General features: G+C 40.8%; 22 protein-coding genes and 4 long non-coding RNA genes across 59 annotated transcripts; 17 read left to right on the top strand and 9 right to left on the bottom strand.

Moving 5' to 3' along the window:
• Nucleotides 1-4,185: 4,185 nt before the first annotated feature.
• On the top strand, nt 4,186-9,289 carry pex11g (peroxisomal biogenesis factor 11 gamma). Its single transcript, XM_014413583.4, has 6 exons — nt 4,186-4,716; nt 6,167-6,421; nt 6,772-6,969; nt 7,052-7,230; nt 7,786-7,848; nt 7,962-9,289. The coding sequence occupies exons 1-6, from the start codon at nt 4,531-4,533 to the stop codon at nt 8,188-8,190; spliced, it is 1,110 nt and encodes a 369-aa protein (XP_014269069.3). The 5' UTR covers nt 4,186-4,530; the 3' UTR covers nt 8,191-9,289.
• A 768-nt stretch (nt 9,290-10,057) lies between these two features.
• si:ch73-40i7.5 (amyloid-beta A4 precursor protein-binding family A member 3) lies at nt 10,058-20,218 on the top strand. The gene is made up of 11 exons (XM_024805256.2): nt 10,058-10,354; nt 12,281-13,286; nt 13,631-13,661; nt 13,781-13,926; nt 14,158-14,244; nt 15,833-16,009; nt 17,083-17,262; nt 18,131-18,343; nt 19,003-19,122; nt 19,332-19,472; nt 19,558-20,218. The coding sequence occupies exons 2-11, from the start codon at nt 12,294-12,296 to the stop codon at nt 19,627-19,629; spliced, it is 2,160 nt and encodes a 719-aa protein (XP_024661024.2). The 5' UTR covers nt 10,058-10,354; nt 12,281-12,293; the 3' UTR covers nt 19,630-20,218.
• A 2,441-nt stretch (nt 20,219-22,659) lies between these two features.
• Nucleotides 22,660-52,001, top strand: abca7 (ATP-binding cassette, sub-family A (ABC1), member 7). Its single transcript, XM_076874346.1, has 49 exons — nt 22,660-22,708; nt 23,775-23,866; nt 24,113-24,206; nt 25,419-25,560; nt 26,029-26,153; nt 27,350-27,468; nt 27,910-28,107; nt 28,196-28,288; nt 28,450-28,687; nt 28,875-29,014; nt 29,416-29,532; nt 29,632-29,829; nt 29,963-30,168; nt 30,404-30,580; nt 31,682-31,904; nt 32,099-32,320; nt 32,490-32,694; nt 32,960-33,073; nt 33,475-33,646; nt 33,879-34,010; nt 34,751-34,890; nt 34,999-35,136; nt 35,679-35,917; nt 36,082-36,139; nt 36,861-37,063; nt 38,056-38,182; nt 38,287-38,310; nt 38,519-38,667; nt 38,829-38,953; nt 39,062-39,163; nt 39,531-39,723; nt 39,937-40,031; nt 43,198-43,230; nt 43,362-43,458; nt 43,710-43,784; nt 43,912-44,081; nt 44,278-44,455; nt 45,152-45,412; nt 45,638-45,761; nt 45,837-45,966; nt 46,138-46,264; nt 46,440-46,502; nt 47,066-47,172; nt 47,267-47,408; nt 47,588-47,722; nt 47,846-47,949; nt 48,044-48,136; nt 48,481-48,730; nt 48,995-52,001. The coding sequence occupies exons 1-49, from the start codon at nt 22,690-22,692 to the stop codon at nt 49,451-49,453; spliced, it is 7,167 nt and encodes a 2,388-aa protein (XP_076730461.1). The 5' UTR covers nt 22,660-22,689; the 3' UTR covers nt 49,454-52,001.
• LOC143412717 (uncharacterized) lies at nt 38,947-42,912 on the bottom strand. The gene is made up of 3 exons (XR_013093260.1): nt 42,703-42,912; nt 39,641-39,753; nt 38,947-39,120 (listed from the first exon to the last, which is right to left on the bottom strand). It is a non-coding gene; the product is annotated as an uncharacterized LOC143412717 (long non-coding RNA).
• LOC105940488 (uncharacterized) lies at nt 47,380-50,119 on the bottom strand. Its single transcript, XR_001167271.2, has 3 exons — nt 49,982-50,119; nt 48,214-48,328; nt 47,380-48,125 (listed from the first exon to the last, which is right to left on the bottom strand). It is a non-coding gene; the product is annotated as an uncharacterized LOC105940488 (long non-coding RNA).
• Nucleotides 51,995-55,180, bottom strand: LOC101466807 (uncharacterized). 2 transcript variants are annotated; one of them, XR_013093259.1, is made up of 4 exons: nt 53,768-55,180; nt 53,185-53,381; nt 52,537-52,948; nt 51,995-52,161 (listed from the first exon to the last, which is right to left on the bottom strand). XR_013093259.1 is itself a non-coding variant. In XM_076874350.1 (4 exons), the coding sequence occupies exons 2-4, from the start codon at nt 54,389-54,391 to the stop codon at nt 52,017-52,019; spliced, it is 966 nt and encodes a 321-aa protein (XP_076730465.1). In that variant the 5' UTR covers nt 54,392-54,619; nt 54,715-55,180; the 3' UTR covers nt 51,995-52,016. The 2 variants fall into 2 exon arrangements, 1 of the variants encoding a protein (XP_076730465.1); XM_076874350.1 differs by lacking the exon at nt 52,537-52,948 and having other exon boundaries at nt 53,768-54,619; nt 54,715-55,180.
• Nucleotides 55,181-55,213: 33 nt separating this feature from the next.
• On the top strand, nt 55,214-65,317 carry r3hdm4 (R3H domain containing 4). Its single transcript, XM_004574367.4, has 8 exons — nt 55,214-55,395; nt 56,528-56,685; nt 56,984-57,105; nt 57,376-57,493; nt 57,560-57,645; nt 59,284-59,369; nt 59,867-59,922; nt 63,608-65,317. Exons 1-8 carry the CDS (start codon nt 55,355-55,357, stop codon nt 63,709-63,711), a joined length of 771 nt encoding a protein of 256 aa, XP_004574424.1. The 5' UTR covers nt 55,214-55,354; the 3' UTR covers nt 63,712-65,317.
• Nucleotides 65,318-74,509: 9,192 nt separating this feature from the next.
• arid3a (AT-rich interactive domain 3A) lies at nt 74,510-122,061 on the top strand. 2 transcript variants are annotated; one of them, XM_004574364.6, is made up of 9 exons: nt 74,510-74,855; nt 87,591-88,324; nt 88,426-88,717; nt 108,441-108,513; nt 110,628-110,811; nt 111,569-111,816; nt 113,357-113,647; nt 114,728-114,817; nt 116,073-122,061. In XM_004574364.6, the coding sequence occupies exons 2-9, from the start codon at nt 87,990-87,992 to the stop codon at nt 116,234-116,236; spliced, it is 1,677 nt and encodes a 558-aa protein (XP_004574421.2). In that variant the 5' UTR covers nt 74,510-74,855; nt 87,591-87,989; the 3' UTR covers nt 116,237-122,061. The 2 variants fall into 2 exon arrangements, with proteins under 2 accessions (XP_004574421.2, XP_004574423.2); XM_004574366.6 differs by having other exon boundaries at nt 74,511-74,855; nt 113,360-113,647.
• Nucleotides 122,062-125,796: 3,735 nt separating this feature from the next.
• ctdspl3 (CTD (carboxy-terminal domain, RNA polymerase II, polypeptide A) small phosphatase like 3) lies at nt 125,797-143,443 on the top strand. Of its 2 annotated transcripts, XM_076874345.1 has the most exons (12): nt 125,797-125,918; nt 126,007-126,098; nt 128,442-128,556; nt 128,671-128,814; nt 129,043-129,157; nt 129,380-129,491; nt 138,589-138,675; nt 140,433-140,495; nt 140,642-140,721; nt 140,911-141,037; nt 141,465-141,560; nt 142,991-143,443. In XM_076874345.1, exons 3-12 carry the CDS (start codon nt 128,487-128,489, stop codon nt 143,054-143,056), a joined length of 960 nt encoding a protein of 319 aa, XP_076730460.1. In that variant the 5' UTR covers nt 125,797-125,918; nt 126,007-126,098; nt 128,442-128,486; the 3' UTR covers nt 143,057-143,443. The 2 variants fall into 2 exon arrangements, with proteins under 2 accessions (XP_076730460.1, XP_004574419.1); XM_004574362.3 differs by having other exon boundaries at nt 125,811-126,098.
• Nucleotides 143,444-144,761: 1,318 nt separating this feature from the next.
• On the top strand, nt 144,762-154,950 carry LOC101464882 (uncharacterized). 2 transcript variants are annotated; one of them, XM_004574360.3, is made up of 5 exons: nt 144,762-144,906; nt 147,210-147,555; nt 149,665-150,225; nt 150,769-150,982; nt 152,712-154,950. In XM_004574360.3, exons 2-5 carry the CDS (start codon nt 147,282-147,284, stop codon nt 152,941-152,943), a joined length of 1,281 nt encoding a protein of 426 aa, XP_004574417.1. In that variant the 5' UTR covers nt 144,762-144,906; nt 147,210-147,281; the 3' UTR covers nt 152,944-154,950. The 2 variants fall into 2 exon arrangements, with proteins under 2 accessions (XP_004574417.1, XP_076730459.1); XM_076874344.1 differs by lacking the exon at nt 144,762-144,906 and adding an exon at nt 145,353-145,562.
• Nucleotides 154,951-156,400: 1,450 nt separating this feature from the next.
• Nucleotides 156,401-163,642, top strand: ndufs7 (NADH:ubiquinone oxidoreductase core subunit S7). Its single transcript, XM_014413582.3, has 8 exons — nt 156,401-156,506; nt 157,355-157,391; nt 159,617-159,688; nt 159,787-159,907; nt 160,925-161,104; nt 161,413-161,459; nt 162,495-162,583; nt 163,257-163,642. Exons 1-8 carry the CDS (start codon nt 156,491-156,493, stop codon nt 163,352-163,354), a joined length of 660 nt encoding a protein of 219 aa, XP_014269068.1. The 5' UTR covers nt 156,401-156,490; the 3' UTR covers nt 163,355-163,642.
• Nucleotides 163,643-174,127: 10,485 nt separating this feature from the next.
• On the bottom strand, nt 174,128-177,246 carry gamt (guanidinoacetate N-methyltransferase). The gene is made up of 6 exons (XM_004564826.6): nt 176,887-177,246; nt 175,464-175,609; nt 175,280-175,343; nt 175,089-175,156; nt 174,749-174,859; nt 174,128-174,283 (listed from the first exon to the last, which is right to left on the bottom strand). The coding sequence occupies exons 1-6, from the start codon at nt 177,062-177,064 to the stop codon at nt 174,143-174,145; spliced, it is 708 nt and encodes a 235-aa protein (XP_004564883.1). The 5' UTR covers nt 177,065-177,246; the 3' UTR covers nt 174,128-174,142.
• A 7,346-nt stretch (nt 177,247-184,592) lies between these two features.
• Nucleotides 184,593-203,447, top strand: dazap1 (DAZ associated protein 1). 8 transcript variants are annotated; one of them, XM_024805169.2, is made up of 14 exons: nt 184,593-184,776; nt 185,897-185,937; nt 187,613-187,779; nt 188,184-188,249; nt 189,389-189,496; nt 189,728-189,776; nt 193,501-193,583; nt 196,383-196,530; nt 196,718-196,750; nt 197,285-197,434; nt 197,917-198,081; nt 201,030-201,122; nt 201,575-201,622; nt 202,554-203,447. In XM_024805169.2, the coding sequence occupies exons 1-14, from the start codon at nt 184,745-184,747 to the stop codon at nt 202,724-202,726; spliced, it is 1,356 nt and encodes a 451-aa protein (XP_024660937.1). In that variant the 5' UTR covers nt 184,593-184,744; the 3' UTR covers nt 202,727-203,447. The 8 variants fall into 8 exon arrangements, with proteins under 8 accessions (XP_024660937.1, XP_024660939.1, XP_024660940.1 ...); XM_076874340.1 differs by lacking the exon at nt 184,593-184,776 and adding an exon at nt 185,253-185,448 and having other exon boundaries at nt 189,392-189,496; XM_076874339.1 differs by lacking the exon at nt 184,593-184,776 and adding an exon at nt 185,262-185,448.
• A 360-nt stretch (nt 203,448-203,807) lies between these two features.
• On the top strand, nt 203,808-218,558 carry LOC101465035 (dipeptidyl peptidase 9). Of its 5 annotated transcripts, none has more exons than XM_004564821.6 (21): nt 203,808-203,963; nt 206,209-206,299; nt 207,334-207,578; nt 209,157-209,269; nt 210,435-210,608; nt 211,217-211,385; nt 211,751-211,861; nt 212,050-212,178; nt 212,331-212,392; nt 212,485-212,585; nt 212,695-212,872; nt 213,049-213,208; nt 213,412-213,491; nt 214,539-214,709; nt 215,062-215,197; nt 215,351-215,496; nt 215,774-215,920; nt 216,078-216,230; nt 216,672-216,814; nt 217,061-217,172; nt 217,293-218,558. In XM_004564821.6, exons 2-21 carry the CDS (start codon nt 206,244-206,246, stop codon nt 217,383-217,385), a joined length of 2,679 nt encoding a protein of 892 aa, XP_004564878.1. In that variant the 5' UTR covers nt 203,808-203,963; nt 206,209-206,243; the 3' UTR covers nt 217,386-218,558. The 5 variants fall into 5 exon arrangements, with proteins under 5 accessions (XP_004564878.1, XP_004564879.1, XP_076730452.1 ...); XM_004564822.6 differs by lacking the exon at nt 203,808-203,963 and adding an exon at nt 204,009-204,118; XM_076874337.1 differs by lacking the exon at nt 203,808-203,963 and adding an exon at nt 204,992-206,035.
• A 1,997-nt stretch (nt 218,559-220,555) lies between these two features.
• On the bottom strand, nt 220,556-222,492 carry LOC101464747 (angiopoietin-related protein 4). The gene is made up of 4 exons (XM_004564819.5): nt 221,974-222,492; nt 221,633-221,740; nt 221,452-221,539; nt 220,556-221,056 (listed from the first exon to the last, which is right to left on the bottom strand). The coding sequence occupies exons 1-4, from the start codon at nt 222,412-222,414 to the stop codon at nt 220,878-220,880; spliced, it is 816 nt and encodes a 271-aa protein (XP_004564876.1). The 5' UTR covers nt 222,415-222,492; the 3' UTR covers nt 220,556-220,877.
• Nucleotides 222,493-240,583: 18,091 nt separating this feature from the next.
• Nucleotides 240,584-284,048, top strand: kank3 (KN motif and ankyrin repeat domains 3). 2 transcript variants are annotated; one of them, XM_076874349.1, is made up of 12 exons: nt 240,584-240,706; nt 270,435-270,490; nt 271,023-271,107; nt 271,828-273,627; nt 274,383-274,485; nt 274,656-274,880; nt 275,020-275,110; nt 275,524-275,743; nt 277,340-277,486; nt 278,930-279,126; nt 280,628-280,729; nt 283,134-284,048. In XM_076874349.1, the coding sequence occupies exons 3-12, from the start codon at nt 271,071-271,073 to the stop codon at nt 283,149-283,151; spliced, it is 2,940 nt and encodes a 979-aa protein (XP_076730464.1). In that variant the 5' UTR covers nt 240,584-240,706; nt 270,435-270,490; nt 271,023-271,070; the 3' UTR covers nt 283,152-284,048. The 2 variants fall into 2 exon arrangements, with proteins under 2 accessions (XP_076730464.1, XP_076730462.1); XM_076874347.1 differs by having other exon boundaries at nt 271,019-271,107.
• A 2,805-nt stretch (nt 284,049-286,853) lies between these two features.
• On the top strand, nt 286,854-302,530 carry LOC101463777 (phosphatidylinositol 3-kinase regulatory subunit gamma). 3 transcript variants are annotated; one of them, XM_004564817.3, is made up of 12 exons: nt 286,854-287,436; nt 290,534-291,283; nt 293,730-293,870; nt 293,983-294,088; nt 294,222-294,320; nt 294,976-295,156; nt 295,330-295,452; nt 295,535-295,677; nt 295,781-295,957; nt 297,002-297,073; nt 297,296-297,457; nt 297,542-302,530. In XM_004564817.3, exons 2-12 carry the CDS (start codon nt 291,031-291,033, stop codon nt 297,729-297,731), a joined length of 1,647 nt encoding a protein of 548 aa, XP_004564874.1. In that variant the 5' UTR covers nt 286,854-287,436; nt 290,534-291,030; the 3' UTR covers nt 297,732-302,530. The 3 variants fall into 3 exon arrangements, with proteins under 3 accessions (XP_004564874.1, XP_004564872.1, XP_004564873.1); XM_004564815.3 differs by having other exon boundaries at nt 295,327-295,452; XM_004564816.3 differs by having other exon boundaries at nt 286,854-287,440; nt 295,327-295,452.
• A 3,646-nt stretch (nt 302,531-306,176) lies between these two features.
• LOC101486260 (gamma-interferon-inducible lysosomal thiol reductase) lies at nt 306,177-310,708 on the top strand. Its single transcript, XM_004564805.6, has 7 exons — nt 306,177-306,437; nt 307,238-307,426; nt 307,513-307,584; nt 307,669-307,761; nt 308,204-308,356; nt 308,803-308,871; nt 308,958-310,708. Exons 1-7 carry the CDS (start codon nt 306,297-306,299, stop codon nt 309,015-309,017), a joined length of 777 nt encoding a protein of 258 aa, XP_004564862.2. The 5' UTR covers nt 306,177-306,296; the 3' UTR covers nt 309,018-310,708.
• Nucleotides 310,709-310,713: 5 nt separating this feature from the next.
• Nucleotides 310,714-418,495, bottom strand: LOC101486556 (3',5'-cyclic-AMP phosphodiesterase 4C). 11 transcript variants are annotated; one of them, XM_004564807.6, is made up of 18 exons: nt 418,371-418,495; nt 406,325-406,375; nt 397,857-398,059; nt 332,375-332,566; nt 330,900-330,941; nt 329,780-329,816; nt 328,493-328,566; nt 328,359-328,408; nt 327,877-327,989; nt 323,111-323,204; nt 319,636-319,808; nt 319,447-319,545; nt 319,195-319,359; nt 318,971-319,070; nt 317,004-317,158; nt 316,254-316,376; nt 315,251-315,433; nt 310,714-314,232 (listed from the first exon to the last, which is right to left on the bottom strand). In XM_004564807.6, the coding sequence occupies exons 2-18, from the start codon at nt 406,337-406,339 to the stop codon at nt 313,663-313,665; spliced, it is 2,388 nt and encodes a 795-aa protein (XP_004564864.3). In that variant the 5' UTR covers nt 406,340-406,375; nt 418,371-418,495; the 3' UTR covers nt 310,714-313,662. The 11 variants fall into 11 exon arrangements, with proteins under 11 accessions (XP_004564864.3, XP_076730450.1, XP_004564863.4 ...); XM_076874335.1 differs by lacking the exons at nt 397,857-398,059; nt 406,325-406,375; nt 418,371-418,495 and adding an exon at nt 394,905-395,287; XM_004564806.6 differs by lacking the exons at nt 397,857-398,059; nt 406,325-406,375; nt 418,371-418,495 and adding an exon at nt 357,217-357,719.
• LOC143412716 (uncharacterized) lies at nt 418,331-424,357 on the top strand. The gene is made up of 3 exons (XR_013093258.1): nt 418,331-418,433; nt 423,847-424,039; nt 424,206-424,357. It is a non-coding gene; the product is annotated as an uncharacterized LOC143412716 (long non-coding RNA).
• On the bottom strand, nt 421,010-427,383 carry cist1 (colon, intestine and stomach enriched 1). The gene is made up of 4 exons (XM_014413827.4): nt 427,280-427,383; nt 425,166-425,567; nt 423,381-423,544; nt 421,010-421,898 (listed from the first exon to the last, which is right to left on the bottom strand). The coding sequence occupies exons 1-4, from the start codon at nt 427,338-427,340 to the stop codon at nt 421,854-421,856; spliced, it is 672 nt and encodes a 223-aa protein (XP_014269313.3). The 5' UTR covers nt 427,341-427,383; the 3' UTR covers nt 421,010-421,853.
• A 1,360-nt stretch (nt 427,384-428,743) lies between these two features.
• On the bottom strand, nt 428,744-433,197 carry mpv17l2 (MPV17 mitochondrial inner membrane protein like 2). Of its 4 annotated transcripts, none has more exons than XM_004564797.3 (6): nt 433,054-433,197; nt 432,085-432,303; nt 431,551-431,712; nt 431,178-431,254; nt 430,641-430,769; nt 428,744-429,863 (listed from the first exon to the last, which is right to left on the bottom strand). In XM_004564797.3, exons 2-6 carry the CDS (start codon nt 432,272-432,274, stop codon nt 429,765-429,767), a joined length of 657 nt encoding a protein of 218 aa, XP_004564854.2. In that variant the 5' UTR covers nt 432,275-432,303; nt 433,054-433,197; the 3' UTR covers nt 428,744-429,764. The 4 variants fall into 4 exon arrangements, with proteins under 4 accessions (XP_004564854.2, XP_004564856.1, XP_004564858.1 ...); XM_004564799.5 differs by having other exon boundaries at nt 432,937-433,188; XM_004564801.3 differs by lacking the exon at nt 433,054-433,197 and adding an exon at nt 432,488-432,511.
• Nucleotides 433,198-433,904: 707 nt separating this feature from the next.
• On the top strand, nt 433,905-438,743 carry LOC143412715 (uncharacterized). The gene is made up of 3 exons (XR_013093257.1): nt 433,905-434,128; nt 435,239-435,373; nt 437,576-438,743. It is a non-coding gene; the product is annotated as an uncharacterized LOC143412715 (long non-coding RNA).
• A 3,495-nt stretch (nt 438,744-442,238) lies between these two features.
• rab3ab (RAB3A, member RAS oncogene family, b) lies at nt 442,239-465,324 on the top strand. Its single transcript, XM_004564796.3, has 5 exons — nt 442,239-442,322; nt 454,547-454,771; nt 460,592-460,710; nt 461,429-461,553; nt 462,055-465,324. Exons 1-5 carry the CDS (start codon nt 442,266-442,268, stop codon nt 462,243-462,245), a joined length of 717 nt encoding a protein of 238 aa, XP_004564853.1. The 5' UTR covers nt 442,239-442,265; the 3' UTR covers nt 462,246-465,324.
• Nucleotides 465,325-466,999: 1,675 nt separating this feature from the next.
• LOC101484003 (transcription factor JunD) lies at nt 467,000-469,208 on the bottom strand. The gene has a single exon (XM_004564795.5). The coding sequence runs from the start codon at nt 468,870-468,872 to the stop codon at nt 468,051-468,053; it is 822 nt and encodes a 273-aa protein (XP_004564852.1). The 5' UTR covers nt 468,873-469,208; the 3' UTR covers nt 467,000-468,050.
• Nucleotides 469,209-494,215: 25,007 nt separating this feature from the next.
• On the top strand, nt 494,216-559,709 carry LOC101486791 (E3 ubiquitin-protein ligase rnf213-alpha). Of its 3 annotated transcripts, XM_076874332.1 has the most exons (68): nt 494,216-494,265; nt 495,256-495,361; nt 496,133-496,251; nt 497,159-497,872; nt 498,399-498,692; nt 499,112-499,263; nt 499,350-499,493; nt 499,701-499,900; nt 503,750-504,015; nt 504,154-504,410; nt 504,797-504,988; nt 505,079-505,271; nt 507,619-507,674; nt 507,802-507,961; nt 508,143-508,277; nt 510,741-510,839; nt 510,921-511,043; nt 511,202-511,388; nt 511,698-511,871; nt 512,541-512,693; nt 514,093-514,703; nt 515,090-515,249; nt 515,329-515,546; nt 517,414-517,551; nt 517,894-518,046; nt 518,138-519,374; nt 519,939-520,123; nt 520,279-520,434; nt 520,578-524,141; nt 524,737-524,867; nt 526,350-526,445; nt 526,546-526,667; nt 526,879-526,992; nt 527,095-527,144; nt 527,668-527,818; nt 528,796-528,931; nt 529,170-529,355; nt 530,270-530,394; nt 530,500-530,660; nt 531,222-531,422; nt 531,578-531,765; nt 532,946-533,066; nt 533,428-533,528; nt 533,631-533,810; nt 534,662-534,807; nt 535,008-535,110; nt 535,301-535,415; nt 535,967-536,171; nt 536,256-536,446; nt 539,924-540,055; nt 540,343-540,453; nt 543,841-544,083; nt 544,633-544,732; nt 546,981-547,015; nt 547,114-547,217; nt 548,773-548,926; nt 549,153-549,327; nt 549,511-549,599; nt 549,709-549,960; nt 551,653-551,782; nt 552,012-552,089; nt 552,453-552,633; nt 552,981-553,185; nt 555,688-555,765; nt 556,229-556,426; nt 556,550-556,639; nt 556,883-557,061; nt 557,681-559,709. In XM_076874332.1, exons 2-68 carry the CDS (start codon nt 495,262-495,264, stop codon nt 557,832-557,834), a joined length of 15,651 nt encoding a protein of 5,216 aa, XP_076730447.1. In that variant the 5' UTR covers nt 494,216-494,265; nt 495,256-495,261; the 3' UTR covers nt 557,835-559,709. The 3 variants fall into 3 exon arrangements, with proteins under 3 accessions (XP_076730447.1, XP_076730448.1, XP_076730449.1); XM_076874333.1 differs by lacking the exon at nt 498,399-498,692; XM_076874334.1 differs by lacking the exons at nt 539,924-540,055; nt 540,343-540,453; nt 543,841-544,083; ... (14 more) ...; nt 556,883-557,061; nt 557,681-559,709 and adding an exon at nt 538,803-539,501.
• The last annotated feature ends 444 nt before the right edge of the window (nt 559,710-560,153 follow it).

Genomic DNA, 560,153 nt, shown 5'->3' with positions numbered 1-560,153 from the left:
TAACAGGAAGAAACCTCCAGCAGAACCAGGCTCAGGGAGGGGCGGCCATCTCCCGGGACCGGTTGGGGTGAGAGAAGGAAGACAGGATAAAAAACATGCTGTGAAAGAGAGACAGAGATTAGTAACAAGTATGATTCAATGCAGAGAGGTCTATTAACACAAAGTGAGTGAGGAAAAAGCGCCCAGTGCATCATGGGAATCCCCCAGCAGCCTACACCTATTGCAGCATAACTAAGGGAGGATTCAGGGTCACCAGATCCAGCCCTAACTATATAACTTAGCAAAAAGGAAAGTTTTAAGCCTAATCTTAAAAGTAGAGATAGTGTCTGTCTCCTGAATCCAAACTGGAAGCTGGTTCCACAGAGGAGGGGCCTGAACACTGAAGGCTCTGCCTCCCATTCTACTTTTAAATACTCCAGGAACAACACACAGGCCTTTGTTTCTGTTTCCATCTTGTGGTGAAACCTCTCACCTGCATCCTGCAGAACACTCGAGAAGCGCTTTGCAGACAGAATGAGGTTTATGTCCATCTCGTCTAAAATTATTTTCCTTTCATCCACAGTCATAAACCATAAATATTTATAGATGTTTGCTTTTTATTAAGAAATGCTTAGTTTGTACTGATACTTATTTATTCTTTAAATTAAACCCTCCTAATGCAACAATATTCATAATGCTGAAAAAAAAACTAACAAATATTAAACTGTATTTGAAGTCGTTCAAGTTCTTCCAAAACTGATTTAAAGCTCATCATTTATGTCAACAATGCATGTGTTTAAGCAGAGACACTGAAGAACAACAAAAATATTCAAAATGTCCAAATACTTACAGTCTGGGCTGAATATTTGTTGTTTAGTTTTTAGTTTCTGTCCAAATGCTTCTACCAGTGGCTCTTATTTATTCTTATTTTTATTATCATTTTGTTGGTGCTGGTTGAGACAGAGAAATGTGGAAAGCCCAGTCACAACAAACATACAAACAAATCCCTCCTCATGCTAATAAAATAAAAATACAGCCATATTTTGGAAATCTTTAGAAAACTTAAAGTAAAAATGATAGCACTATTTATGAAGTTAATAACAAACTGAATTTACTTTTTCATCCCCTAAGCCAGCCCGCTGGACTTTAAGACAACCATGATATCAGACTACTAATTTCATGTTTGTTATGTGACGGATGTGTGAAGGCAGGAGAAGGACCCAAAGTGCAGACTCCGGAGAGTAACTCAAAACACAGCTTTAATGCTGAACTCAAAAGGGTAGCAAGGGTAGCAAAACTAGAAAGACACTTACACAGACAGAACACACAGCTAGATAAGGGTAGATCACAACACAGACACAAAGAAACACAGGGCTTAAATACACAGAGGGAGCAATCAGGGAATAGGTAACAGGAGGGAAACACAGCTGGGGCAAATCAGGCCTAACGAGACAAAGGAAGCAAAACCAGATACATTAACATCAGACATGGACCTTCAAAATAAAACAGGAAACATAACACAGACTGAACTAAAGACACAGACTCACATGCAGGCACTGCAACAAAGGGAACAAAGACATGGTACCAGGGCAGACAGACACTGACTGGACACGGGGATATAGCAACTAAGGATTACACAGAGACATAAACCATAAGACATAACTCTAACGAAGAAACCAAAGAATAGAAATGATACCGTTTTTCTCAGTCGCTTTGGTGCGTTTCTCAGATCAGAATTGAAATTCTCATAACTATTAGTTCAACCTCCACAACACTCAGTCATTTGTGCACATCATAGTAGCAATTTCTCCTCTCTCTGAACAAACTGCAAATGATTTTGGACATGAATCAGTTGCTTCCATACATTTCCCTGCTGCTTTCTGACATTTCCATTTGCTTATGTCATGTCAGTCAAAAGTAATCATACCTATGGATGCTGAATAGTCGTTCCCAATAAAACTAATAGTCATACATCCATTGCTTGAGTCATCACACACAAAATTGTTGAACTAGTTATCACATGCCAAATATTGGCCATCTGTCAAGCAAATCCTATACCTTTCTGTATCATTGTTCCTGGAAATGTCTCCGAAATTGAACAATTGATCTCAGGTGAATTACAGCTGTCACTCATGAGGAGGCGTGTGAAAGTTTAGTTGTAACCAATGACAAACAACTTGTTCACTGTCAATAATGGATGAATCCTGTGAATCCCCAATTGGCAAGCATATATAAACTGCGCAGGAGCTAGTGTGTACCATTTCTACACTTCTGTGACACAAAATGGAAGGTCAGCACCGTGGAAGAGGGGTGAGGATGGGGGGAGGAAGGGGAAGGGGAAGAGGGAGAAGAGGCAGATATAGGCGGATTCCTAATGAAATAAGGGCTACAATTGTGGACCATGTTGTCAATCACGGCCTCACCATGGAGGAGGCTGGTCGAAGGGTGCTACCCAATATTGGAAGAACTACTGTCAGTTCAATCATTCAAACATTCTGTAGGGAAAACAGGTATGCAAACAGTAATACACTGTACTGTACTGTGCCATCTCAGACACATCACATGTTACTGTACTGTATTTGCAATTTCACAAAAAGTTCACTCTGCACCACATAGGATTGTAAGACAACCTCGCGGAGGCGGAAGAGGGCCCCTTTTTACCCCACAGCAAGAAGAAGCCATTTGTGCAATGGTCATTGCAAACAATGCAATAAAGCTGAGAGACATACAAAGCGCTGTCATAGAGAATTACACGGTATTTGGCAATATTGAATCTGTTTCAATTTCAACAATTGACAGAGTACTCAAGAAAAATGAAATCCACATGAGCAAATGGCCCTGCTAGCAGCCATGGATGCAGCATGTGACGACATCACAGCAGGGTCCTGCAGAGGATGGATTCGCCACTCCAGGAGATACTTTCCTCGCTGCATTGTGAGGGATAACATCTGTTGTGATGTAGATGAAAATATGTGGCCAGACAGACAGGAACGTCTGGATGTGCAAGAATGATTTACTGTACTGTTACATGTGCTGTTTATTGTTCACATTAGTGCACAGCTCTACCAAATTGGTGATTTTATGTTTACATGTATTCTACAGTGAACAAGTGACTGTAGCATATTTTTCTTTTGCACAATTCTGTAGGATTACAAACACTTCTACACAATGGAAATGTGAAACGTACGTATTCAGTGTCTCAGTTACTCCCAAGACTCCCATAACATCTACAGTAACTTTACTGCACATTTCAGATGGCTGTACAGGTAGGCCATAGTGCTGTCGTCAGCATTTTCAGGTGTCACCAATTGTTTTTGCAATGGGAAACACTGAAATTATAAACTGTCATAGTGGAAACATGACAATGCCATTTGACTATCTTGTTCATAAAGATGGTGTCAAGACTTTTCATTTTGATGGCACTGACAGTTTCATTGACATGGATACTTGCTTTTGAGGTATGGATAATCAATTCTGTGCATGTGACGTGCTTTTGCAGGCTATCCACTAGGTTTTGCGGTTTGCACTAATTGTTTTGGGAAATGCACTAACTGCTGTGCAAATGTTAATGGTGTTCTGAGAAACGCACCAAAGCGACTGAGAAAAACACAATAAACTCAAAACCCTGGGTCAACGACCCAGGCATCCTAACAATGTTCAGCAATGAAAGTAAGTAACTTTAATTTCTTCATCAAAACAGCAATAATGTTGTGCTTTACTTTATTTCACGCTTCTTCGTTTTGTTTTGGGGGTTTTTTGGTTTGGTTGGTTTTTGTAAAACTGTAAATTTGAAAATTCATGGATAATAACTATAATAATATTTTATCGTTAAAAATAAAATTTCAATTAGAGCTTGCACGTGCAAGTGGATTAACCATCGCAGAAACAAAAATATAATTACAGTACTGTAATATATCACAGATAGATAGATAGATAGATAGATAGATAGATAGATAGATAGATAGATAGATAGATAGATAGATAGATAGATAGATAGATAGATAGATAGATAGATAGATAGATAGATATGTTTAAATGTTTCGTGGTGGTTGTACTTGCTTTTACTTAAGTGTGCTACTTTAAAGAAAATGATTTTAATTTGATTTGCATATTTGCAGACATTTAGTATATTTACATTTGACATTAATCCACAGCATAACATTGTGTCAGCCCCACAGTGTTGGGGAGTAACGGAATACATGTACCGCCGTTACGTATTTAGAATACAAAATATGAGTAACTGTATTCCGTTACAGTTACCGTTTAAAAAGGTGGTATTCAGAATACAGTTACTTTGTTGAAATAAATGGAATACACTGGGGTACTTTCCTGTTTCATTTTGTCGCGGGTCAGGACTGTTTGGGTTTTGTTTGACAGCTACGTTCTTTTGTTCCAGGCGGCAGCGTTACGGTTGCCATGGTTACAGGGCGACGCTCTCTCTCTCTGCGACTGTGTGTTTCCTGGGTGAGAGAGCGCCTTTTCGTTGTTGTTGTTGTTGTGCTAAGCTAACAGGCAGAATGCTACAAGCATAGCTCTAAAGAATGTAGCATCATGTTCAGTGTAGTCCGTGCTGCTGGGAGAATGGACTGCCATACACGTTATGTGTCTGTGAGCGCTAGGAGGGAGAAAAAGGGGAGTGGAAAGGTACGAGCAGTCATCGAGCAAAAACGGGAGCTGGAAGCATGTAAATATAATAATAACCACTGCAGCCAAGAAGAGAGCCTGACGAGCCCAGTTGTAAGTAAGCTATTAAGACTCGACTGTACACTGTGTTCGTGTTTTCCTCCGAAAACAACAAGTTCCGTTGGAGCAGTCTTTCAACGCCTCTCTCTGTCTGTCGCAAGAAAAGTTGACCCACACAACAAAGTAGAGCTATTTTTCGGCTACCAGCCGACAGGGACCCCGCCGTATTATGCTGGGCTTACACTGTGCGATTTTTTCAGTCGCGCGATTCAGCTCCTGCTCAAACTGTACGATTGACTCGCAGGGGTTAGAAGTTCATAGGTCACGATGCAGGGTCTCACAATATACGGCCCGATGCTCTGATGCGACCTGAGTGCTCACACTGTGCGTCCATAAAAATGAAGGTTATAACAAAAATTCTGTCGTTCGCTCTCCCTCTCCGTCTTTCACTCACACAGACACACCACCACCATCAACTTTGCTAAATTGCTAATGAAAAACATTGGTCAGGCAGCTGTGATTGAGCAGCAGTGTCGATCCAACTATTTTCACGGTTGTTGTGGTCGTGATAATTTTGTGAGGCCACATCGAAAGGGCTCGGATGGTTCTACAGGTTGTGCCTCCATCGCTTGTGTCCAGATCACACGCTGCACTGCCGTGCTACGCCGTCTTTTTCGCTGACATTTGTGTTTGCGCGTGCGCAGTGTGGCAAACTGCGGCGACACCCTCACGACCAAGCGATTGATGATCGGGAGCTGGTCGTGAGGTGTCAATCGCTTCTCGTTACCCCACGTATACTACACGATGCACGACGCACGATGAAGGCCAAAATCGGGCCGATCGCCAAAACGATCGCACGACTCAAAAATCGGCTCAAAATGGACCAAAAATCGCACAGTGTGAGCCCAGCATTAGTCAGAGGTCCCTTTACTACAGTTCGGAGTCGCGGACCTTCAGTAATAGTAATAAATCACACAGCAATAGTACATTCACGTTGTTGTAAAAAGCATGATAATATTGTAGCGGGTCAGGGCTGTTCGGGGTTCTGCTTGTACAGTTATGTTTTGTGTATGTTGCCATGGTGACGGGTGACGCCCTCTCGCTGCGACGGTGTGTCCTTCCGGGGTCAGAGGGCGCCCTATGTGTGTTGTGGTTGCCGCGCTGAGCAGTTAGCTAGTGGCAGTGTGTTCTTCTGCAAATGTAATAAACGGCTGTGCTCCCTGGCTAGCTCACGGGAAGCAAGACCAAACGATACCTCCGTCTCCTCGTTGTCTGAACTCGCCACAATATATTAAGTAATCCAAAGTATTCAGAATACGTTACTGTCATTGAGTAACGTAACGGAATAGGTTACAGAATACATTTTGGGGCATGTATTCTGTATTCTGTAATGGAATACATTTTAAAAGTAACCTTCCCAACACTGCAGCCCCACCCCACCACACACACCATTTATTTATTTATTTATTTATTTATTTATTTATTTATTTTTAATCAATTCCAGCTCCTGGCCGGACGAAGGAGACGCTCGATTGAATCGACGATCTTCTACTTGAGTCTGCTTTGGGTGCTTCCTGTTTCAAAGTCCAGCTGGGGGAACAGATCACGAGCAAAAACAGCAAATCTAACTGGAGATGGTGTTGGCCTAATAGACTTTCTTATAAATCTAGCAGCGCTTCGACAGAGCGGAGCAGACATGCAGCGGTCTCTGGAGTCTCTGGTGCAGCTGCTGGAGTCCTACAGAGGCAGAGATAAAGTCGTGAGTATTCACTCGGTCACATTGTATCTGTTTAAAGTGTTTCACTCGGTATAAACCATTAATAAAAACAGTGGTTACACGCTTACGAAGTGGATGCCAAGTGGAGACTGATATGTAAGTACTAGACTGTGGTTCTATAGAAACTGCTCATATTTGGTGTTGTTACATTACTTAAGAGCAATGAGCAAACATGCTCTGTGTTAGTTAAAATTAAAGCATCAGCCTAGTAAAGTATGTCTGCCTGAAGTCCACACATTCACTAAATCTCTGACAATAAAATGTCCTTTCTGATTTTAAATAATAATAATAATAAAAAGCTACCCACAAGTCTCTGTTTGTCTTCTTTGCAGATCAGGACAGTGTGTTATGGATCCCAGCTGGTTGGAGGAGTTCTTTCCCGGAGAGCAGAGGCAGATGTCCGGTCCCAGCGGCTCGGGAAAAGCCTGCTGCTGTTTTCTGCTCAGCTCAGTCACTGCAGGACGGTGCTCAGGTTGTTCGATGACTTCTCCATGCTGGCCTACTCCCACAGCTACGGGTTTGGAAATGGGGTGATTCACACAGCGTATGCACTGCATCACTCTGTGCTAGCCTGTAAATCCCACTGTAACGCTTGTTGCACGTCTTTCCAAGGAGGAGGACGCGGCCGTGCGCTGGATATCCGTGCTGAACAACGTAGCGGACCAGCTGTACTACCCCTGTGAACACATCGCCTGGGCCGCCGACGCTGAGCTCATCAGAGTGAAGTCCGATAAGTGGTGGCTGTTCAGCACAGTGCTGTGGGGAACCTCACTGCTGCTGGGAATCCTCAGGTGAGATCACCTGTTCACATCCATACATTACTTTTCTAATGCTGCCTTTATGGCATGCTTTTCTTATTTTTGTTTTTTAAAGGCCAGAAAGAAGGAGTCTTATGTAGTTTTTCTGCACCTGTAAATGTAACATATGCAGGACATCTGCTGGCCAGAGCTCCTTTAAAGAACATGCATAGACAAGCAGCCCGTATCTGTCTCTCTGTGTTAGCCCTTTTTCTGGTGAATTTGTGCCTTTTTCAAATCCATAAATCTTCAGTGGGAACTGAAAGGGGAGGGGGATGTGAGAGGAAAGTCAGAGAGAGATTAAGTCAAGCACTTCTACGTCCTACTTACATAATGACCAGAAACTCCTTAATTTCATTATCCCATCTCTTTTTTTCCTCAGCTTAGAGCTTTGTTTATTTTCCAGACCCTCTTTCTTTTTTATCTCATCTGTTATTTCATGCAGTTTTTAGAGAAACCTGTGAAGCATGTTTTAAGTCTGAGCACTGAAGCAGACATCAAACCCTTGCAGTGTGAGTTGATGTACGATGTGAATCATTTGTCCTCTAGATCGCTCCGAGTTCTTCTGCTGCTGAGGAAGAAGCTGAAGAAGAGGCACGAAGGCAGAAACAGGTATTTGATTCAGTTTTCTTTCTGTTGTCTCGTGTGTTTCTAAGCACAGTTACAGTAACATAGAGAGGGACTGACCGGTTATGAAAGGTTAAACCACACGTTTTCTCCTGCAGTCGCTCTCAGCTCCGCCGGCAGATGCGAGGGGAGCTGCTGTCCATCCTCAGCAGCATGGCTGACCTCAGTAACGCCATTCACTGGATGCCGCCCGGCTTCCTGTGGGCAGGACGTTTCCCTAACTGGCTGGTGGGGCTGATGGGCACCACGTCCTCTCTGATTGGTTTGATCCAGATGAATGCCGGTAGCGGTGATCAGTCAGACACTACACAGTCTTCACCAGAGTGAGGAAGAGATGGCAACACTAAACGACTGACGGATTTATGGATAATAGTGGAAAATGATTAGACTCCAGTCAGACTGTCTGTGGAGATTAACTGCAGTCCTGTAGCTTGTAGCAACAGGAACATAAATTAAATTGTGGCCTATTACTGCTTTAAAAGCAAAAAAAAGTCACTGCACTTGTGCTTAATTAGGAGTAATTAAAGATCTCTTGATGAATTTGCCAACCCGTATTCAATTTAGTAGCTTTTGATTTACACTTGGACATTTTAGTCATGAGAAATATCATTAAGCTCTACTGTTCATTTCACTACACTAAACATGTTCAGCAGTAAATTCAAGCCCTAACGACCCTGAGGTCAACAAGAGGGAACTTCTGCTGTAAAACTTTTTTCTTTGTCTTTTGTTTTTAATGATTTTGTCTAAAGAATCATCAAAACAGAAGAAAGGTCAGGCAGGTCACAGTTTGATTCTTGAGGAAACACCAGTGGTAACATAGCCTTAAAGTTCCTGTTTAATGGTCAGCTTCACTCTGGAATACGTCCACCCAGCTTCTTAACTGCTTATCCAGCTCAGTTTCACCAGGAGGCTGGAGCCTCTCCCAGTCTGCACTCTGGAATGGGATTGTAAATGATTGCCTTTAAGACACACTCCACGAACCTGGCTTTGAATATAGCATAGAATCATACAAACTGTGAATATAGTATTGCGTGTTATGAATGTGGTGACTGAGCTGTTTCAACTTCAGTCCCGCATTCAGTCATTTTTAAAATCTGTTTTTTTCCAACGCGTTACGTCCTCGAGTTCACACTGTATCAACCAAGTTGGTTAATGAGTTTCCCAGGCATTGAAGAGCTGTCACAGAACTGGAGAAATATCTCAGTTTCATTAAAAAAAACAAAAAACAAAAACATTACCACACAGTTACCACTCAAAGTCCAAATGTTTGAATGTGGTTTTGTCCGCTAACGATGATGTTTGTATGACTGGTGAAATGAAATAGAATGTGTCTGAAATGTGTTGCTAATTTAAATGTAATATAATTTTATATCATGGGAACAAAATTATCTGTTTTTCAAGAAATAAAATAAAATGTTAAATTGTTTGTCTTCTCAGATCATTTAATAAAGTACACAAGTTCTCGTGGGGGTAGATTTTGGGCGAAGTTTCCATCCCTTTATTTTGTGCCACTTAACCAGGATCTGAGAAGTGGCAGCAGTCTAACCCCAAAAGGCCAGGCACTCCTGTAAATACATTTGTATAGAATTTCATTCATTTATGGGCCAAATTGTGTGTGTGTGTGTGTGTGGGGGGGGGGGGGGGGGGGGGGGGGGGGGGGATAAGCACTTGAATTCAATAGCTTTTCATGATGTCTCTTATGTGACCGGTTTAAGTAAAATCCGTTTGAAATATAAACTCAAATGCACGTAAAATAATTGTAAGTTTCCTTTTTTCGCGATCAAAAATTCGACGTTTGATTGAGCGGGACTTGAACGTAAATCCCGTTGACGTCAGCGTAGGTGAGCGTTGCTTTCAAGTGCTAAAGAACAATAAAATAAATGAGTTTGTAACTACTACACTCCTACATATAAGATTAATATTTTATTCTGCCACATTAGACCCCAATACTGCATAAACTGTATTTATAAACACATTCATATAATATTCCAATTACTTCTACGTCGTTAGGTTTTTGTAAGTGTCGTGTGTTTAATTTGGTTAAAGTACACGGTTTGTTTGTGATCAGTTGTTTAGAAATTTGACTGTAGCCCTTCGTGGTCCAGTCATTTGTGTAGACTTGCACAATTTGCAAAAGAGGAAGAAGAAACTAAAAGAAGAACAAACTATCTCGTGGCGATGTGAGACGCTGCGGTAGCACGTGAACGCAGCACGACTACAGAGTCAGCCGATAAATAAAAGCTGTCAGTCGGCAACTGACGGAGCAGCAACAATGAGTAGCAAACTCTGCTTTAAACACTAAAAGTGTCTCATCTTCGGAGTATGTGACATTGCTGAATTTAACAGTGTCGGTATTATTAGTATGAAGAATAAAACGAAGCCAGAGTTTTGGAAAACGTTCAAATTCCAAACCACGTCAACTCATCTGTCGTGGCACCTACGGGAGTCTGAGTGTGGACACAAAGAGAGCGACAGAGATTTAAAATATCAGGTGAAAACTTCTCTTTTAGCCGCTTGTACTCTCATATTTTGATTGAAGTGTTGAAATATTAGTACTGCTGCTGTTAAGCAAATGCTAGCTTTGCTGTTAGCCTGAGGCTGCTTCAACTGCTAACTTCGGTTAGCCAAACTCATGTCTTTCTCGCACCCTGAAAATAATTTTCGCTTGTTTGTGTGTTTTACCCTGCTGTCAGTTGTTTGCACTACCGCGCCAGTGTTTTTAATAACATGCCATGATTATCTGATCTAACGGTGGATTATTCACGCCATGAAAGATGCGTCGTCGAAAAGATCTGATCTGTGTGCTTATCTGTACAAGAAGGAGGGATCATAAACTTTTCTTTAATGCACGGCACTGCCAGATGGATCACGTACATGTTAAATATAGTAAAAGACTTAAATATAGTAGCTGACGAGTCCCGAGTCTTGTTTATTAAAAACATTTTACCAGTAAGGACCATAATTAATAAATATGGCATTTATTAAATTAGGTTTGGTGTGTTTTGATATTACCATGGTGCTAATCTTTATGGTGTAATAAATTACATGGTTGTTATTTATAGTTGTTTGATAGTTTTTATTTCTAAGATACATGGATGTGAAGGACTGTGCTCCCTGAGCCTGTTGGATGTTGCACTATAGGCCTGCATGCTCTTCGAGTGCATGATGTTTTCTATAAGCCTGAGACGGATTTTTCTATTTCGGTGTTTGTGGGTAAATGAGGACAAGAGGGTGCATAGATGGTGCATACTTTTTCGCTAAGGCATTCATGCTGATGCAGCCTGGAAACTATAAACACACTGTGTAGATCTGATATTTAATAACGGTGTTTTGGAGGTAGCTCATGTGAATTGTGAGTCTGGTTGAGGCTCGGCATAATTTAATTGTATTGTTAGGCAGAGCTGCTCTGCAGTCATGAGGTATTTTAATGGAGAGAAGCAACAGATAAGCAAGGTACAAAATACAGAAAGCAAGAGCTAATAATAATTTTGAGCACCATGTACCCCACAAAGTAACAACGCTATGATTTGTTCTTCTGAGTGATGGCTTCTGGAACAAAGCTATTTTTAAACATGGTCGTTTTACACAAAACTATCATCAAGAAGGAAGAACTGAAACTTACAATGGAAAGGGTACGATTCGTCAAGAAAAATTAAATCGGCGAACCACTGTAAGTGTCTGGTGTTCAGGGATGCTGTGGTTCACCAGTCAGCATGTTGGACCACTTCTGTCCTTTACAAACCTCGAGCCAAGACAAGGATAAAGCAGATTGCAATAAGAGCACATTAAAAATAAAGTCATAATGATTCTATCAGTGTAGAAATGATAAAGCTTTCTTAATTTGCTTTGAAATTCAGCTACTGTTTCAAGATATTTATAACACTGAACATGTTCCACCATCTGACCCTTAATGGATGTGACCTCTTGTACAGGAGTGCATTTCTTAGAGTCAGTGACATATCTTAGATATGTTTAATTAAAGGTGCGACTTGTCGTCATCCTGGAGCGGACTGACAATAACTGAGTCGTCTGCACTCTCTAAAATGACCCTCATCTTAGATCTGCTTTGATCAATATTTGTGTACAGGATAAAAAGATAAATATGGAGCCAGCCAGACTCTTTAAGTAAAAAAAAAAAAATCAATAATTTAGATTTTTATTGTAATCAAACTGTTCTAAAAGCTTTCTGATTCAAATATGAGGCTCAATTGTATTGAAGGCTGAAGAAAAATCAACAAGCAGTAATCGTGCATGAGCATCTTTTCCCTCCAGCTTTTTAATAACCAGGTTCAACAACGTGCCATTATCCACTCCTGTGTGTGGAAAACTGCATGGGGATAGGCGCTTGCTCAGTTTGGCTTAAAATCTCTGACTTCACCAGTTGTTCAGCTCAGTAATGCCAGTTTTTCTCTGACAGGCTTTCTTACAGAATGGACTCAGACTGCCTCCCTGCATCTACAGACTCCCTGCTGTGTGATCCGGTTCCTGTTCATGGAGCCTCGGGGGTTGAGGTCAGCAGTCTGGCTGCAGTAGCTCTGCCAGGTTCAGAGGCAGAGGATCTGGATTCGTACAACCTGATCGAGCCTCCACCTTTAGACTGGAGGTCAGACACCTCTAGCGAAGCTGGTTCAGCAGACGATCTGGATGATGCCAGCCTTCCCACCTCAGCTGACTGTCTCGACAAGGCAGATCTGGGTGAGTCAGTATCGCTTCCTTTGGTTGAGAAAAACATTTTGACTCCAGTCGACGTGAACCAGCTGGATCTTGTCGGAAACGTTAAACAGCCTGCTGAGGATGTCGAGGCGAAATCGACAGACGAGGCTGAAGCAGGTGCGGGAGTATTGAGGGCTGAGGGCTTTAAGGACGCAGAGGAAGATCAAGCAGTGGTGACATTGGGGGATGTTGATCTCCACAAGAACAAGAGAGGTGAAGAGGAGGCTGCTGAAAGGAGATCAAATGATGAAGACCATATGCATATCCACACCCTGCTCAGTCAGCTCCAACTAATGGAGGAAGAGCCGCATCCCAGTCATCGGATGCCATCAAATCATCATTACTCTAGGCGGTCTGAGCTGGAAGCATGTGCTCCTTCTTCAATAAAAGAGGACAGCGCTGAAACCAAAGGGCTGCTCTTCTCTGAAAGCCACCAGAGAGACCTGCTGGGGATGCTGCAGTGCACAGAGATAGGCGCAACACCCCGCCCTACCTCTCTGCCGCACAGAGGGGACGTGGACGCCGTGGTGTCAGTTTCCTACAGCCAGGAGGATGCACAGAGGTTCTGGAGGCATCACGGGAATGGTCAGCAACAACGGCACAGGGATGACTCCCTCACTTCACTGCCTGATGATGAGTATCCCGAGCCAGTGTGGATGAAGCTGGGAGAGCAGCCTCCAGAGGAAGAAGCTACTGCAGAGAGCGAGCAGGTTGGTGCTGTTACTAAAACTAATAATAAGGGTGGAGACGTTTGGTCATCCATCGTTTTTGTTATGATGAGTTAACTAATCCAATATTTGCTTTTTATTTATTTTTTTCAGCTGATTAATGAAGCTATATAATGTCAAAAATAACACAGTCATCACTGGTTTCCAGAGCTACCACACATCTGTCCTGACTTCAGCTGTCTTTGGTCTCTTAGCAACACTAAAACGATAATCAGAATACTTTTTTTTTCCTACCACCAGCTAACCCATCACTGAACTTATCTGAAGCACGTTCAGTTTTTCATGGACTTAAATTCACTAATTTGCTGTGCGTGCCTTTTTTGCAGAGTGCTGATGACCAGCCTTCATATAAAGATGGTGAGTCACTTATTATTATTATTATTATTATTATTATTATTATTATTATTATTATTATTATTATTCACTGAAATTTGACATTTGTCAAATATCTAATGTAATATGTGCTAATGTTTTAGTGCCTGGTCCTTGTGATCCTGAAGACCTTTTGGATGGAGTGATTTTTGGTGCCAAGTATCTTGGCTCCACTCAGATCAAATCAGAGAGGAACCCGTCTACAAACGCTCGTATGGCCCAGGCTCAGGAGGCTGTGGACCGAATAAAGGTGCTTTAAAAACAAAATAACCAAATATGCACCTTTTATCATGATCTGGCTGTGCAATGCATTGGTTGATGATGTTAAATCTGGTTTTATAGTTGTAGTGAAGGATTTTTTTTTCTTATTAAACATACCTGTTTTAAAGTAGGTGGGATGTCATTATTAAGTTAAGGATAGACATGTGGTGTACCTGTCCTCTAAGGTTAAATATGAGAGTGTTTTCTGTGGTTCTTTTAGGCTCCAGAAGGAGAGTCCCAACCAATGACAGAAGTGGATCTGTTCATTTCTACTCAAAGAATCAAAGTGCTCACTACTGACACGCAGGTACTGCACTCATCTGACCACATACATTCATTTTCCTCTCTTGTATCTCCTCATATCATAAGACTTCACTTCTCTCTAAGACTGTAGACCTACCTGGGGCCTACCAGGCTCCTGTCCTGTGGAATTAGCACCCAGTTTGGATTCGAGAGACAGAAACAGGCTTTAAACTGTTAAAGCTCATAGTTTGATGATGGATCAGGTGACCCCGAACCATCCCTTAGTTAACGCTGCTGATGCACTGAGCATTTTCCTCTCGCCTCCTGTCACTCCTGTTTATACATCACTACTGCATGCCATTAGTTTTGTCTTCTGTCTCTCTGTTTCGTTCTGGTTTGGCCGCCCCTTCTTGAGCATTGTTCTGTCGGAGGAGGTCTCTTCCTGGTAAAAGGGATTTTTTCATTCCCAGTGTCGCCAAGGGGGTCATCAGATTGTTGGGGTTCCACCCTAAATCTGCACAGTCTTTAACTTATAGCATAAAGCATTTGGCGAAATGTCTCTGGTAGCACTAAAATCCAATGATGGATTTCAGCAAAAGCTCAGTTGATTCTTGGCTTCATGGAACATGAAGACAAAAACCTAAATGTACTCTGAGAGAATGAACTTTAGCTAAATGTGTTAAAAAGTTGTCAGACTTGAGGTTGTAAACATCTGAAAACATACCCAACACAGCTGGTGACTTTTTATTACACAAAGCAGCATTGCACTCCTTGATGTTCATATTCAAGCTGAGCTCTCGCTGCAGGAATCCTTAATATAGAATTGGGTGGTGATTTAATATGAGGCCTCTAGTAGAAGCTATTTTTTTTTTCTACTGAATTGTTAGGAGAGTAGAAGTAGGTCATCTACTGTCATTGCTCCATTTGCATTTGCTCCATTCTGCAGTGATGGATGTGAAGATGAATGGTTTTCTTATTCAGTGTTTTTACTTCCAAGCGATATATGTTTATTATCCAAAGTTGTCATTTAGGACACAGATGAGGCATAAAAAGTAAAATGAAAATTGCATTTATAAATTACTTTGATGTAAAACAAAGACAAATATTTGTGGAAATTGCACTTCTGATTCACGTAAAGAACGCTCCACTAGCTTCCATGTTAACAAACAACAGTCTTTACTTTCATTTTTTCAGAATTCTCATCCAAGTTAGTTTCGGTCCTGAATTAATCTTAGGCGCCTGGTTTGTGGTTTGCCTTCGGTCTGTATGTTTGTCTGCTAGGTCAGTGGTTTGGTACATTAACTTGATAACATATTTGGCCTGGAGAAATGGTTTTGATGAGGTGAGGGTGCACAGACAATCCTGCTTTGCTTGAAGACACAGAATGAGGAACTTCCTTAATTTCAAATTTACTTTGATAAAGGCCTGGGCTTCCCTTTGGGATGTGCTCTCTCAAACACACCAATCTTTATCATATAATTCCTGTAGTTCTGTAAAAATGTCTTTAACAAGAGAGGCTTCTAAGAGGAAAAATGTTAAGTAATACCTATCTGCAGGAGGTTTAAACTCTATGCTGGTTCCAAACCAGACCTTCGTGCTCGCTCTCCCTGTCTTTGTTTCTTATCTTAACCACTGTCATGTCCTGTTTGCAGGAAGCCATGATGGATCACGCTCTGCAGATGATCTCTTACATCGCTGACATCGACAACATCGTGGTCTTGATGGCACGAAGGAAACGTAAGGGGCAAGATGGTGACACCGACTCAAACTCTTCGTCATCATCTGCAAAGAAGTGCTTGATGATCTGCCATGTGTTCTCCTCTGAGGATGTGAGTCAGTCAACTGGAGGGTTTTATATGGTGTTCATATACTAGAAGTGTGCAATCAGCATGATGCTTTCCTTCTTAGCACTCATATTTTGATTTCTGGATTCCAAGCAGAGCTTTTCAGGAAGCTTGGTTGCTGGCCAAACAGCTCATTTACAAGTCCAGCCAGGCCTCATTGTTATATTGGTCTTTCATTTCTAATTACACAGTTTTGCTGCATGGTTACTGCATGTTTAAACACATTAAGCATGCAGTAAATAAGGTACATGGTGAAATATATGGCATTAAAATGTGTCTAAGATCGCTAAAATTGACATTGGACTCTCCCAGAGCCCCTTTGAACTCTTCCAGATTTCCTAGTCACATACTTTTGCCCACAGACTGGTTACCGCATGTCCTTGCGGAACACCCTCACTCAAACAGCAGCGCAGTATAATGTAAATAGATGTAGCGTTCAGTATCTTGGCATCTCCCGCCCTGCACACTCTTGCATCTCTTATTAAATTGCCAAGTCGGTTGCTGACAGCAGTTTCAGCTTCAGCTTGGCTGGCCTGGTTTCCTTCCTCAGACAACCACTGAGTTCTCCTCAATGTCAAAACAGTCTGGCTCTCGTCCCAGTTTCCCAGTTGGCGACACTGAATGGGAGGAAGAGCTTCCTTTAGAAGCTAATTAGCTCTGGGATGCTGAAGGCTGTGACCGCGTCTGCTCAGAGCTTTTTCAAACTGAGCTTATTTAACGTGTTTAAGATCATTTCAAAATACTTTCATTAACTCATGTTTACAGCAGATGCTATATGTGTGTGTAGCAAGAACTTCTCAGAGAAATTCAGATAAAATGCATTAAAGATAGTGTTTTGTGTTGATGCTCTGGTATCAAGTTGTATGACCCTTTGGCTGCTTGTCTTTACAAACGAACACATTTGCTTTGATTTGTTAGTATTTAAATGGAGGATTAAGGAAAAGTCTAGGGAAAAATTTGTTTAACAAATGCCCCTAGCATTTAAATGTAGAGTAGACATGACTGTAACAACAGTGCTGAACCCTGATTCAGTTTTGTCTGTCTCCTCCTGTTTGCAGGCTCAGATCATAGCCCAGGCTATCGGGCAGGCGTTTGGAGTGGCTTACCAGCAGTTCCTCCAGGCCAACGGTATCAAGGCCAGCGATCTGAGGCCCGGCGAGTACAGCGACTACCTGGAAAGTCAGGAACTCTACAACGGAGACTTGGCCCACTTCTCTGACTCTCAAAACCTCAGAGAAGTAAGCAGGAGGGATTGTGGTTGCAAGGCCACCCACACAAAATACAGCTGACTTATAATTTTGGCTTGTGTAGTTAAAGGACTAACCAAGGCAGCACACAGAGCCAATTAAAGGTCCAGGAGAGAGTGCAGGCAGGGTGGAGCAGGTGGAGACGAGTGTCAGGGCTGATTTTTGACAGGAGGATAGCAGCAAGAGTGAAAGGGAACGTTTACAAGGAGACCTGCTATGATGTATGGTTTTGAGATGGTGGCACTGACTAAAAGGTGGAGCTGAAGGTGCTCAAAGTTTCACTGAGATAGACCAGTGACTAATTAGCCAACGTGTTCAATTTATTCCAAAGCAGGCCCCCCTTTTACTGCAAATCATGTATCAAAATGCCCAAATGTGTCATCATGTTGTCCTAAAGTAGCACAAAGGTAGATTTGGCAAATTTGCAAATACCTGTTTGAACAGGTATTTTCAACACAAGAGTCAGAACCGTGCAAGATGCATTCACAAATCTTTAAAGGTGTGCAGCAGAGTTTTAAAGCAAAGACTGGGTTTGTGGGTGATTATGGTCTGACAGCTTGTGATGGGATCAGCAGGTGTGATCCCATCACAAGATGGTCTGCAGTTTGCTTCAGACTTCACACTTCAAAGTGTGTGTTTTATATATGCACAGCTGTTTGTTATTTATATTATCTGCACCTCATCTATTATTTCCTTATCTCGTCATGTTGTTTAGAAGTGTGCAGGGGCTTTCCTTTAGTGGTTCTAAGTATTAATAGAAGGTGTTGCAGGAGAGAAAAAAAAACAAGTCAAAAAAAAAAAGAGCTCTGATTAAAACAACCACTGATATATTACAAGTCTCTCTGTGTCTGTGGATCAGGTAATCATGACCAAGGCTCCGGGGGAGATCTTGGGACTGGCGGTGGTTGAGTCGGGCTGGGGCTCTATCCTCCCCACAGTGGTGGTGGCCAACCTCCTCCACGGAGGCCCGGCTGAACACTGTGGTGAGCTCAGCATCGGGGACCGCATCATGTCCATCAATGGGACAAGCCTCGTGGGTCTGCCCATCACCACCTGCCAGAACATCATCCGCGTAAGTAGGACACACAATGACACAAACTTCAAATTTCAGTGGTCATAATAAAGATGAGAAGAAAGGCATCAACAACAACAAAAGAAACATATTGTGCTGCAGATTAAATGCCTTTATTGTGCTGTATATGCAAGTTAGGATCACCAGGTGGCACTGTAGGTCCACACAGGACCAACATTAGCATCTGTCAACTTAAACTGTTAAAGCAAAACTTGCTGCTGATATTCAGTGTTTCAAACATTTTCGTTGTTTCGAGTTGACAGAAGTTTATACCTTTGAAACACTTAATCAAAGACACAATACGATAGTTACTTAATGCTGTGCAGTTTATCAACTTTAGTTTCCTTTATAATTTTGGCCTCCACTGATCATTAAACTAAAGTAATGAAGATAAAACCCTTATTGTGCTGCAATCCCTGGTTTCACCTTTCTGCACATACTTTTCCTTCAATTTGACCCCAATAAAATGTCCAATGTTAGGCTTGTAATGATGAAAACATGTCGTAAACGTTCACAAAAGTTATTACAAAAAGAAATAACTTTTGGTGAAAAGGTACACTTGGGTGAATAGTTTGCATATTTTCCTCAGTAAAGTTTTACTGCTCTAACTCTGGATCGCGCCTCCCTTTTTGTTGTTTCACCTTTTTTTCCCCACTTAGGATCAGAAAAGCAAGAAGTATGTGAGGCTCAGCATCGTCCACTGTCCTCCCGTCACCATGGCAATTATCAGGAGACCAGATCCGAAATTTCAGCTGGGCTTCAGCGTGGAAGATGGCATTGTACGTCCGCATCCATATTTCACATCTGTCATTATGTGACGTACCCCTTCAGCTTGGCGCTGAGCCTGCAGCAACCAGCAATAGAACAACAGTGTTTTTACCAGATAGCTTTAAGAGATTAACGTGTTTGGATTAAAAGGTCGGTAGCACTCGGTACAAGTAAATTATTCTGAACTATAAACATGCAGTTTTCTGTCCTTGGGTTGCAGATTTGCAGTCTGATGCGGGGTGGTATAGCAGAGAGAGGAGGAATCCGCGTCGGGCACCGCATCATTGAAATCAACGGGCAGAGCGTCGTTGCAACGCCCCATGATAAGATCATCCAGATTCTGACAAACGCTGTAGGGGAGGTGAGACGTAATCTAATGCTTACATTCACAATAACATAATCAAGTTCATTACACTTTAAAATGAGACTTCTCTCTGTCTGTGCAGATCCACCTGAAGACGATGCCAGCTTCAACGTATCGACTGTTAACAGGACAAGAGCAGCCAGTGTTTCTCTGAGCACTTCCTGTTTCACCTGGACAAAAATTCTTCAGTATTCAAACTTCATGAGCTTTTGCCAAACTGAAAATATTATGCAAGTGTGTTACATGCTGTTGTGACACCACTGAAAGCTGCAAACCGGATCAGTTTTGCATGTTTTTAGGACAATAAGAACATCTGAATATGAAAGTGCGATTTTAAAATGACAGGGATAGATAATAGCTCTTCATTTGTATTTATCACATATTTACATTTCAGGCAGTAGCTGAGATGCAGTAATGCTTTTTTTACTTTGCTTACGTACTTAGTGGTGAGCAGCGTCAGAAACACTGTACTTCATTAGTCTTCCAGCCTGTCGTGTGGCACCAGTGTGCCTGAGGTAAATTTGCTTGAAGAGGGGGACCTCGCTGAATCAGGACAAAGGGTCTGTGGCTGTCATTGTGATGTACTTCCAGCCCCTCACATGCACATACATTAGCTTCTCTGACTGTGTCGAACATGAAGCAGATATGCAACATTAAGAGACTGCCTTATTTGATAGAGAGATGCATATATTTTTAAGATTTTACTGTTCTCAACATTCATTAAAATGATCTATAAGAAAATATCTTGATATGCTTTATTGAATCATTGATGGTCAGACGTTTACATAAACTCATCACAGGTATAAATGTTGTGGTAATTTTGGGCTTTGAATTAATTCTTTGCAGTGTTCTTTTTCCAGAGTAGAATGATTGTACTGCTTATATCTCTAATGACTTATTGAATTTTAATTTTCTCTGATCCACAAGGGTCAAATATAAACATACCCACTTAAATCTTTTAAGAAGTGCAGTGTAGGGTTCTACAATGTCTAACAAATTGAGAAGGTCAATACCTATTCTTGTTAGAATTGTGATTAAATACAATTTGGAGTTTCTCTTTGCTAGCCTAAGGATTTGTTTGACAATACTCTGGTTTGATCATCAGTTTAAACAACTCTAAGTACAGGTTGTTTGGCTGTGTCATGGCTTTGCAGAGGTCTGGAAGAAGACCCAAATTGCCACTTTAAGATGAAAGGACACAAAGCCTGCTATGAATTAGAAATGGTTGGAACGCCAGTGTCCACAGTGGCATAAGTTTTATATCACCATGGACAGTTCAAGCTCAACTTAAATTTGAAGTTGCCCACATGGACGAGCCAAATGCCTTCTGGAGAAAATCTTTAAGGTGAGATGAGACAAAGATTGAGCTGTTTGGAGGAGCAAAGGTGAGGCTTTCAAACCTAAGACTACTACCAGTTGTCAAGCGTAGTGGTGGTAACATCATGTTTTGTTGCCAGTGGTACTGGTACATTGCAGAAAGTGGATGGAATAAATTCATCAACTTCAACTCAAATCACCAGCTAGACTGTTGAAACTTGGACACAGCTTGGCGTTCCAGGAGGATAATTATGCTTATTTCCAGAAAACCAACCGTTTTAAACGACCTCTACCAATTCTGCTAGGAGGAGTGATAAGTATCCCACAAGTTGTTTTTATGGCTACCAGAACCGTCTGGTCAAGGTGCAACTCTTTCAAGAAGTCGGCACATACAGACATATGCAGTGGCACAGCCCTCCGAACTAAAGAACTCATAATGGACTGCAGGAGGCACAAACAGGGTCACTCCCCACTAAACATAAGTGGAGATATTTCTCCATCTTCCGATTTTTGGGCATCCAGCCGTCCGCCAATCGCATCTGGACCCATAACACCAACGCCCTGGTAAAGAAGGCCCAGCAGTAGCTTCACTTCCTCCATGTGAGAAAGAATAACCTGGACCGGAAGCTGCTGCTGCTGGTCTTCTGCCGCTCATCAGTAGAGAGCATGCTCTCCTACTGGGTGTTTCACCTGTTGAACTCTGGTCGGCATGTCAGGTCAATCAGGTCTCACACCTACAGACTCACCAACAGCTACTGATTCCATAAAAATCAATTGGATGCTTATACACTGGTATGCCACTTTAAAAATGTCAGCAGTGCAATGTCTAGTGAAAATGAACTGGTGCCGTTTATGAATTATTAATTGTGATTGTAATGTTTTTAATAGTGTCAGGCTAAAGTTATAATGCTTTGTTGCTTGTATTGATAAAATATCCTTCTTTATGAATTACTTCTTGAACACAAGGGAACGGTTCATATTACTTAAAGCCCTGTGAACCTGTCAGTTCTCTTTTTTCCATGTTTCTTCAGTTACGAAATTATAACAGTAACCAATCGGATTCTTAACCGGCTTTTACGGCCACGCCCCTTTGAATGTGTTTGACCAATCCGCTTCATGTGTGGGCGGAACTTTACGCTGCTTACAGCTGCTATCGCAAACACTGGGAAGTCAATGTCAAGCTGTCGGCCGCTGGAGAGGAGCTTTAAAATCAGCTTTATTACACAGAGGTAATCATTAACATCTGTTTTACACTGAGATAATCAAATTGGTTTCTTTTCACTGTTTTCGTAAATGAGCTGATGTACACAATAACAACATCACTGTATAGGATGCTAAGACAAGGAAGCTAATGTTTCTTCAAGCTTTTGTAAGCTATTGCCCTTATATTATAAGTTTACGCTTAACCGCTAAATATTGTTGTTGATAAACTTGTAGTTACAGTGTACTTTTGATTTGATTTGATTTCTCTAACATGTCTACTTTAAGAAAAGAATACCTGATTGAATAACCTAATTTCATTCAAGCAGTGCAAAGTTGTAACTTACGTGGATGCGTAGTTTCTGTGTTATGGGAGCATGAAACGTTACTGTACCTTGTTACATCAACACTGCATTAGCTACCTGCTAATGTTTTCCTGTTCTCAAACAGGAAATAACAACCCCGTGAGAAACCTGGCGGTCAAAATAAAGAAAAATATATTTTTTTAAAAAGCCGGCTTTAATGGTTATAAAAACTACATCCTACACCTGCACTGACATGCGCAGAGATGCAGACTGTTTTGTAAGGTTTGCAAAGGGAATTAGTCAGAGCAGTTCTAGCTTTACTTAAACAGCTTTATGTTGTTTTCTAAATCTAGAAGAGACCATATTCTGGACGAATGGTTGAGCAAAAGTGAATGCCTTACAGTGAGACAGGTAAGCTGTTTGGATCAGGAGGATTTCAGGATCAAGCATGGGATTGTCTGACTTGAGCAGATCAGAGTGAGCAGAGAAGAAAACCTTTACTCTAAACACACATAGTAAGGCTGGCAGGTCTGTAACTTTTTTCTACATAATTTAAGTCCCCACTAGCCTAGACCTATTGCAGCAGAACTAAGGGAGGGTTTATTGTCGACTGATCCTGTACAAACTTTAAGATTTATCAGAAATTACATATTTAAACCTTTTAATCTTAAAAGGCTTAGGCTCTGTCTCACGCTCTACTTTTAAATGTCCTAGGAACCACAAGTAAGACATCAGAGTGAAGTGCACCATTTAGGTGATACGGTACTATGAGGTCTTTAAGATAAGATCTGGGCTGATTATTCAATACCTTGTATGGTCTGTCTTCACTAATAACATTTATCATAGTTATAATTTTTTATCATGATAACTATCAATTTATCATCACCTCGATTTATCGATTTATCATCGCCTCTGTCAGTGCGCCCCAGGGCAGCTGTGGCTACAATGTAGCTTGCCATCACCAGTGTGTGAATGTGTGAATGACTGAATGTAGTGTAAAGCGCTTTGGGGTCCTTAGGGACTAAGTAAAGCGCTATACAAATACAGAGAATATACCATAGTTAACATTAATAATGACACTTCTTTTTCCTTTTAAGAATTTTCTATATCACCCAAAAGGGAAAATACAAAAAGGCATGGAAAGTCCTGACACCAGCTGAAATCAGTCATTAGTAATTTGCCACTTAGTGATAATTAATATCAGGGGCCATAATTTGGAAGTGGAAGGTACATAATTTCACCAGAAACAGGGCATGACCAGGTGCTCCTGCAAAGTTTAGACAAGCCTGTGAAATAAAAGGAGAATACGGTCTGTTCAGGTTACTTAGAACTTTAGTGAAGTATTCAGGACTTATTTTACCTGCTGTGTTTTTGATTGTCAATGATTGCAGTATTGGCTCTGTCTGTCTTTTCTCCTTTGCGTACATTTCATAGCTGCCCTGATGAACTTGTCCTCTTCTCCCCACCGTTTTTCCAGGATCACGTCATGGTCAGGTAGGAGCGATGGGTTTTTTCAGACAACTGTTCCTCCTGCTCTGGAAGAACATCACGTACCGCAGAAGGAACAAGGTGATCACATCTTCACTACTTAGGATAAAAAGCAAGAGATTGTTTGATTCTATAAGGAAGCATAATGAACGAGACACAGACTGCACAGTACATGAGATCATTCTTCAGTTTTCCGGTGTATACATCACCATCTGAAGTATCACAGCACTTATTTGTCAGTTTCATTGCTGGCTATAGTCCTGGCCCGTAAAGGTCACTGATCGTTTGACCTACTGTTAACACCTCTTATGCTCTCCTCTTGTGCAGATCCAGCTCATTATCGAGCTCCTCTGGCCTCTCTTCCTCTTCGTCATCCTTATCTCTGTCCGTCATTCGCACCCTCCTTACAAACAGAGCCAATGTGAGTGATGCTGGGATATTTGTGTCTCTTCACAAACACGCTTATACGTCTTAAAAATGGCCTTTTGCCAACTGGTTAAAGAGGATTAACTCACTCAGAGTGAGTCTTGTGCCACACACGCACATTTGTGTTCTTGACCTGCTTTGATTAGTTCTCTATAAACATGTAGTGACATAACTGGTAACCTAAGAAAACACAGCATGCCAGCTCAGAGTGTAATGGGCAGTTAGTCTGTGCATGATAAAGTTACATCTCACTAACTTTGAGTTTAAGAAGATGTAAACTAGACCAAACTAGACTAGATCTGTATCAAATATGAAACCTACACGAAATGTTTCCAAGTGCCTCCACTGGACCACAATCAGTAAGGCTGAACAAAGTTAAAGTTTTACATATATATACAGCCATGTGAGAAAGGTCGTCACAGGACTTTATGCAGTTCGGTAAAAAACCATGACTCCTTAGCTTGTAGGTCCACATTTAGCAGCAATAACTTGAAGTAATCATTTCTCTTAGGGTTGTGGAGAGATTTTGTCACACTCTTCACAGCATTGCTGTTCATCACCTTTAGCGTCAATAAAGGTGGAGAACTGAACAAATCACCACCTATGAAGTTGAAGTTTGTTCAGATGAAACTTTACAAACCTGAGTTGTTTCACCATCTTCTTTTTATGGAAAAGAGGCTTTCTCGTGGCAACCCTTCCAAAACAAGACAAACTGTTTCAGTCTTTTTTAAATTGCACTAGCATGAACGTTAGCATTTAACACGCTAACTGAGACCTGTACAGTATGAGATGTAGCTCTTGGCTGTTTTGCAGTTTCTCTGAACATTGCATAGTCAGACCTTCCATTCAATTTTATTTATATAGCACTAAATCACAGCAACAGTCACGTCAATGCTCTTTATATTGTAAGGTAGACCCTACAATAATACATACAGAGAAAAACCCAACAATCACATGACCCCCTATGAGAAAGCACTTTGGCGACAGTGGCAAGGAAAAACTCACTTTTAACAGGAAGAAACAGGTGGATTTGCTGGGATGTCCACTAATGGGAAGATTGTGGCACTGTTTTAACACACAGCTGAATCCTAGGATAGGATGTTAGGATTATTGCTCAGTCTAGTACCTGGTGGATGTATTTTAGGTCACTTCTACAGTATTTTCATTGTTTTGTGGCTCAGGCTGATCTCCTTTTCTTTCCTTGTAGGTCACTTTCCAAACAAAGCCCTGCCGTCAGCAGGGACCTTGCCCTGGATTCAGGGCATTATCTGCAACATCAACAACCCTTGCTTCCACAGCCAGACACCAGGAGAGACACCCGGCCAAGTTGGCAACTTTAACAACTCCATGTAGGTAGATCGGAGATTAAAAACATGGCCAACCACCTAGAGTGGTGCAGTTTAGAGTAGGATCATTGCTTTAACGGTACAGTACTAGTATTCTGATTACAAGTGTTCTGAAACAAGAAAAACTGTAAGTAAAAGTATATTTTAGAAATAAAGCAACCTCACCTGCATCTTTCAGCTCATTTGCAAAAATGTGCATACATTGCACGACTTTATATAAACACATCCTATAGGAATAGTTTTAAAATATTTCTGAAGGAAATCAGAACACTTGTCTTCAGGCAATATGACGTAAAAGCTCACAGTTTTGCATTCTTTTACTGTACACAACAGTGTACAGTAAAGTAAGGCAAATTTAGGACTAGCAGGCAATATGATTGAATAGACTTGGTCTGTATACAAACATGAAGTCAGTGTTTGCTGTCATTAAGTATCACACACACTCTCAATCTCACTGTTGTTTTCCTCCAGACTGTCTCGGCTTCTAGTGGATGTCCAGGCCGTTCTGGCCTACAGTGGTAATCAGAGCTTCGCCGGCTTTCAGAAGCTAATGGAGAGCGTCCGGAAGCTGGGACAAAGAAGTGGAGCCCTGCCAAGTACTGCAGCTTGTTTCAATCTGTTGAAGCATTGATCCAAGGAATACATATTAAACTGAGGGCAAACTTTGAAGAGGGGCAGTTTAGAATTTCTTTCTTAAATGGGCACCATTAGCCAGAAAGAGTCATGAATAAGTACAGTCATTGTGGCAGAACATGAAGCTTTACATAAAATCAATGTTTAGCTGGGGGTTTTTCTTTAGGTTTAGTTGCCATGTAGCTGCGCTTTATTCCCGCTTTTCACACAAATGCAAAAACCTTCTTTGTTTTTAAAAGAAATAGGGGGGAAAAACAAGAATTTATACAAAGAAAGGAATGTTGGATTAACTTTGATGTATCTGAGCAGGCCTTACTCAGTATGTGTACGTGTGGTTTAAGCACAGCTGAATGATTGTGTCTTATTGCTGTTGTGAAAGCAGGACATAGTGATTGCTTAGCTTGCCCTGCCTCGGTCATATTGAGTTACTTCCCCTGTTGAACAAGAGACTGAATGAAAGCAGGTTGTCAGTGTTTTGTTTTTCTACAGCAAGGCAAACATTAACATGTGCTCAGGTCTTAGTTTAAAGAACCTGCTGCACTGTTTCATTTGGGTAACTGTTTGGAAGGATGAAATTAATATTTAGTTAAACCTCACAGGAGACAAGTAGAAGAGAAAAAGAAGGTTATTCTTGGTGAACCAGTTTTAAATTTCTAGATAAGAAAAACAAAAATATAAGGAAGGAAGTTCAAATGATGAAGCCTGTATCGATGAGTTTATGTGAGCAGAAATCATACAAGCAAACAATGGAGAAAGCTGCTGCACTGTTCTGTGACCTGCAAGTCATTAATAATGAACCAGTGACTGGAACCGGGCTTATTCTATTCTGCCTCCCTGTAGCTGGTCGCATTTTAACTTTATGAGTTTGTAATTGTGTTTTTTTACTCTCAGCAGCAGGAAAAATCGTTTTTTTAAAATAGAAAATAAGGCTAAAATCTATCAAACACGTCAGTATGAAAAGGAAGAAACTATCGGACGTCATGTGCTACCTGAAAAAACTACAAATTAACTGTGCTAACTTTAAGTTTAAAGTGTTGATACTGCAAACTCAGCTGCAAGCTCTATTCTAGATGTTAAGTGTTGATTCTAGCTTGGACTTTGATTTGTGGGGCTTTGTGGGGTTTTGGCTGTAATCTTAATCTGTGTATTTCCACTGCAGATCTCCCAGTAAAACAATACCTGAGACCAAATGAGACATTTTCCACCTTCCTCCTGACCAATGCCAGTATGTCACCTGTGAATGTGGACACACTGCTGAATGCTAGACTTAATTTTCAGGTTGGTTACCGGCTTAAATCACAAATAAACCCATTATCTGCTCTGTAGAACTAAAACTCTTTTGGCCTAAGTGGTTAATCCCTTTTAGGATTAAAGATATAAACCAATCTAATGTAAAATTTTACACAGAATAAATAACATTTATTACAGAGAGAAGAAGAAGAAGAAAGATATAATCCAGAATGAAAATAAGATTTCTGTCACTAACAAGTCTTTGAGGTGTTTGCTGCCACCAAAGTTACATTATGTGCTGAAAAGCAGTTACTGTAACTTGTTACAGGAAAGTCATGTAATTTGTGATGATATTTTAATGTAAACTGTTAGTTTTCCCTTTAAGGCATCACTGAATTTTTTTGTTGGGTCAGTAGCAAGCATATTACCTTTGTATTGTTTTTGTCTGATGGCCAAACATCCTTAAAAGAACGTTTTTGTCCACCCCAGACTACACTGGCTGTAGCGGAGATGCAGCTAAAGGACATGGTGTGTAATAGAAGTGTCCTAGAACAGCTGCTGACGGTGGATGGAGGAGAAACCGCCATGACTGATCTTCAGACCCAGATGTGTTACTTACCAGCTGATGTGCTGCAGGAGACCGAGCGCCTTTTCCTGTCTCAGCTCGACTTGACCAAGTTCTTGACGGTAAGCATCGGCTGATGGAGAAACCAGCGCAAAATTTAGTGAATTCAAAGCAGCACGAGTAACATGGGCCACCTCTTGTCCCTGTCAGAGAGACCGTCTAATGGCCAACGCTGGAGAACTCAGGGCCATCAGTCAGGCTGTCACCTCAGTTTCCCAGGAGCTCACTGCCCTCCTGGATGATGTAAGAGCACATTAGATTCAGTCTATATCTCTATCACACTGGACATGATCAGTTCAAGACCATCAGACCTTCATCATTTTTTGTCGTATTTCTCTCTCACCTGTTTTCGCCCTTCATTTCTGCCTCTTCTGTGCTTCTTGTTTCTTCTTCACTTCTTTCAGATCTCCTCCCTCTCCAGTTTTGCAGACATGAGCGCAGCTCTTCGTGTCCTGTCTCCAGAAAATCGCACAGCAATGCCCAGAGAAAGTTTCAGAGCTTTTTCAAAGATCGTGTGCGGTCACCATGAACTTGACGGTGAACGCATCCCGTCCCTTAACTGGTATGAAGACAATGACATCAAGTCCTTTTTGGGCAAAAATGGCACAGAGGACGTGAATGTGGAACACAACAACAATACAAGTAAGACGCTGTGCAGTTTCTGTGGCAGGATGTTAATGGCAATATGTGCAGACAAGACCTGGCTTGAGGCCTTGATCCTTCTGTACTTCAGGGTGCACTTGCACCACTTAAATCAACACAACCCCACTGAGAAACACCTGTGTTGTTTAACGATTGTCCTGCTTGGCGGGTTTTTTGCTTCCTGCAGCTCCCTTCTGTAAAAATCTGATCCAGGCGCTGGAGTCCAACCCTTTGTCTCGCATTGTGTGGAGAGGAATCAAACCTTTGTTCATAGGAAAACTCCTCTACACACCCAACACTCCTGCAATCCAGCAAGTTATGAAAGAGGTACAGCAATCTTATACTCACTGTTTTATAAACAGAAGGTGTCTTCAGACCAGGATGTTTTAGGTTTTCATCCACAAAATTCAAACAATTTCCACAGTGTTTTTTTTTGTTCCTGTCTTCCTCCCCCCAACACCAACTACTCAGGGCACGTGGTTGCCCCTCCCTGGAGGTCTCTTCCTGTTAAAAAGGAGTTTTTCCTCTCCACGCTTGCCAAGTGTTTGCTCATAGAGGATTGTCTGATAGTTGGGGTTTTCCTTGTGTTATTTTAAGGTCTTTATCTTACAATATGACATTATATGAAAAAAAATTAAATTAAAAAGGAAACCTTGACTAATATTACCTTCTGTAAGATGTGTCAGACGTGACTTCTTAAGCTAACTTTAAGTTCGGTTCCGCTGAAGGTGAACAAAACATTTGAAGACCTGCAGATTATCCAGGAGCTAAATGAAGCCTGGCTTGAGGTGGGACCACAAATCAAGAGCTACATGGAGACCAGTGTGGAGGTTAAGATGCTACAGGTCAGACTTTCTCTCACTACAAGAGGAAAGAGTGAAATATATAGCATTTTTCAGCATTTTTCAGTCATAATAATGTGTCTGTGTATGTGTTTGCGATAGGATTTGTTAAGGCAGCCAGAGATTGCAGTACTGGTTAACCTGCGTTTGGAAGACACACCCTGGACAGCTTCACGCATCGCACGCTTCCTATCGACACCCTCTCCAGATATCCCACGGAGGCCCGGAGCGCCGCTGACCTGGCTGGACATCTACAATGACATAAACCAAACTATCTCCACTCTTGCACAAGTCACAGAGGTTCTCCTCCTTTGCTGTTATTTATTTTTAAATATTAATAAAATAGAAAAGTGAAGTTTGCTTAAAGCCTAATTCCACCTTCCTTGTGATTGTCTGTTTATATCTTCTGCATGTTTTCCTTCGTCTCCTGCAGTGCTTCTCTCAAAACAAACTGGAGGGGCTGGAAACTGAGGGTCAGCTGATTGAAAGAGCGCTGGAACTACTAGAGGACAGGCAGTTCTGGGCAGGTGTTGTTTTCCTGCTGCCCAACACTTCCTCGTCTGAGCTGCCCCCACATGTCACATACAAGATCCGTATGGACATTGATGATGTGACCCGCACCAGCAAGCTCAAAGACCGGTACTGAGAAGTACTGTTCCTGTTATAGTTCATTACTATCAGCAGTAGCTTATTCCTTTTAACCAACACTTTACAGCAGTTAAACACAGGGCTGCTCCTGCTGTTATTGTTTGTTCTGGATAATGCTGTAATTAAACTAACCATACTGAGACAGCCTCATCATGAAACAAGGAAGACCTTAGGACGGTTTCTCTAGCACTTTAATTCTTGATTTCATGATTTCTTTTAACTTCAGGTTTTGGGATCCGGGTCCAGCTGCTGACCCCTTCAGTGACATGCGTTATATTTGGGGTGGTTTCGTGTATGTTCAAGACCTGGTGGAGAGAGCGGTGAGCCGAGTGCTTACCGGGATTCGACAGACTACCGGCATCTACGTCCAGCAGATGCCCTACCCCTGCTATGTGGACGATGTGTGAGTGGCGTGCAGTTGTAAATGGATGTTGTGAACTTTCTTGATCTATAGTCGAGTTTTTCGTCTAGAGCAGCTGTAGGTGAGGAGAGAGAGTTATGCTGGATCCGAACAGAACTGAGAGGTCTCTGTTTAACCTGTCAGCCCCTGTCTCTGTGTTTCTGAGATAGCTGAATCTGCTGTCCTTGAGGGGAAACATTAAGCCATGACAACGAGGAAAATCTCTTTCATATCTCAAATTTATTCTCTTCCTTTTCAGTCATTCTGTAGATTTTTGCTTGGGATCATAAACTCGTAACTCAATTTGGGCCGAGCTTTAGCTGTAAGCAAATGGCTTCACATTTGACTCTAGAATACTTTGGTGGAGAGATGAGTTCATGGTCAACTCGGTGATTGCAAGGTGGACAGGCACCGTGGCTACCAAAAAAGTGTAAACCACTACTCCACCATCACCATGACCAGTTGGTTTAAGGTGTTAGTGCTGATGTGCTGTGTTTGGTTTTTGCCAGATGTGGTCCTGTGCATCGTGGCCAAACATCTCCGATTTGGTCTTTCCAAAGGACATTGTTCCAGAAGTCTTGTAACTTTGCAAACCAGCTTTGTGCTATCATCCCTTCCAAACAAGCCACACTTGTTCCATCCTTTTCTAATTCTGCTTTTATAAACTAACTTAAGCTAACTTATAAACTAATACTAAATGTATTAGAAAAATCATTAGAAGTAGTAGAACTAGTAGTACCTTTACTAAAGAAACCTGCTGAAGAGAGAAGCTGGAGAATAAACATGGACGAAAAGATAATTATAGGCACGATCCAAACAGAGTTAAAAAAAAATGTATAGAAAAAACCCAACTTAATATTTTACAGTGAGCTTGGTTTTTGGAAGCTGAGTATAATATCAGAGTGCAACAAGATCAGCTTCTTGTAATAACAAGTTGAGTGTCTGGGAGTTTCCGAGTTCATTTGATAGGGCTGTTGGAGTGCAGCTCAGGAAAGCCTTCATAATTGTCACATTTTTGTGTTTAACACTTGCTGCTGTAGCCTTCCGTGTATCACTGGTTTAACATCAGCACACACATTTCGTCTTTGGTTATTTTCCCCACAGTTTTCTTCGAGTGCTAAACCGCTCTCTGCCGCTTTTCATGACACTGGCGTGGATCTACTCTGTGGCCATGATCATCAAAGGTGTGGTGTACGAGAAGGAGGCGAGGCTGAAGGAAACCATGAGGATCATGGGTCTAGGAACTGGGACACTTTGGTTCAGCTGGTTCATCAGCAGCATAGTGCCATTCCTGGTTTCTGCGGCACTGCTCATTGCTCTGCTCAAGGCAAGATGATGATCCGTCATCACACGCACACTACATTGCAACCCTGTAGGCTGAACAGGAAAATGTGAACATCACAAAGTCTGCAGTCATATTTTTTTTAAGTAATGAGAGAATTTTTCTAGTGGAAATGATTTGTGTATTAAAGTGTTTTATAGTTTCTCGTGATGACTAACATGTTTTGGGTTTTTTTGCAGTGGGGCGACATCTTGCCGTACAGCAACCCAGCCGTTATTTTTTTCTTCCTCACAGCTTTTGCCACCGCCACCATCATGCAGTGTTTCCTCATCAGCACCTTCTTTTCAAAGGCCAACCTGTCAGCTGCCTGCGGGGGACTCATCTACTTCGGACTCTACCTGCCTTACGTCCTGTGTGTCGCCTGGAGAGACCACCTCAACAGCACACACCGAATCTTAGCTGTAAGTAAAAAAAATGATAGGGTGCAGTCATCAGGGAACATTTTATAGGGAAAAGGAATCCCTTAATTGTTAAATATGAGCATGGGCCTTATGTGAGAGTGCTTAGTTTTATTTATGAATGTCAGTCAATGATTTAACAGGGTGTAATGTGACTGTCTGTTTCTCTCAGAGTTTCCTTTCTCCTGTGGCCTTTGGCTTTGGTTGTGAGTATTTCTCTCAGTATGAAGAGCAAGGTGTGGGCATTCAGTGGTACAACCTGCACTCCAGCCCTGTGGAGGGAGACCGATACAGCTTCACTGTCTCCATAGTTATGTTGTATGTGGATGCCTTCATCTATGCCATCGCTGCCTGGTACATCGAAGCAGTGTTTCCTGGTATGGATGTTTCCTGCTTTATCTTAGCTATGCTGTAGATATTTTACATCTGTTTATCTGTTAAAAAGTGCGAGACGACCACGGTCTTCTGTCCTGTGTCTCAAACTGGAAGCTTTTGTTTGTGTTTCACTTTATGTGTTTAGTTCAGAGACAAACTAAAGTTGTTCAGTGGCATAACATTGTAGCCACCACTGGCTATCTTTTTAAACACTGTAATGTTATCCTTTGGATGAATGTGTGCATAAGTTTGTGTTTTATACACCAGGTGAGTATGGGATCCCCAGGCCATGGTACTTCATCTTTCAGCTCAACTACTGGGGAGGTGTTCCCCTTGAAGCAGGCATGCCGATCCCCCCTGCACCTACAGAACAGAATGAAGGTACTGTTTCATTTTCCACTGCAGGTTCCCAAAGGAAGGCTCATTACTGTCACTTATCGTTTATATAAGGTGCTTTTTTATTGGACAGAGTTTTAGTAACCTGTCATCCTGCACCGTGATGACTTTTGAGCTCAGCTCTTTATGCCAGTTTAAAGACATTCCTGGCAAATGAAGTTTTAAGACCATTAAGTACAAATCAAGGTAATGAGATGAGACTATAAGCCAATTAATTAAAACGATTTTAGAAAACAAGGAGACTGAAGTTGAGCCTAGACCCATAATCCTTTTCAATTTGTTTTTTGTGTTCTTGCATTTGTTTTGTTGTTTTAAGGCATAATAATGTGCTGTTTTCCCTTCGCATATTCACAGATTTAATATTGCCTCTTTATACCTGTAATTAGATCACATTGAACCAGAACCCAGTAACATGATTCTGGGCGTAAGCATCAGAAATCTGGTGAAAATCTACAAGAAGGGGGGGAAACTGGCCGTAAACCACCTGAACCTGAAGTTCTATGAGGGGCAGATCACTTCTTTCCTGGGCCACAATGGAGCCGGCAAAACCACCACCATGTAAGAGCAGCTAGCTGAAAGTTAGACTGTGGATCACAAACATAATTTACATGCAGAATTTTTGGAGCTTCATTAACTGAAATGTGGTTTTACAAACAAAGCTGTGGCTGTGCGGCTTCAAATTTTAAAATCACATTAGAATAAATGGTTAATGAGAGATGTGATTGTAGTTTCATGTAGATGGCACGTTGGGTCAGTATGGTTTTTTTTTAATGTGTCTGATGTTTGATAGATCTGTCCTGACCGGTCTGTTCCCACCCACCTCTGGGACCGTGTACATCAAAGGGATGGACATCCGCCATGACATGGACCTCATCAGGAGGACGCTGGGAGTTTGTCCCCAGCACAACGTCCTGTTTGACATGTAAGGCCTGCTCACAAGCTCTGATTGCAACTGATTTTATGTAGCTTGCATGTAGCTTCTTAAGTGGTTATTGTAATTTATTAAATTTATTTTCCTGATTGTTTAATGAAATGAAACACTTTAATTAGGAAAGAAAACTACCAAATTAGCTGTTTTGGCTATTCTTTAGCTTATAAATCGTTTCATGTTAGCTGAAAGTCAAAAAATTGAAATTTAATGAAACTTGTTTTACATCATTTGCACTCAGGTGCCTTTTAGAACTTGTTTTTTCACTTGTGGTTGAACATAATTTAAAAAGAGACAATAATGTACACTTCACTTGGGAAGGAATTGAGCTGTGAAAATTCTCACAGCTCTCTGTAGATGCAGATAAACTGTCAAACTGCATTTACAAGACTTCAAGGGCTATGTTTGTGACACGCGTCGCCTTTCATCACGTCACAATTGTAAACCAAAGTAAACGGCTAACATCATGCTGAAGTGGCCTCTGATTATCTTCGGGTGGCCCAGCCAAAGACTTAATCCCTATAAACATTGATGGCAAGACCAGACGATGGCACTTAACAGATGCTTGAAGACATCTGCCAGGAAGAAGAATAAACAGCCTTTATTGAGACATACAAGGCCCGAGCTGCAACGTGTTGAAACAACGTTCAGAATACCTTTTTTTTTTTATAGTGTAGACTGTTTTGATCAGATTTCTATTAAAGAGATATTTTCATATTTTCTCCTTCTTTCAGGCTGACGGTAGAGGAGCATGTGTGGTTTTATGGCTGTATGAAGGGTTTGTCTGAAGCAGAGGTGAAGGTGGAGCTGGACACTTTGCTGGAGGATGTCGGCCTCCTGCACAAGCGACACGAACAGACCAAAAACCTTTCAGGTAAAGTTACTAGTTTAACTCCACTGTGTTGAGACTTTATGAATGAAAAACAACAGGTTTGTTGTTCAGTCAGTTTTCTTTTCAAGCTTGAAATTTTCCATTTGTCAGGCGGCATGCAGAGGAAGCTGTCTGTGGCGATAGCGTTTGTCGGAGGCTCAAAGGTGGTCGTCCTGGATGAACCTACAGCTGGGGTTGACCCGTACTCCCGCAGAGGGATCTGGGACCTGCTGCTCAAATACCGCAAAGGTGCTGTGAACAGTGTTTTCTGATCAGGGTTTGAGGGTGAGAAGAAAGCACATTTTAGCCAGGAGACTAAACGGTCATTTGTTGGTTCTTTGTTTAAAGATAACATTCTTCTTGTTATGTTTAGTGGGAAACATGAAACCAAAAAGCAGACTAGCAGGCAAACTTAATAAACAGTAAAACTAGCCTTTATTTAGGCGAGACATAAAAATCCAAAAAGCAGCAGAAACACAAAGGCTATTGATTCAAGTGGGGTGGAAAACACAGGCAGGCAAAGATGTGATTTAAGTGCACACTAGGGTAGTTGATGGCAATGGAAGACACCAGGGAACACATCTGAAACTAATCAGGGGAAAACAAGACAAAAGAACTAAAACTAAATACAATGCACACAGGACAGGACAAATAAAACGGGAAGTAATTGAGCAAAGGAACCTTGATCCACATCTCTGTAAAGCCTGGATATGCTTGTCTTTCTTTCGAGATCTTTATTCTGAGACTTATAAGAAAATAAATCCCACTAACGTGCTCTCTTTCCCCCTCAGACCGGACCATCATCCTGTCCACCCACTACATGGACGAGGCAGAGTTGTTAGGTGACCGGATCGCCATCATCTCTCAGGGGAAGCTGTGCTGCTGTGGCTCACCGCTCTTCCTTAAATCCCAGCTGGGGTCTGGCTACTACCTCACTGTGGTGAAGAGGGAAGGACTGGACACCAGCACTCCCAGTAATTTCAGTATTTCCACCAGTACCAGCTCCAACAAGCTCCCTCCTCTCATCAAGGTTTGTTTTCATTTATATTCATCATAAAAATGAAAGCAAATTTAAAGTTTTAATTCTTTATCTATTACCTTGCTGTTATATAGTTTTTATAATTTGCACATAAGTTTAAAGAAAGCACAGAAATGTGGAGTACTGAAAGAACCGTTCTCTGCTCTATGTTTCAGGACAGCGACTCGTCACTGAGTGAAGACACCGGGCTGGGAAGTGAGGATAGCAGCTCATGTGAGTGTAAACTACATTAATTGATCATTAGCAAGGTTGAGCACCAATGTAAAAGCAGACGTTTTGGTGGTTTGTTGGTCTGGAGCAAAGAAACTGCAATTATCATTTGCAGATGAGACCGAAACAAAAATATTAGCGCCACATTTGCGAAAACAAAGCACAACATTTCAGTACAAACACCTCATATCAACTGTCAGCACAGTGGTGGAGGGGTGATGATTTGAGCTTATTTTGAAGCCACGGGATGTGGCCATCACACCAAAAGCTTGGTCAAAACAAGAAAATGATCTCAGGACAACAGAACAGCTGAAAAACTGAAGAATCGAGGCTTTGCACTCGCCAAGTCCAGACCTCAACCTGATTGAAATGCTGTGACCTGTGCATAAATGAATGCACACAAACATCAATGAACTAAAGCAATTTTGTAATAAAAGTGGGTTTAAAATTCACCCACAACAATTTGAGAGACTGATAAAGTCTTATAGGAAATGGTTATTTCCATTTCTTGCTGTTAAGCTGGTTCTACAAACTATTTAGTCGTGGGCTGTGTCCGTGGACTTCCTCCTGTTTTGCATTAAACCTCTGAAGTTGCATTTTGTCGGGTTTATGTGTAGCTTTAAATATGTAGCTTACAATAGGAGAGACTGAAAATGTTGAGTACATGTTTGAAAACATCTTTAGAAGCAATTTAAAATCACATTCATCATCATCTTCATGGCAGATTTGGCAGCTTTGCTGTCGCTGGTTCAACACCACATCCCTGGCGCCAGACTGGTGCAGGAGTCTAGACGTGAGGCGGTGATCAACCTGCCACAGACGGCCGCCAAAGACAGCAGCCTGGCCATCCTACTGATCGCACTGGACCAGAGACTGACTGAACTGGGAATCAGCAGCTACGGGCTGTCAGACAGCACGCTGGAGGAGGTGAGACAATGTTACAGTTACATTTCCCAGTTACATCACTGGAAAATATGAAACTAGGTCAGTGAGTGCTTGGTTGTGATAAAACTAGTATAAAAATCTCCTATTACACAGTAATCGATATAGTGAATGCACGGTCCACAAGGGTGACGTAAAAGTAAACTGATTGAATGGCGTATTATCCGTCTCTTCAGGAAGGCTGGATATTTGTGGAGCTGCCAGTAACAGGCTTAATATTAGCCTTCGATTAGCACTGATAGCAGATTTGTGGAGCCTGATAAGTCACATTTGCATGATTTACCTTCTCACTCTCTGCTCCTTTGCAAGGTTTCTGGATGCTCCCTTCACTGCCACCTGCTGTCTGCAGCTTACACCGTTAAGGAAATGCCTCAGTTTGAACTTAAAATTGCTTTGGCTGAGTTTTTATAAGAAACTCCTGCAACAGAGTGGAGTATCAAATGTCCTTTAACCCTTGTATGGTGTTCGGGTCTGTGAGACCCGTGTTCAGTTTTTTTCAAAAGAAAAATTAAACAATTAATTATTTTTTCACGTGTAAATGTGTTGTGTCTTTCCACTCACTCCACTTGATTATAACTGATTTATTTATAACATTTTATATAAAAGAAAAACGAGAAGCACATTAATTCATAAATGTGATCTAACAAAGGTAAAGGGAAAAAATTAACCATGTTTGCTGTTCACATGTCTTGTAATTGGGATGAAGTAAACATCTGTTGAGTAATTTAACATAAAATTGTTTGATAGTGTTAATTTGGAAAGCCAAAACTCTAGCGGGTCCACCAGACCCATGAACACTGGCTGAGTAACAAAAATACGAACACCACACAAGGGTTAAGACATTGTAGATTTCCACTGTTTCCACAAATAAAACGTTGTGGGGTTTATTTATTGTTTCTTTGTTTTCGTTTTCACACTCTTTGAAAGAGTGCCTTATTGTGCATGTACGGAGGATTTAAATTTAAAGTATTTTCCAGATCTTTCTGCGGGTGGCCGAGGAGACAGGTGTGGACACTGAAGCAGAGGTGCAGCCTGAATCACCCCACAGCCAGCAGCCGTCAGGACAGGGAACTGATGGCCATCCTCTAGATGAAGCAGAAACAGGTGTGTGTGTGTGTATACGCACACAATCACACACATATCACATATCATGCACATGTAAGTGTTCTGTTTCCCCTTGTGACTGTTTGTTTCCAAAATGCTGCCAGGAAGGAAAAAGCCTCATAGAAAAGGTACTCTCAGCTCGCAATTGGCTGAAAATAATTATTAGATGAGATTCATTTTTTTCAGTAGAATTTAAGTGAAATGCAAAAAAAGTAGACGTAAATTATGACATTTCAGTTTTTTTCTCTGGTTTATTTGGATGTGTCTAGGTCCAAGTATTTATCAGTTAAATGTACATTAACAGTCCAGGTTCTCACATTGTGTTTTTCTTGTCAGCAGAACCTCAGGAGACAGACCTGCTGAATGGCGATGGCCACGGTGGGGTGCCTGCAACTGGCTGGTGGCTGACATGGCAGCAGCTGAGAGCGCTCTTCATCAAACGCTGGCTTTACGCTCGGAGGAGCCGTCGGGGAATCTTTGCCCAGGTTAGACTATCTGTCAGCAGCTGACTAAAATATCCACCCACTTCTACCGCTATGCCTTTTTCTTTGAAATTAGCTGCTTGTCATTAGCTACATGTTGCAGAATGATAGTTATTCTGAAACATAGACGGATATCTTTAAGGACGTCTCGATTTGTGCCTCAGATCGTTCTCCCTGCTGTATTTGTGCTGATCGCCCTGCTCTTCAGCCTTATTGTTCCTCCTTTTGGGAAGTACCCTGCCCTGCAGTTGCATCCCTGGATGTACGGCGAGCAGTACACCTTCTTCAGGTACCCCACATTGAGTCGTAACTGCCTACAAAAGCTCCCTCGGCATTTTGTTTCTGTTATTGAGCATATTATTGAGGAATTCTTTCATCTGTGTTTTTATATTCACAGCAACGATGATCCTGGAAACCCAGCCATGGAGAATCTGCTTGAAGCTCTCCTTGACCAGCCTGGATTTGGTACCAAGTGCATGGAAAAGGAGGACAACATGACGTAAGATCATCCCATTGAACTGGTTTCAGTGATATTTATGGAGGCAGTAGTAAAGATAGAAGGACTTGTGGTGCTGAGACATCATGATGTTAAATACAGTGTATTAGGCACCAGAAAATATTTATTTTCCTTACACAGATATTACTGCTGTGGCTAAAATGTATGCACGTTTTCCTCAGGTTTTCAGAAAGTGTCGGTTTTAGTTTGGTTACAGAGTGGTTAGACAATATAAAACCTCCAGTGGCATTCAGCTGAAATTGCATCTCTCTATAAGTAAACATATAGATTTGAGTAAATCTGCGTACTTTTTTTAATATTTTCACTGCACATCGATGACTATGACACCAAAACTGTCTTCTCCCTGCAGGGATCCTCAGTGTGAAGCTGGGCGGGGTGGTTTATTCATGAGGCCACAGTTATCTTACTCTACCTGGGACATGTTCAGCAGAGGCAACTGGAGCAGAGACAGACCCTCACCTGAATGTCAGTGCAGCACAGAAGACGTCTACCGAATGCTCCCCGAGTGTCCTGAGGGTGCTGGAGGGCTTCCGCCTCCACAGGTCAGCGCGGGCTCAATCAGGACTGATTTACTGTAACACAGTGATCAGATCTCTGCACCATCAGAAAATATCACCAGTTAACTCATAACAGAACCAACATTATCTGAATTTTTGTCATGAAATGTTTGTTTTCGTTAAATACTGTAGACTATGTCTGTACTGTACTGGACCCCAGTGCTTTCAACTGACCCATTGCAGTTTTTTATTTTTCAGATTAAAAGGCCGACTGGAGACATCCTGCAAAATCTGACAAGTTATAACATCTCAGATTACCTGGTGAAGACCTACTCTCAAATCCTTAAGAAAAGGTACTTCATTAACTCAACACAATAAAAATATACATATAGCTATTAGGGGTGCAACGATACACAAAATTCACAGTTCGGTTCGGTTCGATACTTTGGTGTCACGGTTCGATATTTTTTTCGATACAAAAAAAAGTTCATGCCTTTTTAATTTGTCATTTATTAAAATTATAAATATATATTTTAACTCAAAAGTACAGTTTTTAAATTTAATGTTGCTGAAACAAAAGTAATTAAAAAATCTGATTGAGGAATCACTCATCTTTGGAAAAGAGAGTTTATTACAGAGAAATGGCTCTTTCCAAAATAAAAGTTATACTATACGCTTCTTCTGGGCTATATTCTCAGCAGCATATTGTAGCGGGTCAGGGCTGTTCGGGGTTCTGTTTGTACAGTTATGTTTTGTTTATGTTGCCATAGTGACGGGTGACGCCCTCTCGCTGCGACGGTGTGTCCTTCCGGGGTCAGAGGGCGCCCTGTGTGTTGTTGTTGCTGTGCGGTTGCCGCGCTGAGCAGTTAGCTAGCGGTAGTGTTCTTCTGCAGATGTCAATAAACGGCTGTGCTCCCTGGCTAGCTCACGGGAAGCAAGACCAAACGACACCTCCGTCTCCTCCTTGTCTAAGCTCGCCACATTGGTGTCAGAAGCGGGATGATGGTGGCACCCCATGTTCTGACCCGAGTGACTTTTCCCCCGCCGGTCGTGACCTGCCGGTGCGCCAAAAGAAGGCACCTGGACATTTGCAAAGTGAAAGCAAAAAACAAGCGCAAAGTCAAACGCGATTTCAATATGTCACATATTGACAGTGGCTCACCGATGCCAATGACATAACTACCCAGCTACATTTCCGAAAGAATGCAAAAGCATTGACATATATTTTTTCTTCCTACAATAGCCCGACGGGCAGGGCAGAGATAGATTTTGGTAGCCCGACTGGAAAAATCGCTAGCCCCGGGACGTCGGGCTAGCGATTTTGCAAGCCCTGTGTTACAGGCATGGCCCTTTAAGGATGAAGCCTGATGGGAAATGTATTCGGGATGTGTGTTAGCGGGACTGCCTGGTGTGTGTGTGTGTGTGTGTGTGTGTGTGTGTGTGTGTGTGTGTGTGTGTGTGTGTGTGTGTGTGTGTGTGTGTGTGAAGAGAGAGAGCGGAGAAGGGGAAAAAGTAACGGTTAGCTACAGAAGGAAAGAAAATAAATAAAAGGAATATAATAACTCCCTCGACAGCCAGAGTTGTGTCGGCGATGCTCGCTGTGAGTAAACTGTTTCAGCCCACTGTACGCGGTGTTCGTGCCTTAGAGAAGAAATAAAGTTCGGTGAAGCAGTTTCCTACGCCTCCTTCGATCTTTTTGCTAGCGGAGTTGACCTGTATAGTAAGCTGTTGCCGGCTACGAGTCAGTTACGGAACCTTCAAGTAACTGCCAGAGGTTTCCTTACTACGGTTCGGGGCCGCGGATCTGGCGCGGTAACACCTGTATCTGATTGAGGAATCACTCATCTTTGGAAAAGAGTTTATTACAGAGAAATGGCTCTTTCCAAAATAAAAGTTATACTATACGCTTCTTCTGGGCTATATTCTCAGCAGCATATTGTAGCGGGTCAGGGCTGTTTGGGGTTCTGTTTGTACGTTATGTTTTGTTTATGTTGCCATAGTGACGGGTGACGCCCTCTCGCTGCGACGGTGTGTCCTTCCGGGGTCAGAGGGCGCCCTGTGTGTTGTTGTTGCTGTGCGGTTGCCGCGCTGAGCAGTTAGCTAGCGGCAGTGTTCTTCTGCAGATGTCAATAAACGGCTGTGCTCCCTGGCTAGCTCACGGGAAGCAAGACCAAACGACACCTCCGTCTCCTCGTTGTCTGAGCTCGCCACATTGGTGTCAGAAGTGGGATGATGGTGGCAGCCCATGTTCTGACCCGAGTGACTTTTCCCCCGCCGGTCGTGACCGGCCGGTGCGCCAAAAGAATTCACCTGGACATTTGCAGGACTTTGTGTGGGGCAATGGGGTCGTCGGGGACGACTGACCCCTTAGGTGGGGGCTATGTAGCGGGTCAGGGCTGTTCGGGGTTCTGTTTGTATAGTTATGTTTTGCTTATGTTGCCATAGTGACGGGTGACGCCTTCTCGCTGCGACGGTGTGTCCTTTCGGGGTAAGAGGGCGCTCTGTGTGTTGTTGTTGCTGTGCGGTTGCCGCGCTTAGCAGTTAGCTAGCGGCAGTGTTCTTCTGCAAATGTCAATAAACGGCTGTGCTCCCTGGCTAGGGAAGCAAGACCAAACGATACCTCAGTCTCCTCCTTGTCTGAGCTCGCCACAATATTAAACATATCAGGTCCCCATAAGGAGAATCATGTGCTAACGGCTGTCTAAATGACCCGGGTAAAGTTTGTAGCATGCATGCTTGTTGTTTTTGTCTGCTAACACTTGTCTTTGCACTAGGATGATGTCAGCGTAAATGTGCAGTCATATTCGTTGTGTTCCCACTAGTGCTGTCAGCGTTAATCTCGTTGAAATGACGATAACGCCACAACACGGCAAATCTCCGTTAACGAGCTACCCCTGCGTGGGGCTAGACGGCTAACACGTTAACGAGCTAACTGCGCGCTAACACACTAGTTCCCACCCATGTAATTGAGCATTGCGTGGCACATCCAACATACTGTTTTACTTTAGTCCATGACGCGCTTACCTTCAGGGTCATACCTCACATGAAAACCAAAATAATTCCAAACGCCAGATCTGAATGAGGGTGGGGGAGGTCCATCTTGCAAGGAGAGCTTAACTTCTGTCTCGCTAGCTTGCCCTGCGCTCTTCCTCCTGACTATGCTGTCTGTGTTGAGCGCTCAGTGGATCTGCGCTCGACAGTGCAGCCTAGGCGGAGCAGTCGAGCGCAGATTCACTGAGCGCTCAACACAGACAGCATCATCAGAAGGAAAGTTGATAAAATAAATTGCAAATTTTGTATTGTTCGATACATATGCGTACCGAACCAAAAGCACTGTATCGAACGGTTCAATATCAATACGAGTATCGTTGCACCCCTAATAGCTATCATTAATTTTGATCCCAATTGACCGAACACTTCACAGTATTCATAAATGTCTTTATAAACTTTGACTGATTTGCATTTTTCCATCATGAATATAACTCTGTGATCGCTTCTCTCTCTCTCTGCCTTTAATAGCCTAAAAACCAAGAAGTGGGTGAATGAATTCAGGTAAGCTGTTAAATTACACTAATATACAAAATATCTGCTCTATTTAACTGTGATATTTCTTTAAATGCTTTGAACTGTTTTAAATGAACTCGGTTGAACCACCTTTGTATTATTTCTAAAATGTATCACAGATACGGAGGCTTCTCCCTCGGAGGTAGAGCTGTATCTCAAACCCAATATCTCCAAGACTCGGTCATGGCCATCAGGACTCGTTTCCGAGTCCCACAGGTACAGAGAGCCTTGAGATGAGTGCTTTAATAAGACTAATTTTTTTTTCTACCTTTACAGAGAGAAAAGCAGGGAAAATGGAAGTAAAATATTTAAAAGGGCTGGAAGTTCTACTGCTGGTGCCAGGAAAAGCTAGTCCTGACCAGAGCACCGGCTAATAACAATAAAAAGCTTCACCCACCATCCCCCACACCACATGATTCCCCATTAAAGCCGTCAACACTGAGAGTCTGCTTTTTGCTTCATCACAGAACAGTTCACTGGGAAACCTGCTGCACAGACTCCCAGAGGTCTTAGGAGGGCTGAACAGTGAAAACAATGTGAAGGTAAATGAGCGTCTTTTTATCTGTCTTTGTGTCTTCTGTTTGTTTTTCCCCAGACTTTAAAGAAAGCGATGTAGGTGATGCGTCCAGATATTTGTGTCTGCTCAAACCCTCTCTTTTCTGTGCTCAGGTGTGGTACAACAACAAAGGCTGGCACGCCATGGTGTCATTTGTCAATGTGATGAACAACGGCCTGCTGAGAGCGAGTCTGCCGCCAGGTCCTGAGAGGAGGAAGCACGGCATCACTGCCTACAATCACCCACTCAACCTCACCAAGGAGCAGCTCACTGAAGTAGCCATGTTAGTTCACTGCTGTGGAGAGTTCAAGTTCACCAGTTTGGCTCTTGTGCTCGTTGTATTAGTTCTGTTTATGTGAGGGGGAAGATTAGAGTGGATTTAAACTCTGCACTGTTGTAAAAAAATATTTTATTTTTTTTCTTTTAAAATAAAGAGGTCCACAGTCCTCTGATGTGTTTTTCTCTGCTTTCTCCTTCAGGATGACTACATCGGTGGATGTCCTGGTTTCCATCTGTGTGATCTTTGCCATGTCCTTCGTGCCGGCCAGTTTCGTCCTTTTTCTGATCGAGGAGCGAGTCAGCAAAGCTAAACACCTGCAGTTTGTCAGCGGGGTCAAACCGATTCTCTACTGGCTGGCCAACTTTACCTGGGACATGGTCAGTACAGCTCGAGATAGAAGAAGTTAACTGTCCTCACTCAGACAGATTTGTATGCATCAGTGTAAGTCAGGAAGTTTCATCAATCCATTTACTACTGTAAAGGGTACTGTCACTGTAAAGACCATTACACACAGCATTGAGCAATAATGAGCTGGTCCTGATGTTTCTGAACAAGACAAGGAAGAAACTGAGATTTCACGGTTTGATCCAGGAGTTGCAGCTGTATCACGGTGCTTTCGCACACATTTCAGGATGTCGGTGGGACAGTTTGAGCTCTCGTTGGCTTCCACATCTGAGGAAGCAGAGACATAAGTTCAGAGACCTGATTGACCTGGAGAAGCGTCTAGCTGTGTGTCTGAAGTAAAATAGTATTATTTTACTGTTTGTGGATCCAATACATGTTTTGAGCTACGAGCGCTCTTGTTGCCAAATGCAGTGGTCAGATTGATCAATGCTGTTTATTCAGACCCAAAGAAATCAGAAAATTCAAGCTCAGTATGAAAAAATAAATGTCCAGGGAAATTACTGAGCATGAATAGTTGCATTGAGAATCGTCCCAGAAACATTTTTAACACGAAATATTTGTACAGATTTTACATGTCAGGTGTGTAAAGGCCTTTAGACTATCATCACATACTTGACTAGATAAAAATCCAGGCTCAGGATAGTTTTCCCTTTTTTCTTTGTTTCCAGTTAAACTACACCATTCCTGCTATCATGGTGGTGCTGATTTTCATCAGTTTCCAGCAGCAGTCATACGTTTCTGAGACCAACCTGCCCGCTCTTATCCTGCTCCTCCTGTTCTACGGGTGGTCCATAACCCCTCTTATGTACCCAGCATCCTTTGTGTTCACTGTCCCAAGCACAGCTTATGTATTTTTGACCTCCATCAACCTCTTCATTGGAATCAACGGCAGCATCGCCACCTTCGTCCTGGAGCTGTTTGTAGATGAGGTAAATTTTACGCAGGCGTGAAGTTCAATTACTTCTTCACCTGTGTTCTAGGAATAAGTAAGGCATAAATATATGTAAATAACAGTAACTATGCTTTAACCCTCTTGTTTTACATTTTCTTAACTAAGGAAATGTTCCTTAAAATATTTCTCTGCAGTAGAAACATAATTTTGTTTAATGCACCTTTAACTAATACATCATATGTGAATGATTTTGTCTTTCCAGTATCTGAACGAGGTGAACAGAATCCTGAAGAAGGTGTTTTTAATCTTCCCTCATTTTTGTTTGGGACGAGGACTTATCGACATGGCCAAAAACCAGGCCATGGTGGATGCGTTCAAAAGACTGGGTACATACTAGTCAGCCTCAAAAGAGTTATTTGCTCTTACAAAGACTAAATATAGATGTAATGTCTCTCCTCCAGGTACCAAACCAAGCCTGGACCCCCTTCAGTGGGACTTTGTAGGAAAGAACCTTTTTGCAATGGCAGTAGAAGGTGTCGTCTTCTTCATCTTTACCATACTCCTTCAGTACAAATTCTTCATCCGCTACAGGTAAAAAAAATAAATAAATCTATTTTTAACGTTCTCTGCACTCGTTTCTCAGGTTGTTTCCCTTTTCCTTCCTCTTATTGCTGCCGTGCAAGTGTGTCAGTTTAATGGATAGAAATTCTAAAATCAAATAAAAGTGGGATCTGTGAGTTGGTTGCTTGTGTGTTTGTTCAGGCCTTGGTGGACTAAGCCTGAGTTGCCTCCTCTTGGTCCAGAGGATGAGGATGTTGCGAGAGAGCGAGAGAGGGTCAAAAGTGGGAAAGCACACTCAGACATCCTCACCATGATCGACCTGAGCAAGGTACAACGTGCAGGAAATGTAAACGCTGAACTTGTTTAGGTCACTAATTAACTCTACTGCAGCTAAATGTTTCTCATTCGAGAGACTCTCACTGATGAGCTGTCCTCCTCCTACACTGACACAGAGTGGTGAATTTCAGCTTAAAAGTGTAACAAATAAGCTTCTTGTTGTTCAGGTTTATAAAGCCGGCAGAAAGCCAGCCGTAGACCGTCTTTGCCTCGGGATTCCTCGCAGCGAGGTGAGGGATCTGCGCACCAGTGATTGTGAAGACACACACCCCCTTTGGCTGTCAGCTCTGTGTTCTTTATCCATGTAGTTACAGCCACATTATCACAGGGACTGTTTTATGATATTGTAAATGCAACTTGAGGTACTGCTTTTCACCACTGTAACTGCTATTTATACTTTCACATGTAGTCAGAATCAGAAAGGGTTTTATTGCCAAATGTTGAGCAGATTTACAACATTAGGAAATTGCTGCGGTGCTTCAGTGCAAACAAACTGTCATAAATTACGCTTAAATAGACATGAAAATAAAAGAATTAAAAGTGCTAAGTAGATAGATATATACATGATATATACATGAGTGCAGGTGGTGATCAGTGCCAAACATGGAATGATGCAGTGAACAGTGTAGTGCTGCAGTATCTAAAAATACCATCGTTACTAGCAATGGACCTACTTTTTCTATAGTTGCTTCTGCTAGTAAAAGCTTCTGTTATCTTATGACTTAATAACTGAGCTGTGTGTATATAAATAGAGATGTTTGTAGCATACTGCTCTTATGTCTCTGCCGTCCAGTGTTTTGGGCTGCTTGGGGTCAACGGAGCTGGGAAGACGTCAACATTTCGGATGCTAACTGGAGATACACCTGTCACTCATGGAGAGGCTTTCCTCAGCCAGCACAGGTACAAAGCGTGTCTGCTGCAGTGACTTCAGCCCCTACAGAACTACTATTGTACCAAACCACAGATATTGCATCAGCTATTTCTCTGCTCTCAGTGTGCTGACAGAAATGGAGCGGGTCCACCAGCTGATGGGTTACTGCCCACAGTTCGATGCCATCAGCGACCTGCTCACAGGTCGGGAACATCTGGAGCTGTACGCCCGCCTGCGGGGGGTGCCAGAGGAGTTCGTCTCTAAGGTGGTGTAAAATTCCCAAGCTAAAGTTTTATGAAGGAAGATATGCTGAAGAGTTGGTGTTTTTATTTAGCTAAATATGTGGCCATTGTAAAAATCTAGGTTTTGTCATCTTTAAATGTTATTTCAAGAGGTGAAGTATCAAGTTTGGCTACAGTCAGCAGTTTCTCTGCTGTTCTCTAGGTGGCACAGTGGGGTGTGAAGAAGCTGGGGCTTACTCAGTATGCCGATCAGGAGGCTGGAGGCTACAGCGGGGGCAACAAGAGGAAGCTCTCCACAGCCATCTCCCTCATCGGGTCTCCACCTGTCATATTCCTGGTGATGATTCAGCTTAATAGAAAAGATGATGCGGTTATTATTGAATGACCTTCATCCTTAAAATATTCCTAACTTGTATCTCACTCCGTATCTCCTCTATGCTCCCCCACCACCTTTTGTCAGGATGAGCCTACCACTGGCATGGACCCAAAAGCCAAAAGATTTTTGTGGAACTGCATTCTCAGTGTCACCAAAGAGGGAAGAGCTGTAGTGCTAACCTCACACAGGTACCAGTCAGTTCAGCTTTATTTCATTCCCGATGGAGTTTTGTATTGTAAAGGCAAAATATTTACTGCCGTCTCTAAATGTTTGTATTGTCAGCATGGAGGAGTGCGAGGCACTTTGCACCAGGATGGCCATCATGGTCAACGGCAGGTTTCGGTGTCTTGGGTCTGTGCAGCACCTGAAGAACAGGTAAGCAAACGCTAGTGCTGTGCGATACAGCAAATATAGGCATACGATCCGATACCAGCTAAACAATATCCACTTACCTCTACGAGCCGCTGCACTTCTCCCCGATTTAATGTCTGGTGTGTTGTCTACATTAGACAGGCTGAAAGTGCATCCTGTAGTGTTTTGCATTTCACCCCCAGTTCTGACTTAATACTGAAAAAAAAAAAAAAAAAAAAGTACTGAAAATAGCCTTGACCCTTTCAAAACAGAATGTGAACAAATTCGTGAAGAGGTCAGGATCAGAGAAGTTTATCTTCTCATGTAACAGTCGTGAATCACGTGCTTCGTTCCTTCCCGTCTTTCAGGTTTGGTGATGGATACACCATCATCCTTCGTTTGGCAGACACCAAATCGGACCCCGACTCGTGTCCTGTCAGCACCTACATGAAGGAGTGTTTTCCTAGTATTGAGCTGAAGGAGCGGCACCAGAATGTGCTGCAGTACCAGCTACCTTCGCACGCCTGCTGCCTCGCTCGAGTCTTCGACGTGCTGGCAAACAACTACGAGGAGCTGGGCATCGTTGATTTCTCCATTTCACAGACCACGCTGGACCAGGTGAGGGCTGTGATGAAGGTTTAAAAACCTCTTTAGTGTTTTGGAAAATGACTATTTTTGCAAAATGGGTGGTGTAAGTCTCATGGCCTATGATCCCATGTAAGTGGAGCCAAGTGATTCTTTCTTAGTGATTTTCTCCACATGTGGCGCTGCGATACCCGATCTGCCAAATCCCACTTTAAAGCTTGGTCATAATTAAACAAGACTTGGGTCAGTAAAGAAAGAATAAGTCTCAGTGATACTAAAGCCCCTTACCTTTTGTAGGTGTTTGTCAACTTTGCCAAGGATCAGACTGATGACGACTGCCTCACAGATGTGGTCGTCAGTAACGGGACAGCACAGCCAAACGCACCCGAGCACAGAGTTAATCCTCCCGTCAATAAACCACAACCACCAATCGTTCCTCCTCAACCAAGCAAAAGTCCACACCTGCCTGGGAAATCATCTGACAGCAAGTCAAAGGCGGGTAAGCCGAAAAAAGAAAAATCTAGCAAAGGCAAATCTGGCTCTGTGGCAATGCGTGCACTACCACATCCAGAGGAAATGGCCCGGGAGGTGGCTACGGTGAGCCGCAGGGCCAGCACTGAATCAGACGGCAGTAACAGCGGTCTTCAGGGAGAATCAGGCAAATCTCGTGGGTCGAAACGCAGAGCAGAGAGTTCCAGCAAAGATCCCTCGGTTCTCTTTATAGTCGGCGGCAACTCAGAGGAGAGCACGCTATGAAGCGGACTGGCACTAAACGAGCGGACCAAAGACAAACAAAAGCTTCATCTTCCCCTCTGTATGTCATTTGAATGCTGCAAAGTCTTCACAGGGACATGAAAAAATGAGCACTTTAAAGTCCATCAGTAAGAAAACGGCAGTGGACAAGTGGACTGAAATGTTACTGTCTGAGAAAAACAGAGTAGAAGCTTTAAAAGAAACAACCGAAGGTCCTTTGTGGTAATGACTTCGGTGCCTTGCTCAGCTCTTTCATCTGTAACTCTTTACCCTCCACAGCGAGTAAAATAAGTACAGAAAGCATCAGTTTTCTGAGTAAATATATTTCTAAAGGTGCTGCTGAAATCCTCACCAGATGACAGTAAAACTATACCATATCAAACAATAGATGTCCACAAATTATGTTTTGTGTTATAATGAGAAATTACACAGGGAAAAAGTGCTGAACACAGTTACTGAAATTGATTTAATACTTTGTTTAAAAAAAAGGATGCATATAGGCCATCATGGATGAGTGCATCCACATTGTACCTGCTGATTTCAGGTCTTCTTGCAGATCTTGGAGAACTCTTCTGATCATCCTTTTCGCTCCTCTGTCTGGAGTCTTGCAAAGAGCCACTGGTTGTGACTGGTTTGTGGTGAAATTATGTCCTTTCCACTTCACGATTATGGCCCCAACAGTGCTCACTGGAACCATCAGTAGTTTAAAAATTCTTCTGTAACAATCCCATCAGTATGTTTAGCAACAACAAGCATGTGAAGGTCTTGACAGATCTCATTGGTTTTACCCATCATGAGATGTTTCTTGTATGACAGCTTGGTAATGAGACACATTTTATAGGCCATCAGTTAGAACTGAACCAGCTGATATTCATTTGCACTAAGTGGCAAATTACTAATGACTGATTTCAGCTGATGTCATGACTTTTGCCTTTTGCATCTACTTTTTCCCTGTGTCATTTCTCATTATTACACTTAATTTATTATTAACTTGATTTATTATCATCTGTGGTTTGATTTATTTGCATGTGTGGATTGGATGGGTTGTTACTGACATCTGGTGAGGATTTCATGCCGATAGCACCTTTAGAAATAGATTTACTTCAAAAATTGGCGACACGTTCAGAACTTATTTTACCAGCTGTATATGGGTTGATTAGTCTTACACTGTGTTTTCTCTTTCTGTGTCAGTGTCATCACTCCTCATTGGTTTATTTGTCCTGAATGAATGTTATGCAGGGGTCGCTGCTAAACCAGTGAGCAGTGTAGCTCAGGATTCAGTCATTAGACCTATTACAACCTCATCTTTGTTTTACAAAAAGCATTCTTTCAGTCTGAATACTGAAATATTCAGACTGTATGTTTTATGTTAATTCTCAAGGTGGTTTTATAGGTTAGAGGGCATTTGAGTGGCGGGTTGTTTCAGGACTATACAGTATCTCTTTTGAGGAGAGAATTTACCTCTTATTGTTTTGTAAAAAACAACTTTATTATATCTTTTATCTGAATGTTTTTTTTATTTATCCAAATTTTTATTATGCAGACTAATCTTATTATTTATGAATTGGGGGGGGGTTCTTAACTTTGCTTGCTTTTCCTTAAAAGAGCTGGAAACCTCGTGATAAATGAGATACACGGGTGTCACTGTAGACGTTAAATTCATGTCAAACATGCCAAAAATTCCACGTTCAATCAAAGAAGTAATATTTAACAAAACAGAGCAATCAGTGAGACAAAAACATTGCCTTCAGTCAACAACTGTTTTTATTCTGAACTATGTGTTTGTTTCTTTCTAACAAACGACACACTGGCTGCTGAATGTTACCGTACTGTAATGGCATTTTATATATATATATATATATATATATATATGCATGAGACAAACCTGACGTATCAGAAGGATTTCATTCCAAAATGCAACCTGTTTTTAACAATGTGGGGCAGCTGGATGGGTGAGTGATTAGCACACGTGCACTACATGGATAAAAGTAGTGGAGCAGCCAAGGAAACCAAAGCCATGTTTGGAGTTTGACCTTCTGTCATTCTCAAACACTTCCTCCACTTACAGCTGATTGTGGGATATCTATGAGAGAAGAAATGTCACAAACTGCGGCTGTGGCGTCCTGTTACTGCACCAAGCTCAATTTCAGTGAGCTCTCTCCAACAGCACATTCTTTCGGGAATCTTTGTAAAGACAGACGGCATGCTAGCTGCTTTAATTCAACAGTACAGACTTACTCCCAATACTTTTGTCCATGTAGTGTAACCTTAAAGGCTTCTACAGCTGCGTGCTGTAATTTCCCAGCTCCCTCTCTTATATTTCCTGTCTAACTCTGGAAAAAAGGCAGAAAATGTTTAATAAAAGATCAACAATTATACTAAAATGCCCTGAAATACTGCAGAACTGAAACTGTAAGCTGGATGTCTCATTTTGGAATGAATATGCTGTTCTACTTGAATATCAGCTGTAAGATGTACGTTATTTCCTTGAAGTATGGTAGCTTAAAAGAATGTCTGGTGTTCTGAAAAAATTAAAAATATCTGCAAGTTATGTGTGGTTGTTGAGTCACTGCGGCGTCTGAGCAGTCAGGTGGTTTGGCTGCACCATCCTGAGGAAGATGAGAGGCGCTTTGGGTGCAGGATGAAGTGGAGGAAGGCTCATCTGTCTGTTTACCCTGCAGGCACCAGGTGATCTGTCTTTTCCAGCTCGTCTGTTTTAAAGGAGAAAAAAATGTAGAATCAAATTTTACCGTTTATTTGGTGTAGATATTTATGTGTACACACACGAAACCTGCATAAAACTTGCTCTTGTGATAATATTTGTTCAGTTCAGCTTGGAGTATTAACACTAAATTTAACTAACTGACAAGATTTTATGTGTCACTGACTGTCAACAGCTCCTGTGGATTACGTACTACTGAAGTCAATAAAAAAAATAATTTTCTTAAAGAAATAATCGACACAAATAAATATCAGCATTTAGAAGACATCATACTTCTTGGGGTAAATAAAGTATATTTAAAAAAAATTAAGGGAATGCTCGATCATCACAGTGTGACACAGAATCAGTTAAACTTCAGGGATACCAGTGTGTCCAGTTAGGAAGCAGAAACCACTGTGAATCCTCCTGGTTTGGTACAAATGAAAGCAACTCCATGAGGATGCCGTGACCTCCTGATGTCCTTCAGCGGGACCTGAAGGAACATCATCCAGCAGTCCCGGGTTTACAGTGGGTCAGTAATGGCCTGAGCAGGCATATCGTTGATGAAGGCCAGTCAAGCTGCAGGGTGCTAGACTGTGAGAACAGGACATCAGGGCCCCGTGGACTGCATTTCTGGCAGTTTGATGAAAAATCTGCCCGTGAACAGCGCACTGGAGGTCATTCTGTGGGGCTGTGGCAGTGCTGTCCCACTTCAGACAATAGTCTGCCCTTCTACTGCCCTGTCCAGCTCTCCTTGTGCGAAGGCCCATCTCCTGGTATTTCCTTCAGTCTTGAAACTGTATTGAGAGAGACAGCAAAACCTCTGACCACATCTTGAAGGAGTTTGACTACATGTGTAGGTACTGTCTCATGCTACCACTAGTGACAAGGACATGAAATTATAAAGTAGAGGAAAAACTAGAGAAAATCCCCTACAAACACATCCCCTTATTGTCTTATTGTTGCTGCTATCTAACTGGACAGACTGCTGTCCCTGAAGATTAATGGAAACTGTAACATCCATCAAACGTACACGCTGCCCCGCTTCCCATCCTGCTGCCCGACACTGCTCTGATCTGTAAAGGCCACGAGGAGCTGATCAGTCCGGTCTTGTCTCCATAGTCCTTCCTCGGCCCCTCTCCTCTTCTTCCTCAGTCTGTATGTGACAGTTTGCAGCAGTGCATTCAGGCTGGACAAGGTGATGTCAGGAAGCTGAACCTCAGCCAATCTCTGCACAGAAAAGAACAAACTCAAAATATGGGACAATCTCTGAAGTTGTGGGGCGGGAGGGACAAAGGATAAAAATGCTGTGCAGTCCCATATAAAGACAGGCATATGCTCATGCTAAATAAGCCCTGACTGGAAGCCTACATTTCCCACAATCCAATCTTTAAGCTGCCAACTTCTTTTAGACATTGTCCCAGCTTGCTACATGCTGCGTTTCTTTTCTGATGCTCAACATCTACTATTTCTACAGGCTCTGAGGTGCTCCCCCTCAACCCTTCACCTGTGCTAAATCAGTAGACTGCCTCTTTAATGTTTAATACACTTCCATCAAGGACAGGAACCACTATGTTCAGAAAATGTCCCAGTGAATGGATCTGAAACTAACTCACACTCTTGGAGAACAGGGGATTGTCTATCCAGGGCCTGATGTCTGAAGCCTGCGCTGTAACTGCTCCACTGCCTCCAAAGCCTTCTGCTCCAAGCTTTGCAGAGCTGGTTGTTGCTTGTTGATGCACAGTGATGGCAGGCAGAGGAGTGAGACAGCCTGAGCTCTGATCAAATGGTTTTGGTTCGCTTATAGGCGGCGGCAGAAATGGAGAAGTCAGTGAGAGTCTTGCTTTGGTTGTTCTCTCTGAGGTTAATCCTGACTGGAGGTCAATTGCGTTTTGTTTCTGTTCCACTAGTTTGCTGACAGATGGGTCTCTGCTGCTGGTTTCTGTTTCCTGTCGACTCATGGAGGTGTTGCTTTCTTCTTTCTCGTCTTCCTCCTCCTGCTCAGTCTCCTTAGCCAAGGTTAAAACCGGCATTAAGTTGACACAAAGCCTCATTATGTTCCCTGATATCTCACATGTAGTCCCATCCTTATCTGTGGTGGACCTGCTGTCCGATGTGATCTTCTTTATCCTCTTCTTTGACTTCACTGTGCTCATCCTGGGAAATTGCTTCTTTGCTTCTATATTTAGTGGGAAACCTGGTTCTAGTTTTACTATCACTGTGTTGTTCTCTTTCCCCATCTCACTTAATAAATATACATAAAAACACCTTTGACCACTTCCTATGAAATTATTCAGACATATCCCACAAAACTTTATTGCATAAAAAACTTCCCTCTCTGATCTGTCAGGCTGAACTCCTCTCTCTCCAGCAGCAGTGGGAAATACTGAGAACAATTGGAGGTCTCTGTGGCTGGCCCATTAAATCTGCTGTTATGGTAACGAGCACACAAACTGCTGTCACCTGAACTTTAAGAAGAAAGAAACCAAAGTCAAAGCAGGAATAATGCCTGAGCTCAAAGCTCTCCAACATGGAGGGTTTTACAGATGATGGAGGCGCTTACAGAAATTATGACAGGAATTCTTGTTTGCTGAGGTGGAGCAAAGATCGTCTATGAGAAAGATGCAAAACGACCCACTAAGGAGACGTTTAAAAACAACAACAACATCAAACCATTTTCTTAGAAATAAATCTGAAAGCTTTTTTTCAGCTGCTTTCAAATGTCTTTGTTAAGAATCATATGCACTTAAAATTATAACCTTTAGGTTAAAGTGAATGCTTCAGTTTTAAACAGATACTCACTGGACAATGATAAATTTTGCTTATTTCTACACTCTATTGCATCAACGAATGTTTTAGTAATAGTCAAAAATAAAATGTTTCCAAACAAATTCATGGTCCATGTTTTATCATTCATCCTGAAGTCTTGTGTTATGAAGGATTTGTCCTCCAAATGTATTGTATTCATTTATAGTCATGTGAGACTACAAACTATGGACGGAGTGAGTGCTCTCTATATTTTCCTCTCTTTGTTTGTGGAAAAGACAACAGCCTACTGTCAAGCTAGCAGTCAGCAGCTAGCTGCTGACCTGATAATCTGTCCGGTTTTTATATTTCTTGTGTCAACTGTATTGATTTACTTTGTTCTCGATCTGTAAAGATACAGACAGTGGGATCTTTCCGCCTATTTTTTCTGGAATAAGATGGTCGTTTTGACAAATAGCAATGAAGAACAGGATTATATGTGAGTAAAAAAAACAAAAATACGAGTCTGTTTCGTTAGCTGGCTGGCTAATTATTAGCCGGTAAAATAAGTCATATTAACATAAATAGCTAGGTTTATTTTCAGGAGTCGTTGCTTGTATTAGTTGTATTGCAACGTTTCCTGCACATAAAAATTTCAATACACTCTGTAGTTGGTTTTGGTTATTTAAGAGTTAAAGGGCAATTTTAACACTTGTCCTTGTGAGCCTTTTAGCACCTAACTAGCCTTCCTGTAGCGGAGTCTAAAGGTGAGAGGCGGTTCTAATGTTCAAAATCCTGTTTTAAGCCAGAAATCGCAACACCGACCATAATAACTAATACGCGTTTTTAAGGTTGCATTGAAACATGTTTCGTTAGGTCTTACTTATTAAACTAAGGTTTGGATGCCAGAGGGAGAGAATGGGCGAACCTAAATAGTCCAGGCACAGATTACATCATATTATGTTGCTAATAACCTGCAGAGCTCAGGCTAAAAATGGCATCAGCATGTTGACAACTGAGCTCACAGGAAGAAGCTCCAGCAGAGGCGGTCCACACAGACACCCACTGACCTACATCTGAAGCTGCTGTGGGATGCTCTGCTCTGTTCTGACCCAGTTACACAGAGAAACCAGAGGAGGGAAAAATCTGCAGCTTTCATGGGTGTATTTTCAGTTTTAGTAGGATAAATGTCATCTATATGCTTTCATCTTAGTTATTCCTCAGATAAGGTGATTACATGGCCATCCATGTAAATATGCGTATTTCAATAGATTTTTACTACAGCTGTTATTACATGTCGTTTCAGGGTGAAATTATTATTGTGCACCTGTACCAGGTGTTGTGCAGGAAAGGCTGTAACACAATAAATAAGTAAATAGTCAGTTATATGTGTTTATCCTGCTAAGGGCTTCTGTGAACCGGGCCTGTTACAGGGTACACCTTGCTTTTACTTTCACATCTGAGCATTTGAATAGGTTTAAATAAAGCAGCTTGAGGAACAAGTAAGCTGACTTGATTCCCTTGAAATTCCAACAGCTCAATCAGATTTTGAGATTGGAAGCTGGAAATTCTTCTGAAAGATATATCAACTCAAACTCACTAAACTGATCCACTGTGCTCTGTTTTTCCAGCCTGGTAGAGGAGCGTAAATGCACCTCATTGCCTAGCTCTCCTGCCAAGCGAGTGTCACCCACCAAAAAGAAACAGTTCTATATCAACCAAGCCATCCGCAACTCTGACCTCACACCCAGGGCCAAAGGCAAGAAGAGCCTCCGCCGACAGGAGAACAGTAAGCTCTCATTTTACGTAAATTAAAAGAACGGCGTCAGAGACTGCAGGCTGAGCAATGCTGGGAAAGCATTGAAAGGATTACTTTGGGGAAGAGTCTCTGTGTGCAAGTTCAAAATGTTTTATAGGATGTATTTGAGGCTCCCGAGGCTGCTGGGCAACATTTTTACAAAGAATTCTGACGTTAGTGGCTTCAATACCTTAGAGGATGAGAAAAACGTTTACATTAGTTATAAAGTCATAAACCTGTCATTGCTTTGCTCATTTATCTCTCTCTAATCTTCTCCTTTGAAAATTAGCACGCTACCTTGCTAATCTCCTTGAGAAAGATGAGTGCTCCAAAGACGATCTGGAGGTTTGCAGCAACCCAGCCATCCCATCCATCTTCTATGAAGTCTGCACCAATGGAAACTATGTAGAGGTACACAAATTAGTGGCATTTGTTGCAAAAGTGCGAACGGCTTAAGAAAAGATTTATAATTTCACCGTGTCATGTTCTCAAATTTTATGTACTGTGTGCGCAAATATTTACCTGAGAGGTCCCACAGGAAACTGCCGCTCAAAAACCGTGTTTGTGTGTCCAAAGAAATGTAAACTGTGTGGTTTGGCTTGTGCGAGGTCTCACAGGGCACAGGGTTTTGAAGATCAGGAACGCTGTCTAATGTCATTTCTTGTCTTGTTGTTGTTTTAGCCGTGGAACGACTTCATGAATTGCTCTGGTGAGGAGCAGGAGAGGCTGCTCTCTCTGTTGGAGCTGGAGGAGGCCAAGAAGAAAAACACCAACCAGCTCCTCAAAGACCAGAGGAATGGTAAGTCTCACCCTTTGAGCCTTTAAAGTGAAGCTGTTTGTCTGACTTTGTCGTCTCTCTCTGCAGTAAATCCTGCCTTCACTGCTCAGGACTGCTTCCAGAGAATTGATCGCAGGTTGCGAGCAACTCTGAGGCGGAAACAAATCCCCATGGTGAGTGTCTTCTCTGCTTCAAATCTCTCACTGTTTGGTCAGTGATTGCATCACTCATGTATTTGAAGTCGTTGTCTTTATAGTAAGTAGGGGTGGGCGGTATAAACGGTATATTAATTTGGCCAACGGTAGAGATTTTGACTATACCGCTCTACCGCGATAGCACATTTTGTTGGTGTCAACAAGCTGCGCCTGTTTTGGTCAGTAAGCACAACCAGAATTCATACATATGGCACACTGTCGATTTTTGAGAAAATTAAAGGATTTTAAGTGTGCCCTATAGTGTGTAAAATACGTTATACAGAAGAAAATAATATATCGTGATATATATCATTACCGCACATGCTTCAAATTATACCGTGATATGGATTTTTAGGCCATATCGCCCAGCCCCAATCCGGTTGTTCAGTGATGACGCAACAAATCCTACTTCCGGGCCTAAAGTAGTCTGCGTTTAATATGGCTTTTGTGTTGTTAACATGTTTAATGTTATGTATTTTCTTCTATTTAATCTCAAAAAGCTCCTAAAACAGTCAGTGATCACTGTTGACCTCCCTCGGCTTTTATTACCGCTAATTATTTATTTAAGCTCAGTTTTTAAAACCTTAGGATGTAGCTACAGCCCAGCCCATGCAGCAGTATATGAATGACTAACCTCGTATTGTGGATGGATTATCTCAGTTGTTCTCCTGGCTGAAGTTTGGTCCTTTTACAGCATCCTGCCATGCGATTACATTTGTTCCTGACCACCGAGAACACTCACGTTAACTTTTATCGAGTGGAAAAAAAGTTAGCTTGTTTATATTATGCCAACATAGCTGTGTCGCTAGCGGTCACGTAGCACATCATTATATACCAGCTAGCCAAACTTCAGTAACCCTACAAACGTCACTGCTGTTTAGTTTTCTGTCTTCATTTATGCTGGAAGTGATAACAGAGCTGTACGTTTTAATTTGTTTCCAAAACCCCGCAGTCAGGACATGCTATATTGTATTTAGATAGAAGCTAGCGAGCTAACTCCCTGCTAACTTCTAACTCCGTTAAATGTCATAAATTCCATTTTCATGGATGCCTGGATGTTAAACTCAATTGTTACACCTGGTAGAGCAGAACGCTGATCATTTTATTAAAGATGAAAGACTTTAGACAGTTTTTCAACTCTCAGTAATGCCACAGTGATCGTTTGATATATGGACCTGCAGCAGAGTTTAGGCCCAGACACGGCTAGTGATGTCAGACTGAACAACCGGATAGTAAGTTCAACTCATGTTAGTTTTATGTAGAGCCAGTTATCTCTTAACCACCACTGGCAGGTCCTCTTAATAGACCCATCTGCTTGTGGCTTCGTGCTGCAAGAGTTATTTCCTCATTGATTAATCTTCCTATTTTTTTATGTTTTATATAATGTTTGAAATTTGTGAAAAAGAGGATGTTCATTAGCCTTCTGTTGTATGAATGTGCCCAATGAAACACTGAAGAAAATCAGAAATTATAAGATACTCCTAATCATTATCAGGGACAAAGATGATGCGCAGGGACATGAGAGCAGGACTCCCTGAGATCGCCTGCTGAAGTTTAGTATTTTTCCCAAACACAAACTATGAATTTTGTGAGATCTGTGGTTTCTGCTTCTCTCAGGGAACGCTGGAAGTTCTGGAGGAAAACCTTCTGAGCTTCTTCAACGCTCAACCTCACTCAGTTTACACAATCAACCTCAGCAGCAGGTAGAAATCCTCTTCTTTCAGTTGGTGTGTCTGTGCTTCTTCAAAAGCTTTTCATTCACTTTAGTCTTTAATTGGTTAGACTTTGATAATGGACAGTGGAATTACACCTGTGGGAAGTGGTCTGGAGAGCTCAGTGGAATGTCATTTGTCAAGTAAAATCTGAGCAAATTACGACCTAGTGATCCTCAGTGCATTGCTTTGGCACCTCATTAATGTGTTAATTAATCTCATCTCAACAATGCTGCTGTTTGGATTGTTCTGACAAACATGCAGGTTGAAAACATGCAGGTAAACCTGCTGTATTAGATTGCATCAAGTCTTTATCGTCTGTCACCATAGCGACAGGAACAGGAGAAAATAGCTTACAGCCGGTGGTGAATACACAGTCTCCCTTTGTCGAGATGTGCGGGGAAATTTGTACACTACACAAACGTAGTCAGTTTGAATCAAGTGGGTTAATAACTGTCACATTTCTGTTGTTTGTGTTCGTCAATCAGCTTTGAGAGGCTGCTGCTTCACGCCATCTGCCAGTATATGGACCTCGTCTCTGCAAGTGAGTGGCAATAATGCATAATGGCTCAGTCACACTAGGGTAAAGTTAGGATGGTAGATTGCCAACATGTTGCAGTCTGAGTCTGTCTGTGTCGATGAGCACAACTCTTCTGTGGCGTGTCTCTTTGCAGTAAAGGTTCGACTCAGCCGATTAGTTATTTCAGCTCGTTATATTACTGTGTAAAGGGAAGGTCGCTGAGCGCCTGTGTCAACCTATGAGCTTCTCATTCACTCATTTTATTTCTGTCTGATTGCAACAAAGCAAACAGTATTTATATATATATTTATTAGGGGTGCAACGATACTCGTATCGATATTGAACCGTTCGATACAGTGCTTTCGGTTCGGTACGCATATGTATCGAACAATACAAAATTTGTAATTTATTTTATCAACTTTCCTTCTGACGATGCTGTCTGTGTTGAGCGCTCAGTGAATCTGCGCTCGACTGCTCCGCCTAGGCTGCACTGTCGAGCGCAGATCCACTGAGTGCTCAACACAGACAGCATCGTCAGAAGGAAGAGCGCAGGGCAAGCTAGCGAGACAGAAGTTAAGCTCTCCTTGCAACATGGCAAATTGAACCTCCCCCACCCTCATTCAGATCTGGCGTTTGGAATTATTTTGGTTTTCATGTGACGTATGACCCTGAAGGTAAGCGCGTCATGGACTAAAGTAAAACAGTATGTTGGATGTGCCACGCAATGCTCAATTACATGGGTGGGAGCTAGTGTGTTAGCGCAGTTAGCTCGTTAACGTGTTGGCCGTCTAGCCCCAGGCACGGGGCGATCAGGGGTAGCTCGTTAACGGAGATTTGCCGTGTTGTGGCGTTAAGGTCATTTCAACGAGATTAACGCTGACAGCACTAGTGGGAACACAACGAATATGACTGCGCGTTTACGCCGACATCATCCTAGTGCAAAGACAAGTGGAAGCAGACAAAAACAACAAGCATGCATGCTACAAACTTTACTCGAGTCATTTAGACAGCCGTTAGCACATGATTCTCCTTATGGGGACCTGATATGTTTAATATTGTGGCGAGCTCAGACAAGGTGGAGACGGAGGTGTCGTTTAGTCTTGCTTCCCGTGAGCTAGCCAGGGAGCACAGCCGTTTATTGACATCTGCAGAAGCACACTGCCGCTAGCTAACTGCTCAGCGCGGCAACCGCACAGCAACAACAACACACAGGGCGCCCTCTGACCCCGGAAGGACACACCGTCGCAGCGAGAGGGCATCACCCGTCACTATGGCAACATAAACAAAACATAACTGTACAAACAGAACCCCGAACAGCCCTGACCCGCTACAATATGCTGCTGAGAATATAGCCCAGAAAAAGCGGATAGTATAACTTTTATTTTGGAAAGAGCCATTTCTCTGTAATAAACTCTCTTTTCCAAAGATGAGTGATTCCTCAATCAGATACAGGGCTCGCAAAATCGCTAGCCCGACGTGCCGGGGCTAGCGATTTTTCCAGTCAGGCTACCAAAATCTATCTCTGCCCTGCCCATCGGGCTATTGTAGGAAGGAAAAATATATGTCAATGCTTTTGCATTCTTTCGGAAATGTAGCTGGGTAATTAGGTCATTGGCATCGATGAGCCACTGTCAATATGTGACATATTGAAGTCGCGTTTGAATTTGCGCTTGTTTTTTGCTTTCACTTTGCAATCGCGCGAACTGTGTATAGAGAGTGACAGCACTGATTGGTGAGTGATGATAATTTGTGCACCAATTCCTCTGACATCGTCTTATCAATCGTTAGCTTACTATGCAAACATGACAAGTGAAATCTCCCGCAGCTTAAACATGTATGTACATATATATATGTATATATATATATATATATATATATATATATATATAAAAAAACACCCAGCACGCCCCTGCGGGCGGTTTATCCTTCAAGCTCGGATCCTCTACCAGAGGCCTGGGAGCTTGAGGGTCCTGCGCAGTATCTTAGCTGTTCCCAGGACTGCGCTCTTCTGGACAGAGATCTCCGATGTTGTTCCCGGGATCTGCTGGAGCCACTCGCCTATCTTGGGAGTCACCGCACCTAGTGCTCCGATTACCACGGGGACCACCGTTACCTTCACCCTCCACATCCTCTCGAGCTCTTCTCTGAGCCCTTGGTATTTCTCCAGCTTCTCGTGTTCCTTCTTCCTGATATTGCTGTCATTGGGAACCGCTACATCGATCACTACGGCCGTCTTCTTCTGTTTGTCTACCACCACTATGTCCGGTTGGTTAGCCACCACCATTTTGTCCGTCTGTATCTGGAAGTCCCACAGGATCTTAGCTCGGTCATTCTCCACCACCCTTGGGGGCATCTCCCATTTTGACCTCGGGACTTCCAGGTTATACTCGGCACAGATGTTCCTGTACACTATGCCGGCCACTTGGTTATGGCGTTCCATGTATGCCTTGCCTGCTAGCATCTTGCACCCTGCTGTTATGTGCTGGATTGTCTCTGGGGCATCTTTACACAGCCTGCACCTGGGGTCTTGCCTGGTGTGATAGACCCCAGCCTCTATGGATCTTGTGCTCAGAGCTTGTTCTTGTGCTGCCATGATTAGTGCCTCTGTGCTGTCTTTCAGTCCAGCTTTGTCCAGCCACTGGTAGGATTTCTGGATATCAGCCACCTCCTCTATCTGCTGGTGGTACATACCGTGCAGGGCTCTGTCCTTCCATGATGGTTCCTCGTCTCCCTCCTCTTTCTTGGGTTTCTGCTGCCTGAGGTATTCACTGAGCACTCAGTCAGTTGGGGCCATCTTCCCAATGTATTCTTGGATGTTCGTTGTCTCATCCTGGACTGTGGTGCTGACACTCACCAGTCCCCGGCCCCCTTCCTTCCGCTTAAGCATATATATATATATATATATATATATATATATATACATATATATATATATATGTATATATGTATATGTGTATATATGTATATGTATATGTATATATATGTATATGTATATATATATATGTATATGTATATATATATATATGTATATATATATATATATATGTATATGTATATATATACACACAAAAGAAATAAATGAAAAATGTAAACATCTATGTTTAGTGAACTTTGCAGTGTTGCTCTGTGGTGCAGCTACGACACCGTAGCAAAGTTTACACACTATGTCTACTTGATCCACGTCTGACTCCACGAACCCATAATGTTTCCACACCACTGAAGTTTTTTTTTTTTTACCTCTCTTTTCAACCAACAGCAGTCACTCTCCTCTCCAAATAACTTCTGCTTAGCTTTCCGAGCTTCCCTCGGGTCCTCTTAATTGTTGTGACGCGTGTTCGAAATGCAGAGAGGTGCGCTCGATTTGCCACACGGAGCAGCGCGAGAGTAAAGCATGAGGGAGGGGCTAATAATCGGCTCAGTCATTTTTAATGATCATTGAAAGCCCAGATCGTAATCGAGATTAAAATTCGATTAATTGAGCAGCCCTAATGCAATATATTTTTTACAAAAAAAACCCCCAAAACTTACTGGCATGTATCATCTTTTCATCTCATTAAAATTGGAAGATTTTGAGTTGTTATCATTATAAATGCTTCTGTCTTTACATAATCGTACTTATCCAATCCTGGCTGCGCCTGCTAAGCCAGTTTAGTTTGTTTCAATCACATCACAGTGATCAAAATCTATTTCTCGCTTGTTGGGCCTCCAGGCAGCGACTACAATGGCTTACGTCAGACTGAAGTGGTGAACAAGCAAGAAGAGTTCCTGCCTCCTGGACTCCTGCTGTCTGCCTACCTGGAGCAGATGAGTTGAGGACAGGACCACGCCCGTTTCTGGTTCTTCCTGCTGCAGACAGGAGCTCTGAAATGTAGATATGATGTGCAGTCTTCACACGTTGTTTGTAATAACCACCCAGCTCAAATGTCTGCTTCTCTTTCTCTCTGTCAATTTTCCATAAACTAGATCCAAAAACGCAACAGAATCGATCACTGGAGCATTAGCTAGGTTAGTTCGTGCTTAAAGTTGAATGTTAAACTGTTGGTTGGGTAATATGTAGTGAGTATACAGCTCAGCAAAGCAGGGTCTGAACACAAAGTCGCATCTGAGGCTTACAAACTGATACCTGTTTGAGGTTGGTAACTTGACCTCTCCTGTCACACCGTTACATTTTCTACCCCACGGTGTGTGTACAAGCAGCACAGGAAATCCAGCTGCTGAATTTTACTAACAGTGGACTTAACACTTGACAAAACAGGCACAGTAAATTACAGCAGTAAGTCCTGAAATAGAAAGCATACTGTGTAAGGTCTGTGAGTAGTCTGCAGCGCTGTGTGTGTGAAGGTTTTAGGACCGTTCTTAAATGAAATGCATCACCGCCTGAAACAGTAGCCTGCATGAAGCATGAATTTTAATCTCTTTATTACTCACAAGAAAGAACACCTCTTTCATTGCTACTTGCAAATTATAGTTACTCTCTTTCTATTGTGTGTATTATTTAGAGGCAGATTGAGGCTTTGAGGTGGGTCTGAGAAACCCTTACAGTTCAATCAGAGGCATCTTTTGTGACAGCTGAGTAGCGGCTTTATGAGTTCTGCTTCCAGTGCATGTGTGTGCCATGTGGGCATTAGGTTCAGTTTTCTGCATGTGCAGCAGATCGAGCATAGATGCTGACAGACTGCTGCTGTCACTGCACACTGTCAGTGTTATGTCAGTAATAGCCAACATTTAGGATAACAAACTATATTATTCTATGTTTTGGTGCATCAACGTACAGAGTGCTCTCTCGGTTTACATGAACACACAGCTTTTAACTGCTAACACAGATTCAATGTATACTGTACCTACAGTAAATGGGGGATAAAACCTGCTGAGCTTTGACTCTCAGGTATGTTAAATCTCAGTATTTGCATCCCTGGAAAATACTTCTGCCTTATGAACACAGTTTCTATGTTTTCTCTGTACAATTTTCTACTTTGTACTGTACTTGGGTTTTGGAAACGTGTATCCAGGTTATTTAAGGAAAAAGAGACTTTATTTCTGTTTTCTTTTTATAATGACGGCAGCAGAGTAACAAAACTTGACCTGTTGGTGCATTTTGTCAACAACCAAAGTGTGCGTGTGAAAATCCAACTTCTCAGGCTTTTGACTTGTCACTCTGAATGTCATGTAGTGCTCATTTCTGTGTACTGTGTAGAGCCCAGCCTGTTTTTGAATAATGTTCACCTCGGGGCCATGTCAAATTTTCCATTACATGTACACATAATTGTGCCAATCATGTTACATTTAATTGACTTGTGCCAACATTTGAATTGAAAATGCCCAAAAAGTTTGAGAGCTTTATACAATAAACTGAAAAATCTTTGTGTATGTGTGCATATTTATAAGTATCGCTGCAACTATTAAATGATTTAAGTTTTTTTTTTTCCATTTTCTCATTTTATTATCGTCAGAATGCTGAAAACAAAATCTGTGTGAGTGCTTTAAATAAATGGAAGTTAAAGTGTTCATTCACATTTGTAATATTGACTTAAAATCAGACCTAGTTTTATTCTTGAGATTGTTCTCCTTCTGCTGACCTAACAGCACAGGTATACGCGAAGGCTAACAGCTCTTCTCCAGCATCATTGCTCCAGTTCAACAACCAAATCTGTGTGAGATCAATATCCTTTTTTATCCATGTTTAAACTGAAATATCATCGTGCAACATTATGCCTTTGGACCACTTTTCTAAGGGTAATCATCATAGTATAAAAGTTTTATGTATGTGTTCCTTAATTCCTTCTGGATGAGAAGAGCAATCTTGATGAAACTTTGTATAAAGAAAATTAAATATGTAAATCACATATTAAAAGATTTTATACAAATATATATTTGTACATTTAACAGGTCAGCTGTTCTCCACCACCCCTTTTTCAATCCTGGCCTCTCTAAGAGTTCTCCCTGCACTGACATGAGTAGCACAGGGGGACAAAACCTTGTGGTCTCTCAGCAGCCTTCAAGTTGCAAAAGAGAAAGAACGCAGAAAATCAGTTGCAGTTCCCAAAACTCGGAAGAATTTTCTCAACAAGAATACGTCAACGCATCAGCCAACCCATCCTCCTCTAAAGATGATCTTGAAATATCTAAAGAGACCCTTTTGGGAGATCACTACGAGGTTGAGGGTTTCCTTGGAGAAGGGCGCTTTGGTATTGTAACCAAATGTCGCAATACAAAAACCAACGAAGTTGTTGCTATTAAAGTCAACAAGAGAAACAATGAAATTCTGCAACAGGCAAAAATGGAAATTTTCATCCTGGCGCAGCTACGAGGCTTGGATGCTGATAGATGCAACATTGTTCAATGGAACGACTTTTTTGTTGAAGGTCACCGCATCTGCTTAAATTTTGAACTCCTCGATCAAAGCCTGTGGCAGTACATGCGGGACCGGGGGAACCGGGTTCTCCCAATAGGAGAAATCAGGACAATGTTATTTTGGCTCGCAAATGCTCTGTTCCACCTGGGTTCTTTGGGAATAGTGCATGCTGACCTCAAACCTGGAAACATAATGGTTGTGGACTGCTATGAGTGTCCCATCAAAGTCAAACTTATAGACTTTGGCTTTGCATGTCCCGCATCTACAGTGATTCCTGGTGACTGTGTGGGGACGGTTGGTTATAGAGCACCCGAGGTTATGATTGGTAGTCTATTTAATGAAGCAATAGACATGTGGTCCCTGGGGCTGGTAGCTGTGGAGCTTGCTACAGGGCTTCCTTTCTACCCTGCGAGAAACAATTATGATGTTTTGAAATTCATCATACAGACCCAGGGACAGCCACCAGATCATGTTTTAGACTCTGGCTCATACACTGATAACTAAAGGGAGTGCAGAATTATTAGGCAAGTTGTATTTTTGAGGAATAATTTTATTATTGAACAACAACCATGTTCTCAATGAACCCAAAAAACTCATTAATATCAAAGCTGAATGTTTTTGGAAGTATTTTGTTATTTTCTGTATCACTGTGTTCAGCTTGGACAGGAATTTTATTTTAAGATGGCCAGCTTACAGGTTTCAGTGGGGTATGGAGGTGGAGGTGGATCACTATTTTTATAGGCTGAAACGTGTTAGAGCAGAAGTCAGAACACTATGTACAGTCAGCCTTCATTTCCTTATAGAGCAAGGCTGGAAGACTGAGGCATCGTCCAACTTAATAAGCACAATACTGCTACAAAACACAATACCCTGCATTGCATTTAATCAGCACTAACACCTTTACGGTAATGTTAATATTCACTGACGCTGGTTAAAAAACACAAAACAAAAGAAAGGAACTCTGTTTTTACTGTGTGACATTTGAAAGAAAAGGAATCAGATTCCATTCGTGTTCTTGTTTACGATGACACATCCAGCATTCATCTGCTAATCAAACAATGTCAGCACAACTGAAATTATAGTTTCCGTGTGCAGAGTTCACAGACGTGGGAGCCACCCCTTGTGTCTTCATAATTTGACTTTGACTTCATATTTCATGCCATCTTGGAATTTTTGTACTTAAATTATATTATTATTATTAAATTATATTATTATTAAAGTACAGGGAGTGCAGAATTATTAGGCAAGTTGTATTTTTGAGGAATAATTTTATTATTGAACAACAACCATGTTCTCAATGAACCCAAAAAACTCATTAATATCAAAGCTGAATGTTTTTGGAAGTAGTTTTTAGTTTGTTTTTAGTTTTAGCTATTTTAGGGGGATATCTGTGTGTGCAGGTGACTATTACTGTGCATAATTATTAGGCAACTTAACAAAAAACAAATATATACCCATTTCAATTACTTATTTTTACCAGTGAAACCAATATAACATCTCCACATTCACAAATATACATTTCTGACATTCAAAAACAAAACAAAAACAAATCAGTGACCAATATAGCCACCTTTCTTTGCAAGGACACTCAAACGCCTGCCATCCATGGATTCTGTCAGTGTTTTGATCTGTTCACCATCAACATTGCGTGCAGCACCAACCACAGCCTCCCAGACACTGTTCAGAGAGGTGTACTGTTTTCCCTCCTTGTAAATCTCACATTTGATGATGGACCACAGGTTCTCAATGGGGTTCAGATCAGGTGAACAAGGAGGCCATGTCATTAGTTTTTCTTCTTTTATACCCTTTCTTGCCAGCCACGCTGTGGAGTATTTGGACGCGTGTGATGGAGCATTGTCCTGCATGAAAATCATGTTTTTCTTGAAGGATGCAGACTTCTTCCTGTACCACTGCTTGAAGAAGGTGTCTTCCAGAAACTGGCAGTAGGACTGGGAGTTGAGCTTGACTCCATCCTCAACCCGAAAAGGCCCCACAAGCTCATCTTTGATGATACCAGCCCAAACCAGTACTCCACCTCCACCTTGCTGGCGTCTGAGTCGGACTGGAGCTCTCTGCCCTTTACCAATCCAGCCACGGGCCCATCCATTTGGCCCATCAAGACTCACTCTCATTTCATCAGTCCATAAAACCTTAGAAAAACCAGTCTTGAGATATTTCTTGGCCCAGTCTTGACGTTTCAGCTTGTGTGTCTTGTTCAGTGGTGGTCGTCTTTCAGCCTTTCTTACCTTGGCCATGTCTCTGAGTATTGCACACCTTGTGCTTTTGGGCACTCCAGTGATGTTGCAGCTCTGAAATATGGCCAAACTGGTGGCAAGTGGCATCTTGGCAGCTACACGCTTGACTTTTCTCAGTTCATGGGCAGTTATTTTGCGCCTTGGTTTTTCCACACGCTTCTTGCGACCCTGTTGACTATTTTGAATGAAACGCTTGATTGTTCGATGATCACGCTTCAGAAGCTTTGCAATTTTGAGACTCCTGCATCCCTCTGCAAGATATCTCACTATTTTTGACTTTTCTGAGCCTGTCAAGTCCTTCTTTTGACCCATTTTGCCAAAGGAAAGGAAGTTGCCTAATAATTATGCACATCTGATATAGGGTGTTGATGTCATTAGACCACACCCCTCATTACAGAGATGCACATCACCTAATATGCTTAATTGGTAGTAGGCTTTCGAGCCTATACAGCTTGGAGTAAGACAACATGCATGAAGAGGATGATGTGGACAAAATACTCATTTGCCTAATAATTCTGCACTCCCTGTATTTCATAAAAGAAAACTACAACGGACAGCGCTGGACATTTAAGACCGAAAGACAATTTCAAGATGAGACAAATTATCAGTCCAAGGACACTCGATACATAAGACTTAACTGTCTCGGTGAACTCAAACGACTACTGAACGTTAGCTGTCGGGGAAATATCCAACATTTATCTGTCAGCCTAATCAAACAGATGTTGGCCTTGGATCCAAACCAGTGCATAACACCCTCAGAGGTTCTCCACCATCCCTTTTTCAACCCAGGCCTGCACTGAGTATCACAGGAGGACAAAACCTTGTGATCTCTCAGCAGTCTTCAAAACAGAAAGATCACAGAGAATCAATATCCAGCATTGCTTCAACCCCAGACAAAAATGACAAAAACACAAACAGGGATTGGAAAAAGGCATTAACAGCAGATATCATTGCAAGAATTAATTAAGCTGCTCCAATAATGATCACTTTGGCTTTTCTTTTTTTTTTTTTTTAATTTTCACTCCCCCCACCCCAACCAGTCGCGGCAGATGGCTGTCCCTTTATGAGCCTGGTTCTGTCGAAGGTTTCTTCCTTTTAGAAGGGAGTTTTTCCTTCCCACTGTCGCTCATTGCTTGCTCATAGGGAATCAGTTGATGGGGTGGCCAAAACTCTAGGGCAGGAGCCCCCAATCCCAGTCCACGATGGCTTGTGTCCCTGCAGGTTTTAGATGTGTCCTTGATCAACCACAGCTGATGTAAATGGATAAATTACCTTCTCAACGTGTCTTGAAGTTCTCCAGAGGCCTGGTAATGAACTAATCATGTGATTCAGGTGTGTTGACCCAGGGTGAGATCTAAAACCTGCAACGACACCGGCCCTCATGGACTGGGATTGGGGACCCCTGCTCCAGGGGAACTAGCAATTCTTGTGAAAATTTAAAAGGAAAAAAAAAAGCCTAAAAAAATAAAAACAACTGATGAATATGTTCTTGAACTGAGGCACAATTTTGCATAAAATCCATTAAGTAATCTCTGTGTCAAGTTCTTAACAATATTCAAAGCGGAGCAGCGTACAACTTACCATTACATCGGTCCTTCAATCAGACCTAATTTGATCCAAATTGGAAATAAACTGGATGTTTATTAAATAAACCAGCTTTAAGCATCATCTAATTGTTGTTTGTAACTCTTTTTAAATATAGTGCAAACCTTTAGCCTCCTAGTAGACATACATGTTTTATAAATGGGAAAATCCTCTTTTCTTTAGAAAAGTTGAGCTCTGACCTTGAAGTCAAGGTCCCTGAGATTTAAACCTTACAGATTTTCAGTAAATGCAACCATGGTATTGATTTAAAAATTCTACATTGTCTCGTTCTTGAGTTATTGCATTCAGAAACTTGGGTGTCCACAGCACCCCGCCATATAACAGACTCAAAAGATTATGAGGTAGGGTTTTTTTGGTTTGTTTGTTTGTTTGTTTTCATAAAGACTACAACACAAAAATAACACAATTGGGAATATTATTGTCATTTTTTAAAACACTATTTTAATGTTATCTAATGTAGTGCAAAAAATAAATAACTAAATTGATAACTGGCACTGAGTCTTCTGTGTGCACACAGTCTGCATCAACACACAGGGGAACACTGAGACTTCAGAAGATTTTCACTGTATTTGTCTATTCAGCCACAACTTTCAGATTTTTCACATAACAAGCAGCATGGATTTTGTCCTCATCATTTCAGCTAGAAGTACTTTATAAGGTGGTCTTTCAAGTGAACATTGAACAGGGTTTGTACAGGTGCTTGAAATCCTTGAAAATGCTCATTCAGGATTTAGACATTTTTATATAATCCCCCCATTTTCAAAGGCTCAAATTGAATTGAACAAGCAAGTTTTATGGTTAATAATTGACTGTTTGGAGTGTAGAACTAATAGATATCAAATGTTGTTTCCTCCTTTACTGTATCTGCCTTCAGTTCTGGTTGCTTTTGCACTGTGAAGCTCTATCTGGTCAGCTTATGACTCCCCAAGTCATAAGCTGTCCCCACCCTAACTGACAGACTGAATTGTCGTGAAGCCTCTCTGTTTCCATTCATGAAGATGTCTCTTGATTGTAGTCTATCACAATGACATGGCAGTCTCCTCAAGATATGTTCATACCTTGAGTATTGAAGGGCCTGACTGCATGTGGTTTTGTGTTGTGCAGAAGCTTCAGCTAATGAAGGAGCATTTTGCCCTACAGTAATGTATTTTATGATCATTTACCTTTTACAACTAAATAATTGAACAGCAAAGTTGGGCTCTAATACTTCCCACAAGTGCAGTAACCACAACAAAACTAGTAACAACCACCAGAGAAAATAGAAACTTAAAAACATAACAGATCAAAGAATAACAACTTGATCTCCTTTCAGTGATGCCTTTCTGGAAAAGTATTTGTCAAAGAACAATGAGCACTAGATTTCCACTAGATGGTGTTATAGTAAAACACAAGCATAACCCTCATTTAGACAATTTAACCTGATACACAGTTTGTGACCATGTATTTACTCTTCTGGCACTTTGCTTTCACAATTTTGTATTTTTTTCACTACCTTTTGGCATGATCACCTTTTAATTTGTTTCTCACATTTGTGACAAAGAGACTGCACTGGAGGCAAACAAGACTGTGTAAATACATTCAGCAAGTTGGATTAGTTTCCAGTTTCTGCTGAAGACAAGCAAAAACCAGTCACTTCAGAAAGATGTTCAGAATAAAAGCTGTAAAACTGCCAAAGAGCAGCACGTGAAGGTAACCGACATGAAGATAACAGGGTAACAAATGCAAGTGAATATGAGCATCTTTTTATTTCGCAGCCTTCCGTAAAGATGCTGAAACACAGTTTATTGCTGTTTATCATGAGAGCACGGGTCAGAGATAAGATCCCTCCAGGCTAAACCCTTTAAATCTAAATACAAGCCCAAACCGATTGTCATATTTGCATGCCAAACACTGAGTAGCGCACAGGCCTAGCACTCAGTATTTACATGAAAACAGGAATACTTATTTTCTGTTTATGTAAGAATATAAGGGTGAGAACTGTGTGTCCATGTTCTCATTAAGTAATCCTTCCATTGTTGTCACTGAAGCTTTTGTCTGGCTGTTTATTTATATCTAAAAGCAAAATGACTGTTTTTGTATTTTGCTGTTAAAGCCGCTGCTCCTCATGCCAACCACACCCCTGCAGCAGTTCATTTGTACTGAAAACGCTTCGGGCTCTTTAATTATTTTGGTATCAAGTGTGAAATTAGAGCTGTCATTGCGACAGGGGCCCATTTGATTTTAATTACATGTCTCTCTGGGACCGGGGCAATGAGCAAACTGCTTTCCTGGATCCCATTTCACCTGATGAGGCAGACACGGGATCACTTTTCTGTTTTAAATATCTCGAGCTGTACATTTCAGCTAACAGCTGCAGCGGGCTATCAGCCAGTCAGCATTCACCTGTCTGATTCCCACATGATTTTTTTTTAAGCAAAGATGTAACCAGGAGCTTTTTTTGGAAACTATCAGAGATAAAGGGCAGAAATGACCTCCAGATTATTTACCTGTGGCTAAAGGGATTATTTTCTGTGCACTTTTTGCAAGTTTAATCTGTGTGAAGGCATTGTGGTTTGTAATTTCTCCATTCCCAACTGTAACATTAGAGGCTGTTCCCGTGTTTTTACACACTGCACACTGATATGTAACACCTAAAGTTTGGGATTTTGAGACAGAAAAGTTTGTTTGGAAACAGATGTGTGCACTATTTCCTCATTTAAATGCGACGACATATAAGACATTTAAAATAATGCAGTTAAATAGAGTTTCAGCTGACAAAGAGGCGTAAGCTTCTATCAAAAAACAAAAACACGAAATAGCGGTTGTACAGTATTGCAATCGATTTTTATCTCAGTCTAATTTGCTAATTCAGATTACAGAGCTACACGTGTTGTGAAAGTAAAACGTTCAACCACTTTGCCACCTTCATATTTTCAAAATGAATGTTGCGACATGAAATAAAATGAAACCATCAACGATTAAGATAGAGCCAAATTAGACTCGATTAACCCTAAATGAAACGAGCTTCGCGTAAAAGCTCACTTTGGGCACTTTGAATTGGGATACTCCCTAAAAATGAGCACAGGAAACACAAATGGGTTTACACAACTTCTTTTTTTACTGAGCATTATAATTTTTTGATTGCAAACTTTATATAAAGTGTTTGGAGAAAGATTTTCATTGTTTTTCTCTGTTTGGGAGCAATTGTATTTTTTTATTACCATTTTATTAATCATTTATTCTAGTCAGATACCTTTTTTAGAGGCCTGAAGGTGCAAAAAAACAAACAAACACTGACTCTAATAACTAATGCAGGATATTTTTCCAGCCTGATCTATTAAAGCCTTGCAGTATGACAAACGCTGTGAAAAGTGATTAATAAAAGGTAAGATAAGATATCTTAATAATTAAAGGGGAATTCACAATTTTACAGAAGCAGAGTGGACACAGCTGGCATAAACAGATGCAGCATAACCTAGCAACAAAAATGCATACTATACAAGGTAGAAGAAATATCATATGCACATCGTTGGCATTTTAGATCCCAAGTACCAGCAAAACAGTAAAACAGTGTTTCATTGTGGGCTACAGAGATGATCAATCAAATATCGATCATATCGATACCAACTTTGGTATTGTATCAGATCATAGTTCAGTATGTTGCCCACTGTTAACCAATTTTTTTAATTAAAAAATGTATATGGTAATTAAAATATGTTCTAAATTTAGCAAATTAATGTTGATTCATCTCATAAACCACCTTTAAAATTTATAAATATCTGTATCCGCATTGGTATCTGTGATACTGGCCATATAATTACTTGTTATTGGCTACTGGGTTTATTTTTCCTTTAACGAAGGAAGCTAGACCAACAGAATTTAAAAATATAAAATATTTTCTATTTTATAATATTTTATAGAAATATTTTTATCTGGGAAATTGAATTCAGTCAGTTTGGCAGATTAAATAACCCTTTTCTGTTGTAGTTTGATTGCAAACAGCTTCACTGTGTCCTTACGCAAGTGGCTGTTTCTGCTCTACGCTACGTTTTATTTTTATTTATTCACATTTTAAACCCCTGTAATAGGCCCACGAAATGCCGCACATTAAACCACACCTTTTCCCCCTTCTCTTTCTGCGCCGCTACTTCTGACGTCTGTTGACACTGCTACGTTTACTTTAATTCACCTGCTACTGTCCATCTGTTAAATACCGCAGGGACACCAAATGCAAAGTGTGCCTGAAGTTTGCATCATCTGCTCTAACGTCCCCAGCTTTCTGCCCCACTCCAACTTTATAGCCCTGCACTTACCCTGCCGCGGGGGTTGGGGGCGTCCGGGAGGAAGAGGAGGGGAGGTTGGGGGGAGGTGGGAGGGCTGGCCCCTGCTGATTCAGAGGTTAGGAATTTGCATCTGATTGCTGTTTGTCAACCAATGATGTGAGTGTGCAAACCGGAGAGTCTCTCCACGCCTCTCTCTCCCTCTCTCTCTCTCTGTCTCCGTGTCTGTCTAGCGCCACGCAAATTCTAAAAAACACAATTACATGCGCAAGCCGATCGAGTGGGTGTCATGCAGTCACATGAAGCCACTTCATTTCTAGTCGATATACATGCTAATCACCTCTCTTCGACCTCGTTCCGGGGCTTTTTCCTCTGCGCGTAACCGGTGAGAGCGAGAGCGAGAGCACTCGGGATTCAGAGTCGGAGAAAACAAGGAATGTTTCTTCCGGTTCTGAGGAGTGAGAATACCGAACGGAAGCCGATGTGGTAAGTTTATTTTCTCTCTGTGTCTCGCTCGCTTTATTTGTGCTCGAGCTACCCTTTAAACTCCGTTCACTTTTCCGTGGCTTCCTCCTTGTGTTTGTCTCGTCATTTATTAGAAAGGACGCAGTTTTTTTTTATCCATACGCTTTCAAATGTCTGATTAATTGCCTATTGCAAAGGTAGCGGATGGACTCAAGGACCGTGAATCACTCACAACGGTTAGATATTAACCATACGCTGATTGAAAGGGCACTTTTTTGTAAACTATTCCCCCAACACCCCTCAAATATTTATTTATTTATATATATATACATATATATATATATATATATATATATATATATATATATGTATATATGTATATATATATATGTATATATATATATATATATATATATATATATATATATATATATGTATGTGTGTGTGTGTGTATATATATTTATTAATACTATGAAGGGTAAAAATAGAAAAGGTTGTCATTTTAATAACTAGCAGAGTTAGTCTCTGGTGTTACCTGGTAACCGTGTCACCGTAGTAATAAGGGCTATCAGTCGATTTCTGACCGTTACGTTGTCACTTCAACCACGTCCCAAACGTAAAGCCGTAAGTTCACACTGCAGGAGGATTAGTCACACTACACACCGGCTTCGTTACGTGCCAATAACAGACAAAGCGCTTTTTTCTCGCTGTTAAATCTTCGCGGCTAAAAGTGCAAATTAAAGTATGTGTGTGGGGGTTTTAAATAAACGTATATAAATATATGCATATATACATTTTGAACGACGTCTGACGCCGCGTCCCGTAGAGCTCGAACCCACACCGCCATTACACATCCACTGTATGATTGTGTAACATAAGTACATCCCATTGCCCTTTAAGTTAGATATAAAAGGCAGCGCATGTAACTGCAAGTACAGCTGGGGCCTTCACTGGAGGTCTGGCTGCCATGTTCTGCATTAGCTGGGAGGGGACGAGAAGAGAGGTGGTGGTGGTGTTTTTGCAGGGGGGAGTCACCGGAGACCAAAAGGTGGCTTTATGGACTACTTTGAAGCAGGTTTTTAAGACTGCTTCATGCCACTCACTTTAGTAAGAGCAGGCAGCCCCAAAGGCCTGTGCTAAGAAGCAAGGTTAACATATGTAGCTCCATAAGACTCTAAACCACAGTCACGCGACAGTGGACGTAAAACCAGGTTTTCCTAATCTAGCTCTGTCCTTTCACATAAAAGAGGCGGAGCTGGAACCAGATGACCAATAGCAGACATGGACAGGGTCAGTGCTGCATTTTTCCTCCGAAGAAGGAAACCAAACCAACGTAATTTTAGCTCTAGCACAGAGCAAAAAGCATTAGTTTTACACATTAGAGCGGAAAAGAAGAGATGAATGTTGACTGTGTGAATTCCTGCGTTAATAAGCCTTTCAGTATCAATGCCAGCTTTTTTTCTTAAATTATCTGACTACCTGTAATCACAATGCTTCAGGCTAAAGAAGTCTTGGTAGTATAGGGAGCAAATAGATGAACAAATAAAGACCTATCAAAAAGTAAGTAGACTTTGCAAATCTTATCAACAAGTAAGTACATGGCATAAGTGCTCCCTCTCTCTGGATTATGTTTATATAAAGGCCTCTAGGACAATTTGATGGCTGTGAAATTGCCTACAGCCTGCACTAAAAAAAGGAAGAATGAATGAATGAAGCCTCTCATCAAGGAAGTTCTATTCGTTCAGGGGTGACATGCTTTTCAAAGGCTTACACACATCTGTCAGTCAAAGCACAGACTGTCAGGTTTCCAGGTTAAGAATTGTACCTAGGAAAGAAGTTAAATACTTACACTGAAAATAAAACTGTTAAACCTGAAATTACTTCTGAAAACCTCAAATCTTTCTTGGGAGTATGGACTACTCTGATGTAAAAAAAACAAACCAACCAAAAACATAAAAATGTAAGAAAATAGATGTACTTAAAGATGTGAAAATAACCCTACACGAGATGTCTGAATGAGATGATCTTCACTAGAGTTCAAGGGTTTTTTCAGTTTCTTACACGTAAAAAAAAATAAAAATCCCGTAAGTTGCTGACATTTCTGTGTAAGTGCAACTCTGATGCAGCTAGATAAAATCAAGTCCAGTCAAAAATATTCCAAAGAAAAGTCGCGTCACAGTGGTGGCTTGGACACAATGTGCCATCTTGAGTGCTACAGCATGGTAGTGGGAAAGTCCACAGTATGAGCCCTGCAGACTGTTTTCATGTGACGTCCGCAGTTGTGAAAAAGGGGGACGGCTAACGTTTCATCCAAAAGAGTCGAGAGGCCCTCAAACTGTATTTCTCTCATAATAGCCTGTTTTGTCTCACGAGGAACCTCGCAGCCACAACCAAAACTGACTAACATTTGGTTTGTGGTTACTGTTAAAGTTTCTCCCCAAGTAAAGGGGACAGTGGAGTACAGGCACAGGAAATGTCCCGTAGAATACATTTGTCTGGATGACATTAAACATTTATGACACGAAAAAAACAGTCAAGTCTGGTTTCACTGTCTTATTTAAAGGTGGTTTTAGATGCTTTTCCCTTCCATCAGGATGAGTGATTCTTTGTAAAAGTTTTTTTTAAAAAAAGGCTAATATCTTTGTGCTATTAATCAAAGGATTAGATTCAGATTCATGATTCTCTGTTGCAAAAATGCAACAAAGTGGTCCATTGTGTGGTTTGAGGTCACAGGCACGGTTTTGAAATGTTCTTTGTGTGGTCATCAATTTTGCAAAAGTTTTCAGCACGCACACAAATTGATGGGAGGACGGGTGTTTTTGAAACTCAAAAAGGTGAACCAGGAGAAGACACCGCCAGGAAGGTTGAGAGCCGTCCCGCATCTGAGTGGGCATAATTACTTCTTAAGTTGTTGCTGACAGACACAAAGAAAGTGTGAGCTGCTGAGTCGCAGAACTTGGCATCATCTTAACAGAGATTTCCAGGTCCTGATCATGGCACCCACGCCCCACCATTCCTCAATCACCTTAGAAAAACTGCACCGCTAATCTGTTTGGTCCCCTCTCCATATGGTATCCTTTGACAGCGGCATAGGGAAAGGCAGCTGAACCAAGCCAGGCTTTTATTTTACATTGTGATTGGCTCATTGTAGATTAGAAATGAAATGACTGGCATTCAAAGCAAAATGTAATGTGTTTCTCACTCATTGCTTGGTTTTTTTGGGGTTTTTTTTGTTCCATTTATTATCGTAGGCGATTGAGCCTGCTATCATCTAGATATCAGTCCTGCTGACACATGTATTGTGGGTTGGCCGATGGCCACGTCTGTCTTCTCATTGCATTGGCTTCTACTGATATGCCTGCTTTCTGTTGCTGGTTCCCGGAGTGTGTTTTCTGTTTTCTTTCTCCTGCTGTTTAACATAGTCCCTTCTGGCCTCTTCTTTAATCTGCTGTTTGGGATTCTCTGTATTGAAACCATCTCAGGTTCATGTAACACCTTATATATTAGTCATGTGTGTTCCATGTAGAGCCAGACTTCTGCTTTTCTTTTAATTCACGTTTTCTTCTTCTTTTTGTCTTAAGGAGTTTGTGCCGCTGGTAGGTTCACACCTCACTGTTTCTCACCTTGCCAAATGCACATATCAGCATGAGGCAGTGTCACGTTGTCATTTACAAGCAAAAATCCACATAGCTTCCTGTCGTCAGCGGTGCCTGATCTCAGCCCAAGTGTATTTGAAGATCATTTGGAAGTAGTAAGTGTCACATGCAAATAGCTTGTTCAGTTTGCCTCCGAGCATCACGGCTGAGTGAACGGCAGACACTGGCAGTTGGCCACTAAACTGGTTAGTGGCTGCGAGTTAATGACAGGAAGACATGCTCAGACAGGCCAGACAAGTCTACTTGTTTTCTTATCAAACTATAAACCTTTTACTGTGTTCAGGGCTATTTTCTTGCTTTAATTTGTCACCCTTCCTGCAACTCCCAAGGGGTGTGGGCTTTGGCTCAAGGACTGCATTGACTACTTGAACGCTTCTGTATCAGCAGAGATTGTATTACTGTGAATGTTGAGTGCTGTCTGCACACCACAAGCCTTCCTGCTATTAAAGTAGTGGGAGGCAGCGCGGCTTGGCTGCCCTTCAGCTGTTCTTGTGCCAAAAGCTGCTTTTCTGAAGGCACTGTTCAGCACGTGGGCCTTTAACTGTAGCCAAAAAATGCAGGGGAAAAAAACCCATACAGTTACTTCATTACGTGGGCTCGAGTCATGAGGGAATCCCAGCAGGCCTGACAGTGATGTAGGCAAAAAGAAAGGACTAAGGCTTTGGGATGGCCCGCAGGTCCTGAACCAACCTGCTCAGACAGATGTAAGCTTTGTGAACGCAGTGGGTTCGGCGCCAGACAGGTGCCCCGTGCTCATCTGCCCGGATACCAGGCCACAGCTGCAACATGTTGACGTGTCCATCAGACCTGAAGCATTTCTGTTACATTTAGCATTACGTTTGTGTCAGCTGGCACTAACAACCCACCCGAGTAATCAAAAACTAATTTAATCAAATATAAATCCTTTGCTGGCAGATCAAGCTGCTGGTATTTATTAGGCAGAGATGTTTAATCCACATCTAATACAGAACTGACCACCAGCAGTGGTTTTTTTCCTTTTCACTGTGTGCAAAGAAGTCTTTATCTTAGGTTTCCAATCATCCATCAACCGTGTACACACAAAAGGATGGATTGTAAAAGATCACAATGTAGTGACGTGACCATGTAGTCTCTATATAAACCGACAAGTTAATCCAGTTTTCATGCCATTCAATGAAAAATACCCCCCCCCTCCACCTTTCCCATGCTAGACGAAGCGGCGTCATATCATCACTCTGGAGCCACAATGGCAGTGCACTGAAACCTGCGAGCTGCAACACGCAGCCTGTCTCCTGAGCTTCTGTTTTTCATGGCAAAGTTCTGACCTGGTAACTGCCTTTATAGTAATCACTGGAGGTACTAAAGTAGTTAATATTAATATTAGCAGTACAGGTGGCTTGATTAAAGGCACTAATTGTATTTAAAAAAGTAGTGGGGTTATTTTTGTTTTGTTTTTTTAAACCATAAAGGGAATAGACACTTAGTAAAGTACTGAAAGCTTAAGCAGAAATGAACATGGATCAGTGGACACAAAACAGCTGCCTAAAATGAAAGCACTGATCTGTTGATGTGACTTGTTTGTTCACTTTCTCTGGAAGTTGTTTCAGAAAACTGTTTCTTTTTTGTGTTTTTTTGTTTTGTTTTGTTTTTTTCAGGATGCGGTTTAGCTGCACAAAAGAAAAATGAAAAAAAAAAAGCAAAACAGAACAACAAAGAACGGGTACCAGCCGGTACAAATGAAACTGTCGAGCCATGAGAGAGTTAACCATAAAAATACTGATGTCATCTGTTGTTTTCACTGCAGCACAGACTGCGTTAGCCTCCTTAAGAATGGTCTGCGTCTCCCCACCAGAGCTGTCGTCACATGAGATTTATGTCTGCTACTGTAATAATACAGTGTCTGCTCGAAGCTCTCGTAGGGTTGTAACATGGCAAAGTCAATATCCACCAGCGAGGCATTATCAGCAGCAAACGTTTCAGCTGAATCAGCAGAGACCTCTCTTTTTTTAATTTGAATGTTCAGCTGATAACTTTTCAGGCAGTTAGGGACGGTCTTCTGTCTAACAGAGAAACATTTTCCTTGTCAGTTGTTTGGCCTTGAAGTTACATGTGTCTGACGTGCAGAAATGCAAACCTTTCCACACACATGGTAACATGTTGTTCCTGTGGTTATTCTATGACCTCTTTTAAGCAGCTCGTATTGTTTTTTTTTGTTTACCTGACTTACATATATCAGTATCCAGCCTTATAATTGAATCTTTTTATGATTTTTAGGATTTCCTTCCATTTTCCTAGAAGTATTGAACCTCAGCAGTTTTCCTTTCGCACTGCTTACAGTTGCTTATTAATAATAATACTACTCATATTGTTTCAGAGTGTTTCAGACATGTGAGCAAGGAGCAGTGACTTTCCTCTGTTTCCAATTGACATGCAGAGGCTTTTTACATTTCCTTCGAGTGAAATCAGAACACTGTAGATCATACGGTGGTTTTAGCATGCAAAACACTATTACCTTCGCTTGCGTCCACAGCTTAATCCTGTTGCTTGATGGCCACAGATTTCACTGCTGAGAAGTGGATCGCTGGATTATTGCTGCTATATGCCCACTTAATTTATAGCATAGCTGGCGCTAATCAGATTTGGCCTAGACTTGCTGGTAGGGTTCAGTGGAAAATACGTGACCGGCCTGTGCGACACTTCCTCAATGATCTTGTTGTTGCTCCACTGGGGTTCAATGGAGCCTGTGTTATTGCCTTACGAGGTAATACTGCGAGGAATGCAAGAGTGAGGCATAATCAAGACCAGCACCACTAACCGACTTTTTGCTGTTATCCCCACCCCGTTCCTTTTTTTCCCTTTTTGTCTAGATTCAGAAGTAATCGGGAATCCTTTGCTGCAAACATCTGTCATTTTAAATTCTATCCTCAGTTAATATCCAAGCAGCATGTTAACTATTTGAATGCACACAGTGGACATAAATAAAGACTGAAAAGTACACTTTATTGTGACTAACTCAGTTGATTCTCTTTCTTTATTGCAATAGTTGTTGTGTTCCAACTAAAATATTTGCTTACCTGAAATTATAGGCGTGTTGTTCATTTCAGTTTCAGGTTAACAGCCTTTCCGGTTAATGTTTTGCCTCAGGAGGAGAACGCAACTTGTTAATTAAAGTAACGATTTCTGCCTATTTCTTAGTTGCTGCAAGTAATTGTGTGCGAGTATTTTGGCTGTTCAAGTATATGTTTATTTTATTTAAAAGGATCCTATGTAAATTAGTGTACACAGAAAGCAGCTTGTATACATAAACAGTTTGAAGTAGAATGGGTGTGGTTGCATTTTTTTCTTCTTCTTCTGTGACCTCCAGTGTGTAGTATTTAAATAATTTGTGTTACTTTATTTGTTGAGAAAAGTGTGTAAACTTTGCTGCAGAGAGCACCGTGGTGTAATAATCTGATAAATTCAGGTGTGATGATTGAGTCGACGAAGCGTTGATATTAAAAGTAAAGACAGACAGAAATATTCAGGAGGGGCAGGCAGACGTATGTTTGCCCGGGAATGTTGTTGATAATATCAGTACAAAGCCTGTTTCTCTACTAACGTAACAGTATGGTACAAACTATCGATGCATGACAGCACGCTGAATGATATAACAACTTGCAGGATTTCAGTTAACCCGCATCGCGTTAAAACATCGATGCCATTTAAGTCTGTCTAACGTCCATTTGGATTGAGCTTGTTTTTTTCTCTTTTGTTTTTTTTATTTAAACTAGATGTAAAGAAAGAACGTACACCACGAACCATCTACGGAAACTAAACCGAAACAACTTTTACAATGTCTCCCACCCACTCACGTCAGCGAGCAATACGCCGAGACGAGGCACAAAAAGCAGATTACAGCTTTCAAAAAATCGAATTCTCAGATTTTTAGTCAAGCAGAACAGACAGACATTCATTTTAATATCTAGTTTCAGGACCTGCAGAGACCTCACACGGCTCATCTCAAACCGCAGATGTTTTATCAGGAACAAGGTGGTTTGTTGTTTCAGTACATGAAAGGAAATTAACACTTTTATTCCAAATGTGAAATGCAAGATAAACAATCTGCAATCTTGCTGGCACATGAACGTACCCGCTGAGGAAAAACCCTTGGGTTTTAATACTCCTCTTTCTCTCTGAGAATTTCTTTCTTTCTTTCTTTCATTGCTCATTGTGGCACGCATGCCATCTTGGAAGAGAGTTCTCACATCAGCATAGAAATGTTTCATCTCAAGTTAAAGATGATCAATTGAACAGCTTTGTATGTATTTGCTGTGACACCCTCACCTTCCACGCTCCCCAAGAGGACAGATGTGGCCAAAACCTGGCAGGAAAATAGCCAGCATGGCATAACAGAGCCACCAGATCCTTCCTCTGTGTATGGGGTTAAGGGTTCAGGGTTTTCCTTTCATTTATCAAGAGTCTGTATGTGCTTGTATGTTGAGCCAGCCTGGGTCACTTTATCTTGTTGGAATTAGACCCTTAGCTCCCATTCTTATCACTCTGTCCTGTTTGCTCAGACCTTGCAGTCTTCCACTTCCCAAATGTGGGTTTAAAAAAACAGGGTTAACCCATTAGCTGCTAGTGTTCTTTTTTTTATACCCCATTCATCCAGCTGCTTACGTTTCTGTGCCAGTGGTTCCTCAATTTCTCTCACCCACTCATGGTTTCCTGCTATCTATCCCAGCAGGTAGTGTCTACTTAGACTTAGCTATTAAATGAACCCAAGGAATATATCCACACAAATGCCAGAGTCTTTTTTTTTTTTTTTTAAATAAGTGGACTTTCTTCCAGAGGTTTTATCGGTGGTCCCTGTGAGATCTATTCTTCATAATTTGGTTGTACATATAAAGTGCTGTTCTATATAATTGATTCATTTGTTGTAAATACAGACTTGGAGGCAGACTGTTGCAGTTTAGTCCAAATGGAAGACTAAACCTGAGGGGTTAGCGGTGTGTAGCTCGTATGCCTTATAAATAAATATTGGAGCCATGTTTCTGGTTTTGAAGCACTGTGGGAGGCAGGTGACAGAGGTTGCTGGATGCGATAAATACTCATGACTACTTACACAGGAATGAATGGCCATTGTGCCTGTTCCCACCGGCTACAAAAGCCAGATGTTGGTGGGGTTGTTGTCCAGTAAGCCCTCGTAAAGGTGGCAGTAAAACTGCAGAGGAAGTTGTCTGCTGTTGTCAAGTTCTCAGAAACTCCTGAGTTAACCCCTTTTCCCGACATACTGAGATATGGAAATGTTTCCCAGAGAAGGAGCAACACCATGGTATAATTTGTTTGGTGTAAATGAGTTTGTAAAGCATTTTGACTGTCAAAAAAGGAAGACAGACAGGGCGTGAAACCTGTTTGTTTTCTTGCCACAGGATCTTGTACACACAGAATTTCTTAGTGGAGCAGCAGCTTCTAAATATTCTAAATATTACTCATAACTAGTCGAAGACTGTGTGGAGACATTTCCCCCATGAACGCTGATTTCTCACGTGTAGTACAGTATAAAGAAGACCCAGAAGGGGGTTTTAAGGGAAATCACCCATTGCCACTCAGACAGCTTCACTGCAAATTTCACAGCAAGCTGTGGTCTAGATACTAAATGCTTTATCACTCACTCAAGAGTCAACCTCTGGCCATTTTGCTGCAGTTAAAAAGGAGTAGTGGCAGTGCATCAGTTCTTTTAAGCGCTCTTAACTCCCCGAATCCTGTTGTTAATAAGTACCCAGCTTTATGATTCCAATATAAACCAGAAGGTCCCCCCCCCACCCCTTCTGACCGGGATTTAAAAACTAGTCATCTAGCTACTCTTCACAAGTCAGAGCTCCAAAACAAATAAAGGTGTTCTTGAAATAATAGCATCTGAAATGATCCATGGAAGCATGAAAATGTTGTTGTTTTTTTGCTGACAGACAGCAAAGACGATTTAAAAAAACATTTGGCGCACAGGCAAAAATATGTGATGCTCATGCAAAAAGTGAGAAGCTTATATAGTTCTACTGCACAGATGTATAAGTGTTAACATCTTACTCGCTTATTACTTGGTTTTTTTTTAAGGTTTCCCACACATCTTTTTTTTTTTTTTTTTGAGCTTATGTGGTAATCAACAGCAAATATTTGAGGTTTTGGCAGATAGCAGGGAAACCAAGGAAAACTGAAGCTGATTTGTTGTTTCACATTAAAAAGAATTATCTTATCTCATAACTGAAAACCTAAAATCTGAAAAGCTGAATCTCTGGTTAGGACCAGACATAAAATGAGAAAAATTCGACAATATTCAGATTTTCTTTTAGTTCAGGCAGTATACAACAACAGCAATGTAGTCGTTTGCAATGCATATAGAAAGTCTTTAGAAGTAAGCGAACCTCCTCATTTGGGGAAGTGGAGAGAACATATGTAGTGGTGCAATATAATTTGCACCATCTAGTATGAAGGAAATCATGTTACTGATCATCAGTGGCATGAAACAAAGAGACCACTTCTGCTTCCCCCTGCACAGGAAGAGTCAACAGACGAGCTTTGTTGTAATCACTTCTGTCTTTGAAATTACATATATGACAAGATGACAGGGAGAGAGAGAGGGGCGCAGTATCCGGAGCTGTAATGCTCATGGCACAAACATGAAGTGAACACCAGAAATTGCGTGACTGTGATGTGTGACTTCTTAAAAAAAACACTTTAAGCAAAATGCGCTATCAAGATAACGTGTGCGAGTGCGTTGTTGAATTTGTTTGTCATTTAGTGCTTTATTGCTACTGGATAGTCGAGAGTTTGCTTCCTGTCATTCTCGGCGTCTTTCCCCTTGGATCCCTCTGTAAATACAACGTGCACAAGTTGTTTCAGTCGAACCAGATCCAGCTCATTGAGGCGCCGTAATCCTGCTTTATTTTCCATCTGACAACTGCAGGCGTTCAGTTGCGTCTCGATTGCCCCTAAAGAATGCACTGAATCAATATTGAATATCTGTCAGCTGCCTTACTACATCTGCTCCGTCAGTTGTCACTTCCTTCGCCCTATGTGGAAACAAAGTTTCACAGCTCTTGTTTCCTTGCGCAACATTTCTCTTAACACCATGGTATAGAGTGGCTGAAATATTTCTATTGTGGTTTTTATCGGTGCATGATAATGTCGGGGTGAGGGGATGTAACTTGCACTATATCAAACACCTCTGAAGCTTTTCGAGTCTTAGTAGTGGAAGAAGTTTGTGCTTCTGAAGTGCATTTTCTCAGAATGAGCTGCAAGGTTTCAGCTCTGCTGCTGAATTTGACTTCTTGCTGCATCTAACTCCAGACTGTGACTCTGTAATACTCGGTGTATAAGAAGTGTATACTTATTTTGGAGGTACAGGAACATAAACGGCACCTAAATTTATAGTGTCATGTGCAAATTTTCATTCATCGGTCTGGTGTGTCATTTGTGTCGTGCACAATTAATTCTCTGTAGATTACTAATGTTATGCAAATGTAAGTTGATCTTTCGCATGAGTCACACAGGTATAATGTTGCAGAAGCTGTTGTTTTCCATTTGAATGTCTTGTTGAGAAACTGGCTGATTGGAAAAACACATCTCTTGGCAATTGCCAGGATTCTTGTATTCCTTTCAAGTATTCACAGCTATGTAAACACAAGATATGGAAAAAGGTTAATTTTCCTGTGAGTGGCACCATGGCTTTCAGTTGGAAGCCTCAAGAAACTGCGGGCCTGAAAAGTGGATACGCTGTTTACCCTCTTGTGCCTACATGTAATTATACTACCAAACCCGTGAAACTCTGGTGAGATTTCCTGTGTAATTCCAGTTAGCCGCACGCTGGAGAAAAACAACCTCTGTGCTCAAGAAAATACCTGTAATGATGAGGTATGCTGTGCCCAGGTTTGCTGTGCTGGTCACATTTTCAAAGGGGATTCATAGATGTTGTCATCTGTAAGAAAAGCAAATGCAAGCCTGAGATATCAGCTGAAAAAACAATTATAGAACTGTGTTTGTGTGCCGCTGCGTTGCATGTAGTTGTGATACAGATTGAGCTAACCTCGAAAAGACGATCATTCATGCTTTCATTTAAAGGATACTCAATGAGTAGACGCAACACAAAATCTGAAGTTTGTGAAAGACAAAGATCGTGCCAGATGGTGGTTATCGAGATCAGTTTCTTTCATATATTAGTCAGCATAGCCGAATGAGTACTGGCGTACAGTCACTGCTGCTTCTTGTCATGACTGGAGCTTGGCATGTCCAGCACCTGCACTTGAATTTCATTTCCCCTCGTGCTGTCGACTCTGCTCTTATCTGTATGTGACTGATCTAAACACAGCCTCCCCAAACCCACGCCTCTTAGCATTTTGACCAGATTCTAGGTTAGCGGGGTTTAGCAGGGGATCTTTGCGACGTCGTTACTGTCGATAGGTTGAAGGTCACTGCTTATAGTACAGCCTGCTTTGCATACCTGGGCACTTATGGAGCAGGTGTGTAGGAGAACAACGGCAACCTACGTGACTTTCAGAAAACTCCCCACTGTGTGTCTCACTCTTAAAGGGGAAAACACAGCAGTGAAGCCTCAGTGATGTGACACTTGTGTGAATATTAATTCAACCTGAGAGAGCGTTGTCTAAAATCTTTTGCCAGTAGGCTGAAATTCATCTTGACTCCTAGCCAACCAGGTAAAAAACGTGATGGTTCTTCCTGTGATTTCACTTCCTCTTGTTGTTGAGGTTGAAACAGTTTGTCCTGTTCCTCGCGTGTTTTGTTTTGTTTGACTAATCCTTCACAATGTACGTTGCCTTTAAAGACTGTGTATTTTGTGTTTCACAGGAATCTCGAATTACAATTTGCATTTTTGTTAGTAATATTAAACATTTTGTTCTCCTTTGTGTTTTCCTTTTTTGAGTAGACAGGGTAGCGCTGAGATTTTACAGAACTTTTGTTTATTCATAAATAGTGATAGTGAATAGTTTTCTTGCAGGATTATTGAAACCAGAAAATCAAAAATGGAGAAACTACTAGATGAGTATCACGGGTGATCTGAACAGGTAATGATCTTTACAGAGAGTGGGAAGTGGCAATCTGACGCTCTGTTCTTTCTCTTCCTCAGGTCTTTGTAGGCTGTCAGCAAAGACTTGTACTTCCTCCTTTACTTCCACGTCTTGTGCCTCTCTGAACCAGCCACCTCTGCTACCGGCTTCGGTTTCTCCCCAACTGTAGGAAAAACCACTGAGACAAGAGAGAGGCCTCTGTCTTCAGAACTGCAGCCAACCTCTGACTGCATGTCAGCGAGCTCCTCTTTTTTTCACCTTTCACTCCCCCTCAGAAACCCACATTTCATCATAACCGTAACCTCCAGACCTACAGCGAGCTGCTAGCTGCCTCCTCGCAGGTTCAGTTGGCTATTGCTCCCCTATTGTTGACCCCTGACTGGCCTTCGACTGGTGCTCCTTCAGCAGGGGAGGGAGGGGAAAGAAGGCCTCTGAACGCTTTGCCACTTTCCCTGGAGATGAAGTTGCAGGCCGTCATGGAAAATCTGCACAGGCAGCAGAGGGCCAAGCTACTGATGGAGCAGCAGCTACAGCAGCAAGCCGCCTCCCAACAGACTCAGGTCCGTATGGCCGGAGGGAATGAGCTGATAGGGAGCCCGGCACCTGAGACAGAGCAAACTCAGATAGCGGCTCTTGCAGCCATGCGTGCCGCGGCGGCCGGGCTGCAGAGGGTGTCAGACAGCCCCATGTCGGAGCGTAGCAGTGGTGGTGACGAGGAAGGCGATAATGAGGACAACGATGAAGGAGAGGAGCAATACAAGGACATGATGGGGTCAGATGAAGAGGAACAGATGTAAGTGAATTTCTTTGCTGGACCTTTCTGAAAATTTTAGTGATTAGTTTCTGTGTGTAATGTAGTTTTTCAATATATAAATGTATTTGTGATGCACACAGCAAACAGAAATGGGACGAGGAGGACTTTGAAGGTGAGATGGAAGAAGACTTTGAGGATGACCTTGAAGAGGAAGGTCTGCCTACGGGTCATGATGCAGTGGCCCCTGGCAAGGGCATCCTCCTGCTGCCTCACCGTCAGCTTAACCCCCATTCCCAGCTCCTGAAGGTCCGTCCCAGTGTTGAGCAGGAGTCCCGCTCAGCAGTGGGAGCACATCTGCATTCACATACCACGCATAGCCATTTGAGTGGGCAGGACCACGGAGACTGGACCTACGAGGAGCAGTTCAGACAGGTACCATCACTTTCTGGTCCATTACTGTGTGGAGGTCTGCACCGACAATTAGAGGTTAAAGTGGGATTTGGCAGGTGGGGGAACCCTAAGGTCAGATGTGTGTGTGTGGGGAGGAACAGCTACGTTGTGCATTATATAATGCCGTGTTACATTTGCCATTGTGGCTTGCATTTTTCTCCAGCTTGGGGAGCAAAATGATCACACACTAACATATGTTTTTTTTCTGTGTCTTATTAATCGAGCTATTTGAATCACTCAGTCCACTTCTGTACCTCAAACACACCTTTATATCTACACCATGAACAAATCACAGAAATGAGACAAAAAAAGGAAGCGTGCAGGCAGGACCTCACTGACTCTGTGACACTGGCTAAAATGAGCCATTGCAGTTTGTGAAAATGGAAATGTGCCAATCAGATTTAATTGCTCATTAACCGAAAGTGTCTGAGCACCATTCTGGATCATTCTGGCCCACTTTAACCCCCCTGCTGACAACAATCTCCCAGATACCAGGCGATTATGTGAATGCAACTGGATGTATGTATTTCAGATTCAGTCCGAGCTGGGTAAAATGGTTAAACAAACTGGTGCGATATGATAAAAGTGAATCAGAGTAGAGGTTGTCTTACTATTAAGATGTGACCAATTCAGTAATAGCATTGTAAATTATAATACTCTGCCGTGCATAAACACTTATTTCTTATATCTTTGCCCCAGCTGTAGTTGCCATTTAAGTCTTTTGAAGGTCCGCAGCTTTAACTGTTGCTGTCATTACTGCTGATTGATGGTATTAAGGGCTGTAGACTGGAGGGACTCTGGCCAAAGAAGCAGATTAGTCTAAAATATTTGCTGTTTACCAGTGGGCCACATCTGGCCCTCAAGCCATTCACATTAAAACTCTGTTGCACTTTCTCAGCGGCATGTGATGTAATCTGACCAGGGTGGGAAATTAGCACTAGCCACCGGGCAAAATGTTGATAAAGGCTAAGGTGAGGGTTTTCAGTTTGCCTTTGCCACTTCACGGTCTGGTCAAGGCAGATGATTGAAGAGACAATTTCTTCTGGTGGCAGCTTGGTGCCTGGTGAGATTTTTGACTTTACAACTAATATGGACTAAGAATGAAAGAAAGTTGTTCCTTGGAACAATCTTGAAGGACTGGAAGCTGAGGAAGAGGAGCTCAGAGGGATCAGGAAGGGCTGTGGGTGGGTTAGAGTGCATGTTAACAGCTTTGCCATGCTGCCGTTTACTGTAAACATGCTAGTGGGCTGGATATTATGAGGGAGGCCCTGGTGGAATAAAGACGGGCTGTTTACGTGAAGAGATTTAAGACTGTCAACAGCTAAGTTTGGATAGAGGGCAGCTGTCGATAAAAGTTGAACGCAAGCGGGAAGACGGTTGGTTAAAAGTTTATTTCAGGTGATATAAAACTGAATTCTTTACTGTATTTACGGTATTTTTCAATTTGACACAAACAGGACACACAGATAATGCGGTTTTCCTACAAGAAAAGCAAAATACAAACCCTAATACTTAGATTAGTAGCAAAATAAGCTTTATTATTTCTAAAATGTGCAATTATGCAAATTGCAAAACTGCTCACAGAGAAGTATTTTTAGCCTCCTTAAATAAAAAAAAACAACAAAACTACTTCTGCATGGTGTGACAATTAAATGTTGTTTTGCCAGTTTAAAAATGTAATATACACTAAGCCGCCATCACATTCAGCAGTTTATTACATAATGAAAGCCACCATTAAAGTGCAACCTCACGTCCTGTCGCACAATTCTAACCATAAAACATATTTTATCAGGACAGATAACAGACAAGCTGCTAAACTGCTTCAGAGGAAAAGAGAAAAAGCTTTTAATACAATTAACTTTAGTTTTTATTTGTTTTTAAGTCAAACGTCTTTGCCACGTTGCTCCTAGCTGACATGTGCTCCAGTTTTAAACCAAACTATAGATTATGTCATTTAAGGCGCATTTCTTGTAATTACAGAGCATGTGGACTCAAACTCTCTAAAACCTATAGTCTGCTTCTCTAAATAGTCCACCCCTCCCTCTGTAAATGTTGTGTGAACGACTTGAATGGATACTTTTGGGTTTTTATTATTATTATTTTATTTTTATCATGGCACCTCAGTCAGCCGAGGATCAGACAGGGCTGTGTTAGTGCAGCAGACCGTTATATAATCAAGACAGTCAGCACCGTGACTGGTCAGATACCCAATAGATTGGGTAACACTGCGTCACGCCTACACAACTTAAAGCCTGAGAAGAGGGAACTCAGCATTGTGGCATGATATAGGGAATTGGGTAACAACAGTAAAATCTGTGCCGAGCTCACGGTGTTCCTCGACAGTCTTTAACGTTGTAAAACCAGGTTTTTCCAGTCTTGAACATCCACTTATTTTCCCCTCAGATGATTACAGTCGATGGAAATAATTGCAGCCGTGGCCTGGCACGACGAAGACAGTCTGTCCCCTGATAATTCTAACCTCAAGCAAATCAAAATTGTTGACCTCAGCCTTAATTTGTATGTGGCGTGCACCAATTTTATTTTGCTTCTTCTTTTTTTGTTCGGAACCTAATGTTTGTGGTTTCTCCCCGTCATGTGGAAAACGGTAAAATCTGCAAACGGCTTCAGCGCAAACTTGACTTGATGCGCTCTGAGCGCATAGACATGCGCATAGCACAGTCATAGATGCCCCTGTGCAAAAAAAAAAAACCAATAAAACCTGCTTATTAAGGGCTTCATGGGATTATATGTACCGTTGAGTATTTGTGCAATCATCTGAAACATATAAAAATACTGTATGATGCAGCTATCAAGGCCAGGAAAGCTACACCCACAAAAAAATCCCTGTCACCACCTGTCCATACCACCAAGCCCTCGTGGCAATTAAAAGACACGTGAGGCTGTAATTTATGTTGGTTAAAATATTGCACTTGTCATCACTGCGCAAAACGGGCAACTAGTGCTGCATCAGAGCAACCCTGAGCTGATGGTCCGTTTTTATCAAGATATCATGAAAAGTTTTCGGTGTAGACTTAATATCTCTATCACAGAAGGGGGCGAAAAGAGGGTCTGATGGGTAGCACTAACCTCCTAGCTTACAATTACACGTGTTCAGACATGTCATATGCTGGTAGGGTGCTTTGGAGGGCACTGGGTGGAGAGGAAGGGGTTAAGAGTGTACAGTTTATTTTGGGCAGGTGGGTGGAGGCTGTTGGAATGTGCCTGATGGAGGGTGATAATGTGGCCACTAGGAAGCTCAGATCCTCAGCAGAAACTTTGCATGCCTCTATCAGTGCAGAGCAGTTGGAGCACTTCCAAACTGAAAACTGCCCTTTTTTCTTCTTTATGTTTGTACAGCACAAATAATGTCTCAGTGTGGCACCACAGGTCCATAGTAGTGGTTACAAACACAGGGGACAGGAGAGAATGTATAAGAACATTGTACAGAAACAGTTACAAAAAAAATGCATCCTTAATCACTTTACAAGACAACAACAGGATCATAAAAGCTCTAGTGCACAATATAAATCCAATAAACGCAAGATGTGGATTCAGCGAACTAAAACCAGCCCACACCCAGCTTTTAGTCAAGGTTTGCCCCAGGCTGTGGTGGAAAGATATATCAGCAAACCTGCATTCCTGGTGGATCACCCAGCCACCTTCCCTCTATCTCGCCTCTTTCGCCTGAAAGGTCAGACTAAATGAAGCCGAGAGGTCTGCCCTGGTCGGATGTCTGATTACGCTGTGGTTTTAAATTAATTAATCAGACTATTCAAGGCATTTTGCCAGCTGCCTCATATCTGGCCGAGGCAGAGCGGTGCCAAATGAAATAAAAGAGCGAGGATTTATACAGATATCAAATAATGCCAGGGTTGTTGGATTATTTGATTTGTATGTCTGGTGAAGCTATTTCAGTGATACCACCGCAAACGGAACACATGTATGAGCGTCCCTGATATGTCTGACTCTTGGAATTATCTGTATCAGTATCACACTCCATTTTTATTCCCAGCAAGTTATTAAATTAAGCCTATAGCTAGGAGACCTGCATGCATTTGTTTCCATCAATCTCCACTGAAATACTGGGCGATTTGAGTGGAGGCTTTTTATGGCATAATTATTGATAAAAACTTGGAAAGCTTTGAGAGAGAGTTAAAAATCCAAATCAAATTAGGAATCGAAATTCTTACATAAAATGAAGGATAACTATTTATAGCAGCTTCATTTATTATTTCATGCATTCTGGTGTTGACCTGATCACCTTTTAGAAATACTGAGCTTTTCAAAACAAAGTTGATGTACAATAACAATCAGGTTTCAGTTATTATGTTGTCTCTTTGTGGTGCACATGCCAGCATAAAAGGCTACCTTTTTTATGAACACTATCCTCCTCGGGCCAGAGGCCATGCAAAGCCTTTGAAGTATCCCGTCCTGTGTCTCTGTCTGCTTTAAACACCAGCAGCTGGGCAGATGGAGCCCAGATGGACAGTAAAGAAGGGATGTCTTTAAAAATTCATGGCACTCACAGTGATCAGGGCAAATGGAGAGAGGGGGAAGGGGGACTGGCATTAAACATTAAATTGCTAACACACACATATATATTAGGAGGTATGGGGGCGAGGGGCTGTCTGTTAGTGACTACAGGAAGCGTAGCTCCAAAGAGAGCCAATTGGGAGCGACACTTATTGGGATTGCCCATCAGGTTTCTGCTGATACAGCTGCTGAAAGGTGCTCAGTGGGTTTATGTTCTACTTTAGCAAAGCCGTTTGTTCTGATTTGATGTAAGTGAGTTTCATTTATTTATCACAATTCTGTTTATTCCTTCTGCTTCTGTATAGCCCACAAGCTCCTGTTGAAGGGTTTATAATAAAATGCAATGAAATGGAACTTAAACCACATCTTACTGCCCTTCTTGGATTCCATAATCAGCTGACCCTTTTACTGTTAATGACTGACTAATGTCAGACTATGCGTCTGTGTTTGATCAATATTTCACATGCTATTGAGCTTTTATCCGATCCATCTGCTTGGTTTTATCATTAAGAAGCACAGCGAGCGATTACTTTTATCAAGCGCATCATTTGGATTTTCAGACCTAAGCCAGATATTCTGCAGACTCATTCCTACTCTAGTCTGCAGGGTTCAAAATGAATCAGCTCAGGCATGTTTCACTATGCTGTGAGACGCCTCTGTTTGCCATCTGTGTTTAACAAAGTGACAACACAGGGTTAATGGGCTCTGCTTATGTCATGAAAACAAAAGGCAAAGGAATAAGGCCACAGCAGCACGGGAAGACCTCTCAGTCTTCCTGTTGAAGGGAGGAGGTGGAGCAGCAAAGGGGGAAAAAGACCGTCAGTTGGCGCTGGTCTTTGAACCGCTGCCAAGTAGAGCATGTAGTAAATGCTCGTTTTGACTGCGAAGCCCTGCGGAGCATTTGAATTGTGTCCAACTCCTAGTGTGCTTCATGGAGCTGATGTCAGAAAGTGTACAGCCATGGGGATTCTGGAAATTGGCAGGAACTCAATATGGGGGAGGAGAGGTGGGGGCTGCAGCAGGAATGTAAACAAAGATCGTGTAAAGGCTGAGGCTAGCTCTTTCATCCCTTCTTTTTTCTCTGGTTGCTAAACGTTACTATTTTTGTGTAGGCAGCTTCCCTCACGACATGTATTGTCTTTCTCAAATGTATCAAACATGTAAGCCTTTGTCAAGAATGAGGAAATTGCTTTTCTAAGCTGGGAAGACCCAAGATGCTCCACATTCTTCATATTTGTAACTTTTTAGACCCTGTTTTTCCTTTAGAAAGGATTATATGGATGCTGCTTCATTCTTTCTTTCTTTGCTCTTTGTCCCTCCATTAGAAACTGTTTTTTTCCTGCATTCATACAGAAATAGATATGTGCTGAATATTTTGTGTCCTCGATAAGCACTCAACAAAACCAAAGTGGCTTCTTTACCTACAAGGACACTGATAGGCATTCATGTGAGAAAAAGCACTATGTGGATATTGAAAGCTTTCATTTGTAGAATACTCAATTAAGAAATAGGTCAAAGAGAAATAAGATGTGCGCAGCTGTACATTTTCAAGGTCTGAGATTGCTCTTTGTCTCAGTGTGAAATGAAACTGTACAGGAACGCACTGGAACAGAGATCTGCGTGCTTTGAAATGTGGCTTAAATGGTCTATGCAATCAATAGGCCAGGCATGCTGCAAAGCAGAACCCCCATCTCAGACATAGTTTCATAAAAGACTCTGTTAGTTCCTTGATCCGTCATCATCACATTAGGCTCAAGCAAGAGCACTCAAGCTGCCCTGTCTTGTCAGTATGATAATAGCTGACCTTTAATCATTATATGTGTATGAAAAGAAGCCGGGGTTGCCTGTTCATACCACAGATATAAATGGTCATTCACGATGTGTATTTTACACCACTACGACGTGATAATAAACCCTTTTCCACTGCGGATACTTTGACATGTCAAGGCAAGAAAATAAGTCATTTTCACACATGAACTTTGGACCGTTTTGGAAGAATGAGGTTTCTCCGGCTCACATGTAGCAGGAAATGGTCAGATTCATATTTAGATCACCTCTCAAATCAAGAAGGTCAAAGAGCAAATCTCAAGTTTTAGGCGATTGTGGTGCACATACACAGAACACTACACAGTTGTATTCATATTTAGTAATAAGGGGGAGGATGGATTTTCTCACTTGCCACTATTTGCAAGTGCTTGCTGAAAGGGGGCCGTCTGATCCTTGGGATTTCTCTTTAATATTGTATAATATACAATATAAAGCACAGCTATTGTGAATTGGCTCTTTATAGTTAAAATTGACTTTTTTTTTAAATCAGCAAAGACCAGCTGAGAGCTCATGAGCGCCTGTTATGCTTCACGGTCACCTTAGTCAGCAATCTTGGGCAGTAATTACAAGGCAGTGATGCTTTAGGTAGGCCATGTGACATAAATCTTACACGGTTTGGCCTTGTATTTAAGGCAGTCGTGATGCCACGTCAAATAAAAAAATGTGATTTTTACCGTGGTGATAGAAGTGCCATTGAGGCTGTTAGTCTTTGTGTTTAACTTGCCATGACAAGATTTTTTTCTTTTTTTCATGTGATGATATCTTCACATGAAAACATGGATGCTTCAGATTTTTCCAAAAGTGACATCAGTCAGTGCCTAAAGAGAAAGAAAGAGAGGCTTGCTCCTGTTCAGGCCACAGCCCAGCCCCATGTTGACTGGAGTGGGTTTACTCCATCTCTTAAGAGCCACACGCACAGCTATCTGCTCTCCATGTGGGCACAGTGGCCCATATTAGTTTTTAAGGCCACTGTTGTTAACCATTAAACCCTTTGCCTTGCCTATCAATCATACTGATTGACAGCCCAAGCACCCAGCCAAGTGTCCATCCCCCCCCACAGCAAGGTGCTCCACACTGAGCTATTTTTAGTCCAGTTCTGTTTCCTGATGATGTGTCTTTATGTCTTTGTCTCAGTGTGTTGGAACAAAGGTATAAACCCTCCTCTGAGACATCCTGCTTACCATCTTTGTCCTTATCTTACTGCCTTCAGACGCGAGCATTATCATGGCATCTGCTCTGGCGCTGAATAAATACCTTCATCTTTCGTAAGGCACTCATTAGAAGACTATCTAGGTCACGCTTTTGCTATTTTTTTCTTTTCTTTTTTTTAAGGCAAGGCTGGTTTGCGTGTTCACTTATGGAGACTTAATAGGAAAATAATAGTTTGAGCCAAATTGAAAAGACCGAATGCTCTGTGTCAGTTACTTAGCTACTGTTTGCTAAGAAGTCAATTTATGAGCTTAAATTGCTGCTACACCCACTTCCCCTGCTTTTCCGCCCATGCAGCTTTGCCTTCCTCAGTTTCGAGCATCCATCAACGTAATGCTACTCATTAGCAGTGCGGTTACAAAGGATTGCTTACAGCTACCTACTACACATCAGGCTCTGGGGGGCCACCTGGTTGCTATTTCTGATTCTTATCCAAATCCCTAAGCCACGGCAGCTGACCCGATAGTAGCAGGAAGGAATTTAGTTTGTGTAATCGCGAGAGGGTGCTCATTCTGGTTTAATGTCTTGTCTTCATCAACTGCCTTTCACCTTTTTCTCATGTCAGCAGGGGATAGTGTGTCTCCAATAACGACCAACAGAAGCTGAGCATTAAATCCTTTGGCAAAGCCCTGAAGATGTGGTCTCGCTTACAGCCTTTCACACCATAAAGAAACTATGCCCTCACTGTTTGCTGAATTTCTACAGGTGTTTCCCAGCAAAAGGAAAGCTTGTGGTGGTTTCATGGAAATGAAGTGGAATCATTTTTATTTTGTAGTAAAACACCTTTACCTAGTTTTGCTTTTCAAGTATTTATTTAGTTGTTTACTGCATTTCCAAACTGATATAGTTCAGCCATGGAAAGCTTTGAAATATGCCCTTAATCTTAAATCATTCCCATGTATTAAGGGTCCAGAAGAAATAGGAGTTAAATATTAGTGGTGTTGTACCACAGTTGGCACATTCAAAAAAACATGGGTTTTATTCAGTAGCTATGCAAACTACTCATGTCCCATTCTTGGTTTCTTTTTCTAACTCTCTTATCGCTGTCTGCCATTTTTGGGCCACATATGACTGTTGCAGATAAAGCAACAACAGTTACAGTCAGCCACAGCGCTGGTGTTTTCACGCAGGCTGTCAGCTCCTTGTCCTCAATCGATGGAGCTGAATTTATGAGGTCAGTTCGGATTATGATCTCCTTTGATCCAGTCTGTCAATAAAACAGCGTTGCGAGCATCAGCAGGGCGACAGCTCTATTGTTGCTGTAAATTGTGTGCTTGTGGGGGGGATGGAGAAAGGCAGGGCGGAGGGCAGAGCAGGCAAAGATGGATTCGTTTAAGATGTCAGTCCATGGGGGCATGTCAGTGCATACAGCACACTGTCTGTACGACTGTCACCTCAGTCGATTAAGTCATTTTTCAGATGAGGAGGCAATTGGATGTCAGACTGAGGAACAGTGTGGGGGGAAATAAGGAGTGGTGGTTAGAGCCCCCAAAGTAAGAGTCGCGACGGTGTCGTACTCAACTGAATATCTTAAAAGTGTAGGGCTGGAGCAAAGGACCAAGATCACTTTGATTATAGTTGTGCCATGGGGCATTGGCTTTGGCCTCTGCTGCACAAAATAATTGAACACTTCTAAAAGCAGTTTTATTTGCATCCATGTATTTGAGGAAACTACCCACTGATGGGCAGACAGCCAGTCTAAATAGGTTCCTGGAATTACTATGCAAAGAAGTTTTATACATTTACCTTGTTTTAAGCACATGTCGTCATCTGTTTTGCAATTTTGCTAGAATAGGTTGTGAAAGCCTTTTGAAAAAGGAATATCACATGTGTTCATTTTTGATAAAAGAAAGGTGTGTATGTATTACAGCAGTTGGTTTACTTTGTTTACCTGTTGTACGTTTTCAGCCACTGCAAAAGTATAAATATCTTTGCCTCTCTAGTATTGTTGAAAGGTCTTGAGCCACACCCCATTTCTTCATATCAACCTGGGAAAATGGAAAATAGGTGCAGCAATTTATCGAAACGTGCAAACACACATGGAAATATACTATATTGGTTTGTACAATTCTAATGGGTTTGAAAGTCAATATTTGGTATGATTACATTTATCCTTCAGCGCAGCCAGAAGCCAGTTGACTTGTAGTTTTTACATTTTCAGGACTAGTTTTCAAGCTACTCTTCTTTGGATGTTGGCTGCCTTTAGTCTTGTTCTCTGTCAAGATGATCCCACACTGCTTCAATAAAGGTATTCCTGTATGCTTTGTATGTAATGGTATGCCATATGGCATATCCCAGCCTTTTCTCCTTGTTTCCTATCCTTATGAATGGCTTCTCGAGCCCTCCACAGAGACCATTTCTGACGAGGCTCTGGTGCACAGTATATATAGTCCAACTAAAGGGTCAGTATTATTAAAGCCATGATTTTCAGATACTGCTGTATAGTTTTAGTCTCCGTATTCCTTTATCCTACACTTGTCCAGTTTCCTCTCTTTCTTAAGTACACAATGCACACCATGCTAAGATATGTTCAGTTTTCTGATAATAGCTCATTGGGAGTCACCTTGTTGGTGCCAAAATACCATTTTACATCTGTCAAACTGTGCTATCTTTGCCATTTTTGATTTAGATTCAACTAAAGAAACCAAAAAAAAGGGGGAGGCGGGGTTATATTTTCTGACAGGCTGCTAGTATCAAAGGGCCTAAAAATAATATACAGGGTGTACAGAATTATTAGGCAAATGAGTATTTTGTCCACATCATCCTCTTCATGCATGTTGTCTTACTCCAAGCTGTATAGGCTCGAAAGCCTACTACCAATTAAGCATATTAGGTGATGTGCATCTCTGTAATGAGAAGGGGTGTGGTCTAATGACATCAACACCCTATATCAGATGTGCATAATTATTAGGCAACTTCCTTTCCTTTGGCAAAATGGGTCAAAAGGACTTGACAGGCTCAGAAAAGTCAAAAATAGTGAGATATCTTGCAGAGGGATGCAGCAGTCTCAAAATTGCAAAACTTCTGAAGCGTGATCATCGAACAATCAAGCGTTTCATTCAAAATAGTCAACAGGGTCGCAAGAAGCGTGTGGAAAAACCAAGGCGCAAAATAACTGCCCATGAACTGAGAAAAGTCAAGCGTGTAGCTGCCAAGATGCCACTTGCCACCAGTTTGGCCATATTTCAGAGCTGCAACATCACTGGAGTGCCCAAAAGCACAAGGTGTGCAATACTCAGAGACATGGCCAAGGTAAGAAAGGCTGAAAGACGACCACCACTGAACAAGACACACAAGCTGAAACATCAAGACTGGGCCAAGAAATATCTCAAGACTGGTTTTTCTAAGGTTTTATGGACTGATGAAATGAGAGTGAGTCTTGATGGGCCAGATGGATGGGCCCGTGGCTGGATTGGTAAAGGGCAGAGAGCTCCAGTCCGACTCAGACGCCAGCAAGGTGGAGGTGGAGTACTGGTTTGGGCTGGTATCATCAAAGATGAGCTTGTGGGGCCTTTTCTGGTTGAGGATGGAGTCAAGCTCACTCCCAGTCCTACTGCCAGTTTCTGGAAGACACCTTCTTCAAGCAGTGGTACAGGAAGAAGTCTGCATCCTTCAAGAAAAACATGATTTTCATGCAGGACAATGCTCCATCACACGCGTCCAAGTACTCCACAGCGTGGCTGGCAAGAAAGGGTATAAAAGAAGAAAAACTAATGACATGGCCACCTTGTTCACCTGATCTGAACCCCATTGAGAACCTGTGGTCCATCATCAAATGTGAGATTTACAAGGAGGGAAAACAGTACACCTCTCTGAACAGTGTCTGGGAGGCTGTGGTTGGTGCTGCACGCAATGTTGATGGTGAACAGATCAAAACACTGACAGAATCCATGGATGGCAGGCTTTTGAGTGTCCTTGCAAAGAAAGGTGGCTATATTGGTCGCTGATTTGTTTTTGTTTTGTTTTTGAATGTCAGAAATGTATATTTGTGAATGTGGAGATGTTATATTGGTTTCACTGGTAAAAATAAATCATTGAAATGGGTATATATTTGTTTTTTGTTAAGTTGCCTAATAATTATGCACAGTAATAGTCACCTGCACACACAGATATCCCCCTAAAATAGCTAAAACTAAAAACAAACTAAAAACTACTTTCAAAAACATTCAGCTTTGATATTAATGAGTTTTTTGGGTTCATTGAGAACATGGTTGTTGTTCAATAATAAAATTATTCCTCAAAAATACAACTTGCCTAATAATTCTGCACTCCCTGTAATTTAATAATAATATAATTTAATAATAATAATATAATTTAAGTACAAAAATTCTAAGATGGCATGAAATATGAAGTCAAAGTCAAATTATGAAGACACAAGGGGTGGCTCCCTCTATCCTAGACTAGGTCTGGGTGCTTTATGTCAAAATATATTAGATTTGCTAAATGCAGAGCACATACATTGCTTTTTTAAATATTTGGAGTCAAGGTTTAAAGCAATAGTGTGAATGCACTTAAGTTTATTTATTTTTTTTAATCCTCCCTCTTCAAAAGTATTATATCATGATAAGCACTGACGGCCCACGTCTGTGAACTCTGCACACGGAAACTATAATTTCAGTTGTGCTGACATTGTTTGATTAGCAGATGAATGCTGGATGTGTCATCGTAAACAAGAACACGAATGGAATCTGATTCCTTTTCTTTCAAATGTCACACAGTAAAAACAGAGTTCCTTTCTTTTGTTTTGTGTTTTTTAACCAGCGTCAGTGAATATTAACATTACCGTAAAGGTGTTAGTGCTGATTAAATGCAATGCAGGGTATTGTGTTTTGTAGCAGTATTGTGCTTATTAAGTTGGACGATGCCTCAGTCTTCCAGCCTTGCTCTATAAGGAAATGAAGGCTGACTGTACATAGGGTTCTGACTTCTGCTCTAACACGTTTCAGCCTATAAAAATAGTGATCCACCTCCACCTCCATACCCCACTAAAACCTGTAAGCTGGCCATCTTAAAATAAAATTCCTGTCCAAGCTGAACACAGTGATACAGAAAATAACAAAGAGTATAATCCAAACGTAAGTAAATTATGTTGTGTTTTCTGAATTAGGCGTTAGGTGTTACTGCGTGTGCTTCTTTTGTTATGGGTGGTAGGGGGGAGGCATTTGGTCGCCTGTAATGGTGATGAAGACTCAGCAGTATCCTGAATGTGTGAATGTCTCAGGCCGCTCTTTTTTTTTTTTTTTTAATGATCTTGCTGTGATGACAACTTTAGTACTCACGCATTGTCATCTTTGCAAGTGACAAACCAAAAACCAAGAGGAAACACTTCATCTCGTCTAAAGCCTTGTCAAATAACTGAAAACAGTTATTTTCAGTTCTAGTCATCTTGTTAAAAAATATCATCTGGTATAGCAAAGTAATTAAAGCAAAAATAGTGTATAGTTAATGTTGAACTCAGTTTTTCTGCCTTTCTCATTTAAGCATATTGTAAACTAGCTGCCGGGAACATCCCTAATTTGAGTATAGCACATCCTTTATTTTTGTTTTCTCTGTCAACCCAACTGCCAATTTTAGATACCAGCACCTAATGTTGTATAGGTCTTCCCTGTGCTGTCAAAACAGGACTTTTTAAGTGCTGTCCTGTGGTATCTGACACTGGGAGTCTGCAGTGGGTCCTTGGATTATTGTTGATTGCCGACAGGCTTATTCAGGGGCATCTTGCACACACTCATTAGATTTGGATTTAAGGAGTTTGAAGGCCAGGTTAGTGCCTTGTGCTCTAAATGCCTTATTCCGTTTCATGAGATTCTGTTGAACTTTTGGGCTTTTAGAGATGATAACCAGAGGTTGTGCTTCACAGAGGCAGTTTATCAATATAAAGGGAGCTAAATAAAGCAAACCAGTGTTAACACATGCATGCTGACTGAGCACTTCAACCACGGTTACATATACAGTATACTCCTTTTAACACAGCCTTCTAGAAATTACGCCATACTAGACCTTCCATTCAGATTAGGTGGGGCAATGCAAAGACAAAGATTAATATGATGTTGTGAAACTGCTCCTTTGACACTGGCTGAAGGGGTTAGTACTGCCATCCATAGCTGCTGAAAAACAAAGATTGCTGTTGAATGAAATGCATACAAAGGGAATGTTATAACACACACAACGAGGTTATCACTGTGCATTTCAAGTGAATTATGAGCTACTATAATGTCGTGCTGCACAAAACCAAACAAGCTCATTCACTTTATTAAGCTCCTTTGCATAATATAATGAGAACAATGCATTCAACCCTCAGCTGTCATGAAGTATACAATATATTTGTTAGTTTAAACAATATAATAGGTTATATCATGGCCTAAAGTTCAACCCTCACGTCGTCTCTGACCTATTGCACATGAAGTTAAGTTAAAGAAGGAAAATAAAATGTTTTATTGTGAGACTTAGTCAACACAGTAACGTTTGCATTTTTAACATGGAATGTTTTTTGTTTGGAAAGCTGAAGAATTTGATGATAACCTGTCTGTTATTTCTATCTTAAGTCAAATTTATGACTTTTATAGAGGCTCTTTGTTTTGGATCAATTAGCCTTTTACCTCTTTAATAACATTGTGATGCATTCAGCTAGGTTCAGACATTCACCCGCTGCCAATTTATTCCCTTCAACACTCAGCGCTCTCCTGCTGACACCTTTGGGAACATTTCCCAGACATTAGCTGAGAAGTGGGGTACACCCTGGACAGCATAGACCACTGCCTTCACACTAACAGCTACTTTAGAATTACCCCATGTAACTAATCTCACTGGGTATGAAAATTGTTACTTTTTTTCCATCCAAGTGTTCTACCTTTTTCTAGATCGTGTTTTTAATCTTACCTAGCACTTAAAGCATGTTTAGCACTCCAGTCTGCATCCGGAGACACACTTTAACATCGTCTCACACAGACTGATGGTAGGATTTATAGTGCCCAAGGACATTTCAGATATGTAAAGACAAGAACTGACAACAACCTTCTGAATAGTAAAGTGCTTTAACATATGCAACAAGTTTCTTGGTGGCTATACGTGATAACTGGGTAACCAGTGAGGACTGTATTGGGACCATACAGAAGATGTGACTGAAACAAATGGCCTTATGTACTACCACACCCCACCTTGTCCATTTCAAACATCAACATTTATCTTGTATGATTTGACAGTAGGATCATTCAAAAAAGGAAGATCAAATGGCTATTGGGCTTTATTTTTTAAAAAAAAGTGTATGTGCCCATTTTTGAATTATTTCAAAAATTATGTGAATTATTTCCTTGTATAGTTAAGTTACCTGCTGCACCCCTGGAAAAAAATACTGTCAAAGTGATGCAATTTAGGTTAGATGAGAAGAATAGAAAGCCACCACGAGCACGAAACGTTACTACTTTTTTCTTCTGTCTTGCTCTGACCTACTGTGTGTTACAGGTGTGTAGGTTAGCGTGCATGTGTTTGTGTGTCAGCCTCACCCCAAGGTGATGAGCAGGTGTAAGGAAGCATGTAGGTGATACCCTTGACTTCTCTCAGTTTTTGGTTTTCAGTTGCAAGCCTCTATTATCTGCTATGTGACACTTGTGTGCCAGCACACCTGCCATTTGCATTAACAGTGGTGCGGCCAGCCCCTCTAAAAACACACACACATGCACTCCGACTGCACTGTTATTGTCACTTCAGCGAGGGCTGCAAAGGCTGCTCTTTGGTTACTGATTATTTGTAGTATAAAACCACTTTGTTTTTGTTCCGACCCTAGTTTCAATTCATATGTAGCCGGCTGTCACTGACCTACATACACAGGGTGTCAGGGTGGGAAACTATCAAGACAGCAGTAAAACAATAAATCACTGACAGAGTAGAGTACATTTGCTGACCTTTCTACTGTCGCAATTTACCCCCATAACACTCCTGTCTTTAGCTGTAATTATGAGTTTACTGCTATAAGTACAGTTATATGAATTCCCACTTAAAAGAGCTTCAAAGAGCTAGTGCAAGTTTCAAAACACAATAGTCATCTCTGCAATCCCAGTTGTCTTTTTTTGTTTTTTCTAGAGGATTGGAACAAGGGGCATGAACCCTGTGCTACCAGTTGGCCCAGTTTCTAGTCGTTTATCTAGTTTCTAGTAACAGCGCTTTAATCCAGGAGAGGCCCCTGCCCCGGTGTGCATACTATAGACATGAAAGTCTATACAAGCCTAAAACATCCACACCCAGCTCAGCCTGATAGATACTCTACATATGTAAGTAGGTAGGGTGGTAAATCTACACAAGGGTTATATATACATAAAACCGTGAGATGGCCAGAAACAGAAGAGTGTTAAGGAAGTAAGACACAGGCCAGCAAAAATGGAAAATTATACAGAAGCTGAATCAAAGTGGGAAAAAGCCAACAGAAAGAGTTAATGAGTTGCTTTGCAACCACATGTTTCACAGTAACTTCAGTGCAGCACAGAGTTGTTTTTTCAAGTCTGTGCAACTTTACTGCCGTTCTTTCATTTGGTGTTTAGATGTAGCACGGTGGAGCAAACCCTCCCATAGGTTTACTGTCAATCGCATTGTTTCCATACTCACTCATACCAAGTCAGTAGATAGAGTACAGCAAAACTACAATCATGATTTATGATGTGAGTGAACTAGAACTAAAAAATAACTCATATCTTAAAATGTGGATTGTTGCCTCTATTAGATTAAGAGTATTGCAGTCCAAGTAGACATTTATGCAGTTTTATACTAACTGGATTGGTTATTTGGCTTTAAAACAATATTGTTAAAGTATAGTTAAATTGTTCGTTGTTGCTAAGCAGGACAGACTACCTCACCCACATCTATCATCAGTGAAACCTGGATGAAACCTGAACCTGGATATGCACAAGCATACTTTGTTAACACGTTTCAGACTTCACTAAAGATTACTCACTTGATTAGTTTGCAGAAAGACCACCAAAAATAAGCACGCCACGGTCTTTGAGTGCTGTAACACTAACACATGAAAATGTTACCTTTAACTATTACATCAGGTGAGACCTTTCAGTTTTTTCATTTATCATGTGTGGCGTATTTAAATCTACAGTAGCGATTTCCATTGTCCTGCTTTGTTACCACATCGTGAGCATTAAATGGGGAATGGAATCTGAATGCTTCCCTCTAGAGAAATATTTATTGGTGTGATTAGGCAGGAGAGAGCAAATAAAGCAACATGGGGAGGGGGTGGTAGCTGGGGAGAGGGTAATTTCTAAGATTTATGGCGCGGCACTTCACAAAATGCATGCATCCTGTAATTAAAACTCCCCCTTTGCCTCCAGCAGGCGTCTACATTAGTTGGCATCCCCCACAGCCCTCTCCGGCCCTCTGTTAACCCTTACCCACTAGATAATAAGATCTCACGACTGCTTGGCGTCACTAATTAGAGCTGAATGCCACAGAGAGGGGCAAATTTGGTAGCAAGATACAGGAACATTGTGCGATAAAGGCTTTCCTTTTATCCTTTCTTCTTCATGTAGCAAGCACAGGTTACAGGACAATATGGAGGATTATTTTACATCTTTTTACTAACTCGTTTGATAAATTCTTTGTTGCATATTACTCTTTGACCCGGAGCAGGAAGGTCATGAGAATTTCCCAAGTCAATCATGCGTTGCTTTCATTTTGTCTAATGGCACGTATCCTATTGTACACACCCTAGATGCTTTGTGTTGCATTCCTATGGGAATGCTGCTTTCATGACTTGTTACTTTTCTGCAATGGTGGGTTTTTTTGTTTTGTGTTTTTTTTGTTTTGCGTATTAACTATGTGGAGGCGTCTGCCGGCTGCTTGTTTTGTCCACCAACACACCAAAATCCAAAGAGCTGCAATTTGCTATCAGACAAAATGTTCACAATGGTTATTTGCGTCAGCTTTGTGCTGAGCCGAGTGATTTCCTGACGTGATATCAAACGCGCTTCACGGGCGTCTGCAACATCAGGGTTCGTGGCTTGGCTGCTGTTTTGGTGGCTGTGTAGTAACAATACGCCTTGGTGCTATTTTCTGTGGTTTTGTTTGGTGGTGCTCAGTTGTACATTGTGTTTCACAACCTTCTATTTTCAATAACACATTATGAAACTCCGTGACCTCACTTATGCACGGTGTGATGTACAGTTGTCGATACTCTCGCGCTTTATCGAGCCTTGTAAATATAACTGCGGACGCCGCTGAAGTTTGAAGATGGCGAATGTGTGCCTGCTGCTTTCTCGCTTTCGAATAAATGCGAGCGTGTAGTAAACAGAACTCTAAGAGGATGTTTCACAGTCACGTTGAAGAAACTAGGCAGGAAAAAAAACATCCACAGGCTCGGTGGCCTCATTGTCACCCCCTCGAGTAACCCCCTTCACTTTTACTGCCAACTTTCACTGACGTTTCCGAGGCCCCAGGCCCCGCTAACAGCTGTACCTAATCAAGTCCTCATCAGGCCACAAGGTCTACTGTGTCTCTCAGATCTTCTTATTATCAGACGGAGACCCCCACCTCCCGTCTTGTTGTTGCATATTACAGCACTGACTAATCATTCTCCATATTTTAAAAATACTTTTATTGTAGTCTCAGAATTTAAAAACACCATTAGGGCTGAACGATTATGGAAAATAATCTAATTGCGATTTTTTTGCCCCAATATTGCGATTGCGATGCGATATGCGATTATTTTTTAAGGTCTTTGTCTTCTGTATTATTAAACAAAGACAAGCAATACATCATATAGTATGGCCAATACTATATTACATTAATTTTAAACTGTTCTTTCCTGGAAGACAGACCTCTGTTATGATGACATGAGGTGATGCATGAATTGATGACTGACATTTTTATTTAACTTCTTCAATCACAACAGTATATTTGAACATACACAATAGTTTATTTTTAGCTTACAAACATCTGAGCATAAAGTGCTGACAAGGAATCCTGGTGTAAACATTAAAATGAAAGTCAGTACAATGTGCAGATTGCAGAAATATACATAAACAAAATCAGTGGCTTTACCACACTCAGTTTTTCGACATCTGTGAACTACTAGACAGTCATTCAATTAAAAAATAATATTAAATAAATAAAACTAATAAATAAAAAATACACACATCTTACTGATCTTTGCAGTCAGTAACATTACACATAAAGTGCAAACATAATAGCAATTGTATAAACACACACACAAACACGCCTTTAAAATTTAAAGGTGTGAAATTGGACGGTCTAGCCTTCTGAATCAGAAGGCTAGTTCTGATTAGCGTCACCGCTGTCTCGGTGGAGTTTAATAAACTCGGCCGTCTGCTTCTTGCTATCTAAAATATAACCAGACACTGGTGTAAATTCTCGACTGTCTCATACTTCTGTTTAATAAGTTTTCTGTTTGACGTTTAGTCAGCTGTGTGAAAACCAAGGAGGAACCCACCCGGGGGATTAATAAAGTTTTATTTTATCTAATCTAATAACTTTAATCTCAGCCAAACCGATTTACTCACGAACAAACAAAACACTGAAAAAAGCCCAACAATAACATTTTTAGGTTGTCTAAGTGACTTATATATTACGTTTAACCCGAGCAGCGAAACTCCGCGGTGATCTGAAAATGATGTGCCGGGAGTTGTGCCGTTCTCGGCCGCATCAGTATCCCTCGAGCTCCCGGCTAGCTGTCGAGCTGGTGGGTAGCAGACGCCTCTGAAAACGTTGAAGCACTTTTGCAAATATGGGATATCTTGATAAACCGAGCAGATATTTGATGTTTACACAACTACTTTCTCGCCTGAAAATATGTTAAAAGTTTATTTTGTGACCCAGAAAGATTAGTATGAGTAATTTTAAAACTTAGTAGCGGCCGCCATTGCTGGAAACTGGAGTTTGGCTGGGCCGCGCTATGAATTCTGGGATATGGTAGTAATTTGGACAGCCTTCGGCACGTCGCTGTGACGTAATCGGTCTACAAATGCGGCCTCAGGAGGATGCAGCCCATGAATTTGGACATGTCCAGAGTATAATCGCAGCCTTTGCGGTTAGAAAATTGCACTTGATCATGTCGCGATATTATCGCAAATGCGATATATCGTTCAGCCCTAAACACCATCTATCCACTGTCTCTTCACAGCTCTATGAACTGGATGGAGACCCAAAGAGGAAAGAGTTTCTGGATGACCTCTTCAGCTTCATGCAAAAACGAGGTATGTTTTCATATCCTTGTCCCCCTGTGTCAAATTTGATTTCACTAACTATAGGACGTCCTATTTATTCCATTTCTTATCTTGCTGTATCACATATCCCCGCCTTATCTCCGGCCGCTGTCGTTGGCAGCTTCTTAATGTGATGAGGAGAGAGGATGATCACCCACCCCCTTCTTTCTCTGATATATGACACAGCACTGTCTACTCATCTTTCACTGGCATGGGTGGGGTCTTTATTCATTTCAGCGATGATTGCTTTATGGTCACACAGCAAGTCGGCGTTCCCAGGCTATAACTAGAAGGGACACACTGTATCGATGCTTGAGGATGGATTAGTTTACCTTCCCATCCTGCAGGCTGTCCGCATAGCTCGACCCCCACTTCTAACACTACACGCATAACCACTTTTCACTCTTCTTATCTAAACACCTAACAAGAAAAGTGAATAGTTTGTATTTTCTTGTGTTCAGTGTGCTAACGCCAGACTGCCAACTTAAGATAATTATTTTCTTGAAGCCGTGTTGATTTCACAGGATGCCAATGGCTGATATGATCAGATCAGTGGGCGGACGACTGACATGGGAGAAAAGAAAAGTTTGCTCATGACTGAAAAAACAAAAAGCCAAGCAGTAGTAGATGTTCACACAGCCTCTGGTAGTGTGCTCCTAGATTCTGAAAGCGCCATCTCTAGGCCATTATAAGAAATATGACGTGAGAATTATAATCACTGAGAAGACAAATTGATTAAAAAAATGCTTTGATTGGTTTGGTTTTTCAGCCAATATAATAATAGCAATTATACAGCATATTAGTAATGTAAATGAAAGCGTTTTATTCCGTACTTTGACCTTGAGCAATAACTAAATTCTAATAATCTTCTCAAATAAAATCAAAATAGCTGTCACAATTACTCTGCCTTTTTTTTCCAGACATTTTTAGAGCAACTTCTTTCTCATCACAGTTTGTCTTAGCTTGTTTCCAATTATCTTTACTAGCCGTAAATGAGTCACACGTCTAAGTTTTGATAAACTGCCCTTTGGGTATAAAAACCTGTTTCTTTGGACATCCCCTGAACCCCCTTAACCCCGCCCTCTGGTTTAAAAGAAAAGCTATTTTAAAGAAGATTTCCAAGTAGTATTTTAAATGTGGATTTGGAAAAGACAAAGTTTATTGTGCAGTAGTAGAGTTTCTAATTCCCCTAATTAGATAAAGATCCCCTTTTCAGTTCTGAGAGGAACCACAAATCTCTCTGGGGTTGTGTCAGGGAGGGCAGCAAGTGTAAAAGCTAAACACGTGGAGTTGCCCACAGTGGCGTGCCCTTGTGAATAAGCTGAAAAGTATCTAATGATAATAACGTGTTGTTGTAATTGAAATATTAGATATTTAAGGTAAATACTTGTAAAAATGACAGTTTTCAGTGGAAAAATAGTTCCAGGTTTTGAAATATAAGAATTCAAAGTTAAAAAGTGAGGGCTGACCTCTGAACCCCATCAGGAGTGGACTGGAAAAAAGCGTGGTCATACAAGGACACAAACCACTGACGCTCACAGGAGTTTGATATATTTGATGCTTGTTCGTTTCTATGTAAAGCCGTTAATGTCATAAGTGGTCTTACTCTGCCCATTGTTTTGTATTTTAACATCTAGCCAAAAGACAGTAAATTGTTCTGAATCTGGTTGATTATTTGTGGGGTTGCCTGGATGCCAAGTTCGTTGGTTCAGCTCAAGGGTAAAAGCAAACCTAGTGTAGTTTCCTAGCACGGGCGAAGCATCTATTAGATCTGCGCGTTGGTGAGCTCCGCCACTCGACCGCAGCACCGTCACTCTGAGCACTTAAACAACACCTTGCACTGGCAAATTACTGTTTGCTAATACTGAATGGTAAAAGTGTGGTCTTTTAATCGTGACAAAAGAGCCAAAGAAGGTTTTGCTACAATTAAGTTGTGAGCTACAGCACTGTCTTAAACATGTAAAATGAATGGGTGTGACCGCGCACCACCTTTATTGGCTAAAGGGAGACAACTGTTATTTCAGGTACTGTTGTTTGTCTTTGATGTTATTTCATATGTATTTTATTGGTGGAGCATGACTGTATTTTTTTTCCTGTTGCTGCAGGAACCCCAGTGAATCGTATTCCCATCATGGCCAAACAGGTCCTGGATCTGTACATGCTGTACAAGCTGGTAACAGAGAAGGGTGGCCTGGTGGAGGTTATTAACAAGAAACTGTGGAGGGAGATCACCAAAGGACTCAACCTGCCTACCTCAATCACCAGTGCAGCCTTCACTCTTCGCACACAGTCAGTATAAAAACACTCGTTTAACTGGTGCTTAAAGGTTACTCAGGGCGTTTTCACACCTGTAGTTTGTTTACTCTGGCCCGACTTTGGTCATGAGTTTGTAAACTTGTAGTTTTTCCTTTGGTTTGGTTTGACTTCACATGCAGAAGTCCAAAATGCATCCGTTACTACAAAACATGTAAGAATGTTCAGTCCACTCATTTGCCGGATGTGTCTGAGGCGGGAGCAAGAAAAATAAATACAGGAAGAAGGTGCCGTGTTCTGGTCTACTGGAGAACATGGAGAATTTCTTTTCATTTCACGGTTAGTTGTTAGCACATCCATAGTACCTTTCCACATTAAGAATACAAAGCATACATGGCTACGGGACTTTTTTTTTTAACCTGAAACGTTTAACGTACACCTGATAGTTGGTTCGCATCATTTTCACACCTTCTCCAAAGGGTCTCGGTGCTGTTGTTTTGGTCCACACCCAAGTGTGATTACTGTGTTCACAACCAGACACACCAAATGGGGAAACAGAACCAGTGTCCGATTTAAACTGACAAAATACCGTGTGAAAATACCCTTAATAGCACCCTTTTTCTTAATTAAGCAATTAAGCAAGAGTTAGCTAAAATTAAATCGTTCCATACTTGTTGCTGTAGAAATTAATCCCTGTACTAAGACCGATCAGTCCTAGTTAGCTGAAGTTGGGCCAAACTTTGTCTTCGAAAACTCAGAAGGGCACACCTGTTGTGCACTTTGTTGATTTCAGATACATGAAGTACCTGTACCCATATGAATGTGAAAAGAGGGCACTGAGCAACCCCAACGAGCTTCAAGCAGCCATCGACAGCAATCGACGGGAGGGCCGGCGACAGAGCTTTGGCAGCTCTCTCTTCACCTACTCTCCCAATGGGACTCCCACCATGCTGTCCTCGCCGAAGCTCCCCACGCCCAGCATGGGCTTAACAGTGGGCACCAACGGGACCTCGCTGGGTCACATCCACAAGATCAAGAAAGGTGAGATTTGCTTATTGCGCTGCATGCACATCGAAGAAAATTTACTGTTTGAGGGACATGTTCTTTGATGTTGATTGTTTTGAACAGTGTTGGTCAAGTTACTTGAAAAACGTAATCAGTAACTAATTACTGATTACTTCCCCAAAAAAGTAATCCCGTTACTTTACTGATTACTTATTTTTCAAAAGTAATTAATTACTTAGTTACTTAGCTACTTAGTTACTTTTTAAAAACATGATTTACAACCTGAGGAGGTGATAAAGCGATAGATCTGTCAACCCAATTCTACTTTTTCTGCATAATCCATCATACAAAATGTAATCAAATGGAAAAGTATCTTTTTTTTAACTTGTTTTATCAGTTTTAATCTTTTAACTTCATGCATGAAGCAAAAATAAAATTATATGCACCGTTCTCTGACTTGAATAAATTTGTTTAACATTTAAACCTATTTTCTACACATTCCAGCACATAAAAGAAAATATTTTTTGTGTTTACACTCAGTCTTTCAAATAGATGCAAGTGAAACACAGCAGAAAATAAATAAAGTCAAAGACTCAGCGGTCCTTTTGCTCTATTTTCACCTGTAAAGCAGGAGTAGGGTAGGCGGAGGTTTACCCTGGTGCAGGTGTGCCGAGGCGGTCAGTGGAAGAATCCGTGAGTTTCTCTGTGAATTACCCATTACGTCGTTGCGCACTCGGTGCTTGTTTAGGGGGGGGGTTTTTCGCTGTAAAAAGAAGTTTTCTTCCCACGCACAACGGACACTAATGTTTTTGTAACTTTTTATGGAATCAAACTCAAAGTAAGGTCAGTACTTCCACGCTTTAAACGCTGCACGCTCATACTCTCTCCCACAATCGATATGTGATCCACTGTTGATCTGCACACAGCTGCTGTCACCAACGTTGCACTTGCTTACGTCACTGTCATGAGACATTCTCGCAAAAAAATCACGGTTTTAGTAACGCAGTAACGCAGCGTTCCTACGGGAAAGTAACGGTAATCTAATTACCGTTTTTGCAATAGTAACCCCTTACTTTACTCGTTACTTGAAAAAAGTAATCAGATTACTGGTTTTGAATCAGGTTAAAATACATGGATATGGCAGTAACTTTGTCTACTCTCAGGTCAAAATGACAAATTCAAGTCAAGTATACGGTTTGTCAGTATAACGTGACAGTATAACGATTTACTCTTGACTGTGTTGGATCAAAGTTTTGAAAATTTAAGTTAAAATGAGGATCCACTGTGAAATCTTGAGAATTTTACTGATAGCACATTTATGATCAGAGATCATTTCTGCCAAATTTATCTCTTAAACGGAAACTCCGATCTTCAAATAAAGAAATAGCATCAAATCTGATTTGCTGTCATCTCTCTCTTTAAAAGAGCTTAACCCTGGGACCTTCCCGTAACACACTGCATCTTATTTATTATCTGTTTTCTGTGGTCGCGCTGAAATTTATGTCTGGGGACTATAATGCATCATATGAGTTTGCTTGACTTTGAGTTCCCCTTTCTCTTTGTGCTGCTGGGCCAGAAGAAGAGGGAGGCCAGCCTCTGGCAGGCGTCAGCATGGCTCGTTTGCCAGCGGGGGGCTTGGCAGGTCACTCAGTGGCTGCTGTGCAGGCAGCAGCAGCCCATGCCGCCATGGCTGCTCAGGTGGCCGCTCTGGAGCAGCTGAGGGACAAACTGGAAGCAGGCGAGCCGCCAGAGAAGAAGATGGCGCTGTCTGCCGAGGAACACCAGCGACTGCTGCAGAGAGCGCTGCAGCAGAACCTGCTAGCCATGACTGCTCAGATACCTATGAACATTCGCATCAACAACCAAGGTACTGAACAGTGGAGCTCTGACATATTCAGGTAGAGAGAGAGGAACAAAACAACCAGTCAGACATGACTTTCATGTTTTGCACAGTAGCTGCAGGCTGTTCTACACTCTCGTTTGAGGAAATTCCTCCTTTATCTAATCAACATGAGATAAAAGAGTACACCACCTTTTTTACATCTCCCTGGTTTCAAAAGCTCAAAGATGCAAGAACACTGATTTTGCTGATGTGAAATGAAACTGTAATTTCTCACTTATTCTCGATTGTCAAGAAAAAGCAAATGGCCAAGTCCAGATAAAAAAGCAATATTAAGGTTGCTGGGAAATATTAAGTCGATAATGTCAGCGTGAGCGCTAGCAGCAGTGATCTGTGTATGCAAACACCCACGTGAAAATGAAAATGTCACCTCTGGTAGTGGTTAACATGTAAATGAACAGTAAAAGAAGAAGATGAATTAATGTATTTCAAATGGTAACGGTCGGTTATTAGAGTGCATTTTTAGGGACATTCGTTTGTTTGTTTTTAACTATTCCAGAGTTGAAGTTTATTTTTGTCTTTACTGCAAATCAAAATGAACTAAAAATAAAAATCTGGAGTTATTACGACATCACAGTTACTCTTGGCATCACAGGTTTTTACATTTCATTGTTGCCAGTGCGAGCTAGGTTTGACACATTTCCCTTTTCATGACAGTTAGTATCTCAATGCATTCTTGTAATCTCACCACAAACCACAGCACCCAACTGCGAGAAAGTAACACCTAGCAGGGCTATAGGTTGACCTGCTTAGCTTATAGAAGCAGCGTGCGTGCATACATACATGCATGATTATCTGTGTGGGGATTCCCTTCTGTAAGCACGCACCTTGATCTTATAGAAGGATTTGTCTCGGTTACTGTCTATCTGATCGTGCACATGAACCATTTCTCGGTAAGTGACTTATGAGAAATGTTCATTGGGACATTTTTGAAAAATTCAGTTTTGCTCCTACTGTGGGACGGTTTTGTTTCTCCATTTGGTTTGAGTATTCTTAAGTCAAATCTGGATCCAAAAATGAATAAGGATGAAAACTGCTTTCTTCCAGATGGCAGACAAGACTCAGCTCTGAACCTCACCACCAACGGCACAGGGAGCATCAGCATGTCCGTGGAGCTCAATGGAGTGGTATACACTGGTGAGCAGCTCCTCTGTAACTTAAGGTGACACAACAAAATGTCAGATATGAGCTCGCTGCTTCGCAGTTAGTCATGAAACGTTAAGTATTTCCAGTAAGACTCTTGGCTGACTTACAGATCTGGAGAAGCATCAGATTGGTATAGAGACCAGCCCCCTTTCTTCCTCCGAATGTTCCTATCAGCACCTTTTTTGTTTCTGTTTCATATGTTGTTTCGTTGCTTATTTGATTTGTGAAGAAATGGAGAAATGATTATAGCTGTAAGAGATGTTACACAGAGCAGATTATTCCTGTTTTGTGGCAAAGCAGAGTTGTGCAGTAACATCGTAGAGTGTTGTTGTTGGAGGAAGATTACCAAGTTTGGTAAGACCTCAGTCTCGTGGGCCTAGACCCCTTGGATAATCTGGCTGTTGGAGATTGCTTAATGTCGTTAGGTGAAATTGGTCAGAAATAGGTGTACAGTTGTGCACCAAAGAGCTCTTTGGGACTGCTTTAGTCACTAGCAGAACGCTGCTGTCTCCTGTAGTTTAAATGGCAGGTGCCGGCTTGTCTGCACATTCTCACTGACTATTTGCAGAGCTGCAGTGAAACGTCAGTGTGACTCAAATGGGAAACTGAGCACGTTTACCTTGAAACTAAAAACTAAACTAAAAATTTGTACCTGAAGCTGTGTTCACACATGAAGTGATTCTCAGTAACCAGAGGCATTGAATTGCGTTAAGAGAATAAAAACGGGGCGAAGACAAAGTTGGCAATGTGATTGAAGTATCTATCAAGCGTTGATAGCCAAACAATCCGGTAGTAAATAGAATAGAGGGTTACCTAGGTAACTAGAGCCTGAATGTTGTTAGTGACCAGCTGTCAGCTTCAGATTGATGCGTGAAGAGCAAGTCTCTTCTGGTGCAGCTTAAACAATGCGTTTCAAATGGCACAACTTTTTCTTTGAAAGTGAATGTTCGCTTTTCACCGTTTGACTACTAACAGGTGAGCAGTTGGCACCTGTGTCTGCAGACAAGTCAGCTTCTTCCACACAAACTACATGCAACTATAGCAGTTGCAAGGAGGTTTTTGTTGAAGCACCTTCCCCCTTGAGCAACCACTCGCCAGTTGGTCAGGAAAGGCAGTTTTTTTTCCTAGCAAAAAGTGGTCGCCAAGCGGTTGCAGATCAATATATACAGACTGTAATTCAAAGCATTTGACAGATGTTTTGTACTCTGACTCCTTTTTGTTTTCCCTCTTGTCGTTTTCTATCCAGGCGTTCTTTTTGCTCAGGCAGCACCAGGGTCAGCCTCGTCTGGTGCATCTGCATCGTCCGTCACCAACAAGGCTCCCAGCAGTCGCGTCGCTCCGCAGCAGCAGCAGCAGCAGCAGCAGCTGCAGAACACACCTACCTCAAACTCCAGCAACTCATTGTCTTAACAAACTCCCAGCCTTTCCTTCATTCATTTTTTTATTTTATTTACCACGCTAAGTGAAGCCAAAAAGCAACCTCATTTTCTATCTCACCAATGCCAAAAATAGAAAAGAAAAGAAAAGAAAAGAGAAGAACCATAAACCATACAGAAAGACACAAACTGGAACTCTTTTCACTTGAAGTACACTATCTCAGGTTTCCTCTCACAAACTCTTTTGTTCTTCATCGCCAAAATGATCTTGAAAAAGCAAAATCTCCCAACTGAGAGCCAGTATATGCTAAACAAAGACATATGCACAGCCTGTGAATTATTTATTTCTGCATCAATGTACAGATTATTTGGAGAACAAAAGAGAAGATAAAAACTAGGAAAGCATTGTTTACACACACAAACACAGCTACTGACTGACAATGATGTTTTATCCTTCAGGGGAGAGATTTTATTTTAAGTTTTCATTGTCATTATTGTCATTATTTTATTCTCTTTATTGTTTTTTTTTTTATCATTTAAATCTTTAACAATCTTTTCACTGCAGGAAAAAAATCTATATTAAGAATTCTATACCAAAAAAAAGAATATCATCTATTTTTAATCAGAATAACTTTAAGGATAAGTGTTGTTTCTTCAGGGCATATATAAATATATATAAATATATATAAATTGTACCATTGTGACCTCATTTTGGGTAAAACCTTATACACACGGCAGCCGTTTTGAGTGTCTGTGTGAGATAACAACGCAGGTCTGTGCTCCTGTCGTGTGGGGACGTATGCATTACATCACAGATTCTCCTGTGAATAGACAGAGTGACGTCGGCGTCCCGACTCAGACTAATGCAAAGGAGCACGGGCATAGTTGTTCTTCCTGTGACGCTCGGCTAATTTAGCTAGAAAATCCACTCCTGTTTGTTGACACGAGGCTTGTTAAATACACCTTTTACCTTTTTTTTTTCTCTCTCTCCATTATGCTGGTAGAGTTTTCAAAATGGCTGTTTTTGTAAGAGTAAGGTCAGTTTGTACAGGCGGTAAAATTAAGTTGTTTCTTTTTGTTTTGTTTTTTTTCCCACCTCCCTGCACCTCATCACAGGATGGACTTTCTCAATGCTGTCCACACCAAGTGTTCCTTTTCCTGTTTAGGGTTCAGATTTATGTGGGAAAACACAGGTTTTAGGTGAATGTTCTCACGTGTTTCTCGCTCTTAAACAAATATCCCACTTGACAGAGCACTGCTTTTCCACGTGTTGAAATCTGCTTTATCTTCTTTCTAACTTGGCCTTTAGTGGAGTGATTGTCTTTCAAAAAAAGAAAAGATGCATGCATGTATTTGTAGATAAAAAGCCCCCTTAATGAGATATGAAGTGATTTCCCATCTTAGGTTCGCAGGAGTCGAGCGTATACTGAATCTTTATTATTGCAGAGCTGCTCAAATGGACAATCAGGTGTCAGGAGATGCTTATCTGGGCTTCGGACGAGTGCTTTTTTCAGCTCGTATGTGACATTGTGTTGTGTTTTCTTTTTTGGCTTTGTATTATAGATTTCAGATGCTTTTTATTTTTATTTTAGCGTTTTCAGCTTTGTTTTTGATGAATTTGTGTGTCTTCTGATCCAAGTGCTTCTTATCCCGCGCCTTGAGACGAACAGGGTCTCATTAAGGTTAGCTTGCAACCTGTCCGGGATCCTGCGATGGCTGAGAGGTGATCGCAGCTGCAGCGTTTGCTTGTGGCCTCGCGTCTTTGTACAAACTCTGTTAGCTTTACAAAACACAGAGGAGAATCTGTGTCATTTGTGTCCGTGCTTTTTGAAGTCAGTCAATCAATTCAGCTTTTTGAACTTTAACCTGTTACCTCTCTGAACTGTTAACCGTTAAAGATTGTTCCCCACAGCCCCGACACACACGCGCACACACACACACACACACACACAGTCACCCCACTTCACAAAGCAGCTTCATTCCTACTGACGTTGGAAGTAAATCAGGCTTTGTACGTGGGTTCTGTTCAGAGACCTTAACACAGCATGAGCTGACCAGAGAGCGCGCGGTACCTCAGTTTAATCAGTTTTTACCGTTCAAGTCAAATATCACCAGATGGCTGTCGTGGCTTTGATTCTGGACTCACTTCTCAGTGGGAAATTACCACCAGCTGCTACAGAGCAACTGGTCATTACTTTTATGTTTTTTGTAACGGACCTCACAGTCATCACAGTGGCGTTCTTGAATTTCAGTGCAATGTCCACAAAGGATTGAACTGTCCATCCTCAGGCACAGGAAAGCAAAGGCGGACTTCAGGTTTATGTAAAACCCTGCTCGAGACTTCAGAAACCATTTGATTTGCAAATCGAATAACTAAATTCGTTTCTCTCCGCAAAACGCTTAAGCGCCTATTAGATGCGGAATACAAAACATTGCCGGCTTTATCTGTTTACCGTAAAGTTCCTCCTCCTTCTCAAAGATGAGCCCATGGCTGAGGCAGCGACAGCCACACTAACCTTGCAATAATTGCCAGACACATGCAAGAAGTGTTGCATTTGTGGCATCGATTGCCAATGTCAACTATGATGAGGTTAAACCACACTTTTGAACATTTAGAGTTGCGAGTGTGTGTCTGCGTTTGGTGCATGGTGCAACATCAAGCAGTAGCTGCTTCTGGTTCTCAGACGGGGGCTCAAGGAGGCCGTTCCACACAGACGCCGTAAACCGAACACACGGTTGCTGAGACACGATGATAAAACATTCAGCTGTTTGGCGAATTCTCCAGTGAACCCATGAGCACGTGCAGGACACCTTTCTGAAAAAAGTGACTGAAATTACGTAGTCAGACATGAGGCTGATGTGTTAGGACGCCGTCAGGCTCAGAGAGTGTCTACGTGTAGAATGTGTTGCTCTTCATTAACTCAGGCGTACAGCTGATTTAAATGTTTGATAAGTGCATCTCTTAGAAACACAGTAAACACTTTGTGAATGTGAGATTCAAAGGCTCAGCTCCATGAATGTCATCTGTCTTTTTTTTATGCCCTTACAGTAATGGGTTGGTATGTTGGAGTACTGCGTAGGCCCTAACCAAAACAAAACAAAAGGGGAAAATGACAGCCCTCACGTATTCCTGCTTCCTTGTATCTGCAGTATGAGTGGATACGAGGGCTGTTTTTCTTTGTATCAGGAGTAGCAGGTGTCACAGTTGCCAGTAATGGCTGACAATCAAATAGAGATGTACTGCGGCTGGAAGCATGTTGGGGGAGGATGGCTGGAGAGAAGCTAAATTCAATCAATCCCAATCTAAAGGATCAACACTGCTTTTTCACATTTGACCCTGTGACCTTTTGGCCCCCAAGGCAGCTTTTAAAGCACCCTCCCCCCCTTCGGTGAATCCATATTTATTGTATAACTATCGACTGCTTGTGTGTGATATTTGCACATGAACAACAAAGGTACCGCCACTCGACTGTACTCGCTCTCTCTGTGGACGGCAGCATTTTCAAGGAACATGTTCTTAACATGCGCGGTAGCAACAATCATGAGACGTAAAGACAATGCCGTATACCTCCAAACACTCTCGACATCCCTTCAACCACAATCAAACCCCGTTTCTACCTCAAGGACTAAAAGCTTTGGCAGATTTCTCCTGCAGGGCCACACCTGGGAGAATCCTGCTGGAGGCTGCGCTCAGGCCAAAAAACCCCACTCAAGTGATGGTGGTGCCGGTTCATAAGGATTTTAAAAGAGATTGTAGTGACCACAGACAATCAGCTGAAAATGCAATTCTCACCTTTAATGATGACCATTTTAGAGGCAGCTCTTTGGCAAGAGCTCCCCTCAGTGGAAGGTTTTTGTTACAGCGCACAATCAGTCAAAGTTTCCTGTATGGGGGGGGGGAAAACATGGAAGGATATGAAGGCTTCAACTATTCCATTTACTTTCTTTTCCTTTCTTTACTTCCTTGTGGTGTTTCCAGAGTTTAATGTTTGTGGGGGATGTAAAAGCTTCAGAATCAGCATTCAGATCACGGAACACTAAAACCAAACTTCACAGGCTTTTAGAATCAGTAGCTCTGCAAGGCACTCAAACAGGGAAGTGGTTCAGACAGGGAAAATGCAGTCTGGCCTGTATCAGTGCAATCATGTAGGATCCTCTGGTCAGAGGTAGTTCATCTCTGATATTTTAAGGCACAGTGTAGCTAAGAAAACTGCATCAGTCTTAACTCTGTAGCCTGTAGAGTTGTGAAAAACAGATTTTTGTTCAGGCTGGAGCTTTCGTTTTTTATTGTATGGTAGGAAGTTTGACTCCTATAGCTTACAGATGTTTTCCATCATTAGATTAGACAATGCCTGCGCAACATGTTTGGCTTTTTTATTATTTTATTCGTCTTTAATGGCCCTGGACTGTTTTCAGAAGCCTGCTTCGTTTGACACTGTTGTACAGACTTGAACAGCAACATAACTCATCTATTTTGCCTGTCTTGGAGTCCAATTTTGATAACAGTATGTTAATATCAGCACAAACCCTCAGAGTCTATCGCGATCGGCTCGCTCGCTCTCTGTCTCATTCGTAACTTTTAAGTGTCTGAATCTCAGCTGTTTTTGATCCCAACCAGAGCTGTAGATAAAATAACTGCTTGAAAAACATGGTTCTGAGGGTCTTGCTTGGAGCGTGACTCCTGCTCCCACCTGCTGCCGACATGGACACTTTGCTAGAACATTTACGGGTTAAGGCGCATGTGGGGCTCGAGGACTTTTGACTGGACTTCACCACTCACCTTACCTCAATCAGGGGGACTGTGGATAGGGAAGATGATGATGATGATGATGATGATGATGATAAAATAACAAGATGCCTTCTGCTGTGACAATTGTATGAATTAACATGTATTACTAAGACTCATTAAGTAGATTATTTCTGAAAATGGCTTTTAGGGCTATGGATATATAAATTTTTTTTTTTATTGTTTTTTGTTTTTTTGGCTATTTCCCTGCTTCTTTTTTCCTTGTTTTAGACATGCTGTAGCAACGGAGACACAGAGATTACTTATAGAGCAGATTTTTGAATACAGTGATGATACTTATAATGGTAATGTGATTATTATAGGGAAGCGTGTGTGTGTGTCTGTGTGTGTGTGTGTGTGTGTGTGTGTGTGTGTGCGTGAGCAAGTGAGAGCGTGTGTGTGTGTGTGAGAGAGAGCTTCACGTGTATCCTCAGAACAGAAACAGGACTCTGTCTCTTGTCTCTTACAACCTCTCAGGAAAATCTACCTCTACCTCCAGTTTGATGCATTTAACCCGGTGAGGGCTCAAGTTACAGTTTGGCAGGAAGAGGACACGAGAACGGGCGCCGGCGTTTGAAGTGAACTTCAGCCGACCTCGATTGATATGAACGCCGTGCTTGTGTTAGATACAAACAAGACATTCTTGGTTGAGAGGTTCATTTCTGACGCCGGGGCGTCCGCCGCCCTCTTGTTTGTCGTTACACTTTCGTAACACTTCTGCTGTTTAGCTTATTTGAGTACCAACAACAGGGAACCTCCAGCTCAACAGCTAACTACTACCAGTACTCTGACAAGTACTGCTTCTCGCACCACTGTCAGTTCAGAGTTTTGCAGTCTGCTCTATTAATGTGTGCTTATTCCTTCTTTTTTTTTTTTTCTATCAATGATCACATTTTTTCACAAGTGGGATGTTTCCCCAATGGCCACCACATCAGTGATGTGGCAGCGGGGCAATGCAACTGTTTATTTTGAAGGGTGAAGATCTGTTCTTGCCTATTTACTCAATATATGTTAGTGTGAATACTTTTATTTTGAATCTGAAATTAATAAAATATCACCTTTGTTAAATGTCAGACGTGTTTTGGATGTTATTTTAAGTATTTGGGACTAAGATTTAACAGCCAGTTATCCTGAATTATACAGCCTCAGGGGAAATATTAGACTATGTCAGTATTTATTTAACAAAAATTAGACCACTAAGTACTAATGGTTTCACAGGAATTAAGAGATAGCAGAGCCAGTTGCTGCCAACCAGATTAATTGATCATCTTCAGGTGTGAGGAGCTCAGTAAAAGCAGAAGTTTAGACCCAGGCATCTTGCAATCACTTAGTCAACCATGAACTACTCGGTAGTAGATTTGAGCCCTATGGGAGTGTCCACCAAGAGGGACATGGACCCCCTATTGATCCTCTACTTAATCATACGAGCCAAGGTGTGGAAACGGGTGTGGGTCACAAACAGCTGAGGTTCTGGGCAAACCCACCGTGTACTCTGTAGACCAATGGATTCTAGAGTTAAAGATGAGGCCATCTGTCCAGCAAATGCTTGGCTGAAATGAAACAGGACAATGATCGCAAGCACTGCAGCAAAATCTGCAACAAAAAGGCAAAAAAAACAGGAAGCATCAAGGTGATGCAATGGCCCAGTCAGAGTCCAGACCTCAACCAGAGTGAAATGCTGTGGTCAGACCTTAAGATATCTGTGCATAAACGAAATCCCACAAACCTCTGTGGACTGAAGCAATGTTGCAAAGAAGAATGAGACAAAATTCCTCCACAATGATGTGAAATACTGAAATCTATGGTAAATGATTACTTCAGGTTATTGCTGCTAAAGGTGGTTTTACAAGCTAAAGAGTTGTGGGGTGTACTTTAGTTTTCCACACACCGCTTCTGCATTTAGTCTAATTTCACGTTAACTAAATAATGACAGAGTGTAATATGTGTTAGAAATCAGCCAAGGTGCCATTGTGTAGCCTGTAGGCCGTTTGTCTGTCCGTCTATGGATATGCCTCACCAGACCATCACTGACACACCACCAAACCGTTCATGCTAAACAATGTTACAGGATGCATAATGTTCTCCACAGCTTCTTCAAACCCTTTCACGTCTGTCACATGTACTCAGGGTGAACCTGCTCTCATCTGTGAAAAGCACAGGGTGCCTGTAGTGGACCTGCCAATTCTGGTATTCTTGGGCTCTGTGGTGCCAGTCAGTGAGGGCAGAGCCCACTAAAGGACATGGAGCCCTCAGGCCACCGTCATGAAAGTCTGTTTCTGATTGGGTATTCACACCAGTGGCCTGTTAGAGGTCATTTTGTAGCTCTGGCAGTGCCCATCCTGTTCTTTGCACAAAAGAGCAGATTCTGGTCCTGCTCGTGGATTAGGGTCCTTCTGCAGCCCTGCCCAGCTCTCCTGGACTAACTGCATGTCTGCTGGAATTGCCCCATGCTCTTGAGACTGGGTTGGCAGACACCTGAAGGAGTTGGAAAGAATGTCAGTGGCCTCCACCTGTAAAGCCTTTTCTGTTTTGTGTTTTCATTGTTGTCTAGTGTACTTGTTGTTAATTTCATTAACACCAAAACAGCTGGAACTGATTAACAACCCCCTCTGCTGTCCCAGATGTTTAACTGATGATGTTATCCTCTAATTAGAAAAGGTTAAAAGGTTTTCCTTTATTTTTAGATTAATTTTACTCAAGAAACTGTTGCAAACTATCTAACAGAATATAAAGACTGTAAAAGCAACACCAGGGTTATTACTTGAAATCTTAAGATACTGCTTAAAATGAGTAGATCAATAATAATGTTCCTCTTGTACCTTTCCCATTGTAGTGTACATTTCAGTGTTTTTTCTGTAATGCAACCGTACTCTGACTTGTATCCCCATGTGATGTCTGTGTTGTATGTGTAAGGTCAGGGGCGGGTTCATTCCACTGCAGGGCAACCTGCCACTGCATGTGTCAAATAAACTTTGAACTTGAACTTGATTGTCTCATTCTGAGTTGTCTTTGTACATTTACGCTGCTGCAGCACTTGTGTCTTTGACCTTGACTGCATCGAGTTGTTAAAATCCATTTACTGAAGCTTCTCATTTTACACATCTTATGGAAACTTGCAACCTAAAATAAACAAATACTAATGGTTATGAGCCTACCACCTGTTCACAGTATAGTCTTTGGAAATTATTTCTACATTAGTGAAAACAATTTAGCATAAAAAAAAGTTTTTTTATTTTTTCATTTAATTGTTATATTTTTTTATTATTTGAAATATCTTGATAAGCAACAAGATTTGTATTAACAAAGGTGGTTGTGGGAGTATTTTAAAGTGCCATGCTGACGGCCAGATCCACAAGAATTTGAAAAGCTTTTTCTCCTCTGTACACAAATTCAGTGGATCTTTAAAAAAAAAAAAGCTAAGAGGTTTTTCTGCAAGAATGATGGATAGGTATGTAAAAAGGATTCAAATATCCTCTCCCAGAGATGCTGGACATGGAATGGCTTTACCATGTGCTATTTCTTGTGACTGAAGATGCAGCAGAATGAATTACAACTACAGTATGCTTAAACTGCATTGGATGCAGCCAAACCGATAGGATGATGTCTTGCAGTACTGATAGGCAAATGCTTTGTCTCCTGAAGTCAGCTGGTCTGAGGGTGTGAGGAGAAAAGTCCTACAAACAAGCAGCAACTGAAGGCAGCTGTAGGAAAAGCCTGGCCAAGCATCCCAAGGGAGGAAAGTCAGAATGGTCTGATGTGCATGGATGCACAAGATTTGCATCCAAATTTAAAATAATCATTGCAGTTACTTATCAAAAGTAACAGACTCAAGCACATAGGAAATGAAGGGGAGAGTGCAGGCAGGGTGGAGACGGGTGTAAGGGGTGATTTCTGACAGAAGAGCAGTAAAAGTGAAAGGGGAGGTACAAGGTTTGGAGATGATGGCACTGTCAAAAAGCACAGACAGCAGAGATGGAGATGTTCAGATTTTCATGTGGAGTGTCAGATTGGACACAGTTAGAAATGAGTAGCTCAGGAAGACAGATTGAACAAGCAGTTTGGAAATAAAGTTAGAGAGGCTGAGATGGTTTGGATATGTCCAGAGGAGGGATAGTGGATATACTGTACAATGGATGTTGAAGATGGCACAGCAAGGAAGAAAAGAGGAAGAACATAGAGAAGATTAATGGATGTAGTGAAGGAGGAGATGTTGATGTGGCATAGAATAGGTGGCAGAGAATCTTGCAATAGGACTTAAAGGTACTGTGCTGCAGGGGTTGTAACAGACTCCACTTTGTTTGTGTGAATGGAGAGTCTGCCTAACACTAAGTTTCATCATGGAGTTCCACAGGGTTCTGTGCTAGAACCATTTATATTCACATTACACATGCTTCCCATTGACTGTATCATTGTGGCCTTTAATTTCTTACTGGGCCCTAAGAGTCTTAGAAACATGGGGTATGGTTGTTGGGGTTTTCTTTTGTAGGGTCTTTGCCCTAAAGCATCTTGAGGCCACTGTTGTTGCCATTTATGTAAATAAAATTGAATTAAAGTCTGAATTCTACATCTTAAATGCCTCATTTTAAGTTCACCGTGTATATTAAATTATGCAGTTTTAAAAAAAAGTAAGGTATGCTGTTGCAGAAATTGCCTCTTTGCTCTTTAATAATCGTGCTCACCCAGAGGTTCTTTGCATATAAAATTCAAAGGGGGGTGGGAGTGAGGGCAACGTGACGGGCGTATCACGTTGACGCTGGCTTTTTTACAAAGCACCGCCCAATAAGCGTCTCCGCGGTGCTAAACCTATCGGAGCCCGGTAGATTCAAACGAACGCGCTGATTCAGCGAGTGGGGGCGGAGCTACTTCTAGGTTCTGTTTGGTGCTTGAACAGCGAAGCGTCGGATTGAGAGCGATTATCTTCGTTACGGTGGCAAGTGTTACGTTTAGATGATAACAAACCCCCACGTAAAGAAAAAAAATGAGACTTAGGTCTCAGAAAACTGTTGCTGTTTGTCCAGAGACACCGAGGCGCTCCCGTCGACGGTCTAACGGAAAAAGGAGTCGATCGCGCCTGTCGGGGTCGGAGATTGAAAGTCCGCTTCAAAGCAAGGTAATTTATTGTTTGTCGGGTTATTTCTCTATGGTGATAGTGCTGTTATTAATGTTGGTGGAACAGGTAAACATTATGGTAGCATACAGAGCTGGATGTTGAATATCGTCCCTTTGTTAGGATGCTAGGCTAGTTAGCTAGCTACTAGCGTTCTCATAACAAAACAGCTAACAGAGTTGCTAACATTAGCACCTTCTCGATAGTAGGTGGCATTTGCCACAGTTCTCTAGTTCTATCTGGATCTGTCTGGACCTATTTAAGTAATTTTTTTTGGTTAATTTTAATTGGTAGGTTAAATACAGCAAGGAGGGTTGGTAGGGATATAGTTTCCAATTTAGACCTGAAAATAAACCATCGTGGTTGTAAATATAAGCTACTGTTAAAACCTCGAGCTACTGATTAAGCTTTATGACTTCAAGTTTAGATTTTAAAACGTGTTGGATTGGCAGACATGACTGTGACTAACCACTGTTTGCATTGTAGATTTAAACTGTAGATCATTCACTGGGTGTCGAAAAGAACAAAGGAAAACAATGTTGTTCATACAGATCCAATTCATTCTTAGTAGCTGCTGTCTTTAAGTAAATCAATCAATCAATGAAACTATCATTAGTATTATTTTTTTGTATTCTTTTCTTTTAACCTCTACACCGAGTCGTATTGTTGTGTGTTGCTTTAAATTACTAAAATGAAACAGTGAGTTAACTTTGGTTTCAAGTTTAATCCTTTACCTTAAAATTGAGGGTCTTTTCACCCATAAGAGAAACTTGAGAACATCTCAAAGAAGAAGCATACATACTAGGCAGCGTTAATCACATCACAACACTGGATTCCAAGAGGATTGATGCCAACAAGGATTAAAGATCCCAGTTGCATGTGGAAGAGGGTCGCAGTAAAGTAGGTCACCAGGACACGTCTTCCTGTTTAGACCCATTAGACTAGTGTGGATAGAGGCCATGCAGAACAGAATCCTATTCAGGGCAACATATGTGGTGACTTTGGTTGTTGGTTAAATCAACTTGATACTCAGGTTGAAATATGGGGCAAACTGCTGCTTGAAGAAAGGTTTATAACCATATTACAATTGTACTGTAAATAGCTGTGAAACTGTGTGGTCACCAAAATACAAGCTGACTTACCTTTAATGACGGCGTTTGAATGACGGCGTATTCACTACGTGAAGGCTTAAAAATAGCCAAATCTTGTATCCATCCTAGGTGAATTGGGTGTGTGCCTCCAGAGATTTATAATTGCGAAATTGGTTCGCCCTATATGTGCTGACTCCTCAGACAAGGTACGAGAATAAATAGCGGTTGGTCTTCAGGGTTTCTACTCCACTGCCGTATTTCATACGGGTCCACATTTCCAATGCGCGCAATTTTTTGCAAGTACCGTCTCTTTGCATCTGGACACAATCTGTCTCTATAACGTCCTCTTTCTTTTGAGCTGCTTTTAAGTATGGTTCATAGCAATCTTCCTTCCAACACAGTGTGTTTGTTTTGATTCGTGGCCTACTAAAATGGTGCCGCGCTCCCACAATGCATTGCGGCGTGAACTCCAAAGCCCCATTGTCCTTGGTGATGTAAGACTTGGATGCAGCTGCTGGCCATGGAAACCCATTCTATGGAGCTCTCTACACGCTGTTTTTGAACTAATGTAAATTCCACAGTTTGGAGGTCTGTAATGATTGACTCTGCTGAAAATTGGCGACCTCTGTGCACTATGCGTTTGTTGAAACAATTTGCATGCCTAGGTGTTCCCGTGGAAGTAATTGGAATATATATATACACACACACACACACACACACACACACACACACACACACACACACACACACACACACACACACACACACACAAGCTAGAGGCATGTCAGCAAAACAAGAGAAGGGGACACCTTGAAGAACAAAGTGCTTGGAAGCAGTGCAAAGGGGTTGGTCTGAGTATATCCGTATGTGAGGCCTGAGTGATGGGGATTACTCAGACCGTGGCACAGATTGGTGGGGGGATGGTGTTTGTGAGGTGTAGGACCTGATTGACCTGAAGTGCTGACCAGAGGTCAGCAGGCCTTCCTGTTCTCAGTCGTGGCCCCTGCGTACCAAACACCCAGGCAGTAGGAAAGCTTGCTCTCCATCGAGGAGCGGTAGAAGGTCAGGAGCATCTTCTGGTCCAGGTTATTCTGGAAGTGCAGCTGCTTTTGGGTCTTCTCTAACAGAATTTTTTTATAAACGTGGAATACTGATTGAGACATCCTGAAGTAATGCACTATTACGCTGTTTTAAATGGACCTTAGGGGTAATAATGAAGGTGGGTTTTTTTCTTCTTCTTGTTTTTATTGTGTAGGATGAAGAGACTGTGAATAAAGACTCAGAGGATGAAGTTCCCACTATGGTGAGGCGACCGCTGCCTCGTGGCCGGGCGAGAAAGAGGGCTATTGCTGTGAATGACCAAGAATCAGGTATTTTAGCGCCATCGGCTGATTCTGCTTTAAAGCACAGTTACACTACCTGTTAGTTGAAAAGCTCATCGTTTTCTGTTGTGTTTTCTGAATGACTCTCATTTTACTGTCTAGATTTGACCTTCAAGACTCCAGTCCGTCCCATCATGCACCACGAGCGCATACTGTCAGAGATCGACCCTGTGACTCCGCGTAACGCGACAACAGCTAGAAACATCTACTCACCCATTGTGCGTTTCCTCACACCCAGCAAAGAAAGTGAGTACCAGTCATCCATTTGAAACTTGTTTACATGTAACAAAAGTCTCTCATTGAGAGACATCACCATACAACTGAATGCAGCTTTGTGATCCATGTGATAAACTCCACCTTGAACAAGCTGACCTGCTTAAACTACTTGGTCGGGAGTCAACTATATAAGTCTTATGTGATGTCATAAAGTCAGACTTGGTACTTACAGTCTGTGTGTGTGTGTTTTCTATTCAGATTTGAAGTACGCAGGAACGGGGACCAGTGTACTGATGAGCCCAGAACACGGTGTGTTCGGTTGTGGCTCCATTGACCTTCTGGGTGGAGACGAGGACGATGACATCTTTGATCCGTAAGTTGTTTTTCTACATACAGTCACAGGAGAAGACCATGATGTAACTTCATCTCATAGATTATTTTAAAGGAAGTATTCAAAATCAGTTTACAAAATCCAAAAATATCTTTTTCTAGTTCTTCAGTAACATGGATATGGGTTTGGTAACTTAGCTATTTGAGAAACGACACAAAGTTTTGTTTGAAAGTTTCTGTTGCTGAGCATCATTTTCATCTGCAGCTTTACGTTCATCAAGAACATGCCGTCGCGGTCCCAGCATTCTAGACCTGCTCTTCTAGATATTCCCCCGAAGACCAGAAGCACCCCAGAGGGAACGCTGGTGGTCGATCTGGTGAGTTTTATCCTCCCTGGCCTCCTGCTCGCTGCACACATATGTAGGGATGGGTACCGGTTCTGACATAAACGGTAGTAACCAGACCGAAAAGCAGCGCACATTTCGGTGCTTTATTTCGGTGCTTTTTTTCCCTGAGCTGTGATACACTTTAGATTCTAGCCAATCATTTTACGTTTCCGAGGATAGTAGGCGGGTCCAGGTACGTACGTTCTTTTAGAGCAGAGCTACAGATTAAAAATGCCCAGGGCGAAGCGGTCAAAAGTCTGGCTGTACTTCACAGCAAAATATGCAAACTCAGCAGCAACAAGTGCTTTAAGGTGATACTGTGCAAAGGATGTAATACCTCAAATCCGATGAAACACCTGGCGACGCATAGTGTTTTTTTAAAAGCCGAAAAATGCGCCGTATTTGATAGCTTGCTGCGAGACCTCACACCGAGCACATCTACTGCGGGTGTGGCGCCTGTTATCGGACCCGGAGTTAGCAATATCCCCCAAAAACCCGAAGAGGAGAGTCCTGGCCCCTAGCCCTGCCAGTGTAGCAGAAATGATGAGGATGATGATGCAGCAGCAGCCGTTCTTCTCTGCGTGAGTAGCTTAATGTTGTTCGTGTGTAATTTACGTTGAGTAGGCTAACCACATTATTACATTAATGCATGTAAGGTGAACTAGCAAACATCATCATAGCTACATCCGGCTGTCTTCTTGTTTGATGGCAGATACTCCCTTCACCCTGGCCAAAAAGGCTAAAATGACCAAAGAAAAAGTGGAAAACAGTTAAACATGAGAGGTTTTGGACAAAGTTTGTGTTTGTTCCATTGATTAAGCACTGCTTCCAGCCAAGAGTGATACCATATATGCCCTGTAGCTGCAGAAAAGGCTAACATTGTTATCTTTTTACAAAAAAACAGCTGAACATGAGAAGTTTTTGGACCAATTTTGTGTTCTCCATTCTTTAAGCACCGGTTCGAGCACCGTTTAAGCACCGGCACTGTTTCAAAAGTACCGGTTTGGCACCGGTATCGGATAAAACCTAAACGATACCCATCCCTACACATATGCAGCTCGGACACATGGGCTGTATCCCAATTCAGGGTCTGCAGCCTTAAAGGCCGCATTTTAATGCCGATTATGTCACAGCGACGAAGGCTGTCCAAATTCAAAGGCTGCTTGAAATGCGGCCCTCAAATGTGTCCTTCATTTCCCTGAATTTTAAGGATGTGGCGGTGTAGACTTTGTGGCCCAAAATATCCCAGAATGCATAGCGAGGCGGTGGGTGTGGATAATTTTGCCGAAAAAAGACGGTGGAAGAGGGGGGGCCGAAGAGTAAACTTTTAAAAGTACTGAATATTATGTCACTTATTTATGTGCAAACGTTTAATGACGAAGAACATTAAAACATTACTGTTGGCCACATGTCGGCAAAGTTATGTGACATTACTGATGTTTGTACTAACGTGGTTTTAAAGACTTTACTTTAAAATATACGCTGTTCAATAGTTGACGTTAATCTTACAGAGAATGTGATAATTTCATGGATATTTAAAGTAAGCACTGAGACAAATTTAGTAATGCCAACATATTGAAAGAACATATATTTGTCTCTTATATATAATACATTTATATGTACAGTGTCAAAGGAACCTGTCTTTAAATGAAGATTTAAGGTGACAGGAAATATAAATAAATGCAGCTTGAATCTCAGTATTTGAAACAGAGTTCATTCACTGCTATAATAACTAATAATGATTGAAATAATAACTTTAATATTGGCCATATTATATTTACATTACCAACATGAGATGACTTTAGTCTCATGAACAACATTAGCTAATTGTTATTTACTAGCTTATCAAATCAAAGCTCATGTAGAAAAAAACAAACAAATGAACAAAAGATTTTCTCCTTCATTTCTGTCAAACAATCCTGTATGAAACGTTTCCAGTATCATGGTTGCTAGGCAACCTGGGCAGCGCGACGGAGGCTAGACCGTCCCATTTCACAAGCCTCGCACTTAAGGCCTTAGCGGTCTTTGAGTACGCGACCCTTGTGGACCGTCAAAACTGCGTACTTTAAGGCTGCAGACCCTGAATTGGGATACAGCCATGGATGTCAACTGTGGAACACGAACTGAGGACATCTTAAAGAAAAATCACAAACAATATTTACTGAGTTTTTTTGTGTGTTAATTATATTTTCAAGGTCAGGAACAGTTTGCTTATTTTGCTTATTAGTGTGAATGCTGGTAAGCAAGGCTGACTGTCAATAACGGGCCTGTTTTCATACATAAGGCACATTAAGCGAAACAAAACAGTCAGATAAGTCAAACTTTACTCAACTCATTCTTCTTGCTTCCTCTTTTTCGTACCATTGATTCATTAATCTTGAATTCTCTCGCAGCTGCTCTAACTTTGAGTGGGGAAAAAAAGTTAGCGTTCATCCTCCAGTTTCACTGTGCTAATCTTATGCTAACTATACATTAAAAAAAATAATAATTGTTTGATGATCTGAAACGTTTAAGTGTGACAAACATACAAAAAAAAATAGAAATGTGTTTTTTTCACACCATTGTCATGTAACAATGACTTTCTTCCTTCATTCTGTTCGCTGACCCCATTATGTATATGTGTGTGTGTGTATATATATATATATATATATATATATATATATAGACAGCATCGTCAGAAGGAAAGTTGATAAAATAAATTACAAATGTTGTATTGTTCGATACATATGCGTACCGAACCGAAAGCACTGTATCGAACGGTTCAATATCGATACGAATATCGTTGCACCCCTAGTATATATATATGTATGTAATATATATTTATTTTATTTATTCGCTTTTTTTCACTACATTAGACAACATCAAAATAGCGTTGTCAAAAATGACAATAGCGTTGGCATTTTTTGTTATTTGTATGTTGTAATCTTTACAAAAAACCTAAAAAAACCCCACCTCTTAATCTTTGGTATATGGCGAGGCGCTGTGGACACCCAAGTTTGTGATTGTGTCGAATTTTCAAATCAATACCATGGTTGCATCTGCTGAAAATCTCTGTGAAGCTCAAATCTCAGTGACCTTGACTTCAAGGTCAGAGGCCAACTTTTTTGAAAATCAGAGGAGTTTCACACTTATAACACAGGTATGTCTACTAGGAGGCTGAAGGGTAGCACTATATATTTATAAACAATCAAAAACAACAATTATTAGGCAATTTATTTATTTCCAATTTTTATTGAATTTATTTCTGTTAACATGGTGTTTTTGGTCTGATTGAAGGACTGATGTGATGGTAAGGTGTCCGCTGCTCTGCTTTGAATATTGGTAGGCTTTTTTTTTTTTTTTTTAATTTTCACAAGAATTGCTAGTTCCCCTAGAGTTTTGGCCACCCCAACAATCAGACGATTCCCTATGAGCAAGCATTTAGCAACAGTGGGAAGGAAAAACTCCCCTCTAAAAGGAAGAAACCTTCGACAGAACCAGGCTCAGGAAGGGACAGCCATCTGCCGCGACTGGTTGGGGTGGGGGGAGTGAAAATTAAAAAAAAAAAAAAACCAAAGTGATCATTATTGGAGCAGCTTAATGAATTTTTCCAGTGCTGTTAATATCCTTTTCCAACCCCAGTTTGTGTTTTTGTCACTTTTGTCCAAGGTGGAGGAAGCCATGCTGTAGATTGATTCTGTATGGTCTTTCAATGTCAATACATGGGAACCTCTTAGAGAGGCCAGGGTTGAAAAAGGGATGCCGGAGAACCTCCGAGGGTGTTATCCGCTGGTGTGCATCCAAGGCCAACATCCCTTTAATTAAGCTGACAAATAAACGTTGGCCATTTTCAGGTCCTCGTCCAAACACCATTACTTGTTCGAGGTCATCAAGACGCGCAAGTTTTATGTATCGAGTCTCCAGGGGCTCATATCCTGTCTCGCACTGAAATTGTTTGTCAGTCTTAAATGTCCAGCGCTGTTGGTTGTAGTTGTCTTCAATGAAATAGTCTTCAGTGTACACGCCAGAGTCCAGAACATGATCTGGTGGCTGTCCCTGGGTCTCTATGATGAATTTCAAAACATCATATTCTCCATTTCCAGGGTAGAGTGGCACCCCTGTACCAAGCTCCACAGCTACCAGCCCCAAAGACCACATGTCAGCTGCTTCATTATAAGGAATGCCAAGCATAACCTCAGGTGCACTATAACCAACCGTCCCCACACAATCACTAGGATTCACTGCAGACACAGGACATGCGAGGCCAAAGTCTATAAGTCTGACTTTGACTGGAGACTCATGGCGGTTAACAACCATGATGTTTCCAGGTTTGAGGTCAGCGTGCACTATTCCCACAGAACCTAGGTGTGACAGGGCATTTGTGAGTTGATGTAAAATTGGCCTGACTTCGCTTATGGGGAGACCCTGGTTTTTCCGGTCCCGTATGTAGTCCCACAGGCATTGATCAAGGAGTTCAAAGTTTAAGCAGACCCGCTCTCCGTCATGGAAAAAGCCGTTCCATTTAACTATGTTGGTGGCATCTGGATCCAACCTTCTCAGCTGCTCCAGGATGAAAATTTCCAGTTTTGCCTGTTGCAGAATATCAGGCCGGTTCCTGTTGACTTTAATAGCCACAGCACGGTTGGTTTTGGTATCGCGACATTTGGCTACAATACCAAAGCCCCCTTCTCCGAGGAAAGCCTCTACCTTGTAGCGGTTTCCCAAAATGCTCCCTTCAACTATTTCAAGCTCACCTGAGTTGAAGGATGAGCTGGCTGACGTGTGGACGCATACTTGCTGAGAAAATTCAACCGAGTTTCGGAAACTGCAGTTGATTTTCTGTGATCTCTTGCTTTCCAAGTTTGAAGGGTGCTGAAAGACCACAGGGTTTTGTGGTCGTTCAACACTCATGTTAGTGCAAGGGGAACTCTTACGGTTGAAAAAGGGATGCCGGAGAACCTCCGAGGGTGTTATCCGTTGGTTTGCATCCAAGGCCAACATCCCTTTAATTAAGCTGACAAATAAACGTTGGCCATTTTCAGGTCCTCGTCCAAACACCATTACTTGTTCGAGGTCATCAAGACGCGTAAGTTTCATGTATCGAGTCTCCAGGGACTCATATCCTGTCTCGCACTGAAATTGTTTGTCAGTCTTAAATGTCCAGCGCTGTTGGTTGTAGTTGTCTTCAATGAAATAGTCTTCAGTGTACACGCCAGAGTCCAGAACATGATCTGGTGGCTGTCCCTGGGTCTGTATGATGAATTTCAAAACATCATAATAATTTCTCCCAGGGTAGAGTGGCACCCCTGTACCAAGCTCCACAGCTACCAGCCCCAAAGACCACATGTCAGCTGCTTCATTATAAGGAATGCCAAGCATAACCTCAGGTGCACTATAACCAACCGTCCCCACACGGTCACCAGGCATTACTGCAGACGCAGGACATGCGAGGCCAAAGTCTATAAGTTTGACTTTGATGGGAGACTCATGGCGGTTAACAACCATGATGTTTCTAGATTTGAGGTCAGCGTGCACTATTCCCACAGAGCCCAGGTGTGACAGGGCATTTGTGAGTTGATGTAAAATTGGCCTGACTTCGCTTATGGGGAGACCCTGGTTTTTCCGGTCCCGTATGTAGTCCCACAGGCATTGATCAAGGATTTCAAAGTTTAAGCAGACCCGCTCTCCGTCATGGAAAAAGCCATTCCATTTAACTATGTTGGCGGCATCTGGATCCAACCTTCTCAGCTGCTCCAGGATGAAAATTTCCAGTTTTGCCTGTTGCAGAGTATCAGGGTGGTTCCTGTTGACTTTAATAGCCACAGCTCTGTTGGTTTTGGTATCGCGGCATTTGGCTACAATACCAAAGCCCCCTTCTCCGAGGAAACCCTCTACCTTGTAGTGGTTTCCCAAAATGCTCCCTTTAACTATTTCAAGCTCATCTGAGCTGAAGGATGGGTTAGCTGACATGGTGGAATGTGTCGGCTTGATCGGTGAATTGCTGAGAAACGTGAAATTCTCTCAAAACTTTCCAAAAGGTTTTTGGTTGCTGTCAGGTCTACGTCCGTTAAGCACTGAAGTTTAACAGAGCAAAACCCCTATTTGTAGGCTTTGCCTCTCAGCAAGATTATGACATAACAAAGGATCAACGGCATTCTATTTTGGATCAAAGGCATTCTATTTTTTTCAGTTGAAACACTGAAAAAAAAATAGTGTTTCAACAGGGCAGGCTGGCGCCCTATGGGACGCAGAGGTGATAGGGTAAGGATGCAGAGGATAAGATCCAGGATAAGATTTACTTATCGGTCAGCTCATCATCAGTGAGCAGCCGCAGAATCACAGGTGCAGCTTGGCAGGAGATGGACTCAGGGTGAAGACACAAAATCAACAATGACAACACTGTTATTCTTTATTAGTGTGAATGCTGGTAAGCGTGTGTGTGTGTATGTGTTTCGACTGCTGCTGTGTGCACAGTGTTTGCTCTACAGCCATCATTTTATCCTCACGTAGCCATCGTTGTTGTCTTTCCAACAGCATGTCTTTCAAAGCTCACAGATGTAAACGTTTTTAAACTGTGTGGATCCAAGTGGAGGGATAATCCTCTAACCGACCCATAGAAATACATTATATTTTCAGACAGGAGTTTGTCTCAACAGCAGGAAAGACCCCACTTTTTAAATTGCTCCTGCGGCCAAAGTTTTGACAGCAGGAACATGAAGAACACACTGTTGTATAGAACAGGTCCTCGGGATCGTCACCATTTGAAAATGATTTTGATGGGAGTTAGGGTCTTGGATTTAGAAGCAGTTGTTCAACAGGTGCACCGAGGCAGATTTGACAGGGTTTTGCCACAGAGTAATAGTGTGTCAGTAGTTAGTCCTGGACAACTAGATCAAGCATTCCGATTGGCCCATGAAATTCAGGATTCTGTTTGATTGGTGCATTTGTTTTCAGCAGACAGGTGGTTCAGATCTGGGCTTTTGGAGTCAGTTGATGACTTTTAGAATCATCTTTTCTGACTGGATCATTAAAACTTAAAGCATTGATCTTTCTGCAGTGGATTCTCCCACATTTCAGTGATATGGTGAATAAATGAATATTGTAAAGTCAAAATACACAACGTCGTAGTCTCACTTCAAGCACTTTATTCCTTACGTCTTGTTTTTCCGCTCACCCACAATAAGAACAACCCACCGCAGGCAACAGTACTCTCGCGATATAACAGAAAATGACAAGTTAACAATCTCCCTCTTTCTTTTTTAAAAATAAAAGTATAAATATCCCTTTTAAACATTTGTATACATATATATGTAAACAAAACAAAAAAACATTGTCAACATTATAGAACATTCAGGAAACATTTCAATGTGCTTTGCTTTACTCAAAGCGTACTATCACTGCACACAATAAACAAGAGTGCATTTTAATGCAAAGAAAACTTCGTAAACAAAGGATCACAGTATCCAGAGTCCTTCATCTAGTGCTTTTAGAAGGGTTCTGGATAAAACTCCCTTTTTTTTTTTTTTTTCAGACAATCAGCAAGTTGGGATTTGAAATCTGACCAACCAATCTGTCTGATTTTAATGGATTGTATGAGCTCTTTAATGCTGCTCATTTCCAGCCCCAGTCTCTTCTCTGTAACCTGCTTAGTGGACTTGAGTGCATCAAACAAGGAATGATTGTCAGGCACACAGATCAACAGAAGAGCATTCAGACCAGTGTTACCAGTTTTAAGCTCAGAAAAAAGTGTTGCCAGGAAGACAGCACTGTCTATTCCAGGGGTGTCAAACTCAAATACACAGTGGGCCAAAATTCAAAACTGGAACAAAGTCGCGGGCTAACGTTAATATTTACTGAAATACATTTATTCCTCCAGATATAAGAATGAATCTTTTCTTATGGACTCAAACACATTTTGCTGAAAAACTGAATATGGAACAAGCAAAGCTTAATACTAAACAATATATATATATTAGCTGTATAATACCAGTAGGCCAGCTCTAATAGTAATTTGGTATGGCTTCGGGCCAGAGTTTGACACCTATGGTCTATTCCATCTGACATGGCAAGAGTTTCTCCTGCCAGTGTACTTCTGACCACACGTCTGATATTTTTTTTATTTTTTAGACTGCCAAAAGAGAGGACAAAACTTTCCTCCTTTACCCATAAGGATGATTAATGCCCCTCCTTGAGTACCGCCAGCGGGAAGGTTGCCAAATGAAGCGTCACTGAAAACAACCAATGCCAAATCCTCACTGTTACCCCAGTGTTGAAACTTAAGAGTCACTTTCTCTACTTTAAGTTTATGGATAACTTTGTTCACTTCATGAATGGACTGCACAATTGCACCTTTGATATTAGATCCCAGGCTGCATGTGTCAAACGTAACATCTGGTCTCGTTTGTTTGGCAACCCACAAAATCTGTCCTATTTTTGACCCGAGTTGCTCCCGTTCTGTTTCACTTAAGGAAGCATCCCTCTGTACAGCCCGTGCTGCTTGTAACTGAACCGGTTGTAGGTTGTCAATGCAAAGTTATTGATGCACCTCTATTACATCATTAACTGTACAAATGTCCATAGCAACATAAAAAAACTGTCATGTTCTTCACGGCCCACAATTAAGGTAGATTTCAGTACAGGAATGATGAGTTGCAAAGTGACTTGAACCAGCCCAAAGGAAATCATCAACGTGACATGCAAGCACTCCTGTAATCTCAGATTGTTCATTCTGCCAATAGAACACTGTGGGATCAACCTGTGATATTTTACCACCAGTTTTGAGCATAATGTCTTTGACCTTATTGTACCAATAAAGTGAAGCAATTATTTCATTTCAGCTCAAAACATTCAGCTATCAGCATTCACACAGCAATTTCTTCAGAAAATGCATTTTCTAGTTGATTTTTAAGTATCTGCAATTCCTTTTGGATGTTGTATTTAGCAAGAATAGAGTATGGTCTACATTTTATTGTTAAAGATTCACTTTCTGTGGCTTTAACATGGTTAAAATCATAAACTGGACACTTTCACCTTGCTCCCTTGTGAAAGCAGTCAGTTATATATTTAAAATATTAAGTAATCTGAGGCATGTGGTCGTGTTTATTTCCAGGAGGAGACCCTGATGTTGAGCTCTCTGAATGTGATCGAAGACGCAGAGTACACCTTCCATGCAGCTTTCCAGGACCATCAGTACAAGGTGACCACTCACTGAAAGCCACTCTTCACAACCCTCTGTGGTACTCTCTTCTGCAGACCAGATGTTTACCACAGCAACTTATTTAACAACAAACAAGATCTTTCATTTTGATTCACTGTTGAGAACTTAACATGTGCCTCACATGTTGGTGCATTATATCACAGAGCTGGTGATGATGTTACTGATATATCAGCAGGTTTATTTTTCTTTCAGAGACATGAAACAGAAGCTTCCCTAATATTTGTTACCCCTGCTTATTGGAGTCCTTATTAACATGATGTGGCAATAATAAAAAAAATATTGATCTTTTTTTTTAACTGCATTGTCACAAGTCATGGATAATTTCTCGTGTCTTTACTCTTTAATCTGCTTTTATAAATGCTGATACCAGCAGATCGTCAAACAGCCAATATTTTCAGGGGACCTCTACATTATGTTATCTTTCCTAACGTCGTTAAAAACAAAAGGAAATGTATATTTCAGTTGAAAGTCACATAACCTATTGGATTTTGTTTTTAATAACTTGATGCGGTTGGGTTTCTGTATTTGGAAATTGTGCACTTCTCTATTTCATACTTCCTTCGTGGTTCATTTACGTACAAGATGCATGAATTAGGAAACTAGTAGAAAGTGTGGCATGCAAGCATCTGTGAAACCATTTTTCACTCACTCTAAAAATTAAAAACTGCAGTTGATGAAGTGCAAAAACCCATTTTGGAAAACTGAAAAGAGACACACACACACACACACACACACACACACACACACACACACACACACACACACACACACACACACACACACACAAACATATTTTTATGAATTTTGAAATATGCATTTGATTTCTTTGACCTCTCTTCTGTTTTGTGAGCAACTGGGGAGCTTCCATCGAGGGCTAAAATGGTCTAAATTCTTTCTGTTCCCACAAAGAAATTATTCTGCAAAGTGTTGTAATCGAGTGCAGCATCAAGGCATCTTTGTGGATAAAAGGATTCACGAGGTTGAGCAGACTTAAAAATTGTCTGTAAGCTTGTTATCTAGCTGGGATCTGAAGATGATATGCTGCGGAGGGTCAGTGAAGTCACCCTAGTTATAAATAATGATATGTCATTCCAAGGCAGGCTACACAGCTGTCATTACACGAACATAACACTGGCAGAGGTTTAAAGGTGAGGGTGAAATGGGTTTTAATAAGCACCCAGTGGGGCGCAGATAACGTAGGAGCCAAGAGCGTCTGAGACAACACATTTCACAACGCTGTGCAGTTAGTTGAAATGTTTGGTGGTTTTGAGTTAATTGCCAAAAGTTATGATCCTAACCTTAATCATCTGACTAGACCAGGCAGTTGGATCTTTACTGAAACTACAAATTTTGGTATCTGGGACGCTGTGAGTCCAGGAGCTGACTCTACAACTGCACTTGACTCTTTACCCCTTAAAGCCTACTACGTGTAACCCTCAAAGCTCTTTTATGAACTGAGTGGCTTCTGTCATTTCTCAGGCTTATAGAACAAAATGACTGAGTGTGCATCAGCAGTTGGTGAGGGTGGCCTCTGTTGATGCAGACAAACCATTCTAGAGGTGGTCAAACCGTTTTTATTGGTGTGTATATACCAAGGTGTCAAAGCTCATCATAAAGGGTACCTGGAAGGTTGTCAGATGTCTTGATGGGGAACAGAGTTAAAAGATGAGCTTCAGTCAGCAGAGCAGATCTGAGGTTACTGACTTGACCACTTATTCTTCCCCTGTTCTCAACAGGTATACATGGTGCTGCGACCACATGTGAAGGAGTTCCTGCAGGCCATGGCAAAAATCTACGAGGTGTGTGTCAGTGTGTAGATTAGCAAATAGTTTGGTTATTTTGAGCCTCATTCACACGTTAAACAAATTATTTTTCTGTCACTGCTTTAACGTGGAGCAGTTAAAAGTGTGGAATTGTACCAACTGCTGTGCGTGCTCTGTTCCAGCTGTTCGTTTACACGTGTGCGAAGAAGGAATATGCCGAGAAGATCCTGGACATCCTGGACCCGCAGAGAAAGCTGTTTCGGTATGAGCTGCTTCCACTTGTGTTTTGTAAACTCGGTGCTTGAGTGCAGAGACGTGCGGATTCGCACTGCTGCTGTGTTGCGTGCTCAGAAATTCGACATGGCCTGCTTCAAATGTTCCCTTTAACATTCTGCCCGTGCCATACAATGAGGACGGTAAATGTGAGTTTCACTTGTGATTTCTCTGGTAGACACCGGCTGTATCAGGACGACTGTGCCTGTGTTCTTGGCCACTACATCAAAGATCTCAGCATCCTCGGGAGGGATCTGAAGAAGACGGTGGTTCTGGATAATGCACCCCACACATATCCATATAATGTAAGTTTAAAGGCTGTGTTCTTTGATTTTCTCTGAGCCCCACTTGAATGACTGAACTTCTCACCCTGTGCTAACCCGTCCACCCTTCGGAGAAAGCTCATTGCACCGATTGTATCCACTATCTCATTCTTCGAGCTAACAGTAACAGTATAAAGAATGAGACCAGGCTTAGATACTGGGACTTTAGCTCCATCTGGTGGAAGATGGCTGCATAACATTTATGGCACAACAACTTATGGTAACTGGGCATCAATTAAAATGTTAATAATTAGACTAAACGACTACGTCTGGCATCGACTGACAGTAGTGGCGATTATTCATCTTGTTGACTATTCGCACACATCCTTAATTAATTACTTTGTTTTGCTCTGTCAGCACTTTGTTGCTGTTACTAACTTTTAATAACATGTTTGTTTGTTTTTTGTAGTTGTTGAACACGATTCCCATCAAGAGCTGGTCTGGGGAGTCTGATGACAGAGAGTTGCAGAAGCTCATCCCCTACATGGAGAAACTGTCTGCAGCTGTAAGTCTGCTTACATCTTCTGTGTTTACTGTGCGCTTGTTTAAAATGGATTCAGAGGCAACAACATGTGCTTCCTCCTTCACTGCACCAGCATCATTGTTTTTGGTCCCGGCAGGCGGCTGTTTTCAGAGAAAAACCCCGCTGCTCTGCAGGTGCTGCTCTGCACCGGACAGCAAACCCATACAGATGGCATTTATCAGTGCCTCACGTTTACTTTAGAGATTATGAGAGAACGAGAGCAGATCTTTGAGAGTAAAAGTGTGAGTTACAGTAGTCAGCTGGACACAAGCGCCAACCAAAATAAAAGGATTGAGCTTTAAGGTCCGCATCAAGTCGAACTGTATGCTAGCGTTGTTTCGGCTGCCGCCAAGTGGCCACTCACCTTGTTACGTGAGTTACAGTTAACAAAAAAGATTTTAAAATGAATATAAAATTCAGATAAGTAGCTTTGATCGTCAGCTTTAGTGAATGCCTCTCGTCCGTGAGCCTGCTTCCTGCGATCTATACAGACGTTTAGATGTGTGGCAGGCGGACACTTAATCGACTCAGAGCTCATTTGCATCGGTTTTGTTAAACAAATGTTTAATCGTGTCTATGTGTGATGGTGCCTGTGATAAGATGCAAGCGTTTGTCTGTCTTTAATCTCACGAGATTCAAACATGCTAGTGTGTTTTTTCTGTCTGTTATGTAGCTGCAGTTAATAATGGTCATAAACTATTAATCTATCATGTACAACAAAGAGTTCTCACATGCTCGCATTCGATAAACTAGAAAATCTTCACCATTTAATACAATGATTGATTTATATTAATAGTTGAGGCTGTAAGAATGCACGGTAACTGGTGTGGTTCTCTTACAGCACATTTCTACTTAGCCCTAGTACAAGTCTCATTTATGCTTCGCATTCATTTGTGCCTCACAGACTGGACACGTGAATATGGTGGGATACATGTTGTAATATTGGGCGGATCCATTCTGGGTTTAGTTTTTTTTATTGTCAGCGTTATAATTTGGCCCCTTGTTTGAAAACTTTGCTGCATAAACCTGTCCGTGTTTGGGATGAGTCGCATGCTGCGCTCGCGTCCTGTTTTATGTGAACATGCTGATGGCTGGAGCGGGGAGGCCCGGGCTGGCTCGCTGAGTTGATAACCTTGTCGTGTAGCTGCTCAGCGTCACCGTGCTTGTGGTTTGGTGAGGACAGATAGTGAAAAGATATTCTGGGCATGCCGGGCAGGCTAAGTGCTACAGACTCAGATTGTCATAGAGAAAATGGATTTTCCTTTTCTTTTAGGGTTGTTGCTGATTCCCCGGTCAGTGAGCTGTGAGTGAAACAGCTGGTTATCTGCAGAAGCATCTGCCTGATGTCTTTCCTCTCCCGGTTTCATGATTGACTCTGAATATCTGAATATCTCTCGCTGGTGTTTTTTCAGGAGGATTTTCGGGAGGTGCTGAAGAAGAGGAAGGATCACGTCCACAGGCTGCTGTCAGAGGACTGACAAACCCCCCACTTTGACTGCTTAATGTGACTTTCACAGCCCATGTTTGCTTTGGCGAAAAGGCAGAAGCCAGTTGGACCTAGGTAACCTGCAGACTGTTGGTTCGTGGTGGACCTGTGCGCCCTCCCCCGTCCTCCCGTTGGCTTGAAATGACAGCAGAGCGGTGTTTCAGACATGCTGCTGGTCGCTCAACAGATTACACAAGCAATAAACTCATATCTGTGTATATATATATTTACAGCTCAGAATCCAAAATATGTTGTTTATAGTCCTGATTTTTTTTTAATTTATTAACTATATTGCAAATCTACAGCTGTTATCTGTATATTTTAAAATGTTTTCTTATACAATAAAATATCCCTGATAATAACTGGGGAAAATAAAGCATTCGTGCCTAGGTGTCATTTGATTTTCATATTTAGATTATGTTATTTTATATGATCACCTTATCTTCAGTTGTTAAAATTTTTCATTGAGCATACAGACGACTGTGAGGAAGAGGAGGAAGCTACATGTTTGGAGAACACATGGGCTCAAGGAGGCTGAACTAAAAGTCAGACAAAAAGAAATATTAATAAAGTTGAGGTGATTGAATGGAAATTGAATTCCAATCATTCCACGTTCAGGTCTCCCTATTTTTCAAGGGTGAAAGTCTTATGTTTCCAGGAAACGCTCCTCAACATAGCGAAAAGCAGCGATGTGAGAATTTCCTCTAAGGAAACATCCTGTAATAGGATTTTCAAAAGATTTGTTTCTCAGGCATGAAATAAATAGATTTTCAAAAATCTCAGCTGCTCTCTGCACTGCCTCTGCAGGTATCTGTAACCCTTTGAACATCTGCACCGCTGCAGCAGAGCTTTAAACTTGTTTCTATTCACAATAACTTATGCGCAAACCCTGCTCATCACTTCCTGTTAAGGAGGAAATGGAAGTATCACAAGGGCAAGTGGAAAGATGGTAACGCATGCGCACACCTTTCCTAGATCACTCCTTTATTACCATTGGTAATCTGATATTCACTGACAGCACATTAAGCATCCCAGGATCCATGTGTGAGTCACAGACTTCATTCACCAGTGGCTTTTATGTATTGTTTGTGGGCAAAGATGTTAAACGCTTTTCTTTATCTATTTGGTGAGAAATTCCAGGAATCAGATGTTTAGAGAAAATGGGGCATGCGCAGTAAAGTTACACACAATCCGAAAATGTTTGGCGTCTGTTCGTCGCGCCCGAGGCCACCGAGGAGTTATCAGTGGACTGTTGGAAGTTGGAGTGACTGATAATGAAAAGCCCAACAAAATCAGCAAAAACACAATGACGTCTCTATAACCTTAATTTTGAAAAGTTCATCACTTATTATTGAGTGAAAAGACTTTCTATAAACGGGTTGTCTGTAGTAGCTGATGCTGTCTGAGTGAGCATTAATATACTTGGAGTTCACGCGCTCATCCTGTATATGAATATCAGAGGCGCGCCGAGGTTTGGTTTCATTGTAAATATTTACTGCCCTGTTTAGATGCACTCGTGTTCGTGATGGATGTGATTGTTCATGTTGAATTTGAAGGTAAACTAAAAGTAAGTGCCTCCTCCTCCTGCTGCTGCCGCTCCTCTGCCTTTATTTGCTCCATATGGTGTTTGACATGGTACCCAGGAAGGAAAAAAAAAACTTGTGTGGGCGGAGGAAAAAGCCTAGTATTTTGTCCGTCCTGAAATTTGATTCAGAAGTTCGGGATCCTGGAAGACAAAAAGCAAACGGAGGGGGAGGGAAGAAAGGCAGACGAGGACGGAGGGTTTTTTTTAAACTGCGAGGAGAGTAAACTCACCCAAATACTCCGCAACCTCCGACTAAAGTAAGTTCATTTATAAGAGTAACGCTTCTTGTTCCGCTCATCAGCACATTTGGGCATTTCGTTTCGCCAAAGTGAGGCAGGTTTGTCTGTGAAATGAAATGAATCGCTTTAATTGCTGCTGGATGCCACAAAATACACGATTCGTGATTTGTGAATGACCCGTCCTTTACGCGTAGCTTTCACGCGTGCGTTTTCCCCTCATTTGATTTATTTATCTATCAATAAATGAGGTGTTTCCTGCAGCTGCTACACTGAGCCCGAGAAGCTTCGTGGAGGAGGCATCGTATAAAGTTTTTGTTTTCAGAGAGTGGCTCAACACTGAAGGGAAAGTTATTTTTCAGCGGGTTTTAAAGCCACATACCCCTCTCCGCCCCCTACGCGCCACATCCAGGCCAGCTCCGATAACCGCCACCGACATTTATTCCTCCAGACCTTCAAGCCCCGTGGCTCCTAATTGATCTCTATACATGGTAAGGTCCTCGCTTGTTTGGAGAAACGTCGCCGTGCGCGCCCGCTCTGCGCCACAGTTGGTTGTGCGCCAAGAAAACCCAGAGAAAAATGCTCCAGATTCAATCTGCAGATGTTAATGAAGCCTTTGAAGACAAAGGCGCGTGACTGATGTTATTTTACGCACACCTGGCAGACGCTTTTGTCCAGTAAGTGCATTTTATGTGCTTTAGAGTTCATAAGTGCTGGAAACATTCGTCCGTGTGTATGCATATGTGTAGAAAACAGTCATAAATGAATATGTATTTATAGATTGTATTTACTGTTGTAATACAGGAAAAGGTACAGTGTTACAATAACTGCTTAGGATTATTTGTGATATCAATAGTGGAGTTGAAGTAGTCCATGAAGAGCCATAAAGGAGATGTTCCAGTAAGCTGCTTCTGTGCTTTTTTAGACCTTTTTAACTAACTTGAACACCTCTGGTTCAGTTTCACATCATGAGATGGGAACAGGTGAAACGTTGCCCTGTTTCATCCTCCAGAGTTCTCTTAGAAGAAAGCTAAAGTCTGACCTCACAGTAGCAATGTAACACAAGATTTTCCATGAATCCACGAGTTTCTGAATTGAAATCTCATCAGTGTTATAATCCAGTGTTTTTTGGATTTGAAATATGTGTTTTTAAAATTTGTAGCTTCTAAAACTTTGGTCAAAGCTGCCAGGACAGGAAATACTTTTCACAAGATGCCGAGAACTGATTATCAGTACTGAAGGGACGTGTAGTGACATCCACACTTCAAAATATAACTTTAGAGATCCCTGATGGTGACACACTGAGCAGTCGGAGCACTTTGCTCAAGAAAGATTAGAAACAGGGGGGACGTTATGTGAATACTTCCAGTGCCTTTAAATCTTGTTAATAAACACATTATGTCTCATTTGTTTAATCAGTATGTGAGTAAATACACATTTAACATTTCTCCCTGTTTCAGTTTTGCTCGGCAGGTCAGCTGTTTGCTGTAGCTTCATGGTTTTGGACTTCTTATCTCCCAAAATATCGATTTGCTCCTTTTAGGTGAAAACGGTCAAAGCATATTTATTACACCTCTGCAGTGCTTTCCATTTTACTACATAGATATTTGAGTCATCCTGCTGCGAAATACGAGCCAAAAGGAAGATTTTAACTAACAATAAGCTCCCTCCAAAGTGTTGAAACCTGCAGATTCACACAGTCTCATGTGTGATACGTTTAAAGGATGCAGGGCAACAGCACGGTGCACGCCAGCCACCTTCTGGACTTCCCGCTGTAGATCATAAAGCTGGAGTCTGTGATTATTGTGACGTGCTTCGGTGTGCATGAGAGTGTGACGCATTCGTGTGCTGATTTGCTGAGTTTCTCTACTGACAGGGATTCAAAACTGATGAGAAAGTGTTCCCAACAGAAACAGGGGAAGATAAACTTTGACATCCTGTCAGTGATGATTATTGTATAACCATGTGCATAAACCCATAATTTCCTCTATCCTCCCCCCCCAAAAAAGCCCGCATAAAGTCCCAGTGAAGTTTTTGAGTGTTAGCGTCTCCCTCAGCGCTGACCTTTCCCCTGAGGTCAGGGCTGTTCTGGTCAAGACAAACAGATTCCTGAAGCAGGATATAAATTGGGCCTTACAGGTAGAAGAAAAGCGCAAAGACAGCAGAGGCTTGAAAGAAAGCGGATTACTGACGATATTTAAGGGAAAATAAAGATGAATCACTGTGTTTTCTCGGGGATATTTTTTCAGACGTGTGTATTAATCAAGCTTTTCTGACACTTTGGGGAATTAAGGTGATTTTCTCCCTCTTGTCTCTTTCTGCAGTCTGATGTTTTAAACTGATCTTGGCCTGATTTCCACCTGGACCTCTTCCTGCTCCTCTCAGGCTCTGTGACTATGAGCACCTCAGGGCTTCAGGCCACTAACCGGCAGAATGCAAAGGAGCTCGACAGCATGAAGGAATCCATCAGCGATATCATCAACCAGCTCCAGGACATCGACCCGGCCAGGCTCTCCTTCTCCCCCTTCCTGGATCTGGACACTCAGATCTCTTTGGCTCCGGTGTCAGACAGCCCCGAGTCTTCGGTGGAGGAGCTGCACTCGTCCTCCCACTCTGTCTCCGGCTCCCAGCGCTCGCTGGAACCGCCACCAGCGACGGATCAGCCAAGGAGTGAGTTATTACCGCTGCTTTTTACTGTCTCCTCGTCGGAGCTGTAGGATTTGAAGGGAGGCCAGAGCAAATTAGCAAAAGCTAAAGTCGGATTGAGTACAGGCTGGATCCAAATAGAGTTAGGACAGAGTCTGCAGAGGAAAAAAAGCATTGTTTGTGTTGAATGGAATAAGCTAAGAGCAATTATATCACAAAAACATTAAGAAAAAACAAGTTAAGTCATTTTCCAGAAGAGAAAAAACTTTTAAAATCCTTGACTTTAGTCAGATTTTGGAAAAATCAGCTTTGAATTCTGGGTAAAATATCATAAAAACTTGAGTTGTGTTTTAGGAAAAGGAGCTTTTTTTTTGTAAACAAGACAAACATTCTTATAGTTAGATTTAATATTTGTGTGAGAGAACCAAGTCCAAGCTGTGAGGGAAACAGTTAAAGTTGGTGTTGGTGGGTGACTCCCATCTGTAATGTGAAGTGTCCAGATGTTTGTAACCCTTCTCAACAGCTTCTGGTGTTTAATGTGTGCTGTTTTGTGTCCTTGCAGCAGCGGCGGTCTGGATGTTTTTACGTTTCGGTCCAAACCATTTTTCTAGAGCTTTAATTTGTGTCTGAGGGCTTCTGTTGGTCTTTGGGCTCTCTTCTGCATATCGCACCCGTCAGATGCTTAATTAGAAGTGAATGAAATGTAATGAAAATTAAAGATGACACGTGGTTTTTGTGGCAGTCGGGATGCACCTCATGATGTACGACTTTACTTTTTATAAACAAATCCCATTTAAAGACCAAAACCAACAGCGAGTTGGTGCGACCGTCTACACTTTAGATAGATTTTTAAAGAAGCATCTGTACAGGACTATTTTCTGTGTATTAAAACACAACCCTTTGGTTAAACTATGTCACACTTTTAGTATACAGAAAATTTAATTCCTTTCACTGGTTGTTGGTTGTTTTGGTCCTTTTCATTAGATTATTTGACAGTAATGCAAATACACTCACATCGACCCGTCCAGGCTCTCCTTCTCCTCCTTCCTGGATCTGGACCTTCAGATCTCTTTGGCTCCGGTGTCAGACAGGCCAGTTCATTAGGGACACTTGCTAGTACCAGGTTGGGGCCCTTTTTTGTCTTCTGGTTGTTTTAGGGCATTGATTTAACAAGGTGCTGAAGTTTGATTGAGATTTGTTGGCTGCATATCCATGACATCAATTTCCCGTGCTCTATTGGATTGAGATCTGGTGACTCTGGAGGCTGTTTGAGTGCAGTGAACTGATTATCTATCAGCTCGGAGCGCTCTAAAAGGTCACCTCTGACATCAACAAGGCATTTCCATCCAGAGTGCTGCTGCTCACTGGATTGCTTCCCTTCGTCAAACCATTGTGTTGTGCAAGAAAATCCCAGCAGATGAGCAGTTTCTGAAATATTCAGATCAGCCTGTCTGACACCGACGATCCTGCCACATGCAACGTCACTTAAATCACCTTTTCTTCATCCTAGTGTTCAGTTTGAACCTCAGCAGGTGGTTTTGATCATGTCTTCACGCCTAAATGCACTGAGCTGCTGCCATGTGATTGACCTAATAAAATGGCCCGTGAATGCATATATCATTACTACAGCTCAACCAAAGATGAATTAAAGTTCAAAGCAATTATTAGACTCTTTATTGGTTCATTTAAATGTTTTGGTATATCTTTTTTTCCACACATATTTTCAGTAGCATTGAAATGACTAGAGAAATAAATAAAACATAATAACAAACCTTTCAAATATAGATTTCACAAATGTGTACACAAAGCCAGCCTGTTAAGGACACTGTGTATTAGGCTAATATTACCTACTGTTTACATGCTTCGAATACTAAACTATGAACAGTCATTTATGAGCAGGCCAACAGCCTGCAGAAATCCAGCCTTATAGTAAATGTAATTAGTGTGTAAGCACCGCAGTTCAACCACGTAAACTAGAGGTGCCACTAATTGCTAATCTTGTAAGAACAGTTTATATGAGTATTTCGACTCTGCTTTGTATTTTGAAAGTAAGAAAGTGAATGATTGATTGGAGTAAGTCTGCAGCTGATTGCTTTTGATGTGTTTTTTTTAAATGTGCTCTGATTCGAACAGGCTCTGCTCCTTGCCACCAGCAGTCTGGCGTCAGTCTCCCACAAGAGCCTCGAGCGCATCGTGGGGAGGAGGGGGAGCTGGATCAAACTCTTTCCAGTCCTATCATCACGGCGCGCAATTTGGACGCCGCCACGGAAAACTGCGTCGGCCCTCCAACCCCGGCCTCTCAGGGAGACATTCCCAACGGCACAGACGCACCGAGATGGAGTCCAGAATCCACCAATCTGGACTGCACTGTGGACGAGGGTCGGCCTCTGATAGGGCCGCCGCCGGAGAGCGTGGAGCTGGCTGTGTGGAGCTCCGAGGGCCGGGGAGAGACTTGCGTGGCTGCGCGGGAGGCTTCGGATCGGGGGCAATGCCGCTGCTGCCAGTGCACATGCTGTCAGAGCAGCCGAGTCCCCGCTTTCTTCTCGGTGCTGGCCTCGCTTCTGTGTGCGTCCGGGATCCTCTATGCACTCTATTTCTACGTGCCCATCAAACCCCCTGACTTCCCTGACGTAACCAGCCGCATCGTTTTCACCTTGTGCTGCTGTGTGGTGGCCGCTGTCCCCATCCTGCTCGGTATGCGTCTCACAAACACACACACCTGCACGCTGACATTCAAAAACAGCCATGTGAGAGCCTTGAATGAAAGATAATGATTAAGAAAGGATTTGGTTTGTCTGGCTGCTTTGTCTTGGAATGCTTCAGTGTCTCCTGTCCTCTTTAATTTCATGCGCTTTCAGCCTCAGTAGCAGCAGACGTCTCCCAGGCCTCTGGGGAGAAGCATAATTTCCTTCTCCTTCACATAGCTTTAAATGGAAACTACAATAAGAGGCTGGCTGTGTCCTTCATCTCCCAGGCTGTGGCCTAATTGTTCGAGAACATTTTAATCACTTCCCAACCGAGAGTGACTCGGAATAAGAGGGCAGGTGGTAAAAAAAAAAGGTCAGGCTGGTAGCTGTGAGGAGCATTTGCATGTGGGCCAGTCTACTGGCGTTTGCTTCACATTCAAATGATGGAATTGCAAAAACAAAGTGTGCTGTCAGGATGAGCGCGCTGTTTGCGGAAAGATGGCCCAGATTCAAGATGCTAACTGACTTATTGCTCCTTTATCCCTTGCAGCGATGCTCATGGGTGCAGCCTGCCAGTTCTGCAACGGCTCCTTCGATCTGCAGGAGTCGTTTCCCAGAAGAGGTGCGGTTCAGCAGCTTTTCGTCACCACATCCCTGGAGCAGTTACTCCTCTATGTCCTGAACCTTGTTGTTATGGCTGCGTTACTGCCTCAAGACCAGCTGAAGTTGGTGCCTATCCTGGTCATAATGTTCATCTTTGGAAGGTGAGGCTCAAAAGCGAGAAAGGTGGAAAGCTCCTGTGAGCCAGTGGGGTTGGTCCGACCTTACCGGATGCACGATTTGTTTTTCCTTTCTTCCCCTTCTGTGGTCACTCTCTTCCCCATTCTAGCCATTTGAATTACCCACTGTGGATGGGCCTGCTAGCTGCTGGCTTGTTGGAGGACTTTACATAAACGTCTCAGCAGCCTCCACGTCAGCTGAATTTCCATAATCCTTCTATCTGCGTAGCCGGAGTGCTACACAAATAAGGACCAATAAATCCGCCTAAAAGTCAGGTCTAGAATAACTCCAAACTGTTACACACAGATCACTTTGTTCCCAGCAAAGAACTCTGACATTTTAAGATGAGACCGTGATGTCCCCACGGAGAGTTAACCCTGTAACGCCACGTGTATCATATTTGACTTTTTGAGACCTCTACATCACCAGTAACACATTTTTAAGTAATAAATAGTGGATTTGGCAAATACGATATAAATTAAAACCCATATATGGAGATTAATATTTAATATCTTATTTTTTTATTTGGCAGAAAAGTCGATAAAGACAGGCTTTATTGAATATTACACCTGCAACAACCTAAGAGTTTCTAGCCATGCTGGCAGCCAGGCTTTCCTGTGAGCCCAGTGTTGTCATCAGTGTGCAAACGTGCTAATTAGTGACACTTTTTTCTGCTTCACAGACCAGAATTGAGAAAAGTCCAGAGTTAGTACACTGAATAGGAAGAGTGCAAAATGCCAACCCCATGTTGAAACTAGACAGAGGTAAAGGGGACCAAGACCAAAAGGTTAATGACTTTTTGTTACAGTTGCAAAAATAAAAAGGAAACCCATTTTGAGCCAGCACTTTAAGGAAAGGTTATTGAAAGATGTTTCAGTGATCAGTAGTTCACGCAAAAGTGTGACAACCACACACGTTTTCTCCAAAAGGAGTTTATCCTCTGTGCACCATAAATGACGGCGATGGCGTTGAGATAGTTATTTTAGTCCAAAGCGATGCACTGACAGGCTGACACTGCCGTTTGTAGAGCCACGCCACTGACAGGGCTAAAAATGAACACAACCACTGTCATTAACAAACCCAAAGAGAAGCTCTGGCTCTGCGTCACAGAGCGGTGCAGAGCTCAGACTGCGAGCCTCAAAATTTGCCAGTTTTACAAAGTGAAGTTGGTTTGTGCATCTGATTTATCAACCCTCTTATTAGATATTAGTTAGGCCTCATTTGTGACCTCCTGAAGTTTTGTCTCCTTTACTTTGGTCTCTAAGATCTGAGTGAAATGCAGCATCTGTCTCTTAACCTGCTCATTTAAACAGCCCGTCGCTGACTGCGTCTGCACTGCTGTTTGATGCTGGACGGGTATTACTCAGTTGGTTTTTAAAGCTGAGCAGCTGTCTGCTGTGGCCAGTAAAAAACGAGAGTACAAAAAACCCCAGTAAAACTGTGGTTTCGAAAGTTGCTATAAACTGCTGAGAGCTGTTTGTGTTATTGCACCCACTCCCAAAAAAAGGTCAATTTATGAGCCTACAAATCGATTGTAGCAACATTTATTGCAGTGCAGTGAAAGGCGTATATGTATTTTGGGAGACTTTATTTAAAAATATGGAGTTATTAAACATGTCTGGCAGACTGAGCTTAGCCGATTGGAGGTAACGCTGGTGGGGAAGCTGTGAGTGTTTGATTTCCTGTTTGATGTTTTCTTTTCGTGCTCCTCAGGCTTGTTTACTGGGTCGCCCTGAACACGTGCGTCTCCTGGCGAGGCTTCGGCTCCGGCCTGAGCGTCTTCCCACTCCTCGCCATGGTGGCTCTTAATCTGTTCCTTGTGTACATGCTCCATCTCAGAGAGCCACTTTTTGGCTCTCAGGACGTCCTCTATAATCAGGTCACCCCCTCTTCCTGGTCATCACAGAGCCCGAGTGCCACACCAGACATCCTGGACGCTCAGTGAAGAGGCGAGCTGCCTGCTTCCTTCTCCGAGAGGAGGAGATCTTTCCAAAAATAGCCCATTCCTGTGGTCTGCAGTTCAGCACAGCTACCCGTGCTGCCACTGCAACCTCCAACTCTGTGACGGCTTGACTTGTGTTTTCTTGCTCCTCCCTATACACAACCTTTTATGTGGATTCATGCTTATTATCTGAAATGCAAGAGCTCCGCCTGCTAGTGGCTGGGGACGCCTTTGAACAATGCTGTAGTCATAAAACATTTGTCCTTTTAAGCTATTCCTGTGCCTACATTTAATGTTTTGAACTCTAAATACTTAAAAGCTATATATACATACATATATATGGCTGGATTTGGTTTGACCGAAACACGAGCAAAGCAGCTGCAGTTGTCAGACTTTATTATTATTTGACAAAGTTTGTACATGATGAAGACAGAATAAAAGCCATTTTGTAAAAAACAAACAAACAAAAAAAAAAACCAAATGAAAAAATGTCTTCCCGTTGTTGGTTTTCCATTGACCGCTCTTTGCTTTTGCCTTGGCTGGGCGTCTATTCCTGGAGAGACGGCGGCGCGCGTTTTCAGAGCTGGGACTGTCATTATGTGATAATAACGTGCTCCATCTCCACCCTGCTGGCGTCCTCGCTGCTGCTGATGAACTTGCTCGGTTTGTGGCACCAAAACGGGGCCAAAACAAAAACGAGATGAGACGCAGTGCGTTTCGTCTGACAACTGACACTCAACTGAAGAATACCCAGGGATCCAGATTACTATAATTACAGCAGTGTTGACCCGAGGTATTCACTGAATCTGAATGCATATTTTTCACCATCAAATCCAGAGATTTATTTGAGTTTTCCAAATAGCAGTAAAGATTGAACCACACTCACGCACGTTACAAACAACCAGCACACAGGTTTGTCAGCGTCAGACTAAATAACCGGCTCTAAAGGTATCTGAGCACAGAGCACGGTGAGAGGGGAACACAGACGTTTTGATGCGTTTCAGAGTGAATGCCTGAAATTACTTTACAAATGACTGTTTATTAAAAGACCTTTAATTTCCTTTCTTATAAATTAATGTGCAAACGTCTTGAGCCACCACTCTTTTGTTTTTCTTCAAAATATTTTGCTTCCAAGCAGCCAGACTGTCTGGTCATTTTTCAAAGTGATAAAAAGGCACCTAACTCAGCAGATGAACCTGCATTGTTTAAATGTAACACTTGGCAAAGAAATTGTATCTTAGTAGCAGAATGTTACAATAACTCATAATTTGTTCCAGTTTCTTTAGTTGAATCCACAAAAAAATCCAAAGAAAGTAACATTTTTGCCATAACAAAGTGAATCCCAAAGAGCCACGAGCCAGAAACTGGGCATGGTGAGCAGAAACAGGACAAATGGGGGACTAAAGAAGAAGTCATGTCCATCTACTGACCATCAGACGTGGTCTCAGTGGGAGGATGGACCATTCTTAAGAAAGGGAAACGGGAAGAAAAGGCAGTGGTATGTCAAAGTATGTCAACTCTATGGAATCAGAAAACAGAACGAAAGAAAGTCGACATCCAAAGAAGAGCTTTGAGAAGTCTGGAGAAATATTCCAGAAGAAAGAAAGTTTGCCTGAGAGTTCGGACTGTGTTGAAGAATAAGTCAAATCAACCATGTACAGTGGTACAGTACAGAGTGAAATGAGACAACACCAAATAGAATTGTACAAACTGTTTTCTGTCTTCTGTATTTCCATGCATGTTTGCAGATGTTTCACCTATTTCCCATTTTCCGAGCAAAATACAAAGAAATTAGCTCAAGACTTTTGCACAGGACTGTATATAACATCAAATTTGGGGATTTCCTCAACATGTTTCCAAACAACTTTGAATAAACTTCATCTGTTACAAACTTCCTGCAAGCTGCTTTGAGAGTCAGCTGAAGTTCTGGATTTTTTTGGCAAGCAAAGTAATTCAAGTTTGAGCTTCTTTTTTCACACTCATAGTAAAATAAATTGGAGATTAATCGACGATCTGCTTGCTGCGCTGCTTCTCGTCTGTTCTGCTTTCATTTCATTTGAGATAAATTATTTTAAATCTGCACATAAAGATGTTAGATTAGCTTCCCATTCATCATCTCCATCCTCCTCCTGATGGAACCAAGAGGAAACAAACCATCACTCTAGGTCAGCAAATGAACAGAATATTAACCATTTAAACACTTTTAGACATTTAAATCTGTTTACAGAGATGGATCAGGAGATTAATGAAACACAGGTTAGACCGTGCAGGACCTCTCGCTCTCTGCTATCAAACTGAAACCACAGACTGCTGCTTTCAGCCGTTGAGCAGCTCCAATAATAAGTCAGGCGCTCCTGCAGTGTTTGATGTTATTGTGCTCTCATGCTGGTGCGAACCTTTGGCATGGCTGTGCTCTGTTTTCATGGTGCAACACTCACATGAATGGAGACAATAAGTTCAACTTCATCTGTGATCGTAAAGTAATAAAAAAAGAGTCAACACGGACATATTTTAAATATGATCAAGCACACACACGATCATATGTGTTAGTGCAGCAGATATAAATCAGCCCTGGTAACATGACAGCGTTATTCGAGTGTGATAAATTTGATTTAATAAATGTATTTGTTATGACAACATGCTCCTGAATGCAGCTCAACCAGTAGAGCCAGGCTGTTCCTGCTGCTGCTCTGATTACCTGACATGTAAGTGAAAGTCAAAGCTCTGTTAATGCACTCTAATAATCTCCAAAGTAAGAGTAGCCACAACCCCACTGGTGTTTTTCACGATTTCTGAAGTACAGTGTAGTTGGCCAGTAATGAAACAGAAATGTGTTGTGTGGTTTTGCTCTAAAAAATAGATAAAATAATAAATAAATTAAATAAAATGGAAATGTTTTATTGACTAATGACATAAATTATGTCCCTCAAACGGTTTACTTTTTGTTTCCTCTGCACAGAAACTTAAGTTGCACCTCAAACTGTGGGGTGGGCCCCAGTGATGGGACATGGAGCCACTGTGGGTGGGATGTAACTGATAAAATCCTGCATCAAATGTGGGGCATTTCAGAAAACGTGTGAGGCTCAGTGAGTTAACCTCAGTCTGAATGTGTCACGGTGACAGTATCTGTGGATACTCTTTAGCATCGCAGAGGTTTTTACAAATGCATACATACACATATACATGAGAAACCACAGTCATAAATCACCCTTGGAGACGTTCAAGTCTGTCAGTAGCAATGTGCCTCCACTGGAGGCGCCAAACAGCTACCTAAAGACTCAATAACTGTGATCAGTCTATTTAATAATATATAGACATCTAGACACGAAAATTCAGTATTTCTAAAAGTCAAAGTCCAAAAATGTTCCCCCAGTATTGTATTAGTACTTTTAGGGATTATTGTTTGTCTGTTATTTTGGTTTTTGATTATGATTCTCTGAGGATTTGAGCTGGTTTAAAGTGCGCAGCTCGAATATGTAGCAGTAGCGCCCTCAGCAGCTCGCGCTCTGACACGACAAGAGCCCGTTTGACGTAACCAGAACCTCCAAAGATGGCGGCGTTGGTAGGTGAGTGATGTTTTGACTGAAACTACACGCTTTTCTGTAGTCGTTGGTGTCTTTTTAGACTCATGCTGCTCTGAGTATTTTAAAAATGAGCCCAGGGGAGTGAACTGCACAGCGACTTGGCTGCGTTTGACGGCCGGTTTGTAACTTTTAAGGAAAGCGCCGCTGACCTTGCTCTGTCTGTGTTAGCATAACGGCTAGCCATGTTAGCGTGCAGCAGTCACATTAAACAGGTATTAAAACAGGCTTTGACAAATGTCGTGTTTAAACCACCCAGACTGCTGTTATTTTAGTTTACTAACGACTGCTTCCATACTGGATTAAAGCTGGTGCCTCCCAGTGCAAGACGACAGGTTCGAAGTGCTGATCATGGAACCAAACTTGGTGTAAAAACTTTACAATTTTAGGATTGTCACCCGAGTTTGCGATCACCACACCTTGAGAAGCACAAGTTAAAGACTTTTTGAAAAGAGGCAGAAATTTACTACTTTTCGGCTTTGATTTGATATGTTACAGACAGCAAGAAAACTAATACATTTCTATTCCTAGATTCCCCCCCCCCCGAAACCATAAAGTTATAATAACTTTTAAGTGTTACACTTTGTTTCTGGTGGATTGTCAACAGCTGGGTGCTGACATTACTTTAAGTGAACAGATGTTGCAGTGTAGTTTGGCATGCAGAGAAAGTGTTTTTCGTGTGCAGACATGGTGTTGCTCCTATAGCTTGCAAAAATCCTTCTTTGCATAGTTTGAGCAAAGGCCCCATTTATACACCTCTAGCTCTTGCACTCTCTCTAGTTGTTAAAGTTTCTTCACCTTGTGTAATAATGCGTTCTGTATTTATTTTGCAGCACCTCGCCTGGCCATATTTGGCTCTTTTTCAACAAGGTAAGAACCTTCTAATCTGGTTCCTTGTATTGAAACCGATGCTAATCTGGCCTTGTCCTGCTTACAGCTGTTACAGCATCACACTTCATAAGAGGTTCTCTTTATACTTGTGTACAAATGCATTCTGTATGCGGTCATCTTAAAAACAAATAACAAAAGGTAGTCACACACATAGAGTAGACCAGGGCTGTGCAGAGAGGTTTAAAGGGGCGGGTGCTCAAAGTTAAAAAGGGGCACATTGAACCAGGCTGAATAACAACACACATTCATCAAGAATCTAATATGGGAGGGCAGGGCTGTGTTGATCTGAGACTGTAGACATTAAAAAGTCCATAGGAGAGATGGTAGCTGATTAAACAAGTGTCATGAGATAATAACAAAATGCAAAGATTGGTGACAGCACTTGGAACCATAAGGCAACAAAAAAACTGTGAGAAATAATTTAGGCTCTGCCTGTGAATCACTCTTTGCTTCTCTTCTTCCTTCCATCCCATCATTTCATATATCACTCTCCACTTGCTGTCTATCTGAGAACAAGGCACAACTTGCTATTGCAATAAACTATAATTTAATTATCCACACCTAACAACTCTTGCACTTAATCTATAATAAAATGATGACAGAAAAATGTTATAGCCCTGCCTTTAGTAGCCTCACACAGCTCCTGCTGTTTCCTCCTCATGTCCTTACCAGGCATGTCTGGACAATGTTATATCATGAGTAATAATTTAAAATAATCCATATACATAAAACACACACATGCACGCACACACAGTGACATTTTAGACCTTCTTCAGAATACTGTATATACTATGGGCATCACGGTGCTGATCCAGAATCCTTACATTATTATTTATTACTAGAGCTACAATAATAAAGCAATGAGGAGGGGGAAGTAATAAATATGAAGTAATGTATTTATGACGATTCCATTTGTTTCACTATCCACTCTGTGCAGGGGCAAAGCTTATTACATTTTTAAACTGTAGAGATACAATCATTTTACTGCTGTAAAATCCAAATTTTGTCTTATTTAAAATATAAATCTAATATAATCTGCTTCTTAATGTATGTTTTTTAAAATACAGCGTGTGTTTTTTAATATATTATAATTATAATAATGCATAATTATGTGGACATGCATATTAGATCGTTTTTTAGTGAAATATAATCCCTCCAGAAAGGCAGGAAAAGCCCGGAAACTTACTTTAAAACTAAATATGTTCCCTAAAACGGTGACAGAGCTACAGACCCATGACAGCCTTACACAGGTAGCCAGCAGCTATGACCAGCACTACTTGTGCAGTTAATAAAAGGACAGGTAATGTTTGTCACGCTGTTGCACACACAGCACGCTCGTTTGTTTCAGTTCGTCAGTTGCAATAAGACAGCTTACCAACGTGTACGTAATAAGCTGATACTCCTGGGTGCTACACACTACAGTGTACGCTGTACACCTACTTACTGGTTTTGTTGCATCAGTCTGTGTCTCTGAGTAAACTTGTGTTTCTCCTACAGCTCCGGACAACAAAAAATGCGCGTGTTCTTTATGAGCTCGTTCCCGGCTCATAACCAGCGCGTTCTGCCGTCAAGGGCGATCATTGGTTAAATGTGATCATGTGACTGATGCAAGCCAGATCCTTTTATTTAGCAAAACTGTGATTATAGTATATATTATTGTTGAGGGGCACAGACAGGAGTCCGCACGCACACACACATTAAAAATAAATAAATAAAATTTTAGTTGCCTCAACAAAAGGGCACTTTGGGCACCCATCAGGAAAGGGGCGGGTGCTCAAGCCCCTCTAGCCCCCCCCCCCCCCCCCCTCTGCGCGTGCCTGGAGTAGACCCGATTTTACTTCTCAACGTTCTGAATTTGTTATTGGAGAAAATAACAAGATGAAGCAACCTCCAGAAAAAAACAAAGACTGAAACATTTGCTGTTAGGTTTTATTCCTCCACACTGGCAAGCAGCAGCAGCCAGCCTGCGAGTTAATCCTTTAAAGCACCACCAGGTTTTGAAGGCTCAGGCAAAATTGCCATCGCATCGCCCTCAAAGAAATCCCCCCCATCTGTCCGTCACCCGGTACCATCAAATGATGATAGCATTTCAAATGTTGTCTTTTTGTGAAGCTGAGAGCTTTTGTGGTGCATTATTTTATTGTTAGGAGTGGCTTTAACATTTAACATCCCGCTATGTCTAACTGTTACTTCTGTCCCCGCAGGCCCATTTCAGTTTTTGCTCTTCAGCACAAGAGCCTGCACAGCACTGCTAAAAATGATAACAACAGCACAAGGTGAGTTTATGAGAGAGATTCTGTGGTAACAGATACATTCAAACTAATGCGCATGGTAAAACTCTACTCTCTCTCATTCCCTCCTCCTGCTGCTGCAGCGTGGTGCCGGCTAGAGAGAAAAGCACGGCAGTGGCTGCAGCCAAACCGACGTCTGCAGCCAGCAGCAAGGGCGAGTATGTGATCACCAAGCTGGACGACCTGGTTAACTGGGCTCGCAGGGTGAGTAGATGAGAAACCGTGAGCTGTGTTAACATGCTCATGAGTATGTGCGCTGTGTTTTCATTACATGCCAAATGGAGAACAAAGCAGTCTGATATAAAGTACACATCTAGAAATAAAACCAAGTTCTCTGTCAGCATGTGATGTGACCCCACCATCAGCTGAAGAACGTTGTAAATGTGACACTGTAACTGGGGTATTATGGATCTTAACCCCCTGGGGTCGACTACTTCTGATTTTCTGTTTATATTTCACCTTTAAAAACTATTGAGCTTGTCTTGTTTGATATCATTCGTCTCAGTACAACCTCGGTTTTCTCTGTTCAGTTATTTTCTTATTTTCAGTGACCTTATTGTTTTGCCACACAAAATCAAACAAATGACTAGAATACTACACACTAACCATTCACTCCAAACACACTCAAAACTCACTATCAATATTGCTCTTGCTTTCTGCCGTCACTCCCCAAACTTTCCCCTCTTTCTAAGCAACCGAATGCCACGTGTTGTCATATAATTTAGTTTGGTTGATGTGGTGCATTTTCCCACCAATAGGAAAGGGGGTGTCCTTTTTTTTTTTTTTCTTTTGTCTTTGTTCGAGGGCTGTCCTTTTTTCTTGATGCAACATCTGTTACAACAGTATTCAGGAGAAAGTATGGTGCAAGTTGTTTATCATAACTCTGTTGTTTTTTTTCTGGCTTATCAACAGAGTTTAAAAACTAGTATACAGTTTGAAGTCCAGGCTTTCAAAACGAGTTGAAACAGAGACTCAGCGAGGCTGCATCTTGCTGCTATTTCATCTTAAATCAGTTACGTGATTTAGACACTACAGCGTGACTATGGGGGTTAAAGGGCCAAAAGTAACTTGCAGACTTGTTGCTGTCACGTTAACATAATGCACATACAGAGCTAAGTACAGATTGAGACAGTAAACGTCCTCAAAAACTTGATAACCCTGTGAACGTTGCGGCCTATTGCCCAGAAACTGCACAAACGATAACTGCTGTTTCCTCCTCAGAGCTCTCTGTGGCCCATGACCTTTGGCCTGGCTTGCTGTGCGGTGGAAATGATGCACATGGCGGCTCCCCGTTACGACATGGACCGTTTTGGAGTCGTATTCAGAGCCAGTCCCCGGCAGGCAGATGTCATGATCGTGGCAGGAACGTTGACCAATAAGATGGCTCCAGCCCTGCGCAAGGTGAGAAAAGGGCCTCCACTAATCATCATCATCACTTTCACCTAACTGCAGTTTAACTGTTTAGCTGAAGTGTGAGGTTTGACTTGGGTTTGGGAATTGAAGGAGAAACAAAAAATGTGTTTTCACTCACAGCTTGTAGACATAGTCAGTGCTGTCTGTCTGCAGGATAGCTGAGCAAACGCTGGCTGGATTATGAGCAGCCTGCCGGTGGATTGAGTGACTGGCATGAAGCCGCCTCCAGCTGAATCTACAGATTAGACTTAGTTAGACATTACATAAGTGTCTGAACCGCTTCTTCTTCCCAACAGGTGTATGACCAGATGCCTGAGCCCAGATATGTCATTTCCATGGGAAGGTAAGTCCTGAAGAGATCTCCTCTAATCTTTTTATTCCAACCACTGATCAAGTCGTTCCTTTTTTTTTTTTTTTTTTTTTTGGTGGGGGGTGGGGGGGGGGGCAGTTAAAGAAATATTAGGCTTCTGTGATAAAGAGACAGGATCAAAGTGCTGAAGCTGCTCGTTCCAACCTATGAAATTTTGAGTTGCAATTTATTCACTTTTGATTTAACGATAAACGATGTTTAGAAGCTGGTGTGTGCACCCATCTTTTCAGTCTTACAAAGACAAATAATCTGGCACGTTTGTAATTTTTACTCTTGCACACTCTTAAATTGTCATGTCGTAGAGTCAGACCCTCACTGCAACACTAGCAGGCTGAGGTGGGTGGGGGGAAAAAAGATTTGAGGATCCCGACATCTTCGGATCATCACAATGAGCTTTTTAATGATCAGCTCTGCTAGGAATGAGAGAAGAAGCATAAAAGCAGCTGTCTTAGCAGAGGTTTTATTTTAATTGCAAAGAAAGAGGCAAAAAAGGTGCAGCAAAATCAGAGTAAAGGAAGTCAAAAGACTAACAAAGCACTAAAGAACTGAAGAAGTGATTGAAAAGAAATAAAATTAACCACCTAACAACACTTTGTCAACCAGGTAAAACTAAGCCTGTCCCAGGTAGTGAAATGAGTACTTCGTGTAAGTACAAACACTAATTACAACAACAGGATTATCGCTATAATCAAAGGAGAGAGATGATTTATGTAAATAAAGCAAACATGAGTGTGGTGGAAAAGCTGGAGTGGGCTTGTCTCCAGACTGAGCTGCATTCTGAGGCTCAGCCAATCACACAATCAGAGATTGCAGAGGAAAAGGTCGAGCACAATCAAAGCAACGCTGGGTTTTAGGACACAACACATCTGTGTCATTAGGAACCCATAATTTGGCTGAACGTGAAACTCGGCAGTGTCTTTATTACTGCTGTGACGTTGACGTGAAATGTTGCTGCTGTGGTGTAACGTTTAAAGAGAGCTGATTGGATTTTTTTCTTTTCTTTTCCAGCTGTGCTAACGGAGGAGGCTACTACCACTATTCTTACGCTGTCGTCAGAGGCTGTGACCGAATCGTACCGGTGGACATTTATGTTCCAGGTAGAGTTTATTACAGAGAAAGGATAAAATTTGCACATTTTCTTATTAATGAAAGTGGAAAATGTAGTCTAGACACCCAGTTAGTGGAGAGATATTTGTGGATTGCCATTTCTGTAGTCTGGTTATTAAGAATTACCAAATTAAGGGTTTCTGCTACCATATTGCAAGCCTCTTCAATCTGTGACCTTTTCCATCTTCATATATTTTCTGCTGGAGTGGAGCTGAACTGGCAATCAGTTAGATTTGAGCCAATAAACCAAGTCAACCTTTATGAAAACGCCTGTAGGCCTCCAGTGGCTGACCTCACTCGTGCTTCTGCTGCTGAATGATAGATTAAGATTTTGCAAAGAGATGTTGTTCTCACATTTGTTGGTGTGTTCAGTCTGTGGTCTTGTGTTCCCCATCCACACTAGTCCAGATCAACATCTTTTTCATAGTAATAATTTATAAACACGGCAGCCTGGAGTCTGCTGGCTGGGGAAGGGGAGAGAAGCACTCGTACTTGATCTGTAGCTGCAGTATGAAAACTAGTAATTGTGTCATCAGCAGTAATCAAATATAGATGTTTGATTGTTTTAAATAGGAGATGACTGCGCAGTGCTAATGTCATTGTGCAGTAATGTGGCCTCGTGTTTCTGTTTAAATATGCATTATCAGTACCTTTGCCTTGCAGGTTGCCCGCCCACTGCAGAGGCTCTTCTCTACGGGACTTTACAGCTGCAGAAGAAAATCAAGCGTGAGAAGAAATTAAAGATCTGGTACAGGAAGTGAACAATCTGTATATGTGTGTGCGTCTGTTTGTAAACACTGTATTCTGGTTGCATTTGGAGCGCTGCTCCTCCTCAATGTAGAGCTGCAGGAACGAACTTCATTAAAGTCTTTGTTGTAATTTACAGACGGCACACGCTGTGTATTTAAATTACAGCTTTAAATTGAATTCATGTCTTCAAGTAGCCATCAGAAAAACTGTATATCTCATCAGTCATTCATGAAAATAGAATATGAGTGGCATATTTCAGAATCTTAAGTGTTATTTTCAATAAACTGAGCTTACGTGAAGTCCCATGCCAGCTGTTGTCATTTCTGATGCTGTGAACGCCAGAGCCGAGTCTCGGCCACCAGGGGGCTCCTGTGATCGCCAGCCCTGACCTTCACTGGTGTTTGTGGACGTTCTGCAGTGGTTGGAATCAAAATGCACTTTTATTGTGTGCTGATTGTTTCGCTCTGAGTTTGGTCTTTTAAAACACACACAAAGGAGTAAAAAGGTTAGTGTATGTTTGCATGTACTGCTAAAATGGAATAGGCTGACATTAACGCTAGAGCACTAATTTGCAGTTTTGTAACACTATCACTAATATCAGGTATATTTGAACCCTTATAACCCTTTTAACCCTTATGTGCATTAAATATTTTAATGTATATATTAAAATACATGTCTAGCTAAATTACTCTTATTTTATTTTGCCTCTACAACATCTCATAAACTGAAGAAAGGTAACCTATAAAATGGCTCTAAAGCTAAAACAAAGAGAATTACGTGGGTGAAAATCGCCTATCATAGGTGTCCTAAATTTTTTCCTAAAAATTCAAACATGAATTCACTTTATGGTTATCTACCGTGCAGCCATGACAGCCAAGTGTGAGTCACAATATAACCTGAAATGCATGTTTTTAAACTCTGGGAGGAAACCCAACAACCTGGTTGTTGAGACCGCTCTACCACTGTGCAATCAAAACACAAGTATGCAGACATTCTTTACTGTGACTTCAGGATCTTTGTTTTATGTTCTTCCGTTAATCTGATTGTTTCAATTCCACAAAAGTAAAATAAAACAGGTTACATGTTTATGAGCAGTGTTTTTTTTTTTTGTGTGTGTGTGTATCTATATAACGTATACCAAAATAATGAAGCTCAATAAAAGGCAGCAGGATGCTCAACCATTTAAAAACATTTCTGCAGGTTGTGTTGTTTAGTCTCACTGAGCTGAAACACGTTGTAGTCCACGGGTTCATCTGATATTTAGTTATTAAGTCATCAACAGTTACAGCAGCACAAAACAAAACTAAAATTTCAGGAAGCTCTGAAATAAATATCCTCAACAGTTGAATTGCTATACTAGCCTTGATATATTACAGGGGGTGATCATGTGTAAAGCTCTTGAGCAGGTTACTTATTTTGCTGCCAGGGAGCCAGACTTTTTGTCATTTTTAAAGTGGTCTTGAGCAATAGCTCTCCAAAGGTTTCCAAAGGTCTTTTAAAGATTTTCTTTGGACTTTGGCTTTTTTATTCATCTCCAGTTCAATCCTTGTAGACAACTCTTTTGAGGAATGTTTTTTGTTATCGATTAAGCCTCTTAACACTGACCTATGAATCATTCAAACATAAAGGCACCTAACTCGAGGGATGAACCCACATTGTGTCTAAACAAAACAGCAATGATTTTAAATTAAATTGTGTTTTTGTAAGGTGACCTTGAGGGTCTGAAAGGCGCCTATAAATAAAATGTATTATTATTATTATTAAATCTTGAAACACCTATCCTACAGATTTTGCAAAAATGCATAGACTCCATTAGATGTTGGATGGCTGGAAACTTTCATCAACTAAATGAGGAGAAGACTGAAGTTCTTGTTTGTGCTCCTAAAAATGTTGTTATGGAAAACTTGGGTCCACTTGCTACATTTGCAAAACCGTCTATCAGGAGCCTTGGTGTTAGTATTGACTCAGCTCTGACTTTGGATGCCCATGTAAAATCTCTGGTTCGCTCCTGTTTTTATCACTTGAGAAACATTGCTAAGCTGAGTCCCATTGTGTCGCGCTCCGAATTACAAATTGTCATTCATGCATTTGCTTCATCTCGTCTGGACTATTGTAATTCTTTGTTTACTTGTTTATGTAAAGCCTCTTTGGAGAGTCTGCAAGTTGTTCAGAACGCTGCTGCAAAGCTTCTGACCAAGTCCTCCAAGTTTTCCCATGTCACACCCCTGCTGATTCAGCTGCACTGGCTCCCCGTTAAATTCAGAATCCAGTTTAAGGTTTTGACCTTGACTTTCAGGGCTCTGCATGGACAAGCACCAACATATATAAGTGAACTTTTACATCCATACATTCCCAGCAGGTCCCTGAGGTCATGTGACCAGGGCTTGCTTGCTGTCCAACACACGAGGCTGAAAACAAAAGGCGACAAAGCTTTTGTAACTGTGGCCCCCAGATTGTGGAACTCTCTCCCCTTGAGCCTGAGATCTGTGGACTCAGTGGTCGCTTTTAAAAAAAACAGCTAAAAACTCATCTTTTTAAACTTGCTTTTGGTTGATTTTGATTTTTAGGTTTTAGCTTCTGTGAAGCACTTTGTGATTTTTATCTTGAAAGGTGCTATATAAATAAAGTTTTACTTACTTACTTGAATATTTTGAGGAAACTGGACGAGTGGAAAATGAAAGAAGTGACGGGCCGAAAAAACTGCATCTGAAAGTCATCTTCTTAAGAAATGGGGTAAAAAATCCAGAAAAGACCTGACACAAGAGCTGAGGGATGCATCTGGACCTTCAGTTGATCCAGCTACTGTTCGATCAAGTCTCTTCAGAAATGGTCTCAGTGGGAGGGTGGCTGTCAGGAAGCTGTTTTTAAGGAAGGGGAAAGGGAGAAAAGGCTGAGACCTGCCGAGTTACACAAGAGTGAAGATCAGTGTCAACACGGCTGATGGAGTGATTAATGTACATTTCAAATATCTGGTTCAATTCCTTCTCACTGCGAGAGGTTAGTTTGGACAGGGTTTTAACCATTTTTATTTTGAATGCAATACCATCTGAAAAGTATCTGATTAGCTACAGCTTCAGTTTTCAACATGCCAAAGATCCCAAACACACTGCCAATGCAATAAAAGCATGCCTGGATAGAAAAATGCACGAAGAACCCAATCAGTCATGGATTGGCTTAAACCTAACCCTGGCCTGGACCTCATCATTACTGAAGCATTGTTGGATCATCTTGACAGAGAACAGAACTACGAGCCGCTAACATCCAGAGAAGAGCTTTGAATGTCCTTTGGACTATGGCACATATTTCCCATTTTCCAAACAAAATATAAAGAAAGAAGAGGTGGCTCGAGACTTTTGCACAGCATTGTACCACAAATGCATGCATGTAACTAGCATTTGTTTGCTCCCCTTTAACTACTGGCAACTATAATAAGCAGATTTACTTTAGTGCATGTGCACTGATTCATTTCTTATATATCACTTAAGTTTCAGTCCTCATGTGTAGTTTGTGCCCTCTTGGGTGTAAGGTCTGGTTTTTTTGCTTCTTCATTTTGCACACGAGCACACTTGCAAAAATACAAGTCCTGATTCAGATCTGCCAGCTGCTGTAGTTTCCCACCTGACTGCCGCTTGGTGTTGCATCATCACATCCGTCTAATGATTAATGAGTCTGCGCCAGGTGGTAACTTATTTCCACATGTTCAGATAACGTGCACAGTTATCTGAGACCCTAAATGAAAACATAGTGTGCAGTGTACTCTGTGGTAACCTCGATGAACTTTTTGACAGCTGATACCTTGTTTTAAACAATTGTCTTTCATTATGTAGACGGATATTAACACGTGCAGTTACTAGAAATATGTCACTTTTAAGCAGGTGATTTTTATGGGATTGTCGCTGTTTCAGTCTTTTTGCCTTTTCTTGTGAACATGCATGATATTCAACAACGGGTCGTTTTATTGCTTACATGTTGTTAGTGTCTGGTTGGACTCCTTTTTTGCTTGCAGAACTGCTTTTATTCTTCGTGGCATAGATTAAACAAGGTCCTGGAAACATCCCTCAGAGATTCTGGTCCATAATGGCAAACCAGCATCGCACGGGTGCTGCAGGTGAATCTCCTGTTCTACCACATCCCAAAGGTGCTCTGTTTATTGAGATCTGGTGACTGTGGAAGCCACTTGATTACAGTGAACTTATGTTCAAGAAAGCAGTTTGAGATGATCTGAGTTTGTGACACGGTGTGTTATCTTACTGCAAGCAGCCATCAGACGATTAGTACACTGTGCTAACTGACACAGTCAGCAACAATACTCAGGCAGGCTGTGTTTAAACAATGCTAAGTTGGTACTATGGTGCCCAAAGCGTGCCAAGAACATATCCCCCTCACACCAAAACACCACCAGCAGGCTGAACTGTGGATACGAGGCAAGATGGATTCATGGTTTCATGGACCGTTTACGCCAGGGTCTCACCCTACCATCCAAAAGTCTCAGAGGTGGTCTTGCATATCTTAGTTTGTAACTCATGGTTACTTGATTTACTGTTGTCTTCCTATCAGCTCAAAGCAGTCTGACCTTTCTCCTTTGAGCGCTCACTTCAACAAGGCAACCATAGAGATGGCTGCGTGGGGAAAATCTCAGCAGTTCCTGAAACACTCTGAAACGTTCAGTCACCTTTCTCCCTCATTCTGATGCTCAGTTTGAACTTCAGCATGTTGTCTTGACCATGTCTATATGTCTAAGTGCACCAGAGCAGCTGCCATGTCAGTAGTGATTAGATATCAGCATTTAACGAGCAAGTGACCAGGTGTTCCTAACAAAGTGGCCAATTGATTGATTGAATCTTTATTTTGAACATGTTGAAAAAGTATAAAAAAAAAAAATAGAATTAAAAGAGACAAATGAACAAAGCAAACAAAAGGAAAACGAGCAACCACAACTCCAAATAACGTCCATGTTCAAAAAGGAGCAGGAAGAAGCATAAGCTTATTTAATCCCACCCCTTTTCCACTATCTAGTATCAATAGACTACAGAAATACCTCCTTGTAATTACATTATATGTTATGTGTAATTTTTTTTTTTTTTTTTTTTTTAATATATACACATATATGTTTCTATCTATCCATACCTACGTATATACACACATACGCACATATACACATTTTCAATAACCCCATTAACACCTGAAGGATACACAACCTACAATTTTATATATATTTAATATATATATATATATATATATATATATATACACATACATATACATATACATACATACTGTGGGGATGAATAGAAAAGTATTTGACCAGCATAATATAATCTGCAGTATGATCATTGCTTTAACAATGTAACAGATAGCTTTAAGATGGCCTTAAGATGTTTATGATGATGTTAACTTTGTATTTCAGGTGCAGTTATAACTATTTTATACATATTGCATATCTGTGCTTATTTGAGTTGATGTTCAGGTTCTTTAAAGGCCGTAAGCCTCACTGACGTGACTGTTCAGGTGATACATGCTGAGGGAAAACTAGAACATAGAAGGAATTGCAATACATGCTTACAAAACACTTATATCAGTTTATTTTATTATCTTTTATATGTTCATATTCTTGTATTAAGCTTTTAGTAGGGGTTCTTGATTAAAACATTTATTTAGTAGAAGACATACACATAGTCTCAGTGAGCCTCTGGTCTGGTAAAAGGTCAGAAGTGCGAGAGGTGACATCGAGGCTGAGTGAGGTCGTGACACACACACTTTAAATTAGATTTATTTAGAGGATGTTTGGCTGTAACTGCAAAATTGTCTTGGTAAAAGAGGAACCGTTTCTTGGTGTCTCGGCAAGAAAGAGGAATAGGATAAGAACTGAAAGGTACACAGGAAGTGCCAGCCATGAAAATAGACGATGATGTTCTGTGTGAAAGGTCATTGTGGTGTTGATTTGACGTATGTATAAAATGTATCTGTGACGCATGAAGGGGCGTCAGTAAACAAACCCTGATGTTATAAAATAATTGTTTGTGCTTTAGTAAGTCGAAGATCAATTGCTGTTTCCAGTGATCTTCCCACGTGTGAATTAAAATCTTCGTTTGACTTCACCCGGCCGGACCAGTGTGGTTATTTTTCGATCACCTCTTGTACCCTTTCTCAATTCTTGAATCTTAACAATACATACATATACACACATATATATATACATACATACATACATACATATACACATACATATATACCCATACCAACAAACCCGTGCATGCGCACACACATGAAAATATTAGACAAGAACACCCTATCAAATCTCTACCTTTTCCCTGTACCCTGTAAAAACCATATCCTTAAACCGCTTTTTAAACTGCGCCATGCTTGGACATTGCTTCATATCTTTACTTAGTCTGTTCCACAGCTTCACTCCACACACAGAGATGCAAAAACTTTTTAATGTTGTACGGATACGAGGATGTTTTAAATTTAATTCCCCCCTCAAATTGTATCCCCGTTCCCTTTTAGAAAACATTTTTAGAATATTGTCAGGAAGCAGGTTATTTATTGCTTTATATATAATTTGTGCTGTGAGAAAATGAACCAGATCTGTGAATTTTAGAATTTTTGATTTTAAGAATAGTGGATTTGTATGATCTCTGTAACCAGTTTTATGGATTATCCTTATGGCCCTTTTTTGTAATATAAAGATTGATGATAGCGAACATTTGTAAGTATTGCCCCAAACCTCTGCACAGTAATTCAAATACGGTGCAATCAGGGAACAATAGAGAATGTGGAGTGATTTGTGGTCCAGAATGTGTTTTACTTTACTCAAGATTGAGACACTTCTTGAAATTTTGTTATGTATATGATTTATATGAGACTTCCAGTTTAATTTATCATCTATAATCACACCAAGAAACTTATGTTCAAGTACTCTTTCAATTTCCACACCATCTACATGAATCTGCACTTGTGCATTTCTAAGGGAATTCCCAAATAAGATAATTTTAGTTTTACTTAGATTTAGCGATAGTTTGTTCCTGTTAAACCATTTTTTAATTTTGCACATTTCTGAAGTAATTGTATCCAGCAGCTCCTTTAGATTCCCCCCAGAACAAAAAATATTTGTGTCATCTGCAAATAATACTAATTTTAATATATCAGATGCCTTACAAATATCATTTATATAAATAATAAATAATTTTGGACCCAGTACAGAGCCTTGTGGAACACCACAAGCAATGTCCGAGCATGATGAGGAATGGACACCCAGCTTCACAAATTGTTTCCGGTCACTTAAATAATTTTTCACCCATTGCAGTACAACCCCCCTAATCCCATACCGTTCCAGTTTATTAATTAATATGTCATGATTGATTGTGTCGAATGCTTTCTTGAGATCCAAATACTCCAGCTGCATACTGTTTCTGATCTATAGCATTCGTAATCTCCTCAATTGATTCGATTAATGCCAGAGATGTTGATCTTTTTGATCTGAATCCATATTGACTGTCAGAGAGTAATTTATATTTATCTAAGAATTTGTCTAATCGTTTATTAAACAGGTTTTCTAGGATTTTGGAGAATTGTGGTAGTAAAGAAACAGGCCTGTAATTTGTGAAGTGGCGTCTATCCCCGGTTTTATACAGCGGCACAACTTTAGCTATTTTCATTTTGTTTGGCACTTTTCCCGTCTGAAATGATAAGTTGCAAATATATGTTAGAGGTCCTACAATTCCTTCAATGACCTTCTTGACGATTTTCATGTCAATATCATTACAATCAGTGGATGTTTTATATTTACACATGTGTACAATGTCAATTATTTCTTTTTCCTCCACTGATGTGAGGAACATTGAGTTAGGGTTCCTATCAATCAGGTTTTCACTACATTCTACTGATGGCAGTGACTCAGGAATTTGTTCTGCCAGTTTTGGTCCAATATTTACAAAATAATGATTAAAGCTGTTGACCTTATCAGCAGTGTTTTCCATAATATTGCCATTATTGATAAAGTATTGTGGATAACTTTGTTGTCCAGAATTATTTTTAATGATACCGTTTAAAACATCCCATATTCCTTTCATATTATGTTTATTGTTGTTCAATATTTTACTATAATACTCCTTTCTACATACACGTATAATATTGGTCAACTTATTTTTGTATTTTTTATATTTATTTTCAGCTTCTTTTGTTCTTTGTTTTTGGAATTCCCTATAGAGTGTATTTTTCTTTTTACATGCATTTTGTAAACCCTTAGTGAGCCATGGTCTATCTGAATATTTGTGCTTTCTGTTGTATTTTATTGTTGGACAGTTTTTATCGTACAACTCCATGAATATTCTTAAAAATATGCCATATGCAATATCTATATCAGCTTCTTTGTACACCTTGTCCCAGTCCTGATTTAATAGATCGTTCTTAAATGCAGTCATCGTTTCTTCCGTCCTTACACGTCTGTATCTCAGTTGTTCTTCATGCTGATTTTTCTTATAATTAGTGTCATAAACTGCAAAAACTGGTAGGTGATCACTGATGTCATTAATTAATATTCCGCTCACAATGTTGTTTTCCATATTGTTAGTGAAAATATTGTCAAGTAAGGTGGCACAATGTGGTGTAATTCTGCTAGGCCTGGTTATTTTAGGATGTAAACTCAAACTGTACATAGTGTTTAGGAATTCGTTGGTCATTTTATGCTTTTTTGGATTCAACAGGTCAATATTAAAATCACCACAGATAAACATAACTTTTTGATTTGTTTTAGAGAATATTTCCTCTATGAAGTCATTAAATACTTGAATACTAGAGCCAGGTGTTCTATATATACAGCTAATTATTACATTTTTTTCTTTTTCCTTATAAATTTCAATTGTTATACATTCTAGTAAATTATCAATTACAGTTGTCATACTTTCTACCACCTTGTAGTTTAGGTTTTTATCCACATACACAGCTACTCCCCCTCCACTCTTGTTCCTTCTATTTACAAAATTCACTTCATATCCCTCCAGTCCAAAGTCCATTCCTTTCTCCGCATTGATCCATGTTTCAGAGATGGCAATAATTCCAAATGGATTTGTCAACTCATTTAGATATTCCTTTATATTGTTGAAGTTGGCAAACAGACTTCTGCTATTAAAATGGATTATTGATAATTTATTTTCCGTGTTGATGGTGTGCTTAAACTGTTCATCAGTGAAGTAGCAGCAGTTACAGCTGATGTTGTAGAAGAAATTATTTTCCGGGTCTATATCCTTTTCTAAGTCTAGAACATTATGGTCTGTGTATCGAAATGTTCTCAGTTCCAGATTATCATAAAGAGAATTCCAATGAGTCATGTTGATATTGTTGCCGGATGCAGATGAAGTTCTTTTGGACTGTGCCATGTGTTGTGTTGTGTGTCACGTCACATGTGTATTCATACCTCCAGAGTAAGTTGACCTCAGTATTTGTCCAGCTCTTCCATATTTCTGATGACCAACACTTTGGCTTGTTCCGGTGTTCCATTGAGTTTAATGAATACTTTGCAGTTGGTGGTCCATGTATTTTGAATTTTTCCCTGTTTCTTCAAGTAACGTGCTTTCCTGGCAATGTCCGCATTTCTTTTTATCAGATCGTTCGTTCATGAAGACATCGGATCCTTTCAGTTTCCTTCCTTGTTTTAACAGTGCTGTTTTCTGTTTTCTGTTTGCAAATCTCACAATGATGGCTGGTTTGTTACTGTCATTTTTTCGGGGTAGAGGGTGGAAAGCCTCAATGTTGTTATAATCCACTTCTACACCTTTGGACCGTAGAAAGGTAACCACTTGATGCTCCGTGGAGTTGACATCTTCCTCTCCTGGCCCTCCTACATTGTCAGTGGCGACCGCCCGGGCGTATGACCGGGGTTTGATGCGAAGCCCCGTGATGATAACATCGTTCATCCGGGTGTACTGCTCCAAATCCGCCACTCTGTTCTCCAGGTACGCCAGCCGCCGATCCTTCTCGGCGTTCTGGATGCGGAGAGCCTTAACTTCCTCGACCAGGTCCAGGATGGCTTTCTGCTGCAGTTTGACAGTAGAAATCTCCTCTGTCATAAACTCCAGCGACTTCTTAATATCGTCTCCTTCCTCGGCTGACAGAACTTTTTTCGGGCCCATGCTGAGAGACGCTCTCGTAGCTTTGCCGTGACGACCGGCTAGCTACTTCCCAGAATCCTTTCAATGATTCAATGTATGCCAATGAGTGCATACATACAGTATAACTTCTGAAATACTACTGGAAACTTTTGCACCGATTTGGCATTATAAAGACAGATTTCACATAAATATAAGTTTACAGACTTTTCATGGTGGACACTTTTGTGAAACTCATTACAAAGCATGTCTTTGAACATGCAGTGATATATTCGCTGGTCTGAAACTGGGCTACGCATGGTGTGAGATGCTGTGTGATTAAAGACCTGAAACAGGTGAGTCTCAGTGGGGTGTAAATGCAACTCTGCCGTTGTCTCACGTTTGTTACGGAAATATATTTGTAGCTAGGTGATTGTGCAGACCCCCAAAACTGGAGCTAAAAACGACGCTGTGCTCCAGAAGTCGTTTGAAATGTTATATTAAAACCAACCAGGGAGACAAACTCATGACAAAGTAATTACAAGGATGTGTAAAGGAGTGGAGTTGGATGGAGTTTATTGAAATATATATATATATATATATATATATATATATATATATATATATATATATATATATGGCAGAGGTCAGAGGAAAAGGCACGTTAGAGAAAAAGAAAAAAAAAAAAAAAAGCTACACTGGTGTCTTTATACTTTATTCTTTTACAACAGTGGGAGTGATCATCTTGCGGAAGGAATAGTATTTGCATTCACTGGGTGGTTCAATGTCCATGGTGGTGGTGCTAATCTTCTCCTTCTTGAAGCCTGCTTCGACCAGATGAGGCACCTGGGTCTCCTGGAAATCATTAACGGGAGGGGAGAGAGACGGTCAGCGTGAGGCGTCTCACGGCGTTATCGGCCTCTAAAGAACGCTCCTGTTTATCATTAACCTTCCAGAGATTGCCTCAACCAATCCAGGTGCTGTGCTACACTGACGAATTAATCGAGTCCTAGACTCACAGGCCTGAGACGTGTTTATGAGTGGACCAACCGGTTCAATCTTCAGCTGATGTGCATTTAAAATTAAAATCACATTTTATGAATCAATAATTTATCATTTGTAAATCGTGTTGAAATTACACGCATCTGTTTTTTTATGTGCTCGTCCTCCTTTTGCAACATAGCGCTTGCAGATACTTTGACAGCAACAACGTTCCTGGTTCTGCACTGCTCGTTTTAAGCATATAATGCATTAGAAACTGATAGGCAACGCAATTATATCTCATTAAATGTCAGTATGTCTATTAGCAACTGCACCAACCTCAAACATTTTCTCAATGTTGTCGTATTTAGTCTTGAGCAGCTCGCCCCAGGAGGTCAGGTTGCAGTAGGTGAGGACACCACCGGGTTTCAGCAGCCTGTGAGCATGACCCTATAGAAGACACACACACACACAAAAAAAAAAAAAAAAAAAAAAACCCTCAGCCCTTCCTTGTGTGTAAGCATACAAGGCTATATGACCAAAGGCCTCTCCACACTACAGATGAACTGATCTCTTCAAACATAGGTCATTCAAATTGTTCTACTTTCTTTACTTTATTCCTTGTGTGTAACTTACTGTAAGTATTTACAAGTACACACAGGTAGGTTCAACTACCTACCTTGATGAAATCAAACTGGTGAGTGTGCCACGTCTCCTCTGACAGAGGGTATGTGTCATACAGGATACCTGAGAGAGGAGGACAGTGTGTTAGCAGCAGGTCAATCACACTTTTTAATGCATTTTTATCCTTTAACAAAAACAAAATATAACTCTTAAATATGAAAACAGCTTAAGCTTCATCTGTCTCACCATCAAAGTGGTTATCTGGCAGAGTGGGGACAACATTTTCCCAGAGGCCCTTCAGAGGGACGACCTGCAGCAACATTAATCAGCATGTAAGGCCAGGAACAGTAAAATTTACTATAAGCTAGTCCTGCATGCAGGTAGATCAGCTGATGTCTTAGTGTCCTATCGATTCATCAGACCTACTGACCTTGTGTGGCTGAGCCTTTGCCCAGTTCTCCAGGCGGCCAAAGACTCCATCGTTGCACTCGATGATCCAGTGCTCCTCAATGGGGAAAGACTCGAGTTTGGTGGCAGCGATGGCCATGCCGAAACCAATCTCCAGCACCCGACCGCCTACCAAAACATTCAAAACAGAAACAAAAGATGTTGCTAAAGATTCAGCAACTTGGCTGTCAAAGTATTTCTGCATAACTGCACAGATGTGCTGTCAAAATGTCTTTTCCAGCTAAGCTAGGTTAGGGGGAAGCCATTATCATATTACCGTTTTTCTTACATGTGGTATCTTTACAGGACACGTCTGTGATAATTCTAGTACTGAAGTTGATTTTCATGATAACACTCAGACTTGTGGCTGAACAGAAAGGCCAAAGGGTTTAATTTCCTTTCAGAGTGGAATATAAATAGATGTGGGCTGAAGCCTTTTAGTTATTGCCTGACCCTTTCATAGGAGATTTTCTTTTTGTATTTTTGAAGATCTATCAGAGGAGCTGAGTGTTATTTTCACACTTTTCAATGTATTCGTTTTTGTGTAGTCCCAGAACAATGTGTGCAGATGAGGTAAAAATATCTAAAAAAATATTAATAAAACTTAGTGAAAGTGAATGAAAAGTATCTGGGCTGTGCAAAATAAGATTTTTACTTGTATTGACAGGTGAAAACATAAGAAGCGCTACTGTTCCACGTACAGGTAAAGTCATTTTGTAAAACAAGTGGTAAAGTTACAGTGTAAATGTAAAACAACCCCAGTCTAACAACGCTGTGCAATGTGCAATGGAAGTCACACTGATTAAAGCATGCATTCATTAGAAGAACAATTTGAATCACCTAAACAAATAATAACACTTTCAAGTGTGAGAAAGTTGTGCAATTTTGCAAAATTCTGCAGACTGCTGTGTGCACATGTTGTCTGTGAGGTCATGTGGATCAGTCTATTTTCACATATAGCTAAAAGCGGATGACCCCCCCAGACTGATTTCTTGGCTCTGTCCCTGGAGTGAAGTAACAGCTGTTGTAGTACTCACCAGTACTGACCACACTGCCACATGTGCTCACAAGATCAGTAACCGTAAATGAAGAGAAAAGCTCTAATATGTGTGAAAACTCCATTCAAACTAAGTAACATGTATGTATAGTTGAAAAATAATATCAACATACATTTCCCCCTGTTTGGTTTTCTCTCACGTGATGTCATGATTTCTCATTCATCTGACCACAGTTTGTTTTCATATAGTATCCTTTGGATGGCATCTAAGTGTGTACAAATAGTACGTGTGTGCCTGCTGCGCCGACTCCATACGGTGCCTTCTGACTCCATTATCGGACAAACCGCATGACGCAGAGTACAGTGTCCGACAAAGGACAAGCCACTTCATACAAGTAACCGCTTTTACCTTTTGAGGCAGCAACAGTGGCCAGGGAGTGCATATACGGCGTCTCCCAGCGCTCCATTACAGGCTTTCCCATGATCTCCAGGTGCGTGTCGGCTTCATTGTAGCCCGCGCTAGCGTCGTGCCAGGTGGCCTTGCAGTCCTCTCCCTTTGAGAATATGGGCTGAGCAGAGGTGGTCATTTTGTTTTGATGCAGTTCGGCTCTGGTGAACGGTTTGACAGGCCGGGTCTCCACACAGAAGGAGGGGAAGGCGGGAGGTCGCGGTTTATATCTGGGTTAAAGTGCTGACTCGACGGGAGTTTGAGAGTTTGGAGTGCGCACACACAAGAGCTCCCAAGATCCTCTGACAACAAGATGTTTCACTCACTGGGAAATAAACCTAAGGCCTGGGGGCCAGAATCGGTCCAACAGGGACTCCCTTTGGCCACCGGCTTTGGAAACTGCAAATGAGGACATATATTTTGGACTTCTTTTTTTTCTTATAACGTTTACAGCTTTTTCTGCTGATCAAGATCCACCAAGGTAGGGGTGTCCAACTCCAGGCCTCCAGGGCCGGTGTCCTGCAGGTTTTAGATCTCACCCTGGGTCTACACCTGAATCATTACCAGGCCTCTGGAGAACTGCAAGACATGTTGAGGAGGTAATTTAGCCATTTGAATCAGCTGTGTTGGATCAAGGACGCATCTAAAAACTGCAGGACACTTGCCCTCGAGGCCTGCAGTTGGGGACACCTGCACCAGGGTATCCATACCACACCAAAGTAATTAAGTCGTAGATAAACAAATGATAGAGATATTTTTTGTTTTTCTTTATCATTTTAGAAATGCATGTTTTTCACAGTGGATCCAAAATGGAAAAAATAGCACTTTATCTTCAAATTAAGAAAACCCTTCTGTTTTACAATTACAGTCAGGACCAAGGGTGTCCAACTCGAGGGCCGGTGTCCTGCAGGTTTTAGATGTCACCCTGGGTCAACACACCTGAATCAAATGGTTAGTTTATTACCAGGCCTCTGTAGAACGCCAAGACATGTTGAGGAGGTTATTTGGCCATTTAAATCAGCTCTGTTGGATCAAGGATACATCAAAAACCTGCAGGACACCGGCCTTTGAGGCCTTGAGTTGGACATCCTGGTCTAGACAATAAGCTAGCAGAAGTTTTTCTGTAATTTGACACATGAATTTCTTAGAATTTAAGTTCAAAGAGCCATGCTGATGGATTTATTTTTTATTTACTACAGCAGCATTGTAGAAAAACTGAGACGTACTACTGAAACTCATCTTTGTTTTCTCATATTAACATGTCTATCTAAATGTGTAGTTAAACTAACCCCTAGAACCGGATTTCCTTTTCTGAAACCTCAGCATGTCTCAGTTTGAATATACAGATTTATTTACACATACTGGAAGCTTTTTGGTTTCAGTTTGTAATTCAAGTAGTACTGAGTAGTGTTTGGGGTTGAACAGGCTTTGTTTGAATGCAAGTTAACAGTCCATGCTGAGGGGAAAAGCACTTGTAGAAATACAATCTCGAAACCTTCCCCCATAATCTGGGGGTTATTTAGTTTGTAGTCACAGTTTTTTTTTCTGTACATGTAAATAATGACTAATACATGAAAGTGCAATCCCTACTCTAAACAGGTTACTATAAATTTTATAGTAATGTAAGTTACCAGAAATTACAGTACGATTGGGTTTTTTTTGTTTACAATAAAATTGACAGCAGCATTGACACGCACCATTTGAGGAAAGGAAATAGAAATAATAAATGTCATAAAACAAGGTTTTGATGCAGCGCTTTTCCACCACACTCAGCCAGGCAGATATTGTGATATTGTTATTCAGCAGCACACACTTAACATTAAATCTAATTTCCAAAAGCAGCGATAAACCTGTGGGATCCCTTGGATCTAGAATTATCAGCAGAGTGAGAGGTGTTTGTTTTGCTCTGCTCTCTAAATGGACATGCTGAAGTTAACCATTGCCATTTGCTCTTAATCACAAATGCTGCACATTGGCTCCTGTTGCACAACATTGGAACAGTTCAGTCAAAGGGATAAGCAGATTAAAAGCCACTACTCTAAGAAGTAGTTAGGCCTTTACTCCTGCATTGCAAACAGTGTACTATTATAAATGTGAGCTTAATATTTGTTTCGCATCCTTCAAATGATCAAGTAAATACACTTCCCCAGATGTTTTGCCAGCTCTGCTCACAAACTCAAACACTGCAGGAGCTCTTTTTCAAATAGTACTCACATGTTGCCGTTGTGGGGCGATCATGGCTCAAGAGTTGGGAGTTCGCCTTGACCGTTATACATTTGATTGATTTGATTTTTATTGATTAGCATTCAAATATCTCAGTGAAAACAGAACAAAGATCTACCACAAAGCAAGAAAGCATGAGACAAGGCTAATCAAAAGGTATTGGCTGAAGCATTTGCTTATTACGCCAACCATAACACCACCAGTCAGTGCACCACCCTGAGGTGCACTGACAGAGGCGAGGCTGCCGGACACTGGTGCCACCAGGCCCTCTGACCACCACCACCAGTAGGCAACGGGTGAAGTGTCTTGCCCAAGGACACAACGACCAAGACTGTCCAAGTAGGGTCAGTGCACCCCAGGGTGGCTGTGTAGCTTGCCATCACCAGTGTGTGAATGTGTGTGTGAATGGGTGGATGACTGAATGTGTAAAGCGCTTTGGGGTCCTTAGGGACTAGTAAAGCGCTATATAAATACAGACCATTTACCATTCCACTGGAGCTTTGATGTTATGACTGACAGAATATTGTGTCCAAAACACAACTCCATATACGTTATGTATGTGTTATATACATTGTAAATTATATTATAGGAGTACGATGGTGTTATTGAGCTAACTAACAGTGACACATCATGCTGTGGAGTATTACAGTAACAACAATAATAACAGTAATAACAATTTTATTGATAAATGTGGCAATTCAGCAGCTTCATGCAGTTCCTGTAATGTGAGTGTTTTCCATCTGAGTGAGTCTTAATCTTTGGATTTTGCACCTTTGGTCAAACAAAGATGTTTTTGGGGAGTGTGAAGAGCAGAGCAATCGACTGAAGATAGGTTGCAGCTGTAATAGCAATGGATTTATCATAAAACTCCTGATTAGCACAATGGGAATAACTTCAGGATCTTCATTCATTTGTTTCCCACCAAGGACTTCCATTTAACTTCAAGCTTATAAACCCTGTGTTAGCCAGCGTCACTACAGGCAGATGGTCTTCTTTTGGTCAGGCCCCTCTGCCCAGGTTGCTCATCATCCACTTCACTCCCATTAGGTGAGGCAGAGAGGGGCTGGCTCCTCGGTGAGAGTCATCACCACAGCATGTTTTCATCCACCTACCTCTCTTTCTCACACGAGGCACTTGATTTGTTCAGCCTTTGATATGTGAAACAATACAACATTACTCTTATTCTGCAGCACTAAAATGCAGTCATGTCATGGACCCACCGGAGAACTTTTCAGGAGATTTACCTCCAAAATGTCCCACTCTGGTTGGGTGGTGTAGGTACTGAATTGCAGTGAAGAGCGGATGTCAGTTAAGGTTGTTTTAAAACGTCATATTTTCACAGTCAATACAAACACGTTCATATCTTCAGATGAGAAATTTCTAACTGGTCCAGCGTTTTAAAATAGAACCTAAAGGGGAAGGTAGCTCTGATGCTAGGTCAGATTAAATCACAGCTGAAAGTTTAAAAAGCATCTCAAGAATCAGGCTGGTGTTGCTCTTTGTGTAACAAACGTTTATTAACACGTTTCTGTCTTACATCCTTTATTATTCATTAATAAAAACAGAAATCTTATGAAATCTAATCTTATAGGTCTTACTTATAAGATTAAACTTACGTTTTAAACTTTTCTATTAAATCTATTGTTGCTTTAAAAATTGTGCTATAAATTTAAAATCGACATGGACATAAATTACAGTTTTTCCAACCAAACATATGAAAGCAAAAAGTAGAAATTAACTACAAGATAATATTATTTAAAATGATTATGTGCATTTTAATACTTTTCCAGCTGTAACAAACTGTGGAAACCGCCCCTCTAGTGGCAGTGACAGTTACTGACAGGTATTTGACTATTGGCAGCAGGACTGATCAGAATGTGCCTTATTTTAATAAATGCAAAAATGAATAAATACATTAATTAACAAAATCCTACAAGCTTTGTATTATACTGCTATAGGCTTGGTGTGCTGGGGGACTTTGCATGATGCACTGAGCGTTTCTTATAAACTCACCTGTTTTCTCTCGCCATGTTTTCCAGTGTCACTACAGCGTGCCGTTGAAGTTTTTCTACTCTGTCAAGCAGTTTGTGCTTTGTTCCTGTCGAAATAGGGAGATGCTCTGTAAGTTAAAGACTCTACAATATCACAGAGAGAACCCAAACAATCAGGGGACCTCCTGTGAGCAAAATACTTGGAAACAGAGGGAAGGAGAATCTCCCTTTTAACAGGAAGAAACCTGCACCAAAACCAGGCCCAGGGAGGGGCCTGGTTTTGGCCCCCGACTGGTCCTGATCCTGCCCCTCCCTGGGCAGGATCAGGACCAGTTGGAGGTGAGGGGAAGGCGACAGGACAAAAAATAAATAAATAAATGAACATATATATATATATATATATATATATATATATATATATATATATATATATATATACATATATATATATATACATATATATATATGCTTGCATCTATCATGATAGTATCTCATAAATAATATCTCCATAGCAACGCTGTAATAACTCATGGTCAACCAGTGTCCCAGTGGCAGCAGTCAAAAGCAGGTTAGAGGCACAACTTCACAGCCAGTGGTAACCAACAAAAGCATTTACCCCTTCTTGCTTTTGCAGCACACAGCAGGAATGACTGTGAATCTTTTGCTTTGTTTTGTCTTGTTTTTTATTGTGAGAAAGAGGCAGCAGCAGTGCAGGGCTTTACGGTATTATGGCAACTGTCAGAAATGAATGATGCAAGACTGACTTTCATGACAGCCTTTCCACAAAGACTGCAGTGCTGCAAAGCTGGTTATAGCTACTACTACAGATCAGTATTAACAAAAATGTAGCCACACTACAGACCAGGAAATATTGGACCTTTTAGGATTGAAAGATAAGGGCTGCAGTTACACAAGAGACCACTGACTTTGCATTTTATTGGCACTGCTTTGTGTACAAATAGACTTTTAATTTGTCTAACAAAACTCGTGATGATGACATGATGTGTTGTATTATCATCATTTTCCCCATTTAAGATCCTCTTCAAATGAGAAAAAACACAAACTATTCATAAATGCACGTGCAGAATGTAGCTGAACATTGTTCAAGTCACTCTGAGATTACTGACGACTAATAATTAGTGAGTACAGAGTGAGTATGCTTTCTGCATATCACCATCTCCTGCTCCTGGTCTTTTATAACTCCCTGTTAACATAACAGTACCCATTTCAAGCGAGCCAATTTCTTCTGAGAAACATGATCAGCTGTTTCCCCCCCACATGCAAAGCAATTTGAAAGAAAAATTGGCTTCAGTCCCAGCGGAGAGTGTGTTATAAATCTTGACATGCTGATTTGTAACCTCACTTTGTCCTCCAAAAAGGAAAGAGAGAGAGAGAGAGAGAGAGAGAAAGAGAGAGAGAGAGAGAGAGAGAGAGAGAGAGAGAGGATCTTCCAAGGACTGAGTGAGAAGGTGAATTTCTCTGACATTCACAGTTCCCACAAGAATTTTTAGGAAAGTTCAGGGAACACAACCACATGGGGGTATCTGCACACCTCTGTGTCTCTATTTTCATTGTTAATTAGTTCTTCAATTATTGAATGTTACAAGTTACACAATTTAATGCCTTCAATGAGAGTAAAGGAGGCAGCATGTGTATAAATTATGAGATGTACATGAAGTACTTTTATGTTTTATAGTGAAAGAGCTCGAGTTTTTTCTCTCCTGACAGTTTTTCCATTTAATCCGATATGACTTGGATGCAGATTTTGTTGATCCTTCAGAGAGTGTTAGAATAAATGTGCGATGGGGAGTTATACGATATACAGTCTGGCGTTCTCATAAAGCATATTTTTCTGTAATGATGCCCAGAAAATTAATGAGGTTCAAAATAATACGTTCAACAAAAACCTGATTTGTCTGATTGGTGGTTAATGATTGTAGTGGGAAAATGGTGTTATTACAGCACTGAATAATATCACCATGTCTACATACAACGAGGATATAAATACAGAGAGTTAGTTTATTTACAACCACACACAGGAGCACATAATACATTACTGAGGGTAGAATAAGTCTAATTTGCCAGAGTACTATTGGCAGCATAAGCACACTCTGTTCAGAACACAGAAGACTTCAATCATTAAAAAAAAAAAATTAATGGGCATTGTGCATGTAAAGTGTTATGTAATCACACATCACCCCTGACACTTGGATTTGCATTCCATGTTTAAACTGTCACTGCTGTCACTTGTGTGTGGTTTTATTTAAAGAGCCGTTGTCACGTCACCATCTGGTTATCAGGCACAAATATTGAAGTAAGGTCTGAATTTGCATAAAATTTGTTGTCTGCAAGGAGGAAAGTTGATTTTGGGCCTTTTCTTTGCTGTAACATTGCTGGAGGCTGAGCTTACAGTTTTTAAAAACTAAAGCACTGTATGTAAATGTCTCGAGCCAACTTCCAAGGAGTCAGACTTTAATGTGGTCATAAGTAATAGGATTTCTGAGGGTTCGAAGTTTTTCTTTGGACATTGGTCACTTTATCACTTATTTCAGTCCAGTTCTCATATCTGACCATTTTTTGAACCACTCAACACTGTTCTATGGATCATTGAAATGTAATGGGCACTTAACTCAGAGAACTGGTGTTGTGTCTACACATAATAGACAACTATCTTTAGGCACTTGTAATTAGCAACCTATCATAAAAACACAATTTGTTTCAATTGCTTTAGTTAAATCTAGCAAAAAAAAAAAAAAAAAATACATACAGTTTGATGGGCATACATTTTTTTTGTCTGAGGCTAAGATAATGATTAAAGAACTGGATTGAAAATCAGTAACAACAAGTCTTACGTTTTTGTGTAGGCAGGAGTTCAGGAGGTGATTGTCTATAGCTATCTATAAAACATGGTGGATGCTCTCATGGCTTGAACTGCATTTCAGCCAGTGATGTTGGTGATTTTGTCAAAAGTGATGAAATAATGACGGCATCAGATTTTGATCCAATATGCAATAACATTTGTCTGATTGGCAAATGCTCAATTTTTCAGCATGACAATAGTCACAAACAGACTGCCAATGCCGTAAAAGCATACCTCGATAGAAAAACACTGTCATTCATGGATATTATTATTATTATTATTATTATTATTATTATTATTATTATTACATACGGATCTTTTGGTGGAGCTTTTACATTTGAATGAGCATAAATAAATAAATAAATAAATAAATAAATAAATAAAAGAAAAAACATGGGGTATCAATCGTAAAGTTGACTTTCTGTTTGATTATCATTCGGTGCTGTGTCTTGCTAATGTTGCCCTTATCAGAGCATTTTAAGGCTGAGTAAACTAACTGTGAAATAAGAATCGTTGTTTAAAGCGTTTAGCTGCCCCCTCGGGGCTCATTAGAATTGACGGGTGAGTGGGTGCTGCTGGGTGTAATGTTCCTTTAAAGAGCGCTGCCCCCCGCAGCGTCGTCATTGCGCAGAGCAGTTTGAACCAAAAAGCGGAGTGACCTTCCTCCGCTCTCAGTCTGAGAGGGGCAGCACTGAAGCAATAAGCCGGTCACAGCTCCCGCGGTCCCCCCGCTTTAGCTTCAGAAATGAACAACAACTTAGTCGGAGATGAAGTCGGGTAAGATCGGTTTAACAGAGCCGTGCACGGCATCCATGCGGAACCGTGAATCTGTTTGTGACTTTCTGTTAGAGCGCTGTGTTGTCAAGCTGTCAGTTGACAGCTAACGTTAGCTAGCAGGCTAAGCTAGCCTGAGTAACTTAGCGAAGTCGCTAGCCTGAGGAAAGGCGGCCAAAAAAGTGAAAGTAGTCTTCAGAGTAGCTCAGCCTTTGGTGCCACAGCTCATGGAGAAATTTACCATGTTTGTGTGAAGTGCTACCACTTGTCAGACGAGTACACGGAATTGTAGTTAGTTATTTCTGTGTTGTTTTCGGTTAGCTCCAAGCAACTGAGCTAGTTGAGCTAACGCTTGCCAGCGAAGCGAAAGTCTCCGTTCCTGACTTCGTCGGTGCGAGGACATTTAGCGGGCACTGCTGGAGGATGGAGCATCCTCGTGTGTAGCCAGTCTTCACTTTTCCCACGGTCGTTACAATTGTCATTTGTGTGTTTCAGCAGTGATCCGAGGCACACATTAACGAACTCGCTAGCGCATTTGACAGAAGTACCGTTTGAACTGCCGCTAAACTTCCAGTTATGCAGGCATCATCCGAGTTCACTGGTCCGCATGCGGAGAGCCGAGCAACCGCTCGTTGCTCCGCTCATAGATGGAAATACGGATCTCAGCGTTGAAAGGTGATAGACACGGGCTGTCGTGGTTTCGGAACTCAGTTTGTGTTAGCCTGCTAGACGCCAGGGCTCTGTCCCGGGTAACTTACGTGGCAGGAGGTTTATAAAAAGCCCTTTATTGTCGAGGCCATTGCCTTGAATGTTAGAAGACCAAAGTGACATCCATAGCAAGGACTAGACCTCAACATGAGTCACACTAAACACGGACATTTTAACTGTAGCTGTACTGTGGATATAACCAGATGCTGCATTGGTAGCAGGCTTGCCTGATGTTGTGTAATAGCTGTGTTCCTGGCTGTTTAATCAGCTGTGCTTTCAGCCTGTGCAGGAGAGCTTTCATTTTTTTTAAATCATGCCTTTCATATGTGACTCTGTCCTGACGATTTCCAGATTATCATTTAGTCTGGCTCAAAGTGATGATCAGTGCTCACTTAATGGTCACATCTCCTTTCAGGAAACTTTTTGTGGGTGGATTGGACTGGAGTACCACACAAGGTATGTCACACGGTTTCACCCATGAAGGCTTATTTATATAATTCAACCCTTTCTGCATTGCACTGTTCACGCTGCCTGGTTGTGTATCAGAAATTAGTTGTGAATGTAGCATATAGATCAGATCAGGTCAGGTCAAGTCAGTAGCAATACAGAGATGATTTCCAGAGATAATAATGAAATAAAATCTTGCTTTAATATCAGTATTATGATGATATACTGACAGTGACTAATGGGGCTTGCATTTAATTGATAACCTGTCACTGAGTCATGTGAAGACCTGTAGAGAAGTAGTTTCTCTTGAGGTTTCAGTAAATTTATCCTTATGATTGCTAAGAGTATGTAGTTAATATTAATTACACATTTTTGACCCTTTAATGTCAAACCCTTCAAAACTCAATATCATGTAATTTTTATCTAATGAGCACCTGAAAGCGAGGTTTTGTAAAACATAACCTGCCAAGGTGGAATTGCTCATTCCTGTTTGTTATTATGAGCACTGTTTTGTTGTGTACCAAAGCATGTGTATCATTTTAATTAGTCCTTAGCCTTGAGTATCTAGAAGCAGACTATGTAACACTCACAGTAACCGTAATTACAGATAATAACAAGTTTTGCATGATATTATTGGTGTAGTGACTTTGTAATATGCATAGACTTGACAGCATACTAGGAACGTATAGTTAGTAGCAGCATTTATTAGATATTAAATCATGTCATTGAAATCTCCGTGGTCATTAATGTGCTTTGTCTGTTATAAAGAACAGGAATATAAAAAGTAGGCATAGTAACGCCTCACGCTTTACTATGATTTCATTCAAACTGTCATTTATGAGCCTTTAATTTTCATATTTCCAAGCAGATAGTGTAAGTGTCCCTGATGGTTTGCTTGTAGCAAGTGTCTCTCGGTATTATTGAATTTTTTGATATGCTGTAGTGACTTTTGATGTGCTTTTCACATCGCAATATAACTGATATATCCACGTGTGTATATATATATGAACGTCTCTGTTGGGTGTGTGTTTACACTGTCCTCTCATTCAGTCCGAGCCGGAGATTGTCTTGCTTGTTGAAAGCCCTGCACTGTCTCATGCTAGATTGGCCATTGTGTAACATTGCACGGGTGCTTGTCTGTGCTACCAGCACTGAACCACAGGGCTACGTAACTCTGAGCTTGTTTCTACGGTGATGCCTCAGGGCTTCTCAGCAATGAGAAAAAGCAATTACGGTAATGCTCTCCAATGTGACTCCTCATTTGTTCAAACTTGCACGCCTTGCTTGTCCTGCCTCCGTGGGCGTGTGCGGGCCTTACATTTGTTGGTTGTATATTTAGTGCAATGCAAGATGACAGTGGGTCAATGCTTCATTTGCTCTTGAGGAGTTTTAGTGTGTCACTTACTGTAACATTATGTTTTCGCATGGATAGCACAATACCAGATATTCTTCCATAACAATAAAGGTTCCTTAATACCTTTTGGTGTTGCCAGTATAATCCACAGAAAAATAATTTTTTCTCTCAGGTTTTGGTCCAAGTTGGAGTGTCACAGATATTTTTATGGTGTCCTTCAGCATAAAGAAGTCATCTAGTATTTAAACAATGACTGCACTTCCTTCTCTTCATGAGGAAAATTGCTGTGGCTCAATGCTTTTGCTTTGTTATCTTCTCTTCTCTTCTCAGAGACACTGAGAAACTACTTCTCACAGTATGGGGAAGTAGTAGATTGTGTCATCATGAAGGACAAAACTACAAATCAGTCGCGAGGCTTCGGCTTTGTTAAGTTCAAAGACCCCAATTGTGTACGGACAGTGCTGGAGACAAAGCCACATAATCTCGATGGAAGAAATGTAAGTATTTTAACAACAGAAGAGCAGATGGTTGAATCAAACGCAGTAATCTGCCGGCGCTTTCTGTGAGAAAACTGAGAAAAAAACCTTCATATTGTATTTCATCATCCACCAGTTAGAAGTTATTTAAGGGAGAGGACAGGTTTTCTTTAGGCCATACATGCCTGGAACCATTAGTACAGATGATGCACTTTGGAAAGACTGACATTAGTTTGCCCGACAAGATTTACCTGTTTAAATGAGTGAAATTGAAATAGGGATGGGTTTCTCCCACGTGCATCAAATCAGTTTCATTCACGTGAGATTTTTCTTGGTTTGCTGTGCTGATAGAAACAGTGCGGGGGGTGAGGAACATTTGAAGGTGCCTTTATTTTAGGCTAATGGAAAACTCTCTCTGTTGTTAGATTGACCCGAAGCCATGTACTCCCAGAGGAATGCAGCCTGAAAAGTCTCGAACCAAGGAGGGCTGGGTAAGAGGAATCTGATTTCTTCTGGGGATGCTAGGCTAGCTGTTTCTACTGGAATAAACCTGGAATAGACCCCAGCCTCTCCGTCCCCTCCTCTTCTGGAGGTTAGGCTATAGCTTGTTTTAATGAGGCGACCTTGAGCTTTTAAGTGTAAATTATATATTTTTTTTCTTTAAAGTATAATAATTTTCTTTTTTCCCCCCATCGTGACAAAAACACAGCCTTTATTACTTTGAGGTCTGGATAACTCACAGAAACATTAAACAATCTGTGACTTCTGTCAGCTTCGATCTCTTACTGCAGGGACTGCAGCAATATCAGCCACTCTCTGGTACAGCTTCCACTTATTTGAAATTGAAGTATAGAATTGTGACATTTTAAAATGTTCCTGTATAACGACACTAAATTAAAATACAGCTGCATGATTGCATTAACTTTTTTTTTTTCTAGCCGTCTTATCTGAAATGTGATGTTCTTGTAATTGCCCTCACACATCGAGGTATTATTAAGGAGGGTTTGAACATGAGTTGGCTAATGTGGTGCATCGCTCTCAGCAACAAATTTTCTGAAAGGCAGAAATCTCCGCTCTTGCTCGGATAATTTGTGGGTCGATCAACGATGCTTATCAAACCCCTGCAGACCTATTATAGCCATTTTGTCCCTTTGGGCAGCGGGGACTTTAGTTTTGCTGTCAATATAACGTTTTCATAAGTTGCTTATTTGGCTGTAAGCAGACTGTATGTCAGAAGCTTTTAGAAATGCGGCTCTTTGCTTGCTGCTGCTGCTGGAGCCCCTTTCACTGGCTTTAAGTCATGCAGCTGGTACTGAATGTTTTACTAAGTAAACACAAGATGTAATTGTTAGAAATCATTGTTGTAAACAGCCTCTAGCCCTTACGGCATGAGTGCAGTGTACAGCAACGGCGAAACGCTTAGTGGTTGAGAATAAGTGGAAGAAGCCGTGTTCTCTGATCTGTGGAGACTAGTCTTTGCATTGACATGACATGTTAAGAATTATACCCCAGGGCAAGAGGAGAACCTAATTTCTTCTGCACTGTCTGAATAGATGATGGCTAACTGGCCCCTTCCCAGAGTGATCCTGTAAGAGACATTGAAATCCATACACTCCCTGTTTTTTTTCAGAAGGGCAGCAAAGCTGATAGCAATAAATCAAAGAAGATATTTGTAGGTGGAATCCCCCATAACTGCGGCGAGCCTGAACTCAGGGACTATTTCAATAGATTCGGAGTGGTGAGTATTGCCAAGTGCATAATACAAGTCAGTTCATTATTGTCATTAAGAGTGCTTGAATGGATGTGACATTGAACAGGGTCAGTACTACAGCATAAAAATATATGGGGCGAGATGCGATAGGACGATTCATTATTTTTCCAAACTGAGCAAGAGTATTTAACTGGAATAAGAACGGACCCTTACCAGATTTCTAAAGCTGAGCCACTGTTTCCCTTTGTCCCATTCAAGGTCACAGAGGTGGTAATGATCTATGATGCGGAGAAGCAGAGGCCCCGAGGTAAAAGCTGATCCTGTCCTTTCCCTCCCCTCTCCATACCTTACCATATTAAATCTAATGACAAACTATTCTGCCCCCCCCCCCCCCCCCAAAAAAAAAAAAAAAAAAATCCCATTCAGCCCCAGCGATCTCGTTTAGCTAATGCACTGGAACGGGAATTTTGTTCATGGTAAATACAAGCATTAACTGGAACCCATACTAGGTTACTACAGTCAATATCAACCAGTTTTTATTATTGCTGTGGAAAAAAACACTGCCCGCTGAGGCTGCATTAAATTCCTCAAGATAAATGAAGGCAATAATTGTGCATTCGTATATGTATTTTTATAACACAATAACGCAAAACTTTAGCTCAACCTGTGTTGTACATTATCACAGTGGGAATATGTGAATTTTGCATAGGTTGTCTAGCAAACTGGTGTCATAAGAGCAAATTAACTGGCTATCATGAGCGTAACTAGTTCATTAGCATTTAGTGTAAGTGATGGCTTCACTTTTTCAAGTATGTAAACAATAGTTGGGTAAAATGAAGAAGTAAAATTAGGAAACTACTTTTTGGTGTAATTTTTCCTCTTGCTCGTATTCACTTCACTTTCAGTGTGAGAGATGGAAGCAAAGTCCACAGTCCTTGTTTATTTGGAGCTAACTTGAGTCTAAAAAAGTCAAACAAAGTTGGTATCTTTCAAAATCTGACACTGCAGTGACCTTTAAACTGGAACCGCTTAAGCAGAGATCTCTTCATAGTGAGTGTAACTAGGAGGACTAAAGACACTTAAGAACTGCTGAATATTTCAGTTTTTAAAAAAGAAAAACAAATACACCTTAAAACAAATATTGACACTAGATTTTTACGTATCAAACGTTTTGTTTGTTTTGTGGCTGTCGCTGTCCATAACCAATCAAATGTAACGTGATATTTAATTACCAGTTAACCTCCCCAGCATTATTTGGCCTTCAAAATGACATTGAAAAAATATGTTGTGCAGTTTTAATACAGCTTAGTCAAAATATTCCATTCCTAGTGCATTTTGTCATTTTCTTTACAAATAGCTGAAATAAAAGGTATAAAAACATATTCTTAAAAAAAGAAGAAGAAAACAACGCATACTAAGGATGCAAATTTGTCTTGAAAACCACAATTAATCACCATGAAGTAAAATGACTTATTTTATCTTTTTTATTTACTAAAACTGTTTCCACTAGTTATTAAAAATGATCTCGGAAACAAGCTAAGACTAACTAACTGAAAAAGAGACATTTTGCAGGAAAAATAGGTGCTCAAAAAAACACAGTACTTAATCACACTGTGCAACTGGCGTATTGAGAACACTTTGAGCGTGTGAAGGGGGGGTTTGTCCTTCAAAGAGGCTGGTTGCAGCCTGTTGTCTTGAGAACAATGGAATCATTTTAAACCCTTTTATTTTCCTTGGACTCCTCAAAACTTTCAGAGACCTAATTTTGAACTTCAGAAAGGACCTTTTATGTTTACCCACTTAAGTCATAAATGTATCATGAGTGTGTGACATGTGTCGACACTTTTAGCACGGATGGCCTCGCTGGGAATCAGACCCGTGCCACCGGACGCGATGGTGTCAGGCCCTGCCCACCGAGTTACAGTCACAGCTGCTTCATCTGCATTTGTCCTACATAGAAACGATGAAGCGGTCACTGATCCACAACACGCACCCCGCCTCTCCCTTCAGAACCCACTCTCTGTTCACTCTCTGTTGGGGAAAAACCCAGAATAGTTTGCCATTGGATTTTAACATGATCTATTGCACAAGTAACAACCATTACATAATCTTTAATAGTGTAAACCTTCTTTTACTAAAACCGTTAGATGCTGATCATTGGAATAAGTTTTCTTTACCTTTATTTAGAAGTAACTGATACTTGTATCTTAAATGGCATAGTATGTGTTTTCCCATACGTAGAAAGTTAAGTATTTTTGTAAGTAAGCCCTTTCTATTTTTTCTTTCTTCTGTCCCCCTTCTTCTTGTGAATGGTTTGAATGTGATTAACGGTGTCTCTTAAGATTTGTCTTTTCTCCTTTAGGTTACTGTGTATTGATGGGTAGCACAGAGGTACAGGCCAAACGTAAATGCAGCCAATTTATTTTATTTTATCCGTTTGTTTTATTTTTTTTCTTTTTAACTTGGTAAAAAATGAGGTGTACACAAAGCTGCATCTATGCTTGCCTGGACTTGACTGATGATTTCACTCTATTAAGCTTAAGAGCAATTTAAGGAAAGTCCTGTCGCAACAGTGTCTCACGGTTGTGATCACATGATGCTGCAGCATAATTATTATAAATAATAACCTTTTTCCCTACATATAATGAATTTTAGATGTAAAGATTTATATATATATAAGATGTAACACAGACTCTGTGTGGACCAATCTTGCTTAATTGTGACCCCAAAAGGTCAATATTGCCTTGGGGAAAAAAGTCTAACTAATTACAACTTCAGTAATAATTTATCATTAAATATTTTCAATAATACAAATTTGTAATATAAAGTTTACTCTGATAAAAAATACTTGATTTCAGTAAATTTGTGTCATTTCTGCATTAAAAATACTTAAACTGTCACTTGAATATAACAAATCTTGGTAATTAGTAAGCCAATAATTTGAAAATGTCAAATTATGTTCTAGTTCTCCATCCAGATGGTCTGTAGTTTGTTAGCTGATATTTTAGGCTGGGTAAAATCCTTACCAATGACACCATATGTCAAAATCTTTAATGGGCCAACTTGGTTTTACATTTAGGTCGGGGAACGGGTCATCGACAGGTGTTAATAATAGCAGTAGATCACGAGTCTTGGGAATGTTTGGCAGGGTACTAGAGGTCTCTGAAAATCTCAGTTGTCTTGTAGGACATTTAATTGGATTCAGGTTAGGTCCCCAAGTAGAGATGCACACCCAACCCAATTCTGCCACAGCGGAAAGTTAATCAGATTGAAAGTAGATCACTGCAGCACGCAGCAGCTTGTTGGCTCTGCAGGGTTTTGCCTCAGATCATCAGATGAAATAATTTCCCGAACAGCCGGCGTGGTCAAAAAGTTGTCGAACTTGTTGATGCACTTTGTGTATTCCCTTGATGAAACAAAACACACCCTGCTCATCAGTGCGGACGATCAGTTGTGGCCTATATCTTTGTGTTACCGTTGTGAGCAATATTTTAATTGTCCATTTTAGGCTTATCCTGGCTGACTCAAAAGTAAAATACTGAATTTGGGAAAGCTTGGAGAAAGCTTTAGGCATTCTACAGTTTGTGTTTCTCCATATTTTTTGTGATGCATTAACAATGGCTGTTGCGAGTGTGTGCTCCACAGCAATATACCACGGGACAGATCAAGGTGGGGTTTGGATGAAACAGCATGAAGTAATTAATTGTAATATTGGCTCAATTGGAATTCATCAGCTACACGTTTGACCTTTTTATGTGACATTTCACTTTAAATCAAACCTGTCACCCTTCATGTTTAACATTTAAGCACTCCATTATTAATCTTCACCAAAAGTTTCTCTGCACAGTAAAGTTTCCTTTAATTCCCCAGGCGTTAGTCTTGGATTTGTATTGTCTGCGACGTCATCCGAACCCCAGGAGCCTCTTGCTCAGTCTTGACGGATCCTCACTCTGCTGAAGCCCAATACTGTTCTTCATCTTGTGTTGTCACAACCCCCCTGCTACCTTGATTCACTCTTGGTCGTTGGCTAGGTTTTGGATTTATTACTTTCGAGGCCGAACAATCAGTGGACCAGGCTGTCAACATGCATTTTCACGACATCATGGGCAAAAAAGTGTGTAGTTGTAGTTTTATTTTACCCTTAAGATCAAACTGAGGCTTGGGCGACAGAGCAGGAACTGTACTGTGATGCTGCTTTATTGCTCAGAGCTAATTTTCTAGTGGCTTCCTATTTGTGAACGCAGCATCATACGGCTCAAAATTAAGTGTCTAATATCTTAAATTGATGTACGTAATATTTTTTTCATCACATTACATGCCTATCTCCCACTTATGCTTTCATAGTTTCTAAAAGCCCTCATCCTTCTCTTGCTGCTATTACAGTTTAAATTGTCGCCCAAGGCTTTGTTTAAACTGACCACTCCTTTAGGATGTCTAAACAAGTTAAATTGTATTCTACGAATTTCAATTACAGTAATTTTCTGGCTCTTGATGTGCTAAAATGGAAACCAAATGAATGAAATGCAAGGCTTTAAATCCAGCAGTCTTCTTGAGATTTTAACTCACCTAAAGGATTGGTCGAGTCACTTCTATTTTTGTTTCTTTTTTTCTTTGTTGTTTTCTTTTCTAATGTTTTGTTGGCAGGTCACTTACACGTCAACATGTTTTATTTTCTTTGTTTTTCTTTTTGAAAAGTTAAAGAAAAGCTCAACTCAGTGACCTCAGTTGAAGAATCTCCATACTGTGTCTGTCAATTCTTTAAATCTACCAAATGAAAGTCTGCCACTTCACAGTGTTTGCTTTAACTCGGCGCGTGAAGCAGATGGATGAGGTTTAGTGTACAGAGTCAGTTCAGATAGTGTCAGGTAGGCCGTCCGTCCGGTAAAGTAACAGTAAGTCTACTGTGTTGTAATATTTAAGCACAGCTCTTAACCCGCTGCCACACCTCTGATTGTACCATTGTACGGACAATCCAGCTGACACCTCACCTGAGTTACAACCAAACAAAAAGACATTGACTTGGGTTAAAATGGGACTTTATCCGCTCCCTAGGAAAACCACCCCGGAGAGGCAGTAAATGAAGACAGCCTCCTCCTTGCCCTCCATGCAAATAGTAATGAGTTGTGGGCATGAGAAAATGATCGCAGTACAGTTACATCCACTTATGCATATCCTGTTACTGCACATGTGGTTTTAGTGTTTCAAGGTCAGTCCATAGTAGCTGACACGTTGAAGATCTTTCGTAACGTATGTTAAAATGATTTTGGAGAGACACACCTCTCTGTGTCTCCCTTCTTAGATGTTTTTCTCTGTCAAACTTGACTTGGAATAAGTACTCGAGGGAGAACGAACAGTGACAAGATGGCTGTAAAACGAACCGATCGCCACTCTGAATTGGATGTGACATTCAATAAAGACCTCAACTGGAGTCCTCAGTCCAAACCACAAATTAAATGATATTATTAACTACCAGTTAATTTTCTCCAGAAAATACCTAAGGCCAGGAAATTTGAAAGCTTCCCTGAAATGGATTTTATTATTTGCCAATTTAGAACGGCAACAGATTTTCATTCAGATGTCACTGATTATTACATGAAAAAGATGAGCTGAATCCAATTTTGCCAGCCCGACCTGTATACTCTCTGCTGGTACCCGCTCCCCTTGACTTTGCCCTCATTTCTTGTAGGATTGGGGGCTCAACTTAATCCATTGTTCTTGACTTGACATTACCTTACGCTGGGACTTGAGGGAGGCTGGGAGATATGAGTTACAAAATTAGAAATTGGAGCACATCAAACTGTGGAACAAATCCCAATTCTGCTGTTGGGGACTGTACAGAAGTCACGGTATCCATCACTCGTAGCTGAGATGCCCAAGGGAGAAAGTGCTCAGGTAACCGGCGGCGAGGCCACTCCCGGAAACATGTGCATGTAATTAGGTCGACAGAGAAGGAAGAGGGGAGGCTGGGGAAGGTGGTAACACCTTAAAGCAGGGAGGAATTTGCAATTCGTTTTCCTCCCGCAAGGTGACCCCAATAACTCAACCTCTCAGTCTATTTATGGTTGGCTCCCCCTTAGTCTCAGCCTGTTTCTTTGCTCTGGTTAAGTGCTGGCAGCTTTGCCTAGTTATAGACAGCGAAGTTTTGTTATTGGGTCAACACATTCGTACTTGACTCAAGGTCACCCAATTTTTTTTATATATATTTATATATAATTAAAATTAAATCAAATGTGGCATTTAATTAACATCGTCTTTATCAAAAATGAAGAAACAACTTGTCAAATTTATGGACAATTGTTGGGATCCAGTTTGAAAACTGTTTTCTCACTTTTGACACAGTATGAAGATTCAGATTTAGATTGAATAAAAAAAAAAAAGACTGTTCATTTGTAGTTTCTGCATGTTTACCTTATATTCTGTTAGAGCTGAGATACCGATCTACATCCATTCCCCCTTAAAACTTATACCAAAACAAAATACAAATGAAATTCTCTGTAAGCGTTAGCTGGAGAAAGGTAAGTCATGACCTTCCATTAGATGTCTTTATCTTTTATATAGGGTAGTTAATGACAAAGAAAAAGACAGACATCTATGTTTCTCAGGTACCTTTCAGATCTTGGATCATTGATTGGCTCTTTGATTTTCTTTTTTCTTTTTTTTTTCCTGGCCAGTGAAATTCCCGATTAACACAGAGTACCTGAGACACATAGCCATACAGCCCTTCTGGCTACACAGTAATATTAATTTATATATAGCTGGCCCACATAAATTAAATAAACATAAAGTAAAATATTTCAAACTGGCCCAAATTGCTGAGATTAAGTATCAGAGCTAGGACAGGTCTGTCTAGGTGAGGGGCTTCATGGACTTTTTACTGGTGTTGCCAAATGTGCCCTCCTTGTCCTTTGTCCAGGTGGAAGTAAAGAAGGCCGAACCTCGTGACAGCAAAGCTCCTGGCCAGCTTGGCCCTGGCCAGTGGGCGCCCAGGGGCATCTTGAGTGCAGCTAATGGTTGGACAGCACAGCCTGCTCAGGGCTGGCAACAGCCTTATGGGCCACAGGGTGAGTGGGAACAAGTCCCAGAGCAGAGCAAGAGAAGCTCACTGTTCAGAGGAAAATCCAATGTTTAATCCTCTGCTTAAACATTAGGTTTGTATGTATGTGTGACAGTTTGAATACTTAACTGTTATGTGAACATTTTATGTTTTCAGTCTAATCTTTTTTTTTTTTTTCCTTCTCCTTCCTAAAGGAGTGTGGGTGTCAACTACCGGCCAGCCCATAGGTAGGTGTTAGTCCTCCACTTGACAACACAAAAACTGTCTTCTTTTTGTTATTTTTGTGGCTTTCTTGCATGTTGTGTAACTGTTAGACTGCAGATACATGTGTTTTTGCCATGTGATCATGTGCTTATCTCAAAACGCTTGTGTGACAGCACAGGGCTCGCACACGGTGTGGCCCATGGACCGATGACAGTTAACAGTACATGTTATCACTGATTCATAAAGGCTGAGGCTGCTGATAATTTGCTGCTCGAGACAGATGGCAGCATTGAATGGATTCCGGGCCTCCCTCTGCTATTGGTCAGGCTCGGCTTCATATCACCACCTCCGGGTCAACCTGCAGCGCTCGCTGCAGTGTCGACTCTGTGCTCGCTCGCAAGATCCTTCAGTTTCAGATAGTCGTCTGCTTCAGTCTTTAAACAACTTCTCTGTGCACACTTTTAATCAGAGAATCTGTTTGATGCAGTTCATATGTATCCTATTATTGTCAACTGTGCTCAAGTCTCATTAGTCTTTGTTATTCTGTGTTGGGGTAGGCGGGTATGGACCTCCGTTACCAACAGGCCGGGGAACCCCCGCCCAGCCTCCGTCGCCTTTCAACGCATTCCTGGTCACGACCCCGGCAGGTGGCTTTGCTGCACCTCAGGGCTACCCTCAGCAGGGCTACAGCACCGCACCTCAGTTTGGTCAGTCGTACTAACTCAGTCACATTTTACTACTGTTGATTGGTAATGCTGTGTATATAAATAAGTTAATAGTTTGGAGGCCAGTAGACGGTGACTTTTATTTATTTTTAAAGCATTTGAAAAAAACATGTTTAGTGCAGCGTCACTGAAGAAAAGAGAAGAAAATTTGAAACAATGATTTAAGTCATTTTTGTAACAATCACAGTTTATATTTATGAAAGACATATATTGGCCACACAGAGCTTTGGTTCTTATACCCCTTATGTGGTCTAGGTTTAGACTGTTAGACAGTGATATTAGGTGAATAAATGGTAGTTAGTGCCTTGACTAGAAGTGTTTTTTGTGAGGTGGTAATGGTGTCAGAAATCATCCACTTTTTTTCTCCTTTTTTGCACACAAATGGTATAAAATGCTAAAGCAACGCTAGAAAACGTTCTTTGGGGTGAAAAACAAATACAAATCATGATATGTCTTTCCAACAGGTTACAGTTTCGGCACACCACAAGCAGACCAGTATGCTCCACAGGTTCCTCCTCCACCCACGACTCCAGGAACTGCACCGCTGGGCTTTGCACCAGCCACCACACCGACTCAGGATTTGAGCAAAGCTCCCACCGGGCAGCCTGACTTCACTTATAGCCAGTATGGTAAGACGGGCTTTGTGCATAAAGAATGCCGCCTCTTTTCTCTCCCAGTTGATTTTTCTTCACCTCTCGGTCCTGCCCGTCTCCCTGGTTATTTTACTGGGTGCAGCTACAGCCTTTTTAGGTTCATGAGTATTCCCCTTAGACGAGCAGGAGCTTGCTGATGGTACCATTTAGCTTGAACGGCTACACATGCATACATGCTTTCTGCATAAATGAACCCCTCTGGCTCTGCCAAGAAGATCACTGCTGAAGTTTCGCCATACCCAGGAGTCCTCAGCAGTCATTTCAGTTGAGTGTTTCCGGCGGGCCCTGGATTGATAAAAGATTGGTAGGTCTTGGTAGGTTTGAATTAGATCATCCTGCCTTGCGATGTTTGTTTTTCCTGTTTTGTTTTGTTTTTATTTTAAAAGGATTCCAAACTTGGCCTGAACGTGCAAACCATTTGATTTGATTTGGTTCAGGCACTCCTGCTTTTCAGTTAATCCCTTCGACCCTTCCTCCTCTTCCATGTTGATGACTTTGCTGGCTTCTTTTCCCAGACTTGGCACGATTCCCATAGAAGAGCACCAGCATGACAATATTATCTTATGAAACACTGTTTCTGGAATATGCCGTGTCCAATCTGCCAAGCCACCTATCAGATTTTTTTCACCATGTTCATCATTGTTATTGCACTGGAGCTTTGCATGCTTGTCTGCAGAATGTGACCTTTTTCCACTCTGTGTTGTAAATGCATAGAGATATTGGAGTACTGGATTAGTCATTTTTGACTAATGTGTCTGTAGGTTGTACTTTGTGGTTTCTGTCTTTGTGGTCTTTGAACAGTGCTGTCGACCAGTCTAACAAAACCTTTAGATCGTGTCGGACCACAATAAATATTCGTCCTGGATCTCGACTGAGCTCTGAAACTGCTGCCACATTTCAGTCAGCATTCAGTGCCTTGAAAATGAGACAGTTCGCCAATCCACTTTAGTAGAAAACAATGATTTGTAGTTTGTATGATTTTAAGACTGTTAGGGGCCTGAATCACATGTTGTAAATGCACGATGGAGAACCGGCGATCACGCTGAGAGCACAAATGGAGGCCGGAAGTTTTCAGATGTGAAACAAAAGGCCGAGATAAAAACTAACCAGCATCCATGGAAAAGGAGCAGTCTTTGTCTTTGTTCAACACCGAGCCATTCACTTACATAACCACACAGGCAGATAACAGTCAGATGCTCATTCATAGCTTCCATCCAGTTTCTTGGCTGACTGGTGTTATTTTATTTTTTTATTATCATTATTATTATTCTGACTTGGCTTCCAGCTGCTTCCAACTGCTTAATCCCACATCTACAGCAGTCCTGCGATTGCTGCCAGTCATGACAGGTGCCCATCTTGTTCAGTGTTTTGTGCCTGTGCTTATCCTCCATCCAGCTTTTTTGCTTTTACTGTTCAGGCACTTTGTCTGCTTATCAGTTGGTAGAAACAGCAGAGCCTTGCGAAGGTTTTGTGAAATGAGCATAAAACACGGAGCTCAAAAGTGACGCAAGATTTAGATACTGGATAAGTTTGTGTGTAAAACTAGCAAATGGTTAGTTTGGCTTTTATTAAAGTGATGCTTGTCTTAAAAGCAGCAGTTGTCGAAATGCCCTTGAGTGCACTGCCAAGGTGCATTCGATTTCTAAGAGAACTGGGGTTATTCAAGTAACCAAACAAAGAGATGAAAAGTGCACACAGCAGTGACACAAAGACTCCAAGTGGCGTGTTGAAAGATGGGAAACAAGCCTAGAAATGTGTATCATGGTAGACCAATGGTTCTCTTTCTTGTTTCTAGCTGCTTCCTACCTGTATTTTCAGGCTTCTTAGGCTACGTTCACACTGCAGGTCTTAATGCTCAATTCCGATTTTTTGATCAAATCCGATTTTTTTTGTCTGCGTGTTCACACTACAAATAAAATGCGACAGCAAACGCGCTCTAGTGTGAACGCTCAAAGCGGCCCGCATGCGCAAAAGAAGACGTCACACACAACGCGCTCTGTTTAGACCCAGAGCAAACTATATTGTTTGACTGATGGCCCTTAATATAAAGACTTCGGACTTCATGTTTTCCAATTTTTGCTTTAAGTTATTTTGTTATTTACATAATAATGTAGATAACCTAATAATGATCCTTATTGCTGTTTTAGAGGAGCGGTGCTTCAAAGGATAGTTGCAGATTTATGTAAGAATCTGCAGGTTATGCAGTACAAATAAAATGTTCACGTTTCTCCAACGTTGTCTTCCCAGCAGTTTCACCGGATGGCCAGGAAGCGTTCGCGATGTCTTCTCGGGCGCTTCTTTGGCGCTGATAATTGGCGTCTGTCTTGTATGTGAAGGTTCTCAGTCATCCAGGTCATCGTAGTCAAAGGAGCTTGGCGTCTGTGGCGTCTGTTTCGTGTCAGTGACGTAAAAGATGGATTTAATGCGACTTGACCGTTCACACAGCAGTTGCTTTCTGAAACATCGGATATGTATCGGATTCAGTACCACATACGAAAGTGACCCAGATTGGATTTGAAAATATCAGATTTGTGCCGTTCACACTGTCACACCATGATCGGATATGGGTCGCATAGGGTCAAAAAAATCGGATTTGATGCGCTTTCGCCTGCAGTGTGAACGTAGCCTTTCTTGTTTTGGTGGTTTTTTTTGTTGTTGTTTTTTTTTTTAGAACAATGCACATTTCACAAAATTTTGCGAGACCAGGCTGGCATGATAAAGTCAGGTGTGCTAGCAGCTAGCTCACACATGTGTTTTGACTTGTAGGCGAAGCTGAAAAGAAATGCATCGCGGAGCATAGTGCAGACCCATTAAATAAGTATAAATGTACAGCTCTGTTAGCTCAGTAAGAGGGGGAACTATGTAAAGTAGTCGGCCAGCCGTATGTGGGTTCAGTCAACCTGGTCTCCTCATCTCCCTGATAGGCTTGGGTAACTACCCTCAGGACCCCTCTGCCTACGGACCAACGCGTCCTTCTCACAGTTATGGTCAGGATGAGCAGGGAGGATATAGTTCAGGTAGGTGCCAGCATCGTCTTCTCCAACCACAAAAGCAGCATTTGTTCAGTAATACAGTATTTAGAGCTGCAACTTGGTTCTGTGCCTCTTTTCTTTTGCTCTGTGTTGAGTATTTTGCATGTACATTTTGCATGTACATACAAATTACTATGTGTATTCTTGTATAGTAAAATCAAGCTATTGCAAGCCCCAAAGCTGAGTGGATTTGAAAGAAATTTAAATTTGGCAAGCTTAGCCGTAGGCCTGCCATTTCCCTCAGCAGCTGTAGCTTTACTATACCAAGACTGACCACATCCTCCTTTTTTGTTCACTTTCTCAGTCTGCATTGCTTTGCTGGTTGTTAAAGGATGATCTAATTGTCAGAAAATGTGTTCATGGTTCAGTTATCTCTATGCATCAGCAGTCCATTCAACCATTGTTTCTTTTCCCCATGTACTGTCTCCACATTTTAGCTAAAGGGGTGAGAAAGGAAAGAAGATTTAAAGAAGGCCACGAAACCAGTAAATTTCAATTTCTCTCAGATTGTTCTGTCTCACGGTCCTGTTGGGATCACTCCTCGTTTTAGTTCTTTTCCTATGAAATTTTGTTGTATTTTCCAATTTTCACCATTTTCTTTCTCTCTTTTCAATTCAGTTATTCAGAACTATCTCTGAAATGCTTTGTTTTCTGTTTGTTTGGGGTTTTTTTTGGTGACACATTGATACCTTCACTCTTTTGTTGACTGGCTTTTACCAGGGTTGGAAAATAATCAGTCGCCATGAGCAGGTTTCAGCAGTGTGAGCAGTGCTTCTGTTTTTTGATAAGATTGGTTTCCTTCCCTGGGAGTCACTGTGGTTCCCTCGTGTGTTTGCAGGGAGATGGTGCCACCGCGTGCGTGTGCGTACGCGAGAGTGTGTGTGTAGGAGAACATCCTAAGTGTCTCAAACAATGTTTTCCTCAATGAAGCCATTTAAAAATGTCCCTTAAATTCAACTGAAATTTTCCTTTTACTGTTTGTTTGAACGCACACAGGTTTTGACATAAAAAGGCTCATTGAAGGATTACACAACTAGTTGGAAAAATCCACCATGAAACACTGAGAAAACTTAAATTTACTGTCAAGCAGTGCTTACTCTGTTTCTAAACCCCTGTTGTTGCTTGGTTAGAGCTGCACAAAACTGCTTCAAAGCTGCAAATGTAGCACCTGCACCAAGCAACACGCACAGCAGTGTGTCCTGTAATATTTGGAATATGGGAGCAGTGTGAGTACAATAAGAAGCAGTTGGTGTTAGATTTTTCCTTAAAGTACAAACTGTGAATATTTTACATTAAATTTATTCAGTAAAAGGATTTAAGGCATTAGCCTTCTATCGAAACACCATCCGGTGAACCTGACATTAACGTCACCCCCTCTGTCCTGTCTGCACCTGTCCTGTGTGTTGTTCACCTCAGGGTACGGTCAGGACCTGACAGCCTTCGGCCACAGCTTCGCAGACCCCAGCCAGCCGACAGCCTCGTATGGTGCACCGACAGCACAGCCCGCCGCTGCTCCCCAGCCTGCCGCCAGCGCATTCGGCAGAGGGCAGAACCACAACGTACAGGGCTTCCACCCGTATCGACGCTGACCACCACCACCATCACCCCTTCCCAGGCAGGACCGCTGTGTAAAGTTCAAAAATAAACAAAAAATAAGAAGTCAGGGAAATCTGTGTTCTTGCTAAAATGCAAAACTGGAGTTCTGGATGTTCTTTAGGAATGTTGAATGCACACAGTTTGTGAAACAGGGATTCCAGTAAATTTAAAAGGGTATTTTTTGTCTTTTTTTAAAATTATTTTATTTTATTTTTTCGTTTTGCATAAATTAAAAAAAACATTCAGCAGAAAGAAGCTTTTATTCCCCACCCCCAACCCATGTTTTATAGTAGAAATAAACTACTTTGCAATAATTTTGTCTGGTCAAACACTAGCACAGAGACTATATGTAAAGAGACTTGCCTAGGAATATGTATATTTATGGTGGACACAAATGAAAACAGGGTCTCAAGTTTCCTCAGCTTTAAATTATAGGGAAAATGTTTTTATTTTTCATTTGGTGAATTTTGTTTACTTTCTGAGCCTTTAAAGTTTGTTTAAAATGGAGATTATGAATATATATATTATACACAAACTGTGCAATTTTTTAAAAAGGAAAAAAAATTTTGTACTATAAATGTACACTTTGCTTGTTTTTTTATTTAAAGATGTAGACTTCCCTCAGGTGGCTGTTTTGGGTGCATTTTTGCACTTATGCAAAAAGTAAAGATGAAAAATTATTACAAAAATAAACGTTTTAAGGATAAAATCATTCTCGCTGATCTCAGTTGTGTTTCTATCTGGTGTTTTGTTTTGTGTTTTGTGTTTTTTTTTTTTTTTTTTTTTAAAGGAGGAGGAGGAGGAGGAGGTGGTGAGGAGGTGAGGTGGGGGGGGGTAAAACAATTGAAAAAGGACTGATGTAAGTATCTTTTGATTGTTTTTAAATGAAGGGGTCACATTTGGCTATTGTCACATTGACAAGGAAGCAAATCATTTTGGGTTCTTCGAAATTAAAATAGCAGGTTCAAGTTTGAAATATTGCCCAGTAAAAAAGGAAAAATACACGCTGAAAGACACGAAAAACAAACGGATCGAGTATATCCGGGTTAAAGGTAGTAATTTTCTAACGTTGCTCGGGTTTGATTCACAGTCTATTTCCGCGTTGCTATCGTTTTAGCATCAAGCTACCTGGTCTCTGAAAAGTAGTTAACTCTAATTAATCACGACTTTTCAACACAGACGTCTATTCGACAAAAGGAGATACAGCTTCAAGGTCTCCGGGCAGAAAGTGTAAGATGGAAGCGAGTGGTTACATTTTGTTTTGCTTTGTTTCTTACGTTTTCTGTTTTGTGCTCTTCTGGTTTACCCAATAGCTAGCTTGCTCGTTTCTGTTCTGTTTAATGGGTGGCTAACATGTTAGCTCCCAGCAGCGCATCACAGCCACAGTGAGTTTTGTTATTGGATATAATATATATGCATATAATTATTGGATGGTTAGGCTTTGCAAAGTTTGGCGCTTAGGACACACTCTGCCAGAAGTTTTCTGTTAGCCTGTTATTAGCTTAGACCTTTTAAGTTTACTAGCATAAGTGTCAGCCTGGGCAGAAATAGTGAAACTGAGTCGCTGTTTCTAACGCGAATCTGCGTTTTTATGGTGTCAGTGAAACATAAAAATGTACAGATGTAGAGGACACGGATGTCAAAAATGAAACGCGAGGTTCTCACGGTGTCTTTTGTGGAGTCAAATGAGTCTAATCTACATTTAAGCTAGCAGTCAGAAGTTAAATACAGTGACACAACACTTTCTTGATGCCCTGACAGGTGTTGGGGAATATTCAGTAACATTTTAGCCTGAGGACTGTAAACGTGTAATTGGTATTTTAAGCACCTCATTGTCTCCATTTATCAGGCACTAAAGTTTTTTGGTTTTTTTTTTAACCATATGTAATACATGTTTACATCATCAAGCTATGTTATTTTTTCTTGACTTGTATACTCTCACTGGACATTTATTTAGGTACACCGGGCTAGTTGGACTCCCTTTTGCCTTCAAGACTACCTAAAATCTTTATGGTATAGACTCAACAAGGTGTTGGAAATACTTCTCAGATATTATTGGTCCATATTGACATGACTGAAATTGTCAGCTGCACATCCATGATGCAAGTCTTTCACCACATCCCAAAAGCACTCTATTGGAGATCTGTGACTGTGGAGGCCATTTGAGTACAGTGAACTCATGTTCAAGAAACCAATATGAGATAATTAGAAGTTTGTGACACAGTGCATTATCCTGGTAGAGCAGGTACACTGATGGACATGCTCAGCGACAGCACTGAGGTAGGCTGTGGTGTTTAAACAATGGTCAAATAGTACCAAATTGGCCCTAAATGTGCCAAGGAAAAATCTGCCACACCATTAGGCTACCACCAGCAAGAGGCATTGCTACAAGGCATGAAGGATCGATGCTTTCTTCCACAGTCAAGAATCATCAGACCAGGCAATGTTTTTCCAATATTATGTTGTGCAATTTTGTTGCGCTCATTTAAATTCAAGCCTCAGTTTCCTATTCTTAGCTGACAGGAGTGGTAAATGTGTGGTCTTCTACTGCTGTAGTCCTTCTGCTTCAAGGGGTTGTGAATCCAGAAATGCTCTACTGCACTATAACCTTTGTTTGTTTGTTTGTTTGTTTTTTGAGTTCCCGTTGCCTTCGTTTATGAAACAGTCTGGTCCTTCTCCTCTGACCTCTGACACAGAGAATTGCTGCTCATTGGATATCTTCTCTTTTTTTTAGATCATTCTCTGGTAACCCCCAGTTGAGGTTGTGTGGGGATTTTCCACACAGGAGGAAAATCCCAGTAGATCACCAATATCTGAAATCGTCACACCAGCCTGTTTGACACCAGTAACTATGCTATGTTCAGAGTCACTTAAATCCCCTTTCTTCCACATTCTGATGGTCTGAGTTGCTGCCATGTTATTGGCTGATTAGTGTCAACAAGCAGTTTAACAAGTGTACCTGAAAAGGTGTCCAGTGACTGTATATCATTCTTACTATTCCCAGTGTGGCAAAATCCCTGAAGTTGGCTAACTTCTGGAAAAATACTGCCGTGTGTGCTGTACACTATGTTAAGGATCCAGGCAGCAGAACAGCCTACAGTGCTGCAGTAAAATGCGGAGTTGCAGTGTGAAATTTGCCACACTTATGACACAGACGCTGTAGTGTTCGAGTCATGCAGCTGAGTCACACTCGGTGAGGCTTCACATGAGAAATGCTCAGCTGGAATATGGCAAGCTGAAGAACAGCAGCTTCTCCATGAAGAAGTGCAGAGATGTGGGAGAAGAGCGGGGCCTCAACCCCAGTAACAGTTTCACTGTTCATAGCCTGTGAGCTTAGCTTAGCTTATGGATTGCTTTCGTTTCTGTTTGCTTCTGTTATTAGACCGAGTTAGACGAGCTGTCGCCATGCTGTTGAATTTCTGTGATCTGGAAAGAAAGTTTCCCAGTTTTTATTCGGTTGCCTGGTGTTTTACAGGGTGTCAGGTCTGGTTCAGTCTGGTTGAACAGTTAATGCACAGAGTAAAGAGGCCGAAAATTGAAGACAAAACAGAAGACGGCGAGGTAAGGTAGGTGAAGCTATCTGACTGTCATTTGGTTTGAATTTTCAGCTCAGTCAAATCATTTTGTAACCATTTTCACAGGTTTAATGAACAAAAAGTTTAAAATAGCTTAAAACTAGTATTAAGATTAACATGTTCATCATTAGAATAGAAGTATTTTCTGACTAATTTAATTAGCTTTGTAGATATTTGATCATAGACTGAATTATCTCACAAGCTAAAATACTGACCTGCTGGTGGGGTAAATGGACCAGTAAACACCAAAGTCTTTAACATCGGTGCTGAATTTCATGCCAATTAATAGCAGCATTTGTTGACTTTAAAAGATCTCTTAGCGGATTTATTTCAACTGCTTAAACCATGGGTGTCAAACATAAGGCCTGGGGGCTAAAATCGGCCTGGCAAAGCGATCCAGTCCAGCCCCCTGGTTAGCTTTGGAAGACGTGAAGCAGTCCGTAGTTGTTTAACTTTACTGTAGGTTTTGCAGCTGATTAGGATTTTCATTCATGTAATCATTATCACCCAAGTATCACACAGGCTGCTTGGACTTATGTAATTTGGGCTGTAAAATTACAAAATTATTCAAATCATTCAGGAGAAGTTGGGAAGCATACATGATAAAATCTAGGAGCAGCCAAATTTTCTGTCTGTGTTCAGGCAGCAGTGCCTTGTGAATGTTTTACTCCACCATGATTTCCCAAATAACCCCGATACTCTCTTCTTCTCCTGAATTTTGTCTCTAGTACAAGCGGTAGCAGAGTTATGGTCGTTTAAAGAACGGGCCCGTAGAAATTACATTTATTTTTCTTACATTGAGATTATTAAGGGATTAAATGCTTAGTTTAATATCTTTAGAAAGGGGAGTTTTAGTGATCTGGCCCACTTACAATCAAAGGGGTCTGTGTAGGGCCCATGATGTAAGGTGAATTTCACATCTGTGGTTTAGAGTGTTTCATATATTTAGGAGCCTAATGGTTTTGTTTTATTTGTGGGCTGAGCGTAGGCAGATCATGCTAATCGTTATAAATGTCTGTCAACAGTGTGAGAGCAGCACTGGCAGGCATGACCGGGGTGGACGAGCTCTCAGACAGCACAGAGGTGGTGGAGATGGAGGACGTGAATTCCACCCAGTTCCAGGTGGAGAAACATACGTGGGACGGCCTGCGGAAGATCATCCACAACAGCCGCAAAAACACCGGCGTGGTTATCAACAAGGCACCGCACGACTTCCAGTTCATCCAGAAAGACGAGAGCAGCCCGCACTCTCACCGCATCTACTACCTTGGTGAGCGGCGGTTACTGAAACCTGAGGTCTGACACATGAATGGCTGAAATAACATGTCATTTTCTACAAGCGCTGTAAGAAGCCCGAGCTCACAGAGGCATTTTTTAGGGGCCGTGACTTGTTGGCTTGCAGATTCAGTGGCTTCCGTTCAGTCTCTTTGAAAGGTAGCACACGTCTGTGAAAAATCTGTGGATGCAGCTGGTGAGTCAGAGCTGCCAGCCTGCACCTGTTTTCGAGCTCATTTGATTTCCACAGAGCTGCACTGGCTTTAGTGTGTGCTGGAAAAAAATGTGGAACAACATTTTGCATTGTGGACATATTTCTGCTTTTTTCCCCCCCCCTCGTCTTGCAGCTGTAGCACACAGGATTCTTGTAAAATGGCTGCTAGTTTTTGTTGCTCTGAGTTTTACATTTTGATACCTGGCTATAGTAAGCTGTGTAATGTTGACTAATTTAGTCAGCTATAACTGCTAACCATAGCTGATGGTTTGGTTATTTTGTCCGTTATAACCAGTCAGACCTTAACAGTTACCGCCTGGTCTGAATGCTCTTTTTATATTTAGACCTTCACTGTGACCAGAAGTGTGTGGTACATGTTGATCTCATGCCTGTTTTTTATCTTCGTGGTGTATTTATGCTGCATTGGCCATCATCCTTTAATTGCTGTTTGCCTCCCCTGACTGTCATTTAGCTGAAGTTACATAGTTTTGCTGTAGAGCCTTCCCAAACTGATTTAATAGATTTGTTGTTCAGTCTCAAATATAGCTAGCCGCACAAAAAACAAACCAAAAACACCTATCTCATGCTTTTAAAATAGCTTCTTACCCATGTTTTATTCCTTCCTTTCTGTGAACTGCATAGTTGGATTATTAGAACATTTTATAGCACACAAATGTGTTGTCTTTGTCAAACATCTGTGATGGCAAACATCAGCTGCCATTTTTCTTTTTTTTTATGCAGCCACAAGACAGCTGCACACAAAAAGCAAACTGTGCACTTACATGGACAAACCTTTTTGAAGAGTGATCATGTAAGACAAGACAGTAAGGGTCTTGTCTTGTTATTATTATCATCCTGTCTCCCTCCCCTCACCTCCAACCGGTCGCAGCAGATGGCGGACCCTCCCTTAGCCTTCACTGTGGGTGTTTTTCCTCCCCACTGTCACCAAGTGCTTGCTTAAAGGGGTCATCTGATTGTTGGGGTGTTCTCTGTATTGTTGTAGGGTCTTTACCTTACAATATAAAACACTTTGAGGTGACTGTTGTTGTGATTTGGTGCTATATAAATAAAACTGAATTGAATTCAGTCTTAAACCTGTCTCTGTTTAAGACCTTACTGCAGGCACAGGGGAAGACGTGCTGTGAATTGCCTCAGGGCGGAATTGAACCTGGGCCTTTGCATTAGCCCTATGGCCCAAGGGTTGCCTGCTCATCTTGGCACTCTGTGCGGTATGTTCCTCAGTAAGAAGCTTGTGTAAGCCAACACTACTGCTGCGAATGCCGGCCGAACCAGAGCGCCTACAAAAAGACCAGCTCGCCTTGCTTCGTCTGATGCCTTCTGTGGTATGTTTCCTGACAGGAATGCCTTACGCCAGCAGGGAAAATGCGTTACTCTACTCAGACATTCCCAAGAAGATCCGCAAAGATGCCCTGTTGGTTTTGTCTTGGAAACCAATGCTGGATCACTTTCAGGTGAGGAAGAATTTTTAGTCCTCATCTTGCTGTCCAATCGGATGTTTTGACATTCGTTTCAGACGTGTTTTTGTGCACCGTCATTTGAACAGTGCATTTATTTAATAACATTGGCATTCTTTAACAAAATATAAAACACTGTTGAGCAGAATGAAGTAGAAGGTGCAAAAGAGCCAAAAGGTAATGTCCCCAAATGAGGATGCAGGGTCGCAGGAGGTTAAAGGGACTTACTGATTTTTTTGCCTTTTATTTACAGTGATGATTTTAAAGTTTGTACTTGGTAAAACGTTTAAGAATTACAGGTGAATTTATATAAAAATATTTCTTAAAAGTTGAGAGCAAAGACTGTCTGACCTCATAAACACCATTAACTTGCATAAAACTTTACAGTGTGAATGCATGGAAGCTTCATGTCGGGCTCAAGTCAAGCACCAACCAGGTGAATCCACTGATCCGCTGGGTTTGACCGTGCACCTTCTCAGTTAGCAGCAAGTGCAGCCAGAAAGCAGAGGGATGGTCACTGGTGTCACAGGGCCAGCTACAACTGAGGGAATGTGCAGCGGAATTTACATTTGATTAAAAAACGGTCATAATATAATGAATGAGTCTGACTACAGCTGTATGTTGCTGTTGTCAGCTGAGGGAATGCTGGATGAAACGGACTCTTTATCAGACGGCGTCTGGTCTGAGAGGCTGTGTAAAGGACCTGTGAAATATTAATGTGATGTGTTTTTTAATTTCCCCTGAATAAAACTATAGACCTGGAAATGTGTTTGATATTTCCCCTTTAGGACCATTTAATTATTTAGAGGTTTATTGTGAGCCATTTCCTAAATAATTGCACTTCTCCTTATGGAGCTTAAAACTGCTGTTGTAAATCTTCTCCTGAAGACAAATTAACTCGAACACTCAGGTCACATGAGACCACATGATTGATGTTAATTGCTATCCAGCTGGTCTGCACTGATTTCACAAACAAAGCGTGTTCCTGCTGAAGCGAGAGAACAGCTTTTATTTCCTGGTCCTCAGAGATGCTCTCTGTAATTTAGAAATTTGGTCATGTTTTGTTTGTATGTTTTTGTTTTTCCACGGCGTGAACGACTTTCTTTGACCTTGACTTTGGTCACTGTCACGTTGTGTGTTCTCTTGTCACTCCTGACCTCAGGCCAGCCCTCACCACGGAGGCTTCTCTCGGGAAGAAGAGCTGCTGCGAGAGAGGAAGCGTTTGGGGGTGTCTGGCATCACCTCCTATGACTACCACCGACCCAGCGGCCTCTTCCTGTTCCAGGCCAACAGCAGCCTGTACTACTGCCGTGATGGTGGGAACAGCAGCTTCATTGTGAGTTAAAGGCCAGTTAAGTAGGACTCTCACTGCTGCAGAGCACAGGCTGAAAATTACAGCCCCGATGAGGCTAGTTGGGAAAGACATCTGATTTTTGTGCATCACTAAATATAAAAAGTTGAAGTCTCCCTTCACTCCATGTATCTTGAAGTTTTCTCCATCCCCCTCAACCCTGCAAAGCATCAGCAGGGATCAAATAAATCCATGATAATAGACAGATCGATACTTTACTTTTCCCCAAGCGGAAATTCAAATATCCAGCATCTTTATTTAAAAAAAACAAAACAAAAAACATCCCTCTGGCCAAAAATACAAAATCATCTAATTAAATAATGTTAGTAATAGTGATAAAAATACAATATAAACAGGAAAAAAGTCCTATTCCAGTGGGGACAAGTTGAGATGTGCCCTTCTCCACCACAGTCTTAAGTCCAACCTCCGGCTTTACCCCCGACACACAGCAGCATAAAAGAAAGCACTGGCCACCACAGTGTGATTAAAATATATGCAGCATCTCCTCACACACACACCAAATGACCTCAGCTGCCACAGGAAGAAGAGGTGGCTCTGCATCTTATAATTAATGTTTTCTTTTTCTTCCCCAGACTTCTCCGATGAATCCCACAGAGATTACGAGCCAGAATTCAGGCACACGTATGGACCCCAAGATCTGCCCCGGTGACCCCAGCTTCATCGGGTTCATCAACAACAATGACATTTGGGTGACTAGTATTGAGACGGGGGAAGAGAAGAGACTCACCTTCTGCCACAAAGGTGTGAACTGTGACATTTATCAAGTTCCCTTCAACTTTTTCCTTTCTTGTAGTTGAAATGGTTCCCTTAAACCAACTAAATAGACTCAAAAGCATCTTTAATTCATCCTTTTCTCTCTTTCTTTGTTTATGGTATGTTTGGGACTGTGAGACAGTCGTTTATATTAGTTATTAAATAAGTCGTTGTTAGTTGTGGTGCATGAAGCCAGTGATGGCACCAGATATTTACAGAAGCATAACAGCGGCTGTTCAAGTCAGCCACAGCACCGTAAACTTAAATTGGAGGTCAAACCCTGGTAGGGATGGCACAGGTTGCCTAATGTAAGCTCACTCTCGTGTTTTGTCTCTCGGGTGTTTTTATTGTAGGTATCGATAACCCCAAAGAGGATCCTAAATCTGCCGGCGTAGCCACTTTTGTCACCCAGGAAGAGTTTGATCGCTTCACTGGATACTGGTGGTGTCCGGCTGCTCAAGAAGGTGAGTACATTGATTTCGTAGTTATCATTCATTAGAAAATGACTCACAATATTTATTAATACAGTTTTTGTGAGCCCGGTCGCTTCGTCATGAAATTATTTCTACAAGCTTTCATGTTCAGTTTCTTCCAAAGACCTTTAAATAATCCTCACAGCTGCTTACTTTTCTGGCTGTTCTCATTGGTTTAGAGGCAGACGGTGGGAAAACTCTACAGATTCTCTACGAGGAGGTGGATGAGTCTGAGGTAGAGATCATCCACGTTCCGTCTCCGGCTTTGGAAGAGCGCAAGACAGATGTGTACAGATACCCACACGCAGGTATCAAATCAGCAGAAACTTACACAAAAGTTCTACATATACTTCTACATGGCTTAACTCCTAATGCTGGGTGTAGCCTGTGTTTATACATGTGCTCCTGTAAAATGTTTGCTTATATTTTGGTACATAAATCAGCTTACTTTCTTTTTCAGGCAGCAAAAATCCTGATATCACCCTCAAAATAGCAGAAATACGAACAGACAGTCAAGGCAAAGTGAGTGCTCATTCAGAGTTCAGTGGGTTTCCCCCCCACAGTGAACACAGCACTGATGTGAGCTGGTCTGATTGGTGTTTTTCTCTCTTCAGATTGTCAGCACACAGGAAAAGGAGCTACCTGTTCCCTTCACCAGCCTGTTCCCACGTGCAGAGTACATTACCAGAGCCGGATGGACTAAAGACGGGCGATTGTAAGCCAGAAAATAATAAATAGTTAAAAACAGGAAGCCCAGAAGTAAACTTGTCAGTAGAGGGCACATGTTCTCGTTGCATCACAGCTCTCCTGTGTTTGTGTGTCAGCGCGTGGGCGGTGATGATGGACCGACGGCAGCAGAATCTCCAGCTGGTCCTGCTGCCTCCTGAACTCTTCATCCCAGCGCATCAGGACGAAGCCAAAAGACAGGAGAGCCTGGAGGCCCTCGGAGACTCGGTCCACCCTTTCATCGTTTACCAAGAGACCAGCGACATCTGGATCAATGTGAGCACCAGCAGCACGTCTTTAGCGAGCCTGGTTGTTTCTCAGATTAGTTTCCCCTCATGTTTCAATCAGCCCGAGTGGCACAGAGGCAGATGTTTGCTGTGAAGTTTACAATATACAATATAATCCTACTCTGGACTTGGATCAAAAACATTTTGTTTGCCTTTCCTACACAGGTCCATGACATCTTCCATCCTTTCATCCAAACCACTGAGGACGAGATCACATTCATCACAGTAAACGAGTCCAAAACTGGCTTCTGCCACCTGTATAAGATCACCTCAGTGTTACAGCGGGGCAGCCATCACTGGGCCAAAGGCTACACGCACTCTGAAGGTAGCACCACGTGCAGACACACACTAACTCATCTGTACTGTTCATGCAGAACATCTTTGACATGGTTTTAAGTGAGATTTATTTATTTTATGAACAATTCTGTATTCCTGGGATGTTTCTGGGTTTGTAACATAGTTTTACTGTGTTGTTCTTACCGTGCCACTCACACGACCTATGTGACACATTTGCTCCTCTGTCATCAGATGATTTCAAGTGTCCAGTCAAAGAGGAGGTGATGGTGACCAGCGGGGAGTGGGAGGTGCTGGCCAATCATGGCGCAAAGGTAAAGCCCTGTACATGGGTTCCCACATTCACAGCAGCCACTTAAAACTATAGTTTTATACAAAATAACTTGTGCTGAGTACATAGAGTAGAGGTAGGCAATGTAGTGTCACTATTATATATTAATGTGATATATAATCAATGATATAGAATAAAAATACTGAAGGTTTTATAAGTGCAAGTAAATGAAGGGCATTTTCCTTCTTTTACAATGAGCTGCTGTCATTGACGACACACACCCTAATTTGAAACAAGGTACCAGCAGCATTAATGTAACAGTAGTGACACAGCATACGTCACATGTAAGCACATAAGTAGTCGGTTAATTAAGCGCTGTGAGCAGAGTTGGTCGTCTTTATGTTTTTTTGCTCCTGTAACTGTTATGTCGCATCTTCTTCTACTGCTGCTGCTCTCTGCTCTGTTTCGGGGTCGCCAGAGTGGATCATCTTCCTCCATCTCATCCTATCCCTAGCATTCTCCTCCATCGCACCAATGATACACCAAACCTCTGTCTGTCTGTTCTTCCTCTTTTCCTCCAGCCTGGCAGCTCCATATTCAGCATCTTCTGTCTAATTGATCCACTCTCTCTGCACACACACAAAGCCATCCCAGCCTCGCCTCTCATACTTGTCTCCAAAATCACCCCCTGATCGAGCTCAGCCGATTTACTCATTTCTAATCTTGTCCATCCTGGTCACTCCGAACACAAATCCTCTTGTCGTCTTGTCAGCCGCACCGTCTCCAAACCTCGTAAACCTTCCCTTTCACTCTTGCTCTCCCTTCTGTCACCTCGACACTCGGGCCTGCTCCACCTTGCCTGTGCTCTCTTCCTCACCTCTCTTGTACTGTTGCATCAGCATGTATCTGAATATGAGAGTAATATTTCTACATTTTGCTTAAAAAAGACTAATAACACACAGACTCTCATGCAGATTAGAACAACCTAATAAAGGAGATACTTACTTACTGTTTGGTGTCATAGCTCAGCTGTCTTTTTGTTTGTGTGTAAACAAAATGTTCCAACAGTGTTTTTTTCTTGTTTGTGCAGCGTTCATCCAGCCCTCAAATTTGGGTGGATGAGGCAGCCAAGCTGGTTTACTTTCAGGGAACCAAAGACTCTCCTCTGGAGCATCACCTCTACGTGGTGAGCTACGACTCGCCGGGTGAAATCGTCCGACTCACCAAACCTGGCTTCTCCCACAGCTGCTCTGTGAGCCAGGTACCTGAATACACACTCGTGTTCCTCGCCAAATCTCCTCTGACCTTTCTACACCTGTCAACTGATTTTACTTTTTTAAAATCTAAGAGTACAAGCAGTTACTGTCTCATCGTTCCTTTTTTGCTGTTTCCTGTAGAAATTTTCACAAATTATGTATCGCCTGCTTTTTCCTGTTTTATCATTTGAATAGCTCTCTTAAGTGAGCGAGGCTTTAACAGTATTCAATAGTTTAATGCACATGAGAGAGCATGACCCAATGCAGTAAACTTCACATTCAGATATGTGTATGAAGTGTTTGTGTACACCTTGGCGATGCTTTCTAACTCTGCCTCATCTGTTTTCTTTCACACAGACCTTTGACATGTTTATCAGCCATTACAGCAGCCTGACCACTGCACCGTGTGTCCACATTTACAAGCTGAATGGCTCAGACAGCGACCCTCTGCACAAAGAGCCCCAGTTTTGGGCGAGCATGATGGAATCTTCTGGTACTGAATTCCCCTTAAAATCAAACAGATTTTTACACTTTTATCAGATGGTTTGACACCCTTGCCTCCCTGTTTGTTTAGTTTTCCTGTTCTGCTCATTAAAGATGGACAACAACTTAAAGATTTTGTTTTGGGGTTTTTTGTCGTCTCCAGCTTTCCCACTTGACGGCACACCTCCAGAGATCTTTAGCTTCACGGGCAAGTCGGGTTTCGAGCTGTACGGCATGCTGTACAAACCGGAGAAGCTAGTCCCCGGGAGGAAGCACCCCACCGTCGTCTTTGTCTATGGTGGTCCTCAGGTTTGCCCTCCAACTCCCACCCCATTCATAGGGCCAGATTTACTAAACGAGTCAAAATGGTGTGTGAGTGCAGTTAGCAATAAACTGCCTGTTGCAGATGCTAGTAAATCAGTTTGCACGCTTCATTTATATGACCTGATCCTTAATTTCTTTTCAACGTTAACAAAGGAACTCCACAAAAATGCTCACAACTTATCCAGAAAGTATTCACAGCACTTCATTTGTTCCACATTTTGTCATGTCACAGTGACATAAACACAAGTTTATTTTCTTCCAGGTGCAATTAGTGAACAATTCTTATAAAGGGGTGAAGTACCTGCGGCTGAGCACGCTGGCCTCTTTGGGCTACGTTGTGCTTGTTATCGATGGGCGGGGTTCCTGCCAGCGAGGCCTCAAGTTTGAAGGAGCTGTGAAGGACAGAATGGTAAATGTCTCGAGACAAACGTGTACGGGTTAAAGATGAAGATGCTCCCTCCAAACTCTCCTAGGTTTCCTAAAATTCAGGAACACATTAGCCTCTTTTCTTAGTTTTCTTCTGTAGAAACAAAACAGCCAAGTTCAATCTTTTCTCCTCTGTCCAGGGTCAGGTGGAGATTGAAGACCAGGTGGAGGGTTTGCACTACATCGCAGACAAGTACAAGTTTGTAGACCTGAGTCGCGTCGCCATCCACGGCTGGTCGTACGGCGGCTTCCTGTCCCTCATGGGCCTCATCCACAGACCCGACATCTTTAAGGTGAAAAAACATTTACTGTCAGATTTAGATCAGCCAACAAGCCGAAAACTAGAAGTTTGATGTGTCAGTTCAGTTTTTCCTCTTTGCTCCAGGAAACAGAAATACCCATTAAAAAATGTAAACACACATTTGTAAAACTCTCTCTTTGTTGTTTAATTAAAAAAATAGGTCTCCATCACCTGATAAATAACTCTTTAAAGCCCTAAGAGTAAATTATTTGTTCCATCAGATACATTTAGCGTATCTTTTCTAAGGATGTGAGCGTTATAAAAATAAAAAAGCTGTATGGATGTTGATAATCCTGGTGCTTTAGGCAGTTTCTATAATTACATTTCATGCAGAGTGATTGCCGCCTCTGTTAGAGAACAGACCTGGAACTTCACTTTCAGTGAAAGGCAGAAATGATGACGCCGTCTCCCGTGTGATCTCTTTGTTGGTTAGGTTGCTATCGCGGGCGCTCCGGTGACGTTGTGGATGGCCTATGACACCGGCTACACGGAGCGATATTTGGACACCCCCGAAAAAAACCAGAGGGGATACGAAGCTTGTTCTGTCGCTCTGCACGTCGACAAGCTTCCCAATGAGTGAGAAACAGTTACTGCTTTAGTGCATTTATGACACATTATTATTCAGTTATTGTATGTTGCTGCATCCATCAGGCAGCTGAGACTATAATGCACTATTACCTCTGGCAGTACCATATTATACTTTGAGTTATTCATAAAATTCTGTATGAAGCAGCACAGGAAGAGACTCGCTATTCGGTGTTTGATTTCTCCGAGTGGTGCAACACATCAGTGTTTTATATGCCCTCTCTGTGATTAATACAGGCCCAACAGGTTGCTGATCCTGCATGGATTCTTAGACGAGAACGTGCACTTTTTCCACACTAACTTCCTCGTGTCTCAACTCATCCGAGCAGGGAAACCGTACAGCCTGCAGGTATGGCCGCTGACTGATGTCTCGCGGGGTTCAAACCTGCGCACTGTTTAACGATGAGACCGGCACGTTTGAAGAAGCGGCAGCTTTGAAACGCTTGTTTGTTGTTTCTGTTTTTTCCAGGTTTACCCCAACGAACGACACAGCATCAGATGTCCAGAGTCTGGAGAGCATTATGAGATTACACTGCTGCACTTCCTCCAGCAGAACCTCTGATAAAGCCTTTTGACGCAGCAACCTTCCCTCCTCGCTTCCTGTCCTTCCTCCCCTTTTCTCCTCTTTCACATTCCTCCATTTGTCCACCTCCGCGTCGCCTCCTAGATTTTTATAATCTGTTGAATGCAAGCTATGCCAAATCTCATCACACCTTGACAGATATCTGTCTTAAAGGCACTTCAGCATTTTAGCATCAATAAATCATTACAGGGATCATATGCAGATGTCAGTACGATGGGCAGGTACTGCCCGGCACTGAGGAGACCTCTTGTAGCCTTCAGGCTGACGGAGGCTTTGGGGAGAGAACGATCGGTTGCTTTGAGCCACAAAACAAGCAGGGGGCGCTATTCGCCAGAAAGAAATGTAGCTTTGGGGTTTGTAGTCACAGTGGAGTGAGAGAGTGTCACAGTAATGATGATTGATGCTGAACATGCTGCACCAACACAATCAATTCATCAGCAATGCAAAAAGTGCATAAATGGACCTGCAGTGCCCAGTTTTTGAACCTGGTTTGTCTATTTTTTTTCTTTTTGGTGCCTTTTTTTTTTTTTTTAAAGTTCTGCTTTTCTGGGTATCAACTGACAGAGATATCACTTTCCCCCCATGTGAATAAACACTGATGTGAAGCTAGTAAATGTAAAGCTCTGAAAGAGCAAACAAAACAGCGCTTAACCCTCCTTGTCACACACTTTGTAGTCTTTTTGTGCTTTGAGATTTCTTTCTCATGTGCTGTCAGAGATGATTTTTGTGTGGCATGCCAAGCCAAATGCCACATTTTTATTGTGTATTAATAAAATTTATACTTTTATTGTTATCTAATCATTCATAATGGGAATGCGTAGCGACCCTTCACTGCTTCCCTCAGTCACGTGCTTTAACTTTTCTCTGGAGCTTCTTTTTCTTCTGCTGCTGAGGACTTTTGCACAGTACATGTTTGCCTTGGTGCCGACAAGCTGACCTGCATGATGTCTGGCAGAGCCGTTGGCAATCTGAGGTGCCTTGCAAGAGTTTAAGAGCGCCCGCTCACATCACCCATATCAGGGAACCTGTTAGAGTACCTCAAGTGTCTGATGAACATCTGTAAGATGAGCTGCCATGACATGGTATCTGTACATGGTTAAATGTACTCTCAGATATTGAAGAAATAAACAGAAGTGAACAATCTTTTCCAAACTCTTCTCACCGGATTAAATGTGTTTTTAAAGGAGTTTCGTTGATCGTTTAGTGCAAAATTGAATTTATAGAATATACTCGTATAAAAATTTGTTAAAAACAGCTCCAGCACTCGCCACTTAAAGTGCTGCTGAAATAATTTTTGCTGACTGAGTGATTACGAGATCTGCCCAGCTTTCATCAGATAGACAGGCAGAACCTCAACACTCCCACAGTTACACACACAGGAGCTGCCTCAGTCATCCTATTATACTGTGATCAGTGTGGCTAACAGCTGTCAACTCATATCCACACCTACGTTAGGACTGTTGCTTTCAACCAGAGCACCACCTTGGCACTCCATAGCACCATTTTAACTATATTGTATTAAAAAAAGTCATCACACAAAGCAGAGTGAATATTATTTAAGGCAGTTCATTATTAAACTTAGGATGCAATTATTAAAATGGACTAAAAACACTTAACACAGTAACTTAAACAGTGCATTGGGTATTTTTAAGTAAACTGAATTTAAATGTGTTCATGAAGACCTAATGCAGGACAGCTTCATTATTACAGAGCTGCAGAGTGATTTAGCTTACTTTCCAATTCTGTAATAATTAGATAATACTCTGATAAGAAAAATAAACCTTTAAAAGGTCATTGTTCAGTCTCCCAGGTGACAGGATTGTCAATATTAACTCTCTGGCCACTTTATTAGGGACACCTATTACTGCAAATATCTAACCAGCCAATCACATGGCATCAACCTAATCCATTTAGGCATGTAGGCATGGTCAAGGCAACCCAGTGATGTTCGAAGTGAGCATGAGAACGGTGACTTTAAGTGATTTTGCACATGGTTGTTGGTGCTTGGTCTGAGTATTACTCGACCTTCTCTGGGGTTTACAGAAAATGGCCTGAAAAGGAGCAAAATATCGAGTGAGCAGCAGTTCTCTGGGAGAAAATATCTTGTTGCTTTGATATCAGAGGTAAGAGGAGAATAGCCAGACTGCTGCGAGCTGATATGAAGGCAACAGTGACTCCAGATAACCACTTGTTACTGGGAAGGTATACAGATGAGCACCTCTGGATGCACGTGTCGGACACGTGCTGAAGCTGATGGGCTACAGGAAACTGGGGCTTTGGGTCACACCAGCTCACACAAACTGGACAACAAAGGATTGATGAAATGTTGCCCGGTCTGACATTTGGGTGGTGGTCACAGTTTGCACTAAACAGCATGAAAACATGGATCCATCCCAACTTGTATCAGCGGTTCAGGCTGCTGCTGTAATGGTGAGGGGAATATTCTTCCTTAGTATCAACTGGGCCCTGTTTAAACACCACAGCCTACCTGAGTCTTGTGTCCGATCATGTCCCTTTATGACCACACTGCTTCCAGCAGGATAACACACTGTGACACAAAGCTGAGGTCATCGCAAACTTGTTTCTTGATCATGACACTAAATACGCTGAACTCAAATAACCTCAACAGTCCCCAGATCTCATTCCAATCCCACATCTGTTGTGATGTTGCTGAACTGGAAATTTACACCATGGATGTGCAACTAACAAGCAGTAACTGTGTGATGCTGCCAGGACAACATGGACCAAATCTCTGAGGAATGGTTTCAGCAGCTTGTTGAATTTGAGCCGTTCTGAAGGAAATCTGGTGTCCAACCTGCTTCTAGCAATGTGTAAAGTGGCCAAATCTTTGCTCCCACCTCTAGGTGGCATAAAAACTTGTGTAGCTCCAATTGTTTGGCCTCAATTCAATTTGGCTTCAACTTCACTTTTATAGTCGGGTTTAAATGCAGTTTAATAGCTGCTCATTTGTGGAGCCAAGTTTCACTGCATACAGACACACACAATGACAGAAATGAATGCCTCATAAGTGAATAATTCTATTTGTTTATCACACTGAAATATAAAATAAAGAGCAAAGTCTAGACTGTCTTCCTGGAGTCATGTCATTCAGCCTCTTCAACCACAAACAAAGAGCCAGGACGTCCTGGTAAGGTAAACTTAAAAGTTTTATTTCCATCCACTTCATATAAAATATTCAAAGTTTTGTACAAATCTATAAAATAAGAAACTTCACATTATTTAAGTACAAAACAAAACAAATGGATAAATCCCTTACAAAGGGAATAAAGTTACACCCGTCAATATGACTGAACATGTCCAATGAGACAATGAGTTATAGCATGGCATAGCATCCATGTGTCTGACCCTGCAGTGAATCAGCAGAGAGCAATGATGTGCGTGTAAACACTCAGTCTGGTTTCAGTCCTTCAGTAGTTTAAGTTAAAGTCATTCTCTCTTTAGCGCTCTGCTTTAATGGTTCGGGGATGGCGGTGTCATTTTTAGATGACCGGCGTTCAGAGAGTTGCTCTCTCGCTCTGTGGCCGTGGAGAAGGATGCCGCCTGCTTCTTGAGCTGCTCCCTCCTGCTTCTCCTGTCTCTGCTGGCTCGCTGCCCACGTAGGAGGAGATCATCACCGTCTCCGGTCAAACCTGAGAGGAAGAGAAGAGTGATGAGTTTGAGGCTGCACTTTGCATTTCTGCTCACAGTTTGGCGTTCGTTATTAATCTTTGGGAAACTTTCTCTGCCTTGGAAATAAAAGTATGTGCAGTCAACATGTTTTTAAAGCTGCTGCCCTCCTTTTCCTTGATCTTTGGACTGTGCTCGCACAGATCTGCCAACAAGTCAGCGCTATAAACTCAGGCGCAAAGGTGAACTTCTTATGTCACTTGTTATGATTCATATGTAGTTCATGCGTGTCTGCGCTCAAGGCTGCCGGTTTTGTTTAAAAGAGACTTGATGTCTGAAAGTGCTCTGAGGGTCTAAACTCTTCTGAAAGCAGCACAGACACACGCACGGCTTTAAACTTCAATAGCACAAATCTTACCTGATTCTGTGTGGATCTGCTGAGCCTCGCCCCTCAGTGCCATTTCTTCGTGTTTCCTCCTGTGCGCCTTTACTCTCTTATGCGAAATCTGCAGGACACAGAAACTTCTCGTTAAAGTTTTTTTGCTTTAACGTCTCAGGTGCTGGGGAACGGGTGAATTCGTGGATGTGGTGCGGCTCACCTTGTTCTGCAGTGCTTGTAGTTGCAGACTCTGCTTCTCCAGTTTGTCTTGCTGCAGCTTGAGTTTCTCCTCCAGCTGGTCCACGCGTTTGTCCTGAGCCAGCAGCAGCTGGATACAACAGGGAGAAACATCATCAGCTTTATGCAACGTACAACATCCACCGGTCTGCGATGGGAGGTGCTTAAATTTGGAATGAACTATTATTTAAAGAGAGAACTCTTAGTGGCTGCCGCTAAAAGGTTTAAAGGGGCTATTCAGGTCTATTAAAATGGGCGTGCACTGCTCTCATGTGTCTACCTGGTTAAAGAGCAGCTACAAAAGCCCTCTTTCCCCCTTCTCACCTGGATCACTGGGACTCCTGAGTGACCGCTGTCGTTGCTGTCCAGCATCCTTTCTGTAAGCGCTCCCTGCAGCCAGTCCATCCTGGAGTTTAAATCCGCTGTCTGCTTCTTCACCTCCTCAGCCAGCTCCGCCAGCCTCTGACTCTCCTCCGGTCCCTCACTTCTGGCCTTCAGAGCTTCATCTTGCTCCCGCTGTTTCCTCTCCAGCTCGGCCACCGTGCCGTTGAAGGTCTTCAGTTTGGTGTTGATGTCACTCATCTGGACTTTGGCCTTGTCCACGTGCTCCTTGAGCCCCAGGCCGAGCTGGAGGAGGCCGTGCGCCACCACGTTCACATCGTCCCACGAGGCCTGTTTCTCCCGGCCCCTCCTGTCAGTGGGGAAACCAACTGCTGCGTGCACCAAAATGGTCACGAGGAGGATGAGAAGTTGAGGCATCTTCATCTTTGTAGGTCCGATCTGGTGTCAGTGCTGCGTCTGAAATCTGTCTCTGTCTGTTGTGTGTGCTGCTCACTGAGAGGCACTGAGGCTTTTTATAGCTCTGGTAGGAGAGGAGGAGGAAGAGGGGGCGGGGAAAGTCTCACAGTGAGCAACATGATGCAACGAGGGCCTGAATTTCTGGTTATACACTCACTGATGCAGAAAAATGACATGTTTACAGTTTTAGTTTTGAGGCTTAGTTTAGTCTTATGCTGATGATGTCATATTTTTGCCTCTTATTCCCACTCTGTTGGTTTCATTTGCTACAAAAACACTTTGACTCCCCGCTGTTCTCACTGCTGATTCGTTTACAAATCAACTATTTGTTTTATTATTTCTGTAACATCTGAATAAGTGCAGATAATTTCCAACAGCTCAGGGCTATAAAATGTTCCCTTGAAATGACCCACAGATGCATGTGCCATTAAAAGCAGTTATTTCTTTTTCTTTTGATGGCTGTTTTATTAAATCTTAAAAGTCCTTTAAAGTCCCTATTTTCACATCTGATTGGCTTTTAAGCCGTCCCTAAAACAGTTTCACCCAAAAACCAATGATTCCTTTTGGATTTTTTCACGTTTAAGACTAAAGCCCTGATAGCTGAGCTTAATGACCTCAGTGGGTGAAGACAGCCAGTTGCTGAATCAGGAATGCTGGTGAACAACAGAGGCTGAGGAGTCACTGTGAGAAGTAGGGGAAAGTTCAAGCCTTCGGGCCCTTTTACACACTCGTTCCCGACAACAGAAACCCCGCTCACGCAGACATGAGGAACGTGATGCTGATGTCCTGCCAGGCGCTCAGACTCACACACGCACGTGTCAGCGGCTCACGGCTCCTGTTTCACATTTAAATCACACATTAGGCTCAGATACTGTACTTCTCTCAAAGCGCTAAGCAGCCATCCGAGAAATATGATGAAATGCACATGTCCAAATGTTTCTACACCCACTGTATGTTAAGGTATCACTGGATTAGAGTAAACTTGGGAGGTTTCATGTTGCGGGGAAGAGAAAGGCTGGAAAATGTAATGACAGCGAGTATTGTAGAGGGATAAGAGAGTCAGCCAACAACAAACAACTACACGTTTAACTAAAAGGTCAGTGTGGTTAATGTTTGACTGGAGTCACTAAGTAACAATATGTTGTTATGGTGGAAAATTAATACTGAAAAAAATTACTTGCAAGTAAAAGTGAAAGAAACCCTCGCTCTGACTCAGAAGAGCAAACTTGCATTTCCACTGTACATTCTGTCCAATCATAAAAAAGACGCGTTTCTCCTTTAGCCTCTTTTAAACCCTTAAAATTGTTGTTTATCCACATGTGTCATTATGCAGAGGTGCACTTCTCGTACCAGCAGGATTTGAGTTTTTACATGATGAACCTCTGCAGGGAGCAGGGTACTTCCTGGATGCTGGACACCCGGTGCACGTAGGCCTCCCTCCCGCTGCAGGCTGCTGTTCTGCACGTATCCTCCGAACCCGCTGCACTCAGCTTACGTGAACCAGACCATTGTCCTCAGTCGGATGCACAGGCGGGTCTCCGTCCTTACTCAGCTCTATCCGAACACTATGTTCGCATTAAACATGAGGCTGTGCTGCTTGCATGTAGCTCATGTCCCGTGAGGAGATAAATGTGACCCTGCGTGATGCAGGGAGTTGCAGGAGGGTCAGCACAGCCAGCAGACACAGGAGGAGGACCTGCGTAAACTGGGAACCAGTTTTTCCAGTCAGTCTGTGCTTCACTTTGGAATGACTCACTCAGCGTTTTGGGAACTAAAACAGACTGTATACAAAAGAGGCCAAGCTTTCCGACTTCTGTTAGTTAGCAGGCAATCATCTGTAAAAATGAAAGTACTTGAAGCCTCGCACATTTGTATTTTGGCCACCACCACGTTAGTTTCTTGAAGCCAGAAGTTACAAGTAACGGACTAATAAGCTACTCACTCACCCAAACTCAAGAACAAGCTTCTGTACCACACAGCGACTCCTGATATCAGTCAGATAATCCATTCAAACGCTCCAGAAGGCTCCAGTAGCAGACACCTGACAGTCATCATGGTTACGCCCCTGACTTTGTTTTCCAGGTGGATGAGTTATAAAATAATAGGTATAACCACAGAGACCAAAACTGTGTTTTGTACCAGGAGGTAAATGTGCTTTTTAGTGCTGTTACATTTAATGTTTCAACACGGGAGATGACTCGCTTTGAAATGCAGTTCAAAGGCTGCACCTCGATTTAAGCCGCATGTGGTGTTCCTTTCATGTCAAACAGTTTTGTTTTTATGTTCAAAAATCACCATTCATAAGAAAAACTGTAATTACACATATAGTATCACTACTTCTCAAGTTTGATTTTTCAAAATAAAATGAAATTCTTGACTAAACTTTTTGACTTTGATTTGTTATTTATTTTTCATTTGTAGGTTTTTTTGATCTGAGCTTAAGTGTGAGTTCTAGAAATTATTGTGACCAAGAAATGATGAGATGAAACACAGCACACTGCTGATCACAGACTACTTTGGGTCAAAGTTACCAGGTTATTTGTTTTGAAGGACAATCACAATCTAGACTCAAAAACATATTTATGTGAAAAATGCTCGAATTTGATGTAATTCTTTTTAAATTTACATAAGTAGAATGTAAAATGTTAAATTTAATGGACTCTGGTGAAATTAAATTTTCTTGATTGCTTTATATTCAGTTTATACCAAACATTTTTTCCTTAATGAATAATAATTTAAATAAATAAACCTTTGATTTTTTTATATTTCACTTCTATTTAATTAAAAATGATTGCATCTTGTTTATGAGCTTGTAAGTTTAGCACAGATATTTGGTTAAAATCTTACATTTTAATGCTACAATCATTACTAAATATAGCACACTTCACTTTCGTCATGTATTTAATTTGGTACTGTGGCAGAGTTCAAATCTAGAGTGTAATCGCCTCCCTGCGTATTTCTTTTTAGGCTTTTATATGACGACACCCCCATAAAAATCAATGCTGTGTAAAGATAAAAGTGTTACATGATGTGTAATTTACTGTGTCTATCTTTGAAAGGACCTCCATCATCACAGGGTTGGATAGCGCTGTCTGTCTGATTACAAAAAAACACAAACATCAGGCTCTGTTCATCTGTCGTTTTAAAATCTCAAACTTGTAGGAAGTCAAAACAGCTTCTGTTGTCTAAAATAAGCCCTGAAACCTCCTTCCTTTGTTTATTACCCACGAGGGCACGGTAACTGTGCAGATTACAGCCACACAGCATGTCCCGTCAGATCTGCACATGTACAGTGCATGAGTTTCCAGAGCGGGGGATCGCAGGAAGACGGTGTCCTCAGGCACCAGTGGGTTAGTGTGTGAAAGGTCAGGATGTTGCTACATGTCTGGTATGTTGCATCAGCCTCTAGCGGGCATGAACTATTCCCATACTATTCCCCCTGAGCTCTGTTTGAGCCCAGACATGCACAGCGGGAGACCCAGAGGAAGAGCCGGGACTCTGAACCAAAGCCTCTAAAAACAGGCAGAGGCACAGCAGCTGGATCAGCATGTAACCATTATCTTGTTTAGTAATTATCAGGAAACTCAAACAAGGAAATTCTCGAACAACCAACCTCAGCAAAGTGTTATTCATAGAACTCTGAAAGGAAGCTTTCAGACTTTAAAATAATCTGATGGTGGTGGCCAATTACAAGGGTCTTAATCCCTGGTCAGGTGTCAGGTAAGTGGCATAAAGATGAGACAAGAAGCCTAAATAAGCGCTGTCCATTTGCAGCTTGGTAAACCCAGTCCTTTATTTTCTTTATCATATTGTGCTATGGCTGCCATCATTCCACGAAGCTCAGAGATTTCAAGGTATTCTCCTCCACTCCTGGGATATGGTCTGTTTCTTCCATTTTCATGTCAAATGTGTTAAGAGCTCTTTTTTACTTGGCTGTAACCAGAAGTCCCCCCAGATTTATTATCTTTACCTTGATGCTGACCTACACAATGAATTTACTTTACTGAAATAGCTTGAAATTTGATATATATGCAGGGAGTTAAACTGATGCCAACATCCACTAGTTAAAGCCAAGCCTATACAAATAATACAAAACGCATACAGGTTTCTGTAAGAAGGCATCAGTTGCCTGCATTTTCATAGGAGTCTGCAGACATTTGAACAGGGATCACCAAGATCTTAAAGTGAAGTCTGAACTTTATGGGGAGCCAGCGCAAAAACGACAAATTAGGTGTCACCTGGGACCACTCGGAGGACTTGGTAGGTACCTTCGCAGCTGGATTTTGTAACCGATCCAACAATGAAATCCTGACGCCCAGATACAGTGAATTACAATAGTTCAACAATGAGTTGGACCAGTCAGTTTCCCAGTGTTAAGTAAAAGATAATTAGCAGCCATCCAGTTCTTAAGGATAGATATATTTAGAAAAGACATTTACAATTAGATATCATCCACTTAACGTTGATATGAAAGGTGCAGAAGATAATAAATACAGTTCAAACAGTACGGGCGCCAAACCAGAACCTTGAGGTACACCATAGGACAGAGTGGCAGATGAGGAGACGTAGATAATGCCGTTAAACCGAGACGTACAAGAACAGTCTATTCACCTGCACCTCTCTTTATTAAAACGTCGATTTGTTTCTGAAGAAGATAAATCTCCATCATAAAAATCAAGTCTGATTTCACTTTTTGCTTATTTTCATTATATTATTGATTCATGTTAGTCTGGCTCCTGTTTTTCATGTCAACTTTTGGCAGAGAAGAAAAGTGGGTGAAAGGTAATGCTCGTGCACAGCTCGTACGCAGCTCGCGCACAGCTTCATGTGTTGATGTCATGTGGGATTCATTAAAAACAGCTGTTATTCACAAATGCAAGGCTGCTGCTCCATTCGCTGACTTTCTTCCCACTGACCTTTTACCTAGTTTCCACACGCTCGCAGCATCCCTGCTTTACGACTCACTTTGGGACTGGTGGTGTTTTTTCTTTTACACTTTCTGAATGCACTTTAACCCAGAATGCAGCACCGTTTCCTCAGGGCGTCCTCCCTCTGATCAAACAGAGGAGCAGAGCCAAAGACATGTAAGTCAGAGGTTAGATTTGTGTTGACTGCAAAAACATGCTGACTTTTCGTGTTGATGTGAGTGTGTTAATTGAATTTTATGGCTGCTGTAAATGCCCGAGCATAGTAAAGTAGCACTTTGACTATTACCCAGTTTTCCTAACTCTGTGTAAAAGCATCAATGTGTAAATTTAAACACTTTCCAAGCATCCACACTCTTAGGAAGGGACAAGAGAGAAGTTTGACACTTTACTGGAACCATTATTTTATTTTTTTAAGTTAAAGCAAACAGATGTTTTTAAATAGTATTATGATTAGTTTTTATTCCTTGAATTATCAGAGTAGTACTTCATTTTTACCCCTTTCAGGATATTTAAGATCCCTCCCACTGGTTTCCAGGCGCCTCTTCAAAAGCTTCTGCTTGTATTCATGCAGATTTTGAAGTTCACTTGGATCCTTGTCCTGGTGTAAAAGCAAATATCTTCTTTAGACATTTGCATCCAGGATTTGTTGGCATTGTGTTGCAAGTATAAACCTGCATCTGTGTGCAAAACAACATTACCAACCCAAACAAACTTCCCAGTGCAGATGTTACTTTTGCATAATTGTGGATGAGATCACAGATACGATCTGAAAATGTTCTTTGATATGTTGTTTTGACTCCCACTTTGTTTTTATAAGAAAGGAAAATCGCACAATGCTGTGTCTCGACCTGCGTTGCATTCAGCAGTCCAACCAGTAAACACTAAAATGACAAGAGGGGGGAAAGGTCACATCAGATGAAGGCAAAACACAGAATAGGACCATGTGTGTAGTCCATATGCTGGTGGTGCTGGTGGTGGTGAAGGTTGTTTTGGAATAGCTGATGGAAATTTTGAAAGTCACTGGACATCCAAGAAGAGGAGGAGGAGGAGGAGGAAGTGGCACAGTGGGAAAAAATAAGTGGTTTAAAGCACTGAGCTTAAAAAAAAATGTGGGCAGGAGAAGTGACGGAGAAACAAAATGAATGAGGGACAGATGTTCTTTATCAAACATTTGTCTACGCTTCATTTAGCATCATTTCCATGAGTTTTCAGTCAGTCTGAAAATGTCATTAATCAGCACAGGCCACGGCCCGCCTTCTAGATCCTAATGACTCATTTAAGGCTTAATGAGACTCAGTGGAGAAGTGAACGTTTTATAAGTTTGTGAAAAACATGAATAATTGACATGAGGCACACTTCAGTCATTGTTTGGTGTAGCAGTTACACCCTTTCACCTAAAACAAATGCATCTTAGGCTGTTTTCATCTGAATTTCATCACTAAAGTAATCTGCTGTGGGTGTGGTGCACAGTGTGCTTGTTGTTCTTCTGTAAGCGATAGGACCACATTCCCATTAAAAAGATTCCCTTTACCAAAACTCTGTGGGACTTTCCACTCTGATTTGTGGTTGCCAGATTACTAAAACCCACAAGTTTGAGTTCTCCACCTTGTTTAATAGTCTGATACTGATCGCACATGTTTCAGCATACTCACACTCAATAAAAAGAAGCAGGTATATTTTTGTTATTAACCAGGTATTAAGCTCTGATCATGGGTTCACTTCACCCTCCATCCCGTTACTCTGCACTCTGATTGGTCGTGACTGCTCCTGGCAGGCCATGCTGCTGTTTTTACACAGCTCACCTTTTACCCAGAAACTGGGAGGAAAGCCCTCACATGTGTGAAAATGAACAGAAAACAAATAATAAGTGTTGGTTACCGCATTTGTAGGCAAAATCAGCCCTCTGGTGAGTGTTTGCATTTTGTCTGAATATTCAAATTTCATGGGATTCATATGATATCCTACAAAGCTCTGTTTGTGAGCAGCTCAGAAGAAATCAATAAAGTTTTTCAGTTTTTAAAAATGTAATCTTAGTGGTTTCTAATCCAGAAAAAATGACTGAAATGTTAGTAATGGATAAGTTTAGTAAAACACTAACATTAAAACTGCTAATAAAATTGATTTAATTTATGTAACTTTTATCATTTTAATTTGATTATGTAATATTTTGTGAGTGATTACTGTGAAACAACAGTTTGTTTCCTGAAACTATGAGTTAATTTGTTAGTTTGACCTCAAATACCTTAATTGTTCTAGTTTTTGTAACTGTTAATATTTCTTTTTGTAATGTTGATCCAGGAGTCATCACCAACCAGAGGATGAATTCACCTGACTTTGTTGAGGCTGTAGTTTTCCTACTTTTCCTGCAAATATTCACAAACTGCACAGTCTCGGATGTTTCTGTCTTCAGATCCAACTGTTTGAAGCATTTCTGTGAAATCTATGGATAGTAATGTTCCCATCAAGATGACTTGTACTGACTCAGGAGAGCTCCAGGCTGTTCTTGTAACACAACTATCATATCAGAGAGCTCCAGTACTTGTTTGAACAGGACTTTTTTCCATTGCAGCATCCAGAGCTGCTAAAGTGTATTTTCACAATAAAAGAGGGAATCTGTTGTGAGGCAAGTTTAAATGACTCATCTTCATAAAGCAAGAGGGTGATGGAGCGTTTCCTAAATTTATTTTTAACCCCAATTTAACCCCTAACAAGAAAACACGTAACGAGGCCGAGAGTGACGGAAACTCTTTCGGTTATGGGAGTTCCTTTTTCTGTTAAATGTGAATTTTCTTGTCAGTAAAATGCTGAAACATTTGAAAGATAATAACTTATAAATAAAGTAGAAATCAGTCATTCTTTTAAACAGGCTCGTTCTTATGTGACACTTTTCTGCTCTGGTTTATATAACATGCCTCATTCACACACGCTTTATTCTGAGATTCAAGATTCACACGCTATTGAACACACTGCAGAGCAACTTGAGGTTCAGCATTATGCCCAGTGATCTTTTGACTGGAGCAGCCAGGGATTGAACCACCAACCTTCATATTAGCAGATGACCCATTCTGCCTCCTGAGCACCCTCAACACCTTAAGCCAGTGGCTCAGAGAGCCTCGACAGGTGAGGCATTTAATGAATCTGATGTTTTTTTTAGGGAAGATTAACAAACTTCAAGAAGCTAAAATGATGTAATTCTTGATATAAAGGTCTCCTGTGATTCCGACTCTTCTCTGATCGAGTTTTAAAGGAAAAATGGTCAATGACAAAATAATCATTACTATGATGTAGAAATAGGAATCTATAGCCACTTAAACTAGAAGACTGCATCAGTTATTTATTTGTAAGCTTGTTTTTCTTGGAAATTCTGAGCATTTATGTGCGCAGAGGCCTTGAGACCAATGTAAATGTGTTTATGACTCCTTCCTGTGTGGCCTCATTCTGACTCTACTTGAGAAAACACATTTTGCTGCCAGCCTTTTCTTGGACTTTGATGCATACTCTGAGCTGATAGACAGGTATACTCCTACCTCCATCCTGTACGTACAACTAACTGCTCAGCAGGGAAATTATTTTACAGGTTATTGTTCTGATAAAGAGCCGCTGCTGCTTGGCCTCCAGCTTTGTTTTTCCTCCCTGGCCGGTAATAGCGTACAAAGGTTTCTACAATGTTACCATGAAATGCGGCAGTGCGAGAAACAGCAGAGAGGAGTGGTACCACTGATGGTACAGAATGTGCAGCAGTTTTTATTGCAGTGTTTGTCAGCATTTTAATCATTTCTCAGTTGGGAACGATTGGAACGTGCTGTGATCTCAGGTTTGTGTTTACAGGTGGTTTCTCTGGCCCCAAGTGGCCACATTTTTTTTTTCATCCATCATCCATGAACAGATCGTTCGGGTGTTTTACTCAAAAATTACAAATAATTTCCTGATGAACTTCTGTTTTAGTAAGATCAGTGAAAATCTACCAGGAGAGTCTCCTCTGGTGTTGCACAGAGCAGGCGTGGAGCTAAAGCTCAGACTGATCCGAATGATAACTTCCTGGCTTTGTCGTGTTTAATGCACATTGCACGTTCGTTCTTGAAGACAAACCATCGCACTGATGGAAGTAATGACTCACTGAGAGAAACCTTGCCAACACACAAACAACCAGCAACCGCCCTATGTTTCTGGTGGGATGAACTGGGTGTTGACGCCATCCGTGATAACAGAAAACCTTTGATTTGTGGCAATATTAGCAAACAAAAACGTTATGGTATATTACCACATGTCCTGTGAACAGCTTAAAAGCTTCAAAAGGACCTTGAGAGAGACATGGAAAGAGAGAGACTTTGCCCACTAAAATCAAAGCTCTTTCTTGGGCATAATGGAACTCCAGATTTTTTTCTCCCACACATCTGTGTTTAAAAAAAATGAAAGGTTAAAAGGTTGACTTTAGCTGATTGCAGTCTCCTCTTCTTTTAGGAGGATGAGGGTGTGTCCATCTTTTTTAGGCATGATCCAAGTCACTGTGAGGGTGACCTTCTGAACCAGAAGTCGTGCTTACCTGGAGGAAAAAGAAGCCATAAAACCTTTCAGTGCTTCCAAATTGCTGCAGCTTCCTCCATCTGTAGGATCCATCAGAACATCTCCTCATGCGAACTCCTGCACGTCTGTAACTGTGGCTGTAAGAAGAAAAACAGCAGCAACCTGTAGGAGACGTGCAGAACCATTAGCAGGAAAATGCACTGGTATACTGAAATAGATTTATAAATTTCAGACCATTTCTACAGTTTACAGAGGTTACAGCTGGGTGGGTCATGACCACACACAACAAAGAAATAAGTGAATGAGTGACTAAGTAAGTGACTATGGTGCCAGACAGGCTGGTTTGAGTAATTCAGAAACTGCTGGTGTGCTGGGATTTTCCCACATAACCAGGTTTACAGAAAATGGTCAGAAAAAGAGAAAAATATACAGCTCTGGGTTTCTCTGGGTGAACATGTTGATGTAAGAGGAGAGTGGCCAAAACTGCTTTGCAGATAGGAAGGCAAGAGTAACTCAAATAACCAATTGATAAAACCCAGTTAAGGAGAAGAGTGTTTCTTAAAAAAAAAAAGGAGTGAATGAGGAAAGACAAAGGGCCCTGGGTTGGAATTGTGTCTCGCAGCACATCTCTTGCTCAACCAGGCGAGATGTACTGGTGCCTCAGAAGAGCATCTCTGAATGCACAACATATTAAACATTTAAGCTGACGGGCTACCGCAGAGCACACCAGCTTCATTCCCTGTCAGCCATGAACAATAAACTGAGGCTACAATTTGCACAGGCTCCCCAAAACTGAACAATTCAATTCAATTTTATTTATACTTACCATATATAAATATACCATATTTATACTAATCACAACAACAGTCGCCTCAAGGCGCTTTATATTGTAAGGTAGACCCTAATAATAATACATAATACATACAGAGAAAACCCAACCATCATATGACCCCTTATGAGCAAGCACTTTGGTGACAGTGGGAAGGAAAAACTCCCTTTTAACAGGAAGAAACCTCCTGCAGAACCAGGCTCAGCGAGGGGCGGGGCCATCTGCCGTGACCGGTTGGGAAAAATGTAACCTTGTGTAACATGTAAGATTGGAAAAATTTAAAATGTTTGTTGTGATGAGTCTTAATTTCTGCTGTAGGGTCAATATTTGGCATAAACAACATGGATCTATCCTGACTCGTATTAATGGTGCAGACTTGTAGTGTGAAGTAATACTGTAGTAATACTGTACTGTTTTCTTATCACACTTTGAGCCCCTTAGTACCAACTGAGCATTATTTAAATGCCACAGCCTGCCCGAGTATTGTTGCTGACTATCTCTATCCCTTTATAACCACAGTGTACCCATCTTCTACCTGCTGGTTCCACCAAGCTAACACTCCTGGTTTCTTTGGGATGGAAAATATCATGTCAATATAGACCCGAATCTCTGAGAGTTTTTCCAGCAGCTTGTTGAATCTGTACTTTGAAAGAAAATGCAGTTTTAAAGGCAAAAGGGAGTTCAACACTGACAAGGTGTAACTTCTTTTTTAAATGAATGTATTCAGTTGAAGTCATTGTTTGTTTTTGCCTTGTTTCATTGTAGAGACCAAAAGTTTTATGTTTTGATCCAAGTGGGGGAAAGGGTTATCTGTGTATGAGTGTTTCTTAAGAAGTGGACCAGGTCACAGGTCTTTCTACCAAGATCACAGAAGCAGCAGCTTTGCTACTTCTAAGTATCTGTTCCTCCAGGGTGGGATAGTTTGGCTCCAGAGATATGAACTGTTGAACTGCACTGCTCTTCCCGTCCAGAGCCTGCTGTGTTTTCAGTGTCGTGTTGCTCATTAATGTATTGACACAGTGTCATGTCGACCCTGCTGGGTCACACTGACCTGAAAGCATTGTTGCTTCAGCCTTCCTGTCCAGCAGCTCACACTCCATCTTATATCAGTCAAATCCAAACCAAAGTTCAACAATGTGTCACCTCTGCAGTGTTACAGTTCACAAACTGCTTGCCTCTAACCCAAAATCAAACAAACTATCTTGCCAGCTTTCCCCAGGCTTAAAACATCTCATGTGCTTCTCAGAACTAATGATAACAGGTTTCATTATAACCACATTTAAAGGCAGTTTGACATTATAATCTCAAACATTTCTCTCTGTTTCCAGGTTGTTTAAACACTTTTTTAAATCATATTTTTGTGTGTCAGTCAGTAATAAGTGATACAATATTCTATAAGAAAACCATGAGCTGAGATTTTGATGATTGTGACTCTCGTGCGTTCTCTCAAAGCTCTTCCTAAAAAGAAAAAAAGAAGAAGTTTTTTTCTTTCATTGTTATAGCTCTGTTCTCTCACCCTCATCCCATAAAGACTGTGTGAGGTGAAGAAATGGTCATGTCATCACTGTGAACTGTGTAAGTTCCCCATAAAACAGGCTTATAAGCAAAAAGGAAACTGCTTCGGGAGAGGGAGAGGTGAACTGTAACTAAGTCAAATGTTCCTTTTTCTCTCATAGTTTATGGTTTGTTATGGCAGCAAAAACAAACCAGATGCTGGATGGTCTGGCTTCCCAGCAGCAGAGAAGGAGTGGCATTGTTCCCCTATTGTTTATACAGTGGGGCAAAAAAGTATTTAGTCAGCCACCGATTGTGCAAGTTCCCCCACCTAAAATGATGACAGAGGTCAGTAATTTGCACCAGAGGTACACTTCAACTGTGAGAGACAGAATGTGAAAAAAAAATCCATGAATTCACATGGTAGGATTTGTAAAGAATTTATCCGTAAATCAGGGTGGAAAATAAATATTTGGTCAATAACAAAAATACAACTCAGTACTTTGTAACATAACCTTTGTTGGCAATAACAGAGGTCAAACGTTTACTATAGGTCTTTACCAGGTTTGCACACACAGTAGCTGGTATTTTGGCCCATTCCTCCATGCAGATCTTCTCGAGAGCAGTGATGTTTTGGGGCTGTCGCCGAGCAACACGGACTTTCAACTCCCGCCACAGATTTTCTATGGGGTTGAGGTCTGGAGACTGGCTAGGCCACTCCAGGACTTTCAAATGCTTCTTACGGAGCCACTCCTTTGTTGCCCGGGCGGTGTGTTTTGGATCATTGTCATGTTGGAAGACCCAACCTTGTTTCATCTTCAAAGTTCTCACTGATGGAAGGAGGTTTTGGCTCGAAATCTCACGATACATGGCCCCATTCATTCTGTCCTTAACACGGATCAGTCGTCCTGTCCCCTTGGCAGAAAAACAGCCCCATAGCATGATGTTTCCACCCCCATGCTTCACAGTAGGTATGGTGTTCTTGGGATGCAACTCAGTATTCTTCTTCCTCCAAACACGACGAGTTGAGTTTATACCAAAAAGTTCTACTTTGGTTTCATCTGACCACATGACATTCTCCCAATCCTCTGCTGTATCATCCATGTGCTCTCTGGCAAACTTCAGACGGGCCTGGACATGCACTGGCTTCAGCAGCGGAACACGTCTGGCACTGCGGGATTTGATTCCCTGCCGTTGTAGTGTGTTACTGATGGTGACCTTTGTTACTTTGGTCCCAGCTCTCTGCAGGTCATTCACCAGGTCCCCCCGTGTGGTTCTGGGATCTTTGCTCACCGTTCTCATGATCATTTTGACCCCACGGGATGAGATCTTGCGTGGAGCCCCAGATCGAGGGAGATTATCAGTGGTCTTGTATGTCTTCCATTTTCTGATGCTTGCTCCCACAGTTGATTTTTTCACACCAAGCTGCTTGCCTATTGTAGATTCACTCTTCCCAGTCTGGTGCAGGTCTACAATACTTTTCCTGGTGTCCTTCGAAAGCTCTTTGGTCTTGGCCATGGCGGAGTTTGGAGTCTGACTGTTTGAGGCTGTGGACAGGTGTCTTTTATACAGATGATGAGTTCAAACAGGTGCCATTCATACAGGTAACGAGTGGGGGACAGAAAAGCTTCTTACAGAAGACGTTACAGGTCTGTGAGAGCCAGAGATTTTCCTTGTTTGAGGTGACCAAATACTTATTTTCCACCCTAATTTACGAATAAATTCTTTACGAATCCTACCATGTGAATTCATGGATTTTTCTTTCACATTCTGTCTCTCACAGTTGAAGTGTACCTCTGGTGCAAATTACTGACCTCTGTCATCATTTTAAGTGGGGGAACTTGCACAATCGGTGGCTGACTAAATACTTTTTTGCCCCACTGTAGATGAAGGATGGCAATTTCTTGCTTAGTCGTGGGTCCAGGGTGGGGCCCTAGTAACGATCTGTGCAAGGTAATATGGACCACTGATCTTCTATCTTGGTCTTGGTCTGGCCTGACACCAAGGACCAGTTTGTCTTGGAAGACACTATCTGGGGCAAATTTCTCCTGGATAAGGTGAGATGTTTCGGGCAGGCCTGACTGGGAGCCAACCCAGGGCATTATATCTTTTGGCTGATATGGGAACGCCTCAGCATCCACCCCCAGAAGAGCTGGAGGAGGTAGCAGATGAGGGTCTGGGTATCATTGCTTAGACTGCTGCTCAGTGACCTAAAACAATGGATGGATGAATGCTAAACCCAGTAATAAAAATTTATATTACACTTTTTGAGAAAGCAAACAACAGCTCTGTGTGATATGAAAAAGATAATAAATGGTTGAGAATGAGTGTATTATTTGAATTTTAATATGTTGATTGTTTGAGCTGATGCACAAATAAGAAACAGGTTGAGTAGACTCCAACAAAAATGCAGGCCCAAACTTTGAGCCTCAAGGCCATAAAAACAGATTTCACAATTAATTGCCGTGTAAGCTTAACAATGGTTACAATTCACCATTAACAAGGTTTTTAAAAAACCCGTGAATCCTCAGAGACACATTTGAGAGCTGAAAGTACAGAGTAATGTAGCGTTCATTTGAGGTCATTTCTGTGGGAAGAAAATCCCTGTGGACAGACCAGTCATCCATAAAAGTTCTTGGATTAAACCCTCCCATAACCACTGACAGCAGTAGTTTCATCTTTGGGGCCATCAGTTTGATTACCAGCATGAAAGAGCTCTTAGGTTTGGACCCAAACTTAGTCCTAATTGCACGCTTATGTTTGACTCATGCATGAATACTCCTATTCCTGCTGTTAAATTTCATGCAAACAGCAAAAACAAAATGCTCTTTATGTTGAACTTGCTTCATAGCTCAGACCAGAGGACCACTGCAGTAATGAACATGGAGCAAGGCGATGAATTAGAAATGACTGAAGATACACAAGAGCTAAATGCAGCTGTGCACACCCCAAAATACTGGATGAACTCAACAAGCATGTCAGGAGAATGATGCAACATGATAATCCTTAAGTTTTTAGTTTTTTTTATAGAGTCTTTGCTTTGACGGTGATCAAAATGGTGAGAAATATCCAAAACTTACAGCAGAAAAAGAATTTTGGGAATCAATTTGAGATATTTTAACATTTTGTTATGGTGCAGGGCTCTTCTCCCTAGTTAGTCTTTGTTACACTTCATTCAGACTGGTATCTTTGTGTGTGGCTGATGTCTTTTTATTGTATTAAAGCCAATATTTTCATTCTTTATTTCACTGAAATGACCCTTTACAGTTTCTTTGTTTGGTTTCAAATATTTTGGCTCAGTAAGGTTTCTTTTAAATTTTTAATTCAGTATAAAACATTTGGAAGCTTCTTTGTCACAGCCACTTTAGGAATCTTTTTGTTTTCAGGCATCCTGTTTGTTGTATGTAGAGAATCCCTGTGAGTACCTTCATACTGGAAAGACTACAGCGCCCTCAGCTGTTGGATGGCAGGTGATGCAGTTTACAGTGCTTTATGAAGGTACTTTCGAATAATCACAATCAGAATCAGAAAGGGTTTTATTGCCAAATGTTGAGCGGGTTTACAACATTAGGAAATTGCTGCGGTGCTTCAGTGCAAACATACTGTTATAAATACTGTTATAAATTAAGCTTAAATGGACATGAAAATAAAAATGAGAATAAGAATTAAAAGTGCTAAGTAGATAGATAGATATATACATGATATATACATGAGTGCAGGTGGTGATCAGTGCCAAACATGGAATGATGCAGTGAACACAACGTAGGGTCATGTGTTAGTGGTGGGAACAGTCATAAGGTTATTGTTCATGTGTCCAACAGCAGAGGGGAAGAAACTGTTCTTATGGCGAGAGGTTCTGGTGCGAATGGACCGGAGCCTCCTGCCTGAGGGGTGCAGGTCAAACAGACTGTGTCCAGGGTGAGAAGGGTCAGCTGAGATCCGAGCTGCACTCCCCAGTGTCCTGGAGGTGTACAGGTCCTGCAGAGATGGGAGTCTGCAGCCAATCACCTTCTCAGCAGAGCGCACAACACGCTGCAGTCTCTGTTGTTCCCTGATAGTGGCTCCAGCGTACCACACGGTGATGGAGGAGGTGAGGATGGACTCGATGATTGCAGTGTAGAATTGTATCATCGTCCGTGTTGGCAGGTTGAATTTCTTCAGCTGCCTCAGGAAGTACATCCTCTGCTGGGCTTTCTTAATGACGGAGGTGATGGTGGGCTCCCACTTCAGGTAATAAGTCAATCATCCCCTTTTTGAGGCCAGGAAGAGACACACAATACTTGGACGGTTTTGTCAATTTCAGATCTTGAAATTTCGAATTAGGCATGTCAAAAGCTCAACTTATTAACTCAAAATTCTGAGTAAATACCTCAAAGTAGGACCCAAAATACCCAGTAGGAGTTCAGTTAGACTTGACCAATAACAGCGTCCCCTGCCCTGTGGTTGGTGACGCTGTTATTTGTCATTAATCCTTCACTACAACTGTCAAAGCACCAAATGTGGGAAAATCTCTTGGAATCATGGTTTTTCATCCCTCAGGCAGACAGTCTAGAATAAATCGGCCACAAAGGCGTCTCAAGAAACTTTATTTTTAACCTCTCAGCTCCCAGTCTGGACTCAAGAGACAGACACCCTCTCTTCTTTAAAGATGAGGCTTTAAACTTTCCTTTTTGACAAAGCCCATAGTTAGGGTTGAATCAGGTGACCCTGAATCTTCCCATAGTTACCCTGCAATAAGCCCAGGCTGCAAGGAGCTTCCCATGATGCACTGAGTGCTTCTTCTTCACTGGCCTCCTTAATCATTAGTTATTATTCATCTCTGGTTCTCTTCCATAGCGTATCTTTTGTCTGTCTTCCTCCCGTAGCCCCTAACCAGTCACAGTAGATCACAGTAGATGGCCAACCCTCCTTGACCCTGCATCTGTTGGAGGTTTCTTCCTGTTAATTTACCAACCAAACCCTTTGAGTTAAGGAAAAACTTTGATCTCAAACCCAGAAATTTTAACTTGTGTTGGGCTTTTTTTTTTTTTATTTTTTTTTACAATGGCACAAATGACCTTACATGCAAGAAACAAAAGAAATATTTAAAAATGATTTATGATTACATGCCAGATTTGGCGCCATTTGACCAAACTGACAAACAAGTCCCGCCTATGTGTCGTCGGTCCCTGGGGGCTCCACACAGGGTTCCTGATTGGAGCATTCAGCTGTTTGTCAGTGTTCCTTCAAGATGGAATTAGCGGCAAACTCTCCAAAACCTACGTCAAAATATAATCTGTCGTTGCAGCTAAACAGGAAATGACGGAAAAGAAGGCCTCTGCATTCAAAATAAAAGCCAGTTAAAGCAACATTTCATTAGACGTTAAACCAACATACTTATAATAAAATATAAAAACATAAAAAGCAATTAAAGACAAAATAAAAAGTTACAAATTCTTATAAATAATATATAAAAGTTAAATATACACTTTTAAGTCTGCTTTTGAATGTAAGCATAGTTGTAATTGCTCTGAGGTCAGCAGGTGGCTTGTTTTAAAAGTACCTGAATGCATCCTGAGCACTAATTTTCTGAGATCTGCTTTGGGAACAGTTAAAAGATTTGCAGCCGATAACCTGCTACAACATAAACAAATCAGCGCCTCAATTGTTTTCAAGCTTCAGCTGACATTACCCCCCCCCCCCCCCCCCCCCCCCCACCCTTGATATTCACTCACACTAATAGATACACAGTATGCTCACAGAAGATGATTTTCATAGGTTAAAAAACAAAACAAAACCCTGTAAGACAAGGAATATGTATAAACACCAATGATGCTTTTCCAAATCCTCATCACTCTGTGCATCCGACAAACACACAAGTAGAGTGGTAGAAAGCAACGCATCAGTCATGATATAAGCAGTCGTGAGTTTGAATTATGTTTGTGTATGCTCTGCCGTGTTGAAAGAAAACCTGTTTGTTGGACTTATTTACTGATCAGACAATGATCTTTACTAAAAATCATGCAAATGTTAAACCTACTGTATTATTACTGTATCACTACTGAGAAATAAAATAATAAAATGCATGTTTTAGAAAATCAATTTTACAATACAAAAGCATGAATGAATAAATAAATAAATAAATTAAAAGTTCAATGCTCTAAATGTATTTATAATATCAGACAAAACATTAGATAACTGAAGCTGACAGGTCTGTCATCAGCGTATACACAGGAGCTGTGATAGAACGTGATTTAAGAAAACGAGATTAGAGATGTAAATGTATACAAGAGATAAAACAAACCCCTTCAGTGCAACGTGGTCGTTTTATTTTGAAATTCTAAATCGGAAACACATTTTAAACTTTTTCGGTAACTTGACCCAAAGGCTGAAGTCAGGGGGTAGGAGTTTTTTTTCCCCCTCCCTCCTTCTCCTCCCAAACTTTTCTTACCTCTACTGAAGTTATGACAAGCCTCAGTGTGACTGGACGGAGGGCAGCCACAAGGTAAGACAGCAGTGCCCGAGGGGGTCCATGGCTGTATTGATTAGCTGATTATTACTAATCGAGCCTCTGGCCAAAGTAGTTGTGTCTTATTAAACAGAGGCTGCTGCAAACTGTTCCAGTGGATTATTGATAATGTCTGATTTTGTGTTTGCCTCTGGAACCTTATATATAATATATACATTTTTAAATTATTTTAAATGCTCCCTTTTTTAAATTTAGAGTCTACTCAGACTCTATTTAGGTTTTACTGAACTGTCTGAGTGGATGTGGTTTGTACTGGCTCCCTCGCCACTAATTTGGCAAACTGAAAATAGTTTTTGTTTCCCAAACAGGGCTTTTCTCCCACCACTGCATTTGCTATGAGAACCATTCACTTTAAAGCTGTGTTTTATTGCCTGCGGCTGTCTCACATTAGAAATGACAGGATTTAGGTCAGTGTTCGTGATATCTTTTGTGGTTTTCTTGTTGTGTTGTTGTTGTTGTTATTGCTGTTGCTTTGACTTGTCAAACCTCAGACGAGCCACTTCAGTGCGCATCTCCTTTTACACCTCTTCCTGCAGGACACACTGCAGCTTCTTCACATGTGAAGCAAACTAAATGTAGCTTCAGTAAAGAAGGGAACATCTTTCTGTGCCAGACATTGTTGTGGGAGGGGTGAGGCTGCTTTATAGGACGGAAATCCCCCTCCATCCCAAGTCAGCACCCCCAATATCTGTCCCCCTGGCTGCTTTCCTGTCTTATAATAAAGTGCTGTGATTCCAGTGTCTGGTTTGCCCTGTAGCTTTGCTGGCTTCATCAGCCTCTCACTATGAATCACTTGGGATGATGGACGGCCTGCAGCCACAGCTCCGGATGTTTAGCTTGAAAACAGCACTGCTTTAAAAAAAATCCTAAGTGGCAGCGCTGTTGGGGGCGTGTTACATTAAATACCAGTGAGGTGATGAGATATTACCCTCAGAGGCTCTTTTTTCCTTTTTTATTCACACATCCATGAATTTGAAGGTTTATAAGACAATAAAAACTTTTGCTGCATTTCTTTTCGATACAAAGGCACAAGTTTTTACAACTCGACTTTGATCCTTCATCCAAACAGAAGAAGTGCACTTTATGTTATGAAGTTATTCAGCGGCTAAAGAATTGTGTTGCTGTCTCACCTGTATTAATGAAACAGGAAGTGCGTATTTAAGCTTTTGGTTAAAGTGATTAACGCCACTACTATTAAAAAACAAGGTCTGCATACCCACAGCTTCATTTACCCTAACACTGGCAGTCAGTGTGGCAATGCTGCATATTATGTTGTAGGTCCTGTATGTAATGTTGGATTTTTGATACTTTTGAGATGTTTTGAGTTTATATGGTTGCTATCTTGACAAAGTCTCTGTTGTAAAAGAGATCTTAGCTCAGTGGTTCTGCTATATTAATAAAGTGCTGACTGTGGTATTAATGCTCTGTCTTTAAAATCTGATCAGTTGTTTTTCAACTGAATCTATAATTAGATGTGTATAAGTACTATAAAGCAAGATTGGAAGTTTTCGAGCTATGTGAGCTTGAAGTCCGAGTTTTCTGTTTCATCAAAGTGTCCACCCTTACCTGGCTGAATCACCATGCAACTTATGCCGAACACATAACCTAGTTCTACTCTGCTAAGTCTCTTTTGCACTGCCGGATGTGCAGCTACTAGAAGACAGAACACACACCGAGAATAGCTGTTCGGTCAGTAAAATTAATTTCACTTTGATTTGCCGACAAACTAAAGTGATCTCCAGGTCTCCTTTATTAGGCTGTGGGACGGTAACCTTGATGTTTAAATGGATCCAGTTTAAAGTTTCAGAGCTCTAATGTGCGGCCATTGTGTTGTGACCTTTGTTTGTATATTAAATAAGAAACCTCTGCAGATCCATCTGTGGCTCAAACCCAAGAGACATGTTTTGATTTTCTGGCCTGTTGTTTTGCAGTGAAGAGTGCTTTGTGCTGCCCACACACACACACACACACACACACACACACACACACACACACACACCCCTCATGAATGTCATGGACGTTCTTTCGGTCAGGATGTTGTCGTTATGTTGCGCGTCATGGGATAAAACAATTTGTTGCCTGTCTGGGAACGATGAGCTCAGCAGAACAGGAATCATGAGATAAGTAGGTGAAGCAGTGCAGTGGCTGGTGCTCGGTGGCTCGTCGTTACCTCGCTATTGTCAGCAATTCTGCATAATGTAACCTTTTTGGATTTCTTGTCCACCCATCAGCTCTTCCTTAATTAACTAATGTGGGAGTAGGAAGAAAAAAAAGTGAGCTCATTTATTGGTTCGGGAGTGAAATATAGCAGCCGTATGGATTAACAGACTAAATATCAGGGCTCCAGAAAACTGAAATCAAAGAGGCAGTTGCAGTAAATACATCCTTAAGTCTCTGGATGAAGGGTAAGAGTGAGAAATTGATGGGGGCGATGAGGAGAAGCTCTTCAGAATTTGTGTTAAGCTCTTAATAACTTTGTGGCGCTCTCTCAGGGGAAGCTGCCTTTCTGCAACAGGACCCTGGGGTTTGACTTACTGCTGCCACCTCAAAAATAGCTTGGCAGTAAGTCTACTTGGAGGAGTCAAGAGGTCACTGTAACACTCTTGATACTCAGTGACAGGATTATATACACACATATATATATATATATTTTAATAAACACTGCCTTCCTAATTAATGCATTCCTGCCTGATTTACACCTCGGAGCTGATGGAGAACAGTTTATTAAATTAGAACTAAATTGCATTTGAGTGTGTGCTCATGAGTCCTGCTTGATAAAGTACATGTGGTCGTATTTTTAGCTTTATTACAAGTGGCTTTAATTTTAGCAGGCCAGTGCACTGCGGTGACATGATGCAGGCAGGAAAAAGAAAGCTGGACGCAGCAGTGTCAGGAGAAGTAAAAAATAAAACTGACATATTCTGACCGGGCCACGTACTGAGATACAACCGCCGCAGCGAGACCGGGCTATAAATCAATACTTCATTCGCTGTTGTTTTCCTTCGCATTTTGTGCCACATTCAGGTCAGATTTTGGTAATGGTAATTATGAGATCTAGACTTCTAAAGTAATAATTATGACTGGGAAACACAGACTTTTCTGACATCTTTGTTTATATATACCCAACTTGGTGCTGAGATAGTTTCATCAGTGTGGTATTTTTAAGCTCCAGAAACTGTAATCGCACAACTCAACGAAATACGTTTTCTTCTATGAATAGACTGACCCCATCACCCTTATGTGAAGAATTAAATTTTTGTATTGGTCTGCCCAGATCACGGAGCTCTAAACAAACCAGGTTAGTAAACAAGAGACCGCTGTGTGCCTCGCTGAACTTGGTATTGAATTTCTGATTTTTATTAGAGGTGCAACGATACACAAAATTCACGGTTCGGTTCGGTTCGATACTTTGGTGTCACGGTTCGATATTTTTTCGATACAAAAAAAATGTTCATGCCTTTTTAATTTGTCATTTATTAAAATTATAAATATATATTTTAACTCAAAAGTACAGTTTTTAAATTTAATGTTGCTGAAACAAAAAAGTAATAAAAAAAAAAATATCTCAGGGCTCGTAAAATTTCAAAATCCCTGGTAGCCCTTCGGGCAGGGACTCTTCAGTTTTTGGTAGCCCAAAATAAATTTAAGTAGCCCGAATAAAAAAGAGAGCAATTTTTTGATTGATGTTTTGTTTCCTGTTTTGTTTCCTTTATAAAATTATACATTAAAGTATAATATTGTAAAGGAAACAAAACATTAATTAAAAAATTGTTGAAAAACAAATTACAACATTGTATAAAAATTACAATCATCAACTCAAATACTTGGTTCTAATTGAAGAGAAATTTCTATGAACTTGTAAGAACTGTGTAGGACATGAATCAGTCTGTGTCAGATCCTGTATTTGAAATTTCCACTGAAGTCACGGGTAAGAGACAAGTGGAACCAAGATCGAGGCCATTTGCTTTTTGAAGTTTGCAAAGACTGCTAAATTTTGCCAGTGGTAGTTCACTCTTTGCAACATAGTACGCTGTTCTAAACAGATTTTCAGGTTTATTTTTAGTATGTTATTTGCAATTGGTGTTTGTTCTGGGAAAGCTATTGCAGACTGAGCAATAATGCATTTCTTGCATTTCTCATGGGTTCTAATGGGGGCCTTTCTTAAAATGACTGGTCCCAGTAACAAAGGCGCTTGTCGACCCAGAAATCGAGGGAAACCCAACAACACACCCGGCAGAACATTACAGGGAGTGCAGAATTATTAGGCAAGTTGTATTTTTGAGGAATAATGTTATTATTGAACAACAACCATGTTCTCAATGAACCCAAAAAACTCATTAATATCAAAGCTGAATGTTTTTGGAAGTAGTTTTTAGTTTGTTTTTAGTTTTAGCTATTTTAGGGGGATATCTGTGTGTGCAGGTGACTATTACTGTGCATAATTATTAAGCAACTCAACAAAAAACAAATATATATCCATTTCAATTATTTATTTTTACCAGTGAAACCAATATAACATCTCCACATTCACAAATACAGTGGGGCAAAAAAGTATTTAGTCAGCCACCGATTGTGCAAGTTCCCCACCTAAAATGATGACAGAGGTCAGTAATTTGCACCAGAGGTACACTTCAACTGTGAGAGACAGAATGTGAAAAAAAAATCCATGAATCCACATGGTAGGATTTGTAAAGAATTTATTCGTAAATCAGGGTGGAAAATAAGTATTTGGTCAATAACAAAAATACAACTCAATACTTTGTAACATAACCTTTGTTGGCAATAACAGAGGTCAAACGTTTACTATAGGTCTTTACCAGGTTTGCACACACAGTAGCTGGTATTTTGGCCCATTCCTCCATGCAGATCTTCTCGAGAGCAGTGATGTTTTGGGGCTGTCGCCGAGCAACACGGACTTTCAACTCCCGCCACAGATTTTCTATGGGGTTGAGGTCTGGAGACTGGCTAGGCCACTCCAGGACTTTCAAATGCTTCTTACGGAGCCACTCCTTTGTTGCCCGGGCGGTGTGTTTTGGATCATTGTCATGTTGGAAGACCCAGCCTCGTTTCATCTTCAAAGTTCTCACTGATGGAAGGAGGTTTTGGCTCACAATCTCATGATACATGGCCCCATTCATTCTGTCCTTAACACGGATCAGTCGTCCTGTCCCCTTGGCAGAAAAACAGCCCCATAGCATGATGTTTCCACCCCCATGCTTCACAGTAGGTATGATGTTCTTGGGATGCAACTCAGTATTCTTCTTCCTCCAAACACGACGAGTTGAGTTTATACCAAAAAGTTCTACTTTGGTTTCATCTGACCACATGACATTCTCCCAATCCTCTGCTGTATCATCCATGTGCTCTCTGGCAAACTTCAGACGGGCCTGGACATGCACTGGCTTCAGCAGCGGAACACGTCTGGCACTGCGGGATTTGATTCCCTGCCGTTGTAGTGTGTTACTGATGGTGACCTTTGTTACTTTGGTCCCAGCTCTCTGCAGGTCATTCACCAGGTCCCCCCGTGTGGTTCTGGGATCTTTGCTCACCGTTCTCATGATCATTTTGACCCCACGGGATGAGATCTTGCGTGGAGCCCCAGATCGAGGGAGATTATCAGTGGTCTTGTATGTCTTCCATTTTCTGATGATTGCTCCCACAGTTGATTTTTTCACACCAAGCTGCTTGCCTATTGTAGATTCACTCTTCCCAGTCTGGTGCAGGTCTACAATACTTTTCCTGGTGTCCTTCGAAAGCTCTTTGGTCTTGGCCATGGCGGAGTTTGGAGTCTGACTGTTTGAGGCTGTGGACAGGTGTCTTTTATACAGATGATGAGTTCAAACAGGTGCCATTCATACAGGTAACGAGTGGAGGACAGAAAAGCTTCTTACAGAAGACGTTACAGGTCTGTGAGAGCCAGAGATTTTCCTTGTTTGAGGTGACCAAATACTTATTTTCCACCCTAATTTACGAATAAATTCTTTACAAATCCTACCATGTGAATTCATGGATTTTCTTTTTTCACATTCTGTCTCTCACAGTTGAAGTGTACCTCTGGTGCAAATTACTGACCTCTGTCATCATTTTAAGTGGGAGAAATTGCACAATCGGTGGCTGACTAAATACTTTTTTGCCCCACTTTATACATTTCTGACATTCAAAAACAAAACAAAAACAAATCAGCGACCAATATAGCCACCTTTCTTTGCAAGGACACTCAAAAGCCTGCCATCCATGGATTCTGTCAGTGTTTTGATCTGTTCACCATCAACATTGCGTGCAGCACCAACCACAGCCTCCCAGACACTGTTCAGAGAGGTGTACTGTTTTCCCTCCTTGTAAATCTCACATTTGATGATGGACCACAGGTTCTCAATGGGGTTCAGATCAGGTGAACAAGGAGGCCATGTCATTAGTTTTTCTTCTTTTATACCCTTTCTTGCCAGCCACGCTGTGGAGTACTTGGACGCGTGTGATGGAGCATTGTCCTGCATGAAAATCATGTTTTTCTTGAAGGATGCAGACTTCTTCCTGTACCACTGCTTGAAGAAGGTGTCTTCCAGAAACTGGCAGTAGGACTGGGAGTGAGCTTGACTCCATCCTCAACCAGAAAAGGCCCCACAAGCTCATCTTTGATGATACCAGCCCAAACCAGTACTCCACCTCCACCTTGCTGGCGTCTGAGTCGGACTGGAGCTCTCTGCCCTTTACCAATCCAGCCACGGGCCCATCCATCTGGCCCATCAAGACTCACTCTCATTTCATCAGTCCATAAAACCTTAGAAAAACCAGTCTTGAGATATTTCTTGGCCCAGTCTTGACGTTTCAGCTTGTGTGTCTTGTTCAGTGGTGGTCGTCTTTCAGCCTTTCTTACCTTGGCCATGTCTCTGAGTATTGCACACCTTGTGCTTTTGGGCACTCCAGTGATGTTGCAGCTCTGAAATATGGCCAAACTGGTGGCAAGTGGCATCTTGGCAGCTGCACGCTTGACTTTTCTCAGTTCATGGGCAGTTATTTTGCGCCTTGGTTTTTCCACACGCTTCTTGCGACCCTGTTGACTATTTTGAATGAAACGCTTGATTGTTCGATGATCACGCTTCAGAAGCTTTGCAATTTTTAGACTGCTGCATCCCTCTGCAAGATATCTCACTATTTTTGACTTTTCTGAGCCTGTCAAGTCCTTCTTTTGACCCATTTTGCCAAAGGAAAGGACGTTGCCTAATAATTATGCACACCTGATATAGGGTGTTGATGTCATTAGACCACACCCCTTCTCATTACAGAGATGCACATCACCTAATATGCTTAATTGGTAGTAGGCTTTCGAGCCTATACAGCTTGGAGTAAGACAACATGCATGAAGAGGATGATGTGGACAAAATACTCATTTGCCTAATAATTCTGCACTCCCTGTATGTTATTTACACGGGTGCACATAAGTGGTCTGCATGTGCGCATTCGCTGTCAAAATAAAAGACGCGCACCAGATAAGAAGTTGCAACGCGCGTTTGCGTCCATATAAAAAGCACTGTTTTTGTCTGCTAGAGTGGGATTTTCACGGCACATTCTGCACCACATCTCTGTGTGTTCATCATTTGTTTGAAGCCAGCTCACCTCTTGCAACTACTTTTCCGAGAATACGCGCTTCTTTTGTGGTTCGGACTCCTTCTGACATTTCTTTGGAGGTGGAAGAACACCAAAGTAATTGCTTAAAGGAGCTTCTTCGACATCTTTAAGAGTTCTAAACAAATGTCTGTCCTCCTCCAGAAAATCTTATGTACGCAAACACGCGTTGCAACTTCTTATCTTGTGTGTGTTTTTTATTTTGACAGCGAATGCGCACCTGCGGACCACTTATGTGCAGCCCCGGTTATTTAGCTCGTCATATTGCAGCCACAGAAATTCTTTTGTCCATGAAACCATAAAGCTGCACTTTCTTTTTGCCTTATAGTCTGATTTGTCATTACTTTTCCATTTTGTGGTAAGCTTTTCTTTGGCTGTTACTTCTTCACCCTGACCTGTCTTATTTGGCTCAGCAGAACTAAAATATATATCCTGCTGCTTTTACTTACACACACACACACACACACACACACACACACACACACACACACACACACACACACACACACACACACACACACACACACACACACACACACACACACATATAACGGTCAGCGATTCTCTGCGTGATCAACCTCTCACATGTTTAAGCTGCGGGAGATTTCACCTGTCATGTTTGCATAGTAAGCTAACTATTAATAAGACGATGTCAGAGGAATTGGTGCACAAATTATCATCACTCACAGATCAGTGCTGTCGCTCTCTATACACAGTTCACGCGATTGCAAAGTGAAAGCAAAAAAACAAGCGCAAATTCAAATGCGATTTCAATATGTCACATATTGACAGTGGCTCACCGATGCCAATGACCTAATTACCCAGCTACATTTCCGAAAGAATGCAAAAGCATTGACATATTTTTCCTTCCTACAATAGCCCGACGGGCAGGGCAGAGATAGATTTTGGTAGCCCGACTGGAAAAATCGCTAGCCCCGGGATGTCGGGCTAGCGATTTTGCGAGCCCTGTATCTGATTGAGGAATCACTCATCTTTGGAAAAGAGAGTTTATTACAGAGAAATGGCTCTTTCCAAAATAAAAGCTATACTATACGCTTCTTCTGGGCTATATTCTCAGCAGCATATTAAACATATAAGGAGAATCATGTGCTAACAGCTGTCTAAATGACTCGGCTAAAGTTAGTAGCATGCTTGTTGTTTTTGTCTGCTTCCATTTGTCTTTGCACTAGGATGATATCTGAGTAAATGTGCAGTCATATTCATTGTGTTCCCACTAGTGCTGTCAGCGTTAATCTCGTTGAAATGACCTTAACGCCACAACACAGCAAATCTCCGTTAACGAGCTACCCCTGATCGCCCCGTGCATGGGGCTAGACGGCCAACACGTTAACGAGCTAATTGCGCTAACACACTAGTTCCCACCCATGTAATTGAGCATTGCGTGGCACATCCAATACACTGTTTTACTTTAGTCCATGACGCGCTTACCTTCAGGGTCATACGTCACATGAAAACCAAAATAATTCCAAACGCCAGATCTGAATGAGGGTGGGGGAGGTTCAATTTGCTATGTTGCAAGGAGAGCTTAACTTCTGTCTCGCTAGCTTGCCCTGCGCTCTTCCTTCTGACGATGCTGTCTGTGTTGAGCGCTCAGTGGATCTGTGCTCGACAGTGTAGCCTAGGCGGAGTAGTCGAGCGCAGATTCACTCTGCACTCAACACAGACAGCATCGTCAGAAGGAAAGTTGATAAAATAAATGACAAATTTTGTATTGTTCGATACATATGCGTACCGAACCGAAAGCACTGTATCGAACGGTTCAATATCGATACAAGTATCGTTGCACCCCTAATTTTTATGTAGGCCTATTTAAGTAGTTTCCTCTTGCATCCATTTTTTAAGTAGTATTGATTGAGTTAAAGGGAAATTCGGTCATCATCAGAGTCTCTCTGCAGGTTTTTGGGAGTATTGCTGCTTAACGTTTTTGATAGAAAAGATCCAGAACAATGCCCATAAAGAGCAAAAACAAAAAAAAAAGATTGGCTGCTTGTGAGGGACTGGGAGTGCTCCAGCAGTAGAGCTACAGTGTGTCCGGAAAGTATTCAAAGCGCTTCACTTGTTCCATTTTTAGTCCTGTTACAGCCTTATTCCAAAATGGATTAAATTTATTTTCCCATTAAAATTCTACACACAACACCCCTTGCTGTCTCAAGTCTTCCTGAGTATGATGCTACAAGCTAGGCACGCCTGCTTTTGGGCAGTTTCTCCCTTTCTTCAGTGCAGAATCTCTGAAGCACCATCAGGTTGGATGGAGAGCATTGGTGCACAGCCATTCCCAGATCTCTCCATAGATGTTCAGTATGGTTTAAGTCTGGGCTCCTCACAGAGTGGTCCCAGAGCCATTTTCCCAGTTCCTGCTGGTAAAAAAAAACATCCCCATAGCATGATGCTGCCACCACCGTGCCTTCAACATGTTTTATAGGCCAGGTGATGAGCAGTGTCTGTTTACCTCTAGGCGTGATGCTTGGCGTTCAGGCCAAAGAGTTCAATCTTTGTTTCATCAGACCATAGAACTGCTAATGTAGTACTAAGGGGCCCAAAGTGTGCCAAAAAAATATATTCCTTACACCGTTACACCAGCACCACCTGCCTGAGGCACTGAACAATACAAGGAGGGATTGAGCCTCAATTTTAATTTGTTTACACCAAATTCTGATCCTGACTGTCACAGCAATTCTCAGCAGACCAGGCAACATTTTTCCAATGTCCTGTTGTCCAATTTTGGAGAATTGAAGTCTCTGTTTCCTGACCGTACTGGCAGGAGTGGCACCCAGTGTTGTCTTCTGCTGTTGTAGCTCATCTGGTTGTAACAAGTAGTTATTTGAGTCACTGTTGCCTCTTACCTCTGGCATCAACAAAACTTTTTCACCTGATCTCTTTTTCAGACTGTTCTCAATAAACCATAGAGATGTTGTGTGTGAAAATCCCAGAAAAGCAGAAGTTTTAGAAAAATACTTCGACCAGCTTACCTGGCACTAGCAACCATGCCATGTTCAAAGTCACTTAAATCACTTTTCCTCGACATTCTGATCCTCAGTTTAAACTTCAGCCGGTCATCTTAAACATGTCTATATGCCTAGATGCATTGATTTGCTGTCATGTGATTGACTGGTTAGCATTAACAAGCAGTTTAACATCTAATGAAGTGTTCAGTGAGTGCATATCAAAGATGTACTTGGAAATATTTGGTAGTCTTACCCTTACTCATATTTTCTCCTTGGTAGGTGGTACGTTATTAGAGGAAAAATGGAAGTGAGTGAAGAGTTTCTGTTTATTTGTTTCCATCAAGTGCAGTCGTAAGAAACATTTCAAAGGTTTCTGAAAGTTTAAAAGCTGAAGCATTTTTTCCTCTGGAGCAATTAGCTTTAAGTGCGAGACCTGCATGGAATTCCCATAACAATTAGCATGCATCCAGGCTTTTAAAATGGAAATGAACACTTTATGCTAAAGGAAATGGTAGGTCTTTAAAGAACATTGGATTTCTGCATTCAGATCTAGATTTTAAAAGGTAAAAACGCATATCGTAATAGTAATGGTGTTATTGAGGAAGTCTGAAGCGTCTTTCTGTGACTCTCAGATATTTACAGGAATCAAGAGCAGCTCTGTTTCTCATAATTGTATTTGCCTCAATAGTCTCGGGATCATGAGTCATTTACTTAAAACAATTTCGGAAGCTCATGTCCAGTTTTTGAGCTAATTGTACTGAGATTGAGTTTGCATTATATTGTTATCTCGAGATGTCAGACAGTTTTAAAATCATGGCTTTGCAGAAATTTAACTTGATCAGCTTAACTTAATCATGTTGAAACTTGTCAACAGTCCATGTCTGCATATTTTCATTATCTTCATTCCTTGTTAAATGAAATCAAACATTTGTGATCTTTCCTTTTGATACTGTATAATGCTGCCTAGCTATTAGGTACGCACAGGCTCATGAATGATATGATGTAACCACTAAAACTCAATTATCTTGAAAAAATGATGAAGTTCTGATCACAAGGGAAGGCGGTTTGATAATTCAGGACATCTTGTAATAATCAATTGTACATAATGAAGACAAGATAATTGAGCTAGGTATGGATCAGAAGAAAATCTCAAGATAACAGATTGTGTCTGTAGTGAGGGTAAATGCCCGGAGTATCAGACAATGTAATGTATGTCCTCTCTTATTTAGAAAAATGGATATAAAGATAAAATGAATGTTGCTTTCTGACCTTCCAGCTTATATGTGGCTCTGATAGGCCTCTGATCCTCAGGCCTGTCGGTTTCCATAAAAGAAATCTTAAAAAAAGGTCAAGTATGAGGTAAATCTATGTACTATAAAAAACCTCAGCTAATATGTATATATAGATATAGTCCTTATAATCCATCCACTTGTTCACAATTAAGGTAATGTTTGCCTGCAAAGATCTGATTCTGCCATCTGAACAAATGTGAAAGTCGTGTCATAGAAATGCCAGTGAGGTCTACCACTGTGGTCCAATCAGACGCTCCTCCCTCTGCTATCTCTGCAGTCTGAGAAACACTCAATGAAAAACAGGCTAAAAATACCAACATCAGCTCAAGTACTAGCAGGGCAGCACTGGGAAAGTCATCAGACTCTGTCCACTAACACCAGGGTGGGAAAACTCCAAATTTACTGAAGACTGGCTGCAAATTTGTAAAGTCTTTACTCAGCCACGCACTGGCCATCATTCAGGGGTTTTTTCACTTAACTGGTTGGTAGAGTGAGAATGGATTTAATGCTTGTGGACTGAACATCTAAAATATCAGATCTCTCAAAGAACCAAACCACAACTGCTTTTGGAAATTTAGACACAACTTTCAATTTTTTGACCGAACAATAAACGCCCTGTTCGACAGGAAAAAATATGTTGGTACTTTCTCTGACGCCATCTCCCCAATTCTGCCTGACAAGCGTCTCTAAGTGTGAAGTGGGAGCGAGGTCACCTCTGTTCAGTGGTCCATAGTGGAACAAAAGTTGTGTTTGGTATTAAGGTGACTGTGAAAATGTACCCCTGCCCTGTGAAGCCACTAAATCATATAAAAAGATTTAACAAGGCTCCAACACTCAATGTTCCCTTCCTCATGCTGTTACAAGAGATATAACTGGACTTTATGGTCTATTTAATCCCTTAATACATTTCATTACTGAGACAAACTCACTCTTGCTGCCAAGTATTGTATGTCCCATCGTTAAAATAAAAAAGACTTATAAAATGACGTCTAATAATACCAGTGCCACTTTGTTCTTTAAAATAATTTACAGGTTATAACTGATCGATGTATTCAACTATTTACAGATTAGTCTTCTTTATTTTGATCTTTTTAATGCTTGTTCGCTTCCTGGAATCTGATCTGGCCATATCCAGCAGCAAGATTTATCCCAAAACCCTAAAAATTACACTAGTGTGGGCACCCTAAGCTATCATCCACCTCTACAGTCTGACCATCCATAACTTCACCTTCCTGACAAACCCAACATCCCTGCACTAAGGTGGATAAAACCATCTTTTACTCTTCTGATCTGGCTTTTGTCCCAGGTATTGTAGCATTTTTCTCCCCCAGAAAATCTCTTTGTGGAGTTTACATGTTCTCCCTGTGCTTGCATGGGTTCTCTGCAGGTACTCTGGCTTCCTCCCAAGGTTAAACACAGTGTCATGCTTGGGGTTAGGTTAATTACTGATTCTAAACTGGCCACAGGTATGATTGAGAGCATGAGTAGTTGCTTTGTTAACTGTGTGATAGAACTGATGACCTGTCTAGGGCATGTACCCCACTGGATAAGCTCCAGTGCCCCCTCCCCCTGTGAACCTGAAGTTGAGAAGCAGAAGAATATTGTTAGATGGAGAAAATCTGTTTTCTGGTGAGGTGTGGAAATCTGAAACCCTTTCTTGCTAGTGCATTGTGGAAACTACTCTTTAGCATATATATATATTTTTTTACAATGACGAGGCAAACGGCAAATATGGAGTAAACAAGGAGGGCAATATAAGCAAACCATATCTTGCTGGACTCAGCAGGATTGTGGTAATATGGCACTCAGTGAGTCATCCCCAGACTGCACTTTGTAGAAATTCTTTCATATAGATGACAAAACAAAATGTTGTTTTCTTGAACAAAACTGTGACAAGAAAAGAAGACACGTGGTGGAAACATTCTGCCAACTTTAAACTTGCTGGAAACACTTAAAGACTTAATCCCAAGTTTTATGTTGCTTGGTGACAAATGGGTCTCCAGATGTGAATGCAACTCACATCTGGATGGGAAAAACTGGCCAAAGATGCAGATCAACAATTCTAGCTGTGCACAGAAACAGCCAAGCAATCAAGAACAAGAGCATTTTCCAATATTTTCAACATATCGTATTTTAGCTTCACTGTCTGCAAATATCTCACAAAGCTATGTTTGAAAATGTAGCTTAATTGGACAGTTTCTGAAGCATACGCTGGAAATAAACACACAATCCTCACATTCAATCACACACGTTTATTGAGATTTCTCACGTGATGTCACTCACACATTGCTTAGGAGTTGTCCATCATATTGGATGTGATACAACCAGTTGTTGCACGGGAAATGCGTATTCTCCGAGCGGTTGGAAGGGGTTCCTGGAGGCTGCTGGCCCCTGCTGGAAGAAGGTACCGCACCTAAAACCTCACCTGATTTAAATGGTTATGTCTAGATTTTCATGGTTGCCGGAAGTTTTTCATGTGTGTCTGCAAATGCTCGCTAGCTATTAGCTGAGCAGTGGCAAAACTTGAAAAAGTGATATGGAGAAGGTTCGCCTTCAAAGTAAAGTTCTTCCTTTTGGCTGTAGCACTAAGACATAACTTTTACTTTGGAGGCAAATCTCCATTTTAGGTTTGTGTTGCACTTTTCACAGTTTCACTATAGCTCAGGGAACAGCTGGCCACTGTTTGTAGACAAGTCTGTCACTTTCATTCAACCTATGATCGCAGCAATAAGCTAACGATCAAAGCAATCACAAGGAGGATTGAGCCAAAGGATTGGAATGCACATTTTTCTCTAATGACAGATGATTGCCATCTGGGCACTCACTGGTCTGTATGTCTGTGTGACTGGATCTTCAGCAGTCATTTTCTTAGTGACTGCCATCAACCTCCACCAGCCTAGTTTTGCCTTCACAGCCAATGGTTGCCAGATGGTTGTGAACCATTTTCTAGACCTGTGTGTCTGGAGTCTTATTCACTTCAACCTACACTGTCGGCATCATTGTTACACATCCAAGTTAAAATCATGTGGTTAATGGTCATGTGTCTGCAAAACCTCAATCCGTGCAACCTGGCTACACAACCAACGAGTGATGTGATGCTGGTGACATTTCCGTCTTTAGCCTGTGGTAAAAACATTGTAGGGATTGGGATTGATTGATGATTTCTAGTAAATGTTGCAGCATTTTTATCAGAATCTTCATCACTTATGAATATGCCTTTTTGGTGGCTCTTTTAAAAAATTGCATTGTTACTAAACCACAATAATTCAAAGGGCGGACACAGTTTGATGTCTTCAAGTGAAAAATTCATAGAACATAAACAGATTTCAATGATCTATCTTTGTCAGTCTAGAGGTTTTAATACTTTTGGATGCAAAAATGGTGGTTTGGTGGTTTTCTCATGTTGTCATAAGTGGTTTATAGCCAATTTATAGAGTTTTAATAATCAGGTCTTGTACCAAAAGGATGGCATAAATTCAGTAAGTAAAAAACAGACTTTCCTTGCCTAAAATCACCTGGCAGATTGCCTCAGGGTCAGCCGCAGGCCATCAATATGTTCGGTGCAGTCATGATCCCTGCACGATGTCCAATTGCATCTTAGTGTGACTACAGCCATAAAGAAGGAGCTAACTGAATCACTGCATTACGGAAAACTGAATTAGAGCCCACAAACATGTATTTTCCAGAGGAGCAGCCCAAAGCAGATGAAGGTGTGTGTAGAGAGACATCTCATAGGCGGTGCATCCTCTGCCTTGTCATTATACCGACCAGCTCCATCAACGATATGCAGAACTATCATAATTTCATCCGGTGAAGGAAATGATAACAGTATGGAGTGTGTTTTAGTAGATTCTGGGCATGAAGCAACAAACACTTGACATCTGGTCTTGTTCTGTAGTTACGACAATCAAACATCTGGAGGCTCCAGTAGCTACTGTTGTGAAGGAGACAAATGGGTCACAGTCTCCTCTTAAACTCAAATCTGTGGACCAGATATCTGGGTCAACTGCAAAAAGGCTTTTAGAGATGTCAAGAGCTGCTTTACTTTCACTGTTCACTTGGCTAGAATAGCAAAGAGCTGAATGGATTACAAAAAAGGGAAATGAGAGAGCGACAGACCTGCAGTTTACATGGAAATAATATGGCTGATTATTGACCCAGATACAAGATTCTACAAGGATTCGGTCTGTTATGATGGGAAGAGTTTGTGTCACCACAGAGGGAGAACAAGGCGTGTTCGGTCTGAAAGGCAACGTGACGTCAGAGCTGGAAACTGACTTATTGAGGGGAAACTTGACTTATGAACGCTGCTTTGTTTTAAAGAGGGACTGACTGGATGCTGCTGCTGCTGCTGGGATACAAAATGGGTGCGGTGCAGGAAGTGTATCTAGTTGTGCCAATACCATCATTGTTTCAGAAATAAACATGCAACATTTATTAATAAGAGATGGGGTCTTAAATCTTTGGAAGAGGAAATCAGCAGGATGACCAACATAAAACAACGATAGCAATCTGTGGTAGGTCCGTCCAAACGGCCCAGACTCTCTCACAGATTGGTTTAGTTGTAGCCGACATGACGGAAGGAGAGCCTTTGGTCAACAGGATGCATCTAAAAGAAGTGAAAGTCTTAACAGGGTTTCTGTAGGTGCCCTACTGGAGCTGACCCTTCCATCACTCTTGCAGGTCTCATGAAGTGCTGGGACCACTGTGTAGTTGTTTCGCAGTCAGAAACACCCCCTAAGCTAATAAAGTAATCTATTTGCTTTTTCACTTCAATTATATTGGAATTTCAAAGAAATCCAAAATCAAGAAACCCTTGTGCAACTTTTGCCAAGAGAGAAAAATCAGTACTCGTGCCCTTTGTTACTGAAGAAAAAGTCCCTATTAATATGCACTCTGCCTTTACAAACATTTCGGAAAGAATGGATCATCCCAAAGGGCTGCAGGCACGATGACAGAGTAGTCATTCCTCTTACTTATCTGAACTCTGCTTAAAATCCACCATTTGCGGCATATACATAGTTGGTGTATTGTACCAACAGAAATGTACATCACTTGGACCTGAGCACGCCCTAGTGGACTTGCGGATGCGAAAAGTATCATAATTTTTTTTCAGGATGCTGCAGTAAGCCAGTTGGTGAAATTTCTTCCATCCTACATATTCAGTGATCGACAGTAAGTAGTACTACTGCAAAGTGGATGTGTTCAGGAATTCTCAGCAACTACATAAAGTTACAGAGTGGGGTGTGTAACAGTTTCCAACACTCTGCAGACTCGGGAACTGCAGCGCTCCAAACCACCTCTGCTATTAACATCAGCACAGAAACTGGAAGCACACAGCGATGCAGCTCCTGCAGGTGGCCCAGTCCTTTGGTGAATATAAGTTATACGGACACAGATTCCCTGTGTTCAATCTCAGCTTCTGAGGTAACTGGGTTTGGCCGAAGGAGATGAGAAGTTGAGGGCGTGTAATAAGAACCTGTACAAAGTCATTATCAAGTCATCTTGTAGAAACTTCATGAAGTAATAGTCCTGACGGGTTTGAGAGTCGGTAAACAGTCGGTATTTTGACCTTGCATTTGGAGTGACAACGTCCAACAAACCATAATGTTAACGCTTTTAAGGAAACCTAAGGAAGCAGGACACGGTGAGGTATTTAAGAGATCACAGATGGATGAGATCTGACAGAAGTGGAGTCAGTGGGAAGAAGAAGTCATTATTTGATGCCACCATCTGTGGACAGTGTCCGCCCTCTCTCCTTTATTCAGCAGGATCTCTTCAGCTTCAGATCCACCTTTGGAGCGGCTTCGGCTCTCCATGTTCAAAACTCAAGTGCCGCAGTTCCCCCACGACTTTGCTAAATTCACTTTGTGGCTTTTTGAACCTGGAAATGGGGGAGGAAAAAAAAAAAGGCAAGGAGCACGAAAGGGAGTGGAGGGTGAGGGGGTGGGATGGTTTGAAGAAAACAACCAGGCCTCAGAAAACTTTTGGAAAACAGCGTCACAACCAAAGAGGCATAATGCCTCATTGTGGAGGCTGAATGTGCATGATTGTGTGTGTTTGCTGGAGAATCTGGAAGGCAGAGGGAGGGGGAGGCGGGACACATGTGATGTTTGAATTCAACCTGATTGTGAATTTTCAAAAAAATAAAACTTTTTTTTTGTACACAACAAGATGCGATTGAGGTGAATTTTGTTATTTAGGACACAGGAAATGGCATCTGGCGGCAAAAACCCTGCACAGAGGTGACTGTGTGTCACCGTGAGTGAGAGCGCGCACAAACACTTAAATGCTCGTGTTCTTGCCAAATGTGATAACATGTTACCTAACCTCAGTGTGATGCATCATGTGATGGCGGATTCAGTGCTGGTGTTGGCAGCAGGATACCTCTTTGTGTGTATGTGTTTGTTCAGCTCTCAGCTTTTGCTTGTCGTATGCTTCATGCTTTCCTGCTGCCTTCAGGAAGCAGCTTTCAGGACGGCCTGATGGGTTTCCTGGCAGGACCCTCTACCCCCCTCCCAGTTCCTACTGGGAGACAATAGGAGGTCTCACAGGGCATGGAGGTGTGTGGTGGTGGGAATTTATTGGGGGAGTAGTGGGCTTCCCTTCAGGAAACTTTAGACCTATCCAAGCAGCAGAGAGGCCTCTTGTGTGTGGATGTGTTGAGCTTCATTTTAGTTTCTGTTCAGCCTAAATGTCCTCATGAGGATGAGGACTCCTGTGAAAGAGATTAAGCTCAGGATTAGCAACTGGCTTTAAGTTTCAGATTATCAGATTGGAAGTAAAGATTCTGAAAACGGACCTGTAAACTCTCTAAATGCAGAGTTGATTCTTAAATGGTAATTACAGAAACTCTCACCTCTATTTCAGAAGCTCAAGTTTTTATTAATGTCCATTGAGCTTTGTTTAAAGACATAGTGTGTAAAATCTCATCGCTAGATGTCAGTAGATTGGAAGTCGTAGTCAACTGAGCTCTGTTTTCTTACTTGTTCCAATTCAAGTGCATAATTTTTAGAATAATCTATTTTTGCTGCTGTTAGCCACTGTCAGCTGCTGTTAGTGATTGTTTTGTTTTTGTTTTTTTGAAATGGCTCTAACATTGTTAGATGCTTAGTAAATAAATTACATGATGTGAGAATGTAATCAAAATGTTTTTCAGAGAGAAAGTGTGATTATAGGATATTCAAACATGACATTAGCAGGTTTTAAGCTAATGTTAGCTTAAAACCAGCTATTGTTGTTTAACTGGCTTGTTGTCAGCTGTCCAGTGATGTCTAATCTGATAACAATTTGTCAAGTAATTTCTGCACGTTTCTCACGTTTTAAAGCCCTGACTTCAGTTCATGAGATAAGGCTTAAAGTGAGGAGAAAAAGGATGAGGTGTTGATGAGGGTGGAGGAGGAGGGAAAAATAATGAACCCCTGGAAGATGGCTGCCCCTCCTCGAGCCTGGTCTGCTGGAGGTTTCTACCTGTTAAAAGGGATATTTTGCTTCCCACTGTCGCCAAGTGTTGGCTCTTAGGCACTTGTCTGTTTGTTGGGGTTTTCTCTTTCTTATTGTAGAGCCTGTACCTTACAATATAAAGCAGCGTGAGGTGACTGTTGTTGTTATTTGGTGCTAAAAATAGACTAATGAAGATTACTGACAAAATCAGGCAGGATGATTCAATTATTATATTCATGGATGTACAGAAAGTGTATTAGTTACCTTCAAACAAGAAGGTAAATAAATTCTAAGCAGCTCTTTTACTCTAGACTATTCTAGCTGTGTGTCTGGAAATGCAAGTTCTTTTGAATCTACAAATGCCTGTAATGCAGTGTAAAAATGCACAGATTAATGGATCAAAACTTGATCCAAACATCATGAAAGTTAAATTATATAATGATAAGTGTATGGTATTCATTCTGGGGTGGATGAGTGTGTGTCTGGTTTGTATCTTTGCTTCTATTAGTCTGTACGTGTTCACATTTCTGAATGAGTTTATTTTTTCTCTCGTGCAAATCAGTCAGACTGTACAAGCTACTGTCAGGGAGAGGATGTTGGCTTTCGTCCCTCTCCCCCTCATCATCAGTCTAGTCGTGTCTCCTCGTCTCTCTCCCTTTTTCTCTCACAGGCCTCCCTTCTCGGGAAAAGGGTGGCGTTGGGGATGAGGTCATTCTTTCAAAACATGGCTCCGATTCTCCAACCAACATGTTTCCTCCTCCATGATCTGGACTGACCAGTGTTCCAGTCCTCGTTAATAACACATCTATGAGTGTGTGCTGGGATTACAGGATACCTCTCCTCTCATGTTCCATGTTTTTTGACGGGGAAAAAATGCAGCAATATTATTCTGTATTTTCCATTTTTGTTGTAGCTTAAAGGTAACTAACATGCTGGGTTGTGTATCCAGTGCAAAGAAGCTCTGACTGATGCAATGAAGCAATTTTGGGAAAGTATAAGATTTTATTCATTACTTTGCTAAGTGGTTACAACTTGAGTGCTAGTTTTTTCATTCAGTTAAATTCAATTACATTTGATTTATATAGCTCCAAATATGTGCTTTATATTGTAGTCGAAAAGATTTGTAACACAGAGGAAACCCCTAAAATCAAACAACTCCCTATGAGCAAGTAGTTGACAACAGTGGGAAGGAAAACCTCCTTTTTAGCAGGAGGAAACAATCAAACCAAACTCGGGGAGGGGCAACCATCTGTCATGACTGTTTGGGGGTATATGCTTATGCTTGCAACTTTGTGCATACATTTTTGCAGGTGATAGATTTCAGGTGTGTTTAGTGGACTGCATGATGGATGTTTAGTTTTACTTTTGAATGTCTTAGAATCAAGCTGTTGTTGTTCTAACATATAGACATATTTTGTACCACATTCTATGATGTACAGTGGATATTCTGATGATTTTAAGTCTTTCATCGTTTACGCTGGCTGGCTCTGAGAGTGTCCCAAACTCGCTGCAGTAGTGTTCTGGATAATGGCCGTCCCCACTCAGAAAATACAGGTGGTGATGTAGAGGTTTTGTCTGAGTGGTCCAAGAGAGTGGACCATCTCCATCTCTTGGAGCCTGTACTCCTATATCAATCAAGTGGCATGATGCTGGTGTTTTCCACTCAGTCATGTCAGCTTACAAAAATCAAGAAATGCACAACAAGCTGTAATGATACCAAAGTGTAGCTTGTGCCAGCAGACAACAGCAGCTGAACAGGTCTTTATGTTTCAAATATATTCAGTAAAAGTAACATAATACATATATTGTAGCACCAGCTGGTGGCTACTTGGACACATTACATGACTGTGTTCTGTAGCTGTTGCACAAAGCTGGCCAAAAAACCCTGTAGTTTACTAGTGCTGATCTGGATTCAAACCAGGAGACAAAACACAATCCTGAAATCAAAAGCTCATGAACTGCACTGCTAGTGTACCCACCGATGCTGCCATTACCTGAGCCAGCCTCTTCCAAATTACAGCACACAATGTTCGTACTTATCAAAAGTATTAGACTCTTTGGTTAAAGATACACGAGTCAAAATTTGTCAAAAGCACCCACAAATACAGGCAGTTGGAGCATTTAATTAATTTCCGCTTACAGGTGTTTATTTTTTAAGCGTTTAGTTTCTGTGCACCAGAATAGAGCTCCAGTAGCTATGACTGCAGTTCAGCACCAAATTTTAAGAATTTGTTAAAAACACAGTTTGTTGACATGGGAAGTACTGGAGCTGCTCAGCCACAGAAGCCCATTCCACTGAAGCTCCCAGTGTGCAGTTTCTGTGCTGATGTTAATACCAGAGGAGGTTTGGAGCGCTGCAGTTATTGAGTTTTCAGAGTGTTGGTGACAAAGTATGTGCCTCAGCTCTTGGCGATGTGCTGTTACTTGATGTAGTCGGACATTTTGCGGCTGAGTTGCTGTAAATCCTAAACAATTCCATTTTGTAGTAATACTCCTTATGCCTTGCAACAAAGCTGACTTTGTTGCAAGGCATGTCATTACAGTACCATGCTTTAATTCAGTGAATTTTCTAGAATGACTCATTGTTTCAGGAATGTGTCTAAAAGCAGATTGTGTGGTGCTTGATTTTATAAACCTGAATTCAGAGATTGAAGGATGTGACCCTCAGTTTGTGATGTTTTGTGAATAAATTGACAAGTTTGTTCACTGAAACTTGTAGTGTGACATTTGAGATGTGTTGTATTGTTTTAAAACTTTTACATTCAGACAAGCAATAATCAAAAATTAGCCAAACCAACAACAACAAAAAACATTTATCTAAAATAAATTAATGGTAGGACCTAGGATGCTGCATTGCATGTGTTGAGAAGGTTACTTTTGGAAAGTAATAGCTTACTTTAGATAAGCTAATAGATAATTTCCACAGCCTGTCTTTATCTTGTCTTCCTTCTCACATCACAACCTGTTGCAGCAGACTGCCGCCCCTCCCTGAGCCTGGTTCTGTGGGAGGTTTCTTCCTGTTAAAAGGGAGTTTTTCCTTCCCACTGTCGCCAAAGTGCTTGCTCATACAATTGTTGGGTTTTTCTCTGTATGTATTATTGTAGGGTCTACCTTACAATATAAAGCACCTTGAGGCGATATTTGTTGTGATTTGGCGCTGTATAAATAAAATTGAATTGAATAGATTAGATTAATAATCCCCTGTGAAAATGGATTTAATTATTTTGGAGTAATTAACAGCTAATTTGATCACTTGTTTAAGTAATGCCTTATTTAAACAGGAAGGTCCTCTCTAGGTTGACCTGCATTGTTAAAACAAAACCATGTCATAAACAAAATACTGCTGAATTTCCTGCACTGAAACACATTCTTGTCTGCCGTGCTCGTGACCAGCTGGCCACGTTCTCAGACTCCGGTTTCAGAGCAGTGGGCACCAATTTCATTGGCAGATGTGAAATTCGAAGAAGACAAAAGAACAAAAGCAATGCACTAAACTGCACAGTTAAAACAACAACAACAAAAACACCCTAAAAGTTATCAGTGGTGTGAAAACAATCACTTTTGAGCTGTTTAAAACGGTGTCACAGCTGTATATCTTTGTGTATACGGTGTGTTTTGTGCCAGCCTCAGACTCTGCGTGTGTGTTTGAGAGTGTGAAAGACTTGACAGCGGGGCTCTCAGCTGGTTAGGGCTCGGGGTGTAGAGGGAAGGAATGCAGCTTCTTTCTGCAGTCTGTAATTTGCTGTCATCAAATCAGAGAGAAAAACAGCAACACATGAGAGGAGCCGAGGGAAGTGTGTGTGTGTGTGTGTGTGTGTGTGTGTGTGTGTGTGTGTGTGTGTGTGTGTGTGTGTGTGTGTGTGTGTGTGTCTTGTGGATAGCTGGGGGTGAGAAGAAGGGAAAAGTCATGTGAGAAGGGTTAAGATGAGGAAGACAAGAGCTGGGAAACGAAGAGGAGCAGGGAGGAAATGAAGGGAGCCGTGGAGGAAGAAGTGAGAAAGAGGAGACTTGCCCGTTGACTCTTGTTTTAACAATCTAATGAACTTGCAGCGCAATGGGTGACTCTCTTTAATGAGTAATGCCTCAGCATGCCTCAGCATTCAATGTGGTGTTGATTTTCGGGAGTAAAAGTCTCCTTTTTTTGTTTTTTACTTTCTGAATGGCGCCTCTTACAGCAGCTGCTTGTTTACAGTATTTTCTTCAGTTTGTTTTCTGGTCTGCTCCGTATGGTAAACAAATTATCTGAAGTGGAAGCATTTCTGAAGGAATTGTATTAACTTGGTTGCGTCACTAGTGTCAGCCTTGAACTGTTAAGCCAACAATTTAAGCATGGAAAACGCACTATTTTCAAGGAGTGTCCTTTCTTCTATTCAGCAAGTTAAAACAGCCCTACTGAACATGTAATCCAACAGCTTCACATTAGTAAATATGGACATAATACCACAGTCTGCAAGGAGGAGGAAAATATACAACACACAGCACTGCGACTCATACCTAACTGGATTCAATAACAACAGGCTAACTGAACCTTACTAAAGCAAACAACACTGAGACTCAATTTGTGAACTGCAGACAAGTGCTCAGACAAAAACTGTAGGTAGGATTACATGTTACTAAAAGTGACCGCTGAATCGAGATTTCTGTGACTTGTTTTTGAGCTCTGCTTAGCTTGTGTTTGGTTTTAAACAAAGCCAATACAAAAACTCAAAGTACTGCTCTCTGCTTTGGTCGAGGCCACATCTTTAAAAAGCTTTTGTGTGGCTTTTGTCCGATTGGCACAGACACTGCAGCGTTGTGTTTGCTGTGGTCTGGGAGTCAAATGTGGCTGAAACACTGAGGGGAACCTGAAGCCCGTACTACTTAGCCAGGTAACTTAAGAAGTTCATACATTAAAGTCTTTTGTTTTTTCCTAACTTTTTTCTTTCTAGACTAAATATTATAACATATTACAGAGTTAGTTAATAATGTATAACAAAATAGCTCTAATAGATACAAATGGCTCTGCTTCTAAATATCCCAGTATATTGCACAAATTGGATATATATGTGGTTAACACTGAGGTGCCCCTCTTATCATGTGGTACTTTTTTTCCGTAGAGGATGTGTATACTTGTGCATTATATGGAGGAATTCTACGGGCAGGAATAATTTCCTGTGTCGTTCAGTGATGCATTTGGGTAATCTCGGTCTCTCACTGAACGCGCTCCTGTGATTGGCCAGCACGTCATGGAGTGGGTGGGAGGTGTTGTCCAGCATTGTCCTTATTTTTGACAACATCCACCTCTCTGACATCATCTCAAGGGAGTCCAGCTCCATCGCCACAGTTTGAGTCTGTTGGCATCTGCGACCCTCAACCTGCCACAACAGACTCTCAGAGAATCTTGAACATTGTCTGACAGATGTTAAGACGTCAGCTGCTTCAGAAAACAGAGTGTAGAGTGCAGTGGTGTTTATTGTCAATATGTACTCTGTTGTATTTATGAACCTCAAACAGGAAATTTGTTCATACTTGTCTACGGCGGGTCTGTAACCTCTGTACAGTCTATGAACTAACCTTCGTAAGTGACCAGCGTCATTGCCCACGTATATTGTACATGTTCATAACCATGCGGTTAGTTTAAATGCATTATATGCCTTACACTGAGGCGATGTTTGCTGATAAATGATCTCACTGACAGATTCAAAAACTGCGGGTTTCCAGGAATTCCCAGGAGGAATTGGTGGTGCTGAACAGGCCAATTACAGGAGTGGCGGGCTGCGTTGAGCCAATGCTGACGTGCTGCTGGTAGACCTGTCCATGTTTGTGACTGGTCAGATGCCAATGCCAAATTTCTTTCATGGCAATGAGCTTGCAGCTAGATTAACAAACCCTGGGTTAACTATTGATAACCGCTTTCGTGTGACCGCTTAGCCTGATTGTGGATGTTGGGGAAAGTGAAGCCTGATAAGGAAAAAAAAAAAAGATATCCCGGGTATGTTGAACTTGCTTTGTAGTACAGGACCCAAAGCAGTGGGTGATATGAAACGTTTATCAGTACTGCATTCTTTCTTCTCTTTGCACTGAAGGTTCTTACTATCAAGTCCGAGACAACAACCTCTGACAAGATTTGGAATAGTTAGTCAGCAGCCTGTGTGAATGTTTACGGGCTTTTCTTTGACAGTAAAAGGTGTATGTGTGTGTGTGCGTGTATGTGTTATAGTCTGAGCTGTCAGATGATGTGTGTGTGTGTGTGTTTATAGGTTATCAGCAGTCTGCCAGCTAGAAGGACGACTGGCGTGCTTCAACAGCGTGTGTTAGGAATGTGCTTGAGGCTACTGAAAAACGTCTGTGTGTGTGTGTTTGTGCATGGCTACAACAGTGTGTGTTGTAAACTAAATGAATGACTACGTGTATTCTAAAGTTTTGATTGTGTGTGTGGGTCAGGTTGCTGTATTCAACTTCCTGTATCCAGTCTTTGCTTTAAATCTGAAACACACCAAAACAAGGTTTGTGCCAGTAACACTGACCATCTCAGACGCCAGCCACTATCACCTGTGATAGTGGCATGTGCGTCAGTGCCGTTAGACATAAACACTGTGACAAAGTGGGATTACATGACTTACTTCTCACTTCTCTAAGAGCGAGGAAGCAAAGGTGTATCCAATGTGCACGTCTTTTGATGTGTTTTTATGTATATGCTGCGCCTCAACATCCATCCATCCATCCATCCTCATCCGCTTTGTCCGGGGCCGGGTCGCGGGGGCAGCAGCCTAAGCAAAGAGGCCCAGACCTCCCTCTCCCCAGCCACCTCCTCCAGCTTATCCGGGGGAATACCAAGGCGTTCCCAGGCCAGCCGAGAGATATAATCTCTCCAGCGTGTCCTGGGTCTGCCCCGGGGCCTCCTCCCGGTGGGACATGCCTGGAACACCTCACCCAGGAGGCGCCCAGGGGGCATCCTTGTCAGATGCCCGTACCACCTCAGCTGGCTCCTTTCGATGTGGAGCAGCAGCTGCTCTACTCTGAGCCCCTCCCGGATGGCCGAACTTCTCACCCTATCTCTAAGGGAGAGGCCAGCCACCCTTCGGAGGAAGCTCATTTCTGCCGCTTGTATCCGCGATCTCGTTCTTTCGGTCACTACCCACAGCTCGTGGCCATAGGTGAGGGTAGGGATGTAGATCGACCGGTAAATTGAGAGCTTCGCTTTTACACTCAGCTCCCTCTTCACCACGACGGACCGGTGCAGCGTCCGCATTACTGCAGCTGCAGCCCCAATCCGTCTGTCGATCTCCGGCTCCCTTCTCCCATCACTCGCGAACAAGACCCCGAGATACTTGAACTCCTCCACTTGGGGCAGGAACTCATCCCCGACCCGGAGTGGGCACTCCACCCTTTTCCGGCTGAGAACCATGGCCTCAGATTTGGAGGTGCTGATCCTCATTCCCGCTGCTTCACACTCGGCTGCGAACCGTTCCAGTGCGAGCTGGAGGCCCTCACCCGATGAAGCCAACAGAACCACATCATCTGCAAAAATCAGAGATGAGATTCTGAGGCCACCAAAGCGAAAGCCCTCCGCCACTTGGCTGCGCCTAGAAATCCTGTCCATAAAAATTATGAACAGAACCGGAGACAAAGGGCAGCCCTGGCGGAGCCCATCACCCACCGGGAACGAGTCCGACTTATTGCCGGCAATGCGAACCAAGCTCTTGCAACGGTTGTATAGGGATCGAATGGCCCGTAGCAATGGGCCAGACTCCCCATATTCCCGCAACACCTCCCACAGGACACCCCGAGGGACACGGTCGAATGCCTTCTCCAAGTCCACAAAACACATGTAGACTGGTTGGGCAAACTCCCATGCACCCTCAAGTATCCTGGAGAGGATAAAGAGCTGGTCCAGTGTTCCGCGACCAGGACGAAAACCGCATTGTTCCTCCTGTATCCGAGGTTCGACTAACGGACGAACTCTCCTTTCCAGCACCCTGGCATAGACTTTCCCAGGGAGGCTGAGGAGTGTGATCCCCCTGTAGTTGGAACACACCCTCCGGTCCCCCTTCTTAAAGATGGGGACCACCACCCCGGTCTGCCAGTCCACAGGTACTGCCCCTGATCTCCACGCAACATTGCAGAGGCGTGTCAACCAGGACAGCCCTACAACGTCCAGAGCCTTCAGGAACTCGGGGCGGACCTCATCAACACCAGGGGCTCTGCCACCAAGGAGTTGTTTAACTGCCTCAGTGACCTCGCCCCCGGAAATTGGCGGATCATTCCCCTCATCCCCAGACTCTGCTTCCTCCTCGGAAGACGTGTCAGTGGGATTAAGGAGGTCCTCGAAGTATTCCTTCCACCGCCTGACAATTTTCTCAGTTGACGTCAGCAGCGCTCCGCCAGCACTATACACAGTGCAGGTAGAACACCGCTTTCCCCTCCTGAGACGTCTGACGGTTTGCCAGAATCTCTTCGAGGCAGTCCGAAAGTCTTTTTCCATGGCCTCTCCGAACTCCTCCCACACCCGAGTTTTTGCTTCAGCCACTGCCCGAGCCGCATTCCTCTTGGCCTGTCGATACCTGTCGGCTGCCTCCGGAGTCCCACAGGCTAACCAAGCCCGATAGGACTCCTTCTTCAGCCTAGTGGCTCCCTTCACCTCTGGTGTCCACCATTTGGCAGCTCAATGCAGCAGCTTCGGCAATGGAGACGCTGAACATGGTCCATTCGGACTCAATGTCCCCAGTCTCCCTCGGAATGCTGTTGAAGCTCTGCCGGAGGTGTGCGTTGAAGATCTCGCGGACTGGGGCCTCTGCTAGACGTTCCCAGCACACCCTCACTACGCGTTTAGGTGCACCAGGTCTGTCCAGCGTCTTCCCCCGCCACCTGATCCAACTCACCACCAGGTGGTGATCAGTTGATAGCTCAGCCAGAGGGGATATTAGGATACCCACCCCAGCCCGCCGCCTCTCACCAAGGGCAACTCCAGACTGAGACAGAGTCCAGCCCCTCTCCAGGAGACTGGTTCCAGAGCCCAAGCCATGTGTAGAGGTGAGCCCGACTATATCTAGCCGGTACCTCTCAACCTCACGCACTAACTCAGGCTCCTTCCCCACCAGAGAGGTGACATTCCATGTCCCTACCTCAACATGTCATAGTTTATTCATGCAGTAGCACAGTGAGATGCAATATAATGGATCATCTGATTGGTGTAAATTTAACACTGTAGATTGGGCAGGCCAATTTAGTGCAACATGTTGTAGGTAATAACGATGCAAGTAGGTAAATGGTCTGAGAAGCAACGTATACACCGATGCATTAGGTTTAAAAAAAAAAAAAAAGTAAATATTAAAAGTAATAACAGTAATACAGCCATTGGTAATTATTAACTTACTAATCTAACAGCGTTATATGTAAAACTTTCACCAGGCTATTAGTGATTGTAATCCATCTATGTATGAATGATGGGCAACAAACTTTGACATTTTCATACCAGTGTGAAGGCTCCCAGCTTTGATTTCATTTCATTTATATGGCAGAAACACTGCTAACTGATCAACAATTAAAAAAAAACAAAACAACTAAATGGATGGATAAATAAAATTCATGAACGAACAAAGAGATGCAAGTGAAGGAAGTGAGGGGACATGTTGGTGTATTAAAAAACAATCGTAGACATGGACTCAATGCCGGCCTCAACTGTTTGACATTAACTCATCAGACTGTAATCAGAGTTGGCTTTCTCCACAGAACAACTTTTGAATTTTATAATAGTTTATTGTTTTGTGTAAAATCTCTCATTTCTGTGCGCATCAGTTGGTGGTGAGCTTAACCGGTTTCTAGTCTAAAAGCGAACTCTTTCTGCAATGCAAATTCTTATTGCATCACTAATTATCTCTTTGTTTGAAATGAACGTTTTTCTTTTTGCCTTGACTATTTATTGGTGGGAAGTAGCAACATCCTGTAGCATTGTAGTGACAGAGTGAGCCAAACAACTCGAGGCTTGAAAACAAAAAATCCACTTCCTGTATGGCATTCCTGCTCTTTCTGTCTCCTTTCCTGTCTGCTTCACTGTCCTATTCAGCAAGAAAGGTTGAAATGCCCAAAAACAAACCAAAAAGAAAATGCCTGCGAGAGAGTGCATTCTGATCTGTATCATAGCAGCGTTTGTGTGGTAGATTAACAGGAAAAAAGACAAAGCTGTAGAACAGCTTCCTCGGTATTGACCCACCATTTTTCCCAGTATGCTCTCACTGAAGGTTGTGTGTGGCATTTGGTCACTGTAAAAGCCAGATGTGATGATTCACATCATTTTCATCTTCAGCAAACTGATACAGAAATGTTGACTCATCAGTTTATTCAGTTCTCCTCTGTTGTGACAGAAGTTGTTTATGATGATAATTGATGTCTGTCTCACAGGGCTGTGTGAAGCAGGGAGGACGAACGACCTGAGCTCCAGCTGCATGAATTAATCAGTGAGTGGCTGACAGAGATTAACCTCTTTAACACACTGTTTTAAGCTTCACTTTTACGTTTTTCCTTTGTAATTGGTGTCCAAAATTCAGAGTTTTCCACATGCTGTTTGGACCTAGGAGCTTTTCTGCAGCACAGGAAGCATTTTATATTTCCCGAGGAAGAATCAGTTAGTAACAGCAGAGACAGCTACTGTGGCTAAACAAAGAAACCTCTCTTAAAAAGGCTGACTAACAGCAACTAACTACGAGATGGGTTTAACTGAATTAGTTAAAGTGAAAGACGGGGATTCGCAATCTTTTGAATTCAGTCACAGGTTGTTACACGTTCTTACAACTCATAAAAGACGATCCTCTGCGCTTGGTCTAAAAATTTTACCAATTAAGAAAAAAAACAAAACATGGGAAAGTCTAAATTCTACTTGCAGAAACTTACTTCTGCAATACTTTATAGCTTCCTTTATTTCCACTGGTCTTGGTTCAAGGTCATCTATAACAAATGCATTCATGTTGATCTGTTTTTTCTTTAAGCCAGGTGTTGATTCAAAGCTGTGTGCGTGCTGAAAGGTCCTCGTCCTGAAAAATGACTCAGTCTGTGCAAGTTAACCCAAAGCTGCCTGGTAAGAAACTCCATAAAGAAGTCTCTGTTATTGAAATTAAAGCTTACTGTCAAATGTAATTGTGTGTCCTGAATATTTCTGTTTGTTACGCCTAGAGATGAGGTTTGGGGTTTGCAACATGTAGTTTTAGAAATGTATCAAGTAATTTGTTTTGACCTGACAGGACGGTGATGAACTAACCACTTTTAGATAATTAAGATGATATCAGAGTATCTGAGTTTGATCCATCTTTAAGACACCTAAATCAACTACAGTTGATAATGAAATAACGCTGAAAGTGTTAACCTTTGCCAATGCTGAAGCCAAAAAATTAGACATGGCTTTTTTTTTCTCCTTTTCTTTCTTTTTTTTTTCTTTTTGGCAAATACAACAGGAGTGCCTTTTGTTTCCTGTAAAGGTGTAATATTTTGATGATAGCCTGAGGGGTTTTAAATCTGTTAGTTATATGATGACACAGTGCTTTACAATCACACTCCTGGTTTGTTTATATAACTGTTGATCATGCATACCAGGATGATAAGGAAGTCGGTGAGGAAGCAGCTGGCAAAGATGGATATAGACAAAGGAAATAAACACATGAATTGCGTTTCCTTTTTAAACATGTGCAACTCATTGCCAGGTCTCACTGAAATCAAATGTAACTTCTGTTTATAGAGATGCCCTCTGGAATTTCTTAAGTACCGATCACGTGTTGTCCATAACATGTCTTTCCCCTTTCAGATCTAGGCTCGCCTTTCCATTACCCCAGTCAAGAGGAAGCAGATCAGCAAGCTTCTTACTCTGTCCAGACTCCGTATGGATTTCAGCTGGATCTAGACTTTCTTAAATATGTAGAAGAGATAGAAAGTGGGCACAACCTCCGTCGTGCACCCATCAGTTCTCGACGCTCTGGTCGGGGGCTAAAACTCTCCCAGAGGAGTCCGGGTGTGGGGGGGCGTACCAGTGGCTGGACGTCCACTGAGTCCCTCTCATCCCCGGTCAGCGAAGATGGCAGAGCTCCACCGCCACCACCGCCTCGTAACCGACTTGGGTCAGCTCCCTGCGAGACAGTCTCCCTTTCCCCTGTAACTTTTCTCAACGTTCCTCCGCTATCTGCTGGGGCAAAAGTGCCACCGCCTCCACCACAACGTAACCCCAGAGTTGAGCGGACTCTCCTGGAAACCAGCCGGAGGCTACAGCAGGAACAAACCCACCAGAACCAAAATGGCGCCCGCTTCCAGCTTGCAGATCCTCCCAAACTGCTCTTACCCTCTCCAGCCATGCAGTCTCTGCATAGTAGTTGGACCAAACCCAGTCCTCAGACCTCTGGGCGCAGCACTCCAGCTGCTGGCACCACTGTGACCCCAATCCCACCCAGCCAACTGCAAACAGTTAGAGAGCAAATGGCAACAGCCTTGAAGCAGCTGAAGGAGATGGAAGAAAGGGTAAAAGGTGTTCCTGCACTTGAGAAAGAAGTGGCCAAGCTTCGTGCAGAGAAAGATATGCTCTTGTTAGCCCTGCAGGAGAAGAAGGCAGCCATGGACTTGGCCCAACAGAAGCAACAGTTTACAGAGACATCCACCCAAACCGTAGAGATCCTCCAAACTGAACACAGTCGATTGACTTCACCGACCTCGACTGGACACAAAGGCTTTGTAAAATCTGGTGAGCTGAAAAGGCTGACAGAAAAGTTTGAAGGGAAAGAGGACAAACCCCTGAAACTGTCAAGTAAGACTTTAGTAAACGCCCCTGAAAAAACAGTCATTCAGAAGAAGTCAGTGGCTGTAGGGGACGACATGCCGATGGCCTCAGTTGTTTTATACTACAGAGATGGTGTAAAAGATGCATGTGAGGGCACCAGAGTGAATGTTTGTGAGAAATGCACAGAAACAGAACCCCCCCTGGTTCAGGAGGAGGGAATACAAACTAGAGTGGAGACAGAAGAGGCTGAGGTTTGGGTCATGGAGTCACTACTTGGCCTGACCACAGAAGCACAGCGGGAGATAGACACCTTACAGGACACCATTAAATTCCAACAAGAGTCCATTGTGGCTCTAGAGGATCGGTTGAGTGTTGCAGATAAAGACCTTGGAGTTCTTAGAGCGAAGATGGAGGAAAACATCTCCAAAATCACATTTGAGAAGGGGGTTCTTGCCAAACCTGTCATGACAAATGCCCAAGTAGAAACGCTAACTTCTGCATTAAAGCACACTGCAGTTTCTTGTCATCCGGAGGTGGCCGATGCATGTGTAGGTGAAGACGCAGAGTCAGATCAAAGTGAACAAAGCACTCAGACCGATGCATTAGAGACACTAGAAGAACGAGCTCCGGCTGCTCCGGTTGTACTCGTTAGCACCGGGTGTCAATGGGAGAACTTAAGCGAGGAAAAGACTGAAGAGCAAAAAGTTACTGTACCAAAGAGGAGACAGCTGACTATTGCTGAATACAAGGTCTCACCAGAAGAAGAAGAAGTAGTTGGAAAGGTTAAGAATGAAGGAGGAGATGAAAAAGAGAAGACTGCAGCCAGCAGCACCAAGACAGGTAAGTACTGTTTGGCTTTGCTGCTGATTTTATGAGCTGGGGTCAAATATTGGCTTGCAGTTAACATTAAGGATGCATGGATCCAACTTTGCCCAGTTCTGATTCGATCCAGACATCCTAACTTAAACCCAGTGATGCAGTAATGACCTGTAATTATCACTGTTAGAACAAGGCTGAATCATTTATGTGCAAGGCAATGTCAGGCTCAGCATTACGAATTATTTAATAAGATAATAAGTAACAAAAATAATAAATTCCCATTAGCAGTATTAATTTTGATTTTAGTTTAAGTCATAATTTAGGCATCTAAATTCTTTTAGTTGAAAGTCGACACAAGATCATAGGACACACTTGCTACATGCAACATACCGATAGTGAGAGCGAGAGAAGGCGCTCTGTTGTCAGTGCTCAGTTTTTCAGCTCACTTGATCACAATTTGCAGTTAAATTTAAAAACTCCTGCAAACATACAAATAAAGGTTGTTTGGATGGCTTGAGTCAGTTGGCTTCAAGCACTTGTTGCTTTTCTGCTAGCCTCTTTCAGGCTATGTTAGCTTAGCGAGTGTGCTGCTAGTGGGAGATGTAGTACTGAACTGAATGGCTCATCTGTGGATTGGTTGTCATCACTAATGCTGATTGACTGCAGCCTAACTGTGCTGCCTGCATCTCTCATTGAACCTTCTGCTTGTGTGTGAGACACGTTCTGCTCATGCACAAGCATTTTCACTATTTTCCCCCCCTCTTTTATGGCAACAGGTTTGCTGAAATCAATCATGAAGAGGAAAGACGGGAATAACGCAGGGGAGAATCGCAGCAGCAGCAAGAAGAGCCTGCAGTTTGTTGGTATTCTAAATGGAGGGTGAGTTACTGTAATGTGAAACCAAATTTTTATTTTTACCTCTGCAAAAGTAAAATAAGTGGCGACAAGTAGTCTCGAGGAGGGAAATGACACTTTGACCAGGTGACAGGTTTAACAAATGAGAAATAAAGAGCCAGAGATGAGATTTTTGAGATATTTGGCTCTTCCAGGTATGAATCAACATCCAGTGAAGAAGAGGAGGAAGAAGAGGAGGAAGATGGGAGTTCTTCTGGAGAAAGTGTCGAAGGCGAGTGCTTGGACAGCACTGAAGAAGATGAGGCAGCTTTGGAGGAAGAAACATCAGAGGAGGAGAGAAACGTTAACCTGGATGAGAGTGACACTGATGAGGAAACGCTGAGAGCTGCAAATTATTCATCTGATGGTGTGAAAGAAAAGTGGGTTGTTATGAAAATGAAAGTAAATGTAGTTTTGTTGACTTAGAGTGTAATCTATGGAGGGAACAAAAGGCCTTATCCTCTAAATGCGATTTTATTTCTGTGTTTCAACTTCACACATTTGTCTGCTTTGTCACAGATTTGAGTTGAGCTCAAAAATGCGAGAAGCCTGTCTCATTCTGAAGAACCACCTAAACGATGACCTCAAAACACTGAAGAGTAAGGAAGTGGTGCGTCCCTGCTTTCCTCTTTTTCAATTTTACCTCCAGGGGACACACGTAACGCTTTCGCCTGCAGTGAGGCAATATTTAATCATGCAAAAGTGTTTAAAATCAAACTTTTTGCTCCTTCTCTTGATTATATAGCAAAAATATTCTGAGAAAGTGCCAAATGTCTCTTGAATTAGTGATTCATGACTGCCTGGTAGGAACTCTGGGGGGTAAACTGTTAACCTCATCACTGCTAAAGTGTGCCTTGTAGAAAAACAGCCATCATGTAAAGAAAAACTCATTCACTGGGTCTAACTGGCTACTAAAAACTTGAGACAAAAGCAGTTTTACTTGTGTCTATACTGTATGCCGATCTACTTCAGGCACTTGTCTGCAGTTTATAAGTATATATCACTTCCCGTCCTCACCTCCAGCTCTCCAGCACACACACTGTCCAACTAGAGTGGTTTCGTATCTCCAGCGCGAAGATGGCTCAGCCGCCGCGGGTCTCAGACTACCTGATGGCGTTCTCCGAGGTGTCATCAATGCTGCTGGAGCACGTAGTCAACATGACAGATGGCAATGGGAATACAGCTCTTCACTACAGCGTCTCTCACTCTAACTTTGGTGTGGTGGAGCTGCTGCTGGACACAGGTTAGCAGTAGCTTTCAGAGAAGGATAATCCTGACTTGAATTTAATGTTTGCGCACTGTTACTATCTTGATTTGAGGTTTGATAAGATCAGGCAACATGTGGTTCTGTGTCCACTTTATGCTAGGCAGGATCAGCCGTTTTTGGAGTTTATAATTCCTGTCGACCTTATCACCATGCCTCATGGGAAGAAAAACAAAAAACAGCACACACTTAATGTGCAGCCACAGGAAGTAAACAATGAACTGAAACCTGCTTTTTCAGTGAGTGTAGCACTATCCTTTTGTTTAATAAACTAACAGTCAAGGAGAACTTTCTTGTTTGCACTGTGGGGCTGTGTATACATTTAAAATAATGAATGTTTGAGGCAGATATAAAGGGGAATTTAAAATGGACGGTAACGCTCATTTCTAGCTCCTTGTGTTTATTGCGCTAGAGTAGCTTTGCATGATTCATATCTCAAAATAGTTGTAAATGTTATACTGAACCTTAGGGACAGCCCTTCAGATCATCCAATGTATAACTCAAACTGATGGCGTGTGCACTGCAAGTGTTCAACTCTTCTCGCTTGAAGGCGAGCTTCCTTTACAACGCGCTTGCTTATGATTGGCTGGTCCTTGCAAACCTTCTGTTTGCAAGGACCAGCCAATCATCTGGAGCAACCTTGAACATCTGGAGCCATCTGGCTGTAGCCATCTGGCCGACCCTGAGCCTGGGAGTGACGGCCTCCCAGGCTCAGGGAGGGGCAGCCATCTGCTGCGACTCCAACTGGCCCCTCCCTGAGCCTGGTTCTGCCGGAGGTTTCTTCCTGTTAAAAGGGAGTTTTTCCAACTGTCGCCAAAGTGCTTGCTCATAGGGGGTCATATGATTGTTGGGTTTTCTCTGTATGTATTATTGTAGGGTCTACCTTACAATATAAAGCGCCTTGAGTTGACTGTTGTTGTGATTTGGCGCTGTATAAATAAAACAGAACTGAATTAAACAGCAAGAGGGTGGGTTTGCTGTGCGCGCAGCCAGAGTTGACCCTCTTAAGAATATACCATCTCTACATAATCATGCAGAGCCAAGAGTATCAATAAATAAATAATACTGACAGTTGACAGCCTCCTAATAGATGGACCTGTGGTATCAATTTGAAAATCCTATGTTGTCTCGTTCTTGTTCTGAGTTATTGTGATCACAAAGTTGGTTACTTGCACACACCTAATTTTTTTTAAAGACTTTCACCATGTGTATATAGTCAAGTCAAGTCATCTTTATTTATGTAGCACATTTAAAAGACATAAAGTCTCAGCCAAAGTGCTGATATACATGATCGAAATATAAGTTGAACATATTATGCTTTTCCTAATCTGATGATATCTTTTTAAAGAAACGATAATCAGAATACCACCACAGCAAAACTCGTTTTTACTCAGTCATGAGCAACAAATGTATTTAAAGCGCCATCTTTGGAATATATTGTTACTTTTTATACACTATTTACATAGTGACAGCATTTTCATTGGCATTTCAGTGTTATTCACTGGTCAACTAACCTAATACCTGCTGACGGTCCTGTCCTTACGCTTCACTAAGTGATAAGCATATCTCCTACAGGTGTGTGCTCTGTGGATAAGCAGAACAAGGCGGGCTACACAGCCATCATGTTGGCTGCTCTGTCAACTGTGAAGAAGGAGGAGGACATGGTTGTGGTCAAGAAGCTCTTCAGTCAGGGTAATGTCAACGCCAAGGCCAGCCAGGCAAGTCATCAGCAGTTCATCATCCAGCTCTTAAAGTGGACAAACATGCCACATGAATGTGCAGATATTTGGAAGCAGCCATTTCTTTCGTATGCTAGTAGCTTATATCCTGTATTTCTCATTTATTTTGTTCGTTTTATTTTGAAATTCCACAAGATTTGATGGGAACAATTTGTGGAAGAAAGTTTTAGTACTCATGTGACTTTAACATGCCAATACTAGTTATTTTTATAATAAAAACAACCTCAGCCCTGGAGAAATGCGAATGCGCAACATGTCTAGAAATGCACACAAAGAGCTTCTGTGAATGTGTAGTCGGCTCCATCAGCCAGAAGCGTGTTATCATTTAAATGTGGCAGTCTTGGCTCTGTGGGCTTGTTTTAATGAGTTTAGATGGATTTGAACACAAGAAACTGGAATAATAATTAAAAAAAACCATACAAAAAAGGGCAAACGTGAACAGCCAAATTGGATTTATAAAGCTTATTAACATTTAATAAATAAAAAATAATGTTATGAGTGAATTTGTTTTTAGACTACTGTAATTTCTTTATTCCCTGTTTATTTCGAGGTGGAGCTGTTTTATTGTAATAAACTACTATACTGCATTTAAATCTGGAAACCTGAGGTGTGATTGGGCATATCTCAGATTAGATTTAGCAAATGTGGAGCCTAACATGACACAGAAGCCACTCACGAGAACCCGTTGACTTGAAGTCTTCTTCATTCCCCGGCTGATCTAATCAGGCTGAGTAGTGTATGTGTTTTGACACAGCGCCTGATGGGTTTTTCCGCTGCCAAGTCATAGGACCGAATTTATAGCATCACTGTCTATAAAACCAATTACTGCTGCTTGTTATTGTTGCTGTGGGTAATTAAGCACGAGTCACGCAATGCAGTTTTCGGGTAAGGACTTCAGACTATATTTTTTTTCTATATTTACATTTTGGATCAGTTTTGTGCTTAATCAGACAGCCAGAAGACTTTTCTTGTATACTTATTGTAAAGCTGCCGTCTTGATTCTCAAGTACGGTGTGTATTGAGTTGTGCCAGCTTTCCTTGTAGCTGGACTTTAGGGAGACATCCTCCCTTTAAAAAAAAAAAAAAATCAGCTCATAGATGGCAAAAATTAGCATTGTGTGACTGCACCTGCAAGTGACGATGCAAAATCAAATTATGTGTCTAGAATTTAATTTACTGCCTGCTACTGAGTAAACAGCTGTCTGTTATATGAGGAGTAGTAAATGAGTGAATGACCAAAAGTGCACGGTGCTCAAATGTGAGCGTTGTTTTTGGGCAGTAGCAGTAAAAGGAAACAGTGCACCATGCAGGAATGCCATTTATCCAAAAATAAAGCAGTCTGAAGTCTTCTGAACACTCAAGCTTTAAATGGCAGAAGCTTCCTCGTTAATCCAAATCATTTAAAATTCTTTACCTCTGCAGGCAGGCCAGACGGCATTAATGTTAGCAGTCAGCCACGGGCGTCAGGAGATGGTGCGGGCGCTGCTCGAGTGTGGAGCCGATGTCAACGTGCAGGACGATGAGGGATCGACGGCTCTGATGTGTGCCAGTGAGCACGGCCGAACTGAGATTGTCAAACTGCTCCTGGAACAGCCCGGGTGCGACATATCCATTGTGGATAACGTAAGACTTCTACAATTTAAGCATTTGAACTAGCTCATGCAATGACAGAAACATGAGCCTAACACTGAAGCCAGCTGTTTGATGGCTGCCAAAAAACATCCAGGAGCTTTCTTCTCTGGGATTTGGCTTAATCTCTTCTCAGGAAACTGCTCGTCTGTGTAGTTTCCTTTTTTCTCTATTTCTTCTTAGAAAGCTGAGGTGTTACAATCAGATTAGACTAAAACGGATGCTGTACAGAGGAAACGCAGTGACTGGACCCCAGAGGAAAAAATTTAAAACACACTTGCAGATTTCAGACACAATGTCCTGCAGGCATTACACTGGTCCTCTGCATTTTTCACCACTTAACCCATAAAGAAATACAAAAATCTGGCAGCATTAAATGCTAACGCTAGCAAAGGTCTGCTCAACACTCCTGCTTTTCTCCCCACTTGTATGTTTTAAAGTGATTTTACAGTGGATTTCTGTAGATGCTTGAAGAGAAGCCAGACAGACAGATATTTGAGCATTAACATCTGTGCCAGAATGAGTTGGCCATTTGGTGCAAGCAGCTCCTGGTTTGTGTTTCAGTACAGCACAGCTGGACTGAGGGGGTGGAAGGAAAAGCCCCCACCTCCCCTCTCCGCTGAAAACACAAAACTGCGTGACAAAGTTTGACTGCAAGGCTGAGTGGATACAGTAACGACTGCAGAACCATTTTTACTTTCAGTTCACTTGTTATATTAAGCAGTATTGTTACTACAAACCCCATTTTCAAATGTTGGGACCATGTTTAAAATGTAAAGGGAAAGCAACGATTTGCAAATCTAACAAGCTCATATTAGAAAACCTATCAAATGTCTAAAATGAGAAAATATTTTGGCTCACTTTGAATTTCTTGGCACATTTTATGAAAGCTGGGACCTGGCCACGTTGACCGCTGTGCAGCATCCCCCAGTCTGCACATGTCTGGGAACTGAGGAGATGAAGCGAGTTCAACATACCCAGGGTAACTTCCGAAATCTGGATTCACTTACCCCAAAATCAGCAGTCAGGATAAACGGTCACATGAAGCTAGTTATCAACTTTCCCCTCTTTGTTCAAAAGAAAACGGTGGCGCTGCCAGCATCTGACCAATCACAAATAAGGATAAGTATACTGACAGCAGTGTGACTGGTTTTTAAAAAGGATCATAAAACCAAACAGACACTGACTGAAGGTAGCAAGACACTGTACTTTAAATTCTTTGGCCAACAAATAACTCCAAACTGACCATTTTGTCTTCCTGTATTATAAACAGTCAAACGTATCATAAAGCAATAAAAGTCCCATAGTTAACTGGTTAAGCAAAGGTGCATGATGGTAAAAGAAATAACAAAACTGTCCAAACAACTGGAAAACAGAGCAACTGTGCGTAACGTGTATCACATGGTTGCTCTCACACTGTAAAGCTTTCTGCTCTAGTTGAAAAGCTCTCCTGGATACTCATGTGTCTCTCTCCATCTTTGCTGTCTGTCTGCAGGATGGAAGCAATGCTCTGTCCATCGCACTGGAGGCATCCCACAACGACACAGCTGTGCTACTCTACGCTCATATGAACTATGCCAAGACCCAGACTGCTGCGGTGAGTTCATATTATCAAAGATGGACTTTGGTTTATTCCCGACTCCTTCTTCTCCACTTTCTCAAATACAGACGATTTATTTTAGGCTAAAGGGGAAAATCCGCATAATCGCCATATAATCTTGTCACACTGTGTGAATAATTAAACTGGTAAGAATTGTTAGGGACAGCTGAGTATTGGAGGCAGAACTCAAAGGCGTTTAAACAGTTGAACAATATTTTTATTTCTTTTTTTGCCTCCTTCACAGCAGTAGATTAGTGCACCGTATGTTCATGGCCAAACTAAAGTCGAACGCAAATGAAGAAAAATAATGGAGAACAAAAAGCAAGGCTCGCTCAACATCCAAAGTAAATGTAACAGTTAAGGAAACACTTCTGCACACTGCTATAGAGTGCAACAGTGATGATCAGGAAGTAAAAGTCCCATTCATATTCTCCATAAGTATTATGAGCCATAAAACTCACCACACATACAACACTGTTCGCATGTTTTCCCTGTGGTTTCTTCCTGGGTACTCTCCCACAGTCCAAAGACATGCCGTTAGTAGGGTTAGGTTAATTGATGATTCTAAATTGGTCCAAAGGTGTGAATGTGAGTGTGAATGGTCGGTCTCTGTGTTAGCCCTGCGTCAGACCTTGTACCTTGCCTCTTGCCCTATGGTAGCTGGAATAGGCTCCAGCCCCCCCCCCCCAACCTTGATAAGGGTAGGTGAAAGAGTATGGATGGATTGTTGGAAGTAATTTGCTGTGGAAAACTGGGATTTTTAATTTTTATGGGATGAGTAGTCCCTCCAATGTTAATTAGGTGCACAGTCTTAGTATCTTTGACTCTTTTTATCCAAATCAAATCTTTTTTTTTTGGTCACAATTCACCTTGTAGCTGGTTGGCTCGATTCAAGGCGTAAAATTCATTACTGAAGGACTTTCTCAGACTTCACTGGAGAACATGAGTAGAAAAAAAAAAGTTTGGTCACTCTTGTGCTCTATACCTAATTTTAATAGGGCAGAAAGCTGTAATAGGTTAGCAGTGGAAAAACAAATGTTGTTCTATTAAGAGAATGTACCTGCTCTCTAACTACTTAAAATGGAAAGATATTTCAAACATCAGACCAAACTTCCCCTCCTTAATACCACATTTGACACATTTCCCTAGGACGTTCACCATAAAAGGAGCCCAAAAGGGCCTGGACTGAACTGGTTTGGCAATTCCTGGGATCAAACCAGACAGAGGCCAAGTTTAGTCTAGAGGAGAGGCATCCAAACTAGCAGTTTCAAAGTCAGGATTCACTCACAAATCTTAACGATTTCATGAATGACTTGGCAACAATACACAAGAAACACAGCATATTTACAAGCACTGTGTGTTTTGTATAAAGGTCACATGCCACCCTGTGACAAGAATAATGCCCTTCTGCATAAAAATCTAATAAAATGCCACAAGCCTTCTTCACAAAGTCTGGCCCATCATATATGAACAGGGTGGCTAGAATTAGTTGTGATGCTCGCATTGTTGCTTAAGTTTATCAGCTAAGAAGGACCACTTTCAAGAATCAAAATTATAATAGTTTTTAAAACAGTTTCTCTTTTTCCATCAGGGAAACACTGAGCTTCACTTTTCTAATAATCACACCAGCAGTAAACAGAAAATTCAACTTTACACACTTTGAATGAGGCTATGCGACATCACGGCTACATCTGATGACAAAAGCTATCATTTTTAACCAAATCAACATGTTTATTTCTTCTGAGCGGGCCCGCTTCAAAGAAAGTCTCTTCAAAATGTTTGGAGCGCTATAATACAGTGATTTGGGCCAAACATCACGAGAATTTCCCTTTTGCCAAATCTGATTGTAAAGTACAGTACAATTCGATTAAGTCATCCAACGTCAGCAGAACCAATTCAGCACTTCAAAGAGAAGCCAGGCGGTTCCTTTACAAAACAAAGCCGACCCCAATCCCCCGTGTTCGCCTTGTAACTTTGAGACTTTTTGGTTATCAGCTCCCATCGCCCAGCTATTTTTATATTATGCAACCTACAGTGTCCCTAATGCACATATTGCAAGATTTCACATTGTAGCTGGCCAAGTTTAAAATTAGGGTTGTAAAATCACCTTTGAATCTAATAAATAAAGCGTGCGAGTTAGTTAAAGTTAGGTCACACTTATAAACAACTTGGAGTGAATGATGCCTCTTGTATTTAAAGGTGGTAGGATCAGTTCCGCTGCAGTGCTCCAAGCTATAGTTAGGGTGTGGGCTGCACTAAATGAAGGTGCACCGCTGCCCCCTTTAGGTGTCACCACAGTCATGCAAGCTATGGTCTTCTTGGGAAGGCGATGAAGTGAATGCATACAATCGTTACCATCAAGCCTTTAAAATGTAACCCTGTCCTTTATGTTGTCTTTCAGGGGAGTCCAAAGGCCTAGCCACGGAGCCCCACGAGCCCACACAAGTGCTGGCCTGCAGACTGACACGATCAAAGCCGCTAACTGGGGCAGACACACCAGCAAACATAACTGGATATGAGCTGTGAAAAGCTCCACTGGAATTTACTTAAACGCATATTTATAGTTTGCCATGTCCTCCATTTACACTGATCAGCCACAACATAAACACCCGACAGGTGAAGTGAAAAATAATTGGATTATTTAGTTAATATACTTTGTTTAGCTGGTCAGCTTTGATTTGGCTTATGTCACTTGATAGACAAAATTTAGACTCTCACACCACAAAAACTGCTGAGGCACAGCTCAAGAACATGTGGAGTCAGCCTCCACAAACCCACAGAACCAAAAAAAACCTGTTGCCAGAAATCCCTTTTCAGGCTCCGACGAGTCAGAGCCGGGATACTAATGCTGTTGCTGATCAGTGTACAAAATATTGTTAAGAGAATATTATATTTCCATAAGATTCTTCAATGGTTATTATTTACTTTAGGTCTCTAAGATATGTTTATTTTCTCTATGACATGCCTTGAGATGTTACATTTATCATTTGCACACCACTAATATTTTACTATTAAGGGCAACACATCATTACCACATAATGTACATCCAAAAAATACATCTATTGGTTTTCCATACACATGCGCACACACAGTGGCGTAGTGTACAGTTATACCCCAATGTCATCAAAAATCATCACATGGATGTCACATCGTCCAGCGTGACTGAACTGAATGAATGTTGCTCTGTGGTCTTCCTTTCCTGGCTAACTGATGTGTAAACCTTAACTGTCATAGTCTGCACTAACTGTCTGTGCATTATGTTGTTATAAAAAAATATATATATATTATTGTCTAAAATAAACATATTTACATAAAAGTTTGTGGGTGTTGGTGTTTCAAAGCAAGGAGTGCCACATGTTTGAGTTGGCAGCTATAATCTTTTTGTTTTTAATACCAGAAGAACTGAATGAGAGCTCTTTTGCTAATTAGACAAACAGGTAAACCACTGAACTATGGAGCTACACGGTTACATTCGAGTGGGGATAAACAGGACTAATCCGTTTGAACAGTTTTTTAAAAAGCTGATATTAGATGGTATCAATTTAAAAATTCTAGGTGACATCCTTTTTGAGTTGAGTTTGCAAGATTTTTTTTTGGAAAAACTTGACTTCTGACCTGGACCTTGAGGTCAAGGAATCCAAACTGGGAGCTTGGGAAAGGGGTCTGGTAACTGATAACCCTGCCTCCCATTCTACATTTAGAAATTCTGGGAACCACAAGTTACCCTCCAGTCTGAGTGTGACGCGTTCCACTGTGATAATGTGGTACTTTGAGGTATTTAAGATATGATGGAACACAATAGTTCTGTATGCAAGGAGAAGGATTTTAATTTCAATTCTTGGTATAATATAGACCCAATAAAGAGAAGATGATATTTGAGGATTAGGGTCTCTCTCTGTAATCCTTGTTAGTACTCCTGATTGTCTCATCTGACTTCATAGATAAAAACATACAGTGCTTTCTGATAACATTACCAAAGGGAAGCACGCATAGCCTAAAAAGTCTTGGTCCTAGTGCAGAACCCTGTGGAACTCCATGACTAACTTCTGTGTGAGATTTCTCATTTATATGGAAAAATTGGAATCTATGAGATAGACGATGATTCAAATTCATTCAGTGTATTTCCTTTAACTAGCAAACTCGTGCAGTATGCACACATGTTGGTTCAGTGCTCAACTGAACTTTTTGTGGGATCTGTATAAAGTATTTGTATACACAGTATAGATGATGGCATTCACAGTGCCCTAAGCAATGTTTCATCACGATTGCTCCAATTGTGTAGGAGAAGATGGGGGAACATACATAAGCTAAGATCATTATAGTGTGATGATTATGTCAAAGGTGTATTCTAGTCTCTGTATTAAAATGTTGTGATCAGCATTATTTAATAATGAGGCCTAGCAATACAAGCACCTGAGGAGATAAAGACTGTATATTTCACTCTTAAGCAGTCTTGCTCATTGATTTGTAAGATTGAGTCTACATACCCGGACAATCAGCAGTTACGCCTCTTCCGCAGCACAAGGCAGTCAGCTGAGTGAGGTTTAATCTTGTGTTTAATTGTCTTTCATTTCAGACCGCTCTCTCACTTTCCATGTAGGCGCCATGAGGGCTGTGGCCAGACGTTGAGTCTAACCAGGTCACTGGAGCTGCCGGAGGCTGCAGATAAATATTCATGAAAACCTGTTAACTCTTTCCATCTAAACACCGGGTTATTTCACTGCCTATTTTCCAATGTTTTCCTTTTTCTAACAAATGCCTCATTTTCCCTCTCAGCTAGATAGCCAGCTGTGTAAGCAATCGCCTGTCACAACTAAAAACAGCAAGCCTTAATAACCTTCCCCCTCACCCTTCAAACTTCAGTCCAGTGCTGCTCATCCCCCTTTTATGCTTGCTCCCTCTTTCTCAGCCTTGCATGTCCTTCACTCCCCTTACCCCTCTTTATTACCTCTTTCTTCAACTTCCTTTTACTTCTTCAGATTACTCTTCTGTCTGTCTTTCTTTTTTATCTGTCCTCATCCCACTTTTAAAGTTGGATAAGAATTCACAACTGAAATGAATACAACCCTGCACAGGCAGACCAGAGCACATCACAGTAAATAATACCTGCCATGTGTAAAGAGGAAAATGCTTTTCAGACCTTTTGCATGCATCGAATCTGATGCCTATTACTGACTGCATAAAAGGGCGATAAGCAAGATAAATAATGAACATATTAGATAAATGCATCTTTAAAAATGGTTGATATTATTAAGGAAATCATATTTTCCAAATAAACAGAAAAAAGGCAAATACATCACACCCCTTTCTAACTACCAAACAATGTTTGAGTTTATGAAGTCTAAATAATAATATTTATGATATGAATATTTCTGTTTCCTGCTTTTAATAATGAGCACAAATTCATCTAGAACAAGGAACTGTCCCAACTCTGTTGAATGTGCTAGAAATGCAGTAGTAGTGTAATTTAAGACATATTAGAGAGATGACTGAGCATCAGTCATACCACAAATGTAAATAGGGCACAATTGCAGATGATCTTTATTTTTTTTCCCCCCTCAGCACTCAATTTGTTTAATTTTTAATGCATGGACCTGATTTGCTGCATTGCTGCTTATATATAAGTTTCATCAACACCATGTGCAAACTGTAGGTAGAAGCAAAATGCTTTAAAAGGCAAATACAAAAATTCTAGAGAGAACATGAATCTGTTTTCCCCATTACTGTAACTGTGCTGGCTGGGACATCACGAGGGTGCTTGGGTGGTGGAGGTGAGGGGAGGGGGGTTGTTTTGTCTATAGTGCCGTAACATTTTTTTTTTTTATAACCAGTTACTTCCACACCACTTCTTTCATTATGCTGATCCGTGAAGTGGAAAGTAACGCTGGCGGAGTTGAGAGGTCAGGGACTCCTGCTGCCTAGATACATACAGTCTAATATTAGAACATTTCCTTGATTTGTTAGCAGCATCTCTGTTGTCTGCTGAGCACATGGCAACAAGCCGACCAATTGGATTTCAGGAGAATACTAAGCCCCTCGCTCTGTGTAGCAACAGTGGCATCCTTCCCTTATTTATTTATATATGAGTTTTTTCTCCCACCGACTCATTCTCATGCTTCTGTCCCCCCAGTGTGCAGCCACACCGCGCTGTCAAACTGTGCAAAAGAGTTACAGTGCTGCTCTTTTAGTTTTGCTTTTTCTGTTAGCAGCATAAGCTCTGAAATGTACATTGTACATTTAGGCTTTTCATATTTGTTTATATTTTTATAGACACTTTCCCCCCCCTCTCTTTCCTCACTGCACCCCACTGATCAGTGGAGTTTTTCCTGCGCTCTGCACGTGAAAGTAAAATCAAACTGGGGGAATGTCTCAAGAAGGCTTCATTTTTTAAGAGGACATGTTTTAGTGAAGAGGAGAGGAAAAACGCAGAGGAATGACAGCGTGGGAAAAAGATGGCACTCAGAGGGGACCATTAACTACCAAATGGAGAGGATCTTTAAAAGATGGAGGACATAGGAGGAGAAGCTGTACGGGATAGGATGAGTTGGAGGGGGATGGAGGGACAGAGAATGGCGTGAGGACCGAGGACAGTGGTTGGTTTGATCTGAGCCACGTGTGCGTCCAGCCACGTCTCTTCGCTGCTTCGTGGATACCGATGAAACGCTGGTTTCCCATGTCGCCCGGTCCCTTCTGTCTGAGCCCAGGTAGGTGCGTACTCTCCTGTACATCCAAGTTTGATAATGATCTTTCATTTTTTCAGGTTCTCTGGACGTTAGTTCTACCAGAAGCTGCCATTTTGAAAGTTCTGTTAACGTTTAGCCTTCACGTCTCTTCGTTGTCGAAGCTCTGGTACAGGATGAGAAGCTTGAAGGCGTTGAAGAAAAAAATGGCGTATATTAGCTGTTTCGTTTTTGTTGTGGGGTTCAACATTCATTGATAAGACACTAAAAACACAAGCTAAGCTGCAAAATGACCCCTCCCCCAAATTAAAATAAAACCAAAAAACTACCAAAACCAAACCGGTAACATATGATCAGTTTCTCCAGTACTATCTGAGAGACGTTGGACTGATTACCAACTGTCGCAGTTGGTCTCTCATATTTGTGAGACCAAACTGGCCACTGTCAGTGGCGTTTCAAGTGGCGTAAATGATAAGGTCACGACTGAAAGATTGCTAGTTTTTCAGATAGGACATTTTTCTGACTTGCAAACCAAAAAAATGGTTATGGTACAGCTGTGCCATCCCAGATGGATTGGGTCCGGAAAGTATTAAAACATGACAAAACTGGCTGGATGCAATAATGACACTTTTGTAAGTTTGGGCAAAATCATGTTTAGTATCTCATCTCAACTGGAAATCGACAAAATGTACGGTGAACATCAATCCATGATGGTTGCGTACCGCGTAAAACGCCATTTTCAATGGTCTGAAAATCTGTAATGTCTGTAATGTTGCATAACTTGGACACATTACATTTGACAATTTAGTAACTACATATGCTTTTTCCCCTGTTCTAAGTAATCTCAAAAACTAAATTTGACATAACAAAAAATCAGTATATATATTTAAAATCTGGTCAAATGAGAAGTATCACTCTTCTCATTTTACCACATTCATAACTACTAAGGTTTTGTTAGTATAATAAATTAAATGAAGCTGATTTGTTTTTCAGTTGCAGCGTACAATGACAGCAACTGCAATCTCTTCATTGTCAAAGACGTTATTCATCACAACACGATGTGCCACATTTGCAAACAAATTCAATTCTTAATTCAAAGATAAACACAAGAGGTCAACTATGTGGTATTGTCACATTAGTTCCCTTAAATAAGGTCTTGTAAAAGAACACAACTGTAGGCAGCCTTATCAGTATTTTCACAAATGAGCTACTTTTACATATGAAGATCTGTTACATAAATGGTTGAATATTTGATATAATATTAATGTTTTTTAATTGGATGTATTTTTAAATCTCACCAGGTATCTCTTGAATAATTCAGGGTGATACCATTTAGTGCTGAGGATTTCACGCTGCCTTGTATTTTAGCAATAAAATTTTTTTAAAAACTATTTTTTAAAATACACGCTGGTGTTTTTATATGATAGTATGTCTGTAAAAACGAGTGTGTCAGAAATTGTTGCAATTGTCTAACGAGCTTTTCAAGTCAAAATACTTCATCACAATGAAAAAAATTAATAAATTTTAAAAAATGCAAGATATACTTTATAACCCCACGGGACCTCTGCCCCTTATTTTATGGTTATTTATGATTTGACTTACTTTTCTCGATTCCACTGGTCTGTGTATGTGTCTCTGTGCATGAGAGAAACACACTAGTGTTGACTGATACATTACATTTGCATTCATTTCATTCAATGAATGCGCAGCAAAAATCTGCAAATAACGCATCGTTTTTACCCAAGTCCTAACAAGTACAGCCCCAAACGTCAACCTGGGGAATTTGCCCTCAGTAATGTAGGCAGCTTTTCAGGATTTGTCTGTGGAAATAATGTTATGCGATTCGTGGTCAATTTACCATTTTCTTGTAAACCTAGAGGATTTTTTTAAATCAGAAGTTTCATTATTGATGAATGTGTTAAGATTGAGTATTTCTACTTACATTGTTTCTAACATACAATAATTCAAGGGACAGATGTTGTAAGTTAACATCTGCGAGTTAAAAAATAAACGATAAATCTGCACATAAAAATGTTAGAGATGAACATTTAGCCTGGTTTTCACATGCTGCATCACATTTCAAGCCCTCACAGCTGATATGTGTACATCTGACTCATCAGATGACGCACTGAACACTTCATATGTAAGTAATGGGTTTTTCCTAACGTTAAAAGAATTAGTGGCATTTTTTAAGAGCACAGTTTCGCAGTACTGCCAAACACAGCTCAAATTTCTCTCAACGATGTGCAGGACGTGTTTACACTGAGAGGTCTAGCAGTGACAAAAGGCTACCAAATATCATTTCATGCCAGTGAAATTCAGCCAGTTGTATTAATAACAGGTCCAAAAACCACTGGCTTTGCCAATAGTTGCAGTAAATGCCACACTTTTGACTGCATTTACCAGTAAAATAATTGACGACGCTTATTTTTTTACCTGCTCACACCACATTTGAAGCAATGCTACTCTCACCAAAGCCTTGATGCTTGCTGTCCCGACCTGAGCAGAGCGGAGCAAGCGACAACGAAAGTGTGAGACGGAGCAAAATTAGTCACAGTATTCCTTCTTCTTACGAATTTCTTGAAAACAAACCAAGCAAAAAACAAACAAACAAACAAACAAAAAAAGATATAAGGCTGCAAACAAACCCCACAAAAACTAAATACTGCAGCAAATTTAAGATAGCAACGATTTTGACTGAAGCATCTTCTGCAAATGTGTACAAATCTCAAAATTTGAAAACTGCAAACCTTCCAATGAACATCTAAGGCTGTCTGTTTGATATTCACTGTGTCACTGCCATAGTGACTCCCAGTGACCTGGGAGGTGATGTCCCAGATCCAGTTAATAAATCTGAATTTGATCATTCACAAAAAGTTAAATAAGTCTCCTTTCCCTGCCATGCACAGTACAAATTACTTGTTGTTGCACTGCTGTTGGTTGCAGAAACAAGTTCTTAGTTTAATGCACAGTGGCCCAGGAAATCTGGAAAGTTTCCCTCTTACCGATCCATAGAAAAAATGTAAGCTATACAGGTGTATAGCTTACAGGATAGTTATGAAGTAATGTGTATAAGGATTTTGGTCAGAATAACTGAAAATTTGTGCCTTTTCTAATTTAGGTTTCCTGAGATGAGATGATGCACGGGTCCTCGAAGCACAAATTGGGCAGTTTTTCCTCAGCCTGCTGTTCTTTAGCAGTTTACAGCTTAGCTACTAGTGTTGAGGTATATAAGAAGCACTCATATCGGTAGAGTGTGATTGTTCTCCATTGCGCCCAGATATGAACCCCTTTGAGCAAACAGCGACGGAGCACAAGAGCACCTGAATAAGGAAAACTCCACTGATTATAAGGAAGTGAAAACTGGATCTATTGGCAGTGCCATCAATCTACTATATGATATGCTTAAAACCAAGACTCAAGGTGAGGAACATGCTCTACCTCCACAACACTGGGCAGCCATGAACTCTGCACTGCCACCCTCTCTCTTCTCAGCCATGAGTATAACTGTAAGCTGATAGTATGTGATCAACCACACTGTGGGGCCGACATCCTGCTGCTTCACCTTCTCAATAAAACCTAGCTGCACAACAACAATACTAAGTTAGCGCTTTCAAAATGGCAGATCAGAATTTACAGCACAGCACAGAGGACGACAACCTTCAGCCAGCTGATTACCCAACGTCATCACTAGCATCGCTACATCTCAGGGATGAGGCTGTCGTCACAAATGAGAACACCAACCAAATCGAGGATAATCCTGAGACCGGTTCAGTATGTCCTGTGGTGATGTCATCAATGTTTAACCAATCACGACAGCAGGGAGACATATCCATGGCTATCATGCCTGAGTCTCACCCAGCAGATCAAGGTAAGATTAAAACATAAAACATAAAAATGTTTTATAATGTCAAAAATCAATTTGACAGTAATATAATTTTTTATGAATGTAGCAATTATACAAAAAAGATGACAGAATGATCAAGAAACGACAACAACAAAAAAGAACAGACATGCTGGGTTCTCTTCTTTTTGGGGTAACAAACAAAACCACTTCTGTGAAAATGACCAAATTAAAAAAATATTTTGGCACAGAAGGAATCAGGAGGCTCGAAGGATAGAAGACGAGGACTGTCATTTCTGTTGACCGGCCACTTTGTTATGTGAAAAAAGTGCATTTAAGGTAAATCTTCAACATTAAGTTTTCTCGTAGTCAAAGGAGCTTGCAAAGAAAAGCGTCTGGACTTCTTTAGGTTGCTTGAAGACGTCCAGAAAACAGCTTAAACAACCGGAGTATCAATGTGTATAACCATCACTCTATGTGATAGGTTATACTGGCTAAGTTTCGCTAATGAAACTATGACACAAATGTAAAGTTTAAAAACCAACCAAACAAAGACAGACAGGTTAAATATTTTTGTCAGGTCTGAGGCTTTCATGCGGTTAGCTAATGTTGACGCTATGAGGGCTCAAAGATGCTGAAAAAAGTTGGGGATTAAAAAGTGCTTATGTTTGACCCAAACATATGGACTTTTATTAGCTTGTAAATATTTTCATGGGTACATTACACAATAAAAGATAATTATTAGGAGCCAGTGGACAGAGGCTGAAACACTTTCATCTTAAGGAAGCTTGGAGGCTGTTGAAACACTATCAAACCAAATATTAAGATTAGTTTGCAACATGTGGGGCATGTCTCCAAAGGTTGATTCTGTTCATCTGGATATAGCGTTTTCAGTAGGAGAAACGTTTCATCACTCATACAAATCGCTTATTCAGTCCCAGCTGACTGCAGATTTCCCCAATCTTATAAACATGAGGGAATGGTTTAAAAAGGAACCAGCAGATGGCAGAATTTACCCTTCGATGCGCTAAGACCGAGTGACATGGTGCTCTGTTTTGCTTCTGCTGAACTCCAAAAATACTACAAATAGTATTTCAAGTTCTACACACAGTTGTTTAGGGAAGTTGGCACACCCAGGTCAGTGGACCTTCAAAGGTGCAGAAATGCTACAGTGCCTTTATTTAAAAAACAAAACATGCATTTCAGAAGTGTAAAAAAGCCAGCAGCACTTTTAGCCCAGAAGACCAGTTGACTTTTAACTGGAATCAGGTAAAGAGAAGAAGCATTCTCCTGGCAATCCTTCCAAACAAACTTGTGTTTTTGCCTTTTCTGCGAGCACTGAGCAGTCTGACCTTGGGCGAATTTGCTGGGATGTCTCCTCCTAAGAAGATTGTGGTACTGCGTCAACACACTCGAACGCGCCAAACCAGCAAGCTATCAAAACGTCTGCTTTTATAGAGGCGCTCGCACTCATTGATGATCACTTAATCAAGTGCATCTGATTAGCAGCACCTAGCTGCCAATTACCCTCTTAATTCCTATGGCAGCAGTAAAGGTGGGCTTAGTTTTTCACGCTATGACACAACACCATTGCTATAGTTTTTTTTAAACATTACAAGCTACACCACGTTGAGGAGGAAAATAAAGCAAAGAAACCTAAAGTTAATGAATCTACCATCTACTATCCAGCTTTTTTTTAGTTGAACAGCTTTTATTAGGTTTTTATACAAGGCAAGTTTTGACAGAGCTTCACTGTGTGTAGACCCTGGGTTAATGAGTTGACACCCTTTCTAATTTTACAACAGTATAAGTATGATTCCCCCAACACACAGCTCTTTCTGGAGCAACGATTTCAAGCATCTCCAGGCATGCCTTCACAAGTGGTGAGGGGACGATTTATGTCAACTGCTTAGAGCACACCTCTTATTGCACTCAGTGCTCGTGTTGCATGTGTGTGTGTGTTTACATGCTGGGAAACACAAAGAATTCCCACATAAATGTAATGATTGCCGAATATGCCTGACAGACGGGGTCTCACGTTTCCCTGCTATCCTAATGTAACACTGACACAACCACACACGGCGGGGTAAAAATCACAAGCAGCCACAGTGGAGCATCAGCTCTGGATCTTCAGGCCAACATTGCATCTCGCTGTAGACAGCTGTTGTTTGTTAGGCGAGGCAAGGCGAGGTCGGGCACTAAGCAGCGACGAGTCTAGCCGAGTGTGCCTGAGCGAGGAGTGCCAGTTCTGGTATTTTAGGCAGTCAGACACTGTCACCTGTCAGCGAACTAGTCTAGACACGGTCTCCCACGTGGTGCGAGAATAAGCTACACAACGATATCAACCTCTCAGCAGCTAGTCAGGAGGACGGCAGTGTGTGCAGAACGGCCGCAGAGCGCAGATCGCCAGATACAGACTGATGTGAACAGGCAGGGAGGGTAACGCTGGGTTGTTTTACGGTTGATGTTTCAGAGTTCTTGGAAAGTGAAATGGGCCAAAGTGAAAGTGAGGCGCAGTCCGACACCCTGGCAGCGTTCTTGCAGGACCTTTCCTCTCATGATCATAATGATGGTACGTCTCTTCCAGGAAAAACCAACAGCAGCAAGGAAGGAGGTGCGCTCCAATATATTTGCAACGGACTGTTTACTCCTTAGCAGTTTTGTTTCAAATTAAGGTAAAATGTTTTATCCTACTTAAAAATGTAACTGCATTTTTTTCTATTCAGAAATATATCCAGAGAACAAAATATACAAAGCTATGGCAGAATGTGACTGCGGCGCTGATGACCACCAGCTTTTTGAAGCAGAGTGGTACTGGGGCAACATCTCAAGGTACTTTATATTTCTATCACTTTTTCTTTCTTTCAGCCAACACCACTGTTACAGCATATCTAATTTTATTGACGTTGTCTTCCTCCGACCGTTATAATTAACAGAAACCTTCATGTCCATTTGATTTGTTCAGAGAGGAAGTAAACGAGATGATGAGAAACACTCCTGATGGTACATTCCTGGTTCGAGATGCTTCCAGTAGGATTAAAGGAGAATACACGCTGACATTAAGGTAACTACTAGAAGATTAGTGACAAGTATGCATATGGATACACTTTCATAAAGTGTATCAAACACAACTAGTTAAAGACTGTACTAGGTTTTATAAGTTTTATTGCTGCATTGCAACCAGTCATCAGTAGTCTGTATGTGAAAACAAAGTTAACCCCAAATTAAATATATATATTGTAGTCAAAGGTTAGTTATTATTTCCTGGTCTCGGAGTCTAAGTTTAGTTTTACTGGTTTTAAAGTGTAACTTTATACGTTTTGTGGTTTCGCTCTAATTTTAGCGGAATTGGGACAGACCAGGTTTCAGATATAAAGCTTTGTTGATTAGAGTTTGGCGTAGACTCCAATGTTCAGCAACATAACACCCTGTCCCCACAAGATGTGTTTCACGAGTGTTTTTCCAGTCATCCATCTTACATTTGGATGAAAGAACACACACACACACACACACACACACACACACACACACACACACACACACACACACACACACACACACACATTTTAGAGATCTAAAAGTCTCCTGTCAGGAAAAGCGAGAGTGACTAAACAGAACCAGGAGAGGCTCCAATGGGGAACAAAGCTCCCTACTTGCTAGCCTAAAATGACAAGAAGTACCATGTTATTTATGGGACAACTATCCTTTGACTTTTGCAGAAAAGACGCTTCAAACAGACTAATTAAAATCTTCCATAATGGCGGCAAGTACGGCTTCTCTGAGCCACTGGCTTTTTCCTCTGTAGCGGATCTGATCCAGTATTACCAGAAGAAGTCACTGGCCCAGTACAACTCTAAACTGGATACACGGTTACTCTATCCAATATCCAGAAACCAGCAGGTAAACTTTTTGGGGCAATTTAACTGTGAACTTTTGTTTTCTTACATTACAACATCGCAACAAGACGTAATCAACTGAAGACTTTTACCACATGGTCTGTTACTGGTATTGGAACAAACCGCCGTGCTAATGTCCAGACTAAATCCTTTTTTACCGTTTTGTGCATATAGCAGCAGGTTGTGATGGAAGCTGACATTGATGCAGCTGGAGAACAGCTAAGGATATTTCAGGATCAATACAAAGAAAAAAGCAAAGAGTATGACCGCCTATTCGAGGAGCTGAATCTGACCTCCCAGGTACATGATCTTAATCCTTTCTTTTCAGAGCGCTTTCCTTTAAAGACTTAAAAACAAACGGTTTGTTTTCTCTTCTTCCTAGGAACTGCAGAGCAAGCGAACTGCCATTGAAGCTTTCAGCGAAATCATTCGGATCTTTGAGGAGGAATGTGAAACCCAAGAGCGCTACAGCAAGGAATACATCGACATGTTCCTCACATTAGACAGCAGTACAGAATCCGAGAAGTACGTTCACAAAGCACCTGGTTTTCCACTTTTTGTTTAAAAACAAGTTGAATTAATAATAGTTGCTAGATTAGTTGAGTAATTCCTTCATTTTTACTTTCAGAATTCAAAACAATTCAGATGAACTACAGTCGAGGGTGGAAGAGATCCACAGCAGCAAGAAGAAGTTAGAGGAGGAACTGAGGAACAAGGCACTGGTTCACATGGAGGTCGACAGGAAAATGAACAAACTGAAGCCTGACCTTGTGGAGCTCCGGAAGCTCAGAGATCAATACCTGGTGTAAGTTCAACCCTTCACTGTCCCATGTTTAGGGTTGTTGTACAGTGGTTCCAATTTAGGTCCCAAAATTTCCAAAATAACAAGAGATCGGTATCAGCATGGGCCAAACTATGACTTTAAACATTGGTGTCAGGGCTGGATTTTACAATCAGTGCGTCAGTGAAGCAAGGACTGAAAGACAAAACACAGTGTGTCCTGCACAGCGTCACAGCTACTGGAAGATGCGTGTTGTGACTTCACAGTCAAACGAGTATCTCAATCTGATTCTTACATTTCATCACATACCAATAACACAGCTGCGTTATAAACATAGAAAATAAATTCTCCATGTTGTCACAGCTGTGCAGCTCGACTATGCTTGGTATGGAGCTTTATCATAAGCCTGATTGGTAGTGCGTGTCTTTCTAGCCAACTGTTACCCTTTCACACGAAGTAAACCTGAACAAGTATCAATATAGTTAGCCTAAAGCACAACTGTAAATGTACTTAATTTACTGGGCAGTACAAAAAACAAACAAACATGTAAATACTGTATCTCTCTTTTTACTGTGTAACCCTTTGATCGATGTCATTGATCTGGATTGGATTTCTAGCATATAGGTGAAATAATCTCCTTTTTAAACTTTAAAGTGACATTAGTGAATCAATAATCATCCACTAATACAAAGTGTGTGCTTCTTTGTAATAAGTGCTTATACTTTTAGCACTTTAAGTATATTTTGATGCTTAAAGATTTGCACTATTACTTAACCAGTGGTCGCAATCCTTCTTTAAGTAAAGGGACTGAACACTTAAAGAGTAAAGTCAATGTTCTACAGCGGCACTTTTTATGAATACCATCCGTATTAGGCGAAAGTGATGCCAGTGAGTCTGAAAATCATAGCTAATGTTTTCTACACCAATTTACTGCTCTGTATTGATTTGGATTTTCTGATCAAATAGCCTGATTACTCATTGGTGTTCCTTTAAAAAAAATTAGAAATCCTGGAAATTACCCTGATATACATGTAACAGCACTCCAACTGTTTTTTGTCCATGTTTCAGTTGGCTAACTCAACAAGGCACCAGGCAGAGCCAGATAAATGACTGGCTCGGTATTAGGAGTGAAGAAGAAGAGTAAGTATCCTTTTTCTCTTGGCCTGTGGCCACATTAGTCAAATCTTTTGGAGTAAAATGTCACAAAGGCATGTTCACTGACAACACACATACTGTATATGTGGCTCATCATGCCACCCATGTTGCTATTTTTGGTTCATATGATCGATACTAACACCAACACTCAACAAAACTGAGCACAACTGCTTCAAATCATCATACCGCTCCCTCTCCACCGGCTAGCCCATACACCCTAGCAGATGATACCCACCAGGAGGAGAGGAGCTGGTACGTTGGTGCTATGAGACGAAAGGAGGCGGAGGAGCTGCTGAGAGGGAAGAGAGATGGGACATTCTTAATCAGAGACAGCCAGACTCGGAGAGGCTCCTTTGCCTGCTCTGTCGTGTGAGTGTTTTAGGTACTTAATGTTTGGATGCTCTGTAGATAAATCCCGTAGATACCAAATAATCAGTTTCCTCTCTCATACAGTGTGGACGGGGAAGTGAAACACTGTGTAATTTACAGGACGTCCACGGGATACGGCTTCGCTGAGCCCTACAACCTGTACTCATCACTGAGAGAGCTCGTCCTTCACTACCGTCACACATCCTTGATCCAGCACAACCAGCAGCTGAATGTAACCCTGGCCTGGCCCGCTCTCAGCCAGCAGCCCAGCTGAGACACACCAGCACACACCCAGTAACAGTACTGTGGACACACCCGAACAGACACTATTACCAGGCTCAAAACAGCATACCGGTTAGTGTCATCACCGCACTAAAATATTCAGTGCTAAAATTGGATAATAATCTAAACATTGCTTTTATGCCAAACAAAAGTCATTTTATTACTCTTTTGTTATTATTATAATTTCTGTGTTTAAAAAGCCAATTTACTTTTCATCACCAGCTAAAGTTTGCCAGAAGCTTTTGCAGAAGTCAGCAGTAAATATTCAACTAAACTGTCCTAGTACAGAATTCAGCCTTACTAGTTTCCCCAAAGTGTTGCAAAAAGCTGTGCAGTGAATTGGATTCTGAATACAACACTTCCATTAAAAGAGTAACTAAAGCAAAGGCACAAAATATTTAGGAAAACACAAATAACAAAATTTGTCATTGCAATGTTGATTTCAATTATTCTTTAGTCCTGAAGCTAAAACAATCCAGCACAAGTTTCTGTATTTTTTTCTAGACGCAAGCACAAGCACTATTTTAATGAAGAAGCCAAATATAAAATAGCTTCACCGCTATCAAGTTTTTGTATTTATAGTTGGCCACTCCTGACCTCTACCACACTTGTTTTAACTTCTTTGAACATAAACAAACCAGTGTGCATTTCTTAAATTGATTTCTTAAGCTTCGTAATCATCTAACAAATGCATAGAAACAGTGAAGCAACAACAATATGAACAGAAAAAAAGCCCAGTATGGGACAGAACCACCCTGCATTGCTGGCTATGGTTATTTTAAGGCCAGAGCAAACACACAAACACTTTCAAAATAAGATAGCCTGAATACACACAGAGGATTGGATTCCTGTATTTTAAGACTTCTCCAGTTCAACTTCACATTTAGATGATATTGATATTTTCATTTTCTGATAAGGAGCAGCACATTTGGATCAAAAAGTTTTTGAAATACCAGGTGTTGGGTGTAAGTGTGTGGGGTGTTAGAACTAATGGAGCAAGAGGTTGAAAGGCTAGTCTAACTGCTTTAATGGTGACTGATCTGGTCACATTTGAGGCTTCTTAGGCACAAACATGACATTACAAAACTACATTAAGTTGTAGTTATGAAAACTAACCTTAATAAGGGTCAGTAAGGAATTTGACAGGATTTGGACCTGCTCAGTGAGAAATCTAAATTTAACAGTCATTTGGTTTGAAGTGATTTTGGTTGGAGTCCAGGAGATTTGTTAATTCAATTCAGTTCTATTTTATTTATTACAACAACAGTCGCCTCAAGGCACTTTATATTGTAAGGTAGATCCTACAATAATACATACAGAGAAAAACCCAAGAATCATATGACTCCCTATGAGCAAGCACTTTGGTGACAGTGGGAAGGAAAAACTCCCTTTTAACAGGAAGAAACCGAGCGGCAGAACCAGGCTCAGGGAGGGGCGGGGCCATCTGCTGTGACTGGTTGGGGAGAGTGAAGGAAGATGGGATAAAAAACAAAGTTAAGAAGTCTGATGTGAGGTGCCCTTACAAGGTTATACTACAGGACTTCCAGGTTCATAGCAAACTGTAGAATAGTGCCTTTAAGTGCTTCTTTCCAACCAACAGACAACAACAGTCTGATGAACCAAACAGATAGACAAACCAATCTCTAGTTGAATATCTTATAACAAGGTAGTTGCTACTTCCCCAAATGCATGGCGTCTGATTATCAAAACAAAGGTTAATGATTTTAATGATTTTAGCCATGACCCTGGTGGCTACAAACTGTCAACAAAAGACACAAGGAAAAAGAAGCAGGTATGATTGGTTTGTGAAAGCAGTGTGTGTGTTGTGGCGTTTTTTAAAGGCTTTATATTGAGTTTAGATTTTAAATTTTCTACTTTTTTGGATTGAGAATGATAAAAAAAAAAAATAAGGGGGATTGGTACCCACTAACAAATTTCGGTTATATCAACACCCCTAGCACATAACATAGAGACTTACAACTGACCAAACAGCTGTAACAATTTTTATCATTACTGCTAGAATTTTGCAGGCATATTCGCTAGCTAGGTATTAACTAATAATGTAAAGATTCCAACTATGGGGACCAAAAACTGTATGTTACAATTAAATTAGATAGGTAATGATTTTTAGTTTTTTGAACCACACCAGCAGACCATACCTGAGAAGTTTTTTTTTCCTCTTAAGTGTAAATGAGATATATACACGGTAGAAAATTGTGTCTATATTGATAAAAGTATCATTTAAAATTAAAACTGTTTACATTTCAGATCTATCCAGGTATGTGTATCCCTGGATAAGTAGCAGGTTTGTAACCCAGGGACTTCTTTGATTGTGCAATTTTTGAGCAGAGATGAAGTGGTGCTTGTGGATATCATCGATTAAACTATTTTTATAGAGGAGAACACAGCAGTGAATAAACCTTGGTCTGCCCATGAATTAAGAAACAATTAAACATATATAAAGATATGAAGAGTTAATTTTACATATCGTGACCTGTATATATTTTTTCTTGTGTCATCGGGTCACATTAAAATGCACTTCTCTCTTTATGGTCACACGTTCTTGATTGTCATTGCGTATGTACACTTGAAGTTAAATGTCAGACTGTTTATTGCCACGAAGGGAGAGAAACTGTCAAGTTCCTACTTTGTGGCAGTGAAAAGGTGTATATGTTTGATTTTTGCATGCTATTATTGTGTAACAGGTTTTAAAAGGTATAATGCATATTACTAAATCAGAATATTATGGCTGGAAACTGTTTTGATACCAGTTCTGGTATTAGAATGACACCAGCAGCTATGAAATCAATTTTGTTTAGCCTCCATTAATGGTGCTAGGCACTTATTGCTATAGTTTTCCTTTAATGCGTCTCTTTCGATCACCTGTCAGTATTAGTCAAACTGTGACGAGTTCTTTATCAAAGCAAATGGAAATGTTTTCGTGTTGGCCGTGGTCTGTCGTGCTCGTAACCACATCAGTCTGTGAAATAGTGTTGCACAGTAGTAAACTGTCCATCGCTGCATTGCACAGGTCGCGGACGGAGTGCGCCACAATCGTCACATGACAGCGCGAAGAGGAGTGAAAGCAAAATGTAGGCGCCCGTCCTCCGCCACGTTATCTCGTTGTCGTCTTTTTTGTATTTTTTGCACACTGAATAGAGTCTATAACTGCAATATATATATATATATATATATATATATATATATCTCTTCTAAAAATGAAGTGTTAGCTATATTGGTAAATTTTGTAGCAAGAATTTAAAATATGAAATCAATTTACACAGGTTATATGTGCACAAAGACCACTGCTCTGTGGAGTTTAGGTTTAAAGCATAGCATTTGCACACACGTAACTCCACATTTGAGGTGGAGATGCTGTGACTGTCTTCACCCTGTTACTAAGGCAGGTGGACATGTGGGATTTGTAAATATGGTCAAGTTGCTCATGAGATTGATGCATAGTAGCACTGATTTTTAATATATATATATATATATATATTTATCTTCAGTTGGTGGCATCTTCATTGAGCTGACCACTTAACAGGATTTGTACTTCAGCAAAGTCATGCCTCTTTCTAATTAGCATTTGCACAATTCGGTCTTTTTCTGTCTCTTCGTGTATCTTAATGTTTTATCACTGTGCAAACAAAAACAAAATAGAGATGGTGAAATGATCCCTGCAGGGGATCATGAAGTGTCATCATGATCTGCTACCTAATGATACAACCACTACCATGTTGTATCTGCTGCTGTATATGAATAGAAATATACACAATGGCTACAGAAATTTAACAAATATTCACATATGTTACAAATACACAGATGTTAATTATCAAAGATAGGCTCTTTAACCAGCCTGCTGAGGTTTATAACTAAATAAAAGAAACAAATGATTGCCATTTAGCGTTTGACCTTTAGAACTGTGTAGTCCTTGAATTTGTATGTGCGAATCATATTAAGGAGGTTTAGTACCAGTAATATTTGTTTTTTCCCTTCAGGAACCTCCAAATGTTTGTTGGCATTTATGCTAGATACCACAGATTTGTGGCATGAAAGTGAAAATCGGTCTACCGTAATTAGTTTATGGGAAAGTAACAGCAGAAACAGTTATGTTGAGGTATTAGTTATGTAGGGCAAGAAAGATGGTGTGGCATGTGTTCAGGTACAGTATTATGATGGAGGTTAGTAAGTATGTCAGTTGGAGGTGGAATGTGGGGATGGATTAGGTGGAAGGAGGCTGGTGAGATATTTGTATTCACCCAATCTCTTGGCTGTTGCCCTTTCTTTCATGCCGTAACCTGATGAGATCTAGCAGGTCACGTGATGTGGAACTACTTAGTATAGAATATATATCTGTTTTCTTTCTCACGATGAGCTGTGCATTTGATCCGATGCCTCTGTCTCTGGCTCACATGCATTATCGTATTTGTTAAAATTATGTTTCTGTATCTTTCATTTTTATCTTTTCATTGTGTCTGTATACACTTGTTCTTTTTTTGTATCTGATCTAAAGGATTTAGCTGCATTAGTTGTACGACTACTGCTGTGAGAAAATACTGTTATTGTAACTGTTTATTTACTGTATTGATTATGCAATAACATTCAGCTTGTTGTCTTGAATCAGAATCAGCTTGTGCGTCCTTTGAGGAGTTATAGAAGAAAAGTGGTATTAAACTTCTTCTCCTTTTTTTTTTTTTTTTTTTTTTTAATGTAAACCCCAATTTTACCAACTTCAGAACTGTACTGTTCATGTATGCACTTTCAGATCCCAAATAAAAGATTATAGCTTCACGGGTTGTTTGGAGTATTATTTAATGCCATCATTTCAGCACCTTGTTGGATCTCTCTAGATGGCGTCACAAAACAGCAGCTAATGTAGGCTAGGTCACCGATCTGTAACGGCTTACAGATTATTAGCCATTAGACTGCTGTCATACAAGCTAGAGTACTTTATCATTTTATCTTATTTATATTCTGGTCAAAGTGGACTTTATTATTATATTTGTTTATTTTTTGTTGTTTGTTTTTGTTAACAGTAGGGGAGACCGGGGATAGTTGTAACGTGGGTCAGTTGTAACACTTCCAATTTCTCCAATCAGGGCTAAGTTTCAAATGATGTGACTCATCCTGTGCATGCCCAATTCAGTTCTGCTATCACATGTGAAAAATCAGCACATTTTGTCAAACACAGACAATTTAACATGAAAAAAAGTAATTTGTATGCCAAAAAGTAAATTTTTCTACTTTATTTCAATTTGTAATAGCATTATCTGCTTTGCAGTTAAACTCATCAAACTTGAATTATGTTATTTGTATGTCTATGGGGATATATTCTGTGTAGGTCTTTAGTGCTAATGTTTTAGCCGTTGGCTGTAATGTTAGCGAGTTCATGGCTATAGGAGTCTGGGTCAGTTGTAACAGCAACAGTCTGGGTTAGTTGTAACAATAATGCAGATGTTACCACACTATTACTTTAACTTATATTAACCCTTGTATGGTGTTCGGGTCTGTGAGACCCGTGTTCAGTTTTTTTCAAAAGAAAAATTAAACAATTAATTATTTTTTCACGTGTAAATGTGTTGTGTCTTTCCACTCACTCCACTTGATTATAACTGATTTATTTATAACATTTTATATAAAAGAAAAACGAGAAGCACATTAATTCATAAATGTGATCTAACAAAGGTAAAGGGAAAAAATTAACCATGTTTGCTGTTCATATGTCTTGTAATTGGGATGAAGTAAACATCTGTTGAGTAATTTAACATAAAATTGTTTGATAGTGTTAATTTGGAAAGCCAAAACTCTAGCGGGTCCACCAGACCCATGAACACTGGCTGAGTAACAAAAATACGAACACCACACAAGGGTTAAACAAGTTGGGGCAACGACATCAACAGAGAGAGGTTCACTGGTCGCTTTTGTATATGTGGTTAATGCCATTGGCAACACAATTCCTCCACTGTTTGTGTTCCCACACATACATTATGCAGACCACTGTGTCAGAGATGGACCAGTAGGAAGTACTGGTAGTGGAAATAAATCAGGATGGGTGCAAGAAACAGATTTCCTCATCTTTCTGAAGCAAACCACACCAAGGTAAGCCATGATAAAAAGTAATGGAATTGCGATGCTGGTGAACAACTACATTTTTTCAGCTTCATTGTTATGTTCAAAATTGGTGCAAGAGTTGTAGGTTATAATGCCCACTGAGCCAATGAGGCCAAACTCAAGGAAGACCAACCAAAATTAAGGAAATATTCAGTTGCAGAAAATTCCATAATTTGTCTTTTTTGGGGGGTTGGAATATGTTCAAAGTTAGATTTCTGCATTCTGTCACACACACACAGCTACATAAATGGATGAAAGTGCATTCATGTGTTGAATAAACAAAGATTACATGTTAATGTTTTGTTAGTACCCTTATTTCATTGTGTTACATTTTACCCCAGGATGTGTTACAACTAACCCAGACTATGGGGTTAATTGTAACATTTCACTCTTTGTGTTTGAGACCATACCATGCAATGGGTAATTGTGCTGCAGAGAAAATAGCTGCACTATTTAATAGCAGAGACATGTAAATACTTTGAATTACATTTTGAATCCACTACCTTAAAAGAGCTTCAATTTACAGACAGAAATGTCAAAAATGTTACAACTATCCCCGGTCTCCCCTACAGATCCAGTGAGAGCACGTCAAAAGCATGTTACAGTACGTGTCAACATCCAGCAACAGCCCATATTCAGTTTCAACACTGTTATCATTTGAATTAAGATTTTTAAATGTGAAAGGGGTTTGCAAGGCACTGCACGTATGACATTATGCATACAAAAGCTTTTGGTCCCTGTGAATTACATAATCATGTGTCAATGAGTCACACCATGAACGCCAATTATTGACAGAGACAATGAGCAGCCAGGGCTGCCCTTTGTCTCCGGTTCTGTTCATAATTTTTATGGACAGGATTTCTAGGCGCAGCCAAGTGGCGGAGGGCTTTCGCTTTGGTGGCCTCAGAATCTCATCTCTGATTTTTGCAGATGATGTGGTTCTGTTGGCTTCATCGGGTGGGGGCCTCCAGCTCGCACTGGAACGGTTCGCAGCCGAGTGTGAAGCAGCGGGAATGAGGATCAGCACCTCCAAATCTGAGGCCATGGTTCTCAGCCGGAAAAGGGTGGAGTGCCCACTCCGGGTCGGGGATGAGTTCCTGCCCCAAGTGGAGGAGTTCAAGTATCTCGGGGTCTTGTTCGCGAGTGATGGGAGAAGGGAGCCGGAGATCGACAGACGGATTGGGGCTGCAGCTGCAGTAATGCGGACGCTGCACCGGTCCGTCGTGGTGAAGAGGGAGCTGAGTGTAAAAGCGAAGCTCTCAATTTACCGGTCGATCTACGTCCCTACCCTCACCTATGGCCACGAGCTGTGGGTAGTGACCGAAAGAACAAGATCGCGGATACAAGCGGCAGAAATGAGCTTCCTCCGAAGGGTGGCTGGCCTCTCCCTTAGAGATAGGGTGAGAAGTTCGGCCATCCGGGAGGGGCTCAGAGTAGAGCAGCTGCTGCTCCACATCGAAAGGAGCCAGCTGAGGTGGTTCGGGCATCTGACAAGGATGCCCCCTGGGCGCCTCCTGGGTGAGGTGTTCCAGGCATGTCCCACCGGGAGGAGGCCCCGGGGCAGACCCAGGACACGCTGGAGAGATTATATCTCTCGGCTGGCCTGGGAACGCCTTGGTATTCCCCCGGATAAGCTGGAGGAGGTGGCTGGGGAGAGGGAGGTCTGGGCCTCTCTGCTTAGGCTGCTGCCCCCGCGACCCGGCCTCGGACAAAGCGGATGAAGATGGATGGATGGATGGATGGATGGATGGATGGACAATGAGCAACCGTCTTACTTATCTGCTCTTGAACTCTCTTCACCTTTTAGCTTCTTAGTAAGTTCCAATGCAGTACAGATTCAGTGGTGTGCCTTACTCTTCAACGCAAACGTTAGCCACCCTTTGATCTCAGTAAGAGCAAAAATAGCAGACTTTCTCGTTTATAGCCACAGAGATGCTAACGGTTAGCTTCAAAATTGTGTTCGTGCAATTGGTGAGAATTTAAAAAGGCAAACAGTGGATCTGCCCATAAACAGTTCATAGAATTTTACACATTACCAATTAATAACATCAAAATCCAAGGCCAAAATCGAAGATGGCGCAAGATGCCGCCTTTCATCTTTCATTAGCTGTTTCTGCAAAGAAAAGAAGAAAAAAAAAAAAAAACGTCAACGCTTGCTCTGCGTTTCTTTTTTCAATTTTAGTTTAGTGGCTAACTAGTTAAAGCTGGATTTTTTAAAAGTAAATACTAATATATATTAAATCCTATCAAACTGTCAGCATTTTCAGATCATTATTTTGTTACTCCCTTATACTCCGGAGCCAGAAACGGTGATGTCCGAGGATTACTGAAGGCAGCATTCACACCTGTAGTCAATCAGCTGATTGGGCGGTTCCAGTGAGGAGCATCTTCGATATTCTCCGTCCTACTTTCTCAGATTTGTGTGGATTCCTTTGCAGATGCCAACATGAAGCTCTCGGGAATCCTGGCTGTGCTTTTGCTCGTCTATATTGAACGGAGCGGTTTCGGGATGTGTCATCCCAAACCGGCCTGTCGCTACCCTCCCTCCCAGTGGTGTAGGTCCCTGGAAATAGCGATAGAGTGCAGGGTAAGTCTGACCACACTGGGGGTCATCTATGCTCCTACTAGTAATTTTGTTTAGTATAGGCTAGGCACAAGTAAGCACAGCTGAACGAGATTTAAGAAGTTTATTCCATTTTTATACGTTATTCGTGTGCTTTTACTCAGTAGAATGTAAAATGGTCCTCTCAGTATGAAAGCGTCTTCTTAATGTAAACACTTTAAAGCAAAGGACTAGCAGGAAAACAAGAGGAAAAGTTTAATATTGCTATTGTGCACCCAAATGGTATCATTCATCACTGTCGTATAGAGGACAGTTTTTGTGGAGTTGAAAGTTTCCTTGGTCTGGACATTAATAAGAGTCATGCCTCAGAAATTCAACACCAGAGGTTGTTCATGTGACTGACAGAGCAGCTTGAGGTCAAATCATGCAAACACCTAATCAGTTTAGAGAAAACAGAGTCTGGAGGAGGAGATGAATGTGCAGTGTCGCTTCCTTAGACCATTTTGAGCTTTGTGTCTTTTATTAATTTTAATCTGTCCTTCCTCTTTATTTCAATAATGTAGAAAATGCTCCGAAGAGCTATTTTCAGTTTTCCAATGATTGTGTTTTAAACTTTGCAAAATGGTTCAAGTCACATTTGTTACTTTTTAAAAATTAATCCTTGTGCATGTCATGGAAATGTTCTTCAGCACTGAACTTGTATGTGAGCGTGTTTGATGAGCTTCAGAAAAGTGTTTTCTGTAAATGTAAATCATGTAAGTTATGAAAAACACTTTTTATTTGTCTTCTTACTGAAATGGGATGACATCAACTCTGTTTTGTAGGTGGAGAAACAGTGTATGGAGGTTAATGCTACCAGGCCAAACCAGGCTGTCCCTGGAGTATCTGTCACACTGTACTATGAGAGTCTGTGTCCAGACTGCAGAGAATTTATCACTCAGCAGCTTTTCCCTACCTGGACAATGCTGCAGGACATCATGGCTGTCACACTGGTGCCCTATGGGAATGCTAAGGTCCATCAGTCCTTCCTCTGTTGATGCATGCAGCATACAAAACAAATGTTTCACCTGAATAAACCTAGGCTTTGTTTCTCTTGTAGGAGCGTCGCTCAGCAAACTCTCCCTTCACCTGTCAGCACGGAGAGCCTGAATGCAGAGGAAACATGATCGAGGTTTGAACAGCTTAAACTTTGCATGTGTTTTTTGTTTTGTTTTTTTTCTGCTGGGTCTTCTAGACTGATTGATCTCTTCCTCAGGCCTGCATCCTCCATTTAACCGAACACTCTCTTGCATTTCACATCATCTACTGCATGGAGTCATCTGCAGATGTTCTGAGCGCTGCACAGTCTGTGAGTAACTTCAGAAAAAAATGTTTATTTGATATAAGGGTCGTTTTCATTTCCAGTGATCACAACTGTTACTGTGATAGCTGAGCTCATGGTCCTGAGGAGCCAGCACAGGCCATCAAGAAAATAACCCCCCTGCTAACCTGATTCACGTCCTCGGGAAAACTTGTTTCTTGATGAGTTTATGGTCTCAATCCCTGGTTTCAATTCTAATTGTATACAGTGTGATGTTTACTCTGATGCTGATTAAATAAAAACAACAAATGAAAGGAGAAAAGGACGGCCTACTCTGTAACTGAGGATTGTAACAGCTCCTGACATCAAAAAGCAGAAATGGCAATCACAAATGCTCGGCTCAAATTCTGAACGGACCGATAGGGGACATCACATTCGCTATGTCATTGCCCTTCTGCTTTTTCTGTTTGTTTTCTTTTTCTTTTCTCAGTGTCTCCGGCTGTATGCTCCCTCTGTGCCCTGGTCCAGAGTTGACTCGTGTGTCAAAGGAGATCTGGGATACCAGCTGATGCGTGCCAACGCTCTTATGACCAGAGCCCTGAACCCTGCACACACACATGTGCCCTGGATCACCTTCAATGGGGTAAAACGCAAGCTGAGATTTGTTTAACATACTGAGAGGTCTATCTGCTTCTCATTTTAAAAAGCTAGAATTTGAAATTAATTCTGAGCTGCAGAGAATATGAACTAACTCATGTTTTCAGACAAGGCTTGTGCATCTTTCTGCACTTCTAGTTTCTACAGTTGTTCAGAATACACCAAATCTGTAAGAGCTGAAGTGAAAAGATCTTAATTTTTTTTCTTTTAAAAGTATAAAAATCATGTAGTCCCTATCAGCTGCTTAAACTCATAACTGATATGACAAGGCTGAAATTATTACTGTGGACAGAGTTGTAAGTTTAAAATTCATAATTTGGGTTCAAAGTTTAAAAAGGAAAACTTAGATAATCAAATATTCCAAGCGAATTTAATACCTTTGGTGGGGTTTACAGAAGGAAATGCTGGGACTAAGTGCTGTCCTTATTACAGGAATACACAGAAGAGAATGAAGACAAAGCAATGTTGTCCCTTTTCCAACTGGTTTGTCATCTCTACAAGGTGAGTAGATGTATTTGTGAATGAAGTGCTTTGATTCAAACACAACTCTAGCGTCTGACTTTTTGTGCATGTTTCTGCTTCTACAGGGGGTGAAACCTCCAGCCTGCGCTGGAGCTCCGGTCCGGCTCGACAGAAGCTTCTGCTGAACATGAAAAATAAAGTTATATGTCAGTGCTACAGGCAAACAGCCAAATGTGACACGTTAAATTAGCCATACTAATGTTTAGTTTGTTTCAGTGTTGTCGTTAATACTATGAAAACGTAAGCATATAGAGTATTATAACTTTCTTGTGTAACAGAGCAGATAACTAAGTTGTCTTTTAATTCAAATATGGTTTATAATAACAAATGCAGCCAAACACAGGATAAAAATTTCCATATAATTTATTGGCATTTTCCACTTAAAACACCCTGAACTCCCGAGACTCTTTTGGCTTAAAATGCGAAACAAAAATAGATTTAATTTCTCTGACAAAAACATCGGAGTGGCAGGTGGATACATACTTGTGAAGTATACTTGATTTTTAGGCTCCAGAACATAAAATCAGACATCCTACGTTACAGTACTTTGTATCGACAGACACATCTGAAGAATAAATATCTCTATAGAAGTTTGCACGACACAGAGGCTGAAAGAACAAGACTGCATGGACATGGGTGGAGGCGGTGTCAGTGCAACACTGTCTCTGTGTAGAAGCGGGAACGCTCCCGCTCACCGACACAGATGGCGCTGTATGGCACTGACGTCTTCCTGCAAAGAGCCACGGTGCTGAGTTTAACCTGCTGTAACTCCTCAGACTGTTCAGTGCTGAGCAAATTACACCTGCTGTCAGAAAACTGTTGCTGTATATCTACTAAAACTATCACACAGGATAAAAATATGAGCTTTTAATTTGTTCATTTTTGTGTTACAATAAGAGAAAATGATGACTAACTGGAAACACATTATTTGTGCCACATCTGAGAAAAATCAGTTTGATCTCAGAAGCCAAATTTTTGAATGTATTTTTACATTTTTGGACGATTATTCCTTAATTAAATGTAGTACAAATATAAACTTCTTTTGGGTGTAAAACCATTGTTTTTGCTCTTTGTTTGTGCTCTTTGATAATGTAGTCATGTGAACATTGCTACACTATGCAAAAATGTAACTAAAATAGGTTTTCTCCTCATAGAAAGCTGTTTGACTGGATCAAAACCAAAGGATCTTGACGAATGGCTGACAAACCAACTTTTGACACGATACATGTTTTTTGATGATGTAACAAAAAAAAACACGTTTAAATGCAGTGTTTTGAAAATGTTTACTCTTCCGGGTGATGCTCAAAGGCTTTGAGGTTCACTGGCTTACATTCAGCCTGTTACACTCTAGATAATTATAAAACTAGCCAAATGCAGACACTTTTGTCATACGAAGGCATCTGTGGTCAGCTGGATACTGATATCTAAATATGCTAATGAGTAAAAATTACTGTAAAAACTGAACTGCTCTGATTGCAATGTGAACGGTTTAATAGGAGACACTTTTAATATGACATATCTACTCACAATTATTTTATTAGACCTCTAAACTGTCTTTAAATCTGGAGCCTTTGAAAAAAATCTTCTTTTGGGCACTTTGTAAACGTTCTCAAAAAAATGTAAGTCTGGCAACAGTTTTCCCACTTTCCTCTTTCTCCACGGAAAAGTGAATGGAACAACAGTCTGAGGATCAGCATTTCGAAATCATCACAGTGGTCCTTTAGCACAAGGCTCAAAACGTTTATAAACCACGTAAGGCTGATCAATAAAGCTTACTAGCTGAAATAATGAAATACTGTTGGACTAGTGTTTTCTACTGGGAAGTGCATCGTATGTTGCGTAGTGCTTGCTTACTTCCCGGTCTTTCTACCTCAGTGACGGCGACAAACACTGTTCTAGGCTGAATGTGTACTTGGTACAGAAAGACAAAGTCATGAAACACATGAAAATACACACATCCTCGAGTCTCAGCTATCTGATTAGGAAAGAACTGAACAGACGGATCCAAAGCTGCACAAAATCTATTGAATTGTTTGCCTTAAATACTGTTAACATGTATCATTTGTAAAAACTAACACTATAAAGTTAATGACTTTGATACAATCATCAGGTTAAAATCTCTAGTGTAAAAATGTACAGCATTGTAGGCTGGCAGGTGTTTGTGTGTTGTCAACACTTGTGGCACACATTTATCCCAGTCGAGCACTATCTACTAAATAAGAGCTGATGGAGCACAGTCTGTTTAGGATGAACTACAGGTGACTTGTTTCTGCCACCTGAGCTCTCTCTGATCTCTACATCGGTATCTGTCGGCAGGGTAGGAAAACACACCGCTGGGATTTTAGAATTCAAAGATCCTCGTTGGGTTTTTTATGGAAAATAAAACAATTTAGAAGCAGCATCTTTAGTTCAGATGTGTAAACATGTTTTACTGTTGACTGAGGTTTGAAGGTTTGTGTGTCGAAACAACATTTTACCATTAAAGGATAAGGCTGGCATTTTTTACATTTTCTAAAATACCTACAAAAACAAAATCAACAGCAAGGGCCTCTTTTATAAAGTGCTCTGAGCTCAAGTATGATTTAATCAAACAGGTGTCAAAGCCTGTGATGAACTATGCTGCTGGTTTGTCTTCCCCGCTCTGTTCAGATCAGATGGTTGATGGCTCAGGTGCCCTCAACATCTAGACTTATAGCATGGCTGAAGCTTTTAAATTTCCATCTATCAGCCATTATAAATGCACACACTGATAGTTTGTCAAACATCCAAGTGGCTTCCTTGGAGGGAAGTTAACAGGATGCTCGCAGAGTTTTGGGAATTCTATCTGATCTGAAAGACATGATGAATACACGTGTTACAGAAGTAATATAGTAGATTACTTGTTACTTTTACAAGAAACAAGCAGTAAATCTTAAATTTCCCTGGACATAAGCACAGATCTCCTCAATAATCTCTCTAATCTCTTATAAGCACTTTAATAAAATATAACCACAAAAACAACTACACAAATGTTGGTTTTAAAAACAAAACAAAACATTTGAATGAGCATAGAAGTTCACAGAGCTTCAAAACAGTAGTAGCTGGAGCTGCTGATTTTAATTGTAGCAGTACAGACAGAAATAATGTGACTGCATGAATAGTGTTTCCCAACAAACATGTGGGAGCCTTTAAAAAATCAACAGTTTCTTTGTTGGACACATTTTCATCAGGATGGTAGAAATAAGATTGAATGAAAACGGACTAAATTATAATTAGGGAGCATGTGCATCTATGGAACATCTATAGAACAGATGCCACACAATACTTTGTTATAGCAGTGGTTCATTGTTTGCTGATTATTTAAAAAAGAAGGTTTTTGCCAGCATTATTCTTTTATAAGAACAAATATTCAGAATCGGATTCAGTTTGGGTCTGAGGTGGGAGGCTGAGTTTTATATTTCACCTACAGTTGTTGGAGTTTGCACACCTTTGGACTGTCTCAAAACAAACAGATGCAGTCCTAGAATTCCAATATTATCTGACCGGTAGATGAATAGGAACTTTATTATTGTTGCACGCCATCAAATCCTTTGTTGAGACGCTAGTTTGTGAAAGCTGGTTAGTTTCCCGCCCTGCCTTCTAGTACCTTTAGTCAAATGCTTTGTACTGTGTTTTTGTGATCAGCAGGCCTACAGTGGGTGAAGCCCTTTTTTTGTGACTGAACAGAAGAGCTGAAATGGCCGAGACAGTAAAGTGCTACTGCGGACTGGAGGCACCCTGATTTAAAAAACCGAACAAAACAAATGCTTTTTAAGCACTTAACCACAGACGAGATCAGCTAATGTACAACAAGGAACAGGTTGAAAATCAAAACAGAACAATGACATCATTAAAAGTCACTACAGGTACAAAATAAAATAAAGCTTAAACTAATTATACAGGTGGTGTCTTATAGTATCAACAGGTGAGACTGGGGTAAAGTCTTCTTCAGTGTTCAGTTTCTGTGGTGCTACAAGCTGGTTTAAGTATGTAAGTTGCCAAATTGTATATTAAAGGGTTTTGATTAAATGTAGAGACACACCATGGGTTAAAGTCTCATTTGTCCAGCTTGGAGGTAAATCAAACTGGAAAGACTGTTTGGGGTGGTGGTCAGGTTAGGGGGTACCCAGTACATCTGTGCTACATTAGATTTATGTTTCTCTTCATACCCTGAGGTTAAGGTCCACCGATTTTTCTCATTTACATCCCGTATTTGGTAAAATGATTCATCTCTCACATCATTCTTAAAGAAATCAGACTCACTTAATCCAACGAGGACTCAATAATTTTATACCTTAAACTGAAATTATGGTGCAAAATAATTTCCAAGACCCTGTCACACCACTGCGGTCCTCATTCGCTGCTCGCGTTCAAATGTCACAGTTATTTTGAAGGAAGACATTTCCTTTACCTTGTTACCTCTTGTTAGAGAACAGGCCTCAGCTTCGTTCTTCTTCCCAGAATAAACGCAGCAGTTTCGTTTTCTTTGTTTCTGTCTGGGACTCTCCAAACTGAAGCTATAACAAACCAGGATGGCCTATCAGGCACCCAAAGATAGGCAAAAACTATTCTCCCTGCTGAAAAACGAAACCTAAAACAGAGGGGGAACATTCCTCTGTTCTCCAGAGTGGGTGTCTCCAGTGTAAAGGGACTGTGGTGATTTTACAGACATTATTGGTAAAGGCTTGCCCTGCCTCCATCGACATACATCCAGCACCCGTGTCTCTCAGGCAGGGCAGGTTGTGCTGGTCATTATGTGCCCAAACGCAGGCAGGCCACTCCGTCGCCCTCCTGGCTCAGTTCTCTGTCCGTGTCAGCACCTTCCCGCCCTGGGGAGACTGGCGCTCTTTGAGGGCTGGGGCTCCGCACCGACATGGCAGCCAGGTTCAAGGTCCGAGATGGGTGAGGCGAAGGGGGACGGTACCTGCCGCTGCTGCTGCTGCTGCGGGGGTCTGGGGAAAGAGATGGGGAGGAGGAGTCTCGGTGCCTCTCCGCAGCAGACTGAGACTCATTCTCTATGGGGCTCTCAAGGTCAGAATCTGCCTCCTCCTCTTCTTCCTCCTCTTCCTCCAGAGTTAATTCAAACTGGAACTTGTCCCCTCCTCCTCCTCCAGAAGGAATGGGTGCGCCTGCTCCCAAAGCTGCTGGTCCCACCTCAGCCTGGTGCTCTTCTGGGGTGGAAGGCGAGGGGCTGCGGGGGATCATGCTCTGGTACCACTCCCTGTTGTCCTCCAGTGTGTCCAGGATGTCCTGAGCGTCGGGGTGCACTAAGTCGGCCCAGGTCTCCCACAGCGGGTGCACAATGAAGTCAATGAAGCTCACCTGGTTATGATAGTAATGTTAACAATATTACAACAGCAAACGTGACAGGAGTACGATACATAAAGGACAAACAGGATCACATTTGCAGAGTAAATACTGGAGAGGTGGTTTCAGGACACATAGGAAAAATAACAAACTGTGCAAAAGTCTTGAGCCACTCCTCATTTTTTAAATATTTTTCCCAGAAAAATGGGAAATATGTGCAGCAATTTATAGAAATATAAATATACATAGAAATGAAGTATATGAGGCAGAAACAGCTGAACAATCAGTGAGGATTGCTTGCTGTTTCAGTAATGTTGGAGGCTAATCCATGACTGATAGTGTTCGATTATGTGTTTTTTTTTATCCAGGTGTGCTTTTACTGCATTGGCAGTGTGTTTGGGATCTTTGTCATGCTCAAAAAGAAAACCGGTGCCATTTAGACACTTTCCAGATGGTGCTGCATGATGGATCAAAATCTAACTTTACTTTTCTGTGGTCATAATTCCATCAATGCTGACAAGAGCCTCCATTGTGTTTTACAGATATTCACTGTGGCACTTTCTCTCATTTTCAGTCCTGTTCTTATGTAGTTTGGCATACCTCAGCTGTTCTCTGTGTTTCCCTTCCTTAAGAATGGCTTCTTGACAGCCACTCTTCCACTGCATCAGCTCTAGAGCCAGATGCATTGCACAGCACATCCATTTGAAAAGGTCAGGTTCAGGGCCTGAACTGAAAGTGAGTGAAAAAGCATCCAAATGTCTAAAGAAAAATTTTGAAAGACTTTCAGAAATCCTGGAGAACTTTTGCTCAAGAGCACTTTAAAAGTATTATAATAAAGTTTGCCTCCTTGGAAACATAACACAAGGAAATGAGGGGTGGCTAAAGATATGCACAGCACTGTACTTTTAGATTCAACCTATGAAGGCGTATATATTAGCTCATTGCTTATTGTATTGCAATTATGTATGGAAGCATTATGTAGACAGGTTATTATGAGACTAAAACATCTGTTAACTTTGCCATCTGTCAGCACCTGACTCTTTTCTATGGAGGCGTTGTGTTTGTCACACATGGGGCTGATCTCCATGCCTCTATCCCGCTCCCTGTCTCCCTGGGTGAAACGCTCCTTCATGATGCGGTCCGTCCACTGGCGGTAAAGCTCCAGCGGTTTGGTTGGATTGCTCAAATCTGCACAATGGACCATGTTCTGCAGAACCTGGAAGAGAAAAACGCAGTCAGATGTGGCGTGTCATGCTGGGCAATGTTAGAGATGCAATGCAATCTCAACTGTAAAAATAATCCAGAAAAAAATTCAGTTTGAAAAACATTTTGAGCTTTGGCAACAGTCACTCATAAAGCTAAGAAAGTTAGTTAATGTTACTGTCATTTTTTTTTTTTTGGGGTGTTAAATCTGTCCATTCAGTGCAGCAGTCACTGCTGACAGTAAAAACTACTGTTTATTCAAACAAACTGCATTTTGTAAGTGCTGTCAAGGAGGTGGGGTATTTATTACCTCTTTTTTTTTTTTTTTTTAAAGAAATTACACAATTTATTACTTAGAAACAAGATGAACACAGAACAAAACAATACAGATTTTCATTGTACTGAGAGGTTAAATACCCAACTTTATTCTTTATTACTATGATCAAAACCTTTTACTTCCATCAGAACCTCAATACTCAGCAAAACTGTACAGATGTTATGACTAATCTGTCCAGTAGATGGCAGCACCTTCACACAGACTGCCTGGTTTAAGTGCACGCTGTACAGCTGTGCACAGGTCAAAATGGAAACACGCTGACACCAGTGTCTTCGAGCCACTGCATAGTTTTCATCTGTCACATTGAGCAATTTTAGTACCAAAATCCTTTTTATTAAAGACCTAATGGTGAAATGTACAGAAACAACTCTCTTCTGCTCATTGCACTGAATGGACAAATGGTTTGCACATGTATATAATTGAAAAAATACAACGTATAATAATTATTTTTAAACATATACTATTAAAGTGTTATGCCAGCAGGAGTTGCTCTAACCTGGATACGGTCAGAGTAATTGTCTAGTAGAAGGACTCCCAAACTTGTGACTTTCTTGGTCTCCACCATTGTCTTCATGTCTGCCAAAAAGTTCATGTGTTTGGACATATCTGTGGCCAGCACCTACAGAGGACAGCAACCACACAAATACACACAATGCATTACAATTGTAAAGGTCTCATGCTCAACCTAAAGATGACTTCCTTGTGATTACAAGGAAAAGGAAGGATAGATGCAGGAAGTGAAGTGTTGTCTTACAGTGCCTGGGTTACAAAATGTAATGCTGACAAAGCAAATGCACACAGGCTGTTTTATCATCTATCAGATTCACTGCAGCAGTCCTGAGCAACACCTGATCTGTGTGTGTGTGTGTGTGTGTGTGTGTGTGTGTGTGTGTACCATGTTTACATATCTTTGTGGGGACCAGAAATTTGAATGTTACTATGTTTGTGGGGGTTAGGGTGAGCGGCTACGGATTGCATTATGTCAATGTGATGTGCGACAGCAAAAATTATGTTTCTGAGTTCAGCTCACAACCTTCTGGTTTTCTTTGTTCCGTCCAGTTGTAGATGCGAAAAAAAGGAAGCTGCAATTTTGTTCTCAGGAAAAATATATTACCAACAAGACTTTTCAGTGTGTCAGCAAGCATTCACAAGACAAACAAAAAACTGAACTGAAACGATCACATTTCAAAGGGACAGTATAACTAATGTTATAATATAAATCGCATAAAAAGGGCAGCGCTCTCACCATGTCAATCACCATCTTGCGGAGAGAGTCTCTCTGTTTCTTGCTGAGGTTCTGGAAGATGTCACAGTTTTCCTCCTGCAGCAGTTTGAAGCCCACAGCGAGATGGTGGTTTTCCAAAACTGACGCGTCATTATACATCAGCGCCAGCTCTGAACCTGGAGAAACGGAGGTAGAAATCCATAAAAACAAAAAACAGAACACCTTGAAGATAATTCTACTTTATTTAGCTTGATGTAAATCGGAGCTCACAGCAACCCACTGGGAATTAAATCATGTGCCACAGTGTGCAAATATAATAAAGAACCTGACCTGGCATCATTTCTAAGTATTACTATGTATTTTAAAGACTGGAAAAGTTAAGGAAACATGTTAAAATATTTTGGCTGTAATTATTATTGATTTTAATCTGTACGTCTTTTTTTCTTTTTTTTTTTTAGCTAATTTTCAACTTTAATGTATTTACATCGTCAATTCAGACTCTTGTTTTTACATTTCTGAGCTGCATCTAAACTATTATTAATGATAACGACTGAACAAAGCTGCTAAAATAAATGTGCAGATTACAGAGATCCATATAGATTAAAATAGACATATTAAAATAAAGGAAATAACCCTTTAATGCATAGTGGTCACTACAGTGGACAGCTAGTCAAAGGCTGTGTTCTTGTATTTGTGTCAGTGTTGATGGTACACTTGCACATAAACCACTACAGTAGACACTGATGTGTCACTCCATACCAAATTCATAAGTCAAAACGTATGACTTATGAAGGGCCAGAGTCGTCTCTATTTTTTGAGGCGACTGAGGTCCTTCAACATCTGCCAGAAAATGCTGAGGATTTTCTATGAGTCTGTTGTGGCCAGTGCGATCCTCTATGCTGTTGCATGCTGGGGGAGCAGGCTGAGGATCGCAGATGCCAACAGACTTAATAAACGAATCCGTAAGCCCAGTAATGTTGTGGGGATGGAGCTGGACTCCCTCAAGGTGGTGTCGGAGAGGCGGATGCTGTCCAAGATAAAGACAATGTTGGATAACACCTCCCACCCACTCCATGACATGTTGGTCAGTCACAGGAGCTCGTTCAGTGAGAGACTGAGATTACCGAAAAGCACCACTGAACGACACAGGAAATCTTTCCTGCCTGTGGTTATCTCCCTGTACAACGCATCCACTTAACACACTGGTTACTGCTACAACTACACATGTTTCTTTTCCAGCTATTTATTTATGAGTGACTTATGTATGTATATATATGTATATATTGTACTATTCTTAGTTAGCGTATTGTCTGTCTTGTCTTAATGTTGGTTTATGTTGGTTTATAATGGAGCACTGTAACAAAAAATAATTTCCCCCAGGGATCAATAAAGTATTCTGATTCTGATTCTGATGTTGTCCACCTAAGTGGACATGTAAAAAAAACTCTTTGAACAGTACATGTTTTAAAAAAAATGAAGTTCAAAAATCTTTTTTTCATGTCTAAAGATGAATAAAAATACTGATTGAGGTTGTCATAATTCATGCATCAAAGGGTTAAAGGAACAAAAATAACAGAAATCAATAAAAATCAATAGAAAACCTGTGGCGTGTATTTGTATGAGAAAGTGGAATAGTGACACAGAGGTATGCATTTTGTTTCGGGTCTGTGAGTTAACTCAGATCAGTCTGCCTCCACCATTTGATATATCATCCTGAGGTCTCGGGGAATATGGCGTTCCGATCTGATATATGTACTACTGTATCTTCTTGACCCTATTTTCTCACTATACTTAGAAAATAGTGTTCATATCTGGTATTTGATACAAAAATGCCACCTTTTGATCCTTAGTGACATTTTGGTGGAATACCTCTTTGAAAGGCGGCTTTAATCCTAAGCTTTTAGCTACAGTTTCTTAACAGTCAACTTTTAAACTGTCCTTATTTACCCCAAGCTGTGTGCTGTTTAAATAGAAAGACAGAAGCCTACTGGTGTTTATGAGGAACTGGTTGGTGACTCCTGGGTGGTCAACATCGTGGATAGCACTGGCAAACAGAGCGGCGATGATCTCCAGGTCTGTGAAAACCACCTGAGGTGAACGAGGAAGAGAAAATTAATTTATTCAGAAGAAAAAGTAGGTGGAGCTTTGCTCGGTCCACTGAGAGATCAGAGCCCTGGAGCTGGTAGGGTTAGATAATGCCTTATTTGCTCACCTCTAAAGCTGGGGTGGAGAGGAGGACGTGGGTGGACTGCACCACATCAGCTGCGTGGATGCTGTTGTGATAAGCTATGTCTGCATGGTAGTGGTCCTCTAAGGTCATCATGAAGGTGATGAAGGTGTCAACTGGGATATCGAAGGTTTTCAGAAGGTCTCGCTCCTGTCACATTGATGAGGAGCATTCAAGATAAACATGAGACACAAATTGGGTCGATTCTGGTCTTTGGTGGAGCGAACAGATTTCTACCTGGAAAATGGTGTACATGGTCACTGTCAGAGGACGGTTTCCAGAATATTCTGCTACTTTGAATATATCCATACCCCAACGATCGATATCCTCAAATTGCTGCAGAAATAAAAGAGAGCATGTAATGACACAGCGCATTTGTAGGTGTGTTTGTGTCTTTCTGTCTTTGCAGCGTATGCGCGAACCCACCTTGGCTAGCAGGTTCTCGTGTGGTGTGTTGACTCCAAAGCGAGGGATGGAGGCAGGCGCCAAACCCGGGCTTTGTGTGACCTTTTTCACACCGCTGATCTGTGACATCGGCCTCTTTTTCTTCTCCTTCTCCTTCGGAGGAGGAGAAAGGATTTCCACGTCATGTTGTTTCTCTGCAACATGAACAGACACGTAATGTTATGGCCAGATGTGATCCATTAGATCTGTAGGTCTTAGAAAAACCGTGACAGAGTGCTCACTGCATCCACTTGTGTCTTCAACCAATTTAAAATACACAGCCACTTGATTATTCAGTTCTACCTGCCTTACATTTAGAGGGAGATAATCACGCTGGTTTTCTTATCTTTGCAAAGCTTTTTACTCTGACAAACGCAAAAAAATCACAAGTTCTCTCAGATCTGTTAAACTGACTCACCAAACTGTCCACAATGTAGCCATTTCTATGAAGCAGCCCTGTTTCCACATAATGCGGGCCTGACTGTCATTTAGACACACTGCTGTTAGCAGCTGTTCATGAACCTAAAAACAGGACGACAACCTCCTCACTGCAATCACTCGCAGAGAGATTGGCAAAGTTCTTAAAAAAGGTACGTTCGGATTTAAACATGCAGACAGACGCAGCCGACACGGTGCAATCAGTCTGAGTAAGCATGCACCGATGAGCGTACCTCATTTGTGATGCGCTTCTTTGGAATTGGGAACTCAATTGATCGCAAAGTGGTTGTACTCCTAGTAAAAGCTTGGCTGCTGAATGCTAGTGTTACTGCGCAGCTACTACATCACTATTGGTGGACGGATTTGCAACTGACTTGCAATTTTTTTGCCAGTTTGTCATAGTTAATCATATTGCCACAAACATTTTACATATTGGATGTAATTTCTAATTTGACCCATTTTAAGCAAACCCATAGGAGGCTGACTCCATCTTATTGCCATTCGATCACAATGCTCCGCCTTAACAGCCCAAAGTTACTTTCAAGACAGGAACTGACTCTAAGTGGCTGCAGACCTGGTCCCTGTTTTTGCAACAACCATTTCAGAGATGATGACATTCCAAGTTTATTGCACAAAATCACAATGATTTTGCTTTTGCTGTGGCCTCCTATCACTGTAGAACTATTGTAGATCTGCCCTAGACAGTGGGAAGTATATGATGATGTGTCTGCATACTTTTAGCTACTGCTACAATTACTACTAATACTGTCAATATTTTAGTAATCATTGCACTACTAGAAACACTTAACTCTGTAAGTATTAGATGATAGTGTGACTGCAACAGCTCACGCAAATTCTCAATACTGCAGCTGGAACTTGTGATTCTTCAATTGTTGCTGCAGTCACATCCACTAGGTGTACTTTATAGACTTACTAGGACTTTAGTTGACACATTGTGAACAGTAGCTGTTACTACAACTGCTATTAACATAGATAATACAAGTCCACCTCAACAACCAACAGTTTATGGAAAACCTGAGAAAAAAAAAAAAGAAAAGCCTGGACATCCATGAAAGACTACAGAGGATTTTCAAAGGATCCTGTCCATGGTAAAGAAGATCTTTTTCACAGCGTGCAGCAGGATGCAAAACACTCCACTCCCAGGGCTACTGTATAGACAAGTTATCAAGAGAAAATACTGAGGGTTCATCAGTGTAAAAGCAATGTAGAAGTAAAGTATGTTACAAACTAAGCTAAACTAAGCTAAGACTACTGAATAAACAGAAAGCCTGCAGTAAATAATCATAAAGGCAGAAATCCACATTTTGGTGATATCCATGAATTTAAGCAATTAATTTATATTTGTGATATTGTTTTCCACTTACAAAGACTGTATAAAAATAGTGGCAAATCCTAAATGGTTAAAGTATGCATGTCAGTTGCATCATTTTCTTCATTTCAAACCCACTGTAGTGGTGCACAGAGCTAAAATTCAGGAAACCGTCACTGTGCAACCTGACATTTTCCTAAACACATGAATTCCTGCACAAAGGAACTTAAACATACGGAAAACATGTGTAAACCCATCTTCATCAGCAGTATAATGACACATTATCATTATAATGACAATGAGACTCAGTTCACACCACCTGATCAGAAACCCGAAATCTATTTGTTCGTAGCTGAGATAATAAAACAAGGCTAAAAGGAGCAACAACATTGCTGGTTTTGCAGTGCTTGCTGAGAGATCTGGCCAACTAAACACAATTAATGTAAGTATTGCACAAAAACACCATGAAAACAGATTTTACGGCAGCAGGTGAAGAACACTAGCAGCAAAAACGTAACGATGATGGTTAAAAACCATCTGTTTCCCAGCAGTTTGATGACAAAGCACACTTGATTAAGATCAAAGGCAGAAGATTTTGTTTTTCAACCCAAATTAGAGAGCGTAGTCCTTGAGGCAAAAACACAAAAACACCAAAAGGTTTCCTTTGACGGTATCAGCATCATCTCAACATGATTTGTTGACTCAGAGGTACTGCCCCAGCAGACATGGCTGTGTTGAAGACGACTCATCCATTTTTTGGGGGGTACAAACCAAGGGAATAATGATACCATTGTGACATCACGGACAGCCAGCTTTACCTCACGTCCACACATCCTCTTCGGTATTTTCCATTCATTGTGTTTCATTAGCACAGAGGCACGAAATCCAGATACGAGCACACGGCACCTAAGGATGCACAGCAATCTGAGTGGCAGCGTCACACGAGGCGCTGTCTGGCCTTTCTCACCTCTCTCACAGTGCCTTCTCTTCCTCACACCCAAAACCATGGTGCTCATTTCCAAACGCAGCCAGACTTGAAGAAGAGGCACTCATATCAAAACGGCGTCCGACTGACAGCGCCATCCTCGTTCAGCCGGACCATCCTGCCGGAAGGGCTGTTGAACACTGAGCCTCCTATTCATACGGCACGCCGTTGAATAATGTGCACCCTGTTGCCGTGACAACGCCACACAATGTGTCCGGGAATGCTGTCTGCAGCCCCGCCTCCTTCTTTTTCAGAAAAAGGAAAAATCCTCACCTTCTCCATCTGTCCTGTTAACACAGTCCTCACCTTCTTTCAGAAACACGCTCTTTTCATTTCCATGTACAAGAAACCCCCCCCCCCCACATCCTTTCTCCCTCACAATGACTCCCTTCTTCTATATAGTAAAATTCCCTTTCCCTGTTCCTTTGGAAAGTCATCCTCTCCTTCCCTTCCCTTCTTTCTGTCTTCTTTTTTTGTCCCTATTCATCCTCAAACCACATTTTTATCCACTCCAACAAAATACAAGAAGACCTCCTAACATTCAAATATGTTGAAGAGCAAAAAAGAAAAAAAGGAGATGCAAAGAAGCAAATTAGTTTACTGGCAGTGTTTCCCCTCAGCCTCGTAGTAGATACACCTGTGGTATCAATTTGAAAATCCTTCTTCAGTCGTTGCATTCACAAGATTTCAAAGTTCTAACTTACCGAGGAAGGTGTTGGCGATGTACTCTGACACCTGATTCCCTGAGCGGCTTGTTTCCGATAGCTGTGTCAGCTCGCGGTTCAGCATCCTCTTAAACTGTGTAGACATGACAAAACCATAAACAACACATGGTTAGTCTGCAAACACACACCAAGCATATGGGTGTGCATGTGTGTAGCAAGGCATTTTATTTCAAAATCCTTTCTGTAACTATAAACACTAATACAACATGCCTCCTTCCCTTCATTTGACTCTTAGACCAACAGAGGAAATGTGTAGCAAACTACGTTACCAAAATATGGGTGCAAACAAGCAGAAGGACCAAACAAAACAAACACAGAAGCACTTTCCAACGTTTGAATGAAATTTGTTTCATGTTCTAAACACGGAGACAAAACGGTAAACAAAAAGGTTTCCAAGGACAAACAAAAACAAAAACAAACAAACCCACAGTGCATGAAAGGTCAACGGAAAAAAATGACTAATATGTTACTACAGACAACCTAATGGATGCATGTCACATTTTAGCTTTTAAATTGCACATTACTAATTTGCTTAGATTTTTGTAACTGCAAAAACGTGGGAGAAATGTGAAGAGGCAGGTGAAAGATCGCATAACTAAAAAACAAATCATTATTTGTGTAACAAAATAGAGGGAAGAAGACGAGGTGCTGTGATGAAGGTGGTAACCTCCATGCATCCACGCTTTACACAATACACTTGAGCTACCTTGAGTTACCTGATACACATGGCTCATATACATAACCCTAAATGAGGAAACACAATCTGTGATCTCATACACCACACTCATTTAATTTGCATTTACTGAAATTGTTTTATATGTAGTGTATGCATATCATTATTTTTTATAGGTTTGACTCATTTTTAGAAGTCTGTTTGGCTGCTGAGGCCTCTGGGCTGTTCCTCCAGCATGCGGTGCTATTAAATACAGGAGGTGCTGATCGGAACAAACCAAGTATTGTGACGCCATAGGGCAGATAGCTAGAGTCATTTATCTTTGTTCTTTATATATCTTAGTTTTGTGAGTTAGATATTGAATAATTTGGGGTTTGATCGTTGTTACAATAGATTCAATTAACTACTAAGCAAACTGTAGATTTTTTTCTTTGTTATTAGATAATTTACAAGTGTTTGTTCCTCACCCTGCTCAGAGTATCTACATTGGTCTGATTGAATCTCTTTGTATCTACTTTATTATACTGGGTTTGGTTCTGTTTTTTTAACCTCTTTTAAGTGCCAAGAACTAAACTTGGCACATGAATGAAGGAAATCTGGGTTTGGTCGATTACTTCTTTGTTGCAACAATGCTTCTGCGAATAAATCTTATACTGTTGGAGAGCCTGTTTCCTCTGAAATGATGCCACATTTGTAAAGAAAATGCATTCGTGGGTCGAGCAGAATAGTTCAGTATGTGAGTTGTGCCCATGAAAAATGTGGCAAATCTTCTCTGACAATATTAAAACTCTTCTTGACTCTTGTTTTGAGCTTCCAGTAGCCTAGATGCTAACAATTGGGTGCCTGATTAGCAGCAGTTGTGAGCAAGGTCCCTGCTACAGTAGTCAGGTGGTGTCTGTCTGCTCTAAAAGTGCCACGTTTGACTGACCTGGAAAGGGCCCGTGCCATAAGGCAACTTCAAGCTGGTGTCTGGGATGTCAGAGACAGGCCATGAAGTGGGTGTCCCAAGAAGATTACACTACACCATTACGCTGGCATTGGCAACATGTGCACTGGGACCTGAACACTTGGAGGTACATTATGTTCAGTGAAGAGTCCAGATTCTGCCTACAACTATTGGATTGTAGGATCAAAGCTTTAAGAGGACATGGACAACACTGTGCTGACTGGTGGACCTTCTGGTGGAGGTAGTGTGATGGGGCGGGGCGGCATCTCCCTCACTGAAAAATAAGGCTTGTTATCTCAATGCAGAGAGATGCAGGTTGTGCGACCAACACAACCACATTTGCGAGAAATGCTGGTTGAAGAATGGGATGCCATCCAACAGCAGTGTGTGACCAAGGTGATGACCAGCATGAGGAGGAAGTGCCAGGCTGTTGTGGCAGTGTTCTTCCACATGGTAAATGGTAAATGGCCTGTATTTATATAGCGCTTTACTAGTCCCTAAGGACCCCAAAGCGCTTTACATATCCAGTCATCCACCCATTCACACATTCACATTCACACACTGGTGATGGCAAGCTACATTGTGGCCACAGCCGCCCTGGGGCACACTGACAGAGGCGAGGCTGCCGGACACTGGCGCCACCGGGCCCTCTGACCACCACCAGTAGGCAACGGGTGAAGTGTCTTGCCCAAGGACACAACGACCGAGACTGTCCAAGTCGGGGCTCGAACCGGCAACCTTCCGATTACAAGGCGAACTCCCAACTCTTGAGCCACGATCGCACATGCTACTGAGGCCTCCATTTGTTAAACTGTCAGTACGCATCGTTTTTTCAGACTTCCATAATTCAGTCCAGTAAGCTGTTTGCATTGGTAGAGAAAAGTTAGCAAGTTCTTAATGGGCACGACCCACATCTGTATTTTCCTTATTCATTTTCACTGTTAAAGCCCCAAAAACTTCACAGCCAAATCAAATGTTTCATTGTTTTTCCTTCGATTAAGAGTGAAACAAAATGTGGGGAAACCCCAGCAGTACAGCACTCATAGGATTATGCTCCCAGCCTACAGTCCATGAATACCCTTTGATATACCTCCGTATATGCATATATATATACATATATATATATATACAAAAATCAAAACAAGCTACAATATCTCTATAATATCTCTAAGCACAAAAAACAAAAAACAAAAACACGTGCACTGTTTGTAGGAAAACAAAAACACAAGTGAAATTTTCATGAAGTTTTAATAAATTAAAAGAGTTCAGTGTTTCGCTGTTGAATTTAATGGCAGTAATGGGCGGTAGTTTCCACACTGATTATGTAACAGTCTCGGCAGGTGGAGGCTGAGGGAGGAAGGAGGGGATCTGGGTGAGAGTGTGATGCTGCAGTGGCTGCACGGCTATTTTGTGGCACACATACAGGCCAACGCAAACACATGCATCAGCCTACATAACTGTTTATCATCTGTTTGATTTCTCCTGGAGCTTCTCATCACGGCTTCCCCCTTTGTGCTTCAGTACTTCCTGCACGCGTGCGCACACACACACACACACACACACACACACACACACACACACACACACACACACACACACACACACACACTTGTTTACATGCGAGCCATTTCTACACCTATGAATCATTCCTCTTAAGATTTCGTGTTTTGTTTTTTGACAATCATGACAACTGCTTCCTCTAACACGCATGGCTATTTTGGCCCTTTTTGTTGTCATTTCTGTGCTACACACACACACACACACACACACACACACACACACACACACACACACACACACACACACACACACTCACGTTCAGCCCCTTTGTGGATCTTGTCCTGAGTCAGATCCGACAGGTGGGCTCACTCAGCATTCATCCCACTGCAAAGCCTGCACTGCTGATCACTAGATCCCATTGTCAACAAGGAAAGCCAGCAGGGCTCCCCATCGCTCACCTGTCTGAGTCTCCAGTACAGATAAACCCAGAGAGCCGACGCAGGCATGTCAGCTCACGCATGTTGATGTTAGTAGAGGCTAAAATCCAAGTTTGCTTGCTTAGTAATAGGCTGCAATTTCCCCACTCAGTTCTGCTCCATGCTCAGCAGAGATGGTCTGGACATGAAAAAAAAGTCCATTTAAAAAATTAAAGTTCCCACAGTTCCTAGCTGCAATCCTGAAGATGAAGGGGGGGGGGTGGTGCTGGAGGGATAGGGTGGGGTATAGCTGAGGTAGAGGAGGCAGGAGAAGAGCTCTGCCATCAGGGTGTGACTGCAGCCTCTCATTCAACTACTGTCACACGCTGTCAATGATAAACATAAAGAGGGAGAGCAGGAGCTAGAGTGAGGGAGAGTCTGCGAGAATACCCTGCCCCCCCTGCCCCGCATGCTGGTCCCCCTTCTTCGACCAATCACGTTAGTCTAGCTTAAGGGGCTGAGTGGAGGAAAGAGATATGATTGGCTGAGTGAGGGAAGGAGGAGGTTTGCAGCCAGACAGCAGGAAGAGCCAGCAAGGACGTGCGCTGAGTGGAGAGAGGCACCATTCATGAACAGTAGTGTTATTTACGCACGCCTCAAATCTAATTTTCTTCCTGTACAAAGGTAATTTGTGAACAGTGAAAGCAAGTTTGCACTACAATGAAAAAGCTGAAAATCTCGTGTGTAGTTGATGCATGAGAGTAGATTGCAAAGCTCCTAGGACACACTGACTTTTCCCCCTCCATCTACCTTATTACAGCCCAGTCACAGCCAGTCTGTGTACTCTCTCTACAAACTAAAGTACAAAGAAAAAGTTAAAAGATTTTAGTCAATGTAGTATTTCAGAAAAAAACGAGTAATATTGAGTTTTTTATTGATTTTTATATTTTTGTGTGACCCAATTTGCACCAAATCATCTCAGCTGGAGCTGTTATCGGTATCTACCATCACACAAAATTTAAAAATGATATCTTGAAAACTGGATGCTAGACTGCCAACAGACAGTCAAACAGCACAGATTGGATACTCAGTTGAATAAATACATAAATACATAAACAAATGGGCATAGATCAGAGGCTTTTGTTTTCCACCTGCACTTCTTCACAGCATTAATGATCGGTATGGACACAGCTGAGTTGAATCACCTCACCTTGTTGGATGCCATCTCGCTGACCGAGTGTCTCGTCTGCAGGGTCTCCAGCTGGTCCAGACACCAGTCCAGCTCCTCCAGGGTCTCCATCGCCAGCTTCTGGTAAGGCTCCTCTGAAAGGTCAGAGGTCAAACAAAGACACGTTGCAGTTTACACCTGGGACTGCTGTGGAAACATCCACATCTTTAACATGTTGCATGGGTCTGCTGTTGATCTTGGTAAGAGAAAACTTGATCCTGTCATGCTGCACCTGTCCTGACTGTTAATGTCTTCACCATTCATTTACCAGCACTGTTATATTTGCATCCGTTTAACTGTAAGAAGCGCATCTTTCAGATTTACCTGAATCAACAATCACTTAATTCTTTTTCTATGTATTTAAAAAGACAACAACATTTTCATTTTCTATGAGAAAGGCACCATTAGTCACAGAGGAACTAGAACCTCTCAGTGTCCCATCACCCAGGGGTATTAACACTGACCTGTGAGACATGGATTACACATGGGCGGCTGGTTGCTGCTTGACGGCCGCCTGAAACACAAAACAGATGATGTGTCGGTAGAATAACAAAAGAGCAAATTAGTCATCCGCTCCACATCGTGTTTGTGCTCTTACTTGTTTCCCACACGATCTTGCAGATGTGTCAGAACAGCAAAGTTACTTCTCACCGTTCGTAGACTGGCAAGAACCTAAAAAAAATGAATAAACAAAATACGTGAACCAATTTTCGTTCAAAATAAAGAACCATTCTTTTAGATGGTTGAACCTTTTTTACCTGTTACCGTGAATATAGTGACTTTTTTGTTTTGGAACTTTTAACCCTTTTTAAAGACCCTATCAGGAACTTTTAGCATTTAAATAAAAATGCAAAATGGACTTTGAGTAAGAAGAGAAAAGCTAAGTGGTTTAAAAACATCACACTTTACAGGCACAGCATGCAAGGGTTTCATGTCGCTGATAGTACTATCTGAGCTCAGCTAACTTCCAAAAGCCTGATGTAAGAGAGGAAGCATGCTGAAGCACTGCTCTCTCTCATATCTAACGTTTACTGATGATAAACTTTTATAGGGTAAATATTGGACTTTAGTTTGGAATTATCACATGTACACAGATCATGTTAGTAGGTCGCTGATGATGATCACACACACACACACACACACACACACACACACACACACACACACACACACACACACACACACACACACACACACACACACACACACACACACACACACATAAGAACAAGCTGTTCAGCACAAAGAGAATGTGTGTGGGTGTTGTCTGTGAAAAATGAACCATGTCTTATTTCTCAAACTGATGAGTAAGCAAAGAGCAAGGAGCCACGCAGAGCATCTGGACAGCGCAACGCCCCAAATTAGATGGATTTACTTTGAATGGAAACAATTATATTTCACATCTCACTTCACGGGACAGACGGTCTGTCATAAATAACAAACACTTCGGTAAACAAATATTTTTTTAAATACATCATCAGTGGCTCTATAGTAGCTTTAATGAAATTCACTGTGAAAACAGGGCTTTCAGGAGTTCAGAGAATAGTGTAGTGCTTAGCTGTTTACACCATGCTTTCACTGTGGGCTGTTTCTTTATGAACTGCTTACATGTAACTTGCTGCTTGCTGGCTTAATGCATTGATCAGCAGATCTTCACACAGTTCAAACAACTGTTTCAAGTAATACGTGTATAAACATTCATTTTGATGCCATGTCTGTTAAACTGTAAAGCCTGTGCTGTGTTTGGCCTGTTGCCGTACAGGTTGCCGGCTTCCGCCTGTCATAATATCAGTGCTGGCACCCTCGATCCTGAGTTTGGCTTTGATTCAATGACAGCAAACAACGGAAGCTCTTAAAGGACCAGCAACAAGCATATGCAACTAACCTGTGCAAATGGAGTCACTATCATGTCTTCTCCATGCCTGCAAATTAAAAAAAAAGGCCACGTGAGAGGGGAAAGAGCAGTTCATGATGTATTGTGTGATTCCACACCACAAACACACAAATCATGACAACAGTCAGGTTGCTGTTACTGGGATATTTGACTGAGCAGGAACGTCGCAGTTGGATGAGACCGTGACTGGTCTGAATATCACGCTGAACAAAGAAAGGAGAACAACACGTTGTATTAGTTACACAAAATCCTTCTTAGAGGCAAAGGTGCTAAACCTCATAGATATATTGTTTTTGTGACTACGTGGTAATTAAGAGTTGGCAATAAGGAATAGAGGAGCAGGATGAATGTTAGAAAGGCTAGCACTAGTTGCTAGGCAAAAAACCCCTATTCGTATTGTATCTAAGGACTAAAGTTAATTAGTTAAACTTGCATTTAGTGATGTTTTAGTATTCACTTTGATTGACTTCTAAATTTAAATTTAAACAACAAGATTGCGTCTCACAAATAAACCCAGCTACGAGTAAGCTGTATCTCAAGGGAAATGTTAAAAAAGACCAATCCCACTAAAGGTTAGAAATGATGGGATATTAAGTTTATCTATGAGGGACAAAAAATGCCTCTAAGACTTATTTGTATAACTAGAACAACATGCAGGTGAGGAACAGAGCTCATGCTTTGGATGCTTGGGAAACCAGTTTTAGATCAGCTAAAGCTTTCTGGAAGCTTTAGGGTGACAACATGCACACAGACCTCCAGACCTCAGGGTGAAATCATGCTAACTATGAAAAACACTAAGTTGGCCTTCACTGTCCAGCAAACATTTTGATGCATGACTGTGAGCGCCACCTTGTTTAGTAAAATATCAAAATCCTTTGTAGTCGTCAGGTTTGTGACTGAAACACGGGTGGCAGCACATCAGCATCTGTCAAATGGTTGCTGGGACTGTTTCTCAAACTTTTGAGCTTGAGATGCTTTTGGAGCCGAGCATCCAAGGTAAAGTTGTTTGGATCGTGTTTGGGAAAAGCGTGGGAGATGTGACTCATGAGAGTGTGGCACAGGCCAAAGAGATAGACAGAAAAATCACAGCAATCTTCACACTTTGTCTCACCGAGGTAGCCAATTGACTTCCCAATGCTTCAATCCCTCCTCCCTTCAAAACAAAGGAGCGACAGCTATTGGTGGTCGAGGCCCCATTAACACTCTGGCTTCAAACAGACTGCTAGCTGCACAAGAGAAATCTTCAGCTGTATAAACAGACAGAAACTAGTTGCTGAACTAGCGTAGCGTTACCAGCATGTTTCCCGCTAGCTGGCGACTTCACTGCATTTACACCTACAACTGGTTGCTCTCGTGTTTACATTTTTAAACTCTAGCTGTGCTGCCTGATGTGTCTTTAAAGCCTGCTGCCAAATGCATGTAGTTCTTCGAGTGTAAATAGGACCTTAGGTGAGCTTACTAGAAATAGTTTTAAATGTATTTATTATAATTTATTGTATTTATGACACTGACACAATCAATGTGATCTCGTGAAATTCAAATCATTTCAAACCTTGACTTAAATGAAAAATTTATTTTGTTGTGCTAAAAAATGTTGAACGAAATACACAACTAGCCACTTTATTAGGTACACCTTCATGGTACAGGGTTGGACCCTTGTTTGCCTTCAGGTCTCTTTAATTCTTCATGCCTTGATTCCACAGTGTGCTTGAATCATTCCTCCGAGACTTTGATCCATTTTTGACATGATAGCGTCACATCAGAAGCTCTATATTTGTAAGCTGTAGATCCATGATGTGGATCTCCTGTTCCAGAGACACAATTCTCCCTTTCAAACCTTTTTTTTCTCCCCCAAATTTCTATTTTGTTAAGCTTGTCCAAACTTTCGCTGTTTGTAGGGTCCACTGTGCTCTTTTGCTCTTGTAGAGCATCTGTTTGATGTGCGTTCAGAGATGCTCTTCTGCAAACTGGGACGCTCTCCCCCAGACATGGCATCAACGAGAATAGCAGCTCCCTGGATTTTGCTGTTTTCAGATCGTTCTCTGTAAACCTTAGAGATGTTTGTGCAGGAAAATCGCAGCAGATCAGCAGTTTTCAAACACTCAGACCAGGCTCACATGATGTCAAGAGTCACATAAGTCACCATTCTTCCTGTGATGCTCAGTTTGAACTTCAATAGCTTGTCTTGACCATGTCTGCATGCTTCCATGTGATTGGCTGACTAGATAACTGGTGTACCTAACAAAGTGGATAACATGGCTAACTAACAGTTTTAAAACATATTGCTGGAATCATATTTAAAACTAACTTTAAAGTTTTCATTTTCATTCAGAAAATAGTTTGTTTTACTCTGCAGTTTCTCAGAGATTAGATGATCTGTAGGTATTCGCCGCCTTCATATCTTCAGCCTCTTTCTGAAACATTTTGATTTCTCTGGAATGATGAGATAAGTTTTTGTGCTCTTAAGCACACTATATATATTCCTCCAAATCCAGCTCTGCAACCCCACCAACAAAAGAACAGAAAACAAAAATCTCTCGGCTTATTGTTGCTGAAACAATACAGAAAGCGTCCGAGAATACTTACAGGTCGCTGGCAGTGGACGAGTTGCGGGACATAGTTTTGGGCGAAAGGTCGAAGTCTGAGTCAGAGCGATAGAGGAAGGACTCGCGGCGCTGACTGTGGGGAAAGTTGGCCTGAAGTACCAGACCAGAACCCGGGCTAGTCTGAGAGTCCAGTGGACTGCGACCCACCGACAGGCCATTCTCCACATCAAAACTACAGAGAAAAGAAAGAGAAGAGAGAAAAAATTAATAAGTATTCTGTTGTTCCTACCCACAAGCTAGCATCACAGCCTGATTTTTAATGAAATAATTCTGTTGCTTTCATTTATTTTATTTACATTTTTGGCGTGATTAAAATTGCATGCAGTGACTCAGAGGTCAGGTTAATACCTCTATTAGTATTAGCTGCTATTAACTGCTATAATTGTTGGCTACTTACTATAATATAATATTGAGCATAAAACCTAGCCAGAATAACAAAGAAATGCATAGTTCCTACTGTAGGAAAAAAGCACAAGAAATATATGAGAACATGAGACAGGCAGCAAAGATTTCACATATAAATCTCAGACAAACACAAATATTGTGATGCACAGCACTAACAGTTTCTGCAGCAGCTGCTGATCTGCATGTAGAGACAGAAAGGATAAGACCGTGGTGAGACTGGGTACAATTGCACCTCTATGGAACAGCTAAAGTTGAAAGTACAGTGCAGAGGGCTGCAAATCCAAATCAATTTCCCAAAGTGCCCCCAAATCATCATAATGGAATCTCTGACAGCAGACACAAAGGAGCTACAATTATAAAGTGACACAAGAACGGGGTTCATGCGGACTACCTGAAAATTATAGTAATACAATGCACAGGATGCCACTTTTATTGGCAGCACAATGGGAAAAAAATGTATTCAGATAGAGTGTCTCCTCTGAGTTTAAACAGGTGACCTTGTGATTACTGCTTTCACAATCTAGCACACACTCACGCACATCTTTCCCCTTCACCATCTCTGTTTGACGTCAACACTGGCACGTTGCCTCGGTGCAACGACAGCCAATAACCCACCCCGCCGCTCGCGCTCTTGCCCGTCATAGCAGCGACATCGAAATATGCCCCCAAGTGTTCAACAAAGAGTTGCTGAAAATAACCACACAGTATTTTTTTTTCCATATTTGCAAAATTTTGATTTTTTTATTGGTATGATAAAAGTGGGATTATGTCAATTCCAGAAAAGCCTCTGTCAGCAAACAGCAGCACAGCTGCAAATGATCAGATTGAATTCTTCTCAATTGCAGGTTTCACTATGACAGTAAATTCCCTTTCCCTCCTAATGCCTTTGAACCAAACCACACTTTTTTGTAACACGCTGTCCAAGCAAGAGCCAGCACGGCGCTGCAACCATTGTGGGCAGAGAGGAAGTGGAGGAGAACTCGACTTTGAGTGTTGTCTGGGGGAGTCAAAGCTTATCAGCTCGGAAATTCATCTTTTTCTGCTGATCTCTGCACTATTTGAAGCTCACCGTGAGCCAGCGTCCTCTCGGCTAAACCTCTTTCCTTCTAAGGAATTCACCTGACTGAGACCTCGGAGCTCCATTATGCGGCCGCTGCATGGGTACGATTAACAGACCGTTTTTATCAATTAGATACATTCTCATTCATGCAAACTCCCCCTTTCATAACAGCTGAAAACAGAGCACCAGTCGAGCAATGGAAGCTTGCTCCTGTGTCTATTTTTAGTGCAGCCTGCCTCCAGCGCTCCAGCAATAATATTGCGTGATAAATGAAAGATGGCCATTAAGCAATCGATGCTGAATGAAATGGGCCCAGTTCATAGAAACAGTGAGATACAGCGAGATCAGGAGGGGTTGGGGGAGGTGGGGGTGGTGATGAGGAGGGCTGTATCCAGCACAGTGATGTGCTCAGCACCTTGCATCTGATTGGTGCAATTTCCCGGAGGGTGGGTTGGTGGGGGTGATATGCAGCAGCAGGGCTTACCTCAATGATGCCACCCCACCACTACACCTCGTTCAGCCCCACTCTACACACCTCCTCCACCCCCGGCTCGGTGTAATCGGCCGTGACGAGGCTCCATCAGAGGAGACCGGTGACGTCAGAAGCTAAAAATAGACCTGGCTGACAGGAAATAGGGGAACTGGGAGACTTGTGATGGTGCTTACGTAGATGCACCCCCACCCCCCCACCCCCCATCCCAATGCAGGGTGCAGATGATTTCACCCGTCCGCATGAATATATTTATGAAGGATGATATTTTAAATTCTACTAGGTGAATCCTAGTAGCCATACAGCTCTTTTCATTCCAATCGTACAGTCTGTGTTTTCTTTTTAGATATCGGCGTGAGCAAGTACGATGGCATTCAAGCACATTTCTCAAGGACATCGTGCAGGTGACACGGCAATTCGTAGCATACGTTTAAACTGTTGCTAAATTTCATTATGAGCAAGAGTCTTTTCTAAACCAGACCAGAGGATCCCACATTTAGAATTTCATGCAATACAATATTTTTGTTGAAATGTACAAGAAAATGACAAGTTTATTTGTGTTCACATCAAATTTTCCATAATGTTTAGGGGTAAATGACAAAGGCTAGATACAGATGTTTTTTTAACAAACACTCCTTAAAGTGGACTTGATGAATTTATATGAAGATAACTGCACAGCAAGACCTAAAATATGACAAATCAAGTGTGAAAGAGAATTTTGATGTGGCATAAAATAAAAACAAAATACAAAAAAATCTATACAAAGTTTTTCAGCAGCAGCAGCTCACTTCAGAAGGCTTCTGATAGTGAGACAACTCCCCCTACTGAGGAACAAGAAGTACTGCAATGGCCATTGTTTTTGTGGTATGCACAGCAGACAAGTTATGGTTTAAAATAAAAGAATCCTAATACTCAACTCATATCTCATCTCTTGCATCCTGATCCAGGTACAATGCATCTGGATCTATCTGAATTTTGTAAAACACTCTCCACGCAAGAGACTGGCGACCTGTTCAGAACTGCTCTCCCTATGACAGCTGGAACAGGCTCCAGCTATCTCTTGCTTCTCTGAATTGGAAAAGCAGGAAAGAAAATGGATAGATGGACCCGACTCCCAGTAATCTGGCAGTTTCTGTGTCTTCTGTAACACAGTTTTAATACAGTGTGGTTATACTTCCTTCCATCACCAGTAAAGCAGAGTGGTATTCACCAGATTTGACCATGATACATCTTAAATGCACTTACATGTGCTGTTACGCTGAGCTGTGTTAGACTTGTGACCTTTACCCTATGACAGTTGTGATAGTCACCAGCACTCCCGAGGAAGCGGACGGATGGATGTTAGAGTTAAGTTAAACAGCTCAGTCCTGGAAGTGCTTTTTAAGTTTTTTAAGGTGAATAGTAGAATTTGTTAATATTACATAAATGACGTATTTGTAAAAATGCAGAAAATGTAGAAAGCGTCCCTTTTTTCACTGCACCACAGCTACTGTTAACAAGTGAATGGGCATCCACCCTTTAAACAGAATGACAGGCAGACATTCAGCCAGGCACACTGGCGTCTTGTTCAGTTACAGCGTACATAACACGCTGACCTTGGTCTGTCCCCTGACTCGAGCATTGTTCTTCCTTTCTCTGACGTACATTATGGGTCCCTTTTCTGTCCTTAACTGTGTTTTTGACTGAACTTTTCTCACACACAAACACATCCCTTGACACCCACATCCTAAGCTCTGCTTTTGTTCCCAGGATGTTTAGTTTTTCCCCTTATCACTATATCAAAGAAGGGGGAAAAAATATTTTGTCTGTAAACTAAATTAAAAAGAACTGCTTTTCTGGTTTTATGATCAGTTATTCTTTTGCTAGAAAAGTGAAGCTATGTCAGGCATTTTCAGATTCATGTTTCCCAATTGTGAGGATTTGCTGAGTTTTGTAATTCTAAATTAAATATTTTGGTTTTAAATTGTTTAAAAAATAATTTAGTGCATTTGTGTCCTTAATCTTGGAGCAACTTTTGAGTCTAAGTACAGATATACTCTGTATAAGTGGACCTTGAGCAAAAAGTTTAAAACCTGTCCGTATGCCATGAAATGAGATGCAGAACTGATTCCAGTTATTGTTCGTTTGTTGTTGTTGTTGCTTGTGATGTGCTCATGGGAAACCAGGCTGAGGGATTTCAGAAAACATTCTGTTGTGTGTGTGAGAGTGACCAGAGTCCAGATGTTATTTGATGGCTGAATGACACAGAGCCGGGGGTTGGAGGTAAAAACACATACTTGCACACACACCCTCCCTCCTGTTTTCTTCCCTTGTAGCGTGGGAATTGGCCAAGGGGCCTCAAACATCACACCAGGAAGGAGACAAGAGGTGAGGGGGAGAGGAGGAAAACAGACCAGGGAATAATTTATACCACTGAGGCTCAGTCTTAGCAAATAGTGAGTTTTCTCCAAGGCTCAGGTTAGCATTAGAGTACAGTGTGTCTTCTCGTTGCATTATGTCACTAAGAAAGGAAAGACAGAGAAGCGTGTCTGTGTGACAGTCCAGGGAGTAAAGAGGGTTTGTTTGCTTTACACCTCAAGCCTATTGTATATTTGATCTGAACACAGCAGAAAAACAGCCTGCTTCCCTTCGTCCAGCAGCCTGCCAAACAGATCTTTCCTCTCACTGTCACTCTGTGCAGTTTGCACGCTCTGTGCGTGTGCGAACGTCATCACGACAGCAAGGCAGGGCACGGGAAGAACAAGCAGCGAAAGTATTTGTGCAAACCCAGATTTGAGCATTGCAAAAAGAAAGGAGGCCCTGTGTTCAAACTCTTCTCGCGCACAAACTGTGAATTCTAGTGAGTTAATGATAAACATGCTGCGCTACATTAGGGAGCAGAACATCATTTTCTGTGCTGATAAAAATGTGCTTTTTTTTCCTGAAAGAAAAATACATTACCCACACATGGGCAACAAGCAAAACACGCTAGATATCTTCCAGTTGTTCGTGATATCACCGGTGCTTTTCTTAGCCCTCCATTATCTTGCGAGGGCGTAGCAATCCTGTGAGAGTCACAGGATCGCACAAGGTGATCTTGGAAGTGATCTCCATTTATTCTGACAATAACAAATGAAATAGAAACAACAGCTTCAGGCTCATCTCCCACAGGGGAACAGTCCAAAAGAGTTAATCAGTGTGTGGAGCTAGCAGCAGGTTTAGAGTGGTCGCTGAATGGACACTTTTCACTCTTAGATCTCTATATGATTTGCCTCAGCATGCACAGTGTTTACAACTTACATACAGGACATAAACAGAATGTATTAAAATCAATAATGGTGTATAAATCAAATTAAGCTTTCCAAACTCCCAAATTTCTGTTGTTTCTAACAGTAAATGCACTGAATAAATAAATGTGGCGTTCCAATTAAGCATCCTGGAGCTAAACTGAAACCCCAAACTGCAATCAGTTACAGCACTGCCCGCTCACAGTTTCCAGAGAGCAGAAAAGGTGATTTTAATGAGTGGAATTTCTTCTCTACTTATACTGGTCACACGCTGTACAGTAAAATATCACTTTACACTTTACGGCAAGCATATTGTACCATCAGTGGAAACCCTAACAACCCTAACAAATCTATCAGCTCCTCTCTTTTATAAAACTGCACTGGAGCCGCACCTTCCTTAAGAGCCAGTTGCTCTTTCCATTCACCTGACCAGCCAGCCACTGCGGATCGCTGTCCAAACAGAGCACGCACTCTGCGTCCAACATCAACATCTGATCTCAGAGCAGCTCGTGTCTCTCTAAATATAGCCAAGGGGAGGAGAAGGTTGCTGAGAGTCAAACCAGCTGCTGTATTTATTATTTTTCTGTCACCTCTGACCTACAGGCAGAGGAAGGACTCTTGTCTCTGAAAACAGCAGAGCTCTGTTTTAATTGCTGTCACGAGAAACAAAGGAAGGAAGAAAGCGAGAGAAAAATTGGTGTCTGGGGCTGTGTGCATAAATTTAAAAAAAAGAAAAAAGTGTGACACAGTGTTTTGTGAAATCTGTTTGCAGCCAGTACAATGGTGCAGCTATTAACCACTACTGCAACACATCTCACACACATGAATCATCTTATAACATAAACCTAATGCACACATACTGACATAAAACACTCCAATCAGACCATCAGAATAAGAACTAATAGCATTTTTTGTCCTAGGATCACACTCTTTCATCCACATTTGAAAAGCTGAAACTCTGAACGCTTGAACCTCATTTTAATAAAAGATAATTTTGTAAAAGTGTGTGCCGTCTAACGTAACAGTAAGAAATTTGGCTTTTTTTTTTTTACAGACTTTTTACTGGTGTGGAGCTGAAGAGGTTAAAATTTTGGAGTTCAGGGTGCCTCAAAGGTTGATTCGCTCCTCCGGACGGGTATTGATCATGGAGGTCTATGTGCAGTGATTATCTCTGTCCATCCAGCCAGGCTGAAATCCATACAGTGGCTGATCAGCATTAACATCATTAGAAACTGGTTAGGTGGGTAACACACTAGGCCAGAATGACCCAGAGCTCCACACACACACACACACACACACACACACACACACACACACACACACACACACACACACACACACACACACACACACACACAAAGGCAGTGTGTGATTACAGCCCCAGCGGTAGAGATCCAGATTTGGCTCCAGCATCGACCTGAAAATCGAACAGCCTTAAATCACACTGGTGCGCAACCGGACAGGCTGGTTTGGGGCACGAACAGACACGCATCCGTCTTTGCCCAGCAACAAGCTGTGCTGGGTGCCCCTTTAATCAAGTTCATACGCCAGTAATTGGCGCCTTTCAGTATACAGTGATTGAGTCCAGTGGTGAGGCAGGAGCATGCAACTTCCTCCTCTAATTAGCCAAGGGCAGCCCGGGAGCAGCCAATCACATCTCTGATCAGCAGGACACAACAAGATGGAGACAGCACAGAGAGAGTGTTTTTTCTAACCCTTTGTTTCCCGTGAGGGTGGAGAATCACACTTAGTAAATTTAACAGCTATGAATACTACATACTGTAGTAATGCATTAAAAGGACAAATAAAAAGAGAGCAAAATCTACTTACTATGTATTTATTGATGAGACATGCACTCATGCAATATACTCAATTGGAACAGGCAAGATACTGACCTTTCCAAGTGTATGAGGTGCCAGTCACAACATTACCTGTTCATGTTAACGCCATGTCTGTTGCCACCACTGAGGGCTACAGACTCACAATCCAGGCCTGTTGTAGTTTTTCATTAAATGATCCCAGTGCATTCAAACACATGGATTAGTTTATTTCTTAGGCTTAACAGGGACCCTAAGTTCAGGCACTGGTGTTGTTAGACAGAAGGTCTTATATTCCCATATTTTACTTATATTTTGCATGCATATCTTTGGCACAAATACAGTCCTAGATGATATCCGTTCCCCTACATATTCAACGTCTTTGTTAAACTTCCACAAAGCAAAAAACAAGAGACAAGCAGACTCTGAGTCACTTTTCCTCTATGTTAGTATTTCTTTCTTTACCTTATTGTTCCAGTTGTCTTGCAACTCCACTTCCCAAAAAAGGTTGCGTCATCTTTTTTCATATAGCTCGATTATTATTTAATTTTACCTGTCAAGCCAACTGAAGTGCGATCTCCGGGCTTTCCCTACCTGGCCTCCCGCTGTGTAGGCGGAGCCCTCAAGTCTATGTAGGTGATGGAGTTCACCTGTGACAAACTGAGCAGAAGCAGGCTGCATGTGGACACCTTAATTCCTCATTCGTTAAAAGTCCGGTCAACCAAACTATTGTCTACTGCGAGAAAACAATTGGACAGCGCCGCTTTGTTGAGTGTTTGCCTGGCTCTGAGTTGATCATCATTCCTGGAATCACACAGATGTCAGGATAACACTCAGTCCACTATTCTAGTAGTGATATTCAACATGAGTACACACACACACACACACACACACACACACACACACACACACACACACACACACAGTCACACTTGACTGCTGACGTCAGTTGTGGTTTCATAGCTGTCGCTGCAATGCCGATCGACCAGCATGCAGGCCTGCAATTATTCCCAGCCCAACGCTCCTCTCACTGCAGTTTTGTTTTCCACCAAACACAAAGGATGCTATGAAACACGCTAAAGAGAAACCAGCTGGCCCGAGCTTGCAGACACGGTGGGATTTCTGTCGACACGTGTTTGTTGTAGGAACGTAGAGGAGCGACTCTGGGGACTCTGAGTCGAGGCGTCCCGCGGTTCAGCGAGCTGAGCCATCATCTGTGAACTGGAAATGATTTGGGATCATGTCCAGGGAGCAGCCATCAATATTTCCTGTCCTCACATCAGGGCACATCCTTTGTCACAAAACGGGAGATTAATGATGGAGCCTGTTATATTTGTCTTGAAGGTGCTAAATAAACCTCTATGTAAGACAAGAACCAACTGGAGAGGAGAACTTGTAAAGATGTATGGCATCATCGTTGTGTCACATACGAAAAGCTACATCTGGATGACAGATTGAGTGAATTCAGACACAAGATCAGAAGACTAAAGCACCAACTGGGAGGGGGTCAAATGTCAGTGCCGATAAACATTTATAGGGTCCACTGAAAGCCTTACATATAGATAGGCCATGTTTGCCAACCAACTATTATCACAAGACCAAAGTTCCAGTACAATATCTAACTTAGTTACATAATTACAATAAACTAGAGAGCTTCAAAAAGGCCTGAAAGCTCAGGTAAAAACTCTTTGAAAAGTAAGTAACTTTAAAAATAAAATAAAATAAATTATTCAATTTTCTTGCCACCTCCGTCTAAGTGGAAAGCTGGCTGAAATACCCTCTCTGCTTTGTAGCACATCCAGGTCCTCGGGGAAATACTTAACCAGAACAATATATGCCATTTTACGCTTTTTGGAAGAGTAGTTACTATTGTTGAGATTTGTAAAACCCACCAAACCCATACAGTTTAAAGAAACCCTGCAAAAATAGAGCCAACAGAGCAGATATACATATCAGTGTGATATGGCAAACACGGGCTGAGATATGCCTGTGACAAGCATGAGTTATACAGATGGAGCTGGTGCAGGTGAGTAAAGCCTAAGCAGCTGCAGGGGCATAATGAGAGCACTGATACTGTCAGCTGATACTCACTGCTGACTCATTCTCACTGTGAGCACAACTCCACAACTGCAACAGCTAACATTACTCTCTATTTACATTATGTGGGAATACATACTGGCAGCTCACGGTGACCTGTGACCATACGGGGAGCGAGCTGTGCATCGCTTTTCCGTGTGTTGACATGGCCTGGGGCCCATGGCACCGGCCAAGCTGCTGCAACGCCACCAAAGGTCAGCTCTCATTGCTGAACTACTGGGAGGGGACAGGCAGAAAGCACGAAAAGTCACACGACACCTTTTCTGAGACGATGCTGCTGTTTGATTCCACGTCTGATTTTGATTATTATTATTTTTCTTTGTGAATAAAAAAATAAATAAATCACACGACGGATGTTGATAAAATGTTTCTTTTAAATGAGCTAACTGGTCATCATGTTTAAGTCGATAAATATGTTTTACGTGTGAATCTAATGAGAGTACTTTTGGAGACGTCTTGCGTTTTTCAACTCTTACCACCTGCAGCTAGGACACAATAAAAAGATATCAGCTCAGTTTTACTACTTACAAATGACTGCCTGTGAGGTCAGTGGTTTGGCATTTGATTTTCTGGAACATCTACACGTGAATCTGATAGTAGATGCTCATATTTAGAAACATTACAGGTAACACTGTGGTCTGGCATTTTACAACAACAAGGGAACCCGTCTGCAGGGCAATGCAACAGTCGGCATTGTAGTACGGATCTGACTTTGTGAGGCAGCACTATAAAGTATGTCGCTTTACAAGCAGCAAAGACCATTTCACTGTCATCTTCATGCAAACACCAAACACTTCCGAGCCCATCCACTGAAACCTGTCTGCTCTCACCTTCAACAGAGATCGCACTGAAATTCACTGAAAAACTAAAAAAACAATTCCATCTGTTTACATGTAAAAAATCTCTCTCTCTCTCTCTCTCTCTCTCTCTCTCTCTCTCTCTCTATATATATATATATATATATATATATATATATATATATATCTCTCTCTCTCTCTCTCTCTATATATATATATATATATATATATATATATATATATATATATATATATATATATATATATATATATATATCTATATATCTCTCTCTCTATATATATATATATATATATATATATATATATATATATATATATATAGATATATAGATATAAATATATATATAAATCTTAATCTGCTTAATGTGCAGTTTTAATTTGTGCAAACATTTGCAACATTAGCCATAATTTCACAATTTAGTCATTAAAAATGTGTCATGCAATTCATATCATTTTTTAAGGGTAAAAATGCTGATGAGGTACAAGTCTCAAAAACTCACAAGAGCACATGTACCAAATATGATATTCTTGGCTTTAAAGGGTTAAAATATACATTTATGATTAAATCAGGACAATATAACATCTAGCAAGATTTCCAAGATTTTGATTTTTTATTTTAATTATATTCTGATTACAGCTACAACATAATGTAAGATGTAGCTTTTTTTAAATTTTATTTAATTTAAATAAATGACTGAAAATGACCATATTGGTCAAAATGCTTACTTTGACAAGGCTGCAACCTAAAAGTAAGAAAGAAGTCATGATGTCTATTTTACTTTTTGCCACCACAGGCCTTACAGTCTCCTTCATTAAAAAACAAACAAACAAAAAAACTTTATTGGAATTTAAATTGTCAGTGACAAACGGGGGCTTGGTATTGAACTCTAGTATTGAAGTCACAATGCAGAATTACCACTAAAATACTTTTATCAGTTCCTAAGGCTCTCAGTGGTTTGGCCCCTCAGTACACCTCCTGTTTGCTTACTGTTCACAGTCCGGTCATCCCCCTCAGTTCATCAGCTGCAGATCTTTGAACTGTTCCCAGAATCAGATCTAAGTGAGCTGAAGGTGCTTTTAGTCACTGTGGTGCTGTTCTTTGGAACAAGCTCCCAGCTGATCAATTAAATTGTGCATCAAAAGCATTAAATAAATCTATTTTTATCTACGCAGTCCTACAGTAAATAGGAGCTTTTTCTTTTGTTCATTATATTTTGTTTCCTTTTAGGAACTGTAAATGTGTTTTTACTGGTCCTCATTTAGTTTGCATGTAATGAAATGTGCTATATAAATAAAATTTCCACTGCCACAAGATACACTTAAAAAATTGTACTATGCCTGCTCAGTTCTTAAAGACAACCTTGCGAACATGCTGTGGTTGAAGAACAGAAGCAGACACTGAGAAAATATTCAAGCCCAGAACAAAAAGATATTCAGGCTGCCAAAAACAGCAAATCTTTACACTGGAGAAACTGAAAAGAGGCGACAAATAATAATAATAAAAAAGTCGCTTGCATGTGGACTATTTTTTAACTGAAAAATTATCGCATCATTAGTCTATAGAAACAAAATTTTTAAACTAAACAATTAATCAGACAAATATTTTATTAAATATTAATCAATAACTAAAATGTTGTTCCGGGTCCAAGTATTTCCCACAATACTTACAGTCAAGTACTATATACAGTACTAATAGTATGTGTACAGTACAGGTCAGAACAAGAAAAGACAAGACGTAACGCGGTGCTATGAGTCGTCGCGCAGCGTCAGTGTCAGTGGGGAAAAAAAAAAAAATCAGGACATAATTAGAAGGGAGGTGAGTGATACATCGTCACTGACGCTTTTCCACTCTCAGCAAACTCCCCCTTAATCATAACCCTAAAGGCAAAAGCTAAATATTTGCACTCTCTGAAGACTCTCTGTAAAAGTACTACTAAAAGTAGTAGGTTTCCCTGTTAAACAGATTTGGCAGATTACACTCCACGTTGAGCTCTCCTTTATGCGGTTCATCCATCAGGCCTATAAATACGTCCAGCTCAGCATTCATTAGGTATCTGCCTTTGAAGGTTTTTTGTTTTTATTGGTGGGTTGACATTATAAAATCACTTTGATCCCCCTCCCTGTCAAACACGGCTTATGTCGTCATTACTTTTCTGGAAGGTCAGCTGCAGAATTAGTCATATTTCCTTCTGTGCTCTTAAAGCAGCGGACACTTTCAGGTATACTCATACGTGTTGTAACACATGAGGATGTGTCAACTATACAGAGTTGTTTTTTATGTCATATAGAGATGTCGTTACATATTTCTGTATCTACAACTTCTACATCCATTCATCCAGATTCTGCACATTCAGGCGTCAGCTGTTCCTTCTTCAATCATCTTAAAAAAAACTTCTGTTTTGTAAAATCACTACAAATATGGACAATGGTCATACTCTAAACAGTCAGTATTTAAAGTATCAGAGGAAACGAGCTGAGGTGGTCAAGCAGCGGGTTAAGCTGAAATTCATGTATAAATGACGACTATTTAAGACGCACACACACAGATTTACAAGAAACTGATTCATAAATTCCAAAGATCTCATCAGTCCATCTGACTCACCATTAGAATTGCAAACCGCACAGACAAACTCTGATGACTTTGTCATTGTGAGCTAAAAGCCACTGTGTGATTGCATATTTTCCACTCATATGCACATGTCACTCTCTATTCCGTTAATGTCCTGGAATAAAATGATTTGGATCCAGGAGATGAAGAACATTTTTGCACAGTGTGAACATCAGGGGCTTGTTTGGATGTAAAGATACTGTGCTTGTTAAATAACAATATCAAAGTATTCATTGTATGTTGCTTTAAAGGGAAACTAACACACGTACTGAGAGTGCAGCTTGATGATATGAACACTAAAAGAAAACACGATGTAAATGCCACATACTGGAGGATACACCGCTTTGAATTTCATTCTAATTTCTCTAACCTAAATAGACATAAATACACATAAAATAATATGATGCATTAATGCTATTTTAGGTTAAAAAATGCTCTAGTTCTTCATTATGTTGCGGGGGCCAAGTTACAGTTAAACCCATAACTTTAGTTATTTTAAGTTAATATAAAAGAACTTTACTTTGTGTGAAAGAACTGAAAAGCTTTCTTAAGAAAAACAAAAAAGTTCAGACACCAGTGTGCTCAGGGTTGTGCAACAACAACATCTGGATTGAAACCACATCTGGCCTACCGCCTGCGCTTTTGAACGATGTCGATGGGACGGTTGACGGCGCACGGCGACCCGCAGATATTCCCGTTCCGCATTTTGAAGTAGCGATCCTGGACCGAGGGCGTCAGATACACACAGTTAGTTGGTAAACTCATGTCTACAGTTTGTCTCTCAGCTGCTTTTGTTCTCCACTAATTATCCTTTTCCTCCTCCTCCGGGCGCTCCTCTGCTCCTCGGCTCCCACGCGCTCTCTTCTCTCCCTTCACGGCACACCGGGTTTCCACTGACACGCGGGCAGATGGAGGAAAGCCCTCCTCGGTGTGTTTTGGCAACATGACTCCAGTCCGGCGTTTGGAGAGGGCGAAGAAAGGAAAAGGGATCAAAGCAGTGTGGGTTTTAAAGAGTCATTTCCTCAGCGTCATGCTGCTGTTTCATGCGGTGGAACACAGAAAAGCTAAACAAGAGCAGAGCGTGAGGAGGCTTCTTTCTAATCCACGTTGAGGAGTTCAGAGCTGAACTCTCCCTCCCTCTGGAGACACGCTCCTTTCTCCCTCCCTCTGTCTCACTCTGTCTCCTCCTTCCAGGCACATGGACTACTGAGGCTTTAAAAAAGACATGAACTATGTACATGTGCATGTACAGTATGTGTGGGTTAGAGAGGGGACTGATATGGGTGTATTTGCTTTCAGTTGGAGTAGCTTCATTGTGTGCATGTGGATATACTTCTGCCATATATCTCAGCGAGGACCAGTTTGAGTTTCAATGAGAACTGTGAGGCAGCCTTCGCCTTTTAAGATCCCTTTAAAGAATTCAGTTTTGGTTTAGGGCAGGATTGCGAGCTTAGTTTGATTGTTAAGTAGGGAGGGAAAGTATTATGTAAATGAATGCTGGCACAAAGACATGTACGTATGTGTATTGTATAAGCAGTGTATGTGTGCGTAAAAGAAGAGGTGTGTCTCCCATCTTACTTATTTGCAGAATCAACAAACACACATGAGTCATGAAGCATTCCTGCCTCACACCTCAAAAATGTCATCACTTCATTCATTACATATGAATATGAAAAAATTCACCCTATTTACTGTATGAATTTTCCAATTATTGCCATTGTGAGGTCACAATAACCTTTGACCTTTAAGGAGGATCTAGTCAGTTCCTCGAGTCCAAGTGATCATGTGAGACAAATTTAGAAAACTACATCTATGTGCAACAGGAACCATTGACACTCTGACGACATGATGGCCAGACTTGTGTGGGAAAGTATCAAGTACTTTTAAAGTATTTTCAAAAGAAAAGCGAGCAAAGTCGCTTAGTGCATCTGAGGAGCAACATTCAAACAGCAGTGTGTTAGCAGGTTTAATTAGATATTCCCCCTTTTTGTGAAATACTTCAGCCTGCAGCAGCTCTAGCACACCAGCACCAGTCAGTCTCACGACACAGAGCGGTGGACTTGCTGGACTCGGTGATCTCACCAACTGGCTGGCCCGCTGCTGTCGACACTGCAGGCAAATATTTGTCTTTTGAGACAGTGGGCCGGAGCCTGGGTCAGACGTGTTGGCAGGCACACGGGAGAGGAGGTGGAGCAGAGGGGGATTTAAATGTCAACCCGTTTTTTAAAAAAATGGTTGGCTAACGATGCAGCCAGATGTTGTGACGTAGTCACAAAGGGGGGACGCAGATGTTTCACCCTAATCTCTGAACTTTTAAGTGGCTAGTTGTGACGAAGTCTTTCTGTGCGGAGCTATTTCTCAATGGCTGGTGTTCCCACAAAGCCACACTTTAATAGCATAGCAATCATCTTTAACTTCAGCAACAATTTTTTTTAATCAGTGAAGATTAAAACAAAAAGAAAGCTCATTATTCATGGCAGGTAAGCTCGCAGTTTCTGTGCTACTCCAGTGTAAGTAACGGGTCTAAGAAACCCTCCAAACACCACCTCTCTCTCTCTGGGACATTGCTGCTGGATGGGCTGCTCAAATCTATGAAAAACATAATAATTCAAGGTGATCAGGAACATGTCTGTGGACACATAAGAACCACACTTTTTACCAGCTTATTATACCGTTGTGCTGTATCCTGTGTGACTGTAATCATAACTGACCTCCTTCTAGCCTCCCAAAAGAACTGGGTCAGACGCTGGTCCCTCTAAACCAGAGCAGCCTAATAATGACGTCAACACACTTATAAAAATAGTGTTAAACTAATCTGTTGCATTACCCTCATTCATAAAAAAGACCATGGGGAACCCTACACATCTTCTGGTGACTTTCCTGCAAGGGGAATTGACAGTTTCACTCTTTATTTGTCTCACAGTTATAGCCAGATGCAAACTTTCCCTGCACCTAAGTCAGGGACTCCATTCATGTGAATAAAGCATAATAAAAATAAATAAATCAAACTGGTCAGCCGTCACTCATCGTGGAAATTATAATTGCAAACAGAATCACTGGCAACAGTTTTATTGGAATCAAACAATCAAGAGCACATTTGGTTTGCTCCTGTAAATGCAGACAGAGTAGGGCACTCTAAACTGTCACTGTCAATAAAGACATAAAACATCCCTACAAGCAAACCTCCTGCAAACCCATAAAACACATTAAGACTGAATTCCCTTCCAGCCATCTGGCATAAGGTTTTCCAAGAAGCCCAAGAACCATGCATCAATCAGGCTTAACAATATGACCACCTGCCAAATATTTTGCTGCCAAAACAGCACTGAGCCATCAAAGCACGGAGCCTTACAGGCGTGGTATCTGGCACCAAGAAATTAGCAGCAGATCCTTTAAATCCGGTACGTTGCAAGGCGAGGCCATGGATCGGACTTGTTTGTCCAGCACATCTCACAGACGCTCGACTGGATTGAGATACAGGAAATGGGCTTGTTGACACCGTTCTATCAGAACCAGCATTTAATTTTTCTGCAATTTGAACTAAAGTAGCTCGTCTGTTGGATTGGGCCACAAAGGCCAGCCTTCGCTCCCCAGATGAAACACTGGGCTTTGGCCTCCAACGATCCTGTTGCTGGTTCATCGCTGTTCCTTCCTTGGACCATTTTTGACAGATACTGACCACTCCAGATTTGGAACACCCCACAAGAGCTGCAGTTTTTGGAGATGCTCTGATCCAGTCGTCTAACCGTGACAGTTTAGCCTTACATCTGCCAATGTTTCCTGTTACTAACAGATCAACTCACTGCTCACTGCTCCCTAAAATGTCCCACCCAATAACAGGTGCCACGCTGAAGAGATAATCAGTGTTTTTCAGTTCACTTGTCAATGGTCATGATGTTATGCCTGATCGCTACACACACACACACAAATTCAGATGTTCAGATGTTGGGTTTGGCAAAATAAAGACTAATCCATCTGCTTAGTCCGCAACAATAATATGATAAATATTTCCTGGTTTGTAAAGGACGGTCTACCTGGAACAGCAGCAGCTCCTCTGGGCGTCTGGTTACACTTTTTGGCATCAGACCATTTTCGGTCAGGGACACAACGTCAGCGAGTGCCTGGTGTTTTCTGGGAAGTCTTATTTTCACAATTGCTTCTTGTTCATTTTCCCACATTCCAGTTTATCTCGGAATGCAGATTCCCAGTTTATAGTTTTGTTGAGTTGATTAAATTGAAAAGGAAGGCCTCACAGAGCTAAAGTGGCATTACTAGAATGCAGAATATTTTCAAAAAGGTGAAAAACTAAAGCACAGAGGTACAATTCATTCCTCCCTACTCCTGCATTTTTCCAGCGCTGTCTTAAAGGCCATTTGTAATATCTGGAAAGACAGAATAAACTTATTTTGTTCCGCATGCTGTGATTTCTGGTATCATATTTAAATATTTGTAGTTAAACTAAACTCCTGTTGTTTCTCCCCTCCAATGCTGGCATCTGTCCTTGTGAAATGTTCCTGTGTTGGACCTCTAAACAGATGCCAGCGTGGAGATTTGCTGAGAATGAGGTGTTTGTGAGGCCGCTGTGTAACCAAATCCAACTGGCCAAATGACTTCCACGGCCCAGCTGGCTGCAGGCTCCTATGACATTACCTCTGCTAATGAGAATGAGCTGTGAGGGCAGAGTGTCATGAGCGTGTGTGTCTGAAAGTGTGAGAAAGTGTTTGAGGAACTTTTCAGTACAATGAAGTTTTGTTTAACTCCTCCTTTAAGGATCTTTTAGTGCGCTCTGCATCGGAAAGCAGGGAGAGTCTATTCTACAGTTAAAGACGCGAACAGTAAGACAGCAGCACAGATATTCTTGCGCCACCTTGTGCAGAAATCTGTGGTGACACAGTGAAGTGCACGCACAAACTTTAAAATACTATTTTCTAATTCAGTATTTTCCAAATGCATTCATACCACATCATTTATAATGAATTCTTAACATACTTTTAGACCTATTACTACCATCTTTGGTTATTCAGGAGTTCACACACTCCTCTTGATGGACTCAGGTCCTGTATCTCCTATAACACACACAACAGTCTTATCTATACCAACTCTTATCATTAGTTTTTTAACATTTATGTTTACTTGTCCAACGCAAGTTAATAAGATGATGAATGAATATGAAATGTGGACATTGTGCAAACAGGAGTTTTGTAAAGCCACAGTTGTGACTAAGCTGAGCTGACAGGCCAGCAGAGGTTGCTGTTTGCCAGTAAACTAAATGGAGGAAAGCCAGACACACACACACATGCACACACACACACATATATAAACAATGCAACAGATCTCTGCACTCGTTAGCACAAATGAGAGTAGAAATTGCAATAATTTTAAAGAGTCAGCATCACAGTCTCCTTGTACTGATGGATAGCGAGGTAAACATCAACAGTACGTGATGTGAAAAGTGAATTATTAAAAAACAAAACAAAACTCAAGAGCCTATCATCAGTAATAACCCAGCAATAAAAAAATATCACATCTCTACTTCAAGAACTGATTTAACGCACACCCTGTAGCCCAAGATGACCTCACACACTCTTTGGTGGAACAATCAGTATGGATTTTGTGACTGGCGGCTATGGCTGTGTGCACGCAAGGAACGACAAACACGTGTCACATTCACGTGTTATTTGCTGCCAGCCTCTGGTGGGGCTGGGGGAACAAATTTAGGCTCGGGGGGTTTATTTTGGGGGTCTGGTGTGTTATTGTGGTATCAACCCCCCACCCCACATCTCCCCTGCCCTGCTTAGACTCAACTGTGGCGGCACTAGGTCAAAAGTCAGTCCTAATATTAGTTTACTTGTTACAAACTGGGTCTAATGGGTAACTGGTTACTGATATTCTCTGTCAACCTGCCAAATCACAAAGTACTAAATATTCCAATATCCCTCATCTTAAAACACAAAAATTAAAGCATTTCACACAACTTAGAGCTTTGAAGCTGAAACTATTTCCCAAAAAAAGATTTTCTCTTATTTTGTAATTAAGAAAACTGAGTTATGTGACAACAGTCGTAATTCAAAAATAAGGAGCCCCAACAAATCCACTAAAAGTAATTCTAAGAGTAATATTAAATATAAAGACGTTTAGGAGGATTTAACTGGATTAATACTCCTAGTTCGCAGATCATGGTCACGGAGGTAAAGGTGTGGTTTTGCTGAGATGTGGCGTGCATAACTGAGTGAACTGCTGAACTGGCAGAAAAGAAGAAACCTTTGGCCCTCAGATTTCACCTCAGTTTACCAGCAGGGAGGGCAAAAACAGGCATGAGCAGTCGAGTTTGAATACACACAAACACAGCACAATAAGATCTACAGAAGGTGTGTGTGCAGTGAGAACTTGTGCAGAAAACTTGCTTATAACTTAAGAGACGTGCAGACGCACAGAAGCCAGTGAGGGATTATCATTAGAGTCAGCTCCTCATTGTGACGTCAGGAATAACTAACGTCACATCTGTCCAAAACATCTGCCTCCTGCTCGGAAACATCAGTGAGAAAAGTTTGTTATTCATGAAGCGGAGGGCACACAATCAGTCAGACTATTTGAGCAACTTCATCGTGCAATAAAATGTGCGTGACTTGCAGCAGAAACAGGAAGTCTGTTGGCTGGAACTTACCACAAATGTAACTTGCTTCCTCTTGAAAGCTGCTGGTTTTAATGCAAGCAAATACAAAATAATTGCATTTTAAAAAACACCAAATCACAACTTTAAAAACAATGCATTGGCATTGTCAAAGAAGTTGGTACTATGAAATCTAAGTTCCAATTACCAAAATTGTATAATCATTTGAATATTTATCAGCTGCTACACGCCAGCTCTCTGCTGCTGTTTTAAAAAAAAAAAAAAAAGTGAGATCTCATGCCAGAGTGCCTACTTTATCTGCAACAGCCTTCTCTGGGATGTGTGTTTGTTTAAAAAATTATTATCTACAGTCTATTTTCCATGTTTCTTACTGTCGCAGTGACACTACAAGTGCAGATCTCTGAGCCAATCTCGCTGAGCAGCCTATCTGAACACTCCCTCTCATGAATACGAGTGCCAAGGAGATGCAGGATGCAGAGTTTAGGAACATACCCCAAGCACGAGTGTCTCCGACCGTGTCCAAAACCAGTCAGCCCTCCTTTCCTTGTCAATCGGAGGTCTTTGTTCATTGTCCCTCGAGCGCCTGACTCATATGAGACACTTTGGGCTGTAATGAAAATAAACTGCACATCTGATCTGAGCCTCTTACAACAGTTCTTCACAGTTTAGTTATTTTTCTCCCGTAAACCTCCGGGGGTATCTGGATCGGCTCCATGAAGTTTTGCGCGCCGATAAACCAAAAAACATGAAGATTCCAGGTGAGAGGCAAAAAGAAAATGGAAAGGATCAGATAGAGAGCAGATCTGCCCAATCTTCTGTTCCTCGGGATGCGGGAAGAGAAATCGTGGAATGCTGCAGAGTTTCTGCGCCGAGGTTTCAGGCAAGCCCCAACAAGGCAGACAGGAGTGTGATATTCAATTAGTCTCCACAAGCAAGAAGCACACATGCAGCTGTTGTAACTGTAGACTCAACTGAATTGAAGGATTTTCCACAGTTGTCTGTCCATTCTCATTGATTTGTTGTTGTAAATACCCAAACTAATCCCAGACATGACACTGACAGCATTCCTGAAGGGGTTTTCAGTAGTACAACTCCAAAACAGAGAGAAAACAGGCGACCTGTAGAGAAGTCTGAAAATTTTGAAAGTAGTGTTTCTCTACTTCTCTGTCAGGCACTCACTCACTGTTCGCAGGAAAGGGGAAGGGTTGAGCCACTTCTGAGAGCAGTGACACTGCAGGGTAGCGTCAGTGAGGGTTTGACCTCTTCCTTTGGCAGTGCAAACACTGGAGGAATCCCCCGAGGTCGCTGTGGGAGCTGAGGACAGACCACCACGAGCTCCAATCTGTCTAGTACAGGATATCCAATGTCAAGATGTTCAAGTTACAAACTGGTCGCGTTTCGAGCCACACTTGCAGCTTTCCAAAGAAAAACCTCAAAGAGAGAAAATGCTCCCACATTTAGAGAGTTACAGGGCTGCACAACATTTCGGTGTGTCCCAACTTGTTAAAGGGAGATCTGACTCGACTGTGTGGCTGGCGGGTGTTTTTGTGTCTGGCAGAGCTAGCTTGACGCAGCCTTCGTTGACACGTGAGATCAACATGCTGCCTGACCCAATACCCTCCTTCTGTTGCCCTGCAGCTACATAATTATAGAGGTTATTGTTAGAGTTGGTGCTGGGCAGGGTGGCAACGGGGGCTGGGTGGGCCTGACAAAACACATGTTAGGATTTACGGCAAAAAAACGTGGATAAACTAACCATAGGGAGAAAGCCCTGAGTTTCAACTTGTGCAGTTTTTATCACCGGCAAGTTTCAGATTCAAAGACAATCAAAGAAGGGCCGCACCTAACAGATTCGTCTGCAGGTTATTGCTTTTGCTCAATCAATCAGTTGTTTGATTTATGGAATGAAAAAAATAGAGAAATCCAGTCTTTGCAGTGCTGTGGAAACCGAGTACACCCCGTGATTCAACAGGTGCTGCTAAACAAATTCAACTGATCGTAAGCGATGCTGGGTCAAGACGTCATAAATGCAAACGTTTTTGCAGGAGTGGATGTCCCATTAAATTCACCCCAAGGTCAGACTGCACAATGCAATCAGACAGAAGATTAGTACAATCTCAGACTCTATAGGTCTCAGGTAGCATATTAGCACCATTAGAAAAAAAGTGGACTAAATGAAGTATGGCTTATTTGGAAAGGTTGCCAGGAGAAAGAACAAGGCAGCACAGTTTCGGTTTTCACAATTGCCTCTGAACAAACCACAAGACTTCTGGAGCAGTCTTTGGAGAAAGCTGTCAAGCATGGTGGTGGAGGGGTGACAATTTAGGCTGCTTTTGTAGCCACAGGACCTGAACATGTTGCAGTCATTGACTTGACGATGAACTCTCCTGTATAGTAAAAGTCTTCTAGAGTCAAATACGAGGCCATCTGTCAGCTAAAGCTGGGCGAACCTGCATCATGTAATGGACAATGATCCCAAGCAAAGCATCAAATTTACAACAGAATGGCTGAAAAAGAAAAGAAGGTAATGCGATGGCCCGGTCAAAGTCCAGAACGCAAGCTGACTGAAATGCTGTGGCAGGACCTTAAAGATACCTGAGGCAAAGGTATAAAAAAGAGCAGACCACAGTTCCTCCACAATGATCTGAGAGACTGATGGAGTCACATAAAAAAAATCAAGTTATTGATCAGGGGAATTTGTTGCACATCTTGCATGCAGACTGCAGGATCCTTTTCATCATTGGCAGTCATTGTGAAACAGGCTAAAATTTTGAGCATCAGTTGTGTGTTTTCTGACTAACTTATCAATGGCAGTGATAAGTGATATAAATTGCACGCCAGTGTAAATATATAAGATATATGGATGCATAAGTCACACGTTCCTGGCTTTATTTCCACACTGCTAACAGCAGAGGGGACTGGCCTTTGAGAGCTGTCAGGGCAAAACCCATGCAGATACTGACATGCCAATTCACTTTCAGACTGACGGACACTTGTTGCACGGCAACAACCAAACACACCACAACCACTTCCCTAAGCACTACATGAACTGCAAACTAAAATAGGGCATTGTGCTGATAGATCATTTATCTTGTTGTTAGCCCATGTATGTAAAGAGGCTCATAAGTTAAAACAGATCAAATAAACCAAACAGGATGTAATGAAGACAAAGAAACAGTAAAAATGGTCTGGCTCATTTAAATCCTACTGAAAGGTACCTGACAGTGCATGGGCTTTATAATACTAATGAATATCTGTCCTTAATGCTATTTTTCAATGCTGTTAAACATTTAAATAAGCAATAAAGGTCGTCTTCCTGATTGCCTGTGGGCTTATTTTTGTCATTACAACCACCCTGCTGTGACTCTTGTTATCCTTATTTCTTGTAACTACCCTTCCTTTAATCTGTCAAAAAAAAAAAAAAAATGATAAGGAAAAGGTTAGACAAATAATTAAACTCACCACTTCCTCCAAAGCATTTTAACTAGAAGGAATTGATTGAAATACTCTGAATTTTAAATGGCTTAAAGCTGCACTTTTGTCCTCATCCTTCTTTTGCAGTCTTGTTTGGGTTTTAGTTTCTGCTCGGTGTGGTTCATATTTTATTTATGCTGGCACTGAGACTCGCACACCTGATAGGGTGGGGTGGCGGGGAGGCTCACAGTATAAAACAATAGGATGTTTAAACATTACACGGGCAGGCATCAAATGACATCAGTAAAATGTCACGACTGATGACGTAGGTACACGCAACGTGTTTACAGGCCGCTTCCTCTACATAGTCACAGGCAGGCTGCCAGGGAGGCAAACAGTCAGGGGGTTTGGAGAGCGGGAAGGGCTGCCGCGGGGGGGGCAAAAGCACCCAGGTTTCATGTTTATCTGATAAAGACAGTTTAACTTTCGACTAAATGGTTCGTGACTGCGTGTGGGGGCTTTCTCTTCAGTATGACATCAGTTTGCAGCCTCTATAATTAAACTGATTGGTAAAATGTGTATTTATTGAGAGCACGATTATAATTTTTAGTACCATGACAACTCAAAGGTTAGTTGCTTTATATAATCTGGCATCTTAACGCTAATGTGGGATCATTACGCAACATATTATCTTTGGCAAATTTATCTTTAACAATGGCATGTTTTACAAATTTTAATATTTGTGTGTGAATTGCAGCTTTTTTTGATGCTATGTTTTAAACTCAAGCATAAGACAGCATTTATCACCATTGAATTAATTAAGAAAGGTGTGTATGGAATCTGTGGTCATGTACAGGCAGCTCTGATGCCGTTTGTGTGCAAAATTGACAATAACAAGGGTGAAAATGAAAACCACAAGAAGAAACCACCAATATTGCTGCAAACAGCCTGCAGCCACATGAGGGTGGTGACAGCAGAGACAACCTTGTTAAGAAAGTCGTATAAAAATGATCTTCCCCTGTTAAAACTCTGCTCATTTTCCAACACTGTGACTGCTCTACAAAAGAGATAAAAACATCAGTTATTTACTACATATAACTGATTTTAATGCTAAAAAACACTTCTACGCTTGTAAACTTGCATCTCCGTGACCCGAAAATAGTTTTTTCCTGGAGTGTTTACATACATCAGAGAAAAATGAGGGCTTTAGACTCCAGGGTAATTTTCACAGCTTTCTCAGAGTTTCCTCAATTGACCTACTGGTCACGATTACGTCCGTGGAAAATCTAAATACGTCACTACCCGGCACTGCTGCTATTTTTTTCTTAAACTACCATAGTGAGGTTCTCTTTGGAAAAAAAAATCAGCAAATGCCTTCATAGATCACTCTGTTATTTAAACAGCTTCATCCATCAAACTTTGAACATTTAGGCTCTGTCATAGCCTGAACAAGATTTACTCAGCTCCATCTTTTCTGACGTAAAAACAAAAAGCAGGACACAGGTTGCCTGTTTTCAGTCACAAGGACTGACAAAGTGACGATGCAGCATTAAGCGTCATCTTTGTGTTTACTGTGGTGAGCCACCCCGAATCCCTCCAGACTTTAGCTTTGTCTCTGCTACACAGAAACCCTGGTGGTATAGGAAACCTTTCTCATCTCTGGCTCCGCCAGGATTGCTGAACACCTTGGGCACAAAACAAAACCCTCTCTTTCATTGCCTTAACAATAAGGTCCTTTGAGATGACACCGGTCCCGACGTCAACAAAACTGTGATTTCCCACAGTTACCTTCTTATCAGACAATGAGGCTTTTTTGCTACTGCCAACCCATGACACATACCGTGATGACGTGAAAAAGCAGCCTCTGCAATGTTACCTCAGAGCTGCTGAACAAACACTGGGCCTATAGTTTATTAGAGTTCAGCAGAGTTCAGAGAAGATGACCTCTGAATCCTAACCTTCTGATTATCTTATCAACGTACAGCTGAAAGTTGTACCTATAAAGAACTCCTTCACCCATTCACCCCACTATGTCTTAGTGCTTTCTACCTAACAGCCACACTTCGATGAACACATCAGGAGCAACCCAGGCTTCAGTATCAGATTGAAGCGGCGATCGATTAGTAGACAACCTACTCTACCTCCTGAGCCACCCCTTACACACAGCTTTCCACATAAGCTAACGACAGTAATTAGATCCATGTCATTGACTCTACCTGGGTGTGTACGCCAAGGTGAAGCGGCGTTGCAGGGCAATGTTACGGTTCATGAGGAGCTTGCGGAACAGCAACGGCGAGTGGCGGGGGGAGTTCCGAGGAGAGTCACCGGGGGACATCCTGGGAGATTCATAAGGCGAGCCGGATGGTGACTGCGGCTTCAGCTTGATGGGTTGAGGACTGCTGAGTGGGAAGGAGCCAGCCTCCCCTGAGCTTTCCAATAGGGCTTCACTCATGCTGTCGTGTAGGAGTTTAACAAAATGTTCCTCTTACGCTGCTCTCTGGTGCGACCTTCTAACCCCTGACAGGGAGTCCAAGTCATCCATCTCAGCACAGCAGCATTTATCAAGTGAATTAGGTAAACGGCTCTCAAGCGCGTCTTGTGATGATGCAGCTCAGATTCGGAGCCGCTCGTAGTTGGCTCTAAGTGCTTCACAGCCACTTTTGCGCTACGGCTTCATGGCTTTTCTCTACGGAGCCACCTAAAAGCCCTGTTGACGGACGTGGACACGAGTGCAGGAGTGTGCCCTCCCCTCGGCAGTAAGCTCTGTTTACATAGCACTGAGCTCTGCCTAAATATGGCCAGGCCTGAATTATAACGTTGTTAGCTCGTACCTCGGGTGAACTAGCTGCGTCCTGCACACACTTCACAGAGGAGTGAACCGTTTTACGTCGGCTTCCTTCCTCAACTCATCAGTACAGAAATATTAGACAGTGATTACAGCTCTGACTGTGTAGACACATGCCAGAGCTGTGCAGTGTCAAGAGGCCACAGTCTGGGTAGATTTTCACTATGATGGTTGCTGTAGTGGGGTAGTGGGGGTGGGTGGGGGTGGGGGCGACACTGTGTCTAAAAGCAGAGCCTGCTTGAGATAAAAGATAACGAGAATCCTGGAAATGTCACTTAAACTTTTACTGGTATCTTGACTGAGTAGCGTTTCCCACTGGGGCTGAGGGGTGATGGAAAAACAGAGATCAGCTCGAGTTTCATCTCTGACCCCCAGACAGCCAGTGACCCAACCCTCCGCTGCCCAAAACAAAACTGAACTGTACTGCTTGTGCCTAAATGTTCCCCTCGATAACGAGCATCCTGTAAATACATGCTGCATGTGCTTTAGTCGTGCTTAAGTTAATACTCGGCCCCAATCTATTAAACATCTAAATGACAGGTTCGCATTCAGGCAGTCAGGGATCGTTGCCATATTTATCACTGATCAGTACACGTCTTTCTAGATTTACAGTCCACACATTAAAAAACAGATCAAGAAAAGGGAACTGCAAATCACATGAAGAATCTCAAACATTATTAGGAGCTTTACCCAGTAGTTAAACAGTTCAAATTAAGCAAAACTTTTGATTCTCCATTCAAATGTAAAGTGTTCAGTGCTGTGCTGGTTCTGCACTGCAATCATCACAGATTGCTTGTCAATCAAACAGTGGAACCACAAAGTCTTTATGCAACACTATTAGTTTCTGGGGTTTTGTGGAAAGGGTTTTTCTTTCTTTCTTTTCATCTGTTTCATTACAAAAACACGAGACTATGACTATGACAGCAAACCTTTGAGCTATTTAAGCTACAGTGCCACGAGGGCTGGAGTTAAAGTATGTGAGTAACACTTAAACCTACAGTTACTGTTTTTGTGACTGCACCGTAATGCATCTAAATGGGATTAATACCTTCACAGAAAATCCAGCCACAATTATCCCCACTGCCATAATGTCTCTTTGCCTCTGCATCCATTTTAATGAGGCATTAAAGTAAGGACGGAGAAGGGCTCTTGAGTTTGAGGGGCTGCCTGCCAAAGTACTGATTTAACTCAGGAGGGAGTGCAAGAGGTCACTGCAATGAGCTCATGAACAAAAACACTGCTGTTGTATGAAGTGCTGTTAAATGTGACCAGCAGATGGCGCCCACGCACAAACACAAGGACACAAATGCTCATGAATACACACACACGCACAAACTCAGCATTATGAAATGTCAGTTTATTCTGCAAGGTTTTGAGCTGTAGCTACTGAGCTCTGGATCATTTATTTGCCATTTTCTTTAAAGCAACATAATGCAAACCCCAATTCACTTTGATCCTTTTAGCCCTGGAAATGGCCCACATCATTTGCCAACACAGTCTACTGATACAGTTGTGACTAAGTGAAGGTTTGGCTGAATGGTAATTTAAAAACCTGTAGACTGTGTGGGCCGACTCAGTCATACGGTTACCATTATGAGCCAATGGGGAGAAAAGACAAGGAGATGAATCCCGTGGCTTTTCTTTAAGTGACTAATGCCAGGATATGTGGAACTATTTATTAGACTGAGTCATATAACCATACTCCTCCCACCAGCAACACCAGATCAAACACATGCAAACACACGGCTGACAGCAGAAAACACACACACGCACACACACACACACACACACACACACACACACACACACACACACACTGACATAGACATGCATGCACACGGACACATGAATTCATTTTAAAAACACACAAACAAACTGGGTTTCAGCACCTGAAAAGCCTTGGAACAGACAGCACGCATGCTGCTTTATCAATTAAGCTCCAGTATACATAAGTGCATCACATACCCAGTCAAGGATCTTTAATCATAAAAACGATGGAAACAACCTAACTACATACCTAACTAGACAATTGCAGTTTATATTTAATCGAGAAAATACTCCCTCTATGAGCTCGCAGCAACTCCCAAGGCTACTTACTGTATGTTTTTAATAAAAAGAGACTACTTTCTCATTAATCTGTTTTCTCAGCAGATATGCATGTAAGAAAAATCCCATTTGTGGTGTGAAGACAGTGACAGATCCACGCTTTCACAGTTGGTGGAGATTTGGTTGTAAATACAAAGTCACAACAAGTCCAACGAGTATCTGTAAGAACCAAAACGGATTTGTTGGACACATAAAAAACAAACAGTGATGGAGTGGTTAGTACTACTGCCTCACAGCAAGAAGGTTCTGGGTTAAAAACCATCTTCTTCCTATGTGTTTACATGTTCTCTAGCTTCACCCATCAGTCTATAACATACTTGTTAAGCTAACTGGTGATTTTAATTCAAAGCATGAATAGTGGTATTTTTGTCTGTATTACCCCTGTGATGGACTAGCAGCCTATTCAGGGTTTACCCCACCTTTCATACCCTTGAGAGCTGGGATACGAGACAGGATTGTGTTAAAAAAGCAAGACTGTGACAACATGTGTGCAGTGGGTTGCTGGATTAACCCTTTAAGACCTACCATAGAACCAAGTCCGCCAGAGCTTATCTTTATATTTTTACATGCTGTAGTGCCATTTTTGAGAGCATTTAAAGTTGTTATACATCAATAAAACCGTTATAGCCCAAATATTAATAATATGTATGCATTAAGTCCATAATAACTACATAAATTGCAAAAAAGTGCAATAAACTCATTTTTGTTTTGTTTTTTACATAAATTTCTAGTTAGAGAAATTTCAGAAGTTTATCCCTCAAAACTGTACAAAAAAGTTGTACAAAATAGTTTCCAACAACAGGAAATGTATTTTGAGCGTCTTCATAGTTTTATTTTTGAGATACACCAATTTTTATGTCCTGCAGGAAAATCAGAATCAGAATCAGAATACTTTATTCATCCCGAGGGAAATTAAGGGTTACAGCAGGCAGCACGCTAATGGCGCATGCGCACTCACAAAGGAACCTTCTGACCAACTTAACACAAACATCACATTGGGCAGACATGTCAGAAGGTAGGCTGATAGGAAAAAAACAACGAAAATACACTACATGAGGTAAGAGGAGGAGAAAAAAAACTCCACTCAGACTGAGCTCCTAGTGGGAGAACAGTTTGATAAAAGAAAAAACACCTCAGCACAAAAGCACATGACTATCAATACACCATAGAAACACGAGACAAGCAACAGGGCGGGTAAAGGGTAAGAGAGAGCCGGCGTAGACAGCGCATCCGGTCCTGCAGCATCTGTGCTGGTCCAGTTGACTGCTATCATCCCCGGTAGGGCACAAGCATCGAAGGCGTTGGAAAGGGAGGGGGATGAGTGAGTGCTTATCAGTGTAAGTGTGTGTGTGTGCGTGTCCATAGTTTAGCTGAGACAGTGTCCTTCGGCCTATCAGGCTAAGTAAACAGTCCTCCAGCCAATCCAGGTGTCCTTCATGGGGCGGGAAGAATAGTCATCACACAGTCGTTATCAGGGAGTTGTTTTGGTGGGCTCCAGCCTTGGGCCTGCAGCTGGAGCCGTGGTGTCCAAATGTTGAATATTGTTGATAAATATTATAATGCAATTTTGCAAAAAAACAAAACAAAACAAGTGCATAAAAATGAACTATTTCCAGCAGTGCAATTTGAGTTCCAAGCATCCCAGAAACTATTTAGAAAAGCATGAAGTCAAACATGACTTTTAAAAACACCAGTATAGGCTTATAAGGCCCCGAAGGTAAAAAAAAAATTCCTCGAAATGACGTCACTTCCGGATTCGGGCAGGTAATGGCGGACATGCGATAGTTCAACTATCGCATGTCCAACATAGGAAGTGTCCAACATAGGGAGTGTTATGAACAGTTGATCGGATCGGCAAAGCATGTTTCTGAAAAATTATGTTTTTGCTGCTGCAAGTGCTTTTTATGCAGTTTTTGCAAAGCCATATGTGGAAGGAAACCGTGACTTAGGACAAGCTGATGGCATAAGATGCAAGTACAACTCCTCCGGTTTCATATGCAAAAAAATTTATTGTGCTAGCTTACGTGGTTCCGGTTCTACAGGGATTTAAAAATAGTTATGCCGGCTTTAAGGGGTTAATGTGTTCAGCATAAAAGAAGAGCTGTACAGTGAGACCTAAAATTGTCTCGTTGAGGCCAAGTTATGGCCAAGTCTCCATCACTCCACTTCCCTAAGTAAATGTGTGGCACCCTGAGTATTTTGAGCATTAAGAACAAGTCTCAGATGTGTTTGCATCATAACACAGAGCGAAAAGCTCATTTGCTCCCACCTGATGTGATGTTAGGGCGACATTTAGTTCCGCCAGTAGGTGGCAGTGTTGGCTCAGCCAAACGGGTAACAGGCAAAATAATCCTTCACAAAAGTAACGCTAGTAACGTTTGTGTGCTAGCTAAGTCATGTTAGCCTCCTGCATTAATCTCTGTAACCGTGTTGTTCCATCAGTAATGTAAAAGGAAACTGTTAGCTGGTTTCAGTTAAAGTCATAGGAAATAGACCAGCCAGTACATGTTATGTTGTCAATTGTTTACTGGTCATTTTCTCTGTGTGTTAAGGGCTGATTAATACAGGGCCATTACACGTAATGCTACAAAAGTAATGCAGTCCAGTTATTACAATGGAAGCCGCCAGTAACACTGAATTCCTTTGCTGTGCTTCAGCGCAATAAACCTTCATGTGCACCTGAATGAACCCTGTCGTCCTTCAGTGTGTAAGAATTGCATTTTTTAGTTGGAAAGGTTAACGACATTACTCATTATTGAAATGAAGAATTATTAAGTTAGATTAGCATAAAAGCACTGTCATAGTTCTTTTTTAAAATTTCCTTAATTTAATCCAATGGGAGGTGAAGGAAACGTTTTATAAACACAGCTGAATCCCTGTTCACTCTGTAGGTTCACATGCTGACACGGTCTCTGTCTCTTAATACGACAATGTGCAAAAGTCTTGAGCCACCCCTCACTGCTCTATATTTTACAAGGAAACGGGTACAGTGATTTATTGAAACATGCTAACATACATTGAAATACAGTACATAATGCAACAACCGAGTCTGCACAATTCTTACAAGCTTGAAAGTCAATATTTGGTATTGACTTTCTTATAATTGCCTTAGGTAGTTTTGAAGGAGAGTCAAAGCTCCTTCAAATGTTGGCTGCCTTTTGTTACATTCTCTCTGTCAAGATCACACACTGCTTCAGTCTTTTCTGGATATCTTAATAACATGACTTTCAGACTGTTCGCCTGCTGCAGAGGTCTTACTTACTTAGGCCTGCCACTTCTTCACCTTCCTTCTTTCAGTTTCATCCCTGAGGTATGCTTGAATTACTCATAAGTCAGACTGTGCTGAGAATGAGCAAAAAAGCAGCAAATGCCCGAAGACCTTCAGAAAGTCTGGAGAACTATTGCTCAAGACTACACACACAACAAAAGAAAGAAGAAAGTCATGTTTCTTAGAAACAAAATATAAAGATATGCGGATGTGTAACAGCATTGTATGCACTTCAGTGTCCCTTTCTCCAGCATCGACATGTGACAGCAACAAAAAAAAACTTTATCCCATTACCAAATTCTAGCATAATTTATTTGATGGGTGTCAAATCCATCACTGTAGTTTTTATGTAGTTCTCAGTATTCAAATTATTCAACTTCTTTGCCTTAAAGGTTTTTCAAAGCGCATTAAGTGCAGATGAGTTTCTCGAGACGATTTCTTGTCTTTGTCTTTGTTTGTTTTTTCAAGTAATGTGCGCCATCTTTTTTTCCTTCTGGGATAAAAAGGATGCATGCACCATTGAGTTGAGCACTTTGCAGTGATTCTGCTCAGATGGGTGGCACATGAAGCTCAAACTAAATAACAGTACTATGTGTGTAGGCAGCATTATGACAGATGATAGTTCATCAAGGTGACTGACAAGAGATGGAGCAGGAACTTGACAAACTGAAAGGGATGAAGGCTGAATAAATAATACTTCACTCCATCAAGGAGAAAAGATTATTTTGTAACTGGTAATGAAGAATAACTTGATTTCAATGTCTCGCAGTTGCTAACACAAAGAAATTGAATTATTCAGCCTAACCATCAAATTCAGCCTTTTTCACTGTGAAGATTTATCTACATATTAACTATTCATGTTTGCTGCAGGGCAGAATTTCATCACTGGTTGGCATTTAAGAAATGAAGCACATCTGAACATTTATTAGTGAGCAAAAGCAAAGATAGGACACCTCGAAAAAGTGCAGGATAAAACGAAGCCATAAAAGCTGGAACACTGAATTATACATACTACAATTGTGGCTGAAACACACATACAATAACTCCTCTCCTTGAATGCAAAAAACCCACAGTCTTTCACAGTATTTCCAAGTGAAAATGATAAACCTTCATAATATATTCATACATAAAGAAAAAAGGCAAGGTGAGGAGGAAAGAGTTGTGTTTCTACTCAGACGCTTAAAGAAATGAATGCCCACTCTAAAGACGATTAGATATTCGCTCTTTTTAAGAGGTGTTTGGCAGGCATTCAGGTTAACACTTAAGTTAGTAACAGCAACAAGAATAACAGTAATAATAAATGAAGTGCAAAGAAATATTTTTAGTGGTCAGGGGGCATGATTGGTGATCTCACCAGTCTGTACTTACACAGTCATAAAAAAACTAAAGTGTATTAAAATCTCAGTTCTGCACTTAAAAATTAAACATACTCAATGTGCATTGTGATAGCACACAGTGATAGCAGTGTGCTTGGGCAGCCTGCCCTTTAAACAACGCTCTTGATGGCCCGTGTTGTAAAGAAGTGACCCACTTTGTGTGGTGAAAATCTTTATCAACGGTGAAGAGGATGCCAAGCTGCCACGGTATGAAGATGGGCTCAAGTTTCAGTGTAACACTTGTTGTATTTTTCGGACTATAAGTAATAACTTAAAATCCTTTAATTTTCTCAAAAATCATCAGTGCGCCTTATGTATGAATTCTGGTTGTTCTTACTGACCTTTATGTGGTACACTGCGCTCAAAAATCTGTCAAAAATGTTTTAGTACGACTTAAGCTACAAAGCCGCACCGCTTCATAGATTGTCTGAGCATTATGGCTACCGTAGTCATGAGCCTCGCGGAGTAATCCAGGGACGTGTCTCAAAATGCTACTTGTGTGTACTTGCGTTCTCGTGGACTTGTGATACATCATCAGTCGGCAGTGTTGGGAAGGTTACTTTTAAAATGTATTCCATTACAGAATACAGAATACATGCCCCAAAATGTATTCTGTAACCTATTCCGTTACGTTACTCAATGACAGTAACGTATTCTGAATACTTTGGATTACTTAATATATTGTGGCGAGTTCATACAACGAGGAGACGGAGGTATCGTTTGGTCTTGCTTCCCGTGAGCTAGCCAGGGAGCACAGCCGTTTATTACATTTGCAGAAGAACACACTGCCACTAGCTAACTGCTCAGCGCGGCAACCACAACACACATAGGGCGCCCTCTGACCCCGGAAGGACAGACCGTCGCAGCGAGAGGGCGTCACCCGTCACCATGGCAACATACACAAAACATAACTGTACAAGCAGAACCCCGAACAGCCCTGACCCGCTACAATATTATCATGCTTTTTACAACAACGTGAATGTACTATTGCTGTGTGATTTATTACTATTACTGAAGGTCCGCGACTCCGAACTGTAGTAAAGGGACCTCTGACTAATGCTGGGCTCACACTGTGCGATTTTTGGCCCATTTTGAGCCGACTTTTGAGTCGTGCGATCGTTTTGGCGATCGGCCCGATTTTGGCCTTCATCGTGCGTCGTGCATCGTGTAGTATACGTGGGGTAACGAGAAGCGATTGACACCTCACGACCAGCTCCCGATCATCAATCGCTTGGTCTTGAGGGTGTCACCGCAGTTTGCCACACTGCGCACGCGCAAACACAAATGTCAGCGAAAAAGACGGCGTAGCACGGCAGTGCAGCGTGTGATCTGGACACAAGCGATGGAGGCACAACCTGTAGAACCATCCGAGCCCTTTCGATGTGGCCTCACAAAATTATCACGACCACAACAACCGTGAAAATAGTTGGATCGACACTGCTGCTCAATCACAGCTGCCTGACCAATGTTTTTCATTAGCAATTTAGCAAAGTTGATGGTGGTGGTGTGTCTGTGTGAGTGAAAGACGGAGAGGGAGAGCGAACGACAGAATTTTTGTTATAACCTTCATTTTTATGGACGCACAGTGTGAGCACTCAGGTCGCATCAGAGCATCGGGCCGTATATTGTGAGACCCTGCATCGTGACCTATGAACTTCTAACCCCTGCGAGTCAATCGTACAGTTTGAGCAGGAGCTGAATCGCGCGACTGAAAAAATCGCACAGTGTAAGCCCAGCATAATACGGCGGGGTCCCTGTCGGCTGGTAGCCGAAAAATAGCTCTACTTTGTTGTGTGGGTCAACTTTTCTTGCGACAGACAGAGAGAGGCGTTGAAAGACTGCTCCAACGGAACTTGTTGTTTTCGGAGGAAAACACGAACACAGTGTACAGTCGAGTCTTAATAGCTTACTTACAACTGGGCTCGTCAGGCACTCTTCTTGGCTGCAGTGGTTATTATTATATTTACATGCTTCCAGCTCCCGTTTTTGCTCGATGACTGCTCGTACCTTTCCACTTCCCTTTTTCTCCCTCCTAGCGCTCACAGACACATAACGTGTATGGCAGTCCATTCTCCCAGCAGCACGGACTACACTGAACATGATGCTACATTCTTTAGAGCTATGCTTGTAGCATTCTGCCTGTTAGCTTAGCACAACAACAACAACAACGAAAAGGCGCTCTCTCACCCAGGAAACACACAGTCGCAGAGAGAGAGAGCGTCACCCTGTAACCATGGCAACCGTAACGCTGCCGCCTGGAACAAAAGAACGTAGCTGTCAAACAAAACCCAAACAGTCCTGACCCGCGACAAAATGAAACAGGAAAGTACCCCAGTGTATTCCATTTATTTCAACAAAGTAACTGTATTCTGAATACCACCTTTTTAAACGGTAACTGTAACGGAATACAGTTACTCATATTTTGTATTCTAAATACGTAACGGCGGTACATGTATTCCGTTACTCCCCAACACTGTCAGTCGGAGACCAAGTATGGTTCTAATTTAAAGTACGCATCAAGCTCAGGTCCAAACGCCGCTTCAGGTCCCAAAGTCAAACGAACACTGCGGCATCACTGAGAGTTAATACTGTCTAAATTCTTTCATCTTTAATAAAATGATCTGTGTTGCTGCTTTACCAGGTGTAACAATTAAGTTTAACATCCAGGCATCCATGAAAACAGAATTTATTAAATTTAACAGAGTTAGAAGTTAGCAGGAAGTTAGCTCGCTAGTTTCCACCTAAACATGATACACCATGTTGACTGAGAGATTTCTGAAAAAATTCAAACATACAGCTCTGCTATCACTTCCAACATAAATGAAGACAGAAAATTAAAAAGCAGTAACTTTTGTAGGGTTACTGAAGTTGGGCTAGCTGATATATAATGATGTGGTACATGATCGCTAGTGACACAGCTATGTTAGCATAACATAAACATAGTGAAGCTGGAGGATGAATGCAAACTTTTTTCCACTTGATAAAAGTTAACGTGAGGGTTCCTGATGGTTAGGGACAAATGCAATCGCATGGCAGGATGCTGTAAACAGACCAAACATCAGTCAGGAGAACAACTGAGATAATCCATCCACAATACGGTGTCAGTCATTAGTTTACTGCAACAACATGGGAATAGAGCTGTAAAAGAATTCAACATTAATGAATCAATGGTACGGAAGTGGAGGAAGCAAGAAGAATGAGTTTAGTAAAGTCTGACTTATCTGATTGTTTTGTTTTGCTTAATGCACCTTATAATCTGGTGCGATTTATGGTCCGAAAAATACGGTATCTAAACATTGCGTACTGTTTACAGTGACAGGAAAGGAACTGAAGACCTGGCTCATGTGGTCCAGTAGCACTTTTGATCATAATCAACATTAAGTTTTTTACAATCAGCATCATTTAGGTGCCCAACATCCTGTCGCACATATCTCACAATGGCAGATGAGGCCATCATCTGGCCGGTCATTGGCCCGGTCATTGGAGTTCACTTGGACATTTTTCCACACAGATGTGAAAACAGTATGTTCAGTGGTTGTCTAACAAATTTCACCACAAGGCTTGCAGCCATTTGTTTGTATGATGGCTTAGTCGTTGGCTCTGGTTGTGTAATACAAATTACAGATCATCAGGCTGTGATTAGATCATAGAATTTAACATAATGATGAAACATCATCTTATGTTGCTGTCAGGGTCCCTGTGCCTACCCGGTCGGCTCAGTATGGCTACATATGTTTTGTATTCTTTTTTTATTTGTTCCTGCTCTCTCCCTTCCCCTCTTTCCCTCCTCCCTCTGCCTGGGCGGAGCTCACCTGTGGGCTCCTGCCCTTGGCCCACGCACCTGTGGCTCATCACGAGTGATCCAGCTCCTTTATAAGATGGCAGCTCTGTGTTTCTCGTCGCTGGACCGTTTCCGACCCTCGTCAGTGTAACCCCAGCTCAATTACTTCTAAAGTGTTTCCACAGCGATTTGCCTTACTATCCCTTCGTGTCTCTGTGTACAGATTCCCTGGACCTACCCCTGTGTTACCCGAGTGAGTGGAGTGTAAAGAGGAGTGGACGGAGTGTGTGTGTGTGTGTGTGTGTGTGTGTGTGTGTGTGTGTGTGTGTGTGTGTGTGAGACTATCGGCGTCTTTCCCGTTCGTGTGTGGACCCCCGGAGCCCGGCTTTCCCCTCACTTTTGTAAATAATCACCTGGTATATCATAATAAAGACTCTTGTGCTTTCAAGACCTAGAGCCTGCGCGTGAGTCCGTTAAGTCCCGTTGTGACAGTTGCATTAAGTGTGTGTAATCACTGCTGTTTTTCCATAACAGCCCAGTGGTTTAGCAGTTTAGTGTATTTTTATTGTGCTACAATCATCGGTGATATAATTCAATAAGAATTATATTGCCAGGAATATGCAGAGGCTCAGTCTGGAGAAATTTCTCTGGAAAAAGCTACAAGTTGAGATCAAAGCCAGCAACCTGTGTGAGAGAGACGATTGTCTCAGACCACGTTGTGACAATGTTTCAATTTAATCGTTAGGATTAATGGTTTCTCAGTTTATGCTGCTTAAGACTGCTGTTCATTCAAAATGACTCATTCATCATATTTTGTAGCCAGTGTTGAGTGCTGACAGGCAATTATGTTACTAAAGATTATAAAATACCAACAATAAATGCTTAATTTTAGGAAGCGCTAATTAAACAATTATACTACTTTGAGTATTTCCTAATCATAGCTGACTGTCCTCTGAGGATCTTTTATGTAAAATTCAAACATATTGATCTTACAGTATTTATATTACAATACTTTACCAGGCAACATGAGACTTAGCCAACCCTCAGAGTTAGCCAGAATAAAGCATCTGGTAAGAAGTTAATGACATTCATGACAACAAATGCAAATACAGACAATATTATATATTGGAACAAGAAGTCGATCAGCACAAAATCACTCAATACAACTATACAACAATTTCAGTCAGGGCCACTATGATCATCGTAAGATTTATTTCCACATTTTGGTGCTATGGCTTTGTACTGGGCAGGGCAAAAATTATATTTTCTGTCATCTTCATGATAACAGAAATTCAACTTTACTCTTTTCCCGAAACTGTATTAAGCATCTTCTCTCAGTTGAACATCTCTGAAAGAGGTACACATAATGAACTGAGGTGCTGCACGGCCACCTTTACCCAACACATTTTTCCTTACGTCAGATTTGCATAACAAAACAAATGTCAGTTACATCATTTTCCAGTATGTGTTTACAAGTACACAAGATTACAGGACATAGATCTCTCTGCTTTTTCATTCATTGTAATGACTTTGATCATAGCTGCTTTGATCTTTTCACTGCTAATAAGGTGGCTGACTTTTGACTAGCTTAGCTTTAGCCACTTTTCCTTTGATACCTTCTTCTTACTGGGCTTCTTCAGCTGAGTGAGGGTGAAGCAAGTCTCATTAGGTTTGTTGTTCTGAGCGTCTTCCTGGTGTTTGCGCCACGGGTTACTTTGGCAAGCTTCCTCACTCACAGTGAAGAACTCGCTAACAACCACAGCCACAAGCTAAAAGTGTGCGTGCAACTATTTGATTGCACCACTGTGTGCATGTTGTGCACAGACTGGACTGACTGGTCAATTACCAGACTGGGCCATGCACGCTGGTAATCGCCCAATTCCAGTCTCTGTCTTGATCAGTCAGTCTTGATCAGTATATCTCTAATCTCTAGGTTTTCAACTGCTAGCAGGTTGCAGACAATAAGAGCGCCAATCTGACACTGATTATGCTAATGTAATAAAACCAGAACATCAATGACATAGTAACGTATCCAGCCCACAATCCATCACAATTCACATATTTGTAATGTACGAAGTACAAAGAGGATTGTACAAGTTCTGTTGCCACTGGTTGGCTTCACTGCACAAACTAATGAGAATTAACATCCACTACAAAGTCAAAGAGGCTAGCTATATCCAGCACAAGTAAGTCATCTTTCACTAAAATTGGAGTAAGAAGAAAAGTGAAGAGTGACAGATGCCTTGCTTCACAAGCTTCTCTGATCTACAGTATGCTGTAAATTTGAATGACAGTAATTCTTATATCATAATGTTCAACACCATGGTATGACTCTCACTTATGAAGGTGGCTGCCTGTCTTTTCAAAGCACAACCTTGTTGTCAGCATTTCAGCACTCCTTTTATGCGCTGACACAAGGTTCAATAAATTCCACGAGTTCCTGAAAGTCGAGGCTATATAAAGCAAAACCACCAAAGCAACAAAACACAACAGTTCTACACCACATCGGGTTATTTCACACAAACAGTCAGAGCCTTTTTAGCATAGGATTTTCTCACTTTTGTACCAACCAGGTGACTGTGTTGATGACAGACTCAGTCATCGCATCCTTGATCACACGGCATCCCATCCACCTGTCTGTTAGGGTCTGCTGCATCTCCTAGGCAACCGGGAGCTCCTCAAAGGCAAATGCTGTCTTGTTATTAAACATCTCGTCATCTAAGGCTTTACCTAAGCTCTGTGACCTTGAACACAGTTGGGCCTACAGCCAAAGAGATGGTGTAGTTTAGCACTTCAAATCCAAAAATAATTTAGGTAAAAAAAATAATCAAAGTTCAAGTAAAGCAACTACTAAGATGATATCACATATTAATATAGTTAGAGTTTATCTTGATATTGTCACGGTTTCTTACTGACAAGCCTTCAGGAGATTTCAAGAAGATTTCTTGAGAGATCACCTTATAAAAGGTTTGGAGTGAAGAGAAATAAACAGCTGAGGGAATTTAAGATTTAATCTGCTGCTGAAGGCAAAGTTCAGAGCAAAGGCAGTAAACAAGGAAAACAGCCCATATGGCACGTAGTTTGTTCTGCAAATATTGCCTTGTTTTTATAAGAAATTGCTACTGCTTTGTATTTATAAGAATCCACCAACGGGCAAATGTCAGCACTCATAGTGGCTCTGAGGACGACGCACTGCCTGGATGTGGGTTTTTACAACAAATTGAAGAGAGAGAAGTTGAGATGTGATCTCTAACGAGTTGGTAGAAGAGTTTGAAAGGTTTTTTTGGCACCCACGTCTGTGAGAAATACACAAAAACTGTGTTAAGTGTCATCCTTATAAGTTGACCATGGTCAGAACAGTATCAGTATGTTCCCTTCTGTTTACTTCATTGTAATGTATGTTTGTTCCTGTTAAGCAAAGTGTGATCTATGTCAAAGTCGGATATTATTGTAATGAAATGAAATGACACTTGTGGTCTGTCAGCCTGTCAGCAGCTCTGCTCTACAAGAGCGGTGTTAATAGTGTAAAAATAATTATTCTTTTTTTCCGCTAAACTAGGCAACTTGTAAAAGTGATTCTCTGTTGCCTTAGTAAGCTAATAGTTTGGTGTGTTTCCTTTGACCTATCTCTCTTATTAGGCCTCTTTTTGGCTTTTCCTTGACTCGCTGACAGCATCAACTCTGTATTTGCGTCGTCGTCATCCCACTAACTGCAATCTCAAAAGCCCTCTGGTAGCTTTGCAGTCACACTCAGCTTACTGGCAACTTAGACAACTCCACAAAACATTTCACCTGGTGAGAACAGACAGGCAAAGCCTCCAAAAGAACAAGGACATCCTGCACTGAACACTTTGTTAAAATGTTCACAAATTCATTGCTCAGTCTGACACGAAAGCAGGTTCTGCGGAAAATGAGTAGAGGTATCAAATTGGGCAGCACTATGCTTGAGCTCACTTGCCTTGTTTCATGTCTCAGACTAACAAGAATGAAAAGTAGACAGTAACTTCCTCACGACTAAGAAACTAAGTGGTTGCATGGTCATTACATTAAATTATTTACTGTCACAGACACACTGCAAGTAGTTGTGGCAAACACTTTCAATCAGAAGGTGATTGCACAGCAGGAGACAACCTGTCTGCAAACAATCGTGATCTGACTCGGCCTGTCAAACTGATTGATAAAGCTTGGAAACAATCACAGTGCAAACACAAACAGATTGCCAACACGTTACAATAAATCTGAGTCACTCTGCTCTGATGACGCATGTCTTTGCACAAGGGGAGTCGACTGGTTGTATTACATTTTTATTTCCTTATAAAAGCAAGGTTGTTAAATTGCCGTCCAACAACAAATATGTCACTGAATTTCTGTTTCGAATCTACGAGGTACTGGCTGGACATTGAATGTAAGTAGTTTATATGACTTTCAGTTTAATTAGAATTAATCTGCGTGTAGATGGCAACAGATTTGCGCTGATATATCACAGCTAATGAATAAACAGATTGCATTGAACTGCCAGATTGACCCCAATCAACTCCACACCTGATTGCTGTTCTATCTTGATGTGCCAAAGTTGCTTTGAAGACAATAAATTGTGAGTAGTTGCAGCCCTTGCCCTGATATTTGAACAATCATTTTAAAGAATGCAAAATCATTGCACATGGTCACGTTATTTATTACATGTCTATTCAGAAACTGATTCAGTGGAAGTATGTATCATGTTAAGAACCCCCGGCGATCCTTAGAAAAACTCAAAACAGCTTTGCTAACCAAGTAAGCAATGCATTTGGCTTTTTCAGAGTTTGGAACATCATCTTGTGGGGTTAATTATATCAGCACAGGCTCAACTGTCTCCTCCCTGACCGTACATAAAGCATTCATGATTCATGTTTCCAGTGTCTTTAGCTGTCTTTTAAACATTTCCCTATAGTCTACAGTATTTTTTTTAAAACTGTTTGTCCTGTGCTACCTAAAGTTCACTGTGCAAATCTCTATTTTTTATGTACGGCTCATTTTGTTTAGACCATAAAACTCTTTCTTAATGCTGACAAAAACTTGAGAATAGGTGAATTTTCATCACAAAAACAAACACTTGTTTCAACACTGGTAAGTAGCACCAGAATGTGTTACTAAAGCTGAGGAGTGTTAATTTACACATGTCCAATCTGCTTCTGTTACCATTATACTACTTCATACGCACGATGTGTTTGTTCATCGGCAGCAGCGAGAACAGTCTGACATGTCGTCAACCTTCCAGTTAAAATGGAAAATCTTCAAAGGAAAACAACGGCTCTCTGAAAATCTCCAAAGATATTAATATTGTCAAAATTAATTAATCTTCGCTTTATCTGAGCTTCTTCAGTATGTGTGCCAGTACCTGTCAAGACTGAGAACAGAAGGTGGCAATGTACTTCCCAACAGGAATATTCAGCTCACTGCACAATAAATTACTGAGGCAGAATCTTTCATGTGTTTATCCCATTTGTCTGATTCACTTTTTCAGTCATGTGTGACATTTTTTCAGTGCCAGGATTCTCTTTTGTGAACAGTAATATATGCTCTCTACAGCAAATAAACTGCTGTAAAGGTTAAGCATCCATTCACGAGACTCCACAGGGAGGGAGAGCTGATCCAAAACAATGGGAAACCACTGACGAGTAAACCTTTTCCAAAATGGGGCAGCTCATTTATAATGTCTCAAACAGAAGGTCAAACTTTTCTTCTGGATGAAGAGCCTTTGAGAGCAATATCATCAGGGGTTCTTGGTTGTTTGGGAGACCATTTGTCTCCCATGAAAGTAAATAAATATCATGATATTTGGAGGCCCAGGGTACCATTTTTCTTTATGTCATACCTGTAAAAGTAATGGAAAAAGGTATCTACACTGACCTTATTGGTTAATTGCGATATTTAAAATTAACGCAGAAAATAATCAAAGACACTGGAGAAAGGTTGACTGCATGAGCTGATGTCCCACTCTCCATCACTTTGTTTCCTCCTAAGTATGTCCTTTGTAATTGCAAGGGAGTGACAAAACTTTAGTATTTAGTAGCATTTACCAAACTGTACTAACTGTAAAACTGCATTAAAAAGACCAAATATTCATACATCTTTTCCCAGAGTTTGTGCCTTTCTGCTGTGCCTGGAACCATTTAATCCATAAATTGTTAATAAGAATGAACTCATCTGGTTTTGAGATACAATTCAACAACATGAGAAGTAAAGTGAAAACACTTCATGTTGTGGTGGTGAGAGGAAAAATGACAGCGCATTTCTTCATATTTGGCAAGGAAAATAGGAAATGGATTTATTAAACATGTGCAAACATAAAGAGAATACAGTATATGAGGAATAAGGCAAGCTTTCTTGAAATTTCTTCAAGTAGTCTTCAGGAACAGTTCTCCAGGTTTTGTGGAGTACTTACAAAGTTCCCCTCTGGACATTGGCTGTCTTTATTACGTGCTCTGTCAAGATGATCCCACGCTGCTTCGTTAATGTTGAGGCCCGGGCTCTGGGGAGGCCAATCCATGACTGATAGTGCTCAATTGTGTGTTTTTCTATTCAAGTATGCTTTTACTGCATTAAGAGTGTATTTGGCATCATTAAGCCAGAGATAATCAGATGCTTTCCATATGGATCTAATTCTGACAGTACTTTTCTGCATTCACAATTACATCAATTGTAACAAGATCCTCTTTAAAAATTGTGCCTTGGCAGCCAAACTTTCATTGAGACCATTTCTGATAAGGCTTTCATGAACAGTAGTCGATCAACTGAAGGGGCGGGTGAATTTCAGGTCCTGGTCTTGTTTCTTAAGGATTCAATTTTCTGGTATCTGAACACGCTGTAGATAGTTTTTTAGGTATGAGATATGCCAAGTCTTTGACTAACAGCTTTTTGGGAATCAGCTCATTGGTGGAAAAATCCTATTTCATACCTGTCAAACTGAGTTATCTTTGGCATGTTGCTGTGTAGACACAACACTGGTTCATTGCTTGAGTCAGGTGTTTTTTTAATTATTCATAGGTCAGTATTAAGTAACTTAAACGAAAAAGCCAATGATCTGAAAATGGGCAGGTGTAATGGTAGGAAGACCTTCAGAAATCCTGGAGAACTCTGCTAAAGGACACTTTAAAAAATTAGAAGTCTAGCTCCCTGGAAGCACAATATAAAGAAATGTGGCTCAACCTGCAATCGTCATATTGCCATTTAAAATGATTTAGCACCCAGTGAATGATGACAGGTAAATCCAGCTAAATGTTACATAGTATTGAATCCTAGAAAGCTTGCCACAATTACAATAGAAAATACCATAGAAATGAGTGGGACACTGTGCAAGTGGGACACAGGTAGAAGTGAAGACGCTAGGGTGTCGCAAGCACTTCTCTTACAAACAAATTAAATCAAGACGGACAAATCCGTGTGGCTATGGTTGCCTTATCAATAATAATGGCATACAGAAGTAAAGCTAACAGGAGAATGGTATAGCCAGTAACTGCGGGAGCCGAAATATGAAGCAGAGGCCACCTAAGCAAACTGACATTCGCTAATGTCAACAAACATCTACGCTCAGACCAAACATGTAGCAGTAAAACTAACAGGTGTAGTATCACTTACTTTTTACAGACTCACCTGCTGCCATTCTTTAAAAAATGCAAACATCAGAATCAACACTAAATACTATTCAGCAGGCCACTTGATTTATTATTCACCGTGCATGACTATCACATTGAAATTAATGTCACCAGAAAACATGCCTCTGGTGCATTGTAATGTTCTGTATGCAGCCTGTTGTTCTTCTAAAGAGCAGTTTCTAACTTGGAATGAATAAATCCCTCTCTTTAGCAATGCACGTTTTTGACACAGCTCAGCTCTCAGTGGTAACAAGAGCTTTCTGCAGCTGCTCCTCAACAAAGAGCATCACCACGACACCGGCTGCCATCGTGGATGTTCCATCATGGCTTCAAAATACCAGCTGTTGCCACTCCAGTTAAGCAGTTTTTCTTGCTTTTGCCACTATTTAATGTGCTGCAATCTAGGATGGATAAATTGAACTGAAAATAAGGTGAAGATTTTCTTCTATCCGCCCTCCTTTGTGGCTGACAAAGGAGCTTTAAAAAGCTTTTTTTGTGCAGGCTCCGTGTGTTCGGCTGTCTGACAGTGTTAGTCTGTCATGGGGATTACTGTCAAGTGTGTGCGCAGTGTTCCTCCTGAAAACCTGAGAGTGTAAATAAGAGAAAAGAAAACCCTTCAAGAGGCCTGCGACTGTGAAAAATCCTATAAGATGTTACAGACCTACCCTAACCTGATGGTCATAGGTTACAATCAGTGTGAGCATGCTAAAGATCAACTGCTGCTGTGCTTATGGGAGGGCAATTATTGTTAAGGTCATAAAAAAGACTGAAATTTTATTGACGTGAAATATTCTCAATATTGCTATCACTGGTTGGCAATAAATCAAGAAGACAGCGAGAGATGTTTACTGACCCCCTCCTAGAACTAAGAGACAGTCTGCATGTACGTGTTAATTAATTTCTTTCTTGCAAAAAAGCTCAGCCATCTTTGTAATTCTCTCAGCAGCTGGGTCAGGACAAGGTATACACATAACAGAGTGCATGTTATTTGTAGTTTTGCGCTCTTCAGCTTCATAGTTTCTTTCTGTGTATAAAAGAGATTTCCTTATGCCAAACAGGAATTAAATAACATCTGATCAACAGCCCCTCAACCAGCCTTCTTTTTTAACAGCTTGTGATTTAGGCCATTTATGTGGGTGTATTTCAACACACAAGTCTTCCAATGCAGCTTTAATTCTGTTTGCAATAAATGAAAACACAAATTATTACTTTAATCAAACAATAAAAATCTCCCAAGGCAAAGAGTTTGATTGCTGGCTACGCAAAGCAAATATCCCAGACCTCCTACAACACAGACGCTTGTGGAGGAGACATTAAGTTGGATTAGGAAAACCAATTAATAATTGCAATAAGTCTTCAGCTTCATATTGCTTCTGTACAATAGCCAGACAATAACCCGAAATGAACAGATTGCAAACCATTTTGACAATGTTTTACTTTTTTTTTTTAAAAACCTTTCCATGTTTTACTTCTAATGACATAACTCTGAAACTTTTGTTTCTTCATATTTTCTATTACATATCTGATTTTTACAGGGCAAAAAGAAAACCGAGCACACCAGACGTGAGCTGGAGGCTACTCATTGTCTGCTCCACGGTCTCTTTAGTTTCTGACAATTAAACGGATGCATCACTGTTAATTTGGCAATAGCACAAAAATGATTAACATAACATTATGAGTGGCAGGGGGACTACTGTCTGCAGCCAGAAGCCCAGACCTTCCAGCTTAAAACAGGAAGAAGAAAATCATCCAGTTCTGCTTTGTATGACTAATCAGCACAGTGATTCCCCTTGACTCAACACACCAACAGATCTGCATTGCTGTGATGAATCACAGTCATTATGCTTACCGCCTCCTGTTTTGCTCCTAGAACTGATCTGTAGTCCATGCTTCTCATATTACCGGTCAAACTAAAACAATTACAGATATTACAGATGTATTATTTAGACAGATTATTTCTGTGTGAAGTGGCAAAGAGTGAAAGAGGAAGGTTACAGCAGCTAACAGGAAAGCAGAAGGCAAAGTGGCAAGTGTCTCCAAAATAACTTCATTTAAATATACAGCTGCTACAGCTCACAGTAACACATGTCGCTGTCACAGAACCCAATACAGATAGTCTCGATTTTTTTATAACATCTTTTGTATAGTTTTCTGTCTGTGTGAGGGCTGCAAAATCATTGTTTATTTATATGTATTTAATTTTCAATTCAGAACACCACTCAGGTTCAGATCCCCTCTGCGAATCGTGGTGAAGAGAGAGCTGAGCGTAAAAGCAGTCGATCTACATCCCTACTCTCACCTATGGGTTCACGCATATGTTACGTTCCCCTAAAAGGGTCCAGGCGGTGAGGGGGAAGTAACAAAAAGTGTCCGGGTCAGAAAAAGGAGTCAAGGAGGCAAAAGGGTTAAATTAAATAGTTTTATTAAAGTAGCTCAACTAAAAGAGACGGACAAGCCGCTATCACCATTTAAGAAAACACAAAACTCAGGCGTTGGTCAATAAAGTAAAACGTAAGCCAAAAAGAAAGAGCAGCTCACCAGCTGCAAACACGGACATGCAGCTCACTAGCTGAAAACCACCAAAAAACACAGCTCACTAGCTGCAAACACAACAAACACTCAGCTCACAAGCTGTAACCACACTAATGGCACTCTGGCCCAGAGCTCACCTTTCCCTTAAATACTTTTAATTACTGATGTGAGTCAGCTGTGTAACAGGAAAGGTGGCACCTCAGGCAGAAGAGGTGGTGGGACACGCCCACACAGGCACCTTCAGGAGGAGGCCCTGCTAGGGCCGTAACACCCCCTCTCATAAATACAAACCTATGGTTTGTCAAATGATTATGATAAACAAAACCACAAATCAAGTCCGTAACTGTCACATCAACAAATTGAAGGCTTTCCACCTACCAAACCACATAGCAACGGTTAGGCATTTCCTGCGGAAGCTGCCAACCCCATCTCAGTGGGTTCACAACATTGACAGAGAGTGGCCCCAGACCCTCGAAACAGTGTCCCATGTGATAGCCAGGGCTTTGAACCATCACATGTGGAGAACCCAGCAGGCAGCTAGTGGGCCTTACTGAAACACTGGCAGACGATTCCTCAAGTCACCGGTACAGGCATGTTTGTTAGCCAGGGTTGCGGGTCTTACTGGTGGTTTTATACACAGTCTGTCCCCTTGCAGGTCATTTTGAGGACCTGGGAAATTGTCAACCAATGGCAGCTCAGGGTTAGTTGACCTCTTACACTGATTACAGGGCGCTACTGAGCAATTGTGCTCCAAGTTTAGCCTTTTACTAGGCCTGGCAACCTTGTCGGTTTGAGAACCACGACTGACTTTTCTCAAAGCAGGCCCTTTTTGCGTTGAGTGGGCTTTCTGTTTGAGTGCCAGTTTGACACAATTGGCAACCACATGGCCAGGCTTGTGACAGAAGAAACACAGTTTGGGCCTAGATCTTAAAACCATAACTGCATTTGCCTTGTTAGCTGGCCCACTCTTACCTGTCCAGGATGGATATCATGTCCTACAGCACTTGCTTTATGAGTCAGCTTAAACTCATCTGCCAGGGTGGCAGCTTGCTGTAAAGTTAAAGCCCTCTGTTCACTTAAATAACAAGCAATAGACTCAGGAACAGAGTTTTTAAAGTCCTCCACCAGCATAAGCTCACGTATGGACCCCACATCGTTAACCTGGCTTGCAGAACACCACTATCAAAGAGCTTTGCCTTCTCCCTAGCGAAGTCAAGATAGGACTGACCCTGTGCCAACTCCAAACCTCGAGTGGCTAAAATGAGCTTCCTCCAAAGGGTGGCTGGCCTCTCCCTTATAGATAGGGTGAGGAGTTTGGCCATCAGGGAGGGGCTCAGAGTAGAGCCACTGCTCCTCCACATCGAAAGGAACCAGTGGAGGTGGTTCGGGCATCTGACTATGATGCCTCCTCGGTGAGGTGTTCCGGCCATGTCCCATCAGGAGGAGGCCCAGGGTCAGACCCAGGGCACACAAGAGAGATAATATCTCTTGGCTGGCCTGGGAACACTTTAGTGTTTCCACGTACAAGCTGGTGGGGGCAGTGATTACTATGTGGCAACATGGCCACATAGTAGGGTGACGATTCAAACCGTCAACTTCAGATTGTTTTAGTGGGGAACAGTCTGTAAAAACAAGGCTAGACTTTGCATAGGGATAAAATAATTTCCCAATCAAATGGTTTATGTGATTTCCTTCTTAATTTTTTCAAATTGCGTGATATCCAAAGCCACAGCATCCAAAATAAAGCCATCCCAATATAGCATTGGGAACTCGAGAAAAAACTCAGCTGATCTCAAGTGAAGCGAAGGTCAAATGGCATGACTTGTTTTGAAAGAAGTTCCTTATTAATTAAATGGTGGCATCATCGTCTCAGTCCCATCCAATAATTCTTGGGAGAGGAATGTTGCAACTCATAACGGACCACATTATTTTGGAAGCTGTTACCATCATTTCTAATCTCTCTGTATGAGAGAGTTATTAGCCTGAGCTATTAAACTGGCATAACAGATTGGCTCCTAAATGTAAAAACAAAAAAAGTTGCATGGTCATGCAGTGACATAACAGCATGTTTAGAAACTGTTGGCACAGGTGTGTGCGCCATCTGACAGTTTCTTTTTTTTTGATAGCATAAAAGATGAAAACGACAATGGAGACATGCAATTTTCCTTCTACCCTACCACTGCCAAGGGTGGTAAAATAAATTAAACAGGACGTGCTTCAGCTTGAGGTCAGTACAAAGACAAAGATACAAGTCTGTGCTCGAGAGGATGGTTCGGTAATTCATTGAGGTTTATCAAGTGCTCCTGCATTCATTTCTCTGACCTGCTGTACCACGACTGAATCAGCGGGCACTGTATGCACACAGACGAGCGTCGCTTTACTCATCTCAAGAGCTCAATCGCTGAGCTATCGCTGCTCTCCTGCCAGATGGATCAGAAACCCTATTTTCTACTGTGATTGCCAGCTACTTAGAAATGCTTGGTCACCTCACAACCCACACTACTGCAGATAAAGGGAAAAACAGCCTTTAGGTTTTCTTAGTAATTACAATCAACATCGATGAGAAAGTAACTTCCATTTGTTGCCATGTCATTTAAGGACTCAAATAATATTTCTAAATATTTATAGTCCTTGGCGTTATGCTTCTAATGTGAAATCAGCAAACAAACAGTATGTGTGTTGTATCCTTCTTGCTGTGAGGTCACAGAGCTTGCTGACTTTAAGATTTCACCACCTGATTGTGTTTTGCGGATCCGTCTTCTGTCACTGGAGAATTAATAAAAGAGATTCTTCACATTACAGATAGCATCTGTTGACTCATTTAATTTTTCACTTTCTGTTTGTCTGGCAATTATAATTAATTGTTGCAGGCTGACTGGGAAGCAAGCCACCGTGGGTAAGTCGCTATTTCAAGATAGAGCCTTCAATAAAAGCGCTATTTCAATGTTATGCTGCATCACAAATATGCCACAGTAACAGGGCTCTTTATGTTTTGGCAGGAAGAGGACAAGGGATAAAATGTGTAAATGTCACGCCTGACACTCATTTCTATTCCCTGTCTAAAATTTCAGGCCATTATGTGGTTGTTTTATTGTGAAGTCACCGGGTTTACAAAGAATGTCTGATCAAATGGCAGAAAATTACAAATTCAGGTGAGATTTTTAAAAACGGGACCATGAGTAAAGAAGAGGATTAGGGAAAATGAAAAATGATTTCAACTCCTTTCTCGGAAATGCGCATTAAGGCCACTGAAAAATTTTCATGAAGATAAAACAAAAAAAAAAAAAATCTGAATTCTCAAAGTTAGAACTCTGACTTTAAAAGTCAGGAAAACTTTAAATGGCTCTAATCCTTTTCTGTACCCAATTGTAGGTTGAGGGAGAAGGTGATGAATTCATCTGTATGTTTGATTAATTTTTACTTTATAATAAACAAACTCTGTTAGTGGAAAATAAGGGCTTTGTGGAAAATGTTATCTTTTCTCTGTGTAACTTAATAAAAGCTTCCTTGCCTCCTTTCCTTTGCATTTATTAATTTCCCTAATCAAATAAAATGTAACCACCCTAATTGTCTGTATAAGCGCGCACGCTTCAGTGAATCAATCTGTTGACAATGTATGAGTCATATTTACCCACAGTTTTACAAAGGATAGCCTCAAGGTAATTTATTTTTCGACACTTGAAATGAAAACTACGAATATTAATTTTCTTTTTCAGGAAATTATGACAGTGATTAACTTATCTTTGAAAGCATTAGAGCACCATTAAACATTACATCCTGAGTAAAATTAACAAACAAGTTCATCAAGAGGGCAGCAACAGCGGTTTCCGAGAAACACCTGACCCGTTTCTGAAACAGACGACACGACTCACTGGGAAACGGGAAAGCACTGTCATCTCTGCGTGTGTCCGGACACCAGCTGTAAGCAAATGCACCATAAGCAAGAAGGCAGCAATCGTTTGTTAAATGGATGTGCCTTTACATCACAGCTATAAATCTGAGTTTAGGACAAACAGTTCTGCCAGAGTCAAATCTACATGAGATGAAGAAATGAAGGTTTGCACTGTGTTTCCCATGAAATCAGAGAAAGTTTAAGGATCCAAATCGACATGTTTGATCTCCCAGAGTAAAACGGTGTGCTTGCTATGCTGGCCCGAACTACCACACCCTTTGATATGAGTGTTAGATTACTGGAAAGTGAACAGACATCCTGATATGTAATTAGATTTAGTTAGCTGCTAAGTTTAATTATGCCTTGACTTGAGTCTACCCATTGTCCTAACGGCCCGACTGTGATAGCAAGACAACAAGATGGCAAAAAGTCAGTGCACAGTCTGCAATGTTCATTTTTTAAATGTTTATGCACAAATAAACAAAGCACAATGCGCTAATTGTTCAGCTTTAAGTCGACGGTGGGCACAATTTTTTAAAACATCTCTGCAGTCTGATTATGTTCTGGCTCCATTTCTGACAGATACTAACTGTGCCTGTGGAAGAGAACATGACTGAGCATTGTTCATCTAAACCTTGTAGGGACATGGTAAAATGGATGTTTCTGTGTCTGCTCTCAAACTAAACACACCATCATGATGTCAGTTTTGAAGATCTACGGTTTATGACATAAGAAGCCATGCATGGTCAAAAAGACTGAGGTCAAAGAATGAATATATAAATATAATGTGGCTAAAAGCATATTAATGCAGCCAAGCAAATAAATGAATAAAATAAAAGCTGATAATCAGGAATCAAGATACGTAAACATTTGAAAAGCACAGATGGGATCGCAAACCTCAGAAGCAGTGTCCACTGTTTGTCTTCATAATCAGAGACAACTTTGAAATGTCAGAAAATGTGCCAGATTTTCTGTGAGCTGCAGGTTGTTGTGCTGGTAAAACAATTAAATGTGAGGCTCTTTCATAAGAGACAAAGCAAGAGGAGGGGCCTTTGCCTTGCTTTATTCTAGCTAGCATAAATTAAATCCATTATACCTTCTGAGTCTTTTTAAAGAAACTTAATAAGCAATGCAGGCGCGGAGGTACACCTCCACCTCTTAGGGCATTTTAATTCATCAGTGTTCTTTCAAATACATTTTTAATGTCTGTCTTCTGTGCAGTGGATTAATGCATTAAATATATGACAAGGTAGACAACGCACTGTACTTTGACACGGATCCAACAATGAACGAATGAATGTCACAAACGATGACTAGGTACATTAGGAAAAAACATTTGCTAACAATATTTGCCTGAATTTGTTAGCTCATTTTGTTTTGGGTGGATCCAAGAGCCGAAACTGGTACATATGCTTCATCTTTTGATAAAGCCTATTAGCAATTTTCAAGATGGCTGCAAAAAAAAAAAAAAAAAAAAAAAAAAAAAAAAATATATATATATATATATATATATATATATATAAACAACACCCAGCACGCCCCTGCGGGCGGTTTATCCTTCAAGCTCGGGTCCTCTACCAGAGGCCTGGGAGCTTGAGGGTCCTGCGCAGTATCTTAGCTGTTCCCAGGACTGCGCTCTTCTGGACAGAGATCTCCGATGTTGTTCCCGGGATCTGCTGGAGCCACTCGCCTATCTTGGGAGTCACCGCACCTAGTGCTCCGATTACCACGGGGACCACCGTTACCTTCACCCTCCACATCCTCTCGAGCTCTTCTCTGAGCCCTTGGTATTTTTCCAGCTTCTCGTGTTCCTTCTTCCTGATATTGCTGTCATTCGGAACCGCTACATCGATCACTACGGCCGTCTTCTTCTATTTGTCTACCACCACTATGTCCGGTTGGTTAGCCACCACCATTTTGTCCGTCTGTATCTGGAAGTCCCACAGGATCTTAGCTCGGTCATTCTCCACCACCCTTGGGGGCATCTCCCATTTTGACCTCGGGACTTCCAGGTTATACTCCGCACAGATGTTCCTGTACACTATGCCGGCCACTTGGTTATGGCGTTCCATGTATGCCTTGCCTGCTAGCATCTTGCACCCTGCTGTTATGTGCTGGATTGTCTCTGGGGCATCTTTACACAGCCTGCACCTGGGGTCTTGCCTGGTGTGATAGACCCCAGCCTCTATGGATCTTGTACTCAGAGCTTGTTCTTGTGCTGCCATGATTAGTGCCTCTGTGCTGTCTTTCAGTCCAGCTTTGTCCAGCCACTGGTAGGATTTCTGGATATCAGCCACCTCCTCTATCTGCCGGTGGTACATGCCGTGCAGGGCTCTGTCCTTCCATGATGGTTCCTCGTCTCCCTCCTCTTTCTTGGGTTTCTGCTGCCTGAGGTATTCACTGAGCACTCGGTCAGTTGGGGCCATCTTCCCAATGTATTCTTGGATGTTCGTTGTCTCATCCTGGACTGTGGTGCTGACACTCACCAGTCCCCGGCCCCCTTCCTTCCGCTTAGCGTACAGCCTCAGGGTGCTGGACTTGGGGTGAAACCCTCCATGCATGGTAAGGAGCTTTCTTGTCTTTATGTCAGTGGCTTCTATCTCCTCCTTTGGCCAGCCTATTACCCCAGCAGGGTACCTGATCACGGGCAGGGCGTACGTGTTGATGGCCCGGATCTTGTTCTTACCATTCAGCTGACTCCTCAGGACTTGCCTGACCCTCTGCAGGTACTTGGTGGTTGCAGCCTTTCTAGCGGCCTCTTCATGGTTCCCATTCGCCTGCGGGATCCCCAAGTACTTGTAACTGTCCTCTATGTCTGCAATGTTGCCTTCTGGTAGTTCAATCCCCTCAGTTCTGACTACCTTCCCTCTCTTTGTTACCATCCGACTACACTTCTCCAGTCCGAACGACATTCCAATGTCATTGCTGTATAGCCTGGTAGTGTGGATCAGTGAATCGATGTCTCGTTCACTCTTGGCATACAGCTTGATGTCATCCATGTACAGGAGGTGGCTGACAACTGCTCCGTTCCGTAGTCGGTATCCGTAGCCAGTCTTGTTAATGATCTCACTGAGGGAGTTCAGGCCTATGCAGAACAGCAGTGGGGACAGAGCATCTCCTTGGTAGATCCCGCACTTGATGGTGACTTGTGCTATGGGCTTGGAGTTGGCCTCTAGTGTTGTACGCCACATCCCCATTGAGTTCCTGATGAAGGCTCTTAGGGTCCCATTGATCTTGTACAATTCTAGGCATTCCAGTATCCAGCTGTGGGGCATTGAGTCATAGGCCTTCTTGTAATCAATCCAGGCAGTGCACAGGTTGGTCAGTCTGGTCTTGCAGTCTCGGCTGATTGTTCTGTCTACCAGTAGCTGGTGTTTTGCGCCTCTGGTATTCTTGCCAATTCCTTTCTGTGTCCCGCTCATGTATTGACCCATGTGCCTGTTCATCTTAGCCGATATGATGCCTGACAGGAGCTTCCATGTAGTACTGAGGCAGGTTATTGGTCGGTAGTTGGAGGGGACCGGTCCCTTCTTGGGGTCCTTGGGGATCAGGACCGTCCGGCCTTCAGTTAGCCATTCCGGGTGTCTCTCGTTAACTAGCAGCTGGTTCATTTGTGCTGCCAGACGCTCGTGGAGTGCAGTTAGCTTCTTCAGCCAGTAGGCGTGAACCATGTCGGGCCCTGGTGCTGTCCAACTCTTCATACTGGAGACCCTTTCTTGGATATCTGCCACTGTGATGGTTACTGGACCCTGTTCAGGGAGGTCGCTGTGGTCTGCCCTCAGATTTAAATATTATGTTCATTTCATCACCCCCGTACAAATGCGATGTCACAGTCTTCATTTGCGTGTGTTGCGTGTGCCTAACAGTGCCTGGTTAAATATACGTCACCTGTATGTAATTGAACTATAAGCAGTGGAACTTTACTCCATTCATGACTAAAACTGATGAACGTTTGTGCCAGCATGATAGAGCTGAACCAGAGGAGTCCATCAAGAGTCACCGAATTTAAATTTGAATGTCTAAACCTAGCTGTATGCATGTTATCAAAAGGATGGCTGTACAGTTCTTTGTCTCTAGACCATCGGAGCGCCATGTAACATTTGTGTCATTATAATTATTCTGTGTGACTAATTTCACTTACCTATAGTCAAAAGCATTTAAAAGGTTAAGAGTAAAATCTGGTAATTTAATTCTGGAGCTGTTTCATGGAAATAATGACAATATTGGAATTTTTAATGTTGAAAATTCAAGTGGCTAATGGGATTTTTTATTTTTTTAAATTACTCGCTCCAAAACCTCGCAGATTTTGCTCGTATCCACTTATGAAAATTGTTTCAGTTTACTGAAGCCAAATAACAGCAGGAGACCCAAAGAATACAGAAATGTTAGACGTAGTTTTCTAGCTCTTTTGTTTAAAAGAAAGCTCCAGCATCCTGACCCTAATTGTTATTGGCTAACATATTTGGTGAAAAACAAACTCAAAGACTGAACAGTGTCTCCGTGGACCACTCTGATTGTTTGGCTGACAGTGTAGAGGAAAAATGCAGGCTGCTTCGCATTGCCTCTGTCAGCCTTTCAATAGACTGCAGCGATAATGAATCGATGTTCCTGCCACTGAACGCTCATCTTCACCTTTTACAATAACAAATCTCTTCCAAGCCTCTCCAAAAGGAGCACCACGTACTTGGACTATCAACACGAGCACTGCTGACTGATAAATTAACCATTTACTGACACTCTGTAAAATTCAGACACTAATGAATTCACGTCTTCGCCAAAAAGAGACACAGTAACTAGCATGAGACTTGTTAGAGTAGATTCATTATCAAAGAGCAGAGAAATGCTCAGTAAACTGAAATTCCCAAAGGTTTTTCAGCTTCCTTCCTTGAAATGACAACACATTAGCTGTTATTGGATGGTGAAAACACCGACCCATCAGCACCCTCTAATTTCACTGGAAAATCCTCCCCTGCAGGGGTAGCAGTGGTTAAATGGTGTCGATTAAGTAATGGAAGTTGATTGATGCAACATGCACATAATAAGTGGCACCTGCAGGTCAGCTCACACAGCAGGTATGAAACATGACAACATTGCTTTCACTAATCTTTGCTGTAGTGATGGAGCCAGTCCTCTTTGGGTCTTTTGTCAACATGAGACTGGTTAGATAACATTCAGCGAAGCTGCCCCTTACTCTCTGATAACCTAGTGGGTAACCCTTCATGCCATTATCACTGGAAAGCAGGGCTCCATAGCAACGAGTGTAATTTTTCAGTATCACCCCATAAGAAGTGCTTTCAAAGCAGCCCATTCCCGATTCAAGTTGACCAATTCTCCAGATCACAGTTTCTTTTCTCACTACTCATGGCCTGGAGTGTGGAGCCACTGGTAATGCATGAACACACTGCAGACCTAATGACGTGAGAACATCCTGTGGCCACGAAGCCAAAAATCCATTCCCCCTGGGAGCTGACACACTCGCATCAACAGGACTGTGCTGCTGAAGACCCCCGAGGAAGACAGTGCAGCCCTATTTGTTAATTCATTGTAATTCAGCCTGAAGCGCGGCCTTCAGCCTGACAAACAATCCACTCTGTCATGTCCATCTGGCCTCTGTCTTTCTGTGCCATTTGTGAGCCAGTCAGCAGGACCGCAGTTACACCTATTAACAGTATTAGGTGAATTTCAGAGTTGTCACTTTCACCAAAAGACTAAAAACTTGAAAGGCATTTGTTCTTTTGATTAATAAAGAGAAAATTATTGAACCTCCCAAGGACAATGATGGCAAACAGAGTTATCCTGCTGGACCCCCTTTTGCCTTCAAAAGGAAAATTGCCTGAAGACCTGAACTCTTTCATGGCATGCATTTTCAATTTCTCTTTGCTATTCGGGCTGATTGGGACCTGATGAATGTAAAAACAAAGAATTACCTGATTTTTTCTTTTTTTACCTGAGTTGATTTTTTTTTTTTTTACCTGAGTTTTGTTTCTGTGAGAAATGAGATCCACAGATGAGGACATTCAATTTAAATTTCAATAGAACAGTGGCAGTATAATGTCCTCGTAAGTGGTTATCAGGCCCTTGTAGAGCAAAATGAAATATCTTGGTTTAGACAACCCAAAATGTGATGTCCACATATGTGGACACCAGGTCCTAGGAGGTTAAATCTTCCTAGCGTAGATTCAACAAGGTGCTGGAAACTCCGAATTCTCAGGGAAGAATTTTGACAAAGTTGCTGCTGATTTTTTGGCTATACGTCAGTGATGTTCTCCTCTTTCACCAAATCCAAAATCCAAAGTGTGCTGTATCATAACACCACCAGATCCACTGATACAAGCTGAGATGGATTGATGCTTTCATGTTGTTTACTCCAAACTCTGACCCTACCATTCAAATGTTGCAGCAACAAGGCAGCATGATCTTCTGCTACTGTAGCCCATCTGCTTCAAGGTCTGACATCTCCGTTTTGGGCCATTCTCTGTAAACCCTAGAGTGTGGGAAGATCAAATCAAATCAAATCACATCAAATCACTTTTATTGTCACATCACATGTGCAGGCACACTGGCACAGCACATGTGAGTGAAATTCTTGTGTGCGAGCCCCACAAGCAACAGAGATGTGCAAACACAACAACACAAACGAGCAAAATACAAGAATGGCCAACCTGAAACTAATAAATATATGTACAATATATAATAGTGTATGCATTTCTGGATGTGTATACTAAATATTTTCCTACGTGTGTGTGTGTGTGTGTGTGTGTGTGTGTGTATACACATTTTTACAAATTAAATAGTAAAAAAAAAAAAAAAAAAAAAAAAAAAAAAAAAAATAATAATAATAAAATATATAAAATATACAGAGTTGAATATGTGCAAAACAAGTGGCATTTATATACAGTGTGGAGTGCATAATGTTGAAGTTCCAGTAGTGAAGCTGAGGTGTCTATGACGTGTTCAGCAGTCTGATGGCCTGATGGAAAAAGCTGTCTCTCAGTCTGCTGGTACGGGACCGGATGCTGCAGAACCTCCTTCCTGATGGAAGCAGTCTGAACAGTTTATGGCTGGGGTGACTGGAGTCCTTGATGATCCTCCCCGCTTTCCTCAGGCAGCGCTTCCTGTAGATGTCTTGGAGGGAGGGAAGCTCACCTCCAATTATCCGTTCAGAGCACCGCACTACTCGCTGGAGAGCTTTGCAGTTGTAGGCGGTGCTGTTGCCATACCAGGTGGTGATGCATCCAGTGAGGATGCTCTCAATGGCACAGTGATAGAAGGTCCTGAGGATGCGGGGGCTCATGCCGAATCTTTTCAGTCTCCTGAGAAAGAAGAGGCGCTGCTGCGCCTTCTTCACTGTTTTGTTTGTGTGTACTGACCACGTAAGATCCTCAGCCAGATGTACTCCAAGGAACCGGAAGCTGCTCACTCTCTCCACAGCAGCGCCGTTGATGGTGATGGGGGTGTGTACTTCTCTGCACCTCCGGAAGTCCACTATCAACTCCTTTGTCTTTGCGACGTTGAGGGTGAGATGGTTGTCTTGACACCAGTGGGTCAGATTGAGGAAGATCAGCAATTTCTGATATACTGAGACCCACCCATTCAACACTGACAACCATCCTGTTCAAAGTTATTTAAATCCTCCATGACGATGCTTGGTTTGAACCCCAGCAGGTGCTCTTGACCATGTCTATATGCCTAAGCGCACTGAATTACTGTCATATGACTGGGTGATTAGATATTTGCTCATTACAAGCAGTGGAACAGGTGTACCTAATGAAGAGGTTGCATAACAGCTGTGCTCCGATGTCGGTTGTATTTAAAAGCAAAATTATGGTGCAGAGAAAAAGTTAGAGGAACACTCTTATCTGTCATTGACTGAGTACAGTAATCCAAGAAAGAGCTGTTCGTGCCACAAGAGAGATCTGCTAGCACAGTATTAAGCTCCACATCATTATACCTAATGAAAAAAAGATCCAATTAATATTATATGTGGGTACAGCTGTAGTGGCCATGATTCCAGAGAGATTCTGGCATAGAGAGAGTCACCAAAAATTAAAGTTTGGTCTACTGACTCATTTTTATTAATATTATTTTTTATTTTTTTTAACTGCAGACTCAAATTCATAACTCATTATGTTTTTTACTGGGTCTTACATAAAATTTTAGCCCACGTGTGTTGTAGATGATTTATATTTAAAAATAATCTGAGTCATCCAGAATGATCCACAATCAGAGGCATTCTGGGACGAAAAAGAAAAAAGGAAATACGTACTCAGAGCAGGGTAAAGGCAGTGCCAGTGGTGTTGTCGTTGGTGGCTACAGAGCGGGCTGACTCACTGCTCTTACTCCTACCTACACCTCGAACTGTTTGCATTTTCTCGATCATCATTGAGAGATGAGAAGCTGGCATTCACACTGGCAGGATCGTATGGGGAACTAACGGATACGGTAAAAGCAGCAGGCCTACAGTGAGGGTGACGGAAGAGCTTGAGGGTAAGACGGCAGCAGGCTTCATTGTCCAGTCCACTGTGCAATGACTCTACTCTACAGTGCAGTGAACTTGGACAATCCATTTTAATTTATAATTTGTTTTCACAGACACACGGATATACACAGAAACCTCCACAAACACATACGGCATACGGTATCCCTGCCAGTCTGCGCACATACTACCTTCTTCTTACATATTCTACTATAATTGTTTTTTTCATTTCAGGTTAGTTTTTCAGGTACGCTGAGGTCTGACACAAATTGATGTGGCTTCACTGAGAAAAGTCAGAAAAGAATTCCCATTCTGCTTCACAATGAGTCTTTATTGAACCTTTGTCATATTTTCTTCACTTTAATGTCAGATTGTGACCCAAGAGAAATCCTGTCTGGCTTGTGGCCTTTCTTATTTTTCTGTCCGTCGATTCATAATAGATCACGTTCAGTTTAGCTGCTCTCACATTTGCTGCCTAACTCCCACATTAATGCTACCATTTTGCTATTAACCTCTACCCACTACCTTAACCTCCTAGGACCTGGCATCCGCATATGTGGACATCACATTTTGGGTTATTTAGACAGAAATACTCAATTTTGCTCTACAAAGGCCTGATATCCACTTACGAGGACATTATACTGCTACTGTTCTATCAAAATTTTAAATGAATATCCTCATATGTGGCTCTCATTTTTCTTAAAAACAAAAATAAGGTAAAAAAAAAAAATCTGGTAATTCTTTGTTTCTACATTCATCAGGCCCCAATATGCCCAAATATCATAGAGAAATTAAAAATGCATGCTGTGGAAGAGTTCGGGTCTTAGAAGGTTAATGGTAACTTAACAGTCAATGTGGGTAACTGCTAATAGTTAAACAGCTGATTTTAACACTTATTAACTATTCAATGCTGTTGAAACAGGAGCTTTACTGACCTCCTGAATTCCTCATAAAGACTTGGACATCAGTCCTTAAGATGCTTCACTCTGCTGAGTTGCTGTTTACATGTTCAGCTACTAGTGAGGGGAGGGGCTGTGTGGCTACCTATCAGCAGCAATGAGGTTGTGTGCCAGCTAGAGGTGAAGGTGAAGACAACACTATTGGTGTCAAACCGCCAAACCTGCAAATATCTAACCTGACAGTAATTTTCAGTATCAAGTAGCATTCTATATAAAAAGCCTGCCAACTCAAATGTGGAGCCACCCGCTGTGGTGACCCACTTTAAACAAAGAAGCCGCCGAAACTAGCTAGCTACTCAGTACATATGGTGCTGTGGTTGTGAAGACCCCCAAAACCAAACAGACACACATGCAAAAAAAGTGCTGTTATGTTTTCAGAATTTTTGTATCGAATGGTGCCATCAAGCATCAAGTGCAGAGCATGCACTTCTACTCAGAAAAGGAAAAATGATCTGTTGGAACAAAGTGAATCATTAATGATTATTGCCAGGAGCTGTTGAGAAATGTTCAGTTGATAATGAGAGATGAAAAAGGGAAACGAGAATATGATAATGAGCCAAGCAGGTGTTTACTGTCTGTTTGAAATTATGCAAGTGCAGGAGAAATTTCCCAGTGTTACCCCAAGGCATGTTAAACACTGAATTAATCTCAGTTCAGCTACATTATATCAACACGCCGACCAAATATTGCACTAAGCATGTATGCAGATGGAGGCATACATACTTACCTGTTTGAATTTTGGGCACGGCTGCACTGAGCCTCTCAGTGTATTTGCATTGTTGGTGTTAAACGAATATGAGTTGCTGTACAGTTCAGACTATCCAGTGACTCAATACTTCAGTTCTGATGCTTGAAAATTGTCCATTTGGCAGATATTAGTGCCAAACCAAGGGTACAACCAAGTTAGCACTCCACCCTCTTGTTACTTCTGCTTTCAGAAAACAAGAAGCTCTAAAGTTGAGACTTCAAAAACCTAAGTCCATAACCAGTTGTTGCTACTGCCATCTTTATACAAAGTATATATTGTCAGCACATGCCATACACATCTTACCCCGGCCTTTTTCTGTCTTATTACAAAAACAATTGTTTGTTGGTGATTATCTTCTTCTTATTCTCTTGGTGCACTACCAGGGGACAAAAACAAAGCACTTCAGTGTAGTGTGAGAAAGCTCTGAGGCGAGACGAGCTGCCGCATTGCTGTTGACAGCGTCTGGGGAACGGAGCTGAACTGACAGTGGTTTTCATGCCTGTTCAGCTCTGCTGCATCCAATCACCAAAATATTTTATCAACTCTATAATTCAGCTTTTTCTTTCCTATAGGAAACACCGAAAACCGAGGGTCAGCGCGTGTTACATAAACACGCCAATGTTTCCCTACAGTCTTATTAGCAATGGAAAGACACTGAGCCGGGGTCTAAACTATCGTGGCACTAAATCTCAACAGAGAAAATGAAATAGTAATGAACAAAAAACGAGTTTTGCAAAACTCGTTTAAAATAAAATGCAATTTACAAGGCTCTTAAGTTTAGTCCTTTTTCATTTCTTCTCCTTGAGTTAAAAGCACATCCTTGAGGCTCTTTTCAAACTCAGTAAAATCACACAAATATGGGTGAGGCACAAACACCAGCCATCAATCTCTCGCCTGGCAATCTCTGGGTGCAAAAGTAGGGAGAGGAAGTCAGAACCTTTTCCCAGCCTGGCTGAGCAGGTTTACATAGTGCACCGTTAACTACATCCTCCCTCCTCCATCATTCCTAAAAAGTGAAAGGTGCAGAACACAAAGTCAAGCTCGAAGAACAGGTAGGCAGCCTGTGCAGGAGACACCCACGCAGTCACAGGGGATTATTTCGTGGGCTGAATAATCCAAAACGCCTCTCATGGCATGATCAAAAGGCTTTATGTTTGAGTTTCTTATATGTTAAGAATCAGATTAAGATGAGCAATCAAGGGAGAAGATTATTCAAAAATTGTATGTTACATATTTTTATGAACTTGTAATAAAGAGCAGAATTTTAAGTTTTCTGAGGATACAGCATCAAAGACCCCAGCAATCACCTCTGAAACCCTCCTACATACAAGGAAATGCGTAACAGGTCAGAAACAGCCTGGAACTAAAAAGTCATATGAGCCTTATCTCTGAAATGTTTGCAAGGATACAATTTATGCAGGTTTTTAACAAGTCACTATAGAAAAAAGAAAAAGCTCTTCAACAACACAGACACTGTTGCAGGTCCATTACTGATTCACAGCTCTTATATTTTCTACATGTGAATGAAACATTATCTATAATGACATTACAGGGATGATCAAGGAACTGACCTCTCAGCCCATTGTTCATTCAGTGGGCTAGGTTCAGTTATTGTGCAAATGTACTGTCTATAAGTTTGGGGAAACCTGCAGAAGTCACCTGGATGAAACGTATCTCCCACTGAAAACATCCAAATGAACTGAATCAACCTTTTCGGATGTTAAATGGAGTTTTTAGGGCATAGAATCTAAAACCCATTTAATATGTTTGCACTGTGTGCTTCAGGGTCTGACAGTCATCACCCGCTCGTGTCAGCAGCATTAAAGGTTTTGGTGGGAAACAACACTGGGGGGGGGGGGGGGCTCCCCCTAACCCCCAGCCCCACCACCCATGACTGCAACAGGCAGCAAAGACTAATGGCCTAACATCATCTCTCAGACAATAACATCTAGCCATCACCGCTCCACTCTGCTCAGCTACATAAACAGGCAGCTGTCAAACTGAGCACTGTTAAGTGTAAAGATTATGACAAGTTACACAGTTTCACTTTAGCTACACAGCTCGTCGAGCTTAATCGACTTTCAGAGAGCTTTGGTTTGCGGGTTCTTCTGAACCTTGACAATTAAAACTATCGTCACGCCATTATTTCATCGTGTAATTAGTCAAAGCAACGCTCCAGTGGGTGTTCTGAACTTTTAGGCTTTTCAAATTGACTCTCATCCCCGAAGCGGTGGAAAACAATTCACTTGCTTTTACTTTAGTGACTCGGGAGATTAAAGAAGGTTACCGTTTCAGCGAGGAGGGCCAGGACATTCGGGGTTGCCTCAGTCCGGGACGGAGCTTCTCCAGGGTCCGGTTGCGGCACAGGTAGCGCTCGGTGTCCGAGTTGAAGCGCTGCTTGATGCGTATGTGAGTTCTGGGCTGCCGCCACAGGTGTTTGGGCGGCTTGGCGAGCCCCGCTCCCTCTCTGCTCAGTGTGGTGCACTCCATTTTTTACTTTTACGTGCTCGCTGGATTTTATTTTATTTTTTGTTTTTTTGTCTGTTTTTGTAAAAAAGCGACTTCTAAGCTACAAACAGTCTCGGAGAACAGCGTAGAGCTCGTCTGCAGGGATTGTGAGGAGGAAGGCACGCGCTTCAGAGAGGCGCGCGCGACGTCATGGTGCGCTGCTGTCCACGAGGCGGAGTGCTGAAACGACTGTGAGCCTCTCAGTCAGTACCAGCTCCCCCCGTCTCTCTCTCTCCATCTCTCTGCTTCCTCCTGCTTCCTCCCCCTCCCTCTCGCCCTCTCAGTTTCTCCCTTCTTTTATCTCTCTCTCTCTCTCTCTCTCTCTCTCGCTCTCTCTCTCTCTCTCTCTCTCTCTCTCTCGCCATCCTCACCTCTTACTGTGCCTCTCTCGACCAGCTTCCTCCTGCCATCTCCATCTGTTTCCCTGTCTGTCGCTGTCTTATTTGTCAAACCGCCAATCATCAGCATTACACAACATTGCTTTATCTTTATTGTATTTGCTCTGGTAGAGCAAAACTGCCTGTTCATTATTTGTAATTGATTTTTTGGAAAAATCCATCTTTTATCTTTTGTGTCATATACCGGTAAGAGATATTGAGCAGTCAGACAGATTTTTGACATAATGAAGGTAGAGATATGTTTACTGGTCAGAGCAGCACTGATTTAACATATTTCATTAACCCTGTCTCAGGAAATCACAGTGTACAAGCCCTCAAACTAACAAATAAAGGCAAACCAGTGTGTAACTGAAGATAGGAGTGGTTGCATGTTGGTATATAGCCATCATAAGGCCTATAGTTTAATGTGCAGTGCAGCTTCCTATAAGGTTGCAGTGAATTTTATATGTCAGACTTTGTACCCTATCTCATTACCAGCTGGAAGATTGGGTTGCGTTTTATAAATTCGAATAAATTCAGGTTTATAGGTACAACAGGAAAACAACACGGGGCTGGTTCAAATTACTGATGTCACCAAACCCACTTATTTTTATTATGTAGGAAAAATAGGGGCTGTATCATTAGCTAACGAGCTGTTTATCCAAAAAGGATTTTCAGTCTGAAAAAAGCACGATTACGTTACAAAGATCAGCCGTTTTATTTATTTATTTTTTGGTAATTAATGCCTGGACAGCACACACATGTTTGTAGATGTTCAAACATGAAAATGGTCAGCCTTTATGTCTAAAAGGGAGTCAGGGGAGATACAAGTGCACACCCACACCCACACCCACATGCATGACCTTTCAGTGGGAGGTTTCTAACTGTTGTTCCAATTACTAGGCTTCTTTTTTTTTAAACACAGGAGATGCCTTTCATTATCACCAGAAACCACAAAACAACAGTCCACATTTCTATTTTTGTCTCAGTGTCACATAGACAGCCTCTGTCTGCTGCTTACGAGCACTGACCTACCAAGACAATCACCAAAACATGACCATGTGACAGGAAAGTGGTACAGACGAACGAGGCAAATGTCTATTTGCTGAGCTTGACTTACATAATTTGTGTTAAGCAGTAACAACAGCTGCTCCAAACCAACAAACAAGACTTCATTTCGTGAACAAGAAAAACATGATTCCTAAAACTTTTAATTAGAATGAAAAAACGTAACTAAAGTACTATGCAAAAGTCTGGAGTCACTCCTCATTTCTTTATATTTTGCTGGGAAAGTTATGGTGATTTGCTGAAACGTGCAAAGAGAGACATACCGAGTTTGTGCAATTCTAATGAACGCGAAATTCAGTATTCAGTATGTCTGAACTCTCTTTGGCAGCTTTCTTGTCATTTCTTTAAGAAGTCCTCAGGAATAGTTCTCCATGCTGAAGGACATCTTTGAATGTTCACTTCCTTTTGTTTCATTCTCTGTCAACATGATCCCACACTGCTTCAATAATGTTGAGGTCCGAGGTCTGGGCCAGTCCATGACTGTGTGTGTTTTTCTATCCAGGTATGCTTTTACTGCATACACTGGCAGTGTTTTTGGGATCTTTGCCATGCTGAAAAATGACCCGCTGCCAATGACTTGCTTTCCAGATGGTATTGGATGGTGGATCAAAATCTCGCTGTATTTTTCTGTCCTTTAAGATCCCCATCACCACTGACTAAATGCAACACAGACCATGACAGCCTTTCTCTTTGTTTCCCTTCCTTAAAATTGGCCTTTTTTAACTTGTTGGTGCAAAAATGTTATGCCATGCCTGTCGATGTGTTTTCTGTTACCGGCTGGTTGTAACAAGTTCCTAAAGATATAATTTACAGTTTTTCCCAATTTGTCTTTTATGCTTAGACACCAAACATGTTCTTTCCTTGAGTCAGTGTTAAGTGGCTTAACCAGGAAAAAAGCAACTAAACAGGAAAGGACTTAAAATGAATGAAAAAGACCTTCAGAAAGCCTTGAGAGCTGTTGCCCAAGTGCACTTAAAAATGTAAGAAAGTCAGGCTGCTTGGAAGCAAAATAAAATGAAATTATGGGTGTGTTAAAACTTTTGCAGAACAGAGAAAGAAGTTGTCTCAAAATTACTAATCTTATTCTCCATTTCACACAGAGTTCATCATCTGTGTGAATCATCTGTGCATTAAGCTTCATCTGATGAAGCTTAACAGATAAACAAAGCCCCACAGAAAAAGGAAGATCAGCAATTTCCCCTGTTTAACCACATCCACAGTTCACTGAAGGAATTCCTCAGAGGCAAAACAAACAAACATACAAACAAACAGTGTGTGTCACTGACCGGTGTTCATCATGGGTGGCCAGTGCTAGACTGTACAGCTCTTCTAGCCGGGCTAGCGGTAGCATGTGTCCTTGAGATGTTCGCCGGGTATCGAATGAGTGGTCCTGATGGGAGTGTCTCCTCCACAGCGGAGGCAGCAGCAGTGGGCCTGAGTAACGCCGCCGCACCACATGGTTGCCCACTGGTATAGAATCCCGAAAATGCTGCATCCCAAAGGAAAAAGCAAAAACATATTTTTAATGTAATATTATTCTCCAGTCAAGGTGACGTGTGTGGAAACAAGCAGAATACGCACTCATCTGAAAGTTTAATCACTCACAGCCAGTAAAACTAATGCAGCACAACACAAGAGTCCAGAACGCCTCTTTAAAGGATTAAACCATTTTACTTAAGCCATTTGAAAGCTGCTCATAAATCAGTCACAACATTACGGTGTACTGTGCTGCCAAAACATGGACTGCGTGGCCCTTTGAAAGTGTGCAGAAGATGTTAGCAGCAGATACCTTAAGTTCTATCAGCTGAAAGGTAAAGACTGGATAGAGCTGAGCTGCTTTTCCAGATCATCTAAAGCTCAAGAGAATTTGGTGACTAAGTTGAGACTTTTAACTCTTTGTCACGCTCCTCAATCCATTCCTGACCAAAGTGTCAGAGGGTGCATGCTAAAAAGTGTATCAACAGTTCACTGGAAGCCTATGCAGAGGCTACCAAAAATGGTCAAGGATGGGCTTCCAGTGAACTGTTGATGGATGCCTGAGGCGCAGTGATTCACCACTCAGATCTATGCGTTTCTCAAAGATTAACTACAAGAACTGACTGTGCACTTGGTGGATAACAACTCTGAGACCTTAAAAAGTGTCATCATAATCATTTTACTCACTTTTTATATTGTTTTTAATGCTGTAGCTAACTGGAGCACAGCCACCGGAGGCTGCAGTTGTGATTCTGAGTGAAACCACCGAGAGGACTGGCAAGAAATTGGCCCTGCCTAGAAATACTTTGTAACAAGCTGTAAATAGGCCAAAACCAAAAAGTAGCCTTTCCAAACTCTCATCAGACTTTGCTGTATTTTGTGTTTCATGATGATTTGCAAAGATAAAATCAGCATCCTGGGCTTCAGCTGAAAGCATTCACAGAGCTACTTGCAAGTCTACATTTTCCTGGTGATGCTTGCTCTTGCTCATGATGAACCTCCCATAGTGCGTTTGAAATGTACATTTTAAAGCCTTCTGTATACCGCTTTCAATTTGCTTCACAAATGGCCACACAGGGTTCCCGCTGAGTAGCCCCACAGTGAACTCTATGAAATTAGGCAAACAAATCACTCAAAGATTCGTTAATAAAAGGACAGAGACGACACTTTAATAGCCTAAATGTTCTGAAGTATCACCTCATCAGTTACAATTACCATATATTTGCAATACATCACAGTTGATGCATGGACATGTACACAGTTTAGGATGGAAAATAGGATTCATAAGCGTGTACCCGTGACAGACTGAAAGCTGAAATTATTTCACTGTCGCAATTAGAAATAGTTCAATAAATAACTAAAATAAATGTATGTGTATTTTTCCAGGGACACGTGGCATCTGCCCAATCTGCCCCGAGGGTACTGCAGGCACAGCACGAACTCTTTCCAGGTTTCAGACCGAGCATTAATTTGACTTTTTTTCACCATTTAATATCCAATGAGTGGAAAGTGATTAGTCAACAGGCGAGTGGGCAGACAGCAGCTTACTCTGCCTGACAAACAACTACATATGATTGTGAGTCTTCTTTAAACAGTACATAACCAAGTCTCCCCATTAAAAGGTCAAATGAGAATGAGGCACCCTGGGAAATATACATTCTCCAAAAATCCATGTCCATTTCGGTCGCTCTGAGCCTCTGCTGCTGTAATTTGGGCTTCGACTGAGTTCACGAGTGGAGTTCGGTGGGAGCTGATGGATATTGATCTGCCATCCAGCAAGTCTCCTTTCCCTGATCGGTGCTGTCAAGCATCAAACATGACATGACTGTCAGGCCTGCTGCCCACCTTGGGCTACAGCATGCACCTATCGTCACAGACTGCTTCGCAATACAAACAAATAGCTTCAACCTTTGTATCAGACTGATATGAAACCGATGCATCTCGTACTCAAAATGTACCCCACATGGCATTAGCTGACCCTGTTGGAAATGTCATTTACCAGGAGTTCAAATCCATGGCTCCTTTTTCACCTGCACACATTTATGAGATTGCAATAGACAGCGGGCGTGAATGTTAAACAGCTGATTTTGGCAGAATACAGAGATTGTAAAGATGTGGGGGATTCTGAAGCTGCCCAACCATCTGACATGTTGTTCAGATCTTGGCAGCTTAAATGTTCCTGACTGTGGACCTGGTGCTGCATCTAAAGTCTGGTTTGTCTCTTTGTGCCTGCTGGCCTGGCGAGTGCAGACCTGGAATTAAAATCAGTTTGTCATTTGCTGTTTAAAAGAGCTGCTGGCTCTTTTAAAACCACAGTTCAGTGGTCAAAAAGGCAAACTTCAAGAACTGCCTCCCTTCCTCTACTGACGCGGGATGTGTGGTAGCGGGCGGACGATTGGATTGGGTACCAAAGAAATACCTCCATGTCAGTTACTCTGTTGTTTCCTAACTTTCTTCGAGCAGCTATAGGAAATCTGTTTCGCACAGGCATCAGAAACAAGTCCCACATTTCTGATAGCATTCGCACACTCAGTGTTGTTCAGACTGTGCCCAGCTGTGTAATATAAAGTCTACTGTGGTTTCGTGTTGACATGTTCAAAAAAGGTGGACTGTAACACGGTTATCTAAGGGCCTCTGAGCACACCACAGAGATTTGGAACATCTACACCTGTATGCAATACTTATTTAACTGCTCGTATTAACCTGGTTGACTAAATGGAGACTTTTGATCAACAAAAACAAAATTTCTCTCTGGTCCCTGCACACAACCATTTGCCAGTTTTACACAAATCTAATATTTTTCTTCTAAAGATGAAATTTTCCCTGACAGCAGTTCTTTTCTGATTTTCCTAAACACATTTTTTGACATGACACACATGTCCCGCAGCCAATCGGAACCGGGGAGGAAGCATCTGGCTCTGTTATCACCTGGCCGATCTCCTGCCACGCCACACACAGGAAGTGAAAATGAGTTGGTGGCGGTAGGCCTCGTGCATGATAAGATGGGATGGTGGGTTCTCAGCAGGCCTCTGCTGCTAAAGAACCAATGAGCTGATTCCCAATGGCGGCACGCTTTCCCTTTAATCAAGGGTACGAATGAACACTTATGACTCACCCGTTCTCTGGAAGTGCTTGTCTGTTCTCGGGAGGACACAGCGAGAATCAAAACCCAAAGCACAACTGCATCTGTGCTCAAGTAGGGCTTTAACACAGCTCAGTGTTAAGTACAGATGGATTTGTAGTGAACAGTAGAACTGATAAATCAACAGTCGTGCATTAAAGCTTCCAGTGTAGAAAAAATTATTGGGCCTAAAACTGCAGTTTGAGTTACATACAGATTTGTTTGTAGCTCAAGCTTATTCATCTTTCAGGGAGATCAGCTAGTTCATATAGTAGTATTCGTTTACTGGTTTAATAGTTTATGATTTACAAATCTGTGATTGATCAATACCAAGCCTGCCACAATGCAAAACTCCCAATATGAATCTGAAACCAGCCTTCCCTCCACTAATCCACACTGAAATATCTTTTTAACTTTTCAATTAGTTGAAATTTTACAGATATTCAAGGTGCTAAGAGGTTAAATCACCTAACCTTTTACTTGTCTACACTTCAATTTATGACTAAACGCTTGGAAAATAATAATATTAGGCATCATATAAAATACAACAATATTATATATCTGTGTGTTTGCACCTTTGTCCATGAAGTCCTCCAAGCCCTTCAGGAACTCAGCAACCAAACTTGGCACACAGGTATATATTAGGACCCTGAAGGTTCTCATCTATATCAGATATTATCATGTCATCACGTTGCTTGGCAACCGCCTAGCAACAGGCAAAAATTACGTTTTATTTAGCCTTAATACACCTACAACGGCATCCTATAACATCTTATCCATAAAAAAATTTATGATTCATGCCTAGCAACCGCCTAGCAACAGGCTAAAATAACCTCCTTTTTAGCATATAAACGGTATATGAATATTTTTACCTGCAAAAATTGCATTGCTTTTCTCAGTTTAACTGAATCCAACAGTGGTCAAACAATACTCTACTATTACTATAATACAGTATGTACTAGAATAAGTTTGGTCACTGTGGGCTGTTATAGAAAACTCAAGATTTTCCACTTCTTCTTCACAATAATTGCCTTCAAAGAGCCACTGAAGACTTCCACAGTACAGTAAGGCCAAGAAGGGAAATGACTCATGTTACGAGTTCAAAATTGGGGATGGAAACAAGAGAAAAAACCACAATAACAACACTGGTCCGGCCGGGTTGAGTCAAACGATGATTTTAATGAACATACGAGTGGGAGATGGACACTGATGCAGACAGCCTCTGATCTCAAAATGGTGGAGCATTGCTCAAACTTTTATAGCGTCTGGTGCCTCCACCTTATCATAAAAAGCCTAAACATTCGCATGCTTTCTCTCACACGGCGTCTAAGCTACGACCTTGGCTCCCTGTTTATCTGCTCCTGCTGAGATGGGGCAGAAAACTCCAGCATATTCTGTTCTCTTCTAATCAGACAAATAAGACAATAACTCTCTGCGAACAGTATTTCTTATAACTCAGCAGTATAATGCATCATAAAGCAATATCCTTCATTCACAACAAGCCAGCAGTTTAATGTAATGCAAATCAGTTTAGCTAATGCAATAGTTATCAGCTTCTTCTAATTCAGGAGGAAAATGCAAACTAAACTACATAATAATTCACAATCTTTAATTCGGGGTATAACATGGCATAAAATAACACTACAATCCAACACTCACCACCAGCTAATTTCTTTTTGAAATGGGGATTTTTTTTTTTTAGCGCTTTAAGATAATTTGTCTCCCTGCCAATAACAATGATGAAAATTGATAGCTAAAACCAGACTGGTTATACAAACAGCTGCAGGTGATGAGTTGAAATCTGTGAACCTCAATGTGACCCACATAGTGCTGGTTGGAGTAACAAGTGTGCTTTAATGCAACTACCACCCAGCTGCAGTCATGGTAAGCTGACACACTGAGAGGAAGACTTCTAGATCAATGCAGCAAAGATTAAAAAAAAAGAGTTTTCTGGTCATTTGCACTTCAAAAAAAAGAGGAACCACTGGCTGCGCCACTGCATCAGCAAGCATACTGCTGCATTGACATCATCTCACGCATATGGTTGCTCATGAAGTGGTGTTTCACACATATCACAACACGTTATAAATTTGAATCTACCCAGAACATCGAAGTAACATTTTCAGTCTGAGCTGGGACAGCTTGAATTTCTCAGTATTACACTCTGTGCTGTTGTTAAAATGATCCAAGTGGAAAGATCCAAAGAAAGACTGTTTGCAATCTGCTGTGGCTTTTCGAGCAAGTCTTGCTAATAAATTTATTTCCATTGTGATAGTTTTATTTTATTCTGGGTTTATGCTCTTATAATTTGTTTTATAAACTGAAACTACATCTAGGCCCTTCTGTTTCTCTCTGCCTGTCTAGCTTTTGATTAGGCAAATGACTTGATTAGCCTGTTGCGTAAATGAGGCAATCAGCATCAACCACAGTCAATCAAAAGCGTGCGTGTCACATGACAGCTCCTTGTAATTTGGCTCTGGACCCCTTCCACCAATCACTTTCCCCCAGATAAACACTGGAATGCTGTTCATAATCCATCTCCTGGTGTTCATAACAAACAAGGGTGTCATTCTTCATCAGGAGGACGCTGTGCATTATTTAGGATCTGGCAGGCTTTGTTTATGGCTTACTGAAGGATGTATATTTGCCACAGTATTTGAACAAATTTAGATGCCCAGGTCAAATAAAGTAAAAAAAAGGTTGTGAAGTGTCAGATAATCTCACATTGGGGGGTTTCATACAGCGAGGCAGGACCTGATATTCAGAATGTGTATTAGCATGTGTTAAGAGTGCTAATTGTATCAGGCCAGACACCTTGCTGCTCTGACCACAGACTAACAAGCATCCGATGCTTAACACCACAGGTATCCCACGATTCACTGGGCTCCCATCTGCTCTACACAGCAAAGCATCTATGCACTGTGCTCTCACATGTGAAACACAGGTACATAAAGAAACACAGCACATGCACATCACATCCTGTTAATAGCACAATGATGTAATCAGAGATAACAAGACACACTGATCCTTCTTGAACTTATGAAAGCAATCACAGCCAATGCTGTTTCTCAAAATGGGAAAATGAATACTGAATCCAACCATCATAACGGTGAGGGGAGGGGAGCTCAGCAAACCTTCCCGTTGTGTGATCTGTGCATCATTGCACTGGCAATGTTCACCTGTACGCTTAATGCCACCTGGAGGTGCAAAGAGCGTGATTAGCATCGCTCCAGAAATAGAGCCAATCAGATATCTCCCCCTCAGACCCCTCTTTGCCTCTGGAGGTGCGTGTATGTCATGATTAACTCTGCAGGCAGATAGAAAAACAGCATGTTTTCATGAAAGCTGAAATTTTCCAGACGTCACTTCAAAAGTTAACTTACATGAAAGCCAGCGGCTACAGCCAGAGGCTGTAAGGTGGTTACATTTCTGAGATTAGTGTTTTGTAGCTTGTTCGTCTGTAATTCAGTCAACTGTAAACAGGATTCAAACATAGAGCAATTTTACTTTTCTAAGCTTAGTGTTAGAAATATTACAGCAAGCTGCACGCAGGGTTAAATAACACTTACACAGGGAGATGCTGCAGTTTGTTTTACAGTAAGATACCATCTGTTAGCTGAAAGCTCTTTGCATAATGAGGTCAAAATCTTACAATTTTAGCAAAAGAAACCCAGTAATTTACTCTTTCGTAAGGATTTAGTGATAGTTGGGAGGAAAAAGGAGGCCAGTAACAGATGTCCACCTCTACCTGTTGGAAAAAGACTTGTTGTTTTTGTTGCTGAGAGTAGTTTTATTCCATGTGCAGCTCTGCAACAACCTGCAGTGCTTTCCGTAACAGATCACAACTAAGCTCTGATTTTGGTGTCTAAGTGTACCTGTGTGCAGTCCAGGACAGAGCACAGGAGTCTGTGCTCAGTTGCTTAATTGAAGGGGTGTTGGTTCAATTCCAAGTTCAAAGTGTACCAAAGTATTCTTGGACAGGATACTGATACTGATGGCAGGAAAGCACAGGGCATAGTGCTGCCCTGCTGGGTGTGTGTGTGTGTGTATACATGAACACATAGCAAACACCTTAACACTGCTTGTAAAGCTTCAAGTAAAAGGTGCTGTGGCTTTCCTGCGAGCCTGCAGAGGACAACTGCAGAAAGCACATGGTGCATACTGCTGGGATGACCTGAAGTCAACTTTACCTGTCTGAGCCGACACGTTAAGTGTTCTGTTCATTTGAAAGCGTCCAACTTTACCAAAACCCCCTAAAAACAAAAAAACAAACGTTTTCTAACCTCAGGTCTGAGTTACTAAGTAAACTTCATTGTCAGACAGTGAGCACGAGGGTCCGTGCAGGCATCTCTGTGCCTGTTTTTGTGGACACGTGGACACGTCCTTGGACAAATTACATTACAATACACTGACTGCAACAGGATTTACTGCTTAGCTGTCATGTTTTCAGCTTTGTGAACTAGCTTCTATTGCTGCAGGTGTCATTTAGACAAAGGTGCAACTAAAGCTTCAAAAAACATACAAAATACCAGTTTTCAACCTTTTTACTCATGTTCTTATTCTTGAGGTGTAAAATTGCTGTGCAATAAAATCCAAACCCAACAGATCGTCCGGATGTTAGGTAGATGAGTAGGTGGAAATATGAAATGTTTCAGTTTCAACTGCTGTGAAGATTTAGTGAGTGTGAAAGTCGGCTTTCAATAATCTCACAGTATTAACGCAACCTCTCTGTGGAGTTTAATTTTCACTGGTGTAACTTTTAAACCTTCCTGTGTGGCTTCAATCCAGTTTAAGAGCTTTTGAAGCAAGCTCACACTTTTTACATTAAGATGTTATCAAAAGCCTTTTTGAAGTGTTTCTCTCTACGCTCAAGAGATTTTAAATGTGCATGCGTTTGTTAGTAGCCCCCCTCTTCAGTGTCTTTATTAACTAACTGTGAACAAAGCCCTGAAGCACAGATAAACCTTTTTACGTCTGCGGGGCAGTCCAAACCAGTCATCATCTGACAGGAAGGTGATGTGTCACACATGCAGCACAGTCACAATGAGGTTTGGATATTATACACTTATCGCTAAAGTCAACAAACTTGATAAGGCAAGTAGAAAGGGTGTGTTTGCATTTGTGTGTGTGCACAAAGAAAACGGCCAAATTATTTACCTCAAGCCGAGACATTGATGCTGGTTAAACGTTGCAACAGCCAAACAGTAGCTGGAAGGAAGAAAGAAACAATAGAGAAGAGGTGTTAAAGTGACACTCATCAAACTTGTTATTACATTCAACATAAATCCAAGTTGATCATTAAACTAACTAGTAGCACATTAATAAAAAAAAGAGATTTAAAGTATAAAAGCATAAAAAAAATATTATTGAACTTCACACGACTCATTAAGACCACCTGGCATTACCACATACTGATGATCGGTGAGCATGCCAGAGGCATCAAAAGGCCTAATGAGCCTTTCTATCGAGCCAGAAAAGAGCATGATAAAGCACTTTTATTACTTTGATGTGCTGTTTTTTTGTATTATTATTCTTGACTCTCTCTCTCGCAGAGTGTTCAGCCCATGTGGGTTCCAAGGATGCTGCGAGAATAATAAAACCTAGCACAATAAACAGAAAATATTGCACAAACAACAGCAGGGACAAAATGTGCCGTCTCCCCTTCAAAGGCAAATCAAATTAGCAGACGTGGACATTCCTCAGCGCCTCATATAAACTATGATAAATCAAAAAATTGGCAATGGGCTGGGGTGAAGTTTCTAACTGACTCAAAGTGCTTCTCAATATCTCATATTCAGGAATAAATGTTTAGACTCAACACATAAACTTATGGGTGGAATTCAGGCCGACAAATGTTATTTTATTACTGCCAGTTACACAGTTAAGAGAACGCACTGTGTATTTACAGATGTTTTTCAATTAAATGACTCTCCTGTACTTTTTAAGCCACTGATTCTTTTCCTTTTTTCATGCACTGTGCAGGAGACGACAAAGAGCTTATGTGTTTTTTTACCTGTAAGATTAAATAGTACATCTAGCAAGTGACACGGGCCTAATCAGCTTTGAAACCACATAAACAGACACCATTGCCCTACTCTTGTGTTTTATTGTTGATGTTGAGATAGGGACAGGAGGAAACAGTGCTGCAATCACGTCAGATGGCATATCAGGCAGATGAGCACTTTAAACTTTGCTTAAAACTTGTAATGATCCAAAACTGCTGCTGAATTTACTTTGTGAAAACACCTCCAGCCATGCGCTTTAATTTTCTGAGGACATACACAACCAGCTACATTAACTCAGGCGGCCTTAAAGTAAAGAGGTAATAGAAAATAAATACATGATTTAAAAAAAAGCTAACATTAATTTGGTGTTGGGATTCAGTGTTTTTTTTGTGTGTGTGTGACTCCCAGCACCTCAAACTGAACTAAACTCTAGTTAATGGCTAAAGTTAAGATACTTTGGCTTTTACTTTTCTACTGTGGTACACACTCACCAGTCACTTTATTAGGTACACTGGCTCATCTGCTTGTTCATGCAAACACCCAATCAACCAATCACAGGCTAAGAACTCAGAAGTTTGAACCAAGCATCAGACTGCTTTGAGCTAATAGGAAGGCAACAGGAACTTAAATAATCACTTGTTGCAACCGAGGCATGGAAACGAGCATCTCTGAATGCTAAAGCAGCAGAAGACCACACCAGCTGACTGAAGGTTGGGAAATGTTGTCTCCTCTGATTAGTCTCGATTTCTGGTGTGATGTACAGATTGCAGGATCGACATTTGGCGTAAACAAAATATAAGCATGGATCCATCCTCCTTGTGTCAAATGTTCAGGTTGATAGGGATCTGTAAAGAGGGAAAGTTTTTGGTACACTTTGGACTTCTTGAGCACTGTTTAAACTTGGCAGCCTACATGGGTATTGTTGCTGTCCATCTCTTTATGACAGTGTAACCATCGTCTAATAGCTGCTTTCAGCTGGATAACACACCGTGTCACAAAGCTCAGACTATCTGAAACTGGTTTATTGAACGTGATGATAAGTTCACTGTACTGAAATGGCCTCCACAGTCACAAGAACTCATTCCAACAGAGCACCTTTGGGATGCGGTGGAACAGGAGATTCACATCATGGATTTGCAGCTGGCAAATCAGCAGCACAACTCCCTGAAGAACGTATTTGGCACCTTGATGAATCTATGCAGGGGGTCTGTTTTTGACTACTAAGAAGGTTGTGGTCAGTATTGGCCCAGTATAGTGGCTAGTGAGTGTAGGTCAAGTTTCCGAAGCCCCGAGTCTTTACACTCCCCATAACTTAGCACCGCATAAATGGCATTCACTCTCTGGAGCCTCTTTCAAACCTCCAGTTTGTAGTGCAGTCTGGGCGTTAAAGATGAAATCAGAAATCTCCTGATTAAACTCTGCTCCTCCATCACTGTAAAATTATCTCTTCCTGAGCCCATAAGACGGATAAGTGTTCCTCGTAATGTGTAAAATTGGTAAAATCATCACCTCAGCAGAGGATCCTGCTGCCTTTTCAAAGTCGCACGCTGCACAAGCCATCTCGTCCTCGAGCAGCATTTGACTGGATTAGACTTCATCGGATTATTACTCTTTGCCGCTCGGCTTTGCCATTACGCCTGTCAGTTACAAGCTGCAGTAGCTCAGGGGGACAAGATGTAGAGAGCTGGACAGGAAAACTGTGCTTCAAGCATCAGTTTGAGTTGTTGTAATTCCTGCTGTTAGTCGGTTTGAGAGAAAGAATATCATGGATTATTAAACTTCCCTCCGGGCCATAATAGAAAATTCAATCTACCGCTCGGCTTCATGTTTGTCCAGACAATATGTGTAGAAACTGTCAGTACCAATGTTTAGTAGCACCTAGCTTCCTAAAAAGTGGGGCTGGCACACGCGGACACCCAGGATCTAATAACAACACTTTTTCCCCCTGATGTCAGAACCAATCAATACCAAAGATTTTGAATATTTCCTTCCTCTGTGTTGCTAACTCTGCCCATCAGTCTAACTTTTGTCCTATTTTCTGCTGACTGTAAGATCCAGAAAGTGCAGGTCTACATATAATTTAAACACTGTGTTTCACGAACATGGACTGGCTTTCATCAAAGAGCTTCACATGTTTATCTATATATTGTAGTATTGCACCATATATAAATGTACACACACACACACACACACACACACACACACACACACACACACACACACACACACACACACACACACACACACACACACACACACACACACACACACATATATATATTACTCTTTTGAGTTGAACTAAGTAAATGTGTGTTGCTACCCTATTTGCCCTGAACATTGTCATTTTTTATTTTAAGTGTTATAAAGTAAAAATTGACTCATTGCCTTTGCTGAGTATGACAGTAAATTCTGGTTTATCTCTGCAGGTAAATGTGACTAATTTATGATTAAACTGGAGCCACAACTATTGTTTCTTCTGTGCTCTTTGTTTCACTGACACCAGAGTTTTCTCTGTTTCAAGTTTGTACATTTCCGTTTCAGTTTGCCACATAACTGAAAACCTTCCTGTGCTGATTTCATAGAATTATAAAACTGATCAGTGCACATGTGCACTACAATTCTGGCTTAAAGACTATGTATTTGCAAATTTTAGCCTTGCCAAACTTTAAGCATGCATTGCAATTTTTGTTTTCTTGTACTTTTCCAGCCTCTTGCATGCCCACATTTGGGAAGTCAGTCTGAGCTGCTTTTCAGATTGTTTCAGATTATTTCTATGATTTTCCCCCAAACTGGCAATCTAACATTGGTACTCACTTCACACTGTAACTGGCCAGGTGTGTGTAGGTGAGAGGCGACAGAGATTGAGCTCAATCTTCTTGCGGCTCATTTTAGGTGACTGTTCCTGCAGCATTTCAGATGAACACAGTGCAACATTTTCTTAACAGCGTGTTTAACTGGGGTCACAGTGGGAATAGAGCTTACACTGGCTGATAGGAACACTGGGGCTGATTCACACCCACATACTCACATCACAAGGGAACCTAGCATGCACGTCATTGGACTGCTACAGGTTGCTGGAGAAAGCTCACATGAACAAAGGGAGACTGTGAAGACACTATGGCTCAAACCCAGAACCCAACAACTGCTCCGTTAAGCAACACACTTACTTCACACATTTACTAAACTTCAGTACGAGCTCTTTGCACCTTAGAGTCTTGTCACATTTTGCACCCCACCCAACAATTTCTTTTGCATTCTAATATCTGAAGTAGTTAGTACATACTCCTATTGTGTGCATTTATATTAATATTTACATAGAGATGTATAGATTACATATGCACTGAAAATTTAGCATATTCTATATTCTATTTCTGTACCACAGAAATTCCTGATTTGTGTACAAACTTGCCAATAAAAATGATTCTGATTATTTTTATGTTACTTTTAGATTTCTATATCCAAGATGGTCTACTTTTACCAGGGGTGGAGGAAAAAAAAGTCGAGACAACATACTTTTCAAATATTGTGTGTGGTGAGCCTGGTTCTGCTGGAAGTTTCTTCCCATTAAAGGGAGTTTTTTCTCCCCACTGTCGCCAAAGTGCTTGCTCATAGGGGGTCATATGATTGTTGGGTTTTTCACTCTATGTATTATTGTAGGGTCTACCTTACAATATAAAGCACCTTGAGGCGACTGTTGCTGCGATTTGGAGCTGTATAAATAAAATAAATTGAATTGAATTGAAAATATTGTATTGATGCAGGGACGCCAAATGTTGTTACTTTATTACAGTTTTTCTCAGTCGCTTTGGTGCGTTTCTCAGATCAGAATTGAAATTCTCATAACTATTAGTTCAACCTCCACAACACTCAGTCATTTGTGCACATCATAGTAGCAATTTCTCCTCTCTCTGAACAAACTGCAAATGATTTTGGACATGAATCAGTTGCTTCCATACATTTCCCTGCTGCTTTCTGACATTTCCATTTGCTTATGTCATGTCAGTCAAAAGTAATCATACCTATGGATGCTGAATAGTCGTTCCCAATAAAACTAATAGTCATACATCCATTGCTTGAGTCATCACACACAAAATTGTTGAATTAGTTATCACATGCCAAATATTGGCCATCTGTCAAGCAAATCCTATACCTTTCTGTATCATTTTTCCTGGAAATGTCTCCAAAATTGAACAACTGATCTCAGGTGAATTACAGCTGTCACTCATGAGGAGGCTCTACCAAATTGGTGATTTTATGTTTACATGTATTCTACAGTGAACAAGTGACTGTAGCATATTTTTCTTTTGCACAATTCTGTAGGATTACAAACACTTCTACACAATGGAAATGTGAAACGTACGTATTCAGTGTCTCAGTTACTCCCAAGACTCCCATAACATCTACAGTGACTTTACTGCACATTTCAGATGGCTGTACAGGTAGGCCATAGTGCTGTCGTCAGCATTTTCAGGTGTCACCAATTGTTTTTGCAATGGGAAACACTGAAATTATAAACTGTCATAGTGGAAACATGACAATGCCATTTGACTATCTTGTTCATAAAGATGGTGTCAAGACTTTTCATTTTGATGGCACTGACAGTTTCGTTGACATGGATACTTGCTTTTGAGGTATGGATAATCAATTCTGTGCATGTGACGTGCTTTTGCAGGCTATCCACTAGGTTTTGCAGTTTGCACTAATTGTTTTGGGAAATGCACTAACTGCTGTGCAAATGTTAATGGTGTTCTGAGAAACGCACCAAAGCGACTGAGAAAAACTGTAAATAAATGAAAGTACTCTGGGAATAGTACTCATCTCATGCATAATGTTAGCGGAGCAGACTTACATTAAACTGACTCAATTGAAAAACCATCCATCCAACACTGGACACACTTAGCTTGACAGAGCTGCCAAGCTAATGGCTCAGTCACGCTCGTAAAAATAGGACAGCACCCTCCCTGCAGCTATAAACTCTATCTTATATCAACATTTATGGCAGGTTTTAGTGACAGTGTTGGTACTCTTGACAAGCTCAACAACAATTTTGCAAGAACAAAAGGAAAATGACTAAATTGAGATAACTTTATCTTATTGGATCAAACCAACAGAGACGATGGATGGATGGATGGATGGATGGATAGATAGTTAGTTAGTTAGTTAGTTAGTCACGGCTGCCGAGGCGAGCCGTGTGGAGTTGGAAAAAGGACCCAAGAGCAAGCAGTGTATGAAAAGATTAGTGGAGTTTATTTACAAGGTGTCAGTGGCAGGAACAGAAAACGAATAATGAGACAAACTAACGGAAACCTAAACTGGGAAAACTAAAGAGCAACTAGAAATCCACAGGACACGGGGTGAAAGGCAGAGAGAAGCAGACTGACGGAGGATACAAAAACGCAGAGAGACACAGCTGAATGCAGAAAAGCACGGCCTTACATGGAGTAATACAGACAAACCGGCAACAGGCAGGAGAACACACAGGGCTTAAATACACACACCAGTAATCAGGGGATAAGAGACAGGAGGGCAACACAGCTGGGAGAAATCAGAGCTGACGGGACAGGGGAAATGTAAACTGAACACACTCACATCAGACATGAACCTTCAGAATAAAACAGGAAATTAACAGACAGAGAACCAGACAGGACACTGAACTTGACAGGCAGACTCATGAGCAGACACAATAACACCATGGACAGACAGAGGGAACACAGAGAAGTGGGAGCAGGCAGGCAAAGAACAGAAACCTAACAAATGGCAAAATAACAACAGAATACACACTCGGAATGAACAAAAGCATAAGGAAACACAAAACACTGAGTCCTCAGACTCAGGACCATGACATAGATAGATAGATAGATAGATAGATAGATAGATAGATAGATAGATAGATAGATAGATAGATAGATAGATAGATAGATAGTGTTATTGCAATACTGCAATACTCTGCATACTGCAAAAAGTAAAAAAAATTGGGACTAAAGTACTGTGACAATATTGTGTCATGGGGTGCCTTTAATTTTTCCATCATCTCCCATTGCAGCTATTCACGACACATGCCAACTTCCCATTTCCAGCAATGTCAGACAAAATGCTCCACCAGCGTGTTCCTTTTTAGCCCAACCTGGACCTTTGCTTCAGTGAACAGCTCTCCTGTCCACAAGGCGCTGTCCTTTCTTTCCTCAGATGTGTATGCACCTTTAGCAATCCTATAAAACATGCATACACATCTGAGGTTTCTGAGCCAGAGACGTGGAATTAGTTATTAGACTGAGCAGCATTACAAAGGCAGCCGTGCTTATGTGCACACTCTGATAGATGAAAGTGATGGGAATGTACAGAATGAGAAAAACAAACTGTGCTCAGCATATTAATCATTAATCTGAACAGGAAACTCTTCTAAGACACACATGTACTATCAGAGTTTGTGGGTTTTGCACAGACAATAGTATGATAGTTTCACTTTAAACTCAATTAAAAAGGTGAAAGTGCATGATGTCTAAAGTTTCAGTGATGCTGGCTTTTCTGTTTGTTAGACAGGAGTAATTCTGTGAAGTGTGCTGTGTGTAAAGCTACAAGTAATAAAGCAGCAGGTATGACTGTTAACAAAAACACAAAATGTAGGTGTATTCAGTTTAGCGGTTTATGAGAAAGCACAACTACACTGATGTGAGTGAAACTCAGACCTATCCCTATCTGTTCTGATACATCCATTATTTTCTACTTATCCACAGTCATGCTGCAGGGAAATCCAGAGATCTCTCTCCCCACCACACCTTCCACTTCCCCCCGAGGGAGGCCAGATGAGAAATATAACCACTACAAAGCATTCTGGTTCTACCCCAGGGTCTCTTCTCAGAGTGCCAGGAACACCTCCAAAAACAGGCAACCAGGAATCATCCCATCCAGATGCCAGAAAAAGCTCAACTTAGAAAGCCGGAATGAAATGGAGCTGGTTGACCATGCCTGGAGCCAGGCCTCTCTCCCAGAAAGACACCACCCACAGGGGCAGGCACTGGGGTCATTAGCAACATGAGCAAGGCAGTAGGGGTCTGGGCATGTGGACTAGTTCTGGGGATGTGATCTTCGTTTTGATGTACACCAGAACTTGTTTATGGGCCTTTTTCACACATCACACTAAGAAAGGTTGAATCCCATTTAACCGCATCAGTTTTAGGGTGCTGATATGACCGAAGCCACCTTGTTACTGAATAAAACATAGCCACTATTACCAGAAATAAGATGGCCCGATCAAACTGAGCTGCGTAGTCCATGTAGCACACCTCATTGCCCTCAAACAATAGACCAAACACCACTTCTCAATTTGAGCTGCAAATTTTCCCTGTGACGTGTGCGCCCGCTAAATCCACCCCTTCGTCATCCCTGCATCCACCTGCTGTATCTGAGGGTATTTTTTACACCATCATAACCACAAATATGATAGATGAGGAAAGTGTGGAGATCCAGTTAAAATTTCTATAGAGGGGAAGCCATCATCCAGAGATAGCACAACACAATAAAGTGAGCGTGTGCGTGTCGTTAGGGCACATCTCAAGGTTTAAAAGGCAGCAGTTTGCAATGAAAATGCATCTTGGAAGAGATCGTTAAATGCCCCCCCCAACCCCACCTCCAATGTATAGATTCCTATACAGTCAATATATTTTTTTAATTGCACCGATGATTCAACCAAGAGCGCTGCAGAGGTGCCTCTGTGTGAGTCATGAAGTCCTACCTACTGGAAAAAGGAAAATGAATGGGAGTTTTATGCTCAGAATAGCTGCTTCCACTTTACAACTGCATGACAAATGAAGATGTGTGCTGTGAAAAAGGCCTGCTATTGAGAACCATTGAAGATAGACGCTGTGACAGAAGGATTCTCATCTCAAGTTGTAACACCAAGTGGATCTTTCCAAATTTTTTAATCTTTGGAGAGCTCACTGTGATGCTGCAGTCTTTATTTGCTTTTGCCTATAAGGTAAAAAGGACCTTCTTGAGACCTGAAAACCCTCTGTCCTTTGAAGCGCACCCCAACAGGAGGGTTTTTCTTCTTCTTTTTTTGATGTTCTGGTTTCAAGATGCTTTTTGGTAGAGTGCAGAAACAATTCTTCAAAGGTCTGTCTATTTGTGGCAATCTGTCGCTTCTTGAAATAATGTCAGGTGGCTTTTTTACTTGACAGGAGATGACTTTCAGCTCAGAGGATGATGGGTTTCTCAGGCACAAATCTCTTGTGAATCCTTACTTGGGAACACCCTGACCCCAAGTAAGGTGTAAGCTACCAACTTTCTAAAAAGCAGGGCTCCCTGACAAAACTACTTAATAGAACCACGAATAGCATTTTAGTTATGTGTGCAATTGTCTGCAATGGCTATTTAGAATGTGTGCTGGAAGATGGGTCTGTTTATAAGCATAGCTGGCAGAATATCAGAGCCCTAATGACTATTTAATAAGTGCTTCATTAAATGCAGGCGTGGTAGAAAGGTTAAACCACTTAAAGACGCTGAAAAGTGATTCCAGACCTTTGCATCGGTGCACTCCACTGAGTTGATGGTCCAGGATTGCCACATAAAATTGGACCGAAACCACACATGGCTAACCCAATGGAAGCTGGGTGACGGCCGACGATTACCCGTCACTATTTTTGTCAAACTGTGGGGTTTGGCCAAGGAGTAAGGTGATCATCTTTCTCTGCAAACATCAGTTAGACTGGAAGCGACGCCACACTTAAGGTAGAAGTGCAACAAGTTGCAACTTCTGTCTGCTATCAGGCAAAGTGAGCATAACAAGATCGAGTGTTACGCTTTTTACCCAGTGCAATCATGCATAAAAATATTGCGCACATTTCTCCGTTCGCTTAAGTAAACCCAGCATCAACAGCTCTCATTTTACACTACTTTGCGACCCAGCCTTGCAAAAGATCGCACGTTGCACGTTAGTTGAACTCCCCACTCTTGTACAGCACAGCATGTAATGATTAACTATAAGAGCGGCGGCACCTTCTTATACATCCTCCAATCTTGCTACCATAAAGTGAACACCCAAGGCGTCTTCTGATGCTGGTATTTGTGGTGACGCACAGCAGATAGCAGACAGGCTTCTTTCAATCTAGGCTGATAAGACTTAGAAAAAGTCTGCGCAACAATCATGCATGACTTACAAACGGCGCTATATCCCAAATCAAGTGGTTGATCTAAAATGATTGAAAAATGACGCAAATAGATCCTCGCAATAAATGCGACATAGGTCAGAATCAAGTCATGACCGACGTAATTTGTAAGAATAGTAATTACATGAAAGAAACGCTGCTGATAAAATTAAGACTGTAAATTAGTCAGATGTCAATAAATGGCACGGTGACTTTTTCTCTCTCCAAAGCCTCCCCTTCTTCTTCTCACCATTGTCAATTCTAATAAAGTGACAAGACAAATCTCATTTTTCTGTCAAACAGAGTGAGTCATACAGTTTCAGGCACAAGCTTTGTGATTCTGCTCAGATGAGGAGAGCAGGACGCAGGAGGATTAGCAGTGTGGCAGGCTGCCATCTAATGGATGCAGAGAGAACGGTCTCCCTCGGGTGGCTGTGCCTCCAGTCGTACAGCCCCCTAACTTTAGGGTCCGTGATTCAGGAGTCCTTAGGCAAGACGCTGAACTCCAAGCTGCTCTGGATGACTCCAGGTGGCACGGATCATTCTGCATTTTCTTCCTTGTTTATCTTTGTTTCTCAAACTGATGACACTGCAGGATTTCAAAAGTTTCCCATGGCAAAAAAACGGGTCTGACCGAACAAGAAGAAAACTGCAGAATTATGTAACCCGTTTGTGTGAATGAAAGCTCTGGGACAGAGAAAAACTCTCTCACATGTCACACTGGGGAGACCTTATCACTCCTGTTAATGGGTTGATGGAGGGAGGCTGAGAGAATCACTGCTGACCCACCAAAAACTCACCCCATCTCAAACATTCTCACAGAAATGGGGAAAAATGGAAGCGCACACGCCTTTATTATTAAAAATCGGTTTTGTAAAGGTAGAGCATTTGTTTTAGGGAGTTTAAAAGGGAAACATAAAACATACTCCAGTAGAGTTAAACCCGGGAAACATGAGTTTCTCTAAAAACTCAGATATTTAGAAAAGTAATTTCTGATCTGTCATTCCTAATCGGTAACAGCTGTATGTATCTGTATGAGCATTTTCTATAACAATAACCCCAGTCTGTTTCAGGAATGTAATTATATTAGTACTTACAGGAAGGCAAATGCTGCAAAGTGGTAAACAAAGTACAAGCAATACAGCAGAGAAATAACAAATCACCCACATTTGCAAGATCCAATTAGAAGCTTAAGGCAAAGACAAGTGTGCATGCTGAGACATGAAGATGTCGAGACCGCTTTCCTTGTAACTCGTGGCTTGGAAACTATGCGTTTGTTTGTGAGAAAACAAGTCAGAAAGAAAAGGGAGATAACGACAAGGTGATGATCAGGCGAGATAGTATTTCAGCTGTTGCTGTCAGTTTTTTGGGTGAAAGCAAGAGAGACAGAAAGAAGGAAAGGAAGATCTGTGTGAAAATGAGGAAGACGCTCTGAGTGTCTGTGCGGGGGTCACACAGAGAGAGTGAAGGAAGCAGATATGGAGGAAGGAAGGAGATAGAAGTAGAAGGAGGGAACATTCCTTGTGGCTTTGCTGGGGAAGATGAATTATTCAGAAAGTTTAACGCACACAGTTGAAACTACCCCTCGAACTGCTTAATAAATCCTGCCGTTCAAAGTATTATTGACATGTAATAGAGCAGAACTATACCACTACAACAGAATCTTGTCATGATTACAAGGAAGAACATCCATGGAAACATTTATGGAGTAGACGGTTTTTTATGTTTGATTTTGTTTGTTTGCTTTTTTTTACACAATGACTATTATTAGAAGTAGGTGAGTGTGTTATATATGATCAGATGTGACGTTACTTTCTTTATGATCGCTCTGAAATCAATGCTGAGTATCTGGGCAGGGTTCTGATCGCCACCGCAAGAGTGTGAAAAGGAAACTGGTGCTCTTCTAAATGTCCTCTCTCATGAGAAAACTGTCAGCGCTGAAGTCTTTAACGTCGGGTTACTCCGTTAAAAAGCTGTTTAGGAGTTACCCATCTGAGCGCATCTGAGGTGCAGGTTACAGTTAGTCTGGAAGTTAAAGTCTTATTTCACACTCACCGCAGCGACCCGCCGTCTTGTCTCGTCTGCCTTTACAGTGAAGTACTGCTCGAACTTGCTCAGGTAACACTACTGCATTTATCCATTTTTATTGCTGCAAATTAGTCACTTACTATTAGACTTCAAACTCTACTGCATGCAGAGGTCCGTGCCCTTCCGTCACTGCGACGTCAGCCAGCGGATCACATGGCAGGAAGCGAAGCCGCGAGACGTAAACAAGCTCACTACGCCGGCCACGAGGTCTGTGGCAGGCCAGCTTCACGCCCGGTGCAGCTGAGTGCACCTGGCTGCTGAAGCGCCTTTGTACCTTTTTACTATTCGATTGATCTGGCACGTACACCTGATTCCGTTTGTTTTGTTTATCTGTCATTTATTTAGGTCACTTAAACTTATCGGCGGTGATATGGTTCTGTTTTTTCCTCCACGTTTTTGGTTAAAATTACGTTTTATGGACTGTCAGTCTGCGCTCACCTTGCTAGTACTGGATAAGACTATCTTTTGCATTAACACGTGTTCATAATTCACTTAATACGTGGCATAGATTTATTTAGATTTATGAATATTTAATAATGTGATGGAGTCATTCCTGTGAGATTTTTGGTCCGTATTGACACGAGAGCGTCACACACGGTTGCTGCAGAACTGTCGGCTGCACGATCGAACCCTGTAGATGACTGCGTGGGAAAATCCCTGCAGATCAGCAGTTTCTGAAATACTGGGACCAGCCCATCTGACACCACCAACCATGTTCAAAGTCACTTAAATCACTTCTTTTTTTTTTTCTTTCTTTTTTTTTTTTTTTTACCTCATTCTTATGCTTAGTTTGAACTTCTGCAGGTTGTCATGAGCATGTACACATGCTTAAATGTTGCTGCCATGTGATTGGCTAAATAGATATTTGTGGGGTACCTTACAAAGTGGCCAGTGAGTGTATGCTACAGACCATCAGCCATCGTTGTGAATTTGTCTATGTTTGAGTATTGAAAAAAAGTGGAAGATTTTACAAGAAAAAGAACAAAGTTTTAAATACTTGTTTGCGTTAAGACTACTAAGTTTGTTTTGCGTTCCTTTTGAGTAATGATTGTGCCCGTTCTCAGAATATTAGAGGAAATTTATTTTCACAAAGTAACTTCATCAGCAGATTTGGATCATTATAACAAAAGATCAAAGTTTAAGAGATGCTCAAATAGTTCTTTCCCTGATATGCCATCTGACCTGATTGCAGTGCTTCTTTCCCTGTACTTATCTCAGCATTAACAATAAAACAAGAGCAGTGCAGTGGTATCTGAGGAATTTTACGAGATCGATCTTTTAGCCAGTCCTAATTTGCCCTGTTTGTTTCCTTGCACGAGTTGCACACATAGTCTTTTTTCACTGAGTGTGTCTTTCTCTCTGGAATTTAAACCTCTCTTTTACTTTCCACTGTCAGCTTGTGCAACTCTTTAGATCCAAAAAAGTTCAGTTACACTCATAAAAGGTCTTGTGCTTTAACCAAACAAGGCTTTCATGTTAATGCCTCACATCTGAGATTCCCACAGCTTGTTTTTGTGTCTCTCTTAAAGGGTTAAAGGGTTTCCTCACAAAATATGAATCATTTACAGTTCTAATACAAACAAAACCGCTTGAGTGGTCACACTTTCATGTAGCCCATTTATATTTTCATTGGCAGGATGTCTTGGTAATGAGGTCCCAGTCACATTCTTATCCAGACGCTCATTTGGTTTAGCCTCAATCGCCAGTCCTCTTAAATAGTCATGGCCTTTTTGGGTAATCCTCACCTTCGAGCCCTGGGGATGTTTCTCTTTATCTTTGGAGTGTGAGTCATGTGTCTGAGGAGCTCTGGCATGTTGGTACATAGCTGAAGACGTAGGTTAAAGGAAGTTGCTGGTGGGGTTTTCCAGATAACTGGCTGGGTAAAAGGTTTACGTAATCTTAACCTGAGGTAGCAACAAGGGACACATTACAGGAAAGTGAAAAACACCACATCAATGTTTTTATTTTCATTAAAACATCACAATTATGTAGTTGGTACACAGCATGTCATCGTCCCGATTTACAAAACACTGACTTATTAAATCATTTTGTTGAAATGGCAGGAAAGCATTCAAGTCACTGCAAAATTGAGTGTAGGATAGCAGATTTGCCACACAGACTCAGTGTGACAGCATTTCATGAAAAAAGTTACTTTGAGCCACAATTAAAATGTCTAGAAATATGACTTTTATCATTTTTGTGCAGGCTAGCTCAGGGATATTAATTATTAAGGCATTTAAAGCAGAAAGGATCCAATTCTATATTTGAATCTGTTTATAAGCATAAGCAAATCTGTTTACATTCATCAAGATTAGCAAGACAAAGTAGAATTGCACGTGTTTTTGTTGGAAATGAGTCCCGAGATTTTCCTGAACCTGGAAACATTTCTGATGTGACTAATGTGAATGGCCTGATATTAATTTTAGAGTGAACATAGAAATAATTAGCGGTACCTGTTTTAGTGCATACAAATACACAAGTATTTTTTCTATCAGTAATAAGAACATGAGCCTATTGTTTAGTGTTTTTAGCCATAAAGATTCTGTCAGTGGCCCCACAGTTTTTCTGATATTTCCAGTGCATAACACATTTATTAGACTACCTGCTATTAGAAAAACAAAAGAAAAATATTTTTGAACTGTGCCAAAAAGCTCATTTAAAACAAGTTTAAAACACTGAGGATGTCTGTAGGAAGTCAGAAATTAATCAAGCATGACGTTCAAGCAGTAATTGTTCTGTTCAAGAATGCAAGTAAGTAGGTTTTAATCAAAGTTAATTTAATCATAAACTAATGATGCCTTTACTCTTTTTATTCTATTTTTATAACAACAATATTTATATTTTAGCATTAAAAATATGATCTTAATTTAAGAGCACACTGGTGGTTTAACTATTACAGAATCATTAAAAAATGATTTTGGTAAGTACCAGAATTGTTAATTTATAACAGCTATGGCATAAACCTTACACTGGCCGGTGGTCTAAAACATGTGCTCAGCACTGTGACTTTTTGCGTCTGAGCTTTGCTTGCACAGAAGACCTCAGACCCCACAATTCATACATCATATATGCCACTCCAGATAAGATCACATTTGTACACTTGTACATTCCAGTTATGACTTTGTTAAAGCGTTATGTAAAATCGAAATCTGCACTCTTATTAAATCACCAGTGTAAATCTGAGTTGTAGTGCTTACAAGATTATACATGTCACCAGTTTAGCAAGCGTTATGTATGAAGGTTTACCTTTCAGGCTGATTTTCAGATTTTACTATGGAGGAAGCGACAGTTGTAGTTAGCTGATTACACTTAATTAAAACCAAAATGAATGAGGCCAAAATATTTCACTGGCATTGAATAAAGTGCTACGTAAAGCCGAGCCTGATGATGTCAGAGTCGTTCGGCAGGTTGGACCCGTCCCGGGCCTTCGGCGTCCACAAGCGCATTCTGTCATTTCGAGTAGTGGGCGAACGGAGACTCCTCATTCACTTTGCCCTGAGAGTTCACAGAAAACAAACAACCCATTCACAGTTAACCAGCAGTCAGCGTGGTGATAAAGTGCCTGCACTGAATGTCCAGTACCTGCTTTACCATCTGAACTAAAGTGGTTCTTTTACAGTACAATGTGTTCTGTTGTTTTTCTTTTATCCGATTACAGTGATAGGCATTCTTTTCCCCGTTCAGATTAACAATAGGTGAAGTCTTTGCGGTCCCGCTTTAGGCATATTAATGTAATTAACGTTAAGGACTGACAATCAGCTGACGGAGACAAGCCTCTGAAAAAACCGTCTTTTTACCCGTTTTAAATGTTAAATTAGTGAATGTGAGAAGGGATTACCATGTGAAGATGAGGTTGAGAAACTCCTGGGAAGGGAAGCTTAAATGTTTCATACTTATCTTATTCTCTTTTCTCATAATATCAGGAATAATCAAAAGGAAATTGCTAAGAATGTGTGAAGAAAAAAAGCGTCATGGATGTGGTCATACATGGACATTATCTAGATCATATTATCCGATTTCTACAGGGGATTGTTTGTCATTTATTAACCCTGCAAGTTATCATTAAGTCCCGACCTGCTCATATTGGAGGATCAGTTGTTTTTCAGCTCATGTTGTCGGATATGTAGCTCGTACGGTATAAAGTACACTCCAGCACAATGCCCAGTCATGCAGCAATAAAGATTTACACTCGTAGAACACCTTATAAAGAACACTGGTCCGTACAGCGCTGCAGGTCTTGTTTTGCAGCGGTTACCAGAATAGCAGTATTTTATTCTATTTCACACATATTGGCAGCCTCATTGTGGGTCATCTGAAAAGTCTTTGTGATATTGTCTCTGCACACTAGATACATACATGAACTTGTAAGTGCTCCGTAAGTGTGAGAGAGAAGGTTTGCTTTTCAGAAATCCCATTCTTGATTAGACCCTTGCTGCTGAGATTGAGATATGCCAACAGTTTAAAACTATCTGGCGACGCGCTGATGCGGCTCTAATGATAAGCTTCTCTTGAGAAATAGTCACCACACTTTTCACACACAGACAATCCACTCACACTTCCTGTTCGTGTAAATGAGAAACCACTGTCCTCATTACTAAGGAGACAGGAACAAGAAGAAGACGACATTTAATGCTGGGAAACTTTTACGTGTTACTCATGGTGGGGGGCTGACAGTTAACATCCCCGTGAAGCAAAATCCTGGAACGTGTTGGCCTTGCTCCAAATCCATGTTACGGGCAAATCCATGTTTTCTACGTGTTAACCAGCACCTGCCTCCCCCTGCTGGGATGAGTAACCTACAGCAGGCAGAGCCTCATACTAAAACTCATGAATTATATTCTTGAAACAATATTCAAGAAGTTTGTCATTTTGTGTGTTTCAGTGCTGATTTTTAAGATGTATACCAGACCTACAGTAAGATTAAGATTAGGATTCACCCTCTGGAACTGTGAATATCTGTCACGTTTTCTATCTCACCATCGGCATATCTTCGAGCCTCTCAAAATTGGATCTCGGCGATCGGATACATTTCACTGTGAGTACCACGAGAACGAGGGCGAGGACGATACAGAAGATGCAAATGATAGCGACTAGGCCGGGGTTTGACGCCAGGTCATCTTTTTCCCAGTCGGGTGAAAAACCTGAGGGGGAGACAAACAGAGAAACGATGAGATAAACAAATGCAATATTTGCTGGACACAGCTGAAATTATACTAATGTAAGAAGAAATCATATTTGCTTTGCACAAGTCACACCATTGGTTTTATGCCTCATTTATTAATTGACTTAAACAAACAACTGCCCAGGGGAATTTATTTGTCATGACAAATAAATTCCCCTGGGCAGTTGTTTGTCACTTATGGATATAGTTGTTTTTCTCATCACAATGCTTATCCAGTTTATCACAAGCCAGTATTCTTTGTGTTATTGTTCTTTTCAATAGATGCAGCCTTCCAAAAACTTATGATCATGATAACAGAGCTGATCAGAGAAGTCAGGGACCTCCGTGAGAAGTTCAGAGCCTTCCGTTAATCCTGCAGCACTGACCCTGTTCATGCTAGGGTATTGCCTCTGGATTAGCCATTTAACAACATAGACGAAATGAACTGCAATGACCGGAGGCAAATAAAGCAATGGTAAGTTCTTAAAGTTTGCTGATTTCTGCCTTGTGACTTTCATATTAATCAGCCTGGTAGTTTAGATGCTTTCTCCCTGCTGAAGACAATAGACAATAGGTTATTCATATTTAAGCTCTAATTTGGCTTTTTTTTCTTCTTCTTTTTGTGTTTGTTTGTGTCCTAGATGGTCTGACTCAGCGGGTGGGGGTAAACGCTGTTTCTGAGTTTGCCTTCGCCCAAGCAGTGCAGAAATGTCTCCGCTACCCTTCAGAAAACATGGGTGGTGCAGGATGCCTGATATCCAGTTTGATCCCAGAGTAAACTAAAAAAAATAAGTGACCTGTATCCAATACATGTAACAAAGAAACTTTTTCAAAAATATAATAAATTACTTTGTAATTGATACAGAGATGTCTGTCATTTTTATTACATAATGCCAGATGCTTCATTTTATAGGGATATTATTATGGACATGACAAATTGTAAGACAATGTCCAGTATTTTATGGGTTTCCTATTTGGGGATCATATACAATTGTCTTTTTTGCAGGTTTAAGTATTGCTGGTAATTTGCAGCGGTTTTTTATTAATACAAATACCTTTTAAGTACTGATTTTTAATCATGACTTTATTGTTTCAATAGTAACCAAGGGTGCAAAAGTGATGGAAAATCAACATCAGAGTTCAACAGTGATTCAATATCAGAATCTGAGATTGTTTCAACATTAACAGTGTTTGAAAATTTGACGTTGAATCAATGTCAGCGTTCAACATTGATTCAATATCAAAACATGACGTTGTTTCAATATTAGAAAAGGGTGCAAAAGTGACATTGGGTCAACGTCAGAGTTCAACGTTGATTCAATAGAAGCACCTGATATTGAAACAATGTTTAGTCAATGTCTCCTTGCTATCTGGGTCTTGTCATCAAAATTTCATTGAAACCTGAGAAGAAATCCACCATAACATGCAAATGAATTTAATCTGTGCACGCAAAAGCATTTTGTTTGTTTTAGGTCATAAAGTATGGCACTGCTATGTATAAATTTGTCCATCTGTATTGTTTCTCACTGTCCTTGAACCCCCAAAAGTGCATTAATTTCTTTTAAAATGGCAAAAAAAGAGCGGACTGGATGTTTTTTGACCTGTGTCGGTTGTGTTCACAGTGGTGGTTGCAGTGATGTTTGGTGATGCTGATGCAGATGGGAGCGTTGTTTCAGTTGGCAAAGCTGTCTCATTTGATGTCTGGTTGTTTGCTGTGGTTTGAGGAGGTGGGCTGGGGGTGGTGTCGTCTGTCTGCTGCGTTTTTGGTGAAGCCGAAGTGATGATGGTCGTGGACTGCACTGTCGTTTCAGCTGTAGTTGGATGTGTTGTCGTTTCAGCTGTAGTTGGATGTGTTGTCGTTTCAGCTGTAGTTGGATGTGTTGTCGTTTCAGCTGTGGTTGGATGTGTTGTTCTTTCAGTGGTAGTCTGGAGTATTGTTGTTTGTGAGTATGGTTTGTTAGTGGTTGTTTGTGCAGTGGATGAGCTGGAGGAAGTGGTGGTTTCTGCAGAGCAGCAAACAGCACATAAATATAAGATGCTGCATTCACACCTTATTGAGATAATGATCAAGTGGTTTGTTGGCATCTTAAAGGTGCCAACAAACCACAAAGAAAGTTTTATTTACATTTTTCCATACTTGCACTGGATGTTTTTAATGCATGAGAGCACTAATGCAGACAAGCATGGCTTAATGCTGTGCACTAACCCTAGCCCTTCCTATTGACAGAGCATGGTGTTGTTGTAATCATCAAAAAGTTCTGACACAAAATAATTGCTTTGTATGATTTTTTTCTATAACCAACTTTTAGATCATTGAATATCCCAGAGTTTGAATAGCAAAATACATATCTGATGTCTGACACAGACTAACAGAACGTTGCTGGTACTTAAATTTTTGGTAAACTCTATAATAAGGATATATTTCAGCTGCATTTTACTCAAAATTATTGCTGAAAAATCGTTTTATTGAGTGCAAAATATAGTACAAAAATAAATCCCAGGTGATTCTGAAGTGGTCATGTAGGCTCTTATTTCACATTTGATTTGTTTTAATCAAGTAACCCTACCTTAACCTAAATATAAGCTTTATTATCACAGATTAGAAATTTTGAATGCTACACCTTTAAATTCACTATTCTGGAGTTTTGCCACTATTACTTAAGTCACATGTAATTAACATGATAGTAATGATGCATTACGCAAAGCTCACTTTCATCATGGAACTCTGTAAGTTTCATCTTCTAGTCACCGCCCACACCCACTCACACCACGTTTATCATAAAATCATGTTAAGGAAGCTACGTATGTTAGATTCACATCCCTGAGACAATAACAATCTATATGTGCATCATCTTTGTGGCCTCGGACTGTTTATGAAGACGGTTTTAGATTTCTTTACGGAGCCGTGTGGGATTGAAGTTTGGCAGGTGTTTGAGTGTAGGCACTTTAGGGTTCAGGTTGGGGTCCTCATCAACACTGTAGCTGCTCTACCTGTTACTGTTTTACCCCTAAAATCCGCTTTGTGTACAAAGAAAACACACCGGAAAACCTTCAAACTATGACGAAGCTGAGATTTTAAGTGGTAAATACATGAGCGTTTAGGAGCTTTAAATCACATAACTGTACTTGTACAGTTATGCGATGTGGGCAAAGATCCAGAGGAGCTTAAGGTAAGAATGCTGTGACAACTTTCTGAGGCAAGAAACGACTTTAAACTTGACAAAAGAACAAAAACAAAGTAAATTTCAGAAAACTACGACATGCTGCAAGTGTCTAAAAGCAGATTGTGTTGGCGCATAGCAGTGGGTCAGGTAATATTAAAGCAATTGCAACGTGTGTTCAGTAAAGTGTTTGCCACAGGAGGCTCGACTTCAGCTCACTATCACTGATTAAATATTAGCCCCAGTCTACACCCAGGTGTGAACTTCCCCTTATGTTTTACAGATACACGCTTTACTTATGATATGAATTTTGTAGTAATGAACAGCAACAGAATGAATACAAATGTGTCTGTGACAACACACGGTTGCTTCTTATTACACTTAAAACAAGAGCCAGTGCCGCGCTGCCACAGGCAAACCGGCCGACTGTCTCTCACTGCACGAAGCTTCCTGTTTGCATAAATTTGCACTTCTACAAGACTTCAGCCTAACGTTCAAACATATAGAACACAAAATTTTGAGAAGTGAAAACTTGTTGAAAAATGCTGACTTACCACTGATGACTGTCGCTGTTAACAGGGACACCAGCAGAGTGAGGTGCATCGTTGCGGGCATGTTGAGAGGGGAAGTGGCTGGCAGTCATATCAGTGACATTCACAGACAAACGCACATGCACACACATGCGGTAACTACATCCTTGACAGCAGGATGTGCTCCAAACACGGGCTGTTGCATATCAAGCATTAAACCCTTCACACTATCAGTCAATATTTAAACAAGGTTGTGTGTGTTTGCTTTTGCTTCTATTCCTGCTGCAGGCAGCTGCAGATTAGTTTTTACTTCTAAAATAGATTTTAAACATGAAAGTTGTCTCATGCTGCCAGCTGCAATGACCTATGCTATCCCAGGTCTTTTACTCTGCACTGTGCAGGCTGCTTATGCTGCAGCACAGAGCTGGACACTTTATTTTTGATGAAACAAGAAAATCATTTTGTCCACTGCACGTTTGACACTTTTGTTGAATCAGGTGCAGTGGAGCTTATTTCTGCCTCGCATGTTATTCTTTTTAAGTTGAGTCTTCAACTTTACTTTCTTTCATTTTTATGCTGTTTTAAGGTTTTTGATATTGTGTACATCACTGAAACTTTATACATACAGACCAGTCGTTGTGTAAATTTGACTTCTTGGCATCCATCCTTCCCCTGAGACCATTTCTGATGAGGCCTCAGTGAACAGTAGTGAACAGTAGCTGAAGGGTCAGGTGTGTCTCTCAGGTCACGTTTCGGGTCTTTTCTGGATGTTTTCATTTTTCAAAACGACGTGACTTTCAGACATCGTTCATCTGCTGTAGATATTCAGTTGTCTCTTTGTTTTTCTTAGGTCACACTGCCATCCAGAGGTTCCCAGCTTAGAGCTCTTTAGGAACCTCCATGCTGGCACAACACAACACGCGGTGTTATCGTTGGCATATTTCAGACTCGGCCAAATAAATGGGAACAAATTATGCATTGTTGTGATGGGCTGCTAGCAACAACATGCCCTGCTAATGTTTCCTCTGAAAATGGTACAGAACAAGGACTGGAGTGAAAATGAGTAAAAAGGCAGTCAATGTCCAAAGGAAACAACTGAAAGAGATCTAGGGAACTATTGCTTAAAGCCACTTTAAAAATCCAAGAAAGTCTGGTTATTGTGAAGGAGAATATTTGAAAATGAGGGGTGGCTCAAGAATTTTGCACAGTATTAAAGAATACATTTATATAAATGTCATTCATATGAGAATAACTGTAACATTGTCCCTAATATCTCCTGTTAAAACACTAACACAGTGATGGTAATAGCCTCCTCCATTATAAGGAGGGCAAATATAACCATATTTACTTTTGGGTTATAAAAATAAGGGGGGGGGCGGGGGCGCGCTTTATCCCATTTAATTCTCAATTGCTTCAATATTGATAACATGTTGTAACATAATGTGTCCAAACTAAAGTATATGGATAATTAGGATAGAACCACAAAAGTGCCAAAAGAAAGGTTTTTTTTTTTATTTGATTTGAATTTATGTGAAAATAAATTCTTCAGCATTCAGAAATCTTAGCAGACTTCTGATACATGGCTTCTCAGCTCTTTTACACAGGTAGTACACCAATGATGCATTTTATGTGGAGAACTCTGGGAAAATATTTCATATAATAAATACATTATACAAACGCAGCAGCAGCACCGAAGATGGTGTCGCTCCCCACCCTCACAGTGTTTATGCTAACACCATTTATACTGGTTTTTCTCCCCCCATCATCACATAAACTAAATCATCACTGGACCAGCCAAAGCTAAAAAATAAAAATCATCAATAAATTAAACTGGTAGAAATATACAGTCAGTTTTACAGTAACTAGTGAAAAACTACTGCACAGTTAAAAATTACTTATTTTCAACGGTTATTCTATGTGATATGACAAAATACAAATAGATCCATAATCATGCTTCATTTGACCTCAGAGGGTCAAGTTAAATGGAGTGATTGACATTAAAACAAACGCAGCACTGGATGATATATTAAGGCAATGTTCAAAGACGCGGTTTGCTGCTGAAGCAGTTATGTAGTAGAGCTCTCTCACATCAATATTGATTGGTTTTTTTTTTTTAATAAAGCATATTAAAAAAAATAAAGTAAAAGCATTACTAGAATCAGATTTAAAATTTGGGTCCAATGACTTTTGGGACTTTTTAAACCTTCCCCTTAACAGCCGCTCAATTCACTCTGACAGTAAATGCTGTACCTGAGGGCAGTGAAACAGCTTCTCATCCATGCGCACATCATTCACACATAAACAGACACATTTAAACTCTTTGGGAGTTAAGAAGAAGTGTACCAGCACTTTAACTTCAAACTTCCCAGAGACGCATCAGTTTAAATCTGAGTGACCAACACAGGAACACACACTGTTGCATGAACACAACAGTCCGACAGCAGTTCCAAAGGGAGGAAGAGTATAAATGCATAAAAACAGCAACACGTATCATCTCTACTGAGCTTCTTTAAGCCTTCTCCTCCAACGGTTTGGACTGTGGCAGCACTTCCTTCTGTACATCCGCAACGTTGCTGTCTAATGCCAGCTCAGCATGGGGGTCGTCTTTCTGTCAAGACAATACAAATCAGTGGATGCATTGACATGATCAACATCACTTCACTTTTGTACATAAGTGATTAGAAAAGTCAGAGATGCAATGAACCTCATGGGCAGCGCTGGTGAGTAAGAGTCCCAATATACCGTATTAATCCTTTTGAGCTCATACTGAGCCTTTGTAGAGCCCCTCAGTTCACCCACTGTCAGCCTCCTGCTTAAAGCAGCTTTCCTCCGACTGGCTGCCTGTATACTGGAACCTATGGTTCAGCAGGGATGGCGTTGGCAGTACAGGGATGGCCTGTCTATCTGCAGGGAGCTCTGCTGTATGATGGAGGCAGCATACAAAGTATGTGGTGCAACCCATCTGTAGATCATTCCCTCTTGTGCTGTTGTTGGTCAACCAGCCGTGGAGAGAGAGTTCATTTGACATTCAAAGAGCTGAAGTGAAACTGTTACAAACAATGAATAGTGTCCACTGTAGCTGCCTGCGCTTTCCATGCTGCTTTTCTTAATCTTTGAAATTTTCTTCATAGTTCTTCCATTTCTGGTGAACTCCACTGTCACACTCTTCCCTATTTCCGCCCACTTGTCAGTCAATCAGCATAGAGCAGAAACATACCATCTGCTTCCAGTGACACACAGTTTCAGCTCCATTCGCCATCCCAGAGGAAATGTGTATGCAGACAGAACACACACAGCTGGGAGGAGCTGCACACAGCACCGTACAGCTGTTAATTGGTAAAATAAGAGGTAACAAAACCAAAAACTTCCTGTGTGGTTGACTTACTCTGTGTTTGAGGTAAGAGAGGTAGGTGTCCCACCCTAAGGTGACAAAGTTGATGTACACGACGCGGAACTTGGGCGAGAGAAAGTAGAAGTTGATCATCTGAGCAGCGGGCCAAACACAGCAGTCTACCTGTCAGCAAGAACAACACACATAAGATAAACAAGCAGGTACTAATTACTCAGAGAAACAGACAAGAGGGGGGAAGTGTGCTCCGTCTGCTCAGCAGGTTACCAGCTGAGACTGGGAGGTTTTATCTGCTCTGCTGGGTTGGGTTTTTTTTTTTTTTTAACCTTCTGAGTAACAACAACAACCTCAAGATTTAAGACAGAAGAGCACAGAGCTAAATTACTACATGTAACTTATAGTCGTAACTCGTAAAGTTCCTCTGTTTGCCGTGTAGAGCACAGTTATATTTTATATTACTTAATGTTCAGCTACAGTTTAAACGCTAAATTCTCATCTTCTGTTAAAGACAAAGAAGAATTTCAGTTGGAATGAATGAAGAACAATTAATGTTCAACCTCCAGGTTTACTTACCTTGTAAAATTCCCAGAACTTGCCTCTAAACTCTGCCCATCCTTCGGATAAACTGCGCCCCTCCATGAGATCCATACCTGTGATAAACAGTTTTCTGTCAGACATGCGTCACCGCCACACTTTATTAAAACCACCCTCAGATAAGCGCTCTTATAAACATGAACTGCTAAATTTGAGCCTACTCGAAACAGATACCCTTTGAACCCCATATATGTCTTATACGCGGGGGTTTTCCTTACCCACATCTTTATGCGCAACCTTTGCCTCTGTACATGATCTCTCAAGTGTGCGCGTCACTGACAAACTGTTCATGTGCTCACACCCTGAACAACGTGTGAGAAGCAGGACTTAGTACCAGTAAAATCCTTCTCACCTAAAAAATACCACACGCCCAGGGTCGGGGAAGCAACCAGCTGGTCCACCACAACCTTCTTGACCAAGGTTTTGAGAGCTTTGCCCGCGTACACTCTGTCCAGCCAGATGTACCAGTAGTGCAGGAGAGGACCCATGGAGCAGCCCACGGCAAACATGCGAGCTTTGAAGCCAAACAGAGAACAGCCGTGCATGAAATAAATCATGATAGCCCAACATGAGATTATTACAAAATAGTAGGAGTTCCTTTTTATTTTGTAAGAATTGTTTTTTAAAAAGTGTTTAAGCATAATCCTGTTGGCAGAATCTTTACTGCTGACAACTACATTTGTTTTTGCATATGTTCTTTGGCATGCTCTCCTCTGTATCCCCAAATCAAATGATAATTCTAACAACAATGCAGATGCTTTTGTCCAAAATTACTTGAGTTCATTATATTTTTATTTTAGAAACTGTACAGATCTGGAGCTCTCCTGCATATCAGCCAAAATAAGAAAATGGTGTATGACATTAAATGCATAAAACTCTGTGTCACCTGTTCGGCTCCAGTCTCTGATTTTGCCAGGATCCCTGTGTTTCTCCCGAGTCTGCTGTAGGATGTCTCCCAGAGACAGCATCACCCCTCCACTCATGATATTGGTGACCAGCAGGTAGCGGCCTTGGAAGAACGGCCTCCAGGAGAACCGTATCCGGACCAGAAACTCTTTACCCGCACGGGGAAGCATGATGTTCAGACAGGAGAAAGTACAGTCATCTGTGGAGAAGAAGGAAAAAGATAAACATTTAGGGTTCATGCACGGAAAGCCAGCGGATAGGTAGATTCATTGTACTAAACAAATTGTAATAAAAGGAGTAAAACAAATGACACAACTTGATCTTCCAACACAGGGAGAGAGGAAATATAATGCTAGCTGACACGTGGAGGCATGTTTGTTCACCTGTGAGTGTAAATGCACGTGCCTGTGTAAATTACCAGTCAAATACTAAAATATCGTGAGATTTAGCGAGAACACTACTTGGTCCCTATTTGTTGATTTTGCGCCGCACTGTTTTCTCACTTAAAACCTAAAAGCAATTTTATGTGCACAACGTATATTATATATACACAAACTGCGAACCTCTGTGAGAAGAATACCACATATGTAGTTTAAACACCACTACAGACTTTATTAATCTCCGAAAGTGCTGAAAAAGCTGTAAAGCTCAACTATCCAGCCGCTGCTCGTTAGCTAGTTTCTGGTCTAACAGCTCAGAGACGAACACTTTATGTTTTCTGTTTAAAACAATCCAGTCCCGGTCGGCACTGACGTTTACATGAAATTTTACATTCGGTTTTACAATGATACCAGTGAACGCGACATGCAACAGAGAGACAGATGAGGCGAACCTGAGCCGGTATGTGCGTTTCCGCGTAGATGATGCGTTTCCCTGACTTAACAACGCAACCTTAATAAACACACTAATCCATCAGCAATGAAGAGCGAAACGACGATAAAAACCTTACAGGAAAGAGAAGTTTTTTTCTTGTATCCGCAGACTGCATCCACGACCTGACGTGCTCTTGGACGGGTGAGCAAATGACTGATTAGCGCAGTGATGTGATGGCGACACCTGCTGGTCGGGAGGAACAACGAAAACTCGTTGTACAAAGAACACCCACCCCCCACGTTCTTGGACACCCCACATTTCTTTATATTTTGCTTCCAAGAAGCCAGACTCTCGTGTAATTTTTTTTAAAGTGGTTGTGAGTAAACGTTTTCCAGACTTCATGATAGTCTTTAAAAGCTTTTCTTGGATATTGGCCGTGTTTTCACCCATTTTGAGTCTAGTCCTTGTTCCTGACCATTTTGAGAGGGATGCTGTTTGTTTGTTAAGCCAGTTAACACTGACATATAAATCACTGAGGCATAGAAGTTACTAGATTCAGTGGATGAACGAGTGCTGTGTCCACACAAGGAGGAATATTGGGACTTTATGTCAAACCAGTGATTTATGGCCCCCTGTCAAATCATTTATGACTTAGGACAGTAATAAAGGAAGTAATAAAAGTTAATGGCAGTAATATTTTTTATGAATATCATAACATTATGATAGTTCATAATTCGGTAATAATCAATAATCATATGTCCCAAAAATATATTTTGCACAAGTTGAAACATGTGCAATCTTAAATAGAAATACAGTATATCTATCTATCTATCTACCTATCTATCTATCTATACATACATACATACATACATACATACAAATATACATATACATACATACATACATACATACATACATACATACATACAAATATACATATACATATATATGTATAGATAGATAGATAGATAGATACACTGTAAAAAAAATCCGTAAAAATACAGTACAATCTACTGTATAAACGTGAAGGAATTTTCCGTATTAGTCATTTACAGGTATTTTTCTGTATTTCTCAACTACTGCAATGCATTGTGGGAAAAAGAACCTGAAAAGGAGGGAAAAGTAAGCGCAAGAGCAGCCATTAGGCTTCTTTCAGGCTTCATCTGGATTTTGGATTCTGAAGTTGGAGAAACTGCCTTCAAATTTCTGTGGTAAGTATTAAAACTCATGTTTCGTTTTATTAAAATAATGTTTTTCAAAAGACTCCGTGTTTTTATTTAGAAAGAATTGTTAATTTATTTGTTAACTGGTTTCGGCTGTCTCCAGACAAGTCAGGAATATTTTGCTGACTCATTTTTTAAAATAATTGTTATTTAGGTTTAACATGACTTAAGCTTTATTTTAATTAATGTTAAAATAATTTTTACTGTGATACCACCAGTTTTGCCCTTCAGTGGCTGAACCAGTTTTCATAAATATTATAGTTAGCTGTCTGTGTCTCTCTGGGTATTACACAGCTGTGACTGCTAACTAGCTAATTAGCGAAAGTCAGCGATGTGGATAACTGGGAAAGTGAGAACTTCATGGTTCTAGAAATTATTCTAGGACTCTAATAAGTACTGTATCAATACCTGTGTTTTACAGTTGGCTCTACTGTACACTTTAAAGGGTTTCAGGCAAAGTTACACTAACCCTAGTTTAAGCCTCAGACCTTACTGGCTGACGCTAGCAAATGCTACTGTTAGCCTCTGATTTGGGCTGCTAAAGTAAAGACTTTTAGCTAGCTGACCAGCATAGATTATTTCGGTGGTTAACAGACTGTAGTGGTAAAATTATTGAAAGTATAGTTTCACCTCACCACATGTCTATTTTGTAGCACATAGAAATGTTTAGTTAATATTTACAGACAGACACATTTTCCCTGTAACTGTGTTTTTACTCCAACATTTGTTGAAAATGTAATTTATGAAATGCTGAGCAGCATTTCTTGTATGTGGAATATTTTTGTCACCCCACTGTGCTAATGTGATTAAATACTAAAAATTATTACTAAAAAAATTCAATAATAAATCAATAATAACTATTTCTTGATTGAACTATAATGTAAGCGCAGTGCTGGTGTGCAGGGGCTCTATATGCCTTGTCTATATCAAGCTTTTAGCCAAATATAAGCAGAGATATTTGTATCTTTCTTAAAAATCCAGATCCTTACAGATTATTTGAGAAATGGATCAACAGCTATCACTACTTGAAGCACTTTAAGTCCTGCAGTGGAAAAATATCCCTTATTTCACCTTTGATCACACACTTTGGTTTTCCAGTGCAGAGCAATGGCCAAGAAAAGGAAAGACTTCCCCGAGTGAAAAAAAAGATGAAGATACAAGCTGGTGATGATCCAGAGCAGCTGGTCTCAGGAAATGAAGAAAAACCCTGATCACCTTCTCTACAAACACAAGGTGAGTTTAATGTTGTGGTTGATTTAGTTTTTCAAGGTATGTATGTTACTTTAATTATAAACTGCTTTTGTTGCAACAGAATGGTGTTATGTGTATGCAACTCTACGTGAATTATAATCCTTTGTAGGGCTGCGTGATATGACCAAAGTCTCATATCCCAATATAAGACGTATCTCTCCTGATAACGATATATATCACAAAATAGTGCATTTTCTGTAAATTCTGTGATTCTCGGGCAACTCGACTTATGTGAAATGTTTTCAGTTGGGCGTCGTGTACCTGGAGTCGAGTGTTTTGACCGATGCATGAAACTATACATTTTTAGACATGAGTTTAAATGGCCGCCATTTTCTTTCTGAGTATTTATTAGACGGCGTGCTGCAAGGAAAAGCCTGTTCTAACGTTTGAGTCTAAGGATTATTTTGAGCACCTGACGACTCTTTTTTGCTTTTCATTCGTAAACTCTCTCGAAACTCTTTCATGTGATTCTTGTGTAGGTGGTTAAAGAGGTTTGTCGTGTTCGAGTGGTGGTGGGGACCAGTTTGTGGCATAATTTGCATAGTACAGTTTTCTGGGGCGTGTCAGACTTTTCATAACCAAACCATGTCCATGCTACAGAGGTAGCCCCTCATTTAACAATAAGGTCCTCGATTTCTTTTGACTGGTCCTTCTGGTTCTGCCTCATCCTTGCTGGCCATGCTGGTATTCTCTGTGCCTTCATCTGCGTGGTGACTGTAAGCGCCATTTATAGTTACTTGATGTTTTTATTTGAGGTCATTTGTTTGATGCATATTCTGAAATTTTATGTTTGAGAATAATGTATATCATTTCAGTTTAGTTTGAAAAGTCTCAACAGAAACTTGAGCTTTATTGTGAAAGGTTTATGTGGAAAATAAACAAGCGGACGGCGGAGCCACACGATGGTTTTATCCTCATTGTTGGTAACGAAAGTACGCGTAAAAACAGTCACTTGTCCGTCCATAGTGTGGTTATTTTAAGTATAAGAGAAGGAGAGAACTTTAAGAAATAATATAGCAACTACAGTGACCATCAAAACCATGAAAAAAATATTGCCGTAAACAGTTTATTTTGCAACACCACAAAACAAAGAATAGTGTATATGTAACGGAGCGGAAAGGCTGATTTTATTCCCACAGTGTCGTTTTTTTAAAGGAAGGAAACCTTCCTCCAAACGGACAGAGCAGTGGAGCCGCCAAGGGAAAGCACACGATTAAAAAACTGTAGAATTAAAATATAATTTATTATATTTAAATAGTTAAAAATGTAAGATAAATTAAAACAACCTTGGCCAAGGGATAACACAATAAAAATCAATAAAACACAACATTAAAAGTCCAGTGGGATCCACCACAGCATAAAAGTCCCAGGGAGTTAAGAAATCCAGCGGAGTCCTCTCCTTCCTTTCCGCATTCGCGTCTTGATATGCTAGAGAAAGGGAGGAGCGGCAGTCACTATTCTTCCGGCAGTTTTTGTTCAATAAAAGGGGATAAGTCGAAGACTTACCCCGGGTGGGCAGAGCTCTCAACTCCGCCCGCCACTTCTTTAAAACTGCAAAGCCACACAGCCGTCCCGTGCCTTCCGCTGGTGCTGTCTCCGCTCTCCCCGCTGGTACTGTCACTCTCTGCACTGGTGCCCTGTGCGCTGGTCCTCCGTGCGCTGGTGCTGTCCGTCCTCCTAACGCCCAGCTCCACCAGCCCCTTCGGCTTGCAGGCGCCGCCGCCGCCTGGCACCACTTACTCCTGGCCGTCATTCTAGCCTCTCGGTCGAACCCCTTCCTTTGGTCTGCCAGGCCCTCTTATTGGCCTCTCTGGGATCTCTCGCAGGTGTGATCAGTTTATTATCAGGTAGGGGCGGAGTCTTTCCAGGACAAGTCACCAACTAAATACCATTAAAACATGCAGTAAAACTCATAAAAATAAACCAGTGTACAATATTAAAATATTAAAAAGGTAAAACGCAGCAAAACATGCATAGTGGACAAACTTAGGTGACTTGTCCCTTTCCACCCCGTGACATATAATATGAAACGATAGACATTTTTATATCGTAATCTGATATATATCGTCATATCGCACAGCCCTAATCCTTTTTTTGTTTATGTTGTTTATGCTCTAGGTAAAAAAAAATTATAAAAATACAAACTTTTTAAAAATGTCTTGTTGTTTCTCTTTTTTTCCTCAGAATAAATTGCGACTAGTCTCAATGGCTGACACGGAGGAGCAACACAGCGACACGTTAACGCCGACTGCTGCAGTTCCTGTATGAACTGAGCAACTCTTAAAATCCAAGGAAAAGCTGAGTGTATTTTACTTAAAGCTCAGATGGACCTTGATGTACTAACATGCAGGCTGCATTCAGGACTTTGTCACACTGTTATATGAAGAGCGGTAACAAGACTTTGTAGTAATTTGTCTTACTATTGTCTTATTTGTTGTGATTTAGGGTCTGTGCGCACAAGCAGAGGTTTTTGTTTGTAACTGTAACCTTGTTTTCAGAGCCTTGTCTAACATTTAATGGTCATGAAATATGTCAGACTTTTTCCTCTACTTAACCAGCTTAGAGAATTTGAACACCGTGGAGAAAAAGGTGTGCATTAAGGATTTTGAACTATGATGTTTAAGTGTTGTCACTGCTGAGGATTCGTGGACACAGATCCTTATTCACTATGCTGCTGTTTACAGTTTAACTTTTCATCAGAACAAGCACTTCTAATTATACTTTGCTCCTCACTGACAAAACAAGTCCCGTAAATACACTTTTATCTTTAAGTTTGGGACAGTAATCTGTCTTAATTTATTATGTGTTGTAGTTATCATATGGGGAAAAGTCCTGTGGTTATCCATCAGTCCTGTTCGAATAAACCCAAAGTTCAGGAACATCTTCTTTAGATTTGTTCAGTTGTATTCATGTGGCACCACTTAAACAGTCAACAAATTTTGACTCAAGTATGTTATATTGTAAGGTAAAGAGCCCAAAGAGTTAATCTCAGACAAATGTTCACACAAATGTGAATTACATTCACTTCATTAATGAAGTGAATGCAATTCAGTAATCAAAGGTGTTTGGCTATAACTGACTACATGTGTATACTGTATCATAAGTGGACAGAGATGGATGTAAACCACACCTTAACCATTTGGCTGAGGCAAAACTACCACAAGGCAGTGATTCTAACTAAAAGGTACTCTGGATATTATTAAATGTGAACATGTCGTTAAATATGACATTTTTTGTTTGTCAGGTGTCCTGTTTGAAGAAAACACTTGGTAGCCACTTGAATGAATGTAAATAAACACATTTACATGAGGGCAACCTGATTTCAAGGAAATAAAAATGCTCAAATTTGAAAGCTTGTGAGTTATTTTGTTCATGTATCAGCTGTTTAGTAGTTTTATGACAAGATGGATGCTGTCATTATATTTAAGTATAGTGTTTGAGTTAAGGAGAATAAAAGAATATTTAACATTAATTGTACCAATGTTGTTGTGTACGAAGCACAAATTAATTTAAGTTTTAATTTATGAATTTTTGAGTACATGGTGTACTAGGTTGTAATTGCATAGAAATGTACGTTTAAGGATATAAAGAACTATATTTAATGAGTTACAGTGAAAAGAAGTGCTTGGAAATAGTAATATAAACAGAAATTTCAATTTTTCTATTAACGGAAAATATCAGTTAATGATACAGAAAATATACTGTGAATAAACGGAATTTTCTGTTTTATAGCTGAAGGAAATGTCCGTAAATAGTACAGAGAGTATACTGTAAATCTACAGAATTTTCCGTTTTATCATTTACAGAAAGGTCCGTCAAACCTCCGTAAAAAAACAGAAAATGTACTGGCAGAAAATTACCAGGACATTTTCTGTTTTTCTACGGAATATTTTTTTACAGTGTAGATAGATAGATAGATAGATAGATATACTGTATTTCTATTTAAGATTGCACATGTTTAAAATTCCAAAATAAATCAATTTTCCGTAAAGCAACTGCCCTGACACATGCCTTACAATTTACAGACAACAGTGGAAAAGCCTATACAGAAACAACAGTAGTATTTTATGTTTTTGTTTATTGAAAATGCTTTTAACTTTCCACATATTTTACATCTTGTGAAAAAATAGTTTAAGCACCACAATAAAAAAAACAAATGTGTTGTTAATATTCACACTTTGCAAAGCCATAGAGAACGGGAACCTTCTGGCCCTTATGTCTGACTCCACTGCTTTAGATAGCTTATATTTTATTATATGGTCTGATAGTGTTAGTAAAACACTTTATCAGCCTCTCCTTTACAACATACTACTGTTGCCCTGGCCGAATAAGCTGTGAAGAGTAAAACGTGTCTCTCAAGCTGCTCCCAGTTCTAAACAGCAGTGAATGGTTCTTGCATCACCTTATTCAAATGTCTGTGAGCCTCCACACAGGACAATGGCCCCATTAAGTAAAGACACAACACCAACAAAGCCTTTTATTACACCATTATGCAAACATTTAAATCGCTATAATTCAACACTTGCAGGTGCAAACAGTAGCGATAAAAAACACATTAATATTTCACTCAGTCGTTACCAAGGATAGGACACTGTTTGAGTTCTCCAATTATGTTTATATAAATAAATAAAAATTGTGAAATGAAAGCCATATTTTGATCGCTGATGTAAACTACTTATTACTATTGTATTATTATATTACTATTATATAGACTACATGCTATATATATGATATTACTATTATATAGATTACATACAATAGCAAATAGATAAGTAAAGTGCAGGTTTTTTTTATAAAGCATTTTTCACAGACAAGCAGTCAGTTGACAACAAAATACAGTAAAATAAATGAGAACATTCGGTGTTAGGTTTAGACGAGGACGTGTAGCTTGTTGGGAAAAAACTGATTTGATGGTTGTGTCTAAATACAAAAACATGAAAATTACATACAATACATGAAGCATTGAAACTTGACGATTAACCGCATTTTCACTTTGCTGAAAAACGTTTATGCAGTTGTTGCACAGCTGTCCCTTAAAAGACGCGTTTGTCCGCTCAGGAACACTTGCAGTGTGTTTGTGGAATTTAATAAGGAAGAAAATAACAGCAACATAAGTGCATTAATACATGCTCATAAAAAGACACTGACCATAACACTGAATCGACTTTACAGCTGACCATGTTTCAGGCAGCAGGTCATCTCTAAACAGAATGTGGATACAAGCTGTTACTCCTCTCCAGCAAACAGGTTTTCCCAGTAAAATGCTGTCACCTGCTGACATAGTAACAGCACAGCAGAAACTGTGGCAGACAGCCGCAAGAATACTAACACGGTGTCTACAACTGTATTTTCTCTTGCCTTGGACACAGATAAAGGGCTGTTGGGACTAAAACACAATTAGGTGACTATGTGGCATGCTATATGTACATATGCCTATTTTCATGACTAAAGGAAAGCAACATTTCTATTTTTTTTATCCTTATTATCCTTTTAAAAATATTATTGTGTCTCATTTCAGCTCACTGGCTCATAAATGTAAACAGTTAAACACTAAGATAAAGAACGTTGCTCTTTCTGTGGATACTAAGCATAATTAATAAGTTAAAAAACAAAACAAAAAATAATACTGAATGGCAATTGTTTAATTCCAGTGACATCATCACAATTTTCTACTAAATGTAGGCTATTCTTTAATAATCAGTGACATGCTTTCAGTATAAAAGATCCAGCTGTGCTTAAAATCAGTTTCTTGTTACTTTATAAAATCCGCTCTGCAGCGCTTACAGCTGCCTTATGAAACAGGCGTTGTACCTTACAACGCATCCGTATGAAACGTATATGAGTGTGATGGTTTTGCAGTGCATTATGGGACCGGTGTCTTTTATTGGGTGGGAATGGACTCAGTGGTTACTGCTGACCCCGTAATCAATAATTCAGCCTCTCCGGCAGCTTTCATCAATAATAAAAGACCGCTTCAGTGTTTGAGGTGGAATATTTCAGGACGCTGATTACGGATCCGGATTCGTTAGACAGGACGTCAATCCTTCTCGTACCCCTAAACCACGCCCATTTGTCATTCATTTATGTCGCCTTCACAACCCGAGTTACAAAACGACTGGAACTCGTTCTTTCCCTTTTCAAAATAAAAGCCAAGCTCAAAGACGTTTATTCAAAAAGACCCTAGATATCCGTTATTTATTTACCAATCGCTGGGATAACAACTGCGTGTATGAAACAGTTTTTTCAACCGATGGACGCAGTTAAATGAGATAAGTTGGTTTTTGAGGCATGTCACTCGACTAAATAGTAAGTAACTGTTTTCATAATCACGTGAGATATAGGAATAAAAAAAAAAAGTAAGATTTTAAAACCAGCGCTGTGGCTTCTCATTTCTGTCAATTAATTTCGTTGTTTCATTATTATTTTCCTGCATCCTGACCTTTACTACTACAAATACACGTACCTCATAACGCATACACACTTATGTAACAGTCTTAATGCAGAAAGCTGAGGTATTTGCCTGTGTAAAGGGTCTGAGTACTTTCCAACCCTGTTTAAAAAGTTCACCGGGTACCAGGTCTTGCAAAGGAAGAAAAGCATGTCGGTTCTGATGTAGGATTGTGCGTTTTTTCTCTTCACATTACAAAGAATTGTCCATGTTGTTGTAAATTTTGATCTTTACAAACACTTCTGTATATATATATATATATATATATATATAGTAAAAAAATACAGTCGGATCAGTTACTCAGTCAATCAGAATCGTCTTTATCTTTCAAGCACTTTGTACTTTGTACCGTTTAAACCAATCTGCTTTTATTTTGAAAAAGCCAACAGGATGTTGTGTCGCGCAACCATTCCGACTTGACAGTGAATGGTGGTGTTTCTGCGGGTGCTGGACGTGGAGGATAGCAGCCAGATAGAAATAAAGGTGGGTTTTCTTTCTTTATTAATTTTGGAGTTAATGGAGATAAAATCGTACGTTACATTTAGCGCATTTAGTGTCTCAGCTGCAGTTTATTTTAATCATCCAGCAGCATATTTCAGATGACAGAAGCCTTGACGTGAGATGCCTGCCTTAACAGCTGTTTCCATTGTGAAAACCATAAACCGGCTTCAGAATAACCCGTAAAAACAGGCTGATTGTTGTTATCTGTGTGGATGGATGAGGGCTGCTGCTGCTGCTGCTGTCCTGGATCTCTGGCTTGACTCACGGCCTGTCCTGCAGGAAAAGGCGTTTCACACTGTCCGATGGGTTAAATGAAGAAAACAGGTTTGAATGGATCTGAGGCAGGATCAGTGGAATACATTACAAACACACGTAGAGCACACTGCACGAGAGTAAACATATGAAACATGTGGGGGGGTTTAAACCTTTTTTTAATAGGTTACACATTTAATAGGTTAATATTCAAATAAGCATCATGACATAACTAAAGGTCGGCACAGAGAATCATTCAACAATCCGAATACCAGGATTACAGGAGTATTTAATCCGTGAAACGCGGCAGCCATATGGAGGACTGTTGTGTTCCAATGCTGAGGTAAAACACTGAGTCAGATCTCTGGGAGTAAGTACTGAATGATATGTTCATTCATTCACAAGAAAAAAAACAGACTAAATCATAAATATCGTTTTTATATATTTTAATTATGTGCAGCTAATGAAGGATATGGATGAAAGCACATATGAAACACATATGAAAAATGCATAGAGTTTCATCTGGTTTAGCTGCTGTTTCAAATCTTATACAGGAGCCTACTGAAAACTGTGCAGTGCAGTTGCATTGTGTCAGCCTATCAGCCTGCATTTTGGCTTTTAAGCTTAATCAATAAGTATAATACAATAAGACCGCAAGCATGTTCTTAGGCTTTTTTTAAAGAGTCTCAAAGTGAGCTCACAGCCTGCAGACCACATCTGAATGTCCTCGCTGACGGTAAACTTACTGGCTGAAGGCAGAAGTGACGCATCTGCTGCTTCACATGGCAAAACACACACTAATGTTGCCTGGGAGAGATGCCACTGATATGCAGGGTGGATGCCTTTTTTATTACATTTCAGTCAGTTTGTCAGCAGTAGTCTGAGATGTGCCTGTCTGAACACATGTGCAGAAAAACAGACTTAAAGATTGGATTTCTTGAGCTAATCTGTGATTATGATGCTTTAAACTATGATTATAGATGCTTTTGAACATTACACACACCCACATAAACACAATGTCTGAGAACAAAAGCTCTACATAAGCAGAGTACAGCTCAGCAGATTTAGGGGGGCGAGACTATTTTAATGACTGTAACAAGCTCTCAAAGATGTATCCAAATACAGCATCTTTCAGCATGAAGTGGGAAGAAGCATTTTCAATCAACATTATAAATTAAGCAATGCACTTGTGTACAAACACACACGACTACTTTTTAATGTCCCGGATTCACCTGCAGACTCTAGCCTCAAAGAGCATCTCTCACATCCTGGCTGCTCTCATTGCTGCTTTCTGTTTTCTGTGCACGGGGGGTTGGGGTGGGGTGGAGAATGAAGTGATGATATTTTTAGCTTCCCCTCCTCTCATCTGCATCTCCACGCTTCCTAGAGAAAGGAGGCACGTGATTGGAGGAAAAAGGGGGGAGAAATGCTGTCTCAGGAAAACTAGGAGAGCCACAGCAGCAGAGTAACGCCACTGCTGTCCAGTTTCAGTAGGTTGTTAGTTATTGTTTCACACGTAAGGCTGGTTAGTAGCTGTAAATGTTGCATCACATTGGTTTTAGTAAACATCAGTGTTTCTAGGCTGAGAAACACTGACAAGACACTTGATTTTTCTTTAACTTCCACTGCATCAAAAGCACCGCACAGAAAGACGGCGGTGCAGGAGGAAAGATGCAGACAGCAGCGTTTTGCTAAAGAGGTCAGAGGTGAAAAGGCTGCTGACTTCACTTTTAAATGGTGATCATCCAGCCAGATCACGCAGATTTGAGTTAAACAAGCCTCTTGGCCAGTGTGAACCGAGTCAGTGAAAGAAAAGAGTTCTGCTGCAGCATCCACACACCCATCGCACTGCATTCAGTCTAGTGCTGGATAAACACTGGAGCCATTTAATGCTTCTGCTCCTAGTTGTGAGTCTGGGGTGAAGATTATGGGTAAAAGTAGTAATGCTACATTAAAACAAGATCTTCTTTTATCAGTCAGTTTATAGATTTGACTTGATTTGACTATTGGGTCTATACGGAGTTGATTATGTGACTGTTTGTTGGATTCACAGCAATGTGTCCGTTTATAAATGCGTCATGCATTGTAATCTGAAAAGTAAGTAATGGAGAAATGTAGCTAAGTCATTAAGTGCAGCACTTGAGTAAATGTAATTCATTATTTTCCATCACTGTCTGTTTGTTCTAATAAAGGAAGGAAGGAAGGAGTTGCATTAGCTTGCCGTATTGCAGATATGGGGATCTCACCACTTTCATCAGGTTAAAGAGGAAGGTGGCATTGACCCCTCGATTAAGAAGTATTGATGGTGCCTTTTCAGGGTAATGTACTAGGACAAGAAGGAGAAGGATGCTGCAAGGTGGGGACTGCAGAGCAGGAGAGCAGATAAGAGTTTGATTTGAAGATTTGTTAAACATCGTCCCCACTATTGAAGTACCAGTCCAAACACAAAATGATCCAAATAACTGATTTATGAAGGAAAGCACCGTGAACCCTTAAACGAGACAATATTTTTACCCACCTGAGAAAATGTCCTCAATGAAAAAAGGTCAAAACCTTTAGCTTCATGGAGAAGTGACACGTATCCACTTCCTCGTCCTCATCTGCACAGCAGACGAAGATTGGAAAAACTCCAACAAAAACTGACATTTATGCTTCTGCCAAAGCCACAAATCAGAAACTGAATGGCATCCTTACAAGAACAATCACTCTGTGACACTCACAAAAATGTTCTAAACAAATGCAGCTTGATTCAGTTTGATGGAACAGAAATAAAACAAAGCAGGCGGCTATCAGTCAGAGCAGTGACACGTGGCTTCTTCATTGAGCGCTTGACAACCTTTGAAAAATGGAAGCCGTTTTTATAACAGATAGAACCTGTCCTGGTACAGGGACCTGCAGGGAGGACGACTTTTTTATTCTGTAAAAATCACAGACGCTCTAAGTTTCTGATTTAGTTATTTGTAATAAAATCGACTGGGGATGTTAGGTTCACATAACCGTCCTCTGATGTTGTTAAGAGATGTGAAAAACCTCTGAGTGAGTCATCTCAGTAACCATCTTAAAGCAAGAATGTGTTTAGGTGATCTGGGATCAGCTGTGGATTAGCTGTCCGTCTGCACTAAGCCAGCCAATCCTGATTAGATGAACCTGACTGGCTGGCTGCAGGAGCACTTAGCTCCTGCAGGGACATCAATCTCCTTTAGGTGGCAGGTTTAGAGGGGGAGCTCAGTGATGTCATTGTCCAGCAGTGAAACCTATAACTCTTAGTCCTGATTGGATTAGTGTGGGAAAAAAATGGAAAAGACTTTGCCTGTGGCGTTAAGGTGTAACTATTGACAAAGTGCTATTGAGCAAAACAGAAAGACTCAGAAAACCAAGCTTCCCAGAGCTGTGACTTATAAAGATAGCTTATCCTCTTCCTTTATATCACAGTTTTCTTAGTGACTCATCCTGATCTTACATGTATATATATATACAAACAGAGACTTGAGCAGCCAATCTAATATTAAAACCAGAAGTCGCTGCGATAACAGATTTGGTTATTATTAGCCATCTCTGCCTGATAAAGCGTGCTTCCCTTCCTCCATCTTCCCTGCACTCTCCGCGATGGAAGGAGTTATCTTTGAACTCTGAAATCTTTTTTTCCTCCTGGCGTTTAGTCTCATCTCCTTTTTATTCGAGACCGAATGCCATTGCTACTTTTCGGATTGTGAGGGAAGATTTGGAAATTTCAGAGCCACTTTGATGGGACCCTAAATGTGCAAATGTACTGACCGTGTGGATCGGCATGCTATTGTAGTTTTCCATCAAAAACACACTGTGTGAAGCCTTGACTTAGACTCAGATATTATTATATCCTACTTGATGCCATTTAGCTTCAAATTTCTGTTGATAATTATATATATGTCTATATTATTTAACAGATGATGCAGATGATGACTGTCATGTTAGACTGGATTGATCCCTGTGGGGAAATAGGGATGTGAGTCAGCATAATCAGCAGCTCAAAGAACATGCTCAAAAATTCAATATGAAATATTATTATACCAGGAAAAAAAAGGAAAGGGAACAGGAAGAGGGAAGGGATGCATGCGCTTAACAGATGTTGTCACCATCTTTCATCTCAATAACCTACATAAAGGTCAAAGTGAAGTTTGATTATTATTTATAGCTTTGTTTTTTTTAATCAAAAGTGGCAGAAAAAAAGTTCCCGGTTCTCCAGCGTCTCCTATTTCTTTTAGTTTTCAGGCTGTTGCTGGATTGTTGGTCAAGACATGGATGACACTCTGGGCTGTAGAAGATATTGATTTCCTAAACAGGCGCAACAGATAATTGATGGTTCAGTATTAGGAGAAACTACAGCTGCAATAACAACAGGGGTCCCGGCATGGGCTTGTGAACCTTCAAGGGTTGAAATCCAAATATCCAGGCAGCTCTTACAGTGCACATACACCTGACTTGCTTGGAAGTTTGCTAGCAAAGCCAAAAGAAAGCAGCGGCATTCTGGAAGCTGAAAGGAATTTGCATAATGAGAATTTGTTAATTACTTTGAGATTAAACACAAAGGCCTCTCTCTATAAGCTTCTGTATCGAATTAGTGAAGGTTAAACCAACTCTCTTCTCTGCAGCTAATCTCAGAGACGCAGAGGAAAAGCAGCAGAAAAGAAGCAAAAAGCCTGCAGTAGTGTTTGGCAAGACCTACACTTCCAGCATTGGTTGGTCATTTTTAAACTCCTGGAATCCTTGCTGTGAATACTGGAAACAACAACACCGCAAAAGAATCAATAAGAATTTAGGAGCCCAGATTTTATGAAAAGGTTCTAAAACAGGTTGCGAATCACAGCACTAGGATAAATGCAGCAAATGTTCCAGAGGGGGTTAAAAGAAATATGAGCGAATGTGGGTTTTCACAGTACAGAAAGTGGAAGGAGATATAGTAATGCATCTAAACTGACTCCAAGACCTGGATTCGAATGTTTTTAAGAGCAAAACTTTGTGTAATTGCCTGACGTGCTGTCACTGTAACACTGCTGACTCGGCTCGGAGAAGCTCATCGATAACGAACACGTGGGCAGAAATATCTGCAGAGCTGAGCAGACCCTGTCGTGCAGCGGTAACAAGAGCAGATACATTTTTAATAAGGCTCGCCAAAGAGGAAATCAAACACCAAACCCTGACTGTGATCAAGTGCCATCTCACCTCCGGCTGGTTCACCGGAGCTTAGCCTAAAGATAACTGTTAAGTTATAGGTGTCAAATCTTAGACTCTTCCAACCTGACGCTGATATCATACAGCTCTGATCGGATGTGTCGGTAAGCATGCTAGTAGCCAGCTTTTCTTTTTTTTGAGATAAAAAAATATATATACATGTAAAATGTAATGTTTTAAACCAGGAAGTCAATCAGTTTAGTCGGGGATGGTTAGTGTCAGTGCCAAATCATAATAAATACCATCTACTGTACCATAGTAAGAGTAAGATGAAATATATGCTGGATTGTAAAGACAAAAACTACCAAAAAAAGTCCACTTGTTGTCTCCGGGGAGTAAAAACTCAGGAATCAGGAAGAAAACCTCACACAGGTCCAGGATGGGGTCTTAATGCAAACTAGGCCACATAACAAAAAAGATCAAAGTAGTGACATATGGGCCAATCCTGAGGCGGAGCTTTGACTTAAGCCTGCAAATAATACCCAGTTTCCTCAAGAGCTAAGCAGAATTGCGTGCATAGCAAACAATATGAGCATGCAATTGTATGACAGATAAATAAATTAGATTTTTGGGGCTTTTGTCGCTCAGAGAAATTCACCGACACCACTCCGTAGAATGAAGTGCTGTTAGTTGTAGGTGTGTCTTCATTTAAATACTTTTGCAAGGAATTCTGAGATGGAAGCGTCTCCTGTTGTTTAGGTTGGACCTCCGTTTGTCAGGAAGGGACAGGAAAAGCAACACTAAACCAAACTGATTGCAGATCAGTTAATCCAACACGCTGTTCATCCTCTTCAGCTGCACGTTTACTTTTTATTTTCTAATGTTTGTGTAGATTATGCTCATCACACTCAGTGAGTCACACTGCAGTGCCTTTGCTGTGACTGAAACTCCAACTATTGACCGTCAGCTGAGTGGGGTAGAGTTGAGCGGTATATGGTACAACTGCGCAGCATCAATCTCACCTGAAGTCAGTTGATCCCAGATTGAGTGAACAGGGTTGATTAAGCTGTAATAGTGATGATATCAGTGAACCCTAAACTACTTATTAGCTGTGAGCTTTTACAGAATAGAGTCCAAATGAAGAAATAGCTCTGAGTTCAATGTGCTTATGTGTCTATTTCAGTTTGAAAACAAACCCTTTTACGCAATTTTAAGGGGCAAAAATCAGTTTGACAAGTGAACTGAAGTGTTTACCTCTTTTGCTCCATATTCTTTGCAGTTTGTTTATTCAGTTAAATTGTCACCTTGTCTTTCCTGACTGCTATCTTTGTGTTTGTTTGTTTGGTGGCTTTTTGCCTTTTGTCTGATGTTCAGTAAGTGGGACTTTCATCGGATGATGGGCTTGTCAGTTGTTTGGAAAAGAAAAATATTCACTTTATTATGTTTTTGTGACTGTTTCTGGATATAGTCAGTCTGGATAAGATTTCTGGAGAAGTCTGACCATTTTGGCATTTTTTAAAGTTGTCTTGAGCTACAGGGCTTCAGGCTTTCTGAAGGTCTGTCTTTGGACACTGGCTGCTTTTTCACAGATTTTCAGTCCAGTCCTTGTACCTGACCAATTTCCAGTGAGTGTCTGGATCCTGGACTCATGCATATTAATATAAATACAAGCAAATGAAAACAATTGCATGCAGAGGTAAATAAAAAGAATGTAGAACTGATAAATATTGCACATTAAAAACACAGTCTATATGTTAGAGTTTTTTGAGTTCATTGTTCAGTATGGTTATGGTTGTAGGGTAAAAACATGGAGAAGGATCAGGAGAAAGGTAAAACACGGTGGAGGTTCTGTTATGGTTTGGGGCTGTTTCAGCCAGTACTGATTTTTCACTATGATAGTCAACCTAGAAATGCAGTAAAAGCAAACATGAATAGAGAAAACACACACAATGGAACCGCGTCAGTCATGGATTGGCCTTCCCAGAGCCCAGATCTCAACATTTTGTTGAGGCCAAAATCCTAAGTAGAGCTTTGAATGTCTTCAAAAAGCCCGGAGAACTATTACTGAAGACTATTTAAGGAAATTAAAAGAAAGCTGACTAAGTTTGTGAAAATGTACAAAATCTTTTTTGCCATATGTTCTATATTTTCATGTGTTTCAATAAATCTCTGCACCCATTTCCTGTATCCCCAGCAAAATAGAAAGAAATGGTTGGCTGCTTCATGGTTTTGCACAATACTGTATGTTTTTAAAAGAAACCTTTAATATCTAAAGTAGTATTTTCAAAATATATACTGTAAGGTAAAAGTTTAGATTTCTTTACTTGTTACTCAGTAAGTCTAAGTTAATCCTGCACATCCATAATTCTTATTGATTAGGTTCGGCTCTTTTGAAGAGTATGCATGTCTTATTTTTGCACACTCTTGAAGTATTCACAGATCCTCCGAGCTGTGAGGAACTGTTGACGTCACAGGCAGAACAGAAGCCATCAACTAAAAAGATACTGGCAGCCATGTGGCTGCTGCATTTTCCGATGCTCTCAATTTAGCAACCTGACTAAATCCTATTTACATGAAACAGCTTTATGAATGTTTATGAATGTTTTCTGTGATCCTCTGTGCAGCGTTCTCACAGTAGGTTTATCACATCTCGACCCACCTGCTTAGCCCTCGTTTGCATAACAGAATGTGCTGAGGAAGGGTCGGGGCTTCTCCATTATTTAACAAGCATCTCTGTGTTCCTGCGTGTAAGCCGATAGGCCCGAGCTGTGAGGACTGAGCACTTGTTTTCTTTGTTCTTTATTCTGTCTGAGTTCTAGTGTTCCGCTGCAGCCGAGTCGAGATAACAGTCTAAATATAGAGGCGGGTGAAGGGACTGAGTCCTGTGGGCTACAGTCATCGTGCTCTGAAGAGTCACTCACTCTGTTTTCTAAATCCTTTTAGGTCTCGTAGGTTTGAATCTTTGTAGTCCTGGACAGCGAATGCAGTAACGTAACGGCAGTGTAAGTTTCAGTGAAGCTGCTGTTGTTCTTTGGCTGACTGTTAGAGCAGATCTGCAGCCCAATTTAAAACACAGCAGTAGTTTGACCTTGCTGAATAAATATGTAGAACTAGCTAATGCAGTGCATAAGATTCATAAAAAGGTTCAATGTATAATAAGGAACTTTGAGGAAATTTTGGATTTTAAAGTAAGTGCTAGTCTTATATTTTTATGAGATTGTGTTCCTCAAAAGAAATATGGTCTCATTAATAACTGCATGTTACACCTTTAGATGGGTTTGAACCTAACACCTTATACTGGAAACCAAGAGAGTGGAGGTGTCTACAGTTCCTTAGGTTAGGCGCTAACTTAAACTGTGAGCTAACTATGATAGTAACCAGAATCATAGTTAGACCCCAATCTAAGGACTAGAGTAGGTTATTTTCTTAATTAGGAATATCTGTGTCTAAACCCAACTAAACTTTGAGTGAAAAAGGAGGCAAACAGTGAATCAAAGTCTAAAAGTTGTCAGACACATCTGTCCCTGCATCCTTCGCCTGTCTGCATCCTAATGTGGACTTTTTTTTAATGCCTCTGTTAGTCATTTAAAAGAAGCTCGCACGGGCTCTTTCAGACAAAAGGAACAAAGGACCATTATGACTACATTTTTTTCATCCATCGTTTAAAGTAAAACACGGTATTTCAGTATTAGCAAATGCACCATACCAGATCCTATATTGGCTTTACAATGAAGTCAGGATGCTGAACAAGACTCGTTACAAGTGAGCTCGGTGCTCACTCGAGCTCACACCCTGCTACAGCTTTCCAAGAAATTAATTAAATCTGAAGTTTATCCCTTTGAACGTAAAGGTTTCATGCTGTACATAGTTCATGGTTAACATAGACGTAGAGTCCCCCAGAAATCTGTTTGAGGAAAATGGCTAACCATTCAATTCAATTCAATTCAATTTTATTTATATAGCGCCAAATCACAACAAAAGTCGCCTCAAGGCGCTTCATAGATACAGAGAAAACCCAACAATCATATGACCCCCTATGAGCAAGCACTTTGGCGACAGTGGGAAGGAAAAACTCCCTTTTAACAGGAAGAAACCTCCGGCAGAACCATGCTCAGGGAGGGGCGGGGCCATCTGCTGCGACCGGTTGGGGTGAGAGAAGGAAGACAGGATAAAAGACATGCTGTGGAAGAGAGACAGAGGTTAATAACAGATATGATTCAATGCAGAGAGGTCTATTAATGCATAGTGAGTGAGAAAGGTGACTGGAAAGGAAAAACTCAATGCATCATGGGAATCCCCCGGCAGCCTACGTCTAATGCAGCATAACTAAGGGAGGATTCAGGGTCACCTGGTCCAGCCCTAACTATATGCTTTAGCAAAAAGTTTTAAGCCTAACCTTAAAAGTAGAGATATTGTCTGTCTCCCGAATCCAAACTGGAAGCTGGTTCCACAGAAGAGGGCCTGAAAACTGAAGGCTCTCCCTCCCATTCTACTTTTAAATACTCTAGGAACAACAAGTAGGCCTGCAGAGCGAGAGCGAAGTGCTCTAACAGGGTGATATGGTACTACAAGGTCATTAAGATAAGATGGGGCCCGATTATTTATGACCTTGTATGTGAGGAGCAGGATTTTGAATTCAATTCTGGATTTAACAGGAAGCCAATGAACAGAAGCCAAAACAGGAGAAATATGCTCTCTCTTTCTAGTCCCTGTCAGGACTCTTGCTGCAGCATTTTGGATTAGCTGAAGGCTTTTCAGTGAGTTTTTTGGACATCCTGATAATAATGAATTACAGTCGTCCAGCCTGGAAGTAATAAATGCATGAACTAGTTTTTCAGCGTCACTCTGAGACAGGATATTTCTAATTTTAGAGATGTTGCGCAAATGGAAGAACGCAGTCTTACATATTTGTTTAATATGTGCGTTGAAGGACATGTCCTGGTCAAAAATGACTCCAAGGTTCCTCAGCGTTACTGGAGGCCAAGGTAATGCCATCCAGAGTAAGAATCTGGTTAGATACCATATTTATAAGCTTTTCAGGGCCGAGTACAATAACCTCAGTTTTATCTGAATTAAGAAGCAGAAAGTTAGCGGCCATCCAGGTCTTTATGTCTTTAAGACAATCCTGCAGTTTAACTAATTAGTGTGTGTTATCTGGCTTCATGGACAGATAGAGCTGGGTGTCATCTGCATAGCAGTGAAAATGTATTCTATGTCTTCTAATGATGCTGCCTAAGGGAAGCATGTATAATGTAAACAGAATTGGTCCTAGCACTGAACCCTGTGGAACTCCATAATTAACCTCAGTGTGTGAAGAAGACTCTCCATTTACATGTACAAATTGGAGTCTATTAGATAGATATGATACAAACCACTGCAGTGCAGTACCTGTAATACCTACAGCATGTTCTAATCGCTCTAATAGGATATTATGGACAACAGTATTGAACGCTGCACTAAGGTCTAGCAGGACAAGCACAGAGATGAGTACACTGTCAGAGGATATAAGAAGATCATTTCATTCTTGTGCAGTGTGCTGTCATATGCTTACTCCTTAATGGTGTTGCTGTTGGTGTAAATGTTAGGCTGGATTTTTAATAGAGTGTAACTTTGATCAAACATGTTTTACATAAATAATTAAAATAGAAAATTGTGGACGGGACTGGCTTTAAACTACATGGCTAGCTAGTGGGTACAAAACTCTATGCTAGCATGAAGTTCATCCTCATATACCTCCATCCACCGATGAGAATATTGCAATATGTGGTTGTGATTAATGCCCATGAAGCAAATGTGCATTGTGTAAAGCATACCAGTTAATCACTATCCTCTGTTATGCTGAGTCTAACAGATGCTGACAACGTCGTTTGTCTTAACATGCATTAAACGTACGACCTCTTCTGTGTTAAACAGCTCCTCTGCTGTTGTTTCAGCAGCCTCTTCTGTGTGTGTTTAATGAAATCGATGCTCATTAATTTAGCGTAATGTCCTGGCTGACAGTAGAAGCTGCTAATGCGTCTTAATGAATGCCTGCATTTTTATTTACTAGTCTGTGTATCTTTCGGACCCAGAATGTAGCATTTAGAGCCTTCGCTAATTGGCAGTGCCCATCCTTGTTCTTATTGTCACTGTGGTTCTTTGCACTTTGTACTGTGCAGATGGATGCCCCACAGTTTGGGGGTCCATCTGCCATCACCAAGAAGGATGGCCACCCCGTTCCACATCTTACATGCAACTATTTTTAACGTGTCATATATGGTTTTCTTATTAAAATGCTGGTAAAGGGAGAAATTCAAACTGGGGCTTTTGAGGTTTTGCCAGCAGCCCATTATCCTTTGGAAATAATAACTCTTTGGCATTTTTGCTTGAAACATTATTAAAGTCATTAAAGCTGATTAATTCCTTGTTAATTACCTAATCTCTGCATTTTCCTACTTCAAAGACGATACGCATTGTTTTCCCTAAAGCTTTATCAGATCTTCTACGCTGGTTTTCTAGTAACCCCAAGAAAATCTTATATTGGGTATTATCCTGACTGCTGATATCCATCTTCTATTTTCATATCTACACCTACTTCATATCAATTTGTGCTCTTTCTTGTTCTGTTGCTCATGATTTGTGCACCATATCTGAACAGTGTGAATCTCTCTTACTCAGAAAGCTCAGTTTGTCACTCTACAGAGTATTTTAGAAATGGAAGAAACAGAAAAATGTCATTTCTATTTCAGAGAACATTTACTGTGATCTTACAGTGAGGCCACTGCAGGAGTTTGGTTAAAGACTTTCTCTGTTGTCTTTGTCCACAGATGGCTTCAGCAACAGCAACCTACGGGCAGAAGGAGTCCTCTGACCAAAACTTTGATTATATGTTCAAGATCCTCATCATCGGCAACAGCAGCGTTGGAAAAACCTCCTTCTTGTTCCGCTACGCCGACGACTCCTTCACGCCGGCCTTTGTCAGCACAGTTGGCATCGACTTTAAGGTGAAGACTATCTACAGGAATGACAAGAGGATTAAATTACAGATCTGGGTAAGATGACAAGAAAAGAAAAAAAGTGCTATGAACCAAAAAGTATACCTACTTTGCTTACTAGTATCTGGTTAGTTTATATTATACTGGTTGACAGGTGTAAAGAAAAAACTGAGGTTCACACATACACACTTATGAGGGAAAACAAGACAACAGACACAGGGAGACAATATATATGCACCCAGATAACATGGGGAGACGTAAGTGATGAGACCCCAGCTAAAGCCAGGAGGAAGTTAAACCTAACATAAGACACAGTGAGCAACTTCTGTCAAAATAAAACAGGAAGTAACTAAACATGGAATCGTTAGCAGAGAGGAATTTTCACTTCATTTTAATTCAAACAGTCACAAACAGTCACCTCGAGGCCCTTTATATTGTAAGGTAAAGAAAGTACAATGATACACAGAAAGTCCCAACAATCAGATGTTCGCTTAACAGCAAGCGCTTGGCGACAGTGGGAAGGAAAAACTCCCTTTTAGCAGGAAGAAATCTCCTATAGGACAAGGCTCATGGAGGAGCAGCCATCATGGGGATGAAGCCATAGAGAAGGCTAGATTAATGGAACTCAGAACATAAACAGTACTAAATACTGACAGAAGCCAGATAACAAAGGTAACAAGAACTAAAGACTATATCAAGTTTTTTTAAAGATATAAAATATCTCTAAAAACAAACAAGGATTCAGAGCCCAGACACACCAAAGCCCAGGATGATGACAGATAATTTCTTTTACGTTGTTTTCAAAGTCTGCCCATAATTAGTACGACTATATGAATTTTTGAAAGTCAATGCATCTGGTTTGCTTTTGGTATTTGGTATATTTGGTGGTGTTGATTTGATCACTTCCTTGAGTTATTTCAAACTAGGACACACAGATGCTGTCCAATGAGAGGTTAACTTAGCAACACCAAGGAAATGCACCTGAAGTGTGTGTGTTTGTGGTGAGGAATGAGCTAATGCAAGAAGCACTGCACTTCATCACACGTTTCACACACATTTGTTGGTCAAAGCATTTATGCTTCCTTTTCTCCGCTTAGCTTTTCTGCACAGCAAATGCCCAGATGGGCTTACAGACAAGCATGAAATGTTTCCTCTGCACTGACATGTGAAATACATAAACAGGGTGTGTGGATGTGAGAAATAAAGCTGGGTTTCAGTTCCTTGTAAGTCTTTTTTTTCTCCATTCTCCAACTATTTTTGAAAGCAAGTGCAATGCCACAAATACCTTCCAGGAAGGATCGTCCTGCACGCACACACTTTTCAGACCATTTCGCCCCTGTCTATGACGTCAGGATTTTAACCTTGCCTTTAAAAATATTGTCATTGTCAGATTAAGGAATGTAGATATTCATGTTTTCCAATGGATTCTCATAATTGAGCAAATAAAAATAAAAAACAGGAGTTGTAAGACCCTGCCCCGTGGTGCTGTTTTATTATGCAAAGTCAGATTCCAGTGAACACACAGATTTGCACACACCGGTGCCTTCGCTGCAGCCTGCACGTGCAGATGAACACCAACAGAGCAGAATACATTAGACGGTTACGGTGACACGTCCCCGGGAGCAAACAATAAGGTGTTTCCTCAGATGTGCGTTTGCTTCTACGGGCGCGAGGGTTAAAGACAGCTGAAGCTCTAAACTGCTCTAAACTCTTTGGTTTGAGCTGCAGGAAACTGGTGTTTAGGTGCCATGCTGTAGACAATTACATCATTTCCACCTTCACACCAAAGTTCTGCAGCAACCAGAGCTGTGATGGTGAGCAGAGCATTGAATTTGTGTGGCTGTGCACACGTGGATCTGTTTTGTGTGTAAGGCTGCCTCTGTTGTCAGCCTTTCCCAGGTCTTGCCTCTGGTAAGAAAGATACAATCGGCCAATCGGAGAAGAATAAACCTAAGACTGGGTGATGCTCTCCCCTCCCCCATTACTACACATCTCAGAAGATGCCCCCCTCCCTTTCGTTTCTGTCTCACGCACACAGACACACACACACGCACACACACTTCCTCCCCCACTGCTCAGCTAGCAGAGTAAAAATGAAAATGTTGGCATGAGCGCACAGTGCGTATATTTGTGCCACAGTGTGCAGTTATTCCAGTGTATGTTGATTTGTGCAGACCCGTGACATATACTTAGATGTCATACATGTTGTTTAAATGGCCACGTTTGAGAACGCGTCACGTTGCAGATAAAACTGAAGGCCTGAGAGGCCGTGTGGAGCTGCTTTCACAGCGCTCATGACAGCTGCAGTCCAAAGTAAAGACTTCTGGTTAAACGCGACCAATCAAAAAATAAAATAAAATAGAGCTTCAGAATTACCAGATTTATAAAGGTAGACAGATAGGATGAACTATGATGACACTAATATAATCTGTTAGCTGACATCCAGTAAGACAGACATATACACACCGGCCAGTGCTCAGACCCTCCTTTGTTGGAGCTCCTCCATTAGATGTCTCTAGGCTCACACACACAAGGGGAAAACAGCAGAGATGATAATGTTGCAGCTAGTAACAAAATATTATCCGTTCTCTTCTCCATTAAAATGCTATAGGCTACATTATCTCTTGCCAGTTGGAAAGATTATCATTTTATATTCCGTGGTAAGCCCTTAACTCTAAATTTGATGCTTAGCTCAAATATGAATAGTCCAGTGTTCATTATATAACACCACTCAGTGCTACCTACACTGACATTTTAGGTATAGAGCTGATGCACTTATCCAGAACAACTTGCAGCACACACTTAGTGGGTGAGCAAAAATAGGGTGCAAGCTGCAGTTGCAGAACATTATACAGTAACCATCAGTTTGGAAAGCATAGATCAAAGCGACAGCTCTCTGAAAATGCAATTTTCTAGTGACCCGAGTGTGATAATGTATGACTGAGTGAATAGATATATTCATGTCACGCACACACACACACACACACATGTACTCATCAGTTTTTTGTGCACATGATGCTTTTTTTGTGTGTATTTATCTGGTTATCAGGACTTTTATTAAAAATGTGTTCTTGAAATTGAATTTTTCAACAGATTATTGAAAGGTAGGCATTTAGTTTATAGGAGCGTGTGTGATAAAATGTACCTATAGCAGTAATGATTTAGCTAAAAGTACGAGTTCTTTTGACACAATTTCAGCTTTTTCCATAGCTGATTGTTGAGATTATCTTTGTCTTTCCTTCAAGTAAACCCTTAAAATGACTTAATAAGGATTATAAGGGTTTACTTAAAAGATTAATTCACTTTTTTCTTTCACTCTCTAATTAAATCTTAGCTGAGAAGTCTGACACTACTATCATATCTTTAGCTGAAGCTTCAGGTAGCAGCTGGTTAGCTTAGCATAGTGAGAAAAAACAGATGAAAACAGCTAGCTCTGCTCTGTTTGAAGGTAACTGTTGCAGGTTTGACAGCTCTTTTTGGATTGGCTGAGGCTCAGGAAGAAAGGTTGGTGGTTTGAGCCCTGTCATCTCCAGTCAGCATGCCAAATGTCCTTTGGCCAAATGTCCAAACTCCACTCTTCGATGCATCCATCAGAGTATGATTGTGTGTTAATGTTAGAAAGAAAACACTTAAATCGGAAAAAGCTCACCTGTTAGCATGATTTAAGTTATTCTATCTACAAACCCCCTCAACTTATAAAACCTTTGAGATATGATTTATATCTGTGCTAAGTTATCAGCTACAGCTAGCAAACGTAACATAGGTAACACATGTACCTGAATATCAGTACTAACTAACAGACAGGTGTAAGGACTCAAAGCAGACTCTACAGGCTGTTCAACAAACAGCTCATGTTTAATAGTGTAAGAAACAACAATTCAAGATAGAATAGAAAAAAATCCAAATTTGTCAAATACATAGGGAGGAACAACAGGAAGATAAACAGTCATCACAACAAAGACAAGCTGAAGCCATTAAATACACAGGTGGAATAATCAGAGACAAAGGAAGTACAACTAAATACAAGGAAGAAAAGACAAACCAAAACAGGAAGTAACATAAGAACCACTTAGAAACTTGACAATGAGACACAGGAGGCAGGAAAACCAAAGTCTAAGAAATTTACGTATGTGACAATACAGCGTTAACTATAGCTACAAAGAAAACTGGATCTGAAAACTAAAAGAGATTGTAGGCAAAGCTAACAATACAATCATAAAGAAACCAAATATATACTTTGTTAAATAGAACACAAAACCCAAAGAACACTGTAAATATGAGAAATCAATAAGTAAGTACAAAAACTCAGGGTCCATGACACTGTGCCACATGTTATTTGTCAGATAATTAAAAATGTCCATAAGGAACAATACTACAAACACAGTTTGGTCATTTTTACTGGGAGTGGCGCCTGGCAGATAGTGACCAGCTACAGCCTGCAGTGACAGCCCGAAATTTAAGCCTTAGGTTGAACTTCTGGTTGAGCCATAAAAAATGTGCCCATAGTACAACTGTTACCCAGAGAGAAACTACCCATAAAGGCCAAAGCCGACAGGGGGAAAGAAAAACTCCTATTTAGCAGGAAGAAATCTCCTGTAGAACCAGACTCATGGTCAATAGGCCAAATATGTCTTCATTTAAGTGTGTAATGGTTAAGCTCACAGAGGGAACTTTTAATTTTTGGGTTGAGTCAGTGTTTAGTTAGTGAAGTTGTAACCTGACCAAATACAGTATTTGTCTGGCTAATAACCCTTCACCATAACCCAACAGGCAAGAGAGAGGCATTGGTCACCTTAACTGACTCTTGGCAAGAAACTAAATAAGCACATTTCCCAAAATGCCATATGTGTGCTTGCAGAAGAAAAAAAACCCACACACATCTCTGATTGTGTGCACTGGCTGTATGACTATCCAAATGGTTTTGAATGCCAGTGTCAAACAAAGAGTTCATCCTGTGAAGTGTAAACCAGCATGAGACTTTTTTTTAATCTCTGCACCGACAGCTGAGGGATGCTGTTGGAACAGAAGCCGCTCAGCTTACAAGGTGAGGCAGGGTGTTGGCTAGCTGTAACACTGTGCTTTAATTCCCTGAGCAATAATCAGGGTAATGCTTGTATTACCTGCAAAAGTGACTGATTACATTAAATTAAACCTTTAAAACACAGTTATGTACTTGCCCGATGTGTCAAAGCTGTAAGTAAAGATAGGTTTTCTAATACTTTCTGCTCTGAATCGTCAGCACCTTTCCAACAGCAGTGAGGGCTGTAGATAAACTCCCCAATTACACCAACACACACGGAGCTGCTGTTTGCTTTTTCTACTGCTTTTTCTACTTCTACTCACAGTGCTGTGGGAGCGCACTGTGACATTAAAACACACACCTGAGCGATACACTGTGTCACATTGTCAGCAGGATTCTGGCACTGCTTATTCAGCAATATAGATGATGTAATTGTATTGCATGTTATCAGCTTTTCATTACCTGATTTAAACTGCTGTGTGAAGTATGAGGAAATATAATTCACATTTCTGCTCCTGGGTAATCAAATTGTTTCTTTAATTCTTCTTTTTTCAGCTGCCACAGTGGATCCTCTGTCTCCATTGTACCCTATCTATCGTACCCTGCCATCTTCTTCAGTCACACCAACCTTCTGCATGTCCTCCTTTATTACATCCCTAAATTTCCTCTGTAGCGTTCCTCTTTTTTCTCCTGTCTAGCAGCTCCGTCTTTAACACCGATTGCCCAATATGTCCACTATCTGTCCTCTCCACATGTCTAAAACCAATCTTAATCTCCAGACTCTCTTTGTTTGAGCCACTCTGCAGTAACATGATAAAAACAATCACTGTAATTAAATTGCTCTTTTCTTTCCTCAGGACACGGCTGGCCAGGAACGTTACCGCACCATTACCACAGCTTACTACCGAGGAGCCATGGGCTTCATTCTCATGTATGACATTACCAATGAGGATTCCTTCAACGCTGTCCAGGACTGGTATGTCATTGGCTGGGGTAGTGCTGATGATAAGGGGGACTACAACATATAAGCAAGTAGGATAAACACCACTAAAAAAATTATTATTTGGATGCTGTATCCTGTGTAAAACAGTGCTGTTATGTTCTTTTTAAGTTTCTGTTTGGTGCTTTTTAGGCACCAAAAATCACCCTCTATCGCTGTTTTTCTGGTGAGACAAAGAGTTGTGCGGATGATGAATGAAACTGCATCTAGAGATTTAGTATCTCTCTAGAAATAGATGCAGGGATACAGGGGGATAGAAGAACAGAGCCACTGATCCGGTTCAGGTTTCTGTCTATTTTAATAGACCACAGTATGAGCTTTCTGTCTCTGCAGAGTAATGAGATGCGATCGTGATATCTTTTCCTTTTTGTTGTGCTATATAACCTGACCAGCACATCACAGAGGACCATTCCATTTATTTTCCACCTACTCGGTCATACCTTGTTGTTGATATTGCCTGTGTTTATGGGCAATTCAGTCTTTAAGTTTCAGTACGGACTTACAGTAAAATCAAATAAATCACACTGATCCTTTGATTTTTATTGTGTGCGTGCACAATTTGAGAGTTTTTAGATTCAGATTCATTTTTTTACCTCTTCAATCAGTGCGATCCTGAATTTTGGGGGAAAAAAACCCTTTAATGTTGCATTCAGACGTCCCAGCCTTTGACTTTCCTCTCTGACCCCGCCCTCAGGTCGACTCAGATTAAGACGTACTCATGGGACAATGCCCAGGTGCTGCTGGTAGGAAACAAGTGTGACATGGAGGATGAGCGAGTGGTGAACTCAGAGAGAGGTCGTCAGCTGTCCGAACACCTCGGTGAGTTCATGCTGAACACACACACGCACAAAATTCAACCTTGCGAGTTTACAAGATATGTAACTTTTTATATTCAAATGGCTCTTTTGCAGACTAATAGTGCTTGTGATGTTTTAGGAACATGAGTGGAGTCTTCTCTGAGGCTGGTACCGCCTGATAAGCCAGGAAGGAGTTTGCAGTTTGCACTTTATCTGCCCCTTTGGGTTCAAACCTATCGGCCAGCTGTTGCTTTTCTGTGCAGAGTTTGCATGTTACTCCCTGTTCCCGTGTTGGTTTTCTCTGGCTGTTCTGGCTTCCTCCCGCAGTCCAAAGGCAAATACGCTAGGTCAAATTGTTGTAAAAGGTTATCTGTCTCTGTGTGTTAACTTTGTGAGTCACTGGAATGATCTGCAACCGCACCACCAAATGTAATCTGCCCGGCAGATAGCAAGGTGTATCCCTTGTTGACTGACAGACCGAACACAGCTCGGCGACCTCTCTCATGCTCTGTTTCTCCTCCAGGTTTCGAGTTCTTCGAGGCCAGTGCCAAGGACAACATCAATGTGAAGCAGACCTTTGAGCGCCTGGTCGACATCATCTGTGAAAAGATGTCTGAGAGTCTGGACGCCGGCGATCCCGCTGTCACAGGGGCCAAACAGGGGCCCCAGCTGACAGAGCAGCCCGCTCCTCCTCACCAGGACTGTGCATGTTAAAGCTGACTTCTTTCCAAAACCCTTTTCCACTGTCTTTCTCCTTGTCCTCCTTTCAGCTGGACCCCAGGTCCTTGGGTCTGTACTTCATCACCCGTTTCACTCCTTTTCCTGCTCGTCTCTGTAGGAAGATTGGCTAAAGGTCACAAGAATCAAGCTGAAAAGTGTCTGAAAAGTGTCTGAATTGGTGTTTTTACTGTGGTTGCTCCTGGTTTCTCTGCACAAATGAGCTAAAAGGTCATTCAAAAAGTGCAGGTGCTGGTATGATGCCAAAGCACCTTAAATCAAGCTGCAGTTTCAGACTCTTTGCAGCCTGGTTCTTGAAGCTTTTCAACCCGTCGTATGTTGTTTCCCTGATCCTGGTTTTACAAGAAGGATTTGACGGCGTAACGTACACCCTCAGAGTGCCATTAAAATCCTTCCCATGTTTACAGTTCTTTGTTTCATGTCAGTTGAATATCTTGGAAAAGATGCCAGCCTTGGATTTGGTGACCAAGAGGGCCACACTGCTCAGTTCGGTAGGAGTGGTGATCCAGCTGAGATCTGCTCGGTATCAATGTAATGCATTTCATATATGTCATTAAATGTCTCTTTTGTTGTCTCACCAAGTTTCAGAACAGATAGCAAGCGTTCTGTCTTTCCGTTGTTCATCTGACTATTTCGCCTTTTTTCATTTTTTACATTTCTTTTTGTACTTTGGCGCCCCCCTTTTTTTTCCCCTACAGCAAAACACTTAGGGGGGTGAGAGGGATGCAAACAAATTATAACTAAGTGAAAAAATAGCAAAAAATGAAGAGACACATTTTATTTAATTATATTTATTTCAAATGTACATATAAATGTTGTGCAATATATATATCTATATACATAACATCTACAGGTATGCATTTCTGGATAGGTATAAAGACGGTACGAAGCTCTGTGAGGACAGTATCTGGTATAAAAGGCCTGTTTGTTTGGAGGTTGTGTCGAAGCGTGTCTCCTGCGAGCCGCTGAATTTCACTCTTGTTTATGTCTCGTGCTACTTTCAGAAATAATGCACCATCATAAATCGAAACTTTCTGCTAAATTACTAACAAGTCTAAATCCGTCTGGTGTGGTTTTCACTGCTGTGACACGTAGCATCGTTGCGTAAGTTCTATTTTAGAGGAAGGAGATGCATTTCTTTTTCAGAATAGTCTTAAAGCCATTTAGGTTCTCAGTGTTTGTATAATAGAAAAGGTTTTAATGTGTCTTTGTCTTTGTCACTGGAAGATAAAGGGAAAAATAGGAGGCTGTCTAAAAAGCATCTTTGTGCAACACAGTTGAAAGTATTTTCCATCAGGTGGAAAAAATTCTGCAGATACCTTTTTTTGTAAAATACTGAAGTTGAGGTCATGTAACAGCTAAAACCTTCAGACTTCAGGCTTTCATCTCTTTGATTGCTGTCCTCAAATATAAAGACACTGAAACATTTCATCAATCTTTGAAGGACAAGAGCGATGTTACTTCTTTGATATTCCAGGGTATTTTGCTTTCTGTTGGTAGCTTGCCTGCAGGCAGTGAAAGAAACATCAGGATAGATTAGGATGATTCCCAAAACGGCCAGATTGGAGTTTGTTGTGGTTACTTGGCAGATCTACTGATCTTTGACCTCTAGGTGAGTACAGTATGCTGGCTTGCTTTCAAAATCATTCAACAACTACAGTCCTGAGCTTCTGTCTTGCTGGTTGAGACTTACAGAGAGTAGAGATCATGCTGACACATGGTACAGCACCGTAGCGAGATTCAAGACAGGAAAAACATGTATGGCAACATGTGTGGGGTGTAATCCGTATATATGTGTTTGATTGCATTATTCTGAAAGAGAACTCGTTTCTTTTCTGGACGGAGACAGCGTATCAAATAACATGTTGACTCCTCGTGTTTATCTGCTTAATAAAAAAACACTACGCGATTAATACCACTAACACCTCAGTATTACGGATAAATGTGGGCTCTTGTGTGGGCGTCGGTTTATTTGTGTGTTTGCGTTTGATCTCAGTCTTCAGGTAAATTATGGACCGCACTGTTTAAATACGAAGCAAGCGTAAAGCAGCTGAAGGCTCGAGCCAATGCAGGAGTTAAATATTCAGTACTGGGAAAGTATTTGCACTTTGGTTTTATTACAGTTTTAACGGTTAAAACTGGCTTACTGGGTATTCCTTCTTTATACTTCACCAAAGATTGCTTAAGAAGCAGCTCGCTGTTTTTGCTGTGGGGTGCCAGGTCGAGGAGTGTAACCAATTTTAAACGTTTAAACAAGTAATAAAACAAGTTCCTCACAGGGAAATATTGTGAGTCCTGTTCATATCAAAAGGATTTCATATCAGCGTTAACCCATATTGATGAATGGGATGACATCTATGGACTGAAAGGGCAAAGCGCTACTGGATGAAAATCAGTAATGAATGACTTTGTAAAGCTCGTGTCTCATGTTTGGCAGGAACTTCAATACTATAAAAAACTGAGTCTCCATTCAGAGTGGTGTTATTAGAACAGGAAGTGATTTGGCCAGTAAATATGACTATAAACTGCGGAGATGATTTTGATCCTGCATACATTTTACTTCTTACTGGTTGTGACTGTTTCCTTTCTGGTAAAATCCAAAACTTTGAACTGTTCTCCTTTCTAATATGTCTTCCTCTCCATATAAACCCTGTCTGTAAATACTCTACCTTTGAGTCATATGTGTGGATTGTGTTGTATTGACTCAGGCTTGCATTGAAAAAAAGAAGAAGAAAAAAAAGACCTGAAATCCCCCAAAGAGCCATGTTGTACTGTACCCTGCATTCATTTCTAGGCCTGCTTGTGAATGAATGTGTCACTCAGCTACGAAGCAATACACACTACAGTATGTACACAAAAACAAACGCCATCCAGCTTGGTAGAGGTTGCCGACTGTAGAGCTTCTACTAGCACGCAGAAATAACATGTGACTTGATTTGGTCTTGTATCACTGCCTCTTCAGTTCCCTCTCAGCCATTTAAAGTGAGAGAATATGCTGTGGATGTTTTTATCTGTACTTTGTGGTAAAACAATAATTAAAAAAAAGTTGCTAACATTCAGTTTACTGTAGTTTTTGAAGTGTTTCTGCCCTCAGTGAATGCTTTTACCTGGCGCTTCTTCAACATCCAGTGAGGTTTTTACTCTGAACCTAAGATTCAGATTAGTTTAAAATAATAACATATGACAGACGCTTGAGTCACCAGGATTTAGCATGAAATTGTCATTTTGGTGGCAAATATCTGGCTGCTAGTAGCTTCAACATCCTCAGGATGTCACTCTTTCACTTTTCATTTTTGAAAGAAATTTGAAGAAAATCTCAGAAACTAGTCAGTGTCCGTCAAAGACCCAGAGAGAGAGAGAAGGGCATTTAAATTTTAAACAACTCACCTGCCACTTTATTAGGTACATTTGTTCAATTGTTTGGTAACATATATGTGCAATCATCCAGTCACATAGAACCAACTCAATGCATTTTAGGCATACAGTTCAAACCAGACATCTGAACGGGGAGGAAAGGTAATATAAGTCACTGTAAATGCAGCTGATAGGCGGGCCTGATGTATTTCAGAGACTGTTGAGCTATTGAGATTTTGCCATGCAGCCTTCTTTTGGAGAATGGTCTCCAAAAGAGCAGCAGTTCTCTTATCAAAAAGCCTTAATGATAACTGAGATGAGAGGGCGTCAGCAATTAAAATGATTACATCTTAAACAACCAAGGTATGCAGAGGAGCATCTCTGAGTGCACAACACACTGAGTCCTGAAGCAGATGGGCTACAGCATCAGAAGATCGCAGTTCAGTCAGCTAGAAACATTAAACTGAAGCTATAATTCACCCAGGCTCACAAAAACTGGACAGCAGAAGATTACAAAAAATGTTCTCTGGTCTACTGAGACTCAGTTTCTGCTGCAAGATTGAGAGGCTTATACTGATGGCTCATTTAAACACCACAGCCTACCTGAGCATTGTTTCTGACCATCTATCCCCTTATCACCACAGTGAACTCATCTTCTGATGGCTGCTTTTAGCAGGATAACACATCGTGTCACAAAGGTCAAATCATCTTAAGCTGCTTTCTTGAACACTACAGAACATGGCCTCATAACAGTCACTGGAAGCATCTGTGGGCGTGGGAGATTCTTATAATTTCAGAATAAAATATTGGTACAAATATCTACAAAACAGCTGGTTGAGTTCTGCTCGGAGTTGACAACATCCAAATAAGTGATTCAGGCAGCTGTCATGATTTGGAGCTATCAAAATAAAACTGAATTAAACTGAACTGAATAGATGTGCTGGATGAATCTCGTCCACTGCCACGAAGGTCAGAAACATTTTGTCCTAAAATGCTCTTGTTTCATTTGTAATTGCACAAATAACCAGCAGAGGGGGAAATCCTCCAGCCTGATGCTTTTATACAGAAATCTAAACAACAGATGAAATTATACTGCCAAAATGTGTTAATGCAACACTGAATCACTAATTCTGAACAGCAAGATAAAATTACACTCCTTAAAGGGATCATTTCCATAAAGTGGCAGAGAAAAAAAATAACAGGTAAACAACAGGTAGTTTCACAATCATTCGAAAACTAATCTTAATGTAACTGCCCTTCATGAAACTGACCATGAAGCCTGACCTGTTTAACACCTTATTTACTGTAGACTACATGTGACCTTCATTACGTGCAGGTAAAAACCCCCCAATAAAAAACAGCGAGGCTGGCTAAAATATGGAGGAAACAGTGTTTATTGCCCAGCAGCATTTATTTCAAACACAACCGCATAAAGCCGAATAACTGTAGGCTAGAGGTGATCGCAACAGTCAGCGCAAACAGAAAGATTACACTCTTCTTCACATTTAAAACAAGAACACATTTGCAGTAAAGACTCGGTAGAGTATTAAAAAAAGAAAGAAAGAAAGAGAAATACACAAGTGTGCAGGTTACAGATAATAAACACTGATTAATTCCTCATGTGAACCCAGCAGCGGGCGACATTCGAGTTTGTCAGCAACATGCAAATTGTTCCCTACAGAAATCCACAGCATGTAGGCTATAAGTGTAGATCAGATCTCATGTATCAAATATGGGTGTGGTTGGCGTTTTCCCTTCTTCTTTTTACAACCAAATCCCTCATATTTTAAGAATATCAGAATCATAAATGTGTATATTATCGTAGAAACACTGTCTGTCTGTTTGGTCCAGCTGACGACTGCATATAAGCAGTCAGTAAACACGTATACGCGACTCTTTCTCCCATTAGGAAAGCCCATGGCATCATTTCATTGAAAATACTGGCAGTTTAAAGCTGCCTTGTTCAATAGTAAACATACATAGAATTAGTTATGTAGAATATATTAGAGGCAAATGCCCTTCATTTCGGCACCAAAATAAATACACCAATTTGACTTAAAAATCAAATACATCATATTGATTTGTTCTATCCGCCAAGTGGGGGCGAGTTTGAACAAATGGTCGAGGAACGCAAACACAGTTTGACTTGCTGCTGGCTGGTATCCGCGCTGAGGTCCATGTGTTGATGTATTTTGTGCCAGGTGTGTTTTACGTTTGATCAATCATAAAAGTTCAGTTTTCTTTTCGATTTTTTTTTGTTAAACAGACGAACATGAATGTACAGTTTTGGCCTACGTGGCCTGGCATTCATCCCCTGCGCGTAACGGCACACATCTGGGCTACGAGACACACGGAAACCCCAACATTAACAAAGTCCAAGGAGCTTATAAGCTGGTCAGTGGCCCAACAGCAGGTTAGTCCCTCCGACTAGTGCACTTGAACCTCGTGTGGCAGCAGCTGGCAACCGCTGTTCACATGGGTGAGCACCTTCTGCTTCAGCTGGGCCACTTGCTCCCTCAGCAGGCTAGCTGTCGAGGCCAGGTCGGTGTTTTGGGTTTTCAGCGATTTGACCTTGTCCTCCAGCCTGGAGATGCGCTCCAGTTTGCGCCTCCGACACTTGGAGGCTGCGATTCGGTTCCTGAGCCTCTTCCTCTCGGCTTTGATGCGCTCCTGAGAGTCCATGTCGATCGGAGACAGCGGCGGGCTCTCTCCGAAGCTCTGAACGTCGGGGACCGTCTGAGGCTCCTCCTTCAGCGGCTGGACCCGAGACAGCTCTGGCTGCGGCGGGGCTGCCCCTAAATGATGTGACGGAGGAGGCGGGAAAGGGACCGTGTCCGTGGTGTAGTTGACAGTGGTTCCCAGCGGCCCACTGCCGTAACTGTTCAGGTTCGTGTACACCGGTAGATCCGGCTGCACGGTGACTGGGGCGATGTTAGCCCCGAGATCCAGGGTGCTGCTGGGCGGCGCGCCTCCGTTCAGCTGGTTCTGCTTGTGTAAATCCTCCAGCGCCTTCACGAAGCCCTCGGCGAACTCCTGCTCGTCCGTCACCGTCTTCGGGTAGAGGAACTGGGAGCTGGTCGGAGTCGTGGTGACCATTCCGTTGGACTGGATGATTAGCCTTTCCAGCTCTGGAGAGGCCAGCTTGAGCAGCCCAAGGTCCGGGGAGCTGAGGATGCTCTCAGCGTCGCGGAGGTGCGGTTTCAGGTCTGCGTCGTCCGCCAAGCTCAAGTTAATATCCTTCTTCATCATTATTTCCGTGGGTACAATGACAAGTGGCGCTGCTCGACACTCCCTCAGAACTGTGTCCTGCCCATAACCTCACAGAGACGAACCGCGCCGGGAATGATCTGCTCTTAAAATGAATACAACACTTGCAACACTTGTGTGAACACCCCGTGTCGCTCTTCTCCTCTCCTACAGGATCTGAATACACGCCCGCGCGCACCGCCCCGAGCTTTTCTAGCCTGGCACGTTCCATTATGTCACGCCGGAGCGCGCGTATTGGGTAGAAATTACGTTTTCCAGTCTTATATTTGAATAAAAGGACGGGCCGAGCAGAGGATGCAGACAGAGGTCTCACTCAGCGTTGGTTTCAATAGTTTCTCTCCCACCCTGGTTATTTAGTCTCCACTTTGATTTATGAGTCATCCAGTTTAAATCGAGCATTACGCACACCTAAAAGCAGATCACTAACAAAAGTGGCTCAGAAATGTGTGCCGTGGACAGACTGAGTCACCCTGTTAAAAGTGAAGTAGTTTGTAATTACAGTTAGATCGATAAGATAAAGGCACACTCTTTTATAGTTGTGCACTTGTCCACCACCACAGTGGATTATTAAATCAAATGATCAATATAAGACTGAAGAGCAGACTTTCAGCTCTAACTTGAGGGATTAAAAAATCTTACTTTAACTGCATTTTATAGCTTTTTGTTGATTGTAATTTTAGATATGACGACCAAAGTCAGAAAAGTCTGGATGAGGCTTAAAAACAAATAAACTAACAAACTATTTGGTTTATTATTGTCAAAAAGGAATGCACTGACCAACCTGGCTTTATATATATATATCGTTAGCTTCATAGCATAAGTGCCTAAGTCATTGACTTAGTCAAATGACTTAGGCAATTATGCTATGAAGCTAACGATATATGTGTGTGTGTGTGTGTGTGTGTGTGTGTGTGTGTGTGTGTGTATGTATATATATAAATAAACCAGCGGTTGTAACGAACAGGAAGGCCAGATCAAACCAAACTTTTTAGACAAAGAGCCTGCACAGTTCTATAAACATGACAGATGAAACCAGAGTTAAGTTGGACAAAAATGATGGGAAGAGAAAAGAAACAGCTCATGATCAGGGGAGTAACACATTATCTGTCAAACACTGTAGACATAGTATTAAGGATATCAAATGGTTAATGCCTCAAAGCATACTGCAAGAGCAACCCAAGAGTTGCTCAAGGAAAAGAAATGAGATATTCTTCGATGGCCAAGTCAGTCACCTGATCACAACCCAACATGCTTTTCAGTTATTAAATACAAAACTGAAAGTACAAAAACCCACAACCAATCAGCAAAAAAGTGGCTGCAATGAAGGCCTGACAGAGCACCTCAAGGGAGGACAGAATTTTTATCCAAGCACTGAAAACAATCCTTATATTTAAAATCATGTTAAGTTGTTGAATGAATGGTGAGCCTGTGATAACGAGGGACCTGTGTGTAAAAATGGCTTTAATTCCAAAACAGTATTTTTTTTGTAAAACTTCTCAAACAGCTGAAAGTCTACAAACTGTAAACGTTGATTGATTTGTCTTTTTTTGTTGTTTTCTGTTTTTTAACTCAGTCTTCAAGAGAAACAGTAGAATATGTTAAGCCTTATATAATATTCCAGATTTTCTGTATGCTGTTAAACATGTAGTGCTTTTACTCTCATTCTACCACAAACTCCAGTCACAGCGAGGGACAAAGTCAACTTATGTGATTAAACATGTGAACCATGAGTTTGTTGGGGTTTTACAGAAACCCTGCTGTCCACAAGTGATCATGCCACATTATTTTTTAACACTTGGATTAAATGTTATTGCAATTGTTGCTGTTTATTGCTGTAGAAAGGAAGCTGGACAGGCCTTTAAACCACTCACTGAGAAAAGGGGTTTAGTGGGTTTTCCCAAAACACAGCAACAGTGGCAATAACAGAGTGCACGTCATTCCTCTTGCATGTGAAATGAAGTCAACAAAAACACAACATGTACCATGGTAAATAACAAATATTGTAACTTGACGATAGCTGCACTTCAAGCTTAATATGATTTAAACTTTAATCAAATGTAAAACAAACCCAGTAATGATTAAAGATCGTGTTGTACCAGGTTCATTTTCTATCAAATATATTTTTAAAAAATGATAACAGCAACACTGCACATTAAAATGGAAATGTCCCTTTGCACAATTCTGGATACGAGTTGTGGTGACCCATTGGTGAATCTGTGTGCTCAGACTTAATACTTTTCTCAGAAAAGAGCGTTCACTTCTGTTTTGTGCTCTCAGTCAGCGATTTTAGGACATATCAATTAGGGGAAGTTGAATCTGAAACTGGTTCAATTTCAACATTTCCTCTGGTCAGTGAACAGTTTCCCGCTTTTGGTTTTGGTCTCGCATTTTGTTCATTTCTTCTCTACTTTGGAGTTTCCATTTTCTGACACACATTCCCCAATTTTCTTTTTTTTTCATTTGTAAAGATATTTTTAAAGTCAGACAGTTTTTAAACATCTCCATAAAATCAATGTTGTATACAGCAACAACACTTCAAACAACAGTGCTGCCACTTCAACAGCAACTGAAAACGACGCAATAAATTAGTTTGAGTAATCATGGCTTGAAGAAGCCTGTATTGTTTGCCCTCCTTTTCATGTGGTAGATGTGATTATTTCTGCTTTGTACATAAAAACACGGAGGGGCGACTGAACCGACCATGATTTAGTCAGCTGATGAAGAAACCCTGGTTTCACTCATCGGCAGTTGTCTGGCTTTTAAAGGGTTACAGAAAGTGGGTATGTGCGTCACCGGTAGGCCCCATCCATCACTGCAACGCTCTGTGCGGGTGGATCACATGATGGACTCTGTGATGTCAGATCTCTTAACTTGGCGGAAATGGAGGTGGGGGGGAGTAAACCAACAGAGGAGAGATATTTTTGTGTATGAAAGAAGTGAGTGGGGGTGTTGAGACTGGAGGCTCTAGCTGGGAAAGGATGTACCTCTCTCTCTCTAGCTTGCTCTCTCTTTCACACACACACACACACACACACACACACACACACACACACACACACACACACACACACACACACACACACACACACACACACTTGTTTTCATATCTTAGTGAGGACAAAAATGAATGCCTAACCCTCACTCTCAGCCTAGGAGTAACCCTGACAATAAAACCACATTTTGAGTCTCAAAAATGCCTTCAAACCCATGGGGATGGGCATCAGTGTGTTTAGCTATTCTCTGGTGAACAATGGGCTTGGACGTCAGTTCCTTAATCATTAATATGCAAATCCTCATGACCATAAATCAACAACCCCTGATCAAAGCTCACTGATCAAAAACCACTGATCAATGGCCATGAGTACCATTCACAGAGAGTTGGGGAATGGCTGCAATCACAGGATTGTAAGATGGTGAAAGATGTACCCTTAGGCCCCCTCCTCAATTCAGAGATGGTCTTTCCCTTTTCATGTAAATGGCCTCCTTGATTCCCTGCTCAAACCGGCATTCCTCCCTGTCCAGGATGTGTACATCCTCATCCTTGAAAGAGTGTCCACTGGCCTGTAGGTGTAAATAGACTGTGGAGTCCTGGCCTGAAGAGGTAGCTCTTCTGTGTTGTGCCAGCCGCTTCGCCAGAGGTTGTTTGGTTTCCCTGATGTATAAATCATGGCAATCCTCCTGGCACTGAACTGCATACACTATATTACTCTGTTTGTGTCGGGGGATCCGATCCTTGGGGCGGCATTGTGCGCAATAATTACTAAAATCTCACCTGTATTATAGGAGGAGCACCGTCTGTCCTCAAGTTGTCCTGGACATACGGATTGGCGTCGGCTACCTGGTTTGATAAAACTGGTTTAATAATTGTTGAGCTCAAAGTCACTTGGTTTCTCCTGCTGAAAACAGTACGTCCAGATAAGGAGCATCGACTTTCTGCCATGTGGAAGTCAGTAGGTAAGAAATTGATCTGAAAAAAATTAAAAATTAGAAAAAAAAAATATATATAGTGTCGACTAAACCATAAACGAGTAGATAAATACATGCAGGATCCAGGATCCAATCTCATATTGATTTACACACTAACCGCATTCTGATACCGATTCCTCACATCTCATTGGAAAGTATTCCAGTAAACAGAACTTGGCTAAGAGCCTTTTTACTGTAATACATGCTTGTCATGTGATTTCTGAATGCTCTGGAGTGTTTCAGCATGAGTCAACAAAGACGCTGTGGAGCAAACTCAGGTCTCCAAGAATAATTTTCAAGGCTGCATGTTAAGGCAAACCACTATGAGCAGTCAGGAATGCTTGGTATTATTTATTGTAATGATTCCTCTGTGCTCCAAAGAGCTCATTGGTGCATTGAGCAAAATTGATGTGTGGTTTGCACTTTAAATATTAAATGTGAATAAAGGAGTAGAGTAGCATGGATATGAGCCCTTTGAAGGTCTTACAAGAAATCTGTGTTGACCTCCTGTTTTCAACAACTCCTTCATTTAAGTGCTGTAAAGTTTGAATAAATGAAAACATATGTGATTCTGCTGGAAAAACTTAACTGAAATGTTATTAAACGATGCACACGTTTGTATTTGTAGTTGCTCGTGCTGATCTCTGTAAGTGAGACACTGCCTGCGTTGCATCGTTGCATGTGACACTGTGGGCATCTGTGTTCAAAAATAAAACAGATGTTTAAAAAAAAACATATCTCAGATCTCATTTCCTTTTGTAGCACTTATCTTTCATGCGTAATCATTCTGGTTTCATAGAAATATACTGTACTAGTATCTGTGGTACTGTGACAGCATTTGCCTTCCTCCTACATAAATGTCAGAATTGGCAGGCATTTTAATTTCCAGCAACCATCAGATATACCGTTCCCCTTCATACGGCAGTGAGCCAGGCATGTGGAGGTGAACAGTTAGCAGGATTCAAGCTTATCACATACGCTTTGTTTCATTTTTTTAAATCATAGATTTGAAGCATTTTACACTTAAACAGAAACAAAGGTTCAGTGTGTTGGGAAGCGGTTAGCACTAATGCTTAACAACACCAAGGTTCCTGGTATAAACCTCCAGATTAACTAGAACTTTTCTGTGTGGAGTTTGCATGTTTTCACAGTACCCGTGTTAGTTTCCTCCCCCAGTCCAATAATCTGTTACGTATGCAATATAAACATCACGTTTTCCCCTACAAACACGGCGATAAGCTCCAGCGCTCCATGACCCAAAGTTAGAGAAGTGGTTAAGAATTGTATATTGACTTTTTTCTGTTCCCTACTGAAGTGCCTGGGATTTTAAATGTGATTAAAAGCATCTTAAAGATTCGCTTCCAGTATTTCCTGAAATAAACTCATCTATTTAGTGTCTAATTAGTATTCATTCAGCATTAGATGGAGTTCAGTAACAATCCTTAATAATACAGACACGCATGCAAGTTCCACTAAGCTGCTCCTCTGAACCTACTGACGTAGTTTCAAAGTGTAGGTGAAGTTCCACACTCACGGGGGATGTAGGAACTGTGTGCGTGCGTCTGTAACGCTGCTCGGCATAAAACACACCGGCATCCACAAAAACACGCTCTGACAATTTCAAGCAGGTAACCACAAAACCTCACGGGCCCACACCTTTTCATAGTTATGCATTAGGTGATGAAGAAAAAGGTAGCATTTGATATTTGATTATTATTATTTTCCACTACATGCTACTGTTTTCCACTGGATGTTTTTTCTGCTATGAGGGAACAAAACATTTAACCCCAAAAAAAGTCATATTTTTCAGTTCTTATTGGGTTCAACCTTTTAGTTTAATGGTCCAATCTGATACCTATTACATTATGTTTCTGGTACAGCATTACTGTTTTTCTCGATGATGCTTCCCTTAGTAGCGCTAAGGTGTTCACAAAGAGTCTCAGTGATCTCAGACAGAGATTTCCATCCATTTTCCAGATCAGCTTTGAAACTGAAAAATGTAAATTGCATTCTGTGAAAAAAATAATCTAAGGCTGAGGCTTTTAATCAAAACTTTTATGCTGAATGTCAGCCCAAAGACATTTAGCGCTTTCTAAAAATAACAGCCACAGGTTTTGCTCCACACGTCTTTATCGTGATTGCCTTTAAAGATCATTAAAGCCTCGAGAACAACAGTAGGACGATAACAGGTTGTCTCTCACGTGTGAACAGAAACTCAACTGCTCAGTGGTAGTGGCTCAGTGGTTGATACTGCCACCTCACAACAAGAAAGCATTGGGTTTGAGAATCGGTCCAGATGGTTTCTGTGTTTCGGCATCTCATGTGGGTTTCCTTCACAATCCACAGACATGCAGGTCAGGTGATATGACTACTTTAAGTCGCCCACAGGCTGGCACATATAGGTTCACATCACAGTGCATCACGAAAGTAGTTACATCCTCCCACTCTCTGCCAGAATCAGCCTACAATAAATTTCCCGGTCCATGTTCTTCTTTTGTCAATAAACTCAACCTGAAGTGACGATTTGCTGTGTGTTTTGCTTTTTTTTTTTTTTTTTTTAAATCTGTTGATTCAGTATGTCACTCCTCAATATACACAGCTTCTTAAAAATAATGCCTATTATTTCCAATATGTAGCCTATCTATGCCTTTAGTTATCTTTACAGACAGTATAACCGGCCCGATCCATTTAGCATAGGCCTTTCATAAGAGTCTATTGTAGCAGTTTAGCAAACCCCCCAAGGCCCACCATCCATCCTCCAGTTGGCTAACTGTTATTCATTGAAACTGATAATATATTACGAGTTATTTGCTGTGATGCTATAGGGCTGCAGGCTTGCCTTGGCACATTTCTGTTCAATCATAACGTGGTATTAGCATGACAATAGCTTTAATCAATCAGTTTTCTCTCATTACTGTACGGCAGCTCTGCCAGACATGATAACAACCTGTAGTGGGAGTGGACTGCTGTTCATCAGGTGTGACAACATCATGACATTTAGGGGGTGTTGTTTCAACTCTTGGATTTTAAAGTCAAGTTCTCAGCAATAAATGAGAGCGATAACAGTAAAGCTTCCCTCTGGCAGAAGTTGCATGTTTTTTCTGTTTATATTAATTATATCTTAGTTTCATGTTGTTTGTGGTTTTGACAAATTTTCCTTTTAGTATTGTGATAAAACGGTCTGGAATTGACTTGATCAGAGGAGCTGACTTGAGGTCCCTGATATTTGTTGCAAACAGTAAATTTGATTTAACTTTAACTCAAATATCTAAAAATGCAGAAAAGCAAATCCTCAAAAATTTTATCAGTGATATTTTCGTTCACTTGTATGTATTTATTTCTGTTATTGAAGGTCACGTTTTTATGCTCAGATGTTTGGCAGGATTCAGTGAGTGAATCTAATCAGCATCATTACAAATATTAAGTAATGTCAACTGTACCCTCATACACACAATAATAACATGGACTGAACCACCACTCACAACCACTAGCACTTTATATAGCCTCTGTAGAAATTATCCACATATCTCACTTATCTTAACTGCACTACTGTATAATTCTGTGTAATTAATTAATTCATTCTACAACTGTTTATAACCTGCATAGTTCCCATTTCTGTATAGCTGTATATCTCATATTTCTGTATAGTTTTTCATATTTGTATCCTGTTCATAGCCTGTACACAGCTTGTACTCACTACAGCCTGTACACACTTATAGTTATAGCATATTGATAACATACCTTCATACCGTGTACATTATAACATACCATTATAGACCCATTTCTGTAATATACTTACATATCTATATTATTGCTAATATATATTGTAATATATCTATATCATGCCTAAAGTACTTCTGGATGGATGGAAACTGCATTTCGTTGCCTTGTACCTGTGACATGTGCAATGACAATAAAGTTGAATTCAATTCTATTCTATTCTAATGTCTGCTATTACGTATGTCTACCATACTGGATGACTGTAAACTTACTATCTTCATGGAGACTTTGGTATACTTTAATTTTTTTTTCTTCACAAAAACAACGTCAGACAGGAAAATGGCATGTATAGATCCAAAATCAGATTTAAAAAAACTAAAGTGAATGTGAACCTTAGGTTTAATATTTTAATTTCCATTTTATAAAAGTTTCTTCCGAAGTAGTGTGAACATTCTCGAGCATCTGCCACCTCTCTCTCTTTCAGTCCCACATTATTAAAATGTGTGACTAAAAAAATTAGTCAAAAACAGCAGCTGTACATTTTGCTTTTAACATTTTGTGACAAACTGCACAGAAGCAGCTTCTGTGCTGGGTGATGTTTGTTAGGCTGTTTATTTACTGCATTTATGCTCACTCCCTTTAAGTAGTTCGCTAAGTACTACAACAACCACAAATTTACATCTGCACTGTGAACAAATCACAGGGATGAGAAGTGCAAAGGAATGTGGTGAAGTCAGCTATGAGCAGTGTTGGGTAAGTTACTTTAAATTAGTAACTTAGTTACATTACTAGTTACTTCTATCAAAAGTAACTCAGTTACTTCAAGTTACTCGTTACTTTCAAAGTAATTAGTTACTAGGCAAAGTAACTTTGGATTTACTCTGAATTCTCTTGTTAATGTGTTGCTTCCCTAACTGGATACCCAGCAAGATTGCCAGTCTTCGAGCTTGCTTACACGTTAGCACTATCCTGCCACAAGTGCACTGTGCCACCTACCAACAGAAAGGAAAAAATAATGTGCATATTTCCACAAGAGAAATCCCACGCCTGGACCGTCGTCGACTGCCGGCATGATTCTAGCCTACGTCACAGCATCATGTGCGCTTTTTACATCCAACACAAAAACTGCAGTTGTGGTGCTTTCGGTTGTACTCAGAACTCGGAAATTCTGCCTTTCGAGTAGGAAGATGTAGGTAACACCAGACTGCCAATAAGCTTGTGTCTTTTTTTTTCATTGTAGCTGAAGTGCAGTTCCTTTTCAGCTCAATACAAAACGCGTAATATTTTCTCTGAGACGATTCCGTTTTTTACAGCACAGCTGGCAACTCTAATAACTAACCTTATGAACAAAATAAAGTTCAATATCAGTAACATCATAGCACCCGCCCAGCAGTATAGAAAGTCCGTCATGCTAGCTAGTAGACAGTACGAGTTATTGTAACTGACTGTAAAAAGTCAGCACAACGAAAATAAACTCCACCTAAACTTGGTTTATATCTGACCCAGATAGACTGCAGGTCATAACATCTTACCTGAAGTTCAGTTCACCTGACACTCGGACCGGTGGCCGCCTTGGCTCTCTCCTCCTCCCCACCATCGGCCCACTGAATCCAGCTATGGCTGCATATGTGTTAAGCAGTAATTTCTTTTTATAGAGGGCTAGCAAAACAACCGTTTTCGAGGGCATTGCCATATTGGAATCCCGACTTCTCTGACGAGGCTAACCAGAATGCGTTTACTTGAGGGTCTGTGTTCCGATTCCTGAGGTAGGTCGAACGAAACACACAAAGTAACGAATAATGACCCTATCGAAATCCCAGTAACGATTAACGCGTTCCTGATTTTGGCATAATAACTAGTTACCGTGCTCGTTATCACAATAATAACGTAGTTACTGTAACGCGTTAGTCCCTACACTGGCTATGAGATTCCATTATTTTCTTGTTATTGAGCAAGTAGATTTCAGTAATAATGAAAACAACACCAGACAGGAGCATATTATGAAATAAAGCCCCGATCAAAAGTTTAAGACCGCTTTTTGCATGGCTGGATCTTAACAAGGTTCCAAGTAGAGCTTCAACATGCAATAAGAAGAACTGTGAGTAAGACAAAACATTTTTTTGAGCATGCAGTTTATTGAAAGCAACGCTTAAACTAAAACAGGCTGTTTTACAGCTGATCAAAAGTTTAGGACCACACCTCCAAAAAACCCCATAAATCCCCAAAATATAAATCAAAGTTCCAAACATGAACTCAATAATGAGCAGCGCCACCATTATTGTTGATCACTTCAAAAATAGGTTTCCATGAGGTGAGTTTGAACTTTTCCCTAAGTGGTGAAGATGCCTGCACGAAGGGCATCTACTGTCTGGACTGTTGTCCATTTTTGTATACTTCCCTTGCCATCCATCTCCAAAGGTTCTCAATTGGATTTAAACAGGGGAACACGCAGGATGGTCCTAAAGAGTGATGTTATTCTCCTGGAAGAAGTTCCTTGTCCTGCAGGTATTGTGTACTGCAGTATTGTCCTGTTGAAAAACCCAGTCGGTACCACAAAGATGAGGCCCCTCAGTCATGAGTGATGCTCTCTGCAACATCTGGACATATCCAGCGGCCGTTTGATGCCCATGCACCTCCTGAAGCTCCATTGTTCCAATGAAGGAAAAAACACCCCAGACCATTATGGCCCCCGCATAGAAAACATCCCAGGTGGGATCTGCTTGCCATGCCCGTAACGTTGGAAACCATCAGGACCATCATGGTTAAAGTTTTTCTCATCAGAGAATAAAACTTTCTTCCACCTTTCAATGTCCCAAGTTTGGTGCTCTCTTGCAAAGTCCAAATGGTCAGTTCTGTGGCGTTCAAGGACACGAGGCCTTTGCAGACGTTTTTTGTTTTTGAAGCTCTTCAGTCTCAGATGCCGTCGGATGGTTATGGAGTTAATGCTTATGCATTTCAACAACCCAACCATGTTCAAGGAAAAGTTGTATTTTTTTTGCCTTTGCCATCAGAACATCATGACAGTGTGACTACCTGACAGAAGATGACAATGAATTCACATTTTTTGCACAGATTTGGCCTTTTAAAGGCATATGGTACTAAACTTTTTATCAGGACTTTAAATCATTCAGTAGTAATTTGTACAAAACCTACCTATCAGATTTAACAATTTATTAACTGGAGTTACTTGAATGCTGTGCCAGATCTTTCCAGCTGACTTTGACCCCTGTATGTGTAAATATGTATATTTATCAGAAGGGAAAGAACCATTGAAAGAGGAACATAACTGCTCTGATCTGTGGGGCATACAGCACTAGGTTATTAAAGTTTATCCTACAGAGGCTTACAATTTGTTTATTTCTTGTATTTTAATTCTAAACATGTACACAGGATAGCTTTTACCTGACCAGCATGTGCAGTATGGATGATCGTGGCTGTGGCAGATGCTTCAGGCCCATCCAAAAATGTCACAACAGTATAGGACACTGATAGCACAGTAGGTAGAGTGGAAGCCCTGTAATCAGAAGGTTGGGGGTTCAAATCCACTGAATAGTCACCTTGAGATACCCCGGGCACTAGATTGGTGACTGCCTACTGCTTCCCTGAGTGAAAGGGGTAAATCCAGTAAGGCATTTCCCCATGGGGATCAACAAAGTATACATTATTACAGTGCCCCCTCAGATTTTTCTGGTGTACTTTTACAAATATCAATTCAATTTAAGTCACGCAACTTAATAATTAAAATATTAAATAGCCAAAACGATACTGTAGGAACAGCCAAGCATGTATTAATTATTCAGTTAATAATAGCTTACCGATTATACCAACATGACTGATTTTAGTGCACAGTGGACTTTAGTGGGAAGTTAGCTACTGAAAAAGGTCATCATTAGCTCATGAGGCAGACTTAAAAGCATTTCACTTGAAATTTGCAAAACAAATTTGCTATAATTATTTCGTACATTTGAATACCGGTTCTCTTGGTTTCCCATGAGCTTCTTTACACTTGGATTTTTTTGTGTAGGCTGTAGAGATAGTAGCATTGATTTGTCTTGGGTGGGTTGACCTTATCTAAATTTAGTAACCAACATTTGTTAGCAACCCACTGATGTAGGTAGGTAGTTAGCTATAAAACGTAAATAAAGAAAGAAAGACTTTACACGGGCCTATGCTGGTTTAAACTTATCATTTTGAAGGAGTTAAAGGAATCATCTAAAAATACTGATGAAGTCCTTACATGTGGATTGCCTTTGAAGCAGTGTAGATCTTGTCCAGACCAAGACCAGGTTATCACAGAAAGACCACAGCAGGCGAGCAGGATCAAAGGACACAATTACAATACACAAATAAATTAGACAGTCTGAGGTGATACATATTCTCTGTACTGATACACACCAAAGATACACACATTAATACTTTCCATTTTCCTTTTCTGTTATTTGTAGATTTGACATCACCTTAATTTAAAATATTCTGTAACATATTTTTTATCATCCAATACCTGCTCATTGTTTTCTTCTTAAATTTGCCAGCATAGCATAACGATAACTAAATTATGCTGTGAGTATATAACAGTATAAGCTAGTATAGTATAGTATATTCTTCAGTTTAAGCAGTGCTTAGCTTTTCAACTATTAAACCACACAGGAGAAAATGGAGCAAACACAGACTCATTATTTTGTAGTAAAATCAAAGGAACTCTGCATAAACATGATGCTAGGGTTCCTCTTTCAGGTGTTCGCCTACTTTGGAAACTATTGCTCATAAAAGCGTTACTTGTCATTTGCGAAGAATGTCAGGGTGTGTCCTTTATAACAGGAATCATGTCTATACCATAATCAGAGCGACCACAATTGATAACATTTGCCAGTTACTGTTGTTGGGAGACTAAACAAATAAAAGTGTTAAATGATTAACTTCGCCCTGGGTTTAGGGTGTGCACACTAGCTATTGTTGCTACATAAGATAAACAGAAAGATGCGGTATGTGGCTGTGTCAGGGACCAAGCAGTAAAGCATAAAGGACACAGGTGGTTTTAATTCAAAAAAGGGGTTTTATTGACCCAAAAATATGAAAATATATTTAACAAAGCCAAAATTTTAACAGGCAGAACAATAAAAGAGGTCAACTCAATAGACTAAACTCAAGATAATAATTAACAATACAAAATACAAAACAATTAAACAAACATGAAACACCCCCCAGGCAATGAAACATGTGGTGCTATCCAATTAGGCTGTCAGTGGTACTTCAGGTCTCCCAGCCCTTTGCCACACCTTTTGCCAGACAGGAGGAGAAGCCAACCCCCAGGTAACTCAAACAAAGAAAGATGTATTAATATAACATAAAACAGAACTTTGACCTTGCAAGGTTAATATGTGTGCACGCCATATAAACATTGGAAGGTGTGATGGAAAAATAAACACATTTAATAAAGAAAAAATATTGAACAATAAGTAGAATATTTTAAAGTAGTGACTGTAAATTAAACTAAGGTGAATCAACTGGTGGTGAGGTGTGGAGCTTACCATGTGTGGCATGCCATCACAGGCTGCTTTGACTTTTTTCATTTTTGCATCCATCATGTCCTTGATTTGTGGTATTTTTGTAACATTTTCTAATCCCACTCACCTTTATCTCCTCACATCATTATTTCAGTTCTTCCACTAAAACTAACCGCATAAACTGCCTCCTGGTTTCAAAATGACTTCTAGGTTTCCTTCACAGTTATCCTTCCTATCACAACAAATAGGAAGTTATTAAGCTAAAGTGACCTTGAGCAAAACAGAAGATTGGAGCTCTACTGACCCCTGATTTTCATCACATCTCAGTCTCATAGATAAAGAACAGATATTCGAACAAGATCACTCAAAACCTTCACAGGTACTGTCACCTCAGCTCAAGGGGAAAACTGTGCCTTGAAAGGAACAGCTTTTCTGAGAGATGAATGGAGCGAGAGAGAGAGCGTGGGGAGAGATGTTTCCTGGCAGGCTGGGATTAGATGCGCTTCCATAAATATGCTGGGCAGCTTGGTATACTTTGTGCCCACTGGTAAAAATAGGCCTTCTTCCCAAGGGAAGTGATGACGTTTGCAGCCTGCCTGCATCACCAGCCACGAGTCGGCTTCATCTTCATACTGGAACAGCACAGACACATTTGTGGGGGGGAGGGAGCATCAGTGATCACCATGGCAACACATGCAGAGTGACGCAGGTAAAGGCAATAGAAAGGAAAAGAGGTAGTGATTGGCTAGCAACTGCTGTGGTGTGTTTATGTGTGTATGTGTGGGTGGTAAAGAAGAGGAGGAGGACTCAGTAGCCCAGAATTGAGATTAGCATACACACACACACACACACACACACACACACACACACACACACACACACACACACACACACACACACACTCAGTGTCCAAGTCTGTTAGCACGGTCAACAATTCAGCCTAGGAATGAGATGATGTGATTTAGCACGCTGCTTGAGCAGTGACTTCAGAGGCAGAGGAAAATTGTGTTATTTGCCTCCCTCACAAACACCATCCTGGATATTATGCATGCATACATTTAGGAAGAAATATTCCCCACACTCTGATTAAATGCTCTCAAACTATGCAGATGTTCTATTTCAGTCCTCCTAAATTACACCTTGTTGGCAATATGGTTAGTTTTACAAAGCTTTGTGTCACATTCTTTACTGTCCTTTCTTGTAGAATAGCCTCATTTTTGTCATTTTCATTACAGTCTAATATAAATATGCTTTTAATGTTAATGTGTTAGACATATAACTGAATTTACAAATTATCAACACTGTTGCCAAAAAGCTGAACATTGTGACATTTGCAGTGATGTGTCATTTTTGTTTTTATATTCTTAGCATTTAATATAACGAAGAAGGTAACAAGTCACTCCAGAATACTCTGCAGTAGTTTGGTACTGTGTTGGAAAAGAGTTTTAGCTTGCAAATAAAAAATGAAATGTTGAAATGTTTGAAAATGAGGTAAGTGATCATTTTTTTGTTTTGTTTTGTTTAGCTGAAATTGCAGTTCTTAATCAGCTGCAGTTAGTATGTATGTATATTCAACTATTTGTGCAATGTAACTTTAACTTCTCATGACTCCTGAATATGAACGCTTTTATGTTTTACATAGTTGAGGGGGATTTTAGATTGATCAATACTGTCACCTAATGGCCACAGTTGAAAATATCTGCAGATAGTTGGAGATTTTTTTTTTAAATGCATGAAACAAAACCATTACTGTAATTGATGTCCATCTAATTTCAGTAGTAAACACAAAAAAGTATTATTTCCAAAGATAGATTTGTTATAGACATTGAAGCTATTTTCCTGAAATGAATATGGATGTAAGAACGTTCACTTTTCGTGCTATCAAGTATAATCATTTTCTGCTAGTATGTGAGGGAAAATATTTTTGTGTTTTAAACAAAAACAAGTTGAGATGATGTTAGTTTTTGTTATGTCGAAATTCAGGGCTATTCAAGTCTGGCCTAAGTCTTATGTCTGAAAGACTGCAGCAGTCCTGCAGTTGGTTTAATGTCTTACTGAATCATTGCTTACATCAAATTGCTTGTCAATCTTAATACAAATTCAGCGCAGCCATGACTGAACACATGTGTTATAGTATACAGGTAAGTATGAGTGTAATTCTCTGGAAGACAGAAACAGGCAATTCTCAACTAGTAGAGTCATAGATAACTATAAAAACAATCACAATAACGTCACCTTATCAGCACAAGAGGTCACTATACACCATAAATTTGCTTCCATAGCACATGCCTTACAAGTTTGCTAAAAGTAAGGCTCAAACACAATCCTACCAACATAGCATCAGGAGTACTATAAATAATCTATTCATTATTTATAATAGTATAACAGTTATGACAACAGCAATAACATAACAACATTATGCTACTTATCCTGACAAAGAAAGAAAAGTAAAGCACAATTCAATCACAAGAAATTGCGTTACAGCTGCAGCACTCTAACACTGCTCCATTCAAACTGATTTCACTGTGTCTATTTCCCGCTTTGCCTCTCCAAACCATGAAGACACCAGGCAGAAGCTGCTGTAAGACGCAGTAACAGCAGAGGGAGATATTTCATTTCAATTCAACTAAACTAAAAACTTAAAACTTTTTAGGATGTAATCCAGTATACATAAAGTGTAGCGCTATTTGATTTGATATATTTCATTAAAAAAAAAACCTGACAGCTGATCAATTACTCCAGATTAATCAGTATCGTCACCTAGCCACCTAATACCCACAACTGAAAATGTCTGCATGTGTTGTTGCTTTAATTCTTAATATTGACTGAAATAATCTTCAATTATTTTACAGGTGACAATGAATTAGCAGTTATGTTAATGAAAGATTAATAGTTTAGGAACAAGAACTGAACAATATCCTGCCTTCTAAAGTGTTTTGTTAGGGTTTAAGGCATGCAATTGCAGCATGCCTGGACAAGGCTGTTGTGGAAAACAACCAACCGTTTACTGTAAAGGAAAATGAAAGTAAATATGTGACTGAGTAAAGGACAAACACACATAGCAGTTCAAATATTCAAAGCCAGCTATGTAAGGAAGAAGCACAAACGAGGTAGGTTATATACCAATCATCTTTACTAACAATAATAGTCCATTAGGCTGCTTTTAAGATTCGAGTATGTAATATTAAATATTAGGTTACTCATAATCTTTAATAGCATTAAACTTAACATTACACTACTAACTGAAACATAATGTATTCCCTTTCATCCTGTCCTGTATTCTAGTTGACAAATAAACAGGAATATGTTATTAATAAATTTATATAAATCAGTCATGTTAACTGTTACAGTGCTTCTACACACAAAATGTTGGATGACTTTAATTCATATGTAAAATATAAAAAAATACAAATGTAAATAAACAAGATAAATAGCTAATGAATTTGATGGAACACAGTGTAAAAAAGAATTCTGCAAGTACATTTTCTGTTTTTTTTTCTTATGTTGACAGACTTTCCATAAATAGTAAAATAGAAAATTCTGTAGCTTTACAGTATATTCTCTGTACTATTTAGGATATTTGCACATTTAACAATATCCAGAGTACCTTTAAGGCAGAATCACTGCTGTAGTTGTTTTGGCTCAGCCAAACAGTTAAGGTGTGTCTGTGAAGGTTCTCAGTCATCCAGGTCATCGTAGTCAAAGGAGCTTGCAAAGAAAAGCGTCTGGACTTCTTTAAGTTGCTTGAAGACGTTTCACCTCTCATCCGAGAAGCTTCTTCAGTTCTAAGGTCAAATGGTGGAGAGTCCCAGATATAAACCTAGTGGGAGTGACCCCCCACAGAGGGACAAAAGGACCCCCTGATGATCCTCTAATCGCCTGAGCCAAGGTGGGAAACTGGGCGTGGGTCCCAATCAGCCAGAGTTTCGGGTGTGTTCATTGTGAAACCTGGCCCCACCTTATCATGCGAATTCCTGAGGTCAGATGGCCCAGGATGTGAGTGGGCGTTAAGGCGTCTGGGAAGGGATCTCAAAACTGGATTATAGATGGCAGAGAGTTGGTGTCGTAAACCCCCGCCTCTGTTCAAAGATGGTCGCTCACAGTGGACATAGATGGCTTCTTTCACTCCTCTTTCAAACCATCTGTCCTCTCTGTCCAAAATGTGAACATTGGCATCCTCGAAAGAGTGTCCTTTATCCTTAAGATTCAGATGGACTGCTGAGTCTTGTCCTGTGGAGGTGGCTCTTCTGTGTTGTGCCATGCGCTTGTGAAGTGGCTGTTTGGTCTCTCCAATGTAGAGGTCTGAGCATTCCTCGCTGCACTGTACAGCATACACCACATTGTTAAGTCTGTGTTTTGGCGTTTTGTCTTTCGGGTGAACCAGTTTTTGTCTGAGCGTGTTGCTGGGTCTGAAATGCACTGGGATGTCATGCTTGGAGAAAACTCTCCTGAGTTTTTCTGATACACCGGCTACATAGGGGATGACAATGTTGTTGCGTCTGTCCTTCTTATCCTCCCTCGCTGGTGTCTGGTCTTCTTTTCTGTGCCTCTTTGCTGACTTTAAGAACGCCCATTTAGGATAGCCGCACGTTTTGAGTGCTTCCTTTACATGTGTGTGTTCCTTCTTTTTTCCTTCAGGCTTAGAGGGAAAATGTTCTGCCCGGTGGTGTAGGGTCCTAATTACTCCAAGTTTGTGTTCCAAAGGGTGATGGGAGTCAAATGGTAAATGGTAAATGGCCTGTATTTATATAGCGCTTTTCTAGTCCCTAAGGACCCCAAAGCGCTTTACATATCCAGTCATCCACCCATTCACACACACATTCACACACTGGTGATGGTAAGCTACATTGTAGCCACAGCCACCCTGGGGCGCACTGACAGAGGCGAGGCTGCCGGACACTGGCGCCACTAGGCCCTCTGAGTCAAAGAGGAGGTACTGGTCCGTGTGTGTGGGCTTCCGGTAAACTTCGATGTTGAGTTTGCCGTTCTCTTCAATGTGCACAGTGCAGTCCAGGAAAGGCAAACAGTCGTCCTTTGTGTCTTCCCTGGTGAACTTGATGTTTTTATCCACAGCGTTAATGTGCGTAGTGAAGGATTCCACTTCTCGTGTCTTGATTTTGACCCAGGTGTTGTCCACATATCTGTACCAGTGGCTGGGTACTCTTCCTTTGAAAGAGCCTAGAGCCTTCCTTTCCACTTCCTCCATGTAAAGGTTGGCTACAATAGGTGACACGGGGGAGCCCATGGCACAGCCATGTTTTTGTCTGTAAAAGCCTTCGTTGTATTTGAAGTATGTGGTGGTGAGGCAGAGGTCTAACAGTGTGCAAATCTGATCGGGTGTGAAGTTGGTCCTGTCCTCCAAGGAGCTGTCTTCTTGTAGTCGTTTTCTTACAGTCTCCACGGCCTCCGTGGTGGGTATGCAAGTGAAGAGAGAGACTACATCAAAGGACACCATGGTTTCATCTGGATCCAGGGTAAGTTTCTGGACCTTGTCGGTGAAGTCGGTGGAGTTCTTGATGTGGTGTGGGGTGTTCCCCACTAGAGGAGCAAGGATGGTAGCAAGGTGTTTAGCAATGTTATAAGTGGCTGAGTTTATGCTACTGACTATGGGTCTGAGTGGGACAGCTTCCTTGTGGATTTTAGGAAGTCCATAGATGCAGGGTATGGCATCCCCTGGGTAAAGGCGGTGATATGTAAGGCGGTCAATAATTTTGTCCTTTTCAAAGTCTTGAAGGCAAGCTATAACTTTCTTTTTGTAGCTGCTTGTGGGGTCTCGCTTTAGGGCTTCGTAGGTATTGTTGTCACTGAGGAGAGTAGTGATCTTTGTATGGTAATCTGTAGTGTTTAGGACCACGGTGCATCTTCCCTTATCAGCTGGTAAAACAGTGATGTTGTGGTCTTTGCTCAGGGAAGCGACGGCCTTCTTTTCCTGTATTGTGAGGTTGGATGGAGGGACTTTGGCAAGAAGAAGCTTCTCGGATGAGAGGTGAAACGTCTTCAAGCAACTTAAAGAAGTCCAGACGCTTTTCTCTGCAAGCTCCTTTGACTAGTTAAGGTGTGGTTTACACCCATGTCTGTCCACTTATGATATACTTTACATATGCAGTCCTTTATTGCCTCACCTTTGATTAGTGATGTCATGTATTTAATATATATTCTTAGTGCTTATTTGCTTAGTGTCCTTTCACCCAGTTAAGAAAAAGTAAACAGTCCTACAGCCGACACAAGTGGCCTTGAAGGGTATAGCTCAAAGAGTCAAAACACAGTCTCATTATCAAGGAGAGGAATTTGTTGTTTTCAGCCAGCCTCGGCCTTGGGAGCCTTCCAGCAAGATCATTTCCATATAGCTTTCAATAAGGACAATCGGGCTCTCTCGAACCCAGGCTTGTTCTTGAGAAAAGGGTGTCAATTGAGGGACCAGTTGATCATATCCACATGCTTTAGGTTTTAGAGAACAAGACTGAGCGACTCTCTGAGGGTTAAAGTTAGATTAGACTAGATGAGGACATGAAAACCCAAGCAGGAAAGATAAGATGAGGGAGTGGGAGAAAAGATACAACTGCCTCCATTAATACTACTGTATTAAAGGTGATAATGTATCAGAAGCTATTTTGATGATAAATTAATAATTCAAAGACAGCACGGTGGCATGGTGGTGAGCACTGTTGCCTAACAGCAAGAAGGTCCTAAGATCTGCTGCTTTTCTATAAGAGTAAAGGCATTTTTTCCAAAGACAAACACAGTCCCGCTGTGTTTGATGCTGTTTTTGAACATTTTAGCTTGAAACACAGCTAACATAAGGTGTAGGATAATTTGAAGATGAGGGAGTTGGCTATCCCTGCTCTATAAGCAGGTATGGTCAGTTCCAGTATTGTCACCTAATGACCACAACTGAGGATGTCTGTATGAGTTGGTGCCTCAATTTTCTATTAAGAGCGCTAAAAACCCCCATTGAATTCCATCCCATTTTTTATGTTACTACTTTATTCCAGGTGACAATAAATTAGCAGTTAAAATGATGAAATTAATATTTCACTAACAAGGACGATACTCCTTTTTCCCAGCTCCTCGAATGTGAATGTTAGCTGCTGTTTGCTGTGTGTGAGTAAATATAATAGGTTTTCTCAGTAGGTAGGGTGGAAAAAGCCAAAGCAGTCAAACCTGTTACTTCAACTGTGACAGCTTAACTTTATAGAATCAGTCATTACTTTGGCTATACAGTGTTAACGATGTAAGGAGAAGAGCAAAAATGCTAGGTTATCCAATCATTATTCTTACAGGCTATAGTGCATTAGGTTATGTGCAAGATTCAAGTGTTGTTTCTGTAATATTAAAGGAGGTTAGCCATAGTCAAAGGTGTTTTTGTAGTTATATTTTATGATAATATAATTTATAATCTAACTTTACTCTTCCTAGTAAATTTGAGTGGGTCTCCAGTATATCTGGTAATGTGTTATAATTAACAGAGTAATATAAAATTACTTGAAATTAATCTTTTTGTTTGTTTGGGGGTTTTTTTGTTTTGTTTATTTTATTTACAGTGTTACTACACACATAACGCAGGATAACCTAAATGATTTGGTAGAAATTTGCATAACATCAGAATATAACTATAAATAAAAACTAATTTGCAAATAATCTTTCTTTGGGAAAAGTCTGGAAAAACTTTTGTGTACACAAAAGGGAAGTAAAAGTTTTAATGCAGACGTACAGTGGGGCAAAAAAGTATTTAGTCAGCCACCGATTGTGCAAGTTCCCCCACTTAAAATGATGACAGAGGTCAGTAATTTGCACCAGAGGTACACTTCAACTGTGAGAGACAGAATGTGAAAAAAAAATCCATGAATCCACATGGTAGGATTTGTAAAGAATTTATTCGTAAATTAGGGTGGAAAATAAGTATTTGGTCACCTCAAACAAGGAAAATCTCTGGCTCTCACAGACCTGTAACGTCTTCTGTAAGAAGCTTTTCTGTCCCCCACTCGTTACCTGTATGAATGGCACCTGTTTGAACTCATCATCTGTATAAAAGACACCTGTCCACAGCCTCAAACAGTCAGACTCCAAACTCCGCCATGGCCAAGACCAAAGAGCTTTCGAAGGACACCAGGAAAAGTATTGTAGACCTGCACCAGACTGGGAAGAGTGAATCTACAATAGGCAAGCAGCTTGGTGTGAAAAAATCAACTGTGGGAGCAATCATCAGAAAATGGAAGACATACAAGACCACTGATAATCTCCCTCGATCTGGGGCTCCACGCAAGATCTCATCCCGTGGGGTCAAAATGATCATGAGAACGGTGAGCAAAGATCCCAGAACCACACGGGGGGACCTGGTGAATGACCTGCAGAGAGCTGGGACCAAAGTAACAAAGGTCACCATCAGTAACACACTACAACGGCAGGGAATCAAATCCCGCAGTGCCAGACGTGTTCCGCTGCTGAAGCCAGTGCATGTCCAGGCCCGTCTGAAGTTTGCCAGAGAGCACATGGATGATACAGCAGAGGATTGGGAGAATGTCATGTGGTCAGATGAAACCAAAGTAGAACTTTTTGGTATAAACTCAACTCGTCGTGTTTGGAGGAAGAAGAATACTGAGTTGCATCCCAAGAACACCATACCTACTGTGAAGCATGGGGGTGGAAACATCATGCTATGAGGCTGTTTTTCTGCCAAGGGGACAGGACGACTGATCCGTGTTAAGGACAGAATGAATGGGGCCATGTATCGTGAGATTTTGAGCCAAAACCTCCTTCCATCAGTGAGAACTTTGAAGATGAAACGAGGCTGGGTCTTCCAACATGACAAGGATCCAAAACACACCGCCCGGGCAACAAAGGAGTGGCTCCGTAAGAAGCATTTGAAAGTCCTGGAGTGGCCTAGCCAGTCTCCAGACCTCAACCCCATAGAAAATCTGTGGCGGGAGTTGAAAGTCCGTGTTGCTCGGCGACAGCCCCAAAACATCACTGCTCTCGAGAAGATCTGCATGGAGGAATGGGCCAAAATACCAGCTACTGTGTGTGCAAACCTGGTAAAGACCTATAGTAAACGTTTGACCTCTGTTATTGCCAACAAAGGTTATGTTACAAAGTATTGAGTTGTATTTTTGTTATTGACCAAATACTTATTTTCCACCCTGATTTACGAATAAATTCTTTACAAATCCTACCATGTGGATTCATGGATTTTTTTTTTCACATTCTGTCTCTCACAGTTGAAGTGTACCTCTGGTGCAAATTACTGACCTCTGTCATCATTTTAGGTGGGGGAACTTGCGCAATCGGTGGCTGACTAAATACTTTTTTGCCCCACTGTACCTGTTACTGTACTGTTTGTGAACCCAGTTATTTAGATAACATCAGCTGTTGACGAATCTGCTAGGTTTGCAAAGTGTTATTGTCGTCTGGTCACATTCTTTACAACAGGTTTCTTCAGGTTTCACTCCCTCTATAGCAGCATTAGGGAACAGCCAGTACAAACACCACTTTTAACCATGACCTCAGTAATAAATGCATATTCTGTGGTATTCATTTCATTTCTGTAATCCCCTATATTTTCTGTATATAAGATTTAGATTGGTATTATATGGTTGGTTTATACACCTTTGTTTGTGTGTGTGTGTGTGTGTGTGTGTGTGTGTGTGTGTGTGTGCGCGTGTGTGTGTGTGTGTGTTTACTTTAAACACACAGGAACGAAAAAAATACCTTTTGTTGTATTTCTTCTTTCTTCTTCCCCTAACTTTTCAGCTTTTGTCTTTTACACTCTATATATACTAGATATACAGATAGATATTTTAAGACAGGGTTGGAATTGTAATCTGGCATACCGTGATGCACTGGCTGTACAAGCACTGGTGGCAGCCCATTCATTCAGTTTCATTTCATTACATATCATTTTCATGACAGTGTATTGCCCAATCAAATCTCTTAATGTAACCATACTTTTGCTGTGCACTCATGTGGCTTGTAGAAAAAAGGTTTACTGATCACACAATGGAAAAAGGGGTAAACCTGAAAGAAAACAATAATAAGAAACTAATGACAGATCTCCATTCCCACTGGTCTGCCAGCTTGCTCCACCAGCTGTCTGCTGACCAGGAAGGTGAGGTTTACTCCCAGCATAACATTTTCAAAACCACTGGCTTTCGCCACTCAGTGGAAGTTAATCATGGAATATAATTAACTGAGATGATACCTAACTGGTTTGTTTCAGTGTTTACCTAAGCAAATTTGTTTGGCTAAGATTGAAGTTAGGTATATCACTGGATACTTTTATTTAACTTTGTTTTTGAACTTATCTCACTGGAGTGCTGTCAGTATATTTGAAATAATTATTTAATTATTGTATGTTGCATGTGGGGCTCCTGATGCTCAGATTAAATGGTTGTTGTTGTTGTTGTTTTTTTAACTTTTATTCAGCTCTATTCTAAACACCAGCTGTCTGTAAGTTTTGTCAGTCTACTTGAATAAAAATTTAAATCATTCTAACATCTGACCTGTTTGTTTTTGTTCAATAAGCAGAACAAGCTGTGGATACATGTAGAATGTAAGCACAGAGACAAGCAACACCTAATGAAAAAACAAAACAGATACCACATGCCTCCTTAGCAAGCTGTGTTGTCAGGTTTCCTAACTATATTTCTTCCCACAGTTTGCCATATTTTTTCTTGACAAGCTGACATTGTTAAGTTTATTTTTAATCAGGTGTGTCCTGAACAAAAACAGGCTTTTAGGTAAGTTAAACAGGCTGATCAGTTATGTGAATTATGAAGTGTAGACTTGAGGACCCTCAGTCTTCTTGACTTCAAAATCACCACTTCAGAAAAAATGCTTAGGAGCTCTGATTTCTTCAACTACAATAAAACTTGCGTTCAGTGCTGCAACATTTTGTACTAAAGCTCTGGCTATCATAGTCTGCTGAGATTGCAAACTATATTTTAATTCTTGGGCCTTCTGTTTATTTTCTTGATGCCTAAGATTAGCATACTTGGATCTATGCTTGTAAAACTAAAGGTTTCAAAGTGCTGGCATGAACTGTATTCCCCAAGCACCAGCATGGGCTCATAGCAAAGAAGACATACCAGCATGTTTCCCTGTAGCACAAACAAGCATTTGCATTTGCTCTGTCTTAAATTACTTTTCCAATGCATCAACATTTTGGTGTTGCTGATATTCCTTTTTCTTTTTTAAACTCAATGACTTGACTGAAAACTATAGAAGCTATTGTTTCTGCCACTGGGGGAAAAAAACAAAAAACAAAACAAAAAATTCCTGATTGGGAGAGAGCCAATTTCAGGTTAGTATCTCAAAAGTTATTTGACTTATTTTCTCAGACGTTTGAGTTAGTAAGTTGACATTTTGAGATACTAAAATCAAAGCGTTGAGACACTGACCTGAAATTTTGGCTTCTGGGTGGCAAGATTTTCTCCTTTGTCTTTTTTTTTTCTTTCTTCAAATTCAGAGGTGGAAACAAGCTTCCACAGAAAACCGCTCTAAAACGCACTGCTGTTGAAATACTGCCATCGGGAGGCAGATGTTGTCATTACGTAGGACGCAAAAGATTCATTGTGGGACATGTAGTTTTGCACACAAACTATGGTCATTTTATTGCTTTTAACTTCCTGTGGGCCACATGAAATAATTTGGCAGGTGGGATTCACCTTGTATTTGGGTGGGTTGTAAGGTGTAGAATATCTGAAGAGGAGTGAGTTGGCAATTCCTGTGTTATTAGCAGGCAGCACTTAGACACGCTGTTAACTTACATGGACCCCTACAAACTTTTTGTTACTACACTGAATGTGTCAAACAATAAAGCTACGTTTTCTTCTTGCTATGCATATTATTTTAATAATGCATATGGTGTTGTTTAAATAACTTTAACTTAAGTCTAACTCTACTCCTGTTGACTGGGTTTGTTTTTATTTATTTATTTTTATTTTTTTGTCATATCTGATAAAAAATATTACCCCAAAAATATTTTGGGGGTATGACTGAAAAAAGTGTCAAGACAGATCTTTTGAGTCTGTGTGATTATTTATCTGTCGATTGCATGATTTGAAAAACAGCCACACCTTTCACTGTAAATGAAAATGAAAGTAAATATGGGAACGGTTAAGCTATATTCTTTAGCACCAATGCTCACACAGAGCTGACTGCTGACAATGTAAGGAAGAAGAACAAACACGGTAGGACATCTAACAACTATCCTTACAGATAATAATAATGCACTGGGACATGCCCGAGGTTCAAGTATTGTGTCTGTAATACTAAATATTATCAGATGTGTTTTATTCATCTTTTATTACAATATAAATTGGTAATCTGTAACAGCATTTGACCTAACTGTATACTTCCTTCTTAACTTCTGCATATCCCTAATCACCATGTCCTGTATTGTAATTTAAAGATAAAAAGACAAACATTATGAATCTAAATAAGTATTTTTAACTGTTAAATGCTACTACATAATACAAGATGGCCTAAATTAATTTCATAAAATAAAACACTGTACAAGATTTTTTTGCAGCTATATTTTTTTTATAAAGCAATTTCTAATTTCTTTTGCAAAGAGAAAAGGATCAAGCTTTGAGTATAAGAAAGGCAAGTTAAAATTATGAATCAGCCCCACCATTACTGTAAATGAAAGTGAAAATAACTCTGTGACCCCAGTAAGCTATATAAAGTCTATTGTTGATAACAAAACACATTTCTTACTACTCAGGCTTTTACAATAGTACTCAAAAGTACACCTTCGACTATGACTTCAACAAATAATATGTAACACATTTCCAATGCTTTCACTAAAACCTGAACGTTATAAGATTTGCAAATGTATTGACTGTTTAAATAAATATACACACTCACATCTTCTGTTATCACATTGAATATGTCAAAATATAGAAATGCATTATTTTCAATAATGTGTGCAGTGTAGCAGTATTTAAAGTCTGACATTAAAATCATGTCACTGTAAATTGTTGACGGACAACAACGTTAACACAGATTCAATGTTTTAAATTCCTCAACACTGCCGCCTATTTAACTTATTATAACATACAGAAGATAAGATGATATCAATCAGTTTGGTAAAACAGTTTTTGAAAGAGCTTGAATTATACGTACGATGCTCAAGGGCATTACAATGTTTCTGTCATTTATAATGTTATTTTTTTCAGGCAATCATGTTTTGCACCGAATGTGGAACTCAAGTGGACAGGACATTTAAATTCTGCCCTGAATGTGGCAACAAGTTATTTCTTTTGTCTCAAAAAAAGGCTCAAGGTAAGTTTCCTGTTGTAATAGTACAACTTATATTAACCCTAGTTCAAGGAGTTCATTTGCAACCATAAAACAGTACGGTAGGTGGATGTTTAACTAGAATGAAAATGACACAGTGTTCTGATAATCGTCTAAAACACAAGTATCGTCATTTCCATTGGTCTTCCCCCAAAGGGAGGGTGTATGTAATCAGTTTTGTTTGTTTGTCTGTTTGTTAACAGTATACCGTCCACAGTTTTCATTATTTAAAATTTGGTGAGAACTTCATAATACCCCCAATTTTTTATGGATTGTCTTCCAACTTCACAGCAATATACTAGGTCTTAAAGGACCTAGGTTGGCCAAGCATTTGATCTTAACTTTCCTTGTTGTCAAAATTGACTCTGAAAAAAAAAATCAAGAAACCATATCAAGTAATATATCATACGATAGGGCATGGAGAGCTGTACAAGACACTTTTATTTTTCAGTACAACACCCTATGACATCCCAATGATGCCAGAAAGTTTCACAAAATAACACACCACAGGAATACATCTTAAAATCTTAAAAAGTTTTACAGCTTATACAAGCCAAAGATATCAGTCCAATTTGCTCGATTCAGTTAATCACTGGGTAAAGATAACAAATTATAGCATTTGAAAATGTAATGCTTCGTGGTCATAGGTCAAAGGTCATGGTCATATGAATAAGGAAAAAAACTGGATCATCTCCAATGCCATGTTCACTCTGAATAGATATATATAAAACTTACATAAAATTAATTGTTAAACAGATGGTGCCACATCGACACATATAATTTCAACCACAGCCAAGGAGAAAAGCCAAAAGGAGGATCAAGACCAGGCTCCAAAAGAAGATAAAGGTATAAAGGAAAACACCACCCAAATACAGGTAAAAAAAAAATAAAAAATACTGTTTTACACCAAGATTATCTAGAGCAGTAAACACCCTATTAAAAATACAAGAAAATCCTTTTGCAAACCTTCCAAGTTTAGCTTTGACTGGTGTTTGTACTTTGAGCACAAGAACCCAGGTTTGCTCCTATTTAAGGGTTTTCTGAATTTTATAATTGTAATTGGTGGTGGTTCTTTTTCCCTCTGCCATGGTTATTTTATTGTACCAAGATCTAATTGGATTAACTCTAATTACTGTACAGTCATTCCAGAGTTATAAGTTTGACTTTTGTTTGAATTTCTTTTGAGTTATGTACTTGTAGGCATTTTTTGATTGGTTTTATTTTGACTCAGTATTACGTTTAGTCTTTTAGGATCCTTAATCCTTAGTTTTTGCTACTTTCTGTTAGTGTTTAGAATTTACATGTTATTCTTGCCTTCCCTAGTGTTCCCCTGTATTGTGTTAAGTGTGTGTGTTTCTTGCTTCTGTGTTTAGTTCTATGTTACTTCCTGTATTACTTTGCAAGTTCTTGTCTCTTGTGTCCTGCTTTGAGCTTTATTCGTCTACGCTGATTACTTTCAGCTGTGTCTTATTACCCCTGTGTCCTCTCTTCCCCTGATTAAATTGTTTGTGTCTTTGTACCCTGTATTTGACTGTTTGCTTTGTTTTGTCACACAACACAGCATGTGCTTATTTCCACCTGTTCTTTTTTAACGTTGTAACATGAAAAGCCACATTAAAGACCTGCTTTTTGTTAACTTCAAATGTGTCTCTGCTGTTTGCATTAGCCTCCCATCTCTCTACCCTTTTATAGCACAGTAATACAAAAAGTGTTTAATTTCTGCTTCTAGAAATTATCAATTTGAAATGGTATTTCCTGAACTAACTGTGTAGTTTTTTTCAGGGACAGTTGGCTACTGATGTTTCTGAGCTGGACAGCAAAGGTCCTGCATCATCACATAGCAATGCAGACCCAGCCACAGTGGAAAATGAGAGTGCATCTTCATCTCTTCACCAGACACAGTTTGACAGTGAACTAGCAGCTTGTGAGGAGAAACAGAAGCAAAATGCTGTGGCTGCTGAAATTAACTCTGACTCGTGCAGTGGGGCAACACCTGAAACAAACCTGTCTGTTCCTAAAACAACACCCTCCGCTACATCTGCCCACAGTAAAATACCAGCACATCAAACAAGGGATTCATCAGATATAGACAAAGATGACACCCCGGATCCATATCAAATTCCTTCTGACAAGCGAAGTGATGTTCATTCTGGACCCTTATTTAACTCCAAAGATTCCCCAATAACCAAAGAAGCTGAGTCTACTGTCCCTGAATCATCTGAGGACATATTAAAAGAAGCCAAGGCAGCAACACAGCCTGCCCCACACCAAGATGCAAACAAGACAACATCTCATGAGATTCAAAATCTCTCTCGGAAGTCAGCTGATACTAAAAACTCCATGAACACAGATCAAAATACGTTCACAAAACAGGCTGACAGGAAAAAAGACCAAGTAGGAGTTGAGACGTGTTATTCAGATGATCAAAATACCACAAATTCAGAGAAGTCTTCAAGACCCAGCCCAGTAACAAAGGACACCAGCAAAGACACTGAGGTATTATGAAGTCAAATACAGAGTTTTAACCTAAAACCGAATTTTATACAGAAATGCAAAACCATAGTATGAGGAGAAAATATTGAATTTTATAACAAAACAAATCATTTATTAAGGAATATATTTATCTAGCAATAGTTAAACAGGAAACCACAGATTTTTCTTTCTGGAAGTAAAACATTGTTTTGTCTGCTTGTTTCAACTTCAACTGCAGTAAAAAAAAAAAAAAGTCTCAAAAATACAAGAACCAGTTTCTCCGGACCTTCAAGTTCAGCTTCCACAATGTCCTATTTGTCTTGTTCAGACAGTGGACTAACTTACTGGTTCCCTTTAGTTATGAGTTTGCAAAGACAAACATCATGTTTGAACTAAAAAGTGGCACAACTCTGTGTGTATTAGAGATAACATGTTATTAGGATTAATTACAAAAACAGTGTAGGCTCTGCTTCCAGAGAAACCCTATCTCAATAAATACTTAAAAATTTTAATAGGTATTTAGTGAACTAACTCTGTAGCTATTCTTTAGGTACAATTGGCTGCTGCTGAATCACAGCCAGACAGAGAGCATTCTACAACACCAGACAACATTGCAACCCAAGTTGAAGCAGAAAATGGAAGCAGATCCACATCCCTTCTGCAGACACAGCTGGAAAGTAAATTAGCTGCTTTCCCTCAAGGTATAGAGTCTTGTAATAAGAAAGAGGGACATCTTGCTGTGACTGCTGAAAGTGACTCTGAATTACGCAGTAAGGCAACACCTGAAACAAACCTATCTGTTTCCACAACGCCGGTAACAAAGGACACCACCAAAAACACTGAGGTATTCAGAAGTGAAATACAGAGTTTTAACTGACAAACTGAATTTTATTCAGAAATGTAAAATCATAGTATGAAGAGAAAATATTCAATTTTATAACAACAAAAATTATATAAAAATCATAGCCCAGTAACAAAGGACATCATCAAAGCAGTGAGGTATTATGAAGTCAAATACAGAGTTTTAATTGACAAACTGAATTTAATACAAAAATGCAAAATTATAACATGAGGACAAAGATTTTTAAATTGTAACATTTATGAAATGTTTTTTTCCAATCTGAAACCAATTTAAGTAATATTAATTACTTATCAATTTTCATAAGTAGAAGGACTTAAGGAGTTTTATTTTTATTTTATTCATACATTAAGAAATAATTATTGTTGGGGGGTTTTTAACATTTTTTTTTTTACATTTATAAGGCTACTTCCACTAACTCAAATAAGGACACAGGTGCATATCTGGCAAAAGAACAGCAACCAGGCAAAAAAGATGTAGTTGGCTCTAGGCCACCAACTTCATCCTGCCCTCCCCATCATAGTGATGTCCAAGTGGGCCATCAGAGACCACAAAAGTAAGTAACAGGATGTAGAATATACATATTTGAGTTAATATTTTTAACCATGAAATTATTTACTTGCTTCTTTCCTTTTATTCCAGTTCATCAGTCAGTGAAGGAATATCTATATATTTTCACGTTGTCGTTTCTAATGACTTTCATTTGGATCCAGAGAAAGACTTTGTTGTGTTAAAATCTGCAGCACTGTTAGGAAACTGGGATGCTTACATCGAAATGTTCCCCAGGTATTTTGTTTGTTTATTTGTTTTTTCCACAACTGTTGCAAACCAATAGTTTTATATATTCTCCACCGGAAACCAACGAGAGTGAATTTAGATGTGATCAAATATTCCTATTTTTGCCAGTATAGAAACTATATTAGCTTTTATCGAATTATTACATTATTTGTCATCTGTATGTCCCATCTCTAACAATAACTTTCTGTTTAATAGGTCTCGTGGAGATAAGGGATATCTTGTTGAAACACGTGTTAAAATTCCCAAGGAAAAACTTCATGAGCGTATACCCTACAAATATGCAGTTTACAAGCACAGTAAAAAGGAGTTCATTTATGAGGCCATCTACCAGGAAGAGAAAAATGACTACATCAACAGATGCCTGTCAATCAAACAAGAACTTTTAACAAGAGAAGGTGAATTCATCTTATTAATACAGATTTAGCAAATATTAGATTTAATTACTTTATTTAATAAATGGAAAAAACAGAGAAAAACAAAAAACCCTCTTTCACCTTAATCCAGTGCTAATCTCCAAGTAAGGATGGAGGCAACCTTTGGTCTACTTGGTCAAACAGCAGACATTTTCACTGGAGAGATGTTTATACTATTTTTACTCTGTGAGAGTATGGTTTTATTGTAACGAACCCTCCTCTGCAGTCAGTTGTTGACACCAGAACCACAATTTGCACATATTCTCTCCTCTGATACCACAATAGTTGAACTTTTGAAATACCTCAGTAAAGTATTTCTTGATAGTTTGCTAACTATTCATATGTACAATTTTCATTAGATTGAGAATTTGGTGAATTTTAGTACTGAAAGCGCTTTATCTACATGCCTCATTCACCCATTGACACCCATTCATACAGGCACCTTTTTTCTAAATTTAAGTGCTTTGTGTCTAACATTCACACATATTAACACTCTGAACACTTCGGGGAGCAACTTGGATTTCAGTGTCTTGCCCAAGGATATTTAGGCATGCTGACTGAAGGTGGGAGAAGCCAGGGACTGAACCATCTTAGTAGATGACCTGCTTTACCGCGTACTCCCTATTTTTTAAGCAGGAGCAAAAATAACTTCAGTGATCCTTTATTCGTTGTTTCATTAATTTTTCATTCACAAAAAAACAGCTCACCACAGTGACTTCATTGGTGTCACTGGAACACAGCTGTAGCAGCAAATGTACATCCTCAAATTAAAAGCCTGAGACCCAACCTTTCTGATAGCAACAGCGAAACAAGAAAGTAAGAATCACAAAAAAATCTGAAAATAAGTGTAATATGTTTTACATTGTCATGGACCACCAGATCTAACTTGTGATTCAATCAGTGAATGAAAATCAGGTTAGGACCGATTTTATCATGTAGGACTGTGGCTTATTCTCTCTATCAACTTAGATCTAAACCTGTCATGCAACTTGCTGTGGCAGGCAGTAGGGTTGTGCAATATGACGAAATATATCAGATGATGAAATTAAAACATCTATTGTTTCATATCATACGCTATCGTTTGTTTTGTGGTGTCACAAAATACACTGTTTACAGCAATAAATTTGTTCTCTTCTACCACCTACGCAAGAATCATGTGAAAGAGTATGGAGAGAGTTTACGGATGGCAAGCAAAAAAGAGCCGTCAAGTGCTCAAAATAAACCTTAGACCTACAGTGGGGCAAAAAAGTGTTTAGTCAGCCACCGATTGTGCAAGTTCCCCCACTTAAAATGATGACAGAGGTCAGTAATTTGCACCAGAGGTACACTTCAACTGTGAGAGACAGAATGTGAAAAAAAAATCCATGAATCCACATGGTAGGATTTGTAAAGAATTTATTCGTTAATTAGGGTGGAAAATAAGTATTTGGTCACCTCAAACAAGGAAAATCTCTGGCTCTCACAGACCTGTAACGTCTTCTGTAAGAAGCTTTTCTGTCCCCCACTCGTTACCTGTATGAATGGCACCTGTTTGAACTCATCATCTGTATAAAAGACACCTGTCCACAGCCTCAAACAGTCAGACTCCAAACTCCGCCATGGCCAAGACCAAAGAGCTTTCGAAGGACACCAGGAAAAGTATTGTAGACCTGCACCAGACTGGGAAGAGTGAATCTACAATAGGCAAGCAGCTTGGTGTGAAAAAATCAACTGTGGGAGCAATCATCAGAAAATGGAAGACATACAAGACCACTGATAATCTCCCTCGATCTGGGGCTCCACGCAAGATCTCATCCCGTGGGGTCAAAATGATCATGAGAACGGTGAGCAAAGATCCCAGAACCACACGGGGGGACCTGGTGAATGACCTGCAGAGAGCTGGGACCAAAGTAACAAAGGTCACCATCAGTAACACACTACAACGGCAGGGAATCAAATCCCGCAGTGCCAGACGTGTTCCGCTGCTGAAGCCAGTGCATGTCCAGGCCCGTCTGAAGTTTGCCAGAGAGCACATGGATGATACAGCAGAGGATTGGGGTCATGTGGTCAGATGAAACCAAAGTAGAACCTTTTGGTATAAACTCAACTCGTCGTGTTTGGAGGAAGAAGAATACTGAGTTGCATCCCAAGAACACCATACCTACTGTGAAGCATGGGGGTGGAAACATCATGCTATGGGGCTGTTTTTCTGCCAAGGGGACAGGACGACTGATCCGTGTTAAGGACAGAATGAATGGGGCCATGTATCGTGAGATTTTGAGCCAAAACCTCCTTCCATCAGTGAGAACTTTGAAGATGAAACAAGGCTCGGTCTTCCAACATGACAATGATCCAAAACACACCGCCCGGGCAACAAAGGAGTGGCTCCGTAAGAAGCATTTGAAAGTCCTGGAGTGGCCTAGCCAGTCTCCAGACCTCAACCCCATAGAAAATCTGTGGCGGGAGTTGAAAGTCCGTGTTGCTCGGCGACAGCCCCAAAACATCACTGCTCTCGAGAAGATCTGCATGGAGGAATGGGCCAAAATACCAGCTACTGTGTGTGCAAACCTGGTAAAGACCTATAGTAAACGTTTGACCTCTGTTATTGCCAACAAAGGTTATGTTACAAAGTATTGAGTTGTATTTTTGTTATTGACCAAATACTTATTTTCCACCCTGATTTACGAATAAATTCTTTACAAATCCTACCATGTGAATTCATGGATTTTTTTTTTTCACATTCTGTCTCTCACAGTTGAAGTGTACCTCTGGTGCAAATTACTGACCTCTGTCATCATTTTAGGTGGGGGAACTTGCACAATCGGTGGCTGACTAAATACTTTTTTGCCCCACTGTAAATGTTAGAACAGGCTTTTTCCCACAGCACACCATGTAATAAATACTCCCAAAGAAAATGGCAGCCGTTACAACTTAAAAATATATAGTTTCATGCATGGGTCAAAACACTCGACTCCAGGTACACAACGCCCAGCTGGAAACACTTCACACAAGTCAAGTCAAGAAGAGTCACAGAATTTACAGAAAATGCACTATTTTGTGATATGTATCGCTGTTGGGATGAGAAATGTCTTATATCAAGATATGAGATTTTGGTCATATCGCACAGCCCTAGCAGGCAGGAAGAGGACCCAAATGCAGGACTAACGAACACAAAGAAGTAAACTAAAAGGGGCAGCTTTTATTAGGCTGTGACAAAACTCAAATACCAGAAATAAGAAAACATAGCCTAAAATGGAAAACTAACAACAAAACACTGGGAAACTAGAAACCTGGGACCTAGAAGCTCGGACCTGGAAAATATGACGGAACACACAACACATGGGACAACACGACAACAGGCAGAGGAAAACACAGGGCTTAAATACACCAAGGATAACAAGGGAACGAAACACAGGAGGGAAACGTAGCTGAGACTAATCTGACAAAACAAGACAGGGAGGATGCAAAACTGAATACAGTAAACATAGGACGAGGGACTGTCGAAGTAAAACAGGAAACATGAGACCAACAAAGAGACATGGTCTTGACCAATGACTGTAAAAAGTCATTGGTCTTGACACTGAGACAAGTAGACATGACTGACTGGGGACACAGGAGATGCACGAACATAGAGACAAGAGAGACTAGACATAAAGGCGGAATACAGGGGAGGCACAATAACAGAAACCTAGGGACTAGAAACTAAAGAAAGTATATAAAGTTCTGTGGTTATTAAAATTCAATATGCACAAGCCTAAATGTTCTAATCTTATATGCCCCCAAAAGTATGAATGGACCAACTGAATAATACATTTAACCATTACTAAACTTGGCATATTTTGTGCTTCAAAGGTGAATGGCATCAATATGATGATATGATCCATCCCAAATTAAACACTGCCTGGTACTGGAATACTGCAAAAAAAACTGTGATGGAAGGGAGAGACCAAGCTGGCTGGGAGATGTTAAAAATAATCTTTGATCTTCTCACAACCTGGAATGAACAAAATGTAGAAAACTTCTTTCTCCTGCTGCAACAGTTCATTCATACATACACTTATCCTCTACTTCATGATGGTATGGAAAAACAGTGGGGATTACCATATGGCTCAGAACAGGTAAATGACGTGTTTTATGTTGTGTTTTATGTTTTATGTTTCAACATATTACATCCATAATCCAACAGTATAAGATAAAGTACTGAATGTTTTCCAATGTTCCCATGTTTTCTGATATTCACCCTTTGCCTTTTCCAGATTAAATACCTTCTAAAAAAGTTTCTAGAGGAAATTATTGGTCTTAGGGCCAGAAAGAAAAGTGAAACAGTACAATCCTTGCTACCAAATCTCCATGCAGGGATTATTGGTTTGCTGGTCTGCAACATGCATCTGAAGGACAGCATGAGAGATAAACTTTCCATTCTATGCCGTCTTCTTTGCCTGCCTGAATTGGCGCAGGGCCAGTTTGCCACTTTCTGGGAAAACTTTGCAAATCCTTTGACAGATAAAAAAAGGTAATTAGTGTGTGGTTTATTTTTAAGCATAAACATTGTGACAATGATTGTGTTTTTACAAAGATAATATGGGAGACAAGAACAAACCAGTTTAAAGTCTAAATTTACTAAAACATTATAAAATGTGTTTGTTTATATACAATAGTTACAAAGCCGCAATTTATCCGTTATCGTCAATTTCCCTACGGGGACTAACACATACACATTACATTATTACAATCTGATCAACCTGATTGGACCTGATTGGACTGGTGCAACAAACAATGTTTTGGGTTTTCCAGTGTAGTGCTCCTGTTAAAATATCTGGAAAAATGAATGTCTCCTGTCCTGTATTATGTGAATTTTTTGCTGGTCTTGTATGTTTGCTGATTTCGCTGCATATACAGAGTTGCAGATGCACTGGAGAACCTTTGCCACACTGCTATAAACCACCATATTGAGAAGTGGGTCTTGGTCATCCCTCTGATTCATCTACTGAGAGGAGAAAGCAAACCATTTGAGCCAGTTTCCCCAGTCTTGAATCCACAATCTGAATCTTGGAGAGGCTTGAGGGGAATCAAAGTACCCAGCTACGCACAGTAAGTGCTTATCCCCCATAAAGATGTTAAAATGTAATTAAATTTGTCTGGTCCCATTTTTTCTGCTCTGACCCTAACCCCTTTAACTAGAAATTGGATTGAGATCATGAAAGAACATGCATACCTGGCAGCCATTGATCGTCTTCTTGTGCACTCTTGGATGTGTCTCATACGGGTGGATGACCTAATGAGCTTCATGTCCAGTGTGAGAGTTGAACTACTAGACATTCTTCATTATTTGCAGTTCAACATCAAATCTGGCATAACTCAACCCATGTACAAGGTAAATATTCTTAAAACAGTTATTTTGTTTTTATAATAACAGAGTAATAAATAGCAAAGTGAAATTAAAATTAATATTAATATCAAGTTTTACTTATATTTAATATTATAGAACTAAGTAATACTTGGCTGTATAAAATTAAATTGTTGTCACGTCATGTAGCTTCCCTCAGTTCTATAGAAATAAATTATTAATTAATAATACTATTTAATTAATTATTATTAATTAATCAATTTTAAATTAATAGCATTTTATAATTAGTTAATATTATTAATTATTATTTTGACTGTGGCTGTTTTTAATATGAAAAAAAAAAATTCTAGTTTTTGTGAGGGGGTTTATGTCTGCTATGTGACAAGAGACTGAGTGTTGTGTTCAAAACTCCCCCAAGCCAGACAAAATACATAGATAACATAAATAATTAAAAATAAAATGAAACAAAAAAAATTCTAAACCCAAGTAGCAACTCCAAAAATGAAAGTCAACACTGACTTTTGATTTAATACAGGGTTATAATCCTCCTCTGCCAAGTTCTCACTGTAATCCATTTCGCAAATGAATGTTTTATTATGCAGATTTATTGGTTAAATTTATTTATAGCACTCAACTATTCTGATATGCAAAGACCTGTGACTGGCTAAAGTGCCTTGTCTCGTGATATATAGGGAGTGCAGAATTATTAGGCAAGTTGTATTTTTGAGGAATAATTTTATTATTGAACAACAACCATGTTCTCAATGAACCCAAAAAACTCATTAATATCAAAGCTGAATGTTTTTGGAAGTAGTTTTTAGTTTGTTTTTAGTTTTAGCTATTTTAGGGGGATATCTGTGTGTGCAGGTGACTATTACTGTGCATAATTATTAGGCAACTTAACAAAAAACAAATATATACCCATTTCAATTATTTATTTTTACCAGTGAAACCAATATAACATCTCCACATTCACAAATATACATTTCTGACATTCAAAAACAAAACAAAAACAAATCAGCAACCAATATAGCCACCTTTCTTTGCAAGGACACTCAAACGCCTGCCATCCATGGATTCTGTCAGTGTTTTGATCTGTTCACCATCAACATTGCGTGCAGCACCAACCACAGCCTCCCAGACACTGTTCAGAGAGGTGTACTGTTTTCCCTCCTTGTAAACCTCACATTTGATGATGGACCACAGGTTCTCAATGGGGTTCAGATCAGGTGAACAAGGTGGCCATGTCATTAGTTTTTCTTCTTTTATACCCTTTCTTGCCAGCCACGCTGTGGAGTATTTGGACGCGTGTGATGGAGCATTGTCCTGCATGAAAATCATGTTTTTCTTGAAGGATGCAGACTTCTTCCTGTACCACTGCTTGAAGAAGGTGTCTTCCAGAAACTGGCAGTAGGACTGGGAGTGAGCTTGACTCCATCCTCAACCAGAAAAGGCCCCACAAGCTCATCTTTGATGATACCAGCCCAAACCAGTACTCCACCTCCACCTTGCTGGCGTCTGAGTCGGACTGGAGCTCTCTGCCCTTTACCAATCCAGCCACGGGCCCATCCATTTGGCCCATCAAGACTTACTCTCATTTCATCAGTCCATAAAACCTTAGAAAAATCAGTCTTGAGATATTTCTTGGCCCAGTCTTGACGTTTCAGCTTGTGTGTCTTGTTCAGTGGTGGTCGTCTTTCAGCCTTTCTTACCTTGGCCATGTCTCTGAGTATTGCACACCTTGTGCTTTTGGGCACTCCAGTGATGTTGCAGCTCTGAAATATGGCCAAACTGGTGGGAAGTGGCATCTTGGCAGCTGCACGCTTGACTTTTCTCAGTTCATGGGCAGTTATTTTGCGCCTTGGTTTTTCCACACGCTTCTTGCGACCCTGTTGACTATTTTGAATGAAACGCTTGATTGTTTGATGATCACGCTTCAGAAGATTTGCAATTTTGAGACTGCTGCATCCCTCTGCAAGATATCTCACTATTTTTGACTTTTCTGAGCCTGTCAAGTCCTTCTTTTGACCCATTTTGCCAAAGGAAAGGACGTTGCCTAATAATTATGCACACCTGATATAGGGTGTTGATGTCATTAGACCACACCCCTTCTCATTACAGAGATGCACATCATCTAATATGCTTAATTGGTAGTAGGCTTTCGAGCCTATACAGCTTGGAGTAAGACAACATGCATGAAGAGGATGATGTGGACAAAATACTCATTTGCCTAATAATTCTGCACTCCCTGTATTTCAGAATAGGAGCAGGAGCTGAAGTCTCTAGATTTTATATCCAGTGGCATGTGTGTTGTTGCCTTTAACAGCTATGTGTCTTCACATTCAGTTAATATCTTCTATGATTCTGATTACAGGTTCTGAAAAATTTGACATCCCATGTCATCAAAAGAGAAAGTCGCCAAAATAACAGGTACAATAAAAAGCCTCTGTCTTTCATTATAACCCAGTATCTCTGAAGAAGGATCAATATTGATTTTCAGCGTCAGTGCTGATAGCAGTCTTTCCTCAAACAATAATGTAATGTTTTCTTCTCCTAGTTTCGATGACAAAAATGGAGAGTGTTGCCTGAAAACTGCAGTAATGCTTCTTGGCTCTGTCTGTAATTTCACAAAAGGTCCAAATGACTCTGACCTTCCTCTCCACTTCCTTGAACTAGTCTGTCTGATAGCCAAGGTCTACGGCCACAATGATTCCCAGGTCAGAGCTGCTTGTTAGTCAGTTGGACTACCGTATGAGCAAAATGTCTTTATGTTTCTTTTAGCTAAACCTCAAAATTCAAAGAATACTTCAATTCTAATGCTTAAATACAAATGTAGATTTATCACATTGACAGCGTTTAGTTTATTTTATTTCATAAAGAAATTTACAACTGTTACAGACAAAAGAACGAATTCAGGAAGAGTCATTTTGGGAGACATTAGAAACAATGAGGAAGTGGCGAAGAAATACTTTCAGTAATAAACTGCTCAATGAATGGAATCATTTGCACTTTTCTGTACCCAATGAAATAAAGGTAAGTAGAAATTGAGTAATCTTGTTCTCTGTTATGGTGTCATAAAAATAATTTATGACTTTTCTGCTCAGCACAGTAGCCACTTTATAGTGAACTTAGATATAGCTCATCTTACAAAACAAAAACGAGGGAATCAATGTACACTAACAGTCAAAGGTTTGGACACACCTTCTCATTTAATGGTTTGTCTTAATTTTTACTACTTTCTACATTGTAGATACAAACTGAAGACATCAAAGATATGAAGCAAGATATGTGGACTTATGTAGCAAAGAAAAAGAAGATAAATAAATCTAAATATGTTTTATATTTTACATTCCTCAAAGTAGCCACCCTTTGTTTTGTTGACAGCACTGCAAAGCCTCTGCCTTCTCTCAGTGAGCTTCATGATGTAGTCCTGAAATGGTTTCACTTCAAAGGTGTGCCTTGTCAGGGTTTGTTTGTGGAATTTGTTGCCTTCTTAATGGGGTTGGGACCATCAGTTGTGTTGTGCAGAAGTGAGGTTGGTAAACAGCTGACAGCCCTATTAGATAACTCTTAGAATTCACATTATGGCAAGAACCAACCAGCTAAGTAAAGAGAAATGACAGTCCATCATTACTTTAGCAACAGAAGGTCAGTTAGTCTGGAAAATTGCTCAAACTTTGAATGTGTCCCCAAGTGCAGTTGAAACAACCGTCAAAAATGGAACTGGCTTGCATGAGGACCACCCCAGGAAAGGAAGACCAAGACTCATCTCTGCTGCTGAGGATAAATTCATCACCAGCCTCAGAAATCGCACCTCAGATTAAAACCCAGATGAATGCTACACAGAGTTGGTGTAGGGGGTGCTTTGCTGGCACCACTGTTGGGGATTTATTGAAAACTGAAGGCACACTGAACCAGCATGGCTACCACAGCATTCTCCATCCCATCCGGTTTGGTTTAGTTGGACCATCATTTATTTTTCAACAGGACAATGACCTCAAACACACCTCTAGGCCATGACCAAGAAGGAGGATGATGGAGTGCTGCACCGTGGCCTGGCCTCCACAGTCACCTGACCTAAACCCAATCGAGATGATTTGGGATGAGAGTGAAGAGTGAAGGCAAAAGGGCCAAAAGGACCAACAAGTGCTCAGGATCTCTGGGAACTCTTTCAAGACTGTTGGAAAACCATTTCAAGTGACGACCTCATGAAGCTCAGAGAGAGAGAATGCTAAGAGTGTGCAATGCAATCAAAGCAAAGAGTGGCTATTTTGAAAAACCTAAAATATTAAACATGTTTTGAGTTATTTCACTTTTTTTGTTTACTGCATAATTCCACATGTGTTCATTCATAGTCTTGTTGCCTTCAGTAAGAATCTACAATGTAAATAGTCATGAAAATCAAGAAGAAACATAAAAGGAGAAGGTCTTGATTCATGCTCAATCATCCAGGGAAGTAAATCTGCAAAAGTTGATTTTATTCATCTGGACGTTTTCAGTGGGAGAAATGTTTCGTCACTCATCCAAGTGACTTCTTCAGTCTCAGCTGACTGCAGGTTTCCCCAGTCTTATAAACAGTACATTTGCATAATGACTGAAACCTGCACCACTGAAAGAAAAATGGGATGGGAGGTCAGTTGCTTGATCATTAATATGTAAATTCTCTGGATATTAATGATGAGTGACGAAACATTTCTCCCACTGAAAACACTACGTCCAGATGAACAAAATGAACTTTTGGGGATTAAAGGAGAAGATGTGTTGAAAAATATGACCGGTAGTTTATATATACCTTGTGGCCTCATCTTTGCCCATCTCAAAACATCTTCATAGTTGGGGACCAAAGCAAGTGAACAATAGTCTCATTTTGCTTTTAATTGCTTTTGTTTTGCTTCATTTTTGTTTTTAATTAAATGTGTACCACATTTATTTTCTGTGAAGTAAAGCACATTAATACAATATTTTTTTTCTACAAGAATAGCATGTGTGATAGGTGCATTAAAGTACGGATCAAGTGTGGACTTGATCCTTATTTAGGCTTACAGTCTGCTCTAAGCCATTGTTTTACACATATAAAAAGAGCCTGACATATCTACAACTATGAATTCGTTTTTGAAAAAAGAGAACTAAAATCAAACGAATTTCATGAAAAAAATTTTTTACCTCGCCTCTCCTTTTTCAGAATCATTTCAAGTCATTTATCATTTTAAATATAGCAACAAACAAACAATAAACAAACAGTAAATACAGTAAAAAAAAAAAAACAGTAAATACTAGGACCAGTTGTTACTGTCAAGCATCTAAGTCTAATGCCACTGCAATTGGTGGTGGTGGTATCAGACAATCTTCTGTGAAATTTGAGCAGTTTAAGTCTTTTGTTTCCTGGACTGTAATTTCAGAGTTTCACATTTTCATACTTTTTTTTATCAAGCACAAGTTAACATGCCTATTAGTGGACACTGCAATAATCTATTAAAATGCACATCTTTTTTGTAGGTATGGAGCAATATCCTGACAGTATCTTTTAGTCGTGAGGAACACACTAAAAACTGGAGAAGTACATTCATGAAGGATTTTGAAGGCAAACTGAAAAAAGTAAGAATGAATTTTTATTTGAGTTGTCATCATTGCATGTGCACCTGAAAAACATATTGATGATATGTGCTTGTGTGCTAGGAAAATTATGTAAATCAAATTGGAATATACTGTACCACAATGGAAAAGGCGAGCAATACATGTCCATCATTATGCAGCACAATGGAGAAATGTGCACTGGAGGCAGTTGCACGTATTTGCCAGGTATGATTTCAAAAAATTTTGAAAAATGCTTATTAATTTCACATGATATTATTGTACATTCAATGGAAATTGAGAGGGGGGGGGGGGGGTTAATAGAAAAAGTTATAAATTCATATTAACACACACACACATTAACCTATTCCCTTTTTTCTGCTTAGGATAAATCTGGTGAAGGGGTGTTGAATCTTTTGAAAAGACATAATATCACAAAGTTTCTGAAGCTCATGTCTGTTGTTGTGGTGGAGTCATGGCCCAAAGTCAATGGAGAGTACATTCAAGGCGAAGACTCAATATTTGAGTATCTTATGAACTGGCCCATGGCCAAAACTATCTTCCAGTTGGCAGGTAAACTTTAAAATTGAAAAAAAATGTACTACTACTCTTTATTAATGTCTAGATTATTGTTACTCTCTAACATAATATTAATTGCACATTTCTGTGTAGTGCCCATTTCATGTTTATATTATATTTTACATAAATATGTGAACGTAAATGCCAGGCTGTGGGTTTGTAAGGCTGGATGTGTTATTTGTGTAGTATATCTATTTAACAAATTTTAGAAAATAAATGTAGAAAGCCATAAACAGACTTTCATTTTATTTTATCTAAAAAGTCAGTAAAATGTGTTTGGGTTTTTGTACTCTTGTTTTCCAGGTGCTAGAGAGGGACTGGTTGAATCATTTTCAGATGAAGCACAAACCATGATAGCTTTGGGGGCTTCAGCATTCAAATCTGTATCAGAAAAGTTCCTCAATGGAGACATTCAGTTTAAAGCTCTACTTCACATTTTCCAGAGAAAACGTGAATTTCTTGATTTGCTGAAGACAGGTGAATACGAATATCTATCTACTTCTGCCAGTTCTGCTTAGCATTCCTCTTTCTTTTCTTCACTCTTTTGTCTACTTCCCATTACTTCAGATTGTTTCTGTGCACTACTCTTTTCCTCTGAAGGGTTTTTGTTGTTTTGTGTTTGATTTGTTTTATTGTTATTAATATTATTATTATTTCACCTTCTACAACACATCCCAAAGTATGAAATGAAAGTTATCTAGACATTTGAATTTAGTAACACAATTTGCAATTTTAAAAATGATGTTACATGAATAAACTCTCTACAGTTACATTGCAGTTTCACATAAAATGTAAAGCGTGTTATTGCTCCCAGTACCACGAACAAATTAATAACAGCCAATGTTCTTTAAAATCAGCAGAAGTTTGAATGGTCTATTTGATAAAATCTAGGTAAACAAAGATATTTGCATATTTACTGAATAAATGGTTTCTAATCTGTTTAATTCACAACCCAGGAATACAAAGAGGTGTGTGTGTGTGTGTGTGTGTGTGTGTGTGTGTGTGTGTGTGTGTGTGTGTGTGTGTGTGTGTGTGGCAGGAAATGTACAAGTAAAATGATAACAAAATTTCAGTTGTGTTATGTATTATGGAGCATTACCTTATTTATCTATATTTCTGGTCATCAAAGTGTTTATGCTTCTCCAGATGGTCTATGTGATGATGGTCGCTGCAAAGATGAGCAAAACATGAAAACATTACTAAGACTGAGGGAAGAAGAAGCAGCGGCAGTGAATACTGAAAAGGAGCGGGTCAAAAGTCTTCTGCAAATGTGCCAGGACGTTCCAGAGCATGTGAAAGGTGGGTGGTGCTAGCAAACTGAGAAAAAAAGAAGCTTGCAAACTAAATTCCAAAAATGTTGAGATGCCCTGTAAAATGTAAATAAAATCAAAGAACAAAACCTATATTTTGTTTACAGTAGATATAAAACATATCAAATGTTTACACTGAGAAAGTGTACAATATTAGGAAAAATATTAGCTTATTTTTAATTTGATGGCAGCAACACATCTCAAAAATTTGGGAAATTGTGCACCATCTGGTCTTCTTTTAACTGTAAATGTCTGGGAACTAAGAAGACCAGCGGCTGGACTTTTGGGAGAGGAATGTTATTAAATTTTTGTCTTACATAGTATTCTAACTGCTCAGCAGTCTTCTTTGCTGTAGCTTTTGTTTCATGATGCTTCGACGGTTTGCAGTTGGTGAAAAGGTCCCAGCATTTTCAGAACTAAATTTTTACTATTATATTTTTATATCATTATACTCTTTTTATTTAATTGTTACAACTGTCATCTCAGAGTAAAAGGTTCACAGTTTAAACCTCCCTGTTCAGTGGAAGCTTTTCTGTATGACTCTGTGGGTTTTCTCTGAGTACTCCTGCACATCAGGTGCTGTTAAGGTGGTGATGGAGCTTTTGGCCCTGTTCTAGATAAGACTGCAGAAAAAAAAAAGGTCTGATATCTCCTCAATGATAGAGATTTTTTTTTTTTTAAAAAAGAATACCTCTGGGACAAATTTACCAATGGTCTACATGAACATAAAGCATTTTTTTCGTGTTATAAAGTTATTCTCAGGATTTTCCAAGGAGGCATAATGTCAGTTTTGCAATGAAAGGTGTGGGCACAGGTTCTTTTATGCCTGGAATAGAATTTAGCTTTTCAAAAGCCAAACGTTTTGAAGAACATTTAAATAAAACATGCTAACATGATTTACAAAAGAATGATTTTATTGCGTCGGATACGGCAGTGACAGTTTCCAATCGAATGTTTTATTTTGCTTGTTCATATTACTGGGAGAGGGTATGTGAGCATGCATTTGGCCTGGGATGGTTCAAGGGTGTCAATGTGGTGCCAGAGCTTCTGCTGTGTCCTGAAACTCTTTTCTAAGACCTCACCCTGAATGTTTATAGAACCAATTCATTGTTTTGGGTAAGAAGAACATATCTTAGTAGTTTTTCATTAGAAGTGTGGACATTCATTTTTTTAACACTGTAAAAATAAATAGATCCATATAGGAGCCTCTGGAAGGACCGAATTCAGGAGGAATTCTATTGATCTTAAAAGGCTGTTGCTACTTCATATTGAAAGAGTGAATAATGAACTCTTTGGGTCTAGAAATAATTAAACTAGGAAAGGACTGGGAAAATAATTTTTGGTGTTATATTTTCACAGTAATTTTTATGCTTACATCTTTTCCACAGTTGATTTCAATGGATTGGACAAAAAGCTTGATCAGAACACAGATACAATGAAACTGAATGAATTTATGAAGGTCCGCACTCTCGATGGACTGATCTCTCCTACATCCGTAAATGTCACTTATTTCAATCTGTGTGATACAACCTGCCAAATGGCTTCAGAACTGAATGCCATCAAAGACAGCATGATCTTCAGAACATGCTGGAAAAACCAAGTGGAGGAGCTATCAAGAGACCAATCGGATACAGATAACACTGATAGAAATGAAGAAATCTATACCCTTGACCAGGTCTACAACAAAATATTTCAGAGCTGCTACAACAATTACAAAAAGCTTTATGATAGTCTAAAGAGTGGAGAACTTCTATTGGAAGAAATTGACAACATCTTTGAAGGCTATAAAGGAAAGTGTGAAAACTTGAAAAAGGACTTAGATATCATGTGCAGAGTAGACACATCTGATAACAGAACATGGATCAAAGAAAGGGTTAACCAAATTCAGCAATACCAGGATGTTCATCTAGCAGTTGAATCTTCCAAAATCATTGAGGACATCAAAAGCATGCTATGTCCAGAAGGGGACTTCAGTGTACTGGAGAGGTTGCTGCAAATGGTATGTTTAAAATTACTTAATATTATTAAAAACAAGGTAATTGAAAGAAACTCTAGCCCTTACCTGCAAAATATTCACATTTGACTTACTTTTGACTCCTTTGATGGATGAATCCAGTCATGTTCAGCTGAAGAAAATATATTCTTGATATATATTATATAATTGAGTTATTAAGATAAATTATCATCCATTAGTGATCATGTTGAACAACAGACACTGTTAAAAATCATTTTGATCTTGTTCTCAGATGTAAAATATTCTAAAAGAATGACAGACATGAAATGTGTGTGATCTAAACAACCATCATAAAACATTTATTTGGGGGTATAAATACTCTTCTATAAAATACATTTTTGTGGGATTTAATATCATTGTATATTTTTCAGAATGACTCCAGCTTCAAGAAAAACAACCTGAACTGCATTGATGATGCTTTCATAAATGCAAAAAATATTCTTAAAGGCATTACAGACAGTCGCAAGGAATGTCTTCAAAAATTCCTCCAGAGTAAAGATTTTATCCAGTGGATTAAAAAAGAACTTAAAGGTATAAAATATTCTTTTTTTTTATCATTAACAATTAAATATAGGATTTCATAACAACTAAAGAATACTTGTAACTGCAGATATCAATGAGCTGAAAGTTTTTGTTGACCTGGCATCAATCTCTGCTGGAGAAAATGACATGGATGTCGATCGAGTGGCCTGCTTTCATGATGCTGTCCTTGGTTTCTCGTCCATGCTGTATGACCTGAAGCAGGATTCTGATTTTCAGAAATTCAATGAGTCACTTGCAAAATTGTGGAAGGCACTTGATAATGACAAAGATATACCCAAGAAGCTGGTAAGACCTTCCTTTATGAAATATAACTAACATCACTGCTATAAATGGATAGAAGTACTAACATTAAGAAAATGTCCTGATTTATCACTGAAGCTGTTAAAAAATTAAAAACCTTGCTTCCTTCAAATATCATAGGGTATTTAAAAGATATTTCTTAATATAGATATTACTGATACTAATCTATATTAGCAATATAATCAGTAGTCTGAGGTTGGATTTAGTTAAGGAACGGTCTGACTACTGTGGATGAATTTTGCTATATGGGCTGTGAAGGTTCTCAGTCATCCAGGTCATCGTGGTCTAAGGAACTTGGAAAGAAAAGTGTCTGGACTTCTTTAAGTTGCTTGAAGACATGTCACCGCTCATCCAAGACGCTTCTTCAGTTCTAAGGTCAATTGGTGGAGAGTCCCAGATTTAGCTCCTAGGGGAGTGTCCTTCAAGAGGGACATAGACCCCTATCCTTGAAAGAGTGACCTTTGTCCTTTAGATGTAGACAGAAAGCCAAGTCTTGTCCTGTGGAGGTGGCTCTTCAATGTTGTGCCATGCGTTTATGACGTGGTTGTTTGGTCACTCCAATGTAGAGGTCTGAGCATTCCTCATTACACTGTACAGCATACACTACATTATTAAGTTTGTGTTTAGGAGTTTTGTCTTTGGGATGAACCTGTTTTTTTTTTTTCTGAGTTTGTGGCTGGGTCTGAAGTACACTGGGATGTCATGCTTGGAAAAGACTCCCCTGAGTTTTTCCTGATAAACCAGCTACATAGGGGATGACAACATTGTTGCTTTGTCTTTCTGATCTTCCCTAGATGGTGTCTGACCTTCTTTTCTGTGCATCTTTGCTGACTTGATGAGTCAGCAAAGATTACATGTTTTAAGGGCTTCCTTTAATAATAATGATAATGTATACTTTATTGATTCCCTTGGGGAAATTATTCTCTCTGCATTTAATCCATTCACTCAGTAAAGCTTTTCTTTCCAAGCTCCTTAGACTTTTCTATATGGGCTTAGTAAGTACATTTATTTATTTATAGAGTGACTTTCAAAAAATCAAAAGGCATCTCTCTGTAAATAAAACCAACAATGCAAAAAACATTAGACCAGGAATAAAATGACACCAAAAAAGTGAAAAACTATAGCCTGACTGTCAATTTAAAAGGATACGTTTTCAGCTGCTTTTTGAAAGAGTCCACTGAATTTACAGATTGCAAACTGGACTGTGGAAAAACACGGAATTCTCTCCTCAATGTTAAAAAAAGATTATTCCTTTTTAAAATGCTTGTGAGTAAAGTAGCGGGACCAGACAGTTTATGTGCTGAGTTTTATAGAGAATCCCAAGAAATTTTAGCTGGCCCGTTGTTGAACATGTACAGTGACTTCTTTAAAAATGGTCTCTTGCCCAATTCTTTCAGGTTTGCCAAATATAATTTAATGTGGCACAATAACACTCTTATTACTTAACTGATTCTGAATGCCAAAGTGGCTACAATACTACTCATCCTCACCTTCATCAGGAGTGGGAGCAGTCAAATAGCAAATCCAAATAATGTAGATTACACAAATTAAGGCATTATTTTGGGAAGGAAGCCTTCTCAATAAAAGGATTTATTTGGAAGTCAGTATACAGCAAAATAATTACTAAACCACTGCCACAAACCAAGTACATAAAAAGAAAAACTACAGTCTGTGATATGTCACCTTGTGAAAGACCCGTATTTGCTCGGGTTATCTCTTTTGATTTACCATGTCCGTAATCTGGAATACATATTTCCAGTTAACTCATCTTCAGTTATTTTATTGGACATTTATGAAAACATTTAGTCCACCTAGAAGTACATAAATTGTTTTGTTTGATGTCTCATTTCAGCGGGATACTTCACGCCACCTGGACTGGTTAACAACTGTTAGAGAAAGCCATGGATCTGTTGAATTTTCATCTCTGTCTCTGGCTACATCCATCAATGAAAGGGGAATATATTTTATCAAGGCACAAAACCAGAAAAAGGTACACAAATGAATTACATGTCAGTGTTGTATAATTTCAAAATAAATAAAATATAGTTTTAGAATAAAAATTAGTTTTACAATAAAACATTGTAAAACTTTTTCTTGTAATAGTAAGTGTCACCTTTTATGTGAATTTCTTTGTAATTTTATTTGAGTATTATATTAAATTATTATTATAAATTCTAAGAAACAAACATATTTTAACAACACATTTTTTAGATAAGTTCCCCTTTAAGCTGATTTTCCTGTTAACCTTTCACTGTACTAATGGTATCATAGTTTCTCGGTCGAAGGACAAACACACTTCTACAGTAATCATTTTTGATTCTTCCCTTTATAGATTGCTTTGGAGAATTCACTGACCATGCAAATTGAGGATGGACATGCAAACATGACATATACCTATGAGGACCTGAAAGAACTGCAAAATAAACTTATGCTTATGTCTGGAAAAAAGCAACAAAATCAGAGCGAAGTGGAGCGCTTCACTGAGGTATGATTTTGTTATCATTTGCTACATTGATGTTTTAACAATAGCTTATATTTTTATGTCACCTGTAATCTAATTTCTTCTTCATATTCAGGTGTTTGAAAACATCCAAAGATTTGCCAAAGCATTTGTAGACCTTCACACTGCAGGGAACCCACTTTTCAGGTGTTGGGAAGCTAAGATTTTTTGTAAAACTCAGAGTGACCCATGTATCATTATGGAAATTAGGTTTTGCAAGACCCTGTGTGGCTTCCAAGTAAATGGAAGTTTAGTTGAACAGCTTACAGCTCTATCCAAGAAGATGGAGATGTTTCTTGATGACTGGCAAAACTTCATGGACACACAGAGATTTAACCACTACTACTTAAACTACTTCACAGCAGAACAAATATTCTACTTGTGCAGTGTTCTGATTCCAACAAACATGAATGCAGAACTCGAAGACAGAGCACTGATGATGCTTTCTTTTATCAAAGCAAACTGCACAACATCAGATGTCCGGAGTATTTGGAGAAGGTTTTATAACCAATATGGCAAAAGGGATAATGAACACAGTGAGCCATCGTCACCCAGTGTTAGACATTTTGCACATGACAGTGACTCAGCAGATGAAGCAGACAAGGCTCTTGGATTGAAAGAGTTGGAGGAGTTGTGGAATGGCTACATGAAAAACAAGGAAATATTTTTCCATGACTTACTAGACATTAGGAGTTTAGGACGTCTCTTGCAGTTGATGACAGAAAACCGAAATCAGAATGAGTTGGAAGATGAACCGGTACTCTCAGAGACGAAAGACCATTCACTCAGAAGGGAGTTTCCAAAAGGCCTAAAGTCAAAACAACCTAATCTCATAATCTGCCAACATGATGAGATCCTGACTTCAAGTATCTGCTTGTACATGACCAGTGACTTTGAGCCATTGCCAACTTATGATGAAGTGCTTTTGTGTACCCCTTCAACATCTTATGAACAAGTAGAGCTTTTCCTGAGAAGATGCCTCACATCAGGTGACACTGGCCAGAAGATTTACACAATGCTGTGGGCAGACCAGCTTTCCTATGATGTTAGCTGTGCAATGGAAAAGTGTTTTCAGAAACTGCATTCCCATAAAAAGGATTACAGGCTAGTGATCTTTTGCAGCTCTGATAGAGAGCACACTTATATCCCTACTGCCTTCAGTCAGTACAAAACAGACTTTGTGCCACAAGAGCCACTGGAAAAGATCCAGCAGTACTTGTCCCTTCATTACATCGTTACCTCAGATTACAAGAACGCCATGTTCAAAGGCGGCCATTCTCTGGGTATTGTTGCTTCCAGTCGTGCAGGAGTTGGTGAGTTTTAAATGTGACTTTCTCTCCGTCAATCCATTATGTAAAATAATTGTTAAGATAGGACATCAATAAAACCTTAAAAAATACATCTCTTTTTACGTTTATGCATAAATTTGCTCTAAAAGCTTTAATCCAGACTTTAATAAGGTTTTATTCATGCATTTTGCAATATCATCTACTATAGATAAAGACAATATGTAGTTCCTTTATCACATATTTTTTAGGGAACCCCATGTAATTTTGTTAAAGTGGTACACTCCTTTAAAATCCATCTTAAAGCATGTTTGTTGTAATTTAATGTACATAGTTGTCTACACAGCATACAGCAACTTTCAGATTTCAGTTATTTTACTTTAAAATGTATGTAATGCTTAGCAGTTACTTTAATGCTGACAACAAATGCAAATATCTTTGAAATAAGTTTTACAATAAATATTATAAGTTTGCAATATTTATAGTATATAGAAAACAGGGTACTGAATTGTATCTTGCGTTGTGTGAAAAATACAATTATTGACATGATTTCTGTCAACCAGTTAATAGATTGTTATTCTACCATTTTAGGCAAGTCACTGTATGTCCAAAGACTGTATGAAAAGCTAAAGAAATGTGCCACACAAGGAATGCCATTTAAGAAGTGCATCAGACTAACTGAACATGAGGTTGATGATCACAAGATTCTTCAGTTTTTGTATGACACACCACAACAAAATGATATTAAGGTGTTTCACTTTGATGTCACATCTTCAGTAAGTAATTTTTAAGTAGCCATAGTAAAAGTGCTAATATTTATGAAATTATTCAATTTAAATCTAAATTTTGATTCTTTGAGAATCCCTTAGCTAGTCATAAATTGCTTTATCTAGTAATACCGATTTTTTTTTTTCTCATACGTTGTTTATAGGTGCAAAAAGGCCTGAATGAGCTGATATTCAAGCTATTCTTTTTGCGGTACCTGATGGATTCAGATGGACAGATGTGGCACTGCAGCCAGAACCACTTATATATCATTGAATTACTAGAAACCACAAATGATCAGAACAGATGTGCCACCAGATCAGTGAGTGGAGATTTTACTGCTTGTACAGTTTATATACAGATAATTGCTGAACTTGCGATTTGCAGCTTGTAGGAGAAGATGATATTAAGATTGAGAATAGACCTGAATGTTCTAAACTTAATTATATATTTATATACTTTTAGGGACGAAAGGAAAACTTTGCATTCTTGGATGTTTTCCCAAAGGTGTTTTGCCGTCCACCAAAAGAGGTTATGACTTTGGAAATGCAGAAAGAACAAAATCCAGACATGGACTGTGATGACCCCCTCATGGATGATGAATATTTCAGGAGTGAAGCTTATCAAAGACCATACCAGTACCTCACACGTTTTCACAACAATGACAGTCTTGACAACTTTACTTACCGAGGCATTGAAGGGACTCATGCAAAGTGTCTTCAGATACTCTTAATCAATTGTGGTATAATCGATCCATCATGGGCAGAGCTGCGTAACTTTGTGTGGTTTCTTAATCTTCAGTTGAAAGACTGTGAGAATTCAGTTTTCTGCAAATTTGAGTTGGTTGGAGACACTCTTTGTGGGTTCAAAAACTTTGTGGTTGAGTTCATGATCTTGATGTCCAAAGACTTTGCAACACCATCACTATGCATCACTGACCAGAGCCCAGGGAAGCAACACATTGACATCAGTGGACTAAAAGAAAAAGACTTAGCTCCATTCCTCATTAGAAAAAGGTGGGAATCAGAGCCACATCCATACATCTTTTTTAATGATGACCACATGTCCATGACATTCATTGGATTTCATCTTAGGCCCAATGGCCAGAAAGGGGTTGATGCAGTAAATCCTTTGACAGAAGAAGTGATTAAGAAGAACATCATGACTCAACAGCTGTACAATGGCTTAAAACATCAGAGAGTTCCTTTCAATGCAGACTTTGATCAGCTTTCTAGAGCTGACAAGATTGAGCATCTGTGCAGTGTGCTTGGCATCAAGTGGCCAACAGATCCCGATGTAACATATGAACTGACCACTGACAATATCCTCAAAATGATGGCAATTCATATGAGATTCAGGTGTGGCATTCCTGTCATCATAATGGGGGAGACAGGATGCGGTAAAACAAGGCTGATAAAATTTATGTGTGAACTAAGAAGATGTGGAGCACCAGCAGAAAACATGAAACTGGTCAAAGTTCATGGAGGAACTACATCAGAAATGATTTATGAGAAAGTGAAGGAAGCTGAAACTCTTGCAAGGACCAATAAAGAGAATCATGATCTTGACTCAGTTCTTTTCTTTGATGAGGCAAACACCACAGAAGCCATCAGTAGCATCAAGGAGATCCTTTGTGATAATTCAGTGCAGGGACAAGAGTTTTGCTCTAATACAGGCTTACAGATAATTGCAGCCTGCAACCCTTACAGAAAACATACAGACCAGATGATCAAGCGACTGGAAGCATCAGGACTGGGTTACCGGGTTCGGGCTGAGGAGACTGAAGACAGACTTGGCTCCATCCCTCTCCGCCAGCTTGTGTATCGTGTTCATGTGTTACCACCCAGCATGATACCTCTTGTTTGGGATTTTGGACAGCTCAATGACACAACAGAGCAAATGTACATTGAACAAATAGTACAAAGACAGGTGAAGGCCAGCGCGATTGACAAAAACTATATCCCAACAATAATTAAAGTGTTATCGTCATCGCAAAAGTTCATGAGAGAGAGGAAAGATGAATGCAGCTTTGTCAGTCTGAGAGATGTTGAACGTTGCATGCAAGTATTTCTGTGGTTCCACAAAAATCACCCAATGTTTGCTGAAGCTCTAAAAGCCTTTTTACAGCAGCAATCACACAGACAAAAAAAACTACCTGCTAGTGACAGCGTAATCTGGTCACTCTTGATGGCTACTGGAGTGTGCTATCAGTCCTGTTTGGAGAGCAAAAACAAATATCTGAAAACTATCAGCCAAATTCTTCCTGATGAGTATAAACCACAGAGAATAATGCAGGAAATTCAACTCATGCAGGACCTCCTGCTCAATGGTGTACCCATGGCTGAGACAATAGCCAGAAATGAGGCTTTGAAAGAGAACTTTTTTATGATGGTGGTCTGCATTGAGCTGAGAATTCCCCTTTTTATTGTTGGAAAACCAGGAAGCTCCAAATCACTATCTAAAACTCTAGTTGCGGATGCAATGCAGGGTCCTACATCACATTCTGACCTCTACAAAAAGCTCAAGCAAATACATCTGGTGTCTTTCCAGTGTAGCCCTCATTCAACTCCTGAAGGAATCATCAATACATTCAAGCAATGTGCCCGCTTTCAAGAAAGCAAAAACCTGGATGAATATATTTCAGTAGTTGTTCTTGATGAGATTGGATTGGCTGAGGATTCCCCGAAAATGCCACTGAAAGCACTGCACCCATTACTGGAAGAGGGTTGTGTTGATGATGAGCCAAAACCTCATAAAAGGGTTGGGTTCATTGGAATTTCCAACTGGGCACTGGATCCTGCCAAGATGAATCGTGGAATTTTTGTGTCCCGTGGAGATTTAAATAAACAAGAGCTCATCAAAAGTGCCACAGGAATCTGCTCCTCTGATCAACATGTTCTTGAAAAGATTAATCGTCTCTTTGAGCCATTTGCAAAAGCATATATGACAATATGCAAGAAAGGCAAAGGATTTTTTGGTCTGCGAGATTTCTACAGTCTGATAAAAATGTTATTTTCAATTACCAAAACGTCTAATAAGCGTCCTACTGCAGATCAGATCACCGGAGCAGTCCTGCGAAACTTTAGCGGAAAAGATGATGTTGATGTAATTGACATATTCAGCACAGAAGTCGGAACTGACTTTTCCAATACTAATATCACAACTATTGATATGGTTGACCAAAGCATCTGTCCAGCTTCCAAAATGGAGGAAAGTCGTTACCTTTTAGTACTTACAAAAAACTTTGCTGCTCTTCAGATTCTCCAACAGATATTCTGCTCTCATCAAATCCGCCCAGAGATAATCTTTGGGTCGAGTTTCCCGAAAGATCAGGAATACACACAGATTTGCAGGAACATAAACCGTGTCAAAGTGTGCATGGAGACAGGACAGACAGTTGTGCTTCTCAACCTTCAAAATCTGTATGAAAGTCTGTACGATGCTCTAAATCAGTACTATGTGACCCTCGGAGGTCAAAATTATGTTGATCTTGGTTTAGGAACACATCGTGTGAAATGCAGAGTTCACCAAAACTTCAGGCTCATCGTCATTGAAGAGAAGGAAGTGGTTTATGAGCAGTTTCCAATACCACTCATTAACAGATTGGAGAAACACTACCTTGACATCAACACTGTCCTCACAGAGGAACAGAAGATGATTGCCAGACAACTGGAGGAATGGGTTAATGATTTTGTCTCCTTAAGTAGTTACTCCTCAGAAAAGGAGTATGAGCCAAGTGATGTGTTCATCGGCTACCACTCAGACACTTGTTCCTCTGTGGTCATGCAAGTAACAGAGCGTGAGAGTACTAAGACTGATGCTAAGGTCACTCTGAACCAAGCCAAAGACATTCTGCTCAACTGTGCCACTCTGGACTCAGTGGTTCGTTTGGAAAAATCCAAACTGCCTGATGAGGAACGAGAGCATTTAATGCAAGAGTTTGTTAAAGAAGCAATGCACAGTTCACTGGGAGACTACATTGTGTATCACACCCAGCAGCCTGAACAGTCACACTTCTTATTCACTGAGGTAATTTTTTTTGTTTGCTTTCAAATATTACACAGCAACCGAATAACTTTGTAACTTGTTTAAACCAAGTATTGATAATCTGTCTTGAATTCTAGGCCCGTTGAAACTGCTATAATTTTTAGTTCAAAAGAAGGAATATTAAGTGTCATTATGGGCATATGTTGGGTGTTGATGTCAGGTTGATGTCAGGACTCTTTATTTGCACTGAGAGTAAGTTTTTAAAGAAAAATATGTTCTTCATATTACAACTAGTTTTTACTTAATATACTCTTAATTTCTCACACTATTTCTGCTAACGGTTTTTCAAGTTTGCTTTTTCATTCTTTCATATTATCATGGAAAGTAGAAGCACTAGTTAAGATTTTTTTAAGGCTTCAGTATAATTCTTATTTGGTTTTGTTAAAAGACAGTTAGAATTTCACGTGGCTAACTAAATGTGAGGAAAACCTGAAACTGTGTATAAACAATACCAAATAGTTTGTGGAATGCTTTATTAATTACATATAATGACACATGAAGGAGACATGAAAATACACAAAATGTGGCTTGTCTTTTTTTGTCATTTTGTCATTCTTGGTTCTTTTCTATTCTCAAGGTTACAACCTTTTCCAGGCTGCTCACTGCAACAGACACTCAACAGCTGCAGAACCAGATACAGCTGGATGCTGTACAGCTGCTATCACTCCAGCAGTTTGATACTGAGTACTCTTTCCTCAAGAAAATCAGGTATGCATTCATAATATAAATAAATAAATCATCTGCTGGTGTTCATTTTAATTAAACTGATCACCTGTCTTTTTTTTTACACCCTTGTGCTTTTATATCTTGTGATCTTTCTTATTATAATCAATTAAAATTAATGGTGTCTATTAGGGGTGCAACGATACATAACATTCAAGGTTCGGTTCGGTTCGATACTTTGGTGTCACGGTTTGATATTTTTTCGATACAAGAAAATGTTCATGCTTTTTTAATTTGTCATTTATTAAAATTAGAAATATATATTTTAACTCAAACGTACATTTTTTAAATTTAATGTTGCTGAAACAACAAAGGGATAAAATAATAAATATATCTGATCGAGAAATACTCATCTTTGGAAAAGAGAGTTTATTAAAGAGAAATGGCTTTTTCAAAAAATAAAAGCTATACTATACGCTTCTTCTGGGCTATATTCTCAGCAACATGTTAAACATATCAGGTCCCCATAAGGAGAATCATGTGCTAACGGCTGTCTAAATGACTCGGGTAAAAGTTTGTAGCATGCGTGCTTGTTGTTTTTGTCTGCTTCCACTTGTCTTTGCACTAGGATGATATCTGAGTAAATGTGCAGTCATATTCATTGTGTTCCCACTAGTGCTGTCAGCGTTAATCTCTTTGAAATGACGTTAAAGCCACAACACGGCAAATCTCCGTTAACGAGCTACCACGGATCGCCCCGTGCGTGGGGCTGGACGGCGTCAACGAGCTAACTGTGCTAACGCAGTAGTTCCCACCCAACCGGTCGCAGCAGATGGCCGCCCCTCCCTGAGCCTGGTTCTGCCGGAGGTTTCTTCCTGTTAAAAGGGAGTTTTTCCTTCCCACTGTCGCCAAAGTGCTTGCTCATAGGGGGTCATATGATTGTTGGGTTTTTCTCTGTATCTATGAAGTGCCTTGAGGCGACTTTTGTTGTGATTTGGCGCTATATAAATAAAATTGAATTGAATTGAATTGAATTGAATGTAATTGAGCATTGCGTGGCGCATCCGACATACTGTTTTACTTTTGTCCGTGACGCGCTTAACTTCAGGGTCATACTTCACATGAAGACCAAAATAGTTCCAAAGGCCACATCTGAATGAGGGTGGGGGAGGTTCAATTTCCCATGTTGCAAGGAGAGCTTAACTTCTGTCTTGCTAGCTTGCGCTGCACTCAGTGGATCTGCGCTCGACAGTGCAGCCTAGGCGGAGTAGTCGAACGCAGATCCACTGAGCTCTCAACACAGACAGCATCGTCAGAAGAAAAGTTGATCAAATAAATTAAAAAATTTGTATTGTTCGATACATATGTGTAGCAAACCGAAAGCACTGTATCAAACGGTTCAATATCGATACGAGTATTGTTGCACCCCTAGTGTCTATTATAGTGAGTAGATGCATGGATCCACATACCACTTAGTTATTGTTGTGTTTATTCAAATATATGTTTTAATATATGTCTCAATACTAGGGAATTTCTGGGCTCAACACTTGCAGACAAAGTGCTTATTATCCAAGCGGAGTATGATGAAGGCTCCCACAGAAGGAATATTCTTTCTTCAGCCAAGTGAGCAGGAAGATCATCCGATAATGACTTTTATTTAATTTGCTAACATTAGTGCAAAATTTCTAATTTTCTCTTTTACTTTCTTGTTTGAATTTCAAAGATATTCATGCTTCAATGAAATAAACAAGTATGACACTACTGATGACATGAAGACGTTTGTGTACTTTGTCATCAAGCTACCTCGAATGGAGGGTGGGACGACCTATGTTGGTTTTCAAGGCGGTTAGTCCTGCCACACACAGACACACACACACGCAAAGCAAAGGTTTTATTTCATGTCAGCAAATTTGTGATGTTTTAATGTTAATATATATTTTAATAAACATGTTTCATGTTTAATGTGTTATGTAACACATTAAATGTCAACATCAAAAAACTGAGTGTTCACAGAGGACAACAGTTAACTGTGTCTTTCTTATTCATACCTTTTCAGGTCCTTGGAGATCTGTTCACATCGATGATCTCAGAAGATCAAAAGAGTTTGTTTCAGATGTTCTTTCTTTGAAAAACCAACGCATCAGTGATCTTTTTGAAGATCCACCTGAGGGTAAATCACCAATTTTTTTTTCCTGTGGAATATTTTGTATACTACTACTACTACTAATAATAATAATAATAATAATAATAATAATAATTCTTTTTTTCCAAGCCATGGAGACAGAAGATTACACCGGTGTACCACAAATAGCTGAATCCACTGTAAGTGTTATTTACCACATTTAAACCTTGATAGAATATCGGTATTTCCACACGACCAAAGGACAGTTTATTCATCTCTGAGAAGGTTTAATATTTATTACCACTTTCCCTCTTTTACATTTATTGTCTTCTTTTTTCAGTACTTTTAATCAGTGGTACCAGGCTTATTCAGTGTAACTACTAAACATATTTGTCAGTGCTGAAATAGATAAAATCAAATCCAATCCAATATCCAGTGATGATATTTAAAATATTACAATGATATCAATATGGGAAAAAAAATTGAATTTTTTTTTAATGTTTTTTTGAATTCAAACAGCTGCATCTGTCAGAAAATCTTTGATTCTGAGTTATGTAAGACAGTCTCACTGGTTGACTAATATATCCCACCCACTTGACAGTTACTCTTCTGAGAATGCTGTGATAGCAGTAAGCAGTGGTTTAAATGTTGTGTGTGTTAATCATTACTATTCATTTTCTTATTAATAATAATTCACAATTATTTTGTAATAATTTTTTTCAGGTTTTGGAAGATGTATTTGATACTACAGATCTGGTGAGAAGTTGTGTGCAGAGTGCAGTGAGCATGCTGAGAGATGAAGTGGACAGTGGAGAATTTAGCACCAAGAGGGTTGAAAATCTGCTCACTCTTCTGGATGGAAATTATACTCAAGGTAGAAAATAATGATGTAAATGTAACAAAATAAATTTCCCACGTGTGGGACTAATAAAGGTTATCTTATCTTATCTTATCTTAACACCCGTCCCACATTCTATTGAGAGGGGTCCTGGGTTCCTCTTGTTACTTACTACTGATACTCCCTTTTTGATGCTTGTGACATGAAATGTGCAATAAAATAGACTATATGGAAATGAACCACAGACAAGCAGGTCAATTATAAATTCAACTCCACTTTAGTAATGATTAGCTCCAATAACACAAAAGGTAATGTATCTAATATCAACTGTAACCAAATAATTAAATAATATGGTGGGCCCACACACACTCTCACCAACACACACACCTTAACTGCAACAGTCTTTCTGTATTAACAAACACCTTGTTGCAGGCCTGAGTCGTGGCTCGGGTGCGTTGGGACCTAAAACAACATGGCCGCTTCACTTGTTGCCAAGCACTAAAATAAAAGCACGTGCAAACAACAGTACTCATGGCTCCAGGCAGTTCAAGGGGCTAGTCGGGGAAACTGGGTCAAGGCCACCAGCAAGGCACAGCAGCAGCACTCACAGTTGCTGTATTCACATATTCTCACGTTAACACATAAGAAAAACAGAAGGGACCTCTCTGGCCTGCCAGCAAAGACCTCTGTGTCCTCCTACTGAATTAAATAACCCTGCTAAATGCCGATTTGCATACTGTTACATACTCTGTCAGCAATATTAACATTTGCTAAATACATGAGTACAGAGCAGGACATGAGCTAAGCAAACATACTAGGCTAAGTTAGCGGCTAATCGCAGTTAACAGTCAGCCCGTTTTACATGGCAACTTAAGACACAAGTTTCAAACAAAACTCACAGATTCATATTTACCTCGCAGTAGGGTCAGTGTTATGGACAGCTACAATGAAACTGCAGCCAAAATGCATTTTGATGAAAAAATGTGATGACATAAATTAATTTTGTTTTCAAGGAGTGTTTGCAGAAATTGTGAGGAAGCGTCTTCACTCACTGTTAAAGGATTATGAGGTCAACATCCCCAATCCAAAAAGCTGGGTCCTGAATGAGGCATCTAATGTCATTTCTCTTCAAGAAGGAGGGACATTTCTGTAAGTTTCTGTAACATTTGCCTCATGCCATACTTTTTTCTCTTTTTTTTGCCGGGGGGGGGGGGGGTGTATTTCATTAAATCACTCATTCATCATTTATTGAAATACATTTTATGTCAAATGTAAAATACACAACTCCAAACAAGACACAACAATTACTAGTTTCACCTGTAACCCTGGGTTGATATCAACAGATGTCAGGCTGATTTTATGAGAGTTGCATGAATATTTCTTTCAGACACACACTGTGGAGGAAAATCCAAGCGGTTGTCACTCCACTTCTGGCCTACTTGGTCTCAATCATTGACCGAGACTGCAATATGGACCTTCTCTTGGATGATGAAGAAGATATCAGGAATCTCTGGCTTGAAATTTTTGGGAACAAAGAGATGCTCAGTGTGCCGTATGTGAGGGTGGAAAACAAGTAGGTATCTTTTGGTTATGGTATTTGCTCATATCAGATTGGACCCCTTTGCCTTCAGAACTGCCTAATTCTTGTGCATATTGATATGATAGCATCACACAGTTGATGAAAATTTGTTGGTTGCACATCTCTGATGTCAATCTCCCACATCTATTGGATTGAAATTTGGTAACTGTGGAGGTCATTTGAGTGCAGAGAATTCTTTCTTATGCTCAAGAAACCAGTTTGTGATGATTTGATCTTTGTGACATAGTGCAAAGCAGCCATCAGATGGGTACACTGTCATCACAAAGGAATGAACATTGTCACCTGTAATACGTAGGCTATGGTCTTTAAATTACATGTAGTTGGTACTAAGGGGCCCATGGTTTGGCCAAAGGATATCTCCCACACCATTACACCAGCAGCAGCTGGAACTATTGATACAAAGTAGGATGGATCCATAAGGGTGCAATAGAAGAATTTGACACTCTCCAGCTTTGGCAAGTTCATACAAATGGTAGCCTCACTTTCTTGTTCTTAGCTAACAGGAATTGTATCCAGTGTTGTCTTCTGCAGCTTTAGAAGCCCACCTGCTTTAAGATTTGATGTGTTTGTGTTCAGAGATGCAACCCTAGCAATGATTATGTTTTAAAATACCAATTGATGATCAGGTTGTTTTGTCTAAATGCACTGAGTTACTGTCTTTGGCTGATTAGAAAGTTAATGAGCAGCTGAACAATTGTAACTAATTAAGTAGCTGGTCAGTGTATTCAGTGCAAATTGTGTGACTTTGGGGTTTTGTAAGGGACAGTCTTTTTAAATGATCAGTGGTAAAATTACTCTTGTCAAAGTGGTTAATTTTCTGGCACATCATCTATTTAAAAATAGCATTTGTAAAAAAAAATTTAATCTTGGCCCTCTTACTTTTACAGAGTATTAATGGTACAAAGCCACATCACAGGTGGCCACACCATGTGCTGCCGCATGCCATTCAGTTGGTGGATCAAAGACTTCCTAGATGGGCTCATGATGCAAGCAAGACAATCAAAACATCAAAGTAAATATGCCTTGAAGTTGTGCTTTAATTGTTAGTTTAAACCTTTTTTTAAATTGAATCCTAATATATTAATGGAACTATTACCTTTTTAAATTTTTCTTACAGAGCATTCGTTTGGGGATTTCCATGATTTGTTCTTGAAAACTCCACTTGGCACTTACATGGCAAAAAATGTGAATGAAAAATTGAAAAAAGAATTTTTCAAAAAGTACCTGCAGGATTTTGTTTCCATGACCATGAAAGTGGCATCAGATGAAAAATTAGAGGTGAGATGAATGAAGGAAAATGCACAATAACTGTCTCCATTAGTACAATGTGACTTTTCATTTCCTCAAATATACGGTAGGCTTGCTTCATGTTTTCTTGAAAATGCTTATGTTCGATTAATGTTACCTTTGGTTTGAGGTAAATCCCACTACCCAACAACATAAAATCCAATAAGAAGAAAAAAATCACTGCACAAACTTTTCTCAGTTGTCACAACCGTCCAGTTTACTACACTCTAATATAGTGGAGCAATTAGGATTAGCTAAATCTTTTCATCAAAGTACTGGTAAAAACGAATCATTAAAGGTAACTTTAAAGGTTCAAATATAAGTTTGCTGGAATGAGTGTGGAAGTATTATAATGCATAGCAACAATGTGGAGCAGATCAAAGCAATGCTTTGTTAATTACACTTTGTATTTGATGCTTTACATGGCTCAGAGTAAAGCATCATTTGGAATTTTTTCAATCAAAATAATACATTAAATGTAATGCCAGTTTAAGTTGCTAATATTCCAAACAAATATTGTGTCAATAATCTACTTGGGCCTTTACTCCTCAGCTACTTTGTCAGGCCATGGCCAGCTGTGTTGACGAAATACAGAGACAAAAACAAGATGATGAGCTTTCTCTACCGCTCATCCACATTGCCTATCATTTTTGCCAAAGCCGTCTTCAGAACCTTTCACGGATGATTTCTCTACACACTGAAATTGTTTCACCTTTGCAAAGAAACCAGCAAATTAGACGTTGTCCTGAAATGGTAAGTGTATTTCTTCATTCCTGGTGCTCTGAGAATTTATTTATAAAATTGCCTTTAGGGTGTGGATATTTTTAACAATCATAGAACTATTCAAAGGATATTATAAATATTAGAAAACTGCTTAATCACTTACAAACTGTTTTGTTCTGCTGTAGGTTTTGGATGTCTATGCAGCCACGGCATGTGTTGAAAGCCTGGAACCTTGTAATTTAGAGAGTGATATCCGCTGCCAGCATTGGCTGAGGAAGGTGAAGAAAGTGCAGGCTTCACTGGAATTGATTTGCTCTCAAAATAATCGTCAACAATATGGTGAGCACTGCAAGAAAGTACTCCGTGACGTCAGGTAAGATACTGATGCAGTGAAAGTAGAATTTTGTTGCCCAGTTCTCTCTAGTGTTGACTGAAAGAAACTGCGAAAGATTTTTGTAGTTATTTATTGTTATGACTTAAAGTTATGGGGATTTTTTAATGCAGTATATTCTTATTTTAGCAAAGATGTAGCACACCTATTTAAACATAAGATCTGGGACATTAAAGTGTCAACTTATGCTTCCCCCCATTGCTAACCAACATGTTTAGTAAATCCTAGCACAGGTGTAAAATGCTGACTTTGATAGTGCTGTAGGGGTGGGTGATATAGCCCTAAAGTTATGTCAAAACATTATAAGAAAATCTGTAATAATGATATTTCTGATGATATAGAAACAAAAAACTGAACTTTTTTTTTGTGTGATTGCAGCTTGCGGGCAGCAACATGTATTAGTGCAAACAAAATAAAGGGCATTGTCCTCTTTTCCAATGAGCTGCTGTCAATGATGGCATAATCTCATTTTAAGTGTGAATATATTCCCAGTATAAATGACCCAGTATAAGTCAAATGTAAGCACAAAAGTAGCCTATGTAATATCTTCCTGGAAATTCTAGGTATGTAATAACCACTAGTACTAGTTGAACACTAACTGTAACTCAACTCAACTGTGTAATTCTACAATGCTGCACAGTATCATCACATAATAAAACTGAAAATTATTTTCTATTTGGGACATTGTATGTTGGGTCAAGCTTTTCAGCCAACTTCTTGTCCTGCTTTACCACTATGTGACCACAGCATAAATTTCCATCCACCGCTGGCTCTTCCTGATAATTAGCAAGTGTAGCTTGTTGAGTCAGTTGTTTACATTTGGGTGGCACATCAACAGCTACTAGTGTCTCCTTCTTCATAGTCTTCCATATTTTGTACTCTGCTTTGTTATTGGTCATTTAAGTAGCTCCATGTTTTTTACTCAATTGTCTTTAGAGGCTGGCACGGAGCTCAGTCGTGCCTAAGCTTATCTTGTTGTTTGAAGCATAAATATTTTATATCACATAAAAATGACCAGGATGATATGACACAGCTCATATCATTAGTCTATCATTAGTGTGTATATATATATATATATATACATATATATATATATATATATATATATACATATATAATCAAGAACATACTAACTTTGATCATGGTCTGTAATATTTTGCAGTCATGGTTGGAAACGCATCTACATCCTCTCGTTGTTTGTGGAACATTTGATGCTGGGTTTCCAAAATGAAGACAATCAGCTCAGGACACTGGTCCTGAACCACATTAAAACCCTTAGTAGAGTAAGTGTGTTTGTGTATATGTGTGTGTTTGTTTTTAGTTTATGTTTTGTTTTGTTTTAAATCAAAGGTCACAGTCACACCTAGTCAAATAACTAATCATTATTCAGCGCAAATTGTTTGATTTAGGTTTAATTTACAAAATGAAAAGACCTCTGTATTCTCCAATACATCAGCAATTTCGCCTACGCAAGATGATGGAGGCACTCTTTTTGTCTGTAACCTGTCCATATTGCACAGAAGTCTGTTTTAATGAGACAAAGCACCTTAGTTGGGCATAAGATTTTTTTGTTCTTCTGTCTTAAATAAATTAATATAATGATTATAATTACTGTGTTCTTTATTATTTTAACCTATGTTTAAGGTTGTGGAGACAAACTCGGATGTAAAGTCTACACAGGCTTTTGAAGCAGTAGTTGAAGTCCTGAAGTCCTGTAAACAGGGGGCAACTAATCAGATTTTCAGGTAAAGCCTTGTCTTGCTTTAAGCTGGCCTTTAAATGAATTTATATGAAATATGGAAGAATTTAAAGGTAATTTGATTGATGTTGGTTGCATTTTCCTGAAGGTTTGGAGGTGAATGTGGGGTGTGCATGAGAGAGCCTCTAGAACCAGTGGGGCTGCCATGCTATCACATCTACTGCTTAACGTGTATCAAGGAAAGCCTTGATGCAGGACAGGCGTTCTGTCCCACCTGCCGCCAACAATTACCAGATGACTTCCAGCCACATGTTTCTGAAGACACAAGGTGAGATTGTTTATTTGTGTAAATAGCTGATAACGCATGTGTAAACATTCACAGGAATTGGCTGTTTTTCACATTCATAACTATACAGCTGCTTTATATTACAACCTTCTCAGAAATACCTTAAACAGCTTTAAACTTAAAGAGTATTTGCAAAGTTTTTCAATCTTAAGGCTTCAGCAAAGGTTCAATCCAGAGTGCTGACATGATACGTGTTACAGGCTTATCCTACTAGAGTATTTGAAGGAATTACCTAAATGATAATAAGTAGATATGCAAAACATCACACAGGTGGAACCTACTACTGTCTGTATGCGTCAGGGTAACAAGATCGGCTCCTTTTGCCCCTTCCCTGGTTCAACTGTTATGGCAGGATTGCCATATTTGCCTTTATGAAATATAGTTACAGGCTGCCACTTATAATCGATGTGTCACCCATTCATTCTACAACATTTTCAAATATAGAAGACGTACAGTGGCTTGTTGCTTAGCACTTTTGCCTCACAGCAACATGGTCATGGGGTCAAACCTGGGTAAGGTTGTTCTTTGTTGAGGTTGCATATTTGACCTGTGCTTGTGAAGGTTTTCTCTGGGAGCTCAGGTTTCTTCTGCCTTGAAAATAAAAGCTAAGTTAATGCTATGTCATCCCAGGACACTCTTGCAAAAGAGAGTCTCAATCTCAAGAGTTTCACTTTATAATTAAAAATATTGTTTTGTAGTGTGCATAAAACACAGTATCAGTAAGCACATTGAGATCCTGAGAGAGAATCAGTTCTGGGGAATCAGGTTACAAAGCTTAACGTTTGGCATAGTGCATATACATTATGCTTAATTTACATTTTGTATCTCTCCAGAGCATCTATCAAGAAAAATGCAGGATTCAGGCAACGTTGCAACAGTTTCTTTATTGATCTGCTCTCTACTATGTGCTTCAAGGACAATACACCTCCAGATGGAGGTGTCATCGCACACCTTTTTTCCTACCTGATGACGGAGACAGGTACCACTTTGGGGGTTTTTCACCTTCTTCTCTAAAGAATCTGGAATCCAGGGATAATTTCTCATGTGATCACTACAACCATAAATAATATAAATCATTTTCTTCCAGATTTCAAAAATTACAAAAAAGTGATCAAAATCTGCTAGAATAAATTACTATTGGTCTTTTTTAATGTTAACTTTAGATTATTTTCCAAACAGATCAGAAAGAGATTCACACCAAAGCTTTATCACCTTTTGACGAGTCTCCAGATAAAAACCCAGTTGTGCGATCTGTAATTCTCAAACTGCTACTGAAATTCAGGTAGGCATCCTACTATAAATATGTCACTGTACAATTACTCTTAGTCTGAATTAACATAGATGTTTCAATGTTTTGAGCAGTGTTGAAAAGTTTCTCAGCATTGGGAATTTTGCATGTTTAGTGATAAAATGTGTGAAAAGACTTGAACTTGTTTACCTTACCCCCTATGATTGACCTAACTGTGTTTCAGCTTTGAAGAGGTCATGAAATATTTGCAGCAGCATTTGTCATCTGTTGAAGAAAGCAGATTTGTTGATGATGTGGATAAAACAGAGCTCTATGCCTTATACATCAACTGTTTGGAGGTAAAACTAGAAAGAAAACCTTTGGAAATTGCATTTAATAGTGTTACATTACACAAATAAACTGATGAGAAGAAGGTTTCTCCTTTTTAGGAATAAAAAAGGATTTATAAAGACTTTTTATTTTATTTTTCTAAAGCAAGTGGTAACTAAAGAATAACCACAACCTTTTAGGGAGCATGTATTATTCTCCAAAAACAAAAGTCTCTAAAAGGACATCTGAAATTCTGTTTTCTACTGTTTGGTCTTTTTTTTACTTATAGTTGTGAACATGAACGTGAAACCCACTAACATAATGTAAATATTCTCCTTCTGGAATGAAACTTAAACTAGTGATCAGCAGAAGGAGGAGTCCTCTGTGCTGGATTTAATGTAAATGTAAAAGTAGTTTCAGTATACAGGAGTTGTTTATGTATTCTCAAACATATGTAGTTATCCAGCTATATCTGAACAGGGCACAGTTTGAATACCAGCAGTATGACAAAGTCCTTGGTTTTTTTGCTTGTTGCTGATAGACGTCAGATGAAGTGACAGTTAACTGGTGATAATTGCAGGACTCCATCTGGGAGAAAATGCCTCAGGAGGGCAACAAAGCTGCAGAGTTACAGTGTTTCATTAATGAAACACAGTTCCTGCAGTCCTTTTTGGCTGAAGTCACTTCTGCTCCAGCAACAGTCTCTATTCAACACCTCCAGCATATTGCCCGACTGCGTGTGACCCTCATCATGGCTTCCCAGCTCATCAGTGATAGACTGTCAGGTGAGATATAACTTCACTACTGCATTGCGCTACTATAGTTTCCAGTGCTTAGGAACTAAAACAACCAGTCTGTCATTGTTGCAGGCAACCATGTCCCAGATGGAGCAGAAGATTTTCTAAACATGGTGATAAAGCTCTGTGAGGACAGTGGGAATAACTGGTACCGTGTTTACCTCATCCGCAAGCTCAGCGAATCACAGGGTGTTGAGTACGTTCAAACAATGGTGAAACAACCTGAGTTCTTCTGGCTTTTCCCTGAAGAGATACATCAGCAGGTACTTCAACAGTCATGAGTTATTTTACTGGCAAAAATATGAGTCAAAAAATAAATTCATGTACTTTTCTCCAGAGTATGAAATTACATCAAAAGTTATTTCATAGCACTTTATTATATAAGGTAAAGACCATACAACATTTTAGACAGAAGTGTAAGCCGTAGTATCAGGTGAATGATAAGAGGTAGAAACGTTTATACTGGGTTGTTGTTGGGAGGGGGATGGAAAAATACTAAAGGACAGTCATTGGAGTAATGGCGGGGCTGTGTCTCAATATGTGTACTTGTGTGTTCCTCCGTTCTCGTGAACTTGTGATATGTCATCTGTCGGAGACCAAGTACTGTTCCAATTCAAAGTACGCATCAAGCTGAGAACGATAAAAATTTCCAGATGTGCTCTCGCTCCTTCCGTTTTATCGAGCATGCATTGGTTATGACTTGTGTGGACTTGGTACAGCCAAATATCCCAGAATACGTTTTATCCAAAACTCAAACACTAAAAACTTTTAAATACTACTCTTTCTAGATCACAAAATAAACTTTTAAGTTATTTTCAGGAGAGAATGTAGCTCTGTAAACTTCAAATATCTGCTTGATTTATCAAAACATCACATATTTGCAAAAGTGCTCTGACATTTTCTGAGACGTTTGTTACACACCAGCTTGATAGCAGACCGGGAGGTCAAGGTTAGAGATGGCACGATACCACTTTTTTATGTCCGATACCAATACCGATATTATAAATTTGGATATCGGCCGATACCGTAATGAATCCGATATAGTGTGTTTTTTAATCAATAAAACTGTTGTTTTTTTTTAAATATCTTGCTGCCTTTTGTATAAGTTCATACTCAAGTTTTAAAAAAAAAAAAAACACTAAAGCTATTCTGTTACACCTGTATGCAAAAAATACACTACACCCAAAATATTTCATGGTTCAGCAATACTGATCAATCTAACAAACATAAACCTACTCCATCCTCCCTATTCTGGTATTTTAAAGAGTAAGCAACTTAACTAATAGGGTTATAAACTCCCAGCAAAAAAAAAAAAATAGGGAACCACCCCCCACCTCATAATGCTTAATCGACGTAATCAACTTTAATTTGATGCAGTGTGAAAAGAAATGCACAGAAATAAATTATTTTTCAAGAATAATTAAATAGATTCAACATCTTTCTTCAACTGAATTACAGACTGCACAGATGGTACCTTCCCAAAGGAAAAAGTACTACAGCTTACTAGGGTATATTAGACTTAATAGTTACTATATACAGTAATGGACTTCTATACATTTTACATCAAATTAAAACTTTGGGTATAAGATTCAGATAATTATTTATTAAAAGCTACACATTTTAAATGAGAATAAGAAAGAAAAGTATGTCTTTGTGCCCCCTTTTTCCTGTTAATGCCCTATCGGCCCCCCTGGCTAAACTTTGCTAGATCCGCCCCTGCACAGTTACCAGCTATCAGCTGCATAGAAAAAGATCCTGGTGTTGAAAGTAATATTAAATAAATTCTAACAACAGATTATCAAGCTTAAACGTGCTGCTGTTGTTCAGCCACTGGTTTCCTCTTTCAGGCGAAGTGGGCGATAAACAAACAAGAGAGACGGACTCGCGACAGAAAAGCCAATCAGCTGATCATTAAGCAGTTTCAATTGAAGTAGCAGCAGGAGAGGGAGGGAGAGAGAAGAGGCAGTCGCTCCATATATCGGTTGTTAAGTTTAACGCGGGAATGCTTTACAAACATTCAGAGATGAACTTACACACTTGCTTTACTTCTCTCTGGTATAACTTTCTCGGAGATGAGATGCCCGTTTGGTAGCGAGGCTACAAATGCTCAACCAGACCACCACAGGCAGTGGCGGCCCTAGCCTGTTTGGCGCCCTGGGCGAACACTCCCCCCCCCCCCCCCCCCCCACACACACACACACACACAGAACATACACTCAACAAAAATATAAACGCAACACCTTTGTTACTGCTCCCATTCCCCATGGGATGGACGTAGAGACCTAAAATTCATTCCAGATACACAATATAACCATCCCTCCCAAACAGTGGTCACAAATGGTAGTGGGCACATCTGCCATATTGAGATAATCCATCCCACCTCACAGGTGTGCCACATCAGGATGCTGATCTGACATCATGAGTAGTGCACAGGTGTACCTCAGACTGCCCACAACAAAAGGCCACCCTGGAATGTGCAGTTTTGTCTCACAGCAAAATGCCACAGATGCCACAAGCAATGAGGGAGCGTGCAATTGGCATGCTGACAGCAGGAATGTCAACCAGATCTGTCGCCCGTGCATTGAATGTTCATTTCTCAACCATAAGCCGTCTCCACAGGCGTTTCAGAGAATATGGCAGCACATCCAACCGGCCTCACAACCGCAGACCTCGTGTAACCACCAGCCCAGGACCTCCACATCCAGCAGGTTCACCTCCAAGATCGTCTGAGACCAGCCACCCAGACAGCTGCTGGAACAATTGGTTTGCACAACCAAACAATTTCTGCACAAACTGTCAGAAACCATCTCAGGGACGCTCAACTGCATGCCCGTCGTCCTCATCGGGGTCTTGACCTGACTCCAGCTCGTCGCCGTAACAGACTTGTGTGGGCAAATGCTCACATTCGATGGCGTCTGGCACGTTGGAGAGGTGTGCGCTTCACGGATGAATCATGGTTCACATTGTTCAGGGCAGATGGCAGCTGAGAATGTCCCAGTTCTTGCATGGCCAGCATACTCACCGGACATGTCACCCATTGAGCATGTTCGGGATGTGCTTGACCGGCGTATACGACAGCGTGTACCAGTTCCCACGAATATCCAACAACCTCGCACAGCCATTGAAGTGGAGTGGACCAACATTCCACAGGCCACAATTGACAATCTGATAGACTCCATGCGACGATGTGTTGCACTGCATGAGGCAAATGGTGGTCACACCAGATACTGACCGGTTCTGGGTCCCCAGACCCCCAATAGCGCAAAAAACTGCACATTCCAGGGTGGCCTTTTGTTGTGGGCAGTCTGAGGTACACCTGTGCACTACTCATGATGTCAGATCAGCATCCTGATGTGGCACACCTGTGAGGTGGGATGGATTATCTCAATATAGCAGATGTGCCCACTACCACACATTTGGACTGATTTGTGACCACTGTTTGGGAGGGATGGTTATATTGTGTATCTGGAATGAATTTTAGGTCTCTACGTCCATCCCATGGGGAATGGGAGCAGTAACAAAGGTGTTGCGTTTATATTTTTGTTGAGTGTATTAAAGATTATACATCAACCCTTTAGAGCCTTACATCAACCCTTTTGATTGTAGCTTTTTATTTACAAACACTGAAACAAACCATGGTGTACAACTTATGCCAGTTATCTAACTAATTCATAGTCACCAGAATAACTCAGGTCTAATTTATGTACTTAAACACATTTGCTTTGTAATTTCATTCACAGTGTCAAAAGAATGAAGATGGAGGCCTGATGGACCAGTATCTTGTGTATGGAGAGGAGTACAAGGCTGTGAGAGATGCAGTTGCCAAGGCACTAGTAGACGGCAACATCGAGCAGATAGAAGAAGTCTGTGAGGTATTTCTGTCCTGTAATAAATATATTACGGACACTCCTTCATGTTTCATCTACCTATTACTGTTATATTGTTTTGATGAAACCGTGGGTGGGTAGTTTATTGAAACATTTCTCATTATTCATAGAGCACTGCAAGTGATGTTGTACAGTATCACTGCTAAGACCGTAAATGCTTAGTTGTATAGTTATTGTACTCACCATAGTGCTGTACTCTATATGCCCATTTTTACTTTTATCTTTATTTATACTTGTGATTTTTATTATTGTTTTTATTTGAAATACACTAGAAATGTATGGCTACACGAAGGAATCGGACAGTGTTCCTCCTGCTGGCTCTTTTCCGAGAGGTCACAACTCTGTACAGATCTGAAAACAGGGGTCTTCATCCTACTCCCAAGGTATGAACAGTGGCAAAATTAGAATCTGGATAATAATAATATCCAATAATTAATAATTTTAAGAAACAGCTCTACTCTACGCTCTATCCCAATGTCTTAATTCCTAATCCTAGCTCTAAATCTGAGTCCAGCCACCTTGCAGAGGAAAGTAATTTAGTCATTTGCAGTGTTGGGCAAGTTGGGCAATTATACTCACTAGTTACTTATTCAAAAAAGTAACTGAGTTAGTAAGTGAGTTACAAGATTCTAACAGTAATTAATTACTAGGAAAAGTAACTATTGCGTTACTTTAAAAAAAAAAATGTTTAACCCTCTGGGGTCCAGGATATAATTGGCATATTTTTGACTACTTTAGATTTTCCCTTCTACATTTCACCTTTAAAAACTATTTAATTTGCCTTGTTTGGTATCATCCTTTTCAGCACAATCTCATGTGTCTGAATTTACAGTTATGTTTTCATTTTGACATGCTATATTAGCAAAACTGATCTAAAATCAGACAAAAACGTAAAAATCAGAGTAGAAAAAGTTATAGTTTTTACTGTAACAACCACAAACATGTTTTTCATAACTTTAAATGCAAATATAAATTGTAAATTTTAAAATCATATGCACAAGTTTTGCAAACAACAAAGTTATTTACAGCCATTTACCTTTTACCCTTTTTTAACTAACCATTTCAAACTATTTACATAACAATCAGGTGTTCTGAATTCAATAAGATGCCACACAAATTATTTGTGCCACTCCAAAAAATAATTTCTGTCCACTATAAAGGAGAACATCACAGCCTGATACCTGCAGGTCTGACAGCAGCAGGTGTATCACTCCTCCTGTTTTCTACCTGGAGACATCGTTTACACTGTAATCTGCCTTTGGTGACTTTTTGGCAGCACCTGTAACATTCAGCAGCACTACACAAGACAACACATTAACTACACACTCCAAACACGCTAAACGTCACAAATGTCTCACATCTCAAAACTCGCTCTCTCTCATTTCCGCTCTCTTTCTTTCTGTCTCTCTCTTTCTCACCGTCACTCCTAAAACTTCCCCCTCTTGCTAAACAACCAAATGTCATGTTGCCGTATCATTTTTTGATTGGTTGACATTGTACATTTTTCCACCAACACGAAAGGGCTGTTTTTTGTTTTATTTTTTGGTCATATGTAGAGAGTGCTTGCTAGCACTGCCCTTACACAGTAAACGTGATGAAAGTATTCAAGAAAACAACTCTTATATATTGTTTATCATGACTCTGGTTTTACGTGGCCTATCAACACAATTAAAAAACTGGTATATATCACCTTGTTGCTTTGTCATCTTGAAGTGGTCATGTGATTGGTTTACTAGGACTACTTTATTCTTCCTCAGCCAAACAGCAGCACTCATGTGATTGTTTTGCCCCCTTAGCGCCACCGTTACATATAACGCCGTTATTCCCATCACTGGTCATTTGTACTCGTGACCCTGTTCTTTTGGTCACTCCCAAGATTTCATGACCGTAGGTGAGTGCTGGAATGCAGATAACTGATAAATTACATCTTGGTTCTCTCTTCTCTATAACAGTCTGGTACAGTGCATTACTGCTGAGGCTACACCAATCTGCCGGTCCAAGTTGCACTCCACCTTAACATCACTCATGAATAAAATCCCAAATCCCATTGGTAAACATGAGTAAACCCTCACTAGGTTTTGGATAAAGTGTACACTCACAAACCTGCATTTGAAACATTGGCTACCATAGCAGTATAGTATTGCAACATGGCATTTGTGTCTTCTAACTAAAATAGGAACATAAAAAGTACCATCATTGCCAGACCTGGCCCACATCTGGTTGACATGCACTGTTACCTCCCCACAATGAAGGTCTAGGGGTGTGTATGGGGACTGGTAACAAATGAGTCCATAACAGAATGAAAGGAGAACAGACAGAGGTGTTTAGTAAATAAAATAGTTTTTAATTATAGATAATCTTAACATAAAGAGCCGGCAACACCGTTTTACCAATAACACTAGAAAAAGAAAAAGGTTGCAACAACAAAGAACACAACAACCAAACAAACTCCACACCACAAGGAGGCACTTCCAGGGGCCCACAAGCTCACCCTGTCACTAGCAGCAGCTAACTTTACTGCTGCCGAGGCCCACAAGCCCACACTACTCACATGTAGCAGCTACACTGCACACTCCTTCCACAACTCCACACCACAGGCAGGACAATCACACATCTAGACCACAAAGCGGAGACACCAGAGAAAACCACCCTCATACATCCAGTTCAACCCCAGCTTATATAACCTCAGGCAGGTGATTGCTGACTGGGCCCAGGTGGTAAATGAGGCCATGGAGCAGCAGCTGTGACCTGGGGAGAGAGAAGAGCAAGAGAGAGACAGAGGGGTGGAGCAAGAGAGGAAGAGGCAGAGAGAAAACACCACACCCACACAAGGGCAGTTTCAGGAGGCCCAGCTAGGACCGTAACATACACTCTGCCATGACACCAGTCAGTCAGAAGTGCCAGCTTGATGCCAGATCCGGGCCAGACCTGTTTTCTATGAGCCTGGGCCACTTAACCCAAACCACAATCGAGCCAGATATGGCATGCCATCGGATAAACAGTGGTATCAAGCTAAAACACTGGCCTACATCTTGATTTATCATAAAGCGTATTAAAATATTAATTTAAAAAATGCTAAATTAGAGGGCTTGATCTGTGTATGACATGGTTAACTGTCAATATCTACAGCTAGTTAAACTATTATATCACAGATTGCCTTGCTAATGTATTAAGGCAGAGGTTGCCAAAGTGGGGGCGCAGTAAGAATTTAAAAAAAAAAGGATGCTCGCACACTACTAGCATATGGACGGATTTTTGACGGGGCTCCCACACAAATGCAAAGCAGAGAATGAAGCATCGCCAAATTTGCTTACAAACCAACTTCCTTCAAAACCAAAGAATAGAAAATATGATGAAACATATCTTGTCTTTGGCTTCGCCTGCACAACAGCGGTGCCAAGGTAGGTCTCCCCAACAGAATTTGTTTCCCCTGCGTCAGGACCACACACTGGGCTGTCCAAATCACGGACAAACAGCATCCCAAATTATTGATTTTTAGTTCACAAACACTTCTTATAATGAAATTTTGGTGATATTAGCTCTTTATATATATAAAAAAAAATACAGTGGGATACAAATATCAGGATATCAGGCTTACCCTGCCACAATTTATTCCCCAGTTCAAATCATGGACAAACAGTATCCCACAGTTGTTTATGTTTTTAAACCCATTTTGCACAGAGAGACATTTATTATTATTAATACTGTTACACAGTAAAAAAAAAAAAAAGTGTGTTGCTTCTCTTAGATGTTTTCTGTATCCCCAACAGCAATGTAATGGATTTGATGACCTCATTAACGGCTCAAGATACCTGCCCCAAAGAGAAGTAAGAAACTTTGCGTCAGCATTGATTTATAACAGACTGGGAGCTCTTACCATCCAACCTGGTAATACCATTGAGGAAAACACTGTTATCGAGCTGATCATCCATCTAGCAGCTGTGCTGCTCACAGGGAGTCACCCTCTGCTGATGCCACTGAAAAACATTGGCCTGTCACCTGAAAATATGCAGGTAAACAGTGTGATTGTATATAAAAGATTGATTTAGCCACATGGTTTTACCCATTAGTTTGTGGAATCACATTTCAAACCCTTGATTTTAGTTTTATTTCCAGAAATGACTAGGTTTGGATAAGATAGTGGTATGCTAATGTGCCTTTGAGCTATGTAATATGGAGTCAGGTTTATCTACAAAAAGTAAACAGTTTTGGGAATTGTTATTTCAAAATAGTGCTCAAGGATGGACAGTGACCAACACATTTAAAATCTTTTTTTTTATATTAACCATTAAATCATCACAACTCCCACATATTAGATATTTTTCCCATTGCAGATACTCTGAGATAATGTCATAGTTAAGGCAGATGTTAAAACGAAGCAGATGAAAGTGAAGCTAGTCTTTACTGGCTCCAGGAATACAACTCAGCAAACACAATAACACTCAAAAATAGAAGAAGGATACATCTGTGCTGCTTACTCTCTGCAATGGATAACTTCAGCAAGATAAGATTAATGTTACCTTTATGGCATTTATTAGATTTTCACTTAATTTAACCTACAGAGGGCTTTTATACCCACAATGCCTGATGACATGTTAGCTGTTGCCCAGGCAGCCATACAACAACAAGAAACACACTATCAGGGCCAGCTCACTTGGTATGGTAAGTATTATTCCTTTCATATATGCAAGTAAATTCATTTTTAATGATCTGTTCTTGTAACTGGGTATTCTGACAATTTGACAACCTTTCAAATTGAGGAGAGGATTTCCTCTCCTCACCAGGAAATATTTGGATGACCTATATTTCAGTCATCATGCTTGTTACACCCCGGCCTAGGCAACCGGGGTGCAACGTAGAAACACAAAGATACGGAAAATAAAACCACGAAGGCCCTCCACCAAAATCCCAAAACGAAAATATCCCATGACGAAAGTATTAACAACCCATTCACAACTATTTACAACAGACTATTTATTTACAACAAAAACCACCAAACTATTTACAACACGGGGGAGATCGCGACCATGACATACAGAAACACAGGGCTTAAATACATGGAGGGAGCAATCAGGGAATGGACAACAGGAGGGAAACACAGCAGGGGCAAATCAGAACTGACGAGACAGGGAAACGTAAACTGAACACACTAAGATAACAACAGACCTTCAAAATAAAGTAGGAAACACATGACAGTCACGCAAAAACAAAACACTGACAACACCGAAACGTAACATTTCCCCCTACCCAAAAATCAAACATGTAACCCCAAGTGAAAAGTTTGATTCAGACAAACGAAGGCTGAAACGAAGGCAGACGAAGCTGATGGAGGCTGGAGCGGTCCCACTGACCCTCCAGCAGACGACGAAGGCTGAAGCGGTCCCTCGGACCCTCCAGCGAAGGCGGATGGAGGCTGGAGCGGTCCCACGGACCCTCCAGCGACGACAAAGGCTGGGGCGGTCCCACGGACCCTCCCCTCAGCGAAGGCAGACGAAGCTGATGAAGGCTGGAGCGGTCCCACTGACCCTCCAGCAGACGACGAAGGCTGGAGCGGTCCCTCGGACCCCCCAGCGGAGACGGACAGCTGAAGCGAAGGCAGACGAAGATGATGAAGGCTGGAGCGGTCCCACTGACCCTCCAGCAGACGACGAAGGCTGGAGCGGTCCCTCGGACCCTCCAGCGAAGGCGGATGAAGGCTGGAGCAGTCCCACGGACCCTCCAGCAGACAAACGAAGGCTGGAGCGGTCCCCCGGATCCTCCAGCGAAGACGAGCAGCCCACCAGCTGCAAACACGGACACGCAGCCCACCAGCTGCAAACACGGACACGCACCCCACCAGCTGCAGAAGGCTGGAGCGGTTCCCCGGACCCTCCAGCGAAGGCGGATGAAGGCTGGAGCAGTCCCTCGGACCCTCCAGCAGACGACGAAGGCCGGGGCGGTCCCTCGGACCCTCCAGCGAAGGCGGATGAAGGCTGGACCGGCCCGCGGACCCTCCAGCGAAGACAGACGGCTGAAGCGGTCCCTCCCTCGGACCCTCCAGCGACGGCGGACGGCTGAAGCGGTCCCCGGGCCCTCCAGCGAAGACAGACGGAGGCTGAAGCGGCCCTCGGACCCTCCAGCGATTGGACGAGCCCCCATATGTTACACCCCGGCCTAGGCAACCGGGGTGCAACGTAGAAACACAAAGATACGGAAAATAAAACCACGAAGGCCCTCCACCTTATCTTTGTTTTTCTACGTTGCACCCCGGTTGCCTAGGCCGGGGTGTAACATAGCTAAACCTTAAATGATTTGAAAGACATTATGAAAAAGAGATATGGCACCCAAAACAACCCTGAATTGAAATCTTTGGTAGAATTCTGCTCCACCAAAAGGTTAATGGCCTGTATTTGTATAGCGCTTTACTAGTCCCTAAGGACCCCAAAGCGCTTTACACATTCAGTCATCTACCCATTCACACACTGGTGATGGCAAGCTACATTGTAGCCACAGCCACCCTGGGGCGCACTGACAGAGGCGAGGCTGCCGGACACTGGCGCCACCAGGCTCTCTGACCACCACCAGTAGGCAACGGGTGAAGTGTCTTGCCCAAGGACACAACAACCGAGACTGTCCAAGCCGGGGCTCGAACCAGCAACCTTCCGATTACAAGGCAAACTCCAAACTCTTGAGCCACAATCGACCAATAGCACTTCCAGGGGACACAAAGCTTTTAAAAAGCTTCATTATGGGGCAAATTCACTAGAGATTTAGTTTTTAAGATTTACCTGGTCATTTTTGCTGACCATTGAATAAAAGTTAATATAGATTGGTCAGATGTTTTACCAAGATGGCAGACTTGGTTCAGGAGTAATTTGCATAAACCTGACCATAAATTCACAGATTAATCTATATTATGTCTTTTTCACAGTCTGTCCAAATAATCACCCATGCTGTGTTGATATGGTAAGCCATTTTTTTGCTGTTCCAGTTAATATATTCTTCACAATTATTACAGACTCGATGTTTTATAATTATACTGTATGTTTAATCTTGCACTGCAGTGCGGCCGGCCCATGGAGAGAGGCCGATGTCTGGAGTGTGGCGCAGACGTTGGAGGGGAACATCACATAGCCTTGCCTGGATTCACACAAGTTCCATTGCACGAGTGAGTGTCAGTAATTGTAAAGCAAAATACTGCATTAAATAAATCTCTTTACTGATAAAGTAAAACTTTGTAGAAAAAAATTGCTATATAATTTGTGCTGTCTATTAAAACAATACTGGAATATTAAAAAGAAATTATTCTGGTATTTCGCACGAGGGAACCATCAAAAATGCAGATAAACTGATTTTGTACAAAACTTTCTCTTGTATAAAATATGAACGACAGAAATCATTCAAGTTTGGGTTTTTTTATTGGTAAATCTGTTAAAAGAAGCACATTTGTTATGCTAGTGGTTTTGTTTTTTAAAAATCAATATTATCCTTTATTTTGTGAAGTAAAATAAACTAAATTCCCATTGTCAATTTTTTAAACTTATAAGTTTTCATTTTTGTGCATTTAAAAAGTTTAACAATGAGACTGCACCGTGAACAGAAAATTCTGACGAGACGATTCCGACCAGTAGTTTGATATCATTGAATTGCTCTGTCACGGCGATGTCTTTTGAGAATGGACCAAAAAGCAGACACTGAGAAAGGAATCTTTAAACAAAAGCGAGACTTTACTTGGGCTGATGAAAGGAGAAAACACAAAAGCTAAGGCAAAACAGGTATGACAACTAAACTGGAAAACTAACTATAAAAACTATGAAGACTGTGAGAACTATGATGTGGAATAAACAGATGACCTGACAATGAACAAAGGAAAACAGAGGACTTAAATGCACACAGGAGGTGATGAGGGGAAGTGGAAACACATGGGGAAGCAGCCAACTAGAATAAACATAATGACGCCACAGGGGAAATGACACTAAACACAATGACAAAGACACAAAGACTGTTTCAAAATAAACCAGGAAACACTGAGAAAATAACAATAATCAAAAAATAAAAATAAAACACACAAAACCCTGGGTCACAGACCCAGTACCATTACATACTCTGTGTATTCATTGTGTTGGAAAGGTTTAGTTTAAAAAAAAAAACTGTAAAGAATGAGTTCAGATTTTTTTTCATGGATACTGCAGAAAAACTGGTTAGTATTCACAACCAGTATGTATTAAAAAGAGGCTGTCACATAGTGATATCAAATTTTCCACAAAGAAAGAGTAACACATATCTTCAAAGACAAAATGTCAGTCAGAATACTTTTTTGTTTGTTGTATACAATACAGTTTTTTTTTCTTTAATTTCTTTGTTAGCTGTGTTTGCTGGTTTTTCTTCCAGAGATTATTTCTTTTGAGATTGTAGATGCTGCGTGTGTAATATAAGAAGCAGAGTTCAGTTTGTTTTAGAACGGCAGCAGTTTGGTCTGTTTTTGTTAGAGTGGGTTTATTTGTCTTGTTATGGCTGTACTTCAAGTATACTCTTAAAAACAATACATATTTTATGCATAGTATAACCTTGTGAACTAATTGTCAAAATTAAATTTTCTAAAAGCAGCACAAGGGTAATATTATATTAACTTTCACATGTGTGCTTGCGCTTCTAAAGGTCACCTGTTTTGCACTGGGGGGAGACCTACTCTACTTTTTACTCATGCAAATCTGTTGTTTTAGGGATCAAACACGTCCCGGTCACATTCTGGGAGACCCTCAACGGAGAAACAACCCAGATGCCTTAGATACCAAAAACATGTCTCTGACTCCCTTTACTCTGGTCCGGCTAGTTACACATCTCGCCATGATGCTGGGAGCCTCAGAGAAACCTCAGGTGAGCTCTAATTTAGAGGCTCTTAACCATCATAAATAAAGTATCTAAAGCTATTTTGTACAGTAGCTGTAATATTTAAGCAGCTTTTGGTGACTTGGTGAGACTAGCATTGTTTTAGGTTGTGTGTAGTTCACTGATTAATATTCTGCAAAATAGTTCAACTCAATGAACGATGTTGCTGTCTTGCATGTAGTATGATGCTATTATCCACTGTTTTTTTTTTCAGGTTGTCCAACAGATAATCCAGCCACCTGTGGAGGATGTCAGTTTGTTTCTCAGGCTGCACATAATAAAGGATCTTGAACAGCTGTCACAGGCACTGGGAAAAGGAGCTGACGACACTGTAACATCTGTTCACTTGGTGCTCAGATCACTTCAAGAACTACCACATGCCAGTAACTGTAAGGAAGCCATTTGTTAAAGGACATACATGGCAGGACAAAAGACTGTGAAAAGAAACTTAATAATAATTTGAATAAAGCAGACCTCCATAGACAGGAATTGTTCGTGAGGATTAAATGTCAACAAATATGGAAACTGGTATTTGACTGTTTAACCAATGGCTATGTAAATGTTTTTTCTAGCTACTATTGACCCTCACCTTACATCCAAAGAATCCAGAAACACCTGGGAGACTACTGTGGCTACAGATATTATGACACCAAAGTTGAAGGTAATTCTTTAAAATCACTATTTACATGTTTTGACTTTTTTCATTTTATAACTGATATTTTTTCAGTCTTATTTGTACATAACTGCCTTTGCCAATATTTTGTGTCCAGGATCTTGACCAACTCCTACAAGAGGCAAAGGGAACCATTAGAAATGACTCCCGTGTATCTTCCAACTTCATCATAAGGACGATCCACGGTGATGACTGTAGCTTCCTCGCCTCACTGCAACAGGGCTCTGAGGTCGACAGCTCAGCAGTGTGGAGCTGCAGGGAGAGGCTGTCGCTGCTCAGCCTCACACACATTATGGAGACTAATGATCAAAAGGAGGAGCTCCCCCTGCTCTGGAGGTTCCTGCAGAAGGTGTGTGTCTCACAGATGTAACGCTTTCACAAAATTATTTGGAATTCACTGCTCTTGTGCATTTCTAACAATCCTGAAATTTTCCTTTTGTGCAACCTTTATGTAACACCCGCCCCACGTTCTATTGAGAGGGGTCTTTACTACTGATACTCCCATTTTGATGTTTGTGACATGAATTGTGCAATAAAATAGACTATATGGAAATAAACCAGACACAAGCAGGTCAATTATAAAATACTTCTAAAAAACAAAAGAAAATAAGTAACATTAATAAAGTTGTCGAGCAATGGTTAGGTATCTAATATCAACTGTAACCAAATGATTAAATAATATGGTGGGCCCACACACACTCCTTAACTGCAACAGTCTTTCTGTGTTAACAAACACCTCATTGCAGGCCTGAGTCGTGGCTCGGGTGCATTGGGACCTAAAACAACTTGGCCGCTTCACTTGTTGCCAAGCACTAAAATAAAAAGCACGTGCAAACAATAGTACTCACACCTCCAGGCAGTTCAAGGGGATAGCGGGGGAAACTGGGTCAAGGCCACTAGCAGGGCGCGGCAGCAGCACTCGCAGTTACCGTATCCACGTGTTCCCACGTTAACACATAAGCACAACAAAAGGGACCTCTCTGGCATGCCAGCAAGAGCTCTGTCTCCTCCTACCAAATCAAATAACCCAGCTAAATGCTGATTTACATACTATTACATACTGCAATATTACCATTTGCTAAATATATGAGTAAATATATGAGTTTCAAACACAACTCACAGATTCATATTTACCTCACAGTAGGGTACTACAGCTTTCACACTGATCGTCAACCTGAAAATAAAAGTTTGTCACCTTCCCATGAACTCTGCGTCCACATGACACTGTTCCTCATCTCTCCTCTCTCTTTCCGCGGAGTGAACACGGCTCCCCACTTACTCCAACCCACTCTACCTGAGACTACTTCAGGATTGGCCCGGAACTGTAGTACATACCAATACCATTACAGAAAATAATGACATACACCTCAAAATGCAAATAAGAACGCTGTGCATCTAATTAACACACATTTGTATTCATTCTTAAACACACATAACATTTACATTCAACCATCAAAATAAATGAACTATTTATATAGCCAGGGCTACATTTAGACTAAATGTCAAATTTGTCCTTATATATTATGACTTTTGATTTTTCTGTAGTTGAGCTCTTTCACTGCTTTGATTTCTTTTTTCCAATTTGAATCCCATTATTCATAATAATGTTGTTTCTAAAACTATTTTAGAAATATTATTGATTATTACTATTATTTCCTGTGTGCACTAAAAGTTTTACTTATAGAGGGTCACCAGTATCTAACACTGATAGAAAGGTGGGGTCAGTTCTGGGCAGTTCACAATCCAATCACAGGGCTGACATGTAGCTTGACTTCAGACTACAAGCCCAAATTGGCATATAAAGACATGCAATCATTTGTGCCTGCTGCTAATTTGGAATTACAGATTAGCCAAACCTGTGAAATCTATAGATTTGATTAAACTACAATATTACTTTGCAACATGTATTATCCTGACATTCTATATATAAAATCATAATAAATTACTCTTTAAAGTTTCAATAAGTGGGTCAATATTCTCAGTAACAGAATTAGAAATGACCAAAGATGTGATAGCCATTTATCTAAACTTCTTTTTACAGGAAAGAGAATTTCGACATATCAAATTCCTCCCAGAAATCCTAATGCTGCAGAAACGTTTGGTGAGAAAGTACCAGAATGCAACTGAAGAGATCGCGGGTTCCATCAGAGAATTTATTGATCAGCAAACAGGTACAGAGATTAGATGGACTTAAACTTGAACAATTGACTGTTGTACTAATTTGTATTCATTTGGAAATCAAAAACAAAATCTATCACCAAAGTTAATATTTGCTGCAGGGACAACTGACATATTTTTTTCTCTCTGTTTCATTTCATGTCATAAAAATGTAGTCACTGTTTCTTTGCCTTTTGTCTTTTTTTAAGTTTTTAGTCACTGTTTCTAAATTATTTGTTCCAGACATGAGCCCATGGTATCAAAAACACATTGAGACCTTCCTGAAAACATGGAATGAGCTAAGAGTCTCTGTGACCGGCAGTAAGTAAAGCACTAACCTGCTCTTTGTCTCACCTTCACATTCAATCTGTTTATGTTATTACATATTTTCTTGTCTCTCCTTAAACTATTTTGTTCTGTGCATTGTGTTGAAATTAAAAAGATAAATAAATGAATAACATGTCTTCAATTTAACTTAAAAGAACAGTGCAGTTCTTGATTGATTTCAGTTGCCCTGTGAGAACATACATTTACAGTGTACTCTACATGACAATAGTCATCATTTTGTCTGCTACAGTCGAGTACAATAATTGATGTTTTTGTGTATATACCACATAAGTCAAAGTAATGGAAAAAGCTGTATTACAAATAAGGAATTATTTATCTGTCCTTTCAAAACTATAGATGAAATAAAAATTCCAGAAGAATTTTGCAGCAGGGATTTGGACCTGGACAGTGACCTCAGGTACCTCCTGCCCCGTCGGCAGGGTCCAGGCCTGTGTGCCACAGGGCTGGTCAGCTATCTGGTGACTCTCCACAATGAGTTGGTGAATGCAGTGGACCGTCACACACGAGAGGACAACAGGTACTTTATTCTGTACCTGTTGTACCATTTATTCTGCATTTTATTTCTACCTATCTATTTTCTACCTGAAGTTCAAGTGAAACGTCAATAGTCTTAAGTTAGGTGAGTCAAATGAGTATCATTCACAGGTGTTAGTATTAAAAATCCTTCCTTTCGCCTTGGAGCTTGACATAGAAACACAGAGCCACATAACCGATGCCATTGATATATTATATATTGTAAATATAATACAGTTAAGTTTTGCTCAACAAACATTTTTCTTCATTCTAGACCAACATTTATTCAAAATTATTTGGAAAAGAAATGTTGGAAGATTAAAGTTCATATCTACATTGTGATGTCTGCAGTGACTACACAGTGAGTCTGTTGGAGCTAATGGAGCAGCATGTGATCAGCTATGATGTGGAGAAGGACCTGTTTCCTCTGGTTTTGTCCAACTGCCAGTACAGCTTGGAACGTGGCCACGAGACAATATCTGAGTATGACCTGCCCAGGATCCAACAGCAGATCCTCACCCGCTTTCTGCAGGGAAAACCTCTCATTACCCGCGCAGTGAGTCCCCACAGCCTGGTTTGGTTAAAACATGTGTCCCACACCTTAAATGACCCAAATTCCTAACTACTGTACGATCTGGTGTTGACTGGATTGTGCATTACCTTCAGGGATCTTTCAAGCTCAGAATGAATCTTTGAAGGTGGTCATGCAACACCCTTAGTGTATATTTATTTGTTTTTATTTTTTGCATGATTCAACATACTGAAATCTAAAAAGCACAAATGAGAAGGAAGTTCACTTTCTGTTAAACTTCTGTCATAACCAGTGTTGGGACTAACGCGTTATTAAGTAACGCGTTACAGTAACTACGTTATTATTGTGGTAACGAGCACGGTAACTAGTTATTATGCCAAAATCAGGAACGCGTTACTCGTTACTGGGATTTAGATAGGGTCGTTACTCGTTACTTCGTGTGGTGGCTATCGCGGAGCTTCCACAGATTCAGTAACATTAGCAAGTGGTGGAGGCCAGCAGGTGGATGAAGGAAAAGGGACGCAGAAGGAAAAGAGACCCGAGGCGGCCGCCGGTCCAAGTGTGAACTGAACTTCAGGTAAGAAGTTATGACCTGCAGTCTCTCTGGGTCAGATATGAACCAAGTTTAGGTGGAGTTTATTTTCGTTATTCTGACTTTTTCCGTACTGCGTGCTAGCTAGCATGACGGAGTTTCTATACAGCTGGGTGGGTGCTATGAAGTTAATGATGTTGAACTTTATTTTGTTCATAAGTTATTAGAGTTGCCAACCGTCCCGTCTGGTATTCAGAGAAAATATTACGCGTTTCTTATTGAGGTGAAAAGGAACAGTTTGTCCCGTAATTCAGCTACAATGAAAAAGGCACAAAGCTGGAGTTACTCTGTGTCTTTACGTTGCACAGCTGCCTCTTCTTCTCTCATTCTCTCCCCTCCCTCTCCCGTTTCTACTTCAATCATGAAAACTGATCAATGATCAGCTGATCGTCTTTTCTCTCTTGTGTGTTTATCGCCCACTTTGCGCCGAAAGAGGAAACCAGCGGATGTCGCGCTAAACAACAGCAGCACGTTTAAGCTTGATCAGCTGTTGTTAGAATTTATTTAATATTAATTTCTAGTATCAGCTGATGTTTGCTGGAGCCACAGCTGCAAAAAAGCTGCTGGTCATGATATGGTTTGGTTATGTGGTGAGAGGGAAACATGAAGATGAAACCAGGAGATGTCCTTACTGGATCATCAGAGCTGAACAGGTGATGGAGAAACAGGTTTACCTTTTAGGTGACATGAATGAGTTGAAGGGAAGTTATGAACTGTTTCTGAGAGACAAATAACCCCAGGATCCTTTTCTAAGTAGCTGACAGCTGGTAACTGTGCAGGGGCGGGTCTAGCAAAGTGTTGCCAGGGGGGCAGGTAGGGCATTAACAGGGAAAGGGGGGCACAAAGAAATACTTTTCTTTCTTATTCTCATTTAAAATGTCTAGCTTTTAAAAAATAATTATCTGAGTCTTACAACAAACGATTGATAGATTGATGCATATATACCATCAGACAGTGTACATCACTGTCACAACAGCGTTTGTTTTCATTCAAAGGCTTTATGATTTTTCCTATAATGGTGGGCCAGTCTCTAGTCAAAATGCCCGGGATGATTTTTTTGTCCCAGTCCAGCTCTGTATGCAGCTCATCTGCAGTCTGGTGTTGCCTACATCTTCCTATTCGGAAGGCAGAATTTCCGAGTTCTGAGTACAATCGAAAGCACCACGACTGCAGTTTTTGTGTTGGATGTAAAAGGCGCAGATGACACTGTGACGTAGGCTAGAATCATGGCAGCAGTCAATGACGGTCCAGGCGTGGGATTTCTCTCGTGGAAATATGCACATTATCTTTTCCTTTCTATTGGTAGGTGGCACAGTGCACTTGTGGCAAGTAAGCAAGCTAGAAGACTGGCAAAGTTATGGAAGCAACACATTAACAAGAGAATTCTGAGTAAAACCAAAGTTACTTTCCCTAGTAACTAGTTACTTTGAAAGTAACGAGTAACTTGAAGTAACTGAGTTACTTTTGAGAGAAGTAACTAGTAATGTAACTAAGTTACTATTTTAAAGTAACTTACCCAACACTGGTCATAACAGATGGCAGGGAGCAAGCTGAAGCTGAACTAAAAACAATACAAACACAAGCAAGACTAAGCTATTATTGTTTATTCCAAATTTTTATCACAGGAATTGCTACAGCATGTAGATGTGGGTGTAAAGACCTCTGTGCAGCACATTGTTAAACAAACAAATAGTGTAATCAAATGTGTAGACCACTTCACTACAGAGATTTTATTTATTGTGCTGGTTAACTTCATCATTTGAGTTCTCATATTGTATCTGTTCTGTGTGGTCATACTTATTTTGCAGTAATATCTATGTGTTTATATTGATTCACCACTTTTGAAATCCAAGCTCAAAACCATTCTGTTTAAAACTGCTTTTTTGTGATCCCTAAACCAAACCCCTTCACTAAACCCCCTGTTTTTCATTAAGGGAATTCCCACGTTGGTCAACACGCAAGAGAGAGACTATGAAACCATTTTCAAAACTGTTCATGGAAAAGTGCCACAGGTACAGTACTGCGTTAGCAAGTTATCACTACACTTTGATGTACTTTACAACCCTACATGATTATAGCTGTCTATGTGTAAAACCCAAAATACATATTTAAGGTACAAAATTTCCAGGTTAAACAACAAATTTATTTTCACTTGGTTTGTGCTGAGTCAATAACTAACAGTACCAGTTAACAGCAAAAGCACTGACACATGATATGTGGACTTTAGATAGTAATGGATTATTACAGTTATACCAGATTAAATTCTTGTTTTTCACCAAATCACAGATTTATTTCAGGCCTAATAGTTACAGCAAATAAAGCAATACTCCTGACATTCATCCAGCTGTATTTGACTTAAAAGTACTACTCAAGCTTTACATTTGATATTTATGTACATGTGCATGCACACAGCAATAAAGGGATTTACATAACTTGTGTCTTTGAGGTTCGCTAATATTTTTGTTTCTCTATCAGAGTGTTCTGACATCTATGGCACAGAATACTGTGTCCAGACAGCTGGACTCCTACAGCGAGGTGTGCGAGGCGCTCAAGATTGTGGAGCTGCTTCTGGGTTTCCTCTCAATGACGGGTGGTGATCCCACAATGAAACTGGTCACTTACCTTCAGGAAATACTAAAGATGGACCAAAGCATTGATCATCACATACTGAAGGTCATTACATGTACACTCTTTCACTCTGAGCCTCACATGTCAAACATCAATATTAATAATAAGACAAAAACCAGATAGAACAAACTGTTTATAAGTTGTTGAGGGGTTTTCACTTTTTTGCAGGCTTTTAGCAAATGTGAACTGCAGCAATGTGTTTGTCTGTGGCAAGTCCTGTCCTCTCTCAACTCTGAAAAAATGCTGCAACTCAAAAGAGTAAGTTTGATTTTTGCTGTATTTTTTTTTTCAGATTCAAAATTGCCAGATTAAACATCATATGCTTATTTTTCACTAAGCATAGATAAATTGTAAGTTTTGAAGCTTAGCTTCAGTGTTAGATTAAATGAATGTGGCTTGTACTAAAAAAATCACTAAATGGTCAGTATGACCATTAACCATATATGCCAATCCATCTACCATATACATACAAAATGCATGACTGCATGTCTTGTTAAAAAGGAGCCCTTTTCGGGGTATCCAGCCGAGTACCAGGTGCCACTGACTGAGGAAAACAAGACTGAGCTGAAAGGATTCATGTCCAGAGGAAATGTGGACCAGTGGCTGCTTGAGATGCATGAGTTCCTCTTGTTGCGCCTGGGCCGCCTACGGGCAACTGAGGACTACAATCCATCATGGAGGTAAACCTGTTGTATAGTACCAAATTTTTGTTTGGTAATGCCAGGGTTGTTTTTGGCCCTGATTTAGCAGGTGTGAAGAACGATTTGCATCCTAAGCCTCACAGTCACTGCAGATGATCCTGTGTAGCCAAAATATGGATATATAAGAGTGATCTCAGAGATGCAAAGATATGCATAAAGTTATAGATTAGTCAGAATGAAACAAAAGATTTTCATCTAAGTATTAAAAACTTAAAATTATTTATATTTAAAACTGTGTTAGTTTGTCTAATTAATTTTCAATTAAGTCTCTGAAAATGTGTGACTGTGTATAAAAATGACTGTAATTCCTAAACAGTTAAAAAAAAATCTGCACTTCCATCAAGTCTTAAATTTTCCATTTAAAATCAACTGCAATGGCGTACAGAGGCAAAGCTATCTTAAAAAGGTCTTTGTCCAATTACTTTTGAGTTTTTATGCATATTTTATTCCACATCACTATAGTGCCCCATCGTTTGGCCTTGTCTATACCAAAAGTGTGTCTTTATTATAATATGTTTTTAGTTTTCCTGCTAAGTAAAAAATTATTTGCTCCAATGTAAAGTTATCTATTAAATGAATATATTCTTTCTTTTGACAGTCTGAAGGAGGCGGTCAGTGCCTACATGGATCGTAAAGAAGTAGAAGTCCCTACTTACGTGGAGGAAAACCTCTCTGAAAAGGTGAAGCTGTCTCAGATAATTGAGACCTGGAAATACACCATCACAGCCAAACAGGAGTTGATGAATGAGTGATCAACTGAATGAGTGCATAGAGAGATATTAGTTATCTAAAGAAGTAAACAAAGGTATTTTTTCTGCATTTATTGATGTAATAATCATAGGACGTGTTGTGCTGTTAATTTGTTTTTGGAATTATTTTACAAATTCAATTCAACAACCAAAAACTATATTTACATTTTAATATTTTATTTTTCATTTTATTTTACTTCTCTTGCGAATGGTTTGAATTTTAAAAAGAAGAGTAATATTATCATGCTGCAAGGAGTGAATAATATTTCTCCATTTAATAAGAAATTAAAGCAATAGGTGATTGATACGCATAGAAAAAAGCAAAATCGTGTAATCCAATGTAAATGTGCGTGGTTCGTTCATAAATATGCAAGGGAATGGTATACTGAGCATTTTCTACTTTTTCATTCATATAAAATTTTTCTTATATTTTTTAATTCTCTAAGTTTTTATTTGCATTTGTGTAAAAGTTGAGATTTGCTAATTTTTTATGTTTTTTTTTTTTCATTTAATAGCTTGAGTTATCAGATTTCTATGACGTGTGTTGAACCGCCTCGAGGCGACTTTTGTTGTGATTTGGCGCTATATAAATAAAATTGAATTAAATCGAATTGAATTGAACCAGAGATCTTAGTTTATCATTTAACTTTAAGTCATACTACTTTTTTGAACTCTTTTATTTGTTTATGGTCTTGTTGATGTTTGTCTTGATTCGTTTATAATAAAGATTAGAAATGACCTTTAACCTCTGTGAATACAATGAAACAGCAAAGCAGAATAAACTCAAGCACATCCTCAGTGAGCTGCTCATGTATTCACTGTGAGAGTATATACAGTATGACTGCTTTGATATATTTTATATATCATTTTTACATGATTATGTTTTTGTTTTAAGGTGAAATCTTTTAGGGTGAAGTAACAACAGGATAGATTGATAAACTAGTACGAAAACTGCACATTTTCCATTTTTTCTTACATGTTAAAAAATTATAAATGTTCATTTGCATAAAAGTGACTTGAATACGTTCATTTAAACAAAACATTTGATTTGCAGTAATGAGATCATTTCTATTTATCTGTGGCGGAAAGTTTTTTTGTTTTGTTTTTTTATTTTTGTGTGTTAAGCAACTTCATCAAACATGAAGTATGTAAGGAGATAAACTGGATGAGTTTATCATTTTTATTTTTTGTCTTTATAAACCAACAGGTTTTACTCTTCTATGTTTGTATTATTTTTTTTAATTTTTCATTCCTTTACTGAGAAAATTGATGATGATTCACTGTTTTTATGGTTTGTTTTAGCATTATTCTTGCATTTATTTTACAGCTAAAGAACAAATTATGATTTAAACATAAACTAGTAAAGAAATTAAAGATTGATAGTTTTATTTTTACATTTTACTAACAGTGTCAAATACTTTTTGTTTGCATCAATATAAAAAGTCAATATTTTACATTTTATCTGTTTTCTCTAATACTTGGATTTGAAAATTTTAAAATAACACTGAGGCTCAACAAAAACAATGATACACAGCAAGGCAGATAAAACAAGTGCATTATTTCTTCGATATGAGCCACCTGCTCATGTGTTGCATTTTGTCAATCTAAAAAAGTTACTAAGAGTTATTTAGAAAATTCAGAAATGCATTGTTGAATTTGACAATCATATAGTGTGAAACTTTGTTGATTTACCCTTTATGTCGAAGGATTATGTACACATTTCTTCTTTTTTTTCTGCTTTCTTTTTTTTTATCAAGTATATTTTTACTATTGACCAGCACTCAGAGACAAAATTGTATTTTTTCTTACATATATCAAGTATCCTGTATTGATTATTTGTTGTGTATCTGCTAAAAGATTAAAGTACATTGGAAAATGTTTCCTCTGATATAGTCAATGAAGTAGTTGTAACACACATGTGACCTAAAATGTATTATTTCTGCCATAGTTACACATTTTCAGTCACTTATTGAAAATTAACCCCCTCTGGAAAAAAAATCTGTTCAGCTTTAGGAGACTGTCTGACTTAGATTATCTGGTTATTTTATGATTCATTGTGAGTAAATCAATAGTGTTTTTAAAAATTTTAATACAATAACATATTTATGTTTTATGGTTGTTTACAGTGCATTGAAAAAAATTCATACCCCTTCAACTTTTAAACATTTTGTCACCTTACAGCCACAAACTTCAATGTTTTCGATTGAGATTGTCAGTGACTGACCAACACAAAGTAGCACATAATTGTTATGTGGTACAAAAAGGAGACATGGATGTAGATAAAAGTTGTAGGGTTAGGTTGAGCAAGGAAAGCACTGGTCA

Source organism: Maylandia zebra, linkage group LG15, assembly GCF_041146795.1.
Source record: "Maylandia zebra isolate NMK-2024a linkage group LG15, Mzebra_GT3a, whole genome shotgun sequence".
NCBI lineage: Eukaryota > Metazoa > Chordata > Actinopteri > Cichliformes > Cichlidae > Maylandia > Maylandia zebra.
The sequence above is the reverse complement of the archived record's forward strand: the minus strand, read 5'-3'. Positions and strand labels throughout refer to the sequence as shown.

Coding starts and splice junctions, on each gene's coding strand:
- cist1 (XM_014413827.4), bottom strand. CDS start 427,340: ATGCCCGCAACGATGCACCTCACTCTGCTGGTGTCCCTGTTAACAGCG. Junction 423,545..425,165: donor TGTGAACACAACCGACACAG/GTCAAAAAACAT, acceptor TCTCCCCCTCAG/GTTTTTCACCCGACTGGGAA. Junction 421,899..423,380: donor GGCTCGAAGATATGCCGATG/GTGAGATAGAAA, acceptor GTGAACTCTCAG/GGCAAAGTGAATGAGGAGTC.
- r3hdm4 (XM_004574367.4), top strand. CDS start 55,355: ATGGTCGTTTTGACAAATAGCAATGAAGAACAGGATTATAT. Junction 55,396..56,527: donor AATGAAGAACAGGATTATAT/GTGAGTAAAAAA, acceptor CTGTTTTTCCAG/CCTGGTAGAGGAGCGTAAAT. Junction 56,686..56,983: donor CCTCCGCCGACAGGAGAACA/GTAAGCTCTCAT, acceptor TTTGAAAATTAG/CACGCTACCTTGCTAATCTC.
- LOC101484003 (XM_004564795.5), bottom strand. CDS start 468,872: ATGATGAAGAAGGATATTAACTTGAGCTTGGCGGACGACGCAGACCTG.
- LOC101486791 (XM_076874332.1), top strand. CDS start 495,262: ATGTTTTGCACCGAATGTGGAACTCAAGTGGACAGGACATTTAAATTC. Junction 504,989..505,078: donor AAAGTACCCAGCTACGCACA/GTAAGTGCTTAT, acceptor CCCTTTAACTAG/AAATTGGATTGAGATCATGA. Junction 511,044..511,201: donor CAGTTGCACGTATTTGCCAG/GTATGATTTCAA, acceptor TTTTCTGCTTAG/GATAAATCTGGTGAAGGGGT.
- rab3ab (XM_004564796.3), top strand. CDS start 442,266: ATGGTGGTGTTTCTGCGGGTGCTGGACGTGGAGGATAGCAGCCAGATA. Junction 442,323..454,546: donor GCAGCCAGATAGAAATAAAG/GTGGGTTTTCTT, acceptor CTTTGTCCACAG/ATGGCTTCAGCAACAGCAAC. Junction 460,711..461,428: donor TTCAACGCTGTCCAGGACTG/GTATGTCATTGG, acceptor CCCCGCCCTCAG/GTCGACTCAGATTAAGACGT.
- LOC101464882 (XM_004574360.3), top strand. CDS start 147,282: ATGAGCACCTCAGGGCTTCAGGCCACTAACCGGCAGAATGCAAAGGAG. Junction 150,226..150,768: donor CGCTGTCCCCATCCTGCTCG/GTATGCGTCTCA, acceptor TATCCCTTGCAG/CGATGCTCATGGGTGCAGCC. Junction 150,983..152,711: donor ATAATGTTCATCTTTGGAAG/GTGAGGCTCAAA, acceptor CGTGCTCCTCAG/GCTTGTTTACTGGGTCGCCC.
- ctdspl3 (XM_004574362.3), top strand. CDS start 125,967: ATGAGACTTAGGTCTCAGAAAACTGTTGCTGTTTGTCCAGAGACACCG. Junction 129,158..129,379: donor GACGATGACATCTTTGATCC/GTAAGTTGTTTT, acceptor TTTCATCTGCAG/CTTTACGTTCATCAAGAACA. Junction 129,492..138,588: donor GAACGCTGGTGGTCGATCTG/GTGAGTTTTATC, acceptor GTTTATTTCCAG/GAGGAGACCCTGATGTTGAG.
- LOC101486556 (XM_004564806.6), bottom strand. CDS start 357,452: ATGAGTGAAGCCCTATTGGAAAGCTCAGGGGAGGCTGGCTCCTTCCCA. Junction 329,817..330,899: donor GAAGTCAATTGGCTACCTCG/GTGAGACAAAGT, acceptor TTTAATTTGCAG/GCATGGAGAAGACATGATAG. Junction 319,546..319,635: donor ACGAGAACCTGCTAGCCAAG/GTGGGTTCGCGC, acceptor TTATTTCTGCAG/CAATTTGAGGATATCGATCG.
- LOC101464747 (XM_004564819.5), bottom strand. CDS start 222,414: ATGAAGATGCCTCAACTTCTCATCCTCCTCGTGACCATTTTGGTGCAC. Junction 221,741..221,973: donor CAGGAGTCCCAGTGATCCAG/GTGAGAAGGGGG, acceptor TGTTGTATCCAG/CTGCTGCTGGCTCAGGACAA. Junction 221,540..221,632: donor TACAAGCACTGCAGAACAAG/GTGAGCCGCACC, acceptor TGTGTCCTGCAG/ATTTCGCATAAGAGAGTAAA.
- LOC101463777 (XM_004564815.3), top strand. CDS start 291,031: ATGGCAGATCAGAATTTACAGCACAGCACAGAGGACGACAACCTTCAG. Junction 295,157..295,326: donor CAATATCCAGAAACCAGCAG/GTAAACTTTTTG, acceptor TTGTGCATATAG/CAGCAGGTTGTGATGGAAGC. Junction 297,074..297,295: donor ATTAGGAGTGAAGAAGAAGA/GTAAGTATCCTT, acceptor TCCACCGGCTAG/CCCATACACCCTAGCAGATG.
- dazap1 (XM_076874339.1), top strand. CDS start 185,381: ATGCGGAGAGCCGAGCAACCGCTCGTTGCTCCGCTCATAGATGGAAAT. Junction 196,751..197,284: donor AACTACCGGCCAGCCCATAG/GTAGGTGTTAGT, acceptor GTGTTGGGGTAG/GCGGGTATGGACCTCCGTTA. Junction 201,123..201,574: donor GCAGGGAGGATATAGTTCAG/GTAGGTGCCAGC, acceptor TCCACATTTTAG/CTAAAGGGGTGAGAAAGGAA.
- gamt (XM_004564826.6), bottom strand. CDS start 177,064: ATGACCACCTCTGCTCAGCCCATATTCTCAAAGGGAGAGGACTGCAAG. Junction 175,610..176,886: donor CACTGTTGCTGCCTCAAAAG/GTAAAAGCGGTT, acceptor ATGTTTTGGTAG/GCGGTCGGGTGCTGGAGATT. Junction 174,860..175,088: donor ACCAGTTTGATTTCATCAAG/GTAGGTAGTTGA, acceptor TGTCTTCTATAG/GGTCATGCTCACAGGCTGCT.
- ndufs7 (XM_014413582.3), top strand. Junction 159,908..160,924: donor TGGTTAACTGGGCTCGCAGG/GTGAGTAGATGA, acceptor TTTCCTCCTCAG/AGCTCTCTGTGGCCCATGAC. Junction 161,460..162,494: donor TATGTCATTTCCATGGGAAG/GTAAGTCCTGAA, acceptor TTTCTTTTCCAG/CTGTGCTAACGGAGGAGGCT.
- LOC101486260 (XM_004564805.6), top strand. CDS start 306,297: ATGAAGCTCTCGGGAATCCTGGCTGTGCTTTTGCTCGTCTATATTGAA. Junction 307,585..307,668: donor GCAGAGGAAACATGATCGAG/GTTTGAACAGCT, acceptor TCTCTTCCTCAG/GCCTGCATCCTCCATTTAAC. Junction 308,357..308,802: donor CCTGGATCACCTTCAATGGG/GTAAAACGCAAG, acceptor TCCTTATTACAG/GAATACACAGAAGAGAATGA.
- LOC101465035 (XM_076874337.1), top strand. CDS start 205,939: ATGAGAAATGCTCAGCTGGAATATGGCAAGCTGAAGAACAGCAGCTTC. Junction 211,386..211,750: donor ACTCACCTTCTGCCACAAAG/GTGTGAACTGTG, acceptor TTTTTATTGTAG/GTATCGATAACCCCAAAGAG. Junction 215,198..215,350: donor GAGCATGATGGAATCTTCTG/GTACTGAATTCC, acceptor TGTCGTCTCCAG/CTTTCCCACTTGACGGCACA.
- si:ch73-40i7.5 (XM_024805256.2), top strand. CDS start 12,294: ATGGACTCAGACTGCCTCCCTGCATCTACAGACTCCCTGCTGTGTGAT. Junction 13,662..13,780: donor CCAGCCTTCATATAAAGATG/GTGAGTCACTTA, acceptor CTAATGTTTTAG/TGCCTGGTCCTTGTGATCCT. Junction 19,123..19,331: donor TCAGCGTGGAAGATGGCATT/GTACGTCCGCAT, acceptor CTTGGGTTGCAG/ATTTGCAGTCTGATGCGGGG.
- arid3a (XM_004574364.6), top strand. CDS start 87,990: ATGAAGTTGCAGGCCGTCATGGAAAATCTGCACAGGCAGCAGAGGGCC. Junction 88,325..88,425: donor TCAGATGAAGAGGAACAGAT/GTAAGTGAATTT, acceptor TGATGCACACAG/CAAACAGAAATGGGACGAGG. Junction 114,818..116,072: donor CAATGGAGTGGTATACACTG/GTGAGCAGCTCC, acceptor TTTTCTATCCAG/GCGTTCTTTTTGCTCAGGCA.
- kank3 (XM_076874349.1), top strand. CDS start 271,071: ATGACTCAGTCTGTGCAAGTTAACCCAAAGCTGCCTG. Junction 274,881..275,019: donor TCTGATGGTGTGAAAGAAAA/GTGGGTTGTTAT, acceptor GCTTTGTCACAG/ATTTGAGTTGAGCTCAAAAA. Junction 279,127..280,627: donor ACATATCCATTGTGGATAAC/GTAAGACTTCTA, acceptor GTCTGTCTGCAG/GATGGAAGCAATGCTCTGTC.
- pex11g (XM_014413583.4), top strand. CDS start 4,531: ATGTTCAGTGTAGTCCGTGCTGCTGGGAGAATGGACTGCCATACACGT. Junction 4,717..6,166: donor AGAGCCTGACGAGCCCAGTT/GTAAGTAAGCTA, acceptor AATCAATTCCAG/CTCCTGGCCGGACGAAGGAG. Junction 6,970..7,051: donor GCTACGGGTTTGGAAATGGG/GTGATTCACACA, acceptor CGTCTTTCCAAG/GAGGAGGACGCGGCCGTGCG.
- mpv17l2 (XM_004564797.3), bottom strand. CDS start 432,274: ATGCTTCCCCGTGCGGGTAAAGAGTTTCTGGTCCGGATACGGTTCTCC. Junction 431,713..432,084: donor CAGAGACTGGAGCCGAACAG/GTGACACAGAGT, acceptor TTGGCTTCAAAG/CTCGCATGTTTGCCGTGGGC. Junction 429,864..430,640: donor TCTCTTACCTCAAACACAGA/GTAAGTCAACCA, acceptor TTGTCTTGACAG/AAAGACGACCCCCATGCTGA.
- abca7 (XM_076874346.1), top strand. Junction 32,695..32,959: donor CATCGAAGCAGTGTTTCCTG/GTATGGATGTTT, acceptor TTTATACACCAG/GTGAGTATGGGATCCCCAGG. Junction 39,724..39,936: donor GAGGGCTTCCGCCTCCACAG/GTCAGCGCGGGC, acceptor TTTATTTTTCAG/ATTAAAAGGCCGACTGGAGA.
- LOC101466807 (XM_076874350.1), bottom strand. CDS start 54,391: ATGGGGAAAGAGAACAACACAGTGATAGTAAAACTAGAACCAGGTTTC. Junction 53,382..53,767: donor ATCCCCTGTTCTCCAAGAGT/GTGAGTTAGTTT, acceptor TTTTCTGTGCAG/AGATTGGCTGAGGTTCAGCT. Junction 52,162..53,184: donor GATGGGAAGCGGGGCAGCGT/GTACGTTTGATG, acceptor CCTTTAAAACAG/ACGAGCTGGAAAAGACAGAT.